Source organism: Pongo pygmaeus, chromosome 15 (genome assembly GCF_028885625.2).
Source record: "Pongo pygmaeus isolate AG05252 chromosome 15, NHGRI_mPonPyg2-v2.0_pri, whole genome shotgun sequence".
Lineage (NCBI taxonomy): Eukaryota > Metazoa > Chordata > Mammalia > Primates > Hominidae > Pongo > Pongo pygmaeus.
Genome location: NC_072388.2, coordinates 99,324,305 through 99,895,935, shown reverse-complemented (window position 1 = coordinate 99,895,935; position 571,631 = coordinate 99,324,305). Strand labels below are relative to the sequence as shown.

General features: G+C 50.8%; 8 protein-coding genes and 1 pseudogene across 25 annotated transcripts; 3 read left to right on the top strand and 6 right to left on the bottom strand.

Moving 5' to 3' along the window:
• Nucleotides 1-74,186: 74,186 nt before the first annotated feature.
• DLK1 (delta like non-canonical Notch ligand 1) lies at nucleotides 74,187-85,446 on the bottom strand. Its single transcript, XM_054449473.2, has 5 exons — nucleotides 85,150-85,446; nucleotides 83,825-83,888; nucleotides 83,218-83,348; nucleotides 80,114-80,255; nucleotides 74,187-78,171 (listed from the first exon to the last, which is right to left on the bottom strand). The coding sequence occupies exons 1-5, from the start codon at nucleotides 85,214-85,216 to the stop codon at nucleotides 77,424-77,426; spliced, it is 1,152 nt and encodes a 383-aa protein (XP_054305448.1). The 5' UTR covers nucleotides 85,217-85,446; the 3' UTR covers nucleotides 74,187-77,423.
• A 138,762-nt stretch (nucleotides 85,447-224,208) lies between these two features.
• On the top strand, nucleotides 224,209-274,015 carry BEGAIN (brain enriched guanylate kinase associated). 11 transcript variants are annotated; one of them, XM_054449011.2, is made up of 8 exons: nucleotides 224,209-224,402; nucleotides 243,525-243,553; nucleotides 260,910-260,999; nucleotides 264,722-264,883; nucleotides 266,202-266,268; nucleotides 267,202-267,309; nucleotides 270,586-270,669; nucleotides 271,847-274,015. In XM_054449011.2, the coding sequence occupies exons 1-8, from the start codon at nucleotides 224,361-224,363 to the stop codon at nucleotides 273,191-273,193; spliced, it is 1,929 nt and encodes a 642-aa protein (XP_054304986.2). In that variant the 5' UTR covers nucleotides 224,209-224,360; the 3' UTR covers nucleotides 273,194-274,015. The 11 variants fall into 11 exon arrangements, with proteins under 11 accessions (XP_054304986.2, XP_054304990.2, XP_054304993.2 ...); XM_054449012.2 differs by having other exon boundaries at nucleotides 224,336-224,402; nucleotides 271,865-274,007; XM_054449013.2 differs by lacking the exon at nucleotides 224,209-224,402 and adding an exon at nucleotides 242,487-242,566.
• Nucleotides 274,016-280,858: 6,843 nt separating this feature from the next.
• Nucleotides 280,859-436,042, bottom strand: WDR25 (WD repeat domain 25). 5 transcript variants are annotated; one of them, XM_054448333.2, is made up of 8 exons: nucleotides 435,955-435,983; nucleotides 434,916-434,969; nucleotides 431,053-431,889; nucleotides 343,755-343,902; nucleotides 327,713-327,843; nucleotides 286,569-286,739; nucleotides 281,955-282,095; nucleotides 280,859-281,345 (listed from the first exon to the last, which is right to left on the bottom strand). In XM_054448333.2, the coding sequence occupies exons 3-8, from the start codon at nucleotides 431,872-431,874 to the stop codon at nucleotides 281,124-281,126; spliced, it is 1,635 nt and encodes a 544-aa protein (XP_054304308.1). In that variant the 5' UTR covers nucleotides 431,875-431,889; nucleotides 434,916-434,969; nucleotides 435,955-435,983; the 3' UTR covers nucleotides 280,859-281,123. The 5 variants fall into 5 exon arrangements, with proteins under 5 accessions (XP_054304308.1, XP_054304307.1, XP_054304306.1 ...); XM_054448332.2 differs by lacking the exon at nucleotides 434,916-434,969 and having other exon boundaries at nucleotides 435,955-436,032; XM_054448331.2 differs by lacking the exon at nucleotides 434,916-434,969 and having other exon boundaries at nucleotides 435,650-435,974.
• LOC129013182 (non-histone chromosomal protein HMG-14-like) lies at nucleotides 330,474-330,862 on the bottom strand (annotated as a pseudogene).
• On the top strand, nucleotides 435,084-475,237 carry WARS1 (tryptophanyl-tRNA synthetase 1). 4 transcript variants are annotated; one of them, XM_054448338.2, is made up of 12 exons: nucleotides 436,019-436,199; nucleotides 441,700-441,735; nucleotides 443,243-443,393; nucleotides 450,576-450,789; nucleotides 451,834-451,942; nucleotides 457,906-458,025; nucleotides 458,582-458,764; nucleotides 464,183-464,283; nucleotides 466,005-466,117; nucleotides 466,452-466,625; nucleotides 471,834-471,974; nucleotides 474,004-475,237. In XM_054448338.2, the coding sequence occupies exons 3-12, from the start codon at nucleotides 443,292-443,294 to the stop codon at nucleotides 474,163-474,165; spliced, it is 1,419 nt and encodes a 472-aa protein (XP_054304313.1). In that variant the 5' UTR covers nucleotides 436,019-436,199; nucleotides 441,700-441,735; nucleotides 443,243-443,291; the 3' UTR covers nucleotides 474,166-475,237. The 4 variants fall into 4 exon arrangements, with proteins under 4 accessions (XP_054304310.1, XP_054304313.1, XP_054304316.1 ...); XM_054448341.2 differs by having other exon boundaries at nucleotides 436,193-437,224; XM_054448335.2 differs by lacking the exon at nucleotides 441,700-441,735 and having other exon boundaries at nucleotides 435,084-436,199.
• On the bottom strand, nucleotides 445,424-445,883 carry LOC129012564 (NADH dehydrogenase [ubiquinone] 1 beta subcomplex subunit 3-like). The gene has a single exon (XM_054448343.1). The coding sequence runs from the start codon at nucleotides 445,842-445,844 to the stop codon at nucleotides 445,551-445,553; it is 294 nt and encodes a 97-aa protein (XP_054304318.1). The 5' UTR covers nucleotides 445,845-445,883; the 3' UTR covers nucleotides 445,424-445,550.
• Nucleotides 475,238-478,574: 3,337 nt separating the features above from the next.
• Nucleotides 478,575-486,114, bottom strand: SLC25A47 (solute carrier family 25 member 47). Its single transcript, XM_054448662.2, has 7 exons — nucleotides 486,013-486,114; nucleotides 485,588-485,722; nucleotides 483,161-483,204; nucleotides 482,764-482,835; nucleotides 481,592-481,774; nucleotides 479,947-480,265; nucleotides 478,575-479,629 (listed from the first exon to the last, which is right to left on the bottom strand). The coding sequence occupies exons 2-7, from the start codon at nucleotides 485,613-485,615 to the stop codon at nucleotides 479,349-479,351; spliced, it is 927 nt and encodes a 308-aa protein (XP_054304637.1). The 5' UTR covers nucleotides 485,616-485,722; nucleotides 486,013-486,114; the 3' UTR covers nucleotides 478,575-479,348.
• A 17,850-nt stretch (nucleotides 486,115-503,964) lies between these two features.
• SLC25A29 (solute carrier family 25 member 29) lies at nucleotides 503,965-519,511 on the top strand. Its single transcript, XM_054447598.2, is given in 6 exon segments — nucleotides 503,965-504,295; nucleotides 511,364-511,465; nucleotides 511,468-511,521; nucleotides 511,654-511,697; nucleotides 517,247-517,330; nucleotides 517,592-519,511. Coding segments are annotated over 6 exon segments (1,068 nt in total). The 5' UTR covers nucleotides 503,965-504,261; the 3' UTR covers nucleotides 518,342-519,511.
• A 7,663-nt stretch (nucleotides 519,512-527,174) lies between these two features.
• Nucleotides 527,175-571,287, bottom strand: YY1 (YY1 transcription factor). Its single transcript, XM_054447597.2, has 5 exons — nucleotides 570,204-571,287; nucleotides 547,382-547,544; nucleotides 535,218-535,278; nucleotides 533,306-533,464; nucleotides 527,175-532,526 (listed from the first exon to the last, which is right to left on the bottom strand). Exons 1-5 carry the CDS (start codon nucleotides 570,880-570,882, stop codon nucleotides 532,344-532,346), a joined length of 1,245 nt encoding a protein of 414 aa, XP_054303572.1. The 5' UTR covers nucleotides 570,883-571,287; the 3' UTR covers nucleotides 527,175-532,343.
• Between the last annotated feature and the right edge of the window lie 344 nt (nucleotides 571,288-571,631).

Here is a 571,631-nt window from a genome sequence, read left to right as displayed (position 1 = left end):
CTGAGCCACAGCAGAGCAGACTGGCAGGCCCCGGTGCACCGGCCGTGGCCCACCGCTGGCTTGAAATCACTGATAGGGAACCTAAAGCATTCCTTGATCCTATTTGCAAAGCCACCAAGCAGCCCAGTCACACATCTGTGCATCCCCAAGTCCCCTTTTCATTTGCTCAAAGGGTACATGTGGCTGGCAAGAAGTGCTCCAGAGGCTTCAGGCAGTCTTGGAGTGGATTCTGCAGGTGCCAGGTCTCCTCAAGACCCAGAGATCCTAAAGCCCAGTCTCCAGTCCTCAGAGTCAGAGGATGGAGATGGACAGGCCTTCAGCCTCAGCCCTCCCCGAAAACAGAGTCATTTGCAAACTTGCAAGACTGGGAGGGGCTACCTGAAAACTCCAGTGCTCGAGAATCCTTCCCCTTCTTAAAGGAACAAATCAACTCCAACTGGGAATGGCCAGGGAGACTAATAACACCTTCCTTGGGGGAGTCTGCTTCCATCCACTGCCTGGGCTAAGCGTATTCCACTCCTTGCCCCAGGCTGGGTGGGAAAGCCCATGATAGGCTTGGAGCTCAGCAAAGTTGGTGTTGCCTCCTGGGACCTGGGAAGAGCCAGCTCTCCATTCAGTGGAGGGCAGGGCTCTTTAGGCTCCCCGTGCTACTAGCTCAGGACTCCTCTTAAAACTTATTTTTACCACCAAATCCTGCCCAACAGAGCTTCCATCCTCCGCTTTTACAGATGCCTCAAGCGAGGTTTACAGAGGCCCAGAGACTTGCCCCAGCTCTGTATGGGAGCACTGAGATAGTGCCAATCTGTGGCCATCCAGGTCATTCTCCTCCTTCCACAGCCCCAAGGGAAGTGATCGGCTTGAGAAGGAGACATTGAGAGGACAAGTAGGCCCAGCACTGGGGCCCTGCCATGCCGGGTCCTGTAGAGTCATCTCTCTCTTGCCATCACTGGCGATAGATCCAATGTCAAAGGTCAAAAGGAAAAGGCTCCCTCAGGGCTAACCACTCAGATACTTCCTTTTCTTGCTTCAAACAGAGGACAAGATCCACCCTTTTTGACACAAACAAGATGACAAAGAGCCCAGGGAAGATAGGGCAAGTCAAGGGCAGAGGAGAATTCTTCAAGCTATGACTTCTCCCCGAGAGAGACACCACTGTCCCAAAAACCTCCTCCCACTGAGACAGTTGCTTCAGGGGCCACAGAACCAAGGGGTCCTCTGCCCAGTGAGCTCGGGTCTTCCCAGCCTCTTCTGTCTCCTGACAGCCTTGCTGCTCTCCCCTTTGGAAAAGCAAGATCCACAGCTCTGTCCAACAGCGGGGAACAGGAATAACTCATTCTCCTCCTCAGACAACACACGGCTTGAGCCCCTGCACCTTTTGAACCAGGAAACAATCAATATCTGTCTCATGGCGATGGAGCTGCTCCAGACAAAAGTGTGCATGTGCATTATACGTGTGAGTGTGCGTGTGGCCATGGCGTGCTCTTGTGTGTTGAAATGAGAATGAGGCTGGGGCTGCAGTTTATGATAGCTCAGGGTTGCGCCTGCAGAAGTACCACACCCACCTAGGCCTCAATGATAGGACCCCCAGTCTCCACCACCTCTGCTCAAACAGCTCAGAGAGAGCAGAAGCGGACCCGGGAATGGGAGGTGCCGCCCTTCCCACTTCTGACTCCACCATCCCCCACCATTGGCCTCCAGCAGGGATTCCTTGGGCTGAGTTCTGGCTAATTCACTGTAACCAAGAGCTTTGGGGGAGGGTTGCCTAAGCATCAAGATTCCATTTCTCTTGAAATGTAGAGTTTCAGATGGGGGAGGTGCCGGACACAAGCCTGGAGCAATTTGGCAGCAGCTTTCCTCCAAACGGGCAAGCAGGAAGTTGCCTGAGGACCGTAGATAACCTGTGGTCTGAGAATCACCAAGACCCATGAAACCACAAACCATGGCGAATTGTGGTGAATCACAGTGAACTGCACTGCTGAGAACTGCATTTGGGCAAAAGAGGGCCAGGAAGCCCAGAGGGCAAGTCCATTGTGGCCACTTGCGGTACCACGGGATTACGGGTTCAGCGGACCGCGGGCAACTGGCGAACCGCTCGCAATTGGCAAATCGCTGGCAATTAGCAAGCCGTGGGCAACTGTGAGCCTCGGGCAACTGTGAGCCATGGGCAGCTGGTGAGCCACAGGCAACTGGCGAGCCGCGGGCAACTGGCGAGCCGCGGGCAACTGGTGAGCCGCGGGCAACTGGTGAACCGCGGGCAACTGGCAAGGCCCAGCCCAGTGAGCGAAGTCATTTCTCACAGATCCACAAACTCTTAGCAATTCCAGCCTGGGGTGTAAACAATGCCCTAGTTCCCAAGATGCCCAGCTGCCCACCCTCTACTTGGGGACGCAGAGGAGCTAGCAGTCTTGGGGTGAAGCTAAAGGTGTCAAATCTCCTCAGAGACCCCAAAATTCAATAACTCAGACTCAGACCTAAAACAGGTTTCATTCTCAGGGAAGACCAAGCCAGCTGCCAGGTGCATCTGCCGGCCTCCTCAGGTGACAGTCATTTACATAACAAGCAGTGCCACGTGGGGGTAGCCCCATCCCTGATGTTCAAGAGTGTTCAAGTTGGTTTTTTTCTTCTCTCTTTTCTTTCTTTTTTTTTCTTTATTTAGTCTTTTAAACTCTACCCTATCTTACTCTTCTTAAAAAACAGGGTGTCCAGGCCAAGGCACGGTGGCTCACGCCTGTAATCCCAGCACTTTGGGAGGCCTAGGTGGGCGGGTCACGAGGTCGAGAGATCGAGACCATCCTGGCTAACACAGTGAAACCCCGTCTCTACTAAAAATACAAAAAATTATCTGGGCACGTTGCCTGTAGTCCCAGCTACTCGGGAGGCTGAGGCAGGAGAATGGCGTGAACCCAGGAGGTGGAGCTTGCAGTGAGCCGAGATCGCACCACTGCACTCCAGCCTGGGCAACAGAGTGAGACTCCATTAAAAAAAAAAAAGAAAACAGGGTGTCCCTAGGCAGGCTGTAAGGAACAGAATTTACAGAGTTCATCTTGGGGTGGCAGGGAGGATGGTTGTTGCTTTTCTTATCCTGCCTCATCCCACATGGGATGGCCTCAGAGTGGACACAAGACATTAAAGAGCTACCCGGGCAAAGTTCACCTGGTTCACCTGTCCGCCCCACACATGAAGAAAAGCTAGTGTAGTGTGGTCGCCCAAGCCCCAGCTGCGGATCAGGGATTTTGTGGTTCTGAAGGGGAATGGGTACCAAAACGCTTATACAATTCTTAGTGTTTTCAGTAACTATACCATTAAATTCATTCCATTTATTCAGTACAACAATGCTAGGAAATGGGTCTTCCGTTCTCCAGTTTTACAGAACACCAGACTGGCTGGCACCTCTCGCTCACTGAGCAGGTCAAGGTTGCAAAAACCATCAAGGGAAAGATCTGGGGTCACAGGTGGGCTTTCGACGGGAGAACTGGGTCTTTGGGATCCTCAGAATGGTTTCCCTAAGCCAGGATGAAGGTCTGGGGCAATTCCTACTGCAGAATTTCAGCAAATACTCGAAAGGGTGCAAAAAGTTACCCGGGATTAGTGGTTGGCATTATTTCACGCAGATACCCCGCAATGATAACCTGTGGGTCTGAGAATCTCAGAGACGCATTAAGTTGCAAACCAGGGTTAAGTGTGGTGATTCACAGGGAACAATGGTGCAGAGAAGGGCCAGGAAGCAGCTCAGATCCTTTGTGGCAAATTAAAGTGTATCAGTGAACCGCGGGCAAATGGCGAACCGTGGGCTACTGGCGAACCCAGTTCGGTGGTAGGACTATGTGCTCTCTTGTCCAAGGAGTAGTTAGCATCTTGGCATGAAGCTGCAGATGCCAAATCTCCTCAAATACCCCAAAACTCAATTCCTTGGTCCCCAGAGATGAAAAGAAGAGAGGACAGCAAGTCTCCCTCAGGGCGGAGGGGGCCCAGGAGGGCGCTTTGCTAGCCCCGACGCGGAGGCTTCAGGCAGAGAAAGACATTTACAAAACAGTAAGAGGAGTAGGAAGCCTCATCTGAAATTCTGTGGGCTTTTTAGTATTCCTTTTCTTAAAGGAACATCCTCAGCAGTCTTTAAAGAGCTGCTCAAAGGGTGAAATTTACCAAAGTCATCCCAGGGAAGGGTTGTTGTTGCTGTTCTAGTCCTCTCATCCCAGGTAGGAGAAGCACAGAGCGAACCCTGGACAGTTTGGTGTGGGTGAGGAAAGCCGTTCTGGTGACACCAGTCCCCTAGATCAGGGAACAGCCACACACCACTCCAAGGATCAGAGATGAATGAACGCCTGGCAATTCATGGTGAACTGAGGGCACAAACCACAGTCTGAGCCAGATGTGGTGGCTCACACCTGTGATCCTAGCTACTCAAAGGGCTGACACAGAAGGATCCATTGAGGCCAGGAGTTCAAGGCCAGCCTGAGTAACAGTATAAGACCCCGTCTCGGGGGAAAAAAAAAAAAAAAAAAAGCAGCAGCAAAACACAGTCTGGCAGCAGTGGAGCAGGCAGAAAAGAACCCAGGGAATGTCATTGTACTCGCACAGTTATGGTGTTCCAGACCGTGGGCCACTGGCGAACCACACACCACTGGTGAACCACGCACCACCGGCGAACCACGCGCCACTGGCGAACCGTGGCAGGAGGAAAATAGCCTCTCACAGACCTGCAAAGTTTGTGATCCCCTATTTAGGATCTGGGGCATGAAATCCTCACTTCCTAGTCACCTAGTAGCCAGTAGCCCAATCCAGCTCCTGGGCTTGGCGCTGTTGGAGGTCTTGGGGACCCTGCAAATGTCAAATTACATCAAAAATGCAGAACTCGATTCTATAGTCCCTAGGGCCAAAAAAACAAAAGAGGAGTGCACTCTTCCCCAAGGAAGGAGTCCATTCTTATTCCATAGGGGTGCTTTGCCAGTTCCAGTGCTCAGGCCCCCAGCTGACAGAGCTATTTGCGAGACAGCGGGAGAGCAGAAGGTAATCCCTTGGGCTGTTGATCTTCTCCAACCCTGTGGGGCTTCTCTTCTTAAAGGAGCCAAGTATCTCCAGACAGGCTCTCAGTGGTGGTTTGGGATTGAAATTTACCAAGTTCTAAGTGGGAGCAAGTACTAAACATATTTATCTTGTTCTCGTCCGGGGCCTGAAGGGCAAAGCTCTTTGGGGTCGTGGAGGAACATTTCCCTAAGCATGGGCAAAGTTTTCCAGCAATCCCAAACCCCATCCCCAGCCAGTAAGCAAATGAATGAAACACAATATAGCTGCTACAATGTTGGCGCCAGCACTGTGAGGGGCATGGGGACCCTCCTGCAGTGAGCTAATGCAGAGAGTCAAGGCACATGGCAACTCAAGGTCACCGGGTACCAAAGCCCCGCCAGGCATGGGAACCAGGAGACCACAACACCGTGAATAGTGGTGGGAAGCAAGCGTGCCAGTGACCCGTGGGCCGAGTGAGCCCGGCACTCCGCGGCATGATGCAGGGCAAACCGCAACACCGCAGGTTAGGTCCCTGTTCTCAATCTCAGCAGCCTTAGGGTGATCTTAAAGCCTGACTCCAAAGTCCCCAGGGTTGCACTTAAGAAGGCGTTGGGGCTGGGCAGGCCTCCCGTCATGATCACCTACCTTCTCAACTCCACCAACTTCGGACAATTTCAAGCTAGCATGACCAGGTTAGAGTGGTGGAAAATGAATTATTTGTTTCTCTTCGTCTTTTTTTTTTTTTTTTTTCTGAGACGGAGTTTTGCTCTTGTTGCACAGGCTAAAGTGCAATAGCGCGATCTCAGCTCACTGCAACCTCTGCCTCCCGGGTTCAAGCGATTCTCCTGTCTCAGCCTCCCAAGTAGCTGGGATTATAGGCATGCACCACCACACCCAGCTGATTTTGTATTTTTAGTAGAGACGGGGTTTCTCCATGTTGGTCAGGCTGGTCTCGAATGCCTAGCCTCGGGTGATCTGCCCCCCTTGGCTTCCCAAAGTGCTGGGATTACAAGCATGAGCCACTACAGCCGATCTTCTCTTCTTTTATTATTATTTTTGTTATTTTTGAGACAGAGTCTCGCTCTGTCGCTCAGGCTGGAGTGCAGTGGCACCATCTCAGCTCACTGTGGCCTTCTCCTCCCAGGTTCGGGAGATTCTTTTGCCTCAGCCTCCCAAGTAGCTGGGATTACAAGTGCCCACCACCATGCCCAGCTAGTTTTTGTATTTTTTGGTAGAGACGGGGTTTCACCATTTAGCTAGGCTGGTCTCAAACTCCTGACCTCAGGTGATCCACCTGCCTTGGCCTCCTGAAGTGCTGGGATTACAGGCGTGAGCCACTGCGCCCAGACTAATTTTTGTATTTTTGCAGAAACAGGGTTCCACCATGTTGGCCAAGCTGGTCTTGAACTCTTGACCTCCAGGTGATCCACCCGCCTCAGCCTCCCAAAGTGCTGGGATTACAGGCATGAGCCACCGTGCCCAGCCAGTGCTTCTCTCCTTAAAGCAACAGCCAGGAGCCGCTCCTCAGACCAAAGACCACCACCCCCAGGGCAGTTTGCTTCCATTCGCTTCCTGCTAAGCCAGCACCACCCCTGCCCCAGGCTGGGAGAGGAGCTCAGAGGATTGGATAGCTCAGGCTGGGAGCTGGGCCGGCTCATCATTGTCTCCTGGGGGCTGGGGAGACGTCCACCCAACTCCACTGTGAGGAGGGCTCTTCAGGGACCTCCAGGCTGCCAGATCGCTGCCAACTCTTTAATTCGCTGAGATTTCAGGGGGGATTGACCTCACATTATTTCACTGCATCCTCACATGAATCCCTGGAGGTGTATTTTTGTTATTCTCCAATATTATAAGTGCCTAACTAGAAAAGCGGCCAGGTGCAGTGCCTCACACCTGTAATCCCAGCACTTTGGGAGGCCGAGGCAGGAGGATCACCCGAGGTCAGGAGTTTGAGACCAGCCCGGCCAACATGGTGAAACCCTGTCTCTACTAAAAATACAAAAAATAGGCGTGTGGTGGCACATGCCTATAATCCCAGCTACTCCAGAGGCTGAAGCAGGAGAATCACTTGAACCTGGGAGGCAAAAGTTGCAGTCAACCGAGATCATGCCACTGCACTCTAGCCTGGGTGACAGAGCGAGACTCAGTCTCAAAAAAGAAAAGAAAAGAAAAGTGAAGTCACTTGACTTTTTCCACTGGCAGCACTAAGGTTAGACCCCAATCCTGTGACAGTCCCAGGCCTCTGTGTGCTGCTGAAAAGGCAACTTTCGGGGTGCAAAATCCCCCATCACAGAACCGTGGAGACAGGGCTGGGGAGGGCAGCCATGAGGAGCTTCTCAACATTTGACGTGGAGGTTGGGGGCTCAGGGGCCACAAGCCCTTGCTGGAGAAAGGAGTTTGGGGGCAGGGGCTTGGCAGATCCAGAGCGCTTAAACATTCTAGTAAGAATTTGGCCCCGAAAGTTCTTGATGACTGAAAATTCCTCTCAAAGACTTAAGTGTGCCATTAGGATGCAGGCAGGGTCTCTCTGGAGGACTGGGAAGGGATTCTGACACGTGGAAGATACCAGGAGCCGGGATTTGATGAGTGACAAACTGAGGGGCCCAAACAGCTCCCTGCGGACGACGGAGGGAAAGGATCCTGGTGGCAGAAGTGCCGTCCTTTTTCGTACACAGCCGCAACGGTCCCCATAGCCACACTGACATTCCTTGGAGCCTCATCGCATTTAATTCTCCCAACAGCCCAATCAGGGAACTGTCATAATATTTTAACCTTTAAGACAATTACAGGAATAATTCTTGTTTCTTGTTTAAAAAAGAGAGAGAGAGAGAAGAAGAAAAGAGAAAACACAAAACAAAAACCAAAGAATGCAATGGTCTGTGGCTGTGCGAAGTGTGGTTTCTTAGCCCTTTTCTAAACTCCCTCCCCATTCTGCTTCCCTGGGGGAGCCCTGTCACACACAGTTGGGTTCCTGGCATTTCAGAAGACAGTGCTGGAGGAAAGGGCTTCTCCATAGAGCTCAATGTCACCCCTGGAGGGCCGGGAGACATGCTCAGTTTTAAGGTGCCCCTAGCTCTAACAGGCCTAGGGGTGTCCTTGTGGCCTGAGGGAAGGACCAGGGAGGATGCGGGCAGATTCACCTTTGTGTCTTGTGAAGCCATTCCTCCCTGACCAGGTAGATTACATACAGCATGGGGTAAAAGCTGAACCCCAAAAAGGATGGAGGGCCTTTGCTGACTTTGAGAGATGCATTTTCCTTTGAATGCAAGCTCACCTTGCCTGAAAACCTTCCCTTTTGAAATGCCAAGGGGTTAGATGAATACTTGATGAGCCCTCCTGGGTCCAGAACTGGATGGGATGTTTCCCCAGAGTGGCAGCCTCAGTCCCACAAAGTCCAGGGAGCAGGTTTGCTGGTTTCCCTTGAAGAGAGGAGGCGATGAAAGGCCGCTGTGTGATGCAGCGCGAAGATGCCGGTCCCGGGCACCTGCGCCCCAGCTCCGTTCTTTTTCATGGGTCATGTAGCATGGGCTGGAAGAGGCCTGGAAAAAAAAAATGAGACTTTGTTCACCCTCCTCCCTGGGCTTGCTTCTCACCTCCCACGGGATCTCCCCTTCACCACTCAACTTCATGTCTCTCCTCATCCCTAGGGCTCCACCATGGGTGGATGGTCCACGGACGCCAGCAAGACAGCCTCCACCTCAGGTCCAGGGGAGCGCCGGGCGGCCCCTGCCTTCCAAGGAGGACCAGGAAGCCATTTACCAGGGAGACCTGCAGAGCGCAGGGCCGAGCTCTGCCTCACAGCTTTGCTTGGGTCCCCGAGGCAAGGTTGGCAGCCATGCCAGGGCCAGCACCCAGGGGTCAGGGTGGGCATGGGCAGCAGGTGGTGGACACTGGAACACAATGCCTGACACCACCCGGTGGTGTGGCCCACAGACAGCGCTGGCCAGTGTCCTCAAGACTAGAAGGAGAAGGTAACAGAGGGAACGCTGGTTGGGGCTCTCTCTGTGCAGGGTGGGAGCAGCCCCTGAGGGAGGTGTCAAGGAGAAAGACCCTCAGAAGGAGAGTGCACCGAGGGGCAGCCCAGAGATGGCTGAGCAAGCATCTTGCTCAGAGATGGCTGTCCCACGCCCTGTGCAGGGGGACAGCTTGGGTCTAGCAGTGCGGGCCGCTGCGTGCACCTCCATTTTGTTTCCTGCCTGGGCCAGGGGCTTCCCCAGTCCTAGGTTAGCACAGCCAACCAAGAGGACAGGAGATGCGGAGCTAGCAAAAGTCAGGAAGCCAGGAAGCCACTTCCCAAGAAGCCACTTCCCCGGATGCCCTCCACGCTGTCCTCACACCCATAGAAAGACAGCTCGGCTGCGACATCCTCTTCCCACAGCCTCCCAGCCAGGGCCCTCCCTGCCAATCCTCCCCACAGGCCAGGCACAAGCTCTGGACGGAACCATCTCTCCTTTAGGCCTCACAATAGCGCTGCAATTTTATTTATTTTTAATTAATTAGTTATGTACTTAGTTACTTTTGTATAGAGATGGGGTTTTGCCATGTTGCCCAGGCTGGTCTCAAACTCCTACGCTCAAGCCGTCCTCCACTTTGGCCTGTCAAAGTGCTGGGATTACAGGCGTGAGTCACCGCGCCAGCCTCTGCTATTTTAATTTCATTTTCTCATGTGCTTCGTCCTGGCTATCAGAGAGTTGGACCGCAGAGAATCGTGTGAGTAAAAAGTGAAGGTAGCTTCCTCCATGATCAGGACACTCCAGCTGGAACTACTGACAGTAACAGGTGCTTACTGGTCCACACCAGAGGGATGTGGGAGGGGAATGGGCTTCTGGGTCCAGCAAACTCTGCTGTTCTCTCATTTGCTGGCGGCTCCAGGGCATAGCCTTCCGCCCTGTAGCCAGCCACGGGGCCGCCCCCCAGTTTCCCTTTCCCACGGAGACATTCTCTGCCAATAAGATTCTCTTGGGTAGGCTCTGTAAGAGCCTTCCAGAGCATTTTCAGGCACGAATGAATGTCAAAGTGATGTGGGTGGAGGATGGAAACTGTGTGTAGAGTTATCTGTTGGTACTTCTGGGCACTTCTGTGCCCCACAACACATGCCATCAGCCTCATCTCAACCTTCTCTTGCTCACCCTGTGGGCCCCACTGAGATTGCCCCAGAGAGGATGAAAGGGACCACAGCCCTCATTCTTCCATCTCCAGGCAAACCCACACTTAGCCAGCTATGTTCTCCCTCCAGCAGGGCAGGGCAATGCAGCAGCCAAGCCGAGGTTCTCAGTCCCGTCGTGTAATTACCGAGGGCAAGGAAGACTCCTCCAAGCCTAACTCTCCAGAAGGTGCTTTCTCACTGGAAACCTGGAGACCTGTTTAACTCCATCCCAGCGGTACCAAAAGGACGAGGGTTCGTAGCTGTATTTTTTAACTTGATGGAGGTAGACTTGGCATACAATAAACTGCTTATATTTAAACTGTACTAAGGGGTCCATTTTAGCTTAGGTATACAACTGTAACACCATCACCACAGTCAGGACAGGGAACAGATCATCATCCCCAGAAGCTGGCTCCCTTTCCTCAGTTGACCGCCCTGCCGCACTGTTTCCCAGCAACCCCTGGTGTGCTGTCACTATAGACTCCTTGGAATTTTCTGGAGTTTTATAAAAATGTACTCTTTTGAGCCTGGCTTCTCTCCCCGCACATTGATTATTTTGAGACGCATCTACATTGTTGCCTATATGAGTAGTTCATTCCTTTCCATTCCTGAGAACTCCCTTGTTGGAAAATGCCACCATCTGTTGATCTGTTTACCTGTTGATGGACATTAAGGCTGTTTCCAGTTTGGAGCTGTTACAAATAAAGGCGGGGTGACCCTTCGGGTCTCAATCTTTGCTTGGATATCTGCTTTCACATCTCATGGATAATCTTTAAGGGTGGAAGGACTATCGTGTATCGTTCTTTATTTTTAAAAAACTGCCAAATTATTTTCTAAAGTGTTGCACCATTTTACAACCCCCTCAGTGATATATTACAGTTTCAGTTCCTGTGCGTCTTCACCCACACTTGATAGGGTCAATCTTTGAAATCTGTGACAGTTTAATAGCTGTGTGATGGGATCTTATCATGGTTTTAATTGACATTTTCCTATTAAATAATGATGTTGAACAGGTTTTTGTGTACTGATTTGCCATCCACAGATCTTCACTGGTGTAGCATATGCTCCAATCTTCTGCCTATTTTTTAAATCGAGGTGTTTGTTTTCTTTCTTTCTTTTTTATTTTTGACACAGGGTCTCACTTTGTCACCCAGGCTGGAGTGCAGTGGTATGATCATGGCTCACTGAAGGCTTGGCACAGTGGCTCATGCCTATAATCCCAGCACTTTGGGAGGCCAAGGTGGGCAGATCACATGAGGCCAGGAGTTCAAGACCAGCTTGGCCAACATGGCAAAACCCCAACTCTACTAAAAATACAAAAGTTAGCTGAGCGTGGTGATGCAAGTCTGTAATCTCAGCTACTCAGGAGGCTGAGGCACAAGATTCACTTAAGTGGAGATCGCGCAACTGCACTCCAGCCTGAGAGACAGAGCGAGACCCTGTCTCAAAGAAGAGAAAAAACAAAAACAAAAATATGGCTCACTGCATCCTCAACCTTCCAGGCTCAAACGATCTTCCTGCCTCTCCCTCCCGAGTAGCTGGAACTACAGGTGCACACCACCGTGCCCAGTTAATTTTTGTATTTTTGGGAGACAGGGTTTCACCATGTTGCCCAGGCTGGTCTTGAACTCCTAGACTCAAGTGATCTGCCCACCTCAGCCTCCCAAAGTGCTGGGATTCAAGGTGTTAGCCACTGTGCCCAGCCTGTTAATTTTCTTATTATTAAGTTAAGAGTCTATATATTCTGGATGAAATTTCTTTTTCAAATACATACATTGCAAATATTTTCTGAGGTCTATGCCTTATCTTTTCATTCTCTTAAAAGTGTTGCAGGAAGAGAAGTTTTGATTTTAATGACATCGTATTTATCAATTTATTATTTTATGGTATCATCATTAAGAATTATTATTTTTATTTATTTATTTTTTTTATTTTTATTTTTTTTGAGACGAAGTCTCACTCTGCCGCCCTGGCTGGAGTGCAGTGGCGCCATCTCGGCTCACTGCAAGCTCTGCCTCCCAGGTTCATGCCATTCTCCTGCCTCAGCCTCCCGAGTAGCTGGGACTACAGGCGCCGGCTACCACGCCCAGCTTTTTTGTATTTTTAGTAGAGATGGAGTTTCACCGTGTTAGCTAGGATGGTCTCAATCTCCTGACCTCGTGATCCACCTGCCTCAGCCTCCCAAAGTGCGGGGATTACAGGCATGAGCCACTGCGCCCAGCCCATCATTAAGAAATCTTAAACCAGTGTCACAAAGATTTTCTCCTGTACGTTCATATAGAAGTTTAACCGTCTTAGGTTTTACATTCGGGTCTATGATGTATTTTGAGGTAAGTTTTGTATTTGTTGTATGGTATGAATTGGAGTTTTGTTTTGGGGGTTTTTTTGTTGTGGTAGTTTTGTTTTGTTTTTTGAGACAGGGTTTTGCTTTGTCACCCAGGCTGGAGTGCATATTGGTATGATCTCGACTCACTGCAGCCTCAACCTCCTGGGCTCAAGTGATTTTCCCACCTCAGCCCCACAAGTAGCTGAAACTACAGGCACACATCATCCATCTGGCTAATTTTTTTGTATTTTTTGCCATTTTGCCCAGGCCGGTCTCAAGCTCCTGAGCTCAAAGTGATCTGCCCGCCTCAGCTTCCCAAAGTGCTAGGATTACAGGCATGAGCCACCACACCAGGCTGTGGTTTTTTTTTTTTTTTTTTTGCATATGAATATCTAATTGTTCCAGTATCATTTGTTGAAAAGACTATCCATTCTTTTCTGAATTGCCTTTGCGTGTTTGTCAAAAATTAGGAGTCTTTATGCGTGTAGATCTATCTCTGTGTTCTCTGTCCTGTCCCATTGATCTGTCTCTCTTCTTACCAAGACCACACTTTAAAAAATTACCATAGCTTTATAATGAGCCTGGAAATCAGGCTGTATCAGCCTACCAATTTTATTCTTCTTCAGAATTGCTTTAAGTGGCATTATCCTAATAAATAATGAAAATTCTTTTTCAGAATTGCTTTGACTATTCTGGGTCTTTTTGAATTTCCATATGAATTCTAGAACCAACTTAGAATGAGTTTATAAATTTTTATTTTTAAAAGCCCTGCAGGGATTTCGATTGGAATTGTGTTGCTGTGTAGAATAGTTTGAGGAGAAATGACATCTTACTAAGTCGTCCAGCCCATGAACAAAGTGTATCTCTCTATTTACATCTTTAATTTCTCTCAGCAATGTTTTGTAGTTTTTCTTGTACAGACCTTTCATATCTCCCATCAGATTTATCCCTAAATTTCATGTATTTTGATGTTATCGGCATTTTTTTGTTACAATTTCTGATTATTTGTTGCTAATATGTAGAAATGCAATTGATTTTTTTATATTGATCTTGTATCCTGCAATCTTGCTAAACTCATTTATTGATTCTAGGAGCTTTGTTGTAATAGATTCCATGAGATTTCCAACATAGATGATCTTGCCATCTGCAAATAAAGTTTTACTGCTTTCTTTTTAATCTGAGCACCTTTCATTTATTTCTTTGTCTTTTTTTCCTTTTGCCTGTTTTCTCATCTGTCTCGTTGGTGTCATTGCACCAGAACAATGTTGAACATAAGTGGTGAGAACACACATCCTTGTCTCGTTACTTTTCTCAAGGGGAGAGAATTCAATCTTTCACCACTAAGTCTGATGGAAGCTATAAGATTTTTGCACATTGAGGAAGTTCTCTTTTATTCCTAGTTGCAGAGGGTGTTTCTTAGAAATGAATGTTGAATTTCATGAAATGCATTTTCTATGTCGGTTAAGATGATCACATGGTTTTTCTTTTTTAATGCATCAACATGGTGAATTACATTGAAGGATATTCTTCTTTTTTCTTTTTTGAGACAAGATCTCACTCCATCACCCAGGCTGGAGTGCAGTGGCACAATCTCGGCTCACTGCAACCTCCGCCTCCTGCCTGGGCTCAAGCAATCCTTCCATCTCAGCCTCCCGAGTAGCTGGGAACACAGGCATGTACCACCACACCCGGCTAATTTTTTCTATTTTTAGTAGAGACAGGGTCTCACTATGTTGCCCACGCTGGTCTTGAACTCCTGTGCTCAAGCAGTCCTCCCACCTCGGCCTCCCAAAGTGCTGCGATTACAGGAGTGAGCCACTGCACCTGGCCACATTGATGATGGATTTTCAAATGTTAAACCAACTCTATATTCTTAAAATACAATTACCACATTTGATAATAAATATTTTTCATGTTACATATTGTTTGATTCAATTTGTTAAAATTCGCTAAAGATTTTTGTGTCTATGTTAATAAGAGATATTGGTCTACAGTTTTCTTTTCTCATAATAACTTTATCTGGTTTTCATAAAACCAGGTTAATGCTAGTCTCTTAGAATAAGTTAGGATGCATTCCCTCCTCTTGAATCCTCTAAACAGTTTTTGTAGAATTGGAATTATTTCTTCCTTAAATGCTTGGTAGAATTTACTATCAAAGCCATCTGGGCCTGGAATTTTCTCTGTGGGAAAGTTTCTTTTTTAATTTAATTTTTATTTTTAGGGACAGACTCTTGCCCTCTTGCCCAGGCTGGAGTGTAGTGGCACAATCATAGTTCATTGCAGCCTCAACCTGTTGGGTTCAAGTGATTCCCCTGCCTCAGTTTACCAAGGAGCTAGGACCACCTGCATGTGCCACAATGCCAGGCTAATTTTTGTTTTTGTGTGTGTGTGTGTATAGGAGGAGTATTGCTGTGTTCTCCAGGCTGGTCTTGAACTCCAGGCCTCAAGCGATCCTCTCACCTGGGCCTCCCAAAATGTTTGGATTACAGGCGTGAGCCACTGTGCCAGGCCTTCTGGTGGAAAGTTTCTGACAACAATTTTTTTCATGTACATACAACTATTTAGGTGATCTGTGTCTACTTGAATGACTTTCATTGTGTGTGTGTGTTTTGTTTTTGTTTTTGTTTTTGAGACAGAGTTTCACTCTTGTTGTCCAGGCTGGAGTGCAATGGCACGATCTTGACTCACTGCAACCTCCGCCTCCCAGGTTCAAGTGTCTCCTGCCTCAGCCTCCCGAGTAGCTGGGATTACAGGCATGTACCACCACACCCAGCTAATTTTGTAGTTTTAGTAAAGATGGAGTTTCTCCATGTTGGTCAGGCTGGTCTCGAACTCCCAACCTCAGGTGATCCAACCTCGGCCTCCTAAAGTGCTGGGATTACAGGTGTGAGCCACTGTGCCCGGCCTATAGTGTGTTTTTTTAAAAGGAATTTAAGAATTTCTGCCTTTGTACAACTTAAGAGACATCCCAGAAATTCTGCGTTTTTTGTTTGTTTTGTTTTGAGATGGAGTCTCTCTCTGTCACCTAGGCTGGAGTGCAATAGCACAATCTCGGCTCACTGCAACCTCTCCCTCCCGGGTTCAAGCGATTCTCCTGCCTCAGCCTCCCGAGTAGCTGGGATTACAGGCATGCGCTACCACGCCTGGCTAATTTTGTATTTTTAATAGAGATAGGGTTTCTTCATGTTGATCAGGCTGGTCTCGAACTCCTGACCTCAGGTGATCCGCCTGCCTCGGCCTCCCAAAGTGCCGGGATTACAGGCATGAGCCACGGTGACCGGCCTCTATGTTGTATTTTAACTTTCATTCAGTGCAAAATACTTTCTGCTTTCTCTTTTGATTCCTCTTTGACTCATGAGTTATTTAGAAATGTGTTATTTAGTTTCCAAGTGCTTGGGAATTTCCCAGACATCTGTCTGTTATTGATTTCTAATTTCATTCCACTGTGGTCAGAGAATATACTTTGTGTGACTTGTATCCTTTTAAATATACTGAGACTTATTTTATGACGCAGAATATGATCTATCTTTACAAATGTTCCACGTACGCTTGAACGGAATTTCTATTCTGCTGTTGTTGGGAGGAGTGTTCTATAAATGTCAGTCAGGTCAAGTTGGCTGATAGTGTTATTCAAGTGTGCTGTATCCTTGTTCCATCAAGTTTCGAAAAAGGGATATTGAAATATCCAACTCTATTTGCAGACTTGGCAATTTCTCCTTGCAGCTCTCCCAGACTTTATTTCACGTATTTTGCAGCTCTGTTATTAGAAACAGAGCTATCTGGGGCCGGGCGCAGTGGCTCCTGCCTGTAATCCCAGCACTTCGGGAAGCCGAGGCGGGCAGATCACGAGGTCAGGAGATCAAGACCATCCTGGCTAACACGGTGAAACCCTGTCTCTACCAAAAATACAAAAAATTAGCCGGGCATGGTGGTGGGCGCCTGTGGTCCCAGCTACTCAGGAAGCTGAGGCAGGAGAATGGCGTGAACCCGGGAGGTGGAACTTGCAGTGAGCCGAGATGGCGCCACTGCACTCCAGCCTGGGTGACAGAGCGAGACTTGTCTCAAAAAAAAAAAAAAAAAAAAAAAAGAATAAAAGAAAGAAACAGAGCTCTTTAGGATTGCTGTGTCCTCTGGATTAATGACCTCTTTATCATTATAAAATGAACTTTTTTAGCACTGGTGATACTCTGCTCTGAAATCTACCAGTCTAATATTGATATAGCCACTCCAACTTTCTTTTGATGTGCAATATCATGGTGTATCTTTTTCCATCCTTTTACTTTTTTTTTTTTTTTTAAGATGGAGTCTTGCTCTGTTGCCCAAGCTGGAGTGCAATGGCATGTTCTCAGCTCACTGCAACCTCCGCCTCTTGGGTTCAAGCAATTCTCCTGCCTCAGCCTCCCAAGTAGCTGGGATTACAGGCTCATGCCACCGCGCCCAGCTAAAATTTTTGTATTTTTAGTAGAGACAGGGTTTCTCCATGTTGGCCAGGGTGGTCTGAAGCTCCTGACCTCAGGTGATCCACCCTCCTTGAGCTCCCAAAATGCTGGGATTACAGGCACGAGCCACTGCACCTGGCCTCATCCTTTTACTTTTGACCTATTTGTGTCTTTATCCCAGAGGGGCATTTGCTGTAGGCGGCATTGGGTCTTGCTTATCTGTGAATGGGAGCGTTTATCAATTTAATGTGGTTATCAACTTTAGTTAAGTTTAAGCCTATTGTCTTACTATTTGTGTTCTATCCCACCATTCTTTGTTTTCTTTCTCCTCTTTTTCTGCATTCTTAGGACTACTTTTTATTTTTTATTATACCAGTTTATCTTTTTGTGGGCTTATTAGCTAGAACTCTGTTTCATTATTCTTGCCATTGCTTTAACATTTACAGTCTACCTCCAAGTCGTATACTGCTTCACCTGTAGTGTAAGAACCTTCCGTTTCTCCACTCCCAATCTCTATGCTACTGTTACACATTTTACTTATATATTGCGAACCCTGCGATGCACTGTCAACATTTTTAACTATCAATTATCTTTTAAGAAACTTAAAGAATAAAAAAAATGGGATATTTACCCATATAGTTACCATTTTTGGTGTTCTTTCTTTGTGTATATCTGTAGTTCTGATACCCTTTTGTTTATGCTTGACGGATTTCTTTCACATTTCTTGAGGTGTGGATCTGTCGGTGATGAACTCTTTCAGCTTTCGTTGGTCTGGGTTTATTTCACCTTTGTTTTTGCACGATATTTTCACTGGGGCTAGAATTCTAGATTGACAGTTCTTTTCTTTCAGTGCTTCAAAGATTGCTGCCCCTCTATGTTCTTGTTTGTGTTGTTTCAAACAAGAAATCTGCCTTAATCCTTATCTTTGTTTCTCTGTACGTACCATGTCTTTTGTCTTCTGGCTGCATTTAAGACTTTTTTTTTTTTTCCTTACTACTGGTTTTGAGTCTTGGTCATTTTTTTTTTCTTGTTCTTGTGCTTAGGGTTCATTGAGTTCCTTGGATCTGAGGGTTTATAGTTTTCATCAAATTTGGAAAAATTTTAGCCACTACTCTTTCAAATATTTTTTCTGTCCCCACCCCCCGCCGTCCCCCGCCGCCCCCACCGCTCTCTCTCCTCTGTTTCAGGCTCTGGAATTACCTCCGTATTAGGCTGCTTGAAATTGTCCCACAACTCTCGATGCCATGTTAACTTTTTTGGATTGTTCTCCCTCTCTGTATGTTTTATTTTGTGTAGTTTCTGCTGGTAAATCTTCAAGCTCACTAAGCTTTTCTTCTGCAGTGTGTACTCTGCCAATGGTCTCGCTCCGTGTAATTTTCACCTCACACATTTCATTTCTAGAAGTCCAATTCAGTTCTTTTGTAATATCTTCTGTGTCTCTGCTTAACTTTTTGAACATATGAGAGACAGTTCTTTTTCTTTCTTTCTTTCTTTTGAGATGGAGCTGACTCTGTCACCCAGGCTGGAGTGCAGTGGTGCAATCTTGGCTCACGGCAACCTCCACCTCCTGGATTCAAGCGATTCTCATGCCTCAGCCTCCGAAGGGATTACAGGCATGCGCCACCACACCCGGCCAGTTTTTTGCATTTTTAGTAGAGGTGGGGTTTCACCATGTTGGCCAGGCTGGTCTCGAACTCCTGACCTCAAGTGATCCACCCACCTCGGCCTCCCAAAGTGCTGAGATTACAGGCATGAGCCACCATGACCGGCCTGGGAGACAGTTCTAATAACTACTTCAATGTCCTTTTCTGCTAATGCTCACATCTGTATAAGTTCTGGGTTGGTTTTGATTAATTCATTAGTCTCTTAATTGTGGGTTGTGTATTTTTTGCCCCTTTGAATGCCTGGTAAATTTGCAGATGTGAATTTTACCCTGCTTGTGTGCTGGATATATACATATTTCTAAAAATGTCCTTGAGCTTTCTTCTGGGATACAGTTAACCTACCTGGAAAGAGTTTGATCCTTTTGGATCTTGTTTTTAACCATCCATTAGGTCTGAAGCAGCATTTAATCTGGGATTAATTATTTCCCCCATGGAGGCACTCGCTTCTTGAGAAACCTCTCCAATGCCTGTGAGGATGAGCATTTCCAGGCTGCTTGGTGGAAACGGACACTAGTCCCTGCCCTACATGAACGTTGGGCACTGTTCTCCCTAATCTTTTTGGACAGTTTAAGATTTTTTTTCTTTCTTTCTTTCTTTTTCTTTTTTTTTTTTTTTTTTTGAGATGGAGTCTTACTTACTCTGTTGCCCAGGTTGGAGTGCAGTGGCATGATCTTGGCTCAGTGCAACCTGTCTCCCAGGTTCAAGCAATTCTCCTGCTTCAGCCTCCCAAGTAGCTGGGATTAGAGGCACACGCCACCACGTCCAGCTAATTTTTGTATTTTTGTAGAGACGGGGTTTTGCCTTCTTGGCCAGGCTGGTCTTGAACTCCTGACCTCAGGTGATCCACCCGCCTCAGCCTCCCAAAATGCTGGGATTACAAGCGTGAACCACCACACCTGGCTAAGATTCTTTTCTTTATCTCTGGATTTGAGAGCCTCGTGTAGTTTCTTTCTGTGCATGAACTGATCAGGCCTCTGCTGGATCCTAGAGGGGGACCCCCCATCATTCCCCAGGGCTTCTCTCTGTGCAGCTCTTTCCTCCCCAGGGCTCTGTCCTGAGAGCAGTAACTGCTTCGATCTCCGGAGACGCTCAGCTCTGTCTCCTGAACTCAGGAAATCCTCAGGCTACTGCCTGCGTTTTCCATCCCTGAGCCACAGCCTCGCATCTCACCCAGGGAAGTAAGCTGGGGCAGTGGTAGGACACACTTGTGTTTTTCACCTTTCCATAATGTCCAGTGTCCTGAGCCAGGTCCATCTGTTCCATCTAGTGTTGGTGGTTGCTTCTCACACACGTAGTTGTTCCCTGCGACTCCGTCCCGACCAGAAATGGGAATTCAGCAGCCACATTGCTGAGACATCTTCTCACATCCCCAGTGCCCACCCTGACCAGCACCCCTGCCCCCCACCTGCCAGCTTTAATTATCTGCATTCCGTTTAGCCTGACAAAAAGGATGGAACCTGCAAGTGGGGGGACCCCCATTGTTTGGCTGTAAAAACAGCCCCCTGACTTTCTCCAGAAAACCAAGAAACAGTCCAGGCATGGCATCTAAGGTGGTTTGGAGGGTCACAAGCACCCGAGTCCCAGCTCAGCAAAACTGCCAGGACTCCAGCAAATCGTGAGGGCATTCACCGCGGGGTGGATGTGAGAAGTGTGGGGATGGGACAGGACTAGGAAGACACTGAGTGTCAAGACTGCGGGGCAGACGCAGTCCCTGAAAAGAGGCTTTGCACAGCGCAGAAGGCAGCGGCTCTGAGGGCACAGACTCGTGGGGAGAATGACAGAGATGTGGAGGGTGGTTCTGCCTTGCAGGATGAAAGTTTCTACCAATTGCTCTTTTTCTTTAGGTAGAAAAAGGGGACCGGCTCTCGAGAGCGGCAGGGTGGGGCCGGGCTCCCTAGGCAAAATCTATTCCTGAATGTCCCTCGTCCTGTGGAGTGGCAGCGAGGCCTGAAACCCCCTGGCTTCACCCCGCGGGACCAGGTCAGGACATCACAGCCAACCCGGGGCTGAGGCAGGGTAGGCTGGGCCTCACACAGCATGTACCCAGGCAGGACCCCAGCCATGGCACCAGCAGGGTATCAGTTAATCTCCATAAGAGGCTGGCGAGGGTGGGTTCTTGGCCCCATTTTACAGATTAGGGGCCAGATTTCCCAAGCTGCTCAGCTGACAGATGGTGACAAACCGAAGGGCCAACCTGAAGCCGGTCTGTGCTCCAGCCGTGGGCCTCCACTTCACTGTCCTTGAGATCTCAAAACCCCTACTCCCAAAATTCCCAAGCTGGGTGGCCTCTTGGGACATCCTGGCCCCCAGCCCCTGACTTCTGGCCCGTTGCTGTGTGCCCACTCAGAGAGGGAGCATGGAAGACCTTTCCGTCTCCCTTCGGGCCTTATAAGTTAAACCCAGCTGCGCTCCCCTCATGCCATCTGTACCGGTTAATGATAGATTGAGAGGATGCTGGCCTGGCCATGGGTGAGGGTCTGTCCTAAATAGGACATGTCAAGTGCCCAGCAGGATAGCTCTGTGTCCTGGAGTAAGACAGGTGTGGATCTAAAATTGGAGGAGCGGAGGTGGCGTTGACTTTTTCCAACCTTGGTTCCCCCATCCCGCGCCTTCAGCGGGGAAGGACCTGACAGGTGGTCCCAGCCCCTGGGCCCATGTGCCTGGATTCCTGTGCTCACAGCAGAGGCCCTAAAATAGACCAGGACATTATACACCATGGCCACAGTGCCCTGCCTCTCCGTGAGGAGCGGCGGGGTTTCCGCCTGGAGTCACAGGGCCTAATCCCTGCGCTTCCCCAAGCCTGTGGTGGATCAGGGGAGCCTGGGTGCCGGGCGGGCCTGGCCCTGTGTTTCTGTTCAGCTGCCTGTTCCCTGTAGGTTTAAGGGCAAGTCACCTAAGTCCTCTGAGCCTCACGTTTCTTGTTCATTCCTGTTTTTCTCTGCCCTTCCCTCTTTAGGGCCTGGAGACATGCCTTTCTCCCAATTAAGTGCCTTAATTATTTGCCATCTTCCTCATTCCAAAAATCCCACAGACAGGACTTAATTCTTCCATCGACACAGAATACCCGGAATTCCGCTATGAGCAAATTCACAATATCCTCTGAAGCCTGCAATTTACTTCTGCCTAAAGCCAGCTGAGGCACACAGGGCAGAGCCGCGGCTGCCTGCATTTCCTAGCGGAGTACATGATTCATCATTTTCAGACTTGGGGATCAGGGGGCCGGGCAGGGCCTTCATCTGGTGGGAGGCAGGGCCCACCTTCTGCTGATTGCAGACTGCGCAGTCAGTTGTGGCCGATTCTTACAGGAATCCTACAAGAGAGCTCGCTGTCCTTGTTTCACGGCTAAGGAGACCAAAACACAGAGCTAAGAAATAGCACACTCAAGTTCACACAACCAGTAATGACCAGATTTATTACAATTTCTCCCAGTTTTGTCTCAATCTGGAATCATGTTTGTCTCCTCTAGGGCTGTAGAAACTGCAAATGATGGTTTCTTATTCTCGGCCCTGAAGCTAACAATTGCTGAGATGTTGAACAGGAGCTTCCTGGCACTGCGTCCCATGTCCTGGGCTATTTTAGGTGTCAGAAATTTATGCACATTTAGCATGTGGCCAGGACCACTGGAGTATCCCTCCTGCCCTACCTGTGCTCCTCAGCCCACCCCAAGACCCTCTTCCATTCCCTGCTAGGCGGCAGATGGAGGAGGATAGGGTCTTCACCTGATAACTCCTACCCCTGAAGAAACTCTGGTGGCTTGAAGCCCAGGTCCTGTGGCCACTTTCTGACCTTCTGTCCATGCCTGTAACCTCTGGACCGCCCTGAAAGTTTTCTCTAAAGTGGTTGCCTCTGTTAGACCATAGAAGCTGGCCAACTAGCTGATCCCCTGTCTGGAAAGCCTGATGGCTGTAACCTGCCTTCCTGCAACAATTTGGACAAACATCATCAATCTGCAGTTTCTTAACAGGATCTCATTTGTCCTGGTTCTCAGGCAGGGGTGGTAGGAGCCGAGGGCAGGTCCTGGGCCTGCAGGACTGTGTGCGTATCAGCAGCGAGCAGCCTTGTGCAGACTGCATTGACGTGCGTCATCCTGAATGCTTTTAGCCACCCGTTGGAAGAGAATGCCAAGGGCCAGAGGAGACAGCTTGAGCCCACAGTCTTTGAATTCAGGTCTGTCTTTGTCTGAAATTCATAGCATATCTTTTTGGGAGGTTCAGAAATGTTCACCTTTCAAATCCTATGCCCAGGCTACCTCCCTAGCAGACAGTCAAGGGTGGCACCAACATGAAGTGCCATGTCCCAACCTATGTTCAGGCCCTGGTTTGGTTACAGGCATCTGAGCACTGCCAACAGGTGGTAGGACCACCCAAACGTCCCCCAGCCACAAGTAGAGCAGGCGCCACTGGGAGGAGGACAGAGCCAGTGCAGACTGGAATGTTTAAGTGCCTGGAGTCTGGTTTCAGCTTTGCCTTCCTGTGGGACCTACATTTATTGGTCTTTTTATTAATAACTGACCAGCACCAAGCTCAACAGCAACTCTGGTTTTTGCAGACTTCTTCCCATTCTTCAACCAGAAGCTTCAGGGGTGCAAGAGATCTTTAGGAGAAGTTTCTTGAGCCCCATGGTCTCCGGAGGTTTTCTTTCCATTTGGAATAAGTCTTTAAAGTCTGAACAATTCTCCTGGAGGGCTGCAGGTCTGGGAGTCAAAGCATTTCAGGGATTTGAGACCAAGCATGGAAGGGAAGGCCACTCAGTCTTTCCTGAGCTCACAGCCCCTTCATCCATCTGGGATGACGGCCTCCCCTGGGTGCAGGCCACTCAGGCTCCTGACACCACCCTGCAGAAGTCCTCAGTGGCCACAGCTTTCTGGAGCTATGCTCATCCTCACTACAGAACCATCTACATTCAAACCTGCCCTTAAATTTGAGGAGATGGCCTAATCCTGGATGTGCACCCCAAGCCCTACTTAAGAGGCCTCTGAATTCATCAGCTCCAGATATCCCTTGGACTTCAAAGCCATCCTCTGGATTCCAGGGGGCAGCCAAGAGGTTAGGGTGATGTAACATCTTGATGAGTTGGGAGGGGCGGCCGTCCCAGATCAAGTGATGCCTTCCAGGAACCAGGGACAGATTTTAGGCAGAGACCCACAGTACAGACATTCCCGGCCTTGCCCCGACCAGTGCTAGGTGACGATGGGGCTATGCCCTCCCTCCAGTGACCTGAGACATGCACGGAGCTCTGGACAGGAAGTCCTCCCCCAAACCCTCTCTCTTGCAGGCTGCTGGTCTCCCAGCACCGTCACGGGAGGGCAGCTCTGTGTGCGCAAACACGCGAACACCAAGGTGCCGCTTCATCTATGGGTTTTAAAGAGAATTTCAATTTGATTTATCTTCCAATACAGGGAACTTGGCAAGATCTGCTTGTTCCAGGATCGGGAGAGCCTCCGAGCAAGGTCTGGGTGGCCCTGCAGGGGGAGAGTCAGAGGACAGCGGGAGGTAGCCGGCTGGGGAGGCCTCTCCCCACAGATGGCAGGAAATGGGGACAGGCCGCCAGGCAGGATTGGCCCATGCCTTGAGGCTATAGGGGGGCCCCACCTCCAGACGTGCCTGGCCTGGGTTTCCTGGCCTTTGGTGCTGGAAGGCCACACAAAGATGGTATTCATGGTGAGGCCTTAAATTCTCTCCGGAATGAGGCAGGGTTTAAATAAATACATAAGAAGGTTGGATCCTGGGCCAGACTGAGCTTGCACGGGTCGGTGGGTGCTGTGAAGGCCGAGAGAGAGAGAGGGTGCCCCTCCCATGCACACCCAACTTTGTGCAAAATTAGTAAAAAATGTTTCTTCCATGTCAATTAATGGGAAGCTCCCATGCACCCCCATTCAGTGAGAGTCGTGAAGGATTTGTGTTTGTGGATAGCTCTAGGGGCAGACCATTTACTGGGTGTTTTCCATAGGTCAGGCACAGACTGGATGTTACTCAAGACTATAAGGTGGGTAGTAGGTCCTGGGATTCAGCTGCTTATTCCTTTACAAAGAGTGACTGGGCTGAGGGCACTATTAAGTATTGGGGTTGCCGGGATGAGGGGACTCCGAGACACACTCTGCTCTCATTCAAGTCACAGTGGGGACAAACAATTAGAAAAGCAGATGCCAAGAGTCGGCCCCAGAGCCTAACTCATGCAGACGTTGAGGTGAGTGAAACAGGTTCTCAGCTCTGCTTTGCAGATGGGGAAACTGAGGCAGAGACTTGCATTAGGAAATGGAAGCTAAGTGCTGCGTCCTGGAGGAGGTGCATTCTTGGGGCTTGCGGGGCTGTGGGAGGGGTGCTGAACCCTCCGCTGTCATGCGGGGCGCTGCCTCGGGATCTTCACCCCGCTAAGCCAGCCCAAAACTGCATGAAAGGCTTTAGAATGACCTTTGACTTCTGAATGACGTAGTCCAGGGCCGGGGGCCCAGTGGCTCTTTGCTTGAAGCAGAGTCTGTAGTTTTAAAGGCTCTGAGAATGGCAAGAGAGCAAAGACGGTGGGCCCGGCCCGGCAGGCGGCTCGCCATACCAGCTCCCTCTCCTAGGGCCTGGGGGAAGCTTTGCGATGGGGTCTGGCAACGGAAGAATTGCAAACATTCTTCCTGTCTCCCTTGATGATTCTGGGTTCCAAAAGCCAGATGCTTCCAAAGAGAGAGGTTTTGGAAAAGCTAGGACACTCTGCAATCCTGCCACCCAGAAGGGCGTGCCTCAGGGACGGGGAAGAAATGTGGGGGAAAGTTTTGGTCTCTTCTTTCGGGAGAGTTAGCAGCTTTCCCCTTGGAAATGGGGTTTTGTTGATGAGCCCCCATCTCCCAAAACCTCAGGCACTTTACAGTTACCTCACTTGAAAGGGGTCTTTTAAGAAATGCATAAACCCCCTAGTGGGGTCAACTCCGCCCAATGGGTTGATAAATGAGAAGTCAGATGGGTCAGACAGGACCCTCTGACAGACAGATGGGTGGTCACAGCCACTCCAAGAATTATTACACCACGGAGCAGGGCTCCACTCCCCTCAAAGGGCCCCAAAGGGCCACGGAGAAGGACAGCGTGCCTCCCTCTGCATCTGATATTATGTTCAAAAAACGTGTGGGTTTTGCTTCCTGTGCCATTCTGCAGCCTCACTAGTTTTCGTATAATTTTTTTAAATCACATGCCATTATTGAGGGTGTAGATTGGTGTAACCTTTTAGATGCAACATTTCAAATGCCCTTTTGCTGAGTTCTGCTAAAATGGATGAGGTGTTTGGGGCTTTTTTCTTCCAGCACTATTTGTAATTATAAAAAATTGCAGTGACCTCTGTGTCCATCATTAGAAAAATGGCTGGATGAACCGTGGTGACACCCATTTAAGGAATACTATTCACTATCCTGCTGATAGACAGGGAGAAGTGGAACGGCGTGTATGGGCACGGGGAGGAGTGAGTGTCTCGCCAAAAGCAAAGGCAAGTTGAAGAACCCTGTGTGTGTGTGGGGGGGGTGGGGGGGCGATTCCATCTGTTTAAAAAAATGTGCATATGTACATATTTATTTAAATGGCTGTATATGCCTAAACATATTTGGAAGAAGCCACAGCAACCAGTTAACAGTGATTATTTTGGTGGGGAGCATACATTCTTCTGTATTTGAATCTGTGTCACATAAAAAATAAAGATTTACAAGAAATTCCTTACGTTTGGATAAAATCATGGCTCTGGGGAAATGCACCCTATCCACCCTGCGGCTCCGGTCTCATGCCCAGGGCCACTGCCACTGGATGCTTGGAGGTCCCCCACCCCACATCCCCGGCATGCAGGACACAGACTCGGGGCTCAGCGGACCCTCTCTGGGCTGGCTGGGCACCAGGGAGGACATCACCCAGTGACAGCTTCTGGTTAGACTGGCCGAGCTCCTCCCTTCTTTGGAAGTGGGTGGACAGCAGGGCCAGATGCCTCCAAACGTCCCCCCAGAGGGATAATGGGCCCCATTGTCTGGGAAGAGGTGGATGCCTGCCCCTTCCTGTTTCCTCTCATCCCACAATCCAGAGCAGCGTCCAGTTGTGACGGAGACACGGAGTTGAAGGAGGGAACACTTTCTTTGGTCTCCTCCCACCTCCGTCTTAAGAAATTCATATTCAGCCACATCTAAATTTTGCCAGACAAGCGAGGGGAAGTTGTACCAACATACTCCCTGCACTGCACAATGGCCGAGACCAGCAGGGGATTCGAACCTTGGCACCATGGCGCCAGGACACAGGGCACCTTAGGCCCAGGTGGCTGAGAAGGGACCTGAGTTCTGAGTGACATCATCTTCGGGGACTTGGCACAGCCCTGTGCTCCAATGGACAGGACACGCCAGTGCTGGGATCATAAGGCTGGCAAATGTGCCAGATGCAAAGGCAAGAACAGGGAAGAACAAGGGAATGGCAGGCCCGGGAGCGTCAGGGACTTGCCGTGCTCCAGGGAAGGCTCAGGAGGAGGTTGAGGAAGGTCCTGGGGCCATGCGTCCGGGAGCTCAAGCCCTCACTGCTCAGTCACCACACCGTCCTCCTCCATCATGGCTGAGGCCCCCCACCCGCATGCTGATGGGGGGCCTGTTGGCTCATTTTAGTTTGCTCCACTTAGGAGAGCAAAAGATGACTGCCTCATTTTCTAGAGTAAAAAGACAAAGAACAGGCGAGAAACAAAATGGGCTCATCATGGTTGCCTGTGTGGCTGCTCAGCTGGGAAGAGCCAAAGGCCAAGGCCGGAGACCCAGGCAATTGCAACAGTTAAAGGGGTACAGGGCACAGTGCCCAGGGACACGAAGCAGAGGGACAGCAAGGAGACTGGTGGGCAGCGTCACGAAGGAGGGAGCCCCAGGGATGCGGAGGGGCCAGAAGGGCCGCAGCGATCAAGGCTGCAGACTCTGCAGTGTGATGAGGACAGAGAGTGCCCCTTGGACTGGTCATGGGGAGTGAGGATGCCATGCCGTGGGATTCTGCAGGAGAGCAGAAGGCAGGGGGCGAAGTGCATTTGGTATGAAGTAGAGTTGGGGCAGTGGAGACCCACTTGAGAGACGAGGCTGGGAGGGGCAGCCCGAGTCACCCCAGGGTGCTTGCATGCCAGCAGGGGAGAGTCTCAAGCGTGTCTGCAGACCAAGGAAGAGGAGCCGCCAGATGGACAGGGAATGGGGAGAGCAGAAACAAAGAGACAAGTGCTCTCCACACCCACCGGCAGATGTGCTGGGAGCCGGCAGGGCAGAAGGCATTGGGGTTTGCCATTTCCACGTGACAGTCCCCCCTGTGATATGACTCCAGGAGTGGGGTTGAGGAGGCATGGAGACAGAGGTTACTGAACTCAAGAAGACCAGGAAACAGTGAGGAGGCAGACAGAAAGAGACTCTGCAGTGTGACAATAAGGCTGGTATGCCCCATTGTGTAGTTGCACATTATACCACTCACAGCAAAGTCTGAATTGTGCGGTGCACAACACATGCAACTGTACTTGCTGGCCCTTTCAGGAGCTGGATGTGCCATCCACGTGGTTGTGAATCCCCCAGCATGATGGCTGTGCATTGAGAGAGCAGGATTGTAAGCCAGGCCCCCGAATGCTGTTGTGTACACAGAAAGGTGGCTCCAGGGAATAAATAAGGGACGTCACGGCTGGTGGACAGGTCTGGGAAGGCCAGCTGCTCCAGCCAGAGACAAGCAAGGGAGGTGAGAACAAGGACAACCTCCCCAGAGGGAACCAAAAATCCCAGTGACAAAAGCAGTTTACACCCAGGGCCGAACACAGTTCTGGACACAACAGTGACAACCCCCATTTGACAGACAAGGACACTAAGGCTCCATGAGATTAAACACTTGCCCAAGGCTGCAGAAATAATCATAGTTGGAGGCAGAATTGGGATCCGGGCCTAGAACAGGATGGCCCGGTGGTCAGGGGCTAGCATCCTTCCAGATCACAGCCATTTGCACGTGTCCACACTCGGTGCCTGGCCCGCACGTAGCCCCTGGGCCTGGATGGGGCCTGCCTGAGATCTCCAGCTAGAATAGAGAAATCAAGTCAGCCTTAATTAAGTCACACACAGGGACTGGGGGTCCAGAGGGGCCACCACCTGCCTGCAGCCCTCATTGTGTGCAGTTAATCCTGTCCAGGTGTCTGCTGGCAGCCCCTGATCAATTAGTCACTGCGATTGAAGCTGAGTGTAATTAATTATTCAATTTTGAGCTGTTCCAGCTTAATGCATCTGAAATGACATCATGCAGCCTGGGCGTTCTGCAGGCGGGGGACAAAAGGCAAACAGGTCTGAACAAAGCCCCGGTGCACCTGACCCTCTCAGTCGGCACTAATCCTCGACCGCCCAGAGCGAACCCGCTCACCTCACGCCGTCACCATCAAAAAAACCCTCCCCAGCAGGTGCACAGCCTCATTCGTTGGGGCTGCCGGCTGGCCCGCTCTGGGAGCCTCGACCTCCGGGTCAATGGACCCTAATTCATGGGTTGCCACCCCAGCTCCCCTCCTCAATCACACTCTCTCAAGCCTGCTCTGCTGTCCCTCCCCAGGAGCCCGAAATCCTAGCCCTGGCGCAGCTTTTGGAGGAATGGTACAGGCCTTTCTACTGCGGCCACGGCTCTGCCCCAGCCCCAGGCATGGCGGATAGACTGGGGCTTCCTGTCGGGCCTTCTCTCCCGCACGGGGCCCTCACCTTGGGGTGCAGGCAGGGGCGCGAGCAGGCCAGAGGCCCACCTCCTTGAGTCTTTCAAGGGGAAGTAGTGGGAATAGAAGTTCCCTTAATCCACCTTGATCTGTGCTGCTGAACCCAGAGAGCTTCTGGGGGCTCTCCTTCCCCCACTCCTCCTGTCCTCCTCTGCTGCGGCCTGGGTCCACTCCCTCTCACCTCCCTAACTGGACCCCGGTTCAGGTGTCTGCCCAAAGTGACAACATTCTCTCCTGAAGCATCCATGGTTCCCTGTTACCTCGCGCCCATGCAAAGCCACAGCCCTGGTGTAAGGCCCCAGTGGGGCCTCCACCCTGCCTTTCTCCTGAGCCTCTTTCTCCCCATTCCTGCCTCACACAGGCTCCATCCCCTCCATGTCAGTCCCTGGCCTTTGAGGCTTAGAATGGTCCTTCCAGGCCTCAGTGGCCCACATCTGTCAGCCCCACAAACCCCTATCCTGCCCCTCACTTTCCTTGGAAACCTGTCTGTCCCTCCCCTGGTGCCTGCAGCCCCCCTGGGTGCCCACAGCACTCAGAGCCCTGCCCTGATGCTCCCCTTATCTCAATGCATCTGAAACGAAGCGTGTGTTTGCATAACGGCTGCAGCTTGCGCAGGAGTGGGGGCAGCTGCCTCTCTCCCTCGGCTGTGTGTGGGGCACCCAGCACAGCGCTTAGTACATAATGGGCCCTCCAGCAATGTTTGTTGAATTCATGAAGGAAAAAATGATTAAATCAGCCGAATTGAACTCATTATCTCCCCCTTCCTCCACGCCCGAGAGGGAAACCCTGGACCCTGCATCTGGGATAATGGTGTCATTAGCAGCCTCAGCCCTCCCAGCTGCAACTGGGCCATTTCCACTGTCTCATCTCCTTGCTGCCCACAGCCAGCGAGTTACCAGGCCGGCTCAGAAAAAGACCCCCATTCCCATGTCACCTCCCCACCCATCTCCCTGGCCTAGTCCAAGCCTCATTGTCTCTTACCAGGGCCTCACCCCCACCAGGGGACCCTGCCTCCAGCGTCATTCCTCCAGCGCACCCTCCAAGTAGGCCCCTAAATGGGCTTTCTGAAATGCAAACTTGGACATGAAACTTCTGGCTTTAAAATGCTCAGGTGACCCAGCAATTCCACTTCCAGGAATACACCCAAAAGGACTGAAAGCAGAGACTTGCACAGATATGTGCACACCCGTGGTCACAGCAGCATCATTCACAATAGCCCAAACATGGAATCAAACCTCGTCCACCCACAAATGAAATGTGGGAAATCCATACAAGGGAGTGTCATTCAGCCTTAAAGAGGAAGAAAATGTTGACACGTGCTACTTCATGCTACTTCATGCTACTTCATGGATGAGCGGTTTTTTGTTGTTTGTTTGTTTGTTTGTTTGTTTCAGTTGGGGCCTCACTCTGTCACCCAGGCTGAAGTGCAGTGGCGTGATCAAGGCTCACTGCAGCCTCCACCTCCTAGGCTCAAGTGATCCTCCTGCCTCAGCCTCTGAGTAGCTGGGGCCACAGGCATGCACCACCACACCCGGCTAACTTTATGGATGAACCATGAGAACACCATGTATGTAGGGTGAAATAAGCCAGTCACAACAGGCCAAACACTACGATTCCACATATATGAGGGACCTGGAGCAGTCACATTCACAGAGACAGAAAGCTGAATGGTGCTTGCCAGGGGCTGGGGGAGGAGGGGTGTTCAATGGGAACAGAGTTTCTGTTTGGGATAATGAAAAGGTTTTAAAGATAAATGGTGGTGATGATTGGTACAACAATGTGAATGTACTTAGTGCCACTGAACTGTACACTTACAAATGGTCAAAATGGCGGACTTTCTGTTATGTATATTTTACAACTATTTTTTAAAATCCTGAAAGAATGCTGGGTGCTGTGGCTCATGCCTGTAATCCCAGCACGTTGGGATGCAGAGGCGGGCGGATCACCTGAGGTCATGAGTTCAAGACCAGCCTGGCCAACATGGGGAAACCCCGTTTCTACTAAAAATACAAAAATTAGCCAGGCGTGACAGGAGCCCGTAATCCCAGCTACTCGGGTGGCTGAGACAGGAGAATTGCTTGAACCCAGGAGGTGGAGGTTGCAGTGAGCTGAGATCACGCCACTGCACTCCAGCCTGGGCGACAGAACAAGACTCTGTCTAAAAAATAAAAAAATAAATAAAATCCTAAAAGAAAAAAAAGTTCAGTTGGCTCCAAACACCCTCAGCACTCCTCCACAGCCCTCCTTGGAAGCCTTGTCCTGCAGGGGTTCCGCGTGCCACTGACCCCCTCCGCCCCCAGCCTCACACCCTCCCCTCTGGGTGCAGCCTCCCCCGTCATCAAGGTGCCTCGATTGGGCAGAGTTGCTGCCCAATTTGCACTCTGGTCCCCACCCATTCGTGCCTGCTCAGCACCTTTCCAGGGCTGGAACCTGTTCTGTCTTTTCCTGCACAGGCCTGGAGACGCCTGGCAATAGGACAACACTCTGTAAATATCTGGTGAACTAATGAAGGAAGGAAGGAATGCTTGGCTCTTTGCTGGCCCCTGGCACCACAACTTCCACGTGGTCTTCCCTGTTTCTGTTACTTCCAGCCCCCCAGAATTTGCCATCTCTACCCCACTGAATCTCCCAAGGGGAGGGGGCAGGTGCAACCCCAGAGGGGAGACTAGACCCTCTGGAGGTCCTCTGAGCAGCCCCCAGGGCCATGTGCTCTGGGCAGTGGGAGAACAGCCCACAGCTCTGGTAGTAAGTCCTGACGGGCAGCACTCCCAGGCCTGGGCCACACACGAACCAGCAGGTCCCTGATTCTTGGGATCTGTCATGTTATCAAGAACAGGACTCATGTGCTGGGCTGGTGGCACCCCTTGTTCCTGATCTCCCACTTGTTTGTTAGGCGGAGGGATAAAGACTTTGAGGTTGGATAGACTGAGCCTCAGTTTCGTCCTTTATAAAACCGGGTCCCCATTGACAACCCATACATCCGTCGGGGGAGACAGGAGAAATGCACCCTGGCATGGTCCCATGGCAGGTCACCATATGGAGTGAGTGACGAGTCTGAGGGCACCACATCCACTCCCCCATGACACGACTCCACTTATAGCAGGAATACTCACAAGCGGAGCCCAGCCGCGGGTCTGACTGGTTCCGCATCAGACATCAGAATGGGGGTCATCCTCGGGGTGGGGCGGCAGTGACGGAAGGAGCAGGAGGGAGCTGCCAGGTGCTGGGGTCCCCGGTGTCTGCATCGGGGTGCATGGCACAGGTGTGTTCATTTTCTGACAGTTCACCAGTCGGTGCCTTTATAATATGTGTGTTTTTCCATATGTCTATTATGCCTCAATAAAAGAAGAAAGAAAACAAGGAAAGAGAAGAGAAAACCCACTGAAACACACAGCAGCCCATCCGAAAGGGTCTGGCTGAGGATGAGGACAGGAGGCTGCTCCAAGGAGGAGTCGTGAGGAGCAGCAGGAGAAGGTGCTGGAAGGTGGTCGCGTGGCCTTCTGCAGAGTGGTGCCTTCTTGCTGGAAACGCCTCTGATGCAGTGAGTACTTTTTGAGCCCAGAATCTCTGACTTCCAAAGGAAAGCCTACGGAGGACTTGGGTGGGCTGCGGAGGGGCTGGCCACAGCTCCTTTGGAGAGGCAGCTTGGGAGGGAGGGTGACTGCCCTGGCAACAGTGCCCAGAGCAGCACAGTACAGGGAGTGACCCTGGCAACAGCGCCCAGAAGGGCACAGTGCAGGGAGCGAGTGCAGCCCGGAGCAGACCTCGGGTGGATGGTGCAAGGGGAACTTGAGGCCGGCAGAGACAAAGGCCAGGGTAAAGAAGGCACGGTGCAAACTTACCAGATGGAAACCTCCTCTCCGCATCAAGACCTGCAGCTCCAGGCTCCGGGGGGGAGGGACGTTCTGGTGTGGTCCAGCCTCATTCCCTCCATGTGTGGTGTAATGAGGATAGGCTCCTTGCCTGAGACCCCTGAATATGGAAGCAGGGGTAGTGCATCCACCCTTCATGGGCAGACTCTGCTGCTCAGCATCTGGAGTGCCTGGTGCTGGGGGAGCTGCTCGAGGCAGCCCGTGGTGACGGGGCTGGGCTGGCAGGACACCCCACGCGGCCATGTCTAATAGCCGCTGCGGCCTAGCTGATTAGCACAGTAACCACCAGCCTCAGGAAGGAGGTGGACCTCAGAGTGCCAGGAATTAAGCCGAGACTTTGCAAGTTCATGCCTTTGCCTGCCCCAGCTAGCAACATGGACACCAAGGCAGAACCCGGTCTCATCCGACTTGGCTGAGCATCTGCTGACCAATGTGGGGTCATTAAAAAGCACGAGACTCTCTCGGGTGGGTTCCTGCTCTGGCCATCCCAGGGGGGACCAGGACCCCATTTCCATCAGAAACAAGCTGGCAGTGAGCAGCGGAGCCACTGTGCTGGGCAGGGCCACACCCTCCCATGGCGGGGGGAACACCAAGCCCCGGGCTTTCTAAGAAAGGATTTTGGCCAATGCCTGTGGCAACAGCATGACCACATGGCTTGGCCACAACCGAGTGTGTCTGTGTGGATTCTCCAGGAATCGTCTCTCTTGGAGATTGTGGTAGGAGAGGGAGGGAGGAGCGGGAGGCCTGACTCCCTGTGTTCCGAGGGTAGCTGTGGACACTCACACGGGTTGAGAAGACAGGGCCAACCTTTTTATTTACTGCTTTTAATAATACAGAAACATGTGCAGCACATACACGGGCAGGGAGAAGGAAGAATGAGCCTCCAGGTACCTTTCACCAGATTCCGCAGTGACCTGAGTTTATGCCACTTGGAAACCACATTTCAAACCCATGGCCAGGGTCGAGAGCACCCACTGCCCTCACGCCCTGGGCTCAACTGAACAGAAGTTTTCTCCACGTCAGTCGGCTCTCCTAGAAACTTCCTCTGCACCCCAGGCCCGTGCCCTTGGAAAGCCCTCTGCTCAGATGAGACCCCCCATCCGCCCACACACCCATGCACACAGGGCTCTCTGGAAAGCCCCTCCAAGTCTTTTGAGATAGTTCTGAAACAGGTGGCTTGAGAGAGTGAGAGCTACTTTGGGCACCACGAGACGGCCACTCGCCACCTGACGCTGTCAGAGCCTGAGCACCCCGTGATAAATGTGCTGAACTCTGAAATAGGCTTCAAAGCTAGTGCCACATGCAATTCCAAATCCGGACTCCTGGGGCTATTGGATTTCATGATTTCTCTTGCAGCCTTGGTTACGGGTTAGCATGAATCTTCTCACCCCTTAATTATAGTTCTGGCATTCGAAAAGCACACCAACACCTCTCCCTCCTTTGGCGCCATCTCCTCATTCCTCCCCACTCCCAAACGCTCAGCGAGCCGGAGCTAATCCCTGGTGCCGTTTATGACTGCCCCTGTCCCTGTCCTCCAGGATCTGACCGCACACTCATTGGCTCATGCCTGCTGCCTGCCTTACAAGGCAATACTGCCCACCGAGAGATGCTACTTTGGGAAGAGTCAAGAGGACAGAGAGAATGTCAGGATCTTTTTTTTTATGTGCTGAGCAAGGCCATTCCAGGGGCCGCCGAGAGCAGGCGGTGATCTGTATCAGAGATGAACTTGAACATACGCTCTCTTCCAGTGGGGCGGGAGGTGGAAAAAGTAAGCCCATGGCTTCTTTGGCTCGAGTTGGATGGAGCAAATTAAAACATTTAGGAATTTTCCTCTCCCAACTGCAGGTCTGTTTTAGGTCTGATGTCTGTCAACCAAATTAAAATAGATGAAAACGGGCCCCAACTATGTCTCTGGGTGGAGAAGAGGCACAGCCTTCGTGATGGGGCAAGTGACTTCGCTCTGAGCTGCTTCCCTAATTGATTGCTTCTCCAGGGAGGAAAACAGACACGGAGTCCAATCCTCCCATTCTCCCCACGCCCTGTCCACACAGGGAACACAGCAGGACACTGTTGGGGTGACCCAAAGTGCTTTGGAAGCAAAGAAAAAAAAATTGAGGGGGAAATGCAAGCCTTCCAGGGCAGCGTGGTGGGTGCACGGAGCACCAGTGTTTTTAGGAACAGTGAGTTTCAGGTGGTCCTGGGGGCACAGCTCATGGAGAGGGCTGCTCCACTCTGGGCGGCAGGAATAGGGTAAAGCGCCCTGAACAGATAAGGAAGGGGCCAGACCTCCACAGCCTTGCCTTAGTTCCACCCCTTCCAGGCCCTGCTTGCTGGGGAAGAGGAAAATGGCCCATTTGGCACTCTGAGATTGAAGAGAGGGAAGGACAGCAGGTCATGCGGAGAAATGAGAAAATCAGGACCCCTTTGTTGGGAAAAAAGACACCACCAGGCAGCCCAGGCAGCATGGGAAAGAAAGGCTGTGCCGGGAAAGGCAGGAAGGGCCCCCACAAGCCCTGACCCCCCCCAACACGAGGGCCTCTGAAGTGTCAGCCCCGGGGTCACCGTTTGAACACTGCTGACCCCATGTCCACATTGCCCCTCCATAGGGATGAGGATCCTATAAAATGGCAAGGAGTCCTTCATGCTGCTGCCCTGCCAGCCTTCCCCGCAGAGCCCTTAGGAAAACTGAAATCCTGCAGGAAAGGGGATGAAGGGACAGGGACATCTCTGAGGTCAGGATGAGCCTTGTCTGCCTCAGGACCCCCAGCCTGCCTCCGGGTATGCCTGTCATACCTGATGGCTCGTCCGTCCTACCCCCACACAGGAATGAGCCAGCTCTGCACCGTCTCCAGGGGCCTCCTCCAGCCCACGGTGGGGGGAGCCTTCTCATCTGGGACCCCAACCCCAGCACAACTCCTTGGCACGGAGGCTGGGCATGGGAGAGGCTGGCCAGCCTCATTTGGACCTAGTCTCTTTGTAAGAGGGGGAAAGTGGGAGCGCCCCAGTGAGAAGGAGAGCAGAAGCGGGGACAGAGGCAGGTGCAGGAGGGGCTGGGGCAGGCTCCAGGAAGCTCAGAACCTGAACCTGTGTGTGGGCAGGTAGGGGGGCACACACCAGGGCCAGAACTCCTGCGGCACTGACACCACCCCATGAAAATATTCTCAAACATAGCCTCCTCCTAGAGCCCACCAGAGGATCAGCGTTTTCCTCCTTTTTGCTGTCACTAAGAAGCAGCAGAGAGCAAGGTACCTAAGCCAGGCCCCTGGCTAGGAAGCAGCCTGTCCGTAGGAACCCCTGCAGGCAAGGTCCTGTACCCCTCTCCCTCCTGCTTCTCGTTCCCCCAAGCCTGAGACCCTGAGGCTGTCTGGGTGTCCTTCCCCTAGCTGGTGGGATTGGCTCTCAGGGTGGGGCATGCTCAGCTCAAGAGGGATTGCCAAACAGCTCCTAAGAGCCCGGGCCTTCCTCTGCCAGTCGCCACTTTCCTTCCTCCCACCCATTCCCGCCATTCCTGCCCTGGGCCTCCAGCACGGACACTTCGCACAGGGGTCATGAGCCGTCTGCCGCTCCTGTGAGGTCACTGGACAGATATGCTGGCATTCGCTGTCCCTGCACATGGTCGTAACCAGATCAGCACAGAGCCCCTCACCCTCCTCTTGCCGGGCCTGCTGCACCCTAAAATAGCCTTGATATATGTAAGGCATCTTCTGGAACAGACTGGCCCGGTCATTTAAACATTCCAGGCGTCTTGTTTATGCTTGGTAGTTATCAATAAGGCAGGCGGGACTCACAGCGCTCATTCCTGCGAGGGGCCCCCGGATCAACAGTGCACATGTCTCCCATGGCTGGGAGCTGATGTCAGTGCCTGCGTGGGCCTGAGCGTGACGGACTGCCTCCACCCAGGCTGACATCTGCCATTATAGCCTGGCAACAGGGCTGGCAGGAGCCCAGCTCCAGGGTCTTGACCTTGGCCATTTCCCCCTACAGAGAGGGAAACTGAGCCCAGAGAAGTGGCAGGAGCTGTACTGGCAGGTGGGACCCAGGTGCCCTCCCATCGTGCTCACCAGCCCTGCTGTGGGCACAGCAGAAGAGTGAGCAGGGAATCCAGGCTCCTCAAAGCCCAGGAGGTGGGAAGGAAGCTTCATCTGCAGTTCAGGTCTTTGGTTCTTGAGATTGGACTCTGAAGAGGAAAAAGAGGCTCTGAGCATAGGAAAGGTCCTTGGAAAGACTCCCACGCACGGGCCGTGAAGCCTGAGACAACCCTCTCCCCCCTCTCCCAGCCCCCAGTCCTAGACCTGTGCATGTTTGGGGCTGGATCATTCTTTGCCATGGTGACTGCCTGTGCACTGCAGATGCTTAGCAGTGTCCCTGGCCTCTGCTCACCAGATGTTGGTAGAACCATGTCCGCCCCAAGTTGTGACAATCAAAAATGTCTCCAGTTAAAGGAACTCAGCCTATCAAAGAGATAGCTGCACTCCCATGTTTATTACAGCAGATTCACAATGGCCAACATATGGATTCAACCTAAGTGTGCATCAGCAAATGAAGGATAAAGAAAATGTGGTATATACATGCAGTGGAATAATGTTCAGCCACAAAAAGAATGAAATCCTGTCCTTTGCAGCAACATGGATAGAACCAGAGGACATTAAGTGAAATAAACCAGGCAGAGAGAGACAAATACCGCATGTTCTCACTTCCATGTGGGAGCTGCGAAAGTGGGTCTCATGGGGGTAGAGAGGAGGCTGGGAATGAGGGTGGGAGATGAAAGGAGTTTAATTAATGGGCACAGAAATCCAATTCGATGGAAGGAATGAGTTCTAATGTTCAATAATAACACAGTAGGGTGACTATAGTTAACAGTAATTTACTGTATATTTCAAAATAACTAGAAGAGTTGAAATGTTCCCAACACAAAGAAATGATACATGTTTGAAGTGATGGAGGTCCTAAATATCCTGATTTAATCGTCACACATTGTATGCTTGTATCAAAATATCACAGGGGTTGGGCACGGTGGTTCACACTGGTAATCCCAGCACTTTGTGAGGCTGAGGCGGGAGGATGGCTTGAAGCAACTTGGGAAACATAGTGAGACCCTGTCTCTAAAAAAAAACAAAGCCACCTGTACCCCATATACATGTACAATTATTATATGTACATTTTTCAATTAAGAAAATAAATAATTAATATGTAAAAATATGTCTCCAGGCATTGCCTACTGTCCCCTGGGGGCAAAAATCACCCCTGTCTGAGCACCCTGCTGTGGAGAAATGAAACCTCTCCTGGTACAGGCAAGGAGCCTGCAGGGCCCCGTTACTTTCCTCCTCACCCTCTCACTGCCAGCTGCGGACATGGAGCCTACACCTGCCACCCACCAGCCCACGCTGTGGCCACTGTTCAGCTGAAGTCACCAAGCCCCCTAGAACACCTCACAGGCACTGGGGAGAGCTCCCTGCCTCCCCCAGAGGCTGAGCCTTCCTTCCCCAATAGCTCCTGGGGCAGTGGGACACCGAGGCCAAGGCTGCCACAGCTCCCGGCCTTGGCACTGGGTCCTGTAGGGTATGACCAAGCTCACAGCAGAGAACATTTGGAGCAGAAAAGCAGAAGGCAGAGAAACAAAGTGGGGACAGTGTGCAATTGTCTGGGGCACAGGAGAAGATGCTGAAGCCGGCAGGGAGAAGGAAGGTGGAGAGGTAGCTAGGGCAGGACCCCATACCCAGCCAAGGGCCCAGACTGTCTCAGGAGGGCGAAGGGCTGCCTGGTTTTATTTTCACCTTGCAGGTGGAGCTCTGGGTCTGGGTCCTCCCTGTCTGCCCTACAGGTGGATCTGTCCATTTTTCCTGGGCCAGGCCTCCCAGCACACTACCCCTCTCAGAGAATCACCTGCTCCTTGGGCAGGGCCTGCCAGCACCTTCAGGCCAACGGAGAAAGATCAGGCCAGCTAGGGGCTGGGAGAGACTCTGCGTGGTGTGGAGAGGATGCCAGCCCATGTGAGGAGGCACCAGAGGCCCCCAGTCACCTGCACCCTGCCCCTGCCCACCCTGGGAGTACCCTCCCTGTGGATGAGCTGCGCATGAAGGACCTGGGGCCTGAGGGGTCCTCATGGGCCCCAGGGGAAGCAGGTGGCCAGGAGAGATGCAAAGGTTTCCCAGACAGCACTTGGGACGACTCAGCAGCAGCCGCCTCCAAAAGTGGGGAGCAGGGCCAGAGGGCCGAGGGCAGTGCTGGGTCCAAGCCCAGCCGAGGCGGTCCCGGCGAGCTTCAGTGCGTACATGCTGCCATCGTGTGGAGCCCAGCCCGGGCGGCCCTCCAGCTGTGGGACACCCCCGGCCCCCCATGCTGAGAACCCTGCCTGGCCAGGGCATCTCTGCCCCCCTGCCCCAACCACAGGCCTAAGTGGGCCCAGATGGTGTTGGCAGAATGGACTGGCTGGGCTGCTGCCTCCAGGGGTCCCAGAGTTGGGGCTCAGCTTGCCAGGGATGGGAGGGTGGGTGGTTTGAACAGGCAAACCTAATCCCAGGGCCTTTCAAAGAGGACTGACAGTGTGGGAAGTGGGCAGCCAGGCCCAGAGCCCAGACACAGCCCAAGCCTCTGCTCTGTCTCTCTAGGCCCCATGGACCTAGAAGGATGCTCTCCTTGGCAGACTCTGTCAGCCAGCGTCTCACCTTCTCCTCCCTGGGGTGTCTTGTGTCACAGGGAGAGCAGAACCCTGCCTTAGCCCCAGACCTGCCACCCTGTCTGCACAACCGCTTCTCCTTGGCCTCTTCCCATCCCTTGCGCCCTGCTCAGGGCTGCCCCTCCCCTCTCACACCAGCCACAGCCCCTCTCTCAGCATCCACAGCCTCATCCAAAAGGACTGTAGTTGGATTGCTCAGGGGCCTACGGGAAGCAGAGGCACACTCCAAGAGTCGAATACTAAAGGGACAGTTTAGGAAGGCGTGGATAGGGGAAGGCTTGGGCGGTTACAGGGCTTGGGTTCTGTCGGAAGGGCCAGCAAAGGGAACAGTTCTGGGCTGAGAGGGCCACAGGCATGTGGAGAGCCCCCCACCCCCCGCCACACACAGAAGCAGTGGCCTTCTGTGGAGGAACGGCCGCAGGGAGGGAATACATGGGTCAGCCTCCCAAGACACCTGCTCTCCCTCCCAGGGACACAGAGCTCCTCAAAGTGGGGTCTGAGCTGCTTTAGCACCTGGTGCCGGCGGTGTGTAAATCCGCAGGGAGAGGATGGGACAGGCTCCTCAAAGTGGGGTCTGAGCTGCTTTAGCACCTGGTGCCGGTGGCGTGTAAATCCATGGGACCGTCTGGGAACACACTTTGAGGCTCAGTGAACATTTCTCCCAGAGTGAGACTTTCTCCTAGAAGGGAGCAGCGTGTTGGTTTCTGCCTCAAGAGAAGCTCTTCATTTTGGAGAGGCACTGTGAAGAGTGCTGATCAAAGAGGAAAAGAGAAGATCGAGGCACAATCATAGATAAATGAGAGAATGACCCCTCTGTGCTTGGCCCTGCCCCACCCACTCTGTGCCCTGGAGGCTGGCCCGGGCACGAGGTCCTCTGGGCTCCTGGCATCCGTTCATTGGCTTTGGCCAAGAGAGGCTCCAAGTGAAGAGTGGGAGGACAGGGAGGCTGGGATTTCTTTCCTGCTCCCCTTCCTTGGGTGCCCTGGTCCTGCCAGTGGCTGGGTCCCTTCTGTCCCCACTGTCGTCCCAGCTCTCTCTGGACTCTAGGATCCCCCTGCCCCTTCAGGCCTTGGTGTGTGTGTGTGTGTGTGTGTGTGTGTGCATTACACCTTCCTGCTGTTGTTCATCTCCAGGTGTTACAACACCCTTGCAGGTTATCTTTCTTATTTTTATTTTTTAAGAGACAGGGTCTCTATGTTGCCCAGGCTGGAATCAAACTCCTGGGCTCAAGCAATCCTCCCACCTCAGCCTCTCAAGTAAGTAGGACTACAGTTGCACACCACCTCACTTGGCTGTTGTGGGTCATCTTACCACCCGCCCTCCCCGCAACACACACCTCGCCAATCATTCTACAGTCAAGTCCCTAACACTTGCTGTTTTCCATGAGGATTCTGGTCATCTCCAAACATGTATACCAACACACACACACACACACACCTGTCCATCACCACAACATTTTCATTCTACGTCCCAAATGTTGGTTCGACCAATATTAAGAATCTGCACCCCAAAATATGCCACTCTGGCATGTTGACTATTTTGAGTTAAAGGGACCTGAAAAGCAAGAGGTGCTAGAAGATCCCTCTGATCTTCAGTTTCTTTCTCAAAAGCAGGAGATGAAATTCCCATGTGAAAGATGTCCTCCCCATACTGAAAGGAAACTGCCACTCTTATCTCCAAGGACAGGAAGCTGGGGCCAAGGGAACTCTGTGCAAACAAACCTCGTTAAACTAATCCTCATCCTCCCAGCCACTTCTCCACCCAGCCAGCCCCCAGCCTGGGCCCCCGGGCCTTGGCCCATTTTCAAGCGTCCTGCTCTTTGTCTCAGGCAGTGCCTACGTGTTCAAACTGTAACTGCGCCTCCGGGCCTTAGGAAGGCTCCCATGCCTGTGAGTCGTGTGGTCTGTCAATTGTGTGCATTTCTCCTGCTGATCTGTCTTGTATCACTTTACTTCTCACACCAAAAACCCTTGAAGGGGTGGAGGGGAATTTTTGCACCCTCCACCCCAACACTGCATTCAAATGCAGCAACTCCACAGGACTGGGCCTGGCCACTCTCAAGTCTAGCGGCTCCTCCCTGCCTCCCACCAAACCCCACCCACCCTGGCTGAGCAGCCGCTTCCCGCCACAGCCCAGGCCATGGGGCTCCCTCTTCTTACAATCCATCTCCTACCAGCTGTCAGTGCACCTATAAGAACCATCCATCAGAGCTTGTCACTCCTCTGCTTAAAACCCCAGGAATCAAATCTCAGGTCCGGACAGAGGCTGCCAAGACCCTGTGAGACCTGGCCCCAGGGACTCATCCTAATCTTGCTTTCCTTGCCTGTGCTTCTCAGTGGGCCCCAGGGCTGCCATGGTGACCTTGCTGGGCCATTGCCCAGTCCCCAGACCACTCCTCCCACCTTCCATGTCTGAGAACATAGGCCCTCTTTAGAGGCGCCTGTCCCAACCCCACATCCACTCTGAAGCCCCCTGTTCCTTTCTGTGGGAACTTCTAGAAGGTTCTTTCCTTCTTCCTGCTCTCAGCCACCTCCATGGAGAGTCCCCATTTGCCCTCTCGTGGTTTTCCCATGGACCTGTGAAGCAAATATACCCCGTGGGGAGCTAAGAGGGTCTCTGAGGAACCTGGACCCCAATGTGAGGGTCCAGCCAGTGAAGGTCCTGGACCCCCACTCTGAAGCTACCTGGGATTAGCATATCCAAAGGCACCAAGGAGAATGGAAATTTCCTCCCCTCTGGAAAATCGGGTGGACTTCCAGAGAAAGTTCTCGGTGAGCTTTTAAAGTGGCTGATTGAGAATTCTATGAAATGTCTGCAGTGTCTCCTGGCAAGCCCAGTCGTGGGTGATTAAAATACAACAACCTCATAACCACCCCCAGAAGCCTTTGCACACCCATCCTTACAGGGAGGCTTAAGGAAATTAAAGGGCTGAAATGATTGTTTTTTCCCCAGCAAGAAAGATTGGGCCACTTAATTAAGAACTACCCTTAATCTTGGACAGACTAGGTCTAATTTCTTCAAATTATTCCACATTTCACCAATTTCATTTTTTCCCTTTTACTCAAGGGTGTCTGGGCAGGCATGCCCTGCACACTGCAAAAAGCCGGATGTGAGACTGTCTCATTTTCTTCTGCCACACACGGAACATCTCAGCACTGATTATTTTCAACAGGGAGGAAAGTGGGCCTGGAGAGTGGGTCTGGAGAGTGCTCAGGAGGCCTGTCCTCACGCTGGAGCTCACAACCAGAGCTTCATTAGCACCGATTGATCGTCAGCCGCCCGTCAACAGGAAGGAGGACGTGGCACCTCGCATGCCGGGCACAGTCCAGGCTGATGGGCGGAAAGCATTTGCAAGTCCCCGAAGGGGACGCACGTAAGCAGCTCGTTTGGAAATCTCACTTACATCTTGCCTCTGTTCTCTAAATGCTTGAAAGGAAGAAAGACAAGCAGTGGCTGAGCATCCACCGAGGGGCCCAGCATGGAAGCCGGGGCGTCACCCTGATCCTGTCACTGCTGCTCCATTTGACCATTAGGAGAACTGAGGGCCAGAGGGCTGATGCCCAGGAAGTGGTGGGGCTCCAAAGACTGTGTCCTGTTCTGCCACATATCTGCCCCAGAGAGATATCCGTCTTCAACTCAATTGTGTGTGCTTTGTGTCTCTACCATCCAGCGCCCCATAGGTGCAGGGTAAATGTTTGCAGAGTGAACTCTTAGGTGAAGGAGTGGGGGAAGAATGTTCAAGCTGGAAGAGTCTGCAGTGGCCATGGATGGCTTTGCATACTCAACCTTTGCCCCCTTGGTTCAGCAGGCAGCACTTCCATCCCAAACCTCCCCCGGACGAGTCCTTGGGGTATGAGTGGCAGAACCCTATCCCCAGCTGACCGGAGAACGCCCTGCCCCTGTGCCCACCATGGGAGAGGGTCAGAACCCAAGCCAAGCCAACCACTATGGATGCTAGGACTTGTGTTGTTATCCCTGGGACACAGACGCGAGTGTCTCTCATCAAACCTTGATGCTAGAAGGATGTGAGGCCAGAGCTGCTGGGACAGGGAGTGGAGAGGCTCTGCCTGGGAATGAAGCCAGGAAGAGAAAACAAGATGGGAGAGAAAAACTGGTGTGGCCATTCCTGTGCTCCTCTGCACAGGAGTCGGTCAATCGTCTTTCTTTTGTTTGTGTATTTATTTTGAGACAGGGTCTCACTCTGTCACCCAGGCTGGAGCACAGTGGTGTGATCTTGGCTCACTGCAACCTCCGCCTCCCAGGCTCAAGTGATCCTCCCGTCTCAGCCTCCCGAGTAGCTAGGACTACAGGTGCATGCCACCACACCCAGCTAATTTTTTATATTTTTAGGAGAGATGGGGTTTCACCATGTTGGCCAAGCTGGTTTCAAACTCCTGGGCTCAGGCGATGTGCCCACCTCTGCCTCCCGAAGTGCTGGGATTACAGGCATGAGCCACCATGCCCAGCCCTCCTTTTCTTTCTACTGAAGCCATTTGGGTTGGGTTCCTTTATCAGCTAGTGAGGGGGTCCTCGCCATTACAAACCGCCCTGAACAAGCAGGGCTGGTTTATTTAGGAAGAGATTCCCAGAAGCACTGAAGGGGTGTGGAGACCTGAGCCTGGTAAGGGAAGGAGCCAATATAGGGAGAGCTACAGAACAGTTTCCCCTGTGGGGAACTGGGGCTCAATCCCACTGCAGACTCATGGGAGACAGCCTGGAATTGCCTCGGTTGTGTCCTGCCAGAGGAGCAAGGAGGGCTGCTCTGATGGCGTTAACTCCCTGCACGTCCAGCCCGCCACACTCTCCACCAGCCAGAAAACATGTCCAGCAGAGTCAAGAGCCTTCCGCTCAGTGTCCATGGAAGTGGTGAGAGCCCAGGGCATCTGGGCAGAACCAGCATCATTGGTCACCCTTTTCATTTTACAGGGGGAGGAACAAAGGCCCAGGACAGCAAAAGGACAGGCAGTCACACAGAGGATTAATGGCAGCCCCAGATTCCGGCCAGGCATCCTGGCTGACACCCCAGCACACAGCATTCTCCTTCTTGCCTGCATCTCTGCAAATTTGGTGACCGCTACTAAACTGCAGTCTCCTCTGAGCAGGGACTGGACTCCAACTACTTAGGACAGTCAGAAATATTTTGATGGGCACCTGCTCTGTGCCATCCCTGTGCTGGGCTCTTGGACTCTGGCGAGTGAAAAACCTACCCCTGCCTTTGCAGGGCACCCAATGCCATGCTCTTAAAGACTAGAGGGCATCTTAAGTGAGGTGCCCAGTTTTGCAGGTGACCTTGGGGAGTCACCATCAGTAGCAATAAAAGGTCCCATAAGAACAGTACTTTTTAGCTTACAACACACTTTCCCATCTGTCACATTTAAAAAATCTCGCCAAAACTCATGGAGCCTGTATCCTCTGTAAAAGGAGACAAATGCACTATAGCCCCTAGCCACAGGGTGAAGGGACCATGTGCCTGGGCGCTCTTGGTAAATCGGAACATGTGTGCCTTGCAGGGAACCAACAGCCGCGACCCGCTGCAGACCCCAGTGTGGAACTTCATTGAGGTTCCTTGGGGTTGCAAGCAACAGAAACACAACTCAGACTAGCTGCAGATAGAAAGAGAATGTAAGAATTGAGAATTGTAACATAAAGGGGCTCAAACACTGTTTCTCTTTTCTCCTCTTTTCTTCTCTCTCTTTCCATCCTTTCTCTGCCTCCTTTTTATCTCTGCTTCCCTCTTGGTTTACCTCACTTTCCGTCCTGCCCTAGATCCTTCCTCTAGGAGCTCTGTGCTGATAATGTACCACCAGGTTCACAGCGCCAATGGAAAGGGTGTGTTTCCTCCCTACATCCATATGTCAACATATGGGCATGGATTGCTCCAGTTTAGGACACATGCCCACCCCTTGAGCCACCTCTGGCGGGGAGTGTTCTGTGATTGGCTAGACGAAGAGGAAGCAGAGGTCTGCGCTTGAGCCCTCCCAAGACCTCACCGAGTGGATCTCCAAAGCAAAGACGCTGGATTGTCCAAACAACACCCTGATGAGCGGATTTTCACCTCTTAGTACAGGGTCTGGCACATGAGAGGGTGCTCACGAGAGTTTGCTAATAAACAAATCAATGAATATAGAGTTTGATAAATGCAGTGTATACAGTGCTATTTTTAAAAAGAACATTCCTGTTTCTTTCCGCTTAGTTACACCTGGATGCGTAACTTTATGTGTGTTTTTGTGTGGCTTTGAGGCATCTTATTTTCCCAGCATTAAAACAAAGTTACCACCTTTACCACTGCAAATTTCATTCTTTCAGAACATGGCATACAAAGCCCATTAAAACTGATGACCAAAGCAGGGGATAGTGGTACGTGCCTGTAATCCCAATTAGGAGGCTGAGGTGGGAGGATCCCTTGAGCCCAGGAGTTCAAGACCAGCCTGGGCAATGTAGCAAAACCCCCGTCTCTAAAAAAATTTTGATTACCAAAATGGCAATCTCATGATGGTTTTTTCTAGGATTTCCTGGAAGTTACCCAAATGTATCTTAGGTCTCTATGCCAGATTCCAAGCTTGGGTTCTAACCCAATATCAGATGGACTGAGAAAGCTTCCATTGGTGTGCTAGATGCTGTGACACACTGCCCAGCTTCACGCTCACCACCCAGGATGGAGGTGCTCACTCCCAGATGCTAAGTGTGCAGTTGGCTTATAGCTTATAGCTCTCAGCTGAGTCTTATCTGGGGGTTGCCCTCATCCTAACAGACTTGCCTCACCCAAGGTCACACCCCCTTGCCAGGGCAGTCCACATATAATGACCAGTAGGTATGGGGGTCAAAAAACTCTGCACCCTTTCCCCCAGGGGGGCCAACTCTGGTGGGCCATCCTGTTCAGAGGCCCCGTGGGATTGACCAGGCCCTTGTGATGGCCCTGTAGCTCAGCTGCTTCTGCTCTATCCTCATTACTTTACCCCTGTCCCAGTAGGTTGGTCCAAAGGACACTGCCTGCAAATTTCATCTCGGAGACCAAATGCCAGGGAACCCAACCTGCAACAGATGGTACCAGGAGTGGTCCAAGTATCTCTGAAATGGGATTTTGGAGCTGGCTCAGTCACCAGATGGCTGGCAATGAGGACTCTATCACCAGCGATAGGGGAGCATTGATGGTCCCTGGCGTGGGGTGGAGGTGCAATTAAGACCAGCAGAAAGGAATGCACAGCTAACACAATGGGTCAAGTATCTGAGGAGAACGAGGGAAATACTCATCACAGGGCTGCAGAGTTGGATGGCTGTTGCTGGGGGCAACTGCAGCATCGGAGGAAGACAATCAAAGACTGAGGGTGGTTAATCACCAATTAAAGGCCAATTACGATAACCAGAGGTTCTCCTTAGTATCATATAAATTAGAGACTCTCATCTCCTGCAGCTGGAGGGCAGAAAAGTTGAGGATCTGACCTAGGACTTAATTCTAAGTATTACAGAGCTGGAAAAGAGGTTGGATTCCCAAAACCTAGGCAAATCTGACATAACCGGGTTAGGGCTGGGGCTAGAATCATCTGGAAGCTCACTCACTTAGATGCCTATTAACACCTGCGCTGGGGAGGCAAGTGGCTGGGAGCTGGAAGAGCCAGTGCTCCTTGGACATCTGTCTCTATGTGGGTGTCTCTGTGGGTCTGTCCAAGGAGGAAGCTTCAGAGCAGCTGGATTTTCTACATGGTGGCCCCGGGATCCAAACCAAGTGTCCCAAGAGAGAGGGAGCAAAAGTGAGTGCAGCCTTTTTGGCTGAACCATGCTCTATGAATGCAATGGTGAGGGCAAATCTTCCCACTGGGCAGAGCTTCAGGTGGGGCTCCCTGTGATCCACTTTGTATGAAAAGCATCCTGGCTCAAGGATGGCGCATATAGGATTCTTGACCAGTGAAGAATAGTTTGATTGACTTCTCAGAGACTAGAAAGAAAAGATTGGCAGATCAGGGAGGGGGAGGTCTGTGGAAGAGGCAGGTGGGAGTGCTTTGAGAAGGGGTATCATGTGGCCAGAGGAAGGTCTATTCATGTGAATGCCCGCTGAGCGCTCTACAAAGGAAGAGGCAATGCAGACCTTAGGAGACAGAATGACTTGGCCAGCTGATGTCAGCCAGCCTCTGTCATCGGCCACCCCGTGCTGTGACCATAGCCGTGGGCCTGACCACATGGCCTCTCATTGACGTAGGCTGCTACAGCCCCAGGAGCTCCTGAGGCTGAATATCCCACCTGCCAGCAGCAGAAACCAACAGTGAGCTCCCAGCAACAGCAGAGCCTTTGAGCTTCATCTGTATTTACAGCCTTTCCCTATGGCTTGCATTACCTGCTGAGCTCTGCCTCCTGTCAGATCAGTGATGGCATCAGATTCTCCTAGGAGCACAAACCCTATCATGAGCTCCCAGAGCTCCCAGCAACAGCAGAGCCTACACTGCACCCTTCCACCCTGGAAAAGGCAGCCATTCATCATGAGTAGAATTGACACATACCCACGGGACTAGTCAGTTCTCTAGAGAAACAGAACCAATAGGATGAGTATATACGGTTCCTCCTTGAACAGCACGGGGCTGAACTGCATGGGTCCACTTTTGGGTTTTGGGGGTTTTTGTTGTTGTTTTTAGAGACAGGGTCTCCCTCTATCACCCAGGCTGGAGTGCAGTGGCACCATCACAGCTCACAGCAGCCTCAAACTCCTGCACTCAAGCAATCCTCCCACATCAGTCTGCTGATTAGCTGGGACTACAGGTGCATGCCACCACACCTGGCTAATTATTATTATTATTATTATTATTATTATTATTATTTTGTAGAAATGAGATCTTGCTGTGTTGCCCAGGCTGGTCTCAAAATCCTGGCCTCAAGCAATCCTTTCACTTCGGACTCCCAAAGCGTTAGAATTCCAGGGTAAGCCACCACACCCAGCCCAAGGGTTCACTCCTATGAAGATTTTCTCCTGCCTCTGCCCTCTCTGAGACAGCAAGACCAATCCCACCTCTTTCTCCTCCTCCTCAGCCTACCCATCATGAAGATGATGAAAGTGAAGATCCTGATGACCACTTCCACTTAACAAATAGTAAATATATTTTCTCTTTCTTATGATTTTTCTTAATAACATTTTCTTTTCTCTAGCTTACTTTATTGTAAGAATACAGTATATAATACATATAACATACAAAGTATGTGATAATTGACTGTGTTATCAGGAAGGCTGCCTGTCAACAGTATGTTGTTTATTGGTAATTAAGTTTTGGGGGGAGTCAAAAGTTACAAGTGGATTTTCTACCACATGGAGGGGTGGGGTCGGTGTACCAAACCCCCCTGTTATTCAAGGGCCAACTGTATATATAGAGAGATTTAGTATATGGAATTGGCTCCTGTGCTCAGGAGGCTGACAGCCTGGAGTCCCAGGAGAGCTGACGGTGCAGATGGAGTCTGAAGGAAGCCTTCTGGAGCAGGAGTGAGAGCGGCGGGCAGGTGAGCAAGCCTTTCCCCATGGTTTGCATTAACTGCTGAGCTCCACATCCTGTCAGATCAGCGATGGCATCAGATTCTCTTAGGAGCACAAACCCTATTGTGAACTGCGCATGAGAGGGATCTAGGTTGAGTGCTGCTTATGAGAATCTAAAGCCTGATGATCTGTCACTGTCTCCCATCACCCCCAGATGGGACTGTCTAGCTGCAGGAAAACAAGCTCAGGGCTCCCACTGATTCTACATTATGGTGAGTTGTAGAATTAGTTCATTGTATATTACAATGTAATAATAATAAAAATAAAGTGCACAATAAATGTAATGAGATCGAATCATCCCAAAACCATCCCCCAACCCCGGTCCATGGAAAAATTGTCTTCCACGAAACTGGTCCCTGGTGCCAAAAAGTCTGGGGACCGCTGTTCTGGAGGATTCCCCTTGCTCAGGCTTGCCCTACTCAAGCCTTCACCTGATACGATGCCACTCACCACATTGCGGAGGGCAGTCTGCTGTACCCAAGGCCCCCGGCTGGAATGTTAACCTCTTCCAAGCTGACACATAAAATTCACCATCACATCCAGGAAGTGGTTTGCTTTTCCTGGCCACAAAGTCACAGACAGCTCCCACCTCACCCCATCTAAAGATTTACAGTGCTTGATCCACCAACATGGACTCCCACATAAAATCACAGCAAAAGAGGTGTGACCATGTGCACATAACCACAGGATACACCATCAGTTGCAGACCCTGCCATCCAAATGCTGTGGACTGATAGGAAGCAGAATGGTTTGTTTTAGGCAAAGCTGAGATGCCAGTCTGAAGATGAGCCCATGTCCTCCAAGGTGCAAATTCCCTAAATGAATGGCCATGATATGGTGTTCTGCCCCTGGTAGATCAAAGAGAAATGTTACCTGTATACCTATATAGGTCCAGGAACCAAGGGGCAGAAGCAGGAATGGCCCTGCTTGTAATAATCCCTCCTACAACCTATTTGAAGAGTTTGTGATTCTTATTCCTGGAGCTCAAAGCCCTGTGATCAGGGAGGTCCTGGTTCTCAAAGGGGAAATTCTTCTGCCAGGGAACACAGAAATAGTCTCATTAAACTTGATTTTTACAGCTTCATTGCATCATAAAGTTCACCCATTTTAAGTATGCAAGTCAATGATTTTCAATAAATTTGCTGTGTTTTACAACCATCCTCGTAATCCAGATTTAGAACCTTTCCATCACCTCAGGAAGATCCCTCAGCCCCATTTACAGTTAATCTTCATTCAACCCCCAGCCCGAGGCAAATGCCTATGTACTTTCCGTCTCTCTCTATTTGCTCTTTCTGGACATTTCATACACATTGCATCATACAGTATGTGGTCTTTGGAGGTTCCTCCATGTTGTAGCCTGCATCAGCACTTCCTCCCTTTCTCTTGATGAAGAGTATTCCATTGGGTGGATAGACCACATTTCGTTTGTCAGTTCACCAGTTGACGGACATTTGAGTTATTTCTACCTTTTTTTTTTTTTTGGCTATTAGAAATTAAGCTACCATGAACATTTACATGCAAGTTTTGTGTGAACTTATGTTTTCATTTCTCTTGAGTAGCTATTTTGGAGAGGAACAGTTGGGTCGTTTAGTAAATTTATGTTTAACTTTTTTTTGCATAGATTCATGGGGTTTGAGTGCAGTTTTGGTCCATGGATATATTGCGCAGTGGTGAAGACTGGGCTTTTCATGTACACATCGCCCAAATATTGAACACTGTACCCAATAGGTAAATGTTTAACTTTTAAAGAAAAAGCCAAACCGCTTTCCCAAGTAGCTGTACTGTTTTATATTTCCTCCAGCCGTGTATGAGAAAGCCCATTTCCACACACTCTAACTAGCATTTATTATTGTCTGCCTATTTAATTATAGCCATTCTAGTGTGTATGAAGTGGTATCACATTGTGGTTCACATTTGCATTTCCCTCATGACTAATGATGTTGAGCATCTCTCCAAGCGCTTATTAGTCATTTGTTTAGCTTTTTGGTGAAATGTCTATTAAAATCCTTTCCCCATTTTTTAATTGGATGTTTGTCTTTTTGTTGAGTTATCTGTATGTTCTGGACACAAGTCCTTTATCAAATGTACGATTTACAAATATTTTTCAGTCTATGGCTTGTCTTTTCATTTTCCTAATGATGTCTTTTGAATTGCAAACATTTTATTATTTTGGTGAAGACTGATTTATCAATTTTTTACTTTATACAGTGTGCTTTTAATGTTGAATCTGAGAAAGCTTTGTTAACCCAAGGTTATAATGATTTTCTGCTGTGTGTTCCTCTAAATGTTTTATAGGCCTGGTGTGGTTGCTCACACCTGTAATCCCAGCACTTTGGTAAGCCGACGCAGGGGAATTACTTGAGCCCAGGAGTTCGAGACCAGCCTGGGCAACATAGTGAGATCCTGTCTCTACAAAAAATTAAAAAATGGCTGGGCACAGTGGCTCATGCCTGTAATCCCAACACTTTGGGAGGCCGAGGTGGGCAGATCACTTGAGGTCAGGAGTTCGAGACCAGCCTGACCAACATGGAGAAACCCCGTCTCTGCTAAAAATACAAAATTAGCCAGATGTGGTGGCGCATGCCTGTAATCCCAGCTACTCGGAAGGCTGAGGCGGGAGAATCACTTGAACCGGGGAAGCAGAGGTTGCAGTGAGCCGAGATCGTGCCATTGCACTCTAGCCTGGGCAACAAGAGCGAAACTCCATCTAAAAAAAAAAAAAATTAAAAAATTAGCTGGGCATGGTGGCACATACCTGTGGTCCCAGCTATTCAGGAGGCTGAGGTGGGAGGATCACTTCAGTCCAGGATGTTGAGGCTGCAGTGAGCCGTGTTCATGCCACTGTGCTCCAGCCTGGGTGACAGAGTGACAGCCTGTCACAAAAACATTAAAATTAAAAGGAAAGTTTTATAGTATAAGCACTTATATTTAGGCCTACAGTCGTTTTGGGTGATTTCTTTTGCGAATGGTATGAAGTTTGCCTTTCTGCATGTGGATATTCAGCCATCCCAGCACCATTTGTTAAAAACCTATTGAAAGACATTGACACCTTTATCAAAACTCAATTGACCGTAAATGTAACAGCTTCTCACTGGACCCACAGCTTTGTTTCATTTATCTACGCAGCATGCCCACTCTTACACCAGGTAATGCTGCCTCTGTTACCAAAGCTGTAAAATGCATTTTGGAAGTGGGAAATGAAAGCCCTCTTGTTTTGTTTTGTTTTTTAAATTGTTTTTGCTATTCTGGGTCTTTTCATTTCCATATAAATTTTAAAATCAGCTTGTCAATTTCTGTGAAAAAGCCTTCTGGGATTTTGATAGGGATTGTGTTGACTCTACAGATCAATTTGGGGAGAATTGCCATCTTAACAATATTGATTCTTCTAATCCATGAATATGAAACGTCTCCATTTATTTAGATATTCTTTCATTTACCTTGGCAATGTTTTATAGTTTTCGGTGTACAAATCTTACACTTCTCTTATTAAATTTATTCCTAAGTCTTTTATTCTTTGTGATGCTGTTGAATGGAGTCACTTTCTCAATTTCATTTCCAGATTGTTCATCGCTAATGTAAAGAAATGCAGTTGATTTTTGTATATTGATCTTGTGTCCTTGCTGAGTTTCTTTATTTATTGTCATAGTATTTTTGTGAATTCCTCAGGATTTTCTCCATACAAGATCATGTCATCTAAATAAAGACAGTTTCCTTTCCAATCTGGATGTCTTTATTTATTACATCTGACTGCACTGTCTAAAACCTCCAGCGCAACATTAAATAGAAGGCGCAAGAGTGAAAATCTTTGCCTTGCCACTCCTGTTAAGGAGAAAGCATTTAGTCTGTCACCATTAAGTCTGACGTTAGGTATAGGATTTTTATAGCCTCTCTTTATCAGGTTAATAAAGTTCCCATCTATTCCAGGTTTGCTGGGAGGGTTTTTTTTTTCTTTTTTAATTGTGAATACTCGCTGAATTTTGTCAAATGAGTTTTTCTCTGTCTATTGAGATGGTCTTGTGGATTTTGCTCCTTACTGTGTTAACACAGTGCATTACATGAATTGATTTTTGGATGTTAATCCAGCCTTTTATTTTTGAGACAAATTCCATTTGGTCATGATATGTAATCCTTTTTCTATAGTGGTGAATTCACTTTGATATTTCATTGAGGGTTTTTTTTCCTCTATATTCATGAGGGGATTTGTCTGTAATATTTTTTTTGGTGATGTCTTTGTCTAGCTTTGGGACCAGGGTAATACCAGCCTCAAAGAAGGACAAAAGTATCCCTTTGTCCTCTATCTTTAGGAAGAGTTTGTGGAATAGTGACATTAATTCTTCTTTTTTTAACTTCTTTTTTAATTTTTTGAGACAGAGTCTCTCTCTGTTGCCCAGGCTGGAGTGCAGTGGTGCCATCTTGGCTCACTGCAAGCTCCTCCTCCCGGGTTCAAGGAATCCTCCTGTCTCATCCTCCTGAGTAGCTGGGAATACAGGCATGCGCCACCACGCCCAGCTAATTTTTGTATTTTTAGTAGAGACGGGGTTTCACCATGTTGGTGAGGCTGGTCTCAAACTCCTGACCTCGTGATCTGCCTGCCTCGGCCTCCCAAAGTGCTGGGATTACAGGCGTGAGCCACCACGCCTGGCCTGACATTATTTCTTCTTTAAACATTTGGTAGAATTCATTAGTGAGGCTCTCTAGGCTCAGGCTTTCCTTTGTGGACAGACTTTTAAAAGTATCAATTTTTTGGCTTGTTCTAAGTGTATTCAGATTTTCTACTTCTTCTAGCGTGAATTTTGGGGGTTTGTGTTTTGCTAGAAGTTTATCCATTTGCTTAATTGCCTAATTTGTTGGGGTAAAGTTGTCCACAGTATTCCATTATAATTTTTTATGAATTCTATGGGGTCAGAGGTTATGTCTCTCTTTCATTACTGATTTTGGTTATCTGAGCAGTCTCTTGTTTTTCTTGATCACGTTAGCTAAAGGTTTTTTTTTTAATTTTGTTGATCTTTTCCAAAAAACAAACTTTTGGTTTCTTTGGTTTTCTCTGTGGTCTATCCCTTTTCTACAAATTTGATTTCCATTCTTATCTTTATTTCCTTCATTCTGCTTGCCTTGGATTTAGTGTGTTCTTTCTTATGTAGATTGGTAAGGTGAAAGGTTAGACTGCTGATTTGAGATCCTCCTTCTTTCCTAACATAGACTGTGTATTCTCTTTTAGGCACTCCGTTAGCCGAATCAAGAAATTTTGATATGTCATGTTTTTGTTCTCATTCACTTCAAAATACTTTGGATTTCCTAAATTTCTTTCTGTTGTTGTTTTCTCATTTAATTCTGTTGTGATTGAAGCACATACTTTTTATGATTTCATCTTTTTTAATTTGCTGAGACATGTTTTGTGACCTAGACTTTGGACCACCCTGGAGAATGTATCAGGCACCCTTGGAAAGAGTGGCTGTTCTGCCACTGCTGCTGGGTGGAGTGTTCTATAGAGATCGGTTTGGGGAAGTTGATTGATAGAGTGGTTCAAGGCTTCTATAACCTTACTAATTTTCTGTATACCTGCCCTATTAACAAAATACCTTAGGCTGGGTAATTTATAAACAATAGAAATTTGTTTCTCACAGTTTTGGAGGCTGGGAAGTCCAAGATTACGGAGCCACAGATTTGGTGTCTGTCAAGGGCCTGTTCCATAGGTGGCATCCTCTCCAGTGGGTGGGCTGGGGGGGTCCTCACATGGCCAAAGGGGCAGCCTCTTTTTCATAAGGTCACTAATCCCATTCCTAACAGCTCCACTCCCATGATTTAATCACCTCCTACAGGGCCCACCTCTTAATATCACATTGGCAATTAAGTTTTTTTTTTTTTTTTTTGAGACAGAGTCTTGCTCTGTCACCCAGGCTGGACTGTAGTGGCGCAATCTTGGCTCACTGCAAACTCCACCTCCCAGGTTCGGGCTATTCTCCTGCCTCAGCCTCCCGAGTAGCTGGGACTACAGGCGCCCGCCACCGCGCCCGGCTAATTTTTTGTATTTTTAGTAGAGACGGGGTTTCACCGTGTTAGCCAGGATGGTCTCGATCTTCTGACCTTGTGATCCGCCCACCTCGGCCTCCCAAAGTGCTGGGATTACAGGTGTGAGCCACCACACCCGGCTAGGCAATTAAGTTTTAACGTGAATTTTAGGGGGATGCATTCAGACCATAGCAAAGGAGTATTGAAATCTTCTACAAGTGGAAAGTTATCTATTTCTCTTTGTATTGATATCAGTTTTTGTTTCATGTATTTTGAAACTCTTATTAGGCACATCAAGGCTTAGGATTTTTATGTCCTCTTGACTGACTCATCATTACAAAACATCTCCTCCTTTTTTTTTTTTTTGGTAACTTCTTTTTGTCTTAAAGTTCTATTTTCCTGATATTAATATAGCCACTCATGGATCATGAGGTCAGGAGTTCAAGACCAGCCCGATCAACATGGTGAAACCCTGTCTCTACTGAAAATACAAAAATTAGCCAGGTGTGGTGGCACGCACGTAATCCCAGCTCCTCAGGAGGCTGAGGCAGGAGAATCGCTTGAACCCAGGAGGCGGAGGTTGTAGTGAGCCGAGATCACACCACTGCACTCCAGCCTGGGCGACAGAGCGAGACTCCACCTCAAAAAAATATATATACATTTATATATATATACACATATATATAGCCACCCCAGTTCTCTTACAGTTACTGTTTTCTTGGTATGTTTTTTCTATTCTTTTACTTTCAACCTATTTTCTGAATCTAATAAAGTGTCTTTTTTTTGTAAATAGTATATAGTTGGATTCTGTTTTTTTGTACAATCTGACAATCTCTATCTTTTGATTTGAGTGTTTATATTTGATGTAATTATTGATATGGTTTAATTTACATCTGACATTTTGCTATTTGTACAATGTGACAATCTGTCTTTGGATCTGAGTGTTTATATTTGATGTAATTATTGATATGGTTTAATTTACATCTGACATTTTGCTATTTGTTTTCTATATTGCTGATGTCTTTTGCTTCTCTCTTCCTGTTACTGCATTCTTTTGTGTTAAATAGATATTTCACAGTGTACCATTTTAATTCCTTATTTTCACTATATTTTAAATTGTATTTTCTTAAAAGTTATTCTGAACATTACAATATGCACTTTAAAATAATCTGTATGGGATTAAAACTAACTTTATTCCAATAAGATATAGAAACTTCTTTCCAATATATCTTCCTTCTTTTCTCATTTCTTTGTGCTAGTACTGTCATATAAAATGCATCTTGTTATATTATAAGCCTAACAACACAGTTTTGTAATTATTGCTTTATTCAGTTATGTTTTACATCAATTAAGAGAATAAACAAGTAAAAAAACATATTTATGCTAACATTTATATTTACCTTCACAAGTGCTCTTTATTTCTTCATGGAGATTCAAGTTATCATATGATGTGATTTTCTTTAGCCTGAAGGACTTCCTTTAGCATTTTTTGTAAGGCAGGTCTGCTAGCAAAGAATCCTTCCAGTCTGTTTATCTTGGTATGTCCTTATTTTGCCTTCAGGTTTGAAGGATAATTTTGATGGATATAAATTCTTGATTGATTGGTTTCTTCTTTCAACACTTTGAATATCCTACTGCCTTCCAGCTTCCATTGTTTCTGAAGATAAATTAGCTGTAATCTGATTGTGGTTCTCTTATACATGATGAGTCATTTTACTGTTGTTCCCTTGAAGACTTTGTCTTTGATGACATATGTTATAGTCAGTCTTTGCCTATGGTGTGTCTAGGTGTGGATTTCTTTGAGTTTATTCTATGCTATGGTCTGAAGGTTTGTGTCACAAAATTTATATGCTGAAATTTATATGCTGAAATCTTAACCCCAATGGTAGTAGGAGGTGGGCCTTTTGTAGATTAGGCTATGAGGGCAGAGCCTTTGTAAATGGGATCAGTGTCCTTATAAAATAGGCCCAAGAGAGCTTTTTCACCCCTTCTGCTGCGTGAGGACACAGTGAGAAGGCGCCATCTGTGAACCAGAAAGCCAACCCTCACAAGACACTGAATCTGCTGGCACCTTGATCTTAGACTTCCCAGTCTCTGGAACTGTAAGAAATAAATTTCTGTTGTATCTAAGCCACCTGGTTGATGGAATTTTGTCAAAGCAGTCCAAACAGACTAAGACATTCCACTTGGAGTTTGTTAAGCTTATTGTATTTACATACTAATATTTTTAAGCAAATCTGGGACATTTTCAGCTATTCTTTAAAAAAAAAAAAGGTTTTACCCCTTTCACTTGATGGTGTCCCACAGGTCTCTGAGAAGTGCTATTCATTTTATTCTCTTCTTTTTTCTTTCTGTTCTTTAGACTAAATGGTTTCTATTGCTTTGTCTTCAGGTTTGCTGAGTCCTTCTTCCTGTAGCTCACACCTGCTGTTGAGCACCTCTAGTAAATTTTCATTTCAGGTATTATACTTTTCAATTCCAAAGTTTCTATATAGTTCTCATTAATACTTTGTATCTTTTTGTTGACTTTCTCTATTGGTTAGACATTGTTGTCTCATACTTTATTTTATTTCTTTGTTTTCTGTTTGTTTTTTTTTTTTTTTGAAATGGGGTTTTGCTATGTTGTCCAGCCTGGTCTCAAACTCCTGGCCTCAGGTGATCCTCCCACCTCAGCCTCCTGAGGAGCTGGGATTACAGGCATGTACCACCACACCCAGCTGCTTTAATTATTTAAACATACATTCCTTTAGACCTTTGAACATGTTTATAGTCAATTATTTTAAGTCATTGTCTACCAGGTCCAATATCTGAGCTTGCTCAGAGATAGCTTGTATGCACTGCTTCTTTTCTGTGTATGACCACATTTTTCTGTTTATTTGTATGTTTCACCATGTTTTTGGAAACTGGAAGCTTTGGATAAATATTATAACAAATCTGAGTTCTGATTTGTCTCCCCCAGAGGCTATTGCTGCATTTATTTGTGTGTTTAGTGACTTGCCTGGATAAATTATTTAGAGCCAGTCTCCCCTCCAGTGTGCAAACATGGAAATCTTATTTGTTTGTTTGCTTAATTCCTGCCTTCATTTTAAACCTTTTCTATAGATTAAGCATAATCTGGGTAAGCATCCTTAGTAGGCAGCCAATGATTGGTCAGAGGTTTTGCTTAAACACCTTCAGCCAGTAAGGTTTCTGCCCTTTGGTATGGTGAGGCACACACTCAGAGGGCAGGCAGTTTCCAAGTGTGCCCACCTTCACTTGCTGTTTGTGCAGGGCCTCGTGATCAGCCAGGAACAAACAGATAACTGGGCCCTCTCCACGTTCTCCTGCACATTCCTACACCTTGGGCAAGGGCACAGCATTCCAGATTCTTAGAAATATGTCAGGTTTATCAAAGCCCCTATGGTTGTCTTATTTCCCAGCTTTTTCTTGTAAATTTTTGACTGGTTGCTGCTTTCCCAAGTCAGTATCACAGACTTGGGTACCTGTGACATTAGCCTTCCTTGATTGTCTGCTGCAGAGATGGCCTTTGCTTTTGACAGTGTTTCTGGACATTGTGCTTTTCTGTGGAGCTCCAAATTAGATCAGCCCCCTCCAGCAGCAGCAAGATTTCTGGGTTTATGGTTGCCACACCACAGAGTTCAGACAGAGGGGGGTGGGAGCAGCCCCTTGTGGAAATGGCACAGACCCCGCCACTGTCAACAAAGGCTCAGCTGTTTTTATTAAATAAATGTCTTTCCATTTGTTATTTGCCTTTGGTTAATGTCCAGAGTTCCGAAATGGTTGTTTTTGGCAATTTTGTCCAATTTTATCATTGTTCTTATAGGGACAGGATTTGCCGTGGTCCTCCTGCCACCTTTCTCCCCGTTTAACTTGAAGCTCCGCAGCTGCCAGTCACTTCAGCCTCCTCCTATCAAGAGACCGGTAGGCAAAGAAAGGGGTCACCATTCTGGCAGGAGAAATCGACCCTGATCATCAGAAAGAGATAGGATTTCTCGTACATTATGGAGCCAGGAAGGAACACATTTGGCACCCAGGTTATTTTCTGGGCATTTCTTGCCACGCTTTGGCCCAATTTGATCATAAGTGGGCAAGTGCCACAGTCATGACCAGAGCAGTGCATGGTGACCAAGGTTTCAGACCCCTCAGAAATGAGGGTCTGAGTCACTCAACCCTATGAGCCGCCTAGATCATTACAGGTACTACATTGGGATGAGAACAACCTGGAATGGGTGGTGGAGGTGGGAGACAATGAGCGTCAGTCACGGCCTAAAGGTCAGCTGCTATGGTCAGGGCAGTCGGTTCATCCCAGCAATGCTCCTCTTGCGAGTTGTCCCCGGGAAAAGAGGCCCATAGAATCCCGGAGGAGTCGCTCTCAGGAATTATCATATGAAATAAGGGGAGTCAAGTGGCATGAGGTGTGGACTGTAGCCTGTGCTATTTGGGACTGAAGCATTAATTTCCCCAGCTGCTGGAATGGTTGGTGGCTGACAGCACTCAGCTGGGTCCACCTCTCCCTGGTGCCGTGCCTTTGGCTGAAGAAAGCCTCACTGCCCATGGTCAAAGGCCCTCTCTTGCGGCAATCCATATCCAATGATAGGTCAATATGGAGATACAAAGACTCCTCCCCAATCCCCACCCCAATGTGGGACAACTCTGAGAGGATGTCTAAAGCTCCATGAGGATTGTCTGAGACTTTGTTGCAACTGCAGAGCAATTAAACTCATCCCACCGCCCTTCTTGATTCCTTGACCCCCACCCTCCTCGGGAGGTGTTGATCATGAGAACATTTCTCAAAAAATCTCTTGTACATAAATTTCCACTCAGCGTATACTTCCAGGGTAACCCAGCCTGCAACAATTGGTATCTCACTCTCTTGTTTCAATCATGCATAATTAAACCTAGGCAACACAGCGATAACTCATCTTTACAAAAAATTTAAAAATTAGTCAGGTGTGGTGGCACGCACTTGTTGTGCCAGCTACTTGGAGGTTGAGGCAAGAGGATCACTTGAGGCCAGGAGTTTGAGACCAGCCTGGGCAACGTAGTTAGACCTCTGCCTCTACAAAAAAAAAAAAAAAAAAAAAGAAAGAAATTTAAAAAATTAGCCAGGTATGGTGGCACACACCTGTAGCCCTAGCTACTAAGGAGGCTGAGACAAGATCACTTGACCAGAAGTTTGAGGCTGCGGTAAGTTATGATTGTGCCACTGCGCTCTAGCCTGGACAACAGAATGCAGCCCTGTCTCAAAAAAACAAAAAACAAAAAACAAAAAAACAAAAAAAAACCATAATTAAGCCCAACAATTAACATGAATGAATCCTCCTCCTCTATTTTTCTGGCAGCAGACAGGGAGAAAAGGGTGGCACACACAAAAAAGTCTAATTGACAGATGCTAAAATTGAGGGCAACTGTTTTATGAATAGGTAATTAAACCTTTTTGTATGTCAATGTCTCATCATTGTACACCAATGATGAAAAGTGTTGCTTGCACAAGAACTGCCACCTCTGGAATTTTTATAATAACTTCTGACAATTATATAGAATTTACAAGGCCTAAGCTGGAAACAACTTCAAATGATGGCTTGAGTCTGATGTGTCTGCAGCACCCACATTGGGCACCGCTCCTAGAAGGGGCTGGGATACATTTCCTAAGTGAACGAAGGTGAAAACCCTTTCGCATGTGTCTTGTCGCACTGGTCTCCTCTAACACCCACTGCAATGGTGGGTTTGAGTCACATGGTAGTTGAGAGCCACGGCTTGGAAACTGTACGAGCCAGGACCCCATCAGCGGAGCCGAGCTGCTCAGACAGAGAGGGAGAGAAAGGGATCCATTGCGGGGATTTGACCTCACACAACTGTGGGGCCTGGCTAGGCAGTCTCTGTAAGTCTGTTGTCTTTGCATCCGAGGCTGGAGCTTGGAGAACAGAAGGCAGTGGGGAAGGCAAGAGGAATGTAAGGTGGGCAGATCAAGAGCGAGCCGGGGTCCATAGCAGAGCCGGCCCCACAAGGACAAGCACACCTGGCTCAGTTCTTTTTGCCTCTAAAATTGGTATGAGTAGTCCACAGGATCCCAGGGCTTTCATCGCAGAGCGAAACACACATGCCTGGCCCAGGAGCCAGGGAGGAAGAAGGTGGATCCGGGGGTGTGGCACAGCCATGGGCCCAGCCAGTCTCATGTCAATGAGGTGATCGGAATATCAGCAACCTCATAGGTGAGTTACACAACGGCTGTTCCTTCACCCTGCCCTCCCAGTCTCCCCAGAGTCAATACTGTCGCCCACTCTCACCAAAAATACACAGGAAAGGAAGTTCTGGGTAACATCACTCAGCCTCGCTAAGCTGATACATTACCCATACAGCAAAGTCCACCTCTTGTCGACTTGACACCCAGGCCCCATCTCCTCTCCAAAGTATGAATGAGACTCACAAAGTCATCCTTCTGGATTACACAACTATCTTACAGCTACACATTGCACAACAGCCCTGCCTATACTTACAAATACACTAACCTTTCCCCAGAAGAGGATAGAAAGTCTTTTATTCCCCTTTGGACAAGGTTGATTCTTCTAGCTCATTCACACTCCCTGTTTTAAATTCTGCAGCTTAGATACTGAGATACGAAGCTAACTACTGGTTCCACATCTTATGCTAGATGATGAGATAAGAAAAGAAAACAAAAAATACACATACATATAAACATATTCAAAATAAGGAAGAAAGACCCATAGTTATTACAGTCCTCATTTCTGCCACTGGTTACATCGTCCTAACAGGCATTGATAACTAACTCCTTCCAATGGCCATTTCATATTCCCTTTGGCTTTAGCGAGCATTCCAGCTACTCACGGTTCTTTTCTTTGTAGAGTGCCCCAAGCATTGATTCATGAAGACTTTGGGCCATTGGAGGTTCTGCCTGAATTGGGCTGGTAAAGATTTTCATTGGTTTTAATCACAGGGCAGGGGAGGAATAGAAAACACCCAAGGGTCTCCTGCAATTCACGAGTGCATTGGCAATCCAATCTCTCCTTGATCGGGATTGATCAGGATTGATCAGGATCAATCACCCCAGCCAGTACAGTGACCCCCCCTTCTTCACTTGTTGACTCAGCGGTATGAGGAGCTCAAACTGACCGGATGGCAGTTTCAACATCCAGCTTTGCTATAGTTTGCATAGGGTTTGTTTGGCTCCATCAAGTCTCTTCTTGAAATTTGACCCCAAGTGTTAGCTGTGGAGGCCTGGTGGGGGGTGTTTTGCTCAGGGGAGCAGATCCCTCATGAACAGGCTCTTAGTTTCCACGGGAACTGGTTGTTGAAAAGAGCCTGGCACCCTCCTTCTTTTTTATTTTTTATTTTATTTTTAATTCTTTCGAGAGAGTGTCTTGCTCTGTTGCCCAGGTTGGGGTGCAGTGGCGTGATCACGGCTCACCTCACTGCTGCTTCAATCTCCCCAGCTCAGGTGATCCTCCTGCCTCAGCCTCCCAAGTAGCTGGAACCACAGGCATGGACTCCCGTGCCTGGCTGATTTTTTTTTGTTTTTTGTAAAGCCTGGCCAGCACCATGATTCTGGTACGGTGCGCAGAATTATAAGCCAAATAAATCTCTTGCTTTATAAATTATCCAGTCTCTCATATTCCTCATGGGAATACTAAATAGACTGAGACAAGCTCAAGGGAGTCATTGCTGTGTCAATGGCGAAAGGACTTGGTAGGCCCACGGGTGTGCATTGTGGCAGGAGCATTGAGGGCAGAGAAGGCAAATTCCATCCAGAGTCAATATCTATTCCAGCGAGAACGAAGTGCTACCCCTTTCCATGGTGAAGTGGCCCAGTGCAGTCGTCTGCCTCTAGGTGGCTGGCCGGTCCCCGGGAAGTGGACCATGGCGGGATTCAGTGCCCGTCTCTGCTGGTGGCCCATCAGGCTCTCAGCAGTGGCTGTAGATGATTGGCTTTGTGCAATAGAAGCAGACGTGGCTGAGAGTGTGCAACCTCCACCCCTTCCTGCTTTGCTCAGGAGGCTGTATGACAAACCCAAGCATGGGCCGGAAAGGAGACTGTCTGCAGTCCCCAAAACAGGTCATCCCATCCACCTGGTTAATAAAATCTTCCTCTGCTGAGATCACCCTTTGATAACTTTCGCTGAACTTTCACATGAGACACAAATATCTTCACACTCTGTGCTGATTTGGAGAGGTCTATCCACTTACCCACTTCCTCAGACCTTCTTCTCACCAGTTTCTCAATTGTATTCCAATTCCAATTCCTTGACCGCTTAGCCAAACCATTAGCCAGAGCCCACAAATCAATACAGACCTGTATCTCTGGCCAGCTCTCTTTTCCAACAAAATGAACAACCCAGATTCTGCGAATTGGTAGGATGTCCCCTCACCACAGGCCTTCAGGGCCATTTCAGAGCGGGGCAACCTGTTGCAACTGTCTGCGCTGGGGTAGTATCTGTGTGTCACACAGAACCATCTATAAACCAGGATGGAAATGCCTTCCTCAGTGACCTGATCATGGGGACCTCCCCTGAGGCCATCAATACAGATTGATAGAGAGAAGGTGGCACAGCTGAGAATAGGGGCTGCAGGCCTCAGAGTGTCAGAGTCACTTCTTCTTTTTTTTTTTTTTCCTTTTTTGAGACAAAGTCTCACTCCGTCACCCAAGCTGGAGTGCAGCGGCACTATCTCAGCTCACTGCAACCTCCTCCTCCCAGGTTCAAGTGATTCTCCTGCCTCAGCCTCCTGAGTAGCTGGGATTACAGGTGCCCACCACCATGCCCAGCTAATTTTTCTATTTTAAATAGAGATGGGGTTTCACCATGTTGCCCAGGCTGGTCTCATACTCCTGACCTCAGATGATCCACCTACCTCAGCCTCCCAAAGTGCTGGGATTACAGGAGTGAGCCACCATGCAGGGCCTTGAGTTGCTTCTCACTCAACTTGCTTTTGCCTAAAGCATTTGCTCCAGCCTGAGCCTATATGTTCATTTCCATGCGACACAGAAGCACCACTGTGCACGACCAACCTTTTGACTGTGTGGGTCTGACTGTACTTAGTCCACAGTGGGTGTCTCGGGTCACCTGGTAACTTGGCTGCCCATGGTCAAGAGCTCATTCTCAGCCGGACGCACTGGCTCATGTCTGTAATCCCAGCACTTTGGGAGGCCAAGATGGGGACATCACCTGAGGTCAGGAGTTCAAGACCAGCCTGGCCAAATGGTGAAACCTCATCTCTACTAAAAATACAAAAATTAGCCAGGCATGGTGTTGGGCACCTGTAATCCCAGCTACTTGGAAGGCTGAGGTAGGAGAATTGCTTGAATCGGAGAGTTGGAGGTTGCAGTGAGCTGAGATCACGCTACTGCACTCCAGCCTGGGAAACAGAGCAAGACTTTGTCTTAAAAAAAAAAAAAAAAAAAAAAAAAAGAGTTCAATCTCTATGGAAGCCCAAGAGCAAGTCAAAGGTGGTTTCTCAATCACACCCGAGCGGAGAGTGGTTCTCCACAGAGGAGGGCAGCACCTCACTCCAAAATGTGAACGGTCTGTGCTGTGATTCACCTGGGAGGGGGTGCCAAAAGCTCGGAACAACCCCCTAGGGAAGTGCCTCTGACACTGCAGACGCCACTGGATCTGCTGGGTCATATGGCCCAAGAGGCAGAGCCACTGGCACGGCAGCCTGGATCTGCTGTGCAGCCTTCTCTTGTTCTGGGTCTCTCTCAAAATTGGCAGATTTTCACATCACTCAGTAAATGAGTCAGAATAGCACGCCCCAGTGAAGCACAGTCATACCTCACTTAACCAAAGAGGTACGTTCTGAGAAACGCATCATTAGGCAATTGCGTTGTTGTGCAAACATCATAGAGTGTACTCACAGACACTTAAATGGCACAACCTACTGCACACTGGAGCGAGGTGGTACGGTCTGTTGCTCCTAGGCTACAGACCTGTACTGCATGTGGCTGTACTGACCACTACAGGCAATTGTAACAAAATGTAAGTATCTGTGTATCTAAACATAGAAAAGGTACAGTAAAAATACAGTATAAAAAAATAAAAACTGGCCAGGCGGGGTGGCTCACGCCTGTAATCCCAGCACTCTGGGAGGCCAAGGTGGGTGGATCACCTGACGTCAGGAGTTTGAGACCAGCCTGGCCAACTTGGCGAAACCCCACCTCTATTAAAAATACAAAAATTAGCCAGGCCTGGTGGTACGTGCCTGTAATCCCAGCTACTCGGGAGGCTGAGACAGGAGAATCACTTGAACCCGGGAGGCAGAGGTTGCAGTGAGCCAAGATCACGCCACTGCATTCCAGCCTGGGCGACAACAGAGAGAGACTCTGTCTCTAAATAAATAAATGAATAAATAAATAAAATAAAATAAAAACTGGTCCACCTGTCTAGAGCACTTACCATGAGTGGCGCTTGCAGCACTGGAAGTTGCTGTGGGTGAGTGAATTCCTGCACACTACTGTAGACTTCATACAGACTGAGCACTTAGGCCACACTAAATTTATTTTAAAATGCTTTTTTCCTTCAATAATAAATCAGCCTTAGCTTACTGTAATTCTTTAACTTTGTAAACGATTTAGTCGTTTTTAACTTCTTGACTCTTTAGTACTAACACTTAGCTTGAAACACAAACATTGTACAGCTGTACAAAAATATTTCTTTCTTTATATCCTTATTTTATAAGCTTTTTTCTATTAAATTTTTTTCTTACTTTTAAAACTTTTTCCTTAAAAACTAAAACTCAAACACACACATAAGCCTAGGCCTACCCAGGGTCGGGATCATCAGTATCACTGCCTTCCACCTCCGCAGCTTTTCCCCCTAGAAGATCTTCAGGGGCAGTAACAGGCATGGAGCTGCCATCTCCTATGATTACAATGCCTTCTTCTGGATGCCTCCTGAAGGACCTGCCTGAGGATGTTTTGCTGTTCACTTTTTTGTTTGTTTTTTGTTTTGTTGTTGTTTTGTTGTTTTTTTTTTTGAGATGGAATCTCGCTCTGTCGCCCAGACTTGAGTGCAATGGTGTGATCTCGGCTCACTGCAACCTCCACCTCCTGGGTTCAAATGATCCTCCTGCCTCAGCATCCCAAGTAGCTGGGACTACAGGTGTGCGCCACCATGCCTGGCTAATTTTTTGTATTTTTAGTAGAGACGGGGTTTCACCGTGTTAGCCACGCTGGTCTCGATCTCCTGACCTCATGATCCACCTGCCTTGGCCTCCCAAAGTGCTGGGATTACAGGCATGAGCCACCGTGCCTGGCCCCACAAAGTGCTGGGATTACAGGCATGAGCCACCGTGCCTGGCCCCACTTTTTTTTTTATAAGTAAAAGTAGTACACTCTAAACAGTTAAAAGTATAATAGAGCTGGGTGTGGTGGCTCATGCCTGTAATTCCAACACTTTGGGAGGCCAAGTCGAGAGGATCATGAGGTCAGGAGTTCGTGACCAGCTTGGCCAACATGATGAAACCCCGTCTTTACTAAAAATACAAAAAATTAGCTGGGCACAGTGGCAGTCACCTGTAATCCCAGCTACTCGAGAGGCTGAGGCAGGAGAATCACTTGAACCTGGGAGGTGGAGGTTGCAGTGAGCCAAGATCGCACCACTGTACTCCAGCCTGGGTGACAGAGCAAGACTCTGTCTCGGGAAAAATAAATAAATAAAAATTGAAGTATAATAGAGTAAATGCATAAACTCATAACATGGTTATTTATTCTCATTATCAAGTATTTTGTACCGTCCATAGCTGCATGTGGTAGACTGATAGAACTAACGGTGCATTAGGTTTGTTTACACCAACATCACACAAGCATGCGAGTAATGCATTACACCACGACCTCATTACAACAACTATGATGTCACTAGGCAAGAGAATGTTTCAGCTCCGTTCTAATCTTACGGGACCACCTTCATATGCACAGTCTGTGACTGACAGAGACATCATCATGCGATGCATGGCTATGTATATGCCGCCTCCGAAATCCAGAGAGCTGCGCTGGAAGCTGTGTCTCTTTCGTGCCGATAGGAGATACCAGATGAAGCAACTTTCCTTTCACCTTGGAAAGAATCTTTCAAACATGCTCCAAAACTACTGGACTCCTAGAATTTTCCCCGAATTCTAGCTGGAAAGTCCCCGAATTTTTGTGAGATTTATTTCCCATCCTCTGGCATGCGAGTGTCTTACCAATGCGTCCTGCTAACCAGGTCCAGTCGGCAGAATAACTTCAAAGTAATGAAGCAGCGTGATGCTCTTGTAAAGGAAAGACAATCAAAATTCCTGGGGAGTAGATTATGTCATAGAGTTGGAGAGATGGTTTGCCCCTCAGGTAGGATGGTGATGATGAGCTGCTGGCCTTACCAACAATACAATTGGGAAGCAAACTTATTTTGCTGCTCTTTACTAACAGGTATAGAGAAAAAGAGACACCCACCAACTCAACAGCTGCCTTCCCAGTGTCTGATGATGTGTTGATTTGCTCCAGCAACGGAACCACATCTGGAACAGCAGCTGCAAATTGGAATTGCCATCTGATTAAATTTATAATAATTGACTCTAATTTCTCTAAGATCCATCTGTTTTCTACTCAGGCCAAATAGGTGGGTTGGATGAAGATATTACAGGAATCACCACCCTTTCATTTTTCAAGTTCCTTAATGAGGGCACTAATCTCTGCCATCCCTCCAAGAATACAGTATTACTTCTGGTGTACTATTTTCATAGGTCGAGCAGTTCTAGTAGCTTCTTCCATTTGGCCTTTCCTATCATAATAGCTCCCACTCCATGGGTCAAAGAGTCAATGTGAAGATTCTGCCAGCTGTTGAGTGTGTCTATCCTAATTTTGAATTCTAGAGCTCAGGAGATAACCACAGGGTGGGTTTAGGGACCCGCCAGGTCCATGGTGAGAGAGATCGGAATAAAACTCCATTGGTCACTCCACCGATGACTTCCAAAAGCCCCTTTTCGGACCACAGTGATGCTTTAGGTCTTCAGAAATCAGTGTGTTAATTCAGAGCCAGTATCTAATAATCCCTGAAAAGTCTGATAAGATAAAAATAAAGTGCTGGCGGCACACAGTGGCTCACACCTGTAATCCCAGCACTTTGGGAGGCCGAGGCGGGCGGATCATGAGGTCAGGAGATGGAGACCATCCTGGCTAACACGGTGAAACCCCTTCTCTGCTAAAATACAAAACGTTAGCCGGGCGTGGTGGCGGGTGCCTGTAGTCCCAGCTACTCGGGAGGCTGAGGCAGGAGAACAGTGTGGACCCAGGAGGCGGAGCTTGCAGTGAGCCAAGATCACACCACTGCACTCCAGCCTGGGTGACAGAGCGAGACTCCGTCTCAAAAATAAATAAATAAAATAAAAACAAAGTGCTAACTGCAGTGCCTTAGCATTAAAAAAAAAAAAAAAAAAAAATACTGGGGCCAGGTGTGGTGGCTCGTGGTTGTAATCCCAGCACTTTGGTGAGGCCAAGGCAGGTGGATTGCTTGAGCCCGCGAGTTTGAGACCAGCTTGGACAAGATAGTGAAACCCTGTCTCTACAAAAAATACAAAAATTAACCACGTGTATTGGTGTGCACCTGTAGTCCCAGCTACTGGGGAGACTGAGGTGAGGAGGATCACCTGAGCCTGGGAAGTGGAGGTTGCAGTGAGCTGTGATGGTGCCACTGTACTCCAGCCTGGGTGACAGAGCCAGATCTCATCTCAAAAAAAAAAAAAAACAAAACTGGGTATTACTACGATTGATATTAATTGCAGCAAAGGGTCTTGATTCCATCCTTATCTTCAACTTGGCAAAGTGACATCTTAACTCCCCTAGGCAGGGGATGGGGGCGTTCAGGGTAGAGCAGGTTATTCCACAGTGAGTGGATGGATGGAAAAGGAGGTACTCACAGAAGCTCCACCCCGAAGTGGCCAAGGATGGACCTCATTCTCCTGGGATTCTTACTGGTGACCTGCAGGAAGTGATGCTGCCTGAGATGGTCTGTTTCCCTGAAGCTCCCAGTGAAGCACAGTTGCTAATTCTAAGAAAATTTGGAATAAGTTATGTTTAAAAATCAGAAGGCAGCGTCAGGTAGTGGAGAGAAAATTGGCATGTACCTTCTGGAGGTCTGGACACTGGGCTCAGCACTACCACTCTCTGGCCAGATGAGTGTGAACATGCGTTTCACTTCTCTGAGCCTCGATTTCATCATCGGTAACAGTAGAAGATGATATTATTCACCCTGTTGGTTATCGAATGAACTGCCTGAGATTATGCATTTGGAGTACTTGGCACAGACCCTGACACAGTTGTGTACTGTTGTTCTTAACGGCTCCACTTCTGCCCTATCACCCACCTTACACCAGGGTTTTGCAACCTGGGCGTTACTGACATTTGGGGCCAAATAATTCTTTGTTGCAGAGACGTCCTGTGCTTTGCAGGCTGGTTAGCAGCATCCCTGGCCTCTATCCTTTGGATGCCACCCAGTTTTTACAATGAAAAATGTCTCCAAGGATGGGCCTGGTGGCTCATGCCTGTAATCCCAGCACTCTGGGAGGCTGAGGCGGGCAGATCACTTGAGGTCAGGAGTTCGAGACCAGCCTGGCCAACACGGTGAAACCCCATCTCTACTAAAAAATACAAAAATTAGCCGGGCATGATGGCGTGTGCCTGTAATCCCAGCTACTTGAAAGACCGAGGCGGGAGAATCACTCGAACCCAGGAGGTGGAGGTTGCAGTGAGCTGAGATCGTGCCACTGCACTCCAGCCTGGGTGACAGAGCGAATCTCTGACTCTGTGTCATGGAGTTTTTGACTCCATGTCAAAAAAAAAAAAAAAAGAAAGAAAGAAAAAAGAAAAGAAAAATGTCTCCAGACATTGCCAAATGTCTCCTGGGGGGAAAAATTGTCCTCAGTTGGGAAGCTTAGGCTGGTCATTCTTTTGGTTTCAGTTTCCACATTTGTAAATAAGTAGTTGAAGCAGGGGATGGAGATGACTTCAAAAGCTATCACTCTTGCATTCCTTCATTTATTCCCTCATTCCTAGAAAACCAATATTAAGTATTAACTCTGTATCAGTCCTGAGACACACAATTTTTTTTTTAGTTCTCTGTTTTAATATCCGATGGTGCAAGTTGCCCCTTGGTTACTTTTTTTTCCTTGCTTGTTCTTGCTATCTTATTTGTTCAGATAAACTTCAGAATTCTATTGTCTAAGGACCTAATGCAAATAGATAGCATTAAACTTTTATAAATTAATGTTGGGGATAATTAACAACTTTATAATAGTAAGTTTTAATTACTCAAATCCTTATTTTTTAGCAATGAGTTGCTATTGGTATTTAGGTTTTTGTGTAGGTAGCATATGTGTCCTACTAACTGACTTCTCATATTGTTCCTTCAGGTCATTCTCTTGAGGTTTTTGGCAGACAATAATCATCATCATTTAATCTCCTTTCCATGTTTTGCTTTTTCTTGTCTTATTACACGAGCCAGAAGTCCTAGAGCAACAGGGATACTCATTGCTCTCCATGACTACTCCTTTGCAGGTGAGGAAGCAAACATGAAGATATTATGGGCCCAAGGGACAGAGGCAAAATGTAAAGCCAGTGCCCTTAACTGCTGTATAACCCATGGTTTTACTTTAGGTTTTACTGACTAATAGGATAGTAAATATTAGTTTAAGACAGATGTTCTTTCTGACATTAAGGAGAGATGTACTTTTTTCCTAGTTTGCTGGGATTTATTTTGATTTTATCAGATTCCCTCTGGCACCTATTGCATTGGTATCATATATTTTTTCCTATGACCTGTGCTGAAGTTGAAATTTGGTCAACTCCAGTGTTCGCATCTTTGTCATGGCCATGGTGCCCCAGTGACCACAGCCAAATACGCTTCCGGGTGCAGCTGAGCCACCGGCCAGTCTGAGTGAGCTGGGATCTTCATGTATCCTCCCCAGCTGTGAGTCGGGGCTGGGCCCTCTCCTTCCAGTGAACAGGATATGTGGGATTCACTGAGTGAGGGTCTTGGCTGGGTGACGTGGAGAGCCAAGGCTTTCTTATTCCTCAGCTGTGAGAGACAGTCACTGAAGAAAGAAAGTCACATGGCCTAAGACCCAAAGCCTATCACCTGCAGTGTGGATTCACAGGCACCCCCAGGCCCAGGGGCCCAGTTAGTTGAGCTCCAGCCTTAAGCTGCCCAGCTGTTAGCCTGTGTCAGGGTCCTGGACTGGGTCCTGACCACATAGGCTGCCCACAGAGCCCCCTCTCTATCTTATCCCCAGTCTCCACAACCCCTCCCCACTCCCTCCTTCTCAGCTCTCCTTCAGGAACCTTCCATGCACCTGCTCCAGGTGCTGCACAGGGCCTCTTCCTCTACGTGGAGTTCACTGGGGATTTTTCTGCTGCTGCTCCCTAGCCCAGAGCACTGTGCAAAGGCCCCTCACAGCAGTAATGCCTCAGGCCCCAAGCCCGCCCTCTGCCTCTGGACCATCCCAACCCCTGGACTTTTGTTGGCCGCTGGGCCTATAATCAGGGTTTCCTCTCCCAGGTCCAAGCCTGGCTCCAGGGTTGTCTAGTAGGGACTCTAGGTGACCATCACTGTCCCCTCCTTCTACGACCACTCCAGGCTCAACACAACTACTGCATTTCCTAATGTTAAATTAAACCTGCTTTCCTAGAAAATACTACACATGATCACACATTTAAAAAAGAAAAAAACCTGGCTGCAGGCCAGGCATGGTGGCTCACACCTGTAATCTCAGCACTTTGAGAGGCTGAGGCAGGCGGATTACCTGAGGTCAGGAGTTCGAGACCAGCTTGGGCAACATGGCGAAACCCCATCTCTACTGGAAATACAAAAATTAGCTGGGCATGGTGGCGCCCAGCTGAGGCACAAGAATCGCTTGAACCCGGGAGGTGGAGTTTGCAGTGAGCCGATATCGCCCCACTGCACTCCAGTCTGGGTGACAAAGTGAGACTCTGTCTCAAAAAAAAAAACAAAAAACCCACAAACAAACAAACAAAAACTGTGGCTGATTTGCTGTGTTGTTATTTCATTGGAAATTTTGTTTCTCTATTCAGGGGTGAGGACAGTGACTTTTCTTTTCAAGTTTTGTGACCTTTGTCAGGTTTCAGCCTAGAGGTTCTCCTAGCTCTGGAAATGGAATTGGAAAGCCTTCGTCTTTTCTTTTTCTCTGCTGTGGAACAGTTCCTCTAGCCTGCGCCTTCCCCCTTCCCTCGAAGGGTCAAATGTGGCCTCTAAACCAGGTCAGCCTTGTCTGCCATGGGGTCTTCCCCCAGGGGATCACTCTGTTCCTGCTGGCTGCATTGAGGAATTTGGAGGATTAATATTTTCCTAGAAAACTCACCCCTTTCATCAACGTTTCTGCATTTATTAACTCGGGAGCCTTCAGTGTGGCCATGTCATTTCCCTAGAGGTCTCAGGACAGCGTCCGTGTCTGGCGTTTAGCCCCTGCCTGTCCGTCTTGTGTGCTCTGCCGCATTGAGGGCAGGAGGCAGGTGTGGAGTCGGGGCCCCGGGTGGGTGAGGATAGGTGGGTGAGATCGAGGGCTATGGGGCTGACTGCCTAAGTGGCAACTCCAGATGGCACATTATGACTCAAATGGGCTGATTTTTCTGAAACAGGAGGTGGGCCAGGAAGCCCCCCGCTTTGAGAAATGCAGTTAGGATGAATTTCAATGTCCAGTGTTCATCCAGGAGAGGCCAAACCTTTCGGATCCCGGGATGAGACTTCGTCTTCATCAGTCCTCATTTTGGGGGCCAGGAAGTGTTTTGGGTCATACCTCCTGGTTCCTAATTCAGGGTTTTAGAGCCAGAGAGGACCTTGGGTGGGGAGACCAGAGGGACACCAAGGGACTGAGTGGGCCTGAGCCCCAGCTGTGAGGGCTGAGGGCGGAAGGAGATGGGGAGGAGGCAGAACCATGGCTGCTGTGGTGGCCGAGGGAGGAGACGGGTATCAGGGGATCCCAGGACCTGGGGTTGGAGAGCTGGAAGGGGTGGTAGCAGCCTGGCCAGGGAGAGTCTGAGAGAAGAAGGACGGGCCCTGGGGAAGGGGAGAGGGGACCCAAACCAAGAGCTGCCTCCCAGGCCACCAGGGCCAAGGAATAAGACCTGGGCTCCTCTGTCCTGGGTTCAGCTGGGCACTCTTGCTCTGGCATTCTGGGACTGGAATCCCGTGCTGAGCGCACTTGCGTGTGGCCGGGGCTGGGCCTGGGAGGGATGCGCAGGGCCTGCCTGAGGAGCCCAGGGAAGCCCGTCCACCTGCCATGGGAAGTGTTGAAAGGCTGCAAGTCCCCCTCACTAAGTAGCACATAGACTGTGTCCTAGCCCCTCTCTTGAGCGACTGCCCCTTCACTAAGCCCCGGAAGGCCCCACACCAGCGTGGGAGACTTGGACTCCTGAGTTCTGTGCTGGACCTCGGAACATGGGGGGAACTGGCCCTGAGCACGGTAACTCTCATGCTCCCACATGGAAACCCCTCCCTGTACCTGTCACCTTCATGTCCCAGCTCCATCCAGGCCACCCACAAAGAGCCACCTTGGGAAACAGACAGGGACAAGGCCCATGTGGGCCTTGGAGGTCATCTCAGGACCCTCTGGACAGGAAACTCCCAGGTTCCAAGAGTGTGGTCTAGAAGGGGTGTGCACAGGCCTGGGCAGGCTCACCCCTTAGCCCTGCGGCCTCCTGGCCACGTGAGAGGTACTGGGTGTTAGGCCAAAGCAGGGCCCTGGAAAGCATGAACCCCTGCCCGCCCTGCCCGGGGCCTGAGGCCCCTATGGGAGGGGACCAGTGTAGCCTGGCACACGCAAAATCAAAGACGCAGACACAAGTCTAGCCCTTGTTGTTTATTTTTCAATAAACAAGGTTTTTTTGCATGTCTGGACTGGTAGTAAACGGGAAAGCTAAAAAGAGCGCCAAGGACATTTTTTTTAACATTTTGGTGACAAAATTGATACTCCTCTTCCTCCTCTCCTAATTTGGGACCGAATTGCTGATCATGTCTTGGATCGCTGTCTTTGAGCTTTTCCGTTTGTTTCGTAAACTACACACTACACCAGACACACACAAGGTGTGGCTGGGCAGTCAAGGATCCCGACACTCTCAGCAGAATCTGGTGGCCATAGAACATGGAATGACCATTTCTGCATGACGTGAAGACCGTGGCGAGGCTGCTGACACTGCTCCTGTGGCACGGGGGGGGGTAGTGCGAGTGGTTGGCACTGTGGAATTTGGGAGGGACGGCCTCATCGCGTGCTGGTAATAGATAATTTGTTGCGTGGGAAGGTGAGATGGTGGCTCTTCTCCAAGGGAGGCGTCTGCTCAGGACCCTCCACTCCCACGGCATGTGACCGGCACCGCGCTGGGCTCCCTGGGGACAGCTGTGTGTCCACCCCCCTCCAGACTGCCCCCTCATCCTGCCTGCCCTGCAGCTCCCGCACACTGCCTAGTGCTCCGCAGGTGCCTGGAAATGCTTCCTGATCAGATGAGTTGTGGACGGTGAACAAATGAATGGATGGGGAGTTGGTCAAGGATACCTCGACCGTGGGACGTCTTTTTCTTGTTATCAGGGGAACATGGCTATTCTCTATAGCATCAAGACCGAAAACATAGATAATTTGATCATCTCACCAATCTTAGAATTTTCTATTTGGGGAAACTGAGGAACAGAATCGTTAGCAGACTCAGTCCAGGTCTCACGCTGAGAGAGGCCAGGCGGGGTACCAGACGCCCGCCTGACACATGCCAACAATTCTTTTTTTTTGTCTTTTTAATTTTTTTTAATTCTTAAAACAAACTCAAAATGAGATGAGATGGTGACTTATGAATGACTTCGTGGGGGAGGAAGAGGGACTTGGGACGGTTGTCAGAGATTGGGGTGGAGGACCCAGGGGTTTGGGGTGAGGGAAGGGAGGAGAAGGGTGGGGGTGATAGGAAGGGAGGGCTGGGGGGGACAGGAGGGGAAGGGCGGGGGATCAGAGGGGAAGGATGATGGGGATCGGAAGGGAAGGGTGGTGGGATCGGAGGGGAAGGGTGGGGAGAACGGGAAGGGAAAGGTGGGGGTGATAGGAAAGGAGGGGTAGGCTAACAGGAGGGGAAGGATGGGGGGACGGGAGCTGGAGAAGGGGAAGGGGCTTGGCATTGATGATGGTGGTCGGGGGGGTGACAGGGTTTTAGGGGTGAGGCTGGGAGGGGCTGGGGACTCATGCTGTGGGACTCAGGGCTGACGGTAGGGAGGGGCCTGGTGGGGACAGAGGCGGGTAGGAGGGGCTCTGCAGAATGCAGATGATGCAGAGGAGGCGGTGAGGGTAGGGCGGGGCTTGGAATCAGGATGACAAAGGACCGGGAGTGAAGAGACCAATGGCTTGGTGGGGAGAGTGGGGTGTTGGGAGTTTGGGCAGGTGCTGGTCGGGCTTTGAGTCAGGATGAGGAGGCTTGGGTGGTGGCTGGAGGACGATGAGGTGATGAGGTCGATATTGTGTCATGACGATGGCGCAGGTGACCAATGGATGGGTGACTGTGAGTTGTGTGTGGGTGACTGATGTGAGTGACTGTAGATGACGAAGGTGATGATGACTTAGAAATAAACACCTGGAGCAAGGTAAACACGGCAGGTAATACTCAATAAAGCTAAGAGTATAGATTCTTATCCAAATAATCTAAGAAGCAAAATATTTCTATCTGGTACCCAAGGGCTGTTTAGCTGTCCAACCCCAAAAGCTGAAAAGCTAAACAGAGCTCTGTCCCATTTCTTTCTATTTTTGCAAAAAAGATAGATGCTCTTTGTTAAAAAAAAAAAAAAAGTCAAATTCAAAATTCAGAAGCTGGCTAGGTCTTTTGAGATCTGAGGATTATTAACTCAGCAACACAAATGTAAACCCATGGCTGTGTGGGCCAGGTCTTGGACCACATTTGCCACAAAACTAGTAAGCGCCCCACAAGTGACAATTTCCACTAATCCCTGTGAAAACCTTGGTGAGGGCTGTGTTGCTGCTCAGATTCTGCCAGGGGCACTTGCGGCTCAAAGTACATTCAAGTCTCAAGGGATGTCTCTATAGGGTAGAGGCAGGTATAGTGTTGGGGTTCTGGGTGGGCAAGGAGGGGTGGGGGAGGGCTGGCTGCCTAAATGGCAACTCCAGATGGCACATTATGACTCAAAGGGGCTATGTTTTCCCAAAAGGGAAGTGGGCCAGGAGGCTCCCCACTTTGAGAAATGCAGTTAGGATAAATTTCAACATCAAGCGTTCATCCAGGATAGGCCAAAACCTTTCAGATCCCAGGATGAGACTTCGTCTTCATCAGATCCCAATTGTTGGGGTCAGGAAGTGTTTTGGTTCATACCCCCTCGTTCCTAATTCAGAGTTTTAGAGCCAGAGAGGACCGTGATGGTCGGTGTTCAAACCCCTCCCTCGAGAGGGGCGAGAAAGTGGGCCCAGGATTGGGATAGGGACTCGCCAAGGATCACACAGCGAGTTAGTGGCAGGGCTGGGACAGAGGCCCGGCCCCCCAGCAGCCAACCTGGGGCTCTCTCTGACTGACACACAGCCGCTGCACTCCGCTAAATCTCAAATCAATTGGAAAGATCTAAAGGTAGCGATGTTGAGCTGGATGTGAGTGCGAGTCGGATGTGGTGTGTGAGAATTAACGAACGAAAGCAATCGTAGCTCTTTGCACAGTGGGTGGTCATGTACAGCACTCGTAACGGTTTCACGAGGACCCTGTGGCCGAGACCCCCAGGGAGGGGCGTCGGCACTGAGCCCTGGTTCTGTTGCCTTGTTTTTTTTTGGTCTTTTTTGAAATTTCATTTAAGTTTAGAGTTTAGAATAACATACTTATTTCTCTTACTCATTTAAAGATGAAATTCTTATTATTATTCTGTATCATGCATTAAGAGAGAGAAAGAGGATTGTTTTAGCATTGCGTTTGTCACACAGCAGCACAAAGACAATATATGTAAGCGTAGCGTTCACCAGATTTGACACAAGAGATAGCGAACACCACAAAGATTAGGACAGACCGCGTATAGTAAGCTCTGCGGAACTCCAAGAATCTAGGGGGGAGCTGTGGGAATGCTGCTTAGATCTCCTCGTCGCCAGCCTCCTTGCTGAAGGTGGTCATGTCGATCTTCTCGGGGAAGATGATGTTGACGGCCAGGTCTTCCCCGCTGTTGTACTGAAGCAGCAGGTTCTTCTTCTTCCGCAGCATGTGGTTGTAGCGCAGGTTGGACACCCAGGTCTCGCACTTGTTGAGGAAGACGATACCCACAGTGCCCAGCACCACCAGGCTGGTGAGCACGCCCAGGATGGTGAAGCAGATGGCCTGGCCCTCGGTGAGGAGAGGGGTATTCTTGTTGAGCTCTTTCATAGACACCTTCAGGATGCGGTGCTCGGGCTGCTGCACCGGCAGCTCGTGCACCCCAGGGGTCAGGCGGTAGGCCAGCCCGTAGCCGCTGGGCAGACGGGTGACCTGCTGGGGGCTCAGCGCGCGCTTCTTGACACAGGTGAGACCTGTGAACTCGGGCTTGCACAGACACTCGTAGCTCACCTGGGTGTGCTGCAGGCAGGTGCCCCCATTCTGGCATGGGCTGCTGGCGCAGTTGGTCACCGGGCGGCTGCAGGTCTTGTCGATGAAGCCGGCTGGGCACCGGCAGCGGAAGTCGCCCCCGATGTCAGTGCAGACGCCGTCGTTCTCGCATGGGTTGGGGGTGCAGCTGTTGGCCACGATCTCGCAGAAATTGCCTGAGAAGCCGGGGGGGCACAGGCAGGAGGCATGGGAGGCCCGGCCCTCATCGTCCACGCAGGTGCCTCCGTGCTGGCAGGGGGAGCTGCAACACAATGGGGACACAGTAAATGGCCTCAGGGGCTGGGCTACAACAGCGCTGCAGGGCACGGGGCTCAGGGCAGAAGGTCCCTGGCCTGACTAAGGGGCAGGTGCTTAAAACACATCAGGTGAATGAGGGAGTGAGGGAGGGAACGCCAGCCAGGGAGGCACAGAGAGGCGCCCCGGGCCATGACCCCTGTCTGCAAGAAGCTCACCAGCAGCTCTGGGGGTGGGTGGGTGCCCACCTCACCTCCATCTCGATGCTAACCTGGGACACACCCGACCTCCCATGCCAGGATGCCCACGTCCTCTCCCACCTCTTACTGCACCTCTCCAACCAGAGAACTGTTGGTTAGTCACTAGCCAACTGGGGAAACTGAGGCTAGGAGAGGAAAAGTCAGTGACAGCCCAGGACTGGAGCAAGCCCCCTTCCCTTAGCTCCATCCCTGGGCTGCTGGGGCAGAAGAACCAAGTAAGGGGCGCCCCTCACTCTATCCCGGGACCCGCTGTCGTCCTTCATGGCTGTGTCCACTGTTGCTGCCAACCCTCATTATTAGCGGTGTGGATCCACAGGCTATTGTGCAGGAAGCGCTTGGGGACTCTCAAAGAGAAAGCAATACGAGGTCTGTCTATGCTGGCACAAGCCAGTGTCTGTGCCAGGCTGTTTAATAGTGGTCCATTCACCCAAGTGCAGCTTGCAAACCAAAGCTGTTTGCTCAAAGTGGAGTACAAGGAGCATTTAATGTAAGTGCTTTTAAACGAGCAAGCCCTTTGTCATCTGATAAATGCCAAAACTCCGGGGAAGAAGGGGCAAATAAACACAAGAAATCAGCATTGCTGCTTCAGGGTGTGGCTGCACGGGAGCTGGGCTCTGAAGGAATTTCAAGGGCCTTAGGCTCTATTTTGACACACTGGTTTAAGTTCATTAGTGAGAAAAGCAAAATATTGTAAAGGTCTCACTCTGTTTTTCTCCTTCTTGCTAATAAGCAGAAATGGAGTTCAGTTTTCCCCAGCCCCCACTCTGACCCCGTCTGAAGAATGATCTTTGGAAGCCCTGTTAATGTCTGCTTACAGCTCTTACAGACTACTGGGGTCTCTGTGCCACCCTGCAATGTCCGGTCAAGATAAGCTTATTTGCATGTTAGCTTCTGTTTCTTCAGAGGAAAGGGACACCCCTGCCCCTCAACTACAGGCCCAGGACTGGGTTCAAGTTTGGATTCTTACATTCGGATCCTGCCTCTGTCAAGATCTCCCTTGGCTTCAGCCTAAGCCACATCCAACAGGGAGGAGGGATGGCTCAGGGCCGCCAAAGAGATAACGGGGGGACAGTGGCTGAGCGGCTGGGAAGCATTGTTCAGGGAGGTCCAAGTGAAGACAGTGGCCGCTCTGTCTGTTACGTCCGCTGCCCAGGAGTCCCAAAGCCCCCTTCCCCACTGAGGATAGCCGACAGCTGGCCCACCTCCTCTCGTGCTGGCAGAAGCCCAATCTCTTCACCTCTCAGCCTGGCAACTCCCTCCACAGACATCCCAGAAAATCCAATTGCAGAGCCCACCAGTTCCCCAAAACCACCCCCTGAGATACAGCAAGTGGGTTTCACAAACAGCCTCAGCCCCGCGGAGCTCCGATCTTTTATTACGTTGCCTTTAGAAAATTATGCAGCTCCGAGTGTCAGTTCATCATTCCGATCGACTGTCACTCATACGCATCGGGACTTGAGAACATCAGGGGAATATGAAATCGCCTTCAGGATCATTTGAAAAAATTATGGCAATGACACATTCCCCCGTAAATACCCCCATCCAGGGCGGTCCCCTACGGGGCTGCCAGGATGAGCGCTTACTTCATCTTTTGTCAGACGACAGGTCCAACAGGGTTAGGCTGAAAGGGTCTTTAGCGGCTGCATGAAAAGCAGCATGCATTAGATCACACATAGGAAGGATATTTACCCATTGATCACACAGGGCCCGTCCTTTTTCTGGCAGTCCTTTCCCGAGTACCCGGGGGCACAGGAGCATTCATAGAGGCCATCGTCCAGGCTCACGCAGGTCCCGTTGTTGGCACAGGGGGTCGAGGAGCAGGCCCGAACATCTGCAGGGTGACGGAGAAGACGAGAACTTAGCTTCCTCTCCATACAAGCATGATGCAGACCCCAGTGGGCTTTAAAATGGCTCTATGGCCACCAAGTGGGGTCTGGAGTAAGAGGGTGTAGGGATCCCCCTCAAAAAAACCCATGTGAGTAAGCTGAGGCTCAGGAAGCTGAAGGGGTTTCCTTGCCTAAGGTCGCAGATCAGAAAGTCGTGGCCACTGATATTCAAGCCAGGATAGCTGTTCCCTTTGCCTGGCACCAGGTCACCCCATATCCAGCAACATGTCCGTGACATTCACTGGGGACATCATGCCCCTCCCTGCAACAGTGTGCCTAGCTGAGATTCCCTAAGGCCCGTCTCCACCAGACAAGACTGCACCTCCACCCTCTCCTGTTAGGGGAGGGGTCCTGGCCAGCTGGGGGATGAATACAGCCCAACCCTCAGAAAAACCACCAGCTCTTCATACTTTTCCATCAAAGAGGGGCAGTGGGGGGATGGAGATGTAACGACCCCCCTCAGTCAGGAATCAAGAAACCTGTTAACCCCCTCACTACCACGTGTCCCTGTGGTGTCTCTCTGCACTCGGGCTCTGAACTCAAGGGGTCCCTGGTAAAAACGCTGCATCTTTTAAAGCCAGGGAAATTAGAACTATTGAGCGCTCTCCTATCAGCACAGGTTTCCATGAGCACTGGTATATTCCCACCATCTTTTAACACCTTCCATCACGCACTCTTCATTATTCAGGTTCAGCAAGCCAGGGACGAGCTGAACACAAGGGCCTGCGTCAGGGGCTCTCTGACGATGAAGACCCCAGCTCCCCAGTGGGGCCAGGAAGGGACCCCTGTCCTGCCCTGTATCCAGCTTGCCGCCATGGGGCAGCAGAGTTCAGCTCCTCCCCATTCTGGGCCTCAGTTTCCCTAGTTACAAAAAGAGGGTCTTTCCCTGGCCAATCTCTGAGGGACTCCTCAGCTTTGATTTTCTATAATTTGAGCTGCTGCACCTGCCAAACAGAAAGCCAGGGCCAGTGAGAGACACAGCAAGCTAAGGCAGGCTGGTGGGGATGGGGGGGAATCCCCCGTGCTGAGGCCACACATGTGCGTATTTTTTTCCCCCTCTCAGAGAGACCCACACCCTCGTGGAGGGGAGACTGCAATCAATCAAGGAGGAAGAGCCTGAATGCTGCGTTGATGGACTACCCTGTGGTGTTCCATGGAAGCCTGGCTTGGTGCAAGGACACATAAAGAGGATTTATCTTTACGGGACGGCACCAGCAAGGCATTAGCACGTGGCGCCTCCGCGTCAGGCTCCTTATTCTCTGCACCCGACTCTCCTGTCACTCAGAATCTTAAATTTAAGCTAAAAAGCTGGCGACCACCCCCAGCTTGTCCCTGCAGCTCTCCCTGCTACGCCAATCCTGGATCAGCCCTCCTGAGCCTCCAACCCCATGACAGGGGTGAATTAAGCTGCTCTGAGGGGAAGGCTGCTTGGGGGTCTCTGCTGGGACAGCAGCTGTGGCCACGACAGCCTCAAAGATGGGCAAAAAGGGAGAGGGAGGGCTATGTCTTCTCTGGGACCCTAGACTCTCTGGCCATCCCCAAGCTGGCTGCCTTTGTCAACTTGGTGGGGAGGGGACATACCAAGGGCCCATGAGAAGGGAGGCATTTGTCTGGAAAATTTCAGCAAGGGTGTACTGCATTCAGATACCAAAAAGATGGGCTCCAAGCTAAAAGCCTAACCCTGATCCCAAATGGTGGCTTTGCTGGAATCCCCCAGATCCCCAAAGGACTCAGAGCTGCTGCCGCTGCTTCTGTGAGGGGCAGCAGAGATGCTGGCCAGAGCATGAGTCAGCTGCGGGTAAACCTTGCACCGTACTGGGGGGGCTGGAATTAAGGACCAGAGACAATTCGGGGTGGGAGGGAGCTCAGCTTCAGAACCACGGCTGCCCTGGCTGTACAGGGCAGGGGCCATAACAAAACGCTCTTAGGTGTTCCTTAAGGAAGGATGTTAGATGCAATCGAAGATAAAAATTAACTCTCTTTCTGGGGCTGGGGGAAAGGGTTGTAGCTGGCTTTTCGCCCAACTTCTTTCATATCCCTTAGCAGACACTTGTGCTTCTCTGATTCTCAGTTTCCCTATCTGTACTGTCTTTACTAATGTTGGGGACTGAGGGACAGAGGCCCTGAGGGCAGGCTGCTACGCAGCTGGGAGTTTTTTTGTGGACTTCAGTTTGCTCGAACGTTAGGGCAGGTTTTGCCAAATGAAAATGGGCTTAGACGAACATTTCGCAGCCTGAAAATGCAGTGACAGCCAACTCTCAATTGCTTGGGGTAATGGAGGCAAAGATTGCATAAATTAATGAAATCAACAGATAACACCCATCTTCACTTTAACCCTTTCTCAGCTTTTCCCAACTGCAGCCTCCCCCTATACCTGACCCACTCAGTCCAGGCCCCCCAGCCGGTCTTCTTGGCCCTGGCTCAGCACCTGCCCCTCAACCACTGAGCAGTGCTAGCCACCTCCCACCCCATTTGTTTGTCTGCAGCCTCTTTACGGTCTTGCGTGTGCTTTTCTAGGGAGTCTTAGCTCCGAGATCCCCAGAGCCCTGTCCATCACTGGGCTTCCATGACCTGGACAGGCGGCCTGGGGTCTGTGGTCCCACCAGCCCAGCTGTATGTGTATTTTGTGACTCTTTATTCAACAGGCAGCTCCCTGGCCCCCACCCCATGTTCCCTCTAGGTGCTGGGTGCTGATGGCGCAGAGAAGAGCAAAATAAAGTCCCTATCTCTGAGGAGGCATTCGGTACCCGCAGGAAATTTATAAACAGATCTTTAGAATACAGGGCACGAGGTGTGCAGGAATGAGGAAGTGAGGAACACCAGCAACAGGAGACTGGGAGGAGGTGGTAGGGGCTAGGGCAGGCAGGTAAGGACGCAGGGCTGAGGTGAACAAAGGCAAGTGCCAACCTCTATCACAGAGTTCCCCGTCCCAGCCGTCGGTGCAAATGCACTGCCCGGGTTCTTCACAGAGTCCGTGAAGGCAGCCGGGAGAGGTCATGCACTGGTCACACAGGGGACCCTGCCAGCCAGGCTGGCACCTGCAAGGGGTGGGGGAGAAAGGTGGGGACATATGAAGAGGGCAGGGGTAGAGAGGCAGCTCAGGCTGCTTTCTGTGGAACCAAGGACCCTTGGGGGTCTTTGCGCAGTGGCAGCCAGTGGTCCTGGGAAGTAAACACCAGCCACCTGAATGGGAAAACTTAAAGAGAAAACATGCCAAGCTGAGGGGGCCGACTTGGAGGGGCCCCGAGATCCCGGGGGAGTGCTGCGTTTTGCCGCAGTGGCCTGCAGTGGTCCCACCTGCCACCCCACCTCTGAGAACGCAGACAGGAGCTGTGGCTGCCCCCCCCACCCCCGCCCTCATCTCCCCCGCTCGCCCCACCAGTTTTCTGCAGGGGCCCGGAAGCTGTTTGCCGCAGCGCAGTGGCCAAGCCCCCTATTTTTTCTGCGTGACTTCATGACTCCCCAGGCTTCTGCGTGGCCCCCACAAGCTGCCTCTGAGGAGCCACTCCATTACCTGCAAACATTGTCATCCTCGCAGAATCCATTTTGGGGGTTGCAGGCCGGGAAGCATTCAGCCCCTGAGGTACAAGAAAGGTTATACAATTCACCCCACCAGGCCCCAGGCCAAGGCAAAGGCTGTCTTTGCCCACACAGCCCACCACTGCCCTCGAAGGCACCAACAGCCCTCTTGGGTCCTACCAGCCTGGCACACAGTAGGCACTTCCTATCCGAGCATGGATGGGGCTCAGTGCACTCAGGAAAAACATCTCTGCCACGTTCCCAGCAATGAAATGACCACAGTACACTCTCCCTAGTTCTTAGGAGCAGGAGAAACACCTTCTCCCCCGACTCCCAAAAGCAAATACGACACCTCAAGTCCTCCTAACAGCGGGGACGGGGACCATGGAGGGAAATATGTTGAGCCCTGGGCATGCAGCCTGACCGTCACTTTTGCAACCTGAGCTGAAAAGGGGAGCAGATTTTGAGGTGTTTAGCTCCGGGAAAGCCCAGACAGGTTCACCTGGTGGGCTCCCCAGTAAGGCGTCTGCATTCTTTTTAAGGTTCATCCCTATTAAGCCGGGCACCCAGGGCAAATCTTCCCCTTTTCCCCTACCCCAGACTCTTCGCATTAAAAAAACGATGACGACACAGGGTTTTGCTTAGCGGGCTGAGGTTGCAACAACACTGCTTAGAGATTCTGACACTTTAATAGGCACCTACTGTGTGCATTTACTCAACCAGCTCCCCAGCTTTCTAGACAGCCCCCTCACAACCACTGGTGCAATGAGTGGGGGGGCGCTGCGGGAAGGGGGCAACTCTCTCGCTGTCAGAGACAGATGGCCGCTGCAGACAGAAGTGTCGCAGCCCCTCACCTACAGAAACGCGCCACGCAGGAAGGGCTCAGGCTGGGCTTCTCTGGGAATTGCGGGCTAAGACGGCAAAGTCGCCCCCCACCCTCGCTCCGAGACCTGTTCCAGAACGCTCACACAGGGACACCCCAAAGTTGCACCCCAGAGTATTTTCATAGAAGACTCCACAACAGCACCTCATTTTTCCGTATCTCCTTGCTCAGCGCACCGACACCCCTCTGGCGCCACTTCTGCAGGGCGGGAAGGGGCTGGGGGGTCTCACACATCCCCTACGCCCTGGGACCCCTGGGACGGGCCTTGGCATGCGAGCGTGGTGGGTAGGGCGAGACAGGCACAGCGCGGGGCTTAGGGCTAGGCGGGACGGGCGGAGTTGGGGCGCACGAGACGGGGCGTGCGGGGCACCGGGCGGCCGGCGGGGCTTCGCAGGCTTCCCCAGAGGGGGCGCGAGCCGGGCCGCCGGGGGACTCACCATAGGTGCTGTGGCCGAAAGCCAGCAGGAGCAAGAGGACGCGCAGGAGGGCTTCGGTCGCGGTCATCTCTGGGCGGCCGGGGTCGCGGTCCCGGGAGCGGTGCGGGCGCGGGTCCGGCTCCTGGCGCCGCACTGGGCTTCTGGTTGCGGACGCGAAAGGGGGCGCGGGCGCGCAGCGAGGGGAAAGCCAGGGCTGCACCGGGCTGCGCGCTGCGCTCTCCACCGCCGCTGCCGGGGAGCTGCCGCCGCCGCCGCGCGCGCCGCCCTTTTCTTACCGCCTCCCCCCCCGCGGCCCCCGCCCCCCGCCCCCGCCTCCGTGCGCACGGGGCCGGCGCCGGCCAGTCCCGGTGACCCCCTCCCCTCGCAGGGCCGCCCCCGACCACTGCAGCGTCCCGGAAGCCCGCTCGCGCACACGAGTGCACTCTTGGCTAGACGGGCACAGGTATCCCGCGAGCGTTTGGCACACGTTCCCTCACACAGTACAGCACGCGGCCGCCGCGCACATACAGGCCCGCCTAGGACAAGTCGCAGGAATCGAACCTGGGCCGCAGACCTCCCAGGAGAGCACAAATCCGCACGCAGGAACACCGAAACACTTATCGCTGACGTCCCGGGCACACGTGCAATGGTTAGATACCCAGGAAAACACAAAGGCGCACTATGAAGATGTGAACTAAACACATAATTACACACGCACACAGAAAAACCCCCAGGAAAACCCCGACGCCCCGTGTACCCCTGGCCATGAAGACGCAGAAAAATGCAGTTGCCCGGTGGCAACCCACACCCCGCAACGGAAACGCACACGGCAACTCAAACACACTGTAGCCCAGACGCCGTATAGACACAGTCTTGGGTGTCAGAGGGTCAAGCGGACCTGCGGTTACCCAACCATGGGCATCCTCCCCTATGTGCCGACCCCCTGCACACAGACGCTTACGCAGAGCCACCTGCACACCCAAACACGCAAACACACGTATAAACAGACGGACACCCGTGCCCGCATTCAGTCACATCCACCCCCGCACACACAGCATCTCAGTCAGGGCCTTAGCCGCGCTGAAACACAAATGCACCGACTCTTAACGCACACATGTGCGCACAGCCACGCACCTGATACCCACAAGCACACATACCCAGCTGACTCGTGGTCACACACACTGACAAAAACATATACGCAGTCCCCAACACACACACGATCGCATCTGTCTTTGTCCACAGTGGCATGCGTGGGCAGCCTCACCAATGTGCTCTCACATACACACAATAGCACTCCAGGCACTCGGCACCTATTCCAGACTCACTGGGAGACCTTCTCTGAGGGTTCACCCGCCGGAGAGGTGGAGGTAGAGGACACTGATTGCCAGAGACCCTCTTCCTCTGCAGAGCTCCCAGGGAGAGGGAGTGCTCCTCAGGCACCCCTCCTCCCCATTGCCCCCAGCCTAGGCTTAGAGCCCTGCTGGAGAGGAAAGCTCTGCACCCCTGCACCCAGTCTGGATGGGGGAGGCTCAGAAAGATAGGGAGGGAGAGGGGTAGGAGGGGATTAAAGATATTTCACCTCCTGGGGGAAGAGTCCCAGGCGTCCCAATCTTTGGGTGGGTCGTTTAGGATACTTAATTTGCATATATTAATTTGCATGCATATCCTAGATGCAGGGAGTGGGTGCCCACCCAGCTCGCGGCCTCCCCTTCCTGGCAGTGCCGCAGGGGGGTGTGATCTCGCCACTGTGAACCTGGAGGCTGGATGCTTTGACCTCCTGGCCCTCTAGTCCAGCCCTGGCAGGTCTGAGCACACATTTCCCATCCTAGCCATAGATGTGGGAAGGCAGGCCCAGGGGCATCCCCAGGCCCACCACCCCTAAGTCAGTGCTCCAGTAAGGCACTCGGGATGGGTACAGGGATGGACAGCGATCAGAGCTGCTCTGGGCTGGCTCCAAGGAGGCTGGAGGGAAACTCCCAGCCCCTGGTGGAAGGTGTCCCTTCCCTGATGTTACCTGCAGAATGCCCAGATAGGTAGGGGCTGCTGGGAATGGCTTTGGGGACAGGCTGTAGGGAGTAGTTGGGGTGCCCACTGTGTGCCTGCCACATGCCCTTGCATTCCTGTGACCGTACTCTCTTCCGTGGACTCTTTCCTCAAGTCAAGAAACCAACTTCAGTGATGGAAGGTCCTTTGCCCAAGGCCCTTGGCCTAGAACGAGAGTGTCTGGCTGACAGGCCCAACCCTGGAAGTGCCAATGTCCACTGCATGGTGATCACCAAGGTCTTCCTGACCAGGGTTCCTCTCTTCCCTCCCTTCGAGGCCCCTGACTTCAACCTCCAAAATTATCCCACCAGCAGGCCAACCTGGAAGAGCTGAGTTCTCAGCCACAAGCCAAGGAGGGGCAGAGGATCTCAGGGCTGGGTAGCCCTGGGGCGAGGGCCTCCCAGGCTCTTGCCAAAGTCCCGCAGAGAGGAGAATCCCTGGACTGCATGGAGCACTTAGGGGGCCCCAGTGTCCCCACCCCCAAGCACACCTAGACTCCTCCCTTCCCCATCCAGGTTCTTCCCCCTCCCCACCCCCGACCCCGGCCCCACCACAGCCCTCCCCAGTTTAGGAAAGGGAGGGAGGCCAGAGGAGGGTATTCTCGCCCAAGGGAGTCTGTCAAAATGTCACAGGCTTACGCTGAAAGGGCACTGCCTTGGCTTGGGGGGCACCTGCTCTCTAATCTTATCTCCATTTCATGCCCACCAAGGGCCCTGGGCCCTGGGCCAGTCTCTTCCATCTGTGAGCCTTGTTTCTTAGCCCATGAACAGGGATGTCCCACCTGTCTCTGAAAGGAACTCCGGTTTTTGTAAGCAGAAAAGCACTGTGCTGACAGGGCCTGGTCACAACCCCTTCCAGCCATTCCTCCAACAGCTGCACCCCAGAGCATTTACCCCCGCCAGCTAGAGGATCTCCAAGGGGGGCGCCCAGGCTCCACTGGACCCGGGTCCTCTTCAAGAGCCCCCTGCAGGGACACTTGAGGGACGGGAGGGGACTTTCCTGTCTCACAGGACCTACAAGCCAGGAAGATTTCTGTTGGCTTGCTCTAATCTTAATAAAGCGTTTGTAAATTCAGGAAGCCGGAGCTTTCTTTTCAGCAAGCAGACACTGAGAAAGGGTAGCTTAGGAGTGGTGGGGAGGGGAGGTTGGTGACTGTCACAGACTTTAAGTCTGCACAGAAGGCGCGAAAATGCCAATGTAGTCCCTTGGGGAGAAGCGGTACAGTCTGCTGTTTGCAAGCAGACCCTGGGGGCTGCGGATCGGCAGGCTGGAGGAGCTGGACGCCCCCTCCTCTATCTGCACATCCTTCCTCTCCTCCCTGCTCCTCTTCTCTCGAGAGCCATGCTGCGTGTACAGGCCCCCAGGATTACAGAGATGAGGCCAGCAGCCCGCAGATCCTCATAGCATGGAGTGGCAGGCGGTCTACACAGGTTGCAGGGACTGGACCTGCCAACTCTGGGGCCAGATTGAGATGCATGAGCTGGACTCCCTCCCTGTAGCCAAGCCGAAGGCTCTGCCTATGGCCCCACGCCCTGCAGGCCAGAGCCGAAAGCAAGGGGAACCTGTCAGGAGGTAGTGTTGCTGGGCTTTGCTGGGGCAGCAGAGGAGCTGGTGATGAGTGAAAGTTTTCCGAGGGAAGGAAAGAAGTATTGCCTCCAGCCCTTTTTCCTCCCCGCTCCTCTGCTCTCCCCTCCTGTCTGCTCCCCCTCCTCCTTTTCTAAACACTAACTCCTCCTCCAGCCAGCCCCAGACCACTTCGCCCCTGATTAAAGGCAGAAACACTGATCAGGGCAGCTCAGCTGGGTGGAGCTAGAGGGGCCTCTGAGACTCACTAGTCCTGGGCACCAACAGGGGTGGGAGGGCAAAAGCAGGGGTGGCCGGCGAGGGGGCTTCACCCCACCTTCATGTTCTGCTCTGCACACCACCCCCACAGCCTCGGTGGGGATCTCCATGCCTTGAGGCTTTGCTTCTGCCTAGACTAGGTTGTTTTTGTTTTTTGTTTTTTTTTTTGCCGGGGTGGGGGGATCTGAGCCCCCACTGATCCAGTCCTAGTGGGCATCCTACAGACAAGAGGTGCCTTTGTCCCCTGTCCCCACACCCAACGTTCTCCATCATCCCTCCAAGAGAGAAGGAGGGTGGGCTCCACCAGATCTGCCTGCTCTTCCTCCCCAAGGGACTGACCAAGGCAAGGACCAGTGCCCAGAGACTCGGGTGGCCTAGTTAGAGTCCTAGAACCAGAACATCCAGGAGACAGCTGGGCAGGAGGCTCCCCCGCCAAGAAGCCACCATCCCTGGGTTGAGGGCTTACAGGCAAGCAGGCATTGCCCTTTCTGCATCTCCCTCACTTCTCCCTTGGATTTAGACTCTAATTTAACCCTGTCTCATCAGAGCCTCCTCACAGCCTGGGCTAGGTGGGGACTGCCCAGAGTCCACTGGGCAGTGGATGAGCACACTGAGGGTGGGGGAGGGACCCCAAGAGAGGTGCATGGCTAACGAGTAGCAGAGCTGGGATTTGAACCCGGGTCTACTCAAAATCCCAGTGCAAGGATCTCTGCCCAGCCCAGCGGGGTGGTCAGAGTGCATGGAGCCTGGAGGAAAGTGGGCTCCCCCAGAAGCCTGCCCTCCCCTCTTTGGGTGGGAGGGGGAAGCTTCACAACCTAGGAGGCTGTGAGGGTTTCATGCAAACACCAAGGAGACACGCAGCTGCCACCTTTCGGAGTATTTTTCCAAACCTAAAGCTCATCTTTGGAGAAAAATTCTCTTTTCTTCTGCCGAGGAGAGGGGACCTGGGGGCAGAGGGTGGAGGGAAATGAAAGACATACCCTGGTACATTTTCCAGAACATGAAGCTTTGGTTTCAAGTTTAATCAGAGAAAAGGTCTTCAGTGTGAAGTGGCATCGTGCTCAGCCGAGCTGGGAGTACGGCTGCAGAGGGACACATGCTGAGCCTGGCCTTGTGCTCGGGGCCTGAAGAGGCGTATGACAGTTCCAGGCCCACTCCAGGGTTCTCCAGGGCGGCAGGGTGCTGTGGGTGGGGGCGCAGAGCCAGCCCGTATCCCCGAGTCCCCGAAACAGGCCTGCGTATGACTCTGCCAGGCCCCACAGCAAGCTTCTGGGAAGGAAAAATACCAGAGAGCTGGGGTGCAGAGGGGAATCATTGGTTTGGGTCTATATTTAGAGTTGGCTTCTGTGGGGTCTCACCTCTCCCCCAGACAGAACCAATTTCTCGTCATTGCTGATAGGATTTAAAAACAGACTTCTCGTTTCTTGCCATTGGAATCAACAGGGATGTAAGTCCACAGTGTAATTGTCCGCATCATCAATCACATGATCCTCTTAAAGAGCACCACTGAGTCATGCTGTGCGTGGGGCGCTCCCGGGGGCTTGGAGGGGTTAATAACAACTCCCCACCCCCCACCCCAGAGCTTGTAGATAGACTCACTCCCACTCAGGAGGGAGGAAATCAGGGGCCGGAGGAAAAAGGAGCCTTTTCATCACTCAGCTTGTCCACGCAGGCTTTGGCCAAAAATGCAGGAATTCTTCATTCATCAAAAATTGCCAGAAGTTAATTTTCCATAAAACAGAGGCTCACCTCTTTAAATGTAGCCTTTCATCTGCCTGGTATTGACTGAGCTCCTACTGGGTGCCGAGGCCCGGCGGGGTCCCTGGAGGAGGGGTGCAGTGATGGATTTGAAGGTGGTTTCTCATCTCAGAGAGTTCAAGTGCGGACCCAGTGCTTAGACACCCTCTGAGATGCAGGGTCGTGGATACTGGGACTGGCCACACACGGGAAGGGCGATCATGCATCTCTTAGAGGGTTAGTCCTCAGCTGCGTGTGCAGAGTACACAGAAGTTCTCCAGAAGGGTATGGGGAGGCCCTTCCAGGCAGAAAGAGCCGTACAGTCACAGATGTGTGAATGAGACATGAGTGTGTGTATGTGCGCACATGAGATGGCGAGAAAGCGTTGGCTGTTCTGTTAGTGAGGGCAAAGTTAGCATGGTGAAGAATGAGGCAGAATGTTGCAAAACTTTCAACATTTCGGACATAAATCTCTTAACTATTCTCAAACATTCTGCAGCCTCCTTTGCCCTGGCAAACAGTCCACGGAACAAGAAGCCCTCTTTTGTCATACCAGAGTCGACCTTCGCACATGTCATGCCCAGACTTGATGCTAAGTCTTGGGAATCAGGCTGGGCCACCCGACCCCTCCCGTCCAGTGGGGCACCAGCCCCCACCACCTACCTCCCCAGTAGGGCCCAGCTCGTGGAGACCTTCAGAGGCACAGGCAACACGCCCTGTGAGGACATATAAACAGGACACTTCCTTTAGCCACAGAAGAAATCGTTTTCTCAAGCCCGGATCCCCTGGGGAGAGCCCTCATCCCAGCCCCTGCTTAAGAGTTTGTGGGGTGACTGTAGCGGAATCATAACCTCACTGTGCGCTGCGCCTGTAAAAGGGAGGATGAGCGGCGCGGCACAGCCCTCCACACCTGTTGGCAGGCAGCTCTGTCAAGTTTAGGGATGTGAAAACACACAGCTCTCGAAGAATTTAAGATGTTCCCATACTATATTTATTCTCTTATTTGTAAGAAAGCATTAGCATTTTCATTCAATTATATTTTTTTAAAAAAAGTTTTTGGTATCCTACTGTGTTCAAGGCGTTACGGATTTCCTGCGAAGGAAGACATTGCCCAGTCCCCAAGGAGGGGGCAGGCACAGGTGGGAGGTGAGAGGGACAGAGGTTTGTTCCTGTCTCACCTCCTTCTCCAAGGCCTTTCCCCCAATCCCATGCCTACCAAGTCCCCTGGCTCCCGCCCACTCACCCGCCCACCGAGGGTCCTGGCCCTCCCAGCCACGCTGGGCATCATCTCAGCCCTGAACATGTCTGCCTGCCTGGTGTTAATGGATTTTGCACGTGTGTCTGACCCCAGCAAGGCCAGATGCTTCTTGCTCAGCCAGGCACCCCGCAGCCAGAGGCCTGCGGCACTGCCCTCGAGGTGTTTATGGATTAAGTGAATTAATGAATAAATGAATGAGGCACAAAGTGTTCTCTGAAGGTTACCATGGGCCCCTCGGAAAGATCCTGTGTCCTAGCAACTGTCCACGGCCTGGTGGCCCTCCCCAACCACCCGTCCTCTTGCCACCTCTGATCTCTGGGTTCCAGGGGGTTACTGACCCCCTTGGACTTGCAAACAGGAGAGCCCTCAGGGTTGCAGCGATGCCTCCACCTGGTTCTTTCCCCACCAGAGCCCTCAGTTCCTTCACTAGGAATGTGGGGAGCAGCTGTGTCGAGACCATCTCCAGCACCCCCTGCTATACCACCTGCCCCTGCCCCTGCCCACCACCCGCAAGCACCTGGTTCCTCTGAGACGCTCTCCATGAGCCTGTTCCTATGGCAACACTGCACCTCCAGAGGCCCAACCTGGCTGTCTGCAGCCAGGATCCAGCTAGGGACGAAGCGCAGGGGATGCCCAGTGTGAGTGGAACCCCATTCCCCTCACCCCCTCGCCGCCTCACGCCACCCGGGGTTGCTTAGTACCCAAATTCAAGTTTGCTCTGTTTGTAATGAGCCTTAGTTTGATCCCTGCCCAGGTGTGTGTGTTTCTCCTCCCCCTCTAGCAGTGGGGGCTCTCCTCTCAGCCAGAGAGCTGGATGCTGGAGCGCAGAGAGGCTGAGCAATTCTCCATGGGTCACAGAGCAAGGAATTGGCAGAGCAAGACTAGAACGTTGGGGAGTGGTGCCCAGGCAGGAAGATTACAAAAGTCGACCATAAAATGTCCTTTGAGGAACCCTCAGGTTCCTTCATTTAAATGGGTCTCTCCAAGGTCTGGCCAAAAAGCCCACAGACTGAAAACAGAAGAAACTGCATCGTGAGAATAGAGGTCAAGTTGGAGCCCAGCGGCTGCTGTCACTTCACTGCTTCAGAGAATTTGAGGAAACAGCAGGACTGTCTCCTGGGCTGGTCACATCCTCTCCCCACCTTCATTTTCTCCTTCCTTCCTTCTCCCTGCACTGGATGCTGGTCTGCCAGTCCGCCTGCAGATGTGCACACTAAGGTCCAGCTCTCTCTACCTTCATCGCTCCAGAGCAGGGGGCCGGGGTTAGAGACCCACGGCCTCCCAGGTGTCCCCTCTGGAGGTCTCTCTGAAACCAGCGTCTCCCATTTGTCCCCCTCAAACCTCCTCCTGGGCCTCCACCACCCTGCAATCGGCCCAGCGAGTGAGGGCTTAGACTCCTGGCTCCTGTAGCTTTGCCCTTTCTCTGTGCAAACAGGCCCCAAGCCCCAGGGACTGTCGCTCCCCAGTTGCTCTCCAGTCCATCTCCATAGCCCCATTCTTTTCACCACCACCCTGGGCCAAGCCTCTCTCTCTAATGGCTGTATCAACCCTGGGCCTGCCTGTCTCCCCCATCCTCTCGGCTACAGGCCAGGGGTCAGAGGGAGGTTCTCTAGATGCACGACTATCCAGAGCAACCTGCTACTTAAACCCTTCGCAGAAGGAAAAGAGAGAGAAAGGGGACAGGAAAGAAGGAAGGAAGGGGAGGGGAGAGGAAGGAAGAGCGGGGAAGGGTGGTTTCTCAAATTCACTTCAGCTCTCCCTGGGTTCCAAGCTCAGAATTAGGTGCACAGTAGGTTCTCATTAAGTATTTGTGGGATTGAATTGCACCGTCGTATCAAGGAATCGATAAGGAAGCATGTGGCCGGGATAGGGACATGGAGATCGGAAATGGTCTCTTAAAGCCTGGGGAGATGCTCTTCCTTGCAAAGATTTGCCCTCAGCCTTTAGACCCTGCTCCTTTTCAGTGGCTTTTTCCTGCCTCTCTCGGATGAGCCAATTATCTCTGATTGTGTTTTACCTAATTCTTCCCTCTCTCCATGAGTGCTGGGCAGCAGCCTTAGCTGTCCTTGGCCAGCAACAAGGTCCCAATTGATCCACACGTGCCACGGTGGAAACCCTGCTAGCACACCCTCCCCATAGTTTCTTTGGGTGGGGGGAGTTCTACTCACTAGAGAAGTATTTTCAGCATATTCAGTATTTTTTTCTGTGCAAGGCAGGGTAGCAGAAGAAGGAGTAAGTGTGGGTGAATGGGGGGAGTAGGTGGGTGGCAGGTGGGTTTGGGGAAATTGTTCAAACTCTCGGCTTATTTCCCTGTGGGACGACCACCTGGCCTGGAGGAGCTATGCAGGGGAGCTGAGAGCCTGGACGGGACACTCCTGCCCAGTCCTAGTTGCTTCATATGTGTTCGGGATCTGCTCCTGGTCCTGACAAGGACGCTGGTGACACTGGCAGGATGGGGAAGGGCTGGGAGACCTGCAGAGGGGTGCTCAGGCCAGCTGCTGTCTGGGTCTGGGGCTCGTAGCTGCAGCCCATTAGGCTTGCCTGAGGCCTTGCCACTGCCCTGGGCAGGAATGGTTTCCACAGTTTGTCATGGACCGCTCCTGGGGATCTGCACCCAGACTCTTCTCTCCCCTCTTGACAGCTTGAGTTAACAAGGAGACCAGGAACAGTGAGGCCTATGTGATTCAGACAGGGTCCCCGCAGGAAACAGATGGTGCACACAAGATGGTTAATTTGAAGAACGTTGAATGAAGGGCCTATTTACAGAGATGTGGGCAGGGTGTAAGGAAGCCGGAGGGGTAACAGCAGGCCCCGTTACCCCGTAGGCCTGCAGCTAGAGAGAAGAGTGCAATTACCTGAACCAGAAACCGTGAGAGTCAGGTGGAGAGGGTGGATGAGTGTGGCCTTTGGTTGGGGAGCCCCCAGTCTCTGTGCAGGGAACCTGACCTTGCTCTCCTCCCTCCCCTGATCTGTTGGGGATCCTGTGGCCCCACCTGGCTGGAGCCAGCTGATACAGACCATCTAGGCAGGCTGCCCCTGCACAGACAGGGGTGGAAGACAGAGGGTGGTTCTGCAAGGGACCCGAGGAAAAGCATATGAGCAACCCAGAGCTTCACTGAATCCAGTGGCCTCCTTCTCAGTAGGGGAAACTGAAGCTAGAGAAGCCTCTCCATGGCAGAGCTGGGATTTGAGCCCAGGCCTCAGGCTCCTGACCCTCACTGCTCTCGTGTGTATGGCAGTTTGAAGCAGTGCCGGGCCGTGGAAGAGATTCCAGCTTCCCCCCTCGGCACTGGTTGGCTTAGTGACATTCACACTGGGTGGGCAGCCAGAGTTAGCTGTGCTGATGAACTGCTCAGCCGGGAGGCTGCCAGTCTGGGGTGGGGGCTCCTTTCTCCTCCAGGACCTCTCTTAGGCAGGCCTGCCAGGACCCAGGGCTGCTGAGTGCCAGGTGTGGCCACAGCCACACGGCCTTCTGTGATGAGAAGAACCTTACTGGACCATGAAGGTGGGTAGCACCCCAGCCACTAGACAGCAGAGATCCACACTCAGTGGGGGGTGACATCTGCAAGAGCTAAAAGTGGGCAGAAGAACCACTATAGGCCCCATGTCAGGATTTGGGTAAAGTCCTGGGTGATTTTGGGCAAAGCCTTTCCCATCTCTGGGCCTCAGTTTCCCCACTTAATCTTCCTTGACTCTGACTTCTTACCCATGCCCAACATCTGGCTGCTGGGATGGGGCAGAGACATAGGCTTGTTGCTGTAATGGCCTTAGTGGGTGGGGTAGCCCAGGACCAGGTGGGAGAAAGACTGGGGGACAGTCTGCAGTCAGAAGACATTTAGGGTGAGACCACGATGGTGGTGATGGAAGGGTGACCAGGAAGACGGTGAGTCGAGAGACTGAGGGAATGAAACCCTGCAATGCAACGGCAATGGGACTGGGAAAGAAGAATGCACAAAGCAAACAGAAGAAGAATGCACAAGGGAGACAGAAGAAGCTGCCCAGAGACAGGTGGGTGCAGAGGTTGGGGGATCTCCTATCGGTCAACTGCCCCGTTGTCCTCTCTTGGTCCTGCATTTCCAGCCCGTCACTGCACTGGCTCCTTCCTCGATGCCCATAAACACTCTAAAAACCCTTGTCTTTACAGAAACAGAGAGGAATCCCAGACTCCAAGAAAGAAAGAGTGAGGGAGTGGCCATGGGTCCAAAATGCCCACAGGGACATCAGTTAAGATAAAGATTGAGATTAGTCACGGGGGTCTTAGCAGGATGTCCCCGGGGCAAGTGGGAGGAGGAGTCACAGGCAGAGTGACAGGCCAGGGAGTGAGCAGGAGGCCTGGGTTGGAGGCAGCAAGGAGAGGGGTCGTTCACCAGCAAAGGGCTTCAGGATGCAAAAGTGAGAGAGAGAGAGAGTGTGTGTGTGTGTGTATGATTGTGTGTATATGGGTGAGTGTGTCTGTGTATATGAGTGTGTGTGAGAGTGTGTATGAGTGCGAGTGTGTGAGTGTGAGTATGTGTGTGTGTCTTCATTTAAATATAGGAGCGACTCTAGGGTGTTTACAGTCTGAGAGGCTGCAGATGCTGAGCGAGGGCGTAATTGATTAATTGAATGACGAGAACACAGTCTCCATCCTCTGTGGTTCCTGGTCTGCTAGGGAGACGAGGATTTGAACCGACACCTCCACTAATCTGTATGCATAAAATTGAGTTAGCTGCACCCATGTGGGTGAGGTGGCCTGCAGCCGTCTGGGGCACAGCAGGTGCTCTGTGACTCTGCTTCCCCTTCCTGCACGTCAGCAAAGAGAAAGGCTCTGAGCAGCCCAGGCCGTAGGCAGCTTGACGACGCCACTGTCCTCATGGGAGGAGCACAGGCCTTAATTGTGCCTTTAAACTTTCAAAGTGATTTCACATTGATTTTATTTACTCCTCAGAACCCCAAATTCATCAGGCTCTGCCCTTAGGGGCCAGGGTAACACTCTGCGCTGTGCAGGGTGGCAGGAAGACTCCGAAGGCCCCAGCTTATGTCGGGTTCCCCTCTGTGCCCCAGCCATGCAGTAAGGGTCCAGGGAGTGTTTGTTGAGTCAGTATATGATGGATGGATGGACGTGGTGCTGTAGGAAAGCTGTCTCTCTCATTGTTGTACGTATGGGTAAACTGAGGCCCAGCAAAGGACTCTTACCCAGAGCTGTGCATGACAGCTGATCTTTGGAAGCCCTAATGCTTGTCGCAGTTCAGTTTTTGCCACTGTTCAAACACTGAGGCCCCCACAAGAGTCACAGCAGCCCTCCCCCTGGCTCCTTCTGAGAAAGGCAGTAGGGGCTGGTGGCTGTGGGCTCTGTGGCCCACCCTCCCTGTGGACCTGTTGACTCTAGAGTCTTCTTCGAGATCCGGGCAGAGCAGGTCTGCAGGGCTCATTTCCAGGCAGGGTACCGAAGGCTTCTCCCACAGGGCTCCCTGACTCTACCACCCTCCTCATGCCTGTAGCATGAAGGACGGCACCTCCCTGCCTCCAAGGCCTAGGCGACCTTTCTGTGACTCACCTGAAATGCCATCTCTCCTGTCCACCAATGGCGAGCCCACCCCATGCTGAGTGCCACCTCCTCCTGGAGGGCTTCCCTGAACACGCCTGCCAGGCAGAGCCATCCACCACGATCCTTGCTGCTGTCAGGCCCCAAGGGCTTCTGAGGCTGGTGGCTGGGTGATTGGGTGTGGCTAACCACACACACTTCCCAGGGACTGGAAGCTCCTAGAGGGGTGGAGTGGGGTGAAGAGGGGCCCCACCTCCACCCTGCCAGGCCTTTTCAACACCCAGGGATGTGAGACCTGGTCACGCGCTGGTGCTCAGCACAGGCTGAGCAGTGCTGGCACAGCTGCAAGGGGCCACCCTGTCTTCCTCCACATGGCTGACGGGTTGTCCGCCAGCTGGGCCACCGACAGGACGTGGGCAGGGATTCCCTGGGGAGGAGCCACCACGGCTTCCTCGTGGTTCAGGGCGCCTGTTTCGGCGGCTCCGATGGCCTGCATGTCCCCGTTGCCAGTATTTTTAACTTGGCCCAGCTTTTAATAAACCCTTCGTGTGTGGAGAGCAGTAAACAATGATTTGAAGACTTGACTAATTAAAACACCACTCTGAGGTTGCAGAGGGAAGCTGGCTCCATCCCGAGGGAGGGCCCTTCCCCCTAGGGCCACTAGCAGGCTGCAAGCCAAGCGCAGCAATGCATCTAGACCTGGAAACCAGGGAATCCATGACCCAGCATGGAGGAGCTGCAACAGGGACACCACACACACCTCCCCAGAGCCTGGCCCCATCCCAGACCCTGCCACCTCCTCCAGGAAGTCCCCCTCACAGATGTACAGCACTGTCCTCCTTGTGGTGCCTGGGAGCAGGCCAGGGTCCATTCCTGCTCACCCCCAGGGACAGCTGCTCAGCCTGGATCTCCACCTGTCTCTTGCTCGGTCCTCTCTCTCCTGCTCCCACATGCCCAGCTCCACTTTCTCTCTCTCCTGCCCCTGTGCCGAGGGCACTGCAGCCATTCATCCGGGGCCCTGGGAGGGGTCAGCAGGCTCTCCCTCTGCATCTCCCTCCGTCTCCCCATCAGTCCTGTCTTTTCTCCATGATCGTGTCCCCGCTTCGGAGCCCCAGCATGAACCTCTCCATCGGCTCCTCATCCAGGAGAAGGTCGTGAGGAAATCGCGCCCCAGGCTTGCCTTCTGCCCTCACTTCTCCGCAACCCCCCAGGCTCCATCCGGCCCCTCCTGGACCTGCACTCTTCCTCCTGCCTCTGCCCTGGGAGGGTCCCTGGAGGCGGCTGGGTGCTCCCGAGGATGAGTGCTCCTCTCCTCAGCAGGAGTCTGTGGGGGAGGAGCTGCAGAGTATTCCACAGGGCAAGCAGTAGATGCTTAATAAATATCAGAGAGACTCCACACACACACACACACACACACACAGAGGAGGGGAGGTGGGCAGACCTCCTTGGACAGGGTTGGGTTTTGCCAGAAACCAGAGGAGATGATTATTCTCTACACGTGACCTCAGAGATCCCCCAACCCTGAAAATACCTAATCCCTGTCCCACCGACCCCCATGCCAAGCCTCAGTCCAAGTCAGCAGTGGGAAACCCAGTACCCAGTCCTGCCCACGCCACGTGGCTGGTGCCTTTGATTGAAGGGGTGTCTTGAACTTCTCCCGACTGTGGTGAGCACATCTGTAAGATGGGGTTAAGGACTCTTGCCCTGAGAAGAACCCCCTCGGAGCTCTGGCATGGCCATGGTGAGCTGGGGCTGGAAGGAGAGCCTGGGAGCAGAGCAGCAACACCTCTGTTATCACCATTTGTCCCAGTCGTGGTTATTACAAGAATTAGGAATGTTCCCACTGGCCTTTAGGGTCACCAACCTCTCTCAAGGGCAGAGGTGCCTCCCTGCTGGGTGGCCCTGGAGACCCAGACCACCTGCTTAGGGGTGGCCAGGCGATGAGTGGCCAGTTGGACCACCTGTGGATATCCGGAGCCCCTCCCACCCCCCCACCCCCCCACCCCCCCACCCCCCCACCCCCCCACCCCCCTACCCCCCCACCCCCCCCACCCCCCACCCCCCCCACCCCCCACCCCCCCCACCCCCCACCCCCCCCCACTCCCAATTGTCATGAGGCCTGCATGGTTCTACCTGTGATAGGGAACACTGCCTCGAAGCGAGCCCTTGGCCACATTCCCAGGTTCCACCTCTGCCTGCCTCCTCCCCAGCCCTCCTGGCTTGTCAAGACAGAAGCTGGCAGGAGGGGTTTGCAAACATGAATCATGGCATTTAGTCCTATGTTCTCTGGCCCCGACTTTGTAAAAACACCTGCAGGTGACTCTTCCTCCAGAAAAGGGAGGCCGCTGGTTTTTTCTTCCCCCAGCTTTGCCGGGAAAGAGGCAACACGGAGTGCTGGAGGGCGGACCATGTCATCGAGACAGGCACATTTTTCGGGGCGTGTAGTTACCAATTAATTAGCAAGTCTGGAGACCACGACTGCGGAACAAATGACACGAGGGCCCCGGAGGGCCCAGATGCTGCTGCGTTCCTGCACGTTGCCTCTGTGGCCCTGAGGCAGGGGACGAAGTCTGGGGACAGCCCACCAGGAACCCATGGGCCAGCGGGGAGCAGACCTGTGGGACACCGAGATGCTCTGGCCCACTGCTGGGCACATCACTGCACCTCCCTCCCGCCCAGGCCTCTGTTTCCCCCTCTGGCTCTGGAGGTGATTATCACAAACCTAAAGGCGGCCTGGATCCTGGTGCCTGCTCCCCTCCCACAACCCAGTTCTAACACCTGGGTCACATATGCCCACTCCCTGTCTGCCCAAGCCAAGCATCCTGCAGTGAAGACCTCCGTCCCCTCTCCATGTGCTCTCTCAGTCTCAGAGCCCTCCTGCCTCTGGGGCTGATCAGTCCACAATTTCCCACTCCCCTCTAGGCCTCGAGGCCTCAGTTCCTATTGTTCCCTCTACCCGAGGAGCTTCCTCAACCCTGTCACTTGTCAAAACACAAGCCTGTCCTCCAGAGCGGTCTGGGTACCGAGAGGTCCAGGCCACCTCTTTCTCCTCAGGAAGGCAGAGGCCCCTTGGCACGTTCACAGGAAGAGCGGCAGCTCAAGGCCGGAACACGATTACCAAACCCGGGACTTCTCCCTGGGGCCCCAGCCGGCCTGGGACCTTGAGGACAGATTTCAGGCAGGCATGCCTTCCTTCAGTACTGCCCCTGGGGAGCGGGCTTCTTGCTGCTGGAGGAAGCTGGGATTTAGTGAAAGGAGGCTAATGTGGAAGAGCAGACAGACAGATGGCCTGTGGGCCCAGGGCACACTGCCTACGCCTCTCTGAGCTTTGGAGTGGTGCCTGTAGCATGGGAATCATATAGGACCAGTCTCCTAGGTCCACCGGGCCCTAGTAAGTGCCCGGTGGAAGCTGGCAGGCACAGGAGGAAGGACAGGACAGCACATCTGACCAAAAGCCCCAGGTCCAAGCACAGCTGCCCAGAGCCGGACAGAGCCCAGGCAGGTCCCAGGGGGCCTCTCCCGCCAGCCGAGCTGCAGGAGTGCTAAGGCGAACCAGGCAGGGCCTGAGAGCCTTTGGAAGGCTTCCCAGTGGAGGTGAACTTTGGGATGGGCCTTGAAGGGTACACATGAGTTTGCCAAATGCAGGGGAGGGGGAGGCCTTCCCGGCAGTAGGACAAGCTTGAGCCAGGGAAGGCTAGGGCGCCAGTGTGCCTGGCTATTCTGGGAGACGAGTCCAAGGCTCAGCAGAGTGAGGGGAGCAGCTGTCCCTGAGGAGGCCGAAGGTCGACAGGGCTGCCCAGCTGGGGTCCTGAATGCCAGGCCGCTGGGCAATGTCTTTGGGGAGCCTCAGACAGGCTCTGAGAAGACGAAAGACAAAGTCAGAGCTTTAAAAAGCTGCAGTGTGGTCACTCTGGTGGCCATGACGGAAGCAAGAACACAAGACAGTGACGACCACACAGAGGTCATGGCTAGGCCAAGTGGAGCAGCAAGGAAGCCAGAAATGGGGTGCTGGGGAGCTGGAGGAGAGGCAGGAGGAAGAAAGCCAGGAGGAGAAGCTGCAGGCCACTTCTCCCCGTCTCCCCAAAGCCTCACTCCCCTAGGCTCTCGCTGCCTAGCTCTCCATATAAAACAGGGAAAATTACGTTTGGAATATCTCCTACATTGATTGTGAGGTTAACAAAAAGGAGTTGCAGAACAGTGTGTGTAAAACGAACTCATGTATGTAAAGTGAAAAAGAACATATACGAGATCCCCTTTCCTATTGATCTGTTTGCACGTGCCTAGATGCTTCCGGGGATCACAGGAGAAACTGACTAGCGCTGGGCTTTGGGAGTGGCTGGGGAACCCCAATGGGAGGACTACCTGCTTTGCACTTCAAAAGAGAGGGCCATCTATTTTATAATTGAAACCGCTTTTAACATAAAAAGAAACTGGCCGGGGCGCAGTGGTTCACGCATGTAATCCCAGCACTTTGGGAGGGCGAGGCAGGCGGATCGCCTGAGGTCAGGAGTTTGAGACCAGCCTGGCCAACATGAGGAAACCCCGTCTCCACTAAAACTACAAAAATTATCCAGACATGGTGGCCGACACCTGTAATCCCAGCTACTTGGGATACTGAGGCAGGAGAATCGCTTGAACCCGGGAGGCAGAGGTTGCAGAGTTAAGACTGCACCACTGCACTCCAGCCTGGGTGAAAGAGAGAGACTCCATCTCAAAAATAGATAAATTAATTAATTAAAATAAAATAAAATATAAAATGAACTGAAACAGGCAAATGGTTAGAGAAGGCCTGCGTTTGTCTCAGGGGCAAGCACAGCCAGAGGAGATCGGGAAGGCTTCGCGGGGCTGGAAGTTTCCAGAAGGCTTGACTTTCCCCACCTGGTGGTCTACCCGGCCCGCAGTCCCAGCCCCGTGTGCCCCCACCCAGGGGCAGGCCTCCCTCCCTGCGCGGCCCCAGCTCCCGCTGTCCGTGGCGAGCCCGCCGCGCCCCCTGCCGGCGCGCGTTGGGGAGGAGGGGCGGGACGCAGAGGCTGCGGCTGGGCTCCCGGGCAGGCGCCGGGCTTTCTCCCTGGGTTGTGTATGTTTCTTAAAAGAATGATACGTGTGGCAAAAAAAGATAAGAGGGGAGCCATTATTAATGAGAACAGGTGAGGGGAGGATATTCATGATCGTTTCGAGCCTAATGAAGCCTGCTGAAGGCTCCCTCCGGAGTGATGGATTCCGCGGGGCAGGGGGGCTCCCATCACTCTTGTCCTCGGAGCCGCCTGTTCTCCCGGCTGCCTCCGCACAGCCCGCTCCGGAGGACAGGAGCGAGGCTGATAACAAATTTTGGGAACATAGAATTTCACACCTCATCGCACAGGCATTAAGACGACAATACAGCGGATGACTTCCTCCCGCTGGCCCGTCCCCTCAGCAAGGAAGGCCAGGCCAGGGGAGGCCTGGGGGCCCGCGGGGCCCCAAGGAGGAGGGTCGGGCTGAGGGGGCGCCCAGGGCTCGCAGAGCCCCTCAACTGTCCTCAGGCCCGGCAAGTGGAGGCGGGAGCGGTGACAGGGACAACGGGGATCTCTGTCCCGCCCATCACAGGGATCGCAATTGCGTGGAGAGGGAAGGCCCCAGAGCCCACGGAGCCGCTCTCCCCGTCCAGGCCCCCGTGAGGCCCGCTGCAGCCTAGCTCCTGCTCCTGACGTCGGTTCCCAGCAAGTTCAGCCAGGTGGCTGGCTGTTCTCACCCCTCCGGGGAGCTGCACAGACAGCTGCGTTAGACAGAACGCAGGCCACAGGGCCAGGCAGTGAAACTTCCCATCACCCGAGGCTGAGCCGGCCAAACGGCTCCCCTGGCGTCATAACGGCCAAGGCCGGGCCACCCTGGCTGGAGGGCGCACGGGAGGGGCGCATCGTGACGTTTCGGAGTACAGAGCCAGGGAGAGGGGGCCGAGTCAGGGGCCGCCGCACAGTATGGGACGTGAGGAAGGAGGAGCCCACTGCCCTGCTCCCCCACCTCAGCGCCGGGTCTACCCTGCCCAGCTTCACCGTGTCTCAGCAAGATGTGCCCCCCTTGGCCCAGCCCTCAGGTGACACACGGCCCGGACCTTTGACCTGCCCTGTGCAAATGTGAGCCTATTACCAGCACTGCCCTTGTTCCCAACATGTGGGGATTTGGGGCACCGAGGGGTCCTTTTCTGTCCCCAGAGCCATCTTGAGTAGAATGAGGAGAAGAGGCGTTTCCAGGCCCTCCTGGCCCAGTTGCTCGCTGGCCCTCAGCTGCCGGGAAGGCGGACATTTGAGAAGGAGCAGGGAGGGTGTGGCGCAGGAGAGGGGTGATGTCCCAGCCAAGGGCAACGGGAGCCACCCAGAGGCCTTGGCCGGTAACTGACACCAGCCCTCACCTGGTGGGCCAGGTGAGGCCAACTCTGCCCCACCCACCTCCTGTCTATGCCCAGCAGGTCCACGGCGGTCAGAGGAAGCCCAGGGTGGTATCGCATTCGCTTCCCCTGGCTGCCCATCTGAACCCAAAGCCCCTTGAGGGCGGTGAGCAACGCCTGCTGGCTAAGGGGTGCCCCTGAGCAGGGGGTGAAGACATCCCGCCAAGCTGCTGGTTTTTCAAGTGGGATTTTAAGGCTGTGTAGAATTTTTAAAAATGAAAAGTAAATGGAGTTGTTTTTCTTTCTGAAAACAATAGATGCTCTTTAAAGAAAACGTAGGGGAGGCTGAAAAATCAAAATAATAAGTCATCCATAGTTCCTCTGCGTGGGAAACATTGACATGGAGGTATTTCCTTCCAGTCTTTTTTCTGTTCGTTTCCCTTCAGTTTTGTTTTACATGCCAGAGATCACGCTGTCTCTGTGATCTTGTTTCTTGTTGGTTCTTATACAGAAGACATTCCCTATGTTTATCTAAATTCAGAAGAGACAAGGTATAAATGGCTGCATAACAGTTCGTGGAGTGGTTGGTACCACAGCTGGCTGCTAATCTTTTACTTGGGATATTTAGGATTTAAAATTTTACTTTTGATTAGGAGAAGCAGGTCTGTCATGGTGTCATTGTTGTCTAACGATTTTCCCATATTTCAGGTTAATCCCTTTTCAACAGTTGTTTTTTTTTTTTTTTTGAGACTCTCTCTGAACAGGTTTTTTTTGAGACTCACTCTGTCACCCAGGCTGGAGTGCAGTGGCACGATCTCAGCTCACTGCAAGCTCTGCCTCCCAGGTTCACACCATTCTCCTACCTCAGCCTCCTGAGTAGCTGGGACTACAGGCGCCCGCCACCACACCCAGCTAATTTTTTGTATTTTTAGTAGAGACGGGGTTTCACCGTGTTAGCCAGGATGGTCTCCATCTCCTGACCTTGTGATCTGCCCGCCTCAGCCTCCCAAAGTGCTGGGACTACAGGCATGAGCCACCGCACCTGGCCCTTCAACAGTTTTTTAAAAGTAGAATCTGTGTTTCTAAGATAGTAGAAATCTTATAACAGAAAAAAGGGATTTTGTTTGCTAACGTAAGTAATATGTATTTATTTTAGAAAACTTAGAGACAAGTATAAAGAGAAAAACACAAGTTGCCAATAAACTCATAGATATGAATATATTTATGATCCGGATGTGAGAGTGTATAAGAGTCAGTATCTGTGTGTGTGTGTGTGTCAGTGAGTGTGTATGAGGGTGTGTGTGAGTGTGTCAGTGTGTCTGTGTGTGTATGAGAGTGTGTGTGTCAGTGACTGTGTGTATGAGAGTGTGAGAGTGTGAGTATGTCATTGTGTCAGTGAGTGTGTGTATGAGGGTGTGAGTGTGTGTGTCAGTGACTGTGTCTGTATAAGGGTATGTGTGAAAGTGTGACTGTATGAGAGCTTGCATAGGTCATTGTGTGTGAGGGTGTGAATGTGTGTGTCAGTGTGTGAGGGTGTGAGAGTGTAGGTGTGTCAGTGAGTGTGTGAGGGTGTGAGAGTGTGTGTGTGAGGATGTGTGTGTGTCAGTGTGTGAGGGTGTGAGAGAGTGTGTGTCAGTGTGTGTATCAGTGTGTGCATACACGCACCTATGGAGACAGGAAACTGTCTCAAGCTTCATTCACCAACATTTCTTAAGTGCTCCCCGGGGCCCAGCTGCCCTCTGTGTGCCCGCAAGTCGACCCTGCCCTCTTTCACTTCTGGCCCAGAAGCAGCTCTCCTTCCCCAAGCCTGACAGTGCCTCGTGGTTTGGAGGTGGGGGGACATGCCAATTGCAGCCGTGAGAGCTGCTGTTGCCCCCAAAGCTGGAGGTCACCTGGGCCCTGGTCCCTACTGACACTGTGTCTCCACACCCTGCTCCCCCAAGCCCCATCACCTTCACGGGCCCAGGAGGAGAGCATCCCCCTCAGTGCGTCCGTGGCTCAGGCCAGAAACCTTGGAGGCCTCCTGAGCACTCTCCTTCTCCCGCTGGACTTGCTGACTTTATCTTCAATACGTGTTTGGAATCCCACCACTTCGCCTCTCCATGCCACCACCCTCGAGGCCCACAGCCGCTCTAGCCTGGATCATGGCAACCATCTCGCAGCTGGCCGCCCTGCTTCTCCTGTGCAGGGCAAGCCTTTCCAAGCCAGGCTACCTCACGCCTCACCATGGGGCCTTTGCCATGGAGCCTCCCTCTTCCTTATCCTGCCCCCGAGCCCCTGGCTGTTGCCTGATGCCCCTTCTCTCCTCACTCACTCTCCGGTGACTCCCTAGTAGCCACACTGGCCCTCTTGCTGCAGCCCCGAGCCCGGTGCACAGCCTGCTCAGTCCTCTGGCCCCCTTGCTGCTGCCCTGAGCCCGGTGCACAGCCTGCTCAGTCCTCTCCAGTGGCCCAGGGCTCACTCCTTCACCTCCTTCAGGTCTTGGTCAAATTCACCTTCTCAGCGAGGTCTTCTCCTGCCCTCCCGCCAGCCCATCCCTGTATCCCTATCCCCATTCCCACTTTCTTTTTCTTCAAGCACTTGTAGCTTATAAAATGATTTAGGGATTTATTTATTAATAGCACTTGACTGCTAATAAAGCCTCTGCACTAGTCGATGCCCATAACCCTCTATTAGCGGGCATGGCAGTGGGTTGTCCTCACTTCCCAGGAAGGAGGGAGGAATCCGGCTCGGACTGGGTGCCCGCCATGTGCCAGGTCCTCTCTTGGTCCCAATTTTGTTTGGTTTGGCTTTGTTTTAAAACAGTCTCGCTCTGTCCCTAGGCTGGAGTGGAGTACAGTGGCATGACCAAGGCTCACTGCAGCCTCAACTTCCTGGGCTTGAGTGACCCCCAAGCCTCAGGCTCTGGAGGAGCTGGGACCACAGGCAAGCACCACCACGCCCACTAAGGTTTTCGTTTTTTGTAGAGATGGGGTCTCTCTTTGTTGTCCAGGCTGGTCCATTTTGTATAAAAAGAAAGACATTCTGTCACTGAGTCTGTTTCCCAGAGACTCTGTAGCTGGGGGCATTCCGGAAGGCCAGGGTAGCCACACCCCAATCAGCCCTGCAAATGCTATTTCAAAACCTCCTCCTTCCCTACCCTGGTAGAGATGCCAGGAACTGTGTGGGCATCTGAGAACCAGGGGCTGGCAGGAAACTGTTATGTACCTCCAGCTCCCTGAGGTCCCCACCTCGCCTTTTTAAACAGACTCGACCCAACCATGTGGCTTCACCCTGTGGTGAGGAAAGCCCTGCCACGGACATTGGCCCGGACCCCTGAAATCCATCCAGACCAAGCACCTCCATCACAACACCCAGCCAGCCCTCTGCATCTCCAGTCCACTTCGGAATTTTTAGCTCCTCAGCCGGGTCAGTGCTCATGTGGGTTGGATTCACTCACTTGGACCAAGACTGGCTCTGCCTCTAGTTGGCACCACCTGCCCTCCAGCTGTCTCACATCTGGGCTCCAGTGTGGACATGTGCTCGCCACTCCTGCTCCCATTGTCCCTTGGACCAGCTCGGGTGGCTCAATACCCACCAGATGCCATCAGAAGAGGGTGACTGGAGGGGGCACCCACATGGGACAGGAGCCGCAATGTCAGGGCCCCCACTGGGATTCAGAGTGCCCACTCCACATCCTGTCCCTTCTCTCTGGTGAGGTCTGGCTCTGGAAAACTGTCGAAGGTTCTACTTCTCCTCTTGATGAGCCACACAGAATCCTTTCCACCCTTTGTCAACCCAGCACCAGACTCACACCCTCGATGTTGACAGTGGCTGCCACCTCCACCAGCAGCAGTGAACATTTATTGCACACTTGAACCTTGCGCCAGGCACTGTGCTATGGACTGTACCTGTATTACCATATTTTATCTCACAACCACCCCACCTTATAGACTCGTCCCCATTTGTCCAAAGGCAAAAGGCTCAGAGGGGTTAAGGACCTTGCCCAAGGGTACACAGGCCAGTCCAGTGGGGAACCCAGACTAAAACCCACAGCTGCAGGGGAGTTATTCCTGCATCCACACCTCCCTTTCAAGTCATGCCGCCGGGAGGGAGACAGCCAATTCTCACCACACACCCACCCGCCTAAGAGGTCAGGTGGCCTGTGGTCTTCAGGAGCTGGCGTCCACTCCTCCCCAGCCTTAGCGGCCTGTTCCTCCATCCTGGTCTGCCCTGTCCTCTTTGTGCAGTGGTGACACTGATAGAAATCAACCCAGAAGTAAGCAAACAGGATCCCCAAGTCCAGGAACCGAGCTGGGGAGGGCCGGGAGCTGGGCTGGGTCTGGAGATCCAGGATTCAGATCATGGGTACTGCTGCCTCAGTCTTGGCCTCTAAGCCCAGACTCCTCATCCATAAACTGGGCAGCGTACTGCCTTCTGTGCCCAGCTGTCGAGAGATGCAGGCAGGGAGGGTTCTGGGAAGGAGCATAGACTGTGCAGGCCCCACCCTTGACGGATACTCAAGAGTATTCAAGACCAGATCCCTTATTCAGGCACTACTGAAGTCCAGCCACGGTCAACACGGGCCGAAACGGACAGACAGACGGCCTTTATCAACCCCTCCCCGACACCTGGTCCTACTACTGACCAGCCCCAGGAGAGAAGACTGCAGATGGACAGGCTGAGACTGCAGGCCGTGTTCCAGGTAGACACGCACAGCTCCGAACGGCCGCCCCGTCTGGCCTCAACAGCAGCCCTCCTTGTTTGGGGCCTTGGCGGGTGCGGGGGGCTGTGTTGATCTTGGAGGGCTCACAGGCCCTCGCGGTGTTCCCAGAGAGGTGTTCTATGGTTGCTTTATGGAAATAATTTTATGGTCTGTGTAGGTGCTGGGCCACTCCCATCCTGCTGATATTTCCAGGCTAAAACTACCGTGGTCACACTCCATGGTGAGGAGTGCTGGGGCCCAGCAAACAGGACCAGTCTCGAGCAGAGCCTCAGGTGCCAGATACATGACTTTGTTTTTCTAAGACTCAGCTCCTCTAAGGACCATCCTGGGGGTGGCGAGAGCTGACTCTTGGTCCCCCGTCCTCACTCCCCACACTCCTCTTCCCGGCATTGGGCTAGCACAGCAGGCAGCTGCTGGGGGCAATCGGCACTCAGTGTTATCTCAGAGACCCAGGGTACCCGTGCCGTCCTCACCCACCCATGGCACTCCTTCCACCTCAGCACAGGAGCTCACAAGCCTATTTTGAAACTAAACCATCAAGAATTAACTTCTAAACAGTATGGAGGCTCCTCAAAAAGTTAAACACCAAATTGCCGTATGATTCAGCAATTCCACTGCTGAGTATGCACTCAGAAGAACTGGAAGCAGGGTCTCCAGTGGATACTTGTACACCTTTCACAACGTAGACATTCATTACAGCATAATTCATGAAAACCAAAAGGTGGAAACCACCCAAATGTCCATCAATGGATGAATGGGTTAACAAAATGTGGCGTGTGCACACAGTGAAGTATTACTCAGCCTGGGAAAGGAAGGACGTTCTGACACATGCTGCAGATGGATGAACCTCAGAGACCTTATGCTCAGTGACATGAGCCAGACACAAAAGGACAAATACCGTATGAGTACATGAGGTTCCCAGAGTAGTCAAACTCGTAGACAGAAAGTAGAAGTGGTAGTTGCCAGGGGCTGGAGAAAGGGGAGATGAGGGAGCTATTGTTTAATGGGCACATAGTTGCTGTTTAGGATGATGAAAACATTCTGGAAATAGATAATAGTGGTTTTACAACAATGTCAGTGTACTTAGTGCCGCTATAAAATGGTTACAATCATCAATTTTATGTTATATAAAGTTTACAATTTTTTAAATCACCAAAAAAAAAGAGAAAAAAATTAACTTCTTTGTTTACTCTTTTCTGCTTTATCTTCCTGTGTCCAAAGCATGAAGGTAGATGTTCCCAGGAACCTGGTGCTCAATCGAGGTGATTTTTATCCCCCTCCAGGGGACATTTAGCAATGCCTGGGGGCATTTCTGGTCGTCTCAATTGGAATTGAGAAAGGGCCGCTGGAGCCCAGTGGGTAGAGACCAGAGGTGCTGCTAAACACCCCACGATGCACAGGACAGGCCCCCACAAAGAATCCTCCGGCCCCGAAGGCCAAGATCAGAAGCCCTGCCCCAGGAGAAGGACCCCAGATGACTAAAAGCAAAGCATTCATGCTTCAGAATTACCAGGAGCAGCTCCTTCTCTGTGTCTTGGTGAAGAAACAAAATACTTTCTAAGGGGGAAAAAGAAAAGTCTTATTCCTGCACTAGCTGGCATCCTGTGGCCGGACTCCAGGGGCAAGAGGTGCGCAATGTTCTTTTGGGTGCCTCTGATGACCCCTGCCCAGTAGACTGTGAGCTCTGTGGGTCAGTACCTGTCTGTCCTCATTACACCCCCTCCCCAAAATGCACCTCCACAGTGCCAGCCACAGCGAATGGCCTGCATAGGACCGCCAAGGCCAGCCCTGTTAATCCTGCGCACTGAATCCCACTTTCAGGGAGTACAGTTGGGCCCCCTCCCCCCAGCCCAAAGGCCACCAAAGGCATGGAGGAGAGAAACAGGATTTAAAGCCAGCTAACGAGTCTTCCTCTCCTCCTCCTCCCCAGGCCCTTCCCACTCTGTCCTTTTCAGATTAGATACCTACGTGATTGAGACGTTCCTGGCAAAAGCAATTCGTTTAAAGCAATCTGTTAGTACTTTGTGGACTCACTTAACTGAAGGGTCTGGGGAAGTATCAGGATGTCAGGCATGGCTGGATCCAGGAGCAGATGGATCTTATCTGGGTTCCCTCTTTACCTAACCACCTTTTCTTTCTGCTCAGTCCTGCTCTCCCTTGGGCCCTGGCCTCATTCCTTCTTGAAGCAGATGACCATCTCTACGATGTCATGAAAGATGGGACAGCCCCTTCCCGCTCACATTGTCTCCATAGCTCATAATCCCCTAGCGCATGGCAGCTCATCTCTCTGTTCCAGCTCATAGCAATTCCCAAAACGGACTCTGACCACCACCCATCCACCCCACCCCCAGCTCCACGTCACGTCCCACCTTGTGGATGAGGTGGGGTACTGTGGTCGGCTGGACTGTGTGCCCAAACAAGACAGCAAGAGCTTCTCAAAGGGGAAAATGCCAGAAAACAAAATCAGAACATATGCCTCCTACCTCCCAGCCAGACTCAGGCCAGCCCAGCAGAGATAGGGGCTCAGCCTGGTGTTTGCTGTCCCTTCTCAAGTTGTTCTTACTCAACAGTGCTTTCACCTGCCCCGGACAGAGCCCTAGCCCACGCTCTGCTTCTATCTCATGCTACAATGACCCCCTCTTCCCGCTGGCCACTAGGAAGCTCAGTGCCCCTCCCTGTGGCCTGCCCACAGGGTCTGCACAGCTTCATGCTGGCCTCTGTGTGCCTCACCAGCTCCCTTCCCCCTGCCCAGTTTGCCCTCATCCCAGCCTCCCTCTAAGTTGACTTGCTATGTGGGTGTCACTAGATAAGCCACTTTAAAGCTATTCTGGAGCAGAGTGAAGGAAGAATAACATCAAGGCCTTCAACAGTGACATTGTGTGACAGCTGGATTTTTCTTCAATTTTTAAGGTATTAACACAGAAGGAAATCTGCGCGGTTCTGGGGCTTCAGGATTGACAGCCTGCAAGGGGATCCTGCGGTGTATAGGCAGAGGGCATTGACCTACCAGCCCCTGATGGGGCCAAGGATGGATCTGAAGAACAAGCTTGGTCCAGAGCACTGCTCAGAACTATGACTCACAAGCCACAAAGGCCATCTTCAGATCTGGGTGAAAGTGGAATGAATGAATGAATGATTGGATGAATGAATGAGACCTGAGGTTTCCCATTTCCAACCAGCACGGAGCCTCATGGCCTGGCTTTCACTAGGAGCGCGGATCCTCCTGGGGCTGCAAACTGGTAACCACAGAGCCCTTCTTGCCCTCCCGCAGCCCCCATCCACCTGCCTCGCTGTGGCGGAATGGGCAAGCCCTGCTCCCACTCCCCACCAGGACCTTGCCTGGGCTCAAATCCTAGTCCTTCCATCCACCAACGGTGTCACCTTGGGCAAACTTCCGTCAGCTGCCATTACAAATTTCCACATCTTGGTGGCTAAAAACAACAGAAATTTATTCTCTCACTGTTCCGGAGGCCACAAGTCCACAGCTCAGGTGTGGGCAGGGCCGTGCTCTCTCCAGAGGCTCTAGGGGAGGGTCCTCTCAGGCCTCTTGCAGCTTCTGGTCCTCCAGGTACTCGTTGGCTTGTGGCAGCCTCCTTCCAACCCCTGCCTCTGTCTCCACACAACCTGCGTCCCTCCTCTGTGTGTCTAAGGACACCTGCAAGGGACTAAATATCCAAAGGGACAGTGGCCATACCACTGAGGTTTGCTGTCCCTTTTCAAGTAGTTCTTACCCAACAGTGCTCTTGCCTGCTCCCGGACAGACCTCAAGCCCACCCTCTGCTTCTATCTCGCTCTGCCATGACCCCTTCTTCCCACTGGCCACCAGGAAGCTTAGTGCCCCTCCCACAGGGGTCTCTTCTGAAAACAGAACGCTGACCCACACCTGCAGCAACCCGCCAGGAAACTGACCCCACATCCACCATAAACAGTGGAAGAAGCCAGCCTGCAGTGAGCCAGGCTTGCAGGAGGCCCGATAGCCATCTCTAGTGACAATGCAGGAAGCTAAACCGTGGCTTCTGTGACAATTGGCCCCAAATGGCCAGGACTGGACTCCTAACTGACAGCTTCCTATTTTTGTCCCACTTCTGACTAATGGCCAACCAGAGAAAGCCAAATATGCACCCTAACCCATCCCAGGTGATGCCTCGATGCTAGGTAGGCACCTCTGGCTCCCCCACACCAACAGAGCACACCCAAAGCAGCTCCAGCTTTCCCTGCAAAGCTTCTCCGCTCATCTTCCCACCTTTGAGTCTCTGCCCAACACAAGTAGTGGTAGCTGAGTCCAGTCTGCAGAAAGCTCTGGATAAATGACCTCTGCTTCTCTCGTTTGAGCGGCCCTTGTTTATTTCCACACTTGTCACTGTATTTAGGGCCCTCCCAGATAATCCGGGATGATCTCAGCTTGAGATCCTTCACTTAATTTCATCTGCAAAAACCCTCTTTCCAAATAAGGTCACAGTCTCAGATTCTGGGAATTAGGAGGTGGACGTGGCTTTTTGGGGGCCACCATTCACCCACTACAGCAGGTACTTCAACACTTTTGGCCTCAGATCATAGGAGGACCTGCCCTACCTGGCTGCCCGGATGGTAAGTGAATATGTGCTTAGAAAGCCCTGGATCAGAACCTGGCAGGAGACACAGTGCACAGGTATCCATTACTGTTCATAGAGCGGGGAGGGGAGGCCCCGCAGTGAAGATATGAAAAAAACAAATCAGCAGAGCGCAAGGTTTCTTTTTGGTGATGGAAACGTTCTAAAATTAGATTGTGGTAATGGCTGTACAATTCTGCAAATTCACTAAACACTATTGAATTAGATACTTAAAAGGAGTGATCTTTATGATGTATAAACTCCATCTCTGTAAAAGCTGTTGAAAAAAACAAATTTAACTAGCAGGGACGGAAAAGGTTTTCTGGGAGACCCTGGCCCTCTGCAGCCCAGGAGAAGAGAGAAACACTGCCAGGGGCCGCAGGGCCATGCGGTGGGCAGCCCAGAGCTGCGGGGTGAGCTGGAGCCACACCCATGAAGACTCATGGTGGGGAGGGAGGTTGTGAAATGCTGTCTTTCTAAGGGTTGAGGCCTAGGAGCTCCTGGGCTGTTGGGACCGGATGATGTGCGTGTGGCCAGGCATTGAGGGGTGAAGCCCCCAGTGCCCAGTGCTCCAGTGGCCGGTAGGGCTTCAGCTGGGACCCAGCCTTCGGTCCTCTCCCCAGGACTGTAAGGCTCACATGGCTCCTGAAAAATAAGCTTGTCATCTTCTGATCCAGTGTCTTTAGGACTTGGGATTCCCCATTAAAGCCCCTGGCTTCCACGAAGCCCCTCAATTCCAGCCTCACCCGCCCCCTCCCAGCCCTGCCCCCCAGCAGCTGTGTGACCTTGGATGAGTTGTGTAACCCATGCTGGGGTGATGGCAAAGGCTCTCCTACCACCCTTCCCCACCCCTCCAGCAACCTGTTCTCCCAATAGGCAGCACCTGCAGCATTCCTCAGAGACCACTCCCTGCTGTGCCCACCCAGGAAGGAGCTGAAGACCCTGGGAAGTTAAGTCCCCTGCAGCCCCTGTCTAAGGCGTGTGGATCCCCCAGGTGAGCCATGCCCCTGAGCCCAGGTGTGTCTGGGACAGCCCTGCCTGGTTTCCTCCTGGTCCCTAGCGGGCCCCGGAAGCCCTTCTTCAATCATCAGCTTGCACACAAACCCCAGGCTAAGGGTCTGTTGTGGGAACCCATTGGAGACACCCTCTCATAGGGCTACTGGGAGGATTAGATAGGTTACTACATTTTTTATTTTGAGGCGGAGTGTTGCTCTGTCGCCCAGGCTGGAGTGCAGTGGCACCATCTCAGCTCACAGCAACCTCCGCCTCCCGGATTCAAGCAATTCTCCTGCCTCAGCCTCCCGAGTAGCTCGGATTACAGGTGCCCACCACCACGCCCAGCTACTTTTTGTATTTTAATAGAGATGGGGTTTCACCATGTTGGCCAGGCTGGTCTCAAACTCCTGACCTCAAGTGATCCGCCTGCCTCTACCTCCCAAAGTGCTGGGATTACAGTCGTGAGCCACTGTGCATGGCCCAGGTTACTACATTTAAGAGAGTAGTGCTGCAGGCATTACCCCACCCTGTCCACAAGACACATGCAAATAACATGGGGCACTGACAAGACTGGATTTAGGAAGTCCACAACTTCCCCGGTTTACCTTCCAGTGTCCACTAAGTCCAACACTCTCCCTGTCTCCATGGTTACTGCAACACCCAAACTCTCCAGCTCCACAAGGCTTTGGCAGGCCACTGAACCAGACAAGAAGACTCTGAGCCGCCGCTGCAAGAAACCAGCCCCTGGCAGCAATATTTACATGCTGGTCATGCATGTTCCAAAGGAGCAGCACCAGAGGGTTTTGCTACTGAGTGGAGAGCGCGCCTGGCTCGGATCAATCCTGTGGAAAGCACAGTCTGTGCACAATCACACGGGCAGATCAAAGACCAGCTGCCTTCCCACAATCTCGGGGGAAGATGGTGCAGCCAGGGAACTTGCCTCAAGCCTTCAATAGCAGATAAGGCTGAATGTGTCAGTGAGAAGAACAGAGCTAAGAGTACCTCCATTCAACTCCTCACCAACCAGTTCGGTGGTGACGTCGGTTGGCTCCTTTATGTTGGATTAACAGGGAGGCTGGAGATTTGGATTCTTTTTTTTTTTTTTTAGGTCTTTGGATGTCATGTTTATGGCTGTGATTTTGAAGACATGTTTATCTGATGATAAAATAACTAGGAAAGGAATTTTCAACAGAGTGAGATTTTTGTAAAAGAATATGGATGAGATAGGTCCATAAAAGATGAGACCCTCTCCCTGGCCTGGCTCCTGCTGAATCTGTCAGCAGCCACAGTGCGGTGCTCCGAGACACCTCACCCCAGAGTGCTTACCCCCGTTAGGAAGGGTGAGCAGGTGATCGGTTTTGTCGACAGCATTTAGAACCCTCATCTTTTAGAGAAACCCAGATGAAAACAGGGAGGGGTGTTGAAAGTGGCTGTGCTCTCCAGATGTAAGCGGGGGCGGCTAGCAGGGGCCGGAAGGGCCCCCGGCTTTCTAACTCATGGTCAAATGGCTATTTTTGTTCAGAGAGGGTCCAGGGGAAAAAAACATCTTAGAACAAAGGACAAAATATGGATAAGATGAACAAATTCACTTTTTATCTTAAATGAAGAGTGACTTACAAAGCCGGTTGACTTGGAGGCCACTTTCTCAAGGCCAAATACTCTCATTCAACAATTTCAGAGGAACCCCTCCTCCCTGACCCACACAGCCATTTTTTTTTAATTTGGTTTAGAGAATATCGAGGGATGGAAGAGGGGAGGTGTAGACAGGGACACCATTTTGGCCTTAGAGGCTCTTGGCTAGAATAGAAAAATCAAGGCAATCGGAACAATTAAGTCCTTGAAGTTTTTCTGGTCACCTTCTGGGCAGATCTGGCCGTCCCAACATGCCATCGCTGGCGGCGTTCATGTTATTTATCCCCAGTTCATTCTGCAGAGGCTTTAGGGGGGCTTAGGAAGTGACACCGGCGCAGACAGATAAATTAGAAGTGGGCGAGAAAGATGAGAGGAAGGAAAACAAAGTCAGAGACAGGAGGGCTCCGGGCGGCAGGAGGTCGGTGCCCCGCCAAGCGAGCGGGAGAGCACTGAGCCTCCCAGACAGAACAGAGGAGACCCAGCCTGTTTTCCTTGCATGAGCTCAGCCTGCAAGCTCCTCATCCCCGGAGGCCCCTCGGGGACCACTGTCTGACCACATCATGCTGCCTCTTGTGGAGCCCCATCTAAATGTCTTCCTGCTAGCCAGGCGGCTACACCAGGGAGGACAGGAGCTGGGTCTGTGTCACCCCTGATTCCCCAGGGCCTGAGTGTTTGATCAGTACTTGATGAATAAATGAATGAATGAATCAGCAGATGAGCAAATGAATGAACATAGTCAGCTAAGAGGATTCACTTCTCCCCATCACCGGGCCAAGGGACAAGCTGGGAGAAGAAATCCATCTGTTTCTGCCCTGGCACAGCTGGCCCAGAGCCTGGCTGTGGTCACTCTCCGTCTTGTCAGAGGCATGTGGTGACGGTTTCAGCTTGTCTGTTCACTCGTCAATGCCACAAGCATTTGCAGGTCACCTACTCCCACAGTTTGAATCCCTGCTCTGCTGTGTGTCCTTGGCCAGGCTACTAAACCTGTCTGTGCCTTCATTCCCCTACCTGTAAAATAGGAATAATAGCAGTGCCTTCCTCTGAGGGACCCTGGGAGGGCTTGGGAGTTTACATCGGTGCAAATGTGCTGGATCTACGCCGGACACATAGTGAGTGCAGGCTGGAGCTGACCACTGCTAGCGTTTCTACAACCCAGGCCCAACTGGGGGATGCAAAGGTGAGTGGACAGGATCCTCCCTGCAGTAGCGCCTACAGCCAGTCCCAAACCAGGCCCAGTCCTTAGCCCCCATGGCAGGCCTATCTCTGCAAGCCCACTCAGATGTCCCTGGCCCCTCCACCAAGGAGCAGCCCTAGTCATGCTCCGTCAAGAAGGCGCGAGTGTAATGCAGCACTGGCCGCAGCCGCTGTTGCTGTGTAGGCATGGTTGCTGCTGCCTTCTGACCACCGTGTGTTCTGGTCCCGGGGAAGGCCACCTGCCTCCCACCCGTGTGCCTTTGCCCAGGCAATTTCCCCTGCCTGGGTCTCCCTTTCCTTGGCCATCTTAGCAGCTGTCTGCAAAGCGGACCCAAGGAAGCCCACTTCCCAGCCCCATCCCTCCTTCAGAGCTGGCCAGGCTCAGGCAGCCAGGAGCTCAGGGCTGAGGCAGAGTGTGAGACCCTGAGAGTCGGGTGGGGGGAAGGGGTCTCTGGAGGAGCCTCCAGAAGGGGCAGAGGAAGAAAAGAAAGAGATGGGGAGGAGGGAGAGGAAGGAGAGAGAAGAAGGAGAGGGCTCAGAGGAGGAGGATGAGACAGAAGGAGGGGAGAACAGGCAGAGGCAGTCAGCTCCGAGGAGTGGGCGGAAGGGCACCTCCCAAGGGCCGCCCCCGCTCTGTGTGCCCTGGGTAAATGTTTGTTAAGTGGATCGAACTGAACTGTATCAACAGAGAACACAGGGCACACAGCCTGGAAGCTTCCGAGAGGCCCGGGGCTGTGCGGCTCATCTTCAAGGGGTTCGTCACATGCATAAGTGGCACCTCTTTACTCCAGCATGAGGGCTGGCCACTGCCCTGCCCAGCCTCACCCTCCCTTGGGGGCCTGCTGTGCCCCACAAGCTGCAGGGCTGAGTCCTCGCCTCACCATCCGGTGCTTGGGAGGGGTGGGTACACAGGAGGGGTGGACGGGGCGTGGAGACTCAGGAGCTGCAGAGAAGGGGGCTGGGGGAGAGGGGAGCAGGGGGTGGCCGGGGAGGCACCAGGAACCCCAGGTTTCCACTCGGGTCATGGGGTAGGGACCAATGCTGGAGGAGCCAGGTACGGGTGGTCGAGAGAGTAGGAGATTTTAATTGTGAATTGAGGTTTCCAGAGGGACAGGCAGTTGGAAGAGGAATTATTGAATGGAATATTCCAGAAGGGAAACATAGGGGAGAGGCTGACATGTTCCGGCCATGGAGAGGGAGGGAGGAAGGTCTTTTCAGAGATGAAGTGACCTCGAGAGATATCACTGTCGCTGCAGACTCAGGCGGGGGCAGGTGGGGGTTGAGCCTGTATCCACACCGTCCATAACAAGGGCAGAGCCAGGCAGGGGCAGGCTCCAGCTTGTCCACTGGGAGAGGACGCCGCCTCCGTGAAAGAGCCGCAGCGGAAGTCTCTGAAGTGGCAGAGGGTGGGCAGCCCTCTCACAGAGAGCTATGTGTCATTCGATCAGTGATTCACTCATTTACTCATTCAGCACGCACTTCCTGAGTGCCCAGCGTGTGCCCAGCAAGGCCTTGGGCACTCAGCAACGACCGCACAGAGCTCACCCACCCCAGCCTCACTTTCTGCCGGTGGAGACAGACCTCGAACAAGGCGAGCGAGCCAGTATTAGAGGAATGTGCTCAGGGGAAGGTGCAGTTTCAGGCCCAGGGAGCAGACCCGGAGAAGAACGCCCAGGCGCCAGCAAGCGCAAGGGCCCTGGGGCAGGAGTGTGGCCAGCGTGTTTGCAGAGTAGATGGGAAGTGCGTGTGACTGTGGTGGAGTGAGAGGCGGCAAGTGGTAGGAAATGAGCCCAGGGAGGCACAGGGACCGGAGGGCGCCAGGGCTTCAGAGGTTTTGGCAGGGACTCATGTTTGGCCGGGTGACCCGGGAGCCTTTGGCGGGCTGTGGACAGAGGAGGGATTGGTGCAGCTCATGCCTGTGCTGGATTCCTCCAGCTGCTAGGTCAAGATGAATGGGAAGGCACAGCACCCATGGAAGCAGGGGGCCAGGCAGGAGCTGCCCCGGCCATCCACGGAGGCCATTTGGCATGGCTGGAACCTGCTAGTCTCAGAGGGCAGGTCTCACAGGCCTTCTTCACAGGTTGGCTGTGGGGTGCTGGGGAAGGAGAGGAGTCAAAGAGGACCCCCACTTCGGCTGCAGAAGATGGGGCTGGCTGTAGGAAAGCAGGCCGCCGGGAGGATGGGGGACTCCACCTGGGGCAGGGGTGTGTTGAGGATGCCCATTAGACATCCCAGTGAAGGTATGGAGAGGATTTTTGGATGGCAGGGTTCAGGGTTCAAGGCAGAGGTCCTGGCTGCCAACATAAATTCAGGACTCATCAGAGCATGAGTGGAATTTACAGCCGTGGACAGGATGAGATCACCAAGAGTGATCCCAGACGCTTGTCACTGTCTCTTCTCAGTTAATGGAGGCTTCTTGGGGGCAGGACCACTTTTTGCTTTCTCTACACTCTTGGCCCCAGCCCGGCGCCGGGCAGGGACTGAGGAGGCCCCTGGCCCCAGCTAGCGTGATGAATGACTGGCTCTGGAGACTAGTGGGTCAGAAAGTAATTGGGTCTCAGCTCGCTACGGAACATCACAGCCAGACACCTCGCCTCGCACCCTCTCATACCTCCCCTTCCAGGCCATTTACCTCCCCATTGGACCCAAACCACCTTTATCACCAGAACTGACACTAAGGAAGGGAGCCACGTGAGGTGCGTGATTATGGAATTCAAGGAATTGATTGTTTCTTCTGGTGCAGTTGTCTAAGTTAATAAATTTTAAGCAGATCTATGTTTGAAAGGAGGCACTTGACTCCATCCCTATGGTGACAATATTTCCCAAACCCAGGGCCAAAGACTCCACCTGACACGCGGGCTGATGGATGGCCGAGGGACGTGGCAGAGTATTTGCAGCCGGGGCTGTCTGGCCTCGCCGCTCATTTATTCCTCCCCCATGCCAGGCAGGATATTAAGAACTTGCAGGCTTCTGTTATCTCCAAGCATGTCCGCACTTGTAATGGGTTGACTTCAGTAAACCTATTTGGGAGGATATTATCTCTGGCTTGTATTACGGTGATGGGAAGGAGGGGGGCTCTAGGAAACGAATATGCTACTTTGACTAGGTTTTTCAATTTTCTGCCCATCATCTGCTGCCAGAAAGAAACAGCTTCCCATGGAAGGTGAGGTCGCTGCCGAGGAGGTCGGTGCAGCGAGGCGGGTAAGCCCGCCCGGGCTGGGCGCCAGTCTCAGCGCTGCCACTTCATAATCATCACAGTGAGCTCTAATGGAGCACTTAAAAGGTGCCAGGCCTCGTGCCAAGCGTCTTCTATGAGCCACCTCATCAAGACCTCCCGAATTCCCTGGGAAACAGGCACCATCGTTATCACAACTTTGCAGATGAAGCAGCTGGGTCTCAGAGACGCAGAGCCACTTGCCCAGAGAAACACAGCAAGTAAAAAAACAGAGGCATCACAGCAAAACTTTATCCAGCACTCCCTCTGTGCCCGTCCCAGGTCCCCAGTGTGTACTAATCCATTTATTCATTACATCCATCTTTAAAGCGGGCTACTGCGAGCACTGCAGAGTAAGAACCACGTATGATGATTCCCATGTGCAGGTGAGGAAACTGAGGCACGGGATGTGCAACTAGCTTTCCCAAAGCCATGTAGCCAACAAGCCATCGCACTCAGCAGCCTGAGGGCTCGGGGTGCAGGGAATTCATGCTGAGGCCTCCACCACCTCCATCCCCTCCCTTCCTGAGGTCAGCTGGGCAAAGGCACAGGGGATGCTGCAGAGGTCACTCTCCCTTGAGGCTCCAACATACTCCCTTACCCTCAGCAGCTGCCCAAGAGGAGACTTGGGGGCAACACTTTGCTGCAGGATCGTGGACACTGTTCACCCAGCCCCAGGGTGTCCTCTGTCTGTGCTACAGATGGACAATACACCTAGAGAGTGTGTCAGATGGTGATAAGAGCTCAGGAGAAAACCAAAGCTAGGGAGGGGAGGGGGCCAGTCCATGCGGTGTGGACAATTTAAAGCAGGGACCGGCCAAGTGCGGTGGCTCACACTTGTAATCCCAGGACTTTGGGAGGCCGAGGCAGGAGGATCAGTTGAGCTCAGGAGTTCGAGACCAGCCTGGGCAATATCACAAGAACCTGTCTCTAGAAAAAATTGAAAACTTAGCCAGGCATGGTGGTGCACGTCTCTAGTCCCAGCTACCTGGGAGTCTGAGATAGGAGGATTGCTTGAGCCCAGGAGGTCAAGGCTGCAGTGAGCCAAGATGGTTCCACTGCACTCCAGCCTGAGCGATAGAGCGAGACCCTGTCTCAAAAAAGAAAGAAAGAAAGTAGGCGGTCAAGGGAGGTCAGGCCCTAGAGGAGATGAATTGTTCAATTCAGGGTCTCGGGAGCTCCCTTTAGGATTCTCCTTCCCTCATCCGCTCCCCCGTCAACACCAGAGCTAGGGTCCACCTCCGAGGTGCATCCTTTGTCCCCACACAGCTCAGGCCACCTTTCACTCTCAGACTCCCACCTGCAGCACCTCCTGGAGGGCTCCCTCCCTTCGTGACGGATGCTCAGACCCAATTTCCCACTTCCCAGCTTGAGACTCTTCCAGAGCAACTCGCCTCCTGTAGGACACAGATAAAAGTCATCCCCTGGGCCAGGCGCGGTGGCTCATGTCTGTAATCCCAGCACTTTGGGAGGCCAAGCTGGGCAGATCACCTGAGGTTGGGAGTTCAAGACCAGCCTAACCAATACAGAGAAACCCCGTCTCCACTAAAAATATAAAATTAGCCGGGCATGGTGGCGCATGCCTCTAATCGCAGCTACTAAGGAGGCTGAGGCAGGAGAATCACTCGAACCCCGGAAGGCGGAGGTTGCGGTGAGCCGAGATCGTGCCATTGCACTCCAGCGTGGGCAACAACAATGAAACGCCATCCGAAAAAAAAAAGAGAAGAAAGAAGGAAAGAAAGAAAGAACAAAGAAGGAAAGAAAGAAAGAAGAAAGAAGGAAGGAAAGAAAGAAAGAAAGAAGAAAGGAAGGCAGGGAGGAAAGAAGTCATCCCCTCAAGCTTGAGGCTCTGCTCTATCTCAGTGTGGGGAACTAAGCTGTGAAGGTTGAGGGTGGCGACCAGCCCGGCGAGGGGGTGATCCCACCTTCTGTACCAGCAGCTATGTGACCTCAGATGAATGATTTAACCTCTCTGCTCCTCTGGGCTACCTGTCTGTAAAAGGGGAAGATAATCCTTCCCCTCGTGTACCTCTCTCTGTGAAGCCCACCACCCCGTGTGGGAGGAGGTCCTCATCCTGGTTCAGCAGGGCTTGGGTCCCCATTCCACCAAATGTGTGTGTTGTGCGGTGGGTGCGCCCTGCTGTCCGGTGAGGTTCAATCATTTGCCAAGGGCATGCGACCTGTGAGCACTAAGCAAGCCAAGCCTGGGAGTCTCAGTTTTCCCGCAATCCCCCAACCACTTCCCCAGGTGAGCAAACCAAAGGCATAAACTGAGGCAGAGCCACCTTCCTGGCAGAAGGAAACGTCTAGAACAAGGAATAAAATCTCCATCACGCAGTTTTTAAAATTCACTGAACCTTCTTGCAGCAAAAGCAGCTTACTTTCAAATTAGTCAGCCAGTGTGTGAGTCATTCCCTTGCAAACTCTTGTGCAGAGAATACTAATGTGGGCCGCCCTGTGGATGGGTCCCTGCAGAGGCGCTCACCAGGGACCCTCGCCTAGGGCCACAAGCACCTCCTCCCTCCAGGGACGCCATCCTCACCCCACAAACACAGGGGCTCAGGCCTTGGGTCCCCCTCGCCTTCTCTGCCTACCCACCATCCAGCCTCTGCCTGCCTCCAGCAACAGGCCAATTAATCCCCCCAACCCGGAGCAGCCAGGGCCACAGCAGCCCACGCTGGCCCACGCTGACAGGAGAGAAGCGACCCAAGCTGAGGCCTTGCTGCAGACGCCCAAGGCCACAGGTCTGCTTTTCACCAGGAAGTGGAGGGCTGGTGAAGGTCGGTGTGTTACGGTAAGGGGAGTGGATGGGGCACCCGGGGGGCTGTACCTCCTCCCCCACCCAAGTCCTGCAGAGGCAACTGGAAGCCCATGCATGCCCGCAGGCTCTCATCCACAACCATTTGCTAACCTCACTGAAGCTCCCGCCACACTCCAATTAGACTGGGCTGGGGGTGGGGGGCCAGGAAGGGAGAGTTAGCCCCAAAGTGGAGGAGAAGTTCTGGGAGGGAGGTAGTGAGGGAGGGCTTCCTGGAGGAGAGGAGGAGTAAGCAGAGCTTCGGGAGGAGGGAGGTAGCCAGGAAGCAGAGGGTGAGGTGGGGACGATGGGGCCATCCCAGCACAGGGAACAGGCATGCCAAGGCCGGAGTGAGGGGCCGCATACACAGCTGCCACATGGCTGGAGGGAGGCAGGCCTGGTGGAGAGGCTGGAATTGGGGACCAAGGACTGTATCCCGAGGCCAGCAGACCCCAGCTGTGAGCAGGGCAGTGGTATGGTCAGGGTGGAAGTCCAGACGGCTTGCCTTGGTTCAGAGTGAACGTGAGATGAGGACCGGAGCTTGGTCGCCGAGGGACCTGGGGCACAGTAGGGCCCCTGTGGGTAGGATGTGACCTCAACTGGGATCGTGGCTGAGGGATAGAGAGATGATGACGGTGGCTGAGGACATGCCGGGGGCCAAGTTGATGGTGCTGTGTGAACCAGAGAAAGAGGGGCACATCTCCAGGGGTCCTGCTGGCCCTAGGCCTGGAGAGGGTCCCATGGAGCCAGGGATGTGGCACCTGGGGAGGTCCTGGAGCTAGCCACAGCGACAGCCCGGGAGCTGGCCACATCGAGGCTACAGGAAGGCCACCGGAAACACTTTCCACCTGCCTGGCGCTGGCCTGAAAGAGAGAGAGCCACTTCAACATTCCCTGCATTTGACAACGGACAGATCCTAACTGACCACGGGCCCCCGCCTCGCCCTCCCTGCACACAGTCCTCAAATACGCATCTGCACCTGCCACCTCCCGGCCTCTCCACCCACCCACTCTGCATGGGCTCCCATCATGGGGGCAACATGAGTCCTCTGAGGCCACGCTAGCAGCGGGCCGAGGGTACCACAGGAATCCCAGGCCTGGTCTGGGCCGCTAGGGTTTCTGCCATTGGCACCAAGGCAGGCCTTTACCTGGACTCTCTGAAGATACCGGGAGAGCCCTGTAAAACAGAGATGCTCTCTCCTGCCCCGCTCCCTTGCATCCTGGGCAGCCTAACCAGTAGCGGCCCACACAGAGGTCATTTCTCCCCTGTGGCAAATCTGTCTCTCCAGAAATTAAAAACATCCCAAATGTCAGATCCAGCAGGAAGGCCCCAGGATGGAGCATTTGTTTGAGATCCCCTTTGCTCTGGGGCTTCAGAACAATGAGGTGGAGGGGCTGAGGTGGAGGGGCTGAGGTGGAGGGGCTGAGGTGGAGGGGGCTGAGGTGGAGGGGCTGAGGTGGAGAGGGGGCTGAGGTGGAGGGGGCTGAGGTGGAGGGGGCTGAGGTGGAGGGGCTGAGGTGGAGGGGGCTGAGGTGGAGGGGGCTGAGGTGGAGGGGGCTGAGGTGGAGGGGCTGAGGTGGAGAGGGGGCTGAGGTGGAGAGGGGGCTGAGGTGGAGAGGGGCTGAGGTGGAGGGGCTGAGGTGGAGGGGCTGAGGTGGAGGGGGCTGAGGTGGAGGTGGCTGAGGTGGAGGGGGCTGAGGTGGAGGGGCTGAGGTGGAGGGGGCTGAGGTGGAGGGGCTGAGGTGGAGAGGGGGCTGAGGTGGAGGGGGCTGAGGTGGAGGGGGCTGAGGTGGAGAGGGGGCTGAGGTGGAGAGGGGGCTGAGGTGGAGAGGGACTGAGGTGGAGAGGGGCTGAGGTGGAGGGGGCTGAGGTGGAGGGGCTGAGGTGGAGGGGCTGAGGTGGAGGGGGCTGAGGTGGAGGGGGCTGAGGTGGAGGGGGCTGAGGTGGAGGGGGCTGAGGTGGAGGGGCTGAGGTGGAGGGGGCTGAGGTGGAGAGGGGGCTGAGGTGGAGAGGGGCTGAGGTGGAGGGGCTGAGGTGGAGGGGGCTGAGGTGGAGGGGGCTGAGGTGGAGAGGGGGCTGAGGTGGAGAGGGGCTGAGGTGGAGGGGCTGAGGTGGAGGGGGCTGAGGTGGAGGGGGCTGAGGTGGAGGGGCTGAGGTGGAGGGGGCTGAGGTGGAGGGGGCTGAGGTGGAGGGGGCTGAGGTGGAGGGGCTGAGGTGGAGAGGGGGCTGAGGTGGAGGGGCTGAGGTGGAGGGGGCTGAGGTGGAGAGGGCTGAGATGGAGGGGCTGAGGTGGAGGGGCTCAGGTGGAGGGGGCTGAGGTGGAGGGGCTGAGGTGGAGGGGGCTGAGGTGGAGGGGCTGAGGTGGAGGGGCTGAGGTGGAGGGGGCTGAGGTGGAGGGGCTGAGGTGGAGGGGGCTGAGGTGGAGGGGCTGAGGTGGAGGGGGCTGAGGTGGAGAGGGGGCTGAGGTGGAGGGGCTGAGGTGGAGGGGCTGAGGTGGAGGGGGCTGAGGTGGAGGGGGCTGAGGTGGAGAGGGGGCTGAGGTGGAGGGGCTGAGGTGGAGGGGGCTGAGGTGGAGGGGGCTGAGGTGGAGAGGGGGCTGAGGTGGAGGGGCTGAGGTGGAGGGGGCTGAGGTGGAGGGGGCTGAGGTGGAGAGGGGGCTGAGGTGGAGGGGTAGCAGGGTTTGGTTCCCTCGAGGCCCTGGGAGGGCGCAAAAAGTAACAGAGGACACCTGGCCGAGTAGGAAATGTGAGCCAACCTGGCAAGTCTGAGCACAGATTGGGTCCAGCTTTCTTGTTATTGTTGTTGTTGTTTTATCTTTAAAAAAAGGATGAGAGCCTTAAGCATTAAAGCCCATTCTGATAAAAGTGGGGAAGCACCCGTCTGACCCCACGCCCCACCCAGCCGCCCCCAGTTCTGTTGCGGCAGCCTGAGGCACGGCCGGATTTGATCTCTGCCTGCTCCTCTGTCTTGTTTCATTAGCTGACTCTGTGTTTGACGGTTTTATTGTTTTTGAGTTTTTTGTTTTTTTTTTCAAACAGGGTCTCGCTCTGCTACCCAGGCTGGAGTGCAGTGGTGCGATCATAGCTCACTGAAACCTTGAACTCCTGGGCTCAAGTGATCCTCCCACCTCAGCCTCCAGAGTAGCTGGGACTACAGGTCCACCATGCCCAGCTAATTTTTTTTTTTTTTTTTTTTTTTTTGCTAGTGACGGTCTCTTACTCTGTTGCCCAGACTGACCTTGAGCTCCCAGGCTCAAGCAATCCTGCCTCGGCCTCCCAAAGTTCTGGGATTCCAGGTGTGAGCCACCATGCCCAGCCTGTTGGAGGTTTTTTAAGCATGCACAAATACACACACACACACACACACACACACAGAGGTCTCACCCCTGAAGCTTCCACTTCCAAGTGATGAAACTGACAGATTTTAGCTACCATGAGAGTAACCAGGTAAAATTCCCTAGAGGAAACTTCCGGGGACAGGGTCAACATGAGTGGCATTTTCACCAGGGGGCTTGGGTGCCATACTGGTCTGATTTTCCCTTCTCTCTGGAAGGGTTCCTGTTGCCCCCTCTCTGGTGCCTATTACGGGTTTAGCTGTCCTGGTGTTACCCAGGGCAGAGGCCACCTCCGATTTTCAGGGTCAAACTCACACCGCGTGGAACACCTTCAGGAAAATGATTTTTCCCTTCTTTGGAGGTGGTTTTCTTAGAGGCACATCTCCAGGAGGAGGAGGACTGCTTAACAAGGGGCATCTGGCCTTTGATAACTCTTCCTACGTGCTTTCCTATTCATTTCCAAAGAGGCTATATCATTTTCAAGTCCTCTAATGCATTGGTGACAATTTCATCACAGCACTGGGGTGTCATTATGTGCAAAATGATCTGATATCTCAGTACTGGTACTTCCCCAGAAAACAGAGAGCCGAGGTCTGTTTTGTTTCTTCCCTTCATCTCTGGAACCACCTTTTCATGGTTATTTTTATTCAATTACGCTACATAAACGTGCTTATTTCTGATTCCTGCCCTAAAACATGGCACTTTCATGCAGTTCAACCCAAAACTAAAGATGTAAGTGGCAGGCGACAACAGGCTATTGAGAGAGCAAAGACCAAACGGCCATTTCTCCTTCCCTCTGGCAAGAAATCCTGAGATGACTTTTCAACATGACATTCAATTTTAGGAAATTAATTCCATCCTCCGACCTGCTTGTTCTTCTAAGGCCGGTGTCAGCCAAACAGCAAGACAGTCAGGTCTCTGAAGCGTCTGATATTGCAGGGGCCAAAGGGGCTGCACGACTCTGGTGCATCCCATAATTGTCTGCTTTTGTCCTGCTGGGCAGACGTCAGGGAGTCTTACCTGGCTTTCTAGCTTGGAGCATGTCCCCAGAATCTTTATCTTCTGCAGCCTCTTCCCCAGCTCAGACATGGCTAGCCCCTTCCCTGGAGCTCTGGGCTGGAGGCCAGGAGCCCTGGGCTTTCTTCCCTTAAGAGGGGGCTCTGACCAACAAGCGTGAGGGTGAGGAAGGAAGGAAGAGGAGAGTGACATGCAGGTTTCTGATGAGATCTTTCGTAATAGCTTGACAGCAAAGCACAGTTATTGTGAACCAGACTGATTTAATGAACTCTTAATGAAATACAAATCTTGATTTTTTTTTTTTTGAGATGGAGTTTCACTCTTGTTGCCCAGGTTGGAGTACAATGGCACGATCTTGGCTCGCTGCAACCTCCACCTCCCAGGTTCAAGCGATTCTTCTGCCTCCTGAGTAGCTGGAATTACAGGCATGCACCACCACTCCTGGCTAATTTTGTATTTTTAGTAGGGTTGAGGTTTCACCATGTTGGTCAGGCTGGTCTCGAACTCCCGACCTCAGGTGATCCGCCCGCCTCGGCCTCCCAAAGTGCTGGGATTACAGGTGTGAGCCACTGCACCCAGCCTAAATCTTGATTTTTTAATTGTAGTAAAAGAATCTTTACCATCTTCACCATTTTTAAGTGTACAGTTCAGTGGTATTAAGTACATGTCCACTGGTGTGCAATCGTCACCACTATCTGTCTCCAGAACTCGTTTCGTCCTGTGAAACTGAAACCTCAAAAGATAAAATATTAACTCCCTATTCCCCTTCCCCTAGCCCTGGCAGCCTCCATCCTATTTTCTGTCTCTGTGATTTTGACTCCTTCACATAAAGGGAATCATATTTAACTTTTTGTGACAGGCTTATTTCACCCAATATAATGTCCTCAAGGTTCACCCACGTTGTAGCCTGGGCCAGAATTTCCTTCCTTTTCAGGGCTGAATAGTATTCCATCGTGTGGACTGACCACATTTTATTTCTCCATCCACCCTTCAGTGGCCACTCGGCTGCGTCCACCTTCTGGCTACTGTGTGTGATGCTGCTATGATCATGTGTGCACAGATAGGAAGCGTATCTTCAGAGTGTGTGTGGAGTTGGGAGGGTCCAGCTTCTCTTCAATCCTTGGCAGAGGTTTCCAGAGTAGAAACGGAGGTGCCGTGGGCAATGTGGGCAGAGTTAGGAGGAGGTGGGCTCTGGCTCTCCCTGTTCCCTCCCTCTGGTCCTGGAAGCCTCTCTTTGAGGCCAGCTGAAGGAAGACCCTTGCAAAGGGAGAGACTGGCCTCTGTGTCCAGCTGGAAGATCCTGGCAGCGTCAACATGCTCCAGGTCCATAAGGCCCCTCCCTCCCATAGTCGGGCAGCAGAAGACCCTTTCATCAGGATTCAGGGGGCGCGGGCCTCCAGGCTCACTTTCACGTAGCCACAGCCCCACTTACAGATGGAAAACCAAAGCCGTGGTCCTCCTGGAGGCTGGCCCGCCCCTGCCAGCTCCTCTGTGGTTCCCAGCCCCTCCAGCACGTTGAGCAGAGACAGCTGCCAAGAGACTCGGGTAACAGATGATTCCTCAGACCTGGGCACTTTTCATGTGATTGAATGCACACTTACAGAAGGGCTAGCTCTGAGTCTGCCAAGGGGCGGGCCCATACTTCGACTCCCCGAGGCTCGTCTAGGCTGAGTGCTAAGTCTCCATCAGAAGCTATGAGACTCCGGCCACCTACTTCGGGGACAGAAAAACCTGCCTGTGGGGACCTTTGGCGTCCAGTCCTCTCTACAACCCGGAGCACGCGGCACGTTCCCATTGGCGCTTTGGCAGTGCAGATGAGCAAGCCGGGGCCCAGACAGCTTGCACCGTGATGAGCAGGGCATGGGGACTGAACTCAGCTCCGGGGGGCAGCAGCATCCCCTCCACAACCCCAGCTGCCTCCCCAGGAGTCCCTCAAAGTCCTGCAGAGCCCCCAGAGCCCCCACAGACAATCCCTGGCAGGGGATGGAGTGAACCTTCCCCCCTTGGAGTTCCCCTGTGAGCATCAGGGTTACGGGGCAGAAGGCAGTTCCCCGCCCGCCTTCCCCTCAGCTCAGCCTGTCCTCCCCATCTTCTCATAGCTGCTCACACCCAATGCCACTGCCCCCCGCCGGCTTCTACCCCCACTCCCAAGGATGCCAAGGACCCAGGTTACCAGGCTGATGACGCCCCTCCCTGCTCCTGTTGTGGCCACCCCAGGCAGCCGACTGGTCCCTCCTGCTGAAACAGCTCTTCCTGTGGCTTTGGGACCCGAGTCCCCCTCCTCTTTGGAGACCCGTTCCCAGACTTTCTCCAAAGGCCTGGCTCTTGCCCTTGCCTCCGAAAGCTGCCACTCTGAGGGCCAGTCCTGGCTCCATGCCCTCCCCTCCTGCCATGCTACTGGTGGCCTCATCCTCCTAGCACTGAAGACCCCATGTGCCCAAGGGCTCTTACGTGCCCAAATCCCAGCTCATACCCAGAGGCCCACCCCAGAATCACAAACCCAACGTCCCTCTCTCCTGAAAGCATCAGCCTCCATGTATGTGTCCCCCATCTCCCACCTTCTTGAAAATTCTGCCACAACCCATGCACTCCTTCAGCCCACTGCCCCACCCGTACCCCCTCGCTTCTGCTCCAGGCACTCTCCACATCAGCCCCTCCAGTCCCCAGAGGGCTGCTCAGGGATGTGTTTGCATCATGGACCCTTCTGCCTGGAGCCTGCTGTTTCCTGCAGCCAGGGTGCCCCCTGGCTACCCTGGTCCACGTTTGGACGAGAAGCCAGATGCGGACTCCGTGTTGCTCCCTCTCAGGTCCTAGTCAGAGCCTGTGATATCACTGTCCAATCACATGCCGCCGTGTCCCCCCGGGGGCCCTCTGGGATACGGAAGTGTCAGTTATCTCTGTGTCCCTAATGGTGGGACAGGAAGGGCATTCAGGCCCATGCAAATGCCTGCACTCAGCAGCAGGAGTGCAGAGACAGTTCACTGGCAGCAGGAGGGTGTGGGGCTGCTGGGGCACGGTAGCTGGGGCTGAGGGCCTCTTCCGGTCCCTCGAGGGAGGAGCATAGCCTTTATCCAGGGGGCCACAAGGGCATGGTCACGTCTGAAGCCTTAGGAAAGGTCTGAGTAGAGGCAGGAAGCGGCCTCTGGCCGAGATCGCCTTTGCCTGGCCTCAAGGCCATCTGCTTTCCCACAAGACTCTTGGCCATGGTTGTTCAGGCCACTGTGAGTTTTTTATGAGGCTGGAGGTTTGTAAAACTTATTAGATGGTGGAAACTTGCGGGCTGCCGGCCAGCCCTCTGTGGTGGTGGCGGAACCCTGCCCGCAGGACACCCACGTGGCCTCTGACAATGGGGGGAGGCAGAGGGAAGGGGACCCCAGTTCAGGGGTGGTCATCCTCAGCTTCCCATAGCCAGGCGTTCTCAGCAGGTACTGGAGGGAGGGGCTGTCGCCTCGCACCCACCGGTCCTCAGGACACTCGAACCAGGGTTGTAACCACTTGGGAGCCTCTGGGCTGGAGATCAGGCTGGTGGCAGTGCAGGAAGGGAGGGCCATCCCCAAACAGCGTGGCCTTTACCACAAAGGAGCCACCCTGGGTTGTCTCCTGAACACGGGTTCAAATCCCTGGTCTGCTGCCACCTAGCCATGTGGTTTGGGACAAAAGCAGAATTCCTGGTGAATACCCACTGGTCCCAGGCTCTGAGCTGAGCTCTCACGTGAACCAAGTCAGTTGTCAACAGCCTGGAAGGGGACCACCATTATCATCTCCTCTCTAAGTCACATTCCCCTCTGCAAGAGAAGAAGAGTGTGGCGCCCACTTTCTCGTGTCACAAGAGAGACACTCGTCAGCACCTGGTGCACATTAGCCGCCCTGTGGACACAAGCTCTTTCCTTTGGACACAAGCTCTTTCCTTTCCCACCACAAGGCCCTCCTGGAGCTGGCCGCCCCTCTCTGCCTTGCTGGGGAGTTCCCTCAGCAGGAAGGAATGTGCAGGCCCAGCAATCTCTGGGAACACCCGGAGTCTGCAGAACGTGCTGGACGCGGTCAGCTGCGTGAGACCTTGGCCCCCAGGCCTCTGGACGCACTGGATTCCCTGGAACAGTTAGCAGGACACAGGGCAAAGGCCTTTCTTCTTCTGTCGGTAATCAAGACCATCTGAGGACCCACGGGGCGCTCACGTTCTACCTTCCCTGGCTTGGCTGAGGGTTGAGAGGGCCTCGGGAAGGGTGGAGGGAGGAGGGAGAATGGATATAGGCCCGTCTTTCGGCCTAGATGGAGGAACCGTGTGCTGGCTGGGCAGGCTGCTGGCAGAGGTCAGGAAGCGTGGCTGTCCCCTGAGCCCTGCCATCCATGAACTGTGTAACTTTGAGCTAGGTCTTGTCCCTCTGGGCCTGTTTCCCCAAGCTGGATGTGTCGTCCCCCTGCTTCATTCACAATTACCACCCCAAGGACCAACACCACCCTGCAAGACTCAATGGGGTGATGGATCAATCAGAAAAAAAAACAACAAAAAAACACAGATCGCCTAGGGCTTAATTAACAGGAGCATGGTATTCATAGCTGGGGAGGTGAGAGACCATACCTAGGCACTAACACTCAGTCCTGGGAGAAAATGACAACTGACGCCTGTTCAGGAGAGGGCACTGAGGTGGGTCTTGCAAGGAACAGATGGGAGAAGCTCTGAGACTTGGTTTGGAGGAAAGAGGCCCAGAAGGTCATGATTGCCACCTCCAGTTGCGCTGTGGCCCAGGAGCAGTACTAGAAAGCCCTTTCCTAGCTATGAGACCTCCTCCACAAAGGAATGGACGTTCAATGAGGTAGTGAGCTCTCTAGTCCCGGAGGTAAGCAAGTTGCTGGGTGGCATCTGGGACCTTGTGGATGCCCCAGCAGCCTGGCTGGGCTTACCCTGAGAGGCTAAAGGGAGTGGTTGGGCCCTTCGGCCCCGTGGTTCATGAAGCCTGTAGTGTTCCTCTTGGGGAAGGGGCCACTGATGTTTCCCAGCCATGGAAGTGCCTGGTAGACCTCACAGATGCTTTGATGGTCCAAACAGGTGCCTCTGAATGCCACATCCTTGGGCTCCAGGCTGAGAATGCAGGGGAGGGGACTTCTTGCCCCCTATCCAGGCCTCAGATCCCTCCTGGCTTTCCTGCTCCAGCCCAGCAGCTCACCAGACCCAGCGTCACCAACATAGGGTGGCTCTTAAGACCTTGCCCGCCACCTCCCCACAGCATTCCTGCCTCCACCCTCCTCCAGATGCTGTGCTTTGCTGGCACAGGGCCCACTGTCCATGCTCCCTCTACCCACCCCCTTCCCGAGGAGCCTGAGCTCTCCCAGCAGCCTTCGAGCCACCCCTGGGTCTCTCAGCGTGAGCCTTGCCCAGCCGCTCTTTCCTGGCCTGGGGGTACGGGTTTGCCCAGCTGTGGCTGCCACCTCCAGGACCCCATGGATGGGCAGGAGGATCCATCCACCCAGAAGGCTGCATCTCCCTCCTCAGGGCCACACAAGGAAGTGGGGGCAGAGCAGACCTGGGCCCCTCTGGCTGGGGCCCTGGGCCCCCAGCTCAGCATCCCCTGCTCCGCTGGCCCCCACCCCTGCCCAGCTGCCGGGGGCCTAATCCAGGCCTGTGGGAAGAGGCCCTGGGTGGAGGCGGACGTGATAAGGAAGCCGCTGGGATGCCTGGATGCTGCAGATGTGGCTCTGGGCTCCTGCCTCAGGCGGATTTGACAAACTTGCTAAACTGCAATTCTCCATGGCTTAGGGGAGCTGGGCCCGGGCCAGCGCATGCATTATCCTCAGCAGCTGCAGGCTGTGGTGAGCCAAGGGGCGGAGGCCTGGCCAGGCAGAAGCTCCGAGGCCAGCCAGGCCTCCTAACCCTCCACCCTGGGACTCAGCAAGTTTGGGGGGGCCATTCCCAGAGGTGCCGAAAGGGACTCACAGATGCCAGTACCATGAAGGCCCAACTAACAAAGGATTTCCAACCAGAAAATATATTTCCCAGGATTCTGTAGACCAGAGTGGGGTGAAAGACAGCTTTGTGCTAGAGGCACGTGGCCAATGAGTGGGTACTGGAAGTTGGACCCTGCTCTCTCCACTGGGGGTTGCACCCGCCGTGCTCTGGGCTGGGCCGCTTACAGGCACTTCCTCCAGGCTAGGCATGACCTTGACATTGCCTGGAGTTTCCGGTTCTGGGGGAAGGAAGGGGCCTCTCAAACGGCCAGGCCAGGCAGGAGCACAGGCTTGGGCTTCTGTGTCAGGGAGGTGGGAGCTGTGCCGCTGCGCTCCCCGGGGCACCCACCACCAGCAGCATGCCCGGGGGAAGGAGTATGGGCTTCACAACTTCCAAGGCCTCCAGGGCAGGTTCCAGGTGGACACCACAGCTGTCAGCCTGGGTTGCCCCCTGGCGTGAGGCCCACAGGTTCTATGGATGTCATCAGACTGGCAGAGTTAGTGCTCCTCAAGAAATGGAGGCTGTCACCTCACCCAGTGGGGCAGCAAGAGCTTCAGGAAGCCACCACGTGGATAACGGTGGGCGCAGAGCAGGCTTGAGGAGGGAGGCTGGGCCGGGTCTTCACCCCAGAGTCTGTTTTGACACCGGAGCCTCGAGCGGAATTCTGTACTCTAGACAATAAATTTCCACACACATAAGCAGAGAGCAGCGTTTCTGCTTCTGGCTGCCTCGTCTCCTAGAATAGCTGTCTTTTTTTTTTTTTTTTTTAGATGGAGTTTCACTCTTGTTGCCCAGGCTGGAGTGCAGTGGCGCGATCTTGGCTCACCTCAACCTCCACCTCCTGGGTTCAAACGATGCTCCTGCCTCAGCCTCCCGAGTAGCTGGAATTACAGGCGCCTGCCACCACGCCCAGCTAATTTTGTATTTTTAGTGGAGACAGGGTTTCTCCATGTTAGTCAGGCTGGTCTCGAACTCCCGACCTCAGGTGATCCGCCCGCCTCGGCCTCCCAAAGTGCTGGGATTACAGGCATGAGCCACCGCACCCAGCCAAATAGCTGTCTTTTAATTACATGGAAAGATCACCAGGAAAAAAGGGAAGAAAAAAAACCAGAGTCACTAGAAACTCATCTCCATGCCTAGAACCTCACAACAAAGTAGGTGAGAGGCCAGGCAGGTCCAGGCGGGCGCTCCAGCCAGGCAGGAGCTTGAGGGGCAGGGGTGTGGGGGCCACAGTCACGGTCCCTCCACCCACAGGGTGAGTTGATAGATTGTGGAGACTGTGAGCACCTTCCTTCCATATGGCTGAGCACGCAGGCCCTGGGCTTGGCACTGGGAACAGCAAGCCAGCAGCTCCAGCACCCTTTAAAGTCCAGGGGAGGGGGGCACATTTGAACCCATTAATCACACAAATTTTGCATCGCAGTGTGAGATGCAGGTGAGTGCTGCAGGCCTGGAGTAGGGGAGTGTCTCCGTCAGAGAAACCATGGAAGGCTTCCCAGAGGAAGCAGCGCTGGAGCTTTGAGGAAAAGTGGGGAGTAACCAGGGAGCCTCTTCAGAGTCCAAGTAACTCTTCAGAAAGACCCGGGCGCAAAAGACTACACCCAAAGAAAAGCTGGCTGCGTTCCCAGCCAGCTGAACTGCGGGCTGCCTGCCTCCTCCTCATCTGCGCTCCTGCCTCCCCACCTTTGTTTAGGCCATTCCCCCACCCAGAATGCCTTTCCAGGACAGAGCTTCACCAACCTTAGTTCTGACGTTCTAAGCCACAGAGAACTACAGCTGGAAGAACCACAGAGAGGCCTCCTCCAGGGACACCACCTGAGACTCAGCACTTTGTAGCTGCCTCTTCATCTCAGGCCAGTGTGAGCCGGGGTGAGGGCTCCAGCCCCCTTGGAGCACCCAGCATCAACCCCGTGTGCCAGACAAGCTCCGGAAGTGTGTTGGAAGGCAGGGTCGATATTGCCGGCTTTGGGGGGATGAGTCGATAACGATTGAAAGTGAGCAAAATATTCTCCTTTCTCTCCCTGTAAGGGGAATTTGAAAATCGGATTTACTGGTCAAATTAACAAAATGTGCATTCTCAGTTCAGCCCCACCCCTGGGACTAGTCACTTACTTAAAAATACATATTAAAAATACAGTGAATCATCTCCACTATGTAAAAACAACAATGCAAAGCAAGTGTGCATGCACGTAGCCATGGGGCAAAACCCATAACAAAAACCCCCATCCTGGTCATCAGCCTGCGGCAGGGCCTTATGGGGGTCTCAATTTCCTTCTTTGTGTTCATATATTTCCCACCTATTTCACAGTGAACTGATTCCTTTTAAGGTAAAGAGAAAAGATAGCATTTTAAAATAAAAGAATAAAGTATCAGTATTATTAATTGCAGTTTTAATGGTAAGAAGTACCCCGGCCCATTTCTCCATCCCCACTTTGAAAGTGACAGGGTCTCAGGCAGCCCTGTTTCCAGGCAGACGTTTCTGCACATGGCCGCACACATGCAGGCAGGACATTTGGTCTCCTGCTCTGTTCACTTAACATTGAAGATAAGCATCTCTCCCCACCAAGACTTCATAATTACGGTGGTTAGGGGCTGCAGCATCTTCCTCCCAGCAGCCTGGATTCTTGCTTTAAATTCGGTGGGGAGAGTGGCAGCCTGCAGAGCTATTAGGGGGGAGTGATTGATGGTTCACTTGGAGCAAGGCTAGCTCAGCTGCACACCCCCGGGAGAGCGTGTTGGCCTTATTAATCTTGTGTACCTGTCTGGCCTGGGAAACGACTGTGTCATGTGCCCCCAGAAAAAGCCCTGAGCTGGCCTTCTGGCTGCCTGTGCAGCCCCCCAAACCCAGTGGGAAGCATCTCAGAGCCCAGCCAGGGTCCCAGCCGGAGGACCGCAGGTTGCTTGCTGTCACACTCATTTTGCTCCCTGGCGTTCGAAGTCCTCTCAGGGTTGACCTGTCGCACGTCTCAAGCTGGGTCCCTTGTTTCCGCAGCGGGCACTGTGGAGTGTCCTTACTGCATCTCCTCATGTCAGGACCCTCCAGAAGTCCCTGTACACACACAGCCATAGTCAGTATCTGTCTGCTTAACCTCTCATCCATTCCTCTACCCCTTGCCCTACTAACCAAATGGCAGGCTGTGCCTTATGCAAGAGCCCTCCAGGCCCCAGACCAGACCTCCCCAAAGGGGAGAATTCAGGAGGAAAATGGGCAGGCAGGCAAGAGTTTCCTCTTCTTTCCCCTAAATCTTACTTCTCCTCCCATATTTTTTTTCATCAGAAAATGGCACCAGCATTCACGCAGTGGCCCCGCTGGGTCACCCTCCTGTAACAGCCCCCGGGCCAGCCACGGTCAGGCCAGCATGAGGCTACAGCTCTGCCACTTCTCAGCAATTCCTAACCCCCCACTCCTTCTCCACTGGGATGGGACCAGCAGCCTCCCAGCTCCCCTGCCTGCCTATGGCAACTTGGCTCTAATCCCCACCTCTCTGCACTACTCAGAAGCACAGTAAAATGCCAATCTGAACACACTTAAAAATAAATCACACTGCCCTTAGGACAAACTCCAAGCCCCTTACTACATCTGCATGCCTACCCTCTGGCCCCTTTCCCCCTCAGTCTCCATTGCAGAGATGGACTCCCTCGCGCCTCCTGCTCGGAAGGAAGGAAAATGAGTAGAAATAAATGCGGGGCTGGAGATGGCTTGACTGGCTCGTAAGAACCCGCAGTTAAATTTTCAAGAGATCTTGTGAGCTGTTTTTTAAACATTTGGCAGCTTGAACCAGGCACGGTGGGAGTATTTACACCAGGGAAATTGGCAAACACCACAAACCAGGGCTTTAGTTCAGCACTAACTCAACTCCTAGTTCTTCCCTCACCAGCCCCAAATTCAGCGAGGCATTGTGGACTCACAGAACTGGAAAGGGTCTTGAATCAGCCCTTCTCATGAGAATCCCATTTCACTCATTCATGCACACCATTCAGTCATTCAACAAACACCATCTGACCATCTCCCCAAGTCGGGCTCTGTGCCAGGCCCTGGGCTGGCCTCAAGAGCTCACACTCCAAAGCACGTGCTGCTCGTGTATATGACAATGTGGTAAAGTGCTTTAACCAAGGGATGGCCAAGGTTGGGTGGGGGCCTGGAGGAGGTTGTTTCCTGAGGACATAAAGGAGACCCCGCACTGTTTTTAACATGACTCAAGTGATTTAAACTTTCAGAATTTGTTCAGATTGCTTCTGTGGGCCAGCACATGAGCTTATCAATTAGGAATGGTATTGGAGGCAAGTTACAGCAAACTCAATCCATGTCGGCTTAAACACACGAGGCTTTTTTTTTTTCTCACTTAGAGAGAAACCTGGAGGTGGACAGTTGCTGGTGTTGGTTCCACAGCTTCACTAAGCCCTGGGGACCCTGGGCTCGCTCTTCTCCCTCCCATCTCTCGCTGCCTGCCGGTGTCGGTCACAGGATGTTAGTGGGCTCCCACCCCCGTATCTGCGGGTCGAGGGCGGATCGAGGGCGGCCAGGGTAGCAGGAGCCCTCTGTCTCCTGTTACCAGGGGCTTTGGCTCGTGCTTTCACTGTCTGCTGGGTGCCCCTGGAGAGAAGCTGAGCTGCTTCCTCCTCTGAGTCCCTGAGCCCAGCCCCCAACCCCCGGTCAGGTACAGAGCAGCATGTTTGCCTGAGCTAAGCAAACAACGAGACGCTATTGTCAGAGGGCTGGCAGGGCAGCCGGCTCGTGGCCGCGTCTCCGCCTGAGGAGTGAGATAATGCTGCCGTCCTCGTCTGTAATCAGCTACCTAATGAGCTACATCGTCTGGCTGTCCAAGCTGCTACCTAGCAGCTGGCTGGGAGCCTGCGGAAGCCCCATTAACCTTTTCAGTTCCTGCAAAGAGCACACTTACCAAAGGATGAGGGATCTTGGGTCCAGATGGGCCAGCCCAGGACCAAGGCAGGAGCCTGAGAATCCATCACCCCAAGAGCCAGGACAGCACCATCCCCAAGTCTCATGAGCTTGCCTGGAGAGAGGGGCTGATGAGAGTAGACACCTAAAGTATCCAGCAGGTCTTAATTGTCATCATCGGGATCCCCTCTCATGAATTTCATCAGAATGGGGCTGGTCGGGGGTGCCTGAAGCCTTTTGAGATCTCCAGGAAACCAAGCTTGACTCTGCCCATGTGGGAACAAAATCAGCTGAGAGAAACACACAAGCACGTGCCGTGCAGGTGCCCAGACGCAGACCCAGAGACAAGGATTCCAGCAAGGGCACATGGTTTATTTGGGAGGTGATTGCAGGACTGCAGGGAACGGGGAACAAGGCAGGGAGGAAGGGGCCAGCCCAGGGAGCTTCATCAAGCTGTCACTGCTTCCACAATGGCGCTCCATCCCAGGGCCTCTGGACCTGGGGAGGACAGAACTTGGAGCATCTTCCTAAGGGCTCACTGCTGGCTGAGGGCTGTTCCCAAGAGGACAGGATCTAATTCTCTGGCACTTTGACCTGCTCTGTGCACAAAAGCGCCTCGGGGAGGCATTGTGTGTGATGCCAATGGGATGTCAGACCAGAGGGCAGGGAGGGGAAAGAGCGACGGCACAGGCAGGGCCCCCAGCTGCTCTAGGGAGCCCCTCTGCTGCTGTCTGCTCTGCTCAGCACCTGGGATGCCAGGATGAGACTCTCTGCCTCCATGCTCACTGGAGGGTGGTTTTCTGACATGGCCTTTCTTTCCCTGCTCAGTCTTGCTCAGAAGTTTCTGCAGGGGTCACCCAGGCCCATGCAGGACCTTGGCCACAGGACCTCTGGGGAACATTGCTTTAGCTTTCTGAGCTCTGTGGCACAAGAGGGCAGGAGGTGCTTGGAGTGGTCTCGAGTGAGGGGGCCTGTGGTATCTATTGCACCCACCTCAGGGCCTTTGCACACACTGTTCCCTCTACTTGAATGCTTTTCCCAGTCTTTATGTATCTGAGTTTCTCCTCGTCTTTCGGGTTCTGCTTGGATTTCAGCTTCTCAGAGAGGCTGTCACGGCCCTCTCTCTCATGCGGCCTCTCTCTGTTACCATCTAGCACATCATCTGATTGCATTTTCTCCAGAATGATCTCGCTTGTTTCCATGTTTATTCTCCATCTCCTCTTCTAGACAGAAAGGTCTAGGAGAGTCACATCTTTACCTCCCTTGTTCATCAAGGTGTGCCCAGTACCTATGCCCATGCTCGGCACACAGTGGGGCCTCAGGAAGTATTTGCTGGTGAGTTATTGATGAACCCATCTCTGGGGTTGCTGTGGATTTCTCATGGCAGTGTGCACGAAGGGCCTAGCAAAATGCCCAGCGCCTAGTAGGTGCTCAATAAAATGCCAGCTCGGAAAAGGGTGAGATTAGCATCATTTTCTTGCCTAGCCTCTCCATTTTCTGAATAAGGTGACTGCAGCCCAGAGAGGGTCGGGAACTTGAAGAAGGTCACACAGCACATCCCTGCAGAAGAGGAATCAAGAACCCCGGTGTATTCCATGACAGCCCCCTCCATTTCTACTTTACCTGTGGTAGCTCAGGCCCCTAGAGAGTCAGCTTCCAGGTTTTGAAATAATAGAGGGAAAAGTTATAGCTCTTCTATTCCTCAAGAAAAATTAATTCCACTGCCAGGCATTTGTCCCCCACGCTTCAGAATCTGGGGATCAAATCATGGCCCTGCCTTTGCTGCCGCCGTGCTTCAATGTTTCAGAGGTGGATTCTCAGGTAAAATATTGCCATCCCAGTGGCTCTGGGCACAGCAGCGCTCCAAGTAATCTCCCTCGACACAATACAAATGGGATACAACGTCACCCATCCCGGTTTTAAATGAGAAAGTTGGAAAAACAAAACGCAGAGGTAGGAAGCAGTTCTGATTACAAGGAGCTGAAAGTAATTGCCTTCCGGCAGAAAGCCGGGTGCACCTCCGCTGACGTGGGGGGGCCGCCTGCCCACCCCCCATCCATCATCTCATCGTGCAGACTTTGAATATTAAGTAAAGTTTTATTTATGGTTCTTCTTGCGGGCTTACGACTCTCAAGCGAGGCAGGGATAATAACAAACCCTCTCACACAAAAGTTAGGCTATAAAAAAATAATTAAGGAAAATTTTCCCCGCAGTACAGGCAACTGAGAAGCTTAGTCCTTCTGCAAACAGACTCTGCCATGGCCTTCATAATGAAAGCAAATTGCCTCTGCGCTGGAAGTGGCAGGCGCCTGGGGAGTGGGAACTCAAGCCGGCTTCTCCCCTTCTAGCTGCCCCGATGGAGATGGGCCCTGGGGGAGGTCACAGCGCCGGCATCCCTGAAAAGAGGCCCACCCTTGGTCCACCCCCGGATGAGCGAGCCCCAAGAATGCCAGGAAGCAGCAGAGGTTTTTTTTGTTGTTTTGTTTTGTTTTGTTTTGTTTTGTTTGCAGAAAGTGAAAGGTGCACTTGTAGCAGGCGGCAATAGAACGACAGGCTGTTTGTCAGGGAATGTCAGCCTGTTCAGCTGGCCCCAATTTACCAGGTAGGGAAACTGAGTCTGGGTGGATAAGAGGGATCAGGTTGATTCTAAATAGCCCAAGAGCAAGTTCAGGATGCCAGGCATGGGGTGGGCCCCCAGAGAGGCAGATTTTGGCCAGAGACCAAAGGCTGGTGTTTTATCACTGCCAAGGTGGCCAAAGGTTTGCCACCATCCCTGGAAGAGCCACGTTCTGGGTTCCAGGTGGGTGGCCCTTACCACCATGACCGTCACCACTTCCAGGCCTCTGCTCTGTGCCAGGCACCACGCTGAGTGTTTTGTCCATGTAATTATGACCCATCCTCACAATAACCCTGTAGGCTCCTCACTGTCCCCATGCTGCAGATGGGGAAACTGAGGCTTCAGGGTTGCTCTGCATGTGCAGAGAGGCAAGGAACTTCTTGTTCTCTGAGCAAGGAGTAGTGGCTTAGACAGGCAGCCAGGGGCCATTTCTCTAAGTGGAGACACATTGCTGAACAGAAGCCTGGTGCGTTTTTGCCCCACTTTTCCCCTTTTCTTGTCTTAGTCTTCTGTCATCAGCCAGGAGCCCCGTGTGGACATTCACTTTAGCAACTTCATTTACTCAGTGGTATGCAGCACATATTTCTGTGTTTGGAGCACATGAATTCAAGCAATAAATATTTACCAATGGACAGCTCTGTGCCTGGCAGGAGGGACGCTGCAGGAACAAGATAGACTCAGCACGCCCTGAGAACAGACTGGGGGCGGGCATGGCACAGTGTCCCCGTCAGGCAGACAGCGTGTGCGAAGATCCTGAGGTGGAAGGAGTATTTTCCCCCAATTGTTTTTCTGTCACTGTATGTCAGCCAGCATTGAACATTTGTTTCTGCAAGAGTGTCTGTGTGTGTGTGTTGGAGCGGGGCGGGGGTGGGGCAGTTTGCATGTTCACGTATTCAACTGATACTGGTATCAGCACTGTGCTCAGTAGGAGGACGCAGGAGTAAGAGCTAAGTGCTCTCAGCCCTATGGAATCATAGCTCTTATCAGGCTTAAAAGTGCTCAAGGAGCCTCCTAAGAAGAGCCCCAACTCCCAGAGTTCCAGGGCTGTGGGCCGTGCCTTCCTCCTCACCTCAACATGCAGCTTCCTCGTCTGGAAAGCTCTCCTTGCTGATTGTCAAAATCTTCTTCACTCCTGGGAACCCAATGCCAGGGTCACCTCCTCTGGGAAGCCTTCCCTCAGTCCCCCTAGCTGGAGCTGTGCCAAGGCAAGGAGGAGTGCGTCAGAGGGGCCCAGGCTCACCCTCCTGTGTGAAGGCCCCAACGCCAGCCCAGCACCAGCACCTGGCAGGCCTCCATTAACTGTTTTGAGGGATGGGCCCTATGTGGGAATGAAGACCCCGGGAAGACACAGCCCCCCAGTGACCTCCTGCTAGAAGGACACGCCTTCATGTCAGAGTCTGCAGCCAGGCTGAACCTCCTTAGAGGAAGTCATTAAAACAGACGGGGGCACAGAGGCCTCAGCCCAGTCTGTGCAGCCAGTTCACCAGACTGAATTGCCAGGAACTGGGTGCCAAGGAGATGCCTGCGCAGAAGGACAAGTAGGCTGAGGCTGGAGGTCCCGTGATCAGTAACCAAGCAAAGCACTGGTCACAGCCAGACCCCCAATCAAAGTCCCTCCTCATGGGGCCACTCCATCCCCCTGAGGCAGAGAGGCAGGTGGGCAAGAACCCAAACCTAGGAACCCCAGACACAGGGGAACTTGGGGGATGGGGCATCCTGAGACCCAGCCTAGACAAATGGAGCAGAGCACAGAGAACTGGGCATCACTTTTGCCCAGCTCAGCTCTGCTGGGCCCAGCCTCTGCTGTGCCAGGGGAAGGCCTCATCATGCCTGGGTGCAGGGCGGGGTTTCCAAGGCGTTCTAGCCCAGGGAAGGTTGCCTCCATGGCTGTGCACCAGGAAGCCTGCCTGCCTCCCCGACATGCGCTGACTGGACTCTGCCCCCAGTGGCTCTGGACACAGCCTATTCCTCTCAGGGCATGGCCTGGGCCTGTGTGTACATGGGGGAAAGTGTGAGTGTGTGCGCAGGTGTGTGTGAGGGTAGATGATGTGAGTACATGTGCACGTGTGTGCACGTGTGAGGCTGCTGGATGGTCTGTAGCTTACAGATCAGCTATAGCAGGGTCTCTTGAAGAGCCAGCAGTTGACCCCTCTCCCTTCCTCAGCCTGATTCCAGAAGCTTCCTTCATGCCCACCCCTCGCTGCTGCCCCCGTCCATCTTGGTCTGCCTCCTCTTTGTCTTCTGTGCGCATCTCCCCCTGCACTGGACAGGGCTCTTGGCACTCCTTGCCTCTCAGACTCCATCCAGGAGGCCAGAGACCACTGCCCCTTCTCACGCCTCCAACCCCAGCCAGCCGCAGAGTTAACATTGGGGCGAGCCACCAGGCCAGGCCCACTGTGCATGCCTGGTGTCCCAGGTGTGGTCACAACTGGCCGGGTGGTCAGGGCAGGCTGCATGGAGTACAGGAAGATCTGGCCACGGCTGCTCTGGGTCCTGAGGCCAAGCGGCCCCCTCCGTGAGAGCCCAGCTGCCTGGCACTGCCACAGGGACCGTTTTTTTGAGATGAGACCAGGCATCAGCGTTTAGGGGACAAGAGAGGGCTAATACCCATGTCCACCCAGCCAGGGAACATTTGATCCACTGGCGAGAAGCGAGGGGCTGCTTCCGGCCTCCCGGGCGCCGCTGCTCTCCATCTGTGTGCGTGGCTAATGAATGCTCCTCAGGAGGCCTGGAGAATTCGCTTCCCGGGGCCCAGTTGCCTCCTGGAACGTGAGTGGGTGACCGAGGACATTTCGGGCAGGGTGCCCGGCCACCCCTTCTTAATAACCATATGGACATCCATGTCCTGCCCGGACCCTCTGCTGCCCAGGGAGACTCCCGGCCCTGCATGTGGGCCAGGCTCCTGCCTCGCCCTCTCCAGCCTCGGTCTCCCTTCTACGCTGAAAGGCTGAGTCTGGTGATTTCAAACCTTCTTGCTATAAAGCATAGTTCTGCAAACATGCTCTCATACACGTGCCCCAAATGCACAAAACAGATCAAAATGGCCCAGGAGGGCTGGGGCCACATAGGCAACCAGGGCAATGCAGGGCCCAGGGTGGATGCTGAGGGCCAGCATTCCTGCACTAAGCCTTGGTGGGTCACTGCATCTCTCTGAGCCTCAGTTTCCTCATCTGAGAAATGGGGATGATGTTATCCTCCTGGAAGAGGTGAAGTTCAGTGTCTTGCAGGCCGGGCTTTGTCCTTTGCCTCCCCAAGCTCACGTTCCTCATCTGTAAAATGGAGAGACTCAAACCCCACTTGCCTCCCAGAAGGCCATGTGCTATTCAGACCCGTGATGGTGGCTACAGTCACACGGGCAGCGGGAGAGAGGGGGCCAAGAGCCTGGGAGAGGTAGGGCCAGAGGAGTGAAGGCTGAGGGCTAGGGGACTACCACGGGTTCTCCACTGAGGCGTCAGCTCTCTGCAGCCCCTCTCCAAGAAGCCTGAGGTAGGCTTGGGAGGCATGAGGGCGACCTCAGCACTTTTCACCAGCCCCACCCACCTCACAACCCCCTGGACGCCTGGAGATGCAGGCCAAGACTGTCTGAGCTACTGGCATAGTCTGTACTTATCCCCCTGAATTCTTCCCTGTGTCTCACATCTCCAAAGCCAGAATGATGAGGGGGTCCACTCTGACCCTGAGCTCTTTTTCTTCTTTGTCAATAACATAAGGAGGGCACCAGCCTGTCTGACCCTAGAATCTATCACTCTGCAATGCCTGCCTGGATGGCTGCTGACCTTCACCCAGAAAGCCAAGGCTGTTGAGATAACAGTACCAACTCAAAGAGAAAGGAAAGCACGGGATCGCTGTAGCAAGGGGCCAGGCAGCATTCTAGTTCTTGGATGGGGATCCATGGGGGAGGCGTCCCTGGGCACAGCACATTCCTTCCCTGTGCAATGGAAATCCCTGCCCCCAGGTGAACACAGTGGGAAGGGCTGGAGAGTGGACAACAGGGACTCAGCCAGGCTGGCTCTGACCCACTCAGTCCTCCCTCACCTGCTCTGTCTGTCTGGATCCCACTGAGTGCTCAAGTCACTAAAGCACTACTGTTTACAGTCATTTGCTAAATGGATGGTCCACACCTGGGCAGTTTGTCCCAAACCCTGAGGCAGGGTTCATCCTGCTGTTCCTGAACGAGAACTTCCAAGGCTAGGCTGGGGGAATAGAATTTTCTAAAGTTTTCCAGGTGATTTTTCCACAGTCAATGAGAAGACCTGGATAAGGGTCCATGAGTCTACACGCTACCAAAAGCGCCTGGGAAAGCGCAAGGGGGAAAGCCCAGGTGTTAGGGTCAGAAGGCGCTGGGGAAGCCTGGCTGCCCCGAGAACGTCCCCTCTGAGAGATTTTAGGTGAGTCACCTCTCTGGGACTTCAAGAGCCAGCCCAGTAGCACCCTCCTCTGGGATGGAACCATTGGTCTTTCTCCCACCTTCCCTCTGTTTTTGCCCCGACACTGCCACCAAGGCACTCAGCACAGTGAGTGTTGCTTCTCATGGAGTGTGAGCCACCGACTGCCACCACCACCAGCTCATGCCTCTTCTGTGCCAGATGAGTCAACTGCCTTAAGTAATTCTCACAGCAACCACCTGCCATTCTGCCCACTTTCCTGGTCAGTAAACAGTGCCTCACACAGAGTTGCAACCTGGCTGAGTTGCAGCTCAGCTCCACAGACTCAGAAGCAAGTCAGCTTTTGATCACGGAACCTCCTGGAAGGCAGAGTCCCCGGACTTCGCCCTCCCACCCTCCCTCTCTTCCTCTTGCAAACAGTTGTTCAAGGTCTGCTGTGTGCCAGGCATTGTCCCGGATGCCAGGGCTGTGAAGACACATCAGAACGGCCTGCCAGGGGAGACAGATGCTGGGGCAAATGCTCCCAGGGCAGGGTGGCAGGAGCTGGAACCAAAGGGAATTCAGGATGCCATTTAAACTACAGGGTTACAAGGAGGAAAAGGATGTCTCTTTGGGGGTGGGGTATGCAGAGACGCCACAGAAAAGGCAGAAAGTCTTTGTTTTCCTGGGGCCCCCAGCACACAGCAGGAATGGCTAAAAGCCTAGAGGACACAGCAGAGCTTCCGGCCTGTTTCTTGCTCGTCTCAGTCGTTGAAACTTCTCAATTTCATGATTGTACCAGCCCGCATCTGTTTATGCGCTCATCGGAATCTGCACTGACAATATATTTGTTTAATTTCCAGCAAGAAGGGGAAGATTTGTCAGGGTCAGGGATACGTCTTGCATAAAACATTCTGATTAAACTCTGTTGGCCAGAGAATTACTTTCCCGTCATACTTAGAGAAATCTAGTTGTTTCCTAATTGGAGTCGCTGCCTCACCAGCGCGTTCACCATTTACAGTTCACTCTCTGCCAGATGTTGCTTGATGTAAATTCCTCCCCAGAAGGGGGCCCCAGGTGTCTTGGGAGAGGTGCTAACTGGCACAGGCCACGGGAGGCCTCTGCGTGCTGAGCTGGAGGAGAGCCAGTGTCCTAACGGGAGGCCGGGAAGAGAACGTCCTTGTCTACAGGGGCCGAGGGGGGTGGTTATTAAAAAACATGGGACCAGGGCCAGGTGCAGTGGCTCATGCCTGTAACCCCAGCACTTTGGGAGGCCGAGGCTGGTGGATCACAAGGTCAGGAGTTCAAGACCAGCCTGGCCAGTATGGTGAAACCCCATCTCTACTAAAAACACAAAAAAATTAGCCAGGCGTAGTGGCACACGCCTGTAATCCCAGCTACTCAGGAGGCTGAGGCAGGAGAATCACTTGAACCCAGGAGGTGGAGGTTGCAGTGAGCCAAGATCAAGCCACTGCACTCCAGCCTGGGTGACAGAGCAAGACTCTGTCTCAAAAAAACTAAAACAAAAAAACCATGGGACCAGCAGAGTGTCTCAGCGTCATCAGCTGTCTGATAGGTGAGAGCCCACTTGGAGTCCAGCGGTGCAGCCAGAGATGGGGAGGGCTATTGTGCTAGCCTGCTGAGGGCTGAGTCGGTCCTTGGCCTTGACAGAAGGGGCCGGCAGAGGGGCACTGCAGGAAGCCAGCAAGCAGGAGGCCTCACTCAGCCTTGGATGGGGCAAAGAGATCCCCAAGCAGGCGCAGTAAGGAGCTGTCTGCCTCCCGAGAGGGTTTTGGGTGAGGACAGACTTTGAGTGTGTCTTGAGGAGAGTGGGGGGGAAGCAGGAGGAAGAATGGGTAGCCACCACTTACTCTACGTCTATTGTGTGCCAGTTCTTCATATATTTAGCAGTCCTGCTAAGTAGTGGTTATTACGCCTATTTTTCAGATGTGGAAGCTGAGGCTCGCAGAAGTATAGTGGCTCATCTGGAGTCACAGCCAGAAAACAGAGGCACAGGGATGTGAACACAGGACCCAGGATCAGTATACCCGGAGCCTGGCCCACTGCACACAGTAAAAACCACAGGAGGGCAGAGGAGGGGGAGGTCACCACAACCCTTGGTGTGCGCCCACCCACAGGAATACAGAGGTCTCTTTTCACTGTGCAGGCATGGCTCACCATCAGTCAGTATACAGGAGACACAGACCCTCCCACAGTCCCCCTTCCATGTTCACAGCAGACATTGCTAATCAATCACAGCATGCCTCCAAGCACCAACACCAACAATCAGGGTTGGTAGACTGGACGGACCAATTAGCCATCCTGGGCTAGTTCTTTGATTTTAGTGGCTGAACTGTTCAATACAGCAGCCACGAGCCACATATCGTTACGGGGTGCCTAAAATGGAACTCACATCTAAAGTGCATTTAAGTACAAACAGCATGTTGGATTTCGAGACATAGTCTAACAAAAAAAAAAGTAAAGTATCTAATAAATGTCGTGTTGATTACATGCCAAGATGATACTATTTTGGATATACCGAGTTAAAGAAAATATAACACTAATTTCACTTTTCTTGTGTACTTTTTAGAAATGTGGCTTACGTTCGGTTTCCGTTGGACAGCGCTGGTCTCGAGTTCAAGCTGTGCCAACAGCGCCCCTGGTGGCCAAAGTGGGTAAATTCATCTCACCAAGGGCCTGTTTTTCTACTGGAGACCCAGCGCAGGTTACTCCACGGTTCTGCACCTGTTTCTTCATCTGTGAAATGGGGACAATAATAGTTCCTATCTCATAGATTGCAATTGAGGAATAGATGAGTTAAAATATGGAAAGTATGTGAAGCAGCACCTGGCACCGTAATAAACCCTGAGTGACTGTTGGCTATGTTTTTATTATAGCATCTTGTTGACTGGGAGGTAGATTGCAGGCCCTTTTCTCTCCTGGGCCTCCCGATCTTGGCCCCGCTCCAGAGCAGCCTCCACTCCCCAGGAGAGATAGGAGCTGACGTCCATCAGGAAGAGCACAGCTTCCTGCCGTGTACACCGGAAGAGGCCCCACCAGGCCAAAGCCATGAAGCCATCACTGGAGCCACTTCCCGTGTCTCACTAATAAGCTTCCCCCTCACCCCTCACTGGGGTTCTGGTTCCTACCTGGGCTCTTGAACCCTGAGCCCAGTTCAAATCTCTGGAGTTCTCAAAGCCCCCGACACTCTTGCTGTTCCCTGACTCTCCCCATAGCACAGTTGCTGACACTGATCCTTCCAGGAAGCTGCTTAACTCAGTCCCATTTCCCAACAAGCTCTGAGAGTCATTAAAAATAATAATAGCTGTGCCTTTGCAGATATAAAGCAAGAATGGCTAGTTGTGGCATTTCTGCAAAGCTTAAAAAACACAGAAAAATTATTTTTAAAAAAGGAGGGGGGAAAGGCTTTTGTAATTCCACCACCAAGAGTCAGTCACTAGTTATTATCTTCCTAGCTCCCTTTCTAGAGCAGTGCTGTCCAATAAAAATGTAAAGTGAGGCCGGGTGCAGTGGCTTACACCTGTAATCCCAGCACTTTGGAAGGCCGAGGTGGGAAGATCACCTGAGGTCAAGAGTTCGAGACCAGCCTGGCCAACATGGTAAAACCCTGTCTCTACTAAAAATACAAAAATTAGCCAGGTGTGGTGGCATGTGCCTATAATCCCAGCGACTCAGGAGGCTGAGGCAGAAGAATCGCTTGAACCTTGGAGGTGGAGGTTGCAGTGAGCTGAGATCACGCCACTGCACTCCATCCAGCCTGGGCCAAAAAAAAAAAAAAAAAAATGTAAAGTGAGTCACATAAGTAATTTCACAATTTCTAGCAACATGTTTTGAAAAGTAAATTTCACCTGGCTCTTAACCAGGTGAAATTAATTTTAACAATATATTTTATTTAACCCAATGTAGTCAAAATATTGTCATCTCAATGTGTAATCGATATAGAAATATTCATGAGATCATTTACATTCTCCTTTTGTACTAAGTCTCTGAAGTCCCGTATGCTGCTTGCACTCACAGGGCCTTTCGATTTGGTCGAACTGCATTTCAAGTGTTCAGTACCCATGCGGCTCATGGCTGCTATATCAGACAGTGCAGGTCTAGGGTGCTTTTTAAAGCAAATGGACAAGTGTTGAGTGTGACAATGTTGGACTGTCAAGGCCTGTAGAGTTTGGGACCCTGCTGGTCCACACTTGCCCCTGAGCCGTGCAATAATGAAATCCCTTCCTTCCTCAGGGCCAGCTGCTCCATGCACACCATATAGAATCTATACACTCTTTCCTAAGAGCTCCATGCATTATTAGGTGGGGAATCACCGGACGTCAGGAAAAGAAAGGGCAAGATAGCTCCATGGTGCCCTGGGTCGACGATGGAGAAGCATGCCTCTGAGAGCCCTCCAAGGTTAAGAAACAGGGAGTCCCCAGCACCCCTCAATCATCCTCATTCACATTGCTACTGCCCCGTTTTCCACACTTCAGTTTCCTCGGATTTCGTACTCCAGGCAGAAGCTCCAAGACGCCTAGTACTTCAGGTTTGACATCCTGCCAGCTTGGGCTCCAAGCAATGGGCTCCCCGTACATTGCGAACCGCGTGTCTCCCAAGATGAAAGACTGTAAAAAAAAGATAAAAATAGTTCCCGGGAAAGGGACTGCTTCAGCTGGCCCAGTTTGTAGAGTCCCTGTTTCATCTCTGATGTGAATAATTCATCTCTTCTAAAGTGCTGCTGTTAAGTTAGGAGCATCATTATTGCATTTTTTTTGATGAGGCACTTCTTAAAAAATCATAAACACCCAGCACATTAAGAGGAGAGCCTGAAGTACGTCATTTAGAGCCATTTGCTCAGGCAGAAAGCAGCGCTCGTGATCCGTGCCGTCAGCTTGTTCCCTAAGCTGACATATCAAAGCTGCCTTTGGTTTCCTCCTTTGCTTAGACTAGGGAGTATGACCTTGCTTCTTTTGAAGAGTTTGCAGAGGTGGCCCTGGAGAAGGAAACAGTCCGGCCTGGGGCAGGCGGCCGGAAGGCTGGCCCTCGCTCTCTTTGGGCCTCTTCTCAATTACCTTGTGAAGACAAGCACAAGTAAACAACTCTGGAGTGAGGCCAGCTCAGTGTACGTTCTTGAAGAAGCCGAAGGGCATCTGGTGAGGCTCTGGGGATGTGAATAATCATATGAGTAACAGTGACTCATGCCATCGTTAATTGATCACTTACTACATGCCAGGCCGCCCACACTAAGAGCTCTAGATGCATTATCTCATTTCATCCATGCAACACTATGAAGAGGGACACTCCTATTATACCCATTTCACAGATGAGGGCACTGAGGCACGGAGGGCAGGGCTGTCTGCTCCTGTCCTTCTCCACCTCTCTCAGTGGGGAGGGACACTCCCCTCCAATTGCTGATAGTCCCTGGAATCCCAGCTGAGCCCAGAGCAGGTCTGCAAAGAGGTCACTGAGCTCCGTGATAGCAGGGTCAAGGTCACCCGGAAACCAGCCATCTCCTACAGAGCCAGGCTGCCCTCCCCTTGCACACAGGCTCCCTGGGCTCAAGTTCCGCCAACAGACTTGGAGCAGGAGGGCTGCGGGCTGCCCTTTGTACGCACATGGGTCTCCAAACCAGCCTTTTTACAAAATGTATTTTAGTTGTGGGATCCTTTATTCCCGTGAATTCTTATCCAGAAGCCCAAAATGTAGAATAGATTTTCAGGGAGTTTCCCTGGTTGAAGGGAGGCATGGGGGACCCAGAGACCCCTAGAACAGCCCCCTCAGCACCCTGGACCTGGGTGAACCAATGCTCTGAGTGACTTCTTCATTTGACGAGATGGGTCAACTGAGTCCCGGGGAGGGCAGCCACAGGGCTAACATTTACTGCGCACTTGCCGCGAGCCTCACTGTGCGGAAGCTCTCTCACGGTGTTTCGTTCTCTCCGGTTACCCCGAAGCCTCAGGCTCCCCTAGTTCACCAAGCCCAGGTTTCTGGGAGTGAACCTGGTCCCGCTGCCTGCTCCGCACCTTGGACATCTTTGTCTCAGGTCTCGAGGGACAGGATTGAGGTGGCCCTGTCCCTTCTGTCCCCTCCATCCCCAATGACAACTGATGGGTTCCAGGTTTTCTGTTTCCTTTTAGCAGGAAAATGGAGCCCAGAGATTTGGTCTGGCTTCCCACGTGACAAGTCCACCCTGCTGCTTGGCCGGTGTAGGTGTGGGCTGACCAGGTGCCTCCTGGCCTCTGGGGCCTCCTTTCTGGCACAGTAGAGCCGGGGTGGAGGGCGGCCCCACAGGGCTTGGCAGAGCCAGAGGTGAAGTGGCCGGCATGGCAGCTATCCACAGCTGGGCCCAGGCCTGCCCCAGTGGTAGACACAGGGGCTCAGCTCAGGCCCCATAAGGAGGGAACTAGAAACAATTTTCCTCACCTCGCACAAATCCCAACCCAAATTCCCATCCACCAGCTTAGAGGGAGCGGAGGCCTGAGCTCATCTTCTCACGTGGAGCTCGGGCATGGTGCTGGTGCCTGAAGGCCCCGGAATCCCTGTCTGGGCCTCTGAGCCCTGTCTTCAGAAGGCGGCGAGCCACCCTTCCAGCCTTGGGCCTGCTGACATGGGACCCAGTGTCTGTTTGTCCAAGTTCAAGGATTACGAAATGTGGGTTATTGCCCTGCTCTGCTGATACTGGCTCTGTGGGGCCTCTATCCCAACCCCCTGATCACAGAAGCCCCAAGCTTTCTGGAGATGCTTGGCCTCGTTTTATTCTCCCAAGAAGCCCCTGCGGTGGGCAAGGCAAGTCTTTTAGCCCCATCTCCCTAGCGGGAGAACTGAGGAGTCACGACAGTGCCCTGGCCCCAGCTAGCAGAAGTCTGGCAAGCTCCAGGGATTTCGAATCCTCTTGGGAATTCTCGTAGGAGCCAGCCCCCTTTTTGCCAAGTGACTCCCTCCCACACCCATCAAACTTCACTCCCCATGGGTTTGGGGTTGGCTTCAAGCAGGTCCCCCTGCAACTGGACTGGGACAGCCCTGAGTGGTAAAGCGGGGCTCTGTGGCATATCCCCCGGCAAGGAGACCCCTGGCCACACCCACTGTCCAGGGATGCTGCCCCCAGCCGGACCCTCAGCCTCCTAGCCCTGGACCGAGACAGGGCGGGCTCAGGCCACACATGTGACATCCCGTATATGTCCTGGGCTGGCACAACTGCTGGGTTGGCCAGCACTGGGCTAGGTCTGACCCCAAGACGGAATAAACAGAGAAAAATCCATGACAACTGGACTTAGCTCAGGGTGGGCCCTGCCCTGACGCCCTCTCATCCCGCAGAGCTGCCCACACACTCAGGGGCATGGAGGAGCCACAGGCTGGCCAGGGGCCCAGCACCCTGGAGGACACAGAGAGGCAGGGAAGTCACCTGGGCTGGAGGGGAGGGGTCAAGGCAGCCCTCCCAGGGACGAGGCCCTTCGGCTGCAGCTGCAGAGAGGGAGGGAGGAGGAGGAGCAGGTCTGCCCTCTGCTCTGACACCAGGGGCCTTCTGGGGCTCCCCCAATGCTCCTCTCCCCACGCTCCTCCTCCCCTCCATGGCCTAGCCACCTCCCCTTTGCCCTCCTGGCTGCAGCCTCTGCTCCTCTCCCCATCCCACTTACCTGAGCCAGCGCCACCTGGCCACATCCTGTATCTGCCCTCACTGCCACTCCCCAGTAGCCCCCTACTGTCCACAGGGACAGTCCCACTCCTCCCCACTGGGAACAGAGCCCAGCACGATGTGGCCCCTCAGGCTGTCCAGCTCCAGGACTCCTGTCCTGGCCGCACCCTGCACCCTGGCCCCAGATGCTTGGGGGTGTTCCCTGCACCTCCAAGCTTTAGTCACAGGTGCATCCTCCTGCTGGAAGGTTCTCCCTCCCCTCCCCACCTACTGTTCACGCCCCAAGACTTGTCTTGATGGCCCGTCTCTGGGGCCTCTCCCCATTCCCTGGCTTATCCACAATGAACCCCCCTGGCTTGTCCAGACCCCACCCTCACCTGGACCACAGCTTGTCACAGTTGGCCTGCAGGCCAGACAGTGGCTCCTCGGGGCAATGACAGCATCTTTCTTTTCTTGAGCTTCTCTGAGGCCAGCCCAAGACACACTTCAACCCATGTTTGTTGAATGAATAAATGACCTACAATGGGGCCTTACCCTTTCACACCCAGGGCAAAGGCATTTGCTCCCTCCAGGTTTACTTTGCCTGAACCACCACGCTTGCTGTCCTCTGCTTCACCCCCGCCTCCCACTGCCCACACCGGGTGTCCACCTTAAAGGGAACCCCAAAGCCAATGAGGGAGGCATGAAACCCTGACTTCCGACTCCTCCCCACCTGAGCTCCTCCCACGGGAACCTCCTGATGGGGCAGAAGGTTCAGGCTCACCTGAGCTGGGACCTACCTATGTTCCTAAGGGTGTGGCCTTTCCGGCAGTTGGCTCCAAGTCACCTTGGAGAGACATTAGCATCCAGGCTCCTCTGACCCTTGAACGGGAGTTGCTTTTTGCACCTCCTGGCAGGGAGCCCCCAGTGTCCTCGTCTTCCGGTGTCACCTACTTCACAGCACGTCTCCCAAAATGCTTCAGAACAGTTTCCATTTTTCCACAAAAGAAATGACCCGTTTCCCGGGCTCCTTTCTCCTCCGTGCCTTTGTGGCAGAGAGCGCTGCCTTTGTGGTAAAATAATTTCGGGCGCTTGCCTCGCTCTCATGCAGAACTGTTCAAGGCTCTTTCCTCCGACTGACTTTCATATCGCAAAACTCCATTAAGCTTTCATCTGCCTGGGGGAGCCGTGCCTTGAGGAACCCGGGAAGGGAAGGAGTGCTCCGGACAGTGCGCAGGGGATATGTAAATGGGTGCAGAACTCAGAGCCTGCCTCTGCCCCCCAGTCCCCCCACCCGTCTCCACGCGAGAACCGCCCTGCCTTGCGCTCCCCCGCGTGTTCTGGGAAGGGCGCCGTGAGGCAGGCAGGGCAGAGCCACCCAGAAATCCTCATCTGGATTGTTTGTTCATTCTGGTGGCAAAGAAGCTCACTCCCAGGAAACCGGGTGTATTCGAGGAAGCTGCTTCGGTGGAAAGAGCACTGGGGCAGGAGTCCAGGCTTGGGTTCGAGTGACAGTGGATGCTAATTCCTCAGGATTTCCACACTTCCTGGCAGGGACGGCCTGGCTGCGTTGCCATCTCTAATATTTGCCTGATATAAAATGGGCCGCTTGCGGGGATTCCACACCTGTCTGAATATCCACCGCCACAGGATTTTGTATTCCTTCTCTCTAAGAGGAACCCCCTAACTGTGTATGCTGAGATGCCACCAGGCTGGACGCCCCCATCAGAGCTGCCACATCTCCCTGCCGTGTGGCCCTGGGTGAGCCACCGTCTCTGTGTGCCTCAGTTTCCCAACTGTGTTTCCTCAGTGTTGTGAGGACTGAGTTCCATTGCAAACCACTCTCACATGTGCCGATGGAGTGTTATGGTTTCCAAATACATGCACCCCTCGTAGGCTCTAATTCCCACCAAAAAAAGAAAAAAAAAAAGCACTGAAGTTTTCACCAGTGAGCCAGCTGATAGCAGCCAAACCGGAGCTGGGCTCAGGGTAACCAGCCTCCAACCATTTCAAAGCGGCCTTCGGACCTAACTTTCCATTTCCCCTGGGCAGCTGCTCTCCTCCAAGACTCCAGCTGGGGAAGAGAACAGCCCCATCTTCTTTCTCCACCTCCAAGGTGAGGGGCACTCAGCCGTGAGCTGGCTGTTCACAAATCACTCACTCTTCATTCTCACAGCAACCCTCACCAAAGCCCCATGTCACAGATGAGGAAACTGAGGCTCCACAGCGGGAAGCCGCTTTCCCAAGGCCCCATCTGTCTCCCGGTGAGCTCCTTCCCAAAGACATGGCACATGCTCTGTCTGTGCAAGCCCTGAAGCCACCCCCTGTTTTACCTGACTGGAGGCTGTCCTGCAGCAGGACACAGAGGGCTGGGCTGGGCTGCCTGGTTCCGGTTCTGTGCTTCTGTCTCCTCTTTGCCCAGTGCTGCCAGTTGACATCCAGCTGCCCAGGGAAACTGCAGCCCCAGCAAGGTGGGCCGCCCTGGGCCACCCCCTGAACTTCCAGAGCCATCGGCTCTGCCCATCTATGCCCATCTGTCTCACCTGTAACCCTAATGGCAGCCTCTGTTCAGGACCACCAGCACGAGCCAGGCCTCCCCACACCTCACAGTGCCACCTCTCCAAACACATCCCTGCCATCTGGAGCCCAGGGGACAGTCGGAAGCCTGCTGGGGGAGGAGGTCAGGAGATGGAGGCGAGAGGGGAGAGCACCAAAGTGAGGAGGGGCTCCAGAAGCTAGGCTGAGGGCAGACCCTGCTGCCCCCCAAAAAGTCACCATCCAGTGGGGTCATTATTTTTCAATCAGGGAGGCTTTGTACATGTATTTCTTTAAAATGAGGAGGGAAGGACGTCTGCAGGTGCGTTTCCTGTGTTGGAGTCACCAGCAGCTCACGCCTCATTGCTCCCATCTCCTCCAGCTGTAATTAAGCCAGAGACACCAGGCACTGCTGCCTGCCCAGCTCCAGTCCCAGCACAATAATCAGCCCTCAGTTAAATGAGGAGGATAAATACAGGCAGACCGGGACTCCAAGGACAACAGCCCCCGGTTACCGTCCTCCGCAGACCCAGACCACCACCCAGCTGCCTTGGTCGCTGCGCGGTCAGAGGATGGACAGAACATGCAGGGCCTCCTTGGTGGGAAGCCACGGACAGGTGGGGCCCCCCACGCAGGGCCTCAGTTTTCTCGTCTGTAATATGGGGGAGCAGACAAGTCCCCCACGTTACCCTCTGCAGGCCTCACTGTGGTCCTCTCGAGTCAGACCTGCAGAGGCAGGCCCGGGAATCTGCGCTTCCCGAGATGCCCTAGGCAGCCCCTCCGTGGAACCACGTGTGCCAAGGCCTGGGAGGAGGGCAGGTGGCCAGAGGATCCTGGGGTCCCTCTCCCAGCCCAACCCCACCCCCAGGCCCTGTGGCTGCTCCCCCTCTGCAAAGGCACCAGGAGGGAGGTCAGGCCCTGGCGGAGCCAGCGACGCAGGTCAGTGCCCCGGGCAAGTGGGTGCTGCGGTGGCCTCGGGCCACAAGGGGGCAGAGGCGCCCAGCGAGGCCGCAGCCTTCGCTCAGGTGAGCCGGGTCCGCTGCGCTGCGCGCCGGGGTCCTGCGCCCACGCTCTTCGCTGCAGAGGAGACCCCGGGGGGCAGGGTCGGGCGGGGGCCTCTCCGTGTGGCCTGGGTGGTCCTCGGGTCTTCAGCCCCTGCCCCCGCCTCTTCTGGAAAGCTCCTCACAACGCTGCCCGGCTCTGCTGCCTCCCAGCCCCGACACAGGAATCCCATCTCACTCCAGCGCCCGCCCTCCCCTTCCACGGTGAAGGCGGCTTCATCCCTGCCGAGTCTAATTCCACCCTCATTCGCCCCATTTCACAGGAGGAGTAAACTGAGGCTGAGAGCGGGCAGGGGCTGGAGCCAAGGCCCTCCCTTCTGGAGCAGCAATCCTAGAATTGGGAAACTTTGCCTTTTGTTGTGGTAAGAAATGCTGTTGAGAATTTCTTAATTCCCCTTTGGAAAAGACAGGTTGTGCTGTGTGCAGAAATCGTTATTCAAAAATTACAGACTCTGGTTGTTTCTATGGAAACATTTTTCACCTTATGCAAATGAAGCAAGAGGCATGAAAACAACGCCTTCCCTTTCTGCCCCCCCCTTCTTTCTTTTTGGAACCTTGAAAAGCTGCTGCTGAAAGTTTCGTCCTCTGTAGGGGTGCTGAAGGCGGCCTCTGACACTGTGGGGAGAGTTTGCTTCATTAACTCGGGGACCTTTGTGACCCTGGGCCGAGCCGAGACTCAGGGTTCCCCGGCCAATTACTCTGAGACCCAGCTCCATTTACTCCCACTCTGATCATTACAGAGTGATGGGTGGCAAATGTCACTCCAGAATGCCTCCCCTGCCCCCTTGAAGGGGAACCCCTGCTTCCCACCACGCTTCCTTCAGGAAGCCCCACAGCAGGAGAGAAACCCCCCACCCCCCCAGAGCACCCATTGTTTACCCAGCCTGGACTGGCATTCTGTTGAGGAGCCAACCTCTGCACCCACTCCTGCACTCATCTCTGCCTCCACGGGGGCTCCCAGAGCCAAGGGACAGGAATGTTGGGCGTATCTTTCCTCTGGTTTTGATTCAAGCCCCCACATTGGTGCCTTCCAACTATGTGGCCTTGGACAAGTCTCTTTGCCTCTCTGAGCCTCGTTTTGTCCCCTGTCGCCCCCACCCTGCTTAGTTGGAGGTGACAGCACCCACCTTGCAAGGTTGCAGGGAGGGCGACATGGAACGACCATCTTTGCTACTTAGCGCACAGTAGGGATTAAATGTGTATGAATTCCCCAAGTTGCTCCTAGAGGAGCGGGGAGCCAGGGTGAGAAGAGGCTCGCTGGTGTGTGTGCTACCTGGTATGTGGCCGCCCCCCGGGAAATTTGCTTGAAGCCACCCGAGAACTCCATCCCCAGCTGTTTGTGGCCGGGGCGGCCACCAGGAGGCAGTGTCTCCCAGCAGCCACAGTGCCGAATTTGTAGCCCAGAGACCTGGGTTCAAGCTCCGACTCATGGTGCTGTCACTGGGTGATTTTGGAGACTATTTCCCCTCCCCAAGCCTCCATTTTCTCATCCACAGGGAGCCACATCATCTCCTGCACGCCCCACAGGCTGCGTGGGGACCACAGCTAAAGGCTGTGGGAAGTGGGCAGACATACCCTGACTGATACAATATTGGTACCAAGAGTGGTTCCAGGTGATGGATGGGATTTGGGGATTGGTTTGGTCATGCCTTTGGGCTTGAACACAGAGCTGAGCTCCTTGCCAATGGGAAATGGGATGTTAGTGACCCCTATATGCAGCAGCATTGCCATTAATCAACTATCACCTGCTGTTGATTGTGATGAAGTGGCTCCTAAGGAACCCACGTGGCTCCTGAACTTGACCATTACGGCAGTAACGATGACTATAAAGATTTTGGTGAGGTGTGGATTCTTTCGAGTGTACGCAGCTCTTACAAAGAGAAAATGAAAAGCTTGGATCCGTTAGCCTTCAGCTCAAGTCACAGTCTGAGAACCAGCGAGCTTCGATGACAACTGTAAAAGAGGCTCTTATTTCATTTAGCTGCAGGGCTGATGCTGATGAAAATCAGACACAAGCTTTAATTGTGCAGGCTGCTGAGGTATAACAATTGAATTCATGCGCTCAACAAGTTTCTCATGTGAAAGTTAGAGCCCTGATTAGTGAAGAATCAGATCTCAAAACTTGGAATGAAAACATCTGATTGGATCCAAATGAGACTGTCAATCTTGAGTCCCCAAGTCACACGGAGCCTCCTTTGCAAGTGGAGGCAGCTACCCATCTCATGTCAGAAGAGACTGGCTCTCCTCTGCTTAAAAACCATGGGATAAACTCACCCAGGGCAGATGCCCTGGAAGGAGTTGCCCATTCATCTCGAGATCCATCACAGCCACCCTGTTGCCACTAGACCCACAGCTGGGCTCCAATCCCAGCATGCTGCAGGGGCAAGTACACACTTTACCACCAAAAGAATTACAAGACTTTGCTTATATATGTGGGCAGAAACCTGGGTACCACGTGCAGAGTGCATTCTAAGGGTGTTAGATCACGGAGGGAGAAATATTAATACAACATTAGACCAGGCCAAATGTTTTGGCATAGCTGCACTTACTAGAAAATCTGAATCCAATGTGCTAGTTTGTATAACTATGCATTAATCATCTATTGCCATGTATCAGATTACCACAAACTTCAAGGCTTACAACAGCACACACTTTTAATCTCACAGCTTCTATGGGGTAGGAACCTGGGCATGGCTGAAGTGGCTCCTCTGGGCCAGGATTCTCACAGGGCAGCAATCCAGGTGTCAGCCAGAGCTGCAGTCTCATCAGAAGGGTTCCCTGGGAAACCATCCACTTCCAGGCACACAAGGTTGTTGCAGGAGTCAGTTCCCTGCAGGCTGTTGGGCTGAAGGCCTCAGTTACTAGGTGGCCCTGGCTGAAGGCTGCCCTCATGGACCTCTTCAGCATGGTCATTTACTTTATCAAAGCCTGCATGCTAAGAAGGCAACTGAGAGCCTGCTACCACCTTACAGAAGCTAATCACAGTAGTGACTGCCCATCAGCTTGGTCATATTCTGTTGGTTCGAAGCATGTCACAAGCCCACCTATACTCAAAGGAAGGGAGTTACGTAAAGGAATGACGTAAAGGAATGAACAGCAGGAGACAGGGATCATTGGAAGTTTTCCTGCCACCAGCAGAAGGTGGATCTAACAGATTATTTGGTTGGTTCTTGACTAAAGCTTGGACTCACCTGTGGCCTGCAGGTAATGAGGTTGAGATGGCAGAGCTTCCCTGGCATGAGGTGGAGGAGGGAACCCAAAGGCTTAGAGGATAGGAAGGCTAGGCTGGATCTATCAAGTGAAACCTGCACACCCATCCCTCTACTATGTTCTGCAAGAGGGCCCAGGAGACACTTTCTTCACTGAGGAATTGAAAAATACAGTGGTGAGTGGCACGCCCGCATCCCTGAAAATCTCTGTGGTTGCAGTCCTTTTTAGGCCAGGTATGACAGCAGGGGATGCTGCCACCAAGCTGCATGCCCTGATTTCAGTGGGAATGATGAGATTGCAGAGTGGCAGAAGCCAAGTGGCATCATCACTTCACTGCCAAAGACAAAGTGGGTACATCTAGCATCACGGACAGCAGGGACACACAAGCAATCAACATGCCTTGGCCCACACAGATCTTTGGTGATGGCTAATTCATCATGGTGTCCCCGGGAGTGAAAGAGATGGGCAGCTTGCTACAGCCTTGGTTTAAACAGGAAACACAATCGGGAGAGCACAAGGCCTGGTAGCCTCAAGTCTGACTTGAGTTGTTGTGATGAAGAATCATGGCCTCTTACCCGACTTCCAGATCTCAGCAAATTCACAGACCCTGAGCGACTTGGTTGAATGGGAGGCCAGCATGGCTGTGCACACTGTCAACCTTCCTCCAAGCCATTTCCAGGGGGACCTGTGGCCTTTTACTACAGGGAGTGTGCAACAGGGGAAGGAAATGCCTAGATGGTTTGAGGATTGCTAGACAGTGGTTCTGAACTAATACTAATTCCTGAGGGCCCAAAATTCCACCATGCCCCAGCAATCTAAAAGGAGGTGAAGAGTGGGAAGATGATAGATGGAGTCTTAACTCAGGTCTGGTTCACAGTGGGCCCAGTTGGTACATGGACCCCACCCCCACCAGTGGTTATCTGTCCAGCTCTTAAATGTATAATTGGAGGAGACATACTTAGCAACTGTCAGCATCCCCACATTGGCTCTGTGACCCATGGGTGAAGGCCATTATCGCAAGAAGGACTTAGTGGAAATCTCTGAAACTTGCACTCCCATCCAAGTGAGTGAACCAGAAGCTATACTGTATCCCAGGGGAATTTGAGAGATTAATGTCACTTACAAGAAGCAGAGGTGTTCATATCTACCACACTCCACGGAGGTTCCCAGTTTGTACTGTTCAGAAGTCAGGTGGAACCCTGCCACCAACAGACACAGCAATGGTTTCTCTGAATTGGAAGATGAGGCTATCACCTGGCTGTTTTGGACTCCTTAAACCACTGAATCAACACAAAAAGAAAAGAAAAGAAATGAATCTATTCGCTGGAGTGATTGATCCTGATTAGCAAGGGGAAACTGGGCTGCTGCTACACAATGAGGACAGGGAGGAACATATCTGAAACTCAGAGGATTCTCCAGGGCACCTCTCTTAGTTCTCCTGTGACCAATAGTAATGGTGTCTTAGCCTGTTTGCTGTAACAAAATACCACAAATTGAATGGCTTATAAACAACAGAAATTGATTTCTCACAGTTGTGGAGCCTGGAAAGTCCAAGATTAAAGCACCAGCAGATTCAGTGTCTGGTGAGGGCCTGCTTCCTCATAGACAGCACCTTCTCGTTGTGTTGTCACATGGTGGGAGGGGTAAAGAGCACTCTGGGTTTTTTTCTAATAAAGGCACTAATCACAGTCATGAGGGCTCTGCCCTCATCATCTAATCTCCTGTTTTAGTCCATTTTGTGTTGCTGTAACAGACTATCACAGACTGGGTAATTTATTATAAACAGAAATGTATTTGGCTCAAGGTTCTAAAGGCTGAGAAGTCCAACAGCATGGTGCCAGCATCTGGTGGTGGCCTTCGTGCTGTGTCATCCCATGGTGGAACGCAGAAGAGAAAGGGCAAGTGTGAGGGAGGAAGGGGATCCAAACTCACTTTTATAACACACCCACTCTCATGATAGCTAACTCACTCCCACAATAATGACATTAATCCATTCATGAAGGCAGAGTCCTCATGACCTAACCACCTTTTATCAGACCCTGTCTCCCAACATTGTTGTATTGGGTATTAAGTTCCCAAAACACAAACTTTGGGGGACACATTTAAACCACAGCATCTCCCAAAGGTCTCATCACCTAACACCGCCACCATGGGGGCTAAGATTTCACCATATGAATTTTGGAGGGACATAAACATTCACTTCATAGCATTTTTCTCCTGGCCTCCCAAATTTAATGTGCTTCTTGCATGCAAAATGCGTTCATTCCATCCCAATTGCCCAAAACATCTTAACTTGTTCCAGCATCAACTCAAAAGTCTAAAGTTCAAAGTCTCATGTAAATATCATCTGTATCAGATATGGATGACACCCAAGTTATGATTCATTCTGAGGCAAATTGCTCTCCAGCTGGGAGCCTGTGATATCAAACATGTTATGTGCTTCCTAAATACAATGGTAGAACAGGCATAGGATAGACATTCCCATTCCCAAACGGAAAAATAGGAAAGAAGGAAGGAGTGACGGGTCCCAGCCAAGACCAAAAACCTTAAGGCTCAGAAATAATCTGCTTTGGCTTGGTGATCTGCCCTCCAGGCTCACTGGGGTGGGGATCCTGCCTGTTGGACACACAGTGGTGGTGGCCCTGCCCCCATATGGCTGTGCTGGGCACACCCCATACTACAGCTCTCACAGGTTGGGATTTCATGCCTGGGCACTCCCAGGTTAGAATCACATTCCAATGGCTCTGCTCTTCTGCGTTTGTGGAGATGGTCCCACCCCCTGGCTGTGGTGGGTATTATTCTAGTAGGGGCTGTCTATGATGGTCTTGTCCCTGCAGTGTTTCTCTCTCTGGGCCCTGAGGCCCTTTGGGGCATCCTTTGAAATCTACAGGGAGGCAGCCAAGCCTCTACAGCTTTGCTGGGCACAGTGTATGCCACACTAGGGCCTGCAGAAGCCACAGCTGGGGTGGATAAGGAGCTCAGCAATGGAGTGCATGGAGGGAAATGGAAGCTGCAATACAGTATGGCAGTGGCGGTGGCCCCTCCTTTGATATCATTCTGCCCTGTAGGCCCTAGTACTCTGGGCCTGTGAGGGAAAGGACAGACCTCAATTCTTCCATCATTTTGGACAACAGGTTCTGTCTTCTGTTCAGATCAAGCTTGTCCAGCCGGGCCTCATGTGGCCCAGGACAGCTTTGAAGCCCCACACAAATTCATAAACTCTCCTAAGACATTATGAGATTTTTTTTTTTTTTTGTAATTTTTTTTTAGTACATCAGCAATGGTTAGTGTTAGTGCATTTTATGTGTGGCCTGAAACAGTTCTTCTTCCAGTGTGGCCCAGGGAAACCAAAAGATTGGACACCCCTGGTTTAGACGGTTGACTAATCTCTCCTGTTGCCTTCATGAATAGATCCTGGCTTCTGTTGAGATAGCCAATCCATACTTATCTCCTTTTTTTTTTCTGAGATGGAGTTTCTCTCCTGTCACCAAGGCTGGGGTGCAATGGTACAATCTTGGCTCACTGCAACCTCCGGCTCCTGGGTTCAAGCGATTCTTCTGCCTCAGCCTCCTGAGTAGCTGGGACTACAGGCATGTGCCACTATGTCTGGCTAATTTTTGTATTTTTAGTAGAGACAGGATTTTGCCATGTTGGCTGGGCTGGTCTCAAACCCCTGACCTCAGGTGATCCACCTGCCTTGGCCTCCCAAAGTGCTGGGATTACAGGTGTGAGCCACCGTGCCTGGCCCATACTTACCTATTTATCAGTCATTTAGCCACATCCTTGTTCTCTCTCCAATACGTTTTGTCATTTTTTCCAATATGGATAGGCTGAAAATTTTCCAAATGTTTAAGTTCTGCTTCTCTTTTGATTGACAATTCTGTCTTTGAATCATTTCTGTTTTCTCACGTTTTACTATAAGCAGTCAACAGAAACCAGGCTACACCTTCAACACTTTGCTTAGAAATTTCCTCTATCAAATATCCAGTTTCATTGCTCACAAGCTCTACCTTCCGCAAAACACTACAACATGAACACAATTCAGCCAAGTTCTTTGTACTTTGTAACAAGGGTGGCCTTTCCTTCCTTGTCCAATGATACATTTCTCCTTCTGTCTGAATTCATCAGAATGGCCTGTACCATCCATATTTCTACCAACCTTCTGTTAATGACTGCTTAGGTATTCTCTAAGAAGCTGGAGGCTTTTTCTGCAGCTCTGCTCCTCCCCATCTGGGCCCTCACTAGAATTCCCCTTATGGTCCACTCACAGCCATGCAGGCTTCTCCTAGAATGCACCTCAAAACTCTTGGCAGTCTGTACCCATTACCCAGTTTCAAAGCCACTTCCACATTTTTAGGTATGTGTTACAGCAGCCCCTCTACTTCTCCATAACAATTTTCTGTCTTAGTCCATCTTGGCTGCTATAACAAAATACCATAAGCTAAGTGTCTTATAAACAACAGAAATGTATTTCCCATCGCTCTAGAGGCTGGTAAGTACAAGATCAAGGGGCTGGCAGATTGGGTGTTTGGTAAAGTCTGACTCCTCATAGACAACATCTTCTTGCTGTATCCTCACGTGGTGGGAGTGGGAAACTAGCTCTCTGGATTTCATTTGTAAGGGCACTAATACCCGTGAGGAGCGCTCAGCTCTCAAAGGCCCCACCTCCTAATACCATCACCTAGGGGTTTCGGATTTTAATGTATGGATTTTGCAAACATTCAGATCCTAGAAAATGGTTAATGGAAAAGTACAGCAACCAAAAACGTGCATGGTGACAGAGGACTCAGCCTTCATGAAGGGAGACTAGGCTCACTCCACTAGTTAGAGGCCAGCTGAGGTGCTGGCTAAGGACAGGGGAAGTGTAGAATGGGTAGTTGAAGAAGGAAGCCATTGATATCAATTCTAACCTCACAATTACCTTACAGAAGTGAGTCCCATAGTAGCTATTTTCTACTTGTTTGTTTTATGTACATACTTATCTGTATAGGCTAATCATTTTTTTTGAAACAGGGCCTCATTTTGTTGCCCAGGCTGGAGTGCAGTGGCGTGATTACCATTCACTACAGCCTCAACCTCCCAGGCTCAAGTGATCCTCCCACCTCAGCCTCCCAAGTAGCTGGGAACACAGGCAAGTACCACCACGCCTGGCTAATTTTTTGAATTTTATGTAGAGGTGGGGCCTTCTTATGTTGCCCAGGCTGGGCTCGAACTCCTGGGCTCAAGTGATCCACCTGGTCCAGCCTCCCAAAGTGCTGGGATTACAGGCATGAGCCACCACACCCAGCCTAGACTAATTATTTTCTTCCCCCTCCTTTCCATTTTTATTTTATATCCAAACTGTTGGAAGTTAACTTCACAGTTTAGTGTGTAGGTAATAAAATATTTTGTGGAAATGCAAATGAATTTGAGGAGTAATTCACATAGTCAGTGACAGAAACACTGGCTGCTGGACTGCACATCTCCTCCTGTCAGAGAGAGGGCAGAAACTGTCATGTGAAAGATCTGTAGCTGCATCTTGTTAGGTGGAGATATAAAGTTGTTTTACTGCTGTACAGGAGTCCAAATGTGTGTAGTACACATGGAAGGTGAGTAGCCAAAGGGGTGGACCGTGCCAGTTATCAATTTGTTGTCTCCCAGCTCCGAATCTGCCCTGCATTGGCTGTTGTATTAAAAAGTGAGCTGGTGCCTTTGTGATTTTCTTTGCCTGCCGACACCACGTTAAGCTTTGTCAGCAGAGGGCGCTGGAGAGACAGGCCAGGAGGCAAGGATTTTCCCTCCTGGTACTGGGCGGTGGCTGGGCAGGCTCCTGCCGTGTGGGCGGCCTCTCCAGCAGTGTGGTGAACGCAGTTGGCAGCTTCCCTCTGCTCTCTCTAGGGTGGGTTTGTAGCAGATATCTCCTCATGAACAGCCTCCCCAGCACCCTAAAGGGTGGATTTCCAGCAAGCTCTGTTGGTGCAGCCCACAGCCACATCCACTAAGCCACAGCTGTGCCCTCCCCACTGAGCCCTGGTTGGGGGAGGGTCTTCCTTGGCTGCTGTATCTCAGAGCTGGGGTAGCAACTGCTCCTTATACCTGCAACCGCTAGGTTCTTTCAAGTTCCCTTCACTCCTTACTACCCAGTCCCTCATTACTGCAGATCCCTGTTATAATCCATAATCTATCAACTTGCCTTGATCAGATTACTGTGTGGATTCTGTCTCCCGTCTGGAGCCTGGCTGCTACGCTGAGCTGAAAACCAGGAAGTAAGGGCATGGCTTAGAATGATTTCAACTGCAATAAGTTCTCCTTAAGAGGTCACCATGTGCCAGTCACCGCACCCTGAGATACAGCCATCAAAGGGGCATGGTCTCTGTCCTGGCAAGTTTACAACCAAGGGGGATAGACAGTCACTAGGCAAAGTGTCACAGGCAAAGATGTGGCTGCACTAGAAAATGTCCTATAGTGTTAAGAGCTGTGAAGCAAAGTTAAAAGGGCAATTCAACGCAGTGGCCATGGCTGGGAATGGGCAGCAACTCTGGGGGGTGTTCAGGGAAGGCCTCTGTGTGGAGGTGACGTTTGAGCTGAGACTGAAGAAACACAAGGAAAAACTGGGGCGGAGGGATCATTCCTGGTGCAGAAATAGCGATTGCAAAGGCCCCGAGGTGAGCATTGATCTGGCATTTTTGTGCAACAGAAAGAAGACCAGGAGTTCCAGGAAAATGGGAGGAGGAAGTGGTAGAGAATAGGTCTGAGATAAGACAAGGGACAGAGGATGGGGGCCTTGCAGCGGATGTTATTTGAAGTCAGTGGAAAGTCCCTGGAGGGGTTTAATCCAAATATGCATAAAGAACATTTTTTAAAATGTGAAGGTTCCCTTTAGTAGGATGGGGGAAAGTGGGAGACGTTGCGCCCCATTAGTGCTGTATTGCAGCGTGTTACTGTGGCTATTGCTGTTATGGTGAACACCTTGTGCATGTTTTGTTCCCACAGTCATTAGCTTTACAGCTCCCTCCTCCAGGCAGTCTTCTCAGACCTTCGCTGGCCAAGCTCATCACCTCCTCTTTGCTCTGCAGTTCCACCCCAAGCCTCTTGTGCTCTCCCTGGCTGCTCTCACTCATTCACAGTGTAGACATCTGTCTCCTGGTCAGTCCCCTGCCCCTTCCTGTCTCTGCCACTGGGATACCACCCACTCAGTGAGGACAGCATCGACCAGCCCACTGAGGTCAAGCAGACTAAATGAGGCCATGCACAGTGGCTCACGCCTGTAATCACAGCACTTTGGGAAGCAGAGGCGGGTGGATCACTTGAGGTCAGGAGTTCGAGATCAGATTGGCCAACATGGTAAAACCCCATCTCTACTAAAAATACAAAAATTAGCCAGGCATGGTGGTGTGCACCTGTAATCCCAGCTACTCGGGAAGCTGAGGCAGGAGAATCGCTTGAACCTGGGAGGCAGATGTTGCAGTGAGCCAAGATTGTGCCATTGCAGCCTGGGAGACAGAGAGAGACTCCATCTCAAAAAAAAAAAACAGACTAAATGAATACAGCTGACACCATACCTCTTACCAGGAATGTTCAACCAAAACAGCAGAAATAAGACCCTGTGAGACAGGCAGGGTGGCAAGTGCTCCTGTCCCCGTTGTACAGAGTAACAAGACCAAGGTCGAGAGGTGCTCAGGGTCACACAGCACATGGGTGGTGCCAACTCCAGGGTCAGTGCCACAGCACTTGGCCTCTCTGCACCTCCTGTGTAGGAGCAAGGCACACAGCTCTCTTGCTGGTGCAGCTGGGGAAACCAAGGCCAAGTCCCAGACCACCCAGGTAGGGGGAACGTGTGCCTCTCACACTCAGGTTGGTGTGACCGAGAGTGACCAGGCACCAGGCTGGATTGCCAGGGCGGGGGAGGGCAGGTCAGGCTGTCTCTGGCCAAGAGGGACGCAAGGGCTAGAAAATCATTACAGGTGGATGAATTATTCACAACACCGTCAACCTCCTCAGGCCCCGACTGCGCTGAACAGCCCAGCGCGTCTTATTACGCATGTGTGATGGCCTCTTTCTCTGTCTCAGAAGAAAGTGATTCAACACCATTAAATATTAATTTGGGGCGGCAGACACAGTGGCCACTCACATACTGGCCTTTCAACACTGCCCCAGCAGTCATAGATGACGCCAACCCAGGAACCAGAGATGTGGCCAGCAGGGCCCAAGAGGGCACACCTTTCCTCCAGCCCAAATCACAAGGCCCCCACGCGACAGCCTCAAACCTCAGTCCATAACCTCAGGTGCACCGGAAATGCTACTTACTTTGTTTTCCTAAAATGGAGTTTCATGTTGGTTTTGCACACTGTTCTCAATCTTGGTTTGGGGTCCCTGTCTCTACCCCTGGTGCCTCCCGGGGCTAAGGATCAGAGGAGCCCTGGGGTCTGTACTAGTTTCCCGCAGCTGCCTTAACAAAGTGCCGCAGATTGAGGGGCTCAAGCAACAGAAATCTATTCTCTTGGGGTTCTGGAGGCTAGAAGTCTGAGATTGAGGTGTTACCAGGGTCACGCTTCTCTGGAGGCACTAGGGGAGGATGCTGTCTGGCATCCAAGTCTGGTAACTGAACTCTCTGAAGTCTGGGAACTGCTGGTAGCCTTTAGCTATGGACAGATCATCCCCATTTCTGCCTCTGTCTTCATATGTCTTCTCCTCCCCAGGTGTGCCTCTGTGGCCTCTCCTCTTCTTCTTTTTTTTTTTTTTTTTTTTTGAGATGGACTCTTGCTCTTGCTCTGTCACCCAGGCTGGAGTGCAGTGGCGCAATCTCAGCTCACTGTGACCTCCGCCTCCCGGGTTCAAGTGATTCTCTTGCCTCAGCCTCCCGAGTAGCTGGGATTACAGGTGCCCCAGAATGCCTGGCTAATTTTTGTATTTTTAGTAGAGATGGGGTTTCACCATGTTGGCCAGGCTGGTCTTGAACTCCTGACCTCAGGTGATCCTCCCTCCTCGGCCTCCCAGAGTGCTGGGATTACAGGTGTGAGCCACCGCACCAGGCCTCTCTCCTCTTATAAGAACACCAGTCCTTGGATTAGGGCCCACCTTATTCTGATATGACCTCATCTAACTGAATGACATCTGCAATGCCCCTGTTTCCCCCAGGCCTGTCTCTCCATGTCCCAGGTCCCCTGGATTGGAGTTACCTACTCATGTGCCTGCGCCTGGGGTTCAGCTCCCTGGAGTGGGGCCCAGCTCTCTATCACCAGCTTCAGCCCAGGTAGGCGCTCCAACAGTGTAAGCTGTTGTCAAGATCAATTTGCTTCCTAGCCCTTCCTCCACTGTCCTGGGCCCCCCACACCATCCTCATGCCCCTCAACCTTGAGCCAGCCCCTGCCCCTTCATTCCTCCCACTCTGGTCCTCATTCATCCTGAGCCCAGGCCCATGACCTCAATGCCCCCTGGCTTCTACATAATGACACCTTCCACACCCTCATCTCCTCTCTCCTCCCCAGTCTCCTTCTCGCCTGGTCTGGGCTGGTGACTTGGTGAGGAGGATACAGGGATGAATCTGGAGCTGTCCAGAGGCCAGTGGGAGCAGCTGATCTGTAAAGAGACAGCATAGGGCGCTGCGAGGCCGAGGGAGCCTGAGGAGTACAGCGTGAGGTGGTCAGAGAAGGCCTCCCCGAGGCTTCATATGAGGGCTGGACATAGCCAGGAACAAGGGGGGTGTCCAGGAGCAATGGCTGGAGACAGAACTACTACCAATAGTCAGATGTGTCTGTCTGCAGCACTGAGGGCCTTGAAGGCAGGTTGGGGAGGGAGCAGGGTGGTCCAGGGGAGCCCCCATGCCCAGCAGGCAGGGCCTGGCCAGATCTGCACTACATCCAAATAGAGGCAGCGCTGTCAGGCCGCTGAGATGCAGCGGGGACTGGAGGCAGAGGACACCGGTGGAGGGGGAGAGCTGAGGCCCAGCAAGTTGCAGTGACCTGGAGGGGGCAAAGCCACACCTGAGTGTGGGGGCCAGGTGGGAGGTGGGATCCCAGCCCACCTACTGAGCCTCACTGCCTCACTGAGCCATGGAGTGGGGCCACTGACGGTGCATGGCCACCTGGGCTTAGCCTCAGAGTCAAACTGGCCAGAAGCCAAGGTCAGCAGCCATACATCTCTGGCATGGAATCCTGTGCAGATCACTAACGCCTCATGCCTCAGTTTTCTTATCTGTAAAATGGGGATAAAGAAGCAGTTTGAATGATGCCTGGTGCCTGTTAAGTTCTTAACAAGTGTTACCAACTTCCCTTACTGCTTGTTATTAATTACCTTATTAAATCCTACCAGCAACCCGTGGGAGTTAGCCCTCATTATCCCCATCTACAGTTGAGGAGACTGACTAGCAGCGGGAGTGAGCTGCCCAGAGTCCCTGGGAGTGCTGAGCATTTCCTGCATGCCAGCCACAGGACTATGTCCTCTCCGCCCAGGCTTCCAGAGCAGGACAAGGACTGTGTCCTCTCCGCCCAGGCTTCCAGAGCAGGACAAGGACTGTGTCCTCTCCGCCCAGGCTTCCAGAGCAGGACAAGGACTGTGTCCTCTCCGCCCAGGCTTCCAGAGCAGGACAAGGACTGTGTCCTCTCCGCCCAGGCTTCCAGAGCAGGACAAGGATTCCAGTCCCCACGAACCAGACTAGAAACAGAGGCTTGAGACAGCCCAGACTGCCAGGAGGCGGTGGCAGGGCAGACACTTCAACCCAGATCCCCCGACGGCAGAGCCTACGCTCTTAACACCCGGCCTGCCAGAGCCCACCACATCCTGACTCCAGAGGCTTCCTCAGCAGGGTCCGTGGCTTGTTTTCTTTCATATGCATGATTCATGTTCTGAAGACATCATATTGCAGGATCAGCACATTCTCCGGGGCCAGCCCAGGACTGACTGAACATCCCCCACGAGGGATTTCTATTTCCGTCATCCCCACTTCCCCGGGAAGCGGCCAGGACCCTCAGAGGAGGGATCAGGGAGACCTGGGGAGCCTGCAGTGGCAGCTGCGATGGCCTCCCGCAGGCCGGGATCCACTTAACCCAGAGCGTTGGCTTGGTGGCCGGGAGCCTGTGCAAGGCAGGGCGCGGTCTCCCACCACCGGGGCGTCCCCCGGCGATTTTAACCACAGTGCAGGCGCAAGCCACAGTCTGTTTGTATCTACATCTTTGTTGAACACTCATTCCTTTATGCAACAAAAGTTTGTCAAGGCCCTATGTGGGGCAGGCATCCCTCCACACACTGGGACACAGAAGTGAACAGACAAACCCAGGTCCGGTGGATGAGACAGAAATAAGCAAGTCATTGCCCCATTCGTTAATTCATGACGTGCGAAGCCAGCCGGGAGATGTGGGGCACAAGTAGCCCACAGCAGGGGGGCTCTAGAAGGCTCCCTGGAGGCAGAAACAGCTAGAAAGAGGGTGACCAATGAGAGGAGGAGATGGCCGGGCAGCGGAGGGGGCTCTGCAGGGCAGAGGGGGCAGCCCTGATGTTTTTTCCTCTCTGGATGTCGGCCCGCGCCCTGACAGTGCCCGTCACCAGGTGTGCTCACCCTGACGTTCACAAGTTGGTTGAGGGGCTCCTCCGTGTCAGGCTCTGCATGGGCTCGGGGACATGCAGGTAGAAGCCATGACCTGCCTTCCGAGACTGCCCCCAACGCATTCTCCCTCCCACTCCCTTTCTCCAAGTGCCCCCTCTGCCATATGGCTCAGCCTTGAGGATTCTTGCTCTGGTGGGGGGTGGGTACCACTGAGAAACGAGGGCATCGTTGGGGTTGGGAGATGGAGCCTCTGACCTAGAAGCCTCCAGAGTGTTCTGGAAACTTGGAAGCCCTGGGAAGTCCCCATGGAGCTACTCAGGTGGGGTCTACAGGATGGCAGAGGGAGGCATCTCGGGCAAACCATACACGTTAGGCCTCACAGCCGGCAGCAGATCCTCACCACCCCACCACTAGCCTGGGCAGCGCATCCTCTACCCTGAAGCCAGTGAGGTATAAAAAGCCAGCTCCCACTACGTCATGACCATGCTTAAAAGTCTTCATGGATCCCCACTGCTCCCAGCAAAGAGGCCAACTCCCAAAATTCCTGGGCCCTTCTCCTGTCCCAACCTCACATGCTTCACCCTCCCTGGAGGGCTCATTTCTACCTCGTCTGTCTTAGACTCCTCTGCATCCCCCAAAGGCCCTCTCAATATGCCCTCCTCTGGGAAGCCCTCCCTGACTTCCTTCCCAGCAAACCACAATCTCTTGTGCTCAGCTCTGCTCCAGCCCAGAGCTCAGGGAACAGGACCTGTCTCGCTCCACATCATCATCTTCCCCTTGGACCTTCAGTTTCTCAGGGGCAGGGTCCGTTGCTGCCCTGTCTCTCCTAGCACTGCTGCCCCTGTCCTCTGGCGTTGCTGCCCCGTCCCCTGGCATTGCTGCCCCTGTCTCCCCTGGTGTTGCTGCCCCTGTCCCCTGTCCCCTGTCCCCTGGCGTTGCTGCCCCGTCTCCCCTGGCATTGCTGCCCCGTCTCCCCTGGCGTTGCTGCCCCTGTCTCCCCTGGCGTTGCTGCCCCTGTCTCCCTTGGCGTCCTCTCATCCGTTCATCCACACTTAGCACATTTCTGTGAGCCAGGCCCAGGTCAAGCAGGAGCCTTGCCCTGTGAGAGGCATTCCAGGGAAGGTGCCAGGCCCCCTGTTGTGCCAGATGCTAGAGGTGAGCTTTGAGCGTCCTTGGAATGACCTTGTGGTGAAGGTACGGCTGCACTCCCTGAACAGGTGGGGAAGCCGGGCTTGGAGAGGGGCGATACCCGGCCCACCATTTAGGACTGTAATTCAAGCCTGCCTCACTCCAAACTCTGAGCTGGGCTGACACCCAGAAGCCCAGTGGGAGAGACAATTGTCAGGGAAGGGGCATCTTCCTGAGATCTAAGGCCTTCAGGGGGCAAGTCAGACAAGAGCAGGGCCCTGCCTCAAGGGGCTGGAGACAAACAGCGACCAAGGCTGAGGCCCAGCAGGCAGCGGGGGCTGTGTGCCCAGGACTGGGGTCAGGCCCAGGGGAACAGGGGACAGCAGGGACACCCTGCCTTCAGTCAGGCCTGGCTGGGAGGAGGGCTGAGTCGGGGGGTGGGGCCAGCCCGGGGACCTCAGCGGGCCCTGACAGCAGGCACCACGCCCCTAAACACAGCAGGCCACGCGCCCTGTAGGCCTGGGCCTCTCCTGAACCCATAGGGCCCCCTGAGCGGAGGAGTCTTGGGCAATCGGGAATTCCCCACAGGTGAACCAGGCAGAAGGCTCCTGGTACAAACACACACCATTCCCCAACAGGAGCACCCACACCCTCGGATGAAACCTGGAGAGCGAAGGGGCAGGCCAGGCCTTCTGCTGGGACAAGACAGGGCTGTTGGTACCCGGGGCTCCAGGGCACTGAGGGGCATCGACGCCAAGGCCGCATCCACCCAGCCCATGGGGTGGGAAGGCACAGGCTGGGAGCCCCCAGTGTGGGCTTGGGGGCTGGCTCTGCTCTCCAAGATGGGACCCAAGTCCATCCCCTCAGCCCTCTGAGCCTGGGTGTCTTTCTCTCTAAATGAGCCAGCCCTGTAGCCCTGTGTCCTCACACCTCCCGCCTCTGCACACGTCTCGGATATGAGGACTGGTTCAGCCACTAATAGCTGACACAGACCTGGCACATAGTGAGTGAGTGAGGGAATGACAGTAATAACGCCAGTCTGCAGGGAAGTTGTGAAAACTAAGTGAGAGGGCCCACGAAAGGCCTCACGTGTCAGGCATCACACACAGCTGGTGCAGAGTTGAGGCCTGCCCCTCTCTGTTCCGTTCTCTAGAACTCAGCTTGGTGTCCAAAGCCAGGAGCTTGGGGCCAGGCCTCGAAGCCCAAGCTCAGAATTCTGGGACGTATGTGAGGTGCCACTCCTCCCTGCCACCCCCCCCATCCAGCCACCTCCAAAGATCCAGCTCCTAAGCATACGCCAGGCAACATTGCCAGGAAATCTGCCCTGGCCCCGGGCTCATCAGTGCTGCCCTCCACAGACACACGGCAGCGTGAGACGAGGGAAGCTGCTGGGGCTTGGAAGTTAGGGGCAGCGAGGAAGCTGTGCTTTGTGGGAACCCCAGGACGCCTCCCAGCTCCTTGGACCAGCCCCTGAGCCCTGCCACTGGCCACGCCCCACACCTCCCTCGTATGTCCAGAGAGGAGTTTGCCAGGACATCCTTGTCCTGCACTGTCAGGCAAACCTTCCCCCTAATCCAGGGCTATGGTTGGTCCCCTCTGGGCCCAGAGCCCATGTAGACCCTGCCACGTTACACAGAGACACCCAAAGATAGGTGCTCTCAGAAGGGGAAGGGGGGAGTCAAGTTCACTGACTGCCCAGCAGCTGGCACTGAATGCTCACACCACCACCATGAGGTAGGAGGTTCTTACCCTCATTCTATGGACGAGGAGACGGAGGCTTTGAGGTGGTGTCATGGCTGAGACATGGTAGTGATTATGCCTGTGAGTTTCCAAGTTGAGTGCACCTCATTTAAAGCTCACCCTCAGCCTCAGATTTCTCACCTGTAGCTTGGCGATAAAGACACCTTCCCCTTGGATGACAGTGACGATTGATTGAGATAATCTTTCCCCCAATCCATCAGCATTGACTGAGCACCTACTGTGAGCCAGGGGCTATCGCAGGAGCTTGGGATGCATCCCTGAGCAAAACAAAAGAAAAGAAGTGTCTGTCCTCGTGGAATTTACATTTGAGTCAGGGGAGGCAGAAAATAAACAACCAATTCAAAAGCAATATGATGCCAGGTGGTGGCAAATGTTTTAAAGAAAATACATCTGCCAAAAGGGGGACACAGAGGGGGCAGCATTGCTAATGTACGTCCTTTTACGCGTTGTCAGCAAAGGCCTCTCTGAGAAAGTGGAATTTAGGCAGAGTCGGAAGGAAGAGAAGCAGTGAGCCACGTGGTGTCTAAGTAAAGGGCATTGAGCAGAGGGCATAGCCAGTGCAAAGGCCCTGAGGCAGGGGCCCAAGCGCACGTGGGAGGAGCGCAGAGGCCCGGGCAGTGGAGCAGGGCAGGGGAAGGAGCAGGGAGTGGGATTGGAGGTGCAGCGGGGCCCACAGGCCGCGTGAGGACCTGACCAGGGCCCTGTGCAGCCTCTGAGCAGACGTACTTTTATCAGCCTCCTCTGGCAAAGGCCAAAGCGAGAAGACGGGAGCGCAGCACACCACCGCAGTGGTCCACAGGGCAGAGGACCATGCCGGGACAGGGCAGGCATCACGGAGGCCGGGAGAAGCAGTCATCTTCTGGATAGCTTAGAACTGCACTGTCCAATACGGGAGCCACTAGCCCCAGGTGGCTCTTTTAATTTAAATTAATTAAAATTAAATGAGAAAGCAACGTGAGTTCCTCAGTCACACTAGCCATATTCTGAGCGCTTGGTGGACATGCTAGGGACACAGACAGAAAACACGCCCTACCGGCCACTGTAGGATCCACAGAGCCAACGGGGCCACTTCCTGCCTGGATGTGAGTGGGAAGGAGGGGAGCCAAGGGCTACCCCGGGTCACTGCGGCCCCCAGCGCACAGGGAAAGCTTGAGGAGCTAGCTATTGTTGTTAGTTTTACTTGTATGCATTCATTCCCATACAATTCATTCCTGAATGACGGAGCAGATAGGCTTGGTCACGGGATTGGGGAGCTTGGTGCAGTTTGTCAACCCCCATTCCCCTTCTCTCCAGGCTCAAAAGAGTCCTAGAAGACTCTCAAGGAAACACGCAGGAGGGGAGGCCAGCAGCATCCATCCCCCACCCACAGCCCTCTCCGAAGACAGAAGGTTATCCCTGCAGCCACCACCCCCTGAGCCTGGAGCAGGCACCCTGGGTTGGGGGCAGGCACTGTGCCCCTTCTGGCCCCAGCGTTGGGCAAGTCATCTTCCCTCTCTGGTCCTCAGTTTCCCCACTGTGGAATGATGGGCTTGCCTCATTCTGGTTCCAGGGCTCATGACCAGGAGAAAGCCCCATCTTAGGGGATGCAGTGTGTGTGTGTGTGTGTGTGTGTGTGTTGAGGGGTGTCTTTGGGCACACGGTGTCAAGAGCAGAGATGATGAGCGGATGATTTCACTGGAGAATCCACCCAGCTCTGGCTGAGTCGTCCGCACCTTCAGAAGCCACGAGGCCAATTGTAGCCTTTCATCATGGTGATCGGCAAAGTACAGCCCCTGTCACTCAGGCAGGCGCCTGCAGAACAGCAGCTCCCACTCTTTGAAATAAATGGCTCTCCCATGTCTCCTGACTCTCCCCCAAATAACCTGCTCGAGCTTCCCAGCCAGCACCTGACAAAAGGGGACAGAGGGTGGTTTCTGTGGAAGGCTCACTGCAGATACCTCCAGGTTGGGCCGGGGTGTTTGTGTGATCAGGGCGGGGCAGTAACCCCAGAGCCTGCTGCCCTACAGAGGAGCTACTAATTGCAACGTGAATTTCCAGAGCCTCTCCGTCTGTGTTAGGGGAGGTGATGTCTGGCCCACCCCTGGTGGCTGCTGGCACATTTGGATAACAGTCCACACTTTAGGAAGAGCTGGCACCTCTCCCCCAGTGACCCCAAACAGATCCGCTGGCCTCGTTTGATAGCAGCAAGATGGTTTGGGACCAGAGAATGGACAGCCCATGCCAGAGAATGAACAGCCAGCCCCAGGTGCCTTTCAGCCCCTGCAGAGACCCAGGGAGGATGTCTCTGTTTCCAAGACAATGAGCATCAAGAGGCCGAGGCCACCAGCTTCTTTTCTGCTTCTTCCCAGGGCCATCTGTTGACCCAACCCTGGACCTTAATATAGGCTTGACCCCGAAAGTTCAAAACAGGAGTCTAGAGAGATCACAGATGGCGACCAGGCGAGAAGCATTTTCTGATGTACTCAGATGTCAACCAAACGCACGGGATTTTTTTTTTTATTATGCTTTAAGTTTTAGGGTACATGTGCACAATGTGCAGGTTAGTTACATATGTATACGTGTGCCATGCTGGTGTGCTGCACCCATTAACTCGTCATTTACATTAGGTATATCTCCTAAAGCTATCCCTCCCCCCTTACCCCACCCCACAACAGTCCCCAGAGTGTGATGTTCCCCTTCCTGTGTCCATGTGTTCTCATTGTTCAATTCCCACCTATGAGTGAGAACATGCGGTGTTTGGTTTTTTGTTCTTGTGATAGTTTACTGAGAATGATGATTTCCAATTTCACCCATGTCCCTACAAAGGACATGAACTCATCATTTTTTATGGCTGCCTAGTATTCCATGGTGTATATGACGCAAGGGATTTTGAAGGTGTCTGTGTCCCTTGCTGACCCTCAGTCAGCAGCGGGGAGAGGATGCGCCCCAGGTTATAACCATATTCATGCAGAATGTTGGGGTTCGGCCAACATTGAAAATGGAAGAATGGGAGTTTATTTTCCAATTCACGGGGAAAAGATGAAGTCAGAGTTTCTTCATTGCAATTCCCGCTTCCCCCAGGAACCGCTCCTTGACCTCCAACACCTGCTGCTACTGGTGGGCCTTGGACGAGCCCAGGGAAACAGAGGCCAGCCCAGTTCACTTGCTAGGGAAGCCTGGGGTCCCCTGTGAAGAGTGCTTGTCCCCGAGCTGCCCTCAGAGGGGACCATTGCTTTGCTGCTGGCCGCCCTGTCCCTGATATATGGAGGCCCCAGCATCCTCTCTGTAGGCTGGAGCTCTGAACGGCAGAGGCAGGATGGAAAGAAGCATATCACTAGTTCACAGAGGGCTCCTGGGGGGCTTGTAGCCCATGGCCGGCTCACCTGTTTGGCTCTGGTGCTGTAATCTGCACTCCTGAGCACCAGCTTCCAGAAAGCCTCTGCCAGGCTCAGAGCAGCCACTTGGCTGCTGAGATGCCAGCCCTGCACAAGAGTTGGCCTGCCCAGGTAGCTCTCGCAACAACGCTTTGACTTGGCCACGTCCAGCTGTGGGGACCAGCTAATGAAGAGCAGCTGCCGGTGGGCAGGCAGGAACAAAGCACTGTCCCCAGGTGAAATCAGAACACGGCTCATCAAGAACGCGGTTCACCTCGCTTAGCTTGCTAATCTAAACTTATGCCCTCACTGTCTGATAAATAAATCCTCTGCAGCCTGCCCTGCCTGTAGGATGAGGGCAAGAACACAAGCGTTGAAGTCACAAAGTCCTGGGTTTGAAGCTGAACTCTACTTCATAGCTACAAAGCCTGAGGGAGCCAATTACCCTGTCTGGGCCCTGCTTCCTCATCTATTAAACGAGGATAGTGACGTCCCCTGTACCGGATTATTAGGGAGTTCAATTACATATGGCAAGAAAAGATCCTAGCCCCAAATGGGCACTCAGAAAGTACCCCAAAAAGCATAGACATATATGACATAGACAATAAAATGCACCCATGTGCTCATCACCGGATTCTAGACTTATAATTACAGTTTGTCTTTAGGTCATCAAAACTTTTGGCCAATTTAGTTTAAAAATCCACCTTGCTGAGTTAACGCTTGCACTGTGGAGCCTCAGCGTGGTGGACTCACCTCAAAGCTGGCAAGGAGGTGGGGGCTGCCTCCTCCTGGGAGCAGGGAAGCACACACACGCAGCCGGGGAGGCGCCTGCCCAGAGTGGTCCCCCACACTGGAGTGGGTGTCGCATGACCCTCTCTACGGAGATGAGCAATGAGGGATGGGTGGGAGGGCACCAGGAGACGCATCAGCATCCACAGGTTTGCCCTGCCCAGGAGTCAGTATGGGTTGTGAAAGGAAGAGGTGGTTTTTGGTCTCAAATGCTGATCAAGTTGTGTATCTACTTGAATAGTGTGCCCTGCAAAACTCACGTCCTCTGGAACCTCCGACTGAGCTCTCATTTGGAAGTAGGGTCCTTACAGATGCGGTTCGTTGAGGTCCTGCTGGACTGGAATGGGCTTTCATTCTGATGACGGGCATCCTTATAAGACAAGGAGGGGGCACAGAGAGACACACACTGGGAAGAAGCGCATGTGACAATGCAGAGAAAGATTGGAGCCATGCAGTCACGTGCCAGGGAGGGCCACGAGCCTCTGGAAGCTAAAGAGGCAGGGAGAGTCCTACGCAGCCTCCGAGGGAGCGTGGCCCTGCTGGCACCTTGATTCTGCACTTCTAGCCTCCAGAACAGCCACAGACTAAATGCGTGTTCCTTTAAGCCTCCCTTTTTATGGCAGCCCCAGGAAACTAAAACAGGTTGGGAGGGAGGTGTTGAGCTGTATGGAGAAAACGCAAGGGTGAGAGTCGGAAAGACCTGCCTTCCCATACCGACTCCCCAAAACCTCCCTCAGCAGCCCAGGTTCCCTTCTGTGACCCTCCGTGGACTCATCTGTGAAATAGAGCTGTTGAAATGGTCCAAATAGGTAATGAATGAGTATTCAGTTTTTGGAAGAGTTAGTTCTCAAATGTGTTCATCAAATCTACGTTTTCCCCCGTTTTCCAACTGAATTTCTCTTTTTGTGTCTTCTATCTTTTGAGTTCTGTATGTAGTTCGTTTATTTCCTTTATGCTTTTTTGTTTTTGGGTTTTTTTTTATTATTATACTTTAAGTTCTAGGGTGCATGTGCACAACGTTCAGGTTTGTTACATATGTATACATGTGCCATGTCGGTGGCTGCACCCATTAACTCGTCATTTACATTAGGTATATCTCCTAATGCTATCCCTCCCGTCTCCCCCCACCCCACGACAGGCCCCGGTGTGTGATGTTCCCCACCTTGTGTTCAAGTGTTCTCATTGTTCAATTCCCACCTATGAGTGAGAACATGTGGTGTTTGGTTTTCTGTCCTTGTGATAGTTTGCTCAGAATGATGGCTTCCAGCTTCATCCATGTCCCTACAAAGGACATGAACTCATCCTTTTTTATGGCTGCATAGTATTCCATGGTGTATATGTGCCAAATTTTCTTAATCCAGTCTATCATTGTTGGACATTTGGGTTGGTTACAAGTCTTTGCTATTGTGAATAGTGCCACAATAAACGTACGTGTGCATGTGTCCTTATAGCAGCATGATTTATAATCCTTCGGGTATATACCCAGTAATGGGATGGCTGGGTCAAATGGTATTTCTAGTTCTAGATCCTTGAGGAATCGCCACACTGTCCTCCACAATGGTTGAACTAGTTTCCAGTCCCACCAACAGTGTAAAAGTGTTCCTATTTCCTCCACATCCTCTCCAGCACCTGTTGTTTCCTGACTTTTTAATGATTGCCATTCCAACTGGCGTGAGATGGCATCTCACTGTGGTTTTGATTTGCATTTCTCTGATGGCAAGTGATGATGAGCATTTTTTCATGTGTCTGTTGGCTGCATAAATGTCTTCTTTTGAGAAGTGTGTTCATATCCTTTGCCCACTTTTTGATGGGGTTGTTTGATTTTTTTCTTGTAAATTTGTTTAAGTTCTTTGTAGATCCTGGTGTTTTTGGTTTTTTTGAGACAGAGTCTCACTCTGTCATCCAGGCTGGAGTGCAGTGGAGCCATCTCAGCTCACTGCAACCTCTGCCTCCCAGGTTCAAGCAATTCTCCTGCTTCAGCCTCCCAAGTAGCTGGGATTACAGGCGCCCGCCAGCATGCCCGTCTAATTTTTGTATTTTAGTAGAGACAGGGTTTCCCCATGTTGCCCAGGCTGGTCTCAAACTCCTGAGCTCAAGCAATCCGCCCACCTCGGCCTCCCAAAGTGCAAGGATTACAGGCGTGAGCCAACATGCCCGGCCTTTTTTACTTTATTTTATTTTATTTTATCTGGGTCTTTCTCTGTCACCTAGGCTGGAGTGCAGTGGTGCAATTATGACTCACTGCAGCCTCTAACTCCTGGGCTCAAAGCAATTCTCCTGCCTCAGCCTCCCGAGTAGCTGGGACTCCTGGTGCACACCACCATGCCCAGGTAATTTTTAAATTTCTTTATAGAGACAGTGTCTCACTACGTTGCCAAGGCTGATCTTGAACTCCTGGCCTCAAGTGGTCCTCCCACCTTGGCCTCCCAAAGCACTCGTGATTACACGCGTGAGCCATTGCACCCAGCAGTTGAAAATATTTGGTGTTACAAATTTGCCGGTGGTAATACTGCTTTGTTTATACCCTGTAAGTATTATTCTCAAGATCATTATTTTTTAAGTATTCTGCAGCTGAAATGCTCACATCTTCTTTGACTCAAGATGTATGTAGTGCAGTGTTAGAGTTTTTTCATTGTCTTTGGTTTTGTTATTTCTATTGTTGTGTTGTGGGTGGACAATGAGGCCCTGGCAACATCTGGATGTTGATATTAATTGAGGTCTACTCTGTGGCCTTATACGTGGTCACTGATCATAAATACCCCATCAGGACAGAAAAGGAAGGATAAGCTCCTGTTACAGGGTGCAGACTTTGAGAGGTATCCAAGTTCATAGCACCGTCTCAGTAGGGCCTGGGGGAGAATTCCAGACTCCTGGGGTCCTCTGAAAGCCGCGCCTGGAAGGTCCTGGTCTTCCGGGTTGCATTTCCTCACCTATGATCAGGCCTTCTGGTGGCCACCTCCGTTTTCTTTGTCTTCGGCTACTTTTCCATTTTGCCCCAGTTCAGTGCTTCTCAAAGTGAGGGCCATAGACCCCTGAACTGGAATCACCTGGGGTGCCTGCCCAGCAACAGCCTTCGGAATTTGGGTCTCAGAGGGTGGGACCTAGGGGGTCTGCATATTTCACAAGTGTCTGTTCTGGGGACCCGCTCCAGGTGCTCACAAGGCTCTGGGTAAATCCGATGTTTGCTGCGTTGGCAGTGCATTGGGTGTGGCTAAAGCACCAAGGCCCAGCTCTTTTAGGGCTCAAGGGCAGAGGCCACAACAAGCCAGGAGCTCCCAGGATGTGGCCGAAGGTCTTGGGAGAGCTGTCGAACCTGCCTGTCAGGTCACATGCCCCACACCCTCAGTGATATGTGGGGAGGGGGAACTGTGATGCTGGGTGGGAGATGCTGACCCTGGGGAAGAGCGTGCAGTGAGGGCTGGGGAAGGGGTGTCCTGGTGTCTGTCCAAGTCCTGGTGTCTGATATGACCCTTTCGTCGAGCAGGAGGCATCCGTTGCCTGCTATTGGGAGTAGAAGTCTGGGTACCCCTGCATCCTGGTCTCCGAGTCGCCAAGGAAAACATGCAGTGAGGCATTGGCTGGAACAAGGCTTTATTCACATAGAGAAGGGACAGGGCAGGATCAGCTGCAGCAGTGGGCACTGGTCCCTGCGGCCAGCGCATCCCTCCCGGCAGCTGAGGCAGGGCCATTGGCCAGCAGTCATCTCTCTTGTGTGGCAGCAGGAGAGCCCTGCTCTGCTCCCCGCAGTGGGGGGTTGGCCAGATGCCATATGACGCACAGGTTTAAGCAGGGCAGAGGAAGGCACGGAGCCTGAATCAGGGAAAAGTCTTCCCACACACAGCAACAAGCCCCACTTAGGCTGTGAGGGCCCCTTTATCTTGGGGAAGGAAGAGTTCCAGGCCCAACGCCCATTCTTGTGCTGCCGAGAGGGGGTGGAAAGGTGCATGAGACTGCCTGTCCCTACACCTTTGGCTGCAGATGTGGCAGCAGGTGCCTCAGGGCCCGGCCGGTGGGAGGGTTGCTATTCATCTTTGCAGTTACTATCAGACCCTAGAGGGCCGTGACTGCAGACACCCACCGCCTCCACGTGGCTGGCCAAACCCTGCAGAACATCTGTGGGTCCTTGGGGCTGTGGGACCACAGGACCCTGGAGCGGACCCAGCCAGTCGGTGTCCCAGCAGATCCCTTCCATCCTGTGTACCCCGTCCCCAGCCTCAGCGAGCTTCTGCTTCAGTGGCCTCCCCCAGGGGTTCTGCTTCAGCTCCTGAAGCTGTGTTGGCTATAGTCCCAGAGAGCCGGATGGCCGGGCAATTGCAGCCTCCCGGGGCAGCACTTTGCCACCAACTGGCCAGTGCAGGAGCGTGAAAGCTCCGGCCAGGGTCAGGGCGGGCTGGGGTGCACCTTATGCCCCAGGGCTCCCTGTGGAATCAGGCTGGAGCTGTCCTCGAGGGATGTCCTGCCATCACTCTTCGCTTGGCCTGCTCTCCTTCCCTGTCCTGCTTCCTGCTCCCTCACCAGTTTCTCCACGGAGCACGCCCTTCATACAGCACTCACCCATGGGGCTCAATTCAGGGTTTCCTGGAGAACCTGTCCTAAAAGGCATGAGACATGAGCTTCTGGATGAAGACCCAACCTCCGTCCAAAGGAGACACCAGGAGGGGCACCGAAGGGGGTAAAGGGGCCAGAAACTGGCGGGCGTCAGGGACTTGGCCTCTGAGGACAGGCTCCAAGCTCGAGTGGCCCTCTGGCCAGTGGGGACAATGGGAGATGGGGTAGGGAGAGTAACCCAGGGGCTTTTCCTTGATTGTGTGGTCTGGGACCCAACCTCTGTGCAGGAGCCATGGCCTCTTCTGCTGAGTGTCACTGGCTGACCTGCTTGACGGTGGTCACCTTCACCTTGCTCTTCCTTCCAGGCTGGATAAAGAGAAAGATGTGAGCGTTCCCCCTCTGCCTTCACAGGGCCTCAATTCTGAAAGATCCAGGGAGATTTTTAGCACCTCTTCCAAGGCCAGTAGATGCTGACAGCCAGCCAAGCAACCTCTTCTCTGTGGCTCCATCCTCAAATCAAGAATGCAGCGAGTGGGCCACCGTGGAGAACTCCAGCAGCATCCTGGGAGATGAGAGGCGGTGGGCCTTGGACTTTGCTTCTTGTCTTTTTACACACCTGCTGTGTGACTCCGAGCAGGTTTCCCAGCCTCTCTGAGCCTCAGCTCCTCATCCATACAATGGAGTAACAATGCCTATCACGTACATTTTTCCACGTGTGTCTTTTGTGTCCTTCTTGGGGGACATCTGGGAGCCAATCCGAGCCAAAATTCAAAGTCAGGCAGGACAAAGCATTGGCAATGGGGCTGCTATGAACTGAACAACTGTGTCCCCCCAAATTCATATGTTGAAGCCCTAATCCTGAATGTGATAGGATTTGGAGATGGGGTCTTTGGGTAGTCATTAGGATTAGATGAAATCATGAGGGTAAAGCTTTTATAGGAGGATCAGTGCCCTCAGAAAAAGAGATCAGAAAGCATTCTCTCTCTCCCCCCACCCACCCCACCACCCTGTGTGTGTGTGGGGGGGGGGTGCATGTGTGTGGGTGTGTGGGTGTCCACCATTTGAAAATACAGCAAGGGGGCATACCCTAAAGGCAGCCTCACCAGGAACCAAATCTGCCAGCACCTTGGTCTTGGACTTCTCAACCTCCAAAACTGTGAGAAATAAATACCTATTGTTTCAGTCACCCAGTCGATGGTATTTGATTATAGCAGCTCAAGCAGACCAAGACAGAAATGGATACCATGAAGCAGGGTGCTGCTGTAATAAATACCTAAAAACATGAAAGCAACTTTGGAACTGGGTAATGGGTAGAGACTGGAAGAGCTTTGAGAGGCTAGAAAAAGCTACTATTGCCGTGAAAGGACTGTTAAAGGTGACTCTGGTGAGAACTCAAAGAGAAGAAGAGGCAGGGTGCGGTGGCTCACGCCTGTAATCCCAGCACTCTCAGAGGCTGAGGTGGGCAGATCACCTGGGGTCAGGAGTTCAAGACCAGTCTGGCCAACATGGTGAAACCCCGTCTCTACCAAAAATACAAAAATTAGCTGGGTGTGGTGGTGCCCGCCTATAATCCCAGCTACTCGGGAGGCTGAGGCATGAGAATCTCTTGAACCCAGGAGGCAGAGGTTGCAGTGAGCCAAAATCACACCACTGCACTACAGCCTGAGTGACAGAGCAAGACTCCATCTCAAAGAGAAAAAAGAAAAAAGAAAAGAAAAAGGAGGAGAGCTGTAGAGAAAATGCCTATCTTCTTAGAGAATACATAATTAAGCATGTACAGGATGTAGGTAAAAATATGAAATTTAAGGGAGATTCTGCATGAGGTCTTGGACAGGAATGTGGAAGAAATTATCTAACAGTGGAGAAAAGATGACCCTTGTTACAAAGCGGCAAAGAATTTGGCAGAATTGTGTTCACGGCCTATTGCTTTGTGGAAGGCAGAATTTGTGAATGATGAAATTGCCATGAGCAATGAATTGGATATTTACATGAGGGGCTCTCTAAGCTAAGTGTGAAAGGAGTGGCTTCATTCCTCCTCATTGCTTCTAGTAAAATATAAGAAGACGGAAATGAAGGAAGAGGAGTTAAGCAGAAAGGAAGCAGAACTTAAATATTTGGGAAATTCTCAGGCTATTCATAGTGCAAAAAATGAAAAGGTATATTTGGAAGAGAAAACTAAGTGTGTGGCTGACTGACCATTTGATAAGGAGATTAGTGCAAGTATGAACCACAGACTTTATCAGCCATCCAGCAGAAACACTACCAGTTTGAACTGAAGGAGACAGAGACTGGATGGAATGAAGAAATGCTGTGGGACTTCTTGGCTTTTATAGGACAGGATGATAAAGCTATTTGGTGGCAAACTTGCACCATTCTTCAAGAAAATGGAAGAATGGCCCTGAAGGCCATTCAGAGATCATCAGAGCCAGTATTTCCATCTCAACAGGTCAGGCAGCCCCCAACCAAAGCTGTGGGCATCACCCCACTGAGCTATGGATTTGAAACTGCCACTCCAGTGGGCCTGGAGGGCAGAGCATCTAACCAGACAGGATGATTCTCGAGCTTTAAAGTCTAATGGAATTTGCTGTGCTAGGTTTTGCATTTACTTGGGTTTTGCATTTACTCCTTCCTTCTTTCCTGTCTCTCCTTTTTGGAATGGGAATATCTATCCTATCCCTGTCTCACCATTGCATTTTGGAAGCACACAATTTGTCTAGTTTTATAGTGTTACAGCTGGAAGGGAATTTTGCCTCAGGGTAGACTGTACCTCAAGTCTCCCCCATATGTGATTTAGGTGCTATTCAGGTAAGACTTTGAATGAGAGACTATAGAGTTGATCCTGGAAAAAGTTAAGACTTCTGGAGCTGTGGGATGGAACAAATGTATTTGTATGTGAGAAGGACAAGAATTTGGGGGGCCAAGGGTGGGATGCTATGGACTGAATGTTTGTGTCCCCCCAAAGTTCATATTTTGAAGTTCTAATCTCCAGTGTGATGGTATTTGGAGACAGGGTCTGTCTCAGTCAACTTGTGCTTCTGTAACAAAATACCAGAGACTGGTAATTGATAAAAATTAGATTTTATTTTCTCATGGCTCTGGAGGCTGGGAAATCCAAGATTAAGGTGCTGGCAGGTTCACTGTCTGGCAAGGGCTGCTCTCTGCTTCCAAGATGGAGCCTTGTGGCTGCATCTCTGGAGGGGAGGAAGGCTGTGTCCTCACAGGGCAGAAGGGATGGAAGGGCAAAAGAGTGCTCCTTTCAACCTCGAGACATTTTTATAAGGGTGCCAATCCCATCCATGAGGGCAGACCCCTCATGGCTTAATCACCTCCCAAAGGCCACATATCGTAATACTGTTGCATTGGGAATTGAGTTTCAACATGAATTTTGGAGGGGACACCATCATTCGAACCATAACCACCTTTGGGAGGAATTAGGTCATAAGGGTGGAGCCCTCACAAATGGGATTAGTGCCCTTAGAAGAAGAGTCAGGAGAGAGAGGATACAAGGAGAAGATGGCCGCTGTGGCAGCCCATACTGAGACAAGAGGTGATTAGGGTCAAATGAAGTCATGAAGGTGGGGCCCCATGATGGGATTAGTGTCCTTAGATGACGAGACCACAGACCAGAGAAACTCTCTCCTCCCTCCCTCTCTCCCTCTCTCTCTGTCTCTCTCTGTCTCTCATTCTCTCTCTCTCTCTCTCCCTATATATATATATATATATATATATATATATGTATTTGATAGCATATATATATATATGCTATTTGAGGATACAGCAAGAAGGCAGTGGTCATCTGCAAGACAGTCCTTGCCAGGAGCCAAATCAGCCAGCAACTTGATCTTAGACTTCCAGCCTCCAGAGCCAGGAGGAACAAATCTCTGTTATGTCCCCCAGCCTATGGCATTTTGTTATGACAGCCCAGACCGACTAAGACAAGGGTCAACTTCAGGTTTCAAGAAAGAGGAATTCAGAATCAGCCAAAATGAGTGCATACAATGGACACACATGCCGGTCAAGTGTGGGTTCAAAGCCGCACCTCTTGAGCCTGAATCGCTTCTCCATCACTCACTCACTCACTCACTTACTCACTGCTGCATAGCCCTGGGCAAGCTGTCAAGCCCCTCTGTGCCTCTGTTGCCGTGTTAGAGAAATGGAAATGACAATGGTACCAACCCCCCGGGATTGCACTTCAGGGCCTTTAGCACCTGGCACATCCTCAGCTCTCCCACGTGGCCGTCAATATGACTGTCACCACCACCACCATCCTAGCCTTGGAGCCTCTGTAGTTCACCATGATTATGTCATCGGGGTTCCTAGATGTGGAGTGTCACAGACTTGGGAGCAGACACAAGTGCTGTGTCCTGGGATCCCAGAAGAGGGAGCAGAATGTGTCAACGGGTGAAGCTAAGAGACCTAGCAGGCAAAGAATCAAAGGGATCTTTCTTAGATTCAGACAACCGATTGCTTACATCACAAAAGCAGGACAGCCAGTGGCACCGGGTCTCCCTGAAGCAGGGCAACACAAAAACAAAAGGGGCCGGGTGACTGCCACGTGGATGCCATACAGCCCATTGCTAAGGAGCCTGTTTCCTGTGCAGGGAAGCAGTTTTGTAGCCTGTCGCTCTACCCCGCGGGGCAAGGCAGGAGGCCTCATGCTTCGTTGGAAATCGGGAGGGGATGGGACCCAGGCTCCTGCCCGCCAGCCTGGAAGAAGGGAGGAGGAAGAGAAAAGGCCGTGGAGCAGCTCCTCACAAGCCCTGGTGCTCTTCTGGCTTTCTGCCAAGGCTCAGACCAGGTGGGTTGTGTGTATGTGGCCGACATGGAGAAGTACAGGTTGCCAGAGCACCATGGTGGAGCCATTCCCCTACAGCTGTGAGGAAGTCAACCTCAAGGAGGAGATGACCTACGCAGTCCTTGAAAATGAGTTAGATTTGAGGAGGGCAAGACTCAGGAACAGCAAGCCAGGTGGAGGCTACAGCTGGAGCAAAAGCACGGAGGCTGGAAGCAAGGGGTTTCCTGGGATCCTTGGGTGGTCAAGTTTGGTTGCTCCAGCAGGTTTGTATGTAAGCAGGTTTTGGGGATGCAGAACTTAACTGGACAGTGGGGGCTCACAGTTGGCTGGGAGAGGCTGAGCCAGAAATGCAGGCACCCAACACCCAGAAGCTGGGACTGAGCAGAAGGGGTACGGAAGGAATGAGCCACAGCAGTCTTGGAAGGCATATCAGGAAGGGCTTCCTGGAAGAGGCAGCTGCTGTGGCCCACCAGGACACCTCCCCACAGTGATGTAGAAAAGGCAGACACAAACTTGGCATGAAAAACACGTGGGTGCCTTTATTTTCTATAATTTCAAATAGTCTGTCTTTGAGGTCCCCCTTTTCCTGGGAACTTATATGCTGTCATAGCCTCAGGGTCATGATGGGGTGAGCTACAGCTGGTCCCCATCGTGGTCCATTTATGCTTGATGTGGGGGATCAGGGAAGCAGGGCTGCTCTCCTTGTTGGCTCCACGGTTAAATGAACCCAAGATGCATTGAGTTTTCTTTCATTAAATCACCCCTGAAAGACCAAAACTTTTCACTGCCCTGAACTCCAACCCTCCCCAGTGGTCTCGAGAAGGCCTTTGGCCAAAAGCAATACAACCAGCCAGACCTGCAATCGAACACCCCCCACCTGGGAGGGGGGCATCACAGCCTCCGCCCCATGGCTGCCCTAGGAGCCAGGTGCTCCTGCCGACCTGGCATCAATAGACACACCACAGCGGCACAGAGGATCCCCCCACACACACAACACCTGGTGGCAGATAATCAATCTGTTTGCCCCTTCTCACCAGCTCTGGAAGGCAAGTGATCATTTATTCAGTGGGCTGATTTTTCTTGATCAGTGTGAAGGCAAAGTTTAAAATATGCATGAATCCCCCAAACAGAAACCTGGGCCCCAACACTTAGATGTGGTACAGCTGGTGGTGGGAGGTCGGGCAGGGAAGGGGACAGTGAGGTCTGCGGGTCACAGATGGATGCATTAGGGTTCAGTTGTGAACAACCTCCAGTGAGCTTGCTCTGTGCCAGGAGCCCCACCCACATTCTGCATTTGATCTGCACCCTTGAGGACTCGTTCTTATCTCCCTTTTCAGCCGGGAGATAAGACATGCGGGTGATGGGTCCTGAAGATGAGGCTGACCATCCCTTCCTCACGGCACTGTTTCAAGGTCCTGGTGCTACTCTTGGGAGCGTGGGGCAGAATCTGTAGTTGCTGTGTATAAAGGGAGCTATCATAGAGACATCAGACACAGCGTTCAGCTAGGAGCTGCCTTCAGTGGCCAGTTAATGGGGATCCAGAGATAAGCGTCACAGGGAGACGACCCTCGACACAGTGGTCTCTCACCTCACGAGCAGTCTACAGGCCAGAAGGCAGGGCTGGTGGGCCGGCAGCAGGAGGCCTCCTTGTTCATCGACGGGGCATGATCTCTGTCCCTGAAGTGACCTCATGCTCCCAGGATGACTCCAGCTGCCACTTCCTCCTTCCAGCAGGAGGAGGGGGAAACAGGAAGGGCAAGTTGGTGCCTGCCAGCTGGACCGGTCCCTTTCAGGAGCTGTTCTGGGACTTCCTCTCACATCCTGTCGGCCCCACCTTCGGGAAGGGGAGACCCACACAGGACCTGCTCGAGCTGGACAGCCCAGCCAGGGAGGGAGCAGGAGGAGGCTCATTCTGGGTCCACGATGATGGCCCCCCTCTGGGTCAGCCTCTTCCTCTCCTCCCTTCTCCCTTGAAGTTTGGCTTCTGCTTTGTGCCTTGGGCCTCCTTGGACATCACTCCCTCTCCGCCTCTCTCTGCACATTGGCCCTCTCGGAGGCACAGTCCTAGGCCAGGTTCCTTCTCTCTGCTTTGCTGCCCCAGGGATTGGTCCCACTCATCTTTGCACGCCACACCCTGGCACGTGGATTGGCTGCCCTCCGGGGGTGTGTCTACCTTGGACCAATCAGCTGGGGCTGTGGGGAGTATGGTCACACGGCCTTCTTAGGGCCGCCCCTAGTCGGGGCTGGGGGTGTGGCCGACATAATGGGACAGACTCCCAACCCGGTGCTAGTGGGTACCAAGAAACCCTTGCGGACTGAGAGGGTGAAGGGAGGTCATGCTGAGGTATATGCCCCAGTGTAGTACCATGTGCCACCGGGCTGCGGGATCTTGGGCAAGTCACTCTGCCCCTCCACACCTTCATTTCTTGCTCTGTAAAACGAGCTCATAACCGTCTCCATCTCATAAGGTTGAAGTAAAAGATTGAATGAGGTTGATGTGATTATTACGCATTGCATGCCTGTATCAAAACATCTCATGTACCCCATAAATATTACACCTACTATGAACCCAAAAAATTACAAGTTAAAAAAGGAGATTAGACCGGGTGCGGTGGCTCATGCCTATAATCTCAGCACTTTGGGAGGCCAAGGCAGGTGGATCACCTGAGGTCGGGAGTTCAAATTAACATGCCTGTAATCCCAACTACTTGGGAGGCTGAGGCAGGAGAATCGCTTGAACCCAGGAGGTGGAGGTTGCAGCAAGCCAAGATCGCGCCACTGCACTCCAGCGTCGGCAACAAGAGCGAAACTCCGTCCCACACACACACACACACAGATAAGATTCAATGAGGAAATTCAAGCAATTATGCCTGAGCATAGGAAAGTCTTGGCAAATGCTGGCTCCTTATCATTCTTATTACAAACGACAGCAACATTATTTATTATTATGTTTGGAAAGACTGGCCTGATGCCTTTCACCTCTTCAGCAGCCTCCAAGGACCCTCTCAGTTCTTGGGTCCTGAGCCTTTTTGCAGCCTCCTCAGGGCTCTGCCGAATAAAGGATATGAAGGCTGGGTACAGGGGGGTGGAGGCTGGCTGGAGGGAGGATGATGAAAGCTGTGATTATCGCCTGCCCGACGCAGGCTCAGCAGAAGAGAAAGCACTTGCCCGGCACACCTAGCAATTATCCACGGTGACGATGGCAGTGGCGCTAGATGCTGTCGGGGGGTGGGGAAGGGGCTAGGGGGATTCTTCCCTCTTTGGAGAGAGCAGTGGGGGAGGGAGTCTTTTTGGAAGGTACCTGGGCCAGTCTTCTCCCTGCCCAAACCCTTCTAGATCCCTACAGTTCTTAGAATAAAGATCAAATGCTCCTGCCGGCCTCCAAAGCCCTGTGTAGACAGACTATCCCTTGCCACCTTCAGGTCTCCACCACACTCCTCTGCATTCTCTATGCTCCAGACACCCTGGCTCTCTGCCAAGCTCTTTTTCAACTCATGGTATTTGCAAGGGTTGTTCCCCCACCTGGAAAGCTGTTCCCTCTGTCCCTTTCTTGGCTAACTCCTACTGTGGGTTCCTCCTTAAATGTCACTACCTAAGTCACCTTAAATGGGCCTTCTCTGACATCCCGTCCAAATGACATCCTCTAGGGCTTCCTACTGCATAGCCCATGGCTCCTCAAAGCCTGCGATTAGGTCCACACTCAGGAACACCTGCGGAGTGGTAATGCGCTTTGGAAGCACCCAGTTTTCTCGGGGAGGCAGGCAAGAGCTGAAGGGTCAGGGGCTAGTGGGACTTCTCCTGGCCAAGGCGCTGCACCATTACTGCTCTATAGATCTGACTTCCAGCTGCCAGCCTCCTGTCAACCAAAGGGTGAAGTTTTCCTAACGAGGATCCTTTTTATGCACTCAGGCTGGAGCTCATGTCAGAGCTAATTAATTTTAGGTTCCACATGAACGCAACAGCTGAAAATTAGCACTTGCAGAAAGCCAGTCCCAGCCATTCCCCTAAATTGCAGGGGGGCCTGGAAGCCAGAGGTGCTGACAGCTCCTGGCAGGAGAGCACCAACCTTAGCTGCTTCCTCTCCACCCCTCCCAGGCAAGGCCTCCCTGGACCAGCCTTTCCCTCAGGGCTCAGGGACACAGCGGGGGTGCACAGGAGAGAGGCCACAGGCACCCCCAGCCTCCAGCCAGGGCCCCTTGGGCTCCCAGCCCTTGAAGGGTCCCTGGAGATGTGCTGTCTTTGGTGATCTCTGCCCTCAGCTTGCTGCAGCTCTGCTCCTGAACTAGCAGCAGGGCTCCCTGGCAGCAGGGAGCTCCCTGGCAGCAGGGCCCAGGTCACTCCTATCTCTAGTTATCCAGCAGCTTCCAAATTAGTCTCATGTCATAAGTCGCCCCTGCCTCTTGGAGTGTAGGGGAAATTGCTGCAAATGTTGGGCAAAGCCTGGATCCCTGACTTCCCCTCCCAGTCAGGTGACCTGTGAGCCTGTCACCAGGGTTCTGAGTATCCCTGTCAAATGCGGGTGATGCCACCCACTCCCAGGGCTGTGAGGCTCAGGCGAGATCATCATGGCAACTGTGACGGTGATGGCAGTGTTCACTCATTGTCAGTGGCATTGCATGAACCTGACACGCCTTGTGCTCTTCTGACGGCCACACAAATCCAGACAACACTGGAGAAATCTTTCCTTTGAGCAAACTGAGCCTGTACCTCAGAGCCAGACTGGGTTTTGCATCGAAGGCTTGCAAAGTGCCCCAGCTTCAGGTCTCACGGAGCTGGGAGCAAATCCCAGCTTCAGCTTCCCTTCCTGACTCCAACTCTTCAAATGACCTGTCTATAAAATAAGGCAAATATAGGTCCCAAGTCCCTTCTCCAGAAGCCTCAAGGCCAGATGTCTACTAGAAATTCAAGTTGTGTGGCTCTCACACAGGTCACATGGCACTTATACCATCTATTACATAACAACCCCCAGGGGCCAGGATAGCACCTCCTAATCAACCATCCACATCTCCCAGTGTGATGTGTGCATATTCACTCCAAGGGATCAATAAAGATCACAAATAGCCTTGTGTCAAATCCCATCTGGCTGTGCTGCCAAGCTTAGGAAAACGTTCTCAATGTTTCGAGCACGGTGCATTTGGAAGTGAGGATAAGGGCTGCGGTGAGGCTTAAAGGCGCTCATGTGCTTAGCAGCGAGCCTGGCTGGCAGAAACTGCTCCTGTTACCACCATTAATTTTCTGGGTGCAATGACAAACAAGGCAGCATTTGCCAGAAAATGTCAGCTCCTGCTGTGACCGACCCCCATCACCCTCCCCTGGTAGCAGAATCTTGGGAGGCTCTATTGGCACCCAGTGTCCAATCACCCTTAGAAGTCAGACGGTGACCCTATCCTTTTTGGACTCACAGAACCTTCTCACAAAGAGGATTTGAGCCAAAACATTATAACGCTTCCCCCAGTCTCCTTCCAGGAAGACTAGCGGTGACCTGACTTCTTCATTTTTCTCACCCCTCCCCCCAGGGCAGAGAAAACCCCATCAGAGCCACAGTTCTGATCCTACTTCCCCAGAAAGCTCTGGGCAGCCAGCCGCAGCTGCTCACAGGAAGAGACCCTCCTCGGCAGTGGCAGCTCCCTCCCCGTGCCAGGACCCTGGCTGCCGCTGCCTACGATGGGGGTGGGCAGGAGGCAGCCTCCTCTTTCAGAAGGGCAGAGACGCCCACTGAGAACTGAGCATCATTTAAAAAGGAGCAACCCATTAAAAAGATCCTAAGAAGGACCCACGCGTTTGATCAGTGCCCCACTCAGGGCCCTGGAGCCTGCTATCATCCTTCAGAGAAGTGAGGGTGGGATCTGCTTCTGCATGAAGGCCTCATTCAAGCCACTCCAGCAGAGAACCCTCCAGAGACTGGCCTCCGATTCCGAGCATGTGCCGAGCTGGTAGGCACAAGCAGGCACACAGATTAAAACTCCCTATGGTTTGCACAACTGCGCTCTTGTCTTAGCTTTCGAACAGTGTTATTTTAGGAAGGTTCCCAAACAAGCGAGGCTTTCTAAAAGCCGGCCCTCCTTAAGGCATTCTTTGTTTTTAGCTCAAACTCTACCGGTTCTGGTTCCATCCCAGAGACCAAAGTCCTTAAGGCTCCTCTCTTCCTCATAAGAAGGATATGTTGGATGTTCATTTAGGAAGTTCGACAGCTGGAAGGAAGCCGGGTGCCCCCAGGAGTTCCTGCCCAGGAAGCCCTGCCCAGGCCAGCCTGCCAGGTCTCCCGCAAAACGCAGCTTCTAACCCAGGCTGCCTCCCTCCCACGCACACCGAGGGGAACCAGCATCTGTCACTCCAGTTTCTCTAGAGGTTAGGGATCTCCCCAGTTGCTTTGACCAATAGGAGACAAGAGTTTGGGATCATTTCTTCTCCCTCCCACCGCCCATACACATGCTCCACATAAGAATTTTCAGGCAGCCTCTGAAGTCATCCCAGGAGACAGAACAAAGGCTGTGCTTCTCCTGCGCTCTCTCCCCCACTCCCCTTTTCCCTCACTCCAACTTTCCAGGGTGACACCCTAACACAGATCTGCCGGGAAGCAGCTACCCGGTGAGCTCTGAGCTGAGGCAGGAAGTCTCCTCTCTCTCTCTCTCTAGCTCTCTCTCTCTCTCTCAACTACTCAAGGATAACCTATAAGAGGGGACAGACATCAACTGCTCTTTCTCAAAATCCTGCTCACCAAGGTGACAGCCAATATATCTAGCACTCCGTTCTGCATGGACATCTGCCAATCAGAGAGTCGCTGTGACATAAGGGACAGTCCACAAGTCCACCCTCACTTCTGACACCAGCTGCGGGTTTGGAGGTTCCCAAGACCACGCTTCATTTTCAAAATTTGATGGAAGGACTCACAGAACTCACTGAAAGCTGCTATGCTCACAGTGAGCTTATGAAAGGGGCAGATTAGACTCTGCCGAGGGAGGAGGTACATGGGGCAGAGTTCAGAAAAGTTCCAGACATGGGGCTTCCCGTTGTCTTCTCCCTTTGGGGTCATGGACAGTGTTACTTCCTGTGACATGGGGTTTTGTCAACTAGGAAAGCTCACCCAAGCTTTGGCATTCAGCTCAGGATCTTCTCTGGGGCCTCTACCGTCAATCATCTACCTGGGAGACCCCAGTCAAAAGCCCCCCCAGACGTCCAGCTGATACCGTGTTACCGTGTGACTCAAACTGCCCACCTCAAATCACCTTGTTAGACTTGCTGGTCTGGCCCAAAGCCTGCAGGGAGAAGACATTCTTTGGCAGGACATTCCAAGGACATAGAGGTCACCTCCCAGGAGTTGAAAGCAAAGACCTGAACTCTTTTTGGGCAAGGCAAAATTCTTTTCTACAACCAACCAATGAACCAACTGGCACAGCCACATCCATGTGTGCTGCTGGCCATCATTCCGTGGGTCTGTGGAAGCTTCCAGAAGTTGTCAGGGGCAGCAGCTACATCCACAGGTGCTGTCCAGGGTCCCCCAACATTGTGCACCCCATCTTTCTTCTGCAGCCCTGTCCACTCTGGTCGGCTCTTCAATCCTGTGTCCTCCCGTATGTCTGGCCCAGCCTCCACGTGGAGTGACTGCATTGTGGACCGGCCGGCACAATCGCAGGAAATTTCTTTGGTGATGTGGTGTCCAACACCCTAGGGCAGACAGGCGACCTCCTGGGCCGTCTTGATTCAGAGAGCAGCTTCCACATGGAAATCCCAGGCCACAATATCTCAGTATTGTATTTGTATTTTTAGTAGAGACAGGGTTTCACTATGTTGCCCAGGCTGGTCTCAAACTCCTGAGCAGCAATGTAGCCATGTGACTGCTGCTTATTCCCCAAAAAGACCAACAGAACCGTTGCTCCTAGGCAAGGCAGAGCTGACTACCTCCTGCCAGCTACTGCTTAAGGATCTAGGTCAGGTCCCAGGAGAGGAGGGCAGGGCTAACACAGGGCTTGGGGGCCTGGGCTGGAGGAGTTCAAGGCAGGCCTTTCAATATGGAGATTGGCAAAGGTTTTTTGTTTTGTTTTTTCTCTTAGAATTTTTAAAAATTGGCCGGGCCCAGTGGCTCATGCCTGTAATCCCAGCACTTTGGAAGGCCAAGGCGGCGGATCACCTGAGGTCAGGAGTTTAAGAACAGCCTGGCCAACAATGGTGAAACCCTGTCTCTACTGAAAATACAAAAATTAGCCGGGTATGGTGGTGGGCGCCTGTAATCCAAGCTACTCAGGAGGTTGAGGCAGAAGAATTGTTTGAACCCGGGAGGCAGAGGTTGCAGTGAGCCAAGATCGCACCACGGCACTCCAGCCTGGGTGCCAGATTGAGACTCCATCTCAAAAAAATAAAAATAAAAATAAAGAATTTTTTTAAATTGTGGTAAAATATATGTAACATAAAAGATACCATTTTAACCACTTTTAAGTGTACAGTTCAGTGACATTAAGTACGTTCACATTGAGGCCAGGTGCAGTGGCTCATGCCTGTAATCCCAGCCTTTGGGAGACCAAGGCGGGTGGATCATGAGGTCAAGAGATCAAGACCATCCTGGCCAACATGGTGAAACCCCGTCTCTACTAAAAATACAAAAATTAGCTGTGTGTGGTGGCATGTGCCCATAGTCCCAGCTCCTCGGGAGGCTGAGGCAGGAGAATCGCTTGAACCTGGGAGGTGGAGGTTGCAGTGAGCCGAGATTGCGCCACTGCACTCCAGCCTGCTGAAAGAGCGAGACTCCGTCTCAAAAAAAACAAAACAAAACAAAAAAGTACATTCACATTGTGCAAACATCATCACCCTCAACTTTTTCAGTTTCCTCAAGCTGAAGGACCTCTGTCTCTGTAAAGCAATGCCCCCTCTACCCTCTCCCTCCAGCCCCTGGAAATCACTATTCTACTTTCTGTCTCAATGCATTTGACCACTTTGGGTACCTCCTACAAGTGGGATCATACAGGACTTGTTCTTATGTTACTGGCTCGGTTCACTTAGCACAATGTCCTCAAGGTTTGTCCACCCTGTGGCCTGTGTTGGAATCCCCTTCCTTTTCAAGGCTGAATAATATTCCACTGTATGGATGGACCACATTTTGTTTACCCACCCGTCCCTCAACAGACACTCATTTGTTTCTGCCTCTTAGCTATTGTGAATAATGCTGCTGTGAACCCAGATGTACCAATATCTGTTGGTGCATGCCTGCTTTCACTTATTTTGTGTATATATACCCGGAAGTGGAATTGCTGGACCAAATGGTAATTCTGTTTCATTTTTTGACACAGGTTTTGATATACAACAGCTTAAGATGGGTAGACTCAGCGCCAAGGGTGAGTCTTAAAGTGGGTCCCATTTGATAGTGAGCAGTTACCCCACTGAGGGACCCACTGACCTGAGAGGCTGGTCCCCGTGGGCACTCACTGTCCTGTGAAGGGGGCAGTTTGAGCAACCCACTGCAGAGATAATTTGATTTAAAAAAATTTTTTTTTAGACAGAATCTCGCTCTGTCGCCAGGCTGGAGTGATCTCGGCTCACTGCAACCTCCACCTTCCAGGTTCAAGCGATTCTCGTGCTTCAGCCTCCCAAGTAGCTGGGACCATGGGCGCCAACACCACGCCCAGCTTATTTTTGTATTTTAGTAGAAACGGGGTTGCGTCATGTTGACCAGGCTGGTCTCAAACTCCTGACCTCAAGCAATCCACCTGCCTCGGCCTGCCAAAGTGCTGGGATTACAGGCATGAGCCACTGCACCTGGCTGATAACTTGATTTTTATACATCACCCTGCGGCTTTTGGTATTCATGTTGTTGTGTCTTGCCCACCCCTCAAGTGTGGGTGGCACCATGACTTGCTTATAAAGGACAGGCTAGAGACTGAGGCAGGAGGATCTCTTCAAGACAGGAGTTCAAGACAAGCCTGGGTAACATAAAGAAATCCCATCTCTACAAAAAATACAAAAATTAGCTGGGCATGGTGATACACACCTGTAGTCCCCATTACTCGGGAGGCTGAAGCCAGGGGATTGCTTGAGGCCAGGTGTTCTAGGTCCCAGTGAGCTGTGATCATGCCACTGCACTCCAGCCTGGACAACAGAGCAAAACCCTGTCTCAAAAAGGATAGGCCAGGCACAGTGGCTCATGCCTATAATCCCAGCACTTTGGGAGGCTGAAGGGGTTGGATTGCCTGAGCTCAGGAGTTTGAGACCTGCCTGGGCAACATAGTGAAACCCCGTCTCTACTAAAAATACGAAAAAATTAGCCAGGCATGGTGGCGCCCACCTGTGGTCCCATCTGCTTGGGAGGCTGAGGTGGGAGGATTGCTTGAGTCTGGGAGGCGGAGGTTGCAGTGAGCCAAAATCATGCCGCTGAACTCCAGCTGGGTGACAGAGCCTGACCCCATCTCAATCAATCAATCAATCAATCAATCAATCATTTTGAAAATGATAGACTACAGCAAAAACAGTGTCCAGAGCAAACAAGGAAGCAAGTCGCTGACTTCCAGTCTCATCTTCCTGTACCAGAATCTCCTAGAACAAAGGGCTACAGCATGTTGATGAGTGGTCTTAGTTCTGAGTCCTGAGAGTTAAGCTACCTGGATGCAGGTGGAGTCGGCTCCTGTTCCCCTCCTTCCAAGGCAAAGTGATGGCAGCCCCTGTTCTGCCCCAGACCTGCTCCTGCCCATGGCCTGTACTGGGGCATCGGAAGCTTCTGCAGTCAAATGCTCTACCGCAGAGCTATCTCCCAATCCAAAGCTTCCAGGTGGAACCAGGGGCTGATCTGACTCAGGGCCCCCGCCACAGTGAACGGGGTGGTGGGGGTGGGGGGACCTTGGAGTCTGCAGCCTCAGGGTCACTTCGGGCTCCACCCCTTACTACTGAGGACCACAGATTGTACTTTCCAACTGGCTGTGACAGCTTTTCCTGTCCATGTGCTCCTCTAGAGCCACACTGTCCAATACGGCAGCTGCCAGCCACATGTGGCTATGTAAAGTCAAATTAATTTAATAAAATGTACAATTCCATTCTCAGTGGCACTCGCCACATCTCAAGGACTCAGCAGGCACGTGTGGTTGGTGGCTACTGTGTTGGATGCCTCCCCTAACCGCGGTCTTCTTGTCCAAATACAGTGGCAGGAGAGACACCCCCATGCCCGGACATATTATTGCTTTGTTTGTCGATTTTTTTTTTTTTTTTTTGAGATGGAGTTTCACTCTTATTGCCCAGGCTGGAGTACAATGGCGTGATCTTGGCTCACTGCAACCTCCGCCTCCCAGGTTCAAGTGATTCTCGTGCCTCAGCCTCCCAAGTAGCTGGGATTATGGCGCCCGCCACCATGCCTGGCTAATTTTTGTATTTTTAGTAGAGATGGGGTTTCACCATGTTGCCCAGGCTGGTCTTGAACTCCTGACCTCAGGTGATCCACCTGCCTCAGCCTCCCAAAGTGCTGGGATTACAGGCGTGAGCCACCATGCCCTGCCTTGTTTGTTGATTTACTGTCTGTCTTCCACTAGAACGTGAGCTCTGTGAGGGCAGGGGCTTTTTGTTCACTGTTGTGTTCCCAGCCCTCATAGCAAAGCCTGGCACATAGTAGGTGTGCAAAAAAATCATTGTTGAATGAATGATTGAATCCACAGGATGCACGAATGAGGACAGGAGCATCTGGAGGCTTCTGGGGGGAGTGGGAAGGGGTTGCCCAGCCCTGTGTCTCAACCTCAGAGCACCTTAGACTCCTGGAAGCCCCAGAGAAGGACCGGGCCTCGGAGAAGCCCCGGCCGCAGTGCTGGTTTGGCACAAAGACCCGGGAGGGCAAGGGCTTTGGGCAGTTCCTCTAAGATGCTGACTCTTTCAGACACATTTTTGTTTTAAGAGAGAGATGAGGTCTTTCTGTGTTGTCCAGGTTGGTCTCAAACCCCCCGAGTTCAAGCAATCTTCCTGCCCTGGCCTTCCAAAGTGCTGGGATTACAGGCACGAGCCACCATACCTGGTCAAGACACTTCTTGAGACATCCACCAGCCTGTGGCTGGAGGGAAACCGAGGCAGGGTCTTCCGGAAGCATGCACCTTAGAGGGCCTAGCCACCTCTGGGGGACCCCTGGGGTTAGCACCTGCCTCACTCTCCACGGCAACATTGAGGCTCACCCCATGGTCTGATTAATGTCTCCCCAAAACCAGATCATATTTCCTCTCCAGAGGGGACTGACCTCAGGATCTTTGTAAAATGAGCTGGGGTAGCGGTATCCTTAAAGTCACTTTCAATCTTTATAGCAAGGAAACAAGGAAATTCTATTCGTTTACAAACAGAACAATATACTCAATTTCTTTCTTTCTTTCTTTCTTTTTTTTTTTAGACAGAGTCTTGCTCTGTCGCCCAGGCTGGAGTGCAGTGGCGCGATCTCGGCTCACTGCAAGCTCCACCTCCCAGGTTCAGCCATTCTCCTGCCTCAGCCTCCTGAGTAGCTGGGACTACAGGCGCCCGCCACCACGCCTGGCTAATTTTTTGTATTTTTAGTAGAGACGGGGTTTCACCGTGTTAGCCAAGAAGGTCTCGATCTCCTGACTTCATGATCTGCCCACCTCGGCCTCCCAAAGTGCTGGGATTACAGGCGTGAGCCACTGCGCCCGGCTCCCCAAAACAGATGCTTTGACTGTAACTGGCAGTGAAAGCAGGGGCTCCACACTGGCCCTCCCGTGCCAGAAGAACCCTGCCTACCCCAGGCGGGCCAGGTAGAAAAGAGCGGGCCCTCCCCAAGGTTTTTGTGTCTCCTCCTTGAGGTGCACCCGCCCAGCAGAACTTAGAAACCCTGACACACGCCCCCTTATTACCCCCCACGGCAGCTGGCAGCGACGATTCAGGCTCAACCATATGTTTACAGCTTGAACAACGGTGATTTCTCACCAATAAGGCACTGGGCCACACCCAGGAGGGACAGCCCGGCAGAGAGGGCTGGGAGAGGGAGGCTGGTTCGAGGATGGACGCAGCGGGTAGCTGAGGGTCACCACCCTGCACAATAGGACACTGCACCGCGGTGTCAGGAACCGGGGCTCCCCGCCGCTGAGGGGGCCATGCACAGTCTGAGGGGTCTGGAAAGTCCACCTGGGATCCAGGATTGTGAGGAGGGGCTTTGAGACATGGCAGGGGCTGGCGCTGTTTGTCATCTGACAGGGTGACCCCAGTTCAACGGCACCCACCTCCACCAGGCCCTTGCTCCCCTCAGCACCCCCTCCTCAGCCACTAACCGTGGCCCCTGCATTGCTCTACCCACCCCTGCCTGCTCCATCCCTGCACCTGGCTCCCTGGGCCCTGCTTTGGGGTGGGTTCACCCCATAGCCAAGGAGGTGGTTGCTTCCTTGGCCTGGCTCCAGGAGGCCCATTTTCTGCCCAGCTGGTCACCCCAGAATGCCTGTCACCCAAGTCCATGAGGCCCTGGCTATCTGGTAACCCCATTACCAGCTTCTGGGCACACAGGAGGGGTGGTCCACAGGGCTGAGGGTACTAACTGCGTCCAAGGGCCCAGCCTCCGGGGAGAACGCACATGTCAACCACTAATCACCATCAAGGGCATGAGGACTGCGGAGAGCAGCATGGACTGAATTGTGGGGCAGAGAAGGTACAAACGTGCCCAGGGCTCTAGGGAGGCTCCAAGGATATGCTCTGTGATGCCCAGAGCCCCAGAGGCCCAAAGGCCACCCCGAGCGCCCCATGCTCCTCTGCCAGCCGGTGCTGCAGTGAAGACTATGGCAGTGACCATACCAGGCTGTCCTCTGATGGGGCCTGCGTCTGGCCTTGGTTTAGAATCAGATGGGGGATCCATGAGCCTGCCCAGTCCCCAGGGGCAAGGTCTTGGGAAGGCATGGATACTGCGGGTCAGAAAACAGGGCACAGCAGGGGAGCCTTTCCAAGGTGGCAGGGCTGGGACAGCAGGTCCTGGCAGAGGAGGGACCTGGTGGGAAGGCTGAGGGCGCATGGCTGTTGGCGATGCACCTTTGGAGGACCCCAGCACCACCACCTCTGCCCCCACCCGTGCCCTCCCCCAGCCCTGGGGCAGGAGCAGAGAGCAGGGTTGCTTGGGTTCGGAGGCCATCAAACCACTCCAAGGGGCCCCAGGAGCCTCCCAGCCTGCGACCTGCCGCTGCCCCAGCCCCAGCTCACCCACTCTACTCAGGCTTCTCTCTCCCTCGTCCCCTCCATGCCTTCTGTCCCTGCTGCCTGGCCAGGACCCCCTCCAGATTGTGGCTCCAAGGTGACCTTCCTAAGTGGCAGGCCTGGTCCTGGACCCCATCCCAAAGCCGTCACTGGGCCCTTTCCACTACTGCACATGGGGCCTGCTTTCTTCCCCCAGGAGCCCCATGTCCACCCACTCTGCAGCCTCCTCACCCTGCATAGCCCCAGCCCCCCACATCATACAGGCGTCAGCTGGCCCAAGCCCTCCCCGCCACCCTCACCCCTCCACACCTTTGCAAGCGCAGGTCCTTCTGCCTGGCAAGCCTTCCCTGCCGCTCCATCCCTCAAACGCTCAGATGTCAGGAGCCCTTCTCATCTTCCACTCATCTGCCCCGCTGAACGTGGGTGCTGGGGGGCTATTTCTCCACCTGATCACACCCCCACTTCACGCTTGTTTCTATAATTGCCCCCCACATGCCAGACTGCGGGCCCTTCAGGGCCGGGACCCCCACCCCGACTCCATCAAGCCCTGCGCGTGTTCTCAGTCCCCACGGCAGGGGCTGGAACTGAGTAGCTGCTCAGTAAATACTAAATGAAGGAATTAATGAATGAAGCCCTAATGAAAGCTAAAAATGGACCTGCCCCTCCTGGGACCTGACCCACTTTTCAGCCTTCACCAGCTGCTCGGGGAAGCAACATTGATTCTCTGACACGCAAAGCCAGCGTGTCAATGAGCCTCTGATTGCACCCACCCTGCACAGCACAGAGCCACCCAGCAGGACCAGCGAGGACATGGGAGGGAGGGCCCACCTCTCAGAGGGTCTGAGCGCTGGGCTGAGGGAGGTCCCCTGGCTCTGGGGTCAGTCTTCCCATCCTGGGCGTTGGGACTCTCATATCCTTGCCTGAGTTTCTGATCTTGCTGAGCCTCGGTTTCCTCAAATGTAAAGGGGGGTCCCACTGCTAGTGAGGCTGAGCCAGACCAGGGGTCAGCACACTTTTTCAGGGACAGATCATAAATATTTGAGGCTCTGTGGGCCAAGCCGCCTCTGTCACCCCAACTCTGCCGCTGGGATGTCAGAGCAGCCACAGACGGGACAGGAACCAGTGAGCTTGGCTGGGCTCCAGGAGCACTCAATTTGTGGACACTGGGTCTTGAATTTCATATAATTTTACATATATTATATATAATTTTATATAATTTTCATATAATTTTACATGAAATATTCTTCTTTTTTTCCAACCATTTAAAAATGTAGAAACCATTCTTAGTTTGCAGGATGGACAAAAACAGACAGTGGCCGGGATTTGGCCCCACTGAATTAGATTACAGAAGATACCCTAAACGCAAGCCTTCCCTTCATTCCCAGCATTATTGTGTTTCTGGCTGTCCCAATCTTCCACTTGGAGATTTGATATTAAAATAATTATTTTGTTTAGTCATTTACTCAACATGCAGTATTTGTTAAGTAGCTAATACATTTCAAGCAGTCAGGGGCATCTATAGATGGAGCTGGTTGCTGCAATGGTAGTGAGCTCCCCATCTCTAGGGGCATGCAAGCAGAGTGGAATGACTGGGGTAGGAAAGTTGTAGGCAGTATTTAGGCATCAGGTAGGGAGTGTAAGGAAGTGTCCATCAAACACCAGATCAGGTATTGTGTGCTGGCCTATGCCCTCAACTAGACCTGGAGGGCCGGGCCCTCTCTTCCTCCCCTTGCCCCGCCCACAGATCCTGAGCCAGTACAGGGAAAACTCACACAGAAGTTAAATAAAAAGTCGATGCCCAATGTGCCTGGTAGCACATGGTACCTGAACACAGGAGGGTCAGGCCCCAAATGTTGCTGTCTTAGTTTGAAGTCCCAAAGCCAACCCTGAGACGAGCATTTGGATACCAGTGGCTTATGTGGGAGGTGATTCCAGGAAGCATGTGCAAAAGTGGGGAAGTGAGGCAGGGTGGGGGTTGTTAGTGAGCAGGTTGACTCCGTGGCGACCGGGGCTTAGCCTGCTGGGAACCCTCCAAGTGGTGGTGCAGAATGCACCTCGGAGTTGTCCCACTGCAGGGCAAAAAGGCTAGGGTATTTGTCCACCACTCCCGCCCCTTATGAGTTGAGGGTTTGCTCCAGGGCTGTTACCTCTGGCACTTCCAGCCTGCCCAGTGCCTGCAGGCCAAAGTGCAGGACCATGGCCAGAGAAGCCCTTAGCAGGACAATGTAGGTGCTTGCATTAGAAGCCCACAAGCCCCAGTACCCTCCAGGGTGGGCAGGGGACACAGCTCAGGAAACGCTAAGGATCTAGTTCATGCTGGCTTTTAGCTCCGGACTTGCACAAAGCCCCTGCTGTGAATGGAAAACCAGACCTGGGCACCAACCTCGATTCTGTCCCTTTGAGTTGTGGGGCCGTGGCTGCGTGGCTGTGTGGTGACGTGGCTGCACCCTTCAGAGCTTTAGCCTCCTTGCTGATAAGATGAAGTCCGAGTGCTGCTCTCTCAGGGCTGTCATGAGGATTAAATGGGACTGTACCCATAAGGGCAGCAGATAGATCCTGTATGTCACAGGTGCTCAATAAATGACAGTGTATTGCCTGTGCTGCCAGGGCTAGGTGACTCTAGTGGACATTCATTGGTCACCTCTCCTTTCTCTGGCCAACTGAGACTTGACTCTCCACAACTGACTCTAACTCCACTCTAAGCGTGGCCACAATTGGCTTAAGTCAATCAGCACCTCCCACCCCTGGGTACAGGGATTGGTTAGGAACGGGCATGTGACCTACTTTTAGCCAATAAAACAGGCAATTTCAGGACTGTCTGGTGTTACTAAAATTGATCCTTTCTTCCCCAGAATGGAGTGGTGAGGAGACCTAAGGGTGTGAGCTTGCAGTCTGGGCAGACATTTTACTCCCAAGAGGGGAGTGTCTGGGCATGCTGGGGGCACCATTTGGATCCCAAGGATGAAGAGAGACAGAATACAGCTGGGTCTGTGTTGACAGTCCTTTGAGCTGCTGGATCAAGCCTTACCTGAAGCTTCTGAACTCTTCATTTACATAAGCCAATATATTTCCTTTATGTTGAAGCCACCAGGAGTTGTATTCTTTGTTCTTTGCAACCTAAAGAGTCCTGACAAATAGGGCATCTCTCTGGTTGCCTGAGACCCAAGAGCGGGAATGTAAAATATGAGATTCACTGAATGGACAGGAAGAACAAGCGCTTTCCAGTCTGGAGCCAGTGGGTGGGCGGAGAGGAGGCTGAGAAGCTCAGCTGGCTTCCTGCTTCTTGCTGCAGCAAAGTCACTCTTGGCTCAGCTACTGTGACACCCTGAGGACACCACAGAGGCGCCTTGAATGACCAAGTGGTCAGCTAGGCAGGCAGTGGCCTTCAGTTATAACCACAGGCCCCAGAGGCAAGGTGAGGGCAGCAAAAAGTTGGGCGTTATCCACACACATGGGCCCACTCCGTCAGCATCCGTTTGACAAGCACGCCCACAGAGGACACGCAGGGGCTCTCGCCTTCCCTCTGGATAATTTCAGTGTGAAGAAAACCTCCGGCAACGCAGCCCACGATGATCACTTTGCAAAGCCTGGAGACCTTGGGAGTCGCTCTTCACCGGGGAGCTGCGGCGGGGGAGAAAGGCGTGTGGGAGGAAGGTGGAGGCTGGGCGGCCTGGGGCTTGTGGAGCTTAGAAATCTCCAACTTTGCCTAACACAGTTAACACGTTCGTGCCTCCAGAGACATTGGCAAGGAGGATGGGGGTGAGAACCGTTGGGTTTTCCTTTCTGTAACAACAGTGAAATAGCCATCCTGCATTCAGCACCTAACTGGTACATTACCCAGCACTCCTGACAGGTTGGAGCAGGCGGTTCAGGACAGAGAAGGTTTACACGGGACACCAGAGCCCAACTTTCAGGGTGGCGGGCTGCTCAGCGCGTGGGTGGCCTGGTGGCCACAAGGCCCCAGATAAGCCCAAACAGAGACCAAGTAAATGGCCAGAGCCAGCAGCAAGGCGTCTTGAATGCCTGGTGCTCAGAGCCAGTGACCAGCCTGCCCCAGAGGCAGGAAGGGGCAGCACTTATTGAATAAAGCACCAGAGCATCTTATGTTCTTTCAGTAACCCCAAGTCCTCCATAACGGGACCATTTTACAAAAGGCTAAACCTGAGGCTGGAAGACAGGGTGGTTCATCCAAGTCATTCAGACTTTCTGAGACCCAGAGCAGGACAAACTCAGCTCTCCTTTTCCCCCTCGGATATGCACCCACCCTCCTCACACCTGCCCACTCACACTCTGGGCCACCCGCCCCCTGCCCTGCAGACCCCATCCCTCCGCACCCCCAGCCCCCAGCCCCCAGCCCCTCTGCTCTGAGCTGGCTCAAAGTCACCCTTTGCTGAGTCCCCTCATGGACCCAGCACCCAGGAGGGGTGGGAACTCCCCGGGCTCTGACAATGGCAAAGGGACAAGCAGCAAGGCCCGAGGAAGACTCAGGACACTGGTTGGAATGGGGGTTCCTACTGGGCAGAGGTGAGTTGAGGCCTCCTAACACTGCTCATGTGTTGGGCCTGATGGCTGCTCTTTGGGGCCCTGCTGGAGACATCCCTTGAAGCCCAAACAGTAAGACAGAACCCCTAGTTACACTGGATTTCTTGATGGCACCCCCCTTCCCCAACACCCACAGAGCCAGGGGGCTGCAAAGCTGCTTGCGGGAGAGAAGCAAAGAGAGTGAACCTTCCCCTTGATTCCCTCCTCCCTGTGGAGACCAGGACCTCTCCATCTCTCAGCCCATAGCAGCTTCCACAGCCTCACCCGGAGCTGCTAGCAGGCCACAGGCCCTGCATGGTGCAGGGAAAAGAGAAGTGTCTAGGGCACCCAGGTGGCCCTCGGAGCCGCCATCTGCTCCTCTGCTCCAAGCACGAGGGCTGCAGGGAGGAGCGTGAGCTGGCAACGCTGGCAAGGACAGGGACGGGGAGGACACTGGGCTGAGCCATCCTGAAACCAGAGCAGGGGACACTCCGCCGCGCCACGCGGCACCCACAGGCCTGCAGACCGGGCACGGGGGTGGGGGGAGGGCGGCTCTGCGTTTCGTTTTATTTCATTTCGGAACAGTCCGCTGAACAAAGCGCGCACAGCTGTGCGCCCGCCACACAGAAAGGACAATCACTAGCATTCTGTCCTGATTGTTTCAACTCTTTCCCTTTTTTGGAGCAAAATATAGAAACACTACAAATAATATTGAAGTCTCTGTGCCCTGGGGTGAGGTGGGGACCATCTGGGACCCATATTCTCTTGCCACCGCCACCCCCACTTCAAGGAAGGAAAACAAGTCCTTCTGGGGCACATAGTGTGTCCACAGCCTGTCCCGGGAGCCCCCTCCGTGAGCCCTTTGCTCCTCCTGATGACGCAGGAAGGTAGTGACTCTCATCCCCACATCACAGCGATGAGGAGGGCCTGCTTTCTAACGAAGGCATGCAGGTGGGATATCTCAGCACCTCGGTGGCTTCATCGGGGACTGGGTCCTTCCCTAATCTGCTCTCCCAGCCTTGGTGGCTAGGCCTCCATCCCACATGTCCCAAGGTGGCCCTTGGTCCCAGACCTCGCCCGCACATGTTAACATACCCTCAGGGAGCAGTGACAGTGACTGTCCTGTGAGTCTCTTTGATGGGGGAAGGTCCCCAGCGCATTTTCCTCCCATCTCCTCAGGCCTGCCCCAGCCACCTCCACACCCATCCTGAACCGTTGCTGGCAAGACCAATGGCACCATGATTGGTTTGGTGGCCATGTGCAAGAAACAAGGTGATCAGAGCAAATCAGGGTTCTCTTAGCCAGATGGAAGGATGGGCAAGGGGGTGAGGGGAAGGGTATCAGGTGGCAACACCCCATATGTTGGCCACCCTTGCCAAGGGGCAGCAGCCTGTGGGAGGCAGGAGTGAGAGGGAAGTCACATCGTCCACGCCAAAGTCATACCCTTGCACTGCACGCCCCCCACCACCAGGACTCCCTGCACTGCCTCTACTACCCACCAAACTGCCAAACCACCCCCATGGCTCCACCCCTGCACCAGTCACACCAGTGCCCCCACCCACGACTGCATCCCACAGGGCTACAGACTGCATTCCACAGGGCTACAGACCACACTGTCCCCACCACTGCTCCTTGCAAGGTGTGTGGGCCCAGCAGGGCTGGACAAAGGCTGGAGATGGTATTTGAGGAGCAAGGGCAGGATAGAGAGGCAGGACTGGGAACAAAGGCCACTTGTGGGCCAGCATCACGGGTTAGAGGAAGGGTGCCAAGACCTCAGCCAGGGAGATTGGCCAGGGGAGGGGCCGCCACTCAGAGAGGAGGAAGCCAGAACAAGAGGTGGGAAGCAACAGGGAGGAAGAAAGCCGGGCACAGCAGGGGTGGAAGGGGTCCTGGAGAGCAGTGGCAGCTGCCGCCTGCTGGCATCGAGTCCTGGCTGAGCAGGGGAAGGGGTCATCACAGAAACTAAGCCAGCTTTGTCACTCCCTGCTGTGGGTTGTCATCATCTGGGCACTCTCTGGCTGGACACTGGGGAGAGAAATTAGGATGTTTTGGGATGGGGGCTTCTGCGTCCATTAGAATTAGGTTTGGCTGCAAAACAGGAGGCATAGAATAGCACAGGATTCAACACACAAGGATTTATTTTCTCCAGTAAAATAACTTGGGAGATCAGCCATCCAGGGCTGGGGTTGCAAATCATCAAGGACCCTGATCCTTCCACCCGTCTGTCTTTTCCCACATCTTCAGCATATAATTTCCATCCCTCAAAAAACCTCCTGGTCTAAGAAAGATCCTGGAACTCCAGGTATTACATCTTCATTCCAGATAGCAGGAAGGAGAAAAGGGGGAAATGCCAAAGAAGGCTTGGCCTGCTTGTCTGTTCCCTTCTAAGAAGTCAAGCTAAGAACTTCCATTGCCAGGCAAATTGAGTAACAGGGATCAGATTTACCCTCCAACCTTACACTACACACACACACACACACACACACATATGCATGCATGCACACACACACACGCACACATACACACCCCCAACCTTACACTACACACACACATGCAAACACACATGCACACACACACCCAACCTTACACTACACACCCACACACACACACACAAAATTACGGTTTTCAGACACTGGATGAAAGGTAGCTCAGAGGAATGAGCTCAAAGCAAACATAAGCAAGTCAAGTGAACCCTCTGACTGCCCCTGGAGAGAATTTCCAGGCTGTATTCCCAGGAAGGAAAATCCAAAGCGAGCCCAACAATCTCTCTGAGTTGGAACACAGAGCTCAGGGAACAAAAGACACCTACAATTCACAGTGTAGAACACTAGAGGTGAGAATACTGCACAGACAGAAAAAGTTTTAGAGATCTGCAGAGGTTTTCTACTCCAGTCTTTAGCTAAGGACTGATCAGTGCATGAGCTTGAGGAAACTGCCAAGACTGAGGAAAGGGCAATCAGAAAAGAAGAGGCAGAACAACCTTATTGAGGAATGAAAATAGTTTATCTTCCCACTAGCCAGAGTAGAAAGACCTCCTATTGATAGAACATAGAGTCTTCAAATGGGTGTTGCCTCAGTCGTGGGGTCAAATTAGCTCTAGACTAAATGTTGACCTGGATCTGCCTCCAAAGCTTAAAGTAAGCCTTGAATGGACCAAACTGTCTCTGAGCAACTTAACTGTGTCTTAGAACAAGGCCAAAACACATTTAAAGGAAAAGGAAACCTCCAGCACCTAACAAAGTAAAATTACGATGTCTGGCATCCAATCAAAAATTACCGGGCATACGAAGAAGGAAGAAAACATGGCCCATAAGAAGAAGAAAAATAAATCAATAGAAACAAATCTAGAAATGATCTGATGTTAGAATGAGTAAAATAGGTGGTAAAATAGTTATATGTTCGAGAAGGTAGCAGAAATCATAAGTATGAAAAAGAAACAAATGGGCCAGGCATCGTGGCTCACACCTTTAATCCCAGCACTTTGGGAGGCTGAGGCGGGTGGATCACCTGAGGTCAGGAGTTCAAGACCAACCTGACCAAGACGATGAAACCCTCTCTCTACTAAAAATGCAAAAATTAACTGGGCAGGGTGGTGCATGCTTGTAATCCCAGCTACTTGGGTGGCTGAGGCATGAGAATTGCTTGAACCCAGGAGGCGGAAGTTGCAGTGAGCCGAGATCGCACCACTGCACTCCAGCCTGGGTGACGGAGTGAGACTCCATCTCAAAATTAAAAAAAAAAAAGAAAAGAAAAATAAACAAGTAGAATATATTTTAAAAGGCCTAAATTGAGCTTTTAAGAGTTAAAAAATAAAATGTGTAAGATAAAAAATACACTAGATTAGACAAGATTAACAGCAGATTAAATGGGATTAACAGAAGATTAAACACTGCAAAAGGAAAGACTGGTGAATATAAAGGTAGGGCAATTGAAATTATGCAAAATGTAACAGTGGAAAATTGCTGGGGAAAAAAATGAACAAAGGATAATTGAGTTGTGGGACAACATCAAGTGGCCTAACACAAGTGTAACTGAGTCCTAGGGAGCGGGGAGAAAGAAAGGACACAGAAAAAAAAAAATTGAAGACTTCATATCCAAATTTTCTTCCAAATTTGATGAAAATGATAAATCTACAGATCCAAGAGTCCCAGTGAACCCTAAGCAGAAAAAAAGAAACAGGAAGAAAACTACACCAAGCTACATAATAACCAAATGCTGAAAACTCACAAAAGCAGAGTAAAGAAACACATTATGTAGAGAAACAAAGAAAAGAATGACAACAGGCTTCATGTTGGAAATAACCCAAGCCAAAAGAAAATGGTACAACATCTTTATTGACAGGAAAAAAAAAGTCAACCTAAAACGTAACACTCAATGAAAACATCTTTCAAACATGGAGGTGAAATAGAGGCTTTTTCAGACCTTTTAAATCAGAGGGAATTGATCACCAGCAGTCCAGATTGAAATGTTAAAGGGATACCTTCAAGTAGAAGGAAAATTATACCAGAAGGAATCTGAATCTACCCCAAAGAATGAAGAACACCAAAAATGGCTATCATGTAGAAAAATATAAAAGGCTTTCTTGGGCAGATCACGAGGTTAGGAGTTCAAGACCAGCCTGGCCAACATAATGAAACCCAGTCTCTACTAAAAATACAAAAAATTAGCCAGGAATGGTGGCAGGCACCAGTAATCCCAGCTACTCTGGAGGCTGAGGCAGGAGAATCGCTTGAACCCAGGAGGTAGAGGTTGCAGTGAGCCAAGATCGCACCATTGCACTCCAGCCTAGGTGACAGTGCCAGACTCTGTCTCAAAAAAAAAAAAAAAAAAAAAAAAAAAAATCTCTTTACAAGATATGTAACTTTCTAAAGCAAAAATAATAACAATGTATTTTGGGACTTATATGTAGAAATAAAAAGTATAACAAAATAACCCAAAATCTAGGGTAGGGGAAAGCAGAAGTGTATTGTGATGAGGTTCTTATATTAACTCATGAAATAATCTAATATTATTTGAAGGGAGAGTGTGATAAGTTAAATACATATACCACCAAATTGAGTTAAATATATACACCTAAGTTAAATATGTATACCTAAAGTAATCACCAAACAACAATAACAGCACACATATACACATAAAACAAAGAAGTATAGCTGATGAGCCAAAACAAGGGTAAAATGTAATCATAAATATTACTCTATCCAAAAAGAAGGAAGGAAAAGAGAAAAGGGGAACTAAAAACAGGCAGGCCAAATAGAAAATAAGTATTAAGACAATCGAATTAAACTGAACAAAGTTAATAATCAAAATGTAAATTGTGCAAATTCACCAATTATAAGGCAGAGATTGTCAAACAGAAGAAAAAGCAAGACCCAATTATACAGTGCCTACAAGAAACCCACTATACTGTCATGAAACCCATTACACATAAGTATAAAGGCACAGATAGACAAACAGTAAAAAACATAGAAAAAGATGAACTATGTTAAAACTAACTAAAAGAAACCTGGAGTGTCTATGATCAGACTAGTATCAGGCAAAATAGATTTAAGAGAAAAGAATATCACCAGGAATAAAGTGGGTTTTATAATGATAAAGAGGTCAATTATTCAAGGGTTCATAATAATCTTAATGTGTGATACAAAAACCAATAGAACTGCAAAGAGAAATTAACAAATACACAATTGTAGTTGGAGAGTTCAACACTACTTTCCCAATAATTGACAGAAGCAGACAGGAAATCAGTAAGTATGTAGAAGATCTGAATAACACTAACAATGAACTTGACATTTATACAACACACCACCCAACAACGGCAGAATACACACGCTTCTTAAGAGAACACAAAACAGTTGTCAAAAGAAAATATGTTTTGGGCAATCAACAAGTCTCAGTCAATTTTTAAAGAACTGAAATCCTACCAAATATATTTTCTGACCACAATGGAATTAAATTAGAAATCAATAACAGAAATATGCCAAGAAAATCACCAAACCTTTGGACACTAAACAACAAACTCCTAAGTAATCCATGAGTTAAAGAAGAAATCACAATGGAAATTGGTAAATGTTTTAAGTTGAACACAGTGAAAACATGGCATATAAAAATGCAGCTAAAGCAATGGTTCGAGGGAAGTTATAGCATGAAATGCTTATGTTATAAAGAAGAAAGTCTCAAATCAATAACCTCAGGCTTTACCTTACGGAACAAGAAAAAAAGAAGAGAAAAATCCAAATTAAGCAGAAGAAAGGGAATGATAAAGATAAGAACAGAAATTAGTGAAATGAAAACATTAAAGCACTAGAAAAATCAATGAAAACAAAAGTTGCTTTTTTAAGAAATCAATAGAATGACTAAACCTCTGGTCAGATTGATCAGGAGAAAAAGAGAGAAAACACATATTACTAATGTCGAGGATGAGAGGCATCATTATGGATCCCACAGACATTAAAAGGATAACAAGTGAATATTCTGAACAACTTTTTGCCATCAAATTGAACGACCTAGGTGAACTGGAAAATTCTCTGAAGCATGCAAACCCCTGAGGCTCTCTCAAGAATTAATAGGTCTCTGAATAGCCACACATTTGTTAAAGAAATTGCATTTGTAGTTTAAATACCTTTCACAAAGAAAATTCCAGACCCAGATGGCTTTTCTGGAAAATGCCACCAAAGCACTTAAGGAAGATATTGTATCCATTCTACAGAAACTCTTCCCAAATATGGAAGTGAAGAGAATTTTTCAACTCATTTTTTGAGGCTGCCATTAACCTGATACCAAAACTGGAAAACATCACAGAAGAAAGCTACAGACCAATATTTCTCATGAACATGGACACAATAATTCTTAACAAAATATTTGCAAGTTGAATCCAACAAAATATAAACAGAATGACATTATGTCAAAATGGGGTTTGTCCCAGCAATTCAAATGTTGGTTTAACAGTTGAAAATCATCATTATAATTCAGCATCTTAACAGGCTAAAAAGAAAAACACATACGATCATCTTGGTAGATGCAAAAAAACCATTTTTTATAAACTCCAACTTCCATTTCTAATAAAGATTCAGTAGACTAGGAACATACAGAAACTTTCTCAGCTGGGCACGGTGGTTCACACCTGTAATCCCAACACTTTGGGAGGCCAAGGTGAGTGGTCTCGACTCGAGACCAGCCTGGGCAACATAGCAAGCCCCCCATCACAATATTTTTTTTAACTTGGGCTTTTCTGAGGCCAGGCATGGTGGTATGCACCCATAGTCCCAGCTACTCAGGAGGCTGAGGTGGGAGAATCACCTGAGCCCCGGAGGTTGAGGCTTCAGTGATCTGAGATTGCACCACTGCACTGCAGCCTGGGCCTTGGAGTAAGACCCTGTCACAAAAAAAAAAGAAAAAGAAAAAGAAAAAAAGAAAAGGAAAGGAAAAAGGAAAGAAAAAAGAAATGTTCTCGACCTGATAAAGGGCATCTGAGAGAAGTTTAACAGCTTAGTAGAACATTACACTTCATCATAACAGACCCAGAGCTTGCTTTCTAAGATAGGGAATAAGACAAGGATGTCTGTTCTCACGCTGTTGTTCAATATTGCCCTGGAGGTCCCAGACATGCAGTAAGGCAAGAAAACAAAACAAAACAAGATGAAAGTCATTCAGATTGTAACCCAAGAAGCACAGCTGTCCTCACACGAAGATGACATGGTCATCTGTGTGAAGATGTCTAAGGAATTTGCAAAAAATCTACTGGTACTAATACATTAGGACTCACAAGATTGCCAGATACAGGGTCCATTGATTTCTGTATACTAGTAACAAGTAACTGGTGAGGAAAGATGTCTTAACACAATAAACACGAACTACGAAAGAAAAATCAATGAAGTGGACTTTAACAAAATTAAGACCTTTTTTTTTCTCTTTGAAAGTCACTTTTAAGAAAATTAAAAGGCAAGTAAAAGGCTGGGAGAAAATATTTATAAAACACGTCAACTGAAATTAAGGCTGCTGAGGCAGAAATAATTTGATCAAGGTTTGTTGGAATCCAAATGTAAGGCTCAACACAGGAAGACTCACCAACAAAGTTGGGCATATTCCAAAGTCTGTTACTAGCTGGAATGCTTTTATAAGAAATGTAGCAGCAGGAAGAAGGGCTCCTCATATTGGAGATGCTCTTTTTTGGTTTTTTTTTTTTTTTGAGACAGAGTCTCACTCTGTTGCTCAGGCTGGACTGCAGTGTCAGGATCTCAGCTCATTACAACCTTCGCCTCCCAGGCTCAAGGGATCCTCCCACCTCAGCCTTCTGAGTAGCTGTGACTATAGGCGTGCGCCATCACACTTAGCTAATTTTTGTATTTTTTTTTTTTTTTTTTTTTTTTAGAGACAGGGTTTCACCATATTGCTCAGACTGGTCTTGAACTCCTGGGCTCAAGCGATCTGCCTGCCTTGGCTTCCCAAAGTGCTGGGATTACAGATGTGAGCCGTCGTGCCTGGCTGGAGTTGTCCTTTTCCATTGGTGAGTATATTAATACAGAGGTTACAATCATTGGCTACAGATGACAACATATAGGCTAACATGTTCTACGTGCAAGACAATCAGTAAAACTTCATGATTCAGAAATAAATCAGCACAACTTCATGATTTAGAAACAAATCAGTGTCCTTATTAGTGCCAGTAGGTTACGTATTAATTGGTACATCAGCAGTTGGAAGGACTCACGTTAAAATTCTTTACTCAGGAACAGAGTGTAAGCTGTGAATTGTAAGACTTTCTCTGGCAGTCAATTTGGAAGCCTGCCACATGTGACCTATAGGTTATCAAACATTTATCTGACAAATAACTTATATCCAGAATAGATGAAGAGCACTTACAACTGGATAACAGTAACACAAACAATCCAATTAAGAAATGGGCAGACCGGGTGTGGTGGCTCAGGCCTGTAATCCCAGCAGTTTGGGAGGCCGAGGTGGGTGGATCACCTGAGGTCAGGAGTTTGAGACCAGCCTTACCAACATGGTGAACCCCATCTCTAATAAAAATACAAAAATTAGACGGGTGTGGTGGTGGGCGCCTATAATCTCAGCTACACAGGAGGCTGAGGCAGGGAGTATTGCTTGAACTCGGGAGGCGGAAGTTGCAGTGAGCCGAGATCGCACCACTGTACTCCAGCCTGGGTGACAGACTTTCACCTTGTTTTGTTTTGTTTTCTTGCCTTACTGCATATCTGGGACTTCCAGTGCAATGTTGAACAGCAGCAGTGAGAACAGACATCCTTGCCTTATTCCCTATCTTAGAAAGCAAGCTCTGGGTCCGTTACTATGAAGTGTAATGTTTTACTAAGCTGTTAAACTTCTCTTAGATGCCCTTTATCAGGTCAAGAACATTTCTTTTTTCTTTCCTTTTCTTTTTTTTTGTCTCTGTCTAAGAAAAAAAAAAAAGGAAGAAACGGGCAAAAGATTTGAACAGACAGTTCACTAAAGTAGGTTTTTAGCATCATCTGTAATTAAGAAAATTAGAATTAAAAATACAGCAAGCTGTCACTACACACCTATTAGAACAGCTAAAATTAACAAGATGCACCATACCAAGTGTCAGCAAAGATGTGGAGTAACTGAATCTCTCATACTCTGCTGGTGGAATATAAAATGGTGCGATCACTTTGCAAACAGTCTGGCAGTTTTTTAGCAAGTTAGACCCACCATCTCCCGTACAACTCAACCATTCCACTCTGAGGTATTTACCCAAGAGAAATTAAAGCACTATGTTTTAACACAAAGACTTGTACACAAATGTTCAGAGAATCTGTTTATAACAACCCAAAACTGGAAAATCCCTGATATCCATTAGTAGAAGAATGGTTGAACAAATTATAGCATATTCATTTGGTAGAGTATTACTCAACAATAAAAAGGAATGAGCTATTGATACACAGAGCAACATGGGTGAAACTCAAAAATCATTATTCGGAGTGGAAGGAGGCAGATCACCCCCCCACCCCCCGCCAAAAAACAAGTACATACTGTAGGATGCCACTCATATAAAATCCAGAAAAATGCAGACTAATCTCTAATGACAGAAGGCAGATCAGTGATTACCTAGGAACAGGGATGGAAGGAGGGATGGTTTACCAAAAGACACCAGGAAACGTTTGCATTTGATGGAAATATCTGTTATCTTGATGGTGGTGTCGGCTTCAAGAGTGTGCACATGTCAAAACTTATCCAATGATGCGCTTTAACTATGAGCAGTTTACTGTAAGTCAATTATGCCTCAATAAAGCTGTAAAAAAAACAACAAAAAGAACCTCTTTCAACGACCTTCTTCCACAGGATCCTGGCTGTGCCTGGTGCAAGGGAGGCTGGGAAAGGCACCCTCTGGCTGGCCGCATTCCTCCACTAGGTGTACAGGGGTTCCATTGGGGAGGAAGGAGCCCAAATGGATGGGGAGGCACCTGACACTCCCCAGGCTCTGAGATCAGAGGGACAATGGGGCCCTGTCCGGCCTCTGCCTTCCTGTTGTGACAGCAGATCCCAGTTCAAACCCTAGCCCCTGACTGCCATGGAGCACACTTACCCTGTGCTCCCACACCTCAGTTCCCCACCTGTAAGGCGGGGTTGAGACCCCAGGGGAGCTGGACCCACGGTGATGCATAAAGGGCTCTGGGGGCCACGTGAAGCTGCTCCATGAACTTTTCCTTCCTGCTCCTCACTTTCCATGTGTGGAGCCCAGAGGGAACACACCGGCCTGGTTTGGGGGTCACCAGCACAAAGCCCAGAGCAAGGTGATCATGGGATGGGGGGCTGCTGGGAAGAGCCCTGTCACCTGAGAAGGCCAGAGGTGGCCGGAGATGTTGGTGGAAGAAGACTCGGTCCACAGGCCTGGGCCAGGATGGCTCCTTCCTTCTGCCCCCCAATCCTGGCTGGAGCGGGATGTCCCTCTCCACACTGTGCCTTTGAGGCTGGCCGCGGCCACTGTTCCATGAGCTGAGCAGCCCCTAGATCCCTTGCAGGCACTAGAAGCGGCTGGAACACAGAGGAAAGGCGGAAATAATTTTCCTGCCCAGTGGAGTGAGGCAAGTTGGTGGCCGCCTCTGTGGCCCCATTTCCAACAAGGGCAGCCTGGGACATCCCGCAGCCACAGCCCTCCCGCCACCTCACGTCCCTTTACGAGGAGCTCAGTGCCTGGCACAGAGGGTGCCCCAGCATCAGAGTCTCCCAGTTATTTGCCCCCAGGACCAAAACTGCAAGTGCCTCCTGGACAAGCCTCTTGTTTGCCACCTCATCCCCTGCTCACAGGGAAGATTTTCTGAATAGTCATGTGAGAAGTGGACCGGGGCTGGGGGTGCATTTCCAGTCCACAGAAGAAGAGACAAGGAAACTGAGCTCAGAGAGGAGAATGTCTTGCCCGGGGCAGTCGTGGGCAGGCAGGACCAGGCCCGAGGTTTCCTGGGGCCCAGGCAGGAGGCCTGACCAGTGGCCGTGTGGACATCTGGGGGACGTAAGGGTCACCCATGCCTTGACTGGCACTGTCTTGTGTGGGAGCCAGAAGAGCAGCAGATGCGGGCATACCCTCGAGGGGCTACTGGGAGGCTGGGAGGAGCGCATGTGGGGCCATTAAAGGATGGAGTAGCGAAGACAGGTGCGTCTTCTGGGCCAAGAAATGGTGTCCTGGACAGAGGTGGGGTTGCACAGACAGAGCCCCTCCCCCCACCATTCCAGGGGCCCTGGATCACATGAGTCTCTTTTTTTCTTCCTTTTTTTAAGAGACAGGGTCTTGCTCTGTCACCCAGCCTGGAGTGCATAAGAGACAGGGTCTTTCTCTGTCACCCAGCCTGGAGCGCTGCGTGCAATCACAATTCTCTGAAGCCTTGACCTCCCAGGCTCAAGTGATCCTCCCACCTCAGCCTCCTCAGTAGCTGGGCCCACAGGCACCCGCTACCATGCCAGGCTAATTTTTTAATTTTTACTTGTTGTAGAGATGGCGTCTCCCTATGTTGCTCAGGCTGGTCTCGAACGCCTGAGTTCAAGTGATCCTCCCACCTCGGCTACCCAAAGTGCTAGGATCACAGGCCTGAGGCACCGGACCTGATGGAGCCTCTTTTTTTTTATGGGAATGTTGCCTCCTGTTTTGAGCAGGGACAAGGGGAAAGGAGGCTGAGTGTGTGTGCCTGTGGGTGGTCGGGGTGGAGGGCAGCCTGCAAGGGGAGTGAGGGGGCAGGAGACCCTCAGCATCTGCCAAGAGGATGAGTCACATCAGCGACACCAGTGAGCCCATGGAAGGCCTTGAGTGCCTGGATGGGATGCGGCAGGCAGACAGATGAGAACCATGGCAGGTTCTTGAGCAGAGGAGAGGCAGAGTGAGAGGATACTGGAACAGATACAAGGCAGGTTTCAGAGACAGGGGCAGGCAGGAGACTACGGGAACTCCCCAGAAGGAGGAGGGAGCTTCTTGGCTGGGAATGGGGGATGTGGGGGCCCGCCGGGCTCTGGGCACCCTCGGCTTCCATCTTTCAGGCCAGTATCCCAACTCCACACTGCCTCAGTCTCCACCTCCAATCCATACCACTCAGGGCAGTGTCAGGCGAGCACAGCAGGATTTGGTGCCTAGCCTCCAGGCAGCCTGGCTCGTGGCCATCCCTGACTTCAGGCACTGCTTCTTGCCATGTTCCTGCCACCTAAGGCTCTTAGAGGTCTGGACTCCAACTCGCTGCCCTAGAGTCCAGGCCCCTGCAGGACGCTCCTCCTTCCACCGGCTTGGCAAGCCTCCCCCAGGCCTGGAGTCCTGCCCAGAGGCACTGGCCACACTGCCGCTGTCCGGATGCCACATACACCTGTGGGGCAGAGTACAGGGGCAGATGTGTTCTCCTTGTGGTCCTACTGCATTAACCACAGAGGAGTTGATCAGTGCCGGCCTCTGGCTCCATGCTCTGGTATGGCCAGCCCGTGCGCCAAGGCTCTTGGGGAACCTTCTTCAGCCCTGCCTGCTGACTCCCCCTCACACTGGGGTTCAGCCCTCTGGTGTTCCCATGGTCACTCCGTCCCTCCCTCATTCATTCATTCATTCATTCAGCTTATCTCTGCCTGCACCTACAGTGGTCTCAGCTTTGGGCGACAAGCCTCTGCAGGTTTGGGGAGGCACCTGGAACTAGGGCCAGTCCTGCCTGGAGGGCCCATGGTGGGGCAGAGAAGGACATCCCTGGGCAGGGACAGTCACTGAGGTCAGAACCAAGCTCAAGGGCACACAGAGAAACACACCAACTAGGGATTGGGGAGGGCTTCCTGGAGGAGGGGGTGCCTGAATGGAGACCAAAAGGCCTAGGTGCGATGCAGGAGATGAAAGGACAAGGCTGCTCCAGGCTGAGGAACAGCATGTGCCAATGTCCCCTGTGGGTCCTTTGCTGTAGCTGTCCCTTGCAAGCTTGGTGAAGACCCTGCCGAGGAAGGGGTCCATGTTCTGCCTCCTGGCCAGGGCTGTTGGGATTGAACAGCACCCGGGGTGGGGCCCCAGTCCGGGCCTCTGGAGGAGCTGATGTGTGCCCTGGAGAAGGGACTAGGAGAAATGGCTGGGAGAAGACGGGAGGGCGCTGGTGGTTTCCAACCCCCTGAAACACTGTCCTGCCTCGGCAGAGGAGGTTAGCCCTGCCCCTGTGGGGCCACAATTGTAGCTCAGAACTTTCTGGGCCTCTGTTAAACTATAGAGACTTCTTGAGGGAATTTCTCATCACCTGAGGGGTGCAAGGAGGGGCTAGATGCCTCCTTTAGCCTGATGTGTGGATTTGACTATGAGCCTTGCTGGGCGTCAGCAGTGGGGTAGGTGGGAGGGGGCTAGCTGGGAGCAACATGGGAAAGCTTCCAAGAAGAAGCAACTTTGGGAGCTGAGATGAGGAGGTTTCCACATGGACACTCCACAAAAGGGCATCTCAGGATGAGGGAAGTCCCTGTGCAAAGACCCAGAAACAGAAGGTCAGGACAGGGATGATGTAGCCGGAGCTCAGCCTGGCTGGGGAGGGCACCACAGTGGTAGCAGGGCCGAGCGTGGCCCAGGACCTAGCAGGTGGGCCCCTGAAGGAGCCCAGGCCCCCAGGTGGCCTTGGTGAACACCTGCTGACTGTCTGCAGCAGCATCACACACCCAGTGGCAGTTTCTGTCTCAGTGAGGCCAGCTCGGTGCCATCCCCTGCTCTGTGTCCCCTCCCCTTGCCCAGGCCCAAGCATGGGAGGCCCAGGATGGTGCCCTCCATACCCAGGCCCTGTGCATAAAGAGCCAAGCCCAGTCACACTGAGATGAGATGGGATTTTGCTTTGATAAATATTTGTTTGAAAATGGTTTCCCCATTTACAGTTTTGAAGCCCAAGCCACAGCGCCCAAACCACCTCCACCTGCTGGAAAGGCCTGACACGGGCAGAGGCCCAGGGAGGCCACTGCTGCTTCCCATGGAGACAGAGTAGGGCAGGCAGTGGGGTGGAGGCCAAGGGACTCACAGCACCGCCCCAGGAGGAGCAGTGGCCCAGTCCCCTGGGCCTGGGGCCTGCCTCGGACAGAGCACCTATGAGGCTCCCAGCTGCCCCTGTCCGCTTCCTATGGTCCCAGGACCCCCTCATAGTTGGTCGATTTATTTTAGAAAATGCTCCCAGGACAAACGGGTGAAGGGACAGGGCAGCAGGGTATGGTTAGGGTTAGGGTTAGGGTTGGGGTTGGGGTTGGCGTTAGGGTTAGGGCTGGGGTTAAGATTAGGGTTAGGATTTGGTTTGGGATTAGGGTTAGGGTTAGGTTGGGATTAGGCTTAGGTTTGGGGTTGGGATTACGGTTAGGATTTGGGCTAGTGCCGGGGGTGTTGTTGGCAGTGTTTAGTGTTAGGGTTAGGGCTGGGTTGGGGTTTGGTTTAGTGTTCCTTTTGGGATTTGGTTTTGGGTTGGCATTTGGGTTAACTTTAGCATGTGGTGTGGGTTGAGGTTATTGTTTTCCGGCAGGACAGTGTTGGGGTTAAGGTCGGGTTTAGGGTTCCTGTTACTGTTACTGTTCAGGCTAGCATTGGGGTAGGGTTAAAGTTTGCTTTGGTTTTGGGTCCCATTAGAGTTAGGCTTAGCATTTGATATAAGTTGGAATTTGGATTAATATTGCAGTTAGGGTCATTGTTAGATACACACTTGGGCCAATTCAGGGCCTTCTCACCACCTGTGGAGGGCAGCTGTAGCCCGATTCCGCAGGGGACCCCAGAGTTTCAGTTGGAGCACCTGTTGTTTGTGGGAGGGTGGGAAGACACCTCTCACCTTCCCAGAGTCTCTAGGGCTTATAGTCAGAATCCTTGCTCAATCTGTTCTTGTGGGTGGGGATTGGAAGATTAGGCAGGGAACTGGTCAGCATGGCTAGCTGATGCTGGAGCCCCTGTATGTGGCAGTCTGCGGGTGCCTCACTGTCAATGACTTCCCTGACATGCTGTCCTTTCTTTTATACTCAGCCACCAGGGCCAGAAGCCTGGCATCACACCAGGCTATTCCTATCCCCCCCCCGCCTCCATCAATCCATCCATTCTTTGGCACATTTAACCATGAGCCCCAGTGTGATGCCACTGCCTGCCCTGCTCCCCAACCACAGTAGAGGACCACGCATCCCGGGGGGAGACTGACGTCCACATCAACAGACAGATCAGATAGCTCTGGAACGCAGTAAGAGACATGCAAAAAACAAAATAGGGCAATGGGATTGAGCCATGGGGATGGTGATGTCAGACAGAGTGGTCCATAGAGGTCTGAATGAGGGCAGGGGCCTGAGGAGAGGGTCCTCCACAGCCCCAGGGCATCACCTCCAAGTCCTGCCACTTTCATCCCTTCTTCCCAACCCGGCTGAAACCTTGCCTCCTCCAGGAAGCCTACCTGATGCCCCAGGTTCTGCTGCACTGACTGTAGTTTCCCCATCTGCAAAAAGGGGCTAGTACCACTTCCCCTACAGGGGCATTACAGGGATGCTCCCAGACCCACAACCAACGCCTGCTTTCTCTCCGCCTTCCTAGCATAAGGGGGCTGGAGTGGGAAGGATAGAAGAGAGGGCAGGGAGGGTGGGGACGGGAGGTGCGTGCAGCATGGGGGAGGGGCTCTCCTGGGGCCTTCCCAGGCAGGCCTGAGCTGAAGCCTGCAAGCTGCTGGAGCTGAAGCAGGAGCCGCCCCCACCCCACCCGCCCCTCCCCCGCCTCCCCAGCCATCTGTGGCGTTGGCAGCAGCAGTGCCAGGGCGGGCGGTGAACATTCTGGCACCATCTGAGCAGGACCAGCCTCTGGGGAAGGGCCGCAGCCCAGGAGGAGGCAATGTGGGCAGAGCCCTGCCTGTACCCCAGGTTCCACATCCCCCAATGGTGTTTGTCCCCTTGGGGACGGGGAGGGGGAACGGACACTGGAGCTGGCAGGCTGGGCCCCCACTACCTCTCACAGGATGCCTCCACTGCTGTGTGCTGCCTGAATGGTGTCAGAACCTGAGAGGCCAGACTGGAGGTCAGGGAGCCTGTCCCTACTCCTGCTGGGGAAATCAAGGCCCCCTGAGCAAAGAGGCTGGTCCCGTGGTGCACACCAGTGACTGGGTTTGGACGAAGTCTGTCCACGCTTCGAAGGACTGGGAGAGCCCCGCCCTGAGCTGCCGCCTCTCGTTTTGTCTTGACTGTGGTGGGGTGTACTTGGAGGCGCCTCCCTCTGTCCATTGGTTACCCAATCATGTCCCTGGGACCTGAGAGGGAGCAGAGACAGGACTTTGCTTGACACTAAATGGCTCCAGTCAGCTGCTGGTTCTTTTTCTTGTCTCCTTTTTTCTGGGTTTCCCCTCTTGCCTTGCTATCAGTGCCTTTTCTCAGCACTGACACTGCCTGAATGTAGCAACCTACTCCCCAGATTAAATGAGAGAGCATAGAAACTGCAAAGCATACAACATACAGCATATAAGGATGGTGGTGATGGTAGCTCAACAGTGGGAACTCAATGTCCCCAAACTGTATACTTTAAAAGTGGTTAAAATGGTAAATTTTATGTTTTCCATGTTTTCCACAATTAAAAAACAAAAATATACAAGGTACTCATTGGCAGCATCTTCTAATCTGCCATGTACTTGGAAATGATATAAGCATGTGTGAACCATGAGCCCATAGGTTCCCAGGGAGGATATGAGAGAAGCACACAGGCTTTGCCAGCTCTGTTTCCGCCATGCAGGACCCTCCCTGGCTGCCAGCGCTCCTCCCCGGGTTCCCACGCTGGCTGCTGCTGGGCTGGCTGGGATGGAAGACCCTCATGTAGCTGGCACCCTCAGGGCTGCCCCTTGCCCGCTCTGGGAGGAGAGAGAAGGGTTCACGCTGCACCTTTACCAGGGTGGGACTGGGCCAGCCTGGGCTCTACCCGGGCAGGTCGGTGGGATGCTTCAGACTGGAGGGATAGGCAGGGGGCAACACTGGTCCTCCTGAAGCCACCTTCCCTTCCTGAGAGCTCCTTGGGGAGAAGGCAGGCCCTGGAAGCCACCGACTGGGGGCTGGGGCAGAGCAAGGGCAGGGAAACGGGCAGCTTGGCCAGGAGGCACCCTTGGGAGCCAGGGTTTCCTCATCTGTAAACTGTGACTCTGCGAGGGCAGGAGCTTGTACCCCCCGGGGCCTACAGCAGGGCTAGCTGGTACACACTAGGTGTCTAATAAATGTTGAGGGATTGAATGGACGGACCGATGAAAAGGTTGGGCAGGTCGTTACTGACAGCCTCTGGGTTTCAAGGGCCCATTCACTCTGTCACTCACCTTCGCGCCCGTGCATTAGTTCTCTCATTTATTCATTCCCCCCGCCCCGCATGCTCTACCGCACTCATTCATTCACGCGCTCAGCCATTCAAGCTCGCGCGGGTTCATTCATTCCCTGACCCTCTGCCATTCCTCGCCTGGCCCCCGCGCACGCCGCACCCCCGCGCCCCTGCCCGGCCCTGCGCCCAACACTTGCGCCCCGGCCGGGCGCTGCGGGGAGGACGCGCGGGCTCAGCCGCGGCTGCGCGGGGCCGGGGCTGGCGGGGAGCCGGGCTGGGGGCGGGGGGCGGGCGCTCCCTGCGGGAAGCCGGGCGGGGTGGGGGAGCCCCGGCCGCGCCGGCTCCCGGCGCGCTCGGCCTCGGAGGGGAGGGGGCGGCGGTAGCGGCGGCGGCGGTGGGACCCGAACGCGGCGGCGGCGGTGAGCGGCGCGGCTGCCCTGGGGCAATGTGGACTGGCGGTCGCCGGCCGGGCCGGCTGCGCCGGGCGGTGAGTACCTGCGAGCCGGGAGGGCAGGGCGTGGGCGCGGAGGCGGGGCAGGCGCCACCCACGCCTGGGGCGGTCCCCGCTCAGCGCGGGAGGTGGCCGGCCCCCCGCCCTGCTCCCCTCCGCGCTGCGCCCCCGCCGTGGAGGCTTCACTGGCCCGGGAGGAGCCGGGCCGGGTCTCCTGGGAACTGGGCACTCTCCGGTGGGGCGGGGATGCCCGGCCTCCGCGCGCCGCCGGGAGCGCCAGGGTCCGATCGCGGGGTCCTTGCGCCCTGACACGCGCGCCCCTGCGGCGGGAGGAAAGGAGGGACGGGTGACCCAGGGCGCGGCCGGAGGACTGGGGACCCGCCGCTGTCCCGGGCGGGTGGCGAGGGTGGGGGCAGGCCTGGACCCGCCTGCGTCTGGGGGCAGGGCCAGCCCCTGCTCGGGAGGCTGGAGAAAGGCCCTGGAGCCGGAAGGAGGCTGGACCCGGGGCCGCCTCATTGAGCGTTTGCAGCGCGTGGGCGCGCACGAGCCTCGGACATCACCATCCCATTCAGTACCTCGCGGCAGGTACTATCCTCCTGCCCCTTTACAGGCGAGGAAACTGAGGCTCAGGGAGGCCAGGGCCTCGCCCAGAGCGGCTCGGCCGGCGCGCTCACCCTCCCTGAGCCCCAGCACGTTGGATGGGAATTTCTGCCCCAGCGTTTCCGCTTCCTGCTTGGTTTAGAGGTGTTTCCTTCCTCGTCTGTGCCCCACCCCATCCCCAATGTGGTTTCCTCAGGGCAGGAACAGCGTGGGCGACGCGCTGGAGTCTCCTGAGCCGGCAGAATGGGAGCAGAGTGGGCACCCGGGAGTGGGGCCGGATGGATAGGGAGCACTGCACGTGCAAAGTCCGCATGGCCAAGGTCGGCCGCCAGTGCAGACTCGGGGTCCAGGCCTGGGGGTATGGATGGGGCGGAGTCTCCACAGCCAGGCTCCGTCTGAAGCCCCAGTGCTCTGGCTTTCTGGAGGCCATGGACAGGTTCTTTTCCTTCTCTGGGCCCTAGTTCTCTGCCTGCCAAGAGCAGCAGAGACCCCCACTACTCCCAGGGCCAGGCTCCCACGAGGACTGTGGGCAAAAGCCCCTAACAAACTGCGGTGTGCAGCCCTGCCAGGCTGGGCTTGGTCTTGCCAGCAGGGGCAACTGCCCGTTGGGGGTGGCTCTGCCTGGCATCTGTGACACGCAGGGCGGGGAGACGGCAGCGAGGGCCCCAGCAGCATCCTGCAAACCCTTAATTTTCCCGACTCTCACTATAATCAGGGCGGCTTGGAAAAGCAAGCACCGTGGCAGATGCGGCTCTGCCCGGGCTCAGCACGCGGGCTCTGGGCAATGGGCGGCTGCACTGCCGCCAAGGGCCCTCCCCAGCTTTTGTCTCATATTTATAGATTCCTGGGCTCCGCGTTCCGTTTGTCGTCAAAACCTGAAGCTGTTCGCACCTGGGAGCTGAGTGGGGAGGGGATGGCCACCTAGAACCTCAGCCTAGAGGATGAATTTTCCATGGGCTAGGGTGGAGTGGGGGGACACCTGTCAGAGCCCAGGGCCGGGGAGAGGAAATGAGCCCTAAGCAATCTGGATGATCTTCCATCCACTCTCCCAAGACTTGGGCGCAGGGTCTGGCCCACATAGCTGCCATTTATGGAACGCCTGCTATGTACTGGGCCCTGGATCAGCATTTCCACGCATCATCTCCACGGCAACACTTTGAAGGAGCTTCCCTACTCCTGCAGGCACTCCTGATGTTGAAGAGTGGATGGATGGATGGATGGATGGATGGAAGGATGGATGGATGGATGGATGGGAGGGAGGGAGGGAGGGAGGGATGTATAGGAGGGAGGGAGAGAGGGATGAATGGATGGGAGGGAGGGAGGGAGGGATGGATGGATGGATGGATGGATGGATGGATGGGAGGGAGGGAGGGAGGGATGTATAGGAGGGAGGGAGGGAGAGAGGGATGAATGGATGGGAGGGATGGATGGATGGATGGATGGATGGATGGATGGATGGATGGATGGGATTGACTGAAGCCCATGAGTCCATGGCTATTGGACACAGTCCACAAATCATTACCCAGGGTCTGAAGAGGTGGGGCCCAAGGGCTGAGTAGCTGCTGAACAAATGAAGGGGTCAAGGCGTGTTACAGGAGCCTGGCCCAAGGCCTGAAGGTGATGGGGAGAGTGTAGAGTGTTCAAGTCTCAAGACTTAGAGAGGCTGTGTCCTGCTGGAGTGTGGAAGCCATGGTGGTGGGGAGGTGTGACTCCTCCCCCTAAGGGAGGTAAGGATCCCTGGGACAGATCGGTGGGTGACCCTAGGACTCGCCGTGTTGGTCTAGAATCACCCCGCAGGGTTCTCTTCTGGCTCCCCCTCCTGCCGCAGAGCTGGTCGCTAGCCTTAGTGGAGAGGCCTGGACGGAGGTCTGCAGCCCTGGGTTCTGGTTCCTCCTCTGCTGCTGACTCACTGTCTCCTCTCTAGGGCTCCGTATCAGAAGCTTAACACCCATTACAGTCAGGGGAGTGACTTCTGTGGCCTGAGAGCAGGCATCAGATTGTAGCCTGTGGTGGGAGAAGCTGGCCAGAGGTGTCTCTATTGCTCTAATCATTATAGGAATGAATGAATGAATGAATGAATGATGAATGACTAAGTGTGTGAATTCTACACTCACCTAACATGCTGTCCCTAAGCACCCACTCTACACTGCTCATTGGGGTCACTTAGGTGAGTCTGACACAGGCCTTGCCCTCCACGAGTCCACAGTTTGCTGGGAGACATGGACCTTGGCCAGTACAGCAGGAGTTAGGAGCTGCTGGGGCTCTTCTCTCCCCTCTAGCCAGGAAGGGAACTCAAAAGTGGCCCTTGCCTCAACAGGCCATGAGTCTGGAGGACAGTACAGCAGCCTCTGTGGTCTGCCTGGGGTGGGGATCAGCCAGGGCTCAGCTCTGAGCCAAGCAGGGGAATTGCAGTCATTGGTTCAATCAGCAAGCCCTGAGCCCAAGTCAGGGATGGAGATGGGTCAGGCCTGGGCTTTGCCTGGGGAAGCCAGACATGGAAACCTGGTCATCCCACAGTAGGTGTGTGCTGGGATTAAGAGGTGCATGAGGTGGAGAAGCAATGCAGGCATGCTGAAGGGGACGCATGGGTGGATGATACTGTATGGAAGGGAAGCACTAGCAGGATAGAGCAGTGCATGGATGGGTAGAAACCTAGAGGGATAGGCTGGGTGCAGTGGCTCACGCCTGTAATCCCAGCACTTTGGGAGGCTGAGGTGAGTGGACCACCTGAGGTCAGGAGTTCAAGACCAGCCTGACCAATATGGTGAAATCCCGTCTCTACTAAAAATACAAAAAGAATTAGCTGGGTGTGGTGGTGTGCACCTGTAGTTCCAGCCATTTTGGAAGCTGAGACAGGAGAATTGCTTGAACCCAGGAGGCAGAGGTGAGGTTGCAGTGAGCCAAGATCATGCCACTACACTCCAGCCCCTGGGCAACAGAGTGAGACTCCTTCAAAAAAAAAAGGGGGGAAGAAAAAGAAAGAAGAAAGAGAGAGAGAGAGAGGAAGGAAGGAAGGAAGGAAAGAAAGAAAAAGAAGAAAGAAAGAAAGAGAGAAAGAAAGAAAAAGAAAGAAAGAAAGAAAGGAAGGAAGGAAGGAAGGAAGGAAGGAAAGAAAGAAAGAGGGATAGATGGAAGGGAGGAGAGGTTGATGGATGTAAGTAGCAAGATAGGGATAGATGGGTGGACAGATGGAAAAGCTGATATGGATACAGGACTGGATTGATAGAACAAAATATCAATGGGTGATACATGGGTGGAGGGAGGGAGACTTCTGATACACAAGGCAAGATTGGTAGATGAATGGATGGGAGGATCTTTGGATGGATGGATGAAGGGATGGATACATAAATGGATACAGGTAGTGCCTGGATGCTGGGATGGGTGGATGAATACTTGAATACATGTCCATGAATGATGGATAGAGGAATGAATGGACACCGGAAGAGTGAGTGCATGGACAGGTGATGAGTGTATATTGACGGATGTGTGGATAGAGGCCTGAGAAGGCAGCAGCTCAGTGCACAAATGGATACAAAGCAATGGATGCATGGATACCAGACACAAGTAACAGAGGAATGGACAGACACATGGAGGGATGGGCAGGCGGACAGATGGAGACAGCAGTGAGAGGACCAGTGGACAGATGAGTGCCCATCAGCGGGTGATGGACACAGACATAGAGGGATGTGTTGGTGCGTGGATGGCACCTGTAAATGGGTGAGCTGTCACAGGGGTGGATGGTGAAGGATGGTTGGTTGAATGGGTGAAGCTTCAGGTCACTCATGCCTTGATTTCCCAGATGCCAGTGTTTTGCTCACAGACCCCCATGTCCCTCTGCTTCAGAGACATATACTACACAGGTGCAGGGTCAGGAGGGGGCTGATCAGACACGGAGACTTAACCCCACCTTGACTATTTTGTGGGAGAAAAGCCGACCCAAACTAACAGCTATTCGGCCTTTCCAGGCCCTCGTTGCCCTGGAAGACCCACTCACGAAATGAGGAAGCAGCAGTGAGGCCTCTTCTAAAGGTCAGTGGCCAGCCAGGGTTCCTACAGGGGTGTCCTTGCCCAGGGATCTCCCTGGAAGACCTGGACAGCTGTGTACATGTCCTATCTGAGGAAGGAGAGCTCGGGCAGAATTCATGTGCTGACAGCACAACCTGTGTTGGGTGCTGGGGACTCAAAAAACATCAAGACCATGGCTGCCCTTGGAGATTCTCAGGCCAGCGTGGAAAATCCAGGGACAGCGGGGCAGGTGATTAGGAGCACAAGTGTGCAGATTCCCAGAGCCTCAGTGTCCTCAACTGCAAAAGGGGGATAATAATAGAAACTTCTGACCTGGTGCAGTGGCTCACGCCTGTAATCCCAGCACTTTGGGAGGCTGAGGCGGGCCGATCACGAGGTCAGATCAAGACCATCCTGGCCAACATGGAGAAACCCCGTCTCTACTAAAAATACAAAAATTAGCTGGGCGTGGTGGTGCGTGCCTGTAATCCCAGCTACTTGGGAGGCTGAGGCAGGAGAATCGCTTAAACCAGGGAGTCAGAGGTTGCAGTGAGCCGAGATCGCGCCACTGCACTCTAGCCTGGCAGCAGAGTGAGACCTGTTTCAAAAACAAAAAAGAAAAAAGAAAGAAAGGAAAAAAAATAAACTTCTGTGCTGAGACGAGGGGAAGGTTGGTAAAGGTGACCACAGCCCTGCTGGCCTCTGCTGCAGCCCCGGCGCATGCCCGCGCCATTGGGGTTTACCCGAGACCCCTCAGAGCCCAGTTTCCTCCTCCGTGAAGCGGGGTAGCTGTTCCTAGCTTTCAGGCCTGCTGTAAGAATGAAGCGAGGTGATGTTTGGCACTGTTAGCAGAAGCCCGGCGTGCCTGCCCACTCGGCAGGGTCCTCCCAACATCCTGTGGCCTGGTCTTCCTGCTCCAGTCCCAGCAGGCAGTGGGCAGCCTCATGCCCCTTCTCTCGGAGCTGGCAGGGGCCAGCTTTCCAACCACAAGGGCAGTGTGTGCCAGGCAGCAGGAGAGGGGCTTGGGCATCTGGAGAGGAAGCGGATGTGAGTGCCTGACCTTTGGGGTTCTGTCCTGGGCCTGCCATGCCCAAGCCATGTGACCTCCGACAGGTCACTGCACCTTTCTGAGACCCTGCTTCTTTTAGCAGAAAATAGAGCCTTTGGCTGTCCTGCTGCACAGAGGCGGGTGGGGATTTGGGGTGATGACGCATGCCCAGCACAGAACTTGGCACGCAGGAGGGGCTTGGGAAGCAGGACTGAATCAGATGAGTCAAGAGTCAGGGGCTGCGGTGCCAGGAGCCGGAAGCCCCTCCAGGAGAGGTTGTCCAGGCTGCTGGTAGGTGATCAGGCCCAGGCCGTGAGCCCACGGCAGCCGGCAGCATCCTCAGAGCCTCAGGCCCAGGCGCCTGAGAGCCAGCAGGTTGTTATGACAACGGAAACTTGCCTGATGCAGCCTGAAACTCTGGAAGCAGCTCAGAGGACTGGTTGGCCAGAGCCCCCAGAACACTCCTGCAACCATGCAAGCTAGTGAAATGGCCACATCAGAGCCCCAGTGCTAATGAGTCCTGAAGTCCCTTGCTCACACCACTTCCCAGCACTGCCATGGGCTGAGTTCTGCCCCATGCCCACCTGACAGATGAGGAGGGGATGTGGCTTGCCCGCGGGCCTGTTGGAGTGCGGAGAAGGGATTTGAACTTGGATCTGCCAGCCTCCAAGTCTCTTTCCCACTGGTGATAGGGCAGGGGCTGAACGGCTGCTGCTGGGGAAGGGCTGTCCAGGTGTAGAGGGGCGACTGTCGGGGACCATGGAGTGGCAGGAGGACACTGTGGCCTCCCAAGAGCCTGAGATCCCTCCCCTATATTCTCATCCTGTTTCCAGTCAGAGTAGGCCCACACCAGGCTGGGGATGTTTGTGAACTGACAGCCTGAACCTGCTATGCCATTCATTCAGTCAGTCATTCAAGAACTACGTGTTGAACACCTGCTATGTGCCAGGCCCTATGCAAAGAGCTGGGATACAGTGGAACTTACATTCTACGGGGGGACACACACACAGATAATAAATAATTGCAAACATTAATTACAGTTGGGGGCCAGGGCCATAAGGGGCTGCCGCAGGGGTACTTGATCTAATCTGAGGGACAGAGGGGGACAGGCTGTGAAACTGGGACTCTGAAGGTCAGCTGGGAATTAGATGATGGGAAGGAGGGGAAGGGAGAGAGTGAGAGTGTTTCTGGCAGAGGGAAAGCAAGTACAAAGGCCCTGAGGTCAGATAGAGCTTAGCACATCCAGAACCTGAGAGACGTTCCTTGGCACGGGGGAGCACGGGGCGGGAGGGTAGCAGAGAGAGAGAGAAAACACCAGCAATTGTCAGGGCCTTGCAGTGTATATGAAGGTGTGACGTTGTCTAGTCACCTGGCTTGTGATTTTATTTATTTTTATTTATTTATGTATTTATTTTTTAGATAGAGTCTTGCCCTGTCACCCAGGCTGGAGTGCAGTGGTATGATCTCAGCTCACTGCAACCTCTGCCTCCCGGGTTCAAGTGATTCTTCTGCTTCAGCCTCCCAAGTAGCTGGGACTACAGGCGGGTGCCACCACACCCAGCTAATTTTTGTATTTTTAGTAGAGATGGGGTTTCATCATGTTGGTTAGGCTAGTCTCAAACTCCTGACCTCAGGTGATCTGCCTGCCTCGGCCTCCCAAAGTGCTGGGATTACAGGCATGAGCCACTGTGCCCAGCCTGGTCTGTGATTTTAAAAGGTCATACTTGCCGTGTTTGTGGGATGGGCCGGGCTGGATCCGCATCGACTCAGGAGCCGCAGGAAGGGACGATCACAGGTGTCCAAGTGAGGCCATGGTGAGGCCATGCACTGAGTTTTGCAGACTCAGTCAGGGGTGCCTTGGGCATTCAGAGAGGTGTCCAGCTGAGCTCAGAAAAGCAGGGGTCCCCAGCACCTGATGGAGGCATCCAGACAGAGCCCAGATGTATAGCTATGAGCATATCACACAGGGCCTCAACCTCTCTCCAAGCAACACCAGAGGCCAGGCCAGGGATGGTGGTAATGCCCGCCAGGCCAAGGGCCTGGGCTGCCACCCCTGGAGAGCCTTCCTTCACTCTAGCACCCCAAAGCCGCATCCTAGGAAGGATCTCTGTGTGGGGTGCAGTGGGCAGGCGTGTCTCCCTTCACACAAAGGATGGAGGGTCCAGGTCTGGCTCTAACCCTTCTCTAAGTTTATCTCCCTGACCCCACTCCCACCTAACTACACCCCAGGCCTCCATGTGCCAAAGGCTCTTGCTCATAGCGTTAACAACTACTTTTTCTCACCCTAACCCTGTATATCATTGGAGAATTGCACATAGCTGCTACCAACAGAGATGAAATAACCATAGCTTAAAGACAAGGGGTTATTTTTCTTTCAAGTTAAAGAAGTACCAGAAGCAGGCCAGGCACAGTGGCTCACGCCTGTAATCCCAGCACTTTGGGAGGCCAAGGCAGGCGGATCACCTGAGGTCAGGAGTTCGAGACTAGCCTGACCAACATGGTGAAACTCTGTGTCTACTAAAAATACAAAAATTAGCCGGGCATGGTAGCAGGCGCCTGTAGTCTCAGCTACTTTGGAAGCTGAGGCAGGGGAATTGCTTGAATCTGGGAGGCAGAAGTTGCAGTGAGCCGAGATCACGTCATTGTAATCCAGCCTGGGCAACAAGAGTGAAACTCCATCTCAAAGAAAAAAGTACCAGAGGCAGATGATGCAGGGCTGGTGTGATGATGATTCAGTGGTCATGAGAGATCCGGATTCCTTTTGTCTTTCTGCTCCTCCATCTTTTATATATGGCTTCTGCCACAAGTTTGTCTCATGGTGCAAAATGGCTGCCACAGCTCCAGCCATCACTTCCATGTTCTAGAGAAGAAGCAGGAGGTTGGGGAATGGGAAAAGGACACAGGCTGGCTGTCTGATCTTTTTTGCAGAGCTCTGCCAGCAGTCACACCCAACTTCTGTTTATAGTTCATTGGCTATCTCCTGGCCTGGCTGCATAGGAGCCCGGGAAAGGTGGTCTTTTAGCCGACTACCCTGTATCCCAAAAGAAAATGAAGGCTCTGTAATAAGGATGTACGGGAGGACTGTGGGCTGCCCGCAGCCTCTGCCACCCCCTCCCATTTGCTGGTTTGCTGCAGTTCCAGTTTGCCCTGCTTCGGGCCCAGTGCTCACGCCGTCATGGTGGCCATCATGGCCATCTGTCCACTGCCTGTCCTCTGTGCCCCTGCACCGCACCTGGCAGAGGAGATGTGAGAGTAGGAGAGGGGGAGTCCCAGCCCAGGGCCCTGTGCACCATGGGAGCTCACTCAGGGCGGGCTGCCTCCCCAGGCAGAGCCCAGGACACGACCTTCTCCTCTCTAGCACTTTCTAAGCCCTGAAGCTCAGCTCTCATTTAGTGAGAATCGATTTGGGGGTGGGAGGCCAAGAGGCCCTGCCACTGGATCAATGGGCAGGCGGTCATCTGGCTGGTGGCCCTGGCCTGTGAGGACAGGAGGCACAGCCCCCAAGAGGGCACAGGGATCCCGGCCCCATGGGAGGAGAGGAGTTGGTTACGGCACTCTTGGAGCTCGGACCTTGGACTGACGAAGGAGGATGCTCTCAGGGGCCAGCTCCCAGGCACGGGGCTCTAACCCTACCTGTCCCAGGCAGGACGGCTACAGCTCCCTCCTGGAGCCCGGGACAGAAGCCCCCATCAAGGAAGCGCAAAGACAGGACCTTCGAAGTCACATGCCAAGCCCCAGCCAAGGTCGGAACCCCAAGGGCAAAGCATCTTGCCACAGTTGGGCAGCTCGGTCCAGCCAGGAAATGGCCCGGGTGTCGCCAGCCCGGCCATCCTCCCCAGAGTCCCTGAACACAGGCAGCCGGGCTGTCACAGGCTCCCTTGCACGCCTGGGCCGCCGGAGGGAGGCCCGACTGCCCTTCTCCAGGTTCCTGGATGAGGTCACTGTGCGGGTTCTGGACCCTGGGACCCTGGAGGCCTTCAGGGTGCCCAGAGGCCGCAGCCCAGAGCCCTCTGCAGCGGATCGAGGCCAAGGCCTAGCCCAGGAGGCCCTTGCAAGAGCTGCAGCCCCAGGGAAGAAGGACCCAGCCCTGAGCTCCCAGCTTTCTTCGGAGGCGGCCGCTGAAGCTGCAAGCAGAGTGGGGCCAGGCCAGGCCGTGGGAACTAGTGGGCCTTGCTTGGGCAGTGGCAAGCTCGGAGGCCAGGCTGCCTCCCCTTGGAGGCCTCCAGGTCGGGTGAGTCTCAACCCCAGAGGTCTCTTCCCTCCCCATGTGCCGCTTCCCCACAGGTCCTGGCTGACCTGCTCCGAGTTCCCTCCCCACACCCCTTTTATAATATCTGTAACGGGAAAGACCTTAATTGCCAAAAGAATGAATCTCTAAGGTGAAATTTCTGGCTTTGGGGCAGGCAGACTATTTCTGTACGGAAGGCACATGCGTGAATAGTAATGATAACAGCAATAATAATCCCCTCCCTACTGTGGCGGAGCCTTGGTGGTTTACCTCGGGCTTTCCCGTGATTATCCTTTTACATTTTTGAACCTGAGACAACCCCACATGAGGCAGGCTGTCCCATAGGCCTGTCAGGCGGGGAGGTGAGCTTTCATAGCTGCCCCCATTATATGGAGTTGGAAACTGAGGTTGTGAGGGGCTGCCACTTGCCCCGGGTGACACAGGGAGTCCGGGCTTGGGCTGTAGAGCTCTTTCCTCGTACTCCATCCACACATGCACTCTGGCCTCACTCAGACAGATGGACGGGTGGATGGGCGAAAGATGTGGTGAGATTTCCTTGGCTGTCCTGGGGATGGAGCTGTGCAGAGTGTCGGGCAGATGAGACCTCATCCAGGGGCTGGCACCCCCACCTTGGTGCTGACCTTCCATGCCCTGTACCATCTGTGTCCCCTGGGCCGGGGAGGGTCCTCCTGGGCTGCCCGGATGTTGCTTGTGCCCCAGTTCCACCTTCTCCCAACACAGGATGGAGGCGGAGGCCGTGGGCTGGGTTTGTGGGATATCAACCTGTAGCCGCCCAGGAAGGCTTTCCTGCTGGGAGGGGGTCTGTCCTGAGGACAAATCCCGGGTGAGCACGGTGGCTGATACTCACCGAGCATTGACTAGTGTTCTCAGCTTCTGACCCCCAGCTTGGATGCAACCCCAGGAGGTCGGCGCCATCATTATGTCTCCAGTGCACAGAGGAGGAGGGAGGTGGAGGAGCCGGGTTGGGCCCAGGCACTTTGCCCTCCACCTCTGCCACCTGTGTGCTGCTGGCCCTCAGGTGGCCTGCTCTGTCCAGGGTTAGCCAGGGACAGGCCGGTGGGTGGGAAGTTCTGGTGATTTGAAGCCCTGCCAGCCCTTTCCCTGTAGGTCTGCACGGCCAGCTGGGGCCAGGCAGCTCTGGGTGGAAGTGTATCTCGAGGGTCAGTGGCCTTCTGTGTGACTCTGGACAGGTCACCCATCCCCATCGTGCCTCAGTTTCCCCAGCAGTGAAAAGTCAGTCATGACCACAGGCACCTAATAAGCATTGTGTCCCCGCCTGCTCCTCCGGGGGTGGTGAGCTGGGAGCCCCGCTTCTTTGGTGCTCTTGGCTCCGCTTACCGCGCAGACCATCCTCTGGGGACTGCTGGGCCCCAGGGGAGTCCTGGTGCCACCCAGGCCCTGGAGGATTCCATCCCAAGGCTTCTTGCACATATCTCTCGGGGCCTCAGGGCCTGTTGGGGCCCAACAGTGTGTTCAGGGGGCGAGGCTGCACCCTGGGGCCTGGCCAGGGTGGCCCCACCCAGGAGCCCAGCTTGACTCCTTGAAGCGGGAGGTGGCATCACCCCCAGCAGGAGGGGCTGGACCATACCTGGCCTTGGAGGCCCCGGTCTCCAGGCCTAACTCCTGCTGCACCCCACTTTCCCCCACCAGCCCCCCAGGATCGTATCTCATGATGGGCGCCAACTCTGAGCCCCCCAGCTCCAGCCTCAGATCAAATACAGCAAGCCTGTGAAAGTGATCCTAGGGTCAGGCTCATTCTATAAACCAGGCACTGAGGCCCAGAAAGCTGAGTCCAGCAGAGTCCTGGTTGGGCTGTGCCCTGGCTCAAGTCATACTCCCCCCAGTGTCTCCATGGGGACATTAGAGATAACTGGGGAAGGACCCTGGCACAAGGTAGGGATTCAGCCGCCGGGATGATAGTGGTGATAAAGATAGTGATGCCAGCCCTTCACAGGGGCTTGTCTGTTGATTTGAGCACCCACTGTGTGCCTCGTACCTTCCTGGCCTGGACAAGCCTGTGTCCCCAGAATGCTTTCTGGAGGGGTAGCTCTGGGGAAGCAAGGCAGATCCCTGGCTTCCAGTCACCAACCTGCAAACCGTTTCTTGAGAGACAATGCCTGGGGCTCCACCATGAACCACTTCTGGGAGGAAGCTGCTGCCCCAGGAGGGCCCTGGGTTTCAGTCCTGTCCTGTGCAGTCCTGCCTGGCTGAGTGGCCATGGGTGAGTCTCTGGTCCTCCTCTTCGTTGGTCAGCAAACAAGAGGCTATTGTAGAAGGTCTCTAGGACCTCCGATTATCACAGACTTGGGACTGAGCCTCATTTATACTAGTGTGAATGACTCGATCCAATGTTTATCGAGAACAAAAGTCAAGAAGGAGCAGGAAGCACAGGGCAAGGGGCATGGTCCTGGGTGGGGTCATGACAACACCCCCAATGCAAGTCCCCAAGGCTGCAGTTGGATCCTCTCTGAGAGGCTTTCTGGCTGAGTGACCTTGAATAAGTCACTCTGCCCTCCCGGCCTCAGCCTCCCGATAATAGGGAAAGCTCAGATGTGGATGGCCCCCTTCCTGAATGGGGGACCCCCAAGGTGCCTGGAGAGGGGGCAGCTGCTTCCCAGCCCCGCTGACTGTTGCCATGTGGGAATGTGGGCCGACGTTGCCAGATCTTCCAAAATTTTCAGTAGAAGCCAAAAATACGGATTTTAAAATGTAAACTCCCAATTTTTAAATGTTGGCTCAAATGTTTAAAAAAAAAAAAAAAAACCTTTGTGCAGGCCAAATACAACATGCTGGTGGGCCAGATTTAGCTCCGGGAGGCCAGTTCGCAGTCACCAGCCTAGCCTGGTGGCACTGGGGCACAGCTGGGAAAAGGGAGGCCCTGTATGAAGTCACACAGAGCCTAGACAAGACCCAGGGCTCAGGTCACAGGTGGGACAGGGTCTCCTCTGCAGCCAAGGCCAGGTGCCCGGATTCCCCAGGGGAAAGATATTCTTGGCCCCATCTGGGGACAGCCCCAAGCCAGGGCCTGGGTTCAGATCCTCAACTTGCTGGGTAACCCTGGGCAAGCACTCTTCCCTCTCCCATTGATCAGATAAGGCCAGGAAAGCCCACGGCTCCTTTGGGACTGCAGCGGAGGCTCTGGGGAACCCCACCATGCGCCCAGCACCGGCGAGGCCCTTGGGGATGCCTGGGGTTCACGAGACCCAGGCGGCTCTCCGTCCTTGTCCTACCTGTGGGTCAGCCCGTGACACTGATGATCCCGCTCTCCTCCTTGAGACAGCCCCCGAAGGACCACCTCCACCCTTAATGCAGACTCTTCTCCCACCTCCCACCCACCCTTCCCCAGTCTCCTTGGCTGGTCCTGCTCACCTCCTGACCCCCAACAGTGGCAGAGTCCCTGGCTCCGTCCCAGCCCCTGTCCCCTTCCACCGCTGCTGCCCTGGCGGCCTCCCCAGTGCTGCGGCTGTGTCACCTCTGATCTGACCATTTCCAGGTTCACATCTCCTGGAGCCTCCCCTGAACTCCAAGCCCATTTCGCAGCCCTTGGTGTCTCCCCTGGGATGGCCAAGGGGCACCACCAGCCCTGAATTCCCCATGTTCCCCCGCCTGCCTCCAGCTGCTCGGGTCACAACGCATCTGTCACCTCAGGGGTTCTCTTCCTTCCATGTCTCTGCTTCTAGACTGCCTGGGAATCTGAGAATCCCTCCCACCTCCAGCCCAGGCCCCGTGGGCCTGGCTGGATGCCCTGGGGTCCTGCACTTGCCCCTCTCCACACAGCATTGTGAAGGAGACGCCTCCATTCATCCCTCCAGGGGCTCCCATCCACCTCATGGCAGAAGCCAAGGTCCTGATGAGGGCGCAGAGGCCCCGTACCCCAGCTGCTCCTTTCCACTGGTGACTAGGATGCTTCCCAAACTCACCAGGCACAGCCACAGGGCTGCTCCTCCAGCGACCTTCCAGGACTCACCCTCCCCTCCTCTGGCGGCCCCCTCGGGACTCACCCGCCCCTCCTCCGGAAGCCCCTCCCCCTGGACTCACCCGCCCCCTCCTCCGGAAGCCCCTCCCCCTGGACTCACCCGCCCCCTCCTCCGGAAGCCCCTCCCCCCAGACTCACCCGCCCCCTCCTCCGGTGGCCCCTCGGGATTCATCTGCTACTGGGCTCAGCTCACTTCATCCGGGCCTCTGTGTTCATCACTGCACCCCTTTCCTGCCCCACCCTGCCTCCATCCTTCTCTGTACACCTATCCCCGTCGGACATACGGGGTGGGAGGGGTGGTGTACTGATTCCTTTCTTGGGGTCTGTCTCCCTGCGTGACAATATCAGCACAGTGAGGGCAGAGAATTTCATCCAGTCTGACCGGTGCTGAATCCCCCAGAACAGGGATCTGCACACAGTCAATGTTTGCCAAACGAATGTCACAAGGCAGGTACCATGTAAAACATCTTAGAAAGCTGTCCGCCCCAAGTGATCAGTTAGAAGGCTGGCTCTCCAGAACAGCCACACCCCGTCCCCAGGACGGTCCCTTACACACAGCCGCCTTGTCGCTCCCAGTGAAGGATTTTCCATCTTTCCTTCCTAGATGAGTAACTGAGAGTCAGAGCGGTTGAGAGCCCTGCCTAAGGTCCCACAGCTGCGGAGGAGGCCCCATCCCCCCAGGGCTCACCTCCACCCTCCACACGTTAGGCTCATTTCCTCCCCTCAAGGAGGGGTAAGGGCAACAAGATTGGGGGAAACTGAGGAAGCTAGAGCCCAGCGTGGGTGTAAGGAGTCCTGGGGGGCCAAGCACTGGGGTTGGGGTTGGAGAGGCCAGCCCCATGCCCTGAGGGAAGGTGGGGCTGGCCTGAGTCAGAGGCAGAGCTGGGACAGGAACCCAGGCCTCTGTCCTTGGCATGGTCCTCATCACCTGGCAGGCCCCCTGCAGAGGTGGGCTCACTCTCCTCGTCATGGTGTCAGAAATCAGCCGGATTTAGGGGGCAGTGGGCAGCCGTGCAATGGGGCCAGATGGTCCGGCAGAGGATTTATGTGCTCCATTATGGGGGCCACAGCAGGACTGACCCACATCTGCAGAGGGGTTTCCCAGGGCAGAACTCTGCGAGGATACGATGCCTGGTACCAAGGGGCTCCGTGCCTTCCCGCGCAGGGGAAGGCTTGAAGAAGGGACGCGGATGGTGTTAGAATGACGAGGACACACTGCATTCGTTCAGGCCAACACCACCTGCTCACCGCAGGGCTTCCACGCCAGGCCCTGGACACAGGGAGATGCAGTGGCAGAATGGAGGAGCTTTACTGTTGGGGCGTCACCAATGCTTTAGATGGGTAGTCAGGGAAGGGAGGCCCCGGCCGTGCAGAGTCAGGGCAGAACATTCCAGATGCAAGGAACTAGTGCAAAGACCCTAAGACAGGGATGGGCCAGGTGAGCCTGGAGCCGGCAAGGCAGCCACTGTGGCCAGTGTGTGCCTGGCGAGGGGAGGCTGCTGGGCATGGGGGTCGGCTGGTTAGGCAGGGCCAGGTCAGTATTTACCAACCCCTCATGGAGGCCTGACAGGTGGCACAGAGTCACTCCCTCCACCTTGTCTGGGGAGGCCCTACTGTGTGCCAGTCTCTGTGCCCAGGTGCCACAGGGAAGATGGCAAGGGCCCTGGCCCCAAATCCCCAGGCTCCCGCCTATAAACTGCAAGTGCACAGCTGATGAGACCCACCCAGCAAAGCTGCTGTGACACTTCAATGGAACTGATTTCTGTGACCGGGTCCAAAGCCACCCTGGGGACAGAGCAGGGGAGGAAAGGGTGGACGGGCATGTTTCTGACCCAGGCGACCCTCCCGACGCTGGTAAGAAAAGGAAGTAGGAGGTGGGAGGGAGGCAGCTGGGAGCTCCACAGGGCTCAGCCCATGCAGGGATGGGCACATCATCAGGACCCAGATGGCCACAGGTGGGAGTGAGGAGAGAGCAGGGTCCAGTGGCCAACAGGCAGGGCTCCTGTGAGGGGTCAGGAGATAAAGGTGGCTGCTGGGCTGGACCACCAGAAAGAGGTAGGGACTTAAGGCAGACAGTGGGAAGAGGTGTGTTGGAGGAAGAGGCAGTGGGTGTGAGTGGGGCTGGACAGCGCCCAGAGGCGGGGAGGGACTGTGCCCTGAGGACTGTCCCCCAAGAGCACCCAGTGTGCACCCTGTGTTCCCAGCCTCCCTGAGGGAGATCCTGCCGCCTCACTTCACAGTGGGAACCCTGGAGCACCCCACAGACTCCTCATCCTCATGGCCCCCACCCACTGGCCCAAGACCCAGGCAGCGCCGCGGTTCTCCAGCCCATCAGGCAGGCCTCGGCTAACCTCAGGGGACTTGAGCAAGCCACTTCATGTGTTGCCCTCCGTTTCCTCACCCATAGCAAGGGCCTCACAAAAATCACTGAGTCCTGTGGTCAATGAATGGCTGAATCAAAACTTGCACCCAGGGTGCTGGTCCCATGCAGGAGCCTCATGGGAGACTGTCCCCGAGGGCACAGCACATCGGCCAGGGAAGCTTCCTTGCTATCTCCTCCCTAGCCACCCATAAAGATGCCTGGGTCACTCCTGCAAGGAGAGCGTCAGGCACAACCCGTCTTTTAGTCCCCCCACTCCTGCTAGGTGCTGTGCTGGTCCAGGGACACAGAGCTGGGACACAGAGTCCTGTCCCATCTGGTGTGGGGGTGAACTCAGTGACTCCACTGAGTTCCCACAGAGGGCCGCATGGAGGACACAGCCTCCAAGGGGGAGGGCAGTGGCTGCCCCGAAGGCAATGGGTCAGAGGAGGATTTGAGCTACAGTAGCATCAAAGCCAGGCTTCGGGATCTAGAATAGGCTTGAAGGGCAGAGGCTGCCTGTTCCCTGCCTGTCTCTTGCCCTGCCCAGCCCCCACCGCTCCACCAGGGCAGCTCAGCAACCTCCCCGGCCTTTCCCTCCAGTTCCCTTCTGGGGGTGGGGGGAATTCCCATCCAGGCCTTTTAGAAGGGCTGAAACATTCAATGTAAATAATTAATGCTAGATTTTTAAAATTAAATTTTAATACATTCTTATTAGTTTTAGACAAACTCCCTGGCAGGTCATTCGCCGTGAGTGATTGAGGTTGGCAACCAGAGACAGCCTTTGGGTGGGAAAGGCTCCTGAGCAGTGGGGTCCAGGCGCAGCTGGGCCCCTTCAGCTGCGGGATCTCCAGCAAGCCTCTTCTCTCTTGGAGCTTTGCTCCGGCATAGGCGGTCCGGGGCTTTCGTGGTAGAGCTGTGGTGAGGAGCCGTGGGAAGCGCTATGATGTGTAAGGGGCGGTGGACGTTATTGTTACGACTAGCGTGGCCATTCTGCTGAGGGTGGCCTCCCAGGACCGGAGGGGGCAGAGGGGGTTTTCCTCATTAGCCCCTGGAGAGCAGAGCTTGCTTCCTCTGCTGTCCCCTCTCTCTGCTGGAGAACTCAGCCCAGAGCTAGTGAATGAGTGGGTGTCTGTGGATGGAGAAACACTTGGATTTCTTGGGTTTGGTTTGATCCTGGTTCAGGTCTGACCCTCTGAGTGGACGGCTCCTCCCACGCTGCGCTGGTTTAGCGCAGGCCAAGCCTGCTGGGTGCTGGGGGTGTCCTGGTGAGAACACAGGGCTCCTGCCCGCGAGCTCACAGCCAGGAGGGGAAAGGGCCAGGAAAGACAGGCTCCAGTGCCGTGGGATCCAGGCATGCACTGGCCGTGTTTATTGAGCGCCTGCTGTATGCTGGGACCTAGCATGAGAAGCGCTGTCATGGGGACCCGGAAAGGTGGGCCTGGGGAAGAGAGCGGTGTGGGGGTCGCGCTGGCCGGCGGCAAAGTCTTCCCGGCAAACTCCTTGTCTTGCAGGAGGAGGGTTTATGGAGGGGTCCAGGCTGGTGGTCTTGGACAACTTTTAGAGCGTCTGGGGAGGGGAACCGCCATCCGGGCGCCTTAGGGATCCCTTCCCCTGAAATTCCTTCCCCCACCCCAGCCGCTCCGCAGCCCGCGGGTGCGGAAGGGCAGTGGAGCGCCTCGTCCAGCTGCCTCCCCCTTTCCCCCAGCTTTCAGGTGAGGAAACTGAGGCCGGGAGAGCGCCGGAAGGCCGGCCCGAGCACCCGGGAAGTTGGTGGCCGAGCCTGGCCGAGGCCCCGGGGCCGGGCCTTCTAGCTTGGCGCTGCGGCCGGGCTGCGCCCTAGCCCGGCGGGGCGGTGGGGGAGGCGGCGTGGGGCCCGGACCCGAGCGGAGCGCGCTCCCGGCGGACGCGGCGGCGGCGCCCGGTGCGAGGGGCCGGGATGGGCAGTCATCAGTCTTCCCAGGTCTGTCGCGTGGCCCCTGAGCTGGGACCCCCGTCCCCCTTGAGTGCCAGTCACGGCACAGAAAGCCGGGGAAAGCCCCGGGGAGCGGCCTCTCCCGGGTGATGGAGAGCCCGCCCGGCGCCCCCAGCTCCACGCAGGAAGTGCGATCCCGCCCGGGCCGCTTGCGGTCCCCGTCGCTCACCCGCGCCCACAAGGTTAACGGCGGCGGGTGGGTCCCCCTGCCCGGCGCGCGGAGGGGCTGCCCGGCTGAGCGGGGCTGGGCAGGGAGGGTCTCCAAGCCGCGCGCGGGTGGGTCTGCGCAAGCAGGCAGGGAGCCCCGCCGGCGAGCCGGGCGCTCACGGGTTAATCCCTGGGGCCCGGGAGGGGCAAGCCAGGCCCAGAACCCCAGAATCTGAGGGCAGTGGGTCCCTGATTGAGAAGTCGAGGCTCCAAATGCCATCGCCCTCGGATTGTGTGAGTGTCAGGTTTTGCAATCCTGCACGGCCCCGAATTCCCCAACATTCTCCGACTCGGAGGTTCTGCGATGCCAGGGCTCGGCTTCCTCCGGGAGGGAGCGCGGGGCAGGAAGGGTTAACGGGTGGGGTGGGGGGAGCAGCGGGGCCGCGGCCGCCGGAGAGTTAACGGGGACAGGCCGAGTCCCCCTTCTCCGGGCAAGGCCGAGATCGCCCCTGGCCGGGCCATCCCGGGCCGGCCCCTTCTTCGCCCCGGGGGGCGTAACTCGGTGCAGGAAGCGCGGCGGCCCGGGCAGGCTCACCTGTTACTCGGCCGCGGCCCGGCGCGCCCACTGAGTCACGGGGGCCGCGGCCGGGACTGGGGGCTGGGGACGCGCGGCGCCGGGCTTCCCACGGACGGGGCCCCGCGGGATTGCCCGGCCGTGCCCGTTGTGCCCGGCTCTGCCCGGCGCGGCCGCGGAGCGCACGCCTCCTGCCTGCTGACCCTCTCCTTTGGTTTCTCGCAGGCCTCTGCCGCAGACATGGAGAAACTCAGGTGAGTGGAGCGTCTCCCGTGCCGCGGCTCGCGGGGGCCGGGTCGGGGGTGAGGGCGCTGGGGAAGGCGGGGGAAGGGGGCTCCACCCGAGCGCACCCCCTGGGCCCGCGGGCGGCCTCGGCGGGGCTGCGGGCCAGGTGCGTGTGTGTGGTGCGTGTGTGCGCGCCGCGAGGCGCTGGGGAGCCCCGCGCGGGGGCTCCTCCGCCGGCCCGGGCCGCTGCGGCGGGAGCTGGGGCTAGCGCCACTGAGGGCCGGGCTGCCCTCTACCCGGGGCCGCCCGGTCCTGTGCGGTCCTCAGCGCCCCTCTGCTCCCTGCCCTGGACTCTCGCTGGTCTCCGGGGACCCTCCGGGTTCCGTTCGTGCCGTTCCGCACTGCCCCGGCGCTGGCTCGCCCCCCACCCCACCCCCCACCACACACCCCCCACCCCCACCCCCCGGGCTGCCAGTTGCCTGGCTCTGAGCTTTTAAGTGTCCGCCTCTGGGGGGCGGGGGTGGGGGATGGAGTCCTCGCGGCTGGACCAGGCAGCCGCGTCTTGGAGCCATTTTGGGGGAATCCCGCGACAGCTTCTGGGGAGTGTCCCCCGCGGCCTCCCTCCGGGTGCTAAACTTTAAGCCTTGGTAGACTTCACGGGGCCGCCTGCGCGGCAGGCCTGGGATCAGCCCGTTTGAATATTTTTCAGTTTCTCCACGACTTCCCCTGGCACCCTGACCCCTACTTTGGGAACACCCCTCCCGTATTTTCCTTCTGGAGCCTAAGCCGAGGCGTTGTGTGGGCGGCAGGCCCAGCTGTGGCTGCTGGGTTTCAGCATTGTCTCCCCTGGCCTATAGGGTCTCCGTCCTCGCCACTTCCTCCCGAGGCCAGAATTGGCATCCTGGGGAGGAGGCCGGGTAGAGGAGCACCGCTCCCCCAAGGAGCAGAGCCCCAGCAGAGCCCAGGCTGGGCCCAGGTCTAGGGCAGAGCGGCCCTGGGCCCTGCCAGCTGACCCTTAGTGCCGTGGGTGAGTGGCTTGGAAATACCCAGGTGGGAGCCTGGGAACAGGTGGGCTCACACAGAGATCCAGGGTGGACTCTTAGAGCAGGGCCATCTCCTGGGCCATGGAGCTGATGTGCAGCCCCCACTGTGGGTCCCACAGGGACAGGACCAACATGTCTTGTGCTGGGAGGAGGGGTCCAGTCTCCGAGGTGGTTCAATCTCAGACCCCAAATACCTGATGCCCGTCAGCCAGGCCCACCTTGTCGTGGCCAAGGTCCAGGTGGGGGCGGTGAGGCCCAAAGAGCGACAGCCCTGGCTGTGGTCACACAGATGACCTCAGGCCCAAACCCAGGCTCTGGCCCAGGCCAGGGCCCTTCCCTGGCACCCCACATCGGCTGTCATTTCACCACCTGGGTTGTACCGCCTGTGGGGGAGGAAACACTGCTTAACTCAGCTGAGACTTGAGGCAAAACTTAGCATTCATGGGGTGCCCTGAGGCCAGCCTGGGGGTTCCCCGCGGTGGTTCTCTTTCTCTTTCCCTCCTTTCCTGTGCCTGGCCAAGGCTCTCCGGCACCTACTCCTGTGTGCCAGGCACCGAGGACAGAGGCATGACCCCGCCCGGCTGGGTGCACAGGTAGGCAGGTGTGCCAGGTGGGCGGATCTGCTGCCTGAGCTGCTGATGGCGTCAGCGTTGCTGTCCCAGGCTGGCTGAGGCTTCCCTGGGCTAAGCCAGAAAGGCTGGAGGCAGCAGCCAGGGCCTGGGCTCCTGGGCTGCATCGGGCCATGTGGCCTTTCTGGAGTTGCCAGGGGTGGTGTCGGGCAAGGACTCCTAGAACTGGGGAGGGGTCCTGCCCTCCTCTCCCTCTCACCCAATTAGTGTTCTCAGAGTTGCCTGAAGGGCTTTTCCAGAATCTTCCCTTCTGGCCAGTGTCGGGGCTGCCCCAGTGGGTTTCCGTCCTGCATTTGGTGCCTGGGATTCAGAACCAAAAGCCCAGGGGAGTGGAAGGGAAGTTGGTCAGCATGGCTTCCTGCACGGAAGGGCACAGGGTTTGGGGTCCCACAGACCCCGTCACTGGCAAAGTCCTGGCCCTGCTTGGGCCTCAGTTTTCTCATCTGTAAAGTGGGTGTCCTAACCACAACCAGGTTGCAGGGATGTTGGGTGCCATGAGCCCCTGTGGTGGAAGCATCTCTCCTGGGACCTGGCCCAGAGCAGGCCCAGGTAGAGGGTCTCTGGGGAACGTCAGACCACACGGTGGTCATAGTGAAGGGGTCCTGGGGTGTCCAGAGGGATGACCCTATGGTCGGTCCTGCCTCCTGGCCCCTGGAGTGTGGGGTCTGCACATCACAGGCTGGGTCTGTGGGTCTGGATTGAGCTCTGAGAGTGCTGGTCCTGGCCCCCTCCTCTCCCAGACCCCACATGGCCTGGAGCCAGGACTGACTCATGGGACAGTCCTGTAAATATTTGCTGAAGAGCAAAAGGACCATGTCACCTGGTGGCACTGTGGCCCTCAATGGCTCCCTTTGGTGGGCAGGTGTACATTGAGGGGTCTCTCTTCCCTGCTCCCTCCCGCTGGCTGCCCCCCCATGCTGTCGCCCTGCTTCCGAGTTCCCCACAAACTGCCACCTTCATGCCCCTGCCTTTGCCCACACAGTCCCTGCTGTAGAGAATGCCCTTCCCCACCTTCTTGTCCACATGACAAACTGTGTCTTCCCTGTCGCCTTTTCCCTGGGGTTTTCATGACGCTCTTGCCCCTCCCTCCCAAGTGGACTCTGGTCCCCTCGGGGTACCAGCTCTGTGAAAAGACCCACGTTGGCCCTCCAGTGCCAGGGACAGAGGCCCACAACAGATCCTCCTAGGCCAGCGGACAGAGTACAGAAGGGGTTTGCCCAGAATGCTTTGGGGTCCCAGGTTGTGAACCCTGGCCTGGGGTATTGGGAAGAGCTTCCGGGAAGCAGGGACACTTGAGCGGAAGCATGAAGAATGAGTAGGAGTTTCCAAGGACAGACAGGCCACCCTCCAAGAGGTGCAAAGGCCTGGGGGCTACCTGGAGCAGATGTGTTTAAGGAAGACAGGTAAGGGGTGGGGAGTGGAGGTCAGTGGGGCTCCCACTGACATCTGGGGTGTCTTCTGTCCTCCCCAGGGCCCCAGATGGGCACCCCAGAGAACAGAGCCTGGGTCTGGCCCCTGGTGTTCTGACAGCCCCAGTGCCTGGCAGAGGCTGGTGCACAGTAGGGCTCGCACAGGCCCAGGGGGCGGGGGGCGGTGCACACAGTAGATATGCAGCCACACCATTTGATGGCCTGGCCACCTTGGCTCTTGTCCTTTGACCCTTGCTCAGCCACGCTCAGCTATCGTCTTTGACTGCTTGGAAAAACTATTCTTGTGACTCTCAAATATTTATAGATATTACCAAGTCCCGGCTGGCTCTCTGTGTGCTCAGAGCCGCTGTGCCTCTAATCCCTCAAATTAATCCCCTCCTCTCCCTCCAAACAGGGTCCCTCCTGCCTGCCTCCTGCAGCGTGCTGCTGGGCAGCCCCTTTTTCTATTTGAGCTTCGGTTCCCTCCTCTGTCAAACAGAGAAGTGGGTCAGTCGCCTCTCATGGCTCCTGGGGTGCCCAGAGCTACTCCTGTTTGGTGTCCACGTTTTCCCCCCAAAATAGAATTTTTCAAAGTCGTGAACTATGATAGGCCTGCAGAGACATTAAGAAATATCCGCACAGTTCAGCGGTTAAGTTTAGAACCACCACCTGGCAACCACCACCTGTGTCAAGGAGTTCAACATGGCCAGCCCCCGAGATCCCCTAAGACCCTTACCCCCACAGACAGCCCCATCCCGTTCCCGGCCAGCCCCCCCCCCCGAGATCCCCCGAGACCCTTCCCCACAGACAGCCCCATCCCGCTCCCGGCCAGCCCCTGAGATCCCCCGAGACCCTTCCCCACAGACAGCCCCATCCCGCTCCCGGCCAGCCCCCCGAGATCCCCCGAGACCCTTCCCCACAGACAGCCCCATCCTACTGCGAGCGGTCACCGGGACGCCGACACTGTGCTCAGTGGTTCCTTGCTGTCCTCGTGGTTCTGCCACCTGAGAGGGCATCCCCAGCAGAGATGGTTGTATGTTGCCTGCTTTGGGACCTCATACCTGGATTCCTTCAGCCTGTGTTTTGGGGGTGGCTTTTTTTCACCAAAACTATTCTGTTTGTGAGGGTCCCTTGTGGTGGTAGGTGGAGCTACCAGTTGCTATTGTCATGGTGGCGTCCCTGAGATCTGTTTGTTCCCTGGCAGACTGCCGGGCAGTGTGCAGCCTGGGCCACCTTAGGAAACTCCTGTGCGGGTGTCTGGGAATGTGGGCTGCGATTCTGGGTGTGCACCCAAAGGGTGCGCATAGGGTCAGCTCTGGAAGATCGGAACAGACTCTCGAAACCCCTTCTCCCCATCACTGTCCCTCCAGCGTTGTTGGGGTGGGCATAGCGCAGATTACACTGCCCAGGGTTTCCTCACCGGTGAAGGCCGTGCGCACTTTCTACCAAGGTGTCTGTGTTTTTCTCATTGATTTGCGGGAGCTCTTCACATTGTCAGTTACACATGCAGCAGACACACCTCCTGGCGGATGCTGCGTCTCGCTGTTCACACGGTCCTTCGATGAACAAAAGTTCTTAATCTTAATTTTGTTGAATGTCTCAGGTTTTTTCACTTTCTGATTAAAGCATTTGTGTCTTGTTTAAGGAACCCTCCTGAAGAATTGAGGCTATTGGCTTTTCATCCACTTGAACTTGGGTTTGCATGTGGTTAGAGGTCAAGGTTGAGCTCCTTTTTGGTTTTGGTTTTGCACAAGGACACCCAGGTGTTCGGGCCACACTCTCTCCTTCACTCCTATGACCGGTGCTTGTGGTCCTGTCCGTGTCGGACACTTGTCTGGGCTGAGACACTCTGCGGAAGTGCCAGGCTGATGTCCCAGGGATGGAGACAGATGGAGAGCAGGTGGCCTCGAAGGTCCCGGCCCTGTCCCGCCCTGCCCTCCACGCCTCCCCCCGAGGGGCACCCTCTCCCACCCAAGTCTCCCGCGTGGGCCCCGCGAGCCGGCCCTGCTGCTCTCATTGTTCACTGATCATGGATTCCACACGCATTCACTGAGCACCAGAGGCTGCTGTCGGCACCGAGGACGCCGCAGTGACTGCACAGGCGAATCTTCTAGTTGGTGGGAACAGAAAACTTTTTAAATTAAATAAATATCATGGTGACAAGTGCTGCGGGGACAAAAAGAAAGGAAGGCAGTGAGTGGGGGGCAGGGAGCAGGTGACCTGTACAGCGTGGCTCAGGGAAGGCCCTGAGAGGGTGCCACCGGGTCAAGGCACCAGGAGGTCCAGGCAGAGGGAGCAGCAGGTGTACCGGTGGCCTACAGGAAACAGCAAGGGCTGGTGGCCATGGAGGAGGGCAGAGGTGCTGCGTTCTGGATGTGTTGGAGGCTCGAGCGACAGGGTCTGCTGATGGGTGTGACATGGGGTGTGGGGGAAAAGGGGGTGTCAAAGGCAACTCCAGGGAACTGGGCACGAGCAACTGAAAGGAAGGACTTTCTTCCCCTGAGGTGGGGACAGCTGTGGGGGAGGAGCGGGTTTGGGGGCACACAGGCTTGAGGTGTCCCCTTTTATTTAGCAAACCCCTGCTGCACACCTGGTTTGGTCAGGCCCCTGTCCTAGACAGCATCCAGGTTGGGTTCTCTGGGCATGCAGTAGCTGCTCATTGAGGGTGGGGAACTGATTGCATTGTGGTCTGGGCCCCGACAACTCAGGAAGAGATGTCCTGGGGGTGGGGCTGGCCACCTGGCGGCACCCACCTTCAGGATGGCTGTTGAATTTCCTTGTCCCTTTCCCCCAGGCCCCCTGCTCTCCATCTCTTGTCTCCTCCAACCCATCCACTACCCCAGCAGGCCACACCCCTCCCTGAGTGTGATCCTTCAAGGCTCTGTACCCCACTTCTAAACTTGATCCTACTAGAGGAAGTCTCATGGACTAATTCTCACTAAGGTGTGAATGACTGCCTCACTTTGATTTCTCCCTTTGCAGCTAGGGGCTCAGGGGTTGAGGAACCAAGACACTGAGAGCTGGGGTATGAGTCTGGGAGTCACTCCTATTCTGGAGCAGCTCTGATAGTATCAACTTGGGGGGTTGGGGTTACAGGTGGGGCCAGGGTGCCTTTGTCCCCACAGCCCAGTTGAGTTCCCACTCCTCTGCAAGGCCTCCCTGATGGGGTATGTGGTTAAGAAGGTAGGCGCACCTAGGTTTCAATCCCAAGTCTGTCATCACTTACTGGCTGTGTGGCCTTCGGCAAATTTTTTTTTTTTTTTTTTTTTGACAGTCTTGCTCTGTCCGCCAGGCTGGAGTGCAGTCCAGGGCTCAAGCAATCCTCCCACCTCAGCCTCCCAAATAGCCTGGGCTACAGACAGTCATGTGCCACCACACCGGACTAATTTTCTATTTTTGGTAGAGACGAGGTGTCACCATGTCGCCCAGGCTGGTCTCGAACTCCTGGGCTCAAGTGATCCTCCTGCCTCGGCCTCCCAAAGTGCTGGGATTACAGACATGAGCCACCACACCTGGCCTTGGGCAGATTTCGGAAGCTTTCTGACTCTCAGTGCCACATCTGTAAATGGGGGTAGTAATAGCACCTACCTGAGAAGGGGGCTCAGGGGATTCAGTGCACGCTGGGGTCATGCACTTGGCTTGTGGGCCGGGCCTTGCTGTTGTGGCCTGCCCTTCTCGACGGGCTCTGCCCTGCTTGGGCCTTGCTGCCCATCCCTTGGGCGGTGACATCATTCCCGTGAAGGAGAGGGCCCGGCAGCGAGGGGCCCTCTGAGGGTCTCTGAGCTGGGGGCGGGGCCAGCTCTTCTGCACCCTAGGCTGTCTGCACTTTTCCCCGGGGGCCGTCGATGGTTGGGGCAGCGGCTGGGTGTTTCAAAGGAGGCGATGCCACGTGCCTGTTTCTCAGGGCTCCATGTCAGGCCCGCATGGGGCTCCCCCTCCCCACCCCCAACTACCACAGGCAGAAAATCCTTCTGAGGGCTGGAGGCCTCTGGGCCTGAGCTCTGCCCTGGGGACTGCCTGTCTCTTAAAGGTCCCCCCTGTGTCTGCAAAGCAACCTGAGAGAGGCCTCATGTTCCATCCCCTGATGGACCCACCGAGGCTCTGGGGCTAGTGTCAAGGGCAGCCGAGGTGTCTGACCTGAGCAGCAGCAGGACAGGGTTGCAGGACATGAGGGGGAAGCAGGAGACGGGGCAGGGGATGCTTATCAGGTGAATGCAGCAGGGCCTGGGACCAGGTCTTCTGGGCTTCTCAGCCCTACTTCCTCTGCCCCTCGTGGCCACTAGCACGGGTGATGGTCGGGGGTCTGCCAGGAAGTGGCCAGTGCCATGTCTCTGTGTCCTGGGGGTCTGGCCGGACCGGGGAAGCGGCCACTGCTGGGTTTGTGTGTCCTGGGGGTCTGGCGGGAGTGTAAGGGGCCAGTGGTGCCATTGGGAATGGCCGTCCCAGGGAGGGGAGGCTGCTGCCCTGGCCACACACCACCCCAGGCTGCTGAGGTTGGACACCCCACAGGCCCCAGCCATGTGTCTGGGGGATCCCCGGTGAGGGCCAGAGGAGGCACATGGCTGGGCTTCCCTGGGCAGGGCTTTGCCTAGCAAGAGAGAAGGAAAAGAGAGGCAGGGGCAGGTGGTGCTGCTGGGGACACAGGAGGACCCAAGACACAGAGCTGGGCCCGAATCACCCTTCATCTGGAGCAGCTCTGAGGGTGTCAGCTCAGAGTGCGGTGGGGCCGCCAGGATGATCCCTGGATCTCAGGAGCATCTGGGGGCTGGCTGGGGCTTCTGCCCCCATTCTTCCTTGAGGAAACTGAGGCTCTGAGAGCTTGAGTGCCAAGCTCAGTGGCCCCAGTGGCCTGTGGCAGAGCAGAGACTGCTGAGGTTGGGGCCTGCTCAGCCACCCACCCTCTGCTGCCCACACCATTCGGCAGGGTAAATAGTCCACATGACCCTCTCAGCCCCCTGGGGCTGGTGCAGGGATTGGGGGATCCTAGACGCTGCCAAAGGGAGGCTTAGGGAGCCCTGGGCCTGGCTTCAGGAGGGAGGGCAGATGCCACCAGTGACCCCAGCTCTCTCCTCGGCCCCGGCACCTCCCTCCAAACCTTGCTGCTGCTGACAACCCTCCCCGTAGCTGCAGGCTTTTCTTGGAGACTGGGTCTTGCCTCTTGAGTGAGTGTCTGTGTGCACACCTATGCAGAGGTGAAGGTGGAGTAGGACCAGCCAGGGACCAAGAGCATCCCAGAGAGACCCAGGGCGTGGAGGGGCCCAGGTCCTGCAGTCCAGAATTACTGATAAGTGTCCGCCGCTCTGATCAGCTCTGTGATCCCTGGAATTCCAGAAAACAGGCCTCCTGCTGATCCAATTAATAAGTTTGCCCATGTCTGTTTGCAGTGGTGAGCAGGCTGGTGGGGTGGTCAAATTAGCAAAGCCAGCATGGGTTCCTTGGTGGCCAGTAATGAAGCCAGTAATCGAAGTGCTAAATCGCGACCTCTTCTCTCCTGGGCACCAGGGCAGGTGACAGGCGCTGAAAGGTTAATTTGGGAGTCCCACGAGGAGCTCGTTCCTGGCTATGGGGCCAGCCCATGGCCATCTGTCTGCCAGTCCTGCCCCTGCACACTGACTGCGTGTGGAAGGGTGAGGCAGGGGTTCCAGGGCCAAGGTGCGCACAGCCCCACCCTCTTGCCAACCCCATCTTCTCCAGAGGGAGAGAGGAGGGAGTAGTGATCAGTGGTGACAGGCTGGTGCTGGGAAAGAGGAGCCCAGGCAGGGGTGCCAAGGAGCCTCCTGGGCCCACCGTGCAGCTCCCCTTGGCTCTTGGAGACAGCCCCACTGAGGCTCCCTGCTCTAGCACTGCTCTCCCACCAGAGGGACGGCCCCAAGCCCAAGCCAACTTCCCGAGCTCCTTGGTTTGAGCATCTCTGGAGCCCTCAGGAAGAGGATCAGATATTTCAGCACATGCTCAGGGCCTTCTGCCAGCTGACCCCAGGCCCACCCCTTGTCTGCACCCCCCACCAACCCCCAGGCCCCAGGCTCCGGCCACACCAATCTCCAGGACGCACCCTGGCCCCACCGGCATGCTCCCAGCTGTATGTCCTGCCCACAATGGCCCACCTCCCCACAGATGGGTCTGACATTGGTTTCAAGGAGGTCTCGGGCTGACAGCAGATGAGACTGCCACGCGGCTGTGCGGCAGTCACTTGAAAGGAATGGGCCTGGTGTGGTGGGTGGTCCTAGAAGGCGAGGCTGCTGGTATACCCTGGAAGGATGGGGAGAGGAAGAGAGGAGTCAAGGATGCATCAAGGCACAGGAGAGGACTTGTCTTGCTGCAGGGTGTGGGGGGAGGCTGTGGATTTGTGGGGGCGATGGGAGCTCAGCTGCGCCCTGCAGCTCTGTGCTGCCCATGAGACAAAGGTGAGGCGGTGGAGTTGGGGAGCAGCCAATGTGGGGGCCTCAGCAGAGAGATGGTATTTGCTGGCTGGGGTTGCCACTGGTGAGTGCACACAGGGAAGGAGATGCCGGAGGCCAGATCCCTGGGACGCGCTGGTGGCAGGAGGCCAGGAGATGAGGAGCACCCCACAGAGGAGCCTGAGAAGGGGCAGCCGGACAGCCCAGTGAGGGTGGGAGGTGCAGGAGCAGGGAGAGGCGGCATGTCCCTGGCTGCTGAGGGCTCAGGTCAGGTGAAGGCTGAGACAGGACCAGTTCGGTGACATGGAGGGGACAAGATCCTGGTGGGCATTGGTCCCGTCCCGGCAGGCTAGGAGTAAGGAGGCAGAGGCAGCAAGGTCAGACACTTCCATTGATCAGGGAACAGGGACTGTACCTGGAGGGTGAAGAGAGGGTTGTTCTCAATATGGGAAGAGCAACCACGAGTTTGCCGGGAAGTGAGGGAGAAACGGATGGTTCAGCAGCGAGGGAGACTAGCTGGAGCCCCACCTGCAGCTGGGGGAGGCCGGTGGCCACGGTCCAGCCCAGCTGAGGGCTGCGTGGCTGGTCTGTAAGTAACGGCGGGCAGCACTGGGTGTCGGGGCAGATGCTGGTAGGTGGGGCACGTGGAGGTGACATCTGGGAAAGTACCCTTTGGATGGTTTCACTTCTCAGCAGAAAGGGAAGAAAAGGAAGAGAGGTCATCAGCCTGAGTGGGGATGGGGAGGAGGTGTTGGGAGTTGGGAGGCAGGAGGGGAAGGCGTGAAGTCACTTTCCAGGAAAGTCGAGGGGAATGGCACAGGCACGCCTAGGATCCCTGAGTCAGTCTGTGGATGAACAGAGAGCGAGGCCATCCACCCGCCGCTGTCTCCTGCCATCCATGTGGGTGCAGGAGCCCAGTGGATGGAGAGATTGTACCCTTAGTACAATGAGGAGAGTGATGGGGAGGAGGCCATAATGCCGTCATTGGCTGCCAAGTGAGGGCAAGGCCAGTGAGGGGCTGTGAGAATCCCCGGTGGCAGTGATAAGAGTGAGGGGCATCCTCGGGCCTGAGCTGGAAAGACAGTGGGTGTCAGAAGTGGGACTGCATGGGGTCCCCATGGGTAGAGCACAGCGGGCATCACAGAGGGTCTGGGAGCTGGGCCTGTCTCCCCTCCCACCTCTAGCAGGGCAGCCCCCGCCATGATGGTCATCTCTCAGCAAGCATGGCTTGTGTGCGTCTGCCCACTAGGCTCAGAGCCAGGGTCTCACATTCCCTGCCGTGATCCCTCCTTCCAGTCCTGGGCTCCGGAGGCCAATGCGCTCCCTGACCATCTCCTCTCTGTAGGTTCTGTGGCTGGAAGAGGCCAGCAGAGCCCGCGCTGGGACTGGGGGCCTGGGTTTGGCCTGCCCTGACTCGGGTGTGGTGCTTTCAGCCATGCAGCTACCCAGGGCCTGGGCTCTTCCTCTAAAATCCAGGTTGCATGGAGATCAGTGGGGACCGCAGTGGACTGTGACCTGCAGAGAGGGGACATGGAGGGATGCCCAGGGACATAGCCTGCTGCCCCGGGCGGCTCTGCCCCACCCACCCTCCTCAGACACCCAGCTGTCCCCTCACTAGGGGACAGAGTCCCCAGGCCTTCGCCCTGCAGGCCTTTCCTGAAATCGCAGCTGGGAGCTCAGAGCTGGCTGCACTCTCCTCAGGCACCTCCAGTCCTGCAGCAGGCACTGGGTCCCTGACAGGGAGGAGACAGACCCTGTGCCCTGATGAGGAGGAGACAGCCCTCGTGCCCTTGCACTGTAGGGCTGGGGTGAGGATGGAGAAGAGGGCTCCTGACCCAGGGGGGAAGTCAGGGAGCCCTTCCTGGAGGGGGTGAACAGAGTGAACCAAAGTTCAGGGAAGGGCATGCTCTGAGCAAGGGGGCAGCCTGTGCCAAGGTCCAGGAGTGGCTGCAGCCGCCCCATCTCCCTGCCTGGGTTGGCCTGCTTTGCCCTGGCCCTGGGCACGCGCTGGGTCTGCCCACCCTCCGAGGGCTCCCCAGGACATGGTGTACCAGCTCCCAGCACGTGGTTCTGCAGAGAGAGGGGGGCAGCGGGGCAGGGCTGCGGCTGCCTGATAAGATGAGGTGAGATGAAACATTTCCTGCTGCATCCTGACTCCAGTCTCCAGGCAGGAGGGAGCAGTGGCGCAGCCAGCCAGGTCATCCCGGAGTCGAGGATCCAAAGGGAGAGGTGTGGCCAGTGAAGGAGGGAGCAGGGGAGGGCGGGGAAGCAAGACAGGAGGCCTTGAGCCCAAGTCCACACCGGCGGTCAGGGTGGCCCCAGTTGAGCTGGTGATGACCGAAGCTCACTCCTCTCAAGGCCACCCCTCCTGGCTGAGGGACCTAGCTCAGCACCGTGACAGTCCCCTCCCTTACTGCAGACACATAGGCCTACACACCACGTACACACACACGCACATGCATGCACGTGTCTTTCCCCCAGGGGCAGTTGCACAACAGCCAGCGGCCATGGTGATGACATTCAGAGTCCTCTCTGTGCAGGAGTACCGGTATCACTGCAGGGGTCAGCCACGGGATTGCCCAGGCCTAGGCGGGCACGGCTAAGCCCAGAGCAGTGCCAGCAGTGACGGGCTGTCCTGTTGGACTCCGGGGCCACCGTGGTCGACCCTCTAGCCACACAGGGAGGCAGAGAGCAGCTCGTCATAGTTGTCTCGCTGTGCGGGAGACGTGCACCAGGATGGCTAAAGCGCTACAATTTACATTAAAATCTGGCATCTCAATGTGAGGCTGGCCTGGAATGGAACCCCAGCTGGGCTGTGTGACCTCGGATAGGCTCTGTTCCTTGAGTGCTGTGAACCTCAGTTTCCTCATCTGGAAAATGGGGTGGGGTACACACCTCCCTTTTGGGGGTCTGAGGACTAAATGAATGGGTGCACATGGTGGACAGGGGCTGGAGTGCCCCCCACCTTCTGTTGGGAGTGGTCTGCTGTCGGCTTCCAGGCCACACAAAGGACAGAGTCAGCACAGCAGGAGCAAGTTGGAGGGGACAGAGAGGCTCTTCTGAGCCATGAGGAACGAGGGTGGCTGCGGGGGCAGGGACCACAGGCCACCGGCACAGGACACGCTCCGCCAGGCGAGGGTATTCTGCCCACCCAGCCCGGGTTCCCACAGGGCTTGTTGCTGCTCCTTTGTTGGAAGGCTTGGGGCACAAGGCCTTCTGCAGGGAGACCCCAGATGGCCCTGGTGGGGGACAGAAGCAGCTCTGCGAGGACTCGGCCCTGGGCCCGTCCAAGGCATCCCAAGGGTTCGATGGGGGCTTCCTCCAGGGGCCAACTGGAGGTTCTGCTGGGAAAGACCAGACGAGGTCGGAGCAGCTTTGGGGACAAAGACCTTCTCCCAGGGCTGATATCAACTCACTGGAGGCTGAGAGGGTGAGTGCGTGACCCCCGTGCTCAGCCTGGTCCTGCTCTAGGCACTGAGGGGTGCAAAGGCAGGCTCTCAGGGGCATGTGCACAGCCCGAAGGCCAGAGTGCCTGGCAGGAAGGTGGGGGGTGCCAGGAATGGTGAGGCTGGGGCTGTGGTGGGTCCCTGGGGACAGGAATTTGGGGTGAGGAACTGGCCTTTTAGTCTTGGTACAGAGAGGAGTTGGGGGAGCTCTGAACCACAGCAGAACATAGTCTGGCTGGGTCTAGAAATGAGCCATCTGGGGGGAACTACAGTTTGGGGGGCCAGGGTGGGAATACGAGACCTGGCACTGCAACACTCAAGGACAGGGCTGGTGGGGAGTGGGCTGGTGGGGAGTGAGGGGCAGCAATTGACCTCGTCCAGGGCAGGGTGGGGTGAGCTGGGGTTTCAGGCCCCCTCAGGTGCTACGTGGAGAGGAGTTAACCTGGAGCAGGAGGGAGGAGTGAGATCCTGGCAGAGGGGACACGGGGACAAAGTCACAGAGATGAGAGCCTGGCTGCCTACAGCCTGGAAGGGAGGAGGAGCAATTTAGTGTTGCGGGAGCATGACACTGTGGGGCCAGGCTGAGAACCACAACCGAAGAGGGAAGACAGAGGCTATGCCCAGGGCGTGGCGGGATCCCACAACACGCCAGGGGCACAGGGCGGGAGCGGCTCTCGGGCCCTCGGCTGACCGTGCAACAGTGACAGCCGCAGCCCGGCCCCACCCCATTGTCATGACGTCAAGTGGGAGGATGGGAGCCAGGCCTCCCCCGCAGCCTCCGGGAACCTGCTCGGCGCCCTCTGAGCTCCGGGCTCCCGTGTCCTCAGCACACCACGGAGCTAGAAAGGGTTTCCTCCTGACACCAGGGGCCCTGGAGCTCATGTGACCGTCCTCCCCCAGCCCGGCAGGGCCCCACGGGCTTCAGGGGAGCAGGAAGGGCATGGGCCCGGTGGCCTCACGTGATGGAGGAAGGACAGCAGGATGACAGAGGCAGGGCCCTGGGGCTCCAGCCCTGACCCTAAGTGGATGCTTACCTGCTCCACTGAAGTCACCTTGTCTGAACTCCATCAGCTGCACCAAGACTTGCAGGGCAGTGGGGAGCCAGGGAGCATCCCACCTGTTTGGAAGCGCCCTCTGGCTGTCTTGTGGAGTGGCCTTGCTGGAGGCAGGGCCAGCAGAGAGCCCAGCAGAGAAGGGAAGCAGTATCCCAGCAGGAGGGTTGTCCAGCACAGGCAGTCCAAGGTGAGGGGAGGCACCTGGAGAGGAAGAGAGGGACCTTCAGCAGGGGGAGCCAAGAAAGGCTTCCTGGAAGAGGTGGCATCTGAGCAAAGCCTCACAAGAGAGGAGAGGACCTGGGGACACACAGAAGGGAGACGAGGACATGTCCAGGGGAGAGGACAGCATGGATAAAGGTCTGGATGGGTGTGGGGGCAGCCACATTTGGGGGAAATCTGAAGGCCTGTAGGGGACAGTTGTCCCTCTTAGCAGGGGTGAGAAGAGGCATCAGGCCTGGCTGGCTTGAGGCAAAATATCCTGTCATTTTTCCTGAGGGCCAGGAGTGTGGTGTTGGGGTGTGGCCAGACCTGGCTGTCACCATCTTCCTCCCCTCTTTCTGCCCTGGAATGGGTTGGGGGCAGTCACAGGGTCCCACAGGTGGCCACAGGCTTTTCTGCATCTGTAGGATGGCGGCAATTGTGGCATCCCTCTCAGGGCTGAGAGGCGGAGGGAGGGGCATCTCACCAGTGAGAACGAGACACAGGTGCACCTTGTGGTCCGTGCCTGGTGCATCCTGAGCATCCCGTTCTCCTTCCCCACCCATCAAGGACCTGCAGCTGGTTGTGCAGCCCCTTCAAGCCCTCCCCTGGGGGAGGAAGACAGGCATCTGTTGACAGTGCCACCCCCAGGGTCCAAGTCCTGAGAGGAGGTGTGCCCTGGAGGCGCAGACCGAACCTGCCCAGTCTCCTGTAGGGCTCCAGGCCTCCTGGGGTCATCTCATCCTGAGACACACAGGGCCCAGGTGGCAGCTGCTCCCCACGTGACTACACCCATGTCCACAAAGGTTGCCAAGGAGCACCAAGGCAAGGTCTCTTGGCAGGTCAGCCTCGGTGGCCCAGGCCAACCCACAGTCCATCTGTCTGCCCAGCAGTCACCAGGTCCTTCTGCTGGTAGGAGCAGGAACGTGGTTCCGTGCACCCAGCTGGAAGTGACACTGAGACAGGTCGTCCCTAGGGACCGCGTGATCTACTGGCTCCCGCTGGGGCCATCGCTGGCTCTGCTGACAGCCGGGCCAGGAAACCAGTGGGAGGCGGCTCATTCCCCCTTCCGCAGTCCCACAGGTCATGGCTCCCCTGCTCTCAAAACACTTTGGCAGGCCTCTCAGCAGGGCAGCCCTCCTGTGCCAGGCTCTCAGCCACCTGCCCCCGCCCACCTTTCCTTCGAAGGGGACCCCAAGGAAGGGGAGGGCAGCAGCCCCGGCAGAGCCCAACAGCCCTGGTTCTTGCCTGGTCCTCACCGAGGCTTACTTTGTGATCTTGGGCCTGTTGCTTAACTTCTCTGGGTCCCAGTTTTCTCATCTCTAGGATGGGATGCCCCCCACGCCACAGGCTGAGAATGAGAATTTCCATCCAAGTGTTCTTACCTGGCTCAGAACCAGAGCGGGTCACCAGTGATGCTTAGTAAATGTCCTGTGAGAGACCAGAGTCGGAGCCTGGGTCAAGTTACAACCATGCCCGCCATTCACTGCGCCTGCAGGCAAGCCCCACGCCTTCCCTGGGCCTCAGTTTCCCCTGGGTCCTAGCCTTTCTACTCTGAGCGCCTTCATTCTTCAGTAATCCCACCTACCATAAGGCCCCTGCAGATGGGGCCTGTTGGGGTGGGGTCTCCTTGGCAAGGGCTGGGAGGAGGACGCTCATGGGAATCACTGGCCTTGGTCGGGCCATGGATGGCGGGCAGTTGTTTCTGGCAGCCTCGAGCGAACGCACTCATCCCATCCGTTTTCTGTTCGCTCAGCAGCACTGGGGTCATTTGCTGAGGGTGGACCTGGGACCGGAATTCCAAAGTCCAGTCCAGCCAGAGGCCAAGCCCACCGCCCCGACACACTTCCCCTTCCCCACCATGCGCTGGGGCATCAGACCCCCACCCACTTCTGCAGAGCGGCTCAGGAATCCGGTGATCAATGTGCGGCTCATGGCCAGTGCCAAGAGCTTTTCCTGACCTCTGCTGCCCCCTCAGCCTGACCCATGGGTGCTAATGGTGACTTTTGGGGTGGGGTTACCAAAATTTGATCTTTAGCAATTTTTTTCTCAGATTTTTCATCCTCACTGTAGAAAATATGACAAATTCAGAAAAGTATAAAAGAAAAATGTTAAATTATCCAGCATTTCACCACCCAGGTATAACTACATTAACATTTCTTTGCTTGCATTTTTGTCCGTGGCTGTCCGTATGCAGTTATTTTTTCAATGGGATTATACAGCTCTTTTTCTGAGCGCGCCCATTTGCCTGAATCTTGAAGCACTCTTTGAAAGCCTGATTTCTGGGGCAGCATCAGAGCCTTATTGATGGAACCAGCCCCTCTAGGCAGAGGTTGGATCTCCCGCTTTGGCGCAGGGTGAGCAGGGCTGCCCAGGCGTCTCTGTGAGCCCTGCAGCTGATCCCCAGAGAGAACCCAGGAGGGGGACAACCAAGCGGGCGCTGGTCTGGGCGCTGTGTCCTCCAGCAGGCCAGCACCCTAGCAGGGCCGGGGCAGGCCCATGTCCTTCCTCACACCCATCCGTCCAGCCCACACAGGCCACAGGCAGGGGCAGGGAAGCAGGGGCGCCAGGGCAGGGTGAAGTGGACCCCGGATCCCTAACATCTGCCAGGTCCCACAGCCTACAGAACACTCCATACATCAGCCATCAGGGCCTCCTCCTGACCCGCCAGGAACCCAGCCCTGCAACAGGCAGGCACCCAACAGATGCAGAGCTAGTAGGGAGGGGGAGCTTGCACCCATCACTTCCCTCTGAGACTGAGACAATGGACCAGACCCCACCTGTGTCCTGTCCTGTGAGGCAGGGCTGGGGGTAGACCTGCCGCTCTGCAGGGAACAACTGACTTCAGGGGCTGCTGCTGCGCCCCCCCTGCCCAGTGATGGGACAGGATGCTCAAAAGAGGCACCGAGCGAGTGACCAGTGACCCTGCCATGGTGGGACTCGGTGCCACCACTGAGCTGGGCCCCTTCAGAGTGACGAGTGAGGGCTGGCAGGTGCAAGGCTGGGCCCCCTTCTCTGGTACCCACATCCCCAACCCCTGCTACTTTGCAGATGACAAGTTTTCCTGGCAGGGGGTGGGGACCAACTCCCCATCTCTCTCGGTCTCAGCCAAGGGGCTGTGGCTGTGCCCCAGTGGTGAGCCATGCATGGCCCCTAGCCCTGCCCACCCCGACCTGTTCTGAGCAGCTCTGTCCTCTTTGCCCACAGGCTGCGCAGCCCCTGGGTGCCCTTGTGCCTCGGGCAGCCCCGAGTACTGCAGGGCCGGCTGGCCAGGTCCTCGCCCTCGATCTGGGACAGGTAACATACCTGTTGTCTCCCTTGGCTCCCTGGTGTCTCTGCGTCTGTCCCCAGACATCTGTCTCCTGTCTGTGTCCAACTCCCCGAGACAGATGCAGAGGCCCAGAAGGTGAAGGTGAAGGCATGGGCCGGCAGCACAGCCTCACAGCCCTCAGCCCAGCAGCCCAGCCAAGGGCTCCTTCCTTGGGCTTGGACCCCCTGCAAGTGGTCAGAAGGGGCTCTCGGTGGAAGGCAGAAGGGAGATCCCTCAAGGCCCCACCATGTGCCAGGGGAGCTGGGCACTCACCCCAGTCCAGGGAATTCCCACAGGCAAGGAGGGAGCCAAGAAGCACATGCGCACGCGCACACACACACGCACGCGCACTGCCGGTTAGCCCCAGATCCTGGTGTAACTCACCAGGCAGCAAGCCCAGCAGGGCCCCCCAGGCCCCCAGACCTGGAAGGGTGGCCCCAGCCTGGCGGGCGTGGCCCTGGCTGCTCTGGGCACCACACCCCTCCCTGTGTGTCTGCTAAGGAGCTGTTTCCAGACGCTGGGGACTCCCTGACCCATCTCAGCCCTTGCCAGGACACCTTTTCACCCAGGGCAGGGGGCAGAGGCCTCTGAGCCACAGGCCTCCAGCAGTTTCCCCCAGATTCCCAGTGGCCTGGTGGCCCCACCCCACACAGTGCCACCTCTGACATTGTCCACTGTGTGGAGGGTGCTACTATGTAGAATGTGGACCAGCAACAGCCCTGCCCCCGTGTCTGGGTGCACCATCCCATTCTGCAGACGTGGAGACTGAGGCTGCTGTGGCAGGGCTCGGGTTATTGCCTGGTGTGGGGGACACTGGACAGGGAAGGAGGTACTATCTGGGTGACTGCAGACCCTAGGTACACAGCCTGGACTGGGCAGAGGGGACACGTTCAGAGGCGTGAGAAGCTGAACCCCCAGGACTTAGTGACAGGGCTGTGAGGTGTAAAGAGGGGTCACCATGCCCACCCCCGGGTGGGGAACGTGGAGGGCAGTGAGGGTGTGGTGGATGTGGCTGCACTGGACGGGTTGGGTGTGGAGATGCCTGAGGGCCATAGATGGGTGGCTGGATGTGGTGAGGGTATGGAGCCTGACAGACACCCCGCTGGAGTCAGACGGAAACCTGGGAGGGGTCCTTGTGCAGCTGGCTTGGAGGGGATTTGGTCTGAGCATGCAGGGCACGGGTGCAGGTGCAAACCGGGGCCCCAGGGAACAGCCCAGGCGAGGTCGGGAGGGGCCTGTGATGTGACCGCCGGACCAGCAGAGGTGGGGAAAGACGTGGCAGGAACCCTGGGGCGGCCAAGTGCGGGGCATCAGCTATGCCTGGGGACGGGGTGCGTGTCCATGGCCCAGTGCCTGCAGCAAGCGGACACTGAGGCAGAGAGGGGTGCGAGAGTCAGGGGCTGGGGGCACTGCTAGCCCAAAGATTGGTTGGGTGTAGCAGGTGGTTGGGTGTGAGGGACTTGGGGAGGGGGAGCAGTATTTAAGGGCTGGTGGAACAGGGAGGTGACTGCTGTATCTGGAAGGCCATCCAAAGGCCAGGGGTAAACTGAGGCTCTGTGAAACTGCCTGACTTGTGAGATGTCTGCCCCGAGCCCACCCCACAGCCCCTTCGTCCTCCCCTCCTATACCTGCCCCGTGGAGAATCCCTGCCTAGCTCATTGTCTGCCTCCCCTCTGGACCGCAGGCTCCCGGGGCAGGGGCAGGGTTTGTCTTACTCCCGGCTGTGAGGTCTCAGACAGGTTGCTGGCTCTGAGAGGTGAGGGTAGGGACCTCAGGGTGACCAGGAGGGGCAGGGCTGGGTGAGGGGGCACAGTGAGCTGGGGGTGCAGATCTCAGAATAGCAAGGACCTAAGGCTGGTCAGTGAGGCCTGGGGTGAGGCTGGAGAAGGGGTGAGGACTCGGGGCTGAGGTGGCCACGTGGGTAGATGGACGACGCCCTCACCTCTTCCCGAGGGCTGTGGGTACACCAGGAGCCCCTACAGGGAACAGTCGACTTCAGGGGCTGCTGCGCAGCCCATTGTGCCTGCCCTAGGAGCCCACGATGGCATAGGAGTCCCCGGGAAGCTCACCACCTCCCTGGGGAGGACAGGTCTGTGCTGGGAAGCAGCCTGGGACCTGTAGCTATGGAGTGCTAGAAGTGGGGTGGCCACGGAAGGCTGCCTGGAGGAGGTGGAAGGAGGCCTGAGCACTGTCCCGGAGAGCGCTCCCGGAGGCAGACCCACGTGGGCAGCTGTGGCACTTTGCCTCAGGGCTTCCCTCTTTGCTTGTTACTCTACATCCTCTTGTGGGGACTGACTCTTGGGAATACCCGCCCTGCCCTTCTCTGAGGTTCTCAAAAACGTAAGCGACGCTTTATTTTTATTTGTTTTTAAAAATATAGCCCTGGGCAGGAATCCAAGAGTGCTTCCTGGAGGCTTGCTGGGTGTGTGCCCGCGGTGCCACATGCAGTTTACTCACAGGGCCCAGACAGAAGATGCCTCTGCTCGGGGCTGGGGGACAGTGGTGGCCCCAGGGGAACTGGGAGCCTGCTGCCTGCCCTCTACTCCCCTCACTTGGGTTTGGGTCGGGAATATCACAAGAACGCGGGCTCTTGCCCAAGGTCCCACAGCACATCTGGGCAGAGTCAGGGTTCCAGGCCCTCTCCCACACCTCAAGTTTCCTGCATGACACCTGGGACTTCTGCCTGTCCCGCCCCTATCTCACAGCAACACAATCCAAAAGATGGTCCCAGATAGCCCCTGGGCTGTGCACCCATTGCAAGGAAAGAACTGCTGGCTGCGACCCTGATCTGATCCAGCCAACAGGAAGGTAGCCCCTGCCTTGGGGAGCTCCGAGCCATCCCTGTTGGAGGCCCCCACACTATCCTCTTGCCTTTGCACAGCTTTAGTTCAGGTGAATTGTTGGCAGGCGGCTCAGAAGAGTGGGTCGTGGTGGGTCTCTGTTTCCTGAGCATGTGGGGCTCTGCATCCTGGGGTCCTACCCTCCAGGAGACCCCATTCTGGGGGAAGAAAATAGAGCCTTAAGAACTGTCTGGGCTTCTGGAAGGCTTCCTGGAGGAAGGGGAACTTGAGCAGGCCAGGACCTTGCCAGGTTTCCCGTGCTGCATGCAGCCATGGTGGCAGACACTGCCTGGGCATGGGCCATTGCCACCAAACCTCTCTCTGGCCCAGAGAAGTGACCCAGGGTCCCGGGGCCACACAGCCGTTTTGGGGAAAACAGGTCTGGTCTTGGGCGTGGCACTGCTGACTCTGGGCCTCAGCGATCCCAACCTAGCACTGTGGAGGAGCAGGAGTGAGGGCCCCAGTCACCTGTGCCACCCAGGGCCAGCTCTGTGATAGACAGCCTGGGTGCTGATGGGCGCTCTTTGTACCTGGGTCCTTTAAACCGCCCCCAACACACTGGCCAGGTTCTGGGGTCAAAGACTCCTCCAGCCACCACCAGGGATTTACCTGTGAGAGGGGCACTGGTGGAGTCTGAGGAACCGCCCAGGCCAGACTAGCTCAGGGTCAGAGTCCCTGACTCTGGGGCGCCGTGGTCTTCAGTGACGCCCGGGAGGCTGCGTGTGTGTGAGTGTGTGTGTGTGTGTGTGTGTGTGTGCGCGCGCGCGCAGGTACTCGCGTGTTAGTGCGGCACGCCCCGGCTGGCCTGCGGGCCTCAGTTTCCCCCGCTCAGCGCCGCGGCCCGGCCCGCCGCCGCCATGTCGTTGCAGCGCGCTGCAGGAGCAGAAGGGCGAGCTGCGCAAGCGGCTGTCCTACACCACACACAAGCTCGAGAAGCTCGAGACCGAGTTCGACTCCACGCGCCACTACCTGGAGATCGAGCTGCGGCGCGCGCAGGAGGAGCTGGAGAAGGTCACGGAGAAGCTGCGCAGGTGAGGGGCGGGGCGAGGGCCGGTCCGGGGCGGGACTGGGCGGGGCGAGGGCCGGGGCGGGGCAGGGCCCGAGGCCCGGGAAGCCGCACGCGGTGCTCCCCTCTTACCCTGGCTGTTGACCCCACTCAGATGGGGAGTCCAGAGGTTCTGGTAGGGGAAGCTCTTCCTCCAAAGTCACACTGTGGAGCAGCTGAGCCAAGATTTGAACCCGGCAGATCTCCAGACCCAGACTGGTCCACCCGGGGCCCAGCCATGGTCCCCTGGGTCCTGATGGGAAAAGCTGTGTCTATCCCGGAGATGAACCAGTTTAGGGACCATTCCCTTGAGCGCGTACGGGCTAATGAAGTGTCGATCCAGGTGTGCCGGACTCCCTCAAACACCAAACTTTTCTAAAAGCAGTTTTCTTGTGCACATTTAAAATGGATGTTTTTCTGAAATGTAATATGCACTTTCCCATCTTCTTAAACAGAAAATGCAAGAAGCATGCAACCTTTGCTGTTCGCTTGATTTGTTTTAGATATTTGTAGAGAATAGGCTGGTGTTGCCCCCAGGGAGGACTTGCCATAGGGAGAGGGTTTGTCCCTCTCCGAACAGCCCCACCTCCTGGGTGTTTTGAATGTCACCCTCCATTCATGTGGAAACCAAGCTTCGGCAGTGCAGTCAGACCTCAGTTAAAATCTGGGCCCTGCCAGTTACTGCTTTAAGCAATTAAAGTTTCACCTCAGTTTCCCTATTGGCAAGACAGGGGCCATAACACGATACACAGGTTGTCTGAGGCTGGACACCATCCCCACGCCCCTTCCCACCAGCAATGGAATCTCCAAGCACCTGATTCCCACCTGACACTCAGCTCCACTCCTTCCCAGCAGAACCAAGTCTTGTTCACTGTGATGTCTCCAGCCTCACCCCAGGGCCCATCACATAGTGTTAAGTTTCTTCCCTGCTCATTTGCATTTGAACTGTCAACCCCGTAACAGGTGTGTAAGAATTGTGGGTCAAATGTGAGTAAACTGGCTCCGCGTGCGGATGGGACAGAGTCTCTTGTGAATAACAAGCCTTCCCATCTTCAGGGGGTCCCGGGATGGAGGGGGAAATACAGTCCTGGGCCCTGGCCTAGGAAAGGCTTCTACAAAAGTTTGCTTTAATGGGATGTTTTCTGCTGTGTGCAGAGGGGCACACATTCCACCAGGGTGAAGCTGGTGGGGTGAGCTCAGGAGGTCCAAATTCAGCCCCACCCTGCTCAGCAGGCTGTGCGGCCATAAGGGTCGTGGGAGGGACAGGCCTGGCATGGCAATGACCCCATTGCCTCCTGCGCCAGGATTCAGAGCAACTACATGGCACTGCAGAGGATCAACCAGGAGCTGGAGGACAAGCTGTACCGCATGGTGAGGCCACCACGCAGCACCCACTCCCCCACCCCCCACCTCCTTCCCTGGGGGAGCCACCCAGCTGACACCCCTAGGCCACTTAGGAGCTGGGACACAGGTCTTGCTGGTCCCACCCCTTTCTCCACGGAACATGTGCAGCGGGGTGGGTGCTCTCAGGCTAAGGAAGTACTTGGGTCCAGGGCTGCCCTGTGCTGCCTGAGCAGCGAGTGCGAGCACTCCAGCTTGAGGGTGTGTAAGAGGGGCTATGGACCGAGGACATAAACTGGGAACAGGCCCCCCAGTTCAGCCTGCCGGTCCAAGGACCTGGGCCCAGGAGGGAGGATAGAGAGGCCCGAATTCAGGCCCTGGGTGAGCCAGAGGCAGGTTTGAGCCCCAGCTCCGCCTCTCATGGGGACCCCTCTGTGGGGACCCTCACACCACCTGCAGATGACCTCAGTGGGGTCGCCATTTTCTCTGTGAACACACTGCTGGGACATGTCCAAGAGGGGCAGGGTGTGGGTTTCTGATGCCACTCCCTCACTAGGATGAAGAAGTTTCCTTTCTGCCTGCGTGCCTGGACACAGGCCCTTTCCTTTCTGAGCCTCAGTTTCCCAATCTGTCCAGTGAGGTGGGCTGGGCTCTATGCCAGGCACAAGTCATCTGTCCTCCATCCCCACTCCCAGCTCCTGAGGCAGGACACTGTCACCTCTGTGTTGCACATGAGAAACTGAGGCTCAGAGGCAGTGATGTCCCCAAGGCTGTGTGGCTTGGCAGTGTTGGACCCAGGAATTGAACCAGGGTCTGTCTGTGCTCATAAACCCCACACCCTTGGCCCTCTAAGTGTTTGTCATTCATGGCTACAAGGGACAAAACAGGGGGTGCAATCGAGCAACTGGGTTGGCCCGCCAGGAGCCAACCACGGGCCTCCTCCCCCCACTGTCCCACCCCCAGGGCCAGCACTATGAGGAGGAGAAGCGTGCGCTGAGCCACGAGATTGTTGCCCTCAACAGCCACCTTCTAGAAGCCAAGGTGACCATCGACAAGCTGTCGGAGGACAACGTGAGTGCCGCGCACACTTGGCCCATGGAAGGCTGCTGGTGGGCCCAGGCGAGGGCTTCCCAGGATGCACTGGGAGGCACATTCTGACTCTGAAGGGTCCTGAGCTCAGCTGCTTCGGCCCCAGCCTCAAGGGGCTGGTGCAGGGTACAGGTGGATGGACAGGCCGGTCAGGGCTTTGAGAAGGACCTGGTGCAATTGGGGAAGGATGGGGCTGTCTCACTGAGGACGCCAAGGGTGTCCTTAAACAGACCCTCTGCTGTAAGGACTTGAGCTAGGGGATGCGGGGCCATATTATCCCATTCAAGGCAAGGCTTCCTGACCCCAAGGCGGGGTCATGGCCACTCAGGACTCCTGCCCTTGGCCAGTCCCAGTGTCGCATCACAGCCGTGTGGCTGCCCATGGGGCCTAATTTCAGGGACCCTGTGAGATGGGCCCACTTGCCCTCCACAGACCCCGGACAGCTGCCTCTGCATTCACGAATTAGCTTCTACTCCTTGCCAGACCCTACTAGGCTCCAAGATTATGGTGTGAACAACACAGGCAAAAAAAAAACACCTCTGCCCACGTGGAGTTCACATCTGAGTGGGGCAAACTCTGGGGTATGTTAGAAGTGTGAAATGCTGTAGAGAAACAGAAAGCGAAGAACGGTACCAGGGAGTCGCCACCTGTAGGGCCTGCAGATTTCAAGAGGGTGCTTCTGGAAGGGGCTGCTGGGCCAGGACCTGAGGGAGTGAAGGAGCCAGCCACGCAGACATCCGTGGGAAAAGCATTGCTTCCAGGCAGAAGCAACCGTGGTGTGCAGCTGTATCTGGTTAACTTGGAGGATCCCAAAGGGGCCAAAGAGTGCCCAGGGGGAGGGGGAGCCAGGGTCTGAGGTCAGAAAGACCATAGGAGACAATGTTGTAGAGGCTCCTCTCAGAAACCTGGGCTTTATTCTGAGTGCAGTGGGGAGCCATGGAGGGTTCTTAAAACAGAGGAGCAACGTGATTGCACATGTAGCTTCCCAGGGCTCACGTGGCTGCCATGCTGGGAACAGGCTGTAGGGACGAGGACAGGAGCAGGAAGATCAGGAGGAGGCCAGGGCCATAGTCCAAAAGATGATGGTGGCTCAGGTGATGGTGGAACTGGGCAGAGGGCTGGGATTCTGGTTGTGTTTTGAAAATAGAATCAACAGGACTAACCAAGATTTAGGATGTGGGTTGTTAGAAGAAGAGCTGAGTCCAACCCAGCTACAGGATTCAGAGCCCAAACAAAAGGAGTTGCCTGCCATTTCCTGGCTGGGGACAGCTGGGGAGGGACAGGAGCTGGGTGGGAGATACACAGGAGCCCTTGGAGCGGAGATGTCACCAGGGCAGCAGAAGGCCCGGGTCTGGAGTTGAGTGTGAAGGCCGGCATGCCGGCGGAGACTGCCGAGGCAGCATGCAGATGAGAAGCAGGGAGGCCCCAGGACGGAGTAGGGACCAGCAAGGATGCCTGGGAGGGAGTGGCCAGTAGGCTGGGGGACACCAGGCGAGTATGGTGGCCTGACAGCCACTTGAGAAGGGGGCTGCAGTCAATGCCCTGGCCGGCTGGCTTGCCAGCTGCTGAGAGACCAGGTCAGAGGGCCAAGGAGAGGCACTGGGATTTGGGGAACTGGAGGTCGCTGGTGGAGTGGAGCAGTGGTTCCAGACACAGGCCACCCTTCTAAGGAGTGTGGCTCTAACAGGAGGACAGGAGGACATGGGCTCGGGACAGCAGGTGCTACTTAACGTGACAAGGCCAGGCCCCTTACGTAAGTGGACACTAGTCCTGGGGGCCTCTCTGCAGGGTTGGAGCACATGAGGAAACTAAGGCATGGCCAGCTTGAGTGGTTTCCCAGGTGACCCAGGTGGTGTCTCGCAGACGGAGCCAGAACTCAACCTCGGGACTCCTACTCCAGCAGCCCCGGGCCCTGGGCAGCCAGAGTGCTTGCCTCCACCTGTTCGCTCTGCCAGAGTGTCCCGTGAGCATTTCCTCCCCGAGCCAGCAGCTGCGGCTGCTCAGGAAAGGCTCCCAGCTGTCCCAGAGCTGGCCACCTCAGACATGGACAGCCCAGGGGCTTGGGTACTCAGCCAGGTGCCCCAGGGGCTATGGGCATGGCACCGGCTTCCCAGTGGTAGCCGCTCCTGGCTGTGGCTGGTGGGGCTCTGTGGCAGACCTGGGCTGGCTGGGCAGTGCCTGCAGCCCTCTGGTGCCAGGGGCAACCGGGTGACTGGGGTCACACAAGGGGTCAGTTCTCAGGTCTCAGGCAGCCGTGCTGTTCTGTTCCTAGGAGGCCCCGGGGGCACTGAGAGGGGCTTGGCGACTCCGACTCCCTCCACCGTGTAGGCCAAGTTGGGGGCACCAGCCTTCAGTGAGGGAGGCTCCAGGGCCGTGGTGGGGGGACAGAAAGGTGCCTGTGTCAGAGACAGCCTTGCCTGGACAGCAGGATGCCTGGTGCTGGTTGGGTTGGGACTGTGGCCAGCCCTCGCCAGGAGCAGCCATGGGGCAGCTCAGGTGGGTCACAGGGCCTCCGGGCCACCCGAGGGCTAGCTGTCAGAGCCCTCGCAGTGGGGACCCCGGAGAGGCAGGAACGCAAGCCCCAAACACAGGCACATGCAACAGAGATTTTCAGTGGCGAAGCCACACCCCTTGAGTCCTACTGTTTGCATCTGTTTTCAGCTCAGGAGGCTGAGCCAGCACCCGCCTGGGCCTGGGGTCACACACCTGCCCGGTCCCTGCCCAGCCCTGCAGCCACACTGTTTCCAAGCCACAGTCTGGGAAGAGGGTTGTGAGCAGCAAGTCTGAAGTGCGGGGTGGAAGGTGCTGGGGGTTCATCCTGCCTCCCATTCCTGCCTGGCACTCCCACCCAGTCATCTTTGGAAGGACGCCGGGAGCCCGAGGGACAGGGACAGGGAGACCAGGCCTGCTCTACGAGCCTGAGGGGCCCCTGGGAGCTCAGGGCCATTGGGGCTCCTTCTTTGACCACTGCCCCCCACCTTGTGGGAGGTTCCCCTCTTGGCAGGGCCCCGAGGGCACCAGCTAGGGCAGCGGCAGGGCCCTCCATGCTCCAGCAGCCCCAGGTCAGAACGAGGCTCTCATTTTGCAGGCAAGAGTGTGGAGCCCAGAGAGGGCCGGAGCCAGCAGTGGGTCCCTGTTCTGCTGAGCACACAGCAGGCCCTGTGCACACCACTGCCCCCGCTGGCCACTCGGCGCTGGTCAGGGCGGCAGGGCCTTGGCTGGGGTGAGTGGCGCCGATCGCCTTCTCTTGTCTTTTAGGAGCTCTATAGGAAGGACTGCAATCTAGCGGCCCAGCTGCTGCAGTGCAGCCAGACCTACGGCAGGGTCCACAAGGTGTCTGAGGTAACGTGGCCCCGCAGCCAGGCCCTCCCCGCCCCGGGACCACCGGGCTCCTTTTGTGCCAGTGCCACCCCAAAGCCATTTCCCATCTTTGAGGAGGAAGATGCCGGCTGAGCCTGAGCCTCCTCTGTCCCCCTTGCTCCTGTGGGGTCATGACATTGGAGGGGCCGCCAAAGGCACCCCCACCTCACACAGCCGGGCAGCCCCTGGCCCTCACCAGAGTCCCTTTGGCCCACCCCGGCTGCCGGTTGCCCTCTGTTTCCTTTGGGGGGCTGCTCCAGGTCCTTGCTTCCACTGAGCGCTGACACGGCAGAGTGACCTTTGTGGAGCTTCGCAGGAGCCTGTGGCTGGGCACGATGACTGACAGTGCCTATTTCAGAAAGAAAGCATCAGGAAAGAGGGCGTGGCTGAGGCCACATGGCAGACAGGTAGCAGAGCTAGGACCCAGAACCAGGCCTGTCTGATGCCAAGGGAAGATGGGCCAGCGGCCCACCCCTGCCCACCTATGGTCACCGCACCCTGCGCGCCCCGCTCCCCGACCCTCCCCTCACGTGCAATCTCCCAGCCAGGCCCGTGTTCCTTTCCCCTGGTCCTGGGCCATGCCTGAGAAACTCACAAAATAGATCAAACAGTAGCGGGACACCCCCACATGGCACCAGGCACTCTCAGCCCTGGCCCTCAATCTTTGTTGCATCTGAGTCTGTCTTCTTCAGGAGCGCTCCAGCAGCATGACTGGGGGGCTGGGGAGTGGGTCATGCCCCCAGTAGAACCCATAAAACCCACGGGCCTGGGAGAGCAAGTCAACCCCTTGCTGGGCACAAAATGGGTGGGGTGGAGGGGGTGGGGGTGGAGCCTTGAGTGGGGCCTGAATCTGACCTGGGTTCCGGCTTCTCCAGGCGACTGCAGCTTCTGGGCTCTCCTGGGCCCAATCAGAGTGGGGTGGGGAGAGGTGACCCAGGATCCCCAGGCAGTCACAGCACCCACACCCCTGGGAGCTTGTTCAGTACAGCGTCCTGGATCCAGGCTCCCCCTGGTGTGATTTGAGAAGCCGGGAGGGCCCCGCTCGTCTGTCTGCCTGTCTGTCATGGCTAACATCAGTCCTCAGCTTCAGGGCCAGGGCTAGGCCGCCATGCTAACAGTGACCCTGTACCCGCCGTCCCCCTCCTCGCACCCGTTCCAGCTGCCCTCCGACTTCCAGGAGCGCGTGAGCCTGCACATGGAGAAGCACGGCTGCAGCCTGCCATCCCCACTCTGCCACCCGGCCTACGCTGACAGCGTCCCCACCTGCGTCATTGCCAAGGTGCTGGAGAAGCCGGACCCCGCCAGCCTGTCCTCCCGCCTGTCCGATGCCTCGGCCCGCGACCTGGCCTTCTGCGACGGGGTGGAGAAACCAGGCCCGCGGCCCCCCTACAAGGGAGACATCTACTGCAGTGACACAGCCCTCTACTGCCCGGAGGAGCGACGGCGAGACCGGCGGCCTAGCGTGGACGCGCCCGTGACCGACGTGGGCTTCCTGCGGGCCCAGAACTCCACTGACAGCGCGGCCGAGGAAGAGGAGGAGGCCGAGGCGGCGGCCTTCCCGGCGGGCTTCCAGCACGAGGCCTTCCCCAGCTACGCGGGCTCACTGCCCACGTCCAGCTCCTACTCCAGCTTCAGCGCCACGTCGGAGGAGAAGGAGCACGCGCAGGCCAGCACGCTGACCGCGTCGCAGCAGGCCATCTACCTGAACAGCCGCGACGAGCTCTTCGACCGCAAGCCACCCGCCACCACCTACGAGGGCAGCCCGCGCTTTGCCAAGGCCACGGCCGCCGTGGCGGCCCCGCTGGAGGCCGAAGTGGCCCCAGGCTTCGGGCGGACCATGTCACCGTACCCGGCCGAGACCTTCCGCTTCCCGGCCTCTCCGGGTCCCCAGCAGGCCCTGATGCCCCCAAACCTGTGGAGCCTGCGGGCCAAGCCGGGGACCGCCCGGCTCCCCGGGGAGGACATGAGGGGCCAGTGGCGTCCCCTGAGCGTGGAGGACATCGGCGCCTACTCCTACCCGGTGAGCGCCGCCGGCCGCGCCTCACCCTGCAGCTTCTCTGAACGCTACTACGGCGGGGCCGGGGGCAGCCCGGGCAAGAAGGCCGACGGCCGCGCCAGCCCGCTCTACGCCAGCTACAAGGCCGACAGCTTCTCCGAGGGGGACGACCTCTCCCAGGGCCACCTGGCAGAGCCCTGCTTCCTGCGGGCGGGCGGCGACCTGAGCCTCAGCCCCGGCCGCTCGGCTGACCCACTGCCCGGCTACGCACCCAGCGAGGGGGGGGACGGGGACAGGCTCGGGGTGCAGCTGTGTGGGGCCGCCAGCAGCCCTGAGCCCGAGCAGGGTTCCAGGGACTCCTTGGAGCCAAGCTCCATGGAGGCCTCCCCGGAAATGCATCCTGCTGCCCGCCTCAGCCCCCAGCAGGCCTTTCCGCGGACTGGTGGCTCGGGGCTGAGCCGCAAGGACAGCCTCACCAAGGCCCAGCTCTACGGAACCTTGCTCAACTGAGTGCCTGCGTGCAGGCCTGGCCGTGGGCCCCTCCCCGCCAGCCCACGTGCCCCAGAGGGGCCGGCCTCACCTCTCCCCAGCCCCCGCTGTTCCCCCGCCCCTGCCAACAACGAGGAGTCTGTTCCTCCCCGCACCTCCTCTCCTCCCCAACCCTGTAGGCCTGAGAGGAGGATCCCCCACACCACGGTGTCCACCCAGCCCCGCCCCGTGGAACTCCACTTAGAACGTTTTTCACACGTCCTTCCCCCATGTGAGAGGAGCATCCCCCCTTTTATAAAGCGAAACTATTTTTATAGAGAAAAAGGGTCTTTCTTAACGCACTTGGCCTCCAGCTCCCTGGACGGCTGCCTTGGCGTTTTCAACACAAAGCTCCTTTATTTTTTGGGTGAGGGTGCGTGGGGCCTGCCCCTTGGAAGGGAAGGGAAGGACGGTGTCCTGTGGAGACCAGACTCTGCAAGTGGGGAGACCACCCCCGCAAGCCAGTGACAAGGGAACCCTGAAGTTGTGTCCACGAAGAGGGAGCTGAAACAAATTCGGGGCTATGAAGTATTTTAAAAATCCATTTTTCGCAGTGTGGCCACCACACCGCCCTGAGCCCTCCCACGGCCCATAGTCCCGGGTGGGCCGGGATGATGCCCCAGTGCGGCCGGTGCTCATCTCCGCCCCCGGGTCCGCCCCCTGACACCGTCTTACTCTACCTCAGACATGATGAGGCCCTCCATTCCTGGTTTCTGTAGCTTGCATTCCTGTTGTCTCTGATGCATGCCCTGTCAGTTAGTACTGTATTTTGCATTCATTAATAAAAGACACCGGTGGAAAGAATCTGGGTTGGGCTGTTTCTCCTCCTCCTGCCTTTTGGTCTCGGGAACCTGGGGTCCCTGGTGTCCCTCCCCAGCCTTGCTCTCTGCAGCCAAGTTGGGCCCCTTAACCCCACTTCACACCCCATCCCCATAACACCCCGTCCCCACCCGGGCATCCAATGTTCCTATCTAGGGTGTGGATTCTCCTGCTTTTCCCAACCCACTGGATACAACAGCTCTTTCATCTCATGCTCCTGCGCACTGCCCCACCGATTTCCTGGCCCCTAATCCTCGTGTCTCAGACTTGGCTTCTGCTCCTTGAGATGTACTGGGGCTGCGGTGGAATGTCGGCAGGTGGCCTTTTCCCTGGGCACAGGGGATGCTGCCGCTCTGCCCGTCTTCCTGCTGGTATTGGGAACTGGCTGTCAGTCCAGGAGCCGCTCCATTGGTTAGAAAAAAAAATTGCTTTCTTTTGCCCAGCTCTTTAAGATTTTCTCTTTGACTTTGGCTTTCTGCGGTTTCCCTGAGGTGTGTCTGGGTGTGGAGTTCCTTCTTAGGAATCCTTCTGAGGATCCTCAGGGAGTCACATCTGTGGATTGGTGGACTTCACCAGTTCTGAAAAATTCTCAACTATTATTTTTTTAAAAACATTTCTCTGCCCATTCTCTCTGTTTTCTCCCTCCGGGTTTGTTTCCCAGACCTGTGCTACCTCAGGCCTGCAGTGGCCCTGTCACCCCCCACCATGCCCTGTGCCACTCCAGGCCTGCAACGGTCCCTATCACCCCTCTCCATACCCTGTGCCACCCCAGGCCTGCAGCGGGCCCTGCCGCCCCTCCCCACACCCTCCGTGGTTGCTGCGCTCTCCCCGCTACACTGCGCATCATCTGTCTTCCAACTCACTAATTCTCTCCTGTGTCTATTCAGCCGCCACACACAGCCGCTGAGCTTTTCGTTTCAGTTATTCATGTTTTTCATTTCTGGAGGTTCCACTTGGTTGTTTTACAAATCCACAGTGCCACTTTCTTAGCTTCCCATTCCCTGGAGATATTTTCCAGCTCGTCTCTTATTTCTATCAACACAGTGGGCACAACCATTTCACAAGCTGGTCTGGGACTGGACCGTGTGGTCTGTGCAGGCCTCCTCGTGGTTCCCGCTCCGGCGGCCCTGTTTCTCTGGACGCCTGCTCATCTTGGACACACGCTCATCCCTGCCCTTGAAGAGGTGCATGTGTGGGTTCAAGGCTGAGGATGGAGGCCCCTCCCCAAGAGGGCCTTTATAGCTGTCTCTGTAGGTGCCTGGGGGCATGTCCCAGTGAGGAGCACCTCACCCAGGTTCGTGTCTGGAGGTTCCCTGGCACGTCTGGCTTTGTGTGTAGCTCTAGCGTGGCTCTGCCTATGGTCAGACCACTCCAAGGAGAGTGGGCATCAGCCGTGGCTCCCTGCATCCCTGCCCTTCCCCTTCCTCTGCAGAAGAAGCCAGAGCCAGCCAGGCTGTGTCTTCTCCAGCCATAGCTGCCACCCCAGGAAGCAGCCTCCCTGAGCCGGAGGAAGCTTGGAGAGGTTTGGGATTCTGTTCTCCTCTCTGGGGCCTGTGGGCAGAACAGGGGCTACAGCCCTCACTGAGCTGGGGGCAGCCAAGAGGATGGGAGAGAGAAATAACTGGCACCCGGTGGGCAGAGGCATTCCCAGAGGGGAACCCAAGCTTCAGCCACCCCAGTGTCAGCTGTGAGATTTCTGTCACCCAGACGTGGGAAAGCTGAGGCCAGAAAGAGGGGTGCCCTGGCTCTCCCACCTCTAGGTGACAAAGGCCCCGCCCAGGTCTCACTCCTGGGGGCTACCGAACCAGACATACCTGCCCTAGGCGGCAGCCTTGGCCCAGATCTGGGGGGCCAGACCCAGGGTGTTGGCCCCCACATTGCCACCTCAGAGCCTGCGGCCCCCGAGATGGCCTCCACACCTCACAGGGCTCTCCTGCCTGGACTGCAACGCCTGCCACAGCCGGGCCTCCAAGGTGTCCTGTTCCCGGAGCAGCCAGGACCATTAGGTCCTTGCCTAGGACTGGGTAGGGACGGTGACTTTGGCTGCAGAGCCAGGCAGCCTTCGAGCGCAGGAGAGAAGAGGAAGGAGAGGGTCCACATGGCTCGCAGCGGCAGGGTCAGGCTGACACCCCCGGGGTGGGGGCCTGCCTGCTGTACACCGCAGTCAGGACACTGCTCCTTGTGGTGCTGAGGCTGGGGGACCTTGGTTCACTATCCCCAATTCTCATGGCTCAAAGCTGGCTCAGCAGGGCCCTGAGACTTAGGAGCACCTGTGGCTCTGACCGGTGGCTCTTCTCTCACAGGATCCCTTGGGCTGGGTCTCAGTGCCCCCCTCCTTTCCCTGGTGCTGTTGTCAGCTGGCAGCCTCATGCTGGCCTCAGGGACCTGGCCCTGCCCACAAGGAACTCAGAGGTGGGGGAGGAAGGCAGATAGTGTAACATTCAGCTCAGGGCTTCCAGAACACAGGGCCTGTAGGCATCTCAGAGGGGAGGGCCCTCACTGCTCCAGGAGGACGAATGAAAGGGGTCAGAGGAGAGGATCACTCTGGGTATTGAAGGATGAATAGGAGTTCAACAGGTATTTTAGGCAAATGGAACAGAGCCATGAAAAGGCACAGATCTGTGACAGCTGGAGGGTTCCAGAAACTGTTCAGTGCTCCTGTGGGGCTCTCCAGGGGCTGAGCTCTGGAGCTGGCAGTTTCCCTCTGGATCTGCCCTTCGATGTTCTGCACTTGGACTGTCCCCACAGCTGAACGGGAAGTCTTGGACAGTCCCCATCTACCCAGGCAGCTGGCCTTGGCACAGGGTTCCCTGCTCCACCCCTGCCCTCTCCCTGCACTGAGATCCTGCCTTGCCTTCAGGGAGGCCCTGTCTGCACATCCACCACCTGCCCACACATCCATGTGTGTTTCTCCTCAGCTCTCAGCAGGGCAGCGCAGGGTTGGGCTCTGCCACCAGTTGACAGTGTCACATTGGGCAAGACCCAGGCCCCCTGGCCAGCTTCCCTTGCTGGAGCCTGAGGACATTCATCAGTGCAATTTCCAGGGACACTCTAGGCAGCTGGGTCTCCCACTGTACAGAGAACCAAAGTGAGGTGGAGGTGGCGCCCACGGGAGGCCATTTGGGAAGGGATCCCAGGTGCAAAAAGAGCTCAGGCTTGGGGTCAGAGGGCCTTGGGCACAGCTCCCTGCCCTCAGGGCAGCAGTTTCCTCTGCTGGACAGTGGGGATCATGGACACCCTGTCAGGAGCTGCGAGCACCAGCTGCACTCAGAAAAAAGTCATGGCCACGCCCGGCACACAGCAGTGCAGCCAGCACACACAGCCTGCACGGCATCTGGAGGTGAAGCCGTTTTTCTCCACGATGGCTTCGGATCTGGCATCTCAGATTTTCTAGGAGAGGATGAAGGTGAACACTCAGCCCCAGGAAGGTGGGTGGAGGGAAGAGACCATACTCCTTTTTCATTCCTGCTCCAAGTTTTCTAAATTTAGCTTTCTTATTTTAAAACTGCAAACGGTGAACTCCCTGACACCTTGCCAAGGATCAAAGTCAGTCTTTAAGAATGTTCTTTGGAAGAAAGTGTTTGGAAAAAGAAATAGATAAAAGCATGGTGCACACCTGCCATTCTTCCCAATAAAATGACCTAAAAAGGGAAGGGGCTGGCAGCCAGCTGGCTCCCACAGGGGCCTGTGTTGAGAAATCAAACCCACAGAGGGTGGAGCTAAGTAACCGCCACAGTGGGTTTTCTGCGGAGCCCTGGGTGCCCCCCTCCACCGCCCTAGAAGGGTCAGAGCTTTGGGTTGGTTCAAGGCCACCAACTTGGAAAATAAATGGACTTCAGGTGCACAGAAGTGGATGGCGTTTGTCCCAAGTGAAGTTGGGTGACAATCTGCAAAGTCCTTTCCTTTGCCTCGTCTCTCCTCATCCCCACAGGCCCACTTTACAGATGAGAAAACAAGGCTTAGAGAAGCAAGGCCCCTGCAAAGGCCTCGGACCAGCAGGAAATGGCCCTGGGACATGAGCTGGTCTCCTGGCTCCAAGTCCCACAGGTGGCAGGCTGTGATGTGTGCCCAGCACAGGAGCAGGGCCAGGAGCCCAGGTAGACAGGAAGCCTTTCAACAGCTATATCCCAGCCCTCGGAAGCCTGACACAGTGTCATCTGTGACTGATGCTCATGTTAAATCAGTGGTAACACAAACATATCACGGTAGGGAACAATCAGCAAACGCTGCGATGAAATTCTCCATCACAAAATCACCATCAGGAAGGTGGAAAACCACTGGGGTTTGTACTGGGTCAGGAAGCAGAGCATCTGGACTCCAAGGTCTGGGGCTGGCAGTGAGGTGTGGGGATGGGAAAGGCAAATGAGAAACGACCTGAGAAGCCCAGGCCTCCCTCCACCCCTGCAGCTTTCCCTCCCCCATGTGTCTGGGTTCATTCGCACAGCATCCATTCATTCCACAAACACGTGCTGAGGCCTGCTCAGGCCTGGAGCTGGGGAGACACACCCTCATGAAAATACTTGTAGGAGGGGCCTGCACTTGGGGAGGAGATTACTTTCCATGCTACAAATCACAGTTCCCACCACACCTGCCCAAGGAGCCTGGGTGTGGAGCATGCGTGTGACAGAAGTCAGCCAATCTGAGTCCTTCCCTGGACTTGTCCAGTGGGAATGAATGAGGGCGGCAGCCCCAGCTGGTGGCTTCTGCCGTGAGATTGAACCTGGAAAAGGCCAATGCCCAGAGAGTGACAGGGACAGCAAGGGTAGGAACAAGGCCCACCACCCCATGGCCCACTGAGGCGAGGTCTGAGAAGGGAGCCACATTTGCACTCTGCCCTAAACTGACTCAGCTCCTGCGTCAAGTGGTCAGCTTGACACTAAGTCCCAGCACCCCTTCCTGAGTGCCTATGACACACAGGCCCTACCGGGAGACACAGACCCAGCCTCATGATCCCCACGAGATGGGCATTATGTGTTCTCGTTTCACAGAAGGAGAAACTGAGGCATTGGGAGCTAGGCAGCTTGCCCAAAGTCACACAGCAATGAAGGACACAGACAGGCCCACGTCCTGTCACCGGGCCATGCCTGCAGTCATTTGTGGAAGGCCCACTCTGTGCCGGGGCCAGGCAACCAGCAGGGAGCAGGAACCCCAGCCCGGGGCATGTGCTCCACCACAAATGCATGTGTGGGGCATCAGTGGGGTCGGGGGCTCTGTGGGGAAAGGGGGCTGAGGGTGAGAGGAGCTTCCACGAAGACACTATCCAAGCAAGCCCTGAGGGAAGGAGGCTGGGGGAGGGGATGGTGGGCACAAAGGCCCTGAGGCACCATCAGCCTGCTGGGTGGGGGTGATGGGGTGGACCCCAGAGGTCATAGGAGCTCCCCTGTCAGAGCAGGAGGAGAAAGGGCAAAGGCCAGAGGCGTGACAAGAGGGAGGCCCCAGCAGCCACATGGGGCAGAGGGTGGGGACGGCCCATCTCCCACGCCAGCCTCAGCACCACCACCCCCAACCGCCTTGCTCAGGCCAGTGGCAATCTTCACTTTCCACAGTGACCAAGCTCGCCGGGCACGGGGTGCAACTCTTTTCACCAAAACAGCCATTCTTGAGCCTAAAAGAAATACACAGAAGGTGCTCCCATTGTGGGTCATGAGGACCCTGCCCCGACATGGGCCAGGGGATCCCACTCACCCTGTCCTCAGGGCACAGTAGGGGGACACTGGGGCCGTGCACTCAGCACCCTCAATGCTCAACTCCAGCTTCCCCACCCACAGACAGGCACACAGTAGGTGCTGTAGACCGGATGCCTGCCATGTGTCAGGCTCTGCGGTGACTGTGGGGCAGGAAGGCTCAGCCCTCAGAAGCCCCACCTCGGGGCCTTTGCACAGCTCCTCCCTCTGTCTGGGATACCCCTCCCGCAGAGCCCAGGGATCCCAAGGACCCCCTGGACACACTGACACACAGGTCTTCACCCACCAGCCCCAGGCCAGCTCCAGCCCCCTCCCAGGACACCCCCACAGACTTGACCTTCTCTGACCCTAGCTGTGAGCCTACAGGCTGGCTCTTCTAATGCCTGGCTTTACAGATGCGGAGATGAACCTGGGAAGAGGAGTGGTGCCTTGCCTCGCCTCAGCTACGGTGACAGTGGAGCAGGGACAGAATAGTGGGGAAGGGGAGCCAAGTGCCCACCTCCTCCTGCGTCCCCCACTGCTTTGGCCCATGGGCGGCCTCCTCACATTCTCTGTCCTTCTCCACTGACTCCCCTGCCAGGGACACTGTCTTCACCAAGTTGAGGTCTGCCTCCTCCAGGAAGCCTTCCAAGGTACCGGTGGGCCCCACCCTCACCTGTCAGCAGATCCCTGGGCTCCTGGAGTAGCCCCTCAGTTACAATTCTGGTGGGGGTTCCATCTAATCAGCCTGTGCAGGCACCTGAGGAGCCAGTCCTCCTCCCAGCCCAGTTCCTCCAGGCTCCTCAAGGGTCCCTCACTTCTCCACGCGGCTCCCTCACCAGGCGGGCACACCTGCATGGGCAGCACGCACAATGGCGGGGCAAGAGGCTGCCCAAGGGGCCCAGGGCTTGGGCCAACCAGGGGCCCAGCTGGCCACAGTCCTGGGGAGTGCAAGCGGCTGGGGCCTGTGAGGCTGGTGGGGCGCTGAGCTCCAACAGAATCCCTGAGGGCAGATCAAAGACCCAGACCACCCCCACTTCAGGACTCCCTTGCTGGGACCCGCAGAGTGGGGCTGACCCCATCTCAAGCTCGCACAGTTCTCTCAGTCTCCAGAGGTCCAGCAGGCCTGGGAGGAGGGAGGCAAGAAGAAGCTGCTAATGCACACTTGTTGCTGAAATCACTTAACAAACAGCAAAACACACATTTATTGGGCATCGCCGGCTGCCCGCCAGGCGCTTTCACTAGTGTAGTCCTCACACTCCTGAGCCAAACAGACTTTTCTCCCCACTTTACAGATGAGGAAACTGAGGCTCAGAGGGTGGTACCCAGGACCCACAGCCAACCTCTGTGCTCATTCCTCTCATCTACCCTTGAGGAAGAAGGGAGTCCCAGAGCCCAGCTGGCATCGGGAAGGTTCAGTGACAAAAAGCTCAGTGCCAGATCTTCATGTCCCCTCCCCAGGAGCAGGTGGCGAGGACGGAGGGCAGCACAGGGTGGTAGGTGGTGCCGACACAGGCCTGTGTGTGCCCCTGCAGTGTGCATGCTCGGCTGGCTGTGCGGAAGCTGTACATCAGGACCTGGCCATCGGCGCTGCCCGTCACCAGCAAGTCACCGCCTGGAGAGCACTCGCAGCCCACTGAGTAGCCCTCCACCTGCAGAGAGGGACACAGCGGGTGAGCAGGCCGCACCTGTCAAGCCGGGGTGAGTACGCCCATTCTACAGAGGAGCAGGCTGAAGCCCCGAGCTGACGGAGCAGAGCTGGGCTTCGCACCCTGTGTCCCTGAGGCCAAAGCCCAAGTCCCGCCCATGAGGCTGTAGAGCCCTGATGCGGGCCCACATCCCAAGGCCAGTTCAGCAGATCCAGCAGGACCAGCTCCAGCCCAGCTGAGGGGTCTGGCCTCAGTGACAGTCACTAAGCCCCCGGCCCCTTCCACCCCAGCAAGGCTGGCCTCAGTGCGGAAAGGGAAGGATGCAGAAATAATACCCATGACCATTCTGTCCTGTTCCCGCCCCCACTTCTGAGACCTGTCTGTGTGAGCCAACTACTGCTTCCTGCCCAGTACCTGGGGCCTGGGGTGAGGATCAGATGTGGCTCAGGGACTTGAAGAGACAGCCAGCCACATGGCATGTGCTCACCCAGGAAACAGAAAGCAGGATCCGCCCAGACAGAGGCTCCATGCACCCCAGGGCCCATATCCAGGACTGCCAGGAGGCTTGGGGCTGGGGCTCAGCATTCGCCTGGGGTACAAGGACAGAAGTACCTTGTGCCCTTCATAGCGCCGCCGTCTGCTCATCCGGTAGGGCCACACAGTGGAGAAAAGGGCCAGGTAGTTGCCATTGGTCTGTGCCAGGAACACGGGCTCTCTCGGGTGCAAGGCGAGGCTGGGGCAGGTGAACCTCTCCTGAGAACAGCAGAGCCACAAATGGGTCAGAGAAGACACCCCCCACCCGGCACTCTGCTCTGGGGCCTGGGGCCTGCTCCCAGACCCTGGCTGGGTGTCTCCATTGGTTTCCTATCACTGCTGTGACAAATCACCACAAGCTTGGTGGCTCAAGACACACACATTTCACATCACACATTCCTGCGAGTTGGAAGTCTGAAAAAGGCCTCGCTGGGCTGAACTCAAGATGTTGGCGGAGCTGCACTTCTTTCTGGAGGCTGGAGGGGAATCCAGTTTCCTCCACGTTTCCCAGCTTCTACAACCTGCCTGTGTCCCTGTGGCAGGCAGGAAAATGCCCACCAAAATATACCCATGTTCTAATTCCTGAAACCTGTAGAATGTTACCTTACAGGGTCAAAACCAAGGGTCTCTGCAGACACAACTAAGGATTCTGAGATAAGGAGATGATCCTATATTACACTAAATGCAGTCACGTGCAGCCTTATAGAAAGCAAGCCAAGGCTGGGTGTGGTGGCTCACGCCTGTATCCCAGCACTTTGGGATGCTGAGGCGGGCGGATCTCTTGAGCCCAGGAGTTCGAGACCAGCCTGGGCAACATGGCAAAACCCCATCTCTACAAAAAAAAAAAAAAGAAACAAAGAAACAAAGGGAAGGCGCAGAGATGTGACAGACAGTGAAGGTGGTATGAAGACGCTACTTGGAGGGCTGGAGAGATGCAGCCATAAGTCAGGAATGCCGGCTGTCACCAAAAGCCAGAAGAGGGCAGGAAGGATTCTCCCCTTGACACTCCAGAGGGAGCACACCCTGCCAACACCTTGATTTCAGCCCAATCATACTTAATATAGATTACGAACTTCGGGCCTCCAGAACTGTGAGGGAACAAGTTTGTGTTCTTCCAGCCACCAAATTTGTGTAATTTATCACACAAGGATAGAAAAGGAATCTACATGCCCATCTGTCCACCTCCACAGTGAGCCCTTAGGGACAGCCCAGCCCAGCCCAGGGACCCACACAGCCAAAATGCACAGTAAGTGAGGAGGTAAGTGGCCAAATGAGAAAAGAAATGCAGGCACAAACCTCAAAACACAGGGGGCGCAAGATCTCACTGATTCATTGACAGGCAGCACCCCTAAAAACTACCCCCTCAAGCTGGCTTTACATTGTTCTAACTATTGTCCCTAGGCCACACTCTCTAAGTGAGCCCAAACTCAGAGGGCAAAGTGGGGAGCAGCAGGAAGCACAGCTGCAGGCTGATGTGCCCATCAGAGGCACAGAGGCTGCCATGGCCAGATAACGAGCTCCCGGTGTGATGGTACCAGGCTGAGCACCTGCTCCCTCCGCACAGACAGTGTGGAGTGTAACTACAGTTCAGGCACAAGGCACCTTCATCTGCCTCACTTCCCCTGGGCTCCTGGAGGCAGGACACCCTCAGAGGCCAGATGTGCCCCTCCAGCTCCCTGCAAGGGCCTGTCCTGCCCAGTGGGTTGCCCTGGGACACCCTGCAGTGGAGGTCTAGAAGCAGGTTTGCTCAGAGCCACTTAGAACCCACTGAGAACAAGGAAAAGGCAGGGAGGAAAAGAAGGTGTACGCAGGATAGATATTTCATGTACACCCACATATATCATATACACATGACATATAGTTTTAAATTCAGAGAATAGTCTTGGGTTAGTTGAAATCTCAAAAGATGATGATGATGATGGCGGTGGTAGTGGTGACAATGACGACGGTAGCGGTGGTGGTGGTGGTGATGATAATGATATAATAGAGATGGTGGTGGTGACAATCACGGTGGTGATGGTGGTGTGACAGAGATGATGGGGTGATGGTGGTGGTGGCGCTAGACATGCTGGTGACAGTGGTGGTGATAGAGATAGTGTGGTGTTGATGGTGGTGGCGGTACTGATAAGAGATGGTAGTGGTGACAGAGATGGGGTGGTGTAATGACGGCAGTGATCGTGGTGGTGGTGATACAGTTGGTGGTAGTGACAGAGATGGTGGTGGTGATAGAGTGGTGATGGTGGTGCAGCAATAAAGATGCTGGTGACAGTGAAGGTGACAGAGATGGCGGTGGTGATGATGGTGATGGTGGTGGTGATAGAGATGGCGTGGTGGTAAGGATGAGAGTAGTATGGTGACAGTGACGATGATGGTGGTGCTGGAGATAAAGAGGACGGTGGTGGTGGTGGCAGTGATGACAATGATGGTAATGGTGGTGAGTATACAGATGGTGATGCTGATGCTGATGGTGGCAGTGCTAGTGATAATAGTGGTGGTGGTGATGGTGCTGGTGCGGTGGTGACAATGATGGTGATGAGTACAAAGATGGTGATGGTGATGCTGATGGCAGTGGTGCTGGTGATCATGGCGGTGGTGCTGGTGATGACAGGAGTGGTAGTAGTGACAGTGATGACTGTGGTGGTGGTGGGTATAGAGATAATGATGCTGATGGTGCTGGTGTGATGATGACAATGATGGTGATGGTGATGAGTATAGAGATGATGATGGTGATGGTGATGCTGATGCTGATGGCGGTGGTGGTGGTGGTGATGATGGTGATGGTGGTGGTAATGACAGCAGTGGTGGTAGTGACAATGACGACAGTGGTGGTGGTGGGTATAGAGATAGTGATGCTGATGGTGCTGGTGCTGGTGCTGGTGGGTATAGAGATAGTGATGCTGATGGTGCTGGTGCTGGTGCTGGTGATGATGGTGGTGATGACAGGAGTGGTAGTAGTGACAATGGTGATAGTGGTGGTGGTGGGTATACAGATAGTGATGCTGATGGTGCTAATGGTGGTGGTGGTGGCAATGGTGGTGGTGATGACAGTAGTGGTGGTAGTGACAATGATGACAGCGGTGGTGGTAGGTATATAGTGATGCTGACGGTGCTGGTGCTGGTGATGGTGGTGGTGGTGGGTATAGAGATAGTGATGCTGATGGTGGTGGTGCTGGTGATAATGGTGGTGGTGGTGCTGATGATAATGGTGGTGGTGGTGCTGGTGATAATGGCGGTGGTGCTGGTGATGATGGTGGTGATGACATTAGTGGTGGTAGTGACAATGATGACAGTGGAGGTGGTGGGTATAGAGATAGTAATGCTGATGGTGCTGGTGATAATGGTGGTGGTGATGATGGTGGTGATGACAGGAGTGGTAGTAGTGACAATGACGACAGTGGAGGTGGTGGGTATAGAGATAGTAATGCTGATGGTGCTGGTGATAATGGTGGTGGTGATGATGGTGGTGATGACAGGAGTGGTAGTAGTGACAATGACGACAGTGGAGGTAGTGGGTATAGAGATAGTGATGCTGATGGTGCTGGTGATAATGGTGGTGGTGATAATGGTGATGATGACAGTAGTGGTGGTAGTGACAATGACGACAGTGGAGGTGGTGGGTATAGAGATAGTGATGCTGATGGTGCTGGTGATAATGGTGGTGGTGATAATGGTGATGATGACAGTAGTGGTGGTAGTGACAATGATGACAGTGGTGGTGGTGGGTATAGAGATAGTGATGCTGATGGTGCTGGTGATAATGGTGGTGGTGATAATGGTGATGATGACAGTAGTGGTGGTAGTGACAATGATGACAGTGGAGGTGGTGGGTATAAAGATAGTGATGCTGATGGTGGTACTGGTGATGGTGGCGGTGATGACACTGGTGGTGGTAGTGATGCTGATGGTGCTGGTGCTGGTGATAATGGTGGTGGTAGTGGTGATGACGGTGGTGATGACAGTAGTGGTGGTAGTGACAATGACAACAGTGGTTGTGGTGGGTATAGAGACAGTGATGCTGATGGTGGTACTGATGGTGATGATGATGGTGGCAGTGATGACACTGGTGGTGATAGTGATGTTGATGGTGGTGGTGGTAATGACAGTTAAAGCACAGAAGCACTCCCTGTACCTGACACTGTGCTATACCCTTTACAAGCATTCTCTGTCTCTCTTAATTCTCAAAACTATTTTCTAATGAAGAAAGTGAGAATCAAACAGGCTAAATAGCAGGCCCAAGGCTCTCCGCCTTGTAAGGTCCTAGTGAATCCAGAACCTTAATGCAAGTGTTCTAACTGTGGGGCCCCTGCTCTGAACTCCTGGGCTACATCAACTGCCAATGCCACTGAGGGTCAGAAACCCCTTCTGAGTAGCTGGCTGTGGTGGCAGTGGGAGGGTGGGGTTTCTCAGGTTGCACTGCCACGTTCCCCACTGATCTGGACTGAACTGCCCCCCAGACCCTTACCCTGTGAGGTGGCTGTGCTGGCACAAGAAGAGCAGAAGGAGGTTGCATCTGGAAGCCCACAGCAAGCTCTCCATGTGTGCGGCAGGCCGAGACCTGACTACCCCCATCCTGGAGATTTCAGTCCAGCGAGCCTCCTCCCACAGAAGGGACTTGGGACCTCAGACAGACCAGAACTACATGGATACGCTCTGTGGCTGAAACTGACAGCAATGCCAAATGGGATTTCTTACGTGAAAAATCTGGTTGGAGATTTTGGCAGAGGTCCGGAAATCCCAGGCAATAATGGTGCGGTCAGCCGAGTCCCGGGTGGAAGCATCTGTGCTGCTCAGGAACTCGGAGCCTTCCCGGAGGAATAGGATGTCCAAGGTCTGCTGGATGGTCGCCTTGTAGCTTCTCATCACCTGCAAGAGTGGACACCAGTCATGCTGGCAGGCCTGGGAGCACGGACAGGCGCCTACGCAGGGAAGGCCAAGGACCCAGGGGGCAGGCAGGTTTAGTGAAGTTTATGCTGGGCCACACACACCCAGGCTGAGCAGCACCCCCAAGCCATATATGGAATCATGGACCCTCCTGCCCCACGCCCAGTCCAGTGTCTGTCAACTTCTCAGCCCCCCTGCTCTATTGCCACATGGGTCCAGAGAGGCATTCCTATCACCCCTTGAGAGCAGCAGGATCCCAGGGAAAGCGCTAAGGGAAGGGCCCTTGACTCGCCAAGGGCACCTCGAGAGCATGCTGACATCCATCAACACTGGGGTCATGCTTTGAGTGGGTCTTGCTTCTGAAGACGTCACATAATTCATAGCTTGCAAAGTCCCAGATTGTTGTCCCAGAGGAGCCACAGTAATGCAGGAGCAAGTGTGCTTGGGGACAGACCATAAAGCCAGAATCACAGGACATATTTTAGCTTTAACAACACTTTGTATTGTTTTAGCATCATCACCGATACTTCACAGTCTCCTGTCTCATAAACTGACTTTATTAAGTATTGAGCAGTTGTTTTGCTTTCTTAGAGGATTTTATCACATTCAGCTTCTGCTCTCAAGTATCCAGCTCTGGTGGGGGGATGGAGAAGGGTCCCAGTACCAGGACTAGCAAGTAGCTCCACTTAACAAACTCACAGAGGACAGGACTTTAATTACAATATGGAAATAACATGCTGGGCACCCACTCGCAGCCATGGAAGCGCAGCAAGGTCTCAAGTTGGTCGCAGGGGCCAGCCGGTCCCTTTACCAGTTCCTGGGGCGCCACCATGTGGCTGCAGCATAAACCGTTCAGTCCCTGGGCCCCGCCAGCTCAAAATGAGCCATCTTGACTTTTTAATTGGAATTCATACCTTTCAAATTTTGCAGACATATTTTCTGTCATCCTCCTTAAAATGTATACGTCAAATTCACATTAAACGTGTCACTCCATAATTTCAGTTTAGGTTAGAGGAGGAGGAGGTTGAGACCCATTCTCTGGATGAGGTTCACTGAGGCCCAGGAAGAGGTAGGGATTTGCTCAAGGTCACATGGCCAGGGCATGGTGGAGCCTCTTCCGACCCCCACGGCTTCCCTGGGACCCACAGTTCATTCTCCTGCTGGCCAATTCCTGCCTCTGTAATTCCTGGGGGAGGGTGGGCAACAGATGTCCGTTCTTCTCTGAGCCTCTTCCAAAGCAACTCTCAACTAGGGAGATTTCAGAGTGGGCCCCCTGAAGCCTAAAGAATGATCCAGGGGTGGAAAAAACAGTCTTCTGAATGCAGAACAGGGAGACAAGCTGCCCCTCACGGCACGGCTGCCTGCCTTCCTCCACGCACTGGATTCTGCATGCCCGTGCCTGCTCTATCCTCCCACGTGGCCTTGATATCACAGCCCCCATCAGCCTCAACACTTCGATCCCTAAGAGGCTGACCCAGGGAAAAGATGAGGAAGATGACGGCCCTCCCTGCCACTCCCTGAGTGCCCGTTAGGTGCCGACGCCTGGCTGGGGGGGTTCACATAAGTTATCTCATGACAAGAGCCCCATAGGTAGCTTCTCTCGGTGGACATGAAGTCTCAGAGACAGGCAACTTGCCCAGGAGCCAAGAACTACCTGCGTGCCCCTGCCAACACACCACCTGCCTCCCAAGACAAACTTTTTGAGGAGAACCAAAACAGTTGTTCCATACATTTTCTGAGAATGGATGGAAATGGCCCAATTCATTAGGGTGTCATAAAAGTGAATGGCTGGGAAACAAGCCATGTTATGGGCAATCCCTGCCAATAATGTGGCTGCAAGTGGAAGGTTGGCCTTTGAAGTGATCGCCGCTGAACATGATTCACTCGCCTTCACTACTGCTCATGCCTCAGGAAAGAGCAAAGGAGCCATTTGTGTGTCTAGCTGGTGGGTTTTATGGCAACCTTAATTACACCAACAGCTGGCATGGGACGGTACTACCCGAGCCTAATGAGCTGGATCCAAAAGGGAGCCTCACTCAGACTCTTCTGGCAACTGCGGGCCCCTGGTAGAGAAGCAGGGACATGGTCTTGGGGAGAACAGAAGATCGATCATGACACATGCAGGGGTTATGTCCCTACAATCTGCCCACCACTCGGCCCACCAGCAAACCTGGGGGACGCTGGGCTGCTGCCGACTCATCCAGAGCAGCCTTGGGTTCCTGCCACTTCCAGAGTGCACGGGGTTGGGGGTGGTCACTGAGCTCCAATCTTGGCCCACTACAGATTTACTATGTGCCTGGGGAAGGTTCGTTCCCTTCCTGGGTCTAGTTTTTGAGTCATCAACACGAGGGCCCCAACCACACCTCTGAGCCTCTAAGTACTCCTGGTCCTCAGAAAGGACTGGCGGATGCACCCAGCTATCCCTCACCCCATGCTGCCAGTCCTCTGCACCCAGACCTGAAGGACAGGAGGTGGGGAGGCACTGCTCTGGGCTCACACGCAACCCTGTGCTCCCTTAGCTGCCCACCTCAGCCACCTGCCTACGCCGCAGGACTGTGAGCTCCTGGCACAGACGCCCTGCTGCCCACATTTCTGGGTCACCCTTGGCTAGCACTGGGTCTTCCCCCTGCAGGCATCAGTAAGGTGTGTCAAATTGATGCTGGATAAGTGAGCGAATGAATAAATGAATGAGTGAATGAACAAAAGGTCGACTACTTTCAAAGTAGCAATCCAGGGTCCTCCGGCTCCCAGCAACATCCTGGCATGCAGGGCTGAGGCAACACACAAAAACCTTTGCCACTGGCTCTCCCAGGACCCCCGGGTGAGATGACATTCACTCACAGGTCCTTCCCATGGCCCTGATTGAGCCAGCCCCTGCCCTGCCCCTCAGACATGGAGACAAAGGAAAGCTGCTTCAAGACCTTGGTGGGAGGTGGGAGCACAGCAGGACTGTGCTCCGCGCTGCAGCCTCACAAGAGCCCAGAGGTGGGTGGGGCCTCTCCTGGCCCTTGGATGAGCAGGGGTGAGATGCCAAGTGGGAGGGCCCAAGCACTTAGGCAGACACCCTGGGGACCTGAGCCTGGCAGCCTATTACTGGCTGCATAATTTTGGGCAAGTAACTTCCGTCTGTTCTTCAGTCTCCATACCTGTAAAGTAGGGGTAACAACAGGACCTCCAGCTGAGGAAGTAAGGGTGGTGTGCCCAGCTAAATGCCTGACGCATACGAGCCCGATGCTTGTAAACCTTCTCCTCCCCAGCCAACCAGAGCTAGAGTCCCTAGGATGGAGCTGTGAGATCTTGGGCAACTCTCAATAATAAATGCATTGTCTTCTTCCCATGCCAAGATGCAAGGCAAAGTGGAAAGGTAGCACAGGGCCCACTGCTTTGGTTTAAACTCGCAAAAGCAGAAGTCACCAGTCACATAGGATGGTGGCTATCAAAAGCAACTGACATTTACATTAAACAAAGTAAACCATAACTATAAGAAAAAACATGATTGAATTTCTCTACAACCTGGTACTAGGGAAAACTTTCCCAGCTATGACTCCAAACCCAGAGGCAATAAGAGAAAAGTTGAATAAACTGGACTATATAAAAACAATAATAATTAAAAAAAAATATTTTGGGATGGCAGAAAGCAAGCAAGTAAATAAATAAGTAAAAAAGACAAGTAGGAGAAATATTTACAACTTCTATTACAGGCAAAGGTCACTATCTGTAATACATAGACAGTCCCTAAAAATAGATGAAAAAGACCAATAGCTCTACAGAAAAACGGGCAAGTAAACAGAGCTCAAAAAAAAAAAGGAAATGGTCCTTCCACTTTGCTCGTAACAAAAGCAATGAAAATTTAAATCACACAGAGATACCATTACTTGCCTATCAAATTAACAAAATCCCAAAGTTTTGCAACACCCTTGTTAGGTGGCTCTAGGGGTGTTAGGTATCTACATATGGCTGCCAGAAATGCAAATGGTACAAGCCCTGTGCAGAAAGGATTTAGACAACTTTGAGCAAAATAACATATGCGTCGTTACTCGGCAATATGCATGACCCAGCAACCCCACTTCTAAGAACTAATCCTAAACTTACACTGGCAAAATCCCAAAGAGATATAAGCACAATGCCACTGAAAGCAGCACTATTTGTAAAAATAAAAAACAGGGAACAACCCAATGTTCATCGAGAAAGGACTGGCTGAATAAACTCTAGTACATTAATACTCTAGACCACTATGCAGTTGTAAAAAAGAATGAGGAACCTATCCTGCTACGGAGCGATCTCCAGGACACAATGTTCAGTGAAAAAAATCCAAAGTGGGAGAAAAAAAGTGTGTAAAGTAAGAAAGGTGATATGAACATGTGTGTGTGTTTGCTTCCACTAAGAAGCAATAAGAAGACAAACTAGAAACTAAAATAAGTAAATAAATAAGACTGCCTTAAAAGGAAGGGAGGGGGCCAGGCGCGGTGGCTCACGCCTGTAATCCCAGCACTTTGGGAGGCCGAGACTGGCGGATCACGAGGTCAGGAGATCGAGACCATCCTGGCTAACACGGTGAAACCCCGTCTCTACTAAAAGTACAAAAAATTAGCCGGGCATGGTGACGGGCGCCTGTAGTCCCAGCTACTTGGGATGCTGAGGCAGGAGAATGGCATGAACCCAGGAGGCGGAGCTTGCAGTGAGCCGAGATCGAGCCACTGCAGTCCAGCCTGGGCAACAGTGTGAGACTCCGTCTCAAAAAAAAAAACAAAAACAAAAACAGGAAGGGAGGGGAGCAGAATGGAGGAGACAGGGTTAGAGGTGGAACATGGATGATTTCTCAAAATGTACCTTGTTTTGCAGATTTGACTCTAGAACAGGGGTTACAAAGTTTTTCTGTAAAGAGCCAGTCAGTAAATATTTTAGGTTTTGTAGGCCATATATAGTCACTGTTATATATAATTCTCTCTCTCTCTGTGTGTGTATGTGTGTGTGTGTGTTTGTAGGAGCTGGTTAAAAATGTAAAAACCATTCTTAGCTCAAAGACCATATAAAAACAGGTCACAGGCCAGATAAGACCCATGAACTGTAGTTTGCCAATCCTTTCTCTGGACCCATATACACATTTTATTAAATTATGCAACAAAATTAACTTAAAAAGCAATCTCTAAAATGTGAAAGCAAAATTAGGCAAACAAAATTAACCACATATTGATTTGGTAGCTTAACTGCACAAATAAGATTTCTTTTAAAAGACCTGAAGCACAGTAATTTAATGGTCAATTGTTAGTTGAATATACATTATTAAGAGAAAACCGGCAATATGGTGGTAAATCCTAATTAGATATACATTGTGAACAAAGAGAACTGCAAGAAATCTTAAAGTGTTTTCGGTCGTTTCATTGTTAGTGTCAATATATATAAAAGAAATGTGTTAAGGCAGATGGAAATTTAAAAATTTTAGCATAAAAGAGATTTTTAAAATATAAAAACAAAAAAGTAAATTCTGTAATCCTAAATTTGAATTGGAAAAATCAGTATAAACAATAATACATTTTGTCTTCACAACAAAAATATTTCCCAGCTCTGTCCACAGAAGGAGTGTGGAAACAAACAGCAAACTCAGCACCTGGATTATGGTTCTTAAACCCAGCTAAACTGGCCAGAAGTGACATAGATAATAATAGACCAAGACTATATAAAATACTGTATATATATATACTATATATTTATATATAGTATACTGTATATATTTTTATATAGTATACTGTATATATACTATATATAGTATACTGTATATATACTATATATAGTATACTGTATATATAGTATATATAGTATACTGTATATATAGTATATATAGTATACTATATATACTATATATAGTACACTGCATATATATACGCTATATATATACCATATATACTATATATATACCATATATACACTATATATATACTATATAGAGAGAGAGTCTTTGGATATATGATTATATATTATATATAGACTACATGTATATATATATAGACTACATATATGATACAAAGACTATATATAGATATAGAGATAGTCTTCCATATCTCTACTTACCATGGTCAGTCTCTCCTCTACCTTCTTAAACATATGTTATGGAGTTATAATAACTTTTAATGAATCATATATACATATATGATCCAAATCACACTTCAAGAGATGAAGTATGCAATGTTTGAGATGAAAAATACATTAGATGGGATTAACAGCAGATGAGACACTGCAAAAGAAACCGTTAGTAAACTAGAAGACATAGCAATTAAAATTATGCAACATGTACCAGATAGAAAAAAATTCTAAATTTTAAAATGAATAAATCTAATGTAAACCTGAAATGGAGTAAACCCACTATGCATCTCTCTCTCTCTCTCTCCCCCCTATAAATTACAAAAAAAAAAAAACCTCTGGACAAAATTTTAAAAGCAACTACCTGAAGACTTTGAAAAGTCAATAATAGCAGGTGGGTTGGAAAGGAAGTCAAAATTTGAATAAAGACCAGTATGGCAGATGAGGTTCCCAGTTGGTATTCACTTTTGTGTTTTAACTCCTGATGTTGACCCAAAGACTGACTGGATTAAGGCAGTACATAGTGGGCATGGACAGCAAACATTCTGAAATAAATCCGTCATTCTGCCCAAATGATCAATCTGAAGAAAAAATAAACGGAGCTTTGGGGATCTAGGGATAATATCAAAAGCTTAAATATTTTTGTCAACAGAGTTCTTTTTTTTTTTTAGAGATGGAGTCTCGCTTTGTCCCCCAGGCTGGCGTGCAGTGGCACGATCTTGGCTCACTGCAACTTCCGCCTCCCAGGTTCAAGCGATCCTCCTGCCTCAGCCTCCCGTCCTCTAGCTGGGACTACAGGCGCACGTTGCAACACCCGGCTAATTTTTTGTATTTTAGTAGAGACAGGGTGTCACCAGGCTGGTCTCGAACTCCTGAGCTCAGACAATCTGCCCGCCTTGGCCTCCCAAAGTGCTAGGATTACAGGTGTGCGCCACCGCGGCTGGCCATCAACAGAGTTCTTAAAGGAGAAGGTGAAGACAGCAGCACCCAAAAAAAAGAATATTTAAGGAAGTATTGAGTAAAGTGTTCCCAAATTTGGTTAAAGTCACAAATTTACAAAGTCAAGAGACTCTGCAACCACAAAGAGGATAAATTAAAAAGAAAAAACACAATACAAACCACGTTCTGCATATCCCAATCAAACTGCTAAAAACCTCAAAGAAAAAACCTTGACAGTGCCCAGGAAAAAAAAATGAAGAATTACACAGAGGAGAACAATTTGAAATACCATAAATTTATCATCAGAAACTATGGAGACCAGAAAACAGCAGAACATACTGCAAGTGGTAAATTAGCGTCAACCCAAAATTTTACAGACAGCAAAAATATCTTTCAGGAACAAAGATAAAATGAAGGCCTTTACAAATGAAGGAGAACTAAGTGAATTTGTCACGAACAGACCTAATCTATCTAAAACAAATGCTAAAGGAAGTTCCTCAGGTTGACAGGAAATAATGCCAGAGGAAAACTTGGAGCTTCAGGGATGAAGGAACAGCAACAAAAAATGGTAAACGATTAATTAAATATAAAAAATCATTTTTTTCCACTTAAGTTATATGAAATACGTATGACTCTTGAAAAAAATATATAGCATTGTCTGGGAAGAGGATCTTCAATGCATGTAGATGTAATCCATATCACAATTTTAACATACAAGGTAGGGAGTAAAAAGGCTTATCTGGTTAGAAGAATCATGTTTGTTTTGTTTGTTTGTTCGAGACGGAGTCTTGCTCTGTTGCCCAGGCTGGAGTGCAGTAGCGCAATCTCAGCTCACTGCAACCTCGCCTTCCTGGGTCCAAGTGATTCTCCTGCCTCAGCCCCAGGAGCAGCTGGGACTACAGGCACGTGCCACCATGCCCGGCTAATTTTTGTATTTTTAGTAGAGATGGGGTTTCTCCGTGTTGGTCAGGCTGCTCTCAAACTCTTGACATCAGATGATCCTCCTGCCTTGGCCTCCCAAAGTGTTGGGATTACAGGCCTAGAAGAATCATATGTTTTACTTGAAGTGGTAAAATATTAACAATAAGTAGAATTGTGAAAAATTAGGCATGTGTATTGTAGTCCTTACAGCAACAATTTAAAGGTATAATACAAAGAGACATAGCCAAAAAGCTAATAGATAAAATAATATGATATAATAAAAATGTTAAGATAATCCAAAGAAGGCAGGAAAAGAAGAAGTGGAATAAAAACAGAGGAGCTTTGGGAGGCCGAGGTGGGCGGATCACGAGGTCAGGAGATCCAGACCATCCTGGCTAACATGGTAAAACCCCGTCTCTACTAAAAATACAAAAAATTAGCCGGGTGTGAGGCAGGAGAATGGCGTGAACCCGGGAGGCGGAACTTGCAGTGAGCCGAGATTGTGCCACTGCACTCCAGCCTGGGCGACAGAGCGAGACTCCGTCTCAAAAAAAAAAAAAAAAAACAGAGGAGATATGTCAGGTGCAGTGGCTCATGCCTGTGGTCCTGGCTACTTGGGAAGCTGAAGTGGGAGGACTGCTTGAGCCCAGAAGGTCAAGGCTGCAGTGATCTATGATCATACAACTGCACTTCAGCCTGGGTGACAGAGTGAGATCCCATCTCCTTAAAAAAAAAAAAAAAAAAAAACAGAGGAGACAAATAATAAAATAATAAAATGACAGGCCAAATTCAACCATAGCAGTAATTACATTAAATATAAATTGTCTAAAATCTCCAACTAAAAGACAGATTGTCCAATTGGCTTTCAGGTTAACATTTAAAAAGATCCAACTGTATCTAGTCTACAAGACAGCCACCTTAAATATAATAAAATACATTGCTTATAAGTAAAAGGATGAAAAAATATACCATATTAAAAATAACCAAATGAAGGCTGAAGTGACCATATTAATAGCAGGCAAAGTAGACTTCAGAACAAGGAAAACTGCCAGGAATAAGAGGAATACAATGAAAATGTAAAAGTGTCAATTCATCTAGCAGACATAACAACCTTAAATATGTATATACCTAATAAGAGACTTTCAAAATACATGAAGCAAAAACTGATGGAATTGAAAGGAGAAACCATACAAGTCCACGATTTTACCTGGAGGCATTAACGCTCCTTTCTTTATAACAAGTAACACAAATACTAATCAGTGCATTCATCTGAGGAAACTACACACACCGGGAAAGGAACCACCAAAAGAGAATAAGCAAAACAATTGCCAAGTTTCACACAGAGCTAGGAATCATTCATTTTTCCACCAGTCAGAGGGGGAAAACCTTGAAATACACAGGGCATTGGATAGAGTACTCACAAGAGTATTACCTCAGAAATGAGGCAAAATTAGCCCTAGTCTAAAGGTTGTTTTTGTTCCACCAAACAAAGCCTAACAGCAAGCCTCAGAAAAATCAAACCGTTATCAAGCAATACAACCGCATCCAAAAAAATCTCTCAAAATATGTAAAGGACAACAAAATATTGAATACCCAACAAGTAAAATTCACAATGTCTGGCATCCAATCAAAAGTTACCAGACCTGGAAAGAGGTAAGAAAATGCTTCCCATAATGAAAAAAAAAAAAATCTGTCAATAGAAACAGACCCATGAGTGACACAAATGATAGAATAAATAGAAAAGAGGTCGGGCGTGGTGGTTCATGTCTGTAATACCGGAACTTTGGGAGGCTGAGGCAGGTGGATCACCTGAGGTCAGAAGCTCGAGAACAGCCTGGCAAACATGATGAAGCCCCATTTCTACTAAAAATACAAAAAAAAAAAAAAAAAAAAAAGCAAGGTGTGGTGGCATGCGCCTGTAATCCCAGCTACTCAGGATGCTGAGGCAAAATTGCTTGAACCCAGGAGGCAGAGGTTGCAGTGAGCCAAGATTAAGCCACTGCACTCCAGCCTGGGTGATAGAGTGAGACTCAGTCCCAGAAATAATAATAATAATAAATAGAAAAGAACAATAAATCAGTTATGACTATATACTGTATGCTCAAGAAGGTAACGGACAGTATGAGAATGTTAAGGATAATACACATGAAAGATATCTTTTAAAGACCCAAATCAAACATGTAGAAGTGATATAAAACAATGCCCCACTATTAATAGATTAGAAATTGCATAAGATATGATTACTAAATTTGAAGATATGGAAGAACAGAGGATCAGTGAGCTATGGAATAAATCCAAAAAACCTGAATATGAATGTAAGTGAGACAGGGGGATAAGGGGTGGGGTTTCGGGGACAAACAAAATTGAAAAAACTACGAACAAAAATTTTCCAAATTTGATTAAACTGTAAACCCACAGATAAACGACTATAATACATTGATTAAAACTATAAACCCACAGATAAAAGAAACTAACAAAGCCTAAGAAACATAGAGAAAAATTACACCAAGGCCCATTGTTTAAATTGCTCGAAGCCAATGGTAAAGAGAAAAATCTTAAAAAGCAGACAGAGAAAAGATGCATTACATACAGAAAAGCAAAGATGAGAAATACAGCAGACTTCTCGTTGGAAACAGAGCAAACCAGTGACAATTGAGTGACATGTTTAAAGTACTGGAAGAGAAAAAAATCATCAACCCCAAATTCTTTACCTAGCATAAATATCTTTTAGACAAAAGACAAACTAAAGACTTTTTTGGGCAAATAAAAGCTGAAATAATTTATCACTAGCAGACCAAAAATACAGGAAATGTTAAAGGAAGTCCTTAAGGCACAAAGAAAATGATACCAGATCTAAATTTACATCCAAAAATGAAAAGCAATAGAAATAATACATATGTAGGAAAATAGATATCTTTTTATTATTAAAATATTTTTAAAATTATTGGCTACTTCCAGCAAAAATAATAACAATGTTGGAGATTGTAACACATGTAAGAGTAAAAAATGTATGACAGTAATAGCACAAAGACCCTGAGGGGAGAAATTGAAAATCTGAATACTGCTCTAAGATTCTTACAGAAAAAGAGATATAATATGACTTAAAGGCAGACAATCATTTTAAAAAAACAAACCCCACAACACAAAGCCACAGATGATAAAGCAACAAAAAAGATTAAGATGAAATCATAAAAATACTAAATTAATCCACATGAAAAAAATGGATGAGGGAGAAGAGATGGAACAAATAAAAAAAAATAGCAAGGTGGCAGATTTAAACCCAACCATATCAATAATCATAACAAATTAAAACAAGACAAACAACCTAGTTCGAAAGAAGAGATTGTTAGACAGGTTTAAAATAAAGAAGCAAGATCCAGCTATATGCTGCCTAAAATAAACAAACTTTAAATATAAAGATACAAATCGGTTAAAAGTAAAAAAGATATGCCATGCTAACAATAATTAAAATAAGCCAGGAATGTCTATATTAATACCAAAGTAGATTTCAAAGTAAAGAATAAAGGGATAAAGAGGGTCTTTTCATGGCTGGGCGCAGTGGCTCATGCCTGTAATCCTAGCACTTTAGGAGGCCAAGGCAGGAGGATCACTTGAGCTCAGGAATTTGAGACCAGCCTGGGCAACCCAGTGAGACTCTGTTTCAAAAAAAAGAAAAAAAAAAGAGGGTCCTTTCACAATGATAAAAGAATCAATTCATTAGGAGAACATAATAATCCTAATTGTGTATGCACTTGGTAACAACTTCAAAATAAATGCAGGAAAACTAACAGAACTGAAAAAGGAAGTAGACAAATCCACTCTTACAGACACAAATTGCAAGCCTTGTCTTAGTGCATTCCTACTGCTAGGACAAAATACCTTAGACTGGGCAATTTATAAATAATAGAAATTTACTTCTCCCATTTCTGGATGCTGGGAAGTCCAAGATTAAGGTGCCAGCAGATTCGGTGTCTGGTGAGGGCTTGCACCTTCTTGCTCGTCCTCACATGGCAGAAGAGATGGAAGAGTAAAAAAGGGCCCACCTTGTTCCCTCCAGCCCTTTTATAAAGGCATTAACTACACTAACAAAGGTGGAACCCTCATGACGTAATCTCCCCCTTATATGCCCCCACCTCCTAATACCATCCCTTTGGGGTTTAAGTTTCAACATATAAATTTTGGAGGGATACATACGTTCAAAGTATAGCACAGCTCTTATAGAATAGACAGAAAAATCAGAAAGGATATAGAAAATTTAAATAACACTATCAACCAACTTGATGTAATTGACATTTATAGAACACTGCACCCAACAACCGCAGAACACACGTTCTTTTCAGTGCACACAGAACATTTACCAAGATAGACCATATTTTAAAACATCAAAAAAATCTAAATAAATTTAAAAGAATTCAAATATACAATGTATGTACTGTGACCACAATGGAATTGAATTAGAAAAAATAACAAAGAGGCATCTGAAAAGTTCCCAAGTGTTTGGAACCTAACAAGCACACTTCTAAATAAATCATGGATCAGGAAGAAACCAAAAGGAAATCAGAAAGTATTTTGAACTGAATGAAAATGAAAATGCAATATATCAACAGCTTGGGTAGTGCAGCTGAAATACCTAGAGAAAAATCAACAGTATTGAACATCTATATTGGAAAAGAATAAAAGTCTCAAAACTATGACCTCAGCTTCCACTTTAAGAAACTAGAAAAAGAAAATTAAATTCAAGGTTTTTGTGAAAGAAAGGAAATAAGATAGGAAAAGAAATCAATGACTTCTGTAAAAAGAAAAGAAAGAGAGTAAAAGACAATAAAACGAAAATCTGATACTTGATCAATAAATTTATAAGCCTCTAGCTAGACTGATCAGAGTAAAAAACAAAGAAGACAAAAATCACCAATATCAGCACTGAGAGAAATGAGGTGATATCACCACAGATTATACAGATTTTTAAAAATAACATTATAAAAAACTTTATGCCAAAAAATTGGACAACTTTGATGAAATGGACAAATTTCTTGAAAGGCACAAGCTATCAAAAGTCACTCAAAGATTAATAGAAAATCAGAATAGCCCTATATTTACTAAGTAGATTTTATTTAAAATTTCAAATCTTCCCACAAAGAAAATTTCAGGCCAAGACGGTTTCACTAATCAATTCTAGCAAACATTTAAGGAATAATGTCAATTTTTACATGAACTCTTCCAGAAAATGAGAATGAATATTTCCCAATTCGTTCTATGAAGCCAGAATTACCCTGATATCAAACCCATACAAAGATATTACAATAAAAAAAGTTCAGATCAACAACCCTCATAAACATAGATGCAAAAATTCCTAACACAACTTTAGCTGATATAATTCCAAATTATATAAAGGGAATAATATATTATGATCAAGTGAAGTTTATCCCAGGAATGCAAGGCTGTTCTAATATTTGAAAATCAATTGACAAAATCCACCATATTAACAGAATAAAAAAACCACATATGATCATTTCAATAAATAGGAAAAGGCATTTGACAAAATCTAACATTCATTCATGATTTTTAAAAAACTCTCAGCAAACTATGAATAAAAGGGAGTGCATTCAAACTGATAGGGACATGTACAAAACAACTAGTTAACATCATATGTAACTGAAAGAGAATACTTTCCCTCTATGATCAGAAACAAGGCAAGGATGCACACTCTCACCACTTCTAGACAACACTGTTCTAGAGGTTTGAGCCAGTGCAATAAGGAAACAAGAAAGGAAGGAAGGGAAGGAGAAAAGGAGGACGGGAGGGAGGGATGAAGAGAGAAAATAGATGAGAGAGAGGATAGAGATACACAGATAGTGTCTAGATTGGAAAAGAATAAATAAACCTGACTTTATTAACAGACAACATGATTATCTATATAGAAAATCCAATAGAATCTACAAAGAAACAACCAGAACTAATAAATGAGTTTAGAAGAGTTACAGAATTCAAGGTGAAAATTCACATAGCCACAATTTTTCTATATACTAACCATGAGCAACCAGAAGCTGAAATTTTAAAATACCACTTACAATAGCATCAAAATACAAATACTTGGGGATAAATCTGACAAAAAATGTGAAAGACCTACACTATGAAAACTATAAAACATTGGTGAGAAAAATTAAAGATTTAAGTAAATAGAGAAGTATACTATGCTTATGGGTTGAAAGAAACAAAATTGTTAACGGTACAATTCTTTCCCAAATTGCTCTACAGATGAGATGCAATACCATTTAAAGTTCAAGCCAGTTTTTTTTTGCATACATTGGCAAAGCAATTGTAAAATTGAAATGTAAATGCAAAGAACCTACAGTAGTCAAAACAACTTTGAAAGAGAACAAAGGTGGAAGACTTATACTAGCTGATTTCAAGACTCATTATAATATTACAATGATGAAAACAATGGTATAAAGATAGACAAATAAATTAATGGGGCCAGTGCAGTGGCTCACACCAGTAATCCCAGCTCTTTGGGAGGCCAAGGAAAGAGGATCACTTGAAGCCAGGAGTTTGAGATCAGCCTGGGCAACATGGCGAGACCCTGTCTCTACAAAAAAAAAAAAAAAAAATTTACATTATTATTATTATTATTATTATTTTGAGATGGTGTCTCGCTCTGTCACCCAGGCTGGAGTGTAATGGCGCGATCTCGGCTCACTGCAACCTCCGGCTCCCGGGTTCAAGTGATTCTCCTACCTCAGCCTCCCGAGTAGCTGGGATTACAGGCACCCACCATCATGCCCAGCTGATTTTTGTATTTTTAGTAGAGATGGGGTTTCACCATGTTGGCCAGGCTGGTCTTGAACTCCTGACCTCAGGTGATCTGCCCACCTTGACCTCCCAAAGTGCTGGGATTACAGGCGTGAACCACTGTGCCCGGCCAAAAGAAATTTTTTTTTAATTAGCCAGGTGTGGTGGTGCACATCTATAGTGCCAGCTACTCAGGAGACTGAGGCAGAAGGATCGCTTGAGCCCAGAAGTTCAAGGCTGCAGGAGGCATGATCGTGCCACTGCCTGGATGACACAGTGAAACCCTTGTTTCTAAAAATTAATTTTTTTTTTTTGACATGGAGTCTCGTTCTGTCACCCAGGCTGGAATGCAGTGGTGCAATCTCAGCTCACTGCAACCTCCGCCTCTCGGGTTCAAGCAATTCTCTTGCCTCAGCCTCCTGAGTAGCTAGGACTACAGACACGCGCCACCACGCCCAGCTATTTTGTGTACTTTTAGTAGAGACAGGTTTTGCCATGTTGGCCAGGCTGGTCTCGACCTCCTGACCTCAAGTGATCCACCCACCTCAGCCTCCCAAAGTGCTGGGGTTACAGGTGTGAGCCACCATAACCAGTCTATAAAAAAATATTTTTAATTAAAAAAAAAAAGACATCAATGGAACAGAAGAGAGAGTACAACAATAGACCTAAATCTATTTAGCCAATTGATTTCCACAGAGATGTAAAGGCACGGATATTGTTTTCAACAAATGCTGCAGAAATTTGATTATCCATAGGCAAAAACACGAAACTACATCCATACCTGTACCATACACAAAAAATTAATACTAAATAGATCACAGACTTTAATATGAAGCCCAAAACTATACAACTTCTAGAAGTAAACACAGGGGCACAAAAACTTTTGAAGGTAATGGATGCATTATTTATCTTGATTGTGGTAACTATTTCATGGATGTATACATATGTCAAAACTTAAACTGTACATTTTGAATATGTGCAGCTTATTGTATGTCAGTTATATTTCCATAAAAGTATAAAAAGGGCAGGACATGACAAAAATGAAGGAAAAATAAAGATATTTTTGATAAACAAAAACAGAGAATTCCCCACAACAAACCTGTATTATAAGAAATGCTAAAGGAAGTTCTGCAGCCTGAGGGGTAGTGATACCAGATTGGCATTCAGATCAACAAGAAGAAATGAAGACACTACAGCCATTAAAAAATAAAGTTAAAAACAATTTTAGGGCAATAAATTTGACAATTTAGATAAAATGGAAAAATTCCTTAGAAGATAAAAGATAACAAAAACAACTAAAGGAGAAATAGGACACCTGAATGGCCCACATTACACATACTTAATTTTTTTTGTGATTCAATATCCACCTACAAAGAAAGTCTTGTGTCCAGATGTCTTCACTACTGAATTCTATCAAACATTTAAGGAAGAAATAATACCAGTCTTACACAAACATTCAAAAATATAAGTAGAGAACATTTCTCAATTCACTTTTCTGAGGTCAATATTAATCTCACATCAAAATGAGACAAAGAATATAGGAAAAAATGTATAGATCAATAATCCTCATTAACATAGATTTTAAAAATCCTTAACAAATTATTAGCAACTTGAATTAAACTCTATAAAAGGACAATATATCATAAAACCAAATAGGAAAGATATGGTTTAACTTTAAAAAAATCAATGTAATTCAACATATTAGCAGAACATAGGAAAACATATAGATGTCGTAAAATCATTTTTGACAAAATTCAACACCAATATATGATTTTTAAAAAATTCAGACAACTAAGAATAGAAGGTAGCTTTCTTAAACTGACTTAAGGTATCTATGAAAAATCAACATCTAACATCATACTTAATGGTAAAAGACTGATTGTTTTCCCTACAAAATGAGAAACAAGACAAAAATGTCCATTCTCACAATTTCTATTCAGTATTGTACTGAAAGTTCTAGTCATTGTAATATAGCAAGAAAAATAAATAATTGCACATGCATTAGAAAGAAAGCTGTAAAATAGTAACAGACTATATGATCATGTAAATTAAAATTTCTAAGTAATCTAGGAAAAAGCTACAAGGACTAAGAAGTGAATTTTAGTAAGGTCACATGATACACAGTCCATATAAAAGAGTCCTGTATCTTGCCTGATTGTTCTGGCTAGGACTTCCAGTACTATGTTGAATTAGGAATGGTGAGAGTAGGCATCCTTGTCTTATTCCAGTTCTCAAGGGGAATGCTTCCAGTTTTTGCCCATTCAGTATGAAGTTGGCTGTGGGTTTGTTATAGACAGCTCTTTTTATTTTAAGGTATGTTCCTTCAAGGCCTAGTTTCTTGAGGGTTTTTATCAAGAAAGGATGTTGGATTTTATTGAAAGCTTTTTCTGTGTTTATTGAGATAATCATATTATTTTTGTTCTCAATTCTGTTTATGTGGTGAATCACATTTGTTGATTCACATATATTGAACCAACTTTGCATCCGAGGAATGAAGCCTACTTGATCATGGTGAATTAACTTTTTGATGTGCTGCTGGATTTGGTTCACTAGTATTTTGTTGAGGATTTCTGCATCTATGCTCATCAGGGATATTGGCTTGTAGTTTTCTTTTTTCTTGCCAAGTTTTGGTATGAAATGTTGGCTTTGTAGAATGAGTCAGGCAAGAGAAATAAAGGGCATTGAGATAGGAAAAAAAGAAGTCAAACTATCTCTCTTCACAGATGATATTATTCAATATCTAGAAAACCCTAAAGACTATGCCAAAGGGCTCCTGGAACTAATAAATGACTTCAGTAAAGTTTCAAGATAAAAATTCAATGTGTAAAAATCTGTAGCATTTCTATACATCAATAACATTCAAGCTGAGAACAAATCAAGAATACAATCCCATTTGCAATACCATTTGCAATAGCCATAAAAAAAAAAAACACACACACAAATACCTAGGAATACATCTAACCAAGAAGGTGAAAGATCTCTACAAGGAGAACTACAAAATACTGCTGAAAGAAATCATAAATGACACAAACAAATAGAAAACCATTCTGTGCTTATGGATTGGAAGAATCAATATCATTAAAATGACCATACTGCCCAAAGCACTCTACAGATCCAATGCTATTCCTATCAAACTACCAATATCATTTTTCACAGAACTAGAAAAAACTGCTCTAAAATTCATATGAAACCCAAAAAGAGCCCAAATAGCCAAAGCAATCTTAAGCAAAAAGAACAAAGCTGGAGACATCATATTACTTGACCTCAAACTATAGTATAAGGCTACAGTAACCAAAACAACATGGTACTGTACAAACACAGACACATAGCCCAATCAAACAGAATAGAGAACCCAGAATAAAGCTGCACACCTGCAGCCATCTGATCTTCAACAAAGTCAACCAAAATAAGCAATGGGGAAAGGATTCCCTTTGCAATAAATGGTACTGGGATAGATGGCTAGCCATATACAGAAAAATGAAACTGGCCCCTGCCTTTCACCATATACAAAAATTAACTCAACATTTAAATGTAAGACCTCAAACTTTAAGAATCCTATAAAAATAAAACCTAGGAAACATCATTTTGGACATCAGCGTTAGGAAAGAATTTATTGCTAAGTCCTCAAAAGCAACTGCAATAAAAACAAAAATTAACAAGCAGGACCTAATTAAACCAAAGAGCTTCTGCACAGCAAAATAAACTATCCAGAGAGCAAACAGACAACCTATAGAATAGGAGAAATATTTGCAAACTATGCATCTGACAAAGCTCTAATATCCAGAATCTATAAGAAACTTAAACAATTGAACAAGCAAAAAAACAAATAACCCTATTAAAAAATGGGCCAAAGACATGAATAGACACTTCTCAAAAGAAGACATACAGGCAGCCAGCAAATACAAAAAAATGTTCAACATCACTAGTCAGCAGAGAAATGCAAATCAAAATCACAATGAGATAACTTCTCACACCAGACAGCATGGCTATTACTAAAAAGTCAAAAAAAATAACAGGTGCTAGCAAGGCTGCAGAGAAAAAAGAACACTTATACCCTGTTGGTGGGAATGTAAGTTATTCCAGCCATTGTGGAAAGCAGTTTGGAGGTTTCTCAAAGAACATAAAACAGAACTACCATTCAACCCAGCAATCCCATTACTGGGTATATATCCAAAAGAAAATGTTATTCTACCAAAGAGACACGTGCACTCACGTGTTCATCACAGCACTATTCACAATAGCAAAGACATGGAATCAATCTAGGTGCCCATCAACAGTAGATTGGATACAGAAAATGTGGCAAATATACACCATGGAATACTATGCAGCCATAAAAAAGGATGAAATCATGTCCTTTGCAGCAACATAGATGAAGTTGGAGGCCATTTTCCTAAGCAAATTAATGCAGGAACAGAAAACAAAAATACTCCATGTTCTCACTTATAAGTGAAAGCTAAACTTTGGGTACTTGTGGAAATAAAGATGGCAAAATAGACACTGCAGTCTAGAGGGTGGAGGGAGGGAGCGGGCAAGGGTTGAAAAACTAACTATTGAGTACTATGCTCAGTACCTGGGTGAAGGGATCAATCATACCTGAAACCTCAACATCATGCATTATACCCAGGTAACAAACCTGCACGTGTATCCCCTGAATCTAAAATAAAAGTTGAAATTATTTTTTTAAAAAGAAAGTTAATAGTATTTCTATATACTAATACCAAACAACTGGAAAATGAAATAAAAAATAAAATTCCACTCACATTAGTATCCAAATACATGAGAAACTGAGGAATAAATTAATACAACATGTGTAACATCAAACACTGAAAACTACAAAACACGGCTGACAGAAACTAAAGAAGAGCTAAATAAATGAAGAGATGTACTATGTTCATGGATAAGAAGATTCAACATTATTAAGATGTCAATTATCCCCAAATTGATCTACAGATTGGACCCAATCGATATCTTTGTAGAAAAAGATAAATTGATTGTAAAATTGAAATAGGAATGTAAAGAACCTAGAATAGCCAGAAAAATCTTGAAAAAGAAAAGCAAAGTTTGAGGCTTAAACTTCTCAATCTCAAAAATTATTATAAAGCTACAGTAACCAAAAGAGTATGGTATTGGTAAAATAACAGACACATCAATCAATAGAACAGAACTGACAAGCCAGAAAGAGATCCTTATGTGGCAAATTGATTTCCCACCGAGGCTCCAAAAACAATCTAATGAGGAAAATAATGTCATTTCAACAAATGGTGCCAAAACAACTGGGTATCCCACATAGTGGAAGAAATAAATAACCATCAACCTTACCTCACACCATAAACAAAAATTAACTGAAAATATACCATAGCCCTGAATAAATGTACAGCAAAAACTATGAAACTTCTAGAAGAAGACATAGGAGAAAATCTTTGCAACCTTAGGATAGGTAAAGATTTCTTAGAACACAAAAACCTATGTAATAGGAGAAAATAATTCCAGAATATATAAAGACTCTTAGAACTCAATAATAATAAATTTATATAGGCAAAAACTTTGAACAGATCCTTCACAAAACAAGACATTCAAATGGTCAATAAGCCCACAAAAAGACGTTCACCATCATTAGTCATCAGGGAGAAGAAATTAAAGCCACAATCAGATACTACTACACACCCACTAAAATAACTAAAATGAAAAAGACTGACAACACCAAGTGTTGGTGAGAATGTGAGGCAACTGACACTTTCCCACACTGCTAATGGAAATGCAAAATGGTACAACCACTTTGGAAACAGTTTGGTGACTTATTAAAAATTTAAATATATATATACTACACCACTTAGCAATTCCACTCTCAGTTATTTACCCAAAGAAAGGAAAATGTATATTCACATACAGACCTGTTCATGAACGTTCTCAGCAGCTTTACTCATAACCGCCAAAAACTGGAGACAACTCAAAACATCCATCCACAGGTGACTGGATAAACAAACTGTGGTATGTCCATACAACGGACTATGACTCAGCAACAAGGAATGCTGATACATACAATAGGGATGAGTCTTGGAAGCAGCAGCAGACTCACAAGCTCCCCCAGTGACCTGCTTTAAGATGAAACCACCAGTTCATAAGACATACAGAAGGAACAGAGGAATGTGTTAAATTACATCAGAGGGATACAGTCAGAAAGATACAGGACAAATAACTGATTTATTACCCAATAAATAAGTTATAAGAAAAAGAAAGTAGGAAAGAAATCTATAGACTTAAGAGACTTAGAAATCAAATGTTAGGGTCCTGATTTGAACAAGCCACTGTTTAAAGCAAATTATGAGACAACCAGGGAAATCTGAACATGGATTACAGAGTTGATGATATTAAGGAATTATTGCTAAATTACTAGATGGGATAACAGTTTTTTAAGCCCACACCTTTTAAAGAAACAAAAGTATTTACAAATAAAATGACAGGATGTCTGGGATTTGCTTCAAAATAATCAGTGGTGAGGGTGAGGAGGGTGGAGACTATTGGGAAATGGGTAGGATTATGGATAAAATAAGCATGGCCATAATTTTATAATTGTTAAAACAGGATGCTGGTTGCATAAAGGTTCATTAATTAGTCTTTCTACTTTGGTATATATTTACATTTTTCAATAATAAAAAGTTTATTTAAAGTGCTCTGAGGGGAGGAATTAGCTCCACAAATGTTAATTCTTCTTATCAGCTGGGCCTGAAATCATAAGCAGAGTTGGGACCAACTGAAATCAAGCAGTGGGTACAGAACAGACATACTTAAAGCGAATTACACCTGTGGTAGCATGCATCTGTCCCATCTGTCCAGAACCCAACCCCACTCTGCCAATGGGAATCCAGCAGTCTTCGGGGACTGGGGCTGAGGTGGCCAGGGCTGGGGACAAGGTTGTGATGTGTAAGTGAAGCCAGGGAGCCCAGAATTCTCCTACCTAGGTACCAGTGGTTTCTATAGAAACCACCAGAGAAATGATATTTCACAGAGCACAAAGCGTCTCCACTGGCCTCCACTGGCTTTGTTCACACTTGCCCATCTGCAGCTGAGATCCAGCCTATCAAAGTGGCCCTCACGGCTCACTTTTAAATAGGTACAGCTCATTATAAAGCACCTGCTTTCAAATGTTTCCAAGGAAACAGAGGCCCCAAGACACCCCTCTCTCTAAATTCATTAGCATTTAACACTCCTTAATGAGGCTTAAAGATGGCGTGCTTTAATAACCACATGCGGGGGACGGGGGAGGACACCTTTCCCTTTTATATTCAGGTGTAACTGATGAGCTGGCTCAGGATCCCAGGGGACACACTTTAAAAGCAATGGTGACAGCACGCTGGGCGTGACTAGGGAGGTCTCTCTTATCTCTAAAGCCTCCCTTGGGGTGTTCCGCTCTGGGTCACAACCTAAAAATGGCCAGGGTGGAGGCCCTGCACTGGCCACCATGGGCAGCCAAGCTGACCTTGTTTCCTAACTCCCCTCTGAATGCGCATGCACACACACACACACACACACACACATGCATGGATGGACACACACACATGCACAGACACACATACATACAGACACACACACTCACAGACACACACTGAGTGTTCTCCAGCAACAAAAAACCCTCACCATTCCCTCATGTGTTGTGCCCTTTAGTGCCTATGTGCCTTTATACATTCCTTATGCCTAAAATACCCTACCTTGACTTGCTGCCTAGAAAACTCCTATGTATCCTTTGAAACCCTCTGCCAGCCAAGCCTCCCAATGTGGCAAGCAAAATCATTAGCTCCTTCTTCTGTGAGTCTTTCATTAGCCCCCATGCAGTTCCCATCAGGATGCACTCTGTGGAGACTGACTCTTCCCCTCGCCATGCAGGGAGGGACCTCATGTTCCCCCACGCCGTGGCCACTTGGCCATGCAGCGGTTAATTCAGCAAGTGTCTATAGGACCCCTAATGAAGAACTCTAAAGTGAGCAGCTCCAGGACACTGGTGGAACTGGAGCTGGCAGGTGGGGAGCAGCCCGTGAGTGTCTTGGGTCCCCCAGCTCCCCCAACTCCAGGAGAGGGAGCTGACTACTCGCAGCAGGAAGGCCTCGTTGGAGCCATTCCCAGCTAACAACTGGGGGTTGTGCTCTACACAGGCTAGGTCATGGAGTTCAGCCTATTCCTGGCAGATGGGGAAACTGAGGACCAGGGAATGAGGGCACTGAATGTGGGGGGCTCATGAGAGCCTTAAGGCCTTTCCCCTTAAGCAGGGAAGTTATGAAACTGTCCCTTGGACAATGTAGAGAGGTGGATGACATCAGGCTCAGAGCTGAGTGGAAGGGCAAGGGCCAGCACAGTGGGGGGCTCTGCCTGCACCTCCCACAACCATCAAGGGGCCATGCCTGAGGCACTTCCTAGCAGAAGCAGAACATGTCCTCCAAGGACAGCCTTCCTAGGTATGAGCCCCATCAAACAGCCCAAAGAGCTGTCTGGGGACAGGTCACGGGACCCGGGGAGGGATGGGGAACAGGATCAACCAAAGGGTGGTAGGAGGGGACGGGGAGGAGGGCTCCCTGGGGCTCCTGGAGAGTGAGATGAAGCTGGCCCTTGTCTGCCGCACAGCTCCAGGCAGACTGCACCGTCCTCCCCTCTGCGTTGCCTGAGGGACCATTTCCCAGCATCCTCCTCCAAGGAAAAGGCCCAAATGGCCTTTGTGAGCCCCCACATTCAGTGCCACCATTCTCTGGTCCTCAAGTTCTCCATCCGTCAGGAAGGGCTGAGCTGTACCTTCCTCTGTCTTGGGGGGTATTTACTGGCTTGTTGCCATGTGGGAATCACTGGGCCTCTGACAGCTCCTGGGGTGCCTTACACAGGGGTTCCACAGTGACAGCTCCTAAGTTCCCATTTTAGGTTCTTTCCCCCACATCCTGAGTGTCCACACTTATTCAGCAATAATTAATTCATTTCTACCTTTAAAAAATTAATCAAAGACATGGGAGAATGTGTATCTGAGCTTCTGATCAGCCTGAGATAACCGGTGTTATCACACTGGGTTAGAACATCTTCAGCCGAAAGCACAGGCACTTGACGTTTTGGCCAGGTATGCTGCCTGGCTGGGGGGAAGGTACAATCTCTGCTCCACTTTTAGCAAAACTGAAGACAGCTCATGATGGCCAATTATCATGAGCTTGTGGAGGGCACAACCCTGTTGTGATCATCATCTGAAGACATCAAGATGGCCAGGAGCATTTATTGAACACTCTAAGTGCCATCCGTCTTGCTAGGTGCCTTACACGTGACCTCCTTAATCCTCGTGACCACTCTGGGAAGTTGGGCTTGCCAGCTGCACTGTACAGTTGAGGACACTGAGGTCAGACAGGTGAAGCGCCCTGCCCACAACCATGAAGCGAGGTGCAGGCAGAGCCACTGTCACACCAACTCCGTGGCCTGACATTCGAGCCGGACCCGTGTGTACCATGCACTACCCCAGGTCGCCCGGTGCACACAGTAGCTGCTCAATTAGTGTTTGCTGAATTTGAATTGACTCTAAACATACCCACAGAGAAACTGTCATGTTGAAGACTGTGAAATTTTAAATTACAGATACAAAACACAAGGGAAAGGAAGAAAAGCAGAAATAGACAATTACACATGTATTTGTGTGTTGATCCTCTCAAATGAAAAATTGGTTTCCCTTACTTTATAGTGGAGCCACGAATTAAAACTGGGCTCTAACAATGCAGCCACCCCCAAGGGCAGCCCAACTCTGAAAAACCCAGGCCCCTGCCTCGCAGCACCACCTGCAGCTGCCTCCTCCACGCACCCTCAACCCCAAAGAAGCCACGTAGGACAATGGACAGAGGCTCAGGCCTACTCTGAACAGAGATGGAGATGGTGAGGCTCGCTTGGCTGAGCCAGCGTCAAAACTGTGGGGGACCCCAAAACCCCAGGCCCTGCCTAGCCCCAGAGAAACTAAGTAGGGCACTGAGGGGAGGGATCTATCTCTCTGATGAGGCATAGGGTCAACAGGGACCAAAAAAGGCCACTTTGTGGTGCACTGGCCTTGGGCTGGGCCACAGAGAATGCCCCGTGCCCAGCATGCCTCCATCTGACCATCCCCACCCCTCCTTCTCCACCCTCCACAGCCAGAGCCACTTTACCTTCCTCGGGTCCCTAGAAGAAGGAGCAGAAGAGGCGAGCTGGCCTGCCTCCAGGCCACTGAATTAGGGCAGGGCCTCCCCCGGGGCCCCTGCAGGCCCTGAACCACCCAGAACCGCAGCAGGAGAGAAGTGAGAGCGAGCAAGCCACCCCACTCTCAAGCCCCTCCAGTGTCCACACCAGGAGCACACACAATGCACTAGGAGGGAGCTGCCCCATCCAGTCAGGCTCGCCCTCCTCCTTGGTGCACAGAGAGGATGCGGCAGGTAAGAGAGAAGTAGGGGAGGAGGGTTGTGGCACCTCTAGGAAGACAGCAACCAGGTCCCAGGGAACCTCTGGGTGGAGTGGGGCCAGGCAGGCTGCAAGACCATTTCCCAATGCTTGTACCATCCCCCATCTCAGGGACAGCTCTGTCTCCCCACCAACTGTCAATTTCCAGTCCTTGTATCCCACCTGACTCCAAACACTGAATTCTACGTTCACCAGGTGTGCAGTGAATCCTGGCCACCCCTTTGAGTTCTGAGGTGCTTGGCTGGGCTGATTAGCAAGGACTGGGGGCAAAGCAGAACACAGCGAACTTCACCCCCTGGGACCCATTCCACAGCCCAGGACAGGAGCTCTGGAAGAAAGGAGGCCTCTTATGGCCCATCTGCTCTATCTCCTAGCCCCACTTCCTTCCTGCCTCGAGAAGGAGATGGCTTTCTTCCCTACACCCACCCTGCTCCCTCAGCCACCACCCCACCTCCAGCCCATTTCTCTGCACCAGTGCCTTCCTCCAGGATGGCGGTGAACATGCGTAAGTCTCACCTATGCTGAAAACAAGCAAACTAACAAATGAACCCCATTCTTCAGGGTTAGCTGGCACTTCCACTTCTGGAAGGAAGCAGGCAGTGGTTTCCAGAACCTAAAAACCATGCTTACCCTTCGACTAATTCTGTATTTAAGAATTTATGTGTGGAGAAGTTTGCCTTAGTGTTGTAATAAGGGAGCCACTGGAAATCTTATAAACACCCAACAATAGAGGGCTGGTTAAACACATCTTGGTATAATATATTGAGTAATTATTAAAAATTATAGCATCAAAAACCTTTTAACAATATGGGAAATGCTAATGGTATTATAATAAGCTGAAAGACAATTATATAAAAATGTAAATACATATGCATAAAACAATTTGAATGAAGGATACCAACTGTCAATGGTGGTTATGGCTGGGTTGAAGTTTAATGGGTTATCTTCTTTATATTTTTCCATTTCCCAAGTAGCCAACAAAGACCATGCATTCCTTTTCTAAACAAAGCGAACATCTAGAGAACAGCCACCTCACCCTCTATTCTGAAGTCATGGGCAGCACTTGGGTCTCCAGGTCTCCAAGGCCCTTTTTTGCCTCTACCCCTACACCCTGCTTGCACCCAAGTCACAGAGGGACCCCATGACAAGCCCTCTCATCGGCCAAGTAAGAGACAGAAGGGGAGGGACAGGGCTGCCACTGGCCCGTATGGCACCTTGGTTCCTATTAGAGAAAGATACCCCTTCGAGTAGAAACCATTCCAAATCAGGGGCATGGCCTGGCCAGCAGGGCTTGGAATGGAATCCAGACCCCACCTACCCCTCAGCAAGGTGCCTCTCTGCATTGTACAGACTGCACAACCTCACATGTTGGCCCTGGAAGAGGAGGACGCAGGGACTGGGGTGGTGGAGAAGGGAGACCCTAAAGCTGCTACAGAGGTTTCTGGCTGGGCCAGCAACTGGGTGGAGGTGGTGCCAGCAGCAGGGCAAGAGACATTTCCTGCAGCTTCTCTGAATCCTCTAAACTAGGAAGACACCCTATAAACAGCAGGTGCTCCGCAGTGTTCAATAAGCAAATGAGTGAGGCGAGCCAGAAAACTGACCTTTTTGAAAAAAAAGAAAAAATTCAAGACAAAGACTGTAATTAAAAACCAAGAAATCTGTTTGGTGGAAAAGGGGCATGCAGAGGGGAAGGAGAGCTATCCACTCCTCATCTCCCTTCTGAGCTGGGCATGGCAATGGCCCGCTTGTTACGGGGACGTGGCCCTCGGTCTCCTCTCAGCACATCCATCTCCCTCCGCAGCCTCCGCACCAGATTTGCAGAGAAGCACCAAGCAGTCTTCCCTCAGGGGTGTGAGAAAAGGCTGTGGCTGCCAGGAAAGCCTGCCCACTGACAGGGTACATGGAACATCCGTGTGCTTAAAACCACACAGCCATCAACACGCTCCTGAAACTGGGAATCTATTTGTTGGGGCACAAATTGAATTGCACAAACTTTCCTAAAGTCATACAATCTTTGCAGAGTTATACTGCAGGTCCATGGAGGCTGGCACAATCACTTATTCAAGAAACAGTGACTGAACTGCTGACCAGGTGCCAGCACACACACGGTCTGGGGATACCAGGTTGGAAAAGACCATCATGTCTCCCAGCCCTCACAGGGCTCGCATCCCACTGGGGGACAACCAGGGCATACAACCCAGGCTATCCAGCTGTGGAAGCAGCACCACCTGGCGGGGGGAGGGGGACACCCAATCCAGTCGGGCTTGGGAAAATTTCCGGGAGAGGAGACATCACTAGAGAGTTGGAGGACAGGTGACATCTAGCCAAAAAGAAGGGAAATTCAAGGGAAAAAGAAAAATATGTTCAAAATCGACCTGAGGCTAAATTGGAGCACACCTCCTGCAGCCCACCTCTCCACTGATGACAACTGAAATTCTGGACAAAATACAAAAAGCAACTCCCTGAGGACTCGAAAAGTAAACAAGAGCAGGTGGCTTGTGAGAGAGAGACAGAAACTCAGAGAAGTGACTAGTACAGAGGTGGGAACCCGATTTCTTTTTTTGTTTGTTTGTTTTTGTTTTTGTTTTGTTTCTTTTTTCTTATTTTCTCTAACAGCTTTGACCTGAGAGGAGGACTCTAGTGGAGCTGTGCTGGCAGCTTCAAAGTATGTGAAGCAAAAAAAAATCACAGAACTGAAGAGAAAAATACACAAATTCACAACTATAGCTGGAGATGTCAACACTCCTCTCTCAGTCACTGAAAGAACAAGTAGATTAAAAAACAGCAAGGATGTAAAAGAACGGACACCGTCATCAACCAATTGACCAAATTGCCATTTATAGGACACTCCACCCAACAACAGCAAAATGCACGGAGCATATGGAACATTCAACACAGCAGGCTATATTCTGGGCCATAAAGCTAACCTTAGCAAATTTAGAAGAACTGAAATACAAAGTATGTTTTCTGACTACAACAGGATTAAACTAGAAATTAATGATAGAAAGCTATCTTCCAGCCTGACCAATACGGTGAAACCCCGTCTCTATTAAATACAAAAATTAGCCAGGTGTGATGGCACATGCCTGTAGTCCCAGCTATTCTGGAGACTGAGGCACGAGAATTGCTTGAATCCAGGAGGCGGAGTTTGCAGTGAGCCAAAATCACACCACTGCACTCCAGCCTAAGGGACAGAGCAAGACGATTCTGTCTCCAAAAAAAAAAAAAAAAGAAGAAAAAAAGAAAAAGAGAAAAATCTGGCAAATCTCCACATGTTTCCACATGCTTGGAAACTGAACAATACACTTCTAAATAGCCCATATGTCAAAGAGAAAGTCTAAAGAAAATTAGAAAGTATTTGTAATTGGATTAAAATTAAAATACAGCCAGCATATTATAATTAAAATTTGTGGGATATAGATGAAGTAGTGCTGAGAAGAAAATGTGTAGCATTAAAATGTTTATATTAAAAAAGATCTCAAATCAATGGCCTAACTTGCCTCCTTAAGAAATCAGAAAAAGAAGGGCAAATTAAATCCAAAGCAAGCAGACAGAAGAAAATAAAAATTAGAGCAGAAATTAAGGAAGTAGAAAAGCAATAGAGAAAATCCGTATTTCTTTGAAACGATCAGTAAGATTGATAAAACTCTAGTCACAATGACTGAGTAAAAAGACACAAATACCATTATCAGGAATGAAAGAGAAGACATCACTACAGGCTCTAAAAATATCAAAAGAAAAAGAGAATATTACAAATCAGTTTATATACATTAAGTTTCACAACTTAGATAAAATGAACCAATTCTTTGAGGCATGCAACTACCAAGTCTCACTCATGAAGATATATACAATCTGAATAGTTCTATATCTAACCTCAAAGAGATCAAACAAGAGACCACTTTGTACCCACTAGGATAGGTATAATATAAAAGACAAGTAAGAACAAGTGTTGGTGAGGATATGGAAAAATCAGAACCCTCATACATTGTTGGTGGGAATATAAAATGGTGCAACCACTTTGGAAAACAGTCTAGCAGTTTCTCAAAAGGTTACACATACAGCTACCAACCATATGACTTTGCAATTCTACTTCTAGGAAGAACCATGAGAAATGAAAACATATATCCACACAAAAACTTACAAACAAATGTCCAAAAATGGAAACAATGCAAACGTCCATCACCTAGAGAATGGAGAAACAAAATGTGTATATCCATACAATGGAATATTATTTGGTCATAAAAAGAAGCGGAAGACTTCCTGTTAATGGTCTGGCATGTAAGGAGCTTATAAATCAAAACTCTGTCCTAACAAGTAAAAAGCTGAACAAACTGTAAAACTCTTCTCAGATCCACAAAAGAAGTGAGATCGCAGGGCAAACCACTGCCCCCAAAATTGGAGACATAGACAGGTGAATAAACAATCACAACGCATTGGAGCAGAAATTTCCACAGGAACCAGGGCCAGGAAACTGAATTATAATTGACAAATTGCTAGAGGCTCATTGTGGACAAGTCAGAGAGATTAAAAACTCTGGAAGACCTGGTCATCATTGGCCCCCAAAATTTTGTGCATTTTACCTCCAGGAGCTACCAGGTTCTCACAGTGAAGACTGGAGAAAATCCCCTTATGTTTCCAGCAGAAGGAGAAAAAGAACTACTTTGGGTTTTTTGGTTTTTTTGTTTGTTTGTTTTTGAGACGGAGTCTCACCCTGTCACCCAGACTGGATACAATGACACGGTCTCAGCTCACTGCAACCTCTGCTTCCAGGGTTCAAACCATTATCCTGCCTCAGCCTCCCAAGTAGCTGGGATTATAGGCGCCCACCACCACGCCCAGCTAATTTTCGTAATTTTAGTAGAGAGACGGAGTTTCACCATGTTGACCAGGCTGGTCTCAAACTCCTGACCTTGTGATCCGCCCTCCTCGGCCTTCCAAGTGCTGGGATTACAGGCATGAGCCACCACACCCAGCCGGAGCTACTTTAAAATATAACAGAGCATTCTGTTCTTCTTTTATGTATTTGTTTTTGTAGAGTCAGGATCTCACTATGTTGCCCAGGCTGCTCTCTAACTCCTGGCCTCAAGCAATCCTCCTGCCTCAGCCTCCTAAAGTGCATTCTGCTCTTAATGAGGTCTGTACTGCAGAGAAATTAGTTAGCCAGAGTCTACCCTGCTGGGTTTATCACAGCCTAGCTGACCTGGGGGAAGGGGAATACCCAACCCCCACTGGCTCCCACCTTCCACATGGGAGAAGGGAAACACCCAATTCCTTCCCCTCTAGCCTTCTCTGTGGAGGAAGAAAACACCCAGCTCCAGCCCATTCTAGCTGTCCTGTCCTATCTAAAGGGGAGAGGGGACTAAGAAGTACATGTGAGCTCACAGTCCAGAAGCAGACTCTCTAAAAGACTAGCCTAGCCACAAGACACTTCCCCACCACCCCGACACTACACCACATTACTAAAGTCCTTTTTATAGCAGTTCCTTTTACCTAGCTCATCTTGTCTGGCTAGCAAGAAAGAATTATAAGGCATACTAAAAGGCAAAAAACATAGCTTGAAGAGCAAGTATCAGAACTAGACTCAAATATGGCAGTGATGACGGAATTATCAGGCTGCAAATTTAAAACAACTATGATAAACATGCTAAGGGCTCTAATGGAAAAAGTAGACAATACGCAAGAACAGAAGGGCACTGTAAGCAAACAGATAGAAATTCTAAGAAAAGACCAAAAATAACTGCTTGAGATCAAAAGCACTGTAACAAAAATAAAGAACACTGCACTGCTGGGTGCAGTGGCTCACGCCTATAATCCTAACACTTTTAGGAGGCCAAGATGGGAGGATCCCTTGAGCCCAGGACATTGAGGATGCAGTAAGCTGTGATCACAGCATTGCATTCCAGCCTGGGAGAGAGTGTGAGACCCTGTCTCCAAAAACAAGAAATAAAAACTGAAGAATGCTTTTTATGAGTTTAGTAGCATAGATACAGCTGAGGAAAGAATCTTTGAGCTTGAGGATATCTCAACAGAAACAGATCCGGTGTCTGGTGAAGGCACTCTTGCAGGTTTGCAAACAGTCATCTGTCTTCTCACCGTATCCCCACATGGTGGAGAGAGAGTCATCTTTCTCGTGTCTCTTCTTACAGGGGCACTATCCCCAGTCCTATGGGCTCCACCCTCATGTCCTAATTACCACCCAATGACTCCACCTCCTAATATCATCACATTAGGGATTAGGGCCTCAACATATGAATTTTTGGGAGGACACAAACATTCAGTCTATGGTACATGTCATTAAACATTTGTCCAAACCCATAGAATGTACAACATCAAAAGTGAACCCTAACGTAAACTATAAACTCTGAGTGACAACGATGTGTCACTGTGGGTTCACCATCTGTAACAGATGGGCCACTCTGATGCAGAATGATTATGGGGAGGTTAGGCAAATGGGAAATCTCTAGCCCTTCTGCTAAATTTTTTCTGTGAACATAAAACTCCTCTAAAAAATAAAGTCTAATTTTAAAAAAACATAAAATAAAGGAGTGAAGTCTTGATATAGGCTACAATGTGAATGAATCTTGAAAACATTATGTTAAGTGAAAGAAGCCAGTTACAAAAGACCATTTATATAAAATGTCCATAACAGACAAATCTATACAGACAGAATAGATTTATGGTTGCCAGGGGCTGGGGAATTGGGGGCACAGGCGTGGCTGCTAAAAAACGTGGTTTCTTTTGGGGGTGATGAAAATGTTCTCTACTGACTGCTGTGGCCGCATAACCCTGCAAACACACTAAGAACTGAGTGAATGAGTGAATGAGTGAGTTGTACAACATAGAATACGTCTGTTACCAAAAAACATTTAATGAGTATTTACTTTAGGCCCAGCGTGGTGGCTCACACTTGGAATCCCAGCACTTCGGGCTGACACAGGAGAATCGCTTGAGGCCAGGAGTTCAAGACCAGCCTGCGCAACATAGTGAGACCCTTCTCTACAGAAAATTTAAAAATTAGCCAGGCATGGTGGCAGGCACCTGTAGTCCCAGCTACTAGAGAAGCTGAGGCTGGAGGATACCTTGAGCCCAGGAGTTCGAGGCTGCAGTGAGATATGATAATGCCACTGCACTTCAGCCTGGGTGACAGAACGAGACCATGTCTCTAAAGAAATTTTTTTAGTTAAAGTATATTAAGACAAAAAATAACTAGGGCATCAAGCCCATGACTTTTTTGGACACTATTAGTTATGGCAAGGCTAAAATAAGTTTTCAAGTACAAGAATTGTAAATCAATAGTAAAAAAAAATAATAAATTTTTAAAAACCTTAAGAAGAAGCATGTTCAGGGCAACACAGAGCTTATTTTAGTGGCAATATGCATTATAGAAGATTTATAAATTAGAATTACAGAAACATCATATTTATAGAATCAGCACAGGTCCAAAGAACCTGCTTTATATTTCCTGAAATTGCCTGCTGCATTTTTAAGGGCAAAAATTATCAAGTGGGGTGGGCGTTAATGAAAGTCTTGGAACATTGCCCTCTTGAGTGCCATGGGCCTCCCACTGTCATCCACTGAGCTTGTTGGCAGCTCATGTGTGGGTTTTAAACAGGGGTCTTCTTACACAGTCCCAGTGAAAGTGGTGCAGAGGGAGGCTGAAGAGGAGGACTGGGTTGCAGGGCAGGTCTCTGAGGTTCCAGATTCTGGGAACCAATTGCCCACTTCTGCCTAAGACTTTAGACAACCCAGGGGACACACAGGGACTCCCCAGCCAATTGTGAAGGCAGCCAGTGAAGCTGATGGATCCATTGAATATTGAAAGAAACAGATGTTTTCAGCAGTCCCTTCTACAGCTTTAAGACATGGACTTTCTAACTGGATTTTGTTGCCCCATGCCCTGGGACAATGCCTGGTTTCTGGTGGGGGCTCAGAAAATGTTTGTGACATGGATAAATGAAATGTGTCCTCTTCCTGCAATGGGAAGAAGCAGAAATTAGAGGAAGACCTGGGTTCAGCTCCAATCCCATCAATGGCTGCCTACCCTGCACAGACATGCTGGGTTCTGTTTTCAGGCCTGAGGTTACAGGGCTGTGGTCCCTCAGAACAAAACCCACCACTGTCCCATCCATGGCCAGGTCCTGACACCAGGCACGGAGCTGCACATGGCAGTGCTCAGTGAGCATGTGAATGCCAGGGCTGTCCACGCAGGCTTCTCCAAGAAGAAAACGCACAGCCCTCACTGATAAATATATAGTCATGTGTTGCTTAACGACAGGGATACAGTCTGGGAAATGTGTCATTAGGCGATTTTGTCATTGCGTGAACATCATGCGCTTGCACAAACCTTGACGGTATAGCCTGCGACACACCTAAGCTAGAGGTCTAGCCTATGGCTCCTAGGCTATACATTTGGACGGCATGTGACTGTACTGAACACTGCAGGTGATCACTAGGTGATAGGAATTTTTCAGCTTCACTATAATCTTACAGGACCATTGTCCTATATATGGTCTGACATTGACCAAAACGTCATTATGTGGTGCATGACTGTATGTTCATTCAAGACTAAAGCTGAATTCACACTGTGAACAAGAGGATCTGTAAGGGTTTGGGCATCAAACCACCCCCAGTTCACAGTCTTACCCCACTACCAATTGGCCGTGTGCTTGTGGTGTGTAACTGAGCCCTTCCGAGCCTCAGGGCCCTGACAGAGGAAGGGGATGGTGGCAGCACCCAGTCCACCTCCCAAGAGGCCACAAGGAAATAAGCCATCGCATTCACAGCGCGCACAGCATGATGCCTGCAGGAGGCACACTGTGGTCAGCACTGGCTGCTGAAAGGGGCTCTCGAGATCATCAGGGGATCCACCACGCCCCCAGTTGACAGATGAGGAAATGGGAGCCAGGAAAGACAAGGAACAGCCTCGGGTCCTACATCTTTGCCTCCATTAGGCTCCTACTCTCATCTGCATTCAAAGTTTAGCTTGCAGCAAAGCTTAGTCAGGACTGTGGAAAGCACAAAAAGTCCAAATAAAAAGCCTTTTTAATATAAAACAGATGAAAGAGACAAATGGAGAGTAATCAAAATCTCATTAGGGCAAATAAGCAACTTGCCTACAATGCCACAAAACTGATGGCACTTTGAGCCAAGTAGGTGAAGCCATCTCTCAGATGGCCACCGTCACAGGAGTGCAAATCTCAAAGACAGTCTCACCTACTGGGGCAGAAGCCCCACAGAAACCACTCTGAATTTTCAGTAGGCACCCACACCATGGCCCCCAAATCTGGCTATACATTAGAATCACCTGCAGAGTTTTCAAAAACCTGCATGCCTAGGCCACCCTGGCAGCAATCGTTTCTAATGCTCCCTAGGTAGCTCTGGCCCGTGCCCTAGATCAGTCAGGCCAGGCCAGCCCAGCCACCACCCACTGCTTTACCAGCTCCTATTACTATCATCCTGAGATTACTCCCATCCAAGGAAGGATGCCCACAGGAGGGGAAGGAGATAAGCAAATTAATGACAGTGGCTCAGCCTCCATTCAACTGGCCAGGATAATTACTTGTGATTTTAAGAACTGGTCTTGATTAGAGCTATCAGTCATTCATGCGACAGTTTGCGCCCTTCCTGCCTCCCCTCCCTCCCTACTATGTGCTTAGCACTATGCTGGATGCTGGGAATACCACGGTAAATGAGGCACAGCTCTTTCCCTCAGGGAGTCCACATGCCACCAGAACACTACAGCATACTAGTGATGGGCTGGGATCATAGGAAGCTGAGCTGAGGGCCCACACAGGCCCAAGGGTGAGCCACCCACTCCCCTGTCACCTGCATGTTAGGACACGTGCCTACAGAGGGTGTGGGACAAAGCTAGAGAAGGTGGTCAAGAAACCAAGTCAAGATCTGGAAGTCAAGATGTCCCTTTACAAATTCGAAAATAATAATAAAAGTAGGAAGAAAAGATGTAGAACAAGCATGAAATATTGACAATTAGTGTCAATGTGACACCAGGGTGTGCTGGAGAAAGTGAGCTGGCCTGTCAGAGCTGGTTTTATCATGAGAGTCCCAGAGCGAGCAGGGAATCGGGGTTTTAGAGGTGCAGCCTTCTCTGGAGGAGCAAAGTTGGCAGATCTAAATGCATCTGCAACTCTTTTTCTCAGGCGCAGAGTAGGAGCTAGACAACAAAAGAACCACTCGACCCCTAGCCTGCCCAATGTCACCCTGTACATAGAAAGAGAGGAGGAACTGGGGCAGAGTCCAGGCTGCCAGCTGCAGGAGCCACATGTCCTAGATTTTCCAGGGCTGCTCCAATTTCCAGTGTTCAATCTTGCCTTAACTGAGAGGTAATTTGCTGAGGTTGGGGTTCCATAATGTAGTCCTGCAAAAAAGGTGATTCACCAAATTTGCTATATAAGCTTTCTTAACAAATCTGATTCATATTACAAAAGGAGAATTTATTTTTATTACTTATCCTAACTTTTGGTTCAAAATACATAGTCATCTTAAAGTGAACTTGAAGGTGGCTCTACCTTGGAACATTCCCCACACTGCTAGAGGGCCCAGTACAGCTGAGTCCGTGTCATAGGCTTCTCCTGCAACTCTACAGCTTCCATTCTGTGCTGGGCACAGAGCCACAGCACCGCAAACCTGGAAATGCAAGAGACTCATAACTCTGTTATCCACAAAACACCGGGGGGCAGAGGAGCTCAGCCTCAGTGGAGAACTACAGTGCCTCTATGGCCACACCATATCTCATCTGACGCAGGGTCTCCCAAGTCCTCCTGCCTCTGTCCACACTTCTGGAATGACTCACTACAGCTGAATTCCAGCTAGCCTTCATATCCCATTTGTCAGAGGGGCCATGCCCTCTATGTAGATCCCAGGGTGGCCACTGCCCCTGAGGTTGTGGGCAGGTGGGTGCTCCTGCAGTCCTCTATCACAATGACAGTGGCGGCTGACCCCATCAGCTCACTCCAGGTTATCCTGAACACCTGTTCTGGTCCAGGCCCTGTCGGGGATGCCAGGCACAGAGGTGACTCAGGCTCCCACACCAAGCGGCTGTAAATAAACACCTGTGGATAAAAGTGCCCACAGATCAAGAGTGATCGTTGTCCCTGAGATAGGTCACAGATGGTGCAGGCTAATTGAGGATAAGGTTCAAATGAGAGAAGCAAGGGACTTGTAAGTTCAGAGGCCCTTTGGTCCCTAGCTTCTCAAAATGTGGTCCATATACTATCCTCCCCTTCATTTCCTGGGAGCTTGTTAGAAATGCAGGGTCTTATCCCAACCTGGACCTGCTGAAACAGAATCTGCATCCTAATAAGAGCCCAGGTGTTCTCCTACACAGGTGAGTTTGAGAAACACTACTTTGGAGGTGTGGCTTGGCCTGCCACTTTACGATACCAATTTAAAAATTGTGAATCATAGAGGCTTTTGCTTAAGGAATGTGCCCGAAATCACCCAGCCAAGCAAGTAGCAGAGGGAGGATGTGAGCCCAGGTCTCCTGCAGCTCAGGCCAATGGCACTAAAGGCTTGGGGGCTTCTGCAGAAATTGACCCTCACAATACTGTAAAGGTCAGACCACAGGCGTCCTGGGTTCCAGACCACACCCATGTTCAAGCAGACTGCTGGGAGGAAGAGGAGTCAGAGGATGCTGCAGCAGCGGCAGAAAGCCAGCTTCAAGTAAGTACGCACAGCTGGCTTGTGCAGAACACATCCTGCCGACCTCTGGAGATGAAGTCAGGCACTTTGCAGTAATGAGATGTGCTACAAACATCAAACCCGAGGCGGAGAGATCACCCAAGATCAGCCAAGAAGAGGAGACAGGGAGCCAAACAGCCCATTTGCTGTAATGAATTGGGCTAGACTAGAGAAGTCCAGAATCTTGACACTTACCACTTGGCTACATTTAAGGAATCATAAAATCTCATGACTGGAAAGTAACTAAAAAGTTGTATGTTCCAACTACTCACTGTGCCCTAAAATCCCAGGGAGAGGTTGTCTGGCCTCACTCCCCTCAGTTCTGTTGGCAGAAACCTACTCCTTACCTTCACAATGTAGGCTTGCTTTGACCCAGAAATTTTCATTCTGAGATACAAGCTTAAGGAAATAAATCCCAAATGTGGAAAAAGCTATATGCAAAAAGATGTTTCTTACAGTGGAATGTGTAATAAAGTCAACCTTGATAGTTTGTTTGGAGATTGTAATGAGAGAGAAACAACTTATACACCCCTTACTGAAGGAACAGTTCCCACCTGGAAAACACATTCTCTGAGCACCTGGTTTCTGCAAGGAACACAGAATGGGGTAAGACACCCACCTTGCCAGCCAGCTCAGGAGGATTAGTCCTGACAATCAATAGGATGACAGATGTCTGAATCACATCTCTCTTTGCCAAGGTCAGCCAGATCTTAAATATCTTTGGTTTTGTGGGCTATGTGATCTCTGTTGCAATGAGTCCACTCTGCTACTGTAGTATAAAAGCAGCCACAGATGATACATAAATGAGTATAGCTGTGTTCCAATAAACCTTTATTTACAAAAACTGGCAGTAAGCTGGACTAGCCTCAGGCTATAGTTTGCTGACTGCTGATCTCTGTCCTCACATCTATTAATTTTAAATGGCAAAAGTTTTTTAAATCTCCTACATGTCTAACGCAGGGAAATGGTTTAATATGTTAAAGCATTCATCTGATTCATTTGATCCATAGATACTTACTGAGTTCCTGCCTATTGCAAACATTGTTCTGAGTCCTGGGGAGAAGCGAGGCAGTGAGTCAGGAACACCCTGAGTCAAAGGAATATGACTGACGACCTTACGAGGGTCTGCACTAACAAAGAATATCCTTCTAATGCTACATGAAAAGCAAAACACAGAATTGTGTATACAAATAAGACCAAATAGTGCTTTTATAATTTTTTTAAAAACCACAAGGGAAAAAAAAAAACAGAAAGAAGAATATCAAAATGTTGCTAATGTTTACCTTTGGCTGCTTGGACTCCCCCTCCTCTCTTTACCTGAATTTCCCAATGTTACCATATGATTCTGTATTACTTTTACAACAAAACATTCCTTCCCCACTGTATTTAAAAGGGAAGGCCTGTCTTGGTTTAAGCTAAGGTCTGTGTCCCTCCTACTTCCACCTGCGATTCTCACCGCGGTCCCTGAAAGCAGCTGGAAAAAGCCAAGCTGCTCACTTCTGGATGTTCACATACACGCCCAGGCTGAGCCAGAAGGTTCAGCACCTGGGACAGCGCCACAGGAGCCCACAGGGATGAGAAGTGAGCAGCCCCAGGTGGGAGCCCCTGGAGGGCATGGGGCTGTGCCTCCTCCCTGGTTCTCCTGCCGAGTCCATTTGAGACACATGGGCAACACCTGTCAAAGCAGGAAAGAGTGTTGTCCCCTGAGCCCAACTGATGCAAATGGAACGAGCCCTGTGACCCAGTGGGGGAGGATTGTTGGTAGAAAGGAAGTAAAAACAAATACTGCACAGATCCCTTAGCCACATTACTATCTTGGGAGAGACTCGCAAACATGCCAACACCAGTCACAGCAACATCTGCTTCTAATTGCTTCTCCCCCAGCATTTTCAGAGCTCGTCAGCTGGCATCTGCCCTGGGAAAAAATCCGGTATTTTTAACAAATGCTTAAATCAGATGGCGTCCTTGGTGAGTAATTTCTTACGTGATTGGTCTTTGAGGCTAAAAACAGTAAGCGCACCCATAAGGGACGTGGTTGTCAGGAGTGGCTGGGTGCTCAGGAGGTCCCACTTCAAACGGTATGACTAAGCGTTTCCAGTTCACAAGGCACGTTCAAATGTTTTCTTTCACTTGTCATGTATTTAGATCCTAAATATAAAGTGTTTTGGCGGTTTTTTTTTTAAATGCCACTGTGTCCACTTCTTTATGGGTAATTTCCTCTCTTTTCCAAATATTTTTATAAGAAAGTTCCTTTGTAAAAGAAAAACGTGTGATTTTTTTTAAAGACTACATCTATCTATGCTTCCACTTGTGAGTACTTTAAGCAAGATCTCATGTACAGACAAAACTTCCCATTCTCTGTCAAGAAAAGTCTCTGCATTTAGGCTCTCCTCAAAAAACCAGCAGCCCCTTCCAACTGCCTGTCAGGAAAGGGTCTTCCTGTGCCAGCCAGTCTGAAGCAAGAAAGCGAATTTGGAATCTAGGCCTTGGGGGCTCTGTCTCACCCTCCTCCCTCTGGAACACATGGACAGCCTCTACTCAGGACAGATCTGCTTAGACACTCCACCTGTCTAGGACCAAGGCAGATGTTCACAAACCTCCAGTGGCTCCCCACTGTTGAGACCAAGACACACAGCGTTGAAAGACTCTCTGCCCAGGCCACCTCGCTGTGTGAAGCCCACGCCTAGCCAAGTCCCCACAGACATCCTGTGTTCCCACCTCCTGTATCTGCACTCTCTGCATGACTGCCTTCCTCCATCATTTACTCATTCAGTCAATCATGATTCACACAGTGCCAACTATGTGCCAGGCACTGTTTTAGAAGCTAGATGTCAGCAGCAAACGAAACTCTTGCCTTCAAAGAGCTTACATTCTAGAGGAGGGAAACAGGCAGATGAATGAACACATAAAATCCATAATATGTCAGGTGATGGTAAATGCTATGGAGAGAAATGAGATAGCAGAGGGGACTAGCGGATGCTAGTGGGTTTTGGACAGGGGGCACCTCACCGAGAGGTAATATGTGAGCAGAGCCCCATGACAGGGGGCAGCAAGCCTCTACTTAGGAAACAGGCAGAAGAGCCTTCCAGGCAGAGGGAGCAGCAAGTGCAAAGGCCCTGAGGCAGGAATGTGCTGGTATGTTCAGGGAAGGCAAGGAGCCTAGTGGGGTTGGCACTGATGAGAAATGCTGACCTACGCCCAGGCCAGGGAGGATCATTTAGGCCTTGTGGATCATCACAGACATTGGCTTTTACTGTAAGATCAGAGCCTGGAGGATTCTGATGAGAGGAGTGACATGTCTGAATCACACTGTAACAGACCAGTCTAGCGGCTGTGTTGAGAACAGCCTGCAAGGGGCAAGGGGGAAAGTGAGAGATCAGATGGGAAACTCCTGCAACCATCTCAGCGACAGACAATAGCAGAGCTACAACAGCTGATGTGGGGAAAAGTGTCCAAGTTTTGGAGAATTTGCTAATGGTTTGGGTATGGGGATATGATGCAAAGAGCAGAGACAGGGCTAATTCTGATGTTTTTGGCCTGAACAACTAGGGTGGAGCTGCCATCTAGTAAGTGGTGACGGTAAAAGGCACAGCAGGTCGTAATAAAGGATGGGGATGGAAATCACAACCAGCTTTTAAGACCGAGGAACAGTGACTCCTCTAAGAAGTCTTCCCACAGCAAGCTAAAAGCACTTACCCCCTCCCTTCCTCTCTCTCGCAAGCATGCAAACAAGTGCACACACACACACACACCAATTCTCTGTACCAAAGTTATCTGTACCCACACATTATTCCCTTGAGTAACCCAACAGATTCATTTTATATCATCTGGAAGCATTTGTGCACAGTAGGTGTTCAACAAATATTTTTAGTAATATGCTGCATAAAATTGCACCTTTGATATTTTAAGTCTGACAACTCAAGAATGTTCTTTCAAAACATCTAAAAATTATGCTTAGCACTGATGAAATATTAAGTGGTAATTATTCCACCTCAAGGGTCCTATATATAGATGCTGACCTGCCCCCAATTATTCAAATTGTCGAAGCAAGCTCTCCTGTGGAAAGGCCAAGTTAGGAAGATGGCTATTACCTTGCCAGTCCTTATATCCCAAGCTTTCATTTCAGAGCTGAAGCCTCCACATAAAAAGATGTTGTGGTCTTTTGGATGGAATTTCAAGGTAGTGATTCTAAAGTCACTTCGACCACTAAATAGCTGGGTTCCTACAACACGAAAAGAGAAGAGAGGGTTAGAAAGTACTTAGGTCACAAAACAAATATCTTAAAACTAAGATGCCATCTGGTATGGGGCTCATAGCAAACACAGCTCCCCTGGGCCTGATGTAGCCCAACGGAGACTTTTTGGAAATATGACAGCGGCGGCAGCAAGATTTGCCCTTATTCTCTGATTCTCTGGCCAGCCCACCCTTGACTAGCTGAACATCCCTTCCCCCTGGGCTGAGCTTAGATGGGTGGATCAATGAGCGCACCTTTCACATTTGCTGTAAGCATGCCATGCATTAGCTCATATAAACCATGCAACGACCCTATGCCCACCTAACAGCTAAAAACCAACCCCAGAGAGGTCATGGAACATTTCCAAGGCTCTACAGTTAATACAGTAGATTATTTATCTGGGAGTCTAAAAACCAAAAACAGGATTGTTCTAAGGTGATACTTTTCAGAATCAGCCACTTTATAATAATGGATGAATGGTTTGCTATGGAGCATGGCAGGTGGGGTGGCCTGAGATGCTGGGCGATAAATGAGAGTGGCCATCATGGTGGCCCAAGCACAGATTGGACAGAGTGGTGTGGGCCATTGGGGGTCTCACTGGCTCTACAGGACATGAGGCAGTCCTTGTCCTTTATAAATACATCATAAACTGTTGTCAAGCATTTATGTGCTTTAGGTAAGTGTCTGTGTGTATATATATATATATACATATGGTGTGGAAAATGTCTTTTTTATCACTATGATCTTTTAGAGGTAAGCTATATAAACTTCAAAAACATCAATCATTTGGAGCAGGTCAAAGCTGGTCCTCCTTCCACTACCCAGTGCAGCCCCCATGTCCCAGAGCACTGGCTGTCATTCTTGTCTGTCCACACCTCATCCATCTGAAACTGCATCAAGAAGGCAGACTGGCCTTGGGGAGGTGTTCTCACCGTGGCAGTCTCTGAGTGCCACCCCCGTATATGTCCCCCACAGGCAGGGCTCACACACCAGGCACAGCACCTGCCACACACCACCCAGCCAGAAACATGGAGGAGGCTTCGCTCAGAGGTGCCACAAGGGCTCCCACAGCGCAGGAGGAAGAACCTTGACTGCCTTGTACCCGTAGAAACTCCCCCATGGGACTGAGCAGTGGGCTACTTAGGGACACGGGAAGCTGGTGGCAAAGAAGACCATGAAGACACTGAGGTCTCAAGCATCATTTCTACTCACAGGAACCCAGGAAGCAGCACTTGCTCATTCAATTCAGAAAGCACAAAAGGTTGCCCTGCTTTGTGTTCTGTGACCCCCACACATTAGTGAAGGGCTCTACCAGCTCACCAGGCATGGAAATGAAAGTCATCAATCAGTACTCATGACAGTCACAGCAGAAGGCTTTCACAGACCCAATCTGCCTAGATCCATGGTCTCCAAGCTATTAAAGTTTGACAGTACGCCGCATCCATGAAAAACCTAAGGCACATACCACCAATATATAGATATTTGTCTTAAGTTGAATAATGTGCTTCTGTACCAACATATTATAAACATTTTTAAAATACCAAAAATAGAACACTTTAAAGGATACAAGGATAAAATAGTCAATATTTTAAAATATATTTTAATATACCCTTATTAAGAGAATCAATGAACCTCTCTGAAATCATCTGAGTTATGTAATACTATTTTTAGTGAGAGCAACAGAATTGAATATGCTTCCATTTTTCTTAATGTAGGGAACTTTTTGTGATTCAATTATTTGAATGTAGTCTGGTTGCAGGTAGGTTTAGTTTATCCACTGAACTCTATCAAAGCCGACAAAGTTTCCTGCACGCAGAGATGCACGGACCTAGATGGAAGATATTCACCACTGGCCACATGGGAGACATTTTCCACTTCTTTTTTTTTTTCTCTTTCATAATTGAGATTTTATTGGTTGAGGATCAGTGCAGACATTTCAATTTGTACACAATTCTTAACACATGTAACGAAAATCTAAAAAGTCATGTATTGTAATTATTTTTGAAAGTTATTCCAGTGACTTTCCAGCTCAAAATTTGGAAGCAAATTGTCCTTAAGAGGCTATCAACTACCAGTATCTTCATATGCTGATCAGCTGTTACAGACGTCCTACCAGTTCACAACTGAAGAGCACCTACACTACATATTCCAATCTGTAATCTTTCACAGCACAGTAACAAAGTTATTAGGAAAACAGGACTACCACAACCAAAGATGTTACAGAGTCCACACAATTCTGACAGGGAGAGCAATGATCAAGGAGTGGTTTTCTTTAGGAAACAATTCTACTAAAAAACAACAAGGGAATAGAAGTAATTTAAAACATTCAAGACATTAAATGCAGGACTGACTCCATATGGCCATTTAACATGCTTTGTATTATAGGATATAAAAACTAACCCCCCATCTATGGAATGTTAAGCTGACACCCGAAACAGTCAAAGCCTCCCATAATTCAATATCCCACCCTATTTTCTGGTTGTACCAAAAAATAAACAACCAGCAAATGATTTCACCTCTTAAAAAAAAAAAAAAAAAGCATTTACACTTAAAAAATGGGATAAGGTGGGATTCCCTCCTTCTTAAAAATGTTTCTAGAGCTACTAAAAAACTTGCATTCACAAAATAGTTGACAAAAATATTCCTCTGGATTGTACAAGAAGGGAGACAGGGACCACTGAAGACATGGTATACGGTATTCTATCAGACTTGGTTTCTTTCTCTCCTGCTTCATCAGAGGCTGGACTCTCCTCAGTTTTCATTTCCCCATTTTCTGCAGGTAACTCTACTTTAGTTTCTTGGTTAACCACTTCGGCCTGTTTTCCCTTTGCTCCCCTTTTCCCTTTTTTTTTTGCACTTTTTTGTCTGAAGATTTATCCTTCGCTGCTGCCTTTTTCGGCTTCGCTTCCACTTTTGCAGGAGCAGGTTTAGCTGACAACTGCACCAATCTCCTCTTGGGCTCTTCCTTGGTGGCCCCTTCAGCAGAGGTGACCTTCCTCTTGGGCATCCTGGCAATGGGGAGGGCGCATGCCAGGTGCCTGCGGGCCACGGGGCACCGAGAGCCTTTGCAAAGCTGGGCTGCCTGGACATTTTCCACTTCTATACACCATTGATGCAAAGGATTTTGTGAACATTTTGCTAGTAAAGCCCCATTTCCCTAATGTCAAATAATGGCTCCTGCAACTAATCAGGTTAATAATTGCATTATCATACTTGTAACAACCCAGCTCAAAATCCACTGAAATTTTCATTTAAAGGATTTTAAAACAGATTAGAAAAACACTGTTCCCAGGTTAAGGGTGAAGATATTCAAGATTTTAATAGGTGACAGATCATTTTTGGCAACAAAAATCATATAACAATGGAAACAAAAGCATCTGTTTTCAAAATGTTCTCTCCATAGTAGAAATTTTTTAGAAAGTAGTTACTCTTTCATCCTTTGTTCAAGCATCATGTTTGCCATGATGGATAATAAAGTGTGTTGATCTTTTTTTTCTAGTATCTTCTAGGGGCCTAAAACTGGTAGTCACTTATCAACAGATAAAATTTTAGAAATACTTGATTTTTTGTAAATGAAGAATCTATACCTCTTTGAGCTCCACAAGGCCCTTTACTATTTTGCTACAAGACACAGTGCAGATAGCACAAGAGATTTTCATGGTCACTCTGTGTCATCACAATGTTGTCAAGAACTGGCTACTTTAGGCCATCTGACCCGTATGGAGAAGGGACTGTAAACAACACCCTAATTGTCCAGCCTGAGGGGAGTAGTGAAGACAAATGTGGTTTTCTGCCTGATGGGATGCTGAAAAGCCACTGAAAACTGGAATCACAAACAGCGGTCTTTGGCAAGATGGACAGTGCTTGATTCCTGTTCTTCAACTACAAGAGTATAAAATGGGAATTGATACGCAGCAGTCCCCGACCTTTTTGGCACCAGGGACAGGTTTTGTGGAAGACAATTCTTCCATGAACCAGGGGTTGGGATGGGGGTGCTTTCGGGATGAAACTGTCCCACCTCAGATCACCAGGCATTAGTTAGATTCTCATAAGAAGAGCACAACCTAGATCCTTCGTATGCGCAATTCACAATAGGGCTCCGCTCGTATGAGAATCTGACGCTGCTGCGGATCTGACAGGAGAAGGAGCTCAGGCGGGAATGTTCACTCACCCACTGCTCACCTCCTGCTGTGTGGTCTGGTTCCTAATAGGCTATGGACAGGTACCAGTCTGTGGCCCAGGGGTTGGGGATCCCTGTTGATATGGACAAAGACTAGGAAGAGATTCACTGAAATGAAATGAATTGTTCTAGGGGTAGTAAGATAACTTTTTAAATCTTACTAACAGATTTGTTGTAATACGGTTTTTCTAATAAATAAAGATTTTTTAAGTCATCAAGGAGATGAGCAGACTTGTGAGATGATGGTCTTTGTGCTATGTCCCTCTCATTAGATCAGCAGACAAACAACTCTCTCAAGTAAACCAAAAAACTGCTTCTTGGTGAATTGATCTAATTGGAAATCTGGTATTCCTAAAAAAAAAAAATGTACTCTTCTTTTCCTTTCCGGGAACTCAAGGTGGTACATAAAGCCTTCTACAGAGCATGGCAAATCCCACCTTTTAAGCTACAATTGGTGATCAGAAACCAACCGTGACATGCCCAATTAGCAAGTCCCCCTGCTCAGGGAGCACAGGCAGAGGGCTGCCCCCTTGGTCCCCATGTGCCTATGCCAGGGACTCAGAGCAGCAATGTGGCAGCACGGAGGCCCCAGGACACTCGCTTCAGCCAAGTGGCTGGGGGTCATCTGGAGACTGCAGGCAGGGACCACCATCACATCCCCTAGACAGAAAAGGAGGACACGGATACCACTGCAGTCCCCACACCACCGAGAAGGCCCAGGACTGCCAAACTCTTTCTCCCCACAGGGACAACTGCGCTTATTGCTGAGAACATTCAGTGGCCAGCTTCTTGCTCACTTGGAATTCACTGCCAATCCTTAAATCCAAAAGGAAACACAAACTCTCTCTGCCTGGAGAAAAAATGTTCCTTGTTTTTTAGACCATAGCATATAACCATATGCTTAATTTCAGAAATGGCAGTAAATTATCCATATGTTTTTTTCAAAAGTGCAGTGATACATTCTTGCCAACAATGGGGAAGAAAGATGAGAGAAAACGTGAAAGCTGAATTGCTAAAAGACGATGATTGAACTTTTTCTGCTAAAACAAACAAACAAAAAATCTGAATGTTATTTTTCCTCAACCCCCTAAAGAGGTTGAAAATCTGTCTTGTAAGAATTTCCATTTAGAAGATAAGCTGTAGTTTATACATTTTTCCTATTTGTACTTATAATAACTAGGCCCTTACTGCTTTTCTTTGTTAAAAGGATTCAAAACTACAAGATTTTTAAATTTTTTAGTAAGTTTCTGGATACCTAGTGAAAAGACTAAGGTAGAAATCTTGCTAAGAAGTTCTCAAATAAGACTTTGTTTCAGAAATTAGGACCATAGCCATCATTATCTGGCACAATGTTGGAAGCAGGAGATGGTATAGCTGAGGAGTTCAGAGCCACGCAGACCCAGATCCCATCCCAGCTCTGTCACTTCCAGTGGAGGGGCCCTGGGCAGGACCTTGCACTGCTCTGTCTCACACTCTTACAAATGTAAGGTTGTCATGAGAGCTAAATGTAACGCGGTGCATGAAGCCTTCCAAAGAGCATGGCAAACAGCAATCAACAAAAGGGAGCTATTATAGTTTACAAAATTAAACCCCAAATTATTGAATTCATCATTGGTTCAATTACAAACTAAAAGCAAGGGACACAGGTTTGTTTTTTTTTGTTTGTTTTTGTTTTGTTTTGTTTTGTTTGAGACAGAGTCTCGCTCTGTCACCCAGGCTGGAGTGCAGTGGTGCTATCCGGCTCACTGCAAGCTCCGCCTCCCAGGTTCACGCCTTTCTCCTGCCTCAGCCTCCCTAGTAGCTGGGACTACAGGCGCCTGCTACCACAGCCAGCTAATTTTTTTGTATTTTTAGTAGAGATGGGGTTTCACCATGTTAGCCAGGATGGTCTCGATCTCCTGACCTCGTGATCCACCCACCTCGGCCTCCCAAAGTGCTGGGATTTCAGGCGTGAGCCACGGCGCCCGGCTGGGATACAGGTTTTTAAATAGCAATAACCTCCACAGATTAATGCTTTTTCAGCTTTTCTCATGAGGCTTTGAAAATACAACGCCCTGGGCTGCCCTTTACATTTGTTAAAGAGATATGGGTAAAGTCTGGAAAATATTCATCAGTGAAATATCTTGAACATGAACACTAGCCGTGCCGGAGGAGAAGGTCTTAACTTGTCAGACGGGCTCTTCCTCTCTACCTTTTCATAAATCAAGGAGCTTGTTTATCATATCCTCTCCTGGGCAATGTTACTTTCAGCGCAATGGTTAGCTATTATATAAACTTTAACCTTGAGACCATCTTGCTTGTTTACCTGTTTGTTATAGAAAATTCTGTTTATTCACTGTATGCTTATTATAGGAAACTGAGTTTTAAAATATTTAATCCACTAGCACTGACTTTATTGATCTCATTATAATGAGCTCAACCAGTATAAAAACTGTTTGGATCTTCTTGGAGCTAGGAAAAATCACTTATTTTCTCCTTGAATCAATAATGATACAAATAAAAAAATCGTTAAAGCAAAAACATGTTTAAAACACAATGCAGAAATTCCATTTGTTCTGCTGACTCTATGACCAGTGCTTCGACCCCCATATGACTGTGATAAGGCACCTGGGAACTCTGGAACAGTGGCTCCTCCAAGCTGCCCCTCTTCCTTTCTCAGGTAGAAACATCAAGCTTCCCAAGGGGACCAACCATGTGGCCGGGGCAGCACCACCTGTCCATCTTGCTAACTAAGAAGTTCTTAGTTAACATAGAAGTTGCAAACATCTATGCTAGGAATCCTACCATCACGCAGGGCTCCAGGCCCGTGAGGGCCCTCCTCTTCCATTCAGCATGACTGACTCCCAGCCTAGTTCCTGGCACATAATAGGTATTTCGTCCAGGTGACATGAAACCCAAGTATGGGTCTCCAGGAGAGAAAAGAGAAGCTCATGCCCCCCCTCTCCAGGGAGCTCAGAGGCAGCCCTGGCAAAGCAGTTCACAGTCAAGGAAGGGGAACGACATTTATCAGGAGCCTGTTACCTCCAGGCCTGTCTGGAGCTTGCACGCATCACACGGCACCCTGGGTGGTACGTGTAATTAACCCATCTCTCACAGCCAGGGAAATGGAAGCTCAGCGAGGTGAGAGACTCGCTTAGAGCCACATGAGTCAGCCACGCTGAGACGGAGACTGGCCCTGTCTAATCTCAAGGCCAGCTCTCGGCACCCTACCTTGCATCCCCGCCAGTTATTCGTGACCTTTCCTTCTCCTAGTGCTTTGTTCACATCCACAGACTCATGAACATGTAGGAAAAATGTTGACAAGGGAAAGCTTATGCTGTTGGCTTGTGGTAATTGAGCTTGTGTTCCCAGGCAGTAGGCATATGACTCACTTCGCTAAAATCAATATCGTTACACTCATCCTCTGGGAAGTATTCAGCCAGCTATAAATTTAGCCATCCTGACTCAAAGTTAACGAGAAAAGAAACTTACTAACTTTCAAATCAAACGCTAGGCATCAGAAACAGGGGCCATCTTGGCAATCCAGGCAAAGGCCTGGGAAGGGTCTGGCCTGAGAGCCAGCTGGGCCTGCATCTGAACATTCCCCATCAGCTGTGGCCCTGCATCAGCCAGCAATCCTCTACAGCCCTGGTATCCTCATCTGTAGACTCAGGACCACAAAAGGTGGTTGTGAGAATTAGAAATAATGTATGTAGGAGAGCTAAGCCCCAGACAACTGATAGGGCCCAATAAACAGTAGCTGTAGCATTGTAATAATAGTAGTAACAGAAGAAATAGTAGTAGTTGCAGTCATTTTTTAAAATTTGTCTTCTAATTACATACTTACACCTGCTCTTTCCTTCCCATTCTTTTTTGTTTCGTTTTAAATTAATTTTAATTGATAAATAATTATATATATATATTTGGGGATACGATGTGATGTTTTGATCTGTATATACATTGTAGAAAGAGTTAATCAAGATAATTAACATATCTATCACCTCATTAATTTATTTTCTTGTGGAGAGGATGTTAAAAGTCTATTCTTTGAGCAGTTATGAAATATACATTATTAACTGTGGTCATCACGCAATGCAATAGATCACCAAAACTTATTTCTTCATTCTAACTGAAACTTTATACCCTTTCATCAACATCTCCACTTTCCCTATCCACCCCTACCCTCAAGCCCCTGGTAACACCTTTCTACTCAACGCTTCTACAAGATCAACTTTTTTAGCTTCCACATGTAAGTGAGATCATGCAGTATTTGTCTTTCTGTGCCTTCGCTTATCCCACTTATAGTAATGTCCTCCAGGTTCACCCACATTGTCAAAAATGACAGAATGTTCTTCTTTTTTAAGGCTGTAGAGTATTCCATTGTGAATATTCACCGCATCTTCTTTATCCACTCATCCGCTGATGGACACTGAGGTGGCTTCCATATCTTGGCTACTGTGAACAGTGATGCAATGAATACGGGGGTGCAGAGATCCCTTCCACACACCGATTTCAGTTCCTTTGGAGATACACCCAGAAGTGGGATTGCAGGATCATACGGTAATTCTATTTTTAGTCTTTTGAAGAACCTCCACGCTATTTTCCAAAATAGCTGTACTCATTTATATTGTACAAGGATTCCCTTTTCTCCACATCCTCACCAACACTTGCTATCATTTGTCTTTTTGAAAATAGGCATTCCAACAGGTTTGAGGTGATATCTCATTGTGGTTTTAATTTGCATTTCCCTGATGATTACAGATGTTGAGCATTTTTTCTATTATCTGTTGGCCATTCATATCTCTTCTTTTGAGAAAAGTCTGTTCAGATCCTTTGCTCATTTTAAAAATCAGGTTATTTGGCTTCTTGCTGTTGAGTTGTTTAAGTTCCTCATGCATTTTCCATATTAGCGCCTCATCAGATGTATGATTTGCAAACTTTCTCTTCCAATCCACGGGCTGTCTCTTCACTCTGTTAACTGCTTCCTTTGCTGTGCAGAAGCTTTTTAGTTTGATGCAATTCTTTTGCCTATATTTGCTTTTGCTGCCTGTGCTTTAAGCCCTATCCAAAAAATCATTGCCCAGACCAATGTCAGCCACTGCTTTTAATTCTCTGGACAAGACCGAATGTTCCAAAATTTAAAAAATAATAATAAGAGTTCTCAACTTTCAAACAAGGTGTATCCCAGTGCTTTACTAGTAAGTTGGTTTTCTGAAACTCGGAACTCGCCATTCCAACAGCAAACATGCCTTAATCACGTTTGGGCTCCAGAGTCAGTCAATAATGGCAGCCTTACCTAACAAGGGCACCAAACTGTGATGCAGCTGCAACCAAACACATACACGCCAGACATCACCACTGTGCAGTCACGGTCATGAACAAAACAAGAATTTGAATTAGAAACCATCTTTTCTTTGCCTAGAGGGCTGGCGTGAGCTGTGTTTGTGGAGATGTGAAGGATCTCTAGGCACTTTTCCAAGTGGCAGTTAAGGGCTGGCATGGTGTTGGAATGAAGTTTAATAACATTTGATTTAATATCCGTAACTAGGGTCAGCTTCTCACTCCAAAGAAGTAAGGAAAAAGAAAGTGAAAACAAGATTGAGACAGAGGAGAAGCACTTTCAGAGTGAGAAAGGAAGGATATTTGTGGCAACAGAGAATGGCCTTGGAAAATAGACCCACTCACAAGTGGGCAAGAAAGTAGGCGGCTGCTAACTGGACAAGGAGGCACTTAAAGGGTGGCAGCCAGGGAACCCTCATCAGCTCAGACCTCACTAGGCTGGGAGCCCCTCTGAGCCTTCACTTCTGGATCAGTGGCAACAGTCCCTAGGACTCAAGGAGCATGTACATATAAGTATCAGATGCTTTGTAAATGTGCCCACAAGCTTCCTTCTACTTCCTTTGGGTCTGTGGGCACCTGAGGGATACCTAATCAAGTCCTCCTAAGCTACGCTAGGGAAACTCCAGCCACAGTGCCAGAAAGCCAAAGAACGGAGAAGCCCAGGCCCCTCTACGGCACTTCTTCCAAGGACCGGCAGGAGCCAGCACCACCTCAAAGGCTTAGCACAAGGAGCCTCCTTCTGTGGCCCCTTCTCCAAAGCCCAGGAGCTCTTGGGGCTCTTTGCCATGGTTTTCATTTGGACCCTTCTCACCCTTCCCCTTCCCATGCCAAGTGGTCTGAAGTCGTTACTGGAGCGTGGCCATCCATCACTGAAGAGGCATCTTTCCCTCAGTGGGCCACTTAATCAGAGGGATCAGTCCCCATGAGTCTGGAGCACTCCTTCTTCCCAGAGGCCCCACGTTATCCTCTGCAGGTGGCCAGCTGCTGCCCAGCGGGCTCCCCAGGAGTCAGGTTAAGTTGCGTTCCCCGTTGTTTTCCTGTTTGTTCACAGCAGGGAAACAGAGGTGGGGAGGGCATGCCACACCATGCCTCAACAGCAGGAGCTCTACTAGTCACAGGCCAGCACTGGATCCCAGCTCTGTCACCTCTGGCTGGGTGGCCTCAAGAAAGTCACTGACCACTCTAAGCCTCAGTTTCTGGGTCCATGAAATGGGATTGAAAACACTTCTCTCACAGGCTAGTGCGGAGACTAAATGTGTCACATAAGCAAAGAGTCTACCATCCACTCACCCATTTCACCTCCACACAGGCCAGGCAGCATGCTGGAACCCAGGGCACACAGCCCAGGGCCCAGGCCACAGCAAGGGCTTGATAACCTGTCATTCTCTTTTTCCTTGTAGCATCTCTGTGATGGAAGCCCCAGTCATAGATTGAAAACAAGGGAGAGACAAGAAGACACCTCTTGGAAAGCAAGGAGAAATGGTCATTTATGAGCCCAGTCCCAGTTGGCTGCTCACTTCCACACACCATGACTCCCACCAAAAGACACTGGGACACTCAGGGCAGGAGGAGCCAGCCAGAAGCTGAGGACAGCAGAGCTGCAGGCAGTGGGCATCTGAAGGAAGAGGGCCATAGGCCTCCTGCAGCCATGAGTGCCTGGGGCTCTGGAGAGGGTCAGGCCGGGCAGGCTGGGGGTACCCACTCGAGAGCCCTAATAAAGAGCGCGTGTTGTCCCATCACCAGGAGGAAGGGGAATGTGGAGGAGATGCTGGGAGAACCCATGATGGCCCAAGGCCTCCTCCCAGTCTGCCCCCAAGACCCACGCATGGGACCAACAGCACATCTGCAAGCTCATTGAGGGGACCAGCAGGGGCTTCTGGATGATGATCAAAAAGTGGCCCCATGTGGGGAAATGGCCTGTCAATAAGGGCCATCTGGACAACTTAGCAGGAACAAGTCTCATGGGCCATGACGGAGGAGGAGAGGAGCTCCTTGCTGAGGACCTACCACGTGCCAGGCATTCTGCAAAGCGCCCTATATGTGTTATCACAGCTGCTCCCTTCAACAGCCCCAGCACCAGGTGGTGTGGTAGAAACAGGTGAAGAGGCCTGGTTCGGGGAGGCAGAAGAGCCAACACCTGTACCCTGTCTATGTGCCCTCTCGCACATGCTGCCTCCAGGATCTGGGAGGTAGAACCAGGTGGCACTGCACAGATGGGTCAGATGAGCCAGGGCATATCAGGAGAGCTGGCCCATGCACAGGAAGGAGGACAGGGTTCCCTGCCCAGCCAGGGCCCCAGGGCTCCAGGAAGAGGAATCTCCTTTGCAGCCAACAAAGGTAAAGGACAGAGGCCCTGCACGCCTCTACAGCTGCAGCCTTGAGGGTCAGGCTGGGACACCTGCCTCATGGCCTGGAGTCTGCAAGAAACATGACAGGACCGCTTAGAACTGAGCGAGCTCTCCGGGGGCTTCTGAGGAGACTGGCTGAGCTGGCGTGTGGCACAGCTGACTCATAAGACAGGCGACACTCAGGGCCCTGGTGGAGTCGGCCAGCGTTCCCTGAGGCCACCTCAGCCTAACGTGCCACAGACGTTTTGTTAGGAAGATTACAGACTGAAACAATAGCACCAAAAATAATTGTGAGCAAGTTTTATTTAAGTGTTGATTCATGGTTGTTCTATAAGCCAACAGCCTGTCAGAACGATAAATTAATGAGATAAAATGTTGCTGGCCCTCCGTATTTCAGGCCAGGTATTGACATTTCAGAATCCACAGATTTTTAACTGTATTGATTGAGGACACCAGGATAAATGGCCTTGGCGCCAAATTCCCATTAACGACAATGGGCACCGAGTGACTAATTCCCAAAGCGCTTCGGTGAGAACGCCCTGCACTGCCTTCTCCTGGCAGGGAGCTCTAATTAGATTGAAATGAAAAAGCCAAATCACCAAGGGCAGAAAAAGGCAGATCCAGTAGAAAGGGAGATCAGACTCAGCGAAGAGAAAGGACAAGATAAGTCAAAGAGGGACGAAAGCCACAGGGGCTGCAGAGCCCACCCCAATGGCTAAAGAGAGCACTTACCAAAACCCAGGCTGGAGGTGGGATGTGCAGAGATGAGGTAGGAGACATAGGGGGAGACATAGGTGGAGGCCCCCCTACCAGCCCTAGCAGTCCCTCATGGGCTTCACTGCCCAGATAGGAGGACCTGGCAAGGACAAACTCAGCACATCTTACCCACACAGGTACTGAGCAGCTGCTCCAAGCCGGCCCTGGCCAGAGGATAGAGACACAAAGACCACCAGGACAGGCTCCCATCCTCATGGAGCTCCCAAGCCAGCCAGGGAGAGGGACATGGAAACCAACCACCCTCAGCAGGAGAGGCCCTGTCTGAATGTGCGGTGCTTCCCCAAGGGTGAGGTCCAAACCCCTCAACCATTCTCTCCCAGGGGCCCACCACACTCTCCACTGTGGCCTCAGCACCAAGTCCTACACGCAGTGGGTGTACAATAAGTAACTGCGGAGTGAATGAAACGGGGCTTTCAAGAGTTGAATTCAACAGTTCATTCAACAGTTGAATGAACCCAGTGGTGAGCGCCATTCCTAGCAGAGGGATGGAGTGAAGAAGTCCTCAATCACCTCCCCCACTGGATGGTAATGCCCTGGGGGCAGGGCCATGCGTTTCTTTACGCACCCAACACACCACAGCTAGAGGGGCACATTGGGCCTGGGGCCAGACAAGCTGTTCTCCAAACGCAGTCCTATCACCAACCAGGCAAGGCATTCTACCTCCCACTCCTCCAACTCTCCACCAGGGGCTGCAGGTCACACAGGACCAGTGGGAGCTACCAAGGAGGCCTACTCAAAGCACAGACCAAGCCCTGACTCTTGCCTGCTTCAAACTCAGCAATGGCCTCCGCCCGCCACCTGCTATGGCAGTCCCTGACTCATCAGACAGGAGGACCCTCTTTGAATGTCTAAAAATTTCAGAACCCCCTGTCAAGACACACCCACTCACACCCACCCACACATACAATTGCATGCATTTGTTTAACATCTGTTGATTGAGAGAATAATGCTTAAGGGCCACTATGAACCCATCAATGCCATCAAATGAATTTGATTTGAGTAATCCGACGGTGTGAGTGAGTGAGCTTGTCACTCTGTGAGTAGTGTGCTACCCACATGTGCTCACCTGACCCACAGGCTGGGGTTTCCCCTCCTGCACTCCTCAGACTCATCTCCCCCAGCCCCTGCACCCCATATTACATCCTGCTTTGGTTTCCATGCATACTACATGGAACCCTGTTCCTGTGACGACTCTGTCCTTGTTCCATCTGCAAGAACCTACTTTCCTCCTCATCAACCATACCTCCTCCATCCTAATTCTCTGTCCACCTAATCTGTGGCTCAGCTCAGGTTTCACTTCCTCCAGGAAGTCTTCCTTGATTTTCCAAGCTAGATGTTCTTGCAATTCCTGTGTCTTTCTCCATCACTGCAATTTGGGATTGACTCTGCACTTCTGTCTTCTCCAGCAGACAGGAGCTTCTCCAGGGTAGGCACTGGGTCTTGTTCAGCTCTGTCTCCCCTATCAAGCGTATCTTATGGGACGTGCAGACAACAGAGTGTAACAGTCAGGCAACAGGCTTTGGGGCATAGCAGACCTGCGTGCATCCTGGCTCTGCCACTTGCTGGTTTGTGCCCCTGGCCAGTGTGTGTACAGCTGATTCTGATGGTGCCTGTCTCAAAGGGTGATTGGGGCCTAAATAAGATGCTGCATAGAGGCTGTGGAAGAATGCCCAGCACACAGTGGGTGCTCAGCAGTAAGTGCTGCCATCATCAGCCCAGTCATCACCATCATCAAGTGGCATCAAACTCCCTGAGTCTGGCCACTCTGCAAGGGGTTAAGAGAATCAGTAAGACCAGGGAAGAGCTTCGTGAGAAGAAACCGCCACACACGGCACAGTGGGAAGGGCACAGGATCTGTAGTTGTACAGACATGGCTTCAAATCCCTGCTGGCTATGCGCCACTGGGAGGCACTGAGCAAGCTGCTTTGCCCCTCTGAGCCTCAGTTTCCTCTCCTTTAAAATGGAAATAATCACTGCCGGCAGCTGCAGTGAGGATTAGACATGCTGTGTGTAAAGCCTATAGCACCTGGCAGGGGCCCTGTGACCATCAGTATTGTCCCCTCCCCTACTGAGCATGCAAGGAGCTGCAAGGCTGCCCACACTCAGGGTGGAAACAAACCACCTTCTCCATTTTCCCTCTGCGTCTCCTGGGGGCTGCTGGGCATAAGCGGCAGGGGTTGGACCAGCAAGTTATCATCTCCTTCTTGCCAGACTCTGGGAGAGGCAGGCCCCAGAGCCACCACAACTGCGGGGCTAGGCAGGCAAGATGCTGGCCTGAGGGTTCAAGGGGAGCCCCAGGGACTGGTGTGAAGTCTGGCCTCTCCCTGGGCTCCTGGCAGTGGTGCCCAGCAGAAACAGGACCGAGGAGGAGCTCTGGGGAGGAGAGTAGTGTGGTGCTGAAAGAAGCCGGATCCTGCTCATGGAGGGGGATAAAAACACTTTTAAAAAGGAAAGGAAGAAAAGAAAGAGAGAAAGAGAACAGAGAGGGAAAGGAAAGGAAAGAAAAGGAGAGGGGAGGGGATGGGAGGGGACAGGCACGGAGGGGAGGAGAGGGGAAAGGAGAAAGAGAGGAAGGAGCTCGGATTGGGAGGCAGATGGCAGAGGTGTGAATCCCAGCTCTGCCACTCCCTGGCAGTCCTCACTGTAAACCCCGGACAGAGCCCACCTGGGGGCCGTGGCTGCAGTGGGTGTTGACAGTGCCTGTTGCACAGGAGCGCTCAGTAAGGAAAGTTCCTTCCACTGACTTCTCTCTCCTTCTCGCCCTGCTTATCAAGAGCCCCCTCAGGATTTACCCAGCATGAATCCATCTTACCCAAGTGCCTTTTCAGTGTGGGCATTAAAGCAGAACTCGTTTGAAGACTTTCCTTATGAGCTGGAATCATTTCTCACAGCCTTTCAACGATAATGAATTGACAGGAATTCTAACCTGATTCCAACCAAAGGACACAATGATAAAGTTAAATCTATTTCAGCACAAATTGCATGTCAGAAGTAGATTAAAAAGCCACCTCTTTATCCAGCCCCATGGCTTGGGGCTGAGACAACCTTGGGGCTCTGTCTTCTGTGTTGGCTGGCAGAGGCCCACCCTCTGTGGGGAGTCACAGTTCCAATAGGCAAGCAGTCTGGAAGCCCTCTCACCAAGCACGAGCCCACCCCGAGGCCCCTCTCCCTCTGCCACGCAAGTGTATACAGCTTGTGGATGCATGCCCACCAGAGAACCTTCCCCAGGGAGAGAGCTGCCAGCTCACCTCAGGGAGGTGATACAAGAAACGCACCTGTTTCAAGGTCTGTTAGGTGCAGGGCGAAGTCAAAGCCACCGCTGAGGATGCGCCGGCCACAGGGAGCCCACCGGGCGGCCCGCACTGCCTCTGTGTGCAGGGAGTAGGTCTGCAGGCAGTGCCCGGAGTCCACAGCGTTCCATACCTGCAGGCAAACACAGACAGCACCAGGCGTCACGACAAGGGCCTGATCTCCAGGGCTCAGCTCGACCCCTCTGTAGAAAGAAAAAGGTCTCGGTGGAATTAGATTCTCATTATTTTACCACCAAATCTATATCTAGATGTTAAACTTTTCATTGCAGAAATGTAAAGGCTTGGGATTGGTAAGTTGGGAGGATCATTTCCCCAAATTTTTTCTGGGGTTAAGAAAACTGCATTCTGGACAGGTACGGCAGCTCACATCTGTAGTCCTAGCACTTTGGGAGGCCAAGGTGGGCAGACTGTTTTAGCTCAGGAGTTCAAGACCAGCCCAGGCAACATGGTGAAACCTTGTCTCTACAAAAAATTAGTTGGGCGTAGTGACACATGCCTGTAGTCCCAACTACTCAGGAGGCTGAGGCAGGAGAATTGCTTGAACCCAGGAGGCAGAGGTTGCAGTAAATCATGATTGCACCACTGCCCTCCAACCTGGGTGACACAGCGAGACTGTCTCAAAATAAAAGAAAAAAGAAAACAGCATTCCTGTGTCTGCTGGTCACCTACCCAGCCCTTCACACCTGCTTCATCCCTGCAGCCGGGTGGGAGTCCTGCACCCTTAGCATTCACAACCCTATCCCAGGCTCACCTGCGTCCCTGGCATCTTATCCTAGGCTCACCTGCGTCCCTGGCATCTTATCCCAGGCTCGCCTGCATCCCCAGCATCTTATCCCAGGCTCGCCTGCATCCCCGGCATCTTATCCCAGGCTCGCTTGCATCCCTGGCATCTTATCCCAGGCTCACCTGCATCCCTGGCATCTGTCCTGCCATGGACACTGCCCAAGTCCAGGCTATTTTCATGGGTTCTGCTGTAAGACTGAGATCCAAAAAGGAACCTGCTACACTCGTATTTACAACCAGTCAAAGTACAAATATCTGCCGTAGGGGCAGCTGTCCTTTTGTTGGGGGAGAGAAGGTGCTGTCCCTCCTTCCCACCCTGGCCTTTCATGAGGGTATGAGGCTCATGAGAGAAAACTCTGTTACACTCAATGGCTTCGGAAAAATGATCTAAGATATCAAGTATAAAACTGCACGTTCCCAGAGCCGGGGCCACACCATATGAGAGCCCCTGAGCTTAGCTTTCCACCAGCTCTCTCAGCAAATGCCGCCAAACACACCGTGCAGCCCAGGGGAACAGCCAGAGAGTTTGGAATATCTCAGGGTAGGCCCAGGGCCTGACACACAGAGGTACTCAGCAGTGCTAGTCCCCTACCTTCTTGTCACTGCAGGATGAGGGCAATGCTCTCACCTACCACCCAGGTAGCTCAGAGGCTGAACCCGAGAAGCAGAGGAGCACTTGCAGCCAGCGCATGGGAGTCAGAATTAAGTGCCTCCCACCTGATACGGCTGCTGGCAGGCCTTGGGCCTTGGCTGAGTGGCTTTGCCTCTCTGGGCCTCAGTCCTCTCCTCCCTGAAGTGGGGATAAGAAGAGCATAACCCCGAGGGCAGTGGTGAAGGCTGAGGAGGTAATGGCTACACAGCACATGGCATAATGGCTGGCACACAGCTGGATGTGGATTCCAGACCTGTTCCATTAGGAAAACCAAGCTTCATTTTCTTTAATAAGAGAAAAACCCAAACAAAGTACACCCATGCACTTCTACAAACCTGATCCCAGGGATAACCTTCTCATTAAAGACAAGGAAATTCAACCTGCCAAGTCCCGAATGTTCTCAGAATGCAAAGGATCAGAGCTCTGAAACCTTGTTTCCTGGGATTATGTAAATGTCTACACTTAAGAAAACAAAAGGTCAAGAGTAGCCTTCAAAAAAATGTGAAGAGAGCTCCATTCCCTCCTTCCTCACTAAGGGTCAATAGCTGGGGTCTCAAACTGAAAAAATCAAGAAACAGCAGTATTTACATTTAGAAACACGACACAGCCAGAAGACACAGCCAGAAGACTTCAAAGTGGAGTGAGAATTCACGGGAGGGAGATGGGGCACAGGGAACTGCTGTTTTCCAAAAATATGTATGAATATGAGTTTAATTTTATTTAAATAGTAAAATAAACGAGATCTACAGGGTTCACATGGTTAAATGGTAAAAAAGTTAATATTAAGTACATAAGTCAAGCTGCATATACAAAGTACAATGCCATTTAAGTTTTTACATGAAACACCACCTTGTACCCATTAGGATGGCTGCTATCAAAAAACAGAAAATAATAAGCATTGACAAGGATGTGGAAAAACTGGAACCCTTGTCCACTGCTGGTGGGCATGTCAAATGGTGCAGCCACTGTGAAAAACAGCATGATGGTTCCTCAAAAAATTAAATGTAGAATTACAACATGATCCAGCCATTCCACTTCTGGGTAAACACCCAAAAAGCTGAAACCAGGGTCTCAAAAAGATACTATACATCCATGTTCATAGCAGCATTATTAATAATAGCCAAAAGAGGGGAGCAATCCAAGTGTCTATGGACGAATGAATGAATTGTAAAAATGTGTTCTATCCATACAGTGGAATAGTATTCAGCCTTAGAATGCAAAGAAATCTTGGCACTTGCTACAACATGGATGAAACTTGAAGATATTATGCTAAGTAAAATAAGCTAGACACATAAGGACAAATACTATATAACTGCACTTATATGAGGTGCCCAGAGTAGTCAAAATCATAGAGATAGATAGAAAGTGGAATGGTGGTGGCCAGGGCTGGGGGAGGGGGAATGGGGAGTTGTTTAATGGGGACAGAGTTTCAGTTTTCCAAGATAAAGAGTTCTGCAGACAGATGGGGTGCAGACTGCACAACACTGTGAATGTGCTTAATGCCACTGACCTGTATGCTTAATAACGGTGAAGATGGTCAATTTTATGCTGTGTATTATTCTGCCACAGTTTTTAAAAATACACGCACAAAAAAAAAAAAAAAAGCAGATCTCATTTATTCGTGAATTTGTAGCCAGGCTATAAAAACATGCATGAGGAGGGCCATCATTCCTGGGAAGGGAGGGAAAGGGGCAGGGCTAGAGGAAAAAGCTATGAACACTAAGCAGTAGCTCTTCCAAAGAGAGGGTGGAGCATGTAGGGGAGAGTAGATAAGGCAGGGGAGATGAGATGGGGTAGGGGAGAGGAGATGGAGTAGGGGACATGAGATGGGGTAGAGGAGAGCAGATCGGGTAGAGGAGATGAAATGGGGTAAAGGAGATGAGATGGGGTAGGGGAGAGTAGATGGGGTAGGAAAGAGTAGATGGCACAGGGGAGAGCAGATGGGGTAAAAGAAGATGAGATGAGATGAGATGAGATGGAGTAGGGGAGATGAGATGGGGTAGGGGAGGATGAGATGGGTAGGGGAGATGAGATGGGGTAGGGGAGGATGAGATGGGGAGGGGAGGGGAGATGAGGTAGGGGAGATGAGATGGGGTGGGGGAGATGAAATGCACTGGGGTGATGCGATGGGGTGTGGAAGATGAGGAGAGGGAGAGATGGAAAACGCTCCAAAGAAAACATGTACAAATGTTTACTCTGAAACTCATTCATTTATTCATTCATTCAACAAAGATTTCCTGAGGACCTGCTATTAGCCAGGCATTGTGTAACAGGAAACAAATAAGACAAAAATCTCTGCCTTCAAAGAGTTTACATTCTAGTGAGGGAGACAGACACTGAACAAATAAAAATCCATAGTCCTTAAGGCAGTGGTGAAGACTGAAGTATTAAAAAGTAATCAGGAAAGGGCTCTATAAGGTCAAGGGAAGGGGCTGAAATGGTGGCCAGGGAGGACCTCTCTGAGGAGGTGACTTTGGAGGAAGTCCCGAAGGGGTGAGAAAGCCAGCTATGTAGAAATTGAGAGAAGAAGCTTCCAGGCAGGGACAGGAGTATGCCTGGCGTGGTCAAGCAGCAGCAAGAAGGGCCACTGCAGCTAGAGAACTGAACAAGGCTGGGGGTTGGCAGGGAGGTGGTAAGAAAGGGACGAAGTCAGAAAACCACAAGCCGTTGGGGCATCCCAGGGTTCTGCAGGTGGAACAGAGGGGAATGAGGGCTGGTTCCACTCCAATAGGACCACTCCAGCTGCCATGCAGGGAGGAGAATGAAGGGCAAGAGAGATGAAGGAAGACAATCAGGAGGCTTCTGCAAGAATCCAGGGAGAGAGGAAATGGCTTGGACCAGTGGGAGGCAGTAGAGAAGTGGCCTGCATTGGAGGGTAGAACCAACAGGACTTCCCTGGACTGGAGGTAGGATATGAGGGCAAGGGAAAAGCCCAGGACACATTCGCAGTTCCTGGCCCGAGCACTGAAAGGGGCGGAGTCGCAGGGATGGGTCAGCATGCAGAAGGGGTAAGTTTGAGGGAAGGAGGACCTGGAGCTCAGTTTTGAATGACAGACAGCAGACAGTATAAAGACTCATTCCCATACCAGTGTGATATTCAAAAGAGAGGCCCAGGGCAGAGGCTGAGCTGTGGATGCCATCATGGAAACGGTGCTGCAGCCTTGAGCTGGATGTGCTCTCCTAGGGACCAAATGCAGACAGGACAGAGAGGAGTTCCACATCTCAACCCCAGGCCTCCAAGGTTCACTCACAGGCTGGGAGCCGGGGGAGGAGAAGGAGAAACCAGAAAGGAGTATAAGAAGAGGCCAGTGAAGTGGGAGAAAAAAACAGAAGAGGAAAGTCCTGGAAGCACAGAAGAGTGTTTTGACAAAGAGACTGGTCACCACGTCAAATGCTGATGGGTGGGTCCGCTGAGAATGAGAACAGACACCTGGGGATTTGACAATCTCAGTGACAGGTGTATGGGTATCTGTTACCTTCTATACTTTTGAGTATGTTTAAAACACTTCATATTAAAATAAAAAGTTAAATTAACCAAGAGGGAGAGGAGGAGGAGCAGAAGAAAAAAGGAAGGGAGAGAAGGAGTGATGGAGGAATTGGGGAAAGGAGAGAAAAAAGAAACACAGGATGGGAAACGGAAAGGGAGGAAAAGAGAAGGGAAAAAGGAAGGAAGGAGCAGGGGGAGAGGAAGGGGTGAAAGGAGAAGAGAAGGGAAAAAGGAAGGAGCAAGGGGGAGAGGAAGAGGGGACAGCAGAAGAGAAGGGGAAAAGGGAAAAAGGAAGGAGCAGGGGGAGAGGAAGGGGGAAGAGGGAAAGAGAAGAGAAAAAGGAAGGGGCGGGGGGGCAGAGAGGAAGGGGGGAGAGGAGAAGAGAAGGGAGGGGAAGAAAGGATGGAGAGGAGGAGAGAAGGGAGGGGGGAGGAAGAACATGGTAGTCATGCAAGAATGAAGAAATTACAAAAAACTTGAACTCTATGAAGTCCAAGGCCAAAAGCAGCAAACTGGAATGTTTGAATTCTTGTCCAGGGGAACTCCCGAATCAGCCACGGAAACATGTAAGGAGATCCATCAATCTGTAAATCGCCTGACAAGTTCCCCCTGAAGTGAAAAATGCACACTTGGCTCTCCTAGTAGATGCACAGACAACGATAGCATCTGAATCAATGCAGACCAGTCAGCTACCTCTCAAAGCTATCCAGGGTGAAGGAGGGAAGAATCTTTGCCAATTGGTCTCCTTAATTGAATTTAATGTTCACTGTCAGGTTTTAAAGATTAATTCCCCAACATTGCAGCAGACTGAAGTGCATGCTTTTTACAATTAAGTAATTAGAGATCCCAAACTGCCTTCATAGAATTAAGGAGTTAAATCTTCTGTTAAATGTTCCAAGATGATTTCATGTATTAACTAGAGACATTCTTTGTGTCCGACAAAAGTACAGATTTGAAAAGAATATGACAAGTAAAATGTGGTGCAGTCACTTGTCGGTGCCATATTTACCACGGTTTCTGTGTCCTCGTTACCAAGACATGACCCCACCAGGAGTTCCTCATAGTCTCCAAAGATTGAACAAGTATTGATCTAGCCACAGGTCATGTTCTTTCTGCCTGCCTGCCTTTCGTTTTTGGTTACAAAAAATACAGTCTTCTTGTAAATTATTCAAACTATACAGAAGTGCAAAAACAAAATCCCAAAGGAAACAGCTACAGGATTGTTGTTTCTCTGATTTCATTGGAAATATGTGTGCTCTGCCCCAAAAAAAAAAAAAAAAAAAAAGAACCAGAAAAATACAACGAAAATAAGAGTCATCCATAACTCCATCACCTGGCTGCAAACTTCTGGGCAAGGCTTTGTCTCCCATGTGGCCCTATCCTACTCGCTCTTATCTCGGAGACCCTCCTAGTCAGGCCTGGCTCCTGGCCTCATCCCACCTCTTGACAGTCCCTGTTGCCCCAGAAAATAATTTTAGAGACCATTCTCAAACTCACACAGCTCAGCACAAGCCTGTGCAACCAGTGCCTAACCCTTTACCAAACGGATGGGATCAGCCCATTTGCCAAATCTCTGAGAAGCCCTTCATGATGTTTGTGTTCTACAGCTGGAGTTGCACTGATTCTAAAATATTTGGGAAAACACCTTAATAATATTGAGTCTCCCAATCCATGAACAGGATGTCTCTCTCCATTTATTTAGGTCTTCTTTAATTTCCCTAAGGGACAGTTTGTGGTTTTTTAAATGAAAAGATCTTGAATGTCTGTTGTCAAATTTATCTCTAATTATTTCATAGTTTGATAATATAAATGGTATTTTTAACTTTTATTTTCAGATTGTTGATTTCTCGTATGTAGAAATACAATTAATTTTGTATATTGACCTTGGATTCTGCAACCTTACTAAACTCACTTTTTAGTACTAGAAGCTTTTTAAAATAGACACAGTGGAATTTTCTTTTCTTTTCTTTTCTTTCTGAGTTAGGGTCTCGCTCTGTTACCCAGGCTGGATTGAAGTGGTGTGATCATAGCTCACTGTAAAACTTTGAACTCCTGGGCTCAAGCAATCCTCCCACCTCAGCCTTCCGAGGAGCTGGGACTGCAGGCACACATCACCCAGCTAATTGTTTTTATTTTTATTTTTGTGGAGCTGAGGGTCTCACTATGTTGCCCAAGCTGGTCTCAAACTCCTGGCCTCAAATGATCCTCCAGCCACAGCTTCCCAAAGGCTGGATTACAGCATGAGCTACTGTGCGCAGCCTGGAATTGCATATAGATGATCATGTTATCTGCACATAAAGGCAGTTTTACTTTCTCCTTTCCAATCTGGATCCTTTTCTTGTCTTGTCTTATCACACTGGCAATCTCCAGTAGAATGCTAAAGAACTCTCTGTGACATCCTTGCCTATTCCTGATCTCACTGGGAAGGTGGTCAGTCTTACACAGTTAAGAACGACATTAGAGCGAATGTTTTTTTTTTTTGGTGCCTCTTATCAGTTCAAAGGAGTTCTCTTCTATTTCTAGTTTGCTGGAAGTTTTTTTTTTTTAATCACTAATGAATGTTGGATATTGTCAAAAGTTCTTTTGGCATCTATTGAGGTGTTCATATGGTTTTTCTTTCATAATTAGTCATTAATATTACAGTTCAGTCATTAATGCTGAGTTACATTGATTTTCAAATGTCAAGGCAAGCTTACATTCCTGGGACAAATCCTACTTGGTCATGATATGCACATATATGTAGTCGAATTGATTTGCTAAAATTTTATTTAAAAATTTTGTATCGGCCAGGTGCGGTGGCTCACTCCTGTAATCCCAGCATATTGGGAGGCCAAGGCAGGTAGATCATGAGGTCAGCAGATCAAGACCATCCTGGCTAACGCAGTGAAACCCCGTCTCTACTAAAAATACAAAAAATTAGCAGGGCGTGGTGGCGAGCGCCTGTAGTTCCAGCTACTCGGGAGGCTGAGGCAGGAGAGTGGCATGAACCCAGGAGGTGGAGCTTGCAGTGAGCCGAGATCACGCCACTGCACTCCAGCCTGGGCGACAGAGCGAGACTCCGTCTCAAAAAAAAAAAAAAAAAAAAATTTGTATCTATGTTCATGAGAGATATTGGTCTCTTGCTTTCTTCTCTTATGATGTCCTCTTCTTGGTTTGATACCAGGGTAATAATGGCCTCATAGAATGAGTTGGGAAGTGTCCCCCTTCTTTGCTATTCTAGAAGAATTTGTGTGTATATATATATATATTATATATCCGTTTCCCAGGGCTGCCATAACTAGAGTACCATAAACTGAGGTGCCTTAAACAATAGAATTTTGTTGTCTCACAGTTCTAGAAGCTAGAAGTCTGAAATCAAGCTGTTGGCAGGGTTGGTTCCTTCTGAGGGCTCTGAAGGAAGAATCTGTTCCAGACCTCTCTCCTTGACTTGTAGATGGCTGTCTTTGTATTCACATAACTTCTCCCTTATAGAAAGGGGAGATTCAGAGATAGATACGCATAGAGGGAGGATTGGATAGGACGCACCCTAATGACCTCATTTTGACTTAACTACCTCAGTCATGACCCCATCTCCAAATAAAGCTATATTTTGAGGCACTAGGGGTTAAGATTTCAAAATATAAATTTGGAGTTGGGGTAGGTACAATTCATCCCATGATAAATTGGTATAATTTCTTCTTTAAGTGGTAGAATTCACTAGCGAGTATTCGACTGGAGTTTTCTTTGTGGGAAGGTTTTTAATCATGAATTCAATTTTTTAAATAAATATGAGGCTTTGGGGGTTATCTATTTCTTCTTGAATGAGCTTTTATTGTTTGGGTCTTTCAAGGAATTTTTCCATATCATCTAAGTTGTAGAATTCATTGGCATAAAGGTGGTCATAACATTACCTTAGTGTCTTTCAAATGTCTGCAGTGTCTATAATTAGGTCACTTCTCTCATTCCTAGTATTAGTAATTTGCAATTTTTCTCTGTTATCTCCCATGGGTCGGGCTAAATACACCTTTCATTGGTCTCAAAGAACCAACTTTTTGTTTCACTGATTTTCCTCTACTATTTTTCTATTTGCTATTTCAGTTATTTCTGCTCTTATTTTTACTTGCTTATTTGGGTTGAATTTGCTTTTCTTTTTCTGGTGTCTTAAGGTAGAAGCTGAGATCATAGATTTGAAAATTTCTTCCCAACTAATATAGATATTTAGTGCTATAAATTACTATCTGAGAACTCTTCTAGTAACACTGCACAAATTTTTTATATTGTGTTTTCATTTGCATTCCATTCCAAATACTTTCTAACGTCTCTATCTGTTTCTTCATTGACCCACGGGCTATTTAGAAGTGTGTTAGTTTCCAAATATTTAGAAATTGTCCAGATATTTTTGTTACTGATTTTTAATTTAATCCCATAGTAGTCAGAGAATATACTTTGAATGATTCCAATCTTTTTAGATATACTGAGACTTGTTTTATGTGGTCTCTCTTGGTGGACATTCCATGGGCAATTGAAAAGAATGCATATTCTGCTGTTGTTACATGGAGTGTTCCATAAACGTCAGTTAAGCCAAATTGGGTGACAGTGTTGTCCCAGTCTTATAAATCTTAACTGATTTTCTGTCTACTTGATCTATTGATTATTGAGAGCGGGGTGTTGAAATCTCCAACTATAATTGTGGATTTTACTGTTTCTCCATTCAGCTTCTGTCAGTATTGCTTCATGTATTTTAGAGCTCGCTTATTATTTATATAAATATTTATGCACCTAATGTTTATGCAGCTGACATTACACACCTAATGTTATGTCCTTTGATGAACTGACCCCCTTGTTGTTATGAGTCTCTTTATCCTGGTACTATTCTTTGCTCTGAAATCTGCTCTGTCTATGTTAACTCCAGCTTTCTTTTATTACTATTAGTATGATATATCTTTTTGTATCTCTTTATATTTAATCTTTTTGTGTCTTTATATTTAAAGTGGGTTTCTTATAGGCACTGAGTCTTGACTTTTTATCCAACCTAACAATCTTTGTCTTTCAAATGGGATGGGTAGACCATTTCATCCATAATTTATATGGTTTGGGTTTAAATCTTGCTATTTGTTTTTATGCCATCTGTTCCTTGTTCCCTCTTTCCTAATTTTTTTGCCTTCTTTTGCATTGAATATCTTTTGTTATTTTATCTCCCACTGTTAGACTTATAACCATAAATCTTTGTTTTGTTTTATTACTAGTTGCTTTAAGGTTTACAACGTACATCTTTAGCTTATCACGGACTACTTGCAAGTAATATTATCACTTCCCCTATAATATAAGAACTGTAACAATAATATACACAGTCTCCTCCATCCTAGCCTTTGTGCTGTTGTTATTGTGTATTTTACATCTACATATGTTACAAACGGCACATTATTATGTTTTTACTCCAAACAGTCAATCATCATTGAAAGTGATTTTTAAATAAGAACAAAAAACATCTTCCATTTTCCCACATATTTACCATTTCTAGTGCTCATTATTCCTCTCTGCAAATGTAGATATCTCTCTAGCATCATTTCCCTTCTGTGTCAAGGACTCCCTTTATTAACATGTCTTATAGCGCAAGTTTGCTGACGGCGAATCACTTCAGTTTTAAAATGCCTGAAAAAGTAATCTGCCTTTCTTTTTTAAAAGATATTTCACTGGATATTAAATTTGGGGTTGACAGTGGTTTTGGTTTTGGCTTTTCCTTTCAGTGCTTTCAAATGGTGTTCCACTGTCTTCTGGCAGTATTTCCAATGAGAAGTTTGGGTCACTCTCATCTTTGCTCCTCCGTATGTAATGTGCCTTGTTACCCCTTCTGGTTACTTTTAAGTTTTTTTCCCCTTAACAGTAGTTATAAGAAATTTCAGGCCAAGTGCAGTGGCTCATGCCTGTAATCCCAGCACTTTGGGAGGCCAAGGTGGGTGTATCACTTGAGGTCAGAGGTTCGAGACCAGCCTGGCCTATATGGTGAAACCCCGTCTCTATTAAAAATACAAATTAGCTGGGCATGGTGAGAGGCACCTGTAATCCCAGCTACTTGCGGACTTAGGCAGAAGATTCGCTTGAACCTGGGAGGCGGAGGTTGCAGTGACCCGAGATCACACCACTGCATTTCAGCCTGGGCGACAGAGTGCGACTCCGTCTCAAAAAAAAAAAAGAAAAGAAAAGAAACTTCATTATAATATACTTTGGTGAACTTTTTTCTTCATGTTTCCTGTGCCAGGGGTTCATTGAGATTCTTGAATCTATGGGTTTATGATTTTCATCAAATTTAGAAAACTTTCAGCCATTATTTCTTTAAATATTTTTTCTATTCTCCCCTTCTTTGAGAACTCCACTTTCACATATATTGGGTGAACCTGAAGTTGTCCCACAGCTCACTGATGATCTGTTCATTTTTCCCCCAAGCTTTTTGCTCCCTGTATTTCACTTTGGATAGCTTCTATGTCTTCAAGTTTGCTAACCTCTTTTATAGTTTCTGATCTGCTGTTAATTCCATGTACTGTGTTCTTCACTGAAGACTTTGTTTCATCTCTAGAAGTCCAATTTGGATCTTTTTTGTATCGCCCATGTCTCTTCTTAATAAGCTCATGCTAGTCTCTACCTTTTTGCACATATGTAATATGTTTATAATAGTTGGTTGAATAGTTCTTGTCTACTAATTGTATCATCTGTGCCATTTCTGGATCTGTATCTATTGACTGATTTTTCTTCTCATCATGGTTCATATTTTTTTACTTCTTTGCATGTTTTGTAGTCTTTATTTGGATACCAGACACAGTAAATTCAGGAGGCTGAGTACTCCAGCCTGGGTGGCACAATCACAGCTCACTGCAGCCTTGAACTCCTGGGCTCAAGCAATCCTCCCATCTCAGCCTGAGTGGCTGGGACTACAGGTGCATGTCACCATGCCTACCTAATTTTTTGAGACAAGGTCTCACTACATTGCCCAGACTGGTCTTGAACTCCTGGCTTCAAGTGATCCTCCCACCTCACCCTCGCAAGTAGCTGGGAATACAGGCATGCACCACCATGCTTGGCTTCACATTCATTCTTGAAGGATACAGAATCATGAGTTGACATGTTCCTAGTTTTCTATCTTTAAAGATGCCATCAAAGATACCCCACCTCCTCACCTCCACCTCACACCTGCCATACACATACTCCATTACTCCATTTCAGTCAAATCTTCCCCACACCCAGCCTCCTGATAGGAATATTTAGGAGAGTGAGGAGATCCGAGTATTTGTTTTGTGGGTGAGCCACTGTGTCATAGATAACAAGAAGGCCAGCAGTGATCTACAAACTGATCTCATTCACTATAGGTATGAACTTTAAAGATACCATTTTTAGTTTTCTATCTTTAAAGATACCATTCCACTGTGTCTGGACTCCACTATTTCTGGTGAGGAGTAAGTAGTTTTTCATATGATTATTCTCCTCCACGTGACACTCATTTTTCTCTGACTGCTTTCAAGATTTTCTCTTCATCTTTGGTTTGACTACCATATGCCTAGGTGTGGTTTTCTTTGTATTTGTCCTGTTTGCAATTTACATGTTTGGGATTTTTTTTTTTCTTTTAAAAAAGAAACTCGCCAAATGTGGGGCATTTCCTGATATTATTTATTCAGAATATTTTTTTCTTCCCCATTCTCTCCCTCCTCTCCTCTGGAGCTCAATTACTTGTATAATAGATTTTCTGATATTGTCCACAGTTCTCTGAGTATCTGTCCTTCTCCTCCTCCATCATTTTTCTCTGTTTTAAGGCTGAATACTTTCTGCTGATCTATCTCCAAGTTCACTGGCTCTGTCATCTCCCTCTATTATGGAATCGAAATGGTGAATTATTCATTTCAGATACTGTATTTTTCAGTTCCAGAATTTAACACTTGTTTTTCTTGTAGCTTCTATTTCTCTACTGAGATTCCCTGTTGTTTTACTTGTTGTGAGGATATTTTCCTCTGTGTCCTTCAGCACATCTATAATAACTGTTTTAAAATACTTGTCTGCTAATTTCAACATTGGGATCATCTTGGCAATAAGCTCCTTTGATGGCCTTTCTCTTGAATATAGGCCCCCTCTTCCTGTTTCTTGCTTTATCTAGGAATTTTGGGTGGAATACTGAACATTACAAAATGTATGTTATCTCTAAATTTTTTTATGCTCCTCTGAAGAATATTGATTTAAAAAAAAAAACAGGCAGCTAACCTGGCTCTACTCAAATTTCAAACTCTGTTTCCCTTGCGGTGTGCAGCAGCAGAAATTTCTATTCAGATCGTTTCGCCTTAGTTGAGCTGCTTAGAGTCTGCATTCAAAGATTTGGGTAGAGTTTATAGACACTTTCCAGCTGCTGTGGTTACCCCAAACTCTGTCCTCTGGTTCTTCAAGCCAGTAACACTACAGATTTTCTATACAAATTTTTAGCAGCCTGTCTGGCACAGACTGAAGCCTATGCTTAGGCAAAACAAACAGACAAAATCATGAAAGTCAGAAACTCATCCAGTACCATTTCCTTCTTCGGTGGGTAGACTTCTGTCCAGTCTCTGCCTGCTTTTTTTTGCTCTCCAATACCTTCAGGTAGTTTTGTTGTTGTTGCTGTTGTACAGTTTATAGTTGTTAGCTGTGGGAGGGTTAGTCTGCCAGAACTACTGCTTCATTACCGGAAGCCAAACCTAATTTTCAATTTTAAGCACCTGTTTTGCAGTAATTAAAAAGTAACACTTCACCCCACCTCCTCACCTCCACCCTCACACCTGCCATACACATACTCCATTACCCCATTACCTCAGTCAAAATCTTCTCCACACCCAGCCTTCTGGTAGGAATGTTTAGGAGAGTAAGGGGATCAGAGTATTTATTCTGTGGGTGAGCCACTGAACACCACCACCACCAGCTTCACAAAAATTTGCAGAGAACCTGGGAACACTTCAGGGTTTGTAGGATACATGGTATGGGAGTTTGAGCCAATTTCATTTGCATCTCTAAGGGCAGGGTACCCAAGCTGATATCTGGGTTACAAAGGGCTCACATTTGCAGAAACAGCAAGAACAAAAGCAGCATTTTCATTTCACACCATCTTCCTAAGTGCTTCCTAAAGTGTTTTCTACACCAAATGAGGCAAGGTCTCTTGAAGTAAAGGTTGAGGAGAAACTCGATCAGAATCTGTAAGTACATGAACATTCATTATATACAGAATTCCAAGAAATTATTCTCTCTATTCAATAAGGTCAGAACAAAGGGAAGGAATTTTAAATGTCAACAGAAGATGTAAAAGGGCAAAGAAGAGTTTTCTTAAAGCAAAAAGGATTAAGAGCGAGACATATCACAGAGGGGGCTGAAGAGAGTGTGGAGAGCTGGAGGCAGGGGCTTCTGGGGGCCATCAGCTACACCCGCTTCGCAGAGTGGGAAGATTCCTCCACAGCCTGCCCAGTCCCCCAGCAGGTGCAGAGCCTGTCCAATGGTGGGAGTACAATGGTCTCAGGAGGAGCCAGTGCACCTTTTGAAAGCATCATAATCTGGAACTTCATATCCGGGACATTTGAAAGCATCATAATCCAGGGCATTATTCTGGGACCGCCTCCAGGTAGCAATAATCATGTATTGAGCATGTTACTACATGCCACACATGCTTTTCGGCACTTTACAGTTGAGTTAGTTGAGTGAACTGAGCTAACTGAATTAACTCAATCCTCACTACAGTCCTATGAAGTAGAAAATTAGGTCTGTTTTACAGATGAGGAAACTGAAGCATAGAGAGGTGGCCTGTCCCAGGCCATACTGTGAGACGTAGGGCAGGCACCTGGACCAAGGCACTCTGGCTCGAGAGTCTGCAGGCTTCAGCACCATTAATGCTCTTCTACCTCCCACCTGCAATACCCCTCAAGGTCCAACCCACTGCCCTAGTCCTGCACTCCGGAGAAATACAATGCAAAGCCAGACTAACCCCTCTTCCTACTACTGCCAGCCAGCCTTTAGGTTGTCTCATGGTGAATTCCCCACTGAATCCCTGTCTCCTAATTTGATGGTCCAAAGTGCTGAGGTCCTCCTTTATGCCCTTCCCCCTAACTCGTCAGCTCTGTCAACCCAACCACTTCTCGCCTCTGTGGCTCCATCCTCTGAGCACCGTCCTCTCTCCCCAGCACCACTGCAACAGCCTCAAAACCGATGTCTCAAGTTTCACAGGATGAAAGCATTATGGAGAGGATGGCGGTGATGGCCACACAACACTATGAATGTATCTAATACCACTCAACTGTATGCTGAAAATGTCTAAGATGGTACATTTTATGTGTATTTTACCACAGTAAAAACATTTTAGAAAAAAACAAAAAACTAGTATCTCAGCTTCCACTCTTGCCCTACAATCTACTGCCACACAGCAGCCAGACTGGACTTCTGCATCAGAGTCAAGTTATAGCCCCCCACCCCACAAACTATCCAGTGGCTTCCCATCACACCTGGAATAAATCCTATGTCACCTGCCCTGACTCCACCGTAGCAGCACTGGCCTCCTGGCCTCTCACACTCCAGCATCTTCCCCATCAAGGCCTGGGCACCTGCTACTCCTCTGTCCAGGTGCTCTTCTCTACCCAGCCACTGGGTTCCCTCAAGTCTCTACTCAGAGAGATGTTCCCTGAACCACACGATCCAAACACTGCTCTCATCACTCCCCTTCATCTTAGCCAGCTCTACTTTTCTTCAAAGCATTATGTTACTTCCTAACATATTTATTTATTTGCTTATTTGTTGTTTCTTTATTTCTCCCACTAAAATGTAAGTTCCATGGGGGTAAGGACACTATCTCTTCATTATCTGTTTTGTTCGCTTCTATATCCCCCAGTGTCTTGAACAGAGTCTGGCATCTACTAGAAGCCCAATGTCTCTTGAGTGAGTGACGGCATAGATAGAATGGATGGATGGATGGATGGATGGATGGATGGATGGATGGAATGCATGGATACATGAATGAATGGAATGGAACAGAATGGAATGGATGAATGAATGAATGGCATGGAGGGATGGGTTATGAATGAATGATGGACGGATGGATGGATGAATGAATGGAATGAAATGGATGGATAAATGAATGAGATGGAGGGATGGGTGATTAATGGAGGATGGATGGTTGGATGGATGATGGATAGACAGAAGGACAGATGGACAAACATGTGGACAAAAGAATGGCTATCCTAGCTTTGGGTCATCTGCAGATTGGAAAGCAGATCTCCCTTCTGTAACATTACCCAATTTATTTATTATTAAGCTGTGGAAAAGAATGCTAAGTATAGACCCTTTAGTCATGAGAGACCTCCTCTATTCTGAGAGTAAATAATTAATTCTCAGAGTTGAGTGCTCTTGTTCAACAAGCCACAGGTCATCCAGTTGGACTGTATGACCTGGTAGATACCTCTTTATCTCTCTCACCTTCTCAGGAACAGTCTGAACCTCTCTGGCACCACAAGAACCTTAGGCTGGTTCCTGCTTTTCTGTAAAACAAGGATGTGATGGAATCATCAAGGATCTAAAGGCCTGAGGCTCTGAATGTCAGCACCTTTCCAAATCAAGACACACTCAGCCTCTGGCCTCAATACACACAGATCCTATAAGTCTAATAGTTCACATAAGAATGAATGAGCCAGGCAAGGTGGCTGATGCCTGTAATCCCAACATTTTGGGTGGCTGAGGCGGGCAGATAATTTGAGCCTAGGAGTTCGAGACCAGCCTGGGGCAACATGGCGAAACCCTGTCTCTACTATGGTGGCAACTCTAGACCCAGCTACTTGGGAGTCTGAGGTGGGAAGATCACCTGAGCCCAGGAAGTCGAGGCTGCAGTAAGCCATGATTGCACCACTGCACTCCAGCCTGGGTGACAAAGTGAGACCTTGTCTCAAAAAAAAAAAAAGAATGCTTTGGCGAATGAATGCTGGCTCCTGGCAAGCATGTCTGTCTTTTAATCCTGCAAGGCCACAAATTCTACTGCCTGCCTGGCGTCTATTTTCTCTTTCTCTAGTATAAGCGTCCCTCCCCGACTCAGTCACTATGGTACATGGGGCTTCCAAAACTACCTTTTTTCACTCTTGGAAAATGGGTTTTCCACTTGGGCACCTCTAGTCTCCCAGCTCCCTCCCATTCTCTGTAACTTCTCAGCACTCTCTCATGGACCCGCACGGCTGGAACCCGAGGTCTAAAGCCTGAGCTGCTTTGACGTTGTTAGGTGCTCTTTCACACCTGCCCCACCTGTAGGGACTGGGAAGTGCTTCTGGGGTTGCACGTCACATCTTTCCTCAAGCCACAGGCCTCTTCCCTCTTCAGTGTGCTTAATCTGCACACAGTAAGAGGGGCTCTGGACTGCTCCTACTCTCTTATCCTAAGACATACTCCCTCTCTCAATAACTGCGGGGAAGAAGAGGTTGTGACCTGGTTAGAATGAGTAGTAATAATGTTATACCTTTATTTTTGTGTATCACTTTCCACATTCATGTGCCCCTCACACAAACCCACAAGGTTGTTAGGGAAACTGTCATCTCCATTTTACAGATGGGCAAAGAGAGGCTTAGAGTGATTGGGTGACTCTCATTCACTCGCTGGGTTTGTTCAACAGATATTTATGCCAGTCTGCTATCTGCCAAGAAATTTGCTCACTGCTGGAACTGCTAGAGAACAAAATAGCTCATGAGAGTCTAGTGGAAGAGAAAGATATTAAGCAACACACAAACAGCTCTTCTAACTCAGATGAGTGCTGTGAAGAACAGAACTGGCTCTAGGAGATGACAATAGCAGGTGGAATGGAGATGACAATAGCAGGTGGAACGGATTCACCTTGATTTCCACTGGGGAGGTCAGCAGGCTTCTCCAGAGGAAGGGGTGAGGTGGGGAGGGCCTAAGCAAGGCATAGTCACACAGTCTGGGGGACTGGCGGCCAGTGTGGCTGGAGCCCTGTGTAAAGGAGGAGAGCAACAAGAGTGGGCAAAACGCAGATCACGCATGGCTCAGCAGACACTTGCAAAAGTTTGGAATTTTTCCCTCTGTGTAAAATGGATGGGTTTTTAAGCACTGGAGCAAAGTGATAAGCAGATTTTTGTTTTTAAAGAGCACACCAGCTGCTATAGGAAAAGCCAGAATAACACAAGGAGACCAGTGAAGAGGGTGGGCACAGGGGAGACAGCAGGCCTGGGCTGCCAGACTGTGGACGCACTGAATGCCCAGTTTAGAGAAGAATCACTGGGACTTACGGGTGGATTAGAGGGGAGTGAGGCAGAAGGGGAGCAGGGGAGAAGGCAAGGTGTCATGGCACATGGCGGAACAGCAGGAGACAGCCCCCTTCTGATCACACCATAGCAGAGGCAGGGAGAGCCAGAACCTGGGACATCTCATCCTATGACGGCATGATGGTGCTACCTCTACAAGTGAGGGCAGGCGTCACCTAAGCCAGGACAAGGAGCTGCGTTAAAATCACTCTGTCTGCTTCATGCATGTGCGGGGACTCAGGGATGCTCTCAGCAGTTACTGAGTAGGGGCTCCTGGAAGCATCATCTGATTTAGTTTTAATGGCCTCCAACTTAATTCCTTCTGAAGGCCCAGTCTGGGTGGAGGCAGGGTGTCCTGGTTGTCATACATAGCCATGTCCCAGGGCACAGGCCTCCTGACCTCAGATTTTCCAGAGACCCAGTTGAGACAGCCTCTCCCACCCCCATGCAACAGCCAGCCAGGGCAGGGCCCCGGAATAGAGGTGACCACTCTCAGAAAGTCAGGTTGCTCAGGTCCTGCTGCCATGGCAACCGCCACAGGCCAGCGCCAGGCTGTCTCTGCTCCCAAAGGAGGCCTCCCAGGGCGGCCCTGTAGCCAGGCTCCAACAGGCCCATACCATTACCGAAGCCACGGTTCTCCCTGGCCCTCCCTGATGGGGTTGGGATGGAAGTGATCATTTTCATCAAGATTTCTCAATTTGCATAAAAATGAGTACTAACTCTTTGCTCCAAAAATTCCATCCAGAAGCCCAGTAAAGGATGCTCTCCGAGCCTTCTAGCCATAAGGCCTTATCTTGCCAAGCACATCCAAGGGGCTTAGGGGGGTTGTAAACAGCTACAGCGGGAAAGTTGGTGGCTGACTCCGGAGGCCCCACTCACCTGCCCAGCCTCATCTCCCATCACGATCTTCCTTGCACGCCACTTTCTAGGCGCGTTTCCCAAACTCACTCTGTTCCTTGAACCTCCAGCCTTACATATGCCTTCTCTCTGTTTGAAGTACATTCCTCTGTCTCCACCTGGTTGGCTCCCACTCTTCTCTCCTGTCTCCCATGAGACACTCCTTCCTCCAGGAAGCCCTCCTGACTCCCATAAGCCAAGTTAAGGTCCAATGGATGTTCCCATAGGTCTCCATGCAGCTAGGTAGGCTGCGTTGTTTTTCCACCTCCAGTCATTGCCCTGTTCTTTTATGTGTAATGTTTTTCTGGTTGTGAAAGAAACAATGCATTTTTATAATGACCCCCATCACCATCACAAGGCTATGGTTTATCTAGACTGCCACGTGTTTACACAGGTGACGGAGTCCTGGCAGTGCCCCTCACTCCTCTGAGACAGTGTAACTGGACCACTATACAGATGAAGAGACTGGGGCTCCTAGTAGGAAGGAAGTTGCCCAAGGTTACACGACAAGCAGGTTAGCAGGCCCACGACTCACGGCCAGCATGCATGTGCTTCTCTTTCTGGGGTGCTTCTCACCTGGGGGCCAGGTGTCACCACCCTGGGCAAAAGGTAATATACTGAAAAGGAACAGAGGGGACACTGGATCTAATCCTTGCACTCAAGCACAGGTAAGCCCTGCAACCTGCTGGCAGTTTCCACAGTATTTTTCTATGCAGACATTGTTTCTCCTGAGATCCTACTGAATGTACAATCTGGCATCCTGCTTTCTTCACTTAACATTTTCCAATGTTCCTAAAATCTTTTTTTTTTTTTTTTTGAGATGGAGTTTTGCTTGTTTTCCAGGCTGGAGTGCAATGGCACGATCTCGGCTCACCACAACCTCCACCTCCTGGGTTCAAGTGATTCTCCTGCCTCAGCCTCCAGAGTAGCTGAGATTACAGGCAAATGCCACCACGCCTGGCTAATTTTTTGTATTTTCAGTAGAGACAGGGTTTCCCCATGTTGGTCAGGCTGGTCTCGAACTCCTGACCTCAGATGATTCACCTGCCTTGGCCTCCCAAAGTGCTGGGATTACAGGCGTGAGCCACCACGCCCAGCCCATTTTTTTAAAAGTGCAGTTACTCATCACTTCCCAAAGAAAAGAGCACAGATTTGGCAGGGGCCTTGAACTTGACCATTTTTCCCTGGTGCCAATAGCTCTACGCACACAGCAAGAGGATTTAACAGCCTGATTCAGCACGGTGGGAAGGAGTAAATTGCTTAAGTCTGGGAAATACATTACCTCAATCTCGCAAATGGTTTTTGAAAATCATTAGGTCACAGAAGTGTAATTCTGCAGGCCTGGCTTTTGCTGCCTCCCCCACCCTACTCAATACCACCCACCTCACCATGTCTGGTGCCACCAAACAGAGCACTCAAGTCTGGGTGGCAGCTGGCTGAGCCCCTTGGCCCAGATTACTCCAACCTCCCTCTCGAAAGACAAGTAAAATGTGACCTCAGGCTCCCCAGTCTGTTCAAGCCAGAGACCGGAAGAGAGCTGCAGACACGTGGCGAAGAGCAACCCCTCCTCCACTGCAAGGCTGGCACACCCACGCCCCAGCACACGTGCCCCCCTACTGCCCAGCACTGCTGCTAACTAGCAGGAAATTGTCTTTGTGGGCTCCAGGTTGGTGTCCAAAAATAAAATCGGAGTAGATTTATGGGTCTCCAGTCCATTTCTGAGAAACAATCCCCAAGTCTAATCACTTCTAAAAAAGCCACCTAAGGACAAATGGAACAGCTTCCGGTAGTCTCCAGTTCACTCAACACCGCTCGGCATCCAAGCTCATGCGCGAACCTGGGGTTCTTTTGGGTTGAATATGCAAGGTTCCCTAACAAACTGTACTTAGAATGCATTAGCTGTTATTATAAATGGAGCCCAGAAATTTTCTAATAGCGTTGAATTAGTCTGTATAATTACATTACTTCAATGAGCATGAAATTTTTTACCTATTAAAGTTTAACAAGTGATTCTAAAGGATTAAGAAGAATCATGTGATGGGATAATAATGATGACTCCGTAGCACTTAGTCAAGGATTTCTGTGGCCACAGCCGATAATTTTCAGAAGCTGCTTGGCCATGTAACTAACAGCCAGGAATCCCTGCAACCATGCGGTGCTGACAGCAGCAAGAACTCACAGGGTTAGAACACAACCACGCCCACAGAGCCAGGAGTGACCAGCGACACCTGCCCAGATCACAGAAGCCCCTCTATCCATTGGCTGATCTGCCCGTCACTCTTCCTCATTCTTATTCACAAGCTTTCAGACACAGTGTGTGGCTTCTGATATTTCTAAGAAACAACACAACTGCTGATTAATTTCAAGCTGCTGTTTTTGAAGTGAATTATGATTGGTATTGTGTTGCTTACCATGTGTTGTGATTTATACATTTTTACCTTTTTTTTTTTTTGAGATGGAGTCTTCCTCTGTCACCCAGGCTAGAGTGCAGTGGCGTGATCTCAGCTCACTGCAACCTCTGCCTCCCAGGTTCAAGTGATTCTCCTGCCACAGCCTCCCAAGTAGCTGGGATTACGGGCACCCACCACCATGCCTGGCTAATTTTTGTATTTTTAGTAGATGGCCTAACCATGTGGGCCAGGCTGGTCTCAAACTCCTGACCTCAAGTGATCCACCTGCCTTGGCCTCCCAAAGTGCTAGGATTACAGGCGTGAGCTACCACGACCAGCCCATTTTTACTAATTCTGATCATCAACATCAACAATGCTACTTGTCATAGCTCTCTGTCACTTGTGACCACCACCTCAGGACCCCAGGGGCAGGGGCTCACAAAGCCAGAAGGCTCCTCCTCTATACTCCAACTGAGCTTCATGGCTACCCTTCCCCACCATGCCAGGAGGAAGGTGGAGCACAGCGCTGAAACAGTCAGGGGGTATAATATCTGGGGCAAACACCAAACTCAGCAGTTAACCCAAAGGCTTGGGTCATCCTGGGTTGAACCCTCTTTCCATCTACCAGGATGGCCAGCCTTAGATCCTTTACCTCAACATTGGTATCGCCGGGCCTTGCCCCGTGTCTTCTTGGAGGGGCAGCGTGGGTTGGAATCACAGGGTTCTAAACCCCAACTGCTTCTTCCAACTGTGGTGGAAATGGGCTCCGACAGGACGGCCGATGCCTGAGTCAGGGTAAAACAAAGGTTCTTTCTAGCCTGGTCCTTATTCTCCCAGACGCTTCCAAACAGGTTCTGTGCCCACCTCCTCCTACAGGGAAGTCGGAAGCTACATGAAGCAACCTGGGGGTTTCAGAACAAAGGCCTGGAAACTTCCTACTAAAATCCAAAGACAAGAAGCCTAGAAGCCATCGTGTCCCCCTCTCAGCCCTGGCAACAAGGAGGCTTTGATTCACCTCTCAGGCCCGAGTCACATGGCTGCAGCAGGTCTTTCCTTCTCCACTCCCAGCCTGCAGCCTATGCAGCTTCTCAGTCTTCTTTTCACCTTTACAAAAGGATGTTTTGAAACCCTTGGTGTGAGTTTTTATGAAAAACTAGTTTAAAATCTTTTTTGGAAGTTGTGGAGTAAATTATAGAAAAAGACCAACAAAGCTTAGGCTCTGAGGCAAAATTTTATTACCACTTGAAGGAAAAATACATCATTTTTCTTCCAGTAAACATGTAAATCTGGTGTCCGAAACAACACAAGTTGCTTTATTCCATGGCTTATTTGCATGATTTTTAATGACAAACAGTAACAAAGTGTAACTGAATCCTCTAATCTTAAATTCATCCAGACTTTGCTGCGGAGAAACGCATTGATAATAAATTCTAAAGTTTTGTCTGAGAACTCATAGGGTGAAACTCTGAGGTTGCTGGGAGACGTGAACAGAGTGAGTGAGAGGGTGCCTGGTGGGGATATGGGGTGACAGCAACAACACGGAGGCCCAGTTCCATGGGGGACTTCAGGGTCAGACACCCCTGAATCCTAACTCTGTTCTGCCCCTTCAATCCATGTGGCCTGGGTAAATGACCATTGTCTCTGAGCCTTCATTTCTACAGCTAGAAAATGGGGCTAATCCTCCCACTTGCCAGAGCGGTGGGGACGCTTAAAGGGAATTAAAGTGACAAAGTAGAAGGTGCCACAGAAGGCACTATCAACTTCGGTTCTTCTCCTGTCCTTCACTGCCTACTGCCAAGAGAGCACAGTGTCAGTACACACCAGGCTCAAGTCCCTAGGGACGTGAGGGGGAAGATGAGCTGCTTCGCTGCCTCCTTCTAGATACAACCCTCCAGATGAGCCACTAGTACTGTGAATGCACCAACCATCCACCCTCTGTATAGTCCCAGGGGCCTGAAACCAAAGGCCCAGCCCAGAACTTCTGCAGGCCACGGCGGGGCATCAGAGGCACTTCATCTGCCAGGTACGGTGGGGCCTGGGGCCAGTGCAAGAAGGAAGTCACCTGGACCCAGACGTGTCCATGGAAAGGTAGCAGCTCTGGGATGGGCCTTAGCTAGGGTAGGGGGACCAGCAGGCCTGACGGGGCCCCATTCGCCTGGACTCTACCCTTCACTGCACGCTTTAGAGATGTCCATCCTGCGGTTCCCTGCGGCAGCCTCCCTGACCCACAACTAAGCAGCACGGATGCGCTCGCAGGCATGCCCCTCAGCGGCTGCAGGGCTCCTGGGAGGACAACTGCTACCTTCGAAGTAGCAAAATTTCCATCAGCACCAGTGAGGCTTCAGCTCCCTCTGACTGCCAATTTCCTTCCATTTTCACGGGTTCAAATGTTTCCTCTCAGCCTCAAATTCAGCCAGACACAACTTAGTGCTTCTCAGGCATGCCCCGCCAGGTGTGCCCATCTTCCTGTGGGCCACGCCTTGCAGAATCCTGAGGCCACAGCTGGTGGTCTCAAGGCCAAGTGGGGCTATGGACAGGACAGGGCTCTGGGGCTGGGCTCCTGGTGTCTAGGCCTGGCTCTTCCTCTGGCTGACAGGTGGCTGTTGGTTCACCTCTCTGAGCCTCAAGATCCTAAGCCGCAAAACAGAGAAGGTGGTATCTCCTCCTCAAGGTTGCGGGGAGCATAATAGAGAATATGCATGAGGAGCACCTAGCCAGCGCCCGGCACTAAACGACAGCGATTATTATTACTCATGCTCCAATCACTCGGCACATATTCCTCATGCCTTCCAAATGCGCTCATTTCACATCAGCCCGGAGCGCTCCCAATTAATGAAAGAACAAATTAAACTGTCATTACTTTGGTTTAATTCTGTAATTAAAGAACTTCAAGAGGCGACAGGCTCTAAATAATGCATGCTTTTGTCAGAGATATGTTGAGTTCTGGGCAGAGAGAGAAAATAAAAGGGGAAAAGCTTTGGGGAAAAGGAGAGAGAGGAGACATGAGGCTGCAGCAATGATATTTATCCCCCAAAATCAGAGGGAACAATCGAGTGACAGCTGAAGGACTCAATTTGTTTTTGAATTAAGGCTTCGGCTAGCAGGGAAAGCAGAGAATGGAGGGCCCTGCCCCCCACCCCCACCCTACATTTGCCATAAACAGAAACGGTGTCAGGAAGAATTCAATCGGTGGCTTTTCCAGTAGATGGGGCGAAGCAAGGCAGTCATTCTGACATCTGCTTGTATGTGACTCTCCTTTTTATCTCAGTTCAGGGGAAAGAGAATAAAGAAAGGAAAAGCATGTGGCACGTAAATTTTTCTAAATGTGTGTCTCTTACCCAGCAGATCATGCAGCTGCCACGTATTACAAACCTAACGAGGCTGTTATATGCACTGGTGAGGAAAGACAGGCTTGGAGTCAGAAGAGCAAGATTCAAACCCAGCTCCACCTTGCCCTGGCCTAAGGTGTGCACACACCCCACAGAGCAGGCCCAGGTTTCCACCTGCAGCCGGGCAGGACTCAGAGAGACAGGGAGCAGTGGGCACCTGTGTGTGAGCGCCTGGGGCCTGCCGAGCAGTGTGGTAGGTCTGAGTGGGGAACCAGCCAGCGGGCCTGTGTCTTCAAATTAAATAACTTACTGAGCTGTTTTCTTCTTGTTAGGCATGAATGTTTCCATAAATCTCATACACTGTGTAATTGCTATGTCCTGATTCTCTGAATCACATAAAGAAACGGCTTTCAGACATGGCCTCCATTTATGCTTCTATTAGCTGCAGAACCCAAAGGATGAAATGTTATTAAATAGAACGTTTTTTTTCCTCCAATATCGCTAAGTTCCAAGAACAGCTTGGAGGTTTCCCTGAAAAGGTTGGCAAATGTGCTTAGTACACAGAATAGCAGCTGCTTTACAAACTGCATACTTTTATTAAATTACTGCCCCTGCAACATCCTGCCAGCCACAGGATTAAAAGGAAAAAGAAATTAAACTGATGGGAATGGTTCCTGAGCAACAGGTCGAGATACAAGGGGACAGATCACCTTTGAAACCTATGCAGTTCAGGGGCAAGAGAGAGGGTTCTGGTCTGGTTTTGTGTGGGAAAGCCTAGCATATAAAATGTTAATAACATAGACCCACTATTTCAGTGCTGAAATGTTGCTTATCCACAATGCTAGATGTGTGATCTTTTTCTTTCCTTCTTTCCCTGTCAGCCTGGGAGCTCCACCAGGGTGAAGACCCCTGCCTCTGGTACACCACCATCTACCCAAGGCCTGGTGGACCACATGACATGCAGTAGGTGCTCACTAAATACTGGCTTTGTGGCTGAGGGAATGTGTGCACCCTCAGCAGAGGGCTGGCCACAAAACAGGTGCTCAGGAAGTGTTCAATTCATCAGTCCATCCAGGAGCAGTGTGACAAGCACACTCTCCCTGTAAGACCCTCTGCAACCCAAGCCCATCCCTCCAAAAGAAGAGCTCAAGCATGGCTCTGGCCACAGTCAGAGCTGGCCCTCCCCATGTTCCTGCTCCTCCTGGCACCTCCCAGCCCCTGCACTGCTGAAAGGAAGCCCTTGGGAGCAACAGCCTGGTGTCAGATCTTCTCTCTGCCTCTCTCTATGTGTGACCCTGAGCAACTGCTTTACCCTCTAAGAAGTTTCTCAGTTATAAAATGGGAATAAAAATACCTAACAGAGAGTCAGTGCAAGGCCTTCAGCCCAGCGCTTGGCATGCAGTAGGTGCTCAATACCTGGCCACTGCTACTGAGACTGCATCTAGGAAGGAACCTCCCTCTGCTTCCTCCATCCCATCACCACGGCAGATGCTTGTTGACTAGGCTCTGTATGCCAAGCACCAATCAGGGGCTTTCCTCCTACTGTCATTTCATCCTGCAGCAGCTCTATGACAGAAGCGAAGTAGGACTGTCCCATTTCACAGATAAGGAAACCAAGACCAAGAGCTTCAGTAACTCAGCAGGCAGGCTAGGAAGCAGCAAAGTCCACGCTGCGCTCCATGTGGCCCCCAGCCCGTCTGCAGGGCCCAGCCAAGCTCTCCTGTGTGTCTTTCACCCTCCCCTGCTGCCCCTCTGTGTACCCACACTCTGGCACTCCAAGACCCACACTCTCTGGGCACTGCCACTTCCAGCCTCTGCCTGGAGAGCTCCAGAGGTAAGACCTGTCTGGAGAGGAGACCCCCTTCCTGTAAGACGCAAACCACCCCCTGCACTGCCTTCCCTGCCCCACTCCACCCCCTGGGCAGTGAGGGCGGCCCAGTCTTCCCCTACAGTGCTCAGTTCTCACAATCATCCCCATAAACATCTTTCTAGCCCCCATTCTACAGCAACCACCCTTCAAGGAGACAGCACCCAATATCACACACAGGACCTGGCGCACAGAAGGAGCTCAGCAAACGTTTGATGACTACGTGCCTCCTACGTGTCCCTCGTGATGTCCATACCAGAGTGTTCTGGAAACCTAAGTCAGGAAGCAGAGTCTTATCTCCCTGGCCCAGTTTCAAGACCAAACCAGACAGGGCTCTGTATGTCTTGGTTGATTAAAGTGATGAACAGGAAGAAAACACAGGCTGTTTATTGGCTCCACAGAGAATCCCTTTCTCAAAATGCCAGGGACCGGGTACTTTGACACAAATTCAGCAGCAGCATCTTTAATCATTTCAGGGTTAATAAAAAATGTCAATTACATTTGTCATCAGGACTATCCTGGGGGAACAATCCCAGTGCAGACAATCTCTGTCCAAATGACAGCCTGGTCTGTTTGTCACACATCCCTCCAGCTGCCTCGCTGACGAATTTATCGAGTTGGTTACCTCCCCCAGCCTGTCCCTTTGTAAATAATCAGAAGTAATATGGATCTCCCAAATAATCCTGACCTGAGAATTGCTGCTCTGGCTCTCCTTAAATAAAAGAAGGGAATAAAAACAGGGAATGAGACTAAATAGACCAGAAGGTGAAGGTTGCCTGGAAGAGTGCGTATAGCAGCCAGGGCAGCCTGGGCTCCTTCCACATGGACAAAGCAGGGGCCTGTGTTTTTCTCCCAGTGTCCCTCAGTGCTCAGCACAGCCCCCAGAGAGCTAGCATGCTGAATCATGACGGCCAGCCCCTCCCACGCCCCAAAACCTTGAGGGTCCCATCCTACAGCCCATTCTATCCGCCTGTAAACAGCCGCTCAGAACAGACTAAGTGGCATGCCTCCACGGGACTCAAAGCCAGGTGTCTGGCGCCACCCCGCTGCCGTGGCCGAAGGGCTCCCTGAGTGTGGCTGCCTGTCTGCATTTTGAGAGTAGCTGTTTTGCAATCAAAGAATTCCTGCACATTCATTTGCCAGGTGCAAATGCATCCAAGAGGAAAACACTCCCCTGCTATGACTGACACACACAAAGAGAGGAATGGAGTCAGGTTGAAATTGAAAAAGGAAAACGCTGCTTTCCACCCCAGGACTACTCCAAATGTTCTGAAATCCTGAAATGTGCCTAAATGAAGTGTTCTATCTTTATCAGAGAGTGACTCGAAAATGACTATGCTGCTTTTAGGGACACTCACATGACAGTTTCCCATGTTTGTTTCTTAACAATGGATCCTTTCCTTGACAAGTGGACCTGAACATGCACTGGAAGTCAGGGCCCAGGCTTCCTCCAACTGGAAGTGGGGTTTGGGCAACTCCCTCAGCCTCTGCCACATCGCATGAGAGCGCTGCCAGCTAGTTCACTCCTATCCACTGCAGCATGCTTTACAAATGGGAGGAATTTTTGCTATAAAACCCTCAAACATTCAAGATAACGTTTATTATATTGAATGGAGAAAATATGGAGAGTGTGAAAAATACATAACTGTTTCTAGTATTCATTTTAAAGCTATGGCAATTCAAAGAGTTAAGCTGAGCACAATGCCTTGAAGACCACTGTTAGTTTCTCCAACTCACTGTCACATAAAAAGCGTCCACCCCCACATGGCAATCAGGGGCTGCCCAGCTGTCCTTCCAGAGAGTTCTGTCTCCAAGGAGAAATCCAGGTGACGCTTTTTCAGCAGCCCCACAGGCATTAGGTTTGCAAGTTAACTTTCACATGACAGGCAAAGGCTCTTATTTTGATGGCTTCCCTCCATCTAGGCACTTTTATCACCTTCATAAACACAAATGGCTCTTGAATACCTGCTGTGGGCGGGCCGTGCTATACCAGGCTGAACTGCACAACGCCACAGAAAATGCCATCAGATGAGTCACCTGTCTGCACTGAATCAGCTCTGTGATGCACAGGAGTCCGGGGGCTGAAGCAACAGCAGCTTCGTCACCGAGGCCAGAGCCATCCACCACGCATTCTGACAAGCAACAGATGCCAAAGGGCAGGGTCCTTCACTTCCTGAGTGCCCACCAAGTGCCAGGTGCCTCACACATGTGGTCTGTGATCCTAACAATAACCCAGGAGGGTATTCTGCCACCAGTCACCAGTGGGTGCAGGGAGGGTCAGAAAGGAGGACTTCACTTGCCTAGGGCATAGAGCTAGGAAGTACCTGGGAAACTGATGCCCAGCCCCACTCCCCACTGCTCCTCGCCTCCATCTGCAGGAGGGTGCCCTAGCCACCAGGGCCAGGCCATTTTTGTGGGCAGGTGGTCAATTGGCCATGTGCTAAAGGAAGTGCAGACCTCTAGAGGGGTTCTAGAAGGAACTCTGGCCTTGCAGCCAGGCAGTTCTGAGTTCAAATCCCAGCTCTGCCTCTTACCAGCTGTGTGACCCTGAGCATATCACTGTACCTCTCTGAGCCTTACTTTCCTCAGATATACAATAGGGAAAATGTAATGAACCTCACAGGGTGGCTGAGAAGACTAAACAAGATTCAATGAAATAACATGAAAGCCACTCAACCTCTCTCTTCTCCTTAATCAAGTCTGCCTATAATCAGCTTTGGATGAAAAAAGCCAGAGAATCAAACCTAACTTCAAATCCCACCTCCCAGGTTTGCCAGCTGAATGATCGTGGGCATGGGGCAAAACCTCCTCTAGCTCAGCTCCCCACAGCCACCTACAGGGCAGTGCAAGGGTTAAGGAGCCGGTGTCTGGCACAGAGTGGGCGTTCAATAAAAGCTCATTCAATTCAATTTGACTTAATTAAAAAACCTTACTCATAGCCTCGAGAATGGCAGGAGCACAGAGGGCTAAAACTACAAACAGAAATCCATTTGAAGCCCATAAATTTTATATCCTGCCAATGAACGCATTTTCTTATTAAGTGACAATATTATAAACCTCTTCTGAATTCCTGGCAATGCCTAAGAGTCATATCTTCATTGGGCTGAAAGCTGTTGTCAAATCACAAAGAACTTGAAGGGGTTCTAAAACAACTCATGAAAAGGAATAACTGAAACCAAGTTTACTGAACAAATCAAATTATTTCGCTACGTGCCTGTCTTTGCAAATCTTCTCCAAATTACACTTCATTACAAGACTTGGAAATTAGATACCAGCAACAAAATAAGAAAGCCAGAACAGATAAATATTTACATAATCATGAGAATAATAATATTCTCCTGTGCAAATCTACCTACTACTTTGTTTACTCTTATTAACTCAAGTTTAGAAATGGGACAATCTGAAACAGGGCCCTGGGGATTTCTTTCCCAGACTCCAACTACTTCTTTCTTTTGAAAAAACAATGGTGTGTCAGGAGAGAAAAGGATGAGAAGGCAAGGACAGAGGGAGGTGCAGTTCTCCTTGAACCCGTTAGCATCCTTGGTGGTCAGCTCAGGGTTCATAGCAGCTGGGCAGATAAACGCTCTGAGCCGGCTCCTGTCTTCTCTTCTTCACTAAGAGGGCATATAACACCAGTGCTGTGGGTGAACGTAGGGTTGGAGAGGTAGAGGGAGAGAAAGGGGGTTAACAGTGGTGGTGACAGTAACATTAGTAGTAGTAACAGTAATACTACTAATACTAATAATACTAGTAATAATAATAATAATGGCAACCAATGTCCAAGTGTCTGGGTGCTGGACGCATGTCATCCTAAATCCCTACAACCACCCTCTGCTTAGAGGTGTGTCTCTGCTTCACAGCAAGGAAATCAAGGCTGCCAGAAGTTAAGCAACCCACCTTGCCCAAGGCCACACAGCTAGTAAGTGCCAAAGCTAACGTATGAGCCCAGCTTCGGGTGGCTTTTTTATGCCACTATAGTACCACTTCTTGGGCACTGAAACCCAAGAGCTGAAACAGTGAGACTCAACACTCAGCGGGCTCAGACTGGAATCTCAGATGTGGGTCTGGGTCTTGCTAAAGCCAAGCTGTGGGGTCTCTTGAGGAGAGGATGGGGCTAAGGCTGGGCCGTGGGGGGCTGGACAGAAGGGACCTGCTTTCTACAGGCAGGTGCTCTTCCAGGAGCAAGACCAACAAGTGGGCTGGGCCCTGGAAAGAAGTCCCTGCTCTGGGCTCCACCTCCTCCTTTCCTGCCACTCTCCTGAGCCCTCAGCCACAATAATCAAACATGTACACAAGCATTCAACACACAAGTACCAGGCCCTTACTCCAGTTCCAGCCCCTCACCAAGCACCGAAGGGACCCAAATGGCTAAGGCACAGCCCCAGTGCTAAAAGGCCTTCAGTGCTCTTCTAGGCAAGACTCTAACTGTTGTGCCACATTTTCCAAAACAAAAAGGCAGAACAGATGGCTCAGCATATGGTGTGGCACAAGGACAGCAACTGAAAGCAGGGCCAACCTAGCAAACCAAGGCCCTCTGGGAGCCAGAGCTTTTGCTTCTGGGGTACGCATGTACCCTCCACAGCTCAGAGGGCTAGAGGGAAGAGACGCTCTCTTCTGCACATACGATGCCCAGCCAGATGTTCCTAGGTGAAACCCAACCCCAGGAAGGACCCAATGACATGGCAAAGTAAAACCAAGCTACACAGGAGACTGACACACAGGAAACTTGTCCCCAGTGTGCAGAGTCCTCCACAACCCAAGAGACACCGAACACCTGACTCAGAGGCTGCCTGGCCAGCCTAAAGGGAAACCCAGGCCATAGTTCATGGCCACACTGCCACATAGTGCCATTATATAGGAAAGTTAGAATGACAAAAGTATCTGGCTGCAAATCCATGGAGCCAACATTAAGATGCCATCAAAACATGTAAGCTCAATGTAAAACTATTTCATTGCAAATTATACTGCTGCAAAATAAACAAAGAAAATGAATTCTAAAAAGCATTAAAGTGACATTAAAGCAAACTGAACTCCTTTCTCAAGTACAAGCAAAGTCTAAGTACGACAAGCACACACAGTCTGTGGTGAAAAGGCAGGCCCAGGTGTAGCAGTCAGCCCTGTGTCCCAGCTCCCAATGGTTGTGGGACCCTCCATAAGCGCTTCACTTCTCTGAACCTCAAAGCACTCATATGGAAAATGCTGGATGGGAGGATTCAATGAGATAAGGTGAGAAAGCTTTGTTAGCAAAGCTCCAGACATAACACATCCCAAAGACACATGGCTAGTCAACAGAAGAGCTGAGAATTTGACACCTGAATCTGGCCTCCGCAGATGCAAAGAACTTGCTGGAGAGGCCAGTGGTACTATCCTTCCCCATTACAGAGAAGACAATTAAGGCCCAAAAAGATTAATGTTTTGCTCAGAGTCAACTCTTCCACGATGCTGGCCAGCAGCTACACTCCCTCCCCTCCAAGCCTCACACCAGAGGACTCTCATACACACTTACGCATCACTCTTCTCCCTGGAAGTCACATCTAACCCCCAAACCTCACTTACAAGCCCCTCCTAGGTGATCCACAGCACCGTGTCTTTCCCTGATAGGCCTCACTGTCCTTCCAGTCATGAAGATCCCTGTCTGGACTTGCAGATGCTCTCTGAAGTTAGGGCAGCACCCTCCTGCTCACTGTGTTAACCTCACTGTTCAGCCATACTGAATGAATCAATGAATGAATGAATGTCTTGTTGCTCCCCTAGCAAGAGCAAGTGGGATCACAAGCCCTCATCTCTGGATGTTAAGGCCAGGCCAGGTCTCTCTCCACTTCAAGACAGCTGAGTGAGCTTCTCTTTCCGTGATCTCCAAACTTTTTTGATCACATATCACCATCATTTTTTAAAATTTTTCTCAGCACAGAACTTTGAGTACATAAACCTTATTCTACTGATATGTTATACTCATTACAAAATATGTACACACAACAAATTTTTAAAGGATAATAAGGAGGCTGGGCGCGGTGGCTCACGCCTGTAATCCCAGCACTTTGGGAGGCCGAGGCAGGCAGATCACAAGGTCAGGAGATCGAGACCACGGTGAAACCCTGTCTCTAATAAAAATACAAAAAAAAAAAAAAAAAATTAGCCGGGCGCGGTGGCGGGCGCCTGTAGTCCCAGCCACTCGGGAGGCTGAGGCTGGAGAATGGTGTGAACCCCGGGAGGCGGAGCTTGCAGTGAGCCGAGACTGCACCACTGCACTCCAGCCTGGGCGACAGAGCGAGACTCCGTCTCAAAAAAAAAAAAAAGGATGATAAGGAAAGCAATTATAAGGGGAATAGCTCCTCCTTTCTCCTGGGTTATCCTTCCCTCCCTGGGGCCTTTTTACTTAGCACCCACGGTGATGCAAGCCCTGCTCTTGGCATCTCAGGCATGCAGTGAACCCCAGCAGGAGGAGCAAGTACACCCGTCATTCACAAGTTTCAGTTCTGGCACCAGACAGTCTGGCCTCAACCTCTAGACCCAGCTCATATCTGTGTGACATGTGGTCACGGGACTACTTTGAGCCTCAGTTTCCTCCTCTGTCCACGTTACCACTCTTCCAGAGTCAGGTGGAAAAGACACAACGCCTGGTGGGGGCTGTGCTGTCATTAGCACGAAGACGCACACTGCACAGTTCTCATGCACCTACATAACAGCCAAAAAGGAGACCACAACAGACCCCTCAGGAGCAGAAGGAAGGATCAGGGACCCCTCGGGACTAATGTAGCCTGCTCAGGCGCACTGTCAAATGAGAAACAGCAAACTGTGAAAGAGGATTGAGAATATTCTACTTTTTATGAAGAAAAAGAGTGGAATAAGAAACTACCCCTTAGAGCAAAAAGAAACATAGAAGGAAAAAACACAGACTAATGAGACTGGTTCCCTACAGGGCAGGGTGGGAGCTGGGTAGAGGGGACAAAGGGATTGGAGTGGGAAGGAGGGGGAGCACCTCTCTGAATAGAACTTTTTGTACAGACCTGCCTTTTGGAAATGTCCATGGTTCACACAAAAGGGAGGGAAGAGGAAATCCCTAAGATTGGGGAAATCTCTCAAATAGAATACAAAGAGAAACAAAGGAACCAAATTGTATTTCAAATGAATAACATAACCACACTGAAAGGGGACAGCAGGGAACAAACCCAAGAAACACCTGAAATGTGGACTATATGCTCTCAGTCTAAAGTTGAAAAGAGCTCTAATACTGAATTCTAATCACTAGACCTCTTTTTGCAGAGGTTAACAGTTTTGAAACTACTTTCTCTCATTCTAGAATTGAGCAAATACATAAATACATTGTGAAAACCAGGAAGTCAGGTTTCACTGTTGGAGGGGGGAGTGACAAATACAGAAATGGAAAAGGGCAGAATGAACCCCACAGCACTGGATCAGGATTAGAGATATCAGTGTAAACTCACGGGTTCTCCTGGAAATAACTGAATAGATGCATGTGTGCATGTATAAGCAGACATCTATTGCCAAGATCTGTCTTCTGAGAAGCAGCGACCCCCAGTAGCAATGAAGCAATGAGCACATCTAATACCCAAATCCCAAATCTTGGTTTCTCTCTCTGTGTCTTTTTTTTTTTTTTTTTTTTTTTTTTGTAGAAACGGCTTTTCACTATGTTGCCCAGGCTGGTCTCAAACTCCCAGCCTCACGTGACCCTCCTGCCTCAGCCTCCCAAAACGCTGGGATTATAGGCATGAGCCACTACGCCTGGCCAAAATCTTGGTTTCTAAATGACTTTCTCCACTAAAAGGAACCAGAGTTCCTTGGAGATGGCTGATTCTAGGACTGGGGCAGGAAAAGAATAAGTGAGCCCAGAATATCTTGCTGTGCCAAAAAGGCAAGTCATGTTCAAAGAATATGGAGACAGGAGCTAGCACGAAGAGATTTCTCTTATCAAATGATAAAAATGTATTATTATAACTTACTGTTAAACTAAGAAACTAGGAGTCCATGAGTCCACATGGATACAAAATAAACAGACTAATGGGGGGAATGAAAACTCTTCTTTCTAGTTAGGATGAGAAATCCCCACGTGACAAGCGTGATCATAGGGACTGGCTCAGGTAAGAATCATGGATGGATGCTAAAACGAGTTGATGAGCGGTTGAGGAATAACAGGATATTTATGTTGTCTCGAAGTGTCTCTCCATATGATACTTTTTAATTGCAAAAGGCAAAATATTAACTACACTGAAGAAACCTGGCATCTCAGCCAAGTGATCAAAGTTAACACTGCCAGCAACAGGACTAACCAACAACATGTGCCTCCTGGTAGGAAGCACTGAGAGACACAGCATCACCCAGAACACTCCTGCCAAAGGGCATCACCTGAACCTAATCACAAGGAAACACTAGACAGACCTACATTGAAAGTCTACAAAATAACTGGCTTGTACTCTAAATGTGAGTGTTGTGAAACTGAGGAACTGTTTCAAACTAATGGAGACTAAAGACATAGAATGATGAAGGGAACACATGACCATGAATTCTCTTTTGCTATAAAGATATTTTTGGGACAGTTGACAAAATATCAATACGGTATGTACAGTAGATAATACAGTCATGTGCTGCATAACAACATTTCAGTCAATGACGAACCACACGCACTACGGTGGTCCCATAAGATTAGACTGTATTTTTACTTTACCTCTTCTAAGTTCAGATATGTGTAGATACGCAAATGCCCCATTGTGTTCCAATTGCCTACAGTATTCAGCACAGCCACATACTGTACAGCTGTGTAGCCTAGGAGCAATGGGTTATACCATAGAGCCTGGGTGTGTAGTAGGCTGTACCATCTAGGTTCATGTAGGTACACTATATGGTGTTCCCACCACAACACTGTCTAACAACGCATTTCTCAGAACATATCTCCATTGTTAAACAACACATGACTAGTGCTTCAATGTTATTTTCCTGATGTTGATGATTACACTGTGACTATATAAGGGAATTTCTTGTTTTAGGAAACACACACTGAAATATTTGGGAGTAAAGGACTATCAGTCTTACTCTTATATGGTACCAAAAAATATGTATATATGCATGCTTATATATGTGGAATGGGTTATAAAATGACGTTAACATTTGGAGAAACTGGGTGAAGGGTGTCTGGGGATTCTTGATACTGTTCTTGCAACTCTTCCGTAAGTCTGAAATTACATCAACATTTTTTAAAAGGGGAAGAAAGGTGAGAAGATGGATTTTTTGTAGGCTAGTAACTTGATGGAGTTATTTGCAAGGTCTCTTTCAGCATGCTACATTTTTGGAAGATTCAGGCATCGTGACAGTAAGCTTTCTAAAAATAACGAATGAAAGGAGTTGACTCTCTTACAAGTGGGATAATACCCATTGACTTATTATATTTTTATAGTGAGTGTTTCTGCAAGATATCTTCCTTTCCTTTCATTTTGTTTATTTTCTTTCTTTTCAAATTGCTAGTTTTGGCAGACTTCCTAACCTAAGTAAGATGAGAATGAAACACCTGAATTCTCCTTAGTGCTCCTATTTCAACCATTGTCATAATTCACAACTGGCTGATGCTGAAACTGGAATGTACAAGTGTAACACATCAGCTGCACAGAAGAAACCCAAGGAAGAAAGGCACTCATCTTTGAGGAAGAATGGCAAAAGAAATTACCAACAAGGCTGGGTGCGGTGGCTCACGCCTGTAATCCCAGCACTTTGGGAGGCTGAGGTGGGTGGATCACCTGAAGTCAGTAGTTCGGGACCAGCCTGATCAATCTGGTGAAACCCCATCTCTACTAAAAATACAAAAATTAGCCGGGCTTGGTGGTGGGCACCTGTAATCCCAGCTACTCGGGAGGCTGAGGCAAGAGAATCACTTGAACTTGGGAGGCAGAGGTTGCAGTGAGCCGAGATCATGCCACTGCACTCCAGCCTGGGCAACAGAGCAAGACTCCATCTCAAAAAAAAAAAAAATTAGTTGGGCATGGTGGCAGGCACCTGTAATCCCAGCTACTTGGGAGGCTAAGGCAGGAGAATCACTTGAACCCCACAGTCAGAGGTTGCAGTGAGCAGAGATCGTCCCATTGCACTCCAGCCTGGGCAACAGAGCAAGACTCTGTCTCAAAAAAAAAAAAAAGAAATTACCAACAGAAATGCATGCCTATTTCTCTAGGCCAAATAGGCTCTCCAACTGTCATATTCTCTGTATATCATCCTCAATATTAATTCAGCTCTTATGGATTATTTCCCAATATATAAAGAAGGAGGCTTTTATAAATAATCCTTTAACTGCTTTTATCAAATGTATATTACTTTTAATTTGTATTTAGCAAAATCAAACGAAAAACCAATTTCTTTCGGTTAACTAGGGAATTAAAGTACCTTGCCAAGCAGTTATATGATTCTAGAGAAATCCTTTAGAAAATATAATTAAGTCTAAATGTTCTAAAACCACTAGTCTTATCAAAAGTTATTTTATTAACTGAAGCTCCAAGGATACAGATACTCAAATCAATTCATGTCAATATTTTAATGTCATCCATTAATTAGCCATACTAATAAAATAAGAACACACTTCATAATAAATGTCAGGGGCCAAAGAGAGTGATAGGTTAGCTAGCTGAGCAGAAAGGGCATTGATTTCAATCTGTAAGTGTGGTTAATGTGTCCTTCCATCGACTCACTCAGGAAACACCTACTGAAGGCCGGCCACATAGAAGCCAACGATGAGGCCAGAAAGAAGCCCTTCACCAGCGATTTATTCCTGCAGGCTGAGGCCAGAGGACACCTCTGGCACCGCAGGAGTTGGTGGATGAAATGACCCACAAGGAGGGGAGTGGGCACCTCTTAGGCCCCTTCTCGACAGTCAGAAATGTCCAGGTTGCCAGGTTGGGGAGCACGCAGCAAGCCTCATCTGTGCAGGCCCACTCGGCACGTCAGCATGGGCCTCCTGCATCTCCACCGTCCCTTCCCCAGAGCCTATCGAGATGCAGCCTCCCTCACTGGGTCACCTATAACAGCCGCTGGTTCCCACTGTGCCTCAGTGTCCTCATTTGCAAACAGGGACCATAGTCCTGCCTGGCATAAGGTACGAGGTTATCAGTACATGAAGCCATTCTGCACATCAAGACTAGCCGTTATTTTAATTAAATCAACACCCAATGAGTGAGCACCTACTTTGTGCCAGGCGCCATCTGACGTGCTGATGATAAAACACTCTCCCTGCTCTTATGCAGCTTTCGTTACTCAGCTATAAGGTATTATTATGAATAAACAGACTAGGAATTTCGGCTTCATGGTATATGGCCCCAGTAGTAGCACCCCATCACCTAGGGCAAATGTCACAATTCCTCCATTTCCCCAAAGGGCTGAGGAGATCAGGGAGCAAGAGGTCTGGAGGTGGCTCTGACTGGCTGGGCAGAGGTGGAGCTCATCTCCAGTCTATACCCAACATACCAGCCAGAGCCAGCAGGCCAAGCTTAGGATGTGCCTTCCCGGGAACACACACACGCACACATGCACACACCAGGCCCCCTTGGTCTGCAAGATTTGCCTAGAGCCTCTGGGGCCAAGTCCATCTCATCTTTCTGGAACCTTTCAGATTCAAATATAACAAACATTCATTGAGCACTTGCCATGTGTCAGGCAGCATACTAGGGGTGTCATGGATGTGTCTTCCCCAAAATTCCTATGTTGAAGCCCTAACCCCCCAGGTGGCTGCATTTGGAGATGGGACTTCTAAGGAAGGAAGGAAGGCTAAATGAGGTCATATAAGTTAGGCCCTGATTCAACAGGATTAATATCTTTACAGGAAGAGACATAAGAGCCCTCTCTCTCCCTGCCCCAATTCCCTGCCCCTACCGCTCCACCCCAGCAGCATGCACACACCAAGGAAAGGCCATATGTGCACACAGTGGAGAAGGTGGCTGTGTGCAACCCAAGGGGAAAGCCCACACCTGACACCAACGCTGCTGGCTGATCCTGGACCTTGGACTTCCAGTCTACAGAACTGGGAGAATATAAACTATCTATTGTGTGGGCTGCTCAGTCTAGGGTATTTTGTATGGCAGTCCAAGCAGACTAAGACAAGCAGTGTCACCTATATTATGGGGTTGAATCCTTGATTTTCTGAAGTTCTCAGAAGCTGTATGTATAGGACTGCCTAGGCCTTCCCCCAGCCACTGGGGTCTTGTTTATTAAAGGCCTCAGGACAGATGAACAGTGGGCTCTGATATAAGATGAACAGACATATCCTGAACCACTTCAGCCCCTTGGCCCAAGGAGGCAACTCCTTCTCCTCTTTCTTTCACTCCAGGTCCTGCATGCCTGCTTATAGGTAAGTCTCCTGTTAGCCCCATAGGGATGGGAGCACACACAGCCCACCTCCCCACGGCAGGCTCGCCTCTGCTGCGCCACCCCATCTCCCAAGGAAAGGAGAAGCTGATGACAAGCTGGAGTCAGAGTTCTAGAAGGTGGATGGAGCACCTTCAGTGGAGCACAGGGTCACTCAGCACTTTGAGCACGGAGTCAGGACAGGTCCTGTTCTGCAGCCTAGATCAAAACCCGGGGACAAAACACAAAGTGCCAAATGGAAGAAAATGTTCTAAAATGTTACAAATGAGTATCTACGGCACAGTGGAAACTTCCCAGTGACAGCAGTATGCACTGATTCAATAAGTGCAGGTTCTGAAATGACTTATGTGAAGTGAAGCTGACACGCTCGGGAAACCATATTAGATGACTCAGAGTGGCTCAGGGGATGACGCCTCTGGTGCCAAAGACGCAAGAGGAGCTTGAGTGATATTGCTTCATGAAATGGAAGAAGAAAAACAAACCAATTTCATGAAATTAATTCATATGAGATTTTAAATATGAATGTGCAACTAAATTACATTCAAAGTAGAATAAAAGCAAAGGTACAGCACTTTTGAAAGAAGGTATCAAATGTTTAAAAATACATCCACTTGAAGAAAGAAGTGAAATGGCTCCTCACAGGGGCAGCTCTCAGCAGAGCACCTCTGAGGGATAAGACCAGGGAAGAGGGGGCTCCGCTGGCAAGGCTCCAGTACTCTCCTGGACAGCACGGAGCAGGCTAGCAGGTCAGCATCAACAGGGACCACCACAGGGGCCACCTCCACTAAGAACACAGAGAGACAGGCACCGTTTGCAGCCCCCGGCGCTCAGGCACTGTCCCCCATCCACAGAGGAGGACGCTGAGGCCCAGAAAGGCTAAAATGGCTGCCCACACCAGGCTGGTGAGTGGCAGAGCCAGGACCCGTAGCCCGGCCGCCTGACTCCGGACGCCATGCTCTGACCAGGCTCGCTACACACACCAGGAAGAGGAAAGGACAACGCCCAGCTCAGTCACCCCACAAGGCCACCTGCCTCCCAGGCCACACTCACTGCCTGTAGGCAGAGGGGGACCCAAGATAGGCTGAGGCACAGCCTCAGCATCTCACCTCCGCTCCGCACACAGAATTCTATACGTGTCAGTGCCTACGCTTTGGTCGGAGCACACGACAAATGTTTCCTCAGATAGGAAAAGTGGCCTTGCGTGAATGCTCCAAGGGGAATTGTGATGAGGCCCTGCTGCAGGGAACCTGGCTTCCCTCAAAAAGGAAAGGAAAGGGAGCGTGTTAGGGTCTCAGGAGGAAAAGGCTTCCAGTCTCGTAGAAGGAGCCTCAGGCTGAGGGCACGGCAGTCGCTGCAAGGCCTCCACTGGCTGTCCTGGCCAGAGAAACCCACTTCAGCACCACATCACCAGGAGAAACAGCAGGGATGCAGAGGGAGCACAACACTGAGAGTCAGGAGGCCAGGGCTCCAGCCCCTCCCCAGCTCTGGCCTCATGTCCCTGCCTGGGCAATGGGTGGGGTGGTGGCAAAGATGCCCATCAACCCAGTACTCCTGCCAGAAGCTATTTCTCTCACAGCCCAGACACCCCTGAATTTGTACCTTAAAACAAGCTCTTTTTCCTTCAGTGGTGAAAGATGTCAAGTGATAAAACCAGCTGAATAAAGCAAGTGATGATGGGACCCCACAGCACATCCTTCACCCACACATCACCCCCGGCTCCTGCCTGGACACCTGCCATTAGCACACTGGTGGCCTCCAAGGCCAGCACCTACTCGGCACCGGGACTCTTGCCTCACGGAGATGGCACCTTCCTCCAAGGCACCGTGTGTCACTTTGCAAATGTTGCAAAGTGCCTACTGCGCCCTGCTGACTGTGATCAAGCTGGGGATACAATGCAGTGAGCAAGACACACAGGCCCCTGCGCCATGGTGAATGGGACACATTTGGAGCGGGACAGATAAGTGCTGCAAGAGAGGAGACTGAGAGGCAGTGGGAACACACTGGTGGGCACATCTAATGCAGCTGGGGGGCATGGAGGGCTTCGTGGGAAAAGGGCTGTCTCAAAAAGTCAGGAAGGATGAAGCTGAAGAAGAGAGTAGGAGGAAGGAATGTCCCAGGCAGAGGACAGGCACAGGTGAAGGCCGGCCAGGCAGGGTGAAGGACAGCATGGCTCCACATAGCCAGAGCAGCAGAGAGGAGGAGGAGGGCCCCAAGGTGGCAGGGACAGGTTCCAGAAGGCCTTGGAAGACACATTGATGGACCGGGCTTTTATCTGGAGACCAAGGGGGAGTTGCTGAAGGGTTTTAAGCAAGCCCCCGAGTGATCAGCTCATGTATGAAACCCCTCTGCCTGCGATTTCACTAGCTGCCACTAGAGAAACCACCACACAAGTAATAGACACTGGACCCCAGCTGGCAGTTTCCTAGGGCTGGGATAGCTAATGGCAGGGCAGCACCCACACCAGGCAGCATTGCTGGGGCAGGGGCATATCTTTTGTTTCTGTGTGCCCGGTTGCCTTGCACAATGCCTGGCACCTAGCAGGTTCTCAGTAAATGAGGTGGGGCTGGGGGGCAGCAGTCTTCCTCTTCCATGGGAAAGATGGACAGCTGGACTCTGGGACCAGGGCACTTGCTCCAGAGGCTCTGACAGATCCCATTCTAGGATAGCTGTGGGGCCCAGGGAAGGGGCAGAGTGAAGAGCTCTGGAGAACTCGGCTCTAATCCGCCTTCCAATCCTGCACAAAATACGCGGAGAACACTTGACAAATGCGGGCTGGGCGCAAGCAGGCGTCTGAGTACTTTATTGACTTTTGACAGCTCTACACGCCTGCCTGAAATACAGTGCCACAGTGCCATTGTCGAAGATTCATGCTTTCTTCAGAGAACTTGGAGCACAAATTTATAACTTGTTGTCAAACAGATGCCCACAGTTCTTTGGAAGGGCAATCCCATTTGGGAAAAGTAGCCAATAACTCTTCCGAGTTGGAAGCCCATTCTCAGGTTGATTTCCCAAAGCACAAAAAAGAAAAACAAAGAAAAGTGTAATTGCAGAAAATAATAACCCTATAGACATAACCCAATATAGAGCCCATTATCTTCTCTACACTGACTTTTCAATAATTTTGTGATGGATTCTCCCAGAAAACTTAATTTGTACTTTTAACCACAAGAGTTAGTGGGCCAGAAAAAATTAATTCCAAGCTTTGGCTTGTAGAGAGAGAAATAAAGGACATATCTATTAATTTTTTAAACTACCCCATGTGAAGCTGTGGAATGCATATTCACGATGACGGCGTGCTGAGAATAACCCTGCACTCATTTGGGCTTATGCAAATCCCATTTGGGGTGGAAATGTCAGGACAGCGCCCTTGCAAGGCCCAGGGTCTCGACCTGGCCCCACTGAATACCCCTTGCCTCATGTTGAGGGTCAGCTTGCCCCAGATGATTTCCCTGGCTGCATATCTGTGCCTGAAACCAAGCTGAAATTGCTTTAATTCTGTCCCTAGGTCATCACATGCCAGAGCTTTGGTAAACAGTCCACAAATTTCAGCCAGGGAACACTATTAGATTAACAAAGACCCTTGAAATAAAACCTGTCATTTTCGAGAACTCCTTCAAAACGAAAGCTTGTCAGGACCTCATCAACAGCCTGCTGAGCCTGTGTCAGCACAGGGCCCGGCCCCCACCATCAGCGTCTGACAGTGCTGCCTGATAAGCTTCATGTTTAGGAGAGCTGGGCTGCCAGGGACCTCTACTGTAACGTGCAAAAGTCGGGTTCTGTCCCAGGTATCTTTCCCCATCAAACATATTTCACAATCTAGGGGAAGGAGTAGAAAGAGCAGGGGCTTTGGAATATAGCAAATGTAGGTCCAAATCCTAGCCTCCCTAATTTTTAGCTCTGCAACCTATGGCAACATTTGTATATCCACCCAACAGCTACTCCTGGGTGTGTGCCACCCCTGTGCTGGGCACTGGAATGAGTCAGTACAAGTGACAGCCCTGCCCCTAACATAGCTTAGGCCCATGGGGTGACAGGATGTGCACATTAAGGGAGGTAGGATGGAGAAGGGCTGACACAACCAGCCTCCAAGGACCCAGGACCACATCAAGGAAGAGGAACTTGATCCTGAGCCCTGCAGGCCATGGGGCCAGCAAGGGACACACCCAGGTGCACAGTTTTTAGAAAAATCCTGGCTGCCTGGGAGCATGAAGGGGAGGCAGGGGAGAACATTTCTGAGGCTGCTGCACTTGTCTTGGCAAGATATGATGGTAGCCTGGGCCTGGAAGGTGTGGATGAAGAGAGAAACAGACAGACCCAAGAGATGCTTCATGGGGAGGCCACGAGCTGTGTGACTGACAGGCCTAAGCCACCAAGCAGGAAGTGGGATATTATGCCAGGAGGGGCAGGGCAACTGGAGCATGTGTCCTGAGAAAGGGATCACCTTGTTGAGCCTGAGTTTCCCTGTCAGTGGAATGGAATGATCAAACTTACTCTGCTAGACTACAGGGTGCCTGGCAGAAGCTGGTCCATAGTAGGTGGTCACAGCTGCCACTGCTGCTGAATGGAACCCTGAGATCAGCCTAACTACCAAATCGCACCAAGATTCTAGGAAACCAAGACACCAGGGCAGGAAGGGCTGGTCCCAGAACCTGGGCTCCAGATCCCCAGGCCCAAGACATTCCCATCCAAACACTGGACAGGCAGCAGGGCCCTGGGCCCCAGACTCCACAGGCAGTTAAACCCCTTGGCTGAGCACAGGCATGTCACACCTGGTGTGGGGCCTGCTCCCAGGTCTCAACCTCCTGCCATTTTGTTCCTCTTGATACAAGAAAGCCCTGGGGTCAGTGGCGGGTCCCCAGTAGCAAAGGATTGTCCTGCTAACTCTTAACATGCAAACAAGGTCTGACGTTTAATTAGGATAACAGGTGCTGATGTTTGTTTACACGGGATGCAAACTGTGAGGCTGTGAACAGTCTGTCACGGAAACAGAGGCTAATGCCCTGCCCCTTGTTAGACTTCTGCTGGCACCTAGAACGTGGTGTGAAAATGCCACAGGCTCTGAAACTCAGCTCCCTGGAAGTAGTGTGGGCATCGAAGTGCCTGGGCTCAGGAACGAGTACTCACCCAGCCAGCCTGGGAGGCCTCACCCGAGGTGCCTTCCTCCCCTTAAAACAACAGGTAATGAATGCCTTGTTTATACCCAATCTGGTTGGTACAGGGAGGCCCTGTGAGATGGCCTGTGGCACACCTGGCTGTCCCCACTGTTCTGAGGGGCAACACGTGTCATCTGCCTCCCTGGGACCAGCACCAAGCCCATCCTGGGCAGCTGTGCCACCTGAGACTCCTGGAGTGGCCCGTGCCCCATCATAAGGTGTGGACAGCAGTGCCCAGTGATGTTTTGAGGACACGCTGCACCCACACAATCCAGAAAAGTAGCCCCTCAAGATGCAGATGCTGCTTCCTGAGTGCCTGCAAAAGACCTGGGCTGACTCTCAGTGCACAGACAAGATCTCATTTCTGCAGCACAGGTTCTGGTTCTCAACACAGATAAGAATCCAAATGCCCCTTAGGAGAGAAGCAGAGAAGATAATGTTCTCCAGCACGCTGCAAATAGTGTTCAGAGTGTTCAGATGGAACCAGATTAAATTAAAAGTAGTCAAAAGTTCCGTTTTCGAGGAAATTCATCATAAAATTCTTGATCTGACATGGCTATTTTCCAGATGTTTTTGAGAGAAGTCAGCAGGTTACCTTGATAATTATAATAACCGAACATTTTGAATTATTTGGTTCAACATGTTTCCTAAACACTCCCCAATGCCAGCCTTTGTGCTAGGATCTGAAGGGACTTTCCTCTACAACCTCACAGTATGATCTGAATAAGGTGTGTCTGACTAATTGGGTGCTATGTGGCCCGAGGAGGAAGCCCACAGCCAGCCCGTGGGTCCAGGTATGCCCACACTGGGGCCTGCCAACCACCGACAGCTTCCATCCTCAGTGACATTCTCCACAGAAGCTTCATGCACACGCTGTTATAACAGGGGAGATCAGGCTGGGGGAAACCAGTACCAGAAGTAATTAAATGACCAAGAAGACAGCAAGAGCTGGAAGAGAGACACATATTGGCACCATTTCTTATTACTATTATTGTAATAACACATACTAAGAACAGGGCTCCCAGACAAAAAGAAAGCAAGCTTCAGGGCATTTTTAAATTGGGCAAATTATAGAGAGGTGAGAGATTAAATGAAAATCTATCACATTACAAATACAGCCTGCAGTTACTGAAATCATATTTTTTTCATAAAGGAGTCATACCAACAGTAACTCCAAGACCTTCATAATAGTTTGCAATAAACTCTGTGGGATGCTCGCCACTTCAATCCCGAAAAATTGACATCATAAGCCAAAAAATAGCACTTTGACGTTTCTGTCTTCTTTAGGGCACCCAGCTGGGAAAGGAAATAAAACACCACCCCCAGAAGGGAGCATAGGGCCTGGCCTCACCAGTGGGCAGGCAAATTAAAACAATAAGATCCTATTTCACACCCACCAGAGGGGCAAAAAATCAAAATCCCTAACAGCAAATGATGGAAAGGGTGTGAGGAAATGGGAATGCTCAGTACACTGGTGGGCGTCCACGGAACAAATATGCAGGAGTGGAAGCTGGCGACATGTGGTCGCGTCAAAGAGGGCCATCATGAAGGCCTGTCAAGTCACCATGAGGGGTCCCAGCCCCAGAAGCTTTCACAGGGGTGTACAAGGAGGTACATCTATAAATGCTGGTATGAAAACAGGTCTACCAACTCTGTGAGGCTCGTCCCATTGAAGGTGGAGTCCAATCTCCCTTGCCCTGAATGGGAGGCAGCCTCAGTGACTTGCTTCCAAAGAACAGAACGAAGTCAACAGATGCTGCCTGGCCTTTGAGGCTGGGTCACAGAGCAATCTGGTTTCAGTATAGGGGCCTCTCAGGATACTAGCCCCTAGAACCCAGCTGCCATGGGAATGAGGAAGCCCAGGCCACATGGAGAGGCCACATGCAATACTCCAGCAAACAGCACAGCCAGGGTCCCAGCAGACAGCCACAATCACTCATCGGATGCTGAGTGAACAGACCTGCAGATGCTTCCATTTCTAGCCTTTGAGCTGCCCCACACGATACCAAGTGGAGCAGAGATGAGCTGCCCACACCAAGCCCTGCCCAAACTGCAGATTCAGAAGCAAAATAAACATTATTGTTTTAAGCTACTAAGTGTAGAGGTGGCTTATTAAACACCAATAAAAAACTGGAACACATGTTCACTACAATATTGTATGCAAGAGACAAAAAGTAAAAACAACCTTCCAGGAGAAGGGGAATGAATAAATAAACTTCAGCTTATTTATACAGTGGAATCCCACACACCAATGAAAACTGAATGAACCAGACAGATAGATGGATGGATGGATAGAGAGATAACAGAAAACACAATGTTGACTGTTTTGCAAATTGCGAAAAAACACAGAGTGTAATAACATGTACATAAACCTTTAAAATACAAAAGTATTACATATTATTTATGTTGTTCATAACATATGCAGGAAACATCTAAAAGCATGCCCACCAACGTCAGGAGAGTGGCCACTAATGGAAAGGGAATGAAGTAGGGTTTTAGCTCTATCTGCCATATTTCATTCCTTACAAAACAAAAAAGAGGTACCCAGTATAAATATGGAAAAATGCTAATAACTAAAACCTGGTGGTGCATCTATGGAAGTTTATTTTATTTTTTTGTTCTTTTCTGTAGGATTAACATAGGTCACAAATCACTCATTTCTACTCAGCCAAGGTTCAGCTTGGTTGACACAAGGGTAACAGTGTGATAGGGCAGGGGTAAGTCAGCCTGCTTCCTCCACTCTTTGGTGAACTTCCCCCTCTCTTTGGTGAGCTTCCCGAAGGCCACGACTGTGGCTCACAACCCCCTGCTGCATATGGTAAGTGCTCAATAAACCTCCCTTTGCAAGACTGACTGGGGGACCAATAAGCCCAGGAAGATTCTGTCCCCTTCTCTGGTTCATAGGAACCAAGCAGAGAGCAAAGGATATTAACCCAAGGGACTCTGCAAACTTGAAACACAGGGATGAAAGACTATCCCATTAATAAGAAAGAGGAGCTCTTTCCTAGTCCCGACACATACTCTTCCTCTTCTCTGTCTGGACACTGTTAAAATTCCAGCTTTGGCCAAATGGAATGTCACAAACACAGGCAGTTGCAGATGAGAGACATGCAGGAAAAATAATCATATTTCTTCTTATAATGACCCAAATGCAGGAGATACACTGTTTCAGCAGACAGAAATAAAAAGACTCATCCAGCCAGAGGTAAGAAAGGAAGACTGAGATAAGGAAGGCATAGTGTAGACAAAGGCCAACAACATCCAGGACAGTGGGACAGAAAGATGCAAACAGCCAGGGTCGCTCACAGCATGGCTTCACCTCGGTCCAGCCGTGGACTCTCTCTCAAGCCTCCTGTTCCCTAAGACAAATGAGTCTCTCTCCACCTGTTGAAGCCACTCGAGTTGGGTTTCCTGTTATCTTGGAGCCTCATACACTCCTAGCTAATACAGTGGTGAACACCGCATGATGGGACAGCTGGGCATCTTTATTTTCCTTTTTCTACCTTTTTCTGTTCTTCAAATATTATTACTATAAGATCTTAATATTTTTTTAAAAAGTTGTTCTTAGTCTTGGCTAGCAATTTCAACCCTAGCAATAGAGCCTAAGAAAATAACTGCACAGAAGCTAAATATTATTTACATAAAGATGATCACTGCAGCACTGCCTATAAAACAACAATAAAAAACCTGCCGGAATAAAAAGCTCAATGTTCAGCAACAGGGATACAACTAGCAAATTGTGGTACAATCACATGATAGAAGATGACTATCCTGAAGGCTGTAAAAACAGGGATACCGAGCTTTAAAAACAGGATCCAAAATGATATACGAAAAATCCCTACAGAACGATAAAAAAAAAAATCTGTTCACAAGTGAAAGGTAAAACACAAACCAAAAGTTACTTGCTGTAGACCTGGAGGTCCGAGCCAGTGGAGGGAAGTGGTGGAAGGGGTTGCCAGGGCCTGCGGCCCATGTGCAGACTGGGGCTGTGGAGGCAGTGAAAGCCTCCTTGCCCAGGAGACAGCAGCTTCCAGGCTTCCAGATGCCCCTGGAGATCCAGGCAACTAGGCCTTGTGAGGGGCCTACAGGGTGGGAGGCTGCTCATAGCCACAGTTACAGACTGACCACCAGGTGGGCCCTGCGAGCGCCCGTTCACTCCCAGGTCCACTCTCACACAAGCCCAAGGAAATGGGGCAACCTGATACAAAGAACCCAAGGGAAATTCCAGAGCACGTGCTCCTGCGTACCAAATTCTTCAGAAAAGACAATTTCCCATTAATTTCAAATGTGCGTGTTCTCTGAGGATTTAATACAGGGGGAGTTTCTAAGCATTTGCATCTCTGTCCCATAATATAAAGCATGGGCCAGGGGCACGAACTGCCTGTGTTCACAACGTCATTCCTATTTGTGACAGATTAGATAGATCAGACGCGAGGTTCCACCTCCCTACCTGTGACCTTTCTCTGCTATAAAAACAACTCTTGATGTCAGTGTCTGAAATTACTTGCTCAAAATTATAATTATTATATTAATTTGGCTAACTGTAAAACTATACCTTGGCTTTCTAAATGAAAACACCAGGCTGCCAAACCTTCTAGAATAATTTAAACTAATAATGTGATAAAGACTATTATATCTCCAAAGACATTACCATAGAATTTTCCCCCCATTTCAACAAGAAAAGATGCTGGACTATATTGGAAGCCTCTGTGAATTGCCTAATTATAGTTAATAAGGTCATCATCTTCTCATGAAATAGCCTTTTCTGTTTTCCAACAGAGCATTCAACAATTCTAAACACTGTTCATCTGAACACTCCCCGAGAAAGCTATCACATCACAGGGTAGACAGCAGGAGAACGAAGAAAGAGGTAGGCGGAAGGAGTGAAGCCCCAGGAAGCCACAGAGAGACCCCTGTGGAGACGGGAAATAAAACCTTTTTTTTTTTTTTTTTTTGAGATGGAGTCTTGTTCTGTCGCCCAGGCTGGAGTGCAGTGGCGTGATCTCGGCTCACTGTAATCTCTGCCTCCAGAGTTCAAGTGATTCTCCTGCCTCAGCCTCCCAAGTAGCTGTGATTACAGGTGTCCACCACCACACCCAGCTAATTTTTTTGTATTTTTAGTAGAGATGGGGTTTCCCCATGTTCGCCAGACTGGTCTCAAACTCCTGACATCAGGTGATCGCCCGCCTTGGATTCCCAAAGTGCTAGGATTACAGGCGTGAGCCACCACGCCCGGCCTAGAAATAGAACTTTCTTAGAGCCCATCATTTCAAGGCCAGGGTCTCAGGTGAGGCAATGGGAGTCACAGGAATTGTGGGTGTAGGGACCACTCCACACCCCTGCCTGGCAACCTGGGTCCAATGCCAGGTCCCTCCCGGAGTGGGTGTGGCCTGAGTAGGACTCCCCCCCACCGCCACCCCAAACTCCCAGGGATGTCCCATAAACTCACCTTAGCACAGACCCTGACCGTTGTGGCTGAGACTGGCAGGCTGCACTACTGTGCTGTTGCGCAAATTTTTCACTTTTTTTTTTTTTTTTTTGAGACGGAGTCTCGCTCAGTCGCCAGGCTAGAGTGCAGTGGCACAATCTTGGCTCACTGCAACCTCTACCTCCCGGGTTCAAGCGATTCTCCTGCCTCAGCCTCCCAAAAGTAGCTGGGACTTGTACAGGTGTGCACCACCATGCCCAGCTTATTTTTGTATTTTTAGTAGAGAAGGGGTTTCACCATGTTGGCCAGGATGGTCTCCATCTCTTGACCTCGTGATCCGCCCACCTCGGCCTCCCAAAGTGCTGGGATTACAGGCGTGAGCTATGGCGACTGGCCAAATTTTTCACTTTCAATAGTTGCATGAAAGTCAGAAAGGCCAGTGCTAGGTGACATTGTGTGTATCATGTACAAAATCACAGGCAGTGTGGATATAAGACATAAGAAGGCCGGGCGTGGTGGCTCATGCCTGTAATCCCAGCACTTTGGGAGGCTGAGTGGGGTGGATCACGAGGTCAGGAGTTCGAAACCAGTCTGATCAACATGGTGAAACCACATCTCTACTAAAAATACAAAAATTAGCCAGGCATGGTGGTTGGTGCCTGTAATCCCAGCTACTCAGGAGGCTGAAGGAAGAGAATTGCTTGAACCCAGGAGGCAGAGGTTGCAGTGAGCCGAGATGGTGCCACTGCACTCCAGCCTGGGCGACAGAGCGAGACTCCGTCTCAAAAAAAAAAATAAAGACATAAGAAAACCAAGAACAAACTTCATGAGAACCTATAAGCACATGCACAAGAGCCTAAGTAGCCAGGCCACGGCAGGAGGAACAAGGGCAGCATGACACGCCTGTCCACAACAGAAACGATGGAAGGCTAGGAACAGCTCAGGGTCACTGCAGCCAGGAAAAAGTCGGGCAGAAAATGCGATGTCGGCCCTGTGTCTGTCTTGCAGACCAATCACACAGTATCAAAGTAAGGGCGATTTGTGCAGCTGTGTTCCTGACTCACTCTCCAGAGCCTCACTGGCAGAGACAACGAGGAAAAGGCTCGGTCTCTAGCACCCCCATCCGCAAGCAGAGGTAATGCTCAGGCAGCTCTCTCCCTCCCTGGAGGAGGAAGGTGACTTGCAGTAGCCTCAGAACTGGAAAGGGAAGCCACCAGGGAAGACTGGCTGGAGCAACCAGCCTGGCTGCTCAGGGTCTTAACAGGATGGTGGGGGTTGGAGGGGGCACCTAGGTCATGGGAAAGAGCCTGGCCCCACACATGGCTCCATCTCCCTGCGCCCTCGCCTGACCACCTTGGACCTGAGATACTCAGTCCCACAAATCCCTGAGTGGCTGGGAGACTGAGAAGTCTGCAAAGCATGTGGCATGTGCCAAGTGTCCTACTAAGCAGCTCCTCCAGGTACGGCTGCCTCTCTCCCTGAGCTAGTGTCAGCACCAGGCCTGGCACAGGAGACACGCACAAGTAACAGGTGGTGAGGAGATGAGCGGAGGACTCTGGCCATGCCACACACAGCACAGCAACCCTAGGCCCATGGAGAAGGGAGGGGCGGGGCCCAGGCTCGGCTCACCAAAGCTTGGCCCCTGGCCTGTGGTAGTTGGATTGCCCCTGGAGGGACTCTTTCTCCCAAAGTCATATAATTCTGTTGAGTCACTAGTTTTCGGGAATACTGTGACTTCTAAATCATCCACCCAAGATCTCACCCCTGGGCTAAGATGGGCCTTCCAGACCAAGGTTTGTGAGGGTGACTCTCCCTGGGAAAGGTATTGACACATTTTCTCCTCAGTTCAAATCAAGTACCTCATGACTGTGAAGTTACTGGGTCCCATAAGTGAGCCCCAAGTGCCTGCTACAGAAAAGTACCCTACAGTCAGTAACGAGCACCAAGCTTCTCCCTGGGCATCTGGGGACAATGGTCCAGTGCTCCCTCCCCAGTGAGCCCAAAGACAGAACACTGCCGGGGCACAGCCCAGGTGCACGTGGTGCTACAGCAACACAGGCCACACTGCCATTTATGCAGTCTGGAGACAAGGGAGAAAGGCAACCTCAAGGAATGGGTACAGAGAGAAGGGGACCCTTGAGCCAAGTCCAACGGAATAAGGAAGGCTTTGCCTGAAAAGAAGGAAGGAAAGGGCAAAGGCCCAAAAGGGTGTGTCATGTTTGGGAAAGAGCTGGAAAGAATTCAAGGCACAGAGCAGGTAGTTTGTGATAGGAACAGAAATCGGGGCAGGGTGAATGGGCCGGTGACACGGGTTGGTTTGCATCCTGTACTGTTTGGGCTGCAACCTGTATTGTAGTATGAGGGCAAACAGCAAAGTTTTTACATCAAGGAATGACAATCAGAGTTGAGAATAAGTAATAATAGAAATTACAACAGCAGTAGTCACAATTTGGGCATCTACTATTTACCAGGAACTATACCAGGCACTTCCCTTGTACTGCCTCTTACTCTTGCAACAACCATGAAAATGAATACCCTTCACAGGGAGAAACCAAACGGCAGCAAGGAATGAGATGAATTCAATAAAGAACTACCTCTAAGTAGAGAAGTCACAACTCAGTGGCTGATTGGACAGCAGAGGCTGAATGACATGTGCTCTGTGAGGGCTAGAACCATATCTGGCTTCCCACTCTATCTGCTGCCCCTGGACCTGACACCTACTAGTGCTCAGTAAAGATTCAGGTGGCAGTGCACTGACAGAGATGCAGAAGAAAAGAAGGACAGCAGCAGAGCAGGGAGGACACCAGCTGTGCCAATAGTGCTTGGCAACCAGAGGCACTGTCATGAACCGTGTGGGCTTTGAGACAGTACTCTGCTAGCAAACTACCAAGTTAGCCTGCCACAGCTTCATACATACTAGCAGAAGGCATGAGATCCCTGGGTCAGAGACTGAAAACAGTTTATTACTCACAGCAGCAGTAGTAGCCAGGGTAACACTGCTGCACCAGTTCCCTAAGCCCCAGTTCCCATAGCGATCCTATGAAGGCAAGGTGTTACCTGTACACACAGTGGGATGCATTACAGAGAGGAGTCCTGACGTTAGGATGCCCCAATCTTATATAAGCAGCTGCTGGTAAACCTGCCCAACCTCTGCTCCTAAGGGAGACATTGTCTTTGTTATCCTGGAATATAAATAAATCTGTTCCAGATAGAGATGCTATCTCTACTGTCCAAGGCTGCTTGCTATTCAAACATCCTTGAAAAGACAGGCCAGAGCAAATCAGCTGTTCGTGCCTTGCTCAGAAGACTGTGCAGAAATATGACAGACCCATGGAGAATTGTGCAGGTACCGTGCACATACGACCAGCATGTCTACGTACCTCCCATACACATATGCCTTTAGACTGCCTATTGCCCATCTGAGCCATTTCCTCCCCTTCTCTGGTTAGTTTAGAAATAAAACTAATATTTCTTTGCCCGTCTTGCTGGACAGAATAGAAGTGAGCCTCAGAGAAATTAAGTTAACATGCTCAAAGCTTCCTGGGTCTTCTCTTTTCCATGAGTAGCACCATCTCATCCTTAGTAGCTTAAGCCAAAACCTGAAATCATCTTTGACTCCCAACATCATCCAGTTCATCACCAAGCTTCAGTCATCGTGTCCCCAACCACCCGTGAGAGCTAGCCCCTTCACGTCCCCATCATCCTCAGCAAGCACGGGCCTTGCTCACCTGACAGCTGCCTCTGCCCCCTTGCTGCTCTCTGCTCTCACCCCAGCCCCTTGTGACCCATTCTCCATCTAGAAATAAAGGGACCTTTTTTTTCTTTTTTTTTTTGAGACGGAGTCTTGCTCTGTCACCCAGGCTGGAGTGCAGTGGCGCGATCTCGGCTCACTGCAAGCTCCGCCTCCTGGGTTCACGCGATTCTCCTGCCTCAGCCTCAATAAAGGGAACTTTTAAAGATGTAAGTAAGATGGTGTCACCCCGTTGCTCAAAGCAGGTGGTTTCTTACAAAGCTGAATACACAATTACCATATGTGCCTGCAGTTCCACTCCCAAATACGTACCTAAGAGAGATGAAAACATGTCCAGTCCACACCAACGTTCATTTAAGAACTACCTCTAGGCGGCCGGGTGCGGTGGCTCACGCCTGTAATTCCAGCACTTTGGGAGGCCAAGGCGGGCAGATTACCTGAGGTCAGGAGTTCGAGACCAGCCTGACCAACATGGGGAAACCCTATCTCTACTAAAAATACCAAAATTAGCCGGGCATGGTTGCACACGCCTGTAATCCCAGCTACTTGGGAGGCTGAGACAGGAGAATTGCTTGAGCCTGGGAGGCGGAGGTTGCAGTGAGCCAAGATTGCCCCACTGCACTCCAGCCTGGGTGACAGAGCAAGACTCTGTCTCAAAAAAAAAAAAAAGAACTACCTCTAGGCTGGGTGCGGTGGCTCATGCCTGTAATCCTAGCACTTTGGGAGGCCGAGGCAGGCGGATCACAAGGTCAGGAGTTCAAGACGAGCCTGGCCAACATAGTGAAACCTCGTCTCTACTAAAAATACAAAAATATTAGCCAGGCGTGGTGATGCACACCTGTAATCCCAGCTATAGGGAGGCTGAGGCAGAAGAATCACTTGAACCCGGGAGGCAGAGGTTGCAGTGAGCCAAGATTGCGCCACTGCACTCCAGCCTGAGTGACAGAGTGAGACTCTATCTCAAAAAAAAAAAAAAAAAAAAAAAAAAAATGAACTACCTCTAACAGCTCACTAGAAACAAATCAAATGTGTCCATCAACAGAAGAATGGATAAACAAATTCTGGTATTTTCATACAATGGAATACTACTCAGCAATAAAAAGGGATGAATGGCTGAATGTGGATGAATCTCAAAAACATTCTGTTAAGTGAAAGAAGTCAGACACAAAAGGCTACACCCTGCATGATTCCATTTATATATTTCATTCTAGAACAGGAAAAACTATTGGGTTGGTGCAAAAGTAATTGCGGTTTTTGCCATTCAAAGTAATGGCAAGGCCGGGCGCGGTGGCTCACGCCTGTAATCCCAACACTTTGGGAGGCTGAGGTGGGCAGATCACGAGGTCAGGAGATCGAGACCATCCTGGCTAACACGGTGAAACCCCATCTCTACTAAAAATACAAAAAATTAGCTGGGCGTGGTGGTGGGCGCCTGTAGTCCCAGCTACTTGGGAAGCTGAGGCAGGAGAATGGCGTGAACCCGGGAGGCGGAGGTTGCAGTGAGCCAAGATCATGGCACTGCACTCCAGCCTGGGCGACAGAGCGAGACTCCGTCTCAAAAAAAAAAAAAAAAAGTGATGGCAAAAACCGCAATTACTTTTGTACCAACCTACAATGACAGAAGCAGATCTGTGGTTGCCTGGGGCTGAGGTTGGGGGTGGAACTAAAAGATAGGCTGATAAAGGATACCCAGAACACTGTGGGCCAGGGGAAAGGTTCTATGCCTTGATTGGAGCAACGGTTGCATAAGTATACAGGTTTGTCAAAACTCATCTGACAGTGTACTTAAAGGGCTGCATTTTATTGTAAGTTATATCTCCATAGAGTTAATTTACCTTTTTAAAAATTAAAAACATTCAGGCCAGTTGTGGTGACTCATGCCTGTAATCCCAGAACTTTGGGAGGCCAAGGCGGGCAGATCACTTGAGGTTAGGAGTCTGAGACCAGCCTGGCCAAAATGGTGAAACTCCGTCTCTATCAAAAATACAAAAATTAGCCAGGCCTGATGGTGGGTGCCTGTAATCCCAGCTACTTGGGAAGCTGAGGCAGGAGGTTCACTTGAACCCAGGAGGTGGAGGTTGCAGTGAGCCAAGATCGCGCCACTGTACTCCAGCCTGGGCAACACAGCAAGACTGTCTCAAAAACAACAACAACAACAACAAAACCATTCAGCAGCTTTCCATTTCATTCTGAATAAAATCTTAAGGCTTATTGTGTCCCACAAGGGCCTTTCGTGATCTGGCCTGCCTGTAGCATCAACCCCATCTCAAAACACTCTCCCCTTTGCTAATATCCCAAATATAAGGCAAACCACAGAGACTTTACCCATTTTCCCAACAAGAAGATTAAAAACACAACTGAAAGGTTAGAGACAAATACTTAAATACATATACATGTAGAGATGTTGAAGAAATAACTGAATGTCTGTATTTATGTTTAACTTATTAACTTAGATGCACACGCATACTTAAAATCACTTAGTATAAAACGCAGAAATACTGTATATTTCCACTGTCATCTCATGAAGCAACTAAATGCACCTCTCCCTAGACATCTCCAAGAGCAGTGTTTTCACCACTCCTAAAGACACGTTTCTAGGTCTACTAAAGGGAACCCTTGAGATTGAGGGCAACAGTGATTCCTGAGCACCTAATACCGAGCACTGCCCTCAGCACTTTCCGTGCACCATTTCCTTCATCTTCACTAAACCAAACACGTCAATACTATCACCACAGTTCCCAAATAATGCACCAAGGGATAGTTTACCTTTTTTTTTTTTTTTTTTTTTTTTTTGAGACAGGGTCTCACTCTGTCACCCACGCTGGAGTGCAGTGGCAAAATCAAGGCTCACTGCAGCCTTGAACTCCTGGACTCGAGTGATCCTCCCACCTCAGCCTCCTGAGTAACTGAGACTATGGGAGCCCACAACCACACCAAGCAAATTTTTTCTATTTTTTGTAGAGATGGGGTTTCACCATGTTGCCCAGGCTGGGATATTTTACCATTTTAAGGGAAACAGCAACATCTGCTAGACAACATGCAGACTGCTAGCTGAGGTTTCAACATTACATTCAACAATAGATCTTTTTGCATTTCTTTAGATGACATCATATCTCTGCAAAGCTGAGTTTTCAATAGTTGCTGTGATAAAAAACAAAAACCAGGCAGGGCATGGTGGCTCACACCTGTAATCCCAACACTTTGGGAGGCCAAGGCGAGTGGATCACCTGAGGTCCGGAGTTTGAGACCAGCCTGGCCAACATGGTGAAACCCTGTCTTACTAAAAATACAAAAATTTGCTGGGTGTGGTGGCAGGCACCTGTAGTCCCAGCTACTCGGGAGGCTGAGGTAGGAGAATGGCTTGAACCTGGGAGGCAGCAGTTGCGGTGAGCCAAGACTGCACCATTGCACCCCAGCCTGGGTGACAGAGCAAGACTCTATCTCAAGAAAAAAAAAAAAAGGGCAAAAATCAAGTGAAAATCAATGTGGAACAGGCCATGAGGGTGGCAGCAGCCAACCTACTTCCAATGTTTGAGAACCAACAGGTGTTACAACATAAGTATTTAAGTTGTTTGGTCCTCACTCCTTAGTAAACAGGACTGTTAATTAAGTTGTTTGTTTTGGCCTAGGAGTGCTGTGAAAAATGCTACAGTGGCACTAAGGGAATTGTGACCCAAGAGCATGAGACCCTCTGTACTATTTTCTCTATTTTACACATGGGGAAACAGAGGCACCTTGGGGTTGCTTGCCCAGCATCACAGAGCTAGGAAGCTGGGGTCTGAGCCTAGCACAAAGCAACATGGCCTTCAGGAATGGATCTACCATTAAATGGCTTACCAGAGACTATTTAAATGTGTGATGGGTAAATATTTGAAACCAATTATGTTCTGGACAAAGTATCAAAAGATCTGCTTTGCCAGGCAGGGTGGCTCACACCTATAATCCCAGTACTTTGGGAGGCTGAGGCGGGCGGATTGCTTGAGCTCAGGAGTTCCACACCAGCCTGGGCAACATAGCGAAACTCCATTGCTACCAAAAATACAAAAATTAGCCAGGCGTGGTGGTGCACACCTGTAGTCCCAGCTACTCAGGAGGCTAAGGTAGGAGGATCGCTTGAGCCCAGGAGGTAGAGACTGCAGTGAGCCATGATTGCACCACTGCACTCCAGTGTGGGTGACAGCGTGAGACTCTGTATCAAAAAAAAAAAAAAAAATCTGCTTAAACTTCACATCCAAAAGTGAGTGTCCTGCAGTTTAAGAAAATTCTTAAAGACCCAAGTATAAAGTGAACACTCTCTTTATAAGGAATAATCTGAAGACAAATCTTGCCTTGCATTCCACCTCCTGCCACACCAAGCTCTTCTCAGCCTCGGCACAGGCTGTCCTCTGTGCAAGGACGGACCCATGTCTTCCTCAGGCTTCCAACCTCAGCTTGCATGCTGTCTTCTCCCCTACCCACCCAGCCATTTTTCTCCATTTCCCAGGAAATACCACTTTGCAACTTATAATTACCCTGTTAATTAACTGATTTATCAGACTGTGAGCTAGGTATTGCTGGCCCCTCACATGGTGCCTAGTGGTGGGTACAATTCTCGATGTTCTCTCCACCCCGAGCCCACAGGGTCAAGAACCAAACACCAGCAGCATGGGGAGGCCGGTCCTCTGCATCCTCCACCATCTCCCTGGGAGGCTGGTCCTCTGTATCCTCCACCGTCTCCCTGGGAGGCCCTTGCCGCATACACCCTCACTCCAGATTCCAAAGCATATGTAAACCTCAGGAAGCCAGTTCCCAGAGAGCTCCCTAGGCCACGGACCAGCACTGATGTGTTTGACGAAGGGAGCGCTAGCTTTTTCCTAATCTCAGTGGCCATTGCCCCCAGAATCACTTTAACAATAGAGCTTTGACTATCTCCCTCTGGAAACTTGGATGGGGTTTGGCCAAGAGTATTCTTATATTAAAACACTTATTTCTGAAATGGTAAACTTTTGTGGCTACTGAAAACAATTAAAACCAAGAGAAATCCATAGAGAGATGGAAGGGGGTGAGTAATTATTATCAACAAAACCAATGAGAGGGAACAAATGTATTGGGCCAAAAATCTAATAAACTAAGTATGAGAATTCTGGAGCAGCTCTGCAGGAAGCAAATTACTCTTCTGCATCTTCACAGACAATACACGCGAGAGGCAATTTATTAACTTGAGCCACACTGGCCTCAACATTAACCCATATCCCTAAAGTACTTAACTCTTACCCAGGAAACTGCTTACTTAACTTGCATTAGGACACACAGGGCCAAATGCAGGTTTGCTATTCACAGCTTCAAATTCAATTTAAAGGGATCCCTGTTCCAATTTCCTGTAGAAAGTTACTCCATGTTCTAATACATCAGTGTCAGGAAACACAGCCTTTACTTAATTTCTTCTCAATATTCATACAACCAGGGATCACCCACAGCAATTTCTCCTCCTTTGTGTGCCTAACAGCAATGATGGGGCTTTTACTTTTCATCTTTTCAAGTGCCACCTGCTCTGAGGTGTCCCCTTCCCTCAAAAGAGAGCCCTTTAAAGACCCTTGATCAACTTCCTGGGATGGGTGGGGGGGTCCTCTGCATGGTGACATAGCTTGTGACAATGGCATTAAAGTTAAAATGCCAATATTTCTAACTGATTCATATACTAAAAGGCAATGCAGGCCCACAAAGCATGAAGACTAGCCCTAAGCTACCACATCACCTTGCGCCAGACACGCTTAACCAGTGGCCTGCAACTCCTCACTTGTAAAATGAGAGGCTGAAGCCAGATCACTGGGTCTCCAATTTGATAAGCTCAAAGGCAGCCATGTGAGAAGGCCCAGTCATGAGACAGAAAACGGCAGAGCTGTTTGGAGGGAGGAACCTGGGGGTGAGTCTCAAGCTCCCCAGATCCCCCACCCTGGAGGCAGCCTCTAGAAATTTCTATGAAGCCCTTGGAGTCCCCAGAGCACAGGCTGCAACCCACTGATCTCAGTTATCTCGACAAGCGCCTCAAATAAAATATGTCTAGCGCTCCAAATCTCCTTTGCATAGGCAAAACATTCCTAATAAGACTGTAATGGAAAAATAATTCATGCATTTTATTTCCTATTTAATGCATTTATGTATTTTCTACAATAAGCATACATTATTTTAATAATCAGAATAAAATAAACATTACTAAAGGGAAAATAATTCACATAGGTTTTTTCAAAAACAAAACACCCAAGGCACAGAAAAGATGAGCCAGAAGGTTTGCGTACTCTTCTGGCGTCATATACTATCATTAACTGCAAATTGCTTTCGGCCCTTCAGAGGAGAAAAATATCACAAGTGTTTGGAGAAGGTCTGATGAGTCACCAAACACTTGCGTGGCTCTCAGCTGCGTCACTGAGTCCTATGCCTGCCTGCGTAAATATTCACAACCCCACAGTTCGTCTTAGCCTTCAGCTATAGAGACTGGGGGGAGCAGGGATTGGAGGGGGGCACGGAGGGGGCGTTGGAGGGAAAAGAGACAGCACTGAGGGCTGCAGACCATCCCTAGAGAACATGGCCTTCTGTCATCTCAGGTCTCCTCCACCCTAACCCTTCCACACAGAGTTGTGCAATATTGAAACTCAATATATGTAAATTAAGTGGGTTCTCAATAAATACAGGAGTTTCTAAGCCCCTAAATTGTAATTACATTGATACTGAAATTGTGGGAATCTACAGTGAAGGAGGGGAGTAGTGGGAGAGTAATCTAAAGTTAGGGGTAACACAAGCATCCCAGTCTGCCTGTCCTGAGGCCTAGATTATCACAGGAGCGTCCGATGAGGTCTCCTTACGATTTTTCTCTCCAATTTTACACACCGGTTCATGAACGTTCCCTGGCTCCCCGTTCCTATAGGAAAAACTCCAGATTTACCCACATCCCTCAGAAGTCCCCAAGCCCCCACGACTATAGGCCGTTACCATCACCACACTCTCTATCCCAACCCCCGCCCTCAGTGCCTGGTGTGCAGGCATCTGTGCTCTGGCTCTCACAACCCCTCCCCTGTCTCCAGGGCCAGCTCTTGCACCCTCTCCCACTCCCATCAGGATAGGAGTCAAGGGTCATTCCCACAGCTCACCATGACATATGTGTCTGGGAGCCTGGCACACTCACAGACGATACACGTGAGAGGCTCCTGAGCGGGGACGGGCCACATCTCCAATCCCAGCTCTGATCTCTGGCACCGAGACTCAACCTAGCCAAACTGGGTGTCAGGGCCTGTTTGGGCACTGAAGTGTGAAACTGTGGTCCCTGCTCTTCATAATTGTATGCTTTGGGGGACAGCTGCCTCCCAAACCTGCAGAAACAACATACCCAGAGCACCAGGGTGCATGTAGTCTACAGGTCTTCCTTGATCTGCATGCCATAAGAAGCCTCCAGCAGCTCCCCTGGAAACGCACCGGCTTCCCACAAGGGCACACTGACAAAGGGAGCAGAAGAGCCTAAAACCATCCATGAGCCCCACCCACAACTGCCAGCCCCATCCAGAACCTGACACCCAACACCCAGAAGGCTGGCCTCACTTAGCTTCAGCCAGACCGACTTTCTAGTCCCCATCTCACCTGAGTTGGGAAGATGGATAGGGCTTTGAATTAAAAGCTTTCCCTCACTGCCTCCTGGACTCTGAGAGGTATGTGAGCCTGAGAGTAAACAGGGGGGTTACTAATGTCAAAGGAGGACAATTACCCCAAAAAATGTGAGCACATCAATAAGAATCTGAAAGCAACTTTTCAGGAATATAGGACACAATGCAAATTAACTGTCTGAGCTCTGAGTATATATTATCACCTAATCTCTCAGAAACTCTCCGGTTACTATTAAGATGTTAACCGCAGGCTCAGCCCAGGCATTGATCTTCTTCCCCTGGAAGGACTTCAGCAACCTTTGTCTTCTGGGCTCAACTTGCTCAACAGCTCCTTGAGGCTGCCCTGGCACGGCGGGGTCCTTCTCACACCTGCAGCTTCGCTCCTGCTCCGCAGCCCTCTGCCCAGAGAGCACTTCTGAATCCCAAGAAGGAAGGAAGAAGGGAATAAAAGGAGAAGGGGGGCCTAGCCACAGATTTACTGCCAAGTCTTTAAACCACATTTCACATCTGCCAACCGCCCCGGGGCCTGCCCCTTATTTTTCTATCCCCATGGTGTGTCTTTCATTCACTCACTCACTCTTTCACGACACAAATGTCTGTCCGGCACCTACTCTGTGTAAGGCAGGAAGTGCAGGTTGTGGCCCTGACCTTGACCAACTCACAATCTGGGCTCCCACAGCTGCACACATGTGACAGGCCGAAGTTCTGAAGAGGCACAGGGAGCAAAACGTGTGAGGCTGAGTAGCGCTGATTCCAGCTCTGCCACCTGGTAGCAATGTGGCCTTGGACTCTGATCGTTGGACAAGCCACCTAGGTGGGACTTGGTGCCACTGTCTTGCTGCCATAAGGGCATTCCCCACTCAATTCCTGGCTCTTCATACTAAACAAAGACACTACCATCTTACGTATCAATTGCTTCAACTGCAAAATGGAGATAAAATGCCTAAAAGTGACTCCTATGAAAACTGAGGCTATCCATGTGAAGATCCTGGCACACAGCAAATGCTCTGGTAACAGCAGCACTTTGACTGCTTGAATTGTGCCACTGACTTGCCCTTCATACCTCTCCTGAGTACACAAGAATGGCAAACACACCTGCCTATGCTCCTCAGCCAAACCCACACCATCAATATTCAACAGTCCAATGGGCCTCTGAAGCCGACTGCTCCAGGTCCCAGTGCTGAGACACAGATCAATGTCAGAAGGAAGGCTTTAACCCTCCCTTCTCCATCCTCTGCTTTGAACCTGGGCCCCACGTGCCTGACATGGGCTTCTGAAGCCTCTAAGCCTTGGGGAGCCTGTACCTCTGTCCACCACACATCCCTTCCCACAGCCCTGCTAACCATCTTCTCCGAAGGCAAGCCCATGGAGCACATCTCCATTCTGAACTGGACCCAGGCCCACAAGTCAAGAAACAGGTTGATTGCATCATCATTTTGAGCCCCATGTAAGCACCTGAGAAACTCAAAAGCCTATGCACAGCCTGGCCCTGCCTCCAAATGGCCAGTTACAGAGAAAAACATCCAGGTGGGTTTCCTTGGGAGTGGTGTTTCTTAAGCACTAATATCCACCCTTCCCCAAAGAGAACTTAAAGCCAAGGCTCCTCCAAACCTAATCACTGAGAGCTGCTGCCAGGAAGGGCGACTGACACACCAATCCATGCGCCACAGAGCTAGGCCCTGCAGGCCACCCACCTCCCGATGGCCAGCTCTGCTTCTGCCCTTGCATGTTTCTGTTAGTGCTGGCCTCCAAGCAGACTCCCAAACAAAAACAAAAGCAGAGTGCAGCCCAAAATGAGATTATAGTGAAGACATATAACAGAGTTACTGATCCTCCAGGGGGCCCAGCCTCCCTCCCCATTCCCTGCACCCCAGCCCCATCCTAGGCCCCAGGGTGCCTATAAGATGGGGCAGAGAGGCCAGGCACGGTGGCTAATGCCTGTAATCCCAGCACTTTGGGAGGCCGAGGCGGGCGGATCACCTGAGATCGGGAGTTGGAGACCAGCCTGGCCTACATGGAGAAACCCCGTCTCTACTAAAAATACAAAATTAACCAGGCGTGGTGGTGCATGCCTGTAATCCCAGCTACTCGGGAGGCTGAGGCAGGAGAATCCTTTGAACCCGGGAGGCAGAGGCTGCGGTGAGCTGAGATCATACCATTGCACTCCAGCCTGGGTAACAAGAGCAAAACTCCATCTCAAAAAAAAAAAAAAAAAAAAAAAGGATGGGGCAGAGAGAGGATTCCTAGGCCCCTGAGCTCAGCACCCTTGTTGAAGCTTTGCCCAAGACTTAGGCTCCTGGTTTGGCTGCCAGCTGCCACCTTCCACAGATAAAAAATTCAATTCTGAGAATGAGGGGGTGAGACTGGAAGAAGCCTCTGAGGTGGGGGCAAGAGGACAGACAGATTCTGCGAGCACAGGAAAGACAGAACTAGCATGGGGACACAAGGTAGGAGGGTTAAGAGGAAGGGCCCAAACACACCAGTGCCAAGTTCAGACAATGATACAAGGAATAACCATGTCACTCACAGGAGGGATGGGCCCAGCAGAGGCCAGAGCTGCACGGGAGAGGGGTGCATGCCCCCATGTAACAGCAGAAGGAGAATGCAGGCAGGAGGAGGAAGGGGTGTACACTTGGCTTTTCAGAGTCAGGATCATGGCCCTAGAGAAACAGAGTCAGGTCAGCATCTCCCAGTCAGCAGACTGAACTGGGACAGAACATTTGCACATACAGTGAGCCCCATGGGAATGCCAGGCCTCCAGCGGACGCTATGCCTGAGAGGAAGCACTACAGAGATAAGGATGCATTTGCACTCCCCCCAAGGGCCTTGCTGACCCTCCTGGCCCACGCAGCCCACAGGTAGGGGCCCCTGTTTCCCAGCCAGGAACACCAGAGAGGTGTGCGCTCTGCCTCCCATGGAGGTAAGGTCAAGGTGAAAACCACATGAGAAACGACACTGTCAGTGGTAAACCCAGCTTTTGGGACCAGGCCCTCACTGCCATGAATAACACTGATTCTACAGGAAAATGAGAACCCAGGTTCCAAACATCTGCTTTACACTTACGGGCTGGCATGGGAGAGTGGAACGAACGTAGACTTTAGGAGCAAACAGCCCTGGACTCCATTCCCAGCTCTGCACCTTGCAGCACCGTGCCCTGAGGCCCTCTCAGCCCCAGGTCCTCAGACGCAGGTTGGGGCATGCCATCGGCACCTCAGAGGTTTCAGGGGGACCAATCATGTGTGTATGGGGCCCAGCACTGGGCTGGACACATGGTAGGATCTCAGCAAATGGGAGTTCTAATTGCTACCAAAAGTGAATGTCAGGGAGCAGCCACCTTGAGCTCTTGTGATACTGCGTACAGCCCATGATAAAGTCCGCACCAACATTGCCTCATTCTACTCAAGGCACTTCATCAGGCAGGCCAGAACCCAGGCAAACAGGAATTAACTTAATGCTCTGTTTGGCAGTACTTTCCCTGGGTCCATCATCCATTCTTATTCCCCGGAAGCTGCCAGCCAAGCAAACTGGAATATTGATCACTGCAATCATCTCGATGGAAGTCTGAGGGCCAAGCACTTCATGTGCATTTCAATTAGAAGAGTGGGCCTGTCATTCTAATTCTGCCTCATTCCAGCCAGCTTCACTCTAAGCAACAAACGGGCTCCTAAAAAGTTGAGTTCATCAGCAATCTATTAATGGAATCACACCTCCACATTGATTTTACATTATCATTGCAAAATGATACATATTCATTTTCCATCTTCAAAGGAACCAGAGTTGCTGTGTCTGTGCTAAGCTCTGGGCACTACTCAGGGCTGCTATCTCACTGACCATACGCAACAGCCCTGCAGGCTAAGCATGCCAGCCCCACTTTAAAAAAAACAGTGGGGGAGAAGCAGAGGACCTTCCCCAGACCTAGGGTAGAAAGAGCCATGGCTCAAACACAAGTCTGCCCAGTTCCTTCCCAGGAGTCCCAATGATCCCAATAATTCCAAAGGCTTTTGCCTCCAATTCACTCCCCCAGCATTTGGCCATATGTGCTTTGGTTGGAAAGGCAGCCAGGTCATTCTAATTCAAGGCAGCCCAGGCCCACTTTGCTTCCCGCAGCAAGGCTGATGCTCCCTAGGATCCAGAGATGAGCCAGATGTGGCCTCTCCAGATCCAGAGCATGGGAGGACGACTCATTTTTCTCTGTACATCAAATACCAATTTGTATTTCTATTCTTAAAAACTCAGTTTTCAAAGAAATAAAGAAGAATGGTCTCTTCCCCAAGAGGAAGCTTACTTGGTAGAAAGGATAGGACACTATCTGTAAGAGAAAATTTAATTCACCCTAACAACCATTTGTTGGACACTGCTAATACAGAAGCCCTGAGGTTGGCGAGACAGGGTCAAGAACGTAATGAAGCTCAGCTGTCAACCCCTCAGAGAGGGCTGGACCCTTAGGAGGACAACCTAAGGGTGTCCTCCTAGCAGATCTCCCTAAGTGCTGGCTAGCTGCACGGGTCTCATCCCTACGGCATTTTATGTCATACCCCTGGCTCTGCTCTACAGTGGTCATGAGGTGTTAGTAACTTCTCTGCTTAATGACTTCCTCTGGAGCTCACAGGGAGAGAAAACCGATTCAGAATCATGAATGCTCATTTCAACTACTCTGCAGGAAGAGTTTGGGGGACACCTGTAATTCTCTCATTACCTCATTTAGCTACAGTTAGTTTGGAGATCACAAAACTACTCAGCTTAAAAGGGCCTCAGAGAACACAGTTGAGCCTCTACGTTTGCCAAGAGAGGAAACCAACACCCAGAGATTGCCTGGGCTGCTGAGAGCTCAGCTGGAAACTGACAGAATCCCATTTGGACCCCTGGCCCCTGGCTGACAGCGCATCACTCTGTCCACCCCCGTGTCCCACCTGTCTTGTCCCTGCCTACGACAATAACCTTGCAAAAGAATGAGTCACTCCTAGCCCAGATCATGCCTTTAAAGCTAAGGGAATTTTTTGTTTTTTTTGGTTTTTTTTTTTTTTTAGGAGAAAGTAATAACAAAGAAAAGTGGGGGAGTGTGTCTTAAATAAAGATCATCCCTCTGACGTGCTGGATGGAAAGCTTTTGGGTGTGAGCTTTATGATTATACTGAGGTAATAATGGACGTCACATATCAGGAGAGAAGATGTCACTACCTTTTGACAGAGGACACTTGGGAAGAAAAAGTTACAAATGGAAAGCTTTCCCTTTACCTTCTGAGGGGTGGAATAATAATTCACCTGAATTGTCAAGATCTGTTCCAGGAGCATTTGTGAGTAAAGAAAGGTCCAGAAAACCTCTGGTGCCATTGTGGGCTTTCATGGGAGTAGCAGGAACAACTGGGTTTTAAAAGCCTCGCACGATTGAGCAAAAGTGCTTTTCAGCACTTCCTACTCCTTCATCAGCACCTACTAATGCCACTTGTACCCCAGGAGGTGCACCAAGGAGAATGTAACTGAGCCCCTCCAAGGTGTCCATGCTAAAAATCACATCCAAGCCCTCAAATTCCACAGAGAAAATGGCAGGTGCCTGCATACAGAGAATGAGCAGAACTAAGACACATGCAGAGCCACCCAGGAGCAGAGAAGCCAGGTGCAAGTTCCAGGGGATGAAGTGTCCTCCCCACTGCCTCTCAGGCTCTCTGGTACTTTTCCATTCCTCTGTATGAATATGTTTTTCTTCCTTTAGGATCAGAAACAAAGTAAAAAGAAGCCCAAAAAAGAAAAATGTCAACCAACAAATTCTCTCTGTAATTCTCTTACTACCACCAGAACCTGCTGGTACAAAGCACTAGGGAGGAAGAAGTGATCAATCCCCAGGCGGGGGAGCCTCCTGGAGGGGACCCAACCTGAGGCAGCCCTGAACGGCAAGGACTTGCCTCCTGGGGACATGGGCAGGGTGCTCAGGGCCACCCCTGCCAAGGAAATCTAAGGCACATGGGACCAGCCCCCACGACACTCAGACCTCAATGGACAGAACTGGTCTGAGATGCCCGAATCAACCAGAGAAGGTGATAAGCAAGGAAATGCCTAATGAGGCAGTGCAAGGGGGATCGATGTGGACTGAGACCACGAGGAGGCCGGCAGAAGCAGAAACTGGGCCTCTCTGGCTCTGGCTCGGTGGGGCAGAGGCCGCAGCCATGGGGAGGGGGAGGTCCCTCCCGCCCCAGGAACAGCGAGCAGCCGCCGACGCGCCCCGGAGGCCCAGAGGAAATATTATTGTGAGACAAAAACTGAATTATGAAATCTGCAAGCAATAATTAGTTTAAATTACTACTTCTACTTGAATAATTAAACACGCTTATTTTCACTCACTGATGTTTTATTCATCACCATACATCTTTCTTGAAAATTGTTTTAACGTGAACATTCTTTTATTTGCAAAGATCCCACAGAGATTTACTATGCTAATTTCAAACCTTTCTTCTAAAATAAAAACAATAACAAAAACACTCCTAGATTATCATCCATTAATGACTACTGTGTGGGGTCCATTATCAACTTAAGTCATAGCAACTGGATGGAAATACTGTGGGTAGTTGTAAAGTTATTCACACACCAAAGCTTCCTCCCTTTAAAATTCACTACTGAAAGGGCAATATTTAAATAAGCGCAAAGTGATTATGAAAACAAAAAGACCTGAGTGCAGAAAGACCACTTAGCCACAGATGGAAAGCGCCTTTTGCTTTTTATCACATCCTGTATTAATGAAAATGTTTTTGCATTTTCACAAATAATGTTAGAATTTTATAAGTCTTATTTTTACACACTGGAGCCAGGATACCCAGAAGCACAGTAATAAGGGCTTAAGGTTTTTATTAAACAAAGTTACCTTTGGGAATAAGTACTAACTTCAATATAATCCATGAACTAACTCTTCCTTGCTGGGCTATTAGCTGGTGCTGGCTGAATGGCAAAACTCCAAATCCTAGCTAATGCCAACAAGCTGGGCCTGAGTCAAACCCGGAAAGGAGCAGCAAGGCTGCCACCATCATAAACCAGCTCCACTGAGGACCAGGCGCCAACAGCCCTCCGAGGGGACCACAAAGCCCAGTTAATGTGCAGGCATGTGGGTTGTACGGCAGAACTGACAACAGCTGCACTCACTGGATCACCATGACAAGTATTAAGGAATGTCACTGCGGTACAGGACACACACGCCCCAGCTCTGTCACTTAAAAAGCCACTCCTCCAGAGGAGGAACTGTGCTTTTCACACTCCTGGTGCCCCACAGCACCTGACCCCATGTCTCAGAAATGGCCAGTCCTCACTGAACATTCATCGAATTAAGTATCTTTTTTAAGGCCTCAACTGTACTTCTCTTTCCCCCAAGTCCTTTAAAAGAAGTCATTCAGCCCAGTAATTCAACAAATGCATCTAACCCTCTCCCATGTGTAACTTAAGTTATTCCTGGAACCTGCAGCACCCGCACCCACCTCATCTGGTATTTTTCCCTCAGTTAATATAAGTAAATTCAAGTAAGTCTTTTTCACGTGGTTGCAACCAGTCTTCTGGAGCCACAGGGAAGTAGATTACTCAAAATTTTGAAGTTTCAATTTTGAAATCAAAAATGACCATCTACTGAACAGAATGATGAGCTGTGGCATCAGCTTGGCCTTTGGAATATGGAGGGACTCCAGAGGCCACAGGCCAGGGCTTAGCTGATTCTAGAAATCAATATTATCTGCGTCATCATCGTTAGAAGCATCCGGAAAGCAGAACAGAGCTTCTGCTGGGCTTCTGTTTCCGTGGCAACAGCTTCACTGGCCTGTTGCAGGGAATTGGCAAGAGAGGGAGAGGGGCACAGCGGGACGGAAAGGAGGAAATGCAAAGGAGAAAAGGCAGGCAGAGACAGGACCAGGTGCAAGGCCACAGGAGAGCATAGTGAAAAAAGTACCGAAAAAGACATGAGAGAAAGGATGAGAGAGAAAGGAAAAGGGGGGAAATGCAAGAGAAGGAAGGGAAAGGAATGGAAGGAAACGTCCTAAGCTGGGACTTTCGTCGGAAAAATCACCTACAGATGTGCATCTATCAGTATGCAAAGAATGCTCTAGTTTCACTCATTAAATGCAACACATTTCAACTCAGTTACTGCCTCAAGACACACTCAATTATCCGATAAACCACAGGAAGGTTGTGTAAAAACGTCAATGTGGTAAGCGGTCTAAATTCGAATTCTAGCCAATGTCAACATTAGCCCAAAAGGCTGGCTGGGTTAAATCCAGAAGGAGGAAAAAAGGAAGAAAAAAAAAAGAAAAAAGGAATGAGAAACCTGTTATCACTAAACAGCTACCATTAAGGACAAGTCACTAATGGCACTTTATAAGTGAGTGCTCTTTAAGCCTCATTAAGGTGCAAACCTTCTGCTTGTCTTGTTCATGATCGAACTAGGAAGCAAGTCTTGAAAACCAAAAGACATCCAGTACGAGCTTGACTGTAGCTTCAAGGCTCTGGTCTCCTGATATGGGACATCAGCCAGGATGTGCAGGGTTTGCTCAGAATAGGGAACTCAAAAATTAGTGGCCAGGACAAGTTCCAGTCCATTCCTTACTGCCCAGTCCACCCCCTAAAAAAACAAATTACTTATTAAATAGCAAGAGCTCTCTAAATGCAATATGGCATCCTAGATTGGATCCTGAAACAGAAAAGGACATTAGTGGAAAAACTGGTGAAATGCAAATAAAGTCCATAGTTTAATTAACAGAGTTGTACCAATGTTAATTTCTTAGTTTGATAAATGCACCAGGTTATGTAAGATGTTACCATTCAAAGAAGTCGGGTGAAGGGTACATAGGAACTCTCTGTATTATTTTTACAACTCTTCCATAAATCTGAAATTATTTTTTAAAGTTTTACAAGAAAAATAACAAGGGGTGTTTAAAAGTTAAGACTCCTGTTTTTCTAACAATGATTTATCTTTTTCATATAAAACCAATGCTCCAATATGGCTTAACTATCATAAAATTTTACTGGAATGCTGGCTGAAACATTACATGGAAGGCCATACTCCTGCAGCAAAAGTAAATTATTAAACTCCAGTGTGTTAGCAGTGTCCCTTCCCTCTGAAGCAAGAACAAAAGGAGTGACATGCCTCTGCACGTCAAGAAGCAAGGCTCTGTCAGGCAGAAATGGAATGCACTTCGAAGAGCGTGCATTGCAACGTCTTCACACTCCCCACTCCTGATCAGAAGTCTTCTCCAGGCCGGGTGTGGTGGTTCATGCCTGTAATCCCAGCCCTTTGGAAGGCCGAGGCGGGTGGATCACTTGAGGTAAGGAGTTGGAGACCAGCCTGGCCAACATGGTGAAACCCTGTCTCTACCAAAAATACAAGAATTAGCCAGGTGTGGTGGTGCACACCTGTAATCCCAGCTACTCAGGAGGCTGAGGCAGGAGAATTGCTTGCGCCTGCGAGGCAGAGGTTGCAGTGAGCCAAGACCACACCACTGCACTCCAGCCTAGGCAACAGAGCAAGACTCTGTCTCAAAAACAAAAAAAAGTCTTCTCTAGCCTGTCTTGCTCGTCATGCCTTATGCATCCAATGCCCAGCCTCGTCCAGCTACCTTGCAGTTTGCTGATGGCAGCATGCTCTTGTACACCTCCCTGCCTTTGCACACTCTGTTCCCTCTGCCTGGAATGCTCTTCTATCGCTTTGCTGCTGAGCAATGGCTACCCATCCTCCAGGACTCCTGTGACTTGCTGACACTGCCCCTCCCAGGCTGTTCTTTATGCCCCAGAGCACCTTACCCAACACCCTTCAGAGCAGTCATGATGCCGCGCTATAGTGATGTGTCCACCTGTTTCTTTCAATGAGCCAGGAGCCTTTCCCGAAAGGCTATATTCATCTCTGTATCACACTCCCATCCCTAGCACCCAAGTCTCAGAACAGATGTTGAATGAATGAAATACTATGTCAAGAATGCAGGCAATTCTTTAAAAGAGAAAATACCAGTAACAACTTTCCATCTTCTGTTAAAAGGCCAAAAAGAGTCTATTTGTAAGAAGTGAAGGAAGTAAGCCCTTTTGAAAGAAACAGATTTTGTTACAGAACGACAGGTCCATTTCTACCGACAATATAAGCACTGTACAAGTATCCTCTTCCGACCAAGAAGCTGAAAAGCTTTACAAAGGTTTTGGTTTCCTTGACAACAGCATTGCTGGAGACAAGCAGAGAAATAATTAAAAAGTATGTTCCCTTTGCTTTGAACTCGTTAAGTGTTTTTAGGCAATAACAAACAGGTCACATTTGACAACATCAGTGTGGACAGAGCCAAGGGCATGAGGGGAGACCCCACCTTGCCACCCCCCGCAGCAGCACCTCCTCTGAACTTGGGGACCTGAGCTGAAGGACCTGAGCCATTTGAGAAATACGACATTCACCATGAGAAACACAGACCATACAGGTCAGGTTAACAAAAGCACTTTGCAACATCCAGGTCCCTGGCCAAAACCACAACATTTATCCTCACAACAGGTCTGTGAGATAAGTATTGTTACAGTCACTTGGCAGGAGAGAAACCAAGGCACAGAAAAGAGCCAAACAACTCTGGCAGTCTGGCCCAGGGACCTGTGGCCCTGCCACAGCCCACCCTAGAAAGAACATGTGACCTCTCCTTAGCTTGATTTGGACAGAGATTTCCCCTAGCCTCTCATATGATCTTCATCTCCTCCCTGGGCAGCTGAGACAAGAAGCTATAACTGCCTTTCCTCTGAGCACCACTGTCCGGCCATCACACATGCCTATGTGAGGCCACTTGTGTTGGCTTCTCTTGGACAGCAAGAACTGGGCAACCTTGTGCCACCTGCCTTGGGTCTGCGAGAACACAGCACACAGAACAAGACGCAGGGCACCAGCTGGGAACAGCGATCAGCTCTGCGCTTGATTGACAGGCTGCCTTCTCCTTTTGGGGTGGCTTTTCATGGTCTGTCTTGCTTTAATAGCTTCACTGTGTTTGTATCTTTTATTGTAGGCTTCCTCAACTCCTTTCTGGATTTATGATTTATAAATAAATAATAAATAAACAAACGTACAAGCTGCAAGCCCATGACCATTACCTGACAGTGTAAATACAAACATTTCGGCCGGGCACAGTGGTTCACGCCTGTAATCCCAGCACTTTGGGAGGCCGAGGCGGGCGGATCACGAGGTCAGGAGATTGAGACCATCCTGGCTAACATGGTGAAACCCCATCTCTACTAAAACTACAAAAAATTAGCCGGGCGTGGTGGTGGGCGCCTGTAGTCCCAGCTACTCGGGAGGCTGAGGCACGAGAATGGCATGAACCTGGGAGGCAGAGCTTGCAGTGAGCCAAGATTGTGCCACTGCACTCCAGCCTGGGCGACAGAGTGAGACTCCGTCTCAAAAAAATAAAAATAAAAAAATACAAACATTTCAACAGATGTGGAACAATCATCACTTTGATTTAGCTCCCAGCAAAGTTTCCAAAGCCTTTTCACAAACCTGGCCACATTTAACCAATCCCGAATCCCCCACAGGGATGCCTCCTGCACAGACTGGAGGTGAGGGGTAGGTGGGGGAGTGCAGTTGGACCCCTCCAAGATTCTCTACATCCCAAGATTCAAGTAGGCCCACAAAGAGCATGGTCGACTGAGCAGGTGCTATTCATTCAAACTGGAGATACAACAAGGGAAGAAAACAAATTCCCTGCCCTCATGGAACTTTTATCAGAGCTCCTGCCATTTTACAGACGAGCTCATTAAGACACAAAAAGATTAAAGGCCTTGCCACAGTTACACGACTACCCTTTTGGAGCCCCCAAGCAGGAAAGTGACTAGAACAATCCCAGAAAGCAGAGGCAGCAAAGGTGAGTTCAAATGCCAGCCCCGTGCTTAGGAGCTACATGTCCTTCAATACCCCTCTCTGGTCCTCAGTTTTGTCATCTGTGAAGGGGGCATACGGATGCTGATGCTGCCGCCAGCTTGCATTATGGAGTGCCTGCCGTACACCTGGTACTCTCCTGAGAGTCTGCCATGGGTTCTCTTGTTTAATCCTCAGAAGACTGAGGTGGATGCTGTTATTATCCTTGACTTACGATGGGGAAACTAAGGTCCAGAGAGTTAAGTAACTTACCCTAAGCCACACAGAAAGCACAGGGGCTGGGACTGAACCCCAAAATAAGACTCCCTGAGCTCTGATGATTACCCAGCTGAGGGAAAATGAGATGTAAACCCCTGTGTGGTGCCTGACCCAGCACAAGTACAGGAAGCGCCAGCTGGCCTTGGGCCACTGACCATCCAGGGCTAAAGCTGATGACAAGCCCAAGCGCTTCACCTGGCCGTCCTCACTGTCCCCGCCCCACAGCATGCACAGTACAGGGCTGTCCTCCCCACCCACCTGGCTGCTCCTCATCGATTTCATCGTTGTTGTTGTTGTTTGAGATACAGGCTTGAGTGCAGTGGCACAATCATGGCTCACTGTGGCCTTAACCTCCTGGGCTCAAGCAATCCTCCCGCCTCAGCCTCCCAAGTAGCTGGGACTACAGGCATGTGCCACCACACCCAGCCAATTTTTTAATTTTTTGTGGAGATAGGCCTCCCTATTTTGTCCAGGCTGGCCCCGAAATCCTGGCTCCTCATCTTCTAAGACCCAACTCATCCTTCCCCTTCCCTGAGGCTTTTCTTATCCTCTGCCTCCAGCACTGACAGACCTAGCACACTCTCCCATATATTCCTGTTCCCAGCACAGATAGCCCTGGAGGGCCTTTCTCATCATCCCTCTCAAGTCTGCTTTGATGTCTGTGCCTCATTCACCTTTTGCCAGCAAGAGTGGGTCTCGTCCCCTCTGATCCCAGGGCCTGGCAAAGAGCCAGAATTTAACTGATGGCTGGACAGCCATACAGATGACCAAATGAAGAAAGAAGTGAGGAACCAGCCCTGCTGACACTGCCACTGAGCGCCTTCTCTGCTCACAGCAGAGACAGCCTAAAGCAAGGCCCGAGGAATTCACAGACCACACAGCAGCAAGTCCAGAAGCCTGGCTCATGGAAACGTCACAAGGCCCATCAGCTGAGCCATCCCCCAAGTCCACCACCTCAACCACTGCCAGCCATGTCACACTGCTGGACTGGAAGACAAGAAGCCACACCTAGAGGGACCTGAGCTCCTCAAGAGTCTGCTGGGGTCACTGGGTGAGCACCGGATTATTTGATCAACGAATCAAGGCAACTGGAGGCAAACTGGATTGCAAGCCTCACATGCTTAGGAACACGGCTTAGGAGGCAATCACAGAATAAACCCCGGCTGGGAGTTCTTGATAATACCTTCCATTTGTAAGAGTGTTATCGTTTACAGAGTGGTTTCACACATCTAACCTCCTCTGATCCTCACAGCCCTGCGAGTTAATTATTTCACAGATGAGAATGCTGAAGCTCAGAGAAATTAGAGGAGGAATGTGCCTGACTCTCTTGAATACGCAGTGTGTGGAGCACTGTGCTCCACTCAGGCGGGGCCCCCAGTGCAGTATTTCAGGGCAGAGCAGCTCACAGCCACCATCTTGGCCGTGACCACAGGACACTCAAGCCATCAACAGCCCTGGAGCCTGAGGCCTGAGTGGCTGACCCAATGCCTGCATCTACTTCCCAGCCCTCCAGCAACATGGGCTCCAACCTGCACTATACCCCTCCATGCAAAACGGCCCTTGCTCCCTTTCCAAGTAGTCTACTGCCCGAGTTGCCCAGCTCTGAGCACCAGAAAGTTCTTCTTCACCATGTGCTGATCTCTTCCCCCCACAGACACACCTTCCACCATCTGTCCTACTTCTGCCCTGGGAGCAAACCCGAATACACCTCGTTCCCCTCCCACAGCAGCCCTGCCAGCACCTGATGACAGCCACCAATCCTCCGCTCCCGGGCTAACAGCAACACAGCAGGACACCCAAGTACCGGAACAGTATCAGAACCATATCAGAACACACTTGAATGAGAGAAAAGAACATGAAAAGAAGTCAGGACGAAAACAAACAACTTTTCTAAGCAAAGGTTACAATGAAAATCTGTTTTAATTTGTGTTTTTGTACCTTTCAAAATAACATTTCAACTAGTTCAGAAAGAGACCACTTCTGTTTATAAAATCTCTTTCATTTTCCCTACAGTTGTCAGGCTGTGTAAACACACTGTGAGTAGGGAGAGAGAAATTGCTACTTGTGAAACTTTTAATGCTAGCATGTATGCGAATTAGAATTCTAAACTCAGCAGGTTAAGAATGTTCTGAAAGCAATTTTGGTGTTAGTCTAAATAACTATAGATCACATTCACTTAGATAAGGGCCTTTGCCCCCTTGGGGCTTCAAGGGAAAATTCTAGGCACGATAGTTAAGCAAAATAGTTGGTTATTACGCAAGCTTTGCGGTGGCAGTGCAAATTGGTATAATCCTTTTGGAAAGCAATCTGACAAGAGACGTATCTGGACCCATGAAAATGTACAACCCTTTGACCCAGCAGTCCCACTTCTGGGAATCAATCCGAAAGAAATAATCCAACAGAAAAGGGTTTCATGCATGAAGATAACCACTTCAGCATTATCTATAATAGCAAAAATTAGAAACCACCTAAGTGTCCAAGGGCGGCTAAGTAAATTACAGTTAATCAACTCAATAGAGCGTCATGGAACCAGTGAAAATTGACGGCCCTCCAAAGACGCAGAGGCGGCTGGTGGCACAGTGTGGCGCGGGCAGGGCTGGGAGAGAATGTTAAATGGAAAGACAGGCTGCAGAGATGCACGCGCACTCTGACGAACACAGCCCGTATGGACCAGAAATGGATGGGAGGGTGTTCAAAGGATAATGATAATTTCAGTGTATGGTCGAGTTGGGGGATTTTGCTTATGGTTTTGTAATGCTGCTGAGTCATCTCCACAAAGGGCAAAAGGAAGGGCAGAGGAGAAGGGGCAAGGGGGTGACAGAGGCTTGGACCCCTGGGATCACGTTTTCATCACACAGTTTGGAGAGCTAACCAAGCAGAAGACAGAGACGTGGCTGGAAAAGAACCCACTCACTTATCCCAGAGCTGGGATGTGCTGATGTTTTTACCAACACAATAGTGAGATCCCCCAAAATGTAATTACAGATGTAAAGAAAACAGTGGTCCTCAATTACACTGTCTAAAATGACTGAGGACCCCAAAGAGCTGTTGTTTTTTCCGATTATAGCTATGGGTACTTAGCATATTAGAAGTGAAAACTGAGGACATCTTAAAATATTTATTAATTTATGTAAAAGTAACAGTAACAAACCCACCACATGTTAACAAAAATAGCACATTCTTATAAAAATAACTCTATTTTCCAAGACCAAGAAAAATTAGTAAGAAGGCATTGTTTACATTTTTGCAGATCTCGTTAATGTCTGACTTAATACAAGACAGCTGGGTTCTCAAAGCTGCGTCTGTATTTAATCCACTGCAAAAGCACACGCCCCATAGCCTCTGGAAAACTCCATGTACACTCAGGAGAGAAAGAGAATGGAAAAGGCAAATAACTCCTAGGTATTATTATGAAAATAGTTTTGACCCCCTGAAAGGGTCTTGAGGCCCCCCAGGGATTTGGAGACCACACTAAAAACCAAAGCAATAAATTACAGCATTAAAAACTGCTACTGCAGTATGTGGAGGGAATGAAGGGTTTAAATTAGATGTATAGTTGGAGCTCAACTACGTTGAATCTTTTTTTTTTAAGGCTGGATGAAAATACACCAAAAAGTCTGCAGTCATTGCCTCTGGGCAGAGAGAAAATGGGCAATTTGTTTCTTCTTTATACCTTTCTGTTCTTTCCAGATTGCATTTCTTTTATAGTCAAAAACAACATTTCTTTTTTGAGGAAAGGTTGAGGAAGCTGTGGCATACCCATGCCCTGCGGAATAAGCCGGATGGGAAGAAGGTCATTTTAAATCATGAATAGCCAGCATCAGTGTGGGGGAACATCACGAAGCTGGCTGCCGGGGACCGCGGCGCTGCTCCTTAATATGCCCATCGATCCCTGGCACCACGCACACATTCATCATGGTGGCGCAAGGCCTGCCTCGGACCCACTGATGAGAATTGAAACTGGCTCAAGCTAATCACTACTAGATGAAGGTCAAATATAGGTGACAATTTATCAGATCTCAGGGTGGGGGCGGACAAGCCATGCTCTAGAGCCACGGACAATTACAAAGGAAAGGGCCAAAGACTTGACGACGAAAAATGTCAGGTTTTCTCTGTTAAAAAAAATAAATGAAATACAAAAACTCAACATCACACAACACCCTGGGGAGGAAGAGGGTGAAACATGATGAAAGGTCAATATTGTTAGTATGTAAATTGCCCAGATAAGAGAAACGCTAAGACTACAGGAGATGAATGGACAAGAACCAGGATAACAAATGCTTGTTTAGAATGAACGAAGTGCCAGGCCCGTTCTAAACGAGCTGCACGTAAATGAACTCACTTGGTTCTCAAACAAGACACCATTAAATTAGCAGACATTTTCAACGTAATAATTCTGCCGCTGTGGAGGGTGAGAAGACGCAGCCACTTTTACACATAAATGATGGTGTGTGTCAGACACTGAGCACTACAGAGCCCCCAAAAAGAGCGGCACAGATCTGCACACTGGTGGGAAAAGACGTGCTGGACAGTGAGAAAACCAAGCTGGAGGACAGGATGGAGAGTGCAGTCTGCACACTAAACATGGAGACCTTGACCCTCTTCCCCAGCTCAGATGCTGGAAGGCTGGCAGCAGGCCAAGAGCCCACCCAGAGAAGACACCTCCCTGAAAAGCTGACCAGGCTCAAGGAAATACATAAAAATAATCACAAGTGGGTTCCTATGATGAGCGCCAGCCTGCCGCCTCATAACCCTACGTCCGGCCTGCTGCAAACAAAGTCCCTTTGCCCCCACACAAGCGCGTGTGCATGCACACACACACACACACAGCTTTTGGTCAGGTCAGCTTTTTAGGTCCTCCCTCCCTAATTGGAATGAGCAGCAGGAAATCTCTAACATGGAACACAGACACCAAAACAAAAAAAGACCAAAGGAGATAAGAAAGAGACAAATATTTCAGAAAACAGGAAAACTTTCAAAGAACTCAAAGAGCTAAGAAAAGACCTTGTAAATATACAATAAAAAACAATATGCTATATTAAAAAAATGGAACATTCAGAAAATAAGAAACAGCTCTTGGAATGTAAAAATATGACAGAACACTTCCCTGAATATATATTATTCTTCAATTTAAAAGTTTATGACAGCAGAAATACAAATTCAAAAAAAGCATTGAAAGATAGATAAAGTGGAAGAAATTCCCCAGAAAAATAAAACAGAAAGGCCAAGAAATAAAGAGGAGAAACCGAGAAGCTCAATCCAGGGACATCCAGGATGCCCAAGCAATCACAGTCGCAAAGTCAACGACCTTCAGCAGCAGCAGCCCCCGGGGGTGCCGCTCATCTCTGTATGGCCCTCGTTCTATGGGGGCGCCGAGCTCCCCAGTGCCCCAATCCTGGCAAGGAAAGGCAGGCCTGCAACAGCCCCACGAGCCCTGGCAAAGCAGAGTTGTTGTAGGTTTCTAAAGCCCTTCTGGTCCTCCCTGCATTTCAGCCAGTATCACAGTATCCATGCAGAAGATGAAGGTACACCGTCCTCTGCCAAGTTCAGGAAACTTCAGGAAGCTTGTCAGAGCGGAGGCCTGGTGAAGGCAGCTTCCAGGTATCCTGGCGTGACACAGTTGGTCTCACTCACATGTACCTTCTGACTGCCCCTCAGTGCTTCTGTCCCCCGGCTTGCTCCACTCCCCCAGTATATGAGAGGCCTGCATGACAGCTGTGTCCATCTGGGAGACTAGACAAAAGAAAACACCTGACGAGAAACAGCAGACGCTAGAAGAAAAGCTTAAAAGGTTGGAATGACTTACCTAACCCTTCTCTTAAGAGGAAAAAATACTAACAATCTGGGGGAGAAATGACCATCCTATGATTTTAAATGCAGGCTACAAAAACAAAGTACCTACAGTATGATTAAAACTAGTTGATATATGTAGGGAAAAAAGACTAGAAGGAAATGCTGCTTGCAAAATGTTCATGGTCATTAGGCTTGAATGAAGGGTCTATGGTTTATCTTTTAATTTCTGCCATTTTCTTGCATTTTTTTCCAAAATTTTACCACTTTTATGATAAAACAAATTAAATCTAAAACAACTCATTTGGACACAGGCCATCACTGGGCATTAGACAGGCACCTTTAAGAGTCTACGGTCTCCGAGTTTTAAAAGCAACAAGAAATAATTTACTAGACTGTCTCGACTCCTAAGTGCGCCAATTTTGCAATCTGCATTTTTCAATTACATTAAAAGCATTTTTCCAAATTGCTCTATCCTTCCCTTAATGACATGGGATGAGAGTGAATGAGGCTTGCTTCTCGAGGACAGAGCCTGCACCTTCACACGGCTGTTTTCTTCCTGTCAGCATCTGGCGAGCACAAGGCCCTGCCCTTGGTACACCGAACTGTTTAAGTTAAATGAAATGAAGTTATTAAAAAGCAGAAAACACATCTTGGGTTCTGCTACACTTTCCTTTTCTTATTCCTCTTCAACCCAAGGTTTTTTCTGCAAGATACAAGATTGTAAGGCAATTGGAACTGGGAAATGTCTCATTTGTTGGCCTCAGAAACGTCGCGGCTTTCACATGGGGGAGGAGGAGTGTCAAAAAAACTTCACTTCCCACGAAGAGAAGATTCCAGCTCAGAATCTCATGGCTCTTCCCAGAGGCTCAGCAGCCCTGCTGCCAACCAGTCTAAAGCCCCTCACTCCCAATCCTGGGGTAATTCAGGTGATTCTGAAAGTCCTCTGGAAGGTGGGAAAGAAGAGAAACAAATATAGTGTCCAGACTAGGAAGCATCCAAACACCTATTGTGTGTCCTCGGGCAAGTGTCTTCCCCTCTATGGGCCTCTCTCAAATGAACCAGATGAACGCTACGCATGCACGCACATGCGCACACACATCACCCATTCTCTCCTCACCTTCATCTAATTACCCTGGATGCACTGTTAATCATTCACCCCCCAAATACCAAAGGCCCACTACCACCACCCAAACCCCCTTCCCAGCCGCGCCTCTCATTGCCAATAGATTTGCCTCATGCTTAGAATAAATTGCCAATCATCTGCATAATGCTCCACGACTCCTCACTCCACACATCAAATCATTTCTCAATCTCATTTTGTAAAATCCATCAAGAATAATTCTTTCAAAACTGAAATAAACCCTCACTCTGGCACTTAGAGCCATAAATTCCTTGTCTTTGAATGTGAAATATATCACTTTCTACAAAGCACATCTAAAATACCTTAATATAATCAGATTCACTAACAATGATAAATCAACAGGATCCTGTAATACATAAAAATGCAAATCCAAACCACCCCAGAAATCATCTCTTCTCTGTATGTCCCTTAACAGAACCACAAAATTTGGAAGCTGGGTTGGAGCTTGGACACCACCTGGGTGAAGGGGATGCGCTTTTCCATCCCTTATTCTCAGAGGCAGGAGGGCAGCGTGAGTGGTGGTAGCTTTTTCTGCTCAGGCTCTGAGTCTGAAGCTTCCCTGCTTGCCTCTATCATTTACTAGCTGTGTGACCATGGACAAGTCTCTTGACCTCTCTGTGCCTCAATTTCCTCATCTGTAAAATGGGAATGAGGACAGAAGTGGCCTCTCAGGCCTGTAATGAAGAGGAGACGGAGCGTTTAGAACATGCCTAGTACATGGTAAGCGCTCAGCAATGGCTAGCACTCTCCATCCTCTCATCCATGCTTTAAATGTGACCACTTTGGGGGACAGGGACCCAGCTCTCCAACACGGACCTGCCAAGTGTTCAGTACATGAAAAGGGAGTGCATGAATGGCTTGGCACAGACAATCCTCAAACTTTTTAGATTCTAAAAGTATTTATCTCAAGAACACTGAGATTGAAACGCTTTAAAAACGTGTGCATAGAGACAACGAAAAGATTCACAAAAAACAAGAGTTACAGTAAGTTGGAGGGTTCTGGGTGATTTGTCTTTTCTACACTTTGTTTTATAACTAATCAATATAGGTACAGGGGAATCAGAAACATGCTTCCTCAGCCTCTCCCTTGTCAGGCACTAGGCTAGATCTTCTCATTTCAGTTCTACAGCAACAACCTTAATTGGTGGCCATTTACCAATTATCCCCATTTTACCAGTGAGGAACTAGGGGATCAGAGAGGCTAAGTGATTTTCCCAAAGTCACACAGCTACCAAGCAGAAGATTTGGCATGGGAGCCAAGGAGTACAACAGTGGTACTGAAGGTTTGCCAATCTAATCAGGTCCCACTCACCACACACAAGGGCTTTAGCTAATGCCTGGGTATAAATCAAAGCCCATCTTTTTTTTTTTTTTTTTTTTTTTTGAGACGGAGTCTCGCTCTTTCACCCAGGCTGGAGTGCAGTGGTGCGATCTCGGCTCACTGCAAGCTCCACCTCCCGGGTTCACGCCATTCTCCTGCCTCAGCCTCCCGAGTAGCTGGGACTACAGGCGCCCGCCACCGCGCCCGGCTAATTTTTTGTATTTTTAGTAGAGACGGGGTTTCACCGTGTTAGCCAGGATGGTCTCAATCTCCTGACCTCGTGATCCGCCTGCCTTGGTCTCCCAAAGTGCTGGGATTACAGGCTTGAGCCACCGCGCCCGGCCTCAAAGCCCATCTTAACTGCATTAAGGCAGCAAAAAAAGACAACATTTATGTATAGCCATCCATATTCACTGTAATACTGATTATTTTTTAAACAAAAGCAGGAAATTATAGGAAACAACATGGAAATGATGAAGCAAGGTATGAAATTTGAGACAGTTACAAAAATATATTTGGGGAAAAGTTTTCAATAAGGTAGAAAAATTCCCCTTACACATTACAAAAGATTGGGCAGCAGAGGAAGAATTCAAAACTGCACATACTATGCAACAAGCCCAATTATGTAAACAGATAGGAATGTAGGGCCCCAGACCAGGGAGGCCCCTCATGTTAATGAGGCACTGACTTGGGGTTGGAAGTTATCAATGATTTCTGTTTCTCCTTCATACTTCATATTTCCTGCATCATTAAAGTTTTTCACAATAAGCATCTATTACATTCATGATCAAAAATTAAAAAGGTTTTTTTTAAGTATTTTAAGGAAGCTTGTTACTGAAAGAATTTCTAGAGCAAATTATTCTGTAAAGCAAATAAACATCTGATTCATATATTTTCCTTAAAAACCTTCTGTGTTTCAGAACTGCAGGTTTTCATACAAGTACAGAAGGTCCCTGGTAGCAGAAAACACATCTTATTCCTTTGGGACTCCCTCTCAGTGCCTGGCAGAGGGTTCTGTACGTGGGAGCATTCAATAAAGGCTGGTTGTGTTTTTGGTTAAAGCAGGCCACGTACATGTTTTCCTTCAAAAAAAAGGCATCAAAGTCTGAATTTCTACCTTTACGTGCAGTGGGTGTTCAAACATGTTAAGCCAAACGAGTTCACTGGGAGATGAAAAGAGTATACAAAAGGGTATCCGTGCTGGGATCACAGCTATGAAAAAAATAAGCACGTTCACAGACAAGGGGAGGAAGGGATCGTCAGGAAAGAGCAGCGGTGCAGAATTATGAGTCATTGTTTTATTTTACTTAATTTCTCTAGCTGTAAATTTTTCAAAACTAATAAAAGCATATTTTACAGCTCACAGAACATTTAGAACATATTAAAATAAGTATCTTTCCACTGTAATGTGTCCAATTGAAATGTATGAATTCCAAAGCTACGTTTTAAGGATATGAAGGAACTGGCACTCCATGTTCTTTAGATTAATAAGTTGGACTGTGTTGTTTTTCTCCTGATCAGAAAGAAATCATTTTTCAGTAAATGTTACCTTGAATCAAGGATTCTTCCACATTCTAGAAGCTTGGATGAGCTGCTTATATTAAGTCTTACTGTGCCCCCTAGTGGTGAATATGATTTATCCACTCAAAAGACAATCCCTTCCCAAAGGCTTGCGATAAAATCCAAAAAATTTGTTTTAATCTTTATCGATCATTTAACATGTACACAAGTTTGTTTCAGATGCTGGAGAATATAAAAATGGGTTCTGGCTCAGGAAGCTTAAAGTCTAGCTAGGTGAAGCTGATATGCTTCCATGGCTACTTAAGTAAAATAAGACAGGAGCACAAGTCAAGGAAAGGAGAAAATTCTTGGGGAAAAGCAGGAACTCGAGCACACACTAAGTGCCTGCTATGTGCCAGGCACTGCACTTGGTGATTCACAACTAATATCGTTTACTTTTCACAAAAACCCAGCAAGGCATGTTTAATTCTCTCCACTTTATAGATACTCAAATGAAGGCTCAGAAGTGAGGTAACTTGCCAGAGACCACGCAACCAAGGGGCTGGCCATAGAGGAAGGACCCAAGCAGGTCTTGTCACCCAGCCCCCAAGCTCTTCCCTCCTTCCTGATCCAGCAGGGGCCCAGAAGACACTGGTAGATTTTAACCAAAAGGCAGGGGGAAAGCACCCTGGGAAGGGTGCACTGCTGCACCCGCCTCTTTGAGCTCATTCCCTGCTGTGCCCACCATTTCCTCTCCTCCAGGGACTGGGCTGCAGCCAGCCAGGACTCCTGCCTATGCCCGAGGCCCTATCCCCACTCCAGACCCACCACCCACACCCACACACTGCCTTCCCCAGATCACCAGGTCCCCAAGATCTGCCATGCTGCCCCACCTCTGACACCAAGGAGGGAAAAGAACACCATGTGCCGCCCAGCCAGGCCACACACAAACCTGGTGGCCCAGGAAGCCTGAAGCCTCAGCCGGGACTTCTGGCCACAGCTCCTGCCTGGCTCCCCGCCACTTCCCAATCTGTCTTCCCATCCTGGCTCCTCCAGCCCCTGCCATACACTCTTCATACTGAAAAGTTGTTCAAACTCAATTTGCCCAAAACCAATTTGCCAAATAACCCCATCACTGAAAACTGTCAAATATCTTAAAATAGAGAGGGCCCTGGCCCACCGTTTGTATCTATGGCTTATAAAAGCCTTAATGTTCACAACACCACAGTAAAAAAAGAGGGTCAGGAGATGCCAACCCTAGCAGCCATGCTGACCCTGGCCCAACCTCATGACAGCAAATGTGCTCTGCCCTGGGAAGGCACCCAGGGTGCACAGTGCAGTGGGTGGGGCTCCCCAGAAGCTGCCTGACAGCCCAAGGGGCCCATGCCAGTGTCATCACCTGCAGCATACACAGTTTCCTCGGGACAGGTGGGCACAGCTGCGGTGCCTGGCCCCACCCAGGGCAGCCCCACAGACATGGACCAGGTCTCTGAATCGCCCAGGAGCAGGGTATTCTTACCACAGTCCCTCAGTCTGAGCCACCCTCACTGCCATTCCAAGTTGGGCCTGCTGCGCCCTCTTCTGGTCTTGAGGTGTCACAGTTCGTTGATTGCTCACAGTTTCCCCTCCATGGGGGCAGAAACATCTCTCCCCCACGTCCCCAGTAGCACCGTGCCTGGCACATTCGTCTACTCCACAAGGCCAGAAATCAATGCCTCTACTCAGGTGCTCTCTGCTCAAAAACTAACATGGGGATGCTTCTGTTTAGGAAATCTAAATTTCCCAGGCAAAAGTGACCCAAGCTGCCACTCTGCCAGCAGGGCCCAGGGAGCACTTCATGCCACCAGGCGGAGGCCAGTCCCACAGGGCCCCAGGTCTGCCCCTCACCATCAGGAGAGAGAACTCCGAAGGTAAGCGGGCAGGTAGGCATCCACCAGGACACACCTGCTGTCCCCACATCTCTCCAGGAGGCAGTGCCCTGACTGAAGGGCACGCCGCCCATCTCTGCCCATAGCATCCCTCTCCTCCTCCAGCCTGTGCTGCCTTCAGCCAGGCTGCCCTCTCTCTCCCTCCGGGTCCCTCAGAGAGGATTGCCTGTGCCCCTCAAGTGACTCACCCCACAGCCAGGGCTATCTTCCACACAGCCCCTGCCGCGTGCCAGCCCCTAGACTGGGCGCCTTGGACGCCACTGTTCACCCCAGCTCCAGCCCGTCCGCTGCACCATGGCACTGCCCCAGGAAGCGAGGCTGCAGTCACCCCTGCAACAAGAGACAAGGGCGGGAGGCCCCTGGCCCTGCTCCCGGGGCCCCCGGGCAGCAGTGGGGAGCAAAACATTCAAACAGCGGACAGTCATGAGGGACGCCCAGAGGTGAGAGGCTGGACATGAAGACACCCTGCCAACCTGCCAGCTTCTCAAGTGGGGGGATCTGTGTGTCTTGATCAATGCTATTTCTCTAGCCCCTAAAACAGGACGTTGCACAAAGCTAGAGCCCACTAAACACGTATTCAGTGGACCCAACAGGGAGCTTTTCAGACTTTCCAGGCTGGGCCTCGGCTGTCAGGAACCTAACAGGCAGGAAAGCAAAGGGAGGGGACCCTCGAGAGAGTGGGGCACAAGAAAAGCAGGGAGGAAAGAAGGCCTCAACAGGAAGGTGAGCACAGGGAGGACAAGGGCCACCACTCGAACTCTAGGGCCAGCCAGACACTGCCCAGGCCCACCAGCAACCCTCCAGATGGGCTTCCCACCCTCCAGCCCTTGCAGCGCAGACTTGGGAAGGAGAGCAGAGAAGCCCCGGGGCCACAAGATCAATCCCAGCATGTTGTGATCCACACCAGGGATGCCAGAAGCCTCCGCGCACACTTCACAGCCCCCGGAATGGCAGGAAAAGCACCAAAGACCTAAGTGGAAAATCCTGGAACTCCAGGCTGAAGAGAGAATATGACTTTATCTCTCACAGGACTCTGAGTCTTGCTAGAGAAGAGCACAGACATGCCACTTCAGGACGACTTCAGTTCGCCACTTAAAAACGCCACCCATCAATTCAGCTCATTTCAAAGACATCTCTATACTTGGAGCTTCCTTTCTTCCCTTAAGAAGATGCTTCCGAGGGAGAAAAGCTCAAAATGTAATTTGCAAGAGAAAAGATGTAGGAAAGTTGGTTCCAGAACTCTGAGGAAACAAGGGCAAGGGAAACACCATTTACTGCGCGCCTGTGAGGTACCTGGCTCTGTGCAAGGCACTTTTTCAGCATTTTTCTCACATGAGCACATGACCCAGGTATGATTTTGCCCTTTTACAAATGAGACACTAGACTCCACAGGAAGGCAGCCAGCCAGTGGTCGACCAGCTAGCTACTCTGAAGCAAAGCTGGATGTGAAGCCAGGTCCCTCGAAGTTATTTCCTTTCCAAGAGCTTTCTGTTCAGCTAGCATTTAGTTGGCACACGCTACATATCAGGTGCTTTGCTAGCTGCGAGGAGAGAGAGGAGGGATGCAGTGCACAGCTTGAAGGGCTAGAGACAGGTCCCAGATGGGCACAACGACCTATCACACTGTACCTGCATACTGGGGGACTGCATTACTATCACTTCAGTAGCCTGTAAAATAAATAAGACAATGCAAAAAAGAGTTTCCATGTAAAACCAGAAGTCCCCAGAAGGGCACGTGCAACCTTCCCTGACCTTGCTTCCCCAGCCTCAAGTCCCTCACCCACACATGCTTGAAGCCAGCTCCCAGGCCCTCATGCTTGGAGCCAACACATACACAGGGCTCCTGCAGCCAAGCACGCCCTTCTGCCCCCATCCCCAAGCGAACCTTCCCCTTCCTCAGGAGGCCTTCGCCGAACCCTCCCGGGCTGGGCTGGTAACCCTCCCGTTGGGCTCCCAGAGCACCTGTGTGTCCTACTGGGGGCCGTCCTCACGGCTCAGGGTTGAGTCTGTGTACTTGTCCATGGCTCCTGCCTCACTGTGCAAGCTCTGACACCAGGGGCTGGGTCTACCTACCTCTCCCAACAGCCCCTGAAACCGGCACAGCACCAGGCACAGAGCTGGTATGGCTCAATGCTCCACAGGGTCACCGAGGATGTCCCCAGTCCCCAGGGCTTGGTCCTGGGCCTGCTTTTCTTCTCCCACTAATCACTCTCACCTCCTCCCTCACGGCCTCCAAGAGGGATAAGGAACAGTATCCTCTGGTGACCTGAGCAAGGCAGCATCAGGGAAGGGTTGGGGCAGGAGGAACCCACAACCCAGGGCTGACCACAGATGACCCTTTCTCGAATGCAACAAAGAGAATTACAGAAATCTACACACACACAAAAAGTTCAGCCTGTAACCTCCCTCCTCTTCACTATTACTCCAGCAGTGTATTCCTAAGAGCATCTGAAAGCAGAAGTTTTCATTCAAGTCTTACCTTGAAAGTTTTATCCATAGAAGTGGAGAGAAGCATGTGGCTCTTAGAAAGGACTGGACACCACTGAATGGTGTTGACAGGGCCCCTGTGGCCTCTCAGGTGGAAAAGCACTTTCCTGGGAACTGTGGTTTCTTTATAATGGCTATTCAAATACGGCTGAATAAACTCAGACACTCCGGGGCCCACATAGAGAGGGGCTGGGGCACGCCCTGCGGGGGGGCCCTGTGGCTCCACCTCTTTACCCTTGCCTGTTTCTGTGCTTAATGCCTGCAGCTGTCTTAGTCTTTTGGGAGTATAGGGTACCACACAGTCCTCACACTTTTTCTTCTGAAAAGAGCTGCCGTTTTTACCTACGGTTTCAGACTCACTTTGAGCACGGAAAGATGACTTGGGAAAGTTCCTGGAGAGTTTTACTTGCTTAAAGCGGGCAGCTGCCAGGGGCATGTGGCTGGCTGGAACATGGCTCGTCCACAGAGAAGAACAAGAAGGCTCTTTGATGGGGAAGGTGACTTGAGGCTCCTTCCCGGGCCACTGTAGCCTCTGGCTGGGGCAAGATCCCCGATCACTTCTCCCAAGCTGAGCCAATGGAAGGCGATGGCCCCCTGGGTCTTCACAGGAGCCATGCTTTGTGGGCTGTGCCCCTGCTTTGGGCACATCCAGTGTACCAGATGCAAAATCCTGCCCAGGTGGTCTGGCCACACCAGAAGTGTCTTTCATCTGGCCGGTGGCATTAAAACTTCCTGCAGGCTCTGTCTCAGCCTCCGAGTCCGAATCATCATACGCTACCAATGAAGCCATTAAAGATGGAGTTCTTGCTGTCATTCAAAGCCAAACCACCTAAGATCAAACAAAGTCAAGCATCAGAAAATGTGCATGGAAGAATATGTATGTAGTTGTAAGAAACCATGTCACCTAGGAAATCCAACAACTCAACACTCATAAGAATAAACACAGGCCAGGCGCGGTGGCTCACGCCTGTAATCCCAGCACTTCAGGAGGCCGAGGTGGGTGGATCACCTGAGATCAGGAGTTCGAGACCAGCCTGGCCAACATGGTGAAACCCCGTCTCTACTAAAAATACAAAAAGTAGCGAGGCAGGGTAGCAGGTTCCTGTAGTCCCAGCTACTCGGGAGGCTGAGGCAGGAGATCGCTTGAACCTGGGAGGCGGAGGTTGCAGTGAGCAGAAATTGTGCCACTGCACTCCAGCCTGGTCAACAAGAGCGAGACTCTGACTCAAAAAAAAAAAAAGAAAGAAAAAGAATAAATACAAAAAAAAAAGGCTTTTCTACATATCAGGCCCAATTAGTTAGAAGATAAAATTTTTGAAATTAAAACTATGGAATAGCTGGGGGTAAATCTATAAAAAATAAGCAAGACCTACATGAAGAAAACTAAGACTGGGTGCAGTGGCTCACACCTGTAATCCCAGCATTTTGGGAGGCTGAGGTGGGCAGATCACTTGAGGTGAAGAGTTCGAGACCAGCCTGGCCAACATAGTGACACCCCATCTTAAGTAAAAATACAAAAATGAGCCAGGCCTGGTGGCACACAACTGTAATCCCAGCTACTTGGGAGGCTGAGGCAGGAGAATCTCTTGAACCCGGGAGGTGGAGGTTGCAATGACCTGAGATTGCACCACTGCACTCCAGCCTGGGTGACAGAGGGAGACTCCATCTCAAAAAAAAAAGAAAAGAAAAAAGCGCTGGGTGTGATGGCTCATGCCTGTAATCCCAGCACTTTGGGAAGCTGAGGTGGGCGGATCACTTGAGGTGAGGAGTTCGAGACCAGCCTGGCCAACATAGTGAAACCCCATCTCTACTAAAAATACAAAAATTAGCCAGGCGTGGTGGCACGCACCTGTAGTCCCAGCTACTCAGGAGGCTGAAACAGGAGAATCACTTGAACCCAGGAGGCGGAAGTTGCAGTGAACCGAGATTGTGCCACTACACTCCAGCCTGGGTGACAGAGTGAGACTCTGTCTCAAAAAAGTAAAATTTAAAAAAAAAAAAAAGGAAAGAAAACTAAAACTTTTATTGAAGGACATAAAAGAAGACCTAGGCTGGGCGTGATGGCTCACACCTGAAATCCCAGCACTTTGGGAGGCCAAGGCCGGTGGATCACCTGAGGTCAGGAGTTCAAGACTAGCCTGACCAATATGGCGAAGCCCCGTCTCTACTAAAAATACAAAAATTAGCTGGACATGGTGGCAGGTGCCTGTAGTCCCAGCTACTCAAGAGGCTGAGACAGGAGAATTGCTTGAACCCGGGAGGTGGAGGTTGCAGTGAGCTGAGATCATGCTACTGCACTCTAGCCTGAGTGACAGAGCAAGACTCCATCTCAAAAAAAAAAAAAAGAAAAGAAAAAGAAAACCTGAAGAGACAATGCCTACAGAGAAAGAGACAGGACTTTAAAAATGCCTTTGGAAGGTCCATTTTGGTCATATGTGTTACAAGTTTAAACACATCATTTTCACCCCAGCAACCCCACTGTAGAACTCTATCCTACACAAATACTAGCATATGTTTGCTAGATGTATAAATCCATGAAGATAAATGTATAAAGAAAACTTGCTGCACTGCTTATTAGCAACGAGTGAGAACATATGCTCATCATCATGAATGAGGTTAGGTCTGAAAATACTGAAATCAAAAGATGTCCAGGATCCATGGCGGAAAAGGCCTGCCACTTTCCCCTGCACCCTTTCCCTGTGCTCCAGCCCTTCCCTCTTTTCTCTCTGCTTGGAACATTCTTTCCCCAGATATCCCATCTCTGTAGCAGCCAGCTGGAGAGATGGGCCCACAGCACAGGGCTAAGGTCCTGAGGTATCCGTCTACTCAAGTGTGCAGGGAGCAATTCTGAGGGCATGATCTAAATCCACCCGTTTCACTCCCAACACACAGATTCACGCTGCAATGAATTTCTACTTGTTAAAAAAAAATTCTTTCTGGGCAGGGCATAGTGGCTCATGCCTGTAATCCCAGCACTTTGGGAGGCCGAGGTGTGCGGATCACCTGAGGTCGAGTTCAAGACCAGCCTGGCCAACATGGTGAAACCGTCTCTACTAAAATACAAAAATTAGCCGGGCATGGTGGCACACGCCTGTAATCCCAGCTACTCGGGAGGCTGAGGCAGGAGAATCATTTAAACCCGGGAGGCAGAGGTTGCAGTGAGCCAAGATCGCACCATTGCACCCCAGCCTGGGCGACAAGAGTGAAACTTCGTCTCAAAAAAAAAAATTCTTTCTGAAATTCTGAACCATCATACACAATACATTGTTACCAATTAGTTCCCAGAAAGAAGTGCTTTGGTCATGTTTTACTTCTGTGCTTTAGCACCAAGCATAATCCAGAGAAAAAGAAGGGTGCTAGGCACTCCTAGGACAGCAGAGGGCGCGGTGGAACAGCACAGAACGCTCAGGCAATAGACCAACTTCCAAGAAAACCCAGTGCACCCAACCTTAATCAAACACGCCAAGCTCCGCCTCCATCCCCCAACAGGTGGAGTCAGGTCAGCATCAACAGATTCCCTCCAAGTCCTTTGCTAAGTCATTCCAGACAGCCTATTACCCATCTCTTCTTCTAGACAATGGGTTTCAATGTCCCCTGGAATCAACCACCCAACCTCTTCCACACCTTTCCCCCAAGGGGCACCATTCGCTTGAGGGTTCCACTGGTCTACAAGTCAGGTCATCATTCCATAAATGTCTGTAGTCAGCCTCCTCTAGTAACGCCGCCCCCGTTCGCAGCCCATTCCAGGCAGGTAACAACTTCCACACGCAAAGCCAGAGTTTAAATAAAACGATCGGGCGCGGTGGCTCACGCCTGTAATCCTAGCACTTTGGGAGGCCGAGGAGGGCGGATTACCTGAGGTCGGGAGTTCAAGACCAGCCTGGCCAACATGGTGAAACCCCGTCTCTACTAAAAATACAAAAAAAAAAATTAGCCGGGTGCAGTGGCGCGCGCCTGTAATCCCAGCTACTCTGGAGGCTGAGGCCGCAGAATTGCTTGAACTCGGGAGGCGGAGGTTGCGGTGAGTGGAGATCACGCCGCTGCACTCCAGCCTGGGCTACAGAGCGAGACTTCGTCTCAAAAAACAACAACAGCAACAACAACTTCTAAAGCCAGCCAGCCAGCTCATCTCGGATGGAACTAATATAATATGAAAGACTAATTATAAACTAATGGAACCGTGCACTGCAAATAATTTGGCATTTCTGTTTTCTAAATGCTAAGCCTGGTCCCGAGGCCACTCTCAACTCCTCTGCCCAGGCACCACCCACCATGCACCCAGATTCCCACCACCAGGGTGCCCGTGCTCCCTCTGGAAGGAGATGAGGGATTAAACGAAGAGGAACAGACAGTCAGATGGAAGGGAAGGCAGGGACACTGGAGAAGAGTCTAAGGAAGGAGCCAGTGACTCTGACAGTCACTATCAGCATGTCAGCCCCACGAGGGCAGGACTTTCTGTGTTTTGTTCACTATTCAATGCCCAGCGTCTAAAAATATTTCTGGAACGCAAACAAAAAGGGAGGGGGAGATGCTGAGGAAGTAAAAGAAATAGGATATTCCCATTCAACAAACATTTCCTGATTACGTACTCTTTGTCAAGCCCTATGCTGGGTCTGGTGTGGGTGGAAATCAAACACAAAACACAGATCCCCCCGGAGGCCCCAGAGCGATGAAAGCAACAAACAAGATACGACCAGAGATGGGCTTTGAAGGATGAATAGGAGTTAGCTGAGCTGTCAATAGTAAGAAGTAAGGTTGGTCCAAGGCACAGCACTTTCTGAAGGAACAGGAAGTGAAAGGAAGGCGAGCGGCTATGAGAGACCGCGTTAAGAGGCGCGGGGCGCTTTGGGCGCTGCCCAGTCCCGGCCCCTCCAGCCCGGGGCCCGCCGCTCACCACACGCACCGGAAGCGCTCGGTTCTCCCGGAGGCAGACCGGCCAGTACACCACCATCCAGTCACGTTCCGACGCGGTGCCGGGGCCGCCAGCCAATCAGTGGCGGCCTCTGCCCCGCCCCCGCGCGAACAGCCAATGATGGCGCCGTCGGGCCGGAAGTTGTTCCGTCCGGACGGCGTTTCCACGGACGCCCAGGAGACAACCCGTTGCTGAGCCGGGAGCGCTGACGGGCCCGGCTGGGCAGGGTAAGCGAGGGGAGTAAGGCCGGGGTGGAGTGAGGGAACAAGGGAGGGAGTGATGGAGGGACGCTGGCGCGGCGCCCAGCGGCCTGGCCCTCCCGGGAGTATCCTCAGAGCCCGGCTTGCTGCCCGCCGCGTTCTAGCACCGTGAGGGGCGCGGAGCCTGCCACCGACCCCTCGTCCCTTTCCTCTGAGCGCCGCCGACCCACCCCGTCTCCCTTTCCCACTGGCACCCTTCATCGTCTCCACCTCTTCGCTTTTCCCGAGGAGAGAGGCCCCCATTTTTATTTAGCGCCTGCCATGTGCCAGAGGCTTTGCGTAGTGTTGCACTTAGTCCCCTCAACGGTAATGTTAGCAGGCTTCTCCATGCCCATTCCACAGATGAGGAAACCGAAGGGGAAGCAGAAAAGTAATGTGACCCTTGCCCAAGGTTTCGAATAAGTCCAAGCTGGGATTGAAACCCAGGCGTCTGTGACCCCAGAACTCCTGATCTTTCCACTACACTGTGCCGCCTCGATGAACAAATGCGGGGAATTTACAGTTTCTCTTTCCACCGCCCACGACTACACAAAATCAGTCACACTGACGCTGAGGGTGGGGAACGGGAAGAGGGTGGGGAGGTTATTTGGAGGCCAGCGGGGGTTGAGGGGTGAGTGATGCAATGACCAGCTAATGGCTCGATTCTCAAGAGGGTTTCATTGGTCTCAACCTGGCCCCAGGCAACCCACCCCTGATTGGACAGTCTCATCAAGAAGGTTGGTCAAGAGCTCAAGTGTTTCTGAGAATCTAGGTGATTTATAAGAAACCCTTAGCTGAATGCAGGGTGGGGAGAACAAAAGAAAGACAAAAGCCTCTTTTTTCAGAAGGGAAACTGAAAGAAAGAGGGGAAGAGTATTAAAGCTCTTTAAAGGGAAACTGAAAGAAAGAGGGGAAGAGTATTAAAGACCATTTCTGGCTGGGCAGGGCATTCTCAGCAGCTCAACTGCCCAGCGTGACCAGTGGCCACCTCTGCAGTGTCTTCCACAACCTGGGTATGTATTGCCATCTTTGCCAGGCTTAGAGCTTGTTAGTGTTTTTACCAAAGTACTGAAAACCTTGGTTTAGGGGGTCAGGACTTGTGTCTTAGGATTAGGATGTTATGCATTTTACTTCTTCCACTGACCCAAAGTTCAGGTGATTCACTGCTCCCATGGGGAGCAGAGATCCTGGCTGAGCAGTCGCAGGCTTGGATCCGTAGCTTGCCTCTCAGCACCGTCATGCTGTCTGTCATAGTTTTCACTGATGCAGCCTCCTTCTGTGCTCAACATTCTTATTGTGTCATTCTTATTGTGACACCCAAAAGTGTCTAGTGCCTGGCTTCATATAAATTAATGTATTTGCCTTTTAAGTTAATGTTCATTCTGTTATTTGGCGGGGAAAGCAATCTTTCTTTTAGTGTTTAAAAAAAAAAATGGAACATGATGGGTCCCAAAAGGTGTCAAGAAATCCTTGCTCTAAAGAAGTCGTTTTCTTGTCCTCTGGGAACTTGCCAGTCCAAAGGTATTGTGGCCCCCTACGCTCTGGGGCCAAGATATAAAGGATGGTATTCCACCTCCTGGTGGTATTCCAGGAATCCAGAAACACTCCTGGGTCACATTCTCTTCTCAGCTGCTCCAGAATTGGCTGTCTTGATGCCACCCTTCCCCAGATTGCAGAATCAGTGTGTCCTGATCTTCTCTGTGAGATGATTTTGATGCAACCCAAGTCTTTATCATGTTGTTCTGTTAAACAGTTCTATAATTCTTTCCACTCCTCATCCCAATACAATACCCAGTTTCTTTAAGTGCCTATTATGCTCCTGCACAACAGTGGAAACTTTCAGAATGAGCACAAGATTCAAGTTCTTGAAAAGGGGGAACTGGGGGTTAATTTTCAAGAGCCTTTTTAGCTTTCTCCTTGAAGGTCTGCTGTGATATGCTGTGGAATAGGCAGTTTTGCTCTTTACATGCCCAGTACTTTTGTTTAGGGAAGATAATACAGTACTTCACTGGTTATAACTGCATTTCTTTGTTTCAGAGTGTAGTATTTGTTAAACAGGTAAATCTACTTCTCTTAACAAAGACTCAATGTCCTATTTGCAATTTATACGGTAAACACTGAAGACAATGGTCCTTAACCTTTTGGCATCTCAGCCTCCTTTGGAAAGGTAAGAAAGCCAGGAGACTCTGCTCAAAACCATGCACATACCAATATACTTGCAAGCATTAATGCAATTTCAGATGTTCATGAACTCCAAGTTGAAAAACCTCTGAAGTTCAACTCAATTCTGAAAGTCAAAGAAATAAAGGAGGATGTTGATAGGTAGGGGGAAGAAGAACATTTACACAAGAAATGGGGTAAACTGATAAATGCATGAAATGAGGAAGATGGTAGTTCCATTCTCCTTGTCTCTGACCACACAGAAAGTTACATCACACACACACACACACACACACACACAAAGATTTCAGTAGTATGGATGATTCCCACACAAAGTATATGCCTTATGATCATGATCATCTGCTATTTCCTCAGTCTAATTTCATTCCCATGTGCTTCTTAAATGGAGTTCTGATATTTATAGACACATGTTTTTCCCTGCAACATGGACCCTAAATGCAAGTCCAGTTTATCTAGCTGATCCTCTAGCAAAGAAACAGTTGTCTATTCTATTGCAGTGGGAGATTGTCTGTCCTGGGATCACCCAGGCATTCTACCTGGCACTTTCCCCTGGAATTTTTAAGGATAATTTTTATACTTGATTGACTTCAAAATCTTACTGCTCCTGCCTTGTTGCCTTCCATGCGGGGCACCGCATTTTTTGGAAGGACAGGGTAAACCAAAAGGAATTCCAAAAATAGTGACCAGGATGGTGGGCAGATGTTAGCAGAGGGTGAAGAAACCAGACTAGGGTTGGGAGACCTGGAGACCAGCCTGGCTCTCCGCAGATCTGGGAAGGCTGAACTCAGTACCAGGACATTGAACAAGAGGCCATCTAAAGTCCAGCTGGGGGAATCAGTCTTCAACTGGAACAAGTAAAGACATTCTAAGGATAAACCTTAGAGGAAAAAGTTGAACTAGATGACTAAGGAGATTCATTCATTAGGTAAATATTTGTTGATAAGCTGTGTGCCAGGTACTAGAAGTACACGGAAGAATAAACCCAGTGCTTATCTTTGCTGTCTGCTGGGGAAGACATGAATAACTAAACTGCAGTGTGAGTGCTTTCATAAAGTTACTAAAGGAGTGTTTGGGGATCACAGAGGATGGAGCAACCAACTTGTTCCCAGAAGCATAGGTGTCAGGAGAGGCTGTGAAGAGCTGAGGTTCAAATTGGAAAGATAATCAATCAGCAGAGTTCAGGCAGAGAAGGGTGTGAGACATTTCAGGCAGGCAGGCAGGCAGCAGGGAGCAGCAGGGATTCTGAGAGAACACATGAGCAAGGGGGCTTGGGAATCAGATTCTGGCTTAGCTACTCCCTGGCAATGGAGCTGTCAGCCTCTTGTCTGCTATTGCAGGGCACATAGAGTAACACCCAGCTTTGAGAGTTGGGAGAATTCAGGATAGGTTTCTAGACATGATGATTGATGATTTGTGGCTAGAAGTAATTTTCATGAGTTTGATCGTTATTTGATATGGGCAAAGACCTTAGAGAGAAATGGATTTCGACTGATTTGCTCAGCTTGTTGCTGGGGAGGGAATGGGAGAGCCTGAGAGTTCTCTCTAGCCCTAGGCAGAGGGTACTCTCACATTCCTCCCTAAACTGGATGCTTTCTTATCTGAGTCAGTTATCTCACCAAACCTCCCTTTCTGGGAATTGAGGTGGTTCTCATCAAGGAGGAGAAAGAAACTGGCTGCTGTCCTGTCCTGGTTTTCAGTATTATAGTTTCATTGAATTAAATAAATTTTTATTTACATACTTTTTTTTCAATTTTTGTTTTTTTATTGTATAAAAATTTTTTGGAGAGACAGGGTCTCACTATCCATGTTACCTTTCACTCGTGTCACTTGTGTCTGTGTGAAGAGACCACCAAACAGGGTTTGTGTGAGCAACAAGGTTGTTTATTTCACCTGGGTGCAGGCGGGCTGAGTCCAAAAAGAGAGTCATGGAAGGGAGATAGTGGGGCCGTTTTATAGGATTTGGGTAGGTAAAGGAAAATTATGGTCAAAGGGGGTTGTTCTCTGGTGGGCAGGGGTGGAGGGGCGGTCACAGGGTGCTCAGCAGGGGAGCTTTTGAGCCAGGATGAGCAAGGAGAAGGAATTTCACAACGTAATGTCATCAGTTAAGGCAGGAACCGGCCATCTGGATGTGTATGTGCAGGTCACAGGAGATATGATGGCTTAGCTTGGGCTCAGAGGCCTGACATTACCCAAGCTGCTCTTGAACTCCTGAGCTCAAGCAATTGCCTCTGCCTCCCAAAGCACTTGGATTGCAGTTGTGAGCCACCACTCACAGCGCCCGTGATTTACATACTTTTTGGAATTTTTTTTGTTTTGAGACAGTCTCTCTCTGTTGCCCAGGTTGGAATGCAGTGGCATGGTCTCAGCTCACTGCAACCTCTGCCTCCCAGGTTCAAGTGATTCTCGTGCCTCAGCCTCCCAAGTAGCTGGGACTACAGGTTCATGCCACCATGCCCGGCTAATTTTTGTATTTTTAGTAAAGATGGGATTTCACCATGTGGGCCTTGCTGGTCTCGAACTCCTGACCTCAAGTGATCCACCCTCCTTGGCCTCCCAAAGTGCTGGGATTACAGGCATGAGCCACCACAGCTGGCCTACTTTTTTTTTTTTTTTTTTTTGAGACAGAACCTTTCTGTCACCCAGGCTGGAGTGCAGTGGCGTGATCTCAGCTCACTGAAACCTCAACCTCCCGGTTTCAAGCAATTCTCCCACCTCAGCCTCCCAAGTATCTGGAACTACAGATGTGCGCCACCATGCCCAGCTAATTTTTCTGTATTTTTAGTTGAGGTGGGGTTTCACCATGTTGGCCAGACTGGTCTCAAACTCCTGACCTCAGGTGATCCACCCACCTCAACCTCCCAAAGTGCTGGGATTATAGGCGTGAGCCACCATACCCGACCAATTTACATACTTTTAAAGCAAATATTTAGCAAATGGATAGTATAGAGTAAAATAAATGACACCACAAACGTATATGTTTTGTTCATAAAGATAAGTCATTTGTAAGATAATGGTTGAAAGTGTAGGCTCTAGAGTCAAACTACTAGAGTCTATAGCGCATCTCTGCCATTTCCTTGTGATGTTAACGTGGGCAAGTTTTATTTTATTTTATTTTTATTTTTATTTTTAGAGACAGGGTCTTACTTACTCTGTCACCCAGGCTGGAGTACAGTGGCGCAAACATAGCTCACTGAAGCCTCAAACTCCTGGGCTCAAGTGATCCTCCCGCTATAGCCTCCCAAGTAGCTGGGATTACAGGCCCACCACCATGCCCAGCTAATTTTTTTTTTTTTTCATTTTTTTGTAGAGTCTCCCTATATTGCCCGAAGTGCCAGGATTGCAGGTATGAGCCACCATGCCCAGCCATGGGCAAGTTTTTTTAACCCCTCTGTGCCTCATCTATAAAATGGAGATAACAAATCTATTTCATAGGACTGCTGCAAGGCTTAAGTGAATTGATACATATACGGTGCTTAGAACAATAACAGTTTCAGAGGTGTTCAAAGTTAGCAGCTCAGGCACTAGCCTTGTCATTTTCCTTCTCCAAGGTTTTACAGCAAGTTAAAATGAAGCTGGAGTTCAGCCAATCTTTGGAATCCTAAGAAGCACAAGAAATTTAATAACAGCAGTCGTAACGTAGTTACATCTTGCTTTACAGTTTACAAAGTTCTACCATGCCTTTTTTTCTCATTTTGTTCTCATAAGAGCCTGGGGTAGATGAAGAAGTTCCTGGCGGCGCCATTTTATAGGTTAGGAAACTTGACTCTTAGAAAGAGGAAGTGATTGAGCCAAGAAGGTTTTGATGGCTGTACAGTCTGTGTCTGCCCTGTCCCCACCTTCTGCAAGGGTAATAGTGAATCATGACTAATAGGAGGTGCAGACACACCTTCTCCAAAGGTTTGTAGTTAAATAAGGCAGCACGTGGAATGGACAGACTGGAGACAGTCCTCACCTCATGTGGAACCTAGGACAGGTAAGGCCCTGTCCTCCACCCCAGAGCTCACTTTGTCTGAGAGCAGCTGACCAGCAGTGGAAGACATTTGCTCAGCGATATATTAGTTATGGCTGCAAAAGCCCAAGAATTCATCCCCAAGGCAATTAAGATAAACAGCAAATAGAGGATGGGTGCCTTGGCTCACACCTGTAATCCCAACACTTTTGGGAGGTTGAAGTAGGAGGATTACCTCAGGTCAGGAGTTCAAGACCAGCCTGGCCAACATGGTGAAACCCTCCCTCTACTAAAAATACAAAACTTCGCTGGGCGTGGTGGCAGGCAACCTCGGGAGGCTGAGACAGAAGAATCGCTTGAACCCCAGAGGTGGAGGTTGCAGTGAGCCGAGATCGCGCCATTGCACTCCAGCCTGGGTGGCAGAGTGAGACTCTATCTCAAAAAAAAAAAAAAAAAATCAAATAGTAATTTGCCAAAAGTTTTTAGCAATGAACTTAGGTTCATTAAAACACATTGGTATTTATACCCTGAGCAAACAGGAGTCCTCCTGTGTTCTGGGCACTGGGTGGGGCACAGGGGCATCACCAGATGCAAACTTGATCTTGACTAGGAGGGCCCCTCCTAGTCAAGTAAATTCAGACCTTAAGTCAGTAAATCCTAGCCACTCCTTTAGTCTTCATCATTGGCATTTGTTGGTTTTCCTCTTCTTCATGGCCCCAAATGTCTGCTCTCTTTTTATTATATGATCTATGTCCTTTATAGCAACTCACCTCACAACCTTTTCAGAAAAAAAGGACTCAATACAGGAAAGGAAAAACAGCTGCGATGTTTTGTTAACCTCTGGTTTTTCCTCTCTCTCCTTCCCCGCCCACACCCGTCTTGACTCGTCTGCTGAACAAAGCATTTGATCTCGGGCCGGCTGTGAATGTAGTTCCTGAGAGATAGCAAACATGCCCAACAGTGAGCCGTGTGTGTCTCCGCTGGAGCTGTTCAACAGCATCGCCACACAAGGGGAGCTCGTGAGGTCCCTCAAAGCGGGAAATGCATCAAAGGTACATGATTTTGCTGGGTTCTCCACGAAGGCAGCTGAGCCTCCCAAGTCTGTAGGGTTGTATTACTCTAGAATAGATGGTTTCCTCAATGACTGAGGTGTTTCTGTTATAATTTTTTTTTTTTTGAGAGGGAATTTCACTCTTGTTTCCCAGGCTGGAGTGCAATGGTGCAGTCTAAGCTTGCTGCAACCTCTGCCTCCCGGGTTCAAGCGACTCCCCTGCCCCAGCCTCCCAAGTAGCTGGGATTACAGGCATGTGCCACCACACCCAGCTAATTTTGTATTTTTAGTAGAGATGGGGGTTTCACCATGTTGGTCAGGCTGGTCTCAAACCCCTGACCTCAGGTGATCTGTCCACCTTGGCCTCCCAAAGTGCTGGGATTACCAGCATGAGCCACCACACCAGCCTTGGTTATAGTTTTAAATGTATTTTTCCCTTTATCAACATTGGGATGCCTGTGGTCTAAAGAGTCAGGGGTTCTCAAAGCTTTTGTGAAATACAGTGGCCCTCCAGCCCACCTCTCCCTATTTCCTGCTCAATTCTTTTAGCCGATCTTTTGGTTATGTACTCCCCATATCTGTAAATATTCTGCTTATTACATTGTTCCTTGTTGATTTTCAAGTTAGGGTCTTTCAGGTGGAAATGAAGCATTCGTACCTTCACAACCACTTCCCGTCCAGGCAGTCTCCCCGTCTGTATTGCAGTTGTAGTTAGGTCAGTATCTGTACACTGACATTATGACCATGGAAATAGACGTGGACAGCTGAACCATCACGGATAGAATGAGTACTCTAACTTTCTTGCCCAGCTTTTGTTTTCTCTGGAGTTAATATTTGTCTTAATTTCTGTTCGCTTGACTTTTTTTATGTCAATGATACTAATGATAATGTATCTCCAAGCCCTTTCCCTGTCCAGTGAATCTTCTTTCAACACACATCAACTAGTCTATCAAGTTCATCTTCTTGAGGCGATCTCTCCCTTCTGCCTGCGTCCCTCTGGACTGGGGACTCTTGCCTCCTACACTGCCAATCTTGGCATCTTTCTTCACTGTTGACCCAGGGGTTTCTTTCACCCCTGTCGATTGGGTGCCCCGTTTCCTGCTCCTGCGTCTTATTCCTCTTTGCTTTACTCTTTGGGCAGAGCAAATCTTCCAATTGTTCTGAAAAAAAGTATTGCAAAGGAAATATTTCTGGGGGGATCTTGCCCATCTGAAAGTGTATTTATTTTACCTAAAACATGATTGATAGCCGGGCTGGGTATAGGGTTCTAGCATGGAAGTGATTGCCCCTGGAAATGCTGAAGCCATTGCTCTATTGGCACCTAGCTTCTGAGCTTGCTGCAGAGAAGTCAGTTGCCATTCCTTTGTTTTTTCTTTTTGGAAGTTAGCAGGATCTTCTTTGTTCCAGTGTTCTGAAATTTCATGGGATGCGGGTTCAGTATGCCTTCTTTTTTTTTGTTGTTTTTTTGCCCCCCCCCCCGCTACCCCCCGAGATGGAATCTCGCTCTTTCACCCTGGCTGGAGTGCAGTGGCACAATCTCGACTCACTGCAACCTCCGCCTCCTGGGTTCAAGCAGTTCTCCTGTCTTAGCCTCCCAAGTAGCTGAGATTACAGGCACCCGCCACCATACCTGGCTAATTTTTGTATTTTTAGTAGAGACGGTGTTTCGCTATATTGGCCAGGCTGGTCTCAGACTCCCGACCTCATGATCTACCCGCCTCGGCCTCCAAAAATGCTGGGATTACAAGCGTGAGCCACCACACGCAGCCTGCCTTTTAGACTAGAAACTCATGACTGTTAATTCTCAGAACTCATGATTTCTTTGATCTCTTCTGTTTTCTCTCTTCACAGACTTTTTTTTTTTTAATTCAGAGACTGTTTCTCTGATTTTCTAACCCTCCTATTGTTTTCCATTTCTGCTGTCATTTTTAACTTCCAGGAGCATGTATGCTCCCTGAAGTTTCCTCACAGCACTCTGCCCTGACTCGTAGATACAGTACCACCCTTTTCTCTCTGAGATCTTTTTTTTTAATATTTTATTTTACTTTATTAAATCTTACTAATATTCTGTAAGGGACAAACCAGACGAGTAGGCTACAGTGAAGAAATCTTATTTTGGAGAGTTAAGAAACCACTATGGTATTTCCAGGTATTATCTTCAGTGATGCTTCTTATCTTTATTCAGGGACTCCAGGTAATATTCAGCTCCTACAGCTACCACAAATGCAGCAAATCCCCAGAATCCTTTAAACAATACATCAAAAAAGGAAACCCTCTTTGCAAAGCCACCCATGTATCTCCAAGCTTCATTGCGGCCCCATGGATCCCTTAGCCCTTTTGCAGCCAGCTTCTTCTGGATAGTTTGTAATGGTGTCCCTTCTATCTTCCATTGTCTGTAATCTGGAAGTTCCATTTTACGATGTCCATGCTCATGTCCATGTCTATGGGCCATGTCTGACAGCAATCTGACCTCTCAGGACACTCAACTCTGTCTCTCTGAGATCTTAATGGTAGTTTTCCATATGTCCTCTACATCCTTTATAATCTCAGTTTCTTCCATCTTAATCTGTTTTCTACCTGCCTTTCATATAAGAGGCAATTCTCAACTGTTTGGTGTTTCTTGGCTGTTTGCTGGTGTTTTGGGGGGTGCACTAAAAGCTGCTGGATGCACTCTTCATTGGGGAGGAGCTTATCAACACAGGTTCCACTTCCTGGAGAGTGATCAGGCTGCTCCTCTTTTGTTGGGGAATCTTTTGTGTCAAGGTCTTTAGATCTTTTCTTTAAAGTTAAGTGAGATTCCCCAGAGAAAGCTCCCCCAGTCCACTGTTCAGAGGGGGTGAGTCCCACTGCCAGAGTTCTACGGCTGAGTGGGAGAGAAGGGCTGGGCTGTGGGATCCTTCCCTGAAGCTCCCTATTCTCTGTGTGCTGCCGGTGCCCCAACTGTGCAGATTGCCCCCAGTCTAGGCACCTGTAACTCTGTCCTCTCTTGACATGAAACCTTGGAATGGAGGGGAAACTGTGACACTCCCTTGGCCGAGGGGAGAGGGATTCTCAGTAACTGCTTCTTGAAGAGACTTCAACCAGCACTCGTGTTTTCATAACCCGCTTTCCCCCCCAACTCCTGTAAGTGCCCAAGGTCACTAAGGCCTGAACTTTTGGACTATTCCATAGCAGTGTATGGTCACATTCCAGTATTTCCACAATGTCTTAGCATTTGTTTTTCTCTCATGCTGTTAGGCACTGGTCATTCATCAGCTTTCCAGCTTCTGAAACCTTGTTGCTCTCGCCCTCTTCGTGTTTCCTTTGTCCTTATGGGATTATGCTTTAAAAAAAAAAAAAAGATCTCTGCTTTTGTTGTAGTAGATTTCAGAAGTATCATCAATACGCATCTTTAACTAGAACATAAGCATTTCATTTCCTTCTGGGGTGACTCCACTCCTAGGTCCCCCAGCTTCTCCATGACTTCCATCACTTTCTTTTTTTTTTTTTTAAGGCTGTCTTACTCTGTCGCCCAGGCTGGAGTGCACTGGTGCAGTCTTGGCTCACTGCAACCTCTGCCTCCTGAGTTCAAGCGATTCTCCTGACCTGGCCTCCTAAGTAGCTGGGACTACAGGCGCCCGCCACCACACCCAGCTAATTTTTGTATTTTTAGTAGAGAGGGTTCTCACCATGTTGGCCAGGCTAATCTTGAACTCCTGACTTCAGGTGATTTGCTCACCTCAGCCTCCCAAAGTACTGGGATGACGTGTGAGCCACCACGCCCGGCCCGACTTCCAACACTTTTAACTCCTGTTATCTGTTATCTTTTCAAACACCTTGCTTGTCACCAGATGGTGTCAACCATCTCACATTCCCCAGTAGTTTACTTTGATTATTTGGGACCCTGATTAAACCTTTTTTTTTTTTTTTCGTGTGTGTGTGTGTGTGTGTGTGTGTGTGTGTGTGTGTGTGTATTTTTTGAGACAGGGTCTCGCTCTTTCCACGTTGGAGTGTAGTGGTGCAATCCTAGCTCAGTGCACCCTCAAACTCCTGGGCTCCCACCTTAGCCTACCAAGTTGCTGGGATTATAGATGCAAGCCACTGCACCCAGCTCATATTTTAAAGGAAACAAATAGTACTGAAAGAAAGTAATGTCAAAGAAAAAAAAGAAGTTTTTTACAGAAAGAGATTTACTCACCAGGTAGGGCTCAAAAGATTAAACCAAGTTGTTTTAAAGCAAAATTATAAAATAAATAAAAGACTCAGTGGGGTTATGTAATCCCATCATTTTGGGAAGTTGACAGTGGTATTTTTGTCCATTTAATATTAAATTTGAATAACATTTAGTAAATGTTTTTAGTTAGTAATTCTTAGTGACTGCAGTTATGTTCATTATTTTAGTCAACTTAATACATTTTATAATAACTCTTCCAAGTGTATTATTTGACTAATGCAATTGGCTGGCATACGTTGAAGACATCAGAGGTTGCACAATGAGACCAGAGTTAAGTGATGAAAAATTCAGAAGTACATTTGTATCTGACCCTGAAATGTCTTGGTAGTAGAAGCACTTGATGTTTTGGAAATTTGAAAAATTAACTTTTAGCAAAATAGTTTGAGCCACATTGGGAACGCCAGTTCTCTGAGAGGGCACCGTCAGCTCTTTCTTGGCCTGCCGTTTATCTAGGCCATGGACCTCGAAGGTCTTTTCTGCTCCAGTGTATCTAAAGAATAAGATCCACGTCCTTCAGTAGCAGCAGCTCATTAAAGCGGCGAGTTTCCTAGGGGGAAATAAGTCAGAATCTGAGGGCTATGAGGGGAAATAGTTTGAACAGGACTGAAGAGGCAATGCTAGGTCTTAGGTATTAAAAAAGAGAGCAGAGCCTTTTTCTTCTTCTCCTTTTTGTTTAAATAACTTCTAAAATCAAAATATACCATTCATATAGAAAAATATGCTGATCATAAGCATAAGCAGCACCTCACTGAATTTTCACAAAATGACCACACCTGTGTAACCAGCACCCAAATCAAGAGCAAGCAGAGAGCACCTAGAAGCCACCCTCACGCCCCTCAGCCTCTGCCATGACTCCTCCCACCAGGGGTAGCTCTACCTGGGTTTGAACTGTATGTAATCAGGTAGTATACAGTCTTGTGTCTGGCTTTTTTTTCTGAACATCAGCTTTTGGCCAGGCTCTGTGGTTCATGTCTATAATCCCAGCACTTAGGAGGCCAAGGCAGGAGGATCGCTTGAGGCCAAGAGTTTGGGACCAGCCTGGACAACATAGTGAGACCCTGTCTCTACAAAAAATTTAAAAATTAGCCAGACATGGTGGCACACACCTGCAGTCCCAGCTACTCAGGAGACTGAAGTGAGACACTGTCTAAAAAAAAAAACTGATGTTCTGGGGTTTTTGGGGGATGGGAATCTCACTTCATCACCGAGGTTGGAGTGCAGTGGCGCAATCTGGGCTCACTGCAACCTCTGCCTCCCAGGCTCAAGCAATCCTCTCACTTCAGCCTCCTGATGAGCTAGGAACACAGGTGTGTGCCACCACACCTAGATAATTTTTTCTGTTTTTGGTAGAGACAGGGTTTTGCCATGTTGCCCAGGCTGGTCTCGAACTTATGAGCTTAGGCAATCTGCCCGCCTTGGCCTCCCAACGTGCTGGGATTACAGGCGTGAGCCACTGCACCCAGCTAACATCAGTTTTTGAATCCTGTTTCAGTGTCCTGATTCAGACACTGATTAAAACTGATTATAAGAAAATAGACAAGGTTAGCCTGCTTGTCTTATTTCGGTGCTATTCCAAAATGCAGATGGTCCTTGAGCAGGGACATTGGTTAAATGTTTGACTTTCGCAGAGCCTCCTAGTTAGGAGCAGAATTAGACCAGATAGAGTATGAAATGTCAACAAAGCTAGTTATTAAGGGATATTGACTGCAGTGTACTTCAAAGCAAGGTAAGCCTTCCCATAGATAATTGGATAGATTATACGTACTAAACTGTTATTTTTTGCAAGTACTGAGCCTAGGTACTACAGAAATGAGATGGGTGGAACATACTTAGCTATCTAACCTGGGCAAACATCTCATCTATTAATCGTATCCATTGGGTTACTGATTCCACAAATCTGGCTCATTTTAATGATGAGTCTCAGATAATTTTGTAGTTTGAAACACAGATCACTCCAGAATCGCAGTCCTTTATGGCCCAAGTGCTGTATCTGATGGAACAGTTATCTCTGAATGGAGGTTGGTGTTTATAGAACATTCTGTATATGGTAAAAGGAATTTAAGGAGATTTAAAAGAAAGAATGTTCGGTATAAACTGTAAGTGGAAATGTTTGTATTTCCCTTGGTAAGCAAATTGGACTGTGTATATTCTTTGTTTGCTATCTAATCCAGCAAGGCCAATTACCGGAATAGAGCTTTAGGGCATAGCATAACTAATCAGCTTAATTAGGCCTGCTTTTCTAAACACCAGGCTTCCAGGGGTGGCCACTATGGACTCCTGCAAAAGAGTCTTTAATACATTTCCAGACTACCCAAGGGTACATTTACCTTTGCTTTTTGTTTGTTTGTTTGTTTTTTCCAAGATAGTTTGATAAGACTACAAAATGGGGTGATATAACTATTTCCCAATGAATCCCTCCTTAATTTATAACCCAAGAGCCTACATTTTTTGTCCTTGCTTTTATCTGTTTTAGTTGCTCTTACTATCCTTAGTGGCATCATTGGTTAAGTTTCCGTAAATATTCATCTCAACCTGTGTGGAATGTAAAAACTAGTTCCAACGCAGAACTCCGGGAATCTCAATTAAAGGAGCTTGTCACACACGTTCTCTGGCATCAGTGGTGTATGAGAAATCTTTAGCATATGAACTTTGTCATAAATGACAGTGTATATTGTGTCACTGCTACTGTCCCAAAGTGTTCATGGTAGCACTAGAATAACAGATAAAAATGAAGTGTTTTCAAGCCGATGACTTGCTGTGATTCTATGGGTAAGCTCCTCTACCTCTCTGAGTCTCAGATTCTTGAGCTGGAAAAGGACAGTGACAACAGTGCCTGCCTTGTAGGGTTGTGACACTAACTAAGGTAACACGTGTGAAAGCATTTAACATAGTGCCTGCCATAGAATAGGCATTCAGCAAATATCAGCTATTAGTAATACTTTTAGCCATCACTTTTATTTCCTTTCTCAGGATGAAATTGATTCTGCAGTAAAGATGTTGCTGTCGTTAAAAATGAGCTACAAAGCTGCCATGGGGGAGGATTACAAGGCTAACTGTCCTCCAGGGAACCCAGCACCTACCAGTAATCATGGCCCAGATGCCACAGAAGCTGAAGAGGATTTTGTGGACCCCTGGACAGTACAGACAAGCAGTGCAAAAGGCATAGACTATGATAAGCTCATTGGTACGTCCTCTGCTTTCTTCCCAGAAAAAGCTGCAACTTTTAGAAGTGGTCCCATTGAGTTGATTCCATTGATGTTTTTAAATTTTGAATTAATCATAAATTCAGTGAAGCTTCAATGCCAAGAAAAAATGGATACTAAAATCTTTTGGTTGTGCATTATATTCCCAAAGGATTATTTTAAAATAAAATAACAATATAAAATATATTTCAAAATAATGATCTATAGTAGGCAGCTTAATAGAAGCTTTTCCCTTTTTTGAGCACTTCAGAACTTGGGAAAGGTCTATTGAAATGACCATTTATAACATTTAGTGGCTACAAGTCAATCATAGATTACTTAGGATTCACCTGCAGTGATACTGACTATGGACCTAGAAGGCTGGAAGTCAGCTTAAGAGCAGCGACTTCTCACATCGGGCAAGTTCTTACTGTCATGCCCTTCCTTGAGGGCCTTCCTGCTCAGGAAAGACTGTTGCCATTCCATTGAAGTCTTTACTCTGAGATCATTGCTAATTATCAGAGAAGAAACAGAACTAAAATGTTTTCATCTAAGTCAAAGCCATTTTCCATGATTTCAGTATAGACTATCAATGAGGGAAAATTCACTCGAAGACAGACATTAATTCAGTTCAAGTAATAAAGAATGTGAGAAATCATGGTTGTCAATGAATATAAATTTTACCTTAATAAACAAATATATATATATATACATATTTATATATGTGTATGTTTATATTTTGTTGTCAAAAGTTGCTAGCTGGACCGCATTCTGAATATGTTTCCCATCAGAACCCAGTCTCAGGCAAAACAGCATTTTGTGTTGTAATTTATTTCCTGTTTTGTTGGTTGTGTTGATCTCAGCTGTTGTTTTAATACAAAGACCTTTTACTTTATGTTGGGAGTAAGGACCTTTAGCAAAAGGCCTAAAGAGGTTTGTGTTCATTAAGATTGTGCACGGATCACTCACTTTTCACCTTCATTTCAGTAATATCTGATCACTAAACCTCCTGCCACCTAAGAAAGTCATCTCTTCTTTTTTTCCAGTTCGGTTTGGAAGCAGTAAAATTGACAAAGAGCTAATAAACCGAATAGAGAGAGCCACCGGCCAAAGACCACACCGCTTCCTGCGCAGAGGCATCTTCTTCTCACACAGGTCAGGGGCTTTTCACCACAGGCCTTCTCACCTGTCCTCTTCTTTTGGTTCAAAAAAATCATAAGACACTCTCTTCATAATCCACCTGGTACTGTGGGAAAAGTGATGGCCAGCTGTCGGAAGACTAAGATCCATCCTCTGTCCTGTCAGTAACCCACTGTGGGATCATGCTTGTCCATTCACCCTCAGGCTCTTAGTTTTTTCATTAGTAGACTGCCCACCTCACAAGGTGGGAATCATATTAATAGCAGGTGAGATTCTTCCCAGATTACATGCTGTAAATAAACTATAAAATGTCATGAAAACAAAAGAGAATAATATGTCCAAGTTCAGCATTTCCCATACGACAAACAGTAGGCTTCCTGAAATTCCAAACCCTCTTCCTCCTATTGTATTGACTTGCTCATAAACGATACCAAAAGACAAACCAACAGAGAATGCATGGAACAGATTATCTGTACCTTAGGCCATAAATTCCATGCAGATAACATCAAGATATGGGCAGGTTCTAAAAGAGTTTCTGCCTCTCCCAACCTACAGTTATCTGGGCTGAGGCAGCCCCATTTTTGAAGCTGTGTCCGTGGAATTTATGATCTGACGTAGGCTTGTTCTGTTCTACTGGCACTTCACGGTTACAGGAGAACACCCCCAGGACAGAGCCCAGCAGTCTGCCCAAACACTTCAAATTCTACCTGCAAAGAACTCCAGGCCTTGCTCAACCCACTTTCTGGGCAGAATATAATAAAAAATTTTCCTTAATTCACATATTATAAAACTCACTTTTTTTAAGTATACAATTAAGTGGGTTTTAGTATATTCACAAGGTTGTGAGACCATCATGACTATCTAATTCCAAAACATTTCATCACCCCAAAAGGAAACTTCTACCCATTAACCCATTTATGCCAGAAGTTGTAAAAATTTTTTGTGAAAAATCAGACCTTGGCGAATTACCTTGAGCAGTAAGATATCAATAACTCCCACAAGTTTAGCATTCCAATTATGGAACACTAGGCATAAATGGGTTAACAGTCATCCCCCATTTCTCCCTCCCCACTGGCAACCGTTAGTCTGCTTTCTCTATATCTAGATTTAGGCATTTTATATAAATGGGATCATGTAACATATGGCCTTTTGTGTCTGGCTTCTTTTACTTGGCATAACATTTTCAAGGTTCCTCCATGTTGTAGCATGTATCCATACTGGATTCCTTTTTATTGCCAAATAATATTCCATTGAATGGGTGTACCTCACATTTTGTTTATTCATTCATTAGCTGATGGACGTTTAAGTTATTTTCACTTTTTGGTTATCAACAATGCTGCTCTGACCATTTGTATACAAGTTTTTGGGTGGATATATGTTTTCAATTCTCTTGGGCATATACCTCGAAATAGAATTAATGGCTTATATAGTAATTCCATGTTTAACTCTTTGAGGAACTGACAGACTTTTCTATAGCAACTGTATCATTTTATTTTCCCACCAGCAACATAGGAAGCTTCCAATTTCTCCACATCTTCACCCACTCTTGTTATTTTCCATGTTGTTGTGTTTTATAGCCATCCTAATGGGTGTGAAGTAGTATCTCATTGTGGTTTTGACTTGTATTTCCCTAATGACAAGGATGTTGAGAATCTTTTCATGTGCTTATTAACAGTTTTTGTATCTTTAGAGAAATGTCTATTCAGATCCTTTGCCTACTTTTTAATTGGGTTGTCTTTTTATTGTTAGTTATAATAGTTCTTTCTATATTCTGGATACTAGTTTCTTATTCAAATATTACTTGCAAATATTTGCTCCCATTATATAGGTTGTCTCTTCACTCTACTGATAGTCCTTTGAAGTATGAAAGTTTTTAATTTTGATGAAGTCCAGTTTATTTTATCTTTGATTGATTGTGTTTTTGGTGTCATATCTGAGAAACCACTGACTAATCAAAGGTTGTGAAGATTTACACCTATGGTTTCTTCTCAGAGTTTTGTGGTTTTAGCTCTTACATTTCAGTTTCTGATCCTTTTTGAGTTAATTTTTGTATATTTGTGAGGTACAGCTCCAACTTCATTCTTTTGCTTGTGGGTATCCAATTGTCCCAGCACTGTTTTTTGAAAAGACTATTCTTGGCTGAGCGCGGTGGCTCACGCCTGTAATCCCAGCACTTTGGGAGGCCGAGGTGGGCGGATCACGAGGTCAGGAGATCGAGACCATCCTGGCTAACACGGTGAAACCCCGTCTCTACTAAAAATACAAAAAATTAGCCAGGTGTGGTGATGGGCGCCTGTAGTCCCAGCTACTCAGGAGGCTGAGGCAGGAGAATGGCGTGAACCCGGGAGGTGGAGCTTGCAGTGGGCTGAGATCGCGCCACTGCACTCCAGCCTGGGTGACAGAGCGAGACTCCATCTCAAAAAAAAATAAAAAAATAAAATGTGAGTACTCAAACATTGTTCTTTTTCAAGATTGTTTAGGTATTCTGTGCCCCTTGCATTTCCATATGAATTTCTGCTTTTCCATTTCTGCAAAAGCAGCAGCTGGGATTTTGATAGGGATTGCACTGAACCTGTAGATTCATTTGTAGAGTATTGTCATCTTAAAATATTAATTCATCTAATCCGTGAACATGGGATGTCTTTTCACTTCTTTGATTTCTTTCATTGATGTTTTGTAATTTTCAGTGTATACGTTTTACACTTCTTTGGTTAGATTTATTCATTAGAATTTTATCTTTTTAATGCTATTGTAAATGGCATTTTCTTAATCTCATTTTCAGATTGTTCATTGCTACTATATAGAAATACAACTGATGGCAGGGCACGGTGGCTTACGCCTGTAATCCGAACACTTTGGGAGGCCGAGGCGGGTGGATCACTTGAGGTCAGGAGTTTGAGACCAGCCTGACCAACATGGTGAAACCCCGTCTCTACTAAAAATACAAAATTGGGCAGGCATGGTGGCGGGCGCCTGTAATCCCAGCTACCCAAGAGGCTGAGGCAGGAGAATCGCTTGAACCCAGGAGGCGGAGGTGGCAGTGACCCGAGATCGTGCCATTGCACTCCAGCCTGGGCAACAAGAGCAAAACTCCGTCTCAAAAAAAAATACAATTGATGTTTGTGTATTAATCTTATATCCTGAAATTTTGCTGAGTTTATTAGCTCTAATGCTTTTTTTCTTTTTGCAGATTCGATAGGATTTTCTACATATAGGATTGTATCTCCTATGATTAAAGACAGTTTTACTTCCTCCTTTCCAATTTGGATTTTTTTTTCGTTCCTAATTTCTCTGACTTCAACTTTCAATAGGATGTTGAATAGTAGTGGTGAAAGTGAGCATCCTTGTCTTATTCCTGATCTTAGGGGAAAAGCTTTCAGTAAAGACTGAATATACACCATTTAGTATAATGTTAGCTGTGGGCTTTCTATATACCCTTCAACATGTGTTTTATTATGAAAAGATGTTAGATTTTATCAAATGCGTTTTCTGTGTTTATTGAGATGATCATGTGGGTTTTGGCCTCTATTATATTAGTATGGTGTGTCACATTGATAGGTATTTGTGTGTTTAATCAGCCTTGCATTCCTGGAACAAATTCCACTGAATCATGGTGTTGAAAATCAATTGATTTTCAATCATGGTGTATAATCTTTTTTATATGTTGCTGGATTTGGTTTGTGAGTTGCTGAGGATTTTTACATCTGTGTTCATAAGGGATATTGGTCTATAGTTTTCTTTCAATGTCTTTGGTTTCGTATCAGGGTAATACTGGCCTCGTAGAATGAGTTGGGAAGTATTTCTTATTCAATTTTTTTTGGAAAAGCTTGGGAAGGATTGGTATTAATTCTTTTTTGAACATTTAATAGACTTTACCAGTGAAAATGGGGTTTTGGGCTTTTCTTTTAGGAAGTTTTTGATTACTAATTCAGTCTTTTTGTTTGTTCCAGATCTGTGTATATTTTCTATTTCTTCTTGGGTTCATTTCAGTAGTTTGTTTCTAGGAATTTGTCTGTTTCATCAAGGTTATCTAATGTATTGGTATACAGTTATTCATAGTATTCCCTTATGTAGTAATCCTCTTTATTCCTGTAAGGTCAGTAGTAATACCCCTTCTTATATTCCTGATTTTGGCCATTTGAGTCTTCTTTTTTATTCCACCCCCCACACACATACATATCCAGTCACTTTGGTTCCAAGTTTACTAATTTTATTGGTTTGTAGTCAGCATTTTGTATCTTAGCACGGCATGGTTCTTCTCACCGCCTTTGTGGCTTATTTACTAACTGCAGTGTAGTAATCCTGTAGCCTCTTGGCTTAGGAAAGCATAGGACCTGAGGCATTTACCCCTTCTCAAGTTTCAGACTGCCCCTCTGTCTAATTTTGTCATCTGTAAAATTGGGGATTAAATGAGATCTACCATGCACAGTCAAGCTTCAAGTGGTGGGCAGGTGACTGGGTTCCCTTAGTAGCTGAATGAGTCTCTGCTGGAATCCATCCTCATAAAACATGATCTCAAAATTGGAACCCAGTAAATTTCTGCACGCTTGTCAGGAGCACCTCACCCCAGGACCGAGCACACAGTGAGTTCTCAGATGCTCCATATAAACACAAGAAAAGCAGCTCGTGGCACAGCTGCATTTTTTTCTCTTCTGTAAGCCCATATGGTTAGTTGTGAGAACCAAAGAAGGATTCTTTCCTTCCAAAATTATGGGTTATTTTCTTTCCTTATTTCAAAAACAGTATGTGAGCATTTCATAGGGAAAAAAAGTGAAAACTAAGCCCAAAAACCAGAACACCCACAATTGTGTCTGTCCAGAGATAAGCAATGTTGACCCTTGGCTTGGGGAATATGAGGAGAAGTCACTTTCAGAATACTGTTCTCTAGACTCTCCTACCCAGACCTCTGGAAAAGGTAGTTATTCCTCTTGTATTTGGGGACACTTTACCCCGAAACAAAGGACATTCATCCTGGAGTGTTGGTTTCCCACCCTGCTGAACATTGGAACTCCTCACGGAGCTTTTTAAAAATACACATTCCCGGCCAGGCGCAGTGGCTCACACCTGTAATCCCAGCACTTTGGGAGGCCGAGGTGGGCAAATCACGAGGTCAGGAGTTCAAGACCAGCCTGGCCAACATAGTAGAACCCCGTCTCTATTAAAAACACAAAAAATTAGCTGAGCATAGTGGCGAGTGCCTACTACTCGGGAGGCTGAGGCAGGAGAATCACTTGAACCCAGGAGGCGGAGGTTGCAGTGAGCCGAGATCACGCCACTGCACTCCAGCCTGGGTGACAGAGTGAGACTCTGTCTCAAAAATAAATAAATAAACAAACAAACACATTCCCAGAGAGTGCCTCAGATCCATTGAATCAGTCTCTGGAGGTGGGGCGCAGGCAGCTGTGATTGGAAGCAGCCTGGTAGGGAGGGGGATGACTCTAGAGTGACTCGCAGATGAAGGTACCTAGTCCCAAGCTGGCTGAGGGGCCCAGATAGATCTCCAACTGGGGACTTGACCTCTAAACTCCCAGAGGACAATTCTTACTTTCCCTGCTAAGCCAGGACTGTCTGGTCCCATGCAGTTTGCCTGGTATTGGTCTGAGAGTCCTCGGGGCTGGGTGATTCTGAGCAAGGATCATATGGTGTTGGCCTGGTATCCTCAGGGAAGTGTACCAAGCTCACAGTATGTCGGCACTGATGTTTGGAGGGATTCCAAGAGTCCCAGTAACTGCACAGCTGGATCCATCTTTTAAACACGTTATTCCAAACCTACACATCTTGTCTAAAACACTCACAGGAGAAACCATTTCAGTAGAAGTTTCCTGTCATTTTTATATCGTAAGCACCAAAGGTAACAAACTCTAGTTATTATCCATGTTGTTTCATCTCTGTCTATATTTTTCATTTCCAAAAGTGCGTTAGTGCCTTGATATTTTTCTCAGAAAATCACACTCTTCCTCTTCTCCTTTTTCCTTTAGAGATATGAATCAGGTTCTTGATGCCTATGAAAATAAGAAGCCATTTTATCTGTACACGGGGCGGGGCCCCTCTTCTGAAGCAATGCATGTAGGTCACCTCATTCCATTTATTTTCACAAAGTAAGTATTGGATCTTATGGCTTTTCTTACTCTCTTAGTGAATTGAGAATGTTGCTTATAAACCATGTTTAGAACTGACAAGATCATGCTAGTTCATTTGCTGAGCTACTAAGATGTCAAGAGTTGGCACTTTTTTGGCTTCCATTCACTTTGTTCCTGGGCTCACTTTAGAGGACCATGGAGTGATGGGGAGAGCACAGCTTTGGAGTCAGCCAGGCCTGCTCCTCTTCTCATCCTGCTCCCTGTCTGCACGGCCATGGGCCGGCTACTTCTCTGAGCCTAAGTTTCCACATCTGCAAGATGAGAGTGAAGATACCTACCTCATAAAACTACTGTAAGGCTTGAAAACAAAGTGTGTAGAGCGGCTAACACAGAGCACACAGGGCCATCTGGGTCACTAAATGGTAGTCAAATTCATATCACAATTCAAATGGTGATTTTGTAGGCAAGGAAGTTTTAACATACATTGTAAGTAGGAACTGTGTTTTCAGATGCACGATGGCGTTCCTCCACAGGGGAAATGAGACGTCAGCTTTCTCCCCCTGTGTTTCTTTAGGTGGCTCCAGGATGTATTTAACGTGCCCTTGGTCATCCAGATGACGGATGACGAGAAGTATCTGTGGAAGGACCTGACCCTGGACCAGGCCTATAGCTATGCTGTGGAGAATGCCAAGGACATCATCGCCTGTGGCTTTGACATCAACAAGACTTTCATATTCTCTGACCTGGACTACATGGGGTAAGGAGAAAACGTCTGGCTGCCTTTTCAATAGGTAGAGGAGGATGTCAATTTGTCATGACCACAGCTAAATTCGAAACAACTGAAATGGTCTTAAGGCCTAGTAAATGTTCTTCTTCCTTTATTAAATGCTATGAGTGGCCAGTCATGGTGACTCACACCTGTAATCCCAGCACTTTGGGAGGCCGAGGTGGGCGGGTCACAGAGGTCAGGAGTTCAAGACCAGCCTGACCAACATGGTGAAAACCCGTCACTATTGAAAATACAAAAATTAGTTGGGTGTGGTGGCGTGCACCTGTAAGCCCAGCTACTCAGGAGGCTGAAGCAGGAGAATCGCTTGAACCCGGGAGGTGGAGGTTACAGTGAGTTGAGATCATGCCATTGCACTCCAGCCTGGGCAACAGAGTGAGACTCCATCTCCAAAAGGAAAAAAAAAATGCTATGAGCTGGTTTATTGGTTTTATTTACCAATAATTTTGAAAGTGAAAAGCTGTGTATGTAAATAGAAAGGATTAAGTGATATCAGTATCTTTAAAGACTCGATTATTGTCTCCATAATTACATTTACAGAAATCTAAAATATGGGCTCAGCCACAGCATGATGGCATTTCAGATTTTCATCCTCAGCTGTGCCAGGAAGTCCTGCCTTGCAGTTTCTCGCCAAGGATAGTCAGTCTTCCAGAGTTATGTCTTCCTCCTTTTCAACGCACCTTTTCCTCACAGAGAAAAGACTCAGTGGTTACACAGTTCCCTCAGTCTAGTTCTTTTAATCAGCCATTTAATAAACCAAAATATTTCATTCTGAAAATCCTGCAAGTTTCATCCCAAATGATTACCAAGAAATGTGTTAGAAAAATAAGACTTTGGTCAACCATCACAAGAAGGATACTATCTAGCTCAACAAATGTTTCTTGAGCACCTAAGTTGTGGTACTCCCCTAAGGTGAGATACTCTTCTAAGTCATGGTACTCCCCTAAGGCGTGGTCTCTCCTAAGGCATGGTACTCCCCTAAGGCGTGTTACTCCACTCCCCTAAGACGTGTTACTCCTCCCCTAAGGTGATTCCCCAGAAGGAGTGTGTTCATTGCTATGCTCCTGCAGCCCAGGTTGGGCTGTCTGCACGGCCATGGGCCAGCTACTTCTCTGAGCCTAAGTTTCCACATCTGCAAGATGAGAGTGAAGATACCTACCTCATAAAACTACTGTAAGGCTTCAAAACAACATGGGCCCTCCCATGTTAGCTCACCTTCAGGGACCATGCCGAGGCAGGATAAAAGGGACACTAGAGGGGCAGGTGAGCAGTGAGCACAGGAGGACTTGCTTAGAGCCGCATCCCCAGAACGTTCCCTCTTATAAGACCTTAAAACTGAGTAGTGGCAGCCAGGCGTGGTGGCTCATGCCTGTAATCCCAGCACTCTGGGAGGCTGAGGTGGGTGGATCACAAGGTCAGGAGGTCAGGAGTTCGAGACCAGCCTGGCCAATATGGTGAAACCCCATCTCTACTAAAAATACAAAAATTAGCCGGGTGTGGTGGCACGCTCCTGTAGTTGCAGCTACTTGGGAGGCTAAGGCGGAAGAATCACTTGAACCTGGGAGGCAGAGGTAGCAGTGAGCCGAGATCGTGCCACTACATTCCAGCCTGGGCGACAGAGTGAGACTCTGTCTCAAAAAAAAAACAAAACAAAACAAAACTGAGTAGTGGTTTTATATCCATTGAGAGCAATGTATACCCTGATAGGAAATCTCGCCCTTCTATCAGCCAGTAAACCTGTTAGCTTTCTAATTTTACCTATTAGATTTTTTTTTTTTTTTTTTTTGAGACGGAGTTTCACTCTGTCACCCAAGCTGGAGTGCAGTGGCACGATCTCGGCTCACTGCAAGCTCTGCCTCTCAGGTTCACGCCATTCTCCTGCCTCAGCCTCCCAAGTAGCTGGGACTACAGGTGCCCACCACCATGCCCAGCTAATTTTTTGTATTTTTAGTAGAGACGGGGTTTCACTGTGTTAGCCAGGATGGTCTCGATCTCCTGACCTCGTGATCCGCCCACCTCAGCCTCCCAAAGCACTGGGATTACAGGCATGAGCCACCACGCCCAGCACCTATTAGATCTTTTAAAATTACTTCTCTTGGTTCAGCCATGTGAGCGTGGAGGCCCTGTGGCATCCTTGAAGGAAGGGAAATAGACAGGGATCGAGATCCTGGCACCTGGGTTTAGTGGCTGTGTGTCATAGCAGCCATGTCTATGAAATGGGATCAAACAAGAACATAGATGTCATCATTAGTATAGTTTTCTTTCTTTTTTTTTTTTTTTGAGACAGAGTCTCACTCATGGGTTTTGCCATGTTGGCCAGGCTGGTCTCAAACTCCTGACCTCAAGTGATCCCCCCACCTCAGCCTCCCAAAGTGCTGGGATTACAGGTGTGAGCCACCGCGCCCAGCCGTATTAGTATAATTTTCATGTCACTTTATTTCCTTATTCTCACCCCATTCCATACAATGATTCAACTGATTGAACCTTGGCAGAGACAACCGTGGGTTCTGCTTCTCCCTTTCCAGTCAGGCAGTGCTGCTGGCATTGCCCAGTAGCTGCTGTCCTCTTCCCACACCACCACTGCCCCCACCAGCCAGTGATATCCCTAAAACTCAGAGCTAATCTCATCTTCCACTTGCGGGTCTTTCCCAGTTCTCCTCCTTAGATGACATTGAAAATTCTCACCTTTCGCTTAGCACACGAGCCCTTTCGTGATTGGCATGGGAGGAGCCATCCACTGTGTGGCCTGGGCATGGGAGGAGCTCCTCTCTGCCTGCTTCCTCCACTCTGCTCATTTGTTCTACATATATTTATTGGACATCTGCTATATGCCAGACTCATGCTGAGGGTACAGCAGGGAGCGAAACCATTATCTCAGCAGCTGTGTAGAGCCTCTCTTCTAATGGGGAGAATCAGCTAACAGGTGATCAATCAGGTGATAATAAGGTCTATGGTGATAATAGGGACAAAGGGCAGGGGTAGAGAAGACTGTGGTCAGGAGATGATAGTGCCTGCACTGCATATAAAGTGCTTCAAGCCACGCCTGGCACCTGGAGAGTGCTCAGTAAATGTTGTAATCTAAAATCTCTTCCCACTTTAAACCCTGTCTGAGAGTGAAAAGCAGGTGCCCTCCCTGGGGTAACTGGTGGTTCAGCCACATGTGATATACAGTTAGGTGTGTTCACTGCAGCCAGTGAGAAGCCTCCATGTGCCGGCACTGGCATGGCTGCTGTTGCGTGATAGGTCCGTCCCAGCTGTGCAGGGGGACAGCCGTCCCTTGAGGGGAGGATCACGCGTGCTCACGGTGCAGCACCTGCATTCACCCTGCAGCCAGCACAGTGGCAGCAGCTTGCAGCAAGTAATAACCAGTCTTCTAAGAAAGGGCAGCGTGCTCTAACTCAGAAATACCAGTCAGACACCGCAAAGCTACAGTCCTGCCACAGTTTGGGGGTACTGGAGACTTTCCCTCCTTGTAGGGGTTAGGGTGTCCCAGGTGCCTCAATCCCAAGGGCGCATGGAGTCTTTGCTGCAGCCCATCTCCCCAGGTGACAGAAAGCTGCTGTCGTTACTGGCTGTGAGGCCTGCTGCGGTGCCCAGGAGGGACCCTCCCTGCCTGCGGTGTTCCTGGCTTGCTTGGCAGGAAGACAAAGGCCGCATCTTCCCAGGCGGTGCTGCTGTTGGCTGTGCTCTTGCTCTCTGTTGTTTCCATTGTGCTGAGTGGGTGACACAGATGCTGGGTTCTCCTGGCATGCCCCTTCATGGTACTGCGCCCGCCCTCTCCAGTGCCCTCCAGGGCCTGAAACTCAGCCGGCTGCTAGGCGAAAGACACAGTCCATCCCTCCCGTGCTGCCTCTGTTCAACCTGGACAGACCTTGGCACTGACCTTGACCGTAACAGGCCTCCCAGCATTGTGCTTCGCCCAGCACAAATGGCCAGTGTCCCTGCACTCCTGACACCCCACCGCACCTGCACAAAGACATTCAGTAGTTCTCCGCCCTGTCCCAAAAGTCTAAACTCTTCTAAAGGATAAGATGTGGTGAGAAAAGCATAGGCTTTGGGGCCAGGTGAATCTGTGTTGGGATCCCAGCCCCTGTACTCACTGGGCCTGTGACTATGACCCTGAACTTCTTTGAGCCTAGTCTTTAACTGTAAGGTGGAGGCAATGCTACTACTTTGAAGGGGATTTTAGTAGTATTGACACATATGCAGCACCTAACACAGCTCCTCCACATGGTGCAAACACTTAAAAGACACCAGCCTTCCCCCTTTTCCCTCGTAGTGTCTGACACATGGTAGGGCCTAGAGGAAAAGCTACTGAATATAGTAATACAAAGATGCAATATAAGAAGCCACTTGGCTGGGCGTGGTGGCTCACACCTGTAATCCCAGCACTTTGGGAGGCCAAGGCAGGCGGATCACCTGAGATCAGGAGTTTGAGACCAGCCTGGACAACATGGTGAAACCCCATCTCTACTAAAAATACAAAAATTAGTCAGGCATGGTGGCGAGCAGCTGTAATCCCAGCTACTCAGGAGGCTGAGGCAGGAGAATTGCTTGAACCCAAGAGGTAGAGGTTGCAGTGAGCCAAGATCATGCCACTGCACTCCAGCCTGGGCTACAGAGTGAGACTCTGTCTCAAAACCAAAAAAAAAAGAAGCCACTCTGGGTTCTGCCAAACTCCTACACCCCACTGTGTTTGCTGCTTCTTCAGCCTAGTTCCCTCTGGTAGCGGAATGGCTGCCACAGATTCAGGCCTGGTACCCACACCCCTCACCATCCAGAAGAGAGAGTTGGGTTGCTTGAATCAGCCACTGTGGCCTAGCCCTGTTGTTGTGGATAGGGTCAGTTCTGCCCAAACAGCAGTGGGGAGCAGTGGCCAGAGGCTAGGAGGACCAGCTGCACTGAGACAGGCCTTCCTCCTTCTCGGGCCGTGGGTTTCTATCCATACGCTCATCCGACAACAAGCAGATGGTCTCCCACAACACAGTATGTCTCAACTAAGAAGCTCCTGGGGGCTCCCAGACTTGAGCTCTACAGCCCACTGAACTGCTGACCCTGGCAGAATTTAAATTTTTCATGCTAGCTGCGAGTCTCTGAATCTGCTTGTGTTTTTGCCTTGTTCGTATGTCTGCTTCACGTTGGTTTCACACTGGTTTCTGCCTTTCCCAATCAACTCCACAGGTAAACGTGTGTCTGCTTTGCCTGATGCAGGTATCTTTGCCTACAGATGACTTCCTGGCACCTTCCTGGTGCTTATGTGTTGACCACAATGTGGCCCCGAGTCTGGCCCATGCCACTACTCATTGGCATCCAATTTTAACAACTGTGACTTTGCCTTCAGTGAAGGCCGCCCTCCCGTTTGAGATTTCATTCTCATTGTCTTTGCAGGATGAGCTCAGGTTTCTACAAAAATGTGGTGAAGATTCAAAAGCATGTTACCTTCAACCAAGTGAAAGGCATTTTCGGCTTCACTGACAGCGACTGCATTGGTAAGGGGCCACTGCTGCTGTGGACCACTCCCTGCACCCTTCAAAAAGGAGCAGAGTTCTGGAGGAGACACATGCCTGGTTTAAATATCTCTGAGATATTAGCATTTGCAACTGTCTCTTTTAGTAGGACACCCAGGCGTGGGTGGGTCGTCGTCGTCCTGGAATCTGACTAGCTAGTGTAATGCATTGAGCAGCTTCTCTGGGTTGGGTGAAGCTGCACTTCAGGATGTAAGTCTGTCCCTCTCCTGTCACCCATCTTAAGGTTTAGAAGAAAGAAAAATCTAAGGATGACTTTGGAGTTCCAACAGTTCTGGTGGGACCCCAGTCAGTGTAGGGTGGCCTTGGATGGAACCCAGGGGTGATGGAGAAGAACAGCTGGGTCTGCCGCCCATGCGAGGGCCTTTGAGTCTTTGTCTCCCTGGGCCTCAGTGTCCCCACATGTAAGATGAGGGGCTTGACTCGAGGTCTTCTGGAGCCTGCTCTCCTTCCACGGCTCCACCCCAGCAGATGTGCAAATGGTTTGCCTCCCACGTGCATGCCTTCATGGCCCTCTCCGTAAATCTCCACGTGTCTTTCAGATGCACTGGCTTTGTAGACTTTTAGACTTTTGGTCCTTGAGACTTGTGGCTGGGCCTTCTGATCCCCTCCTCTACTTCATGTTTGGTGCATGGCTTCAGGCCTAGCAGGCCTCTGAGGCCTTCAGTCAGCTGCCAGCCAAGACAGCTCCCTGGGATGTGCTGCCGGGGCTGTCCGTGAGGAGCGTTCACCCTGCTTGGAGCCAGAGCCACAGCGGCGTGTGCTCCACGGCATCACGGTCATGCTGGGCCAGCCGCATGCCCAGGGCCCAGAAACCTCTGAGCTCACCCAACGGTCTGGGTACTGCCACTCAGTGGGGGCTGGCGTGGCACCACCTGTCAGGGGCCATAGAGAGGTCAAAAGTTCTGCTTCTGCAGGTCTAAGCAAATACTAATGACAGTAACAACAGCAACAACATCCAAAACACTGAAAACTTTTAAATACCAAAATACATTCATCATAACTTCTGATAATTAAAGGTGGAACGGCCTGAATGCCCAATGGTTAGAGAATAGTTAAATAATATGATACATTGACAGGATAGAATATACTTAGTAACAACATGGATAGTCATTACAATGAAAAAGGCAAGGAAGGCCAGGCGTGGTGGCTCACACCTGTAATCCCAGCACTTTGGGAGGCCGAGGTGGGCAGATCACGAGGTCAAGAGATTGAGACCATGCTGGCCAACATGATGAAACCTCATCTCTACTAAAAATAAAAAAATCAGCTGGGTGTGGTACACACCTGTAGTCCCAGCTACTCGGGAGGCTGAGGCAGGAGAATCACTTGAACCCAGGAGGCAGAGGTAGCAGTGAGCTGAGATCAAGCCACCGCACTCCAGCCTGGCAACAAAGCGAGACTCCTTCTGAGAAAAAAAAAAAAGGAAAAGAAAAAGCCAAGAAAAGACCAAATATAGTGTAATCACAACAAAAATGCATAGAGTAAAATATATAAAGAAAATGGATGAAATGAGACACATTGCAACTATACAGCTCGTTCTTTCTACTTTTTCTGTATTTCATTTAGATTTTCTTTAATGATTATTTTATAATGGGGAGAAAACCTGTTTTTGTTCATTCCTTTATTAACTAAGCAGAACAGGAACTCATCTCACGTGTAAAAATACTTTTTCTCATTTTCAGGGAAGATCAGTTTTCCTGCCATCCAGGCTGCTCCCTCCTTCAGCAACTCATTCCCACAGATCTTCCGAGACAGGACAGACATCCAGTGCCTTATCCCATGTGCCATCGACCAGGTCAGCAGGCAGAACCAAGGCTCTCTAAGTCTGGGGCATTGATAGCAGGTTCCTCTTACTCTTCAGCGGGGAGAGGTATTGAAAGATATGCCGGGCAGCCAGGCAGGGTGGCCATGTATACCTATGTAACAAACCTGCATGTTCTGTACATGTATCCCAGAACTGGAAGTAAAATTAAAAAAAAAAAAGGAAAAGATATGAAGGGGAGGAGGGAGTGAATTTCTTTGGTTGGAAGCATGAGAGCCTTCTGTGAAGATGCTCACAGGGACTGCTCACGGCTGAAAGCTGGCATGTTTTCCGGCCGCCCTCATCAGGGTCCTTACTCTCCCCACAGGATCCTTACTTTAGAATGACAAGGGACGTCGCCCCCAGGATCGGCTATCCTAAACCAGCCCTGCTGCACTCCACCTTCTTCCCCGCCCTGCAGGGCGCCCAGACCAAAATGAGTGCCAGCGACCCCAACTCCTCCATCTTCCTCACCGACACGGCCAAGCAGATCAAAACCAAGGTGAGCAGTGGCCCGGGCAGAGGGCAGCCAGTGAGAGCAGAAACATGCCCTGGGGGGCACACGCACGCACACCACTGCACAGTGCTTTGGGCCTCAGCCACCCAGCCACCGTAGCAATGCTGAACTCCAGGATTGCCAACTATGCTCCCTACAGAACTCAAGGCAGCCTGTCCTTCCCACATGAATCAGGTGAATTTGTTTTGTGTCCTTTCATGTAGGTAAAATTTTGAATTTTTTTTCTTTTTTTCCTTTTCTGCTTTTCTTACCATAACTGTTCTGCAAGCAAAGTCATGGCAATTTCCTTAAAGTTATAATTAGTGTGGATGTTATTAAATAATGGAAAAGATTTGTGTATATTTCTCATCATCAGCTGTGTTCCAGGGGCTGGACCCCGTGTCTTATTTATGTTTTCTCATGTTTCATTCTCACTGGGAGGTGGTGGTGCTATTCCCTTTAAAGATGAGATGATGAGGCTTAGAGAAGCCCAGCCACTTGACCAAGTTTCCACCACCGGGAATCAGCAGCACTGCTCTCCTGGCCATGAGCAGCCATTACCAAGCAGGGGTTAGGAGCTGATTTTCTCCCAGAGAGTGTTCTCACTGAGAGACACAGAACTGAGAAATGTCCTTCCACGGGACAGTCCTGCTGGCCCCGGGAGGGATGCATGCAGCAGGCATTCAGCAAACATTTGACAAATCACTAGAGAAACTAAAAGGAGAAGTTAGTTTGAGCTTCCTTATTTTGCATGGCCCCAGTTCTGTTGCCTGGTTCCTAAACTGCCAGTGTATATATAATTGCCTCACTGTTACACAAAGCAGTTGACATTTTCTTTGGAATCAAGTGTGTGTTTGCAGGCTAGAAGATTGCAGTGGGAATGCTGGGAACTGTATTTGAGGGATGTCACATGCCCTCTGAGTCACTGCCCCTGACCCTTCTGGAAAGTCCCAAGCAGGTTCTGGTTGAAAATGGGGAAGCCTTTCATATCAAAACTTCCTAAGACATGCCCTCCGCCAACTCTCCCCACTCACTTGGAAACTGGTATAATTGGAGACTTTTCTTTCCCTTTCACTTCTGGCCGAAACTTCCGGAGCACACAGTGCAGAGTGGGGAGGGAAGCGCCATTGGAAAAGTCCTCTGTTTTATTTTGCTTCTGAGAAGTTGTTTTGAAAAAGTTGTTTATGGCCAGGTGTGATGGCTCACACCTATAATTCCAGCACTTTGAGAGGCCAAGGCAGGTGGATCACCTGAGGTCAGGAGTTCGAGACCAGCCTGGCCAACATGGTGAAACGCCATCTCTAGCAAAAATACAAAAATTAGCCACGCTTGGTGGCAGGCACCTATAATCCCAGCTACTCAGGAGGCTGAGGCAGGAGAATTGTTTGACCCTGGGAGACAGAGGTTGCAGTGAGCCAAGATTGCACCACCGTACTCCAGCCTGGGCAACAGAGTGAGACTCCGGCTCAAAAAAAAAAAAAAGAAAAAGAAAAGAAAAACTTGTTTATGGATCTGGAACATTTATCATTCACTTAGGGACCAGCAGAGCCCTCGAGGTGAGCAGTTAGCATGAGGTCAGGAAACACAGAGGCCTACAGACGGTCACTAGGCCTGCAGGCTTCTTGTGGGGCAGAACAGGGCCCAGCCAGGCCCTCACTCTAAATCCCCATGCCCGACTTCAGCTCCAAAATCAGAATCTCCACACTAGAGAAGAGAGGGCACATCTGCTCCAGCCTCCTCCTAAAAATAACAGGTTCAGGCAGGGTAGTGGCACGTGCCTGTAGTCCCAGATACTCAGGAGGATGGCTTGAGCCCAGGGATTCAAGGCTGCAGTAAGCTACTATTGTGCCTGTGAATAGCCACTGCACCCCAGCTGGGGTGGCACAGTGAGGCCTCATCTCTAAAATTAAAAAAATAAAAATAGTAGCACAGTGCTGACGACTCAGGTGGCTTTGCTGAGTGAGTACCTGCCACCTGCACACAGTCAGCCTGTGTTATCTAACTTTATCCCAACTACCACCCTAGCCAGTCGTGTCCATTCAGCATCATTTCCTGTCACACAGAATCGCACTGGTCACCCACTTCCATCATCTTAGTTGCTGGCAGCAGTGCTCCGTACCCATCCCCAAGTCGGCCCTCCATCTGTTTTCCTGTAAGTCAGGCCTGTAGGCTGGTTCCTGCATCACTGAGGACTGGTCACGTCAAGGAGGCAGAACTGAGCCACTCAGTTCTCGAGCTCCACCCAGAAGCCTGATGTCCCAGGAGCCAGCCTGGTCCTGCCAATCCCTGTCACATATGGCAGGTTCCTGACACTCTGGGCCTGATTCCCTTCACCTGTAAGATAGAGAAAGCACTACAAAGGTCATCGGGTTGTTGGGGATAAAATGCATGTCACAACCCAAACAGCCTCCATGGATGGCACATCTGCTGTGTGCCTACCATGGGACAAGCCTGGGAAGGGGGAGTGTGCAGGTGGTGGTGATGCCAGCACATCTTGAAAAACATGCAGCAGACACCAGTTTCCTCGTTCTCCTCTCAGATAAAGGTCTGGGAACTGGCCTTTCAATATCCTCTTCAAACTGCCCCCGGAGTCCAGGACCTGTGTTCTCAGACTTTCTTCCTGACACTGGAGCTTCTTCCCCAAGGCCCAGCAGGGAGGGCTGTGGCCACCACATAGCAGTGACTCCATCAGGCACTTAGATGCTAGGAGACACCACTACTAGGTGATTTTTTTCTTCCTCCTGTTTATTGGTACTTTCCATAGTTTTTCGTTCTATAACTTTTTCTTTTCTTTTTTTTTGAGACAGAGTCTCACTCTGTCACCCAGGCTGGAGTGCAGTGGCACAATCTCGGCTCACTGCAAGCTCCGCCTCCCAGGTTCATGCCATTCTCCTGCCTCAGGCTCCCGAGTAGCTGGGACTACAGGTGCACGCCACCATGCCCGGCTACTTTTTTGTATCTTAGTAGAGACGGGGTTTCACCGTGTTAGCCAGGATGGTCTCGATCTCCTGACCTCGTAATCCGCCCACCTTGGCCTCCCAAAGTGCTGAGATTACAGGCATGAGCCACCGCGCCAGCCCCTCACATGGGCCTTGCCTGAGCCTCTCCCGTGACTACTGCTTTCCCTGCCCAGCCTCTCAGCAGTGCCCTGCCAAAATGGAGACCGGCGCCTTTGCCCCAACACTTGTCTGCTCCGTTTGCACAATCCCAACTTATCTAGTTAGGAATCTGCTCTAGAATTTTGTGTGTGTGTGTGTGTGATGGAGTTTCACTCCTGTTGCTCTGGAATTCTGTGTGTGTGTGTGTGTGTGTGTGTGTGATGGAGCTTCACTCTTGTTGCCCAGGCTGGAGTGCAATGGCACAATCTCAGCTCACCGCAACCTCCGCCTCCCGGGTTCAAGCAATTCTCCTGCCTCAACCTCCCAAGTAGCTGGGATTACAGGCATGCGCCACCACGCCCAGCTAATTTTGTATTTTCAGTTGAGACGGGGTTTCTTCATGTTGGTCAGGCTGGTCTCAAACTCCTTACCTCAGGTGATCCGCCCGCCTCGGCCTCCCAAAGTGCTGGGATTACAAGTGTGAGCCATTGCACCCGGCTGCTCTGGAATTCTTTTAAGGAGACTTACTAAACATAACAACTTAGAATTTATTGACTCTGCCCACCTTTTTTCCCATTAAAAAAATGTTAAGGCTGGGCAAAGTGGCTCATGCCTGCAGTCCCAGCACTTTGGGAGGCCAAGGCAGGCGAATCACCTGAGGTCGGGAGTTCAAGACCAGCCTGGCCAACATGGTGAAACCCTGTCTCTACTAAAAATACAAAATTAGCCAGGCATGGTGGCAAAAAAAAAGTTAAGGGGCCGAGCACAGTGACTCACACCTGTAATCCCAGCACTTCGGGAGGCCAAGGCAGGCAGATCACTTGAGCCCAGGAGTTCAAGACCAGACTGGGCTACATGACAAAACTTGGTCTCTACAAAAAATAGCAAAAAATTAGCCAGGCTGGTGGCACACACCTGTACTCCTAGCTACTCAGGAGGCTGAGGCAGGAAGGTAACCTGAGACCAGGAGGTCAAGGCTGCAGTGAGCCATGATCACACCACTGCACTCCAGCCTGGGCAACAGACTAGAGATCCTATCTAAAAAAAAAAAAATTAGGGTGACATTTTCTCAGATGCTCACTGAAAGAATTTTGAAGGAGTTTTGCGTATTTTTTCTGGCTTTTATTAGCCCTAATTACTCCGTGATTACCTTTAACAATTCCTAAATGTAATTGCGTTTCTGAGTTTTTCAGCTCTTGACAGTGTTGCCTGTTTGTAAGTGGAGACCTGCCTGCAGGCCCCTCTACCTGCGCACTTCTCATGGGTTTGCCTTCCCTTACTGCCTTACCCTGTGCCTTCTTGTTATGCTTTCTGTGGGGGGCTGGCCACTGCTTTCCTGTCCCCGTTAACACTGCAGTACCTATCCCTAAGAGAGGCTGCCCTTCCTGCCATCTCCCTTACTCTGAGGATGACTTACTCATCCTTTTTCTTTTATTTATTTATTTTTTTTTTTAGTTTTTATTATTTTAGAAACAAGGTCTTGCTCTGTTGCCCAGGCTGGCATGCAGTGATGGACTCACAGTCCACTATAACCTCAAACTCCTGAGTGTGAGCGATCCTTCCACCTCAGCCTCCCAAGTCGCTGGGACTGTGTGCACACGTCACCACCCCAGCTAATTCCTTATTTTTATTTTTATTTTTATTTTTTTTTTTTGCAGAGAGGAGGGCTCACTAAGTTACCCAGACTGGTCTTGACCTCCTGGCCTCAATCGATCCTCCCCCCTCCCAAAATGCTGAGATTACTGGCACAAGCCACCATGTCTGGCCTTACCCATCCTTTTTCTGAAGCTTGTCACCTGAGGAACTTGTCTCTCCCAGGTTTCAGTTCAATCAGTGTCTTGGCTTTCCCAACTCTATTCTCCTGTGTCTCCGGGGATGAGGAGGTTCAAAGCTCATCTGCCCCCACCTCTCCTGCAGTGAGCCCCACGGTAGCTCACACCCAAGCTTCACAGGAAGAACAGCAGTGGGTCCCCCACCGGCTGTGCGCCTTGGCCTTCCCCTGGTCCAGAATCTGACAGCACTCACACCTTTGACTTCCGCACTTGGGCTTCTAGCCAGTGTCCAGGCACAGGATGAGCAGGACTGACGAGAGTGTCTGTGTCCTCTTCTGGTGCAGGTCAATAAGCATGCGTTTTCTGGAGGGAGAGACACCATCGAGGAGCACAGGCAGTTTGGGGGCAACTGTGATGTGGACGTGTCTTTCATGTACCTGACCTTCTTCCTCGAGGATGATGACAAGCTCGAGCAGATCAGGAAGGTGAGCAGGGAGCCCCAAGGTCCCACAGCTGCCTCCAGCCACCCACTCCTGCCCATGGGGCCTGGAAGGCTCCAACAGCCGGGCCTGAAGGGTTGGTCGAAGGTGCTCAACTGAAACAAGGTGAAAACTGAGTAGAGTCGCCCTCATGGTTTTTAGACCTGGGCTCAGAAGCCTCATGAACAAATCACGAAAGAGCAGATACAAATTACTATTCATTTAGGAGCCACACAAAACAGTCTTGCTTTATTAGTCATCAGAGAAATATAAGTTAACGTGATCAAAGCTAAGACAGTTCAGTAGAGAATTAGTAGGGGCTTTTGTGTTGCCACTGACTATTTTCAGTGATTGTGAAGCAGACGCTTCAAGGCACACTCATGTGAGCAGAGTGTTTATCAGCACAGCCTCAGGAAGCAGTTTGGTACTGGGTACAAAGAGCCCAAAAATGTTCAGAGCTTCTCCTCAGGTTTTCTCATTGTTAGATTTTTTTCCAAGGAAATAATCCTGAACAAGAGAAAGCTTTCCACACAAAGATGTTAAAAATGATAATAGCAAAAAGTTCAACACAGACTCAGTACAACAGAGGAAATGTTAAATTAGAATTGTTACAGGGTGGATTATTGTGCAGGCATGAACTATTTTAAGTGTTCATATGCAGGGCATGGTGGCACACATCTGTAGCCCCTGTTACTTGGGAAGCTGAGACAGGAGGATCCCTTGAGCCCAGGAGTTCAAATCCAGCCTGGGCGACATAGCAAGACGCTCATTTCTTTTTTTTTTTTTTTTTTTTTTTTTTGAGATGGAGTCCTGCTGTGTCACCCAGGCTGGAGTGCAGTGGCACGATCTCGGCTCACTGCAAGCTCCGCCTCCCGGGTTCACGTCATTCTCCTGCCTCAGCCTCTCGAGTAGCTGGGACTAGAGGCTCCCGCCACCACACCCGGCTAATTTTTTTGTATGTTTAGTAGAGACAGGGTTTCACCGTGTTAGTCAGGAAGGTCCCAATCTCCTGACCTCGTGATCCGCCCGCCTCGGCCTCCCAAAGTGCTGGGATTACAGGCGTGACCACCGCGTCCAGCCAAGACCCTCATTTCTTTAAAAAAAAAAAAAAAAAAGTTTTAGTGACACAGGAAAATATGCCTATGATAGTGAAAAAAGGATACCAAATGAAAACTCAGGGAGAAGTTAACAATGTTTAAATGAAATGCACAAGGAAAGAAATGTAAAGAAAATTTACCAAATGTTAGCGGCAGACCCCACCTCTGGGCATTTTTTAGGTGGGCAATTTGTAGGTGATTTTTCTTTACTTTGCTGCTGCTTTGTGGTTTGGGTACTTTATTAAATTTGCTTAATGAGCATGCAGTACAATCAGAAAAAGAAAAAATTAGCAAGATTTGGCCGGGCGCAGTGGCTCACGCCTGTAATCCTAGCACTTTGGGAGGCTGAGGCGGGTGGATCACGAGGTCAGGAGATCGAGACCAGCCTGGCCAATATGGTGAAATCCCATCTCTACTAAAAATACAAAAATTAGCCAGGCGTGGTGGCGGGCGCCTGTAATCCCAGCTACTCAGGAGGCTGAGGCAGGAGAATCACTTGAACCTGGGAGGCGGAGGTTGCAGTGAGCCGAGATCATGCCACCGCACTCCAACCTGGCAACAGAGTGAGACTCTGTCTAAAAAAAAAAAAAAATTGGCAAGATTTTACAGAAACCATAAGGCTGCCAGGAATTGTTGTTGTTTAGTGCCTGGGGGAATGGCCCCTAGCGTCGGTAGGGGTGGGACTGCCCTCCCCATTGGCCCTTTCACTGTAAGAGACCAAGTCATGGCTACCGTCAGAGCCAGGTTTCTAGCCGTTTTAGGAAAAGTGTAGCTGAAGGTATAGGTTATCGTTGTGGTAACAACAGATCTCACTTCTGAGTGCCACCCACGTGCCAGGCTCTGCATGGGTGGTGTGGGCTGAGCTGGTGCCCAAGGCAGGAAGGAGCCGCTCAGGACATGTGGAGCCATCTCTCACGTGGCTGTCTCCCTCCGGGCAGGATTACACCAGCGGAGCCATGCTCACCGGTGAGCTCAAGAAGGCACTCATAGAGGTTCTGCAACCCCTGATAGCAGAGCACCAGGCCCGGCGCAAGGAGGTCACAGACGAGATAGTGAAAGAGTTCATGACTCCCCGGAAGCTGTCCTTCGACTTTCAGTAGCACTCGTTTTACATATGCTTATAAAAGAAGTGATGAATCAATAATCCCAGCCCAGTCAAAGCACCGCCACCCGTAGGCTTCTGTCTCATGGTAATTACTGGGACTGGTCTCTGTAAGCCTGTGTATGTTATCAATACTGTTTCTTCCTGTGAGTTCCATTATTTCTATCTCTTATGGGCAAAGCACTGTGGGTAATTGGTGCTGGCTGACATTGCATGGTCAGATAGAGAAGTCCAGCTGTGAGTCTCTCCCCAAAGCAGCCCTAGAGTGGAGCCTTTGGCTGGAAGTCCATGGGCCACCCTGTTCTGGTCCGTGGAGGACTCCAAGGTTTCCAAGTATACTCTTAAGACCCACTCTGTTTAAAAATATGTTTCTATGTATGCATATATGGAATTGAAATGTCATTATTGTAACCTAGAAAGTGCTTTGAAATATTGATGTGGGGAGGTTTATTGAGCACAAGATGTATTTCGGCCCATGCCCCCTCCCAAAAAGAAATTGATAAGTAAAAGCTTTGTTATACATTTGACTAAGAAATCACCCAGCTTTAAAGCTGCTTTTAACAATGAAGATTGAACAGAGTTGGGCAATTTTGATTAAAGTAAGACTTAGGGGTGAAACTTTCCAGTTTACTGAACTCCAGACCATGCATGTATTCCACTCCAGAAATCATGCTCGCTTCCCTTGGCACACCAGTGTTCTCCCGCCAAATGACCCTAGACCCTCTGTCCTGCAGAGTCAGGGTGGCTTTTCCCCTGACTGTGTCCGATGCCAAGGAGTCCTGGCCTCTGCAGGTGCTTCATTTTGACCCTTGGCTGCAGTGGAAGTCAGCACAGAGCAGTGCCCTGGCTGTGTCCCTGGACGGGTGGACTTAGCTAGGGAGAAAGTCGAGGCAGCAGCCCTCGAGGCCCTCACAGGTGTCTAGGCAGGCCTCATTTCATCACGCACCATATGCAGGCCTGGAAGAGCAAAGCCAAATCTCAGGGAAGCCCTTGGTTGATGTATCTGGGTCTCCTCTGGAGCACTCTGCCCTCCTGTCACCCAGTAGAGTAAATAAACTTCCTTGCCTCCTGCTCTTGTCATTGTGCTCTGTCTGGGACGTCTGAGGAGGGAGCAGAGACCCCTCCCCTCACCCTTCTGTGGATGACCTTGAGTCTGCTGGAGTCAAAATTTGGGGATGAAAGCGCACAGTCCCAGGAACCCCATGGTGTTGTGCCACAGCTCCCAGGAATGGGCTTGTGCTGGGAGAGCCCTTAGCAGCATCCTGGTGCGGGCTCCTTCTCACACATTTCTCATGTCCAGCAGCTGATGGAGAATGCGAGCAGAAGTTGTCCTCGCTTTTCAGAGGAGGGGCTGGCCGTGGGGTGCTTGGTGGTGCTGTGTAGTGACTGGGAGCCAGGCCGGGCCCCATTCACATGAGGCCCAGGGCAGACGCCGAGCTGCAAGGGAGCCCTGGGCTCATTCTACCGGCCCACCCTCATTTTGCAAGTGGGGAAACTGAGGCTTAGGAGAGGAGAACATGACTTGTCCAAGGCCATAGGGTGACTCTGATACAGCAAGTCTGTCCCGACTCTTGGTGCTCTCCACACACATACAGAGGGACCATTTTACAAATGAGGGAACTAAGGTTCCCACCCTGGAGGCTGGAGGCCTGGGCTCGAGTCCCACTCAGGTACCCATGTGCACCATGACCTCACCTAGGCTCCTCTCCTGGTCTCGACTCCTGCTGGACTGGGCCCCACCCCTGCCCTCCCCTGCTCACCTGGCTGGCTATGGTCAGTGGGGGTGAGCCACCCACAGAGGCCACGTAGCTCACTAGCCTGTTGCCTTGGGCAACTAATATGATTCCTTGTAGCTCTACTGCACCTGTGACGCAAGTGCAGTGAGGGGTGACAAGTGAAGTCAGTGACAGCTGCTGCTGTCATTGTCCACCCAGCCACGGCATCTATTGGCAGGGCCCTGGTGAGACCCTGGCCCCATGGAGGAGTGAGCCAACACTGACCAGCTTCTCCCCTCACCGGCTGTGTGACTGGCCGGGTCACTTAACCTCCCAGGACCTCCATCTCCTCCCCTGTAAAAAGCAGTGATGCCTCCTGTTTAGGGTCTTAGGAGGCTTGGACCTGGGTCCAATACTCAGGTGACTTGCCCAAGGCCACTGCTGGTCAGGACACAGGGGAGCCACACGTCTCCCAAGCCTCCCCCATTTTGCTAAAAACCAGTGGTTTCTGAGAGAAATGTTCCCTGAAAGACAGGGGCATGTCTGGATTAGGATGGACAGGTTGCAGTGGCCCCATGGGTGTTTGGGGATGAGGCATGAGGCCGGGTGCCTGCACCACCGTGGTGCTATAGGCTCTGCCGGAAGAGCACTCCTGCTCTGGCTGGTAATGTCCACTTGTCAGACAGATGTGGGGCCAACCCAGCTCAGTCTCTCTGCCCCGTGGCCCCCAGCCTGGAGGAGAGACCAGCTGAGCCTGCCTGAAAGGAGATGGTGCCTGAGAAGCACACAAAACAGCACTGGGTGGGGAAGCAGGGACAGGAAGGAGGGTGGCTGAGCACACGGGTGGCTGTGGAACAGCTCGTTGCTCCAGGACGGCACTCGGCAAGCAACAGGCCTGCCTCTGGCCCCCAGTGCCCGCCTGCAGCACCAGCAGATGTGCCCTCCCCAGGGTCACACTGGCTGGGCCTTGAGGCCCAGGACTCTCTGGTCATTACCATAGAGGTTGTAAAGACAGTGAGGACAGCCAGACGTGGTGGCTCACACCTATAATCCCAGCACTTTGGGAGGCCGAGGTGGGCAGATCACGAGGTCAGGAGATCGAGACCATCCTGGCTAACACGGTGAAACCCCGTCTAAAAGAAATGAGCCGGGCGTGGTGGTGGGCACCTGTAGTCCCAGCTACTTGGGAGGCTGAGACAGGAGAATGGTGTGAACCCGGGAGGCGGAGCTTGCAGTGAGCCAAGCCGAGATCATGCCACTGCACTCCAGCCTGGGCGACAGAGCGAGACTCCGTCTCAAAAAAAAAAAAAACAGGACAGAGGCCTTTCCTGCAAACCCCTCCCCAGTGACACGCAGAGCCAGCTGCTCAGTGACACGGGCTCAAGGAGAGCCAAAGGCCCCCACCTCCCAGAGTGCAGCCACTGCCAGAGCCGGGCCAGGAGTGCTGCCAGGAACCCTCCTGCCAAGGCCGAACAGGTGGGGTCTTCTCAACAAAAATGGTCCCGGGGTCAGTGTTTGATGAACCATGGAAACCTGTTAGCGCCTGCCCTTTCCCAGCATTTGGCCACAACATCTCAGCCTCTGCAACTCCTAAGCTGGACACACTTCCCGGAATCTACTGCAGGACTTATTCATTCATTCATTCATTCATTCACTCGCTCATTCATCCCACACCCGCTACTGTGCAGCAGCCCTGGAGCTAGGTGGAGTCCTTGCGCAGCCCGCAGGCTCTTGTGGCCGGGGAGAGGCAGATGAGTGACCACACACCCAACCAGGTCCCCAAGGGAGCAGAGCAAGAGATGCTTGGGAGCAGCCCACTGGTCAGGCAGGGAGAGCTTCCTGGAGGAGGTGGCGCCTGGGGTGTGGAGCCAGCCAGGCAGAGCAGTGGGAGGGTGTTCCTGGCAGAGGGCACAGGGCATAAGGTCAGGTGCCCACAGCACCACACATATGGGGACTGGTGTAACAAGAGGGGTTCCACCCCTTACTCTGGGAGCAGAAGAATTTTGTTCGGCAGAACACAGGACAGCATTCAGTCCACAGACAGTCAAGGTCGGTGTCCATGAGTGAATATAGTCAATGCAGGTGGCCTCCGGCCCTGCCAGAGGGCTGCTGTGGTGGAGACCCGGTGGCTTCACGCTGAACCCGCCAACCCTAGCCCCTGATAGCCCCCATCATTGGAAGCCACGTGATGCCAGGAGGGGGGTGCTGGAGCCTCAGAGGCATCGGCTGCAGTCCACCCACCCCTCCCTGTCGCGTGACTGCAGGCAAGGCCCCTCCCTCTTGGAGCTGTCAGGCGGCTGTGGTGAGCTGTGCAAGGTGCCTGGCACCCTCCCACGGGCAGCCCCCTCTGAAGGGGGAACTCACATTCAGGGCAGGTGGGAGGGCCTGGCTGGAACCAGCTTTCACTCAGAAAGCGGGTGGGTTTGGGATGGGCTGGTGAGAACAGTAAGTACCCTGCTAAACAGCCCCCTGCAGCAGGACTCAGCGCCATAGGCTAGGCCCCACAGCCCAGAAGGCCGAGAGGGTGGAGCCCGCCAGAGTGCCAGGCGGGGTTTCAGTGTGGCCATCTGCACAGTGGGAGCACCGGCAGCTCAGTTTTCGAGGGCTCATCCAGCAGGAAGGGAACAGGACAAGGCCACAGCCCTGCACCTCCCAGGACAGGTGGGCAGGCCTTACAGGGTGCAGAGCTGCTGGGGGCAGGGAACGGTCAGCCCACGGCCATGGAGCCACAGCCCTGAACATCCTCAGAAACATTTTATTGACAACAGTTCCCAACAGAGTCTTTGGGGTCTTTAAGTGGCAGGTGCAGCGTCCACAGGCAGAGTGAGGGCTCCTGAGGAACCTCACCCCAAATTCCCTAACCAGGTGAGGACGGCCACCCCGGGCCCCTGCCAGGTGGGCATGGCAGTCCCAGCAGCACCCCCTCGGAGCAGCCTGCTGTGGGGAAGAAGCCAGGCCGGGAGCCCTCAGTCGTGGTGCCAGCCCAGCTCCTGCTCCCCGCCCCGAGGCCCCCAGCCTGTGGGAAGCCCCTGCTGGTAAGGGACAGCTTGTGAAGACACAGGAACAGCGGTGGGGGCGAGGGTCTAGGAATGGGGCAGAGAGTGGCTGAGCGCACACCTGACTCCCTGGAGGGGTGCTTCAAAGACATGGGAGGCGGGGGCCATGGGGAAGCTGGGATGAACAACTGACTCCATGCGACTCATGCTCTCATCAAAGATGCCCACTTCTCCCTGGCTCCTGCCACCCCAGGCCAACCCTGGCTGATGGCTGGCGGGCCCCTCGACCTGAGGTCAGTAGCTGGGCAGGGCAAGCTCAGGCCTTGGCCGACGCACTGCAGGGAGGCTCCTCGTTTTCCTGGGCGACGGCCCTGTGGGGTCCCGAACCCAGCCACACTACCCCTTGCCTCCTCCAGCCACTACAACCTCCAGCAGCTGCTGGTGGGTGGGCCACTGGGCATGGGGACCAGCTATGTGAGCAGACCCCGGGTGAGCCTCAGCACTGCCTCATAGGCGACAAAGACCACCATGTTGACAGGGAAGGCGCGGCAGCAATTGAGCACCAGCCCCTTGAAAAGGACCCGGGGTCCCTCCTCTTGCACGCTGGTCACCATACAGTGCAGGAGACCCCGGTAGCGCCTCTGGCCCTGCCCGTCTGCCTGCAGTCTCGACTTGATCACGTCCATGGGGGTGGCCACAGCCCAGGCCAGGACTCCCGCACAGCCCCCGGCCACCAGCACGCCCAGGACATCTGCAGAGAGACCACAGTGCCTTGACTGGGAGCCTGATCGGGGCGCCCAGGGCAGTGCGCCCTGGACTCACTCTTCCAGCCCATCCTCATTTGCAACTGGCTTGGGAGAGGGGAACGGGACTTGTCCACGACCACACACTGACTCTGTGACACAGCAAGTCTGTCCTGACTCTTGGTGTTGGGAGAACTGAGGAGCCCACTCTGGGAGGCAGGAGGCCAAGTTCAAGCCCCCACTCGGGTACTGGCAGGCAGCACAACCTCACCTTGGCCTCATCCTTCTGGGCTGCCCTCCCTGCCAGGTTCCAGCCCCTGCTCACCTGGCTGGCTGTGGCCAGCGGGGCTGAGCCACTCGCAGAGGACGGCGTAGGAAAGGAAGTAGGTGGCAAAGGAGTGGCCGTCCCGTAAGAGCAGGGCCGAGCTGCCCTTGTAGAGGCCGCGCAGCCCCTCCTCACGGGCTACCGTGGCCAGGCAGTGCAGTGGCCCGCGGTACTTGGGCTCTGGGCAGGCTGGGAGCGCAGGACACATGGGGGGCACAGCCGACAGCCCCGAGGCCGAGAGCCGCCGCTGCTGCTTCTGCGCCTGTGTCTGCGTCTGCAGGCGGACTTTGGCCACCTCAGTGGGCGACGTCAGGAACACCTGGAGCAGAGAAGGAGGCAGGGGTCAGCCACCTGTGGCTCTGCCCACAGCCTGGACCTGGCCTCCCACCGGCCTCATGTTGCCCACGGTGACCTCAGGAGTTTGGACCCTGAGACCCTGCAGGCTGGCCCAGGGCTGGGGGGCCACGGGGCCCAAAGCCAGCTCTGCCCACCCAATGCCAAAGCCCATGCTTCCTCGGCAGCCACATCTCTCCCAGGACGGCCTGCCAGGCTTCTCCTGGGACGTGTAAGAAAATGTCCGTGACCTAGGTTCAAGAACGTATTTAATAACATCAGCAATAAAATAATATCATGGCCAGGCGCAGCGGCTCATGCCTGTAATCCCAGCACTTTGGGAGGTCAAGGCAGGCAGATCACGAGGTCAAGAGTTTGAGACCAGCCTGGCCAATATGGGTGAAACCCCGTCTCTACTAAAAATACAAAAATTAGCCGGGCTTGGTGGCACGCACCTGTAGTCCCAGCTACTGAGGAGGCTGAGGCAGGAGAATTGCTTGAACCCGGGACACAGAGGTTGTAGTGAGCGGAGATGGTGCCACTAAACTCTGGCCTGGGCAACCGAGCAAGACTCTGTCTCAAAAAAAAAAAAAAAAAAAAAAATCACTAGACATACTGGCTGCCACTTTGTGGGTACTCATTCATGTCAGACTCCACATATGTGCGCTGGGGGCTTTACACTCATGATTTCACTAAATTCTCATCATGTCTCTTACAGACGGAGAGACAGAAGCTCCAAGAGTCTCCCTTGGTTGCCCAAGGTTGCTCAGCTCATGAGAATCAGAGCTGAGAGCTGGGCCTGGTGATCTGGACCCCTGGGCCAGGCCTTCAGCCGCTGGGCTGCTCCAGCTGGCTCCATGCTGTCACCAAGTGCAGAAGTCTGCCTCCCCTGCGGGAGTGAGGGCTCCCTGAGGGCAGGCGGGCACTGCAGGTGCTCCATGCACAGTTGAGGATGGAGAAATGCCCGCATCCAGCAATGGCCGACTATGTTCAGGCATCTCCGTGCCTGGAGCCATGAGTACCCGGGACCTGCCTATTCAGCTCCCCATGGTGGCTTCTAGGTGACCTTCTGACTGTGACAGGGAGAGTCCCTTTGGTCACAGCCCCCTTCCCGAGGTGGCCATGCTGGGCAGGACAGCAGCGACCCCCGCCTAGGTTGGATGCGAGTTCTTCTCCCACAGCCCCTGGCTCCATGCATGGCCTCCAGTGTCTGCCCTCATCTAGCCTCAGTTTCCCCACCTGCCAGGGTGGATAACCTCTCAGACCCCGCAGTGTCTCTTGGGCCTTCCCCACCCTGGCTGCCCCTACTCACGCGGACGAGGCCGGAGGCGCATCCCGAGAGCGTGATGTCGGCCTTGGCAGGCTTGGCGTCAGGGCTGCCGTACCGGAGCCGGCAGATGTGCGCCAGGCAGTGGCGGTAGGTGCCAAAAGACACGGAAGATACCAGGGACACTGTGCACACGGGCAGCGAGAGGCCCCGGTAGAAGCCCCACACCTAGCAGACAGGATCCAGGTCAGGCCAGGGCCCCGCCAGGAGGAGGAGCCACCCGAGGGAGCCCACACTCAGCCCTGCTCCACACTCTGCTGTCCGACCTCGGGAAGGTCGTTCACGGCCTCAGGGCCTCAGTTTCCTCTGCTGTAAGATGGAGGTCACAAGGGGGGACCTGAACAGCCAGAAGACCAGGCCCAACCCAGCGCAGCTGCTTGATGACGATGAACTTTTTTTTTTTTTTGGGGGGGATAGACTCTCTCGCTCTTTTGCCCAGGCTGGAGTACAGTGGCACGATCTTAGCTCACTGCAACCTCCGCATCCCAGGTTCAAGCGATTCTCCTGCCTCAGCCTCCTGAACAGCTGTGATTACAGCCGCCTGCCACCACCTCCAGCTAATTTTTGTATTTTTAGTAGAGACGGGGTTTCACCATGTTGGCAAGGCTGGTCTCGAACTCCTGACCACAGGTGATCCGCCTGCGTCGGCCTCCCAAAGTGCTGGGATTACAGGCGTGAGCCACCACGCCTGGCCTGACAATGAACTAGTAACGGCATGTTCTGCCGCTGCTGCTTTCACAAGCTAGCCCCTGGCCTGCACCAAGCCCCAAGTCCACATAGGAGAATGTCGCCAAGTCCTGCTCCAGACAGGTCTCTGAGCTAGACCCTAAAGACTCCACCCAATACTGCCTTCAAGGGGTGCCCGGTCTGGAGGAGACAGAAATGCAGTGCATGGGTCTCTCCTCCAACTTTCAAAGGCCTGAACGCTACCTCTAGACCCTCTGCTGGAGGTGGGAACCTCCTTCTGAGGCCCCTCTAGCTGCCAGATGTCCTGGCTCCAGTCCTCAGAGGAACCCATGAGATTGGCAGAACTATTCCCACGTGGAAGGTGAGAGAGCAGAGACCCAGCAGGGGGCCCGGCATCACCTGCTAGGCAGCGGAGGCAGGCCCAGCATCCCCTCCCTGTCTCCCTACCCAGCCCCTGGCCCCAGACCTACGCGCTCTCGGTGATACGTATCCCGGACGCAGTGCCAGATGCCTGTATACTTCGGCTCCGTCTGGATCCTGACCTGCAAGAGAAGTGGGCTTCAGGCAGGAGCGGCTCCAGGCCTAGGGCAAGGCCAGCAGGCCCTGGGGAAGGGGCAGAGTCACCCTCTTGATTGTCCCAGCCATGCTGGACTGTGGGCACAGCAGGGACAGGGAGCCTTGTGTTAGACGAGAAACCTGGGGCGCAGGGGTGAGAAAGTGGGACTGACATAGTCCCAGGGGCTATGGGGAGCCATTGAAGGCATTTGAGCAAGAAAAGGGTGGGTCTGTTTAGCATTCTAGAAAGTCTTCTGGCCATGGACAGGTGCAGGGGCCTTAGGATGGTTGTGGGGCTGGCTATTGCCGCACCTTCACCGTGTCCAGGGGGTAGCCCACAGCAACACCGCAGATGCCTGCAAGGAAAGAAGAGGCCCACAGTGAGGAGAGTGGGGCCGGCGAGCAGTTCAACCCCATTGCAGGGAAGAAGAAGCAGGGTGCACGCTGACTGGGCTCCCCCAAGGGCAGACCCACATTTGGCCCTTCTGGTCTGCACCAGGTCTCATCAATCCCGAGGGCACCCCCGTTTTATAGATGAGGAAACTGAGCCTCCGAGTGACTTCTGCCCTTTGCAAGCGAGTTCCCCTTCCCTGAGTCCTGGCCCAGGACTGCCTCGTCCTCGCTGCCTTGGGCCAAAGACATGCCGACATGCCCCGGCCTTCCCACGGGCGTCATGCTCTGAGAGAATGTCTGATCCGACCCTAGCTGGGCCCTGTCTCTGAGCCAGGCAGACCTTGCCCTCAAGCCGTCAGTCCATGGAGGGTTTGCCTGTGAGCCAGGCGGTAACTGTGTTTCGGCTGTGTGGGTGGAAGGGGTGGGAAGCACATCCTGGGCAAAGGCCAGGAGAAGGGAAGCCGAAGCCCACACCGGGGTTTGTGAAGAGCCAGGACTTCCTGGAACCACAAGTGTGTGTGGAAGAGAGAGGGCCAGGAGTCCACACCTTGCAGAGAGGCCTCGGGTGCCAGGGTCAACATCCAAGCCCCAGCACTGCCACAGGGAAGTCAGAGAGGAAACAGGCTGGTCCCTGGGGGGACCATTCTCTCCACTGAGGGGCAGTGGTAAAGGCCAATGGAAGACAATAGGCACATGGGGACTGTACCCTATTCACTGTAGCCCAGGACTCAGTAGATATGTGGGATGAAAGAATGAAGTGAATAAATGAAGTAAGGCAAAAGACCAAGTGGCTTGGAGAGAATGACCCTTCTTAACTCTCCCATACACCTCACACACCTCACCAGACTCCTACTCATCCATCAGAGCCCTGCCACAACACTACCTCCTCTCTGGAGCCCTCTCTGGCCTCTGTACTCTGGGCTGCCTCTGTGCCTGGAACATGTTGAGCACAGCCCTTGTCATATGGCCTCGCTGCTGTTGTATGCCACCGCCACCTCCAGAACTGGAGTTCTCCAAGGACACAGCCCAGGGCTGACACCCTGTGACCCAGGGCCAGGCACAGAGTGAGAGCCCTTTACCTAGGCCTCCTCATGGCTCCGGAGGAAAGATGCCAGACTCAGGAGACCTTTCCAGCTGTGTGACGTCAGGCAAGTCCAGTAGATTCCCTGAGGAAGGGAGCGGCTGGCCCCAGGCTGGCACCTAGCTGGGGCTGAGAAAGCCTGCTAATGGAGGCCGGGAGCAGTGGCTCACGCCTGTAATCCCAGCACTTTGGGATGCTGAGGCGGGCGGATCACTTGAGGTCAGGAGTTTGAGACCAGCCTGACCAACATGGTAAAACCCTGCCTCTACTAAAAACCCAAAAATTAGCCAAACATGGTGGTGCATGTCTGTAGTCCCAGCTACTTGGGCGGCTGAGGCAGGAGAATCTCTTGAACCCAGGAGGCAGAGGTTTCAGTGAGCCAAGATCACGCCAGTGCATTTCAGCCTAGGCGACAGAACAAGACTCCATCTCAAAGAAAAAAAAAAAAAAAAAGTAAAAGCCTGTTAATGGGGCAGGTACCCTGCCTTCTCCCAGGGCCAGAGCTGGGCCGCTCTCCCAACCCCCATGCTGTTCCCAGAAGTACTGACGCCACCCACTGATGTTTCACAAGACCAGCAAGGCCAGGGGTGCCCACTCAAAACAGCCCCCACAGCCCACAGGATGGAGCTGAGCCCGTGTCCCAGGGCCTGGTTATCTCCCTGAATCAGTCTTTCACCAGGAGCCCTTCCCCAGGAGGGAGAACGGTTTCTCCAGCAGAGTCTGGCCTAAGAAGCAGGTTCTGGAGGCCTAGCCAGGTGCACATACCCAGCGGGGCAGGTAGAGCCAGCTCGCCAGGCCCCTTACCGTCCTCTGCCCGCCCCTTCCAGTCCCTGCTGCAGGACCAGGCCCCATCTTCCCTACCCATCTCCCCGCCCTCTCGATCCTCACTTGGGGTCTTCTTTCCCTTCCAGTGACTCAATCACCCCTCCCCATACCAAGGACTCCCAGCCTCCCTGACTCTGCCTCCCGAGCAGCCCCCATGCCTGGACCACAGCCCCATCCCCAGCCTGCCCTAAGCCTCCTGTCTGAGCCTCCCAGGCCAGTGCAGCCCCCCAGGCCCTGCAGCACCCCTCACCCAGCCTTAGCCTCCCAGGAACCTGCTCTCTGCTCCTGGCACCCATGGCCCACACCAGCTCCTGGCAGATCCTGGGGAGTGAGGGGCTTCTCAAAGCACCCCCTGCTGCCCAGCACCTTCCTGGACCTCAGCTCCTCCTGCTACCCCCAGGAGCAGCAGTGTCTGCACAGCCCACCATCCTGTCTGTTACCTCCGATGGCTCCAGCGACAAAATCCATGAACAAGGTGTGGCAGGGAGGCCCTGGGTCTGCCTGCCTGAGAGGGCTCTGGTGCCACCAGGGTGGCCTCAACAACTCCCAGCTGGCCCCTCTCAGACCTTAAATACCTGCGGCAGGGGAAGGGACCGGAAGCAGAGCCTGCTGAGGCCACGCGGCACACAGCTGGACTCCCTCCCTGCCCCCGGGACCCTTGTCCCAGTGCCCTTGAGACCCAGGTGTCAGGAAAACACAGAAGAGAGCAAGGGAGGTGGCAGGCACCAGAGAGCAGGGGCACTGCCCCACCACATCCAAACACCTCCTGGGGAGGTCCAGAGAGCATGGGCACTGCCCCACCACATCCAAACACCTCCTGGGGAGGTCCAGAGAGCATGGGCACTGCCCCACCACATCCAAACACCTCCTGGGGAGGTCCAGAGATGGGGCTGTGACAGCTCCCGCCCTCCAGGTCCAAGCTCGGGCCTTCACTGTATCCCCTGGGCTTTCCTGACTCCCCTGGATTTGCTCAGGACCCCTGCCCGGGAAACCTGCAAAGCTGCCTCACTTATTCGCTCAACAAACACTTCCTTTGCTGACGCTACAATCAGGCAAATGAGAGCCAGTCCCTGTCCTCAAGGTGCTCCAGTTGGCAGGGAGGGAGGGGGTGGCGAGGACAGCCCCGAACCCAGGAACATCACGCACCATCTGCTCTCACCCTTCCCGTTGCCCCGGTTCCCTACTGTCTGCTCCACGGGACCCAGGAACAGCACCCACCATCTGCTCTCGCCCTTCCCGTTGCCCTGGTTCCCCGCTGTCTGCTCCATGGGACCCAGGAACAGCACCCACCATCTGCTCTCGCCCTTCCCGTTGCCCCGGTTCCCTGCTGTCTGCTCCATGGGACCCAGGAACAGCACCCACCATCTGCTCTCGCCCCTTCCTGCTGCCCCGGTTCCCTGCTGTCTGCTCCATGGGAATGCGTCTCCCCAGACCCAGAGGCCAAGGCCAGGGCTGCCTCCACCAAGTCCCCCTGCCCACATGAACCAGGGACAGAGGCTGCCGATTCAGCCTCTGAACCAGCTGGCTGGGGCCCTCCTGAAGGGGAGACCTCTCCACTAAGACGCTACTTCTGTCTGCTGGGCACTGTAAAAACAGGGACCTCCTCGCCCATGCACCCCACCTTACAGTTCGCCAAGCTCCCCTCACTCTCAGGCTCTAGGATCCTCCTCATCGCCCCGGGAGGGAGACAGCGCAGTGTTAGTGCTCCCCATTTCACAGATGGGGCCGTTGAGGCCCAGAAAGGGGGCTTGTCCAAGGCCACGAGGGCGGCAGGGCTGGATGTGATCCTCAGACGCTCTCATACAACCCACCCTCTGGGATATCCAGGGCCTGCCTGGGGAGGCCCCAGAGGGCTCTCAAGGGGACTCAGTGCATGCCCCATGTGACCTGCACTGCAGGCCTGTGAGATCCCCACAGGAGACACCAAGGCTCAGGGAGGCTGTGCAGGTACCTCGGCCACACAGCTGCTGAGCAACAGAATCTAAATGAATGCCCCACAGACTGGAATGCCAGCAGGATAGGGGAGGGGCAGGTGTTGACGCATGAGTCCCAGGCAGCCCATCTGGGTGGCCCTTGGGACAGGTGGCAGGGCCAGGAGGCTGTTTGTCTACCTGTTTTCCTGTCCTCTAATGGCCGGACCTGCAGGCTGACCTTGAGCAGGCTGAGAGCTGATGGAGGGACAGCCCCCCTGCCAGCCCGGCTATTTATAGGCAAGTGGGAGACACAGGATGAGCAGTGCCAGCTGCCACGGCAGAGGGCAAAGGGCAGGAAGTGGCCCATCCAAGGCCAGTCCCAATGCTAGTCCTGGCCCTCAAGGGGATGAAGCTTAGCATCTGGTTAGAAGCTGGCTGCCTGACTTTAAAGCCCAGCTCTGCCACTCACGGCTGAGACCATGGGCCAGCCCCCTGACCACTCTGTGCCTCCACTTCTGCATCCATGAAATGAAGAGAGTACCTGCCTCATATCTGCAACTGCTCAGGGCAAGGTCTGGGCGTGTCTCTGTGAGAGTGGCCAGCTAAATGCTAAGGCTGCATTAACAAAAGCATAGAGTCTGGAAGGAAGGAGGTGACTGATTTGTTCTGGGCAGGGCAAATACAGCTGAGACTTGGGTTCGATTGCTGATGCTGCACTCAAGAAGCCAGTACCTTGGGTGCTAAGGGAGTTTGAAGCACTGTGTCTAACTGAAAGAACAGGGACCATTCAGATCCATGTTTCCTGTAGAGCATCCAATGCAGCAAGTGCCACCCACCCATAGCACCTGAGCCAGAAGCCCAGGAATTGCCCTGGACACCTCTCTGTCTCCATCCCACATCCAGAGTCCCCAGTCCTGTGTGTCAACCTCTTAAATTCACGTTCAGATCCCTTCGCCACTGTCCATCTGCACGGCCCCAGCCGTGTCATCACCCCATGGACAGCAGCCCGCCCTGCCCAAGCCCTCTACTCATGAAACTAAGGCTGCCTGTCGAGTTTTAGGCACTGGAACACATCAGTAAACACAACGGATAAAAGCCTTTGCCCTGGGCTGGGCGCGGTGGCTCACGCCTGTAATTCTAGCACTTTGGGAGGCTGAGGCGGGCAGATCACAAGGTCAGGAGTTCGAGACCAGCCTGGCCAACATGGTGAAACCCCGTCTCTACTAAAAATACAAAAATTAGCCGGGCGTGGTGGTGGACGCCTGTAGTCCCAGCTACTTGGGAGGCTGAGGCAGGAGAATTGCTTGAACCCGGGAGGCGGAGGTTGCAGTGAGCCGAGATTGGGCCACTGCACTCCAGCATGGGAGACAGAGCGAGACTCTGTCTCAAAAAAAAAAAAAAAAAAAAAGCCCTTGCCCTGGTGGACCATAATTATGTTCAGGGAGGAGCACAGCCAGCCAACAGATGAATAGCCAAAATACAGAGTACCCCCAATGGCGGCAAGTGCCAGGAGAGAAATAAGGTGTCGGGAGAGAGAGACTTGCAGGGGGTGTTAGGGAGGCCCCAGAAGGTGACATTTGAGACAAGCATGTTCTCTCAGTCATCACAGCCAAGTTTTACCTGCCCTTTGTCTCCTGAACAAACATGCCCTAACTTGACCCTCTTCTCTGAGGCAGAAATAGAAAACAGGCCACCCCACCATTTAGGCTGCTTCGTGCAGTCTAAACATTTCCCCACTCAGCTGTGGGCTTCAGGCAGGCAGGGTGGTGCTGGGTTTGTCTCCACACCCATGGCACCCAGAACAGGCGGGCACCCTGGGGAGGCCACGTAAATAAGTATGTGAGAAAATGAGTCAGTGAACAGATGGAAGGATGAATGGATGGACGGAGGGATGGAGGGACGGATGGAGAAGGGCTGGGCAGATGGATGGATGGATGGATGGAAGACAAATGGAGGAGGGAGGGATGGGCAGGTGGACAAATGGATGGATGGGAGGGAGGCTGCACAGACGGATGGATGAGTGGACGATGGACGGAGGGACGAGTGGATGGATGAAGGGGTACAGCGATGAAGGGCATGGACAGAAAGACAGATGGATGGAAGGATGGCAGGGGCTCCACAAGAAAGGGGTGAGACAGCGTTGCAGAATCTGAGACAGACCGTCAGTCAGTCCACATCCTCAGCACCCACACTGTGCTGGGCCCTAAAGATCAAAGGGACCTCAAGAGGATGTCACCCACCTGCCCCCATCACCCCATCCATCCTTTCCACCGAGCACCTTCTCCTCCCTGAAGGTGTGCACCTGGAGGCCCTGCCCTCCTGGGTGTCCTCAGCTGGAGATAGCCAATGGCATTAGATCACTTTATTTACTTTTTTATTTTTAATTTTTATTGTTTTAGATGGAGTCTCGCTCTGTCACTCAGGCTGGAGTACAGTGGTGCAATCTTGGCTCACTGCAACCTCCATCTCCTGGGTTCAAGCGATTCTCCTTGAACCAAGCAGGTGGAGGTTGCAGTGAGTTGCCTCCTGAGTAGCTGGGGTTACAGGCACATGCCACCACGCCCGGCTAATTTTGTTGTATTTCTGGTAGAGATGGGGTTTCACCATGTTGGCTAGGCTGCTCTCAAACTCCTGACCTCAAGTGATCCACCCATCTCAGCCTCCCAAAGTGCTGGAATTACAGGAATGAGCCACCGCACCCAGTGGCATTAGATGACTTTAAACAATCATTATTATTCTTGTTAGGTACAATAATGGCACCAAAGTTCTGTGAGAAAATGCCTATATTTCTTAGAGACATAAACAGAAGTACACGGTGGTGAAATGGCACGATGGCTGAAATTTACTTTAACATTGTCTGGCAAAAAAAGAAAGGAAGAAAGGGAGAAAGATGATGAGTATATGGCCTTTGTCACAGTCTGTGATAAAAAGGAGTAGCCGGGTGTGGTGGCGCATGCCTGTAGTCCCAGCTACTCAGGAGTCTGGGGTGGGAGGACGACTTGAGCCCGGGAGTTCTGGGCTGTAGTCCGCTGTGCTGATTGTCCAATACACTACAGTCAGCATCCATACAGTGACCTCCCAGGAGTGGGAGACCACCAGGTTGCTTAAGGATGGGTGAACCGGCCCAGGCTGGAAATGCAGCAAGTCAAAACTCCTGTGCCGATCAGTAGTGGGATTGTGCCTGTGAATAGCCACCGCACTCCAGCCTGGGCAACATCGCGAGTGAGACCCCATCTCAAAAAATTGAAAAAGTAGTAAAAGGGCCAGGGGTGGTGGGTCACACCTATAATCCCAGCACTTTGGGAGGCTGAGGTGGGCGGATTACCTAAGGTCAGGAGTTTTTTTTTCTTTGTTTTTGTTTTTGAGACGGAGTCTCACTGTCGCCCAGGCTGGACTGCAGTGGCACGATCTCGGCTCACTGCAAGCTCCGCCTCCTGGGTTCACGCCATTCTCCTGCCTCAGCCTCCCGAGTAGCTGGGACTACAGGCACCCGCTACCACGCCCGGCTAATTTTTTTTGTATTTTTAGTAGAGACGGGGTTTCACCATGTTAGCCAGGATAGTCTCGATCTCCTGACCTCGTGATCCGCCCGCCTCGGCCTCCCAAAGTACTGGGATTACAGGCGTGAGCCACCGCGCCCGGCCAAGGTCAGGAGTTTGAGACCAGGCTAGCCAACATGGTGAAACCCCATCTCTACTAAAAATACAAAAATTAGCTGGGCGTGGTGGCGGGTGCCTGTAATCTCAGCTACTCAGGAGGCTGAGGCATGAGAATCGCTTGAAGCCAGGAGGCGGAGGTTGCAGTGAGCTGAGATCATGCCACTGCACTCCAGCCTAGGTCTCATTGAAAAAAAAAAAAAAAAAAGGAGTAAAAGAACAGTGAACAGGAATGAAGCTGTTTGTGCCCTGCCCAGCCTCCTTCCAGGCCTCATCGTTCCTGCCTGTTCGAGGGGAGGAGCCCTCAGCCTAGGGTCTGGCCCGGGGCTCCGCCACCAGCTTTGTTACCCTGGGCTGGTGGCGTGACCTCTGGGGTCTTGATTTTTCCAGCAGGCGATGGACCTGCGGTCTTCCGCGGACGGCAGGAGGCAGAGCCTGGGCGAGTCCACTGGAGCCAGCCGGCAGCCCCTCCGACAGGCAGGGTGACTGCTAGGAGATCCAGGCTGCCTGCAGTCCTCCTCCACCGGCGCCCGAGCCCACGCTGTGCGCGGCCCGGGCTGCCCTTGCGGCAAGGCTGCGTTGTCCCCTAGGGGGCGGCAGACGTTGCCCAAGCAACCAACCCAGGCGCCGCAGAGGGCTTCGGGAGGGAGCCTGCAGGCCCTGCTGGCTGGGCCACACATTCTAAAATACCTTTTTATTTTCATAACGAAAGGAATAACTACAGGTTATGATGATTTTTAACCCACACAGAACTGATGGAGCCGGTATGGAAAGTGAAAGTCTCACCACCCAGCCTGAGGACCCGCCTGCAGCGATCCGGCCAGCAGTAGCCTTTCCTTTCCTTTATTTTCCTCTTTCTTTTTTTTGAGACAGAGTCTCGATATGTTGCCCAGGCTGGAGTGCAGTGGTGCTATCTCGGGCTCACTGCAACCTCCGCCTTCCGGTTTCAAGCGATTCTCCTGCCTCAGCCTCCTGAGTAGCTGGGATTACAGGCGCCCGCCGTCATGCCCGGCTAATTTTTTTTTTTTTTTTTTTTTTTTTTTTTTTTGAGACGGAGTCTCGCTCTGTCGCCCAGGCTGGAGTGCAGTGGCGAGATCTCGGCTCACTGCAAGCTCCACCTCCTGGGTTCAAGCGATTCTCATGCCTCAGCCTCCCGAGTAGCTGGGACTACAGGCGCCCGCCACCACTCCTGGCTAACTTTTTGTATTTTTAGTAGAGACGGGGTTTCACCGTGTTAGCCAGGATGGTCCCAAACTCCTGACCTCGTGATCCGCCCACCTCGGCCTCCCAAAGTGCTAGGATTCCAGGCGTGAGCCACCGCGCCCGGCCTTTTTTTTTTTTTTTTTTGAGAGAGAGTTTCTCTCTTGTTGCCCAGGCTGGAGTGCAGTGGTATGATCTCGGCTCATTGCAACCTCCGCCTTATGGTTTCAAGCAATTCTTCTGCCTCAGCCTCCTGAGTAGCTGGGATTACAGGCGCCCGCCAACATGCCCAGGTAATTTTTGTATTTTTAGTGGAGATGGGGTTTCACCATGTTGGCCAGGCTGGTTTTGAACTCCTGACCTTGGGTGATCCACCTGCGTCAGCCTCCCAAAATCTCTGAGAAATATAGGCATTTTCTCACCCCAGGCCCAGGGCCCTAGCCATGATCACACCACTGCACTCCAGCCTGCCAACAGTGAGACCTTGATCCCCGAAATAAATAAGCAAGTAAAATGAAACAAGCCAGCCCTGTGCCCAGGAAATGAGAGCCTATATATGCTCCAGGCTTGGCCCGTGTCGGCTTGGGTGTATACAATGCCCAGCTGGCTGCTGCAGACCACATGACCCCAGGCAGTGGGTGGGTGCAGTCTCACCCACTCTGGAAGAGAGTGGGTGTGCCTTTGGGGTGAGATTGGTGTGTGGAGCGGGATGAGCCCCCACTCAGTCCTCCCAGATACTCTAGCCTCCCTCTGAAATCCTGAGAGCTAGGGCCCTGGGCCTGGGGTCTCTGAGCCTGTGCGGCCCCTGAGACAGACCTTCAAGCTACAAAGCCTATCACAGGGCATTCGTGCTGCCTCCCCTCCCTGGAAACAGGGTGCAGAGGTAGGGCTGCCTCCCAACTCCAGCTCCCACTCCTGCAGGAAGAGGCACTAGATGCTACCTTTCCCACTGAGCTCATCACAGGTGTCAAACCCCACCCCCTGGGCCCACTGCCACTGCTCCTGTTACCGATAAGGACACCACAGCCCAGAAAGAAGCAGCCGATGAGAGTTCAGGAAAAGGGTGGGCACAGTGGCTCACACCTGTAATCCCACCACTTTGGGAGGCTGAGGCAGGCGGATCACCTGAGATCAGGAGTTTCAGACCAGCCTGGCCAACATGGTGAAACCTCATCTCTACTAAGAATACAAAAATTAGCTGGGCGTGGTGGCACCTGCCTGTAATCCCAGCTACTTGGGAGGCTAAGGCAGGAGAATTGCTTAAGCCTGGGAGACCGAGGTTGCAGTGAGATGAGATGGTGCCACTGTACTCCAGCCTGGCCAACAGAGCAAGACTCTGTCTGGAAAAAAAAAAAAATGGCCGGGCGTGTTGGCTCACGCCTGTAATCCCAGCACTTTGGGAGGCCGGAAGTTCAAGAAAAGACCTGGAATTTGAGGCCCAGCTCTGCCACAGATGACACCGTAGCCAATGGACTTAACTCCTGTGCCTCGGTTTCCCTATCTGTGAACAGGGACAACAGCCAGCTGCAGCAGGGTTAACAGGTATTAGTAATCAGAGGCAGAAGTGAAGTCAGAGGGCTGACCACGCAGGTCAGGCCAGGCCCTGCTGCTGACGTTCCTGAGCCCCCACCACACCCTGGCTCTGTCCCTTCAGAGTCCCCAGACCCCTAAGACTTTTGGGGGGCCGCTTCTTGCAGCACCTCCTGCTGCCCACATTTCTCCCCGCTTTCCAGCCCTTTGTGCCCTGACCAGGAGGCGTCCTCAGACCTGGAGTCCACTGGCTGCAAGGGCTGAGAAGGCCACTTGTCCTGGACCTCAGGGTTCTCACCTGGATCCAAGGCACAGGGAGGTTGGACTGAGGAAAGTGAGGCCCTCTCCAGAGCAGGGCCTGGGGCCTATCATATCAGCTCATGTGGGCAAAGGAAGGGATTGACTTCTGTCAGTTATTCCTTCATTCATTCACTCGTGTGCACCTTCTCATGCCAGGCCCCACGCTGGGCAGGGGAGCCAGAGATGCCACCCTCGCCCACCTGTGGCCCCAGGCTGGCTGGAGAGTGTGTAATCTATTACTACATAACAAATTGCCCCAAAATTTAGCTGCTTTAAACATCAGACATTGGCAGGGCACGGTGGCTCACACCTGTAATCCCAGCACTTTCAGAGGCCGAGGTGGGCGGATCACGAGGTCAGGAGATCGAGACCATCCTGGCCATCATGGTGAAACACCGTCTCTACTAAAAATACTAAAAAATTAGCCAGGTGTGGTGGCAGGCGCCTGTAGTCTCAGCTACTCGGGAGGCTGAGGCAGGCGAATGGCGTAAACCCGGGAGGTGGAGCTTGCAGTGAGCCGAGACCGCAACACTACACTCCAGCCTGGGCGACAGAGCGAGACTCCGTCTAAAAAAACAAGCAAGCAAACAAACAAACAAAACAAAACAACAAAAATCAGACATTTATGATCTCTTAACTCCTGAGGGTCCAGAAGCCAGGAATAAACTGGCCTGGTGGATCTGGATGAGGGGCTCTCATGAGGCTGCAGTCATCTGGAGACTAGGCTGGGTTGGGAGGACCCCTGCCGTAGTGACCCACTCACACGGCTGTAGGCTGGAGGCTTCAGCTCCTCACCACACTGCCGACCTCCCCACAGCACTGCTTGGGCACCCTCACAACATGGCACCAACGTCCCCCAGCACGAGTGATCCAGGAGAGCAAGGAGGGGCTGTAGTGCCTTTTAGGACCCAGTTTCAGAGGCAATGCATTGTCTTTGCCACCATTTTCTATTCACTGGAAGTGAGTCACTAAGTCCAGCCCACACTTGCTGGAAGGGAAGTGAGGTTTCGCCTCTTGAAATGGGGGAGCACTAAAGACTTGTGGACATATTTTCAAGCCACCACAAAGAGCCAGGAATGGAAACAGATGAATGTGGCAGGCCCCTGCAAGGACCCCAGAAGCCTGTCTCAGTCTTGGCTGTTGTGGAGGTTTCAGCGAAGAGAAGAGAGATGAGCCCTCTGGAAAGCGGATGGAGACGTCCTCGCAGGCAGCAGTAGGAGTGCGTGCCTAATGGGGCACACCGGACTGGACGTGCTTGGCGGGTAGTGGCTGGGGTGAGGCTGGCAGGCCAGCAAGGACTGGGAAGGGCTTGGAGCTCCCAGGCTGGAGCAGTACAGCACATCCAGGGAAGGCAGTGAGCCTGGTGGGGCAGTGGCAGATGAAGGAGGGGAGACAGGACAGAATCCCAGGCAGGAGGTGCTCTGGAGGGGAAAAGAGAGGCAGCTTCGAAGGGAAGCCTTCTACAGGCAGGCTCACCAGGAGCCCCTGCTAGCCAGGCTTGGCACACAAAGATGCTCAGTAAACGCATGGGCACAGTGGCTCACACCTGTAATCTTGGCACTTTGGGAGGCCAAGGCATGAGGATTGCTTTGAGGTCAAGGAGGTCGAGACCAGCCTGGGCAACTTAGCAAGACTCTGTCTCTAAAAAAAAAAAAGAAAAAGAAAAAGAAAAAATAGCTGGGCATGGTGGTGCATGCTGTAGCCCCAGTTACTTAAAAGGCTACGGTAGGAGGATCCTTGAGCCCAGGAAGTCAAAGTTGAAGTGAGCCGTGACTGCGGCCTCGGAACTCCAGCCTGGGTGACAGAGACCCTGTCTCTAAAACAAAAAAAAAGGAAAAGAAAAAAATCCACACATGGACAGGGTGAACAGGAAGCTGCCTGCCACCCTCCATTTGGATAGCAAGGCCTGTGAAGGAGTGACTTTGGAGGTGAACCCGGCTCCCAGCTGGCCTTCACGCTCCCACGTGTGGCGCAGACACTGGAGGGCCAAGCAGCAGAGGAGCTCAATAATGGGGCTGTGGTGGGAACTCCAGAGGACAGAGCCTGAAGCAGGGGCAGGTAGCAGAGCCCTACGCAGCTGCCCCAGGAAGATGCAGCCCTGCCCGATGCCGGCACGTGCTGGGCAGGTAACTGGTCCCAACACACCTCGGGCTCAGTACATGTCCTCTCTGCCAGCCTCCCCGCCCTCTCCGCCAGCCTCCCCGCCCTCTCCCACCCACTCCTGCCTCCAGGTGCCATCTCCAGCTCACCCTACCACTCCAACCCAGTTTGCCCTGACTGGAGACCTGGGACTGCCTGCTCACCCAGCCATACCCACTGTGACAATGGGAACCTGAGAGAGGGCACAGCCAGGCCCCTGCAGCGGCCCAGGCTAGCCCCGAGGCTAGATTCTGTGAGCCCTGGGCAATGTAGGAAGGACAAGGGCCGCAAGCCCACGCTGTCTCCACAGACGCCTGGCTGAGCTCCTCTTGCCGGCCCCTCTGTGTCCTGACCAGGTGGCCGCACCATCCCTCTTGCCTTCTGGCTCTGGAGCGTACCCCACCCCCACTCCTGCGCCTTTCAGCTCTATTTTTATCCAAGAAGCATTCGCCATGTGTTATTTATGTCACTCCCCATCTTGAGTTTCTGGTCCTCTCATAATCTGGCCCAAGCCTCCTCAGGCTTCGTGGCCCCCTTGAAGGCCAAGTGCGTTCTGAATGGCACCCGGCCTGCCCAGAGCCTACAGCTTGCCCGAACAGTAGCCCTGGGAAACTAAACGTTTGCAACCAATGGCGATGCAAGAAACCCACACACCTTGGTGGCAACTGTGGGGTTGAATGTGTTGTGCCAAGAGGCCCCAAGCCCTTCACCCTCTGAGGCCCAGAGGGCACCCCCTGGCAAAGAGGGGTCACTCCCACTGAGTGGCTGAGAGGCTGGAGATTTATCCAGACGGCAAATGTTTATTCACAGCAAGAAAGAGACCAGTTGGGCAGAGTCATGACTCGCAAGTGCCAGGCCTCAAACCAACAGCTTGGGCCCCAGCCCATGGCCACAACGCCACCTGACCTGTTCCTGGGTCTTCAGCAGCTGTTTGGGACCTGTCAGGCCTCTGAGCCCAGGCCAGGCCATCGCGTCCCCTGTGACTTGCACGTATACATCCAGATGGCCTAAAGTAACTGAAGATCCACAAAAGAAGTAAAAACAGCCTTAACTGATGACATTCCACCATTGTGATTTGTTCCTGCCCCACCCTAACTCATCAATGTACTTTGTAGTCTCCCCCACCCTTAAGAAGGTTCTTTGTAATTCTCCCCACCCTTGAGAATGTACTTTGTGAGATCCACCCCTGCCCCCCAGAGAACAACCCCCTTTGACTGTAATGTTCTATTACCTTCCCAAATCCTATAAAACAGCCCCACTCCTATCTCCCTTCGCCGACTCTCTTTTCGGACTCAGCCCACCTGCACCCAGGTGAAATAAACAGCCATGTTGCTCACACAAAGCCTGTTTGGTGGTCTCTACACACGGATGCGCATGAAAGGACCTTTGCTAGCTGGGGCCAGGAGCCCCACTGCGGGGCCGCGAGTTCCCCCAACCCATCCAGACAGTTGAAGAAGCCCTTAGGAAGCCTTCAGGACTTCAGCTGATTAATTACATTCACACTTATCTTCCACTTCCTGCAAAGGTGTGGACAGTTGTGGGCAGACAGCCAGAGCATCTTGCCCTAGAACAGCACGGCAGGCACTCTCCCTGCACCGTGCCAGCTTGGTGTTAGGCCCCCACATGCATAGACCAGCCCCTAGAATTCTCCCCAGCCCAGTTCACAGATGACAAACCTGAGGCAGGAAGGCTCATGGGTCAGCGCAGCCAGGAGGAGTCCCAGCTGAGACTTAAAAGCAGAACTGTCTGAGTTGGTGTGGGGAAAAGAAAGAGAGATCAGATTGTTACTGTGTCTGTGTAGAAAGAAGTAGACATAGGAGACTCCATTTTGTTCTGTACTAAGAAAAATTCTTCTGCCTTGAGATGCTGTTAACCTGTAACCCCACCCCCAACCCTGTGCTCCCTGAAACATGTGCTGTGTCAACTCAGGGTTAAATGGATTAAGGGCTGTGCAAGGTGTGCTTTGTTAAACAAATGCTTGAAGGCAGCATGCTTGTTAAGAGTCATCACCACTCCCCGATCTCAAGAACCCAGGGACACAATACACTGCGGAAGGCCGCAGGGACCTTTGCCTAGGAAAGCCAGGTATTGTCCAAGGTTTCTCCCCATGTGATAGCCTGAGATATGGCCTCCTGGGAAGGGAAAGACCTGACCGTCCCCCAGCCCGACACCCATAAAGGGTCTGTGCTGAGGAGGATTAGCAAAAGAGGAAGGAACGCCTCGTTGCAGTTGAGACTAGAGGAAGGCATCTGTCTCCCGCTCGTCCCTGGGCAATGGAATGTCTCGGTGTAAAGCCCGATTGTATGTTCCATCTACTGAGATAGGGGAAAACCGCCTTAGGGCTGGAGGTGGGACATGCGGGCAGCAATACTGCTCTTCAAAGCATTGAGATGTTTATGTGTATACATATCTAAAGCACAGCACTTGATTCTTTACCTTGTTTATGATGCAGAGACCTTTGTTCACGTGTTTACCTGCTGACCTTCTCTCCACTATTATCCTATGACCCTGCCACATCTCCCTCTCCGAGAAACACCCAAGAATGATCAATAAATACTAAGGGAACTCAGAGGCCGGCGGGATCCTCCATATGCTGAACACTGGTCCCCTGGGCCCCCTTTTTTCTTTCTCTATACTTTGTCTCTGTGTCTCTTTTCTTTTCCAAGTCTCTCGTTCCACCTAACGAGAAACACCCACAGGTGTGGAGGGGCAACCCACCCCTTCAAGTTGGATCTTCCGGAATCTATCCTTAGAGATGGTCTCAACCCATAGTTTCACAGCCACCTCAGAACCACTAAAAGAGCCTGGTTTAAATGCAGCTTTTGTCTCTATCTGCTCCCTGGGGCTGACTTCTTAGGTCTGGGGCAGGGCCTGGAAATCTGCCTTCCTAGCTGTTTGCCAAGGTGATGGCAACTCAGCCCCACAGGGACCCACTGGCCAACTCCAACCCCAGAGGTCTAGAGAGGGGAAACCTGTGGCCAAAGCCACGCAGCAGGACAGAGTCTGGGTCCTCTCACCAGGCTGGGCTCCAAGCTGCTCCAAGGCTCCAACCCTTGCTCGGGTTGGGAGGAGGCAAAGCTGGTGGGGCAGGGCGTGGCGACCCACCCCCTGTGGTTCCAGCTATTCAAGAGGCTGAGGTGGGAGGATGGCTTGAGCCCAGGAGGTTGAGGCAGCAGCAAGCTGTGACTGCACCACTGTACTCTGGCTGGGCAACAGAGCGAGATCCTGTCTTTCTCTCTCTCACACTCACACACACACACACACACACACAAGGCACCAATCCCATTCCCTCATAACCTAATCACCTCCCAAAGGCCCTGCTTCTAACACCACCACCTCCGGGGTTAAGACTTCAGCATATGAGGAACAAAACACACTGGGGCCTACCTGAGGGTGGAGGGGAGGAGAGAGAGGATCAGTGGGCATTAGGCTTAATACCTAGGTGACAAAATAATCTGCACAACACACCCCCATGACATGGGTTTACCTATACAACAAACCTGCACATGTACCCCTTAACTTAAAAGTTAAAAAAAAGGACTTCAACATGAATTTTGGGGGGACACACACATTCAGACCATGGCAGGTCAGCTAAGCCCCTTCTGAAGAGGTAAGCATTGAGCAGGAACCCAAATCCTATTTGTTTATTTATTTATTTATTATTTATTATTATTTTTTTGAGACGGAGTCTCCCTCTGTTGCCAGGCTGGAGGGCAGTGGCGTGATCTCGGCTCACTGCAACCTCTGACTCCCAGGTTCAAGCGATTCTCCTGCCTCAGCCTCCCAATTAGCTGCGATTACAGGCATGCACCACCATGCCCAGCTACTTTTTGTATATATATATTTTTTGAGATGGAGTCTTACTCTTGTCGCCCAGGCTGGAGTGCAGTGGCACGATCTTGGCTCACTGCAACCTCCGCCACCCGAGTTTAAGTGATTCTCCTGCCTCAGCCTCCCGAGTAGGTGGGATTACAGGTGCCTGCCACCGCGCCTAATTTTTTTGTATTTTTAGTAGAGACTGGGTTTCACCATCTTGGCCAGGCTGGTCTTGAACTGCTGACCTCATGATCCACCCACCTCGGCCTCCCAAAGTGCTGGGATTACAGGCGTGAGCCACCACGCCCGGCCGGAACCCAAGTTCTAGAGGTAACGACACCAGGCCAGGCAGAAGCTTCCAACATGGCAAAACCCCATCTCTACTAAAAATACAAAAAATTGGCCAGGCATGGTGTCGGGTGTCTGTAATCCCAGGCTACTAGGCCCCTTCCCAAGGACCCCAGGGACTCAGAGGAGCTGCCAGTGCCAAGGCCCTGAGAGGGGTACAAGCTTAGAAGGTGGGCTCCAATGAGGGCCAGAGGGCATGAAAGGTGGGAGGTGAGGTTCTAGTCTGGTTACCCTGGGCCTCACACCATGGCACTGAGCTCGAGTATTCCATATGAGACAGGAGGCGACTGACAGCCCGCTCGCCCCACCGATCTTTGGCCAGGAGTTTGCTACCTGCTCAGGTGGCTCCCATCCCGAGTCTACACCTGTGCTTGCTGCCAGAGCCCTTCTGTGCACTCTCCCCGGCACAGCCTAACTCCTGGGAAGGTCTACACAGCTGGTGCCTCATCCTCTCCCCCTCAACTTGCCCTCTGGCAGCCTGAGTTGCAGCCACCCTCCCCATTCCTGGCCCAAACAGCTCCTGTAGGGGGTCATTCAGCTCCAAGATTCCAGGGTGGCGACAGAGACTTGCGTTTCCTTTTTACCTTCTGGTGTTTCTGATTTATCCACACCGAACCTGTCTTGTGTGAGAATAAAAGCTGTACACAAGGAAAACTCCAACACACCCTTTCCAGTGAGCTGGCTTGACCCTCGGTGCCCCGTGACAGTCCCTCCGGCCTTGCTGTCCTCCTGTGCTGGCCTTGGGCCTTCCCTATCCCTTAAAAGGCTGGGGTCCTCAGGGCTGCACAGAGCCCTGCCTCTTCTGGGATGGGAGGTCCAGGGCTCTGTGGAACATGGGAGTTTGAGAAAGCACATTCTGTGCTGTAACCTTATCCTCAGGAAATGAAATAAAACAATAGACACTGAACCGAAGTGTCCAAGATGTGGGCATACGGATTCATTTACTTGGCACCAACTTTTTCACTCCTCCTTTCTGGTCTCTCCTCACGCCTCACATGGAGGTCAGGGATTTGTGTCTGTCTTGTCCCCAGCACAGGGTACAGGGCACAGGGCAGTGCACCGACTGAGTGCATGATTCCCAGGCAGCAGGGAAACAGGGTGCTCAGGAAGATGTGGCTTTGCAAAGTTTAGTTACCCAGCAGCACACCCGTGTGACCCCATCCCTTTCCAGTGCCTGTCCTCACCCGCTCCCCAATGTCCCCCACCCAGTGTCAACTGTGCAGGCCCTGGGCACACCAAGATGAAGGGGACAGACGTGGGACCTGCCCTCAGGGTACTTCCAGCTGAAGGCAGCCCCCCGCACCCACATCCTGATGCTCCCTTGGCGGGTCAAGTCAGGCAGATCTGTCCCAGAGCCCAGTCCTCCACTGTCCCCCACGTTGACCTTAGTCAAATCCAACAGCCCTCCCCCCACCACACACACACACACACCCAGAACCCTGCCCTCTCCGCAAACCAGCTCTCCCTCCAAGCTCTCCTTGCAAAGTGCACAGCTAAGGGCCCGCACTCCTCATCTCCCAGGCCTGGCACAATCCCACTGCTGCCCTCACACGGCCTGCCTCAGCCCTCACCAAAGTACCCTCCCTGCAAGGAGGTTTTTCTTTTTGAAATAGGGTCTTGCTCTGTCATCCAGGCTGGAGCACAGTGGTTCGATCATAGCTCACTGCAGCCTTGACCTCCTGGGCTCAAGCAACCCTCCTGCCTCGGCCTCCGGGGTAGCTAGGACTACAGGCCTGCAGGCATGCACCACCACATCCTGCCGATTTGTTTGTTTTTTTTTTTTAGAGATGGGGCCTCACTATGTTGCCCAGGCTGGCCTCAAACTCCTGGCTTCAAGCAATCCTCCTGCCTCAGCCTCCCAAAGTGCCGGGATTACAGGCATGAGCCACTGAACCCAGCCTCAAGGAGGTTTCTGAAGCTCAACTATGGAATACCTATGTTTACCAGGCTACTAGGCCCCTTCCCAAGGACCCCAGGAGGTTTCTAAGCTCAACTTTGGAGTGCCTACTGTTTACCAGGCTACTAGGCCCCTTCCCAAGGACCCCAGGGACTGAGAGCTCAGTGTAACCTGCCTCAAGCATAACTTTCAAGGCATGTGCATTCTCTCAATAACAAAGCAAAACAGGTCATGCTTGTCTCCTTATCGGTTTCCATCATTTTCTCACTACTGTCACATGCTGTTAAGGTACTGGACTTTCCTCCCAAACCTCCTCAACCAGGAATGGATGTGCAGGGATTTGTGCTTTACCTCATGAACCCTCCAGCATCCCAAGGACACCCTGTTCCTAAGGTGACTAGATGTAGGTTGTCCAGTGTAATCACCATGTCTGCAGGAGGCCTCCAGCCACCTGAGTAGCCCCACAGCCAGCTCCTGCCCTTTTGGGTCTGGGCTTCTCTTGGGGCCCCCATACCACTGCTTTTCTGGCCCACGGGCCACTCTCCCCCATTCCCACACCTGCCTCCCCAAGGCACCCAGGTGGGTCTGAGAGGCTGGCGATATTCAAACCCAGGCCTCCAGACCCCTCGTTCAGGGCCCACCAGCCATCACGAGCCCTGGACTAGGAGTCAGCAGACCTAGGGTTTGGGTCTCTGCTTAATATTCTACTTAGACTGTAAAAGGAAACTAACATGAGCACTGGGGACCCCTGCCCCTGGCACCAGGCTGCACTACTGACAACACCTACCTGTGTGTCCTAGTACCAAATACACACAACCTTTCGACCTGCACCTCCAGGAGGTAGGTACCCACTGGAATTTGGATAAAAGAACCATGTGACCCTAAACCTGGAAACGTGGCACACGGTGTGGCCTTGCCTGCATGCCCTAAAGAAGGAAGCTGGGCCCGGCCTAAGGCTGTGATCTGACCCCTACAGCGAAGAGAAGGCGCCTGGCCCTTCCCCGCTCCCAGGCTCCAACCTGACAGTCTGGACCTCCAGAGGCGCTGGGGAAGGGCTGGTGGGAAGTCACCGAATGGGACCCTCCACAGGGACCAGGGCAGTCCCTTGCCACTGCGAATGTCAGGGACTCCTGGGAGGCCCAGTCAGACTCGGTTCTCATTCATCCCCGCAGCCCATGGATACCCTGGTGACCCAGAGCCAAGCGCCCTCCGACTTCAGCGCCTGAGCGCGGCCCCTACCGAGCCCCTCCGGTCTCGCCCCCTCCGGCCGCCGCTGACGGAGGAGCTGCGATCTGGCCCGACTCCACTCCGCAGCCCAGTCCAGGAACCTCCCTCCCTCCACAACCTTCCGTGGCTCCCGCGACCCGCAGTCCTCGGGAAAGAGCTGTGGCCCGACGGCCTGGTGCGCCCTTTGCCCCATGGCCCCTTTCCCTTTTAAGGTTCCCTGCTCTCCGCCCAAATCCCAGCCTCAGGCCCCGCCGGAAGCGCCCGTGCGCGTCCGACCCCCGAACCCGGCAGGTTCGGCCAGGAGGCCGGAAGGCCCGGAGACCACCGCCGCCGCGGGCGCGAAGGCGGGACGGGCGGAGGCTCCCCACGGGCGATTCCCGCTCGCGGAGTTTCGCAACTAGCGGCGTCCCAGCCCGCGGGCCTCAGAAGGTCCCGGCGCTCCACGGCCGTTATCGCGGCAGGGTCCGCACGGCACAGACTAGGGCGCTGAGGTTCTGCGGCGGCGCCGGACTCCGAACCCAGGGTCCGGTTCCCGGCCCGGTGCAGACCACAGCCACCCCGCGTACTCCGGAGGAGGGGGTCCTCGGTCCAACTCCGCCGCCCTGCGCATCCCCTCCCGCCGGACCTGCGCACCCAGCGCACTCTTTGTCTGAGGCTCCCCCGCGCCCCGCCCGCGCGCCCACCACGTCCCCCGCGCCCCGCCCTCCCGCGCACGCCCGGCCAATGAGGCGCGGCGGCGAAACGCAGTGCCCGGGGTGTTGTCCGCGCCGCGCCCGCCCATTGGCTTCGCTCGGCGCCCCCGCCCAGGCCCTGCCGGCAGGCACGAGGGGCGGGGTGCGCGGCCCGAGGTGAGGGACCGCGGGCCGGAGGGGATCCGGCGAGTCCGCCGCCGCGGAGGGACCAGCGCGGGTCTCGCCGCTGCCGCCGTCCCCACCATCCCTGACCGCGCCTGCCCGGGCTCCGCGCCAGGAGGGGCGGCCAAGCTCAGCCCCGGCACCGCGAGATCGGGGACCCCGACGGCGCCCAGCCCGGCGAAGGGCCTCAGGGGGAGGACAAGGAGGAAAGGCGGCGTCGCCGGGGACCCGGCCATGGCGCTGGACTTCTTGGCTGGATGCGCGGGGGGTAAGGAGGCGGCGGGCCGGGCCGGGGCGAGGCGTCCGGGGAGGGAGGTCGGCCCACCAGCACGCCCTGGCCTCGCGGCTTCCCGCTGGCGGAGGTCGCCGCGTCTGTGAATGGGGACCACAGTTCTCTTGCCTCGGGCGGCTCTCGTGGGCGTAAATTGACTTCAGGCCCGGGCTGTCCGCGAGGGCAGGTGTCTTTATTCTCTCTGGGCACGCTCGGACCGGAGGTCTGGGGCGCCGGGGCAGCACCGTGGCTGGGCGGAGGCTAGGACTGCCGGGAGGATGCCCCGCTGCCCCCCGCACCGAGGTCCCGGGCTCATCTCCTTCCCCTCCCCCATCCCCATCCGTTGCTCACTGGGAGCAGGGTTCCCTCCCCCGGCCGTATATTTCGGGACTGACTGCACCCCGTCCCGCGCAGCCGTCCAGCGGGGTTGGGGCTACGGGGCCGACCCCCTACTCGGCTGGCCTTGGAGGGCACTGAACCGCTCTGGCGCCGAGTCACGCCTTGGAACGCCGCCCCTTCCTACGCGGTTTTGTGAGCTGTTGGGGGCGGAAGGGGGGTGGTGGTGGGTCGGGCGAGCCGGTGTGGGGCACCTTCTCCGAGGCGCGGTCGCGGCTCTGGGGTTCCTCCCATGAAGTTGTCCCCGGGGAGCCCGGGCGGGCGTGCAGTCCAGGCTCTCCCGTGCCCCGACCGTGGGCGTCGGGCACGGCACCTCCCTGTTGGGCCTCTGGCTTCTCTGCTTTTACCTTGAGGGTTAATTTATTCACCAGGATTCATCGGGAGGCTAGGTTAGATGTCGGGGGCGAGGGAGGGTGGTTGGCCGCGGGAGTTGCAGAGAGGGCCGGCCGCTTATCCCTGTTTGGTCCCACTTTTCTCCCAGCACCTGCCCTTGTTCACCGCTCTTCATCTACTTGGATTTGGCTCGAATAAACCGTCAGCTCCCGGCCAGCGCTGAGAGCCCTGGCGGAAGAGTGGCTAGCGGTGGCCTTAAGTATTTAAACCTGTGGCGTCGGAGCCTGCTTCTTGGGCGAGAGACTCGTTGAAAAGGGAGTGTGTTGTTCGCTGAAGGGAGTTAGAACTTCCCGGTCGGTTACCCAGTGGGAAGCTGCGGGGCACAAAGCCCAGAGTTTGCTGCTAATCGCTGGGGGGTTTGTCCCTAGCGCTGGGTGCCCTGGAGACAGAGGGGGCGTGTCCTCTGCGGATTCCATTCTTACCTTCCCCTCCCGCTTCTGATCTCGCTGTTTGCTCCACCCTTGCTCCCCACCCACTACCAGCTCCAGCGGGTGGGGGTGAAGGTCTGTCCCCAGGCCAACACCTTCCAGCCTTTGGGGAGTGGGGATTCTTTCCCCGGATGGGCAGAGTTCCTTCTGCAGTGGCGCTACCGTCGGTGCTGCTCTCCTGGAAACACCGGGGTTTGGGGCAGGAACACTTCCCCTGAAGGCAGGCCTGCTTGGCGCCTCCCGGCACATCTGTGGTCTCCTCTGCACTTCGCTCGCGCAGGCCTCCTTGCCTGGAATGTCCTTCGCTGCCCATCTTCATAGGCCCACCTGGGAGAGATCATATCCATGCCCCCTGCCCCAGGTTTGTGGGTCAAGGACTGGCACTGTCTGGTGCAGTAGCACTGGGGCACAGGCCACCCCCCTGCCCCCAGGCCCTGCTTTTCGTGCAACCCCCAGGCACATAATGGCCACCCAGCTAAGGCTCTACAAGCGTAAGCCTGAGCCTCCCAGGTGGACAAGGACAGAAGTCACCTGGGGGCTCACTCCTGGTCTCATCGGAGAAACCTAGGCCCAGAGAGGTGGGGGTACTAGAGCAAAGTCACACCACGTGCTCCTCTGATGGCCAGGGTGAGCCTGCAGTCCTCTCCTCTCCCCCTTCCTCCAGGGTGCTGGGGTGGGCCCTCAGGACAGTGAACTGACTGTGTCCCAGGCTCCAGGTCCCTGGCACAGCTGGGGTCACACTGACAGCCTGCCCAGAGGCACCCCACCTTGGGACCTGTACCCCAGCAGCCCCTGCCTGGCTCCTTCTTGGGGTGCCCCCAACCTACAGGCTCAGGGCAGATAATGCCAGTGCTTCTCCTTGGTGGCTGGGGAGGGGGACTGTCCACCCCCTCCTACACGCCTAGTGTGGGTCACGTGTTTTAACTTCTCAGGGAGGCGGGGCCAGCATCTTGACTAACAGCATCCTTGAGACCTTGCATGGTGGAAGGTTTGGAATGCCTCCCCCTCTCCGCTACTGGGGGATCAACCCAAATCTTGAGGCCACATAGACACTGGGCTCTGGATGGACAGAAGCAGGCACAGAGAGAAAAGCTCAGCCAGGGGTGGGAGAACCCGGGAGGAGAGGTAAACCCCGAGAGGGGAGGGTGCCTCTTTCCACCACCTCTGCTACCAGCCATCCCCAGGACAGTGGTTCCTCCCAACCCCGCCCAGCCCTGAGGACTATTGGGTGGGGATTACCCCCGGAGCCCAGCTTAGGGAGGACAGTAGACAGTGGCTTTGGAGTTGGGAGACAGGGTTCCGCTTCTGCTGGTGTGACTGGAGGCCTCCTCGTGCGCTCAGGAAGGTGGTGAGGAGGCTCCTCCAATGGAGGCCGGCCCCACAGCCCACGCTGTTCCTGAGGATGGGTTCTTCTGGGTGAAGGAGACCAAGCCCCTCGCCAAAGGGTGCTGAAACAAGTCAGAAGAGAAAGTGGGAACCAGTGCCTCTCCTGGGAGACTTGAGTGGGGCCTTGTGGGAGTGGGGCCTCCCAACAGAGGCAAGTGGCATAAAGGTCTTTCTGCTCTCTCCCTCCCATGCCTTGTTGCTGTTGCTGTCACCTGGGCAGGTCTGGGGCCAGAGGCCTGACCATGCACCCACAGGAAGGGGACCCCACAGCTGGACCTAGCTTCAGGGGACATGGAGGGGCCTCGAGGGGCCCCCCGCTGGAGGGAGAAGTAAAGTCCAGTGGCACATCCTGGGCAAGTGTTCAGTTTCCAAAACCCAGGGAAATCCAGATACTTCCCAAGAAAAGAGGCTCTAGAACTAGGATTTTCAGATTTAGAAAATTAAAAAGCTGAAGTGGAAAAGAGGATGGATTTCCTGTTTCCAGGATACAAAGGCCTCCCAGAAAACCAGAAACCCAAATGGAAGTCACGAAAGAAAAGATAGACTTGGTGGTTGCTTCTTCATTCACCTGTGAATGTTAGAGGCTCTGGAAGAAGAAGGAACAGGTCTGGAGATGATTAATATGATGAATAAATAATAGTGGAAATTTTCCCTGATCAGAAGAGGGCATGAGTCTGCACAGTGAAAGTGTTGGTAGAGCTCCAGGCAGGGTTACTTTAAAGAAAAAGACACACCCTTGGCATCTCCTGGTGACATTCTTGAAATCCACAGATAAAATCTCAGCGACCTCCCACAGAATAAATAAATCATTGACAAAGGAGAAAAAGAAAAAAACATTGGCAGCAGATTTCTCATCTGCAGCACTGAAAGCCAGAGGACCAAGGCTGGCCTGGGCCCAGGATTCTCAACCAGAGCGTTCATACTGTTCCCCAACCAGATTAAGAAATAGATTTTGAGCTGGGCTCAGTGGCTTACACCTGTAATCCCAGCACTTTGGGAGGCTGAGATGGGTGGATCACGAGGTCAAGAGATCGAGACCCTCCTGGCCAACATGGTGAAACCCTGTCTCTAAAAATACAAAAATTAACTGGATGTGGTGGCACGCACCTGTAGTCCCAGCTACACAAGAGGCTGAGGCAGGAGAATCACTTAAACCCGGGAGACAGAGGTTGCAGTGAGCCAAGATCGTGCCATTGCACACCATCCTGGGTGACAGAGCAAGACTATCTCAAAAAAAAAAAAAAAGAAAGAAAGAAATAGATTTTGGGCCAAGCTTGGTGGCTCAAGCCTGTAATCCCAGCACTTTGGGAGGCCGAGGCAGGTGGCTCACTTGAGGTCAGGAGTTCAAGACCAGCCTGGCCAACATGGCAAAATCCCGCCTCTACTAAAAATACGAAAATTAGCCGGGCATGGTGGCAGGAGCCTGTAATTCCAGCTATTCGGGAGGCTGAAACAAAAATCACTTGAACCTGGGAGGTGGAGGTTTCAGTGAACCGAGATCACGCCATTGCATTCCAGCTTGGGCGACAGAGTGAGACTCTGTCTCAAAAAAAAAAAGAAAAAAAGGCTCTAATGAAATGGCAGTTGATGAGTAGAGATGCCAAGATGGAAGGAGAGGGAATCGTTGTGCATTGAGTCTCACGGTCTCTAGGAAAATGTCAGTGGAAGGTGGCAGGGCTGGGAGCCTTTTTCGGGTATCTCTTACTGGGGTGGGTGGGGCAGAAGGAGGCAGAGAGAGTCCTGGGGGAGGCAGTGCTTACCCTGTTTCTATATAATGATTAGATGTAATAGAAGCAGGAAGTGCCGGGCGCGATGGCTCACACCTGTAATCCCAGCACTTTGGGTGGCCGAGGCAGGCGGATCACAAGGTCAGGAGTTTGGGACCATCCTGGCTAACACGGTGAAACCCCGTCTCTACTAAATATACAAAAAATTAGCCGGGCATGGTGGCAGGCACCTGTATTCCCATCTACTCGGGAGGCTGAGGCAGGAGAATGGCGTGAACCCGGGAGGCAGAGCTTGCAGTGAGTCGAGATAACGCCACTGCACTCCAGCCTAGGCAACAGAGCGAGACTCCATCTCAAAAAATAAATAAAAAGAAGCAGGAAGTAACCCTTTGCTGAAATTACAAATTAACAATTAGAAAGGGAATAAATAGCTGGGCATGGTGGCTCACGCCTGTAATCCTAGCACTTTGGGAGGACGAGGCAGGTAGATCAATGAGGTCATGAGTTTTAGACCAGCCTGGCCAACATGGTGAAACCCCTTCTCTACGAAAAATACAAAAATTAGCTGGGTGTGGTGGGGCGGGCCTGTAGTCCTGCTGAGTCAGGAGACTCACTTGAACCCGGGAGGCAGAGGTTGCAGTGAACCCAGATCGCGCAACTGCACTCCAGCCTGAGTGACAGAGCAAGACTCTCAAAAAAAGAAAGGGAATAGGCCGGGCGCGGTGGCTAAAGTCTGTAATCCCAGCACTTTGGGAGGCCAAAGCGGGCGGATCGCAAGGTCAGGAGATCGACACCATCCTGGCTAACACGGTGAAACCCCGTCTCTACTAAAAATACAAAAAATTAGCCGGGCATGGTGGCGGGTGCCTGTAGTCCCAGCTACTTGGGAGGCTGAGGCAGGAGAATGGCATGAACCCGGGAGGTGGAGCTTGCAGTGAGCCGAGATCACGCCACTGCACTCCAGCCTGGGCGACAGAGCGAGACTCCGTCTCAAAAAATAAAAAAATAAAAGAAAGGGAATAAATAGTAATTTTCCCAAACCATCAAAAGTATGGGAAAAGGAGTAAAATAAACCATTTACATAAAATAAAGTGGCATAAAAATGTCAGACCCCTCAGTTGTTCCAGCAAAATCCGACTGCTTTAGACTAGGTTAGAAAACAAAATCCAGTTATAGTTGTTTACAACAAATATCTAAAACAAGATAGTAAGAAAAGGTTCAAAACTACACATTGGGCACAGTGGCTCACGTCTGTAATCTCACCACTTTGGGGAGGCTTGGGTTTTTTTGAACCCAGGAGTTTGAGTTTTCTTGAACCCAGCCTGGGCAGCATGGCAAGACCCGTCTGCCAAAATTATAAAAATTAGCTGGGTGTGGTGGTTCATGACTGTTGTCTCAGCTACTTGGGAGGCTAAGGCAGGAGGGTCAATTGAGCCCAGGAGGTGGAGGTTGCAGTGAGCCAAGATTATGCCACTGCACTCCAGTTTGGGTGACAGAGTGAGATCTTGTCTCAAAAAACAAAAACACCAAAATTACAAGTTGGACAAAACCATACCTGTCACGTGTAACCAAAGATAAAGCAGAATTGGCAAAGCTAAAGTTAGTATCAAGTGGGTTTTAGGGTCCAAGTTTTTTTTTTTTTTTGAAACGGAGTCTCGCTCTGTGGGTAGCTGGAGTGCAGTAGCACGATCTCAGCTCAATGCAACCTCTGCCTCCTGGATTCAAGCAATTCTTCCACCTCAGCCTCCTGAGTAGCTGGGACTACAGGCACCCGCCACCACACCCGGCTAATTTTTTATTTTTAGTAGAGACGGGGTTTCACCATGTTGGCCAGGCTGGTTTTGAACTCCTGACCTCAAGTGATCTGCCCACCTTGGCCTCCCAAAGTGCTGGGATTACAGGCGTGAGTCACCACACCTGGCCAGGTCCAAAGTATTAAAGGATGGAGAGGACGTTAGGTAAAGATACAAAGTTCGATTTGTGGAGATGCATAGTAACTTCCACAGGCATTAAGTGGAACAGTGAGAATGGGTGGTAATGTTAGTTTGTTACTCAGCAGATGCCAGCTGTTTTAATTATACATAAACGCTACTGGCAGTAAAGGAAGAGCTTGAACAGATATGTCCACGTGAAACTCCAGGGAGAGGAGCATGGGAGTCAGTTACCTGACCACACTGAGCCTGTTTCTCCTGTGAAATGGGTAATGAGGCTGCCTTACTCACAGTGGTGTCAAGACTCAGCGATGGTTGCCACCTGCACAGCATTTAGGACTCTTGAGAAGTGTTTGTGGGCCATTTTGGAGGGGTGAACCTTTGTCCTTGAAGAGGGGCTGGATTTTTGGCAGGACCTGAAAAAATAACCAAGGATGACCGCACAGTCACAAGCTGTCTCCGTGGGCTCAAGGTGGCTCCCACTGAGGGAAGGGGACGGAGGTGTCAGCCGGTGCATCAGGACCTGGGGTCGTCACCCCCAAGGGGCCATTACCCTGTTCTGTCTCCGTGGCCACCCTGGGGGAGGGAGGTAAACCTTTACAGGTAAGGAGAGTGAGGCCCAGAGACAGAGTCATTGTGAGCACGCCAGGCTGATGAGCGGCAGGGGGAAAATTCAAATCTGGGGAGGGTCTGACCCCAAAGTCCAACATCTCTGGAGCCTCCTGCCCATGTCAGGTGTTTGGATTAATGGGACCTCCCAGAAATAGTGTGTGCAGCCTCCCAGGGGACAACTTCTGCTGTCAGCCACCCAGACCAGTCAGCTGTGGAGAGCAGCAGCCTGCAGATGGGACACCAGCGCTGAGTGGGACAGATGCTGGCTTGGCCTTGGGATGTCACATGCATACCCCACACTGGACGTGAGGATTCCAGGGGCTCATGGGATCTGCCTGCTGCACCCGCAGGTGCTTGCTTGGTCAATGTCCTTTCCCCGGCAGCAGCTCCTGCCAGTCTTCCTTGCCAGAACTCCCTCCTGCCCAGCACCGTGCACTGCGTTTCTGAGGTATGTGGGTCATGAGTCCCCTCTCCCCCTCCAGGTGTGGCCGGTGTGCTTGTGGGACACCCGTTTGACACGGTCAAGGTGAGTCTCATCGCTGCTTTTTTTCCTCGGCGCGTACATTGGAGAGAGGCTCACAGGGTTGGGGTGGCTGGAAGCCTGTTTCCGTGTACAGCCCCAGGTGGGCAGCTGCTTTTACACCAGGCCGGGTTGAACCTTCCTCAGTGCTTTGTCCTGGCATCTCCCAGCTGAGGCTGATCCACATGCTGGGTTCATGGCCAAGTCCATCCTGGGCTTGGGTAGCTGGGATTGAGGTGCTGAGGTTTTCTCCCACCCAGAGCAAGGGCACCCACATTGTTCCCATGCAGAACTCCCCCAAACACTTCCTTGAAAGAAAGAAAAGTTCAGAGAGAAAATACAAAAAAGCCAAAACTCGTATCTCCCATGAACATGATCTTCACGGAGTGGTAATCATCCTTACAGAGAATCCGAGTGATGGTTTCCCACGTGCCAGAGGCGTGAGGAAGGGCCCTGTTAGCCGGTTCCTTGATAACACCCCACACCTCCATGAACCAGAGTTCCAGGTTCTCAGACCCCCCAGAACGGAAACCAAGGAAATATATGTCCTCCAGCTGGAAATTCCCAAATAAATCCCCCACCCTCCACTTGTGGTTGGGCTGTATGTTCTGGAAGTAGCCCAGTGGGGCCCTTCCTCGCTCTTTCCCTGGGCCCCAGGGCAAGCTGTGAGTGAGTGGTGGGCACCAGACCAGCCTTGTGCTTGCTGGCAGTGCTACACGTGGCCCCTCTTCCCACTAAGGGAAGGCACAGCTGACGGCAAGGCAGGATGCGCACCCTGAGCTGGGTTTGCGGGAGACTTCCGGTCTCCTTTTCTAGTGAGCCCAGGTGTGTGTTGGCAGAGACAGTGACTTACCATAGGGCTGGATTGCATCCAGCACAAGAGTGAGGGCCCGGCCTTATGCATTGGCTGGGACCTTAAAAAGCTCTGTCCCTGGGCCTTGTGCAGGTCCGGGCCCCTCTGCCAGCCAGTTTTCTGCATGACCTTGGGCAGGTCCCTGTATCTTTGGGCTCAAACGTTGTCATCGTGCCAGTGCTCAACAGCATAATTTATGTTGGATTAAATGCTAGGTCTGAAAAGCACAACTCTTCTATCTACTGTGGGCCAATCTGGGGAGGAGGCTGAAGGGCCAGGCTTTCTTGGCAGGCAGCGGCCCCACGTTTGCTGCACCGGCCTGCCGAGAGTGAGGCCGTGCAGAGCCTGCTCACACAGCCCCCGGCCCCAGCCGTGCCCACGTGCTGCCTAGCCAGGCCACCCGTGAAGCTTCCCCCAGGCCAGAGCAGCCCAGGACAGCCTGGCAGTGTCCACGTTGCACTGTGTTTATATCTCGTGGTCATGTGTTGTGAACGCCTCTCGCAGCCAAGAAGTGCTTCACATTCACTTCCTCTTTCCAGCTCCGTGGAGGCCTGGGCTCTCTGAGCTATGAATTGGCCAGACCTGCTGGGCTCCTGCCCGGCCCCCTCAGGCAGCCCCTGGAAGGCCTGAGAGCACTTTCGTCCTGGTGCTCCGCCGTCCTGAGCCACTGAGCCTGCCAGCAGCACCCCTGAAGTGACTCAGGGACAGGAGTTTCTCCAGCCCATGAGGTTTTACTCCCCAGACCCTACTTCCCTGGCATCTAGAGGGTGGTCTTTGAGAAGATCTATATGTGATCCTCTTTTTTTTTTTTTGCCACTCTGTCGCTCCAGCAGCATCACATTTGGGCATACCTACCTTAAAAAGCTGAACTTTTTTTCTTTGAGACGGCATCTGTGTCTGTCACTCAGTTTGGAGTGCAGTGGCGCGATCTTGGCTCACTGCAACTTCCTCCTCCTGGGTTCAAGTGATTCTCCTGCCTCAGTTACCCCCCCCAACCCCCCGGGTAGCTGGGATTACAGGCACGTGCCACCACGCCTGGCTACTGTTTGTTTTTAGTTGAGGTCCAGCACATATAGAAAGTTCTCACATCCGGCCAGGTGAGTGGCTCACGCCTGTAATCCCAGCACTTCTGGAGGCCGAGGCGGGCAGATCACAAGGTCAAGAGATCAAGACCATCCTGGCTAACACGGTGAAACTCTGTCTCTACTAAACATACAAAAAATTAGCCGGGCGTGGTGGCGGGTGCCTGTAGTCCCAGCTACTCGGGAGGCTAAGGCAGGAGAATGGCGTGAACCCGGGAGGCGGAGTTTGCAGTGAGCCGAGATCACGTCACTACACTCCAGCCTGGGCAACAGAATGAGACTCCGTCTCAAAAAACAAAAAAGAAAGTGCACACATCCTAGGTGTACAAGTCATCACAAAACACAGGCGTGGGGAGCTGCCACCCAGGAGAAACAGAACATGGCCAGCCCTCTGGAAGTCTTCCCTCCTGCTCCTATCAACTCCTCCCTCCTGCTCCTATCAACTCCTCCCTCCTGCTCCTATCAACTCCTCCCTCCTGCTCCTATCAACTCCTCCCTCCCCTTCTTCTGAGGCGTCCACTGGCCTAACTTCCTCCTTTTTTTGAGACACGGTTTTGCTCTGTCACCCCAGGTGGAGTGCAGTGGTGCAATCATAGCCCACTGCAGCATTGATTTCCCAGGCTCAAGCAATCCTCCCACCGCAGCCTCTCAACTAGCTGAAACTACAGGCACACACCACCATGCCTAGCTCATTTTTTTTTTTGAAGTTATTAGTAAAGATGGGGTCTTGATATGTTGCCCAGCTGGTCTCAAACTCCTGGGCTCAAGTGATCCTCCTGCCTTGGCCTCCCAAAGTGCTGGGATGACAGGCCTGGCCCACTGTCCTCACTTCCAACACCACGGGTCCCTTTTGCCTGGTTGAATATAATTGCAGCTGTACCCTAGAATCATCAGGGGCCACCCGAGTCCGTGTCAGTCCGTACTGTCACATGGCCACAGACTATCTCATGGCTGGGACAGTCACAGTTTATTCCCCCAGGCCCTTGGGACTGAAATAATCCAAGATCTGGATCTCCTGTATAGCTTCCAGAACCACAGCCACCGTCCTGAAGCACACGGCCTTCACACATGTTTCTGCACGAAGGGAGGTTTCTGTCCTGCTTCCTTGGACACAACAATAATCAGGGAGCAGTCGTCTTGGCCTATGATGAGGGGGTGACCGGCCATCCCTGGGCATGGGATGGGGAGGGTGGGTGGGGGCTGGCTGTGGGGGCTCCGCGCCTGGATGTGATGTTGAAATTTTGTGTTGCTTTAACCGCCTTTACTTTCTGAGCTAGGGGCTGTCTCCATCCATAGCAAAAGTGTAACTTTGTTGTAGATGGGCGTAAGCCTCACCCTGGAGAGCGCTAGTAAGTACAGACCAGGTGAACCAGACCCTAGCCTGGACCCCACCCTGTCATGCCTATCTCCCCAACCCCAGAGTTCCCTCCGTAGCAGGGGACAGGGAGGGTGTGAGGCAAACTTGGGCTCAGCACAGGTCCTGGGGTGGGGGCTCGGGCTGGTCAAAAAAAATCAGTCCCCTCTGGATTGGGGGTCCTCACATGGGGGTCTCTCGGCCCTTTGGGGAGCTGGGAGCTTCCTAAACTTGTGTCCAAATCACTAGTTTCCCAGGGGTGGGTCCATTTCTATCAATCCTCAAAGGAGAGCCTGGCATCCCAAGATTTTAAGAGCCTGAGCAGTAAATGACAAGACTTGGGACACTGGGCCACAGTTCCTCTCCCAGAGAGCGAGGGCTCGTCACAGACTCAGTACCTCAGGGGTACTGAGGGGTCAGAAACAAAGTGGGGAGAGGCCTCTGCCCACGTTGGTGGGAGAAGCTGAGTTGACCTAAGCCTGACATTCCCCAGCTGGCTGGACTTGGGCTTTCACCAGTGTCTGTGACCTGCAAAGACTTCACAACACTACCCAGGTGGCATTGAGTATCCAACCTGGGAAGGGACAGCTCCACGTCACATCAGTTCTACTCACACAGCCCTCTTAGTGCCAGTGTTGGGACTGCAGGAGGAACAGAGATCCCCCCAGAGGCCCCAGAACATTGAAGGGAAAGCAGCAAACCTCGCATCAAGGTGCTGGCCAAGAACTGGGCCTCCAGGGTGGGAGGGGTGCTTCGGGTCAATCTTGAAGTATTGGCTTCCAGCTGTTGAGGTCCTGGGGGTACTGAGATGGTACTTGTTTCCTAACAAAACATTTTTTGTAAGTGCATTCACCAATAGAGGGCCCACCTATTCTGGTGGAGAGAATTGGAAAAGGTTCCAGAATCCGGGCAGAAGCCTGGCTGTTCCCAGTGAGGGCTCTCCCTTGCCAGCACTCCCTCCCACCCTCACTCTGAGCAACACAGCTGCTCATGTCCCTGGAGAGGACAGCTTTGGCCAAGTTGTTAAACATCTCTGAGCCTCAGTCTTCCCATCTTGGAAATGGGGGCAGTTGTCCCAATGCCAAGATAATTGAGTGTGAAGCCCTACCCTGTCCCATGCTGCCTAGTACCGAAGGCACTTGCACTGTGGCCCTGGCTGTAAGAATGATCATTTCTGAGTCAGACCTAGGAAACCAGCCCCTGAGAATGTGACTTGACCTAGTTTACTCCCACCGCCCGCTCTGCAACTCTGAGCCTCCTATTGAGCAAAGATAAGCTCATAGGCAACAAAGAGCGCTTTGACATGGAAGAGGTTCTGGGCCACTGGGCTCGGAGGCGGCGGGGCCTGACCAGCGTCCCAGGCCCCAAAGCTGCTGACGTGGGTCCCCAAGGAGGTTGCTGGCTGTTCTCTTGCCACCACTCTATTAACTCATAACTGCTGTTCTCACGAGAGGCTACTGGCAGAGACCAGGCAGGAGCTCCCGGAGCCAAGGTCATTGCTTTTATTTTTATTTATTTATTTATTTATTGAGACGGAGTGTTCCTTTCTCGCCCAGGCTGGAGTACAGTGGCATGACCTCACTGCATCCTCTGCCTCACGGGTTCAAGCAATTCTCCCACCTCAGCCTCCTGAGTAGCCAGGATTACAGGCATATGCCACCACGCTAGGCTAATTTTTTTTACAGACACGATTTCGCCACGTTGGCCAGGCTGGTCTTGAACTCCTGACCTCAAGTGATCCACCCACCTCAGCCTCCCAAAGTGTTGGGATTACAGGCATGAGCCACTGCACCTGGCCAGGCTCATCACTTTTTGTGCCTATTGCCTCGAAGCCAGTCTCTGACGGGACATTAGGGCAGGGGCCCTTCAGCCTAGTCTGGGACATGGGCTGCTCACTCAGCAGCATGACAAGCATCACCTGGAGAACGGGCCAGTCTCAGGAGGTCGTTCATGCCCCACCGGCAATGCACAGTGCAGCCATAGTGTAAACAAGAGGCTTAAGCTCAACTGGTCTGAGATCTTGGGGACCCCCTACCCTGTCTCCAGCAGCCTGTCCCTGTAGCTGTTTGCCTACTGGCACCCCATCCTGAGAAGGCATAGATACCCGGCCCACCCTGCCCTGGAATTACAAAAGTCTTAGACTGTGCCTGAGTGCCGGGCCTCCTTGGGAGACCCTCCCAGGCAGCCTGAGCACCAGACCCGGGAGCTGAGTGCTCTGGCCCTGCCTGCCTGCCTGCCTGCCTCTCACTGGACCCTCTCCTTCCAGGTGCGGCTTCAGGTCCAGGGCGTGGAGAAGCCTCAGTACCGCGGGACGTTGCACTGCTTCAAGTCCATCATCAAGCAAGAGAGCGTGAGTGGCCTGGGCTGGTGGGGCTCCGGAGGCACAGGATGGGGAACTAGCCTCCGGGCTGCCACCACCCCAGACCAGACAGCCAGGAAGGAAGGTGTCAGGACGGCCAGGAGGCCAATCAGGACCTAGGTTCTAACGAAATTCTGCTTGGTCCTCAGGAGCCCCTGGGGTGGGCTGGGGCTGCCATCTCCCGACCCCCTTCCGCGTGGAGGGCCCGGGAGGTGCGCGTTGCCGGCTCTGATGGCGTCTCTGTCCCCGCAGGTGCTGGGCCTGTACAAGGGCCTGGGCTCGCCCCTCATGGGGCTCACCTTCATCAACGCGCTGGTGTTCGGGGTGCAGGGCAACACCCTCCGGGCCCTGGGCCACGACTCGCCGCTCAACCAGTTCCTGGCAGGTGCGGCGGCGGGTGCCATCCAGTGCGTCATCTGCTGCCCCATGGAGCTGGCCAAGACGCGGCTGCAGCTGCAGGACGCAGGCCCAGCGCGCACCTACAAGGGCTCGCTGGACTGCCTCGCGCAGATCTACGGGCACGAGGGTCTGCGTGGCGTCAACCGGGGCATGGTGTCCACGCTGCTGCGTGAGACGCCCAGCTTCGGCGTCTACTTCCTCACCTATGACGCTCTCACGCGGGCGCTGGGCTGCGAGCCGGGCGACCGCCTGCTGGTGCCCAAGCTGCTGTTGGCGGGCGGTACGTCGGGCATCGTGTCCTGGCTCTCCACCTACCCTGTGGACGTGGTCAAGTCGCGGCTGCAGGCGGACGGACTGCGGGGCGCCCCGCGCTACCGCGGCATCCTTGACTGCGTGCACCAGAGCTACCGCGCCGAGGGCTGGCGCGTCTTCACGCGGGGGCTGGCGTCCACGCTGCTGCGCGCCTTCCCCGTCAACGCTGCCACCTTCGCCACCGTCACCGTGGTGCTCACCTATGCGCGCGGCGAGGAGGCCGGGCCCGAGGGCGAGGCTGTGCCCGCCGCCCCTGCGGGGCCTGCCCTGGCGCAGCCCTCCAGCCTGTGACGCTCACCCCGCCCTCCTTCCCCAGGGCTCCTTTTCAGAAACCAGGGACATAAATTGGCCCCTGAGTCGATTGCCCTGCTTCCTGCTCGGATGCTGGGGGCTGTGGAGTCTATCAGACCTGGGCTGAATTCTGATGATCAGCTGGGTAGTTTTGGCCGAGAACTTCACTTGCCTCAGTATTCTCATCTATGAAATAAGGACCCTCATACCCACATTGTAGAGTCACGAAGGTCAGAGATTATTCCCAGCGGCAGCCAGCACCTGGCCTGGCTGAGGCCATTGCACCATTATCCTGGAGACTGAGGCAGACACTCCTGCCCCTTTCTGGGATCCTGGCCACGCCATTGTGCTCCTGCCCTGCAGACTGGCTCCCGGGGGTCTCTGATGGCCAACCAAGGGGCCACCCAGGGACCTGCTAGCTCCACACATCCTCCACCCAGGAGGGTGGTGGGCCACCCCTCTGGTCTGTGTTAGGGACAGAGGAAAACTTGGTGCGCCTCCTGGTGTCACAGAACTGGATCCTCTGCATACCCCAGCTTCTCCACATGCCACTGCTAGGGGTATCCCAGCTGCTGCCACTCCTGCTGGAGGATGAACTGGGGACCCTGCACCCTCTGGGAAGCCATGGATTCTGCTGGAGGCACCATATCAGCCTACAGGACTAGGGTGGGGAGCAAACAGGCCAGCGGTGGAGGTCTCCACAGTTCAAGTGTGATGCAGCTGTGGCAAGGAGAAATCCTTCCGCCTCTGGGCCTTGGGCTGCCTGTCCATAAAATGGGGACATGGCCAGCTGATGGACAACTGAGTCTCCGGCCCACCTACCACCGCCAGCCAGGATCCCCCAAGGTGTGCAGAGGGCTCAGCAGAGAACAGTATGGGACCCCCCTCACCAGGGTGGGAACACCTCCAGCCACAAAGAAGCCAAAGGTCAGTCCCTCTGCTCACCAGCAAACGGTGCCTCCTAGGCATTCTCAGTGCCAGGGCTTCATCCCTGTGAAGGCACAGGGCCCGCTAGTGGGCACAGGGGTGGCTAGTTGGGGCCTGGGGCAGAAGAGGGCTGCACCAGGTGTCCTGGGGAATATGCTCAAGTGAAGACGACACTGGGCTTTGCACAGCCTGGCGTCGCTGTACAGAAACTGTCAAGGGAATAAAGTGTTCTTTGTTTTTTAAGTGGCGAGGCTGCCTTTGCATATGGTGGAGGAAAGGGCATCATTCAGCACCCTTGCCCTGGAGTCGAAGGGGCCAGCTCAGGGGTGTGTGTGCCCTCGGATCCTGACAGCAGCCTTGGCCATGTGACCTGGGCAGTTGCGGATACATCTGAGAGCCTGTTTTCTCATCTGCAAGGCAAGCTAATGAAGGGCGTGAGGATTGGAATGTAAAGCTTATGAACACGCTGGTGCAGCCTGGCCATTCAGCAGATGCCCCTCTGCTATCATCATCCCAGCAATGAGAGAGAGAGGCCTGTGTCAGGAACTGATTTGAGCACAAACCTTTCTCCAGCCCTGCTCACCTGGGGCTTCTCCATGAACCCTGCGGCTGCCTGCCCTCTGGGTACAGCACACAGACAGGCCAGCCCTTCAGAAGTGAGGGGTGGTGCGGCAAGGAGCAAAGTGAAGGGGTCGGGGGCTTCCAGCTCCCTCCCACTTCCCCGTTCAGCGGCCTCACATGACCAATACATCTGCCAGGCAGGGAGTGGAGTTGTTTTTAATGAATTTATTTTACATTTTCTTTGTTCCCTGATTTGAACTTTTTTTTTTTTTTTTTTTTTTGAGATGGAGTCTTGCTCTGTTGCCCAGGCTGGAGTGCAGTGGTGCTCTCTCAGCTCACTGCAACCTCTACCTCCCGGGTTCAAGTGATTCTCCTGCCTCAGCCTCCAAGTAACTGGGATTACAGGCGTGCACCACCACACCTGGCTAATGTTTCTATTTTTATTAGAGACAGGGTTTCACCATGTTGACCAGGTTGGTCTCAAACTCCTGACTTCAAGTGATCCACCTGCCTCAGCCTCCCAAAGTGCTGGGATTACAGGTGTGAGCCACTGCGCCCGGCCTCTGATTTGAATTTATTTGGAATAAGTGATATATGAAGGTGCTAAAAACTAAAAATACTGCCAGAACCCAGGCTTGTGCAGTGAAGAGGAAAACCTCCTTCCACCTTCCCGGGGCCAGCCTCTCATCCTGAGTCGAGGACAGTCTCCAGTTCCCAGAGGGCATCCAACACATCTTGGGCAAGTGACAGCATGGAGCGGCGGAGGGACAGCTGCACCCCCCGCAAAGTGTGGCCAAGGTCCTGACTGTTCTGTTCTTTGCTGTCTTCCCTTGACAGTGATCCTGGAGATTGCATCCTTCTCCTAGGGCTGCTGTAACAAAACACCACACACTGTGGCTGAACAATAGCCAAGTGTCCTCTGAGAGTTCTGAAGGCCACACTCCAGCTGCAGGGAGGGTTGGTTCCTTCTGGGGGCTCTGAGGGACAAACTGCTCCCTGCTTCTTCCAAGCTTCTGGGGGCGGCTGGCAATCCTTGGCTCCCTAGGCTCGCAAGCACATTGCTCCTATCACTGCCACCATCTCTTGCCGCCTTCTCCTGTGTGTCTGTGTCTCCATGTCTTCTCTTTGTATAAGGGCACCAGTCATATGGGATTAAGGGCCCACCCTACTCTAGTATGACCTCATCTTAACTAAAAACATCTGCAGAGACCAGGTTCCAAATCAGGCCAAATTCAGTTGCCTGGAGTTAGGACTTGAACGGATCTTTTTGGGGCCACAATCCAACCTTCAACAGGGCTTTGTATTGGTGTGTTTGAACTGTCCTTCCTGCTGACAGCTCCATGGCATATTTCATTGGATAAAGTTTGCTTGATTTGCTTTTCCAGTCAGGTTTGGGAGAGTAACTGAGAGACATGTCTGAGCAGAGTCCTAGAGGAAGAGCAGCAGTGGACGGGGCTGCAGATACCACTAGGCTGTAGCTGGAAGGGCAGATGTAGCCAAGGTCCCGAGGTGGAAGGGGTCGGTGGGGGCTGGGGAGGTGGGTGAGGCAGGGCCTGGAGGACAGCAGGGCCAGACGTTCAAGAGGGCCACCAGGGTGGGTCACATGGCAGTGCCTTGGGGACAGTGGCAGATCCTCCTAAGTGCCAACTGCTCTTGAAATCTCAACTTGATCTGGGCTTCAGTATGTCCAATCAAAACACCTTCCCAAACTGTCTTTTTTTTTTTTTTTTGAGATAGAGTTTCACTCTTTTCGCCCAGGCTGGAGTGCAATGGCACAATCTTGGCTCACTGCAACCTCCACCTCCCAGGTTCAAGTGATTCTCCTGCCTCAGCCTCCTGAGTAGCTGGGATTATAGGCACAGCAACCATGCCCTGCTAATTTTTTGTATTTTTAGTAGAGATGGGGTTTCACCACGTTGGCCAGGATGGTCTCGAACTCCTGACCTCAGGTGATCCGCCCGCCTCGGCCTCCCAAAATGCCGAGATTACAGGCATGAGCCACCGCGCCTGGCCCCCAGACTGTCTTGTGGCCGGAGCTGGCCATATGTCTGACAGCTTCTGAGAAAGCTGTGAAGCAGGTAAAACACACTGTGGCACACCCCTTGACCTCTGATCTCTGACCTTGCTCTCTGCTTCCCACTGAAAAGGGAATAGGATGCCTGGAGGTGCAGTGGGAGAGACCACGGCCCTGAGCCACCGAGCCAGCCTGGCCTTGGAAGGCTGGTCACATCCCTCTCATTCAGCACACTGTTCCTGTCATTTGCAGCCAAATGCACCACCAGCCGCCATGCAGAGCTGAGTTTATTTCGTTGCATCAGCAGCTGTGAGCAGGTTTTACCCAGTGGAGTCATAGGATCCAATTCATACTTTGAAGACCCCACAGGAGGTTAGGAGGCAATAAGAGGCAGGCCAGGGTCGGGGGCAAAGGCCATGAGGGTGTCCAAGCCAGAGGACATCTTGAGGCCAGGAATGGGGGTGGTGCTCCAGTGGCAGGTGGGCGAGACCACTGGGGAATAAACGGCAGAAGAAGCCCTTGGAGGTGTTGCGGGTGCAGTCAAGGGAAGCGAAACTATGTGGCAGGCGCTAGAGTCTGAACTCTGCAGGGATCTGGGGTTTATGGCTCCTTCCTTGACCCCTTAAGGGAAAGGACTATGAAACAGCACTGCCAAGGCATTTGTCTCTGGGATGGGAGAGGGGGAGGGAGGCTTAAAGCGTGGAAGGGCAGAGAGAAGGGGACAGGCCCCATGAGGGCTGGTGCTCAGGTCCTTGGTGCAGAGTTCAGGCAAAGCAGTGGCAGTTTGGGGAGTCCAAATCTGAGAAACTGTTTTTCCAATCTCAGAGCCCACACCGGGTTCACACACAGACTTCCCCTTCCCTTTTCTTTTGATCCCTTTGGACATCAGGTGCCTGGAGCGAATGGAGCATAAGCCTCCTTGTGCCTTTCTCATCATTGGCCTGGGTCTTTAGTGAGTCATTTCTCATAAAAAGCACCTGTGAGGCCACACTGACCTGGGACCTTCACCAGCCCTCCTTGTGCTGGGTGGGTTCTTGTGACTGTAGGGACGGCTCAGCCCTTTGCACACCCATCCCTTCATTCTCCCAACAGCCATACAAGGTCGGTGCTGGCACCCCCATTTTGCAGTGCAGGATACCAGTTGGGGAGGGTCCCTGTCCAAGGTCACACAGTTAGTTGGTGCTGGAGCCAGCGCTGGGAGCCTGTCAGCCCATCCTTTGCCCTTCAGCAGGATCAGCTGGGGCGGGCAACCCTGAAGCGGCAGTGCAAGAACCAGAGGGGGCCTGGCCAGGGCAAGGGTCCAGGTCCCATGCTTCTGGGTCTCAGCTTCCTTGCTGCTTCTTACACACCCCTGACCTCATGGTACCCACCTACCCACGGAGAGGCAGATGCATTGCTGGGTCCAGAGGCCACTTCCCAGAGAACTGGGAAAGGCTTGGTGGGTCCAGTGTCCGCCTTGATCAGGACACAGCAGAGACAGGGCAGAGGCTGAGGGGAATGGGCCTGTGCCCCAGGGGCTCCTTGCTCAGCCTTGCTCTCCTCCGACTTGACCTCCCGCAGGCTCGTGGGGAATGCCAGACCCCCCCCACCAGCGCCCCTCTGCAAGCAACACCCCCCCACAGCCATGCTCTGCCAGGCCAGCCGACACCATGCCAGCTGTAATGATGTCCCCCAAAGTTTGGTGAATGAATAAGTTCAGATCTGGCTTCAATGTCCTCGGGGATGGTGAGGACACAGGACAAAGACTAGACACAGGGGAACATGGTGAGCTCTGTTTGGTGTGGTGACAGTACTGGCCGGTTTCTTGTTAATCTCCCCAACCTCTACCTTAGCTCCATGAGGGCCAGGGGTGCAAAGTCAGCATGCTGAATGAATGAGTGAATGAATGGGTGAGAGCAGAGGCTGCTGGAGTACAGGGCCAGGTTGGGTTTTGCCAGGCAATACAGAGACCGGCCAGGGAAGACAGAATGTACACTGTGAGGCCAGAACACGCTTGGGGGCAGAGGGTGAAGCGGTCGGTGATGGGCTGGAGAGGGGCTGGGGCGGCAGGAGTGGTTCCAGCACCTACAGGCAGGGTGATGGTAGGAGCCCCCGCCACGCCCGTGGTGGAGCTCTCCGCGGGAAGAGGAAAAGCATCCCCAGCTTGGAGGGCTCCAGGACGTTCTTTCGGGCCTGCACCCCAAGGCCCTGTCTCCCCGCTTCCCGGGCCCGCCCCCTAATCCCAGGACCGCAGCCTCTCCCACCCCGCCCTCCAGGGGGCGCTGCTCCACCGTGGGGGAGGGGGCGCGTCCCAGGGCCTTGCTTAGCGGGGGCCCCCTGGTATGTGGCCCCTCCCTCCTCGGGCGTCGCCGCCGCACCGCCCTGCCCGGTGTCCCTGCGGCCCTGGCGGTGGGAGTCTCCTCCGCCCGAGGCCTCGGGCAGGTGGGGTGCACGCAGCCTCCTTCCGCGTCTCTCGGGCTCTGAATCTCCGCGCCCCCGTGGCCCTGAGCTCACTCCGCGCGGGGGACGCTCGTAAGCGGCGGCGGCTCGCGGGCACCCGACACTCAGGGATTCTGGACAGCCCCCACCGCGCCTCGGGTCCCCGAGAGGTCCGGGCCGCTCCGCGCTGCGCACGCGCAGCCCCTCCCCACAGCGGACGCGGCCCAGCCCTGGGGCCCGCTGGCACAGCGCCCTCCTGCGGCCGGCGGCGGCGGCGCAACCTGCGGGTGGGGGCCCAGGCGCGGGTCTAGAAGCCCCCGGGGCCGCCCGCCGCCCGCCAGAGCAGCGTGGCGGACAGGCCCTGGAGCACTGCAGGGTGGCAGGGAAGGGCTGGGGCAAAGGCGCGGCTCAAGCCCCCAGAAGAGTCTGGGGGCGGGCGGGGCTGCCCGCGCTAAGTGCTGGCCAAAGGCCAGGCGGGCAGGGGCTAGGGCTGGCCACCAGCTCCCGGGATATTCCTAGGGTCCGGTACAGACGCACGTGGCAGGCCAAGAAGAAGCCATGCAAATACCTGAGGAGCGTGCTCAGACCCCGTCCTGCCTCCTCTCCCTCCCTAGCCGCCCCCCCCCCCTTTTTTTTTTAGTCGGAGTCTCGCTCTGTCGCCGGGCTACAGTGCAGTGGCGCGATCTCGGCTCACAGCAACCTCCACCTCCCAGGTCCAAGCGATTCTCCTGCCTCAGCCTCCCGAGTAGCTGGGATTAGAGGCATGCGCCACCACGCCCGACTACTTTTGTATTTTTAGTAGGGAGGGGTTTCTCCATTTTGGTCAGGCTGGTCTCAAACTCCCGACTTCAGGTGATCTGCCCGCCTCGGCCTCCAGAAGTGCTGGGATTACAGGCATGAGCCACCGCGCCCGGCCCCTAGCCCCTATTTATCACAGCCTTATCCTCCTTCCTCCAGATGTCATGCCAGTGCCAGTAGGGCAATGCCATTCCTGCCTAAAACAGGGCCTGGCACATAATTGCATTGATCGAAATCAGTGCCCCTGGAGCTGGAGAGGTAAGCTTTGGAAACGAAAACTCCAAGAGGGAGGGGAGGGAAAGGACAAGAGGTGATCTATTAGGAAAGGCTGAAAAATGATATAAAGCCAGGACTGGGCTCTGAGGGTCGGTGGGACTGGATTTTTCGGTAGGAAGTGGGGAACCGCTGCAGTTCAAATCAAGTGCTGAGAGACCGTTAGCAGAAAGGCCCAGTGAGGGGAGGTCAGCAAGGACCGAGGGGAACGGCCAAAATGGCGGGCAGTCGGGGAGCCCTGAGGACCCTTCCAAGGCCCGGAGGCACCACTGCGCCAGAACAGAAAGGGCCGCACACCGGGGAGGCGGATGCACCGCTCCATAAACAAGGGCCAGGGCTTTTTTGAAAGGGGACTGGAGGAGAATTCAGGCTAAGGAGCCAGTGGCAAGCAGAGTACCTTGGAAGCCAGGCAGGCTTGGGCTTTGAATTCTGGCTGCCTGGACTTTGCAAATAAATCTGAGCCTGTTCCTCTCTTACAGCATGGTGATATTGCTAGCTAATTCATCAAAGGGTGGTTTGGAGGAGGCCACTGGGTACATATGTGTTCTCAACAAATGTTATGGGCTGCGCATGGTGGCTCACGGTAATCGTAGCTACTTGGGAGGCCAAGGCAGGAGGACCACTGGAGTCCAGGAATTCAAGGCAGCAGTGAGCTATGATCGTGCTACTGCACTCCGGCCTAGGTGATAGCAAGACCCTGTCTCTTACCTAAATAAATAAATAAATAAATAAATAAATAAATAAATAAAATAAAATAAAAAATTATAGCCAGGCAGAGACACCGGCAAGTATAAAGGAGAGATGCTGGTTTCATCTGTTACCTAGGGGTTTCTAAAGAAAGCAATTCCAGGCCAGGCACGGTGGCTCACGCCTGTAATCCCAGCACTTTGGGAGGCCGAGGCGGGTGGATTGTGAGGTCAGAAGTTTGACACCAGCCTGGCCAACATAGTGAAACCCCCGTCTCTACTAAAAATACAAAATTAGCCGAGCATGGTGGCACACACACAACCTCCTGCTATTCAGGAGGCTGAGGCAGGAAAATCGCTTGAACCTAGGAGGCAGAGGTTGCAGTGAGCTGAGATTGCGCGCCACTGCACTCCAGCCTGAGAGACACAGCAATACTGCATCTAAAAAAAAAAAAAAAAAGGCAATTCCAAAGCTTTAGTTCCTTCCCATGTAAAATCTACAGATTTTCCACCCTGACTCTCTTGCTCAGCTCAGCCCTACTTAGGGCCTTCACTCAGCAGTTCTGGGCTTGCACAGGCCTGCGACTTGCCACCTCAGCAGCATTCTGTTAGCAGCCCCTTCTGTCACTAGCAAAAAGGGAAAGTCACATGTATTCAAGTAATAATGAACTTCACGCCTCGCTCTGAACCTTGCTCTGCAGAACATCAGACACCAAGGCCCCAGCCAGGGGGAGGAAGCTCTGCTCTGCATTTTGCTTTTGGCTAAATCCTAAGTAGCTCTCAGTGTATTTGGTCAAGTTCTTCCAAGTCCATCCCAGTTAGCTCCGGAGCTTCCAGGGCTGACATGGGCTCATAGGTCCGGCTGCGCAGGCATTTCACTGGGCTGTGCTTTCTGAACAGTGGGTGAGGCTCTCTTTAAAACGCCCTCTTGCTCCTGAGCCCACCTTGGAGCTGAAAGGTTACAGAAGCATTTCTTGCTGGTGTGAGACCAAATCCTGGGAGTTCCCATTCCTGTGTGAGAAAGCAAGCCGCAAGAACTGCCCCGGGCAGTTTAGGCAACTCTTAGACCAGGAAGGGCTCATGGCCTGGTTTCATGTGCAATGAAACACTAAAGAAGTGGCTTAGAGGACTGAGGAACAAACAAGAACCACAGGCATTAAAAAGCTTAACATTATGCATTTATTATATTTTATAGAGCCATATTACACATGCTTGGTGCTTCAAACTGAGTTATCAATGTTTTTCTGGATGCAAAGCCATCTGATGCTGGATGCGGATGCCTTAAATACTATATTTCTGCGTCTATGACCTATGAGCTAAGGAAAAACCAAGGACAATTCCAGAAATGGCAAAGAACACTTAAGAAAAAGATGTACATGAGACGTAATGCGAAGTCCTTGAGCCAGGGCCTACAGAAGTTACCAGAAAGTGAATAAAAACAGAATTTTTCTCACCACCTGTTGATAATAGAGCCTCACATGTCCGGGTATGGACATTGTAGAAAAGAGGTTATTTCGTTTGGTACTGATGCCTTTCTCCCCTCCGTGATGTGTGTGGACATTGTGGGGCCCCCAGAGAGAGCAGCAGACAGAACAGAGCACAGCAAACTGCCCCCTCCTCAACACATCCCAGTGCTGTTTTTTGTTTTGTTTTGTTTTGTTTTTACAGCGTCTGGGTGTCTCATGAAAAGCGGTCAATTTGATCGAACTTGCCACCTTGTGGAAAATCAGTCAGTGTGCTTCAGATGAATGTGATGCCATCACACGCACCCCTCCTCTGACATCCAGAATGCTGGCAGGGGACATGGGGCTGGGTGCCTGCTCGGCCAGGACCAAGCTCTCCACGTGTCACCTCCCGCCTTACGGCACCCAGTTTGTGGGAGGTTTGCTTTGCCTGCTGACCTGATGCTAACGCTCAGCTTAAAGGCTCCGTTCCAGATTTTATAAGGGGACTGGGTGATAACGTGTCAAGTACGTGCTGCCCATACTTCCCATCAAGCCTCAGTACAGTCCCAGCTTAAAGATCCTCTCTGACACCACACTGATCCCTTGGGCCTGGGGGTGGATGCCAGGAAGCCTCTTGGCCACAAATCTGCCCTCTTGTGGGTTAGAGGCCAGCCCTCTCTTGCCTGACGTGACTTGTCTGAAGGGCCTGCACTTAAACCATCTTCAGGCAACCAGGGCATCTGAGCATAACCTGAGCAGTAACAACATAAATCAAGGGTCAGTAATTTGGGGTGGATGAGACCTAGCCAGCCATCCAGTCAGATTCTGAAGGCATGGGGGTACTTTTTGTCCTGTAAAGTCAGAGAGAAGGCTAAGAAGTGCATGGCCAGAACCCCAAGAAAGTGCAGCTTGGAGTTTTGGCTTCCTTCCCCACCGCTTGGGTTAAAAGTTCGGGTGGAATGCACTTGCCAGGACCTGCTGGGCCTGAACTCTGAAGTGCTGCGCTCACATTACTGTCAGTGTATCCAGGAAAAAGGGCCTGGAGCCAGACAGGTATCCCCTACAGCCGAGGGTCCAAGGCAACCCTGTGACTCAGAGCTGGCTTCAGCAAGCCAGCAGAGCAGCTGGGAGGAAGCCTCATGGCATGGCTGTGGCATCAAGTGGGTGTCTGTGAGCAGCTTGGCTCTCACCACTGTTTTGACCTCTGGGATGCTTACTCTTGCTGGGGGTCAGATGTCAACAAAATAGAAGGATATTAAAGAATAATTAAATAATTAAAGATCAACAACATGAATTTCCCAAGCCAGGCTGATTTCCAGGTCACAGAAGTCAGAGACCCTGGAAGTGATCAACTCTCTCTGCCTATAGTGGGGGTGGGAGGTGGGTAGAATTATCAGGTTTCCTTTTTTTATTTTTTGGAGACGGAGTCTTGCTCTGTCACCCAGGCTGGAGTGCAGTGGTGCGATCTCAGCTCACTGCAAGCTCCGCCTCCCGGGTTCACACCATTCTCCTGCCTCAGCCTCCCGAAATTATCAGGTTTCCAATTCCAAAACTTCTTTTAGGGGGCCAGGTTTTCCTGTGCCACAAACATAAACTCTGGTCTGAGACCAATCTGGGACACGTCTCCATAATAAGTTTTGCAAAGCAGAGTGCAAACGGACGTGGGGCAGTTCTCCAATGTACGCACTCTCAAAACTGCTCAGGCAGGCTTCCCCCGACTGGAAGTGACTCTCATCTATTTGTGAAGACATGAACTTGAACTCTGCTTGGAAACATGGACAGGTATTGCGCACACTATCCTGTGAAAGGGTCTTATTTAGCAAAATAAGTGACATTTAGAACTTTTACATGAAAACCAAATAGGAAAAAAAAAAAAAAAATCCCGATTTTCCTCAAATCCTCAGGCCTTGAATCTAGGCAAAGCACACAAACACCATATGAAACCAATAGCATGAGTTCAGGGTCATCTTGGAAAATAAATGTCACTCTGGGGTGACAGTTCTTTATACAAATAGTATGCTCCCCCTCTCAACCCCACTACCAAAAAGGGGGAAATAATAAGAAATTCAAAAATAGAAAACAACATCTTGTTAAGTGTAAACTTATCCTCTGGAGTTTTTATATTACATATGCTAGAAACATGCATTTATTTCTGCTCAGATGTACGAAAATATGTCTATCAGTATTACTTATAAATCAGATTAATCCTCAAGACAATGGACTCACTGTTAGAACACCATTTCAAACCTTAGTAAATTACATCGTTAGCAAAATTATAAATTCTAACCACAAGCAGAATGGGTTGAAGTTACACCCAATGAGAACTACCTCTACTCTTTATATTGTTGCTCATTTGTTAGTTTTCTATTGTTCCAAAGTCAGTGCTATGTTAACAAGAAACTTGTTTTCTTAGAACCCCAGATTAAACTCCTTACAGAAGTTAACTCTGCAGACTGAGAAGACGTGAACAGAGAGAGTCAAGGGGAGTGATGACTATTTCAGAGACAGGAAAGGACAGAAGAGATGACCAAAGGCACCCCCAAGGGATCAAGGCACAGAGGAAGAGGGACTTCATCCACACAGGAGCCTGGCTCCTGCAGGCCATGGCATGGCTCTCGGGGCTGCCAACAGGGCTCCCCATAGCATAGGTGTGCTCTGCGGTGGGCCCTTGGGCAGGGTCCTGAGGACAGTGCCCGGGCCAGGCTCCAGTGCAGCACAATGTTGGGCAAAGGACTCCTAACACAGTCACGCTGGGGCTACTCAACCTGACAGTGGGGAGGGAAGGTGTGGGTGCTCACAAGGCAGGCATCCATAGAAGACCCTGCCCAGGTCCAAGTCAAAGAACTACACGTTCTCATCCGAGCCCTCGGCACTGAAGACCTCCACCATGGGCTGACCTCTCTCCTGACTGCCAGATACAGCAAAGCCTGGCTTACCCAGAAAACAGCTGGGGTCTTCTGCTTAACTCAGTTCCATCAAACTACCCAAGGGGTAACAGATTCTGGATGAATTTTTTAAAGAGTCTCAAGTTAAATGTTTCATTCATGATTCACAAAAGGCACTTCAGAATTCCACAGAGCCACAGGGTCACTGTTAGTAGGTCACCAATCCTCCTGTACAGGACCGATGGAGAAGCTCTAAGACAATGGGCTATGTGTTTTACCTGATGGGGTCCCTGGCCGTTTGTAAAGAAATCTCGGATATTAGCTAGTTTGTCATTTATCTTGCAGTCAAGCATACACAAAACAGAAAGACACACAGTATGTTTGCGCTTGGAATGAGATTTTGCTGTATCATGGCAGTTTATAAAGTATTCTCAAGTCTGTTATTTGACCTAAGATCCAACATTATAATCGTACATTTAAGAGGTTACAATGTGAGAGGTACTCATCGAGCACAATTTTCTAATAATCTAATCACCTTGCCGATTTGCACCCAGTGTCCATTTAGAAACATGAAATTAAGCTACTGGCACTCAATTGCCACACTGCTAGCATTTAATAAGATGCTCCACTAGATGGAGGAACAAGGGCTCTCAAACCAAATAACCAACGACCACAAGCGTTTCCTGTCAGACAAGCCAAGGCCCTGCTGGAGCTGCCTCTGAAGGCAGCCGGGTGATGGACAGGCCTGGTCTTCCCTCTGTGTGCCCCACTGCCAGGTGGCACCTTACCTTGCGCAGGCGCTCAGGCTGCGCGGTGGTACAGATGCTTCACTCACACTTGCCGGGGGCTAAAATCACAGCCTATGACCAACCTGGCCTGGGGTGTTCTGAGGTAGTTCCTGAACTCGGGATGCCTGTTACCTACTCTCTTTCAGAAGTCAGGACATGTAGGAAGTATTAAAATATCCATGCATCGCTTTCATCAATAATCACTGTAATTGAGTGCAAAATAAAGGAAATTTGAGTTGCTTTATTTAGCTTCCAATTTCTGGGAGGCTCAAGAATTATAAGTATTCTGGACAACAAAAGAAAATAAGACTGTGCTTACAGATCTTGTTCTGCCATATTCTTGCTTTAGGATTGCTATTTTATTGTTGCCCTTTCTGTTACATGGGATGTACACATCAGGTGTTAAAAGGTACAATACATTCTACAACTGAGCACCACTTTCTGTAACTGAACAGGCAAAGAAATTACACTGAAATCTGGCAGTATTTTTTTTGGAAAAAAAAAGTGACTAAAATGGGTTTAAATTGATTAACACTATTAAATCACATCTAATATTTGATACTACATGATTCAATACAGCTATACGATACAATTATACAAAATGTGTTAACATCAAAGAATACAACCAAAATTAAGATAGCAAACAAAACCTATATAACTTTTTTTTTTTTTACAGGAAAATACTTTTGAAGTATGCATGTAACTGCCCATTCTTTTAAAGAAAATCTACTGCAAGCAAAGTTATCAACCTCCAGAAAAATCACACATAGCATTACTAAGCATATCCCCAAAAAAGTGTACAATATGCACACTTGGAAAATACAAAATTAAAAAAATTGTAAGCAACAGGTGAGCTTCATATTTATAAGAATGTGAAAAGAAGTCCCATTTTTAGCACTGTTGTATAAAGAATTGTCTTTTGATGCGAAGTTCATGAATTGTCCTCCTGTTGGGACCACACTTTACAAAAACACTGTGTTTTTGAAACGAGATTACAGAGCAAGATAGAGCATCTTAGCAATGTCATCTTAGTAAAGTTTTTTTTTTTTTTAATTTTTACTACTTTATCAAAACATGTCCCTTAGGTGTGTAGGATTCATTTTTAAAATTCTTCCTAGAAATAATATACAAAGGAGAGGCATATTTATTCCCAATCACACTTCTGGAAGATGCTTCCCGTGGTCGAGAAGGGTCTTCTCTCTTCTTTTCACTGGTTGTTTTTGGCCTTAGCATGTGTTAAGATGTGAGATTTCAGGTTAGTTGACTGAGCAAACTTCTTATTACAACCATCGAAGGGGCACACATAGGGCCTGTCTCCGGTATGGATTCGCACATGTGTGCGCAAATTGAAGTCCAGTGAAAAGCGTTTCCCACAGCCTTCGAACGTGCACTGTCAAGGAAAGACCAGAGATCAACCCACTCAGCAACTCTGACCAGACCACGGGAGTCAGGAGCTCACTGCTTTGCTAGAGAACAGCCTATTTATTTTACCAAACACTTTTCATTCCTGCCCTGGGTGAACTTTGTGGATATATTCTAGAATCAGCAGGCAGGACCTGGACAACCCCGAAAACCCAAGGATAGCCCTCACGAACTGTTTAAAACACTTGGCAAAATGGCAAATCTTCCTAAATGCAGGCTAGAGTCCTAGTGCTGCTGTGAACATTTCCAAAAGTAAAATACAAATGATTAAGGGTTCTGGTGTCAGTTGTCAAAAAAGAACCATGTTAGATTTACTAGCTGCACTGCTAGTTCTTTCACTTATTTATGGGCTAAAATATTACCTATACTTATACAACAAAATTCTAGAAACTTTATCAGTTAGTAATTATACTATTAACTACCAAAAATAAATTACTTCAATCCTGTAATGAATGAAGTAGAAATTGAGTTTTAGGTATGCTCTTCAATCCTGTTCTCCTCCTGCCATAAAGTGTACTCCATCAACACCAATACATTCCATACCCAGCACCACAGAGTATAGACAAGGAAGTCCAGAGCTCCGGCAACCCTTCCAAGTGACTCCCCAGGAGAAGTTTTGTTTCTCACCAAGGAGTAATAAGACCCCGAGTCTCTGGGCTGGCGCCTCCTGCCTCATCACCACACAACCTACACTTGCAGTGTTCAGACAGGCAAGGCAGTGTGGGGAAGAGAGGGAACTGGCTCTACCTGAAAGGGCTTCTCTCCAGTATGAACCAGTTGGTGTCGTTTTAGTTTTGAACTCTCAACAAAAGCTTTGCCACATTCTGCACAGACGTGGACTCTGGGACCGTGGGTGTGCAGATGTTTTCTCATGGCCGAGTTATCCCTGAACATCTTTGTGCAGCCCTTAAAACAGAGAAAGCAGCTTAGAGGTTCACATTGCAAACTGTTAGAAAGGATTCAACCATTTAATAGCCTTTACTGACATATTAAAACAAAACCACCTCCCCAACCCCCCATTTTAATTTTACTTAGTTATTACGGTAGAACATTAATATCATTTAAGACAAAAAACAGACAGCTGAAAAAGTCATCATTTAATGCAAACCCTAGTTTTACAGATGAGGAAACTGAGGTTTAGAGATGTCTTTAAGCAGACTTGCCCAAGGTCACACTACTAGTAGTAGCCAAACTGGGAATAGAACCCAACACCCTGGCTTCCAGCTCTACCACAGCCGCCTCACCCGACTATGTCCCCCAAAATGAAGTAACAGAAGCACTGCTAAGCAAATGGAGTTAAAATGACGGTAGTCCACCACTACCTTTGGTGGCCCCATATTCTGTGCTGCAACAATGGACTGTCATTCTCCATCGCCTACTGTTCCCTCTTCTCTCTTTGCCTCTTTCCCCTTCTTGACAGAGAAAGAAGCAAGAGGGTCTCCAAGGAATGGCAACTACAGAAGAAATTTATTTTGTGAGACACTAGGAAAAGGAAGAAGCAGGCAAATTGATACCAGTGCAGGGCGGGAAAGGCAGATGGATGTGTGGCACTCGAGAAGCATGTCCTCAACAATTTCTTCTGCAGTTGTTGCCCAGTAATGGAGTGAATGGGGAAATGATAAGACAGCATGACAGAAGGACAGCACAAGTCACTAGACAGCTCACAGGCAGAAGGGAGAGGGAAGCCACAGTTTTTCCGCCTTGACCCCTAGGTTGAATTTCCATTTAGAAAATGGAAATTTAAAAAATTTAACTGGTACACAATGTATACATGCATTGAAACATCACATGGTACCCCATAAATATGTACAAGTACAAGTATTATGTGTCCATTATAAAGAAAACTTTAAGAAGTATACAGAGAAGCTAAAGGGATGGCATAGGCACTTCCAGCCTAACTGTTTTCAAATGCTTGTTATTTCGGCCCTGATGGAGATAGGTTGACATTTCAAATCGCCACATTAAGAACGCTGACAAAGAACAGGAAGGACTTGCTAGTGCACAGTCATTACAGGGACGAGACCATGAAACTAAATGTAGCCTGCTCCGATTGTTCATTTTTAACATTCTTTATTCCACTCAATCTCTCCTACTTTGTTCTCTGTACCTATGTGATACTTGATTTTTCTGTTAGTCTTATATCCAATTAAGTTTGAAAATAGCCCCCAACAAATATCTCAAAAGTACTTTTCAGGTTATCCTTTTATTTTAAAGACTAACTACATTTGAAAACAATTAAGTGCCTCTCTAATAACACACGATTATTAAGTCTTTATTTGGCTTATTTTAGCAACATCCAAAATAATTTTCAAATTTCAGTTACAAGCCTACATTCCCATAAAGGTCAATAGGTGAGACACAACCCAGGATCTTAAGACGGACTTGTTAATATAATCCAAAAAGAAAGAAAACGCTAACAGTAGAGTCAACACACAGTAATCAAGCAACGGCTCCCTGCAGTCATCCCATTTAACAGTATTTAAATTTAAGTGGCCTTTACTAAATAACAAAACCTCATCTCTTGGATTTAGAAACCGAAGATTTTAATTCCTTGCTTCATTTAAATTATCAAAAGCAGAAACGAAAGTGCCAATTTCTTATAGACTCTCTAAAACTTCATCAGCAGTTTAATGAACACTCTCCCCCTAGCATTACTTACTTTATGAGGGCAAGCTATTGTTCTTGGAGCATCATCTTCTTTAATTTTTCTTGGCTTCATTCTTATCAAAAGAAAAAGAGAGACAGACAGATTTGTAGGAGTGGGTAGACTCAACTGGCATAAATCATATAGTCCCTAAAATGCTTTCCTCATAGGTACCCAAACTAAAATTATGATACATTTCTATGAAGGAGAAAGGATGAGACAACTCGCATTCACTAAGTACCAATGACTGTGAAGCACTCTTCCCATCTTACAGATAAGGATGCTGAGGCTAGAAACATCGAGTTGCTGCCTACAGTCTCATAGCTAATAAGCTGGTGCAGCTTAGAATGGCACTATGATCTGTGTGATTCACATACCTGTTCTTAACTCCAAACCCTTTAAAAAACACAAAAAATCAACTCAGACAATTAGACGACTCTCCTCGTGAGAGGCAAGGCAAGATATCCAAAGGCAGCTGCTGCGATGATGAAGGTGCCTTATGAAAAAGGAGCGGTGAACACACGAGTGTCCTAAAATATCCATCTCTATACACGAAATGGGTCCAATTAGTACTGACACAAATGATCTTTAAAATATATCATTTTAAAGGGTACAGAAGAGTCCTTTTAAATCAAGATTTATAGATATTAAATATCAAATATCTCTAGAAGGACACACGACAAACCACTAGCACCAGTTACTTTGGGGAAAGAGCTCCTAGGGCCTGGTGGACAGTTGGGAACACCACATACTCTCTTACTGTTACCCTACTTCTGGATGGGGGCTTCGAAGTTCTCATTTGTACCAAGAGTCTTGGTAATGTGGTAACCGTCTGGCAGAGCCCCATGTGAAATTACTATCCAGAGAGCCTCCTGGTTTGGTAACTTACCTACCTGCTTCTCCACTGAATCAAGCTTTGGACTTTTGTCAAAACTTTCTCTCCAAATATTCCCTATAGATCTCTGTGTGGTAGGGGGGTGAGAAATTAAGCGTTCCTAAAAAAACTAGAAAATAAATTTAAATCTCGGAAACAGATTTTCTTTTTGTCCCTAGTTTTACCCATCTCACACCCCTCCTGATGGTTCATATTTAATAAATAACTACATCAGCCGGGTGTGGTGGCTCACGCCTGTAATCCCAGCACTTTGGGAGGCCAAATTGGGAGGATTGCTTGAGCCCAGGAGTTCAAGACCAGCCTGGGAAACACAGTGAGACTCTGTCTCTACAGAAAATAAAAAAATTAAGCCTGGGCAACATGGACAAAACCCTGTCTCTATCAAAAACAAATGAACAAACAAAAAAACCCCCAAAATCAGCCAGGCATGGTGGTGTGTGTCGATAGTACCAACCACTTGGGAAGCTGAAGGCAGGAAGATTGCTTGAGCCCAGAAGGTCAAGGCTGCAGTAAGCCATGACTGTGCCACTGCATTCCAGCCTAGGTGACAGAATGACACTCTGTCTTGGATTTAAAAAAATAAATAAAATAATAATTTAAAAAACCATAGCTGGGCGTAGTGGCTCACACCTGTAATCCCAGCACTTTGGGAGGTAGAGGAAGATGGATCACTTGAGGCCACGAGTTTGACACTAGGCTGGCCAACATGGTGAAACTCTCTCTACTAAAAATACAAAAATTAGCCGGGTATGGTGGCGGATGCCTGTAATCCCAGCTACTTAGGAGGAGGCCAAAGGAGAATTGCTTGAGCCAGGGAGGCGGAAGTTGCAGTGAGCCGGGATCGTGCCATTGCACCCCAGCCTAGGCGGCAAAAAGGAAATACCGTCTCAAAAAAAAAAAAAAGACCAACAAAAAACTAGCTGGGGGCCACTATTCTGAGTGAAGTAACTCAGGAATGGAAAATCGAACACGGTATGTTCTCACTTATAAGAGGGAACTAAGCTATGAGGATACAAGTGATATAATGGACTTTGGAGACTTAGTAGGGAAAGAATGGTGTGGGATAAAAGACTACATACCGGATACAGTGTACACTGCTCTGGTGAGGGGTGCACTCAGATCTCAGATTTCATCAACATAGAATTCATCCATGTAACCAAAAATCACTTATACACCAAAAGCTATTGAAATTTTTTAAAAAGTCAAAGTCGAAAAAAGAAAAAGCCCACCTAAGTGAATCCTTAAAAGCAAGAGCTAATTTACCACCACTCTTTTGTTACAAAAAAATACGCCTTAAAAAAAAATTAATTCTGTGATCTTTTAAGTTTGTGAAGGCCCTAACAATGTCCTTCTTCACTTATAATCTGGGAAAAGGATGACCTGATCTGTAACCTGAACACATGAAATCATTGGTTAAACTTTCCATGCCCTGGAGGAGTATATGAGGAACAACAGATCTGGTAACTATCACTGATCTCCATGGAGTTGGTCCGATACTGTACATATTTGCTATTTTAAATTCTACGAGAACATTTTCTTTTTTCCTTTTCTTTTTTTTTTGAGACAGAGTCTCACTCTGTTGCCCACGCTGGAGTGCAGTGGCGCTATCTCGGCTCACTGCAAGCTCCACCTCCCAAGTTCACGCCATTCTCCTGCCTCAGCCTCCTGAGTAGCTGGGACTACAGGTGCCCGCCACCATGCCCGGCTAATTTTTTTGTATTTTTGTAGAGATGGGGTTTCACTGTGTTAGCCAGGATGGTCTTGATCTCCTGACCTCGTGATCCGCCCACCCACGAGAACATTTTCAATTCAGTGTCCTCCCCCTTCCCAACCCTGTAGATATTCGTCCTGTCTCGTAAATGGATTATAGATCGAGCATCCCTAAACATCCAAAATCCAAAATCTGAAACTATCTGAGTGCTAACATGACGCACTCATGTGATAGGGTCACAGTGAAAACTTTGTTTCGTGTACAAAATTATTTAAAATACTGTATAAAAGCCTGGGCAACAAAGCAACACCCCGTCTCTAAAAAAATAAAAAGTTAGCCAGGTGTGGTGGCGCATGCCTACAGTCCCAGCTACTTGGGAGGCTGAGGTAGAATCCTTTCAGCCTAGGAATTTGAGGCTGCGATCCAACTTCGGTGACAGAATGAGACCTTGTTTAAAAAAAAAAAAAAAATATATATATATATATGTGTGTGTATATATATATGTGTATATATATATATATATATATGTGTGTGTATATATATATATGTGTGTATATATATATATAGAATTGCCCCTTCAGGCTATGTGTATAAGGTGTAATGAAACATAAATGAATTTCAAATTTCATGCTTAAACCTGAGTCCTAGCCTTAAGATAACTCATTATGCATATGCAAAACCCCAAAATCCAAAGTGCTACTGTTCCTAAGCATTTTGGATAAAGGATGCTCAACCTGTAACACCAGTTAGCAAGTTTTTTTAAGTGCCTGTTGTAAACAGGACTCTGAACAGCCTTTCTTATCTTAAATACAAATAAATCCTGGAGTTTTGGTCTGAGTTCACAAAATCAGGTAGGACAAAAGTTTGGTGCCACTGCGCCACCTTGAGGTTATATCAGTTTGGAAAATAACAGTGATTGATATGAAAGATCTCTATTCCACTCAAATATTATTTTTTAATTTTTAATTAAATTAAATTAATTAATTAATTTATTTTTTGAGGCGGAGTCTCGCTCTGTCGCCCAGGCTGGAGTGCAGTGGCGCAATCTCAGCTCACTGCAAGCTCTGCCTCCCAGGTTCATGCCATTCTCCCGCCTCAGCCTCCCGAGTAGCTGGGACTACAGGTGCCCGCCACCATGCCCGGCTAATTTTTTGTATTTTTAGCAGAGACGGGGTTTCTCACCGTGTTAGCCAGGATGGTCTCGATCTCCTGACCTCGTGATCCGCCCGCCTCGGCCTCCCAAAGTGCTGGGATTACAGGCGTGAGCCACCGCGCCCAGCCTATTTTTTTTTTTTTTTAAAGTTTTAATCTTCCCAATTAAGAGTGAATACTTATTCTTTGAAAATTCTACTGAAACATTGTTTTGTTTTGTTTTTGTAGAGATGTGGTTTCACCATGTTGCCCACACTATTCTCAACTCCTGAGCTCAAGCAATCCACCTGCCTAGGACTCCTTGGAAACATTCTTTGTTGAGTGTGAAGATGGCTACATGACTGTTTGTCCAAATTCACAGAATAGTACATACATACCTAAAAGGGGGTAGACTTTACCATATGCAAATTAAATCTTAGTAAACATGGCTTAGTAAGGTTCTCTCTCATACATTTTCTTTTTTTTTTTTTTGAGATGAAGTTTCACTATTTTGCCCAGGCTGGAGTGAAGTGGTACGATCTTGGCTCACTGCAACCTCTGCCTCCTGGGTTCAAGCGATTCTCCTGCCTCAGCCTCCTGAGTAGCTGGGATTACAGGCGCGTGCCACCACGCCTGGCTATTTTTTTTTTTTTTGTATTTTTAGTAGAGACAGGGTTTCACCATGTTGGTCAGGCTGGTCTGGAACTCTTGACCTCAGGTGATCCACCCACCTCGGCCTCCGAAAGTGCTAGGATTACAGGCGTGAGCCACGGCACCCGGCCTCCCATACATTTTCCTAGAGTTATTCCTAGTAATTTTTTTTTTTTTTTTTGAGACGGAGTCTTGCTCTGTCGCCCAGGCTGGAGTGCAGTGGCGCAATCCTGGCTCACTGCAAGCTCTGCCTCCCGGGTTCATGCCATTCTCCTGCCTCAGCCTCTTGAGTAGCTGGGACTACAGGCGCCTGCCACCACACCAGGCTAATTTTTTTGTATTTTTAGTAGAGAAGGGGTTTCACCGTGCTAGCCAGGATGGTCTCGATCTCCTGACCTCGTGATCCGCCCGCCTCGGCCTCCCAAAGTGCTGGGATTACAGGCATGAGCCACCACGAATGGCCACTTAATTTTTTAAAAGGTATTTTATCATGGAAATTTTCAAATATGCCCCCAAAGTAAAGAGAACAGTCTCAGGTACCATTTACCCAACTCTTGGTTTGTTATTATAAGTGGTATTAGAAAATGTCATTTTCAAAATGTGTGCTAGTATTTAGAAATATATTTAATTTTAGAATGAGAGTTTAAAATGCATTTGGACAAATACCCTTGGACTTAAGGAGTAAGTGGAAGATTTAAATGCAGCCACTCTTAAGCTCCTTAGCAAATCATCCTCCTTCACACAGAGTGGCAAATGCAGCAGTATACGTTGGTACTTTTTACATTTGAATGCCAACAATGAAAAGTCATTTTCCAAAAATATACTTAGGTTAAAACAGTGTTTCATTTTGCGAGTAAACAGTAAAAATCATATACCACCACTGAGAACATCTTCTCACCCTCCTCAACTATTCAGAAGTAACTAAGATTTAAGTCTTGAATTCACCAACTGACACTCTTGAACCCAGAGAGTCCTTTTGAACCCGGAGACAATGATGACAACAGCATAGACATTATGAATGAGGCAGTATGGGATGTGTGACTTGGAGCTGACTTCTACTAGCTGCATGACCTTGAGCAAACTAACTTCTCGGCCTCGGTTTCTTATTCTGTAAAAAGGTATAATGCTACCTACTTAAGAGCTGTATGTTAAGCACTTGGGAAATGATAGCTCTTATTACCATTGGCTATGTGTGAAATGGGTCTAGCTAAAAATGAGTTCATTCTTAACCACCCTTCGATAAAGGACTGAGAAACTGGACAAAGCATGGCACTAAGGAGGAACACACCCCTCAATGCAGTACATGTTATATGGAGGAGTCAGGCACCCAACGACTCAAGTTTCCTGTCAAATAGAGAGGGAGAATACACTCCCAATGACATGACTGCCCGATTTATAATAGCTCATTCTGGCATATGTGGGAAGAACGTTGTAAAGATTGTGGACTTCAGAACCCAAATTTCTGGCACAATATCAGCAGAGCATTGTGTAAACCTAAGTTCTAACCAACAGATCTGCAAATATCCCAGAAAGGGAGAGGAAACATTTTTGGACAAGTGACTCTTTAATGAAAATAAGCCTCTTCCATACAAAACAAGGTTAGCTGACTTCCAGACCAGAACCATCCTCTGATCTGTGCTGTTCAGACAGAAGTTCCTGTGTAATATAGCTGTCATTTGCAAGCATGATTCACCTCCCTTCTTTGTGAAAAGATAATATTGCCTTAGACAAATAAAGTTTGTTCAATGAATTATCTCTTAAATATTAATATTCATGTGATGATACTGAAGAGTTTTGAGGTATTTTCATCTCCATTATCACATTTCATCTATACATTAATATTGTGAAAGTCTCAGGGTAAGTAGTGAACAACAACAAAAATACCAATTTGGGATTGGCCTAACCATTCTAATCTTTCTAGACCAAAGGTTTTCAAAGGTCTAACTTTATTTAGTGAAACACATACAAAGGTGGTCACTTTACAGGAAACAGAACTCACTGGACCCCACTCACTGACCACTTTTCAAAATGTTTACTGAACAGACATTTCGGGAAAAAAAGTCATCCATAGACTGTCCACCTTCCCAATGTCAGACTTCCCAATTAAAGTCATTATGGCTTATATTTTGCCCATGTGCGTATGTAACTGATTTACTAGGCAGTCTAGGTTGAGTGCAGCATGAGCCTGAAATACTCTTTGGACAGTTTCAAGTCCAGTCCAGCACCCCATCACCCCAGTGCACAGAGGAGACAGAAAAGCAGCTTACATTCTACCTTAAGCCAACAGCTGCAGCTCTAATGCCACTTTGTGAGTGCTGGGGGCGAAGACTGGAGGCCAGCAGGACAAGTTCTATGGGCCGTAATTAGCGAAGATGTGGTCTGGCCCCCAAGAGTTTAAAACTCTTGGTGCCTCTGTATCTTCTGCTCTCAGAGTCCCGGGCATCAATTCCTGAGCCTCTGGAAAATCCCACTCAACTGTTACACACATCCTCAAAACGTGAAGATCTAACAAAACAGGGCACCTAGGTGCAAATAGTTCTCACCAACACCACTGTCCAATTACAGATATTTGTTTAGATGAACATGAGCTTCAAGAGCTACTATGTTAGAGGCCGGGCGCAGTGGCTCACGCCTGTAATCCCAGCACTTTGGGAGGCCGAGGTGGGTGGATCACGAGGTCAAGAGATCGCACTGCACTCCAGCCTGGCGACAGAGCAAGACTCCATTTCAAAAAAAAAGCTACTATGTAGAATGTGGATGAGAGGGAGCCCAACCCTTGACACACCTCACAGGGCCCAAACTCTGTAACTTTACTTTTTACACTATCAAGGCGAGCAAGATTTCATTCTTTTCTATACACAAATGAAATCTTTTAACAGGCTAATAGAAGAAATGCTATTTACATTCATATTGTGATTATGCAAATATTATTTACTGTGGGGCTAAACAGTGTGCTAGGATCACACTTAATGCTCTACAAGTACAACATAGGAGCTGCAAGGAGAGAATCTTCCCAGAGTCAGGTCAAAGAAGCTCTCTCTTTCAATACTGTCAAAATTAGGCCCCATTTTTCAGGCTACGGCTTTTTTTTACCCTACTCCCTCACCCCTTTTCATGGAGTTTCCGATTGCCTTTTCTTTTTCTTTTTCAGAAGACCCTTTTCCATACCACCAAAGCTCCTTACTCACTCTACCCACTACTGAATGAAACTGACTTTTCCTTAAGAAATTCTTACAGCCAGCCAACTTTCTATTCTAAATGGAATACATTTTCCAGCCTGCTGCACAGCTGTCCTCTTAGTTGTTGTGCACTAGGAAATCTTCCTTCTGATGTTCATCCTCATTTCACTGTATTATATCTTCAAGTTACCTCCTCAGAAAGGGTGCATGCAACATGAATCCTTGGATCTCTGAAATTGTCATCTCTTGCCATTGTATCTGACGTGATAGCTTTGCTGGATCAATAACTCTATGTTTACAGTAATTTCTCCTCTCAAAGCGTTGTTTTATTGTCTCTAATTATCCTCTGCTACTGAAGAAAAGTCTCATTCAGGTCTATCATTCTTTCCACTTGATAGCCTATCTTACTGCAACTTTTAGGTTCTTCAGCCTTGGTGTTTTGGATGGCTATCTGGTACCCGGGTGCCAGTCTCTGTGGGTGGTCCCCTTCTTAAGGAGTATGGTCTAAGGTAGCCATGTTACCTTCCCAACAATAACATGCGTCCCTGGATTTTCTGTTCAGAAGACTGGGGACAAACTTTTAGATCAGCTGCTCCAATGCTCCAAGGAGGGTGAGCAGTGCCAAGGGTCACCAACACCTAATGGCTTTACTGCTCACCACCCATAGATTCCCTCTCTCTTCAAAACCTGTCCTGCAGCCCTCTGTGCCTCCACTGCAACTCCTTCACAATGTATAATCTAAAGAGGTTTTATTCCCCTCTCTCGTACCTCCTGAGTCTCCTTCTATTTGTCTGAATGATGCTTTTACTCTGCCACTGGGACATCTTACCCTCTGACATGGTTTCGCTGTGTCCTCACCCAAATCTCAACTCGAATTCTATCTCCCAGGATTCCCACATGTTGTAGGTGGGACCCGGGGGGAGGTAACTGAATCATGGGGACCAGTCTTTCCCATGCTATTCTCATGATAGTAAGTCTCACGAGATCTGAGATGGGTTGATCAGGGGTTTCCACTTTTGCTTCTACCTCATTTTTCTCTTGCCGCCACCACGTAAGAAATTCCTTTTGCCTCCTGCCATGATTCTGAGGCCTCCCCAGCCATGTGGACACTGGAGAATCACAATTGTAATTTAAAAGACCAGGCACGGTGGCTCACACCTGTAATCCCAGCCCTTTGGGAGGCTAAGGCGGGTGGATCACGAGGTTAGGAGTTCAAGACCAGCCTGGCCAAGATGGTGAAACCTTGTCTCTACGAAAAATACAAAAATTAGCTGGGTACGGTGGCAGGCACCTGTAATCCCAGCTACTTGGGAGGCTAAGGCATGAGATCACTTGAACCCGGGTGGAAGAGGCTGCAGTGAGCTGAGGTCGTGCCACTGCACTCCAACCTGGGCGACAGAGTGAGACTCCATCTCAAAAAAAAAAAAAAAAGCTTCAGTGTTCTGGTTTGGGGCTCAGAGTAGTCAGTATTTGGTTTGAGATGCTGTTAATAATAAAACATCCATGTTGGACTTGAGGTGGTTTTTAGGAAGTAAGTTGGGGCTGGAGTCATCTAATGAGCAGTGGCTAAAAGCATCAAAACGGTAAGCATGCTCTTACCCTCCCCCCTGCCCCCCACCGAGCACACAGTCTATCTGTTTCTAAATCTTTTCCATTATCTTTTGTAGGTTTTTTCTTTCTCTTTTTTTTTGGGCGGGAGGCGGGGAAGGAGTTTCCCTCTTGTTGCCCAGGCTGGAATGCGATGGCGTGATCTCAGCTCACTGCAACCTCCCCCTCCTGGGTTCAAGCAATTCTCTTGCCTCAGCCTCCCTAGTAGCTGGGATTACAGGCGCCTGCCATCAAGCCCAGCTAAGTTTTTGTATTTTAGTAGAGACGGGGTTTCACTATGTTGGCCAGGCTGGTCTCAAACTCCTGACCTCAGGCGATCCACCCACCTCAGACTCCCAAAGTGCTGGGATTACAGGGGTGAGCCACCACGCCTGGTTCAGTTTCTTTCTTTTTTAGAGACAATTTTGCTCTGTCACCCAAGCTGGAGTGCAGTGGCATGAGCTCACTGTAGCCTTGACCTCCTATGTTCAAACGATCCTCCCACTCAGCCTCCCAAGAAGCTAGCTGCACATCACCAAACTGAGCTTTTAGAGATGGAGTCTCATCATTTTGCCCAGGATGGTCTCAAACTCCTGGCCTCAAGTGATCCCACCTCAGCTTCCCAAAGTGTTGAGGTTACAGGCTTGAGCCACAGAGCCCAGCTGGTCTCTTGTAACTTCTATCACATTTATTCCTTTGTTATCTAACTGCCACAATTCTAACTCAGGCCTTCATTAACTCTTGTTCAACTGACCTCTCTCATTTCCTGTGCCTGTATGAATCTAGCCTGCACAGACAGCTGCAAAGGACTTCTACCAAGTTAAAGCTCTACTCACACAGCCCCTTCTCCCCAGCTCAAAGTCTGTAGTAGCTGCCCACTGCATATGAGAAATGTCTGCATAGCTTGGCCCAGGATTCATCGACCTTAATGATCTGGTTCCAGTTTACCTCAACTCTAATCATTTCCCTGGAAGCACCCTAATTCCCAGGAAACCCTCCATCTCTATCAAAACTCTAGGGCCAGCTGGGTGCAGTGGCTCACGTCTGTAATCGTTTTGGGAAGCCAAGGTGGGTAGATCACTTGAGGTCAGGAGTTCGAGACCAGCCTGGCCAACATGGTGAAACTCCGTCTCTACTAAAAACACAAAAATTGGCCAGGCATGGTGGCATGCACCTGTAATCCCAGCTACTTGGGAGGCTGAGGCAGGAGAATCGCTTGAACCCAGGAGGTGGAGGTTGCAGTGAGCCGAGGTCATACCACTGCACTCCAGCCTGGGAGATGAGTGAAAATCCGTCTCAAAAAGCAAAACTAACAAACAAAAACTCTTGGGCCATGTGCAGTGGCTCATACCTGTCATCCCAACAATTTGAGAGACCGAGGCAGGAGGATCGTTTGAGGCCAGCCTGGGCAACATAGTGAGACCCCATCTCTACAAAAAATAAAATAAAATAAAATAAAATAAAAAAATTAGCCAGGCATGGTGGCACACACCTGTAGTTCCAGCTACTTGGGAGGTGTGGCAGGAGGATTGCTTGAGGCTGCAGTGAGCTATCATCATGCTACTGCACTCCAGCCTGGGCAACACAGTGAGAACCTCCATGTAGCAAACCACAATGGAATTCTTAACACCCATTTGACAAGTGGGGAAATGAGCTCCAGGTGGCAGGAATTGCCCACCTTGTTTTCGGCAGGGCCAAGAGGGAAGCCAGGACAGTGAACGGTCTCCACCTCCACCACTCTGCTCTCAAAAGAAAAAAAAAAGCAACCCACTCTGTTCTTAGAATGTGCAAGATCAAAAGGATTTCTTTCTTCTTGATCCTGCCCTTGCCAAAATTTCCTGAGCTATTCCAGGTTCCAACCAACCTCAGGTATGGAAAGGCATTAGGCTTTCTGCTCTAGAGTTTATTTTATTAGTTCATTTAACTTAAAAGTTTACATCTTTGTGGGTATTTTCAGCTCCTTGTACAAACTGCCAAACAGTACTAGAAAGTAACACAAAAAGTAGGCTTCTATAAGAACCCAGCCCACTTTAGGCAAAACAAACACACCCAACCAATGGGTTCAGAGCTTCTCCACTGCTCGCCATGTCCAAGCCATAAATACTTGATCTCCTCCTGTCATGCCAGCTTAAATGAACATACCAGGAACTTAACTGATGACAAGACAAACACGAATTTATGAAATCCTTTCCAGTGGTCAGCTGGATGAATCAAGTACAGACCCAGGTCTCCAGCAGCATAGACCAATACAACACACCCAAATTTAAAATGTGTACTACAGGCTAGGCACAGTGGCTCACGCCTGTATCCTAGCACTTTGGGTGGCCGAGGCAGGAGGATCACTTGAGGCCAGGAGTTTGAGACCAGACTGGCCAACAGGATGAAACCCTGTCTCTACTAAACACACAAAAATTGGCTGGGCGTGGTGGCACACGCACGTAATCCCAGCTACTTGGGAGGCTGAGGCAGGAGAATTGCTTGAACCAGGGAGGTGGAGGTTGCAGTGAGCTGAGATTGCACCACTGCACTCCAGCCTGGGCAACAAGCAAGACTCTTGTCTCAAAAAAAAAAAAAAAATCAAATGTGTACCAAGAAGCCATAAGGCAGTGTGGAAGATATCTATTCCAAAACAAATTACGTGCAATTTTATTTACTCACATGCAATGCCTATAAATAAAGGGTACTTGCTTCATCTTACTGCAAGGATCTAAAATGCTGCCACTCACATTAATAGCATAGTTACTACTAAAAACAAAACTGACTGTTAGAATTGCTTGAACCCAGGAGGCAGAGGCTGCAGTGAGCCGAGATCGCACCACTGCACTCCAGCCTGGGCAACAGAGCGAGGCTCCATCTCAAAAAAAGGAAACAAAAAACAAACAAATAAAACTGACTGCTTTTGTTTTCAGGAATTTCCCTAGAGAAAGAATACAAACCACCATTTTGACTTAGGCACAGGAAAACATAGCTGGCAAGACTCAAGCACTTTCTATAATTAAAAGAAAGGAAAGTTCTTATAACTTACCTAGCAAATTCTGCCAGTTGTTTGGGATCTGAGAGGTCAATGCCAGGTATTCCTCCAGGAGGAAGTTTCTTTCCTGTCATATATTCTGAATAATCAGGAGGTGAGTTCTCTCCAATGATCTGTTCTTCAACCACCGTCTCATGGTCAATATCTTTTTTTTCATCTGAAACACATCATGAGATTATCTTTAGCTGAGTAAATAGATTTTAAAAACTACAAAACCTGCTTTCACCAGTAACTTCTTAAATGGGGTGATTTATAGCCACCAGTTCAATTTGTTTTCTCTTTCTTTCTGTCTCTCTCTCTTTTTTTTTTTTTTTTTTTGGAGAACCGGTCTCACTCTGCCACCCAGGCTGGAGTGCAGTGGCCCAATCACAATCACGGCTCATTCAGCCTCAAACTCCTGGGCTCAAGCAATCCCCCCACCTCAGCCTCCTGAGTAGCTGGGACTACAGGCAGGTGCCACCACACCCAGGTAATTATTTTTATTTATTGTAGAGAGAGGGTCTCACAATGTTACCCACGCTGATCTGGAACACATGCACTCAAGCGATCCTCCAGCCTTGGCCTCCTAAAGTCCTGGTATTACAGGCATGAGCCACCACACCCAGCCTAGATTTCAGCTTTTTACCCACACCACACACATTTCACGGCAACTACCAATTCAGTGGTGCTGATTCAAATCTGATTTCATAGCCTTCACCTCTTAGCTAGTCTCTTGCTACCTCTCCAGCCTCCTCTCTCTTCACTCCTCTATTTTGGCCCTTTAGCTCCCCAATTGTATCATGGCCCATCTACCCTAACCTCAAGGCATTTATTCATGCAATTTCCATTGACTACAATTTGTAATTATAGCTGTGTGATTTCTGTCATCCTCCCCCTAGACTGTAAGCTGCATAAGGACATGGAGGTTGGTCAGTTTTGATCCCATGCATTTACAGAGCCTTGTTCAAAATCTGCACATAGCTGGCCCTCAACAAATATATGTTCGGCCCAGCACCAGTGGTTCATGCCTATAATCTCAGCACTTTGGAAGGCCAAGGCAGGTGGATTGCTTGCAATCAGGAGTTTGAGACCAGCCTGGCCAACACGGCGAAACTCCATCTCTACTTAAAAATACAAAAATTAGCCGGGCATGGTGGTGCATGCCTGTAATACCAGCTACTCAGGAGGCTGAGGCAGGAGAATTGCTTGAACCCAGGAGGCAGAGTTTGCAGTGAGCTGAGATGATGCCAATGCCCTCCAGCCTGGGTGACAGAGTGAGAGTCTGTCTCAAAAAAACAAAACAAAAAATAAAAATAAATAAGCATATGTTCAAAGAAATGTACGACATCTCTACTTGTATGTCTTACTATCATCTCAAATCCAACAGGTTACAAAAAGGTGCAGTGGCTCATGCCCGTAATCCCAGCACTCTGGGAGGTCAAGACAGGAGGATCACCTAAGCCCAGAAGTTCCTAGACCAGCCTGGGCAACAAAGGGAGAGACCCCATCTCCACAAAAAAATTAAAATTAGCCAGGCATGGGGTGCATGCCTGTAGTCCCAGCTACTTGGGAGGCTGAGGCAAGATAATCACTTGAGCCCAGGAGGTCGAGGCTGTAGTGAGCCGTGACCACATCACTGCAACTTCAGTCTAGAGCAAGACTCTGCCTCAAAAAAAAAAAAAAGGGCCAAGCACGGTGGCTCACACCTGTAATCCCAGCACTTTGGGAGGCCAAGGCAGGTGGATCACGAGGTCAGGAGATTGAGACCATCCTGCCTAATACAATGAAACCCTGTCTCTACTAAAAATACAAAAAATTAGCCAGGCGTGGTGGCGGGCGCCTGTAGTCCCGGCTACTCAGGAGGCTGAGGCAGGAGAATCGCTTGAACCCAGGAGGCGGAGCTTGCAGTGAGCAGAGATTGTGCCACTGTACTCCAGCCTGGGTGACACAGTGAGACTCTGTCTCAAAAAAGAAAAAAAAATACATATATATGTGTGTATATATATATTCATATATTCAGACCCCATATAATTCATTCCCCATATCTCAGACACCAAATCCTATTGATCCCCTTTAAAAGATCTCTCGGCCAGGGCACAGTGGCTCATGCCTGTAATCCCAGCATTTTGGGAGTTCAAGACCAGCCTGGCCAATATGGTGAAACCCCAACTCTACTAAAAATACAAAAATTAGCCAGGTGTGGTGGTGGGCTCCTGTAAGCCCAGCTACTCGGGAGGCTAAGGCAAGAGAATCGCTTAAACCCAGGAAGCAGAGGTTGCAGTGAGCCGTGATTGCACTCCACCCTGGGCAACAGAGCAAGACCCTGTCTCAAAACAAACAAACAAACAAACAAACAAAAAACACCAGTCTTCCCTCTTTGATCCACTGCCATCAACTTATTTCCTATTATCTCAAACCTAAATGACTGCAGTACTTTCTTAATTGATTTTCACAATTATTTTCTCTAGTGATACTGCAAAGGATAAATTGGCACAGAAAATATAGCTGATATATTCTCACCCATGGTATAATCCCTTCAGTGCTGCTATAAATTATTTCAGTCTGGCATTCTGGGTCCAATGCTGTCTGGTCCCACTTTAACAACATACATGGTCTTACCTTCTATTTCTCCTTTGCACATGCCTTCTATATTCTAACCAGCTTTTCTCACGGGTTAAATTCACAAGTGCATGGCAGGAGGTTTTCAGTAAGTGTGAGTTTTGCTCTCTCTTACCACCTCTCTTCTCAATCCAGCCTCCCCTCCAAAGTCTAGCTCAAATTCTAGAGAATTTGAGGGTGTGTTGATTTTATCAGTTCAGTCTTGATTCCTACCTTTTCTTTGAGCTCCTAGATTATTCCCTGACAGACTCAATCACTCCAGTCTGAATTTTTGTTGGTCTTGCCTCTTTTTTTTTTTTTTTGAGACGGAGTCTCGCTCTGTCGCCCAGGCTAGAGTGCAGTGGCACAATCTCAGCTCACTGCAACCTCCGCCTCCCGGGTTCAAGTGATTCTCCTGCCTCCACCTCCCGATTAGCTGGGACTACAGGCGCACACCACCATGCCCAGCTAATTGTTTGGATTTTTAGTAGAAACAGGGTTTCACCATGTTGGCCAGGATGGTCTCGATCTCTTGATCTCGTGATCCACCCGTCTTGGCCTCCCAAAGTGCTGGGAGTTACAGTGCCTGGCGGGTCTTGCCTCTTAAGGTAGAGTAGAAGTGCCCAGAGGCCAAAAACAAGTCTTCTTCTACCTCTGATGCCTAAATTAGAAATAGGTACTCTGAAATTTTGAAGGCTAACTGCAAGTTTTTGCTTCTCAAACAAATTGTCTGTCTCACCAAAAGTAGTAAAATAAAATATTTTAGAAGTGAAACTGGCTTCAACTTTTACCTTGAATTACCTTTCCACCAGTGTTAAAAATCAAGACCAACAACCAAACCAAAACAAAATCTACAACCACCAAAAACTACATATAACTGCTTAGCACACAGCTTTCTGACCTCAGAGCAAAGCCGGAGTATGAGAGGAAGACCAAGATAGAACATAGGTTCCATTTGATTCAAGTGGTCATTATCAAGTTCAATCACTCTCAGCAATGAAAAGCACTGAATACAATCGTAAACTCTAAATGCCTCTAATTCCACCACTCTTCATTCTAGGAAATATAATTATACATCATTACAAGGAATCACAGACTTTTTTCATTGTACTGAGAATGCGCAGGCACAGAGAGGTTAAGTAACCTGCTCAGGGTTAACTGGCTAGGAAGTGGCAGATGTAAACTCATGAAGGCCGGGCGTGGTGGCTCACGCCTGTAATCCCAGCACTTTGGGAGGCTGAGGCAGGTGGATCACGAGGTCAGGAGATCGAGACCATGGTGAAACCCCGTCTCTACTAAAAATACAAAAAACTCATGAAGTCTACCCCTAAGATTTATATGCTTAACTGTTAAGCTCTGCTGCCTCTTGTTTGGAACCAGAAAGAACACTAGTGATAACATAGCCAAGGTTATCCATTCACAGATGAAGACTATCTATCCACAGATGGTGGGGCCTAGGAAAAAAATAGCTGGATGTATTCAGACAAAGGGGCAGGAAACATAGTTACTGACCCTAAGTCGCAAAGCCAGGACTCAAATTCTTTAATTTCATTCCTGTTCCCAGGGCTGCCTGCTCCTACTGACACCCCCTTCACTTGCCTATCCCTCTAGCCTGGGCACATCTACTTCTACATCAAAACTTTCAAGTGGTACAGAAATACTTTGGTGGCCAAGGGAACTATTTGTCCTCATGTTTTATATTTCTTTCTTTTCTTTTTTCTTTTTTTCTTTTTCTTTTTTTTGACACGGTCTCCGTCTATTGTCCAGGCTGGAGTGCAGTGGAGCAATCATGGCTCACTGCAGCCTTGCCCTTCAAGGTTCAAGCAATCCTCCCACCTCAGCCTCCCATGTAGCTGGGACCACAGACAGGCACCACCATACCCAGCTAATTTTATTTTTTGTAGAGATGTGGTCTCACCATGTTACCTAGGCTGGTTTTGAACTCCTGGGCTCAAGCAATCCGCCTTGGCCTACCAAAGTGCTGGGATTACAGGTGTGGGCCATGTTTTATATTTCTGATACAGAATGATAGCAATGTTGAGAATCAGTGCTACTCTGAATAAGCTACTGATGAAAGTATCTTAATCCATTTGGGCTGCTACAACAAAAATATAGATTGGGTGGCTTAAGCAACATTTATTTCCCACAGTTTGGAAGCTAGAAGTCCAAGATCAAGGTGCTAGCACGGTGGTGTTCTTGGTGAGGGCCTACTCCCTGGTTTGCAGATAGCCATCTTCACACTGTCTTCTCACATAGCGTAGAAAGAACCAGAAAGCTAGCACTCTGGACTCTCTTTTATAGGGCACTAATCCCATGCATCAGGGTTCCACCCTCAGACCTAAATTACCTTCCAAAGGACCTACCCTCTAATACCATCACACTGGGGGTTAAGATTTCAACACACGAATCTGGGAGAGACACAAACACACAGTTTACCCCAGAGGGCATGTCTCAAGTGTGCTGAGACAGAAGACTGAACTCATGGCATAAAGGAATCACAGGCTAAATGATTATTTTCATTAGTTCTACACATATTGAGGGCCTCCTATGTGCCTGGCATTGTTCTGGGCACTGGGAATAAAAGCTAGAAACAAAGTATCTGCTCTCAAGGAACTTACACTCTAGTGAGGGAAGTCAAATGAGGAAATACTTCTTGAGTGGGGCTCAGAACCCAAATCTGAGCAATTCCAATACTGAAAGACTGAGGAATACTTTGCAAAGGAGACTGAAGAGGTATATCCACAGGTAGGGAGACAACTAGCTCTGTCTAAAGAGAACTTAGTGACATATCAAGTGCAAGTGGCATACAGTACCAACACTGAAGAATATCAAGAACCCTCAGGATGGTCACTAAAATAATTCAGAATCAGAAACCAAAAAAATATATGAAAGAAGCCTAAAGTAGACGCTGACAAGACTTTATGACCTATATCAGGAATCAGCTAGTACAGCCAGTTGGCCAATCCAACCTCTATATTTCCACGGTTTTCGTAAAAAAAAAAAAAAAAAAAAAAAAAAAAAAAAAAATTGTGGTAAAATATACATTACCATAATACTTATCATTTTAACCGTATGTAAGTGTACAGTTCAGTGCCATTAAATACATTCAGAATGTGTAACCATCACCACTATCTATATCCAAAATATTTTCTTCATTCCCGCAAAAAACTCCGTACCGATTACGCAAGAACTTTCACTTCCCCTCAGCACCTGCTAACCTCAATTCTACTTTCTGTCTCTATGAATTTGCCTATTTCAGGTACCTCACACCAGTTGAATCATACAGTATTTGCCATCCATGCCTGGTTTATTTCACTAAGCATAATGTTTTTAAGACCCACCTGTTGTAACATATAACAACATTCCATTCCTCTTCATGGCTGAATAATATTCTGTACATACATACCATTTTGTCCATCTGTTAATGGATGGAGAAATAAACATGGCTAGATAATGAATCAGATGGGCTGGGGAGGAACAGGGATGCCAAGTATGCCACCTGAGTTTCTTGCTTGTAATTTTTAGAAGATGGTGGTGTCATCTGCTGAGATGGAGGACAAGAGTGGGAAAGAGATGATATGCAGAAGATTTAGAGTTCCTCTTTGGTTTGAGGTATCTATGCAAAATCTAATGGGCAGACCTCAAAAAGGCAACTAGATATGCAAGTATAGGGGACAAGAAACCTAGGTCAGAGAGAATTATATCGGAATCTGTCAGAATCACTGGCATATAGATGTTTTGTTTTTTTTGACAGGGTCTGGCTCTGTTGACCAGACTAGAGTGATCATAGTCTGCATGATCATAGCTCATTGCAGCCTCAAACTCCTGGACTCAAGTGACCCTCTTGCTGCAACCTCCCAAGTAGGTGGGACTACAGGCCCACAATACCATGCCTGACTCAGACTGCATTGAAAGCCCCAGAAAGACATTGTAAGATTATCTACTGAAAAAGAATACAGTCAGAGAGGAGAAGGATTAGAATCAAAACCTGAACAATTCTAATATTAAGAGAATGAGGAAGGCTTTGCAAAGGAGACTGAAGAGAGATGTCCACAGGTAGGGAGACAACTAGCTCTGTCTAAAGAAAATTGTACTCAGTGACGTATCAAGTGCCAAGTGGCATACAGCAAAAGCAGTTTGCCCTCAGCACAGACAAGAGAGGGCTGCATGGTCTGTACATAATTTTAAAACCATAATAAAACTGGCTGAAAATAAGTGTACTCTTGATCATTACCACATTCCACACTTTATTTTTCCTGAGACGGAGTCTCGCTCTGTCCCCCCCCAGGTTGGAGTGTAGTGGTGCAATGTTGACTCACTGCAACCTCTGCCTCCCGGGTTCAAGCGATTCTCCTGTCTCAGCCTCCCAAGTAGCTGGGATCACAGGGGCACACCACCACGCTCAGCTATTTTTTGTATTTTTAGCAGAGATGGGGTTTCACCATGTTGGCCAGGCTGGTCTCTAACTCCTGACCTCAGGTGATCCGCCCACCTCAGCCTCCCAAACTGCTGGGATTACAGGCATGAGCCACCGTGCCCGGCCTTCCCACACTTTTAAACAATATCAGTTTCTTGCCTTAAAATAAAAAATATTTTGTTGGTCTAAGTTTGAAATAATTTTTGTGGTTATTGTACATTCTCCCAAGATACAGATTTAAGACACACGTTATCACGTTTATGACTTATTCCTTAAAAAACAGTGTTTCCTACAAGGAAGATAACTAGAAGAACTCTCTGAAGACCACTGCACAGAAATTGTGAAGAGGGTCAACAAGAAAATATAAGAAAATAGGCTGGCTGGGCACAGTGGCTCACATCTGTAATCCTAGCACTTTGGGAGGCCAAGGTGGGTGGATCACGAGGTCAGTAGTTTGAGACCAGCCTGGCCAACATAGTGAAATCTCATCACGACTAAAAATACCAAAAAAAAAAAAAAAAAAAAAAAAAATCTGGGCATGGTGGTGGGCACCTGTAATCCCAGCTAACTTGGGAGGCTGATGCAGGAGAATCACTTGAACCCAGGAGGCGGAGGTTGCAGTGAGCCGAGATCACACCACTGCACTCCAGCCAGGGTGACAGTGTGAGACTTTGACTCAAAAAAAAAAAAAAAAAAGAAAAGAAAAGAAAAAGAAAAGAAGAAAATAGGCTGGGCATGGTGGCTCGCACCTGTAATCTTAGCACTTTGGGAGGCCAAGGTGGGCTGATCACCTAAGGTCAGGAGTTTGAGACCAGCCCAGCCAACATGGCAAAAATCTATCTTCACTAAAAATACAAAATTTAGCAGGCATGGTGGTGTGTGCCTCTAATCCCAGCCACTCGGGAGACTGAGGCAAAAGAACCGCTTGAACCTGGGAGGTAGAGTTTGCAGTAAGCTGAAATCGCGCCACTGCACTACAGCCTGGGCGACAGAGTAAGACTCCATTGAAAAGAAAAGCAAAGAAAAGAGAAAAGAGAAAAGAAACATATAGGAAAAAACTGCAAAAAGACTTCTAGAGAAATGACAAAAGACACTGGCTTTTGTTGCCAGAAGAAATCAAAAGGACAATATTTGACCTGCCTCATTTTCACAAGCTGGACACACAGTAAAGCAATACATTAAATAATGTCAATATTTGCTATCATTTGGTCATTTTGCTAATTTTTGCAAAAAGAAAATCAGAAGTTTTTACCGCATAGAATAGAAATTTATGATGCTGTAAAAGAAGCTAGTAATTTTTATTTATTACATTACGGGCCATATGTACATATGTTTCTTTCTTTGTTCAAAAAAATATCTTGGCCAGGTGCGGTGGCTCACACCTATAATCCCAGCACTTTGGGAGGCTGAGGCGGGCGGATCACCTGAGGTCAGGAGTTCGAGACCAGCCTGACCAACGTGGAGAAACCCCATCTCTACTAAAAATAAAAAAAAATTAGCCGGGCATGGTGGCACATGCCATGCCTGTAGTCCCAGCTACTCAGGAGGCTGAGGCAGGAGAATCGCTTGAACCCAGGTGGCGGAGGTTGCAGTGACCCAAGATAGTGCCACTGTGCTCTAGCCTGGGCAACAAGAGTGAAACTCCATCTCAAATAAAGAAAATCGGAAGTTTTTACCAAATAGGATAGAAATTTATGATGCTGTAAAAGAAACTAGTAATTTCTATTTATTACATTATAGGCCATATGTACATATGAGTTTCTTTCTTTGTTCAAAAAAATATCTTGGCCTGATGCGGTGACCCACGCCTGTAATCCCAGCACTTTGAGAGGCCAAGGTGGGTGGATCGCCTGAGGTCAGGAGTTCGAGACCAGCCTGGCCAACATGGTAAAACCCCATCTCTAGCAAAAATATAAAAATTAGCCAGGTGTGGTAGCGGGCACCTGTAATCTCAGCTACTGGGAAGGCGAGGCAGGAGAACTGCTAGAACCCAGGAGGCAGAGGTTGCAGTGAGCTGAGATCGTGCCATTGCACTCCAGCCTGAGCCGACAACAGTGAGACTCCATCTCAAAAAAAGAAAATTATAAAAAAAAATAATAATAAAAATCTTTGTTAAAAAGTATTAATCCTGGCCCAGCGCAGTGGCTCATGCCTGAATCCCAGTACTTTGGGAGGCTGAGGTGGGCGGATCACCCGAGGCCAGGAGTTCAAGATTACCCTGGTCGGCTGGGTACACTGGCTCACGCCTATAATCCCAGCACTTTGGGAGGCTGAGGCAGGCTGGTCACCTGAGGTCAGGTGAAACCCCATCAATACTAAAAATACAAAAATTAGCTGGGCATGGTGGCGCATACCTGTAATCCCTGCTATTCGGGTGGCTGAGGTGGGAGAACAGCTTGAACCTGAGAGGCAGAGGTTGCAGTGAGCTGAGATCACGCCACCGCACTCCAGGCTGGGCAACAGAGCGAGACTCTGTCTCAAAAAATAAAAAAGACTAGCCTGGCTAACATGGCAAAACTCCATTGCTACTAAAAATACTATTCCCTTCATAATTACTACTGAAAAAGATTTGCTACATAGAGAGTGTTTACTGATCCACTCTGAATGTCAAATTATGCTATGAATGTTACTGATTTCTATTGACTAGCAATGGGGTAATATCAAATGTACATCTAGGTAAAACATGTTCAGGAAGCAAAGTATCTAAATCTGCTTTAAAAATTGTCTGGAGACACTATAGGTCATTAAAAAATTGTTGTTATGTCTATTCCTTGCTGGAGTTTCCCTTGAGGACAGGACCTTTTATTGTTTCACAGGACATAGTTAAAGCCATTATAAGTTTCTATGGGTTTCTTTCCTTCTTTTCCTTTGAGACAGGGTCTCACTCTGTTGTCCAGGCTGGAGTGCAGTGGCACTATCACTGCTCAATGCAGCCTTAACCTCCCTGGCTCAAGTGATCCTCCAGCAACCCCACTCCACCAGTAGTTGAGACCACAGGCGCACCACACCACCACACCCAGTTGATTTTTTTTTTCCTGGTAGAGATGGGGTCTCACTATGTTGCCCAGGCTAGTCTTGAACTCCTGGGCTCAAGTGATCCTCCTGCCTTGGTCTCCCAAATCCCTGGGGTTAGGGGTGTGAGCACTATGCCTGGCCTGCAACGGGTTTCTTTAACCAATATAACTTAAGTTTACAATTGTTAATTACCAGAACACAAGTGGGCAAGGCCAATTAAAGCCAAATCTCAGAATTCCTATTTGGAAAAAGCTGAGAATACAGTCATTGATTCAAAGGGGGTAAGGTGATGTGGGCAACCATCATGTTAGGAACTTCTACCCAAAACTGTCGATTAGGTGACTATAGTGCTCACTAACACTCTGGCTAAACGCAATGACCTAAAACAACTAGACCAAGACTAACTTGGCCTAAGATAGAACGTGTGGAAAAACAAAATCTAGCCAACACTAGTCATATATGTGGAAGGACAATTAACTCACATTTAAAAGTTTCTATTTCTGCATATGGTACTATTCAAAAGGTTAAAGGTATTGTATAAATAAGCCCCTGGCCCATCCCAATCTCCCAGCTGCTCAGTGTCCTTCTATGTTACCAAAGCAATAATCACTCCAAGTCTAGTTTGAGGAGCAAAGCAAAAGACTGAGTTTGTAGACTCCAATTTCCAGTCAAAAAGATATAATTAAGGAACTAAATAAATGGAAAGGCTAGAAGCACTCTACAAGTCCAGAGAAGTAAAAAGATGGAGTCTCACCTGCCCTCCCCGCTCCAAGCAAAGTGGTTTTCTCAGTGTCTAGTAAAAGGTACTCAATACAATTTACCCTCTTGCATTCCTCTCATGACCTATCTAAGCCCAGTCCACTCTCCAAAACCCAAATTAAGATCTCTTCCCTTCAAGAAGCCATTCATTCCTGTCACTCCAGCCTCTACTCTTAACCTTGCCTGGTTTCCTCATTTATTAAACAATGAGGCCAGGCACAGGAGCTCACACCTGTAATCCCAGCACTTTGGGAGGCCAAGGCAGGAGGATCTCGAGGCCAGGAATTAGAGACCAGCCTGAGCAACAAAGAGAAACCCTGCCTCTACAAAGAAATAAAGAAGAAAGAGAAGCAAAGGGAGGGGAGGCAAGGAAGGGACAAAGGGAGGGAGGGAGGGAGGGAGGAAGGATACCACTGATTTTATAAGGTTAAAACAAGGTAACATGTTAAATGCCAACCATCATGTCTGGGAAATTGAGTAGTGAGCAAAAAAGTCCCTTTATTTCACTTCCCCTCTCTCCTAGGTTTAAGGGGGAACAGCAGGTCTTGTGCCTTGCACGTAACAGGGACTTGCCAAGTTCCTGCAGAATGACGTATACAGGGGATGCTAGCACATGTATACGTTTCCTATTACCACTGTAACAAACTACCACCAATTTGGTGGTTTGAAACAACAGGAATTTATTCTCTTATAGTTCTAGAGGCCAGCAGTGAGAATCAGTTTCAGAGCTATAAAGTCGTTGTGTGGGTTCCTTCTGGCGGCTTTAGTGGAGAATCTGGTCCCTCACATATTCTAGCTTCTGAATCCTGCCTACATTCCTTGACCTCTTGTCTTCACTGGACTCCAACCTCTTACACCTCTCCTACTTCCTCTTTGGCAGTCAATCTCCCACTGCCTTCCTGTGAATACAAGGACACTTGTGTGATTACATTTGGTACCCACCTGGATAATCCGGGATACTCTCCCTATTCCAAGAGCCTTGGTTTAATCACACTTGCAAATAAGGTTAACACCCACAGGTTCCAAGAATTAGGATCTGGCTATATTGGGAGTCATTATTCAGTCAACCAGTTAATCAGTTAGTCAATATTTTAATCGGAAAAATCAAAGGCCTTATATATTATTTCTCTCTCTCTCTCTCTTCTTTTTGAGACAGAATCTCATTATGTCATCCAGGCTGGAGTGGAGCTCACTGCAGCCTTGACCTCCTGGGCTCGGGTGATTCTCCCACTTCAGCCTCCTGGGTAGCTGGGGCTACAAAAGCACATGCCACCATGCCTGGTTTTTTTGTTGTTTTTTTTTTAAATTTTCTGTGGAGACAAGGTCTCACTATGTGGCCCAGGTTGGTCTCAAACTCCCGGCCTCAGATCCTCCCACCTCAGTCTCCAAAAGTGCACCATGCCCAGCCACGTTCCTTAATACATTTTTTAGGTATCTCTAAGACAGCACTGTGAAATTTGTCACATTGGCTGAAAAATGCCAGTACTACCACTCAGTGGTCCCCTTCATACACAAAGGAATTCATTCCTAAGAAACGCTTTATTTCCTCAGAATTAATATCAGATAAAGGTAGTATAAGTGCCTTTTTTTTTTTATTTTGACTGCCAGTAACCTCATTAGGATTGACGGTAATTTTTCCTGTGATCCCGATTTTCTATATTCACCTTCACCAACAGAGATATTTACCTATGTATGTATGCATGTACATGTTTGGCTAGATTTTGTTTCTCTACACCTTCTATCTTACGCCACTCTAGGTTACTTCTGGCAAAAAAAGACAAAAAAGAGTCACCACTACCATCACTCAACCTTTCACTGAAACAGGGGAGAGCTAAACATTTGCGATTCACTGCTAAGCAACAGGCAAAAATCAGACATAGGTTGTTTCCCAGTTTTTCCCACTAATAAAGACCTTAAGAAAGGATACTATCCTTTATTAAGTACCTGTTTCATTCTGGCAACTGTCACATTTCTCAATTCAAACAATATCTTTAAGGTATTAAAACCTATGTTTTTGGCTGAAGAAACTGACCTCAGAAATGACAAGCAATGTATCTAAAGAGCAGTAAGGAGGCTGGGTGCAGTGGCTCACGCCTGTAATCCCAGCATTTTGGAAGGCCGAGGCAGGCAGATCACCTGAGGTCGGGAGTTTGAGACCAGCCTGACCAACATGCAGAAACCCCATCTCTACTAAAAATACAAAATTAGCCAGGCGTGGTGGCAGGCGCCTGTAGTCCCAGCTACTCAGGAAGCTGAAGTAGGAGAACTGCTTGAACCTGGGAGGCGGAGGAGATCATGCCACTGCACTCCAGTCTGGGCGACAGAGCAAGACTCCGTCTCAAAAAAAAAAAAAAAAAAAAAAAAAAAAAAAAGCGGTAAGTAGCAAATCTGAGATTTGAATTGAGAATTGACTCTAAAAGCCCATGCTGCTTCTAAAACAGAACGTTCTGCACCTTCTCTCTATCCCTGATACTTCTTTTCCACCTATACAGGAATAGACCAAAACAGTATTCTGGTATAAGCCCTGATTCTGCCTTACAGCACAAATTCCAGCCATTCATTCACTCAATATTCAAAGTTCAATACTCTCCTGAAAAGACAGGTCCTGACACCAAGAGAACAGCTTCTTGCACAGCAATGGCAGCCCCTTTCCCTGACTCGCAGATCTTCTATTTGACAAGGGGAATTAATTTACGCAAGAAAGCCGGGCATGGTGTCTCACGCCTGTAATCCCAGAACTTTGGAGGCTGAGGCAGGCAGATCACTTGAGGTCAGGAGTTTGAGACCAGCCTGGCCAACATGGTGAAACCCCATCTCTACTAAAAGTACAAAAATTAGCCGGGTGTAGTGGTGCAAGCCTGTAATCCCAGCTACTCAGGAGGCTGAGGCAGGAGAATCGCTTGAACCCAGGAGGTGAAGGTTGCAGGTGAGCCGAGATCGTGCCACTGCACTCCAGCCTGGGCAACAGAGCAAAACCGTCTCCAAAAAAAAAAAATTACACGAGAAAGAGTCCATCACAAATAACCACTTATATTGTTTTAATGCTTAACCACATCTGAAACCACTGTGTAAAACTAAAGTAACTGAATGGCTATTAAGAATTTTACTTGGCTGGGCGTGGTGGCTAACGCCTATAATCCTAGCACTTTGGGAGACCGAGGTGGGCGGATCATGAGGTCAGGAGATCAAGCCCGTCCTGGCTAACACGGTGAAACCCCGTCTCTATTAAAAATACAAAAAAATTAGCCAGGTATGGTGGCGGGCGCCTGTAGTCCCAGCTACTCGGGAGGCTGAGGAAGGAGAATGGTGTGAACCCGGGAGGCAGAGCTTGCAGTGAGCCGAGATAATGCCACTGCACTCCAGCCTGGGTGACAGAGCGAGACTCCGTTTCAAAAAAAAAAAAAAAAAAAGAATTTTACTCAAGCTGGGTGGAGTGGCATGTACCTCTAGTCCCAGCTACTAGGGAGGCTAAGGCCAGACAACCACTTGAGCCCAGGAGTTCAAGGCTGTAGTGCACAATGATCACACCTGTGAATAGCCAGTGCACTCCAGTCTCAGCAACATAGCAAGAACCTGTCTCAAAATAATTTTTTTTTTTGCTCAAGAGTTCCTAATATCTCATTTGCCAGGTCATGTTAAAATGGAAGACTCTTGCTTTAAGAAATTGAGTAGGCTGGGTACAGTAGCTCATGCCTGTAATCCCAGCACTTTGGGAGGCCAAGGCGGGCGGATCACGAGGTCAGGAGATCGAGACCATCCTGGCTAACATGGTGAAACCCCATCTCTACTAAAAAATACAAAGAAAAAAAATTAGCCAGGCGTCGTGGTGGGGGCCTGTAGTCCCAGCTACCCGGGAGGCTGAGGCAGGAGAATGGTATGAACCTGGGAAGCGGAGCTTGCAGTGAGCCAAGATCGCGCCACTGCACTCCAGCCTGGGCGACAGAGCAAGACTGTCTCAAAAAAAAAAAAAAAAGCCGGGCGTGGTGGCACACACCTAGTAATCCCAGCTACTCAGGAGGCTGAGGCAGGAATATTGTTTGAACTTGGGAGGCAGAGGTTGCAGTGAGCCAGATCAAACCACTGCACTCCAACCTGGGCGACAGAGTAAGACTCTGTAAAAAAGAAAGAAAGAAAGAAATTGAGTATATTGTTCTGTTTGTAAAGGAATAGAATTTCCTGCTATAAAGATTGAAATGGACTTTAAGGATACCGCTACCCCAATTCATTTTACAAAGATCCCAAGGTCAGTCCCCTCTAGAGAGGAAATATGATGCTGTTGGCTTTCTGTTCTTGATAATTATTCATGAAGTTAAACAGAATGGAACCTACTGAGAAGATACTTAGAACTAGGAAATGGCTTGGCTCCCCTTACGTGCTGTTATGAAAGTCCATCACACATGAAAAGGTGCAAGCCCCCCCAACAGTCAGCTAACTTCGAACATCTCCTTTGGCTCTTCCTAATACTCTGCAGTAATTACATGAATGTTATTTTCTGCATCCAAGTCATGATTCTGATAACCCTGTCTCTACAAAAAATTAGCCGTGCCTGGTGGTGTGTGCCTGTAGTCCCAGCTCTTGGGGCACTGAGGCAGGAGGACTGCTTGAGCCCAGGAGGTCGAGGCTGCAATGAGCTGAGATTGTGCCACTGTACTCCAGACTGGGTGACAAAGTGAGACCCTGTCTCAAAAAAAAAAAAAAGAAAAGAAAAAAAGAAAAATCATTTTTGCTTACTCTTCCTATTGGAAGTAGTAAGAGCACAGAGAGAATAAAAATGGTCACCTGAGCAGATCAAGAGTTAAATAAAAGAATGCAAATATTAAGTAACATTCATTGCAATAACTGTTTTGCTAATATAACCTAAGTTTCCCAGCCTTAAAACAGACTGACCTTGTTAAGCAGGTTTCAAAAACAAAATGCCTTTTGTAAATATCCACCTAGGAGTCCGACATGGATGTTTTAAAAAATTTACCCTCTTCCAAAAGCCTATAAAATACTAACTGTAGATAGGACAGGAACCCTGACCTTTTCCTGATATGGATTTTTCTTTTCCCACTAGGGGGAGTCAGTTGTTGATAGCGGGAGGGAAAAGGCAAGGTTAATAACCTGGAGTGGAGAGTCCGACAGCACAAGAGGCTTTATTAGGAAGCTAAACCTTTCAGAGCTACCAGATCAGGATTCAAGATCTATGACTTAGGCTACCCTATGTACGTCATGAGGGTGAAGTGATTACTTTGGAGGGCTTTTTGAGCTTGGATCCATGGAAATTCATGTTTATAGCATCTCTAGTTAGTGATAAACAGCGCAGTTTTCACTGGTGAGGGAGGGTGTGAAAAACCCACAGAGGAATGGCAAACGGTCATGACTAGTGATTTTTGGCAAACCTGCATCTTCTGAACTTATAAAATTGAGAAAAATTCAATGCATTTCAACTTCCTTGCATTTACTGATTTTCTATCAATGGTTTTCTGGTCTTACAGGTTTTGCTTAATCCAGCACAAGCTGCTTCTCTATTCAGTGTAACAGAATAATAATTATTATTTTTGCCTCTCCTTCAGCAGTTTAATTTGTCTCCTCTCAGAAGGTCACAGCTCAGGTGGGGTCTCACCACCCCACATCCCAACAACGTCCAAACAAGGGTTCTCTACCCAGAGCATGAGGCCAACCTGGGCACACCAGGGGAGGGACCATGGACTCCTAGGCGTGAAGGAGGTGCCACTCAGCTGCCAGCACTTTGAGAAGGCACAGGCCCCCCGCAACCCAAGCTGTACTGACTGGCATGGGACAGAATTGGGGGGACACTGTCCCCGCCCCTGTGCTATCCTCATTAGCCATGGGCAGGCAGTATGCACATGATGGCCTCACCTCACAAAATCCATGTATGGAAATGGAAACGGGGTGGGGGTGACTATGGACATGCTGGCTTGTTCCCAGGGTTCCAGGCATCTATGTAGCAGTTTATGCACATGGCAATGCAACTTCTGCTCCGAATTAAAATATCAACAGCCTTAGAGAGGGTCACAGTTTCTCACCACCTGAAATCTCAAGATTTTAAAATCACCTAAATTTCTCTCTGAACTAAATGTTTTAAATTCTCAGTTTTTATCATTATCTTCCCTATTAAATGCAATGGTTAAGTGGCTTAGTTTATAATTAACTAAGTTATAAAACAGTTACTCCTGGCTGGGCGCGGTGGCTCACGTCTGTAATCCCAGCACTTTGGGAGGCTGGGGTGGGTGGATCACCTGAAGTCAGGAGTTCGAGACCAGCCTGGCCAACATGGAGAAACCCAGACTCTACTGAAAATACAAAAATTAGCCGGGCGTGGTGGCACACGTCTGTAATCCCAGTTACTCGGAAGGCTGAGGCAGGAGAATGCCATGAACCCGGGAGGCGGAGCTTGCCGTGAGCCGAGATTGTGCCACTGCACTCCAGCCTGGGCAACAAAGCCAGACTCCGTTTCAAAAAAAACCCAAAAAACCCCACAACAACTGTTACTCCTATGTAATCGCATTAATATCTAGGGAAAAAATATACAGTACTGTGCCCAAATCTGTCAACACTGAAATGTTTATTAATCATATATAGTAAAAAAAGGCCAAAGTAAACACTGGCATTAAAGCAATTGATTAAGATTATTCAAAACATAGTTGAAGCTGGGTGTCTGTAGTCCCAGCTACTCAGGAATTTGAAGCAGGAAGATACTCTGAGCCCAGGAATTCAAGGCCAGCCTAGGCAACAAGGCAAGACCCCATCTCTAATTTAAAAAGCAACAACTAAAAAAACTCCAGATGCACAAAGTTCTCTGACACACTAAACAGCTAAGCATATTCAGGTTAAATATAGAAGAAACTGGCCGGGCGTGGTGGCTTGCGCCTGTAGTCCCAGCTACTCTGGAGGCTGAGGCAGGAGAATGGCGTGAACCCGGGAGGTGGAGCTTGCAGTGAGCCGAGATCGTGCCACCGCACTCTAGCCTGGGTGACAGAGCGAGATTCTGTCTCAAAAAAAAAAAAAAAAAAAGAAATAAAAATAAATAAACAAAAATAAATACAGAAAAAACTAAACGTGTATGACAATTAAAAATTTAGGAAAAAATAAAGTGGTCAGGCACAGTGGCTCACACCCATAATCCCATCACTCTGGAAGGCTGAGGCAGGAAGACTGCTGGAGCCCAGGAGTTTGACACCAGCCTGGGCAACATAAGGAGACCCCATACCTAAAAAATTAAAACATTAGCCTGTGGTCCCAGCTGCTTGGAAGGCGGAGGTGGGAGGATCGCTTCAGCCCGGGAGGTTGAGGCTGCCGTGAGCTGTGACTGTCCCACTGCACTCTAGCCTGGGTGACAGAATGAGACCCTGTCTCAAAAAAAAAAGTAAGGGGTTGGGGGGGGTGGGCAGGTTGGTAATCCCAACACTTTGGGAGGCCGAGGTGGGTGAATCACCTGAGATCAGGAATCAGGAGTTCAAGACCAGCCTGGGCAATGTGGCGAAACTTTGTCTCTACCAAAAATACAACAAAATTAGCCGGGCATGGTGGCACGTGCTACTCGGGAAGGTGGAGGTTGCAGTGAGCCAAGATCTCACCACTGCACTCAAACCTGGGTGCCAGAGACCCTCGTCTCAAAAAAAAAAAAATAGTAAAAAAGGAAAAAAAAAAAAAAAAAAAGCCGATCTCTAAGGATCCTTTAAGGCCTAAAACTACTAAAAAACTATTAGATTCCTATACTGATATTACATGCAAAAGATGCCCACCAGAGTGCTCTTACTGTGGGAAATTAAAGGAACATGGCATGTGCGCAAAAGAAACCCATTTGGTTTCCAGAAATATGATGACTCCCACTAATATATTATTTTTTTTTTGGAGACGGAGTCTTGCTCTTTCGCCCAGGCTGGAGGGCAGTGGCGCTATCTCGGCTCACTGCAAGCTCTGCCTCCTGCGTTCACGCCATTCTCCTGCCTCAGCCTCCTGAGTAGCTGGGACTACAGGCACCCGCCACCGCGCCCAGCTAATATTTTTTGTATTTTTAGTAGAGACAGGGTTTTACCGTGTTAGCCAGGATGGTCTCAATCTCCTGACCTCCTGACCCACCCACCTCGGCCTCCCAAAGTGCTGGGATTACAGGCGTGAGCCACTGCACCCGGCCAATTTTTTTTTTTTTTTTTGACACATTGTCTCACTCTGTCACCTAGGCTGGAGTACAGTGGTGAAATCACCGCTGACTTGCAGCCTCGATTTCCCAGGCTCAGGCGATCCTCCCACCTCAACCTACCAAGTAGCTGGGACTGACTACAGGCATGTGCTACCATGACTGGCTAATTTTTGTTTTTTTTGTTTGTTTGTTTTTTTGCAGAGTCGGGGGTCTCACTATATTGCCAAGGTTCATCTCGAACTCCTGGGCTCAAGCGATCCTCCTGCCTTGGCCTCCCCCAAAGTTCTGGGACTACAGGTGTGAGCCACTGCACCCAGCCTGATCTTTTTGCTTTTTAAACCAAGAGGGTCTAAGAAGTGACTAGACCCTTGGGGAATACCCTGTATGTACAACTATTTTTATAAGGACTTCAAGTAACTCAGCTTGGGGCTTATGCAAAACTGTTACTTCACAGTTCATTCCAAACTAAGGGGCTATTTTAGTGAACCTATAGTGTAGTTAAAACCTTCATGCCTAGGATCAAATGAGATCAAGTACACGAAAGCAGTAATGCTGCCCACCATGCTCAACCCATATGTACACATACATATAGATTTACCCAACAATTAACCCACTTTCATTTCTCCACTTGTTATGGAATTATACTGACTATATCACATCATTTCAGTTCTGAAGATGAAATCACTTTCAGAATTTGAAATTGGGAAATGCAGAGTTATCCATAAGCTCTTTAGCTTCTCTTTACTAATAATTCCAAATCACAAGGAAAAGTAAGGGGGATAGTTTACCACAAAACACATGTCCGAGAAACAGGCCATCCTATGTTACCGCCATCAAATATTTCTAACTACCTTTATGCACAGCGTTCTCTACCACACTAGCTAGACAACCAACGCTTTAAAGAAATGGACACTATAGCCAGGGGTGGTGGTGGATGCCTGTAATCCCAGCTACTTGGGAGGCTGAGACATGAGAATCCCTTGAATCCGGGAGGTGAAGGTTGCAGTGAGCCAAGATCGTGACACTGCACTCCAGCCTGGGCAACAGAGCAAGACTCTGTCTCAAATTAAAAAAGAAAAGAAAAGAAACGGACATGAAAACAACCCCAAACTGTGCCACCTTAAAAGCAGCCACTTGGCTGGGTGCAGTGGCTCACACCTGTAATCCCAGCACTTTGGGAGGCTTAGGCAGGCGGATCACGAGGTCAGGAGATCAAGACCATCCTGGCTAACATGGTGAAACCCTGTCTCTACTAAAAACACAAAAAATTAGCCGGGCGTGGTGGTGGGCGCCTATAGTCCCAGCTACTCGGGAGGCTGAGGCAGGAGAATGGCACTAACCCGGGAGGTGGAGCTTGCTCTGAGCAGAGATCATGCCACTGCACACCAGCCTGGGCGACAGAGCGAGACTCCGTCTCAAAACAAAAACAAAAACAAAACAAAACAAAACAAAACAGCCACTTGCACAGGGGAAGTAATGACTTGTAAATGCTCACTTAATTGTGTCAATCTTCCATCAGTCAAGCCCCTCAGACTTTCTCCCCTAACTGGCTGACTCCATACATACCACTTCAGCAGGCAAAGCCATATACTACCAAGTTCTCTGGATGTGAAAAAGTGGACCAGCAATTTGTTAAGATAAAATGCAGAACATGTAAAAATATGTCGGTTTTCTAAATTACTCTAATTTCACACACTATGAGAAAAAGTAAATTTACTTTTAAGTGGTTAATGTATCTTTACCTAAATATATAATTTCAAATCGTATTCTGAATTCTGCAAATTCATCAATAACTAAAACCCCCATCCCTTACTCATTGCTATTAACAAAAAAAATGCCCCCACCCCCTCCCTTTTTTGAGACAGAGTCTCGCTCTGTCACCCAGGCTGGAGTGTAGTGGTGCAATCTCGGTTCACTGTTAACCTCTGCCTCCTGGGTTCAAGCGATTCTCCTGCCTCAGCCTCCCGAGTAGCTGGGATTACGGGCTCCCGCCACCACGCGTGGCTAATTTTTATATTTTTAGTAGCGACGGGGTTTCACTGTGATGGCCAGCTGGTCTCAAACTCCAGACCTCAAGCGATCCGCCGGCCTCAGCCTCCCAAAGTGCTGGGATTACAGGCGTGAGCCACCACGCCCGGCCAAAACCATGAATTTTAGTTCCAACATGATCAGTGTGTAATCTCTTGAGCTACCAAAATACGTGGAAATTATCTTTTGATAACCATTAAGTACTAAAGTATTCATGTTTCATTTAAAGATAGTTTCTGCTAAACTCAAACTACTATGAGTTCTACAAGGCACCCTGGATGCAGGACAGCGCCTGTTAGCACTTCGTATTAGATTTTGACAGCTCCTAGATCCCTTTGCTCAGGCCTCTTTCAATCACAGATCCACCCAGCTGTAGTTGTCTCATCTTGAGGCTTTCACCAGATACAAACTAGCTTTTTCAGTCCAGCCTTTTCATTTCTGTTTCATTCATTCCTCCGAATTTTAACGATCTTTTAATACTCAAAGGTCACCATATTTTGAGTCTCCATTCAGTTCTGAGAATTTATGAAGCTTTAAACTACTTATAGGGAAAGAGGCTCCACCGCTTATATGGAGTACTAAACGTAATCACCACAAGCATTAGATTAACTACGATGGCAGGATTATTCTTAGTCTATTTAGTATCTCAGCAATTTAGCTAGGTAGCATATGAATATACTAATAGGATACTGACCTAAAAAGCCAGCATTGAATTAATAATTGCTTTTGAAGTAAAAACAGATTTTACACATGCAGATAAGATCCTTTTGCTCTAGATGGGTTTTCAGGCCTTCGTTAAAAGTAGTATTAAAACAATAAAAACTAAAAAAAAACCCCGCTTTCTATTATCTTTCTTTTCATGGGGAAAATAGATACCTTTCTACAAAGTAAAAAGCATAAAACTTAAAATTTAATTAAACTACCCGATTTTATTTACTGGCAAATGTCCACAGTTGAGTAAACTAACCCAACCTATTCACAAGAGCTAAATACTTGAGGGGAGAAAAAAAAAAAAAAAGCTTTCCCAAAACGTAAGTGACTAAGAATTATCCGCAAAGATTCATCACAGGCCCTTTCCACTAGGTACCGCAGGAAGGCGAAAGGGCCAGGAATTCGCTGGCAACGGCGGTGACAGGCTCCGACTGACGCTCGGAGCCCGCACACGCGAGCCCTACGTGCAGCCCCAAGTCCCGCCCCGCAGCAAACGACGCCTTGGGCAAGCGTGCGCTGGGGCAGGGTCCAGCTCGGCGCTGGGTGGGCGGGGAGCAAGGAGGCCGGAGGCGCCCACGCGTGCCAAGGCCCCCTCCTTCTGGAAGGTGCCACCGGGGAGCAGTTGGGAGTCCGGGGAAGTTGGGGGCGGGCGGGGCAAGCGCCCGCGGCGCCCTCCAGCGGCCGACGGGGTAACGGCAGCGCCGGGCGGGGGCGCGCGTCCCGGAGGCAGCAATCCCTGGCCCGCGAGGCCGCGGCGCAGCCCCGCCAATGCCCGCCCGCGTCCCGCCCGGGCCGGGGGCGCGCGGCTGCCGCCACAACGGGCCGGCGGGCGCGCCCGTTGATGCGGGCGTCAGGGAGCGAGCGCGCCGGCCCCTCCCCCGGCCGTCTCCGCCCCGCGCGGCGCTTCCCCCTCTCGGAGAAACTACGCCATTGCGGCCTAGCCGGGCGGCGCCGGCCCCTCCCCCTCGCGGCCCGCCGCCATCTTCGCGGCCCGCCGCCCGCCGCCGCCGCCGCCGCGCCCCCGCCGCCGCACGGCCCGCCATCTTTTGGGGCCGCCATACTTGCCCTGGCGAAGAAGATGGCGGCGCCCATCACACACATAAAACATGGCTTCCCTTCAAAACAAAAACATCCCGGGGCCGGGGCGCGCGGCCGGCGCTCACCTGAGGACCACATGGTGACCGAGAACTCGCCCTCCAGGGTCTTGATCTGCACCTGCTTCTGCTCCCACTTCTTGTTGCCCGGGTCGGCGCCGCCGCCGCCCGCCGCGCCGGCCCCGCCGCTGAGGTAACTCTTCTTGCCGCTCTTCTTGCCGCCGCCCTTCTTGACGCGGCCGCCTCCCGACGACGACGAGCCGCCGCCGCCGCTCTTGCCGGCCGCCGCCACGGTGACCAGCGTTTGTTCAATGTAGTCGTCGTCGCCGCCGGCCGGCGCGGGCACCGGGATGAGGATCTGATCCTCGAAGCCGTCCTCGGCGCGCAGCCCGTCCGAGTCGTCGCCGCCCACCACCTCCTCGCGCGTCTGCACCAGGATCACCTCCTGGTGGTGGTGCACCTGGGTCGGGTCGTCGGTGACCAGCGGCTGCAGAGCGATCATGGGCGGGTGGTGGTGGTGGTGATGGTGGTGGTGGTGGTGGCCGGCGTGCCCGTGGCCGCCCCCGCCACCGTGGTCGCCACCGCCGCCGTCCTCGTCGTCGTCGTCCTCCTCCTCCTCCTCGCCCACCACTGTGGTCTCGATGGTCTCCACCGGGATGGTCTCCACCTCGATCTCGTGCAGCTCCACGATCTCGGCCGGCATCTCCGAGCCGTCCGTGGCGATGTAGAGGGTGTCGCCCGAGGCCATGGCTGAGGGCTCCGCCGCCACGGCCGCGGCGGCCTCGGCTCCTCGGCTGCGGGCGGGCGGGCGAGGAGGCGGCCGGCCGTGGGGAAGGAAGGCAGAGGGAGGAAGGCGGCGAGCGGGCGGGGGGAGAGGGGGCGGGCGGCGGGGGAAGGGGCGGGCGCGGCGGCCGCGGCGGCGGCGGGGCTTCCCCGCCTCCCTCGCCTCGGTGCGCCCCGCGCTCGCTCGGCTGCTGCTCGTCCCGGCTCCCCGCCTCGCCGCAACCGCCCGCCCTGGCCGCGCCTCCTCCCGCCCTCCGGGCCGGCGCTCCGCTTCCCCCTTCTTCCTGCGCCTCCGCCTCCTTCCACACAAATACCAACTCCTCAACCCGAGCCCAGATCTCGCCGCCGCCGCCGCCGCCACACTCTGCTCGGGCCCGACCTCGCGAGACTTCCGCGCTGGCCTCAGCCCGCCCCGCCTCGCTGCCACTCGCCCGTTCGCCCTCTCGATTCTCCTCTCGGCCAATCGATCTGTCCGCTGGCCTCCGCGGCCCCGCCCACTCGCCGGGCTCCTCCCGGATTGGGGCCGATGGGACCGGGGGCGGGGCGGCTCGCACGCGCGCTGGCTGGCCCGCGGCGCGTGACGTCAGCGAGCCGCCGCCGCCGCCGCCACTGCCTCCCGCTGCCCGGTGTCGCGCGGCTCCCGCCCTTCGCGGTGCAACAGCCACAAAACCCGCCGCCTCGGGTCTGGGCCGTACTCGGGAACGGGGCGTCGCC

What these genes read in the sequence shown, in the direction of transcription:
- WDR25 (XM_054448332.2), bottom strand. Translation starts at nt 431,874, where the DNA reads ATGACAGCAAGAACTCCATCTTTAATGGCTTCATTGGTAGCGTATGAT. An exon ending in CCTAACAGACCTTGAAACAG is followed by an intron (nt 327,844 to 343,754) that starts GTGCGTTTCTTG and finishes TTCGTGTTGTAG; the next exon opens with GAACCCAGCTATTTAGTGGT. An exon ending in GGGATATAAGGACTGGCAAG is followed by an intron (nt 286,740 to 327,712) that starts GTAATAGCCATC and finishes CCACTCTTGCAG; the next exon opens with GTGATGAGAAGCTACAAGGC.
- DLK1 (XM_054449473.2), bottom strand. Translation starts at nt 85,216, where the DNA reads ATGACCGCGACCGAAGCCCTCCTGCGCGTCCTCTTGCTCCTGCTGGCT. An exon ending in TTTCGGCCACAGCACCTATG is followed by an intron (nt 83,889 to 85,149) that starts GTGAGTCCCCCG and finishes CTTGTACCTCAG; the next exon opens with GGGCTGAATGCTTCCCGGCC. An exon ending in GAGGATGACAATGTTTGCAG is followed by an intron (nt 83,349 to 83,824) that starts GTAATGGAGTGG and finishes CACCCCTTGCAG; the next exon opens with GTGCCAGCCTGGCTGGCAGG.
- YY1 (XM_054447597.2), bottom strand. Translation starts at nt 570,882, where the DNA reads ATGGCCTCGGGCGACACCCTCTACATCGCCACGGACGGCTCGGAGATG. An exon ending in CAACTGGCAGAATTTGCTAG is followed by an intron (nt 535,279 to 547,381) that starts GTAAGTTATAAG and finishes TCTTTTGATAAG; the next exon opens with AATGAAGCCAAGAAAAATTA. An exon ending in CTGGAGAGAAGCCCTTTCAG is followed by an intron (nt 532,527 to 533,305) that starts GTAGAGCCAGTT and finishes TTTCCTTGACAG; the next exon opens with TGCACGTTCGAAGGCTGTGG.
- BEGAIN (XM_054449011.2), top strand. Translation starts at nt 224,361, where the DNA reads ATGTGGACTGGCGGTCGCCGGCCGGGCCGGCTGCGCCGGGCG. An exon ending in TCGCCCTCGATCTGGGACAG is followed by an intron (nt 261,000 to 264,721) that starts GTAACATACCTG and finishes ATGTCGTTGCAG; the next exon opens with CGCGCTGCAGGAGCAGAAGG. An exon ending in AGGACAAGCTGTACCGCATG is followed by an intron (nt 266,269 to 267,201) that starts GTGAGGCCACCA and finishes TCCCACCCCCAG; the next exon opens with GGCCAGCACTATGAGGAGGA.
- LOC129012564 (XM_054448343.1), bottom strand. Translation starts at nt 445,844, where the DNA reads ATGGCCCATAGACATGGACATGAGCATGGACATCGTAAAATGGAACTT.
- WARS1 (XM_054448335.2), top strand. Translation starts at nt 443,292, where the DNA reads ATGCCCAACAGTGAGCCGTGTGTGTCTCCGCTGGAGCTGTTCAACAGC. An exon ending in ATTCCATTTATTTTCACAAA is followed by an intron (nt 458,026 to 458,581) that starts GTAAGTATTGGA and finishes GTGTTTCTTTAG; the next exon opens with GTGGCTCCAGGATGTATTTA. An exon ending in TCCCATGTGCCATCGACCAG is followed by an intron (nt 466,118 to 466,451) that starts GTCAGCAGGCAG and finishes CTCTCCCCACAG; the next exon opens with GATCCTTACTTTAGAATGAC.
- SLC25A47 (XM_054448662.2), bottom strand. Translation starts at nt 485,615, where the DNA reads ATGGATTTTGTCGCTGGAGCCATCGGAG. An exon ending in TGTCGCTGGAGCCATCGGAG is followed by an intron (nt 483,205 to 485,587) that starts GTAACAGACAGG and finishes CTTTCCTTGCAG; the next exon opens with GCATCTGCGGTGTTGCTGTG. An exon ending in ATACGTATCACCGAGAGCGC is followed by an intron (nt 481,775 to 482,763) that starts GTAGGTCTGGGG and finishes CCTGTCTGCTAG; the next exon opens with GTGTGGGGCTTCTACCGGGG.